Source organism: Pezoporus wallicus, unplaced genomic scaffold (assembly GCF_028554395.1).
Source record: "Pezoporus wallicus isolate ANWC-B61680 ecotype Strahan unplaced genomic scaffold, APGP_CSIRO_Pwel_v1 contig_7227, whole genome shotgun sequence".
NCBI lineage: Eukaryota > Metazoa > Chordata > Aves > Psittaciformes > Psittacidae > Pezoporus > Pezoporus wallicus.
This window is the reverse complement of record NW_026637191.1, coordinates 751,219-1,327,934: the sequence shown is the minus strand read 5'-3', so window position 1 is coordinate 1,327,934 and position 576,716 is coordinate 751,219. Positions and strand designations below refer to the sequence as shown.

The 576,716-nt window shown below is 42.4% G+C and overlaps 1 protein-coding gene and 1 pseudogene across 1 annotated transcript; both read right to left on the bottom strand.

Annotated features, from left to right (window-relative positions):
* Positions 1 to 88,578: 88,578 nt before the first annotated feature.
* Positions 88,579 to 89,571, bottom strand: LOC130596352 (inositol 1,4,5-trisphosphate receptor-interacting protein-like 1; annotated as a pseudogene).
* An 84,373-nt stretch (positions 89,572 to 173,944) lies between these two features.
* MDGA2 (MAM domain containing glycosylphosphatidylinositol anchor 2) lies at positions 173,945 to 549,736 on the bottom strand. The gene is made up of 16 exons (XM_057403838.1): positions 549,551 to 549,736; positions 419,904 to 420,043; positions 391,287 to 391,461; positions 349,733 to 349,929; positions 345,937 to 346,069; positions 328,764 to 329,033; positions 310,886 to 311,215; positions 294,320 to 294,613; positions 253,701 to 253,970; positions 226,311 to 226,459; positions 204,841 to 205,018; positions 191,186 to 191,341; positions 189,916 to 190,074; positions 182,446 to 182,576; positions 176,547 to 176,652; positions 173,945 to 175,990 (listed from the first exon to the last, which is right to left on the bottom strand). The coding sequence occupies exons 1-16, from the start codon at positions 549,621 to 549,623 to the stop codon at positions 175,902 to 175,904; spliced, it is 2,850 nt and encodes a 949-aa protein (XP_057259821.1). The 5' UTR covers positions 549,624 to 549,736; the 3' UTR covers positions 173,945 to 175,901.
* Positions 549,737 to 576,716: the final 26,980 nt, after the last annotated feature.

Genomic DNA, 576,716 nt, shown 5'->3' with positions numbered 1-576,716 from the left:
GGGTGGGTCAATATTGTAACCTGAGAGGATTTCTTTGCAGTGAGTCTAAGAAACTGCACAACCTTCATCATGCAACTGGCAGTCTCCACCCTCCTGTCTGGCTCTTGTGGCTCTGAATTTACTTGGGGTGTGGGTTAGGAGATGATCAAAATATAATTTCACACAGAGATAACTTAGCTCAGTTACCAGCAGCCACACAGTTTTTCCTTGCCAGAATAAATCACTCCAGGCAAAGCTCAGCTCCTAGCTGCAGTACCTTGGGTGTTCCCAGCAGTCAGCCTTACCTAGTTTTATAGCTGCTTTAGGGCATCACTTCCCCTGCACAAATAACCACTGCAAATGTTGAGGACTCAGGAAGGAGACAGACTGATCACCCTCTCAGTGCCCAGGGTATCAGAGCTTCATCCAGGGGTCCTTGGGATGTTATGGGTTTGCTTTAGAGGAGCTGGGAGGCATGCAGTCCTGGATGGAGGAGGTAGAGGGTCCGTCAGTCCTGGTAAAGCTTGTGCTCAGTTCCCACCTTTTTGAAGACATTCAGGCTGTTTTCTCATTTTAATTTCCATGTTCTGCCTTCCCTAAGATGGTAGGGGAGAGTTCTATACCAGGCGTTTTTCTCCCCAAAGAGGTACTTATCCCATGTAATCACATTTCCTCTCCAATCAAGTTCTCAGGCCATGGCATTTTTCCCAGTCCTTGAGTAATTTATGTAGTTTTTTCCTGAAATCATACCAATTTTTCAACCTCCTTTTAAAAATGAAAGCACAAAGCCTGTATTCAGTAATGAATTCTCAGCTACACCACTGTCAGGTATACAGAATTAAAAAAAACAACAGTATTTTTCCTCACCTATTTAGGCACATCCAGGGATGGCCATGGCCCAAATCAGTGACTTCCCTGAGGCTTCTTTCTGGTCTTCCTTGTTTCATTCACTGTGTCTTAAGCTTTTGTGACTCTATGCTCCCATCTTGGGCTTATTCCATTCCTTTACTGGAGTCAAAGGCACCTTTTGTAGGAGCTCTTTGGTGGCTCTGCAGAGTGTTGGGCTCTTACATTGACTGGGCATCTTCCTGGGCATCTGTGGCAAACGCGAACTGGTGACCAGCAGTCCCCATTCCCTTGAGATAATATTTGTTATAGCTGAAGAGAAAAGAAAAAAGAAAAAGTGGAAAAACAAGAATGAAAGAGGCAAACTGAAAAGCTTATCAGCTCCAGGCAGTAACCTTTGCAAGCCTAACATGTTAAGAAATACCAGGGAGTGTTAATTTTTCAGCCTCTTGGTCAACTTTATTCTTCTTGCAAGCTGCAAAGCCAGTTACAGTTCTGCTCTCTAATGTTCTTAGGCTTCAGCCTAAATCAGATCCTGGAGGCTCAGCAGGAAATAAAGCTAGAGACCTCCCAGCAAATGGTCATGTCCTTGCCCCTCCACAGCACTAGCAAGGCTGCTGAGAGGTGACTTACTGTATGCTTCTTTTTTTCTCCCCCTGCCTTCATTACCACCACTCTGTTAGCCATAGCATCACTCTGTGAAGTTGTGTTATTTTTCTTGCCTGTTATGAACATGTTTTATTCAAAGTCATTCATTTCAGGGGCAGAATTTAGTCTTGCAGGGTTGACCTGCACCATCTCTTTTTGCACATACGCAGCTGTATTTAAAGATACTCAGCTTCTGTGTGTGTGTATCACTATGTGAACTATAGTGCTCTAAATAAATCTCTCACCTATTTTGTTAAACTTCACGGCAGTGTGTAAGGAGAGAAAATAGTGGATTTTTTATTTTGTTGTACTTCCAGTTCACTAATGAATATAGAGCATATGCTGGTGTCTAGCTGAGGCTACAGAAGGCTTCTCCGTAATTCTTTACTGCCAATGGTTTTTGAGATCCACCAGTTGGTCAGTGTTTGCTTATTTCAGGTCTTTTTCACTCACGTGATGTAATACTAAGGCTTGGGAGGGCTGATTTGTTAAAACAGAAGGAAGAGTATGTGAGTCATTTTTCTACAGCTATTCCATGGTAGTAATAACATACCCTGGTTGAGGTATGTTAATTAATCTGTCATTAATTAAAAGTAAAGATGTAGGTACAACCTCTGGTTGAGGAGGGTGGTAGGTAGGAGTGCTGGAGGCTAAGAGGATGGGCTGAGGGCTATCACAATATAATTTCCTTTCCTTAACCCTCACAACTGACTACAGATGGCTAGTGGTAGAAGCAAGGCTGGGCAAGGTGAACCTTCTGTCTGAGCCAGTTTGGCAATTTGCATCTTCTCTTGTAACAACAAACTCTTTACTTGCTTCTGGTATCCTGTACTTGTGCAAAGGTCAAGTCTATTTAAAACATTGTAGTACTAGTGGTGGAGAGCAAATGCTGTGGTAAAATACTGAAGAAACAACACTTCCATCTGCCAGCATCTACCCAGAAACATCAGTAATTTCTCAAGAAGTCATGTAATGAAATTCATGTGCTATTGCTGAAACAAAATTATAATATTGAAGTCATTTCTGATTCAGTTTTCTAAAAAGCAGGTGGAAGTCCCTTCAGCTTAGGAAATTGTCTGAAGCAGGACAGACCTCCTTTTTATAGGGTTTTCTGCCTTCAGAAGCTGTGTAATACTCCATGTGAACACCTTGGCATATTTCAGGGTGCTGAATCATCTCGTTTCCTAACAGCACTGTCAGGACAATCTGGGTGGTCAAATTAATCCCATACTTTTTGGTATTTGGCAGCAATTTGACAGGGATGATGGCACTTTTGAGCACAAGCAGAATGCAATCCAGGCAGTTCAACCAAGCAGCCAGGGTTTCTGACCTTGTCTTAATAAATCCTTCTGCAGTTCATTCATCAGTAAAGGCAGCCTTGCTTGCAATTTATAAAAACCTTGTGTATGGCACAAGAGTTTTAATAATCTGAATGGTGGCTTTCACAGACTGAACTTGAAATCTCATTCTCACTTAAGCCAATGCTCAAAGCTCCCATTGCCAAAGTGGGTCAGATTTTTAAATAAAATATTTGAAAGTGTGATTTTTGGTAGATATTCTGAATTGAGTGATTTCTTGAGGCACTGCTCCTCTGGCATGGTTTGTGATGGGTCTCATTCTGCTCAAACAGTCTTGTTTGCAAAAGCTCCAAGAAACTGCACTGTTCTGAAAGAAAAGAAGAGGGGGGGAGGAGGGAGGAAGAAGGGAGGAATGACGGGAAAGAGAAATGGGAACAAGACAAAACTAAACCAAAAAAGAAACCCTGCTAAGACCCCACTCCTATATTTAAAGCCATGTGTTAGGTAACTGTCTTCTATAAAAGAAAGCAAAAGCAAAGGGATTTCCCTTGAGGTAGAAATAATATTTTTGTTGAAGCCTTCTGAAATAGCTCTCATTTTCGCTCTAATAAAGCTTTGACTGTCTCATGATTTCAGCTGCATAGCGGAGCCCTGTCAGCATTGCCCCCCTTCTTCCTCCCCAGGTTTTCATTTCCCCTCTCATCCTCCCTCCCACCAGCAGAGCTCAAGCTAAGAAGAGGCAGGGGGCTGCATGGCCATTGCATTTCTAAGCACCTATGGACAAGGGAAACCACAGATGGTCCATTTTATTGTTGCTTCAACATTTTTAAGAACAAAAAGGGACTTGTTAGGGGTAGAAGGTGGTTGGTATCCCCTTGCTGCAGCAGCATGAGGGCTGGAGGCAGTGGCATGTTTTTGCTGAGGATGTTCCTCTCATTTCCCACAGTAAAGCTGCAGGAGGTCCTGGCTAAATTAACTTGCTGCTGTTCCTCATCCTTCCATCAGGTAACTGCCCCCAGTGCTCCTGGGCTGCCTGAGATATGAATGCTTATTTTTACTCAACTACAGCTTCAGAAAAACACATCTCCAGCTGTATTCACCCCTGCTCACAGAGTGGCAAACAGCTGTGCCACACTGCCCTTGGTGGCTGAGGTTTCTGTCTTGCCAGACCTGGCATGTTCCCGTGAAAGGTGAATTGCCAGGAAATTCATTGTTTGCAGGCAACGCCAGCAAATGACATAAATCATTTGTTTTCATGTGAGGGCGCCAGGAATTGCTTTCTCTGTTTCTAGCTGCAGACTACTTTGCTATTTTTACCTGTGACTTCCTGCAAACCGGCTTCCCCAGTGCAAAGCATCTGTGGTGTGGCAGCTGGCCAAGACGGTGTGTCACAACCCATAGCATCCCATCATATGGAGATGCAGCTTTAACATGAAACAGCTGAGATGAGGGCTTGATGCCCAGCTGGAGCAGGCTGAACTTAGAGATGCTTAGGAAAGTTGTGTGATCAAAACGCTGAAGAAGAGAGCAAATTATTGTACATGCTGCGTGCAGGGTTTGTTAAATACAGAGCTATGCACGAGCTTTTAGTAAATGGTGTTTGCTACAGAGGTGGAAAATGGAGGGTGAAATATGGGTCTGGTGTTTGCTAAAAAGCTGTGCAACAGTTCAAGGGTTCAAAAAACACTGAGGAATAGTCTAGAGCATCATTTTCTCTTCTTCTTCCTGTTGATCAGTCCCATAGCTTGAGGTAAAATGCAGTATTTGAGCCTCTGCAGATTTAGTTTTGTTCACAAATAAGGATTTTTTTTCATAAGGGGATTATATTTATGTAAATACAAATGCTCAGTCATGAACGAAACAGGGTGAGGGAAGTACCTGAGCAGTGGCAGAAGGTAGTAGTGAGTGCTAGGAAAAATACTGGTGTAGATGGATGCTAGAGTGAGACAGAATGAAAGAATAAAGCACTGTTCTCAGTAGGGCCTGGGGGGTTATCCGAACCTTTCATTTTTACACTTTCAGTTCCTGTTTTAACTGTATAGGAGCAATCTAGCTGTTTCTAGGGTTTCCTTTCTGGCCACTGAAGTCTGACATGTTATTAATTACTTTAAGCTATGTCACGGCCTATCTTCATTAGCTATAGTAAAAGCTATCTTCCTGACAGGAGTGATCCTGTAGCCCTCTATAGCAAGACGAGGGCGGCACTGAGCCTTTAAATTCTCTATGAAAGCCCCGTCCATCTTTCTCAGGTGGAGCACCGGGTGAATCATTTTGTCTGAGGGAGGTTTTGGTGGCAGGCTGGAAAGATCTAAGAAAGCTGGGAGAAATCTTACCAGAAAGAATTCATTTTACATGAAAACGAGACAAGTGTTTCTGGAACATGAATATTGGATTCTTCAGAGCTTCCTCTGGAAACATAATTTTTGGAACTGTGCAGGAAAGCAAGAGAAAAGTAGACTGTCAGAAATTCACCTTCTTGGATGTAGTTGCCATATTAGAGTAATAAGTTTTAAGATGTATTTCAAGTCTCAGAGGTGTGCAGTAATCAGGTTTCCCAAAATCTTTTATTGTGTGTTTTCAATAGAAAAGTTTCACAAACCCTCTTGGGCTAGCAGAAAGAGGTCCAGAAACATCACATTTGTAAAGGAAAAAATACATGTGTTCCCATGTGCTTTCCTATGATATAAGACAGCTGCTCTGAACACATTTGTGAAATTCAGGCACCAAGGCTTTACACCAATCCAGCAGGTGCCAGAACTCTTTCTCCAGAAATGTCAAATCTCCCCCCATTTGCTTGGAGCAGCACACACCTCAAGCCACTCAGTTTCTAGCATCATCTTGGGTGCCATGGCAGGAAACAGCTGCACTTGTGCTGGCTTCTTTCATTACTGGCCATGAAGTGTCGATGCCACTTTGAAATCTGAAGAGCTGCACAGTCTGGAAAAGTTCAGTTTGGGTCAGGTTTCCTAAAAATAGCACTGAGCTGTACAAGGCAGAGGAGCACCTAATCCTCTTACACAGGGAGGGAGGGGAGACCAGATCTGACCCATTGTGGCTGCTGCATCCATTACTGAGCATCTGTGAGCATCAGTGCGGGCACTATCACTCATCAGGGAGAAATCTGCATATAGAAATGGACAGCACATCTTCTATGATTCTATAATGAGGGGTTCAGCTTTTTACTGTGGAACAGCTTCACTGCTGTGCTTTCCAAGCAGTGATTAGTCTGCACAGATGAAAAACAGACTGTAGTAGCTCTGGTGCCAGCGATAGTCCAAGTGATGAGCAGTAACTAGATGGACATGCAGGAGTTCCCCTGATGCTATCTCTAGGCTGAAATAGCTCTGTGATCATGCAGGTGCTGAGCACGGGGGAGCTGAGGAAGGAGAAAAGCCCATTTCCCATCCTAAATCTCATTCACAAGCTAAGTAGGATGGAAGGAGGGATACAGCTTGGAGCAACCCTAAGGAGTTTTGAGGAAACTGTGAAGTAGACTCCTTTTAGGGTGGGGGATGCAGTTCTGGGGTTCTGCCCTCTCTGCAGAGCTAGTCCTGATGCTCTCACTAGAGACTTATTTTTTTTATTAATACCTTGAAGAGAATGACATTTTTATTTAGAGGCATTATTCCTCTATAGGGATTTTAGGTGTGTTGGAGCTATCTCAAGAGTAAGCAGGAGATTCCTTACATATTTTTTCTCTGAAACTGCATGAGCACAAACAAATTCTCCCTCCTTTCCTCTGTCAATGCTCTCTTTATCTCTCATGCTTCCTTGTGTACCTCTCCTGCCACTAAAGATCACTCTTACATGGGAGAGTGGGTCAGCAAGCACCTCTAGGGCAGCTGGAGACATTGGGTTTTGATAGCTGGAAATAGGGGAAGCCACTGCCAGCTCCTTCTGATGCATTCCACCTCTCATGGGTGAACCAGACCCAGACTCATCTGCTTACTAAAGCTGAGTCAAGCTTAAAAGCCCTTTAAGCCATGATCCTGCCAGCACAGCCTGGCCTATGGGAGCTCTTCTCCCCACTCGCCAGTCCCAGGCACTTTGTACTGAGATGGGTCTTCCTTCTGGTGAGCACTTGGGCTGTGTCAGGCTCTGACCTTGCTCTTCAGTTCATAAGAAGGAAATGAGAGAAAATGTCCTTTTGCTATGAAATGAATAAGCTGATTCTGAGGTGCTGCATGATTTTGGTCAGGCAGGGGCTGTGGAAAAGGTGGTGGAACAGATGTTCTGCTTCAGGTCCGTCTTGCAAAAAACTCTGGCAGATCAAAAACCACTTTTGTTTCAAAACTGTCATCATGCCCTGATTTCATGGATCTGCTGAACAAGTACAGGTGAAAATAATGTGACATCTCATGGTCAAATGCACACAGAGCAATGCAAAAGGCAGAGCCTTTCTGCTTTTTGAAAATCAGAGTTTCTTGCATAACAGTGCAGCCAGAGGAGAATTACATGTGTGAGGAGCACGAATCAAAAGCTTACTCTCTGTCACTGGAAAGAAATCTCACGGGGGTGACTGCCAAAGCAAAGGTGCCATAGACTTGCAGATCTCCAGTGTGTTGGTGGCAAATGAAAGAAGTGAGTTTGAAAGTTATACAGACTACTATCAACAGTCAGAAACTGATTCATTTGCATGGGGATTTGATCCTTTTTAAATAGGACTCCATGGCATGATAGGCAGGTTTGAGGAAAGCTGTGCATTCTTCCTAGGGGTCCCCACCTCTCTCGAAGGGAGAGGCTTGGCAATAGGAGTTAAATCAACACCCTGCCCCTGCAGTACAGCTGAATGCCAAAAGTTGGCCCTTTTTGTTGGGGCAGTAACCCTTGGTGGAGCAAGATGAGTTACCCCTACAGTGGCAGCAACACACTGGGTCCCCTGCTTGATGCGAGTCACATCTTGCTTTCCTAGGAAAGGTGAGGAAGTCTCCAGGCTTCCTTTGAAGAACGAGAGGACCGCTGAAAGATGGAAGGGCTCAGAAGCTGATGTAAAAGGGAATCCCAAGCTCATCACTGGGCTGCTGGTCTTTACATTGTGGCCCTTCCTTCCCAAGCCCTTTCCAGGGAGCTTAACACATTGCATCATGACAGTGCAGAACAATACCTCGAAGGCTAGGTGCTTCTGGCACTGCCCCACCACCAAGGGTCATCTCAAGGTACATATTCACATTTGGTATTTGGCTGCTTGTTGGCTGGCCCCTATTCCTGTTCTTGGGGAATTGTGGAGGTGCATGTCTACTGTCCATTCAAAAGCATATCCCTGGAGGCTTCTCAATAGCAAGCTTGCCTAGGATTGCAGTCTAGGCAGCAACCGTGTTTCCCTGCCTTTTCTTCTGATAGAGTGACATACACCTTGAGTCTTCCCTCCTGAAGACTGGTCTGCAAGATGGGGAGGAAAGCCTGACAGTATTTTACGTGCTACTGCACATTCTGTGGGGACTTGGCATGTACTTCTGTGGTGAACTGCACATCCATCTCCTTGGAGGGAGTCTGATTGCTGTGCTTATGCACAGGAACTGGACATGGCTTCTAAAAGATGAGTATGTGTGGTCTCAGAAGAACTGCCAAAGCCTAAACCCAGACAGAAACTGTAAGCACCAGTTGGTGACAAATCTACAGTGGTAGCTAGTTTAGGTCCTGAACTTAATGTTTCTGGGCAGAAAATTGAGTTTAAGCTAATATGGGCAAATATCTGTCTCCTGAGGTGTTTTTAATCTCTTCTTCTTCTCACTGAAGAACTCAAAAATAAGAAAATCAGAGGATGGGGAAGTCTTGGTAGGTTTATAAATGACTTAGAGAAAAATATACAGAAAAGAGGAACATGTCTGAGTCTGGGAATGCTGAAACATTGCTGAAGTTTCTTTTGTTCTCTAATGACAGAGAAGTCTGCCAGCCTTGGCTCTGCTGTGAGCTTCACTCTCTGTAATTAAAAATCAATTAGTATGTTTAGCAATTATCTAATTAACTTACTAAAGCTATCATGTTAGATTCATATCCAAACATGTCTCTAAATTGTATGTGTTAGTAATAATGCAAATGATGCATTTGTTGCTCATGTAAGTTTGAATTAATTGAGGCGCGTGATATTTTTGTTAATTTTGCATGTACTTAATATGCTGTACTTGGAGATCTTTGAATCAGGATCACAAAAACTTCCCTGCATCTCCTCTGTACACAGGACTTGCCCCCTGAAGCTCAATCATGAGAAAGAGTGCAAAATGGTCCCCAGTGTCTGCATCAACTTGCATGAGAATCACTCAGTGTAATTTGACTGTCCTTGGGTTTACTCCCAGATAAACTGATGGCTCAAAGGATCAAGCACTAGGCTGTACCTCAAGCAACATGTTCTGTCTCCCCATACTTGGCTAGGGCCTTGCACCTACTGCTTCTGTTTTATTTAGACTGGGATCTTCATGCAGCAAGAACCGTCTCTTGAACAGTTGTATTCACAGCACTTACTGTTTGTACCTACTTACAGCTAGATCCTCTTACTAATAATACAAAAGCCATCTGATGCCACAACCCTGTTGTTTGCTGCATTCAGAGGTCAAATTAATTTTTCAGTTAGCATTTAGAAAGCCATCTATTAAGCCAACTTAGGTACTTTTCTCTCTTGCAGTTCTAACAGGTACCCAAAAAGAAGAAAAATTTTAATCTTTTAGCAGCTAGGTCTAGCGTGGGAAATGGGTACAGCTTTTATAGCCTCTGTTCTTTCTGAAACTACCCAGATACCAGCCCTTTCCTATGAACTTTACAGTTCAAAGTTTTAATGAACAGGGTGTATAGAATGGCAAAATAGCTTTGTAATGTGTGCCAGTGGCTTTGCAGAGCCAAACATTTAGTTAAGCAAACTTAATGGCTTTAGTGTTTGCTAATGGGAATGTGAGAAAATCCAGAGCAAAGTGCATGACCAAATAATACAGACCCTATTTCAAAAGACGGTTTTGGACTGTCAGTCTGGATTACAGGAAAGGGCTCCCTGTGTGTTCAGGAAGAGTGACTGAAAGATGACAGGCACTGCTGGTGGTGTTGTCTGGAGCTCACCCCATCTGCAACTTCAGGATAGGTTTGCAGTTGCACATGTTGCCAGACAGTAATAAAGACAGAAAGCAGTGCTTTTGTAAAGCCTCAACTGCCTGGGAAAAAAAATGGTGAAGCTCTAGAGGGTTTTTTGCAGACCTTAAACTAGGGCTCAACTCTCCCTTTGATGACAAAAGCAGTTTCCAAATCAGGCATCTGTATATTCAGCAGCTTTAGCACTACTAAGTAGGATTTACGAATCAGTGTGCACTTCTCTAGTCACTTATATTTTATTAATGGCAAGGAATTTGGCCAGAGAGAGAGCACATAGCCATTAAATGGTGATGTAAGCCATATAATTGGCTTCTTAAATTCCCTGGGAAACATTTGTCCTTGGCAAGAGTAGGCTTGAGTTGTTTGGTGATGTGGAAGCCAGAGCTGTGTGAAATGTAATGGTGTATGTCAGATGCCTGTGTGAGTTACTCTGGGCTGGACTCCTATGGATGTTGAACATCTTAGTTTTTGAATCAGTTAAAAACCTCTCTGGTGAAAAAAAAAAAAAAAAGAAAAAAAGCCCACAATAGAAAGGGCTTTTCCTGGGAAATATAAGATTGAAGTAACTGGGGGTTAGATTTGTGAAGGTTGTTAGGTGCCTAAAGTTGCAGATATTTCAAGGCAGGGTGGTGGTGGTGGGAGCCAAACCAAAGAACTGCATCCAGCAATCTGTGGGGAGTGGAGAAGAAATAAGAGCAAGTTCAGAGTCTGAATATGGAGCATCGAGTTAGCAGGGTTAAAGAGAGAATGGGAGGCAGATGAAGAGGTGAATGCCCAGGTTTATCAAAGTAAGACTGGTATTTAACAGTGTGCTTAGACACAGCGTCCCAGTGTCTGGTCTTCAATTAGAATGTGATTCCAGGGTCCTGGAAGCAAAACGTCCAAGTGGGGTGGTGAGGGGACAGAGTCAAGCTGGGAGATTGGACTGTTGACAGCAATTCTGGTGATGGCTGGGAAGAGAAAGACGAGTCAGTTTAGTAACTAACAAGACTTTAAAGAGAGGTCTTCTGATACAATTGTAATTTCAAATTAAAATCACATATCAAAATCTAAGAGAAGAGTTCTTTATTCACACTGTAGTGCTGTAAAGCTCTGGCTCAGACAACTGTCCAAACAACTATCATAGAATCATAGACTCACTAGTAATTACAGGGCCGTAAACTGTATACAAGGTCTTTAAAGCATATATAGGTTTGTTTTATGCCACTTTGTTAGATGCATCATTTTACAAACAAGTATTCTTTTCATTCCTCAAATCCTGACATCTTAAAGGGTATTTAATGTTATAATTGTTATTGAAAAGGAAACCAAGCATTTCTTCAACAAACTTGACCTGTTATAGCACTTCAAGCTTTGGAGATACAGCAAACACTAAAACAGGGGACTGATTTTATCATTCTTAACATCCTGCTGACATTTGTAGGCTTCTGCTAAATGCACTTTCTGTGTTTTGGTGTTTTTTTAGCTGCATGAGATGCTCTTAAAAATTTTAAGTGCATGTCACAAAAGACACAGTCTTCCAAGAGCAGAAGCCTGCTAGTTTCATTCCTGTTCTGCTACCCAGAATAGAAAATGCATTAGGGTCTCTTTAAAGTTTTCATTGTTTTCTTTGCGGTTGCTTTACAAGCTACTAGAGCTGCTGAATTGTGTCATAAGTTAGGAATAATTTAAAGTTTGTCTCCAAGAAGTAAGCAATTATCCTATTTACAGCAGCCTATTTTCAGGTTGATCTCCACTACAGCAGTTAGAGAACACAGTTTTGTTTGTGGCTCTGAGAACACCAGAGAGGAGCAATAGAAACAATAAAGTAAACCCAAAAACGTTTCTCAAGTTTTAAAATGTAGCTATAGAAGGATGTCCTTTTTCTCTCCACCCAGATCCCTGTGTGGTCATTTCCATTTGGAAATGTTTCTCTTGTGGGAACTTTTCCTCAAAGGTTTGATGCCAAATCCAGACCAGATGTCTGCAGCAATTAATGTGGGAAGTCTTTGAGCACCTTTATAACAGTGCTTCGGCATGTTGCGGAGTCCCCAAATAATGCATCCTCACTGCTTCTGTCTACAGAGAGCAGGCATTTCATTTCACAGACAGGAGGCTGCATTTAGAAAGGAAGACAAAATAATTTAACCACAGCTGTATATCAGGTTACTAGCACAGCTCAACCTTGTCTGCTGTTATTCTCCAATGTTTTTACCTCATTGAATGCTTAATTCTTTTTAGCGCAGTGGAAAAAGTATTAAAACTATAGATGCTTGAGGGAAGCTGAGATTTCTCTCTTCCATTTCCCCTCTCTCACTCCAAGTAAGCCTTTGCCACACAACCACTGCTTATTTAAAAATATACTGTAGAAGCAATGTAATAACAATAATAAAAAAAATAGTTGGGTTTAAGAGGAGTTAATTTTCTGCTTATTCACCTAAGTGGGTGCTGATCCAATCTGAGGCCTGGCCTGAGCTGATCCCAAATACTCAGCAGTCTGGGCTGGTGCTTACATCATTTTCCCTGGACTATTCATGACTAAGTGCTTGCTGGGGTAATCCTTGTGTTGGCTTGGTACTTAACCATACCACTGGTACCAGGCAACCCTCCTCCCCGAGCCCTTGAAAACCCACAAAAACCCCTTCCCAGTTCTGCAGTATATTGACAAATCAGTATTTTAGAGCTCTCAGGCTTGCAAGTATCTGCACGATTATTACCTGTAGGTGGGATAGCAAAACCATAGGATTTTACTGTTTCTTTTCAGGCTTGAAAGCAAGAGCCCACAGCAGCTGGACCTCCCTGCCTTTACCCACGCTCTGTGGCTGAGACTGCCATGACCTAGCATGTTTCAGTAAGTTTCAGGTAACTTACTGAAAACAAGAGCTGTTTGTTAAGTCCCTGACCAGATCCTCTGGCTTGCATGAAATCTAAAATCACACAGAGATTTCCAGTTCTGGGGATGGGGTGAACTGACTGCTGAAAGCTGCTGAGCCACCCAGAAAGAGGTGTTACAGCTAACATTCAAATATGCAACTTGAATAGGAAAATAGGAGACTCCAGCTTTGATTCTAAGGAGCAGCACAAGCTGGCTGAGAATATGTAGGTAGAAGGTGACCTATGTGCACCACCACGAAATACAGAGGTCACAAACTGCAGGAAGACTTTGGAAGAATAAAAAGTGCAGAAAATACAAAAAACAAAAAAAAACCTTCCAAAAAACAAGGAAAACCCCCCACCAGTGACCTTCATTAAGGCAAAATCCAATAAACTCCAAACTTGAATACAGGAAATCTGTCAGTTCTTTAAAAATGCTATTCAGGGCACAGGTACAATCCATCCCAATGCAGAGGAGCAGTAAGACGGGTAGTAAAGAGACCACGGTCACTAAATCATGAGCTCTGTATTGGCTTTGAGCAGAAAGGAATTGTACAGAAAACAAAACCTGTATCAGCTGTCTGAAAAACAGAGCAAAGGAGAGCACTGTAAGGATAGAGAAAAAAGCAGAAAGACAAAAGCACAGAGCAAGGGTCAAATAGAAGGGCACTTAGAAGTGCAGCTGCATTAGCTACAAAAGGAGGCCCAGGAAACATCTAGTTCATGACTGGATGAGTGCAGAGGAGGGACTCAGAGATGGTGCATTCTGAGATGGCTGAAGCACCAAGTACTTCTGTTTTTCTCCCATCTTTGCTGAAAATGGCAACAGCCAACACAGTAAAGAGGTAAGCACTTTGGCTAAAAGAGGGAAAAGACTTAATGAAGTATTTGCATAGGTAGATGTTGTTGAAGCAAGTTGGTTTCATAGTGCCATTTTGTCCTCAAGGAGCTTGCTAGGTGATCATTAGCAGTTACCTGTGAAGAAGACAGGAGGGGGTGGCCCAAGACTGGAAAATGAGACTATCAAGACCAAGGATGAAACTGTACCTGGGTTTACCTTAAATCTTGGAGCAGAGTGCTGACCCCAAACAGGTCTCAAAAAAAGCCAGACTCTGCACCATAGGTGATGTCAGTGAAACTGTCTGTGCTCACAGCAGCTGGGGCTCTTGGGCTCTCTGTTATTTATCAGAAGCCAGTGGTAAATATAAATCAGTATGTAGCAGTGAGTTTTCCATTTCCTTACTCTATCTCAGCTTTACTAGATAGAAACTATATTTCGAAAGGTCAGTGCTTGTGTTTTAACTGTAAACAAAAAATACTTTCCTGGGCAAACATTAGAGCTCTAGTTCACTGTTGCAGACAGTCGACATGGAAATTATGTATAGAATATCTTTTGGAATTTTACATGTTAATACTCACCAAGAAGGTTTCAGTGAAGCAAGCAGCAGTGGTGCAGCGTTAAAAAACAAACTGCATTGGTTGGTATTACATTGCAGCAGGAATACATGGCTCCTATGACCAGGCCATAGCTACATTGTATATGTTGAAAAAAAGCTATTCTGTGGGCACTTACACTAACTAAAGCCTCTCTTGGCAGCTGTCTCCAGCAGTCAGGTAAAACTCTTCCTTGCAAATACCTCAACTGGGTATGGAAATGCAGTTGCACAGGGAGTGTGTGTGCAATGGGCTGCGAGTCTGATAAATGAAGCAGATGCGTATTCTAATTCAGTAACCTTACCAGAAATGGAGCCTTTATAATAAAGCCAGATGTATCAGCCAAGGATGCCCCTGGGACACTTCACTGTGGGGAGGCAGAGGAGCCTGGAAGAGGCAATACTGGGAGAACTGATTTTTCTAGCACTAAGGTAAATCACAGCCTTTCACTAGATGCTGTCTGGGAGCATTGTCTGCACTGACAATTTCCTATCACTGTGTCCCACCAGGTCCATCTCCAATGATATGCAAAGCCCCGAGAAGTCTAGGTTTCCATTCATGGCCAGATATTTATTCTTGCTGGCAGAGTTATTGATGAGCTGACTGCCTGATGAGCTGGGAGATGCTTTGTGTGCGGGGGAAAAGGCAAACATCGGCAGGTGCATCAGGATCCATTTTCTCATATTTGTCCGCACTGTTTCCCCTTGACAGCACAAGTATAGTATTTTCCTCTGGAGAGGAAATGTAGAAGAGAGGCATGTAGAGGTCTAGCTAAACATCTCAGTAAAAGGATGAATTTTTCAGTTGTTTCTTTTTTTTGGGGGAGGGGGGGTGTTGGTTTGTTGTGTGAGGTTTTTTGTTTTTTTTTGGTGTGTTTTTTGTTTTGTTTTGGTTGGGGGGGGTTGTTTTTCTTTTTGCGTTGTTTGTTGTTGTTGTTAAATTTTTACCTACTTACTCTGGTGGGTTGACCCTGGATGGATACCAGGTGCCCACCAAAGCTGCTCTGTCACCCCCCTCCTCAGCAGAACAGAGAAGAAAAATTATAACAAAGGGCTTGCAGGTTGAGATAAGGGCACAGAGAGATCACTCAGCAGTTACTGTCACGGGCCAAACAAGCTCAACATGGGAAAATTAATTTATTATCCATCAAATAAGAGTAGAATAATGAGAAATAAAATCAGATCTCCCCCCCTGCCTCTTGGTTTTGGCCATAGGCAGGTCCCTCTTGGCAGTGGCTGGCATTGGCTCCTCCAGACACATGAGAAGCTTTTAGCAGCTTCTGACAGAAGCCACCTGTCGTGGTTTAAACCCAGTCAGGTAACTTGTTCACTCACTCCCAGTGAGTGGTGCCGAGCTGACAACAATCGAGGTCCGTGTCTGTCTCCCCCCCCCCCCCCCCCCCCCCCCCCCCCGCACCGGGGCTCTCCCCTTCCCCGCTCCCGGAGGAACGGGGAGGAGGATCGAGAGAGTGCAACTCCTACGGGTTGAGACAAGAACAGTCCAGCAACCAATGTACAACACAAATCACCACCGCTACTATCAACTACAACAATGATAAGGGAAAATAACAAGGGAAGAGAATACGATACCACCGGCCAAGAAAACGAGTTCCACCCGGAAGCCCGTGTCCTTCCGGGTGGGCTTCTCCCAATTACCCCCCACCCCGGGCATGACGTGCTGTGGTATGGAATACCTCCCTGGCTAGCCCAGGTCAGGCGCCCCATCTCTGCTTCCTCACAGCTTCCCCTCCTCCCTGGCAGAGCATGAGCCTCACAAAGTCCTTGGTCAGGGTAAACATCACTTAGCAACAACCAAAAACATCGGCTTCACCAACACTGTTCTCAGGCTGGAAGTCAAAACACAGCACTGCACCAGCTACCACAAAGGAAAAACATGACTGCTACTGCTGAACCCAGGACACCACCTCTGTACCCCTCCTGCTACCAAAACCCTGTCATGCAAACCCAATACACTTACAGTGATATCAGGCTGTGATACACCACAACTGTATATCTGTTCAGAGCTGTTCTGAAACAAATGTGGTCAGCAAAAATGTCCGCATTGTTACAGTTAACCACATTGATGAAGGGTGGTTAGGAAGAGAAATAGGGAAAATTACTTGAGAGAGACTTAAATCAGTTGTGCTAAGCACCACGCTTCCACAAGAAGACTGCAGAACAGCTGCTGCAGCTGTTGCAGATGGTTTAGTTTCTAGTGCATGGTTATGTCCACTAGACATCTGTACCCAGATGACGGGTTGCATGGCCTAACATGTCAGGATTGTGTTAAACTGGATGGAGGCAGTGGATGAGCAAAGAGGGGCTGAGCTATACCCCTGACCCTGCTCTTTTTTATGTTCCAGAGAAAGTCATGTATCCTTGTTGTCATTGCATGCTTTAAAGAAGAAACTTCATCTGGTTGGTGCTCTTCTGGTGCAGCACACTGAGGTCCTGAGCTGAGGAGCAGAGCTGCTCATCCCTAGTAGCACAGCAACAATTTACAGTTTTCAGCTCCAGTTACCAGTGCTAGGTAAGCTCAATGTCACCGAAGAGTCCAGAACAGTAATGCGTGTGTAGCCTATTTTATCCTTTCCCCTTGCTAGTAACTTTCATTCATGTGATAAAAACAGGTCTGACACACAGGTTGCTGCACAATCTTGCTGTTGTGGCAGTAACAGGCCGAAAATATTTTATCCTCTCTAAATCCTCCTCTTTTTGATCCAAGCATACAAATAAGATGCTGAACAACATTGCTGAGGGAGTAAATACCTCGTAACCAAGCAGGTGCCTCACTTTTCATTTGTGCCTCTGTGAACATTTATGATTTTATTTCATAATGGTGTTGCAGTGAGCTTCGCCTTTACAAATAGGAAATTAAATCAGATGGTGATGTAAACCTGCAGAGGAGAACAGGCAGCTGTAATGGTGCTTTATTACTTATTTGATCTGCTGTTGCATTTTGCCATCGTCTGGTGCTTAGTGAAGTGTATGATTTATTCATAGAAGACACTGTCACAGCCAAAGGTTTGTACAATAAACCACTGACAAAGGTCTATGCCAAAAGCCATTAGGAAAAGAGAACAATAATCTAGTCACAAAGTATTTACAGACTAAGTTGTCTCTAATTTAAAATCCTTTACTAAAGCTTGATGATAATTACATTACCTTTCAAATCAGCCAATGCTGACAGGCTTCTGTGTTTTCCCCATTGGTATTAAAAAACTTGCAATAATTGAAATCTACCTTAAGAAGCCACAACAAATTAATGTCATCTTAAGGTCACTGAAGCACTCATGCATGCAGCTAAGAGCCACATTTTTCTTCCTTAATATTAGTGCCAGGCTGGCAGAGGAGTTGGCATGACAAGCATGTGCTTAATATTGCCATTGGGCTGGATCTTGATTTATGGTCTTTCTCCTTTTCCTCCTTATCTTCCCTCCCTATACAGAGGTATTAATATGTATGTTTAATATATATATTTTTATATATATGCTTTTGCTTCTTTGTGAAGGAGTGAGGTATCTTGTTAATGTGAGGTTGGAGAGATGCTTTAAAGTCTAAGTCCACTGGAATTCCCAAAGGACCATGCTTTGGAGGACTGCTGTTCCTATCACATCTCCATTTGCTACAGCTGTCTTGTTCACTCCCTACTACAGATTATTTTAGGAGGCTCTGAGTGCCAAGTGTTATTTCTGTGGGTTCCATGCAATCCAAGAGGAGAAAACAGTGATATCAGAATGCACTGGGGCAATGGGAGATGTCAGTTTGTCATTATTCCCTTTGCTTCACTATACACCAATGCACATTTGGAAATGGAGCTCTGCATATCCAGCTTTTCTGTAAATGGGAAATGGCAGGTGGCAAGGTCAGCATACAGCCCCTTCGCCATGGATGCTGTGGCAACAGTGGCCTCACATACGGGAGCCTTGCCACGCTCAGGACCCTGTGTCACATTTTGCTTTGGGTTTTCAAATTCTCATCTGCATCACTCATTTTTTTCAAGCTTATGCTCTAGAATAGCTTTCACAAGAGAAGCCACTCTGGTCTCCAAACTGGTCTCCAAACTTCCTGATGGAAGGAAAAGCCCCAGGGAAGGAGTTCAGAGCACAGAGCATGTCTTAGTAATGGGAGTTTTTGGAAATGTTTCAGGGAGGGCTGTGGCTTTTCCCCACACCAGAATGACTCACTAAGACATCAGTCTGAGGCAGCGCGAGGGTGCCTGCATTGTGCATATCCTTTGGGAAGACAGACTAGTTTATTATTTTGGACATTATTTATTATTTGCTAGACAAGGACATTGGTGGCAGCACCATCAGGCATAGGAGATAGAAAAGACTTTGGTACCTGTATAATGTTAGTGACATGCTGCTGGAATGAAGCAGGTTTTAGTGATCCTTTTGTGAAGGGTAAATACTTATGTTCTCCACAAATAATATTCCTTTTTAAAAGGGGCCCTTATTTTCACTGTGCCATACTGCTTCCTCTAGGAAATAGGGGCATTTTCTCAGTGCAGGGTTTGCCAGCACTGTCAGTGCTTGGAGGTGGAGATAACTCCTTGTCCTGTGCTTGTTCAGCCTGTTTCCCATAAAATCTTGGCCGGCCTGGAGATGACTGGGTGCTCCAGTGTCCATACCAAGATCCATGGAGAAATAAATGGATCCCATACTGCAAAACTATACTTACCATTTTCAAGGTTTGTGCAATGCCATGTTGGTCCAAAAAAGCTAAGCCCGGATACAGAGCGGATGATGAAGAAGAGCAATTGAGTCATCCCAATGGCAGAAATACTGCTTGGGAGTGGAAATTGGACATTTAGTTTTTCCCTCAGTCTGCTAAAGCTGTTATTCCTCCCACACTGACTGTGTCCTTGGAATAAAATATGTCAATGAAATATAAAATGGAGATTGCCTGTGTGTAAAAGCATAGCAGAGTTTTGTGTAGGTTGCTAAAGAGTTAATGCCATCAGAGGTCCCTAAGCTGTTCCCTACCAATATATATTTCATCACCTTTTATGGCTGTTTTTTGTAGGCAATAGAATTAAAATTAAAAGGAGACCAATCTGTTTCCTTTGTCTCTGCAACTGCTTGGCTGATGCAGTGCAGCACACAGGTAATTGCTATGCAGGTATATGCAGTTGCGGGGTTTTGACAACTGAGAGCAGTATACCCATTGCTCTGCATCTGCTCTCAGGATCACCCCAGAAAAAGAAGATGAAGTGCAGTCTCTTGCTAATATTTACATTCGCTATAACTTTATTCTTGCTTTATTTCTCTGTAATCTCAGATGTTGCAGAGCCATAAAGAATTGTTAAGGACTTTGAAAGAACACAGTCTGGTTTCTTTGTGATGTACAATGAAAGCAGTAGGAGTAAGAAATCTGTTTGTAAACCCTGCAATGTAAAAAAACCTTTTAATTAGCAGCCAACCTAATGAAAGTGGTCCTATTTAGAAACAAAATACATCTAGAGAGTCTGGCACTGAGTGGAATGCATGTTGTGTTTATGGTCCCTTCTTGAAAGATTTTGAGGGTCCTTTTGTTTTAAATTATAACACTGTTCTCCAAAGGGAAACTCTTGTATTTTAAACAGGATTTGTAGCATATGCAACAGCTTTTGTCACACCTCCTGCTCAGAAGATCTCTAAGCTAGAAGCTGGTTTAGCCATGGCCATGGTTGTGGAGAGGAGTTGAGCCTGGATGGGCCTTTGGTCTGACTCAGTACAGTTATTCTTGTGTTTTAATCACCTGTAGGTAATATTTCCAAAGAGTTTATAGCAGCTGACATGGGCAGGCTGGGTTGGGATTAACCCACTGAACACCTGGATGACCATGTTTACACTACCAGGTTTGGAAAAGATTTTGGGGATGATTGCTTCAAGAATAACAAATTAATTTAAGCATCATGGATTCTTACCAACCAAAGTGGTTTTAGACAACAGATTTAACTAGGTGTTGACACTGGGGAAAAAATGAGCAGTCAGGTGTATAGGCACGAAAGCTCCATGAAATTCAGAAAGATATTCCTGACAGGAGCTCCTAAATCTTCACAAAAGTAGAAAAGAACAGTTGGAATTTTTATCGTATGATCGGATTGATAATTTTTTTTTTTTTTAAAGGGAAACAGAAGTCTCCATCTCCTCAAGTTCTCTGAAATAAGTTACATTCTTCCATGGGATAGCTGCTACAAAGGCTGAGGGATCTGGCCATGTTTCTGATCACAGGGTTCAGAGAGAGTCTCTGGTTCAGAGGGAAGGTTGTGACTCATCCCTTTGGGGTGTTGTGTGACTTGATCAGATAGTCATAAATTGGACCGTGGCCACCCACCGCAAGGCCTCCTCTGGAAGTGGTGGGTTAGGATGGAAACTAAATGTTACCCAGGAATGAAGGATCTTTCCCCTTCTGCCAGCAGCTAGTAGAGGTATGCCATAACTTCTGCTCTGGGTGAAGTTTGTAGGGCTCCAGGAGAGATTTCTTCTGGAGCTTACGCTGCTTCTCCCATGAAAGGCAGTGCTTAGGTGTTCTAGGAGAGCACTAATGCTAAAAACAGGAGTGATCCAACAAAAGCTACTCTGTCAAAACCATGAAAATGCTCCTACTTTTCTAGGAAATTTCCCTTCAGCTCCTTTCTGAGGCTGAAGGACCATTGCATTCTTGTGGTCTTCATTCTTCCTCCCTCCTGCCTCCCCTCCTCATCCCTTCTGTCACAGGGCTTGCTGTGAATATTTCAGATCCTCAGGACAGTGAGAAGAGTGTGCAGCAAGCTCACTGCCCTGTTCTTTAAGAGAGCAGAATTTGGCCTCTTCAGGAACCTGCTTAGGAAGGTTCCATGGGATATAGCCCTAGAGGGCAGGGGGGCCCAAGAATGTTGGTTGATATTCAAGGATCACTTGCTACAAGCTCAGGAGTGTTGCATCCCAACTAGAAGGAAGTGCAGCAGGAGGGCCAGGAGACCTCCTTGGATGGATAAGGAGCTGATGAGGAAAATTCAAAGGAAAAAAGAGGCTTATAAAAAGTGGAAGCAAGGACAGGCGGCATGGGAAGAGCACAGGGTTGTTGTCCGAGAAGCTAGGGACCAGGTTAGGAAAGCTAAGGGAAGTTATAATTAAACTTGGCTAGGGATGTGAAAGATAACAGAAAGGGATTCTACAGGTACATAGCAAATAAAAAACAGACTAGGGAGAATGTAGGCCCCCTCAGGAAGCTCTCAGGAGAACTGGCTACACAGGATTTGGAGAAGGCTGAGGTTCTGAATGACTTCTTTGCCTCGGTCTTCACTGGCAAATTCTCTGACCACACCACGCAAGTCTTGGAAGGCAGACACAGGGACTGTGAGAATGAAGATCCTAGGCCCACTGTAGGAGAGGATCTGGTTCGAGACCATCTTAAAAATCTGAACGTGCACAAGTCCATGGGTCCTGATGAAATCCATCCGCAGGTCCCGAAGGAGCTGGTGAATGAAGTTGCGAAGCCCCTGGCCATCATATTTGAGAAATCATGGCAGTCAGGTGAAGTTCCCGATGACTGGAAAAAGGGAAATATAACCTCCATTTTCAAGAAGGGTAAAATGGATGACCTGGGGAATTACAGACCAGTCAGTCTCACCTCTGTGCCTGGCAAAATCTTGGAGCAGACTCTCCTGGAAGGCATGCTAAGGCACATGAAAAACAACAAGGTGCTTGGTGACAGCCAGCATGGCTTCACTAAGGGGAAATCCTGCCTGACCAATTTGGTGGCCTTCTATGATGGGGCTACAGAAGTGATGGACAGGGGTAGAGCAGTTGATGTCATCTACCTGGACTTGTGCAAAGCGTTCGACACTGTCCCACACAAGATCCTTGTCTCTAAATTGGAGAGACATCAATTTGATGGATGGACCACTTGGTGGATAAAGAACTGGCTGGATGGACGCATGCAAAGAGTTGTGGTCAATGGCTCAATGTCCGGCTGGAGACCAGTAACGAGTGGTGTCCCTCAGGGATCAGTGCTAGGACAGGTCTTGTTCAACATCTTTGTTGCTGACATGGACAGTGGGATTGAGTGCGCCCTCAGCAAGTTTGCCGATGACACCAAGCTGTGTGGTTCGGTTAATACGCTGGAGGGCAGGAATGCCATCCAGAGGGACCTTGACACACTTGTGAGGTGGGCTGATGCCAACCTTATGAAGTTTAACCATGACAAGTGCAAGGTCCTACACCTGCATCGGAACAATCCCAGGCACAGCTACAGGTTGGGCAGAGAAGAGATTCAGAGCAACCCTGCAGAGAAGGACTTGGGGGTGTTGGTTGATGAGAAAATGAACATGAGCCGGCTTCAGTGTGCACTCGCAGCCCAGAAAGCCAACTGTATCCTGGTCTGCATCAAAAGGAGCGTGACCAGCAGGTTGAAGGAGGTTATCCTGCCCCTTTACTCTGCTCTTGTGTGACCTCACCTGGAGTATTGTGTGCAGTTCTGGTGTCCTCAACAGAAAAAGGACATGGAACTGTTGGAACAAATCCAGAGGAGGGCCACAAGGATGATCAGGGGACTGGAGCACCTCCCGTATGAAGATAGGCTGAGAAAGTTGGGGCTGTTCAGCCTGGAGAAAAGAAGGCTGTGTGGAGACCTCATAGCAGCCTTCCAGTATCTGAAGGGGTGCTATAGGGATGCTGGGGAGGCACTCTTCATTAGGGACTCTTCATGTAGTGACAGGACAAGGGGTAATGGGTTAAAACTTAAACAGGAGAAGTTTAGATTGGGTACAAGGAGGAAATTCTTTCCTGTTAGGGTTGCCTGGGGAGGTTGTGAATGCTCCATCCCTGGCAGTGTTCAAGACCAGGTTGGACAGAGCCTTGGCTGATATGGTTTAGCGTGAAGTGTCCCTGTCCATGGCAGGGGGGGTGGAACTTGATTATCTTAAGGCCCTTTCCAACCCTAACTATTGTATGATTCTATGAATATAAGTCTCTGCCTCCACCTGCAAAGATTAAGTTGGAAAAATGTAAAGAGGAAAGAGAAAATAAATTATTATTTTTGGCAAGAACTGTCACTACCCAAAGCTGGCAAATTGATATGGGTCTTTTTTAGTAGAACTGACAATCCTGCTGCTCTTTCTTTCATCTTACCTGTCTTAATCCAGTGGCTGTGGGATGGGTTTTGGTTGAAGCTCCAGCCTGGCACTGCAGCTGGTGCACCCAGGGGAAAGGTAAACTCCAGCTTTTCCCCCACGATCATTTCTGAAGCTCCGTATCTGAAAATGAATCCCTGCCTCTGCTTGTTTCCATGATGATTATTTGGCAGGGCTGTCTGGCCTACGTAGCTTCAACGAGTTTCTTCAAAAATTGCATTCAACAACCTACTGTTTTTCATCTGCCAGCATCACACACTTTAAAGGACGTCTCTGTAAAGAGTTTTCTCCAGCCACTGTTTTCAACAAGCATGAGATGCTGATAGCTTCAAAAATCCTGCTTGGGATATGGCATTAATATTTGATCTTCATTGAAGCCAAGGAGTTGTCTGACTTCTGCAGACAATGCAGAGAATAATAAAGCTTTTGTTTGTTCTTCCCATAAGGAAAAAATAAAATCCCAAGAAAGGAAGCTTCGTTTCTGCTGATGTAAAGTGAATGTTAATGAAGGCGCTAGTTAGTGGAGAGGCTGCAGCCAAGCTCCCCACTTACAGAAATTTTCTAGAGCTCTAAATAAAGAAGGTGAGGGAGGAAATCTGAGCGGCAGTGGGAGTATCCTGCCATTAATTGATTTGTACAGCTCTCATTTTCTGTGTGTGTGCGTTTTCAGAGCTTCACTTGGAAGTGGAAAAATGTGACAAGTTTGGGGTAATACTTTGGTTGAAGATGTGTTACTGCATCAAAATGAACGTATCCAATTGAGGAAATAAATCATTTTCACAGTAAAAAAAATTTTGGGGGGTGTGCTGTGGGAGAGGGTTTTCCTGGAGTTTTGTCAGCAAAAGTTCTCCTGGTTATCATAGTGTTTCTGTTTTGAAAAATAAATAATATTAATAAAAGCTGATGCAAAAAATTGTTAAATTAGCACAAATACACTAGGAAAGCAGAGTAGTTGCATACCTGTATGTGTTGGAGAAAAAAATATAAATAAATATAAATAAAAAATGAAGATTTTTATCTGTCTTCTCCCATTAAAATTTCAGCTTGGCAACCCAGTTACTATATTTTAACAAGTTACTGTGTTTCCTTTCATTAGGAGGAAAGGTCCATCACCCTGAACTTGACAGTGGATGAGCCTAAGTAACAGGACACCTCATCCTGCTCCTCTGGAGAAGAGGGCTGAAGCTTCTGTTTGTAACCGTGGTTGGTTCTTGGGGGAAAAGGAACACCAGATAAGTTACAAGAATCTAATTTTTTTTAGAATTTCTATATGCTATACTCTTGATCTATATCCTTCCTGTTGTGGTAATGGTAGAAATGTTTGGGTTTTAATTACTTCCTTGATATAATAAAAGGTTGGGAAGATGGGGAGACGTAGCTATAAAAGCAGGGATGGGAAGGCTTTTGGCAGGAGAAAAGGAAGGAAGGAAAGTTATTGCCAACTTAAAAAGTAATGATATGAGCAATTACCATTCTGGTGGAAATTAGGTGTTCTCAAATGAGAAAGTCACTTCTGACATATCCTTAGCATCTTTCAAGGATGAGACTTTCTCCAAAAAGCATTTTAACAAAGTATTTTTTATGGGAACATTTTCATTTTTGCATTGAGAGAAAAACATGCGAAGTCTACTGTTTCTAAGTAGAAACATTTATAGTGTTAAAATAATGCTGAGCCAATTTTCTGGAAATCTCATTTTCCCTTTGTAGATTAGAAAGTCAGCTGAGGGTCTGCTCTAATGCCTATAAAAGTCAGTGGGAGATTTTGCATTAATTCTCCAGAGAGTTGGATCAGGTTGGTTCTCAGCTGCAAAGCCTTTAAGCTTTACTATTTTTGAGTTATGTGAAGGTAAGATTTACATATTGGTAAACTGCAGCCTGCAAGTTACAGAAGGTTGGTGCTAATTTTCCACAAGCATTCTGGGGAGAAGTAAGATATGCAAGTAAGACTTAAATATCAAATAAAAAAATGCAAAGGTATCCTTACTGTTGTGCTAAAAGTAATACCAGGTAAGTGCTTTGTTACATTTCAGTTTTCTCATTGCATTGTTGACACGGGGAAGGGATTTAGGACAAAAAATCCCATCCCTATAAACAGGAGTTGCCTGCCACAGCAGTTGCCCCCGTTATTTAGTGGCTGCAGTTCTTGAGTTTTAGGAAAAAGTTGTCATGTTTTTCCCTCCAGCCTCCAGAGGGATAGGTCCCAGTTCTGCTGTTGTTTGTACTGAGTGATTATAGGATATTTTGCCTTTGATGAAGATCTTAGCTTTATTATTTAATGTTTATATTAGGGTAGAATTTAATGGCTTTATCCAGTTTAAGGCTTCACCATGGCAGGAGATGTGCAAGTCTCTAGTGAGAGATGCTCCTTACCCGAAAAGCGTGTGTGCTAAAGGACCAGGCTTTTAGGGACTGGTTGGGCAAGTACACTTTTTATAGGAAATGAAGCTACAGGGATGCTTTAGCCATCTTTATAGCAGGAGGTTCAAAACTTGCCACTTTATTCCAGGGTATTTTGGTCAGACATGCATCTCTTGCCTTCCTGATGGCTGCTTAATGGTAATGAACAGAAGAGGTTGACGGGGTCCTCACCCACATAAGACACTGGGGAGGCCAGCAGACAGAGGGGTACACAGAGGGTGGATGTGAATGCACGGGCACATGCGCACTGAACTGCAAATCAAGCAAACCAGCACTGCGGTGTCTGCTAGCAGTCTCTGATTTACCAACATTTACTGTGTCTTCTTCTGTGCTCAATTCCTCTCAAATGTCCCAGCCATGCAAATACTCTTAAAGATAAGTTTGCATCAGGAACACACAGATACAGACCAGCAAGACCTCCCAGAGCTGGCAGACCTTGAACAGTGATGAGTTTGTTCCATTATTTTCACTGTGGTCTGAATTGTGCCATCGTCTCTTAGGCAGTACTATTTGCTTACTGGTTCCCTGCTCACTGGCCTTTCAAGCTCTAATAAAAGTCAGCCTGGGGGTAAGCCTACTTCTATCCATGTCCTCCAAGCTGGCTCCAGTGTGCTGTAATTGTGGGCTTGTTATGCCTCTAAAACATAAATAAAACCTGAGCTCTCTGGCCTGGGTATGGCACTGTGAGAAAAATTATCATGTTCTACTTCATTTCTACTTGGACTCATCTGAAAACACTATCTGGACAAAAGCAAACAGTGTGATTGAAGACGCTGTCCTGTCTGCACTTACCACCGTTCAGCAGCCCTGTCACTGGAGGAATTTCTTAACCTGTGCTTCTGTCATGTTCAGTGGAAAAAATGTGAACTAAAAGGAAGTTCCACCCTTCTTCCAAAAGTCATGGCACCTGAAAGGACTGTGTGACAAGAGCCATCATTAACGTCTTTCTATTTGAGCATTGCACTGGCCTGAGCATCTACAGCTTTTCTTCCTTCTTCCTCCATCCTTTGCACAATGCACAGCGCCCTGCAAGACTTCCCTACTGTTAGCAATTCTATTTTCATTACATAAAATTTACCCTTTGTGGGCTTTTCCAGGAAAGAGTTGACATAAAAATCAATCCTGGTTTTACCATCTTTTTGTCAAACACCTAGAATGATTTTGACAGGGAGAATGGAGAAAAAAAACAATGCCAACAACAAAATCGTATTTCAATTCACTCAAATTTAGGATCTGTTGTCACAAAACCAGATAGCTGCTGCATGCACCTCAACATCCCAGTATGGAGTAGCAGCTGCTTCATTTTAAATGGCACTTATTGAAAAAAACTTTGCCTCCTTAAATCTAAATGGAAGAAAAACAATTGAAACTGGAAAGCAGTGGGTTGTGCTGTCTGGGCCAGGGACCCTGTCCACAACAGAAGTTATGAATGTTCTGCTGTGTTATTGTTTGTTTTTAGTGGGTAGCATATGTTGTGGGGAAGAAAGCAAGTTGCAGGCATGGTCACTGATCTACAGGCATATTGCAAGGTGCTTGCGGGTGCTTGTTGGTGGTGGGCCTTACACATGTAATGTAAGTTCAGAGCAATGCCAGCCTGTAAAAAATGCTTTGGAATTAAATTCTAAGATACTTGCATCATTTTTGTTCTTGTTTTTCTCTAGCTAGTTTGGTGGAGGCTGATTCTGATGTAGGATTAAATGTTCTGCCCATGGATGGTTTTTCATGATTAATAGCCAAAACCATTGTTCTGTCTGGGGTTTTACTGGCTGTTCCATTTTTAGGTGACTGACCCTATTGAAAAAAAATACATATCTGTAGCAGTAATAGCAAAAGCAAAATAAGAAAAAATAGAGTGGGGATTAATTACTTATTTGGTAATTAATAAATGGAGTTTCAGGGACACTAGATGATTTTTGAGGTTCCTTCCAGTCTAAACCATTCTATGATTTGTAAATTATGGTGAATTTAATATTTAAAAGGCTGGGTTTTTATTAACACTATTAATGCAGAAAAAACATAAAAATTCCATTAGATGCCTGACATTTCTTCTATACCTGTTTGAAGAAAGCTGTCTCTTGATACTACGCATGCCTAGTGGGAACAGTCACTTTCATGGTTTGATTTCCATCTCAAAGGAATGTCTACATCAAAGGTCAAAATCATCAATAGTTAACCAAGCCAATTAATAGATTGTAGGATCATTATTAAACACAATTTTAAACAATTTTTATTTAATTCCTCTCATGTCCACCAACTTGATAAACTTTTTTACAAGTTCTGTGTTCTAGAAATTTAATTGCACTTTTATTGTTACGTTCTGAGTTAATTATATAGCAACCCAGGTTCATCTCTTATATATTAAATCTAGCAAGTGCTCTTTTAACAATCAATTGATATTTAATTACAACAGAGAAGCTGCCCTATTAAATCTAAATTAAATGCTCATTCAAGACTATTAAAGTGTTACCAGACCATCAAATAGCAAATGCAATACAGCACAGTATAAACCATTATGTGGTTGGTTTTCCAGAGCCATATTATAAACCTGAATAGAAAAATTGACCTCTGCTGAAGTTTTCTTTGGGTTTTGGTGAATTCCTTAGCAAAATCAGTTCTACTTAATGAGCAGCAGCAATGACACAGGGCCTTTTTTGTATCTTCTAGCCTAATCCTACCAGTTCAGAAGGGAAGGATTCATGAGAAGCTTGGAAATATGGAACTTGGAGAAGGCAGGAGACACCCCAGGTTTTTCCTATTTTCATCTCCCTCTGGCACATCAAGAGGATAGTGGTATTTGCTTTGAAGCACTGGTAATGGATGGTAGGTAGGTATGGTTATGTGGATAGCTCTATGTAAAGTTAACCGTCAAATAGATAAACATTAAATTAAAATGCCAAAACTTGAATTGTTTAGGAAAGCTGTGTGGGACAGTCATCCCTTTCCAGAGGGAGGGAACACAGAAAATGTCATATTCATTAAGATTTTACATGGATAAAATTCCAATATATTTCTTGATCAGAAGAAACAAGTCTGGACAGGACCATTCACCAGTGCTTAAGAAATCTGAAGGAATCATCTCTTCTACTGATTACCTGGTTCAAGTTGTTTTGCAAAGTCCCAGGCTGTTGCAGCCATTACAGAAAGACACAATGATGTGAGTGTGCCTGAATATGGGTGGAAAAGCCTCCAACTTCTTAAATGTATATAATGCAACGGGTAGCGCCATTGCTCATCTTCAACAGGTCCATGCGCACCCAGAGATCTGACAAAGCAGAATATTGAATAAATAATTGCTGAACACTGACAAAACAATGACAGCAAAGCCAAAGGTGATGCAGGGAAATAGGGGCTGGAGTATTTATTTTCACTAATGGGGTGCCATATTTAAACCAGGAACAGTCTTTTTTTTTTTTTTTTTTTAATAACTTCTTATAAAGAAAACAGTACTTAAGTTAAATAGCCAAAAGGATTTTTTACAGTGTGATATGGAAGACATTTAAGTGACTAATGTTTCATCTTGAAAGAGGAACCTCCATTACTTAGTGTAAGCCATTACTTCTGATGACTTACGGGCCATTCATCAGTCAGATCTATAATGTATCATACATATTCATGCCTGTAAGTTCTTAGGAGTGTTATTAATTCTGGTTTCCCTTGACTAGTTTTCTATCTTCATTTACCTGAACACTGTAAGCTTCCAGTTTAAAGAAAAGTGGAGACTTCTGTTTGATAATTTTCATAGGGTCAATTAACAATGGAGCAACCCTGCAGTTAGGAACGTATTATGTCTGTGAAAAGGCGTTTGCCCACGGAGTGAAGGTGAGATAAGGCACAGACACTTTTGGCCTAATAGACCCCACTTCAGAGATCAGCAGATGTAAAATTCCAGTTTAATGTGTGTGTACACTGAAAATGCATTTGATTACAGCAGAATCTTATGATTAGCTGCAGGTTATTATTGACATGTGAATAGGAAAACAAAATGAGTAGTTGCCATTGTGTCTCCTGCTCTGAGGTCAGAATCTCATTTCAGTGGCACTTCTTGGCTCACAACCCTACAATTGATGAGTGTTTTCTGAGGCATAAAAATAAAAGCTTCTAGAAACCCTGATTAAATACCCTTTTCATCTGGCCAGAGGAACAAGACAGGACATGATAGAGGCAGAAGCACTGGCTGCTCCTCTTGGCTTTGCCACTTGCTGCTGGGTGAGGCTCAAACAGCCTCTTTATTTCTTAGTGCCTGAATTTCACTTTAGTCTCTTCAGATCAATAACCAGTCTGGGTAGAAGCAATGGTTTGGACAACATGGTTTGCTGTAGGTTTGGACCTTGAGGTGCTAAACAATTCTCTCTTTAAGTAGCAGGCTTTGTTGATTCTTCTTCTTTTTTCTCTCTAATAAAAGAACAAAATTGATTCTTTCTTTTGCAAGGTGAGACAAAAAACCTGCTCTTTTTACACAGCAGGATAAGGAGAGGGAAAACTCTTTGAGCGGGATAAGAAGAAAGTCTGCTTCTTGCAAGAGTGTCCGGGGAGTGTTTGTACTGCTATTTCAGGAGCCAGATCTTTTACAAAAATATATCCCTTAAGCAATGAGAAGGTACTTCCACATTTAGAAGTCAGGAAGAAATGGATTTAACTGGTGATTCCCTTTCTTTTAATCAGCTTAGCATTATGCTCCCAGCTTTCACTGAGTAACAGGAGACAGAGATCCATCTGTCAATATTTAAAGACATTAAATGCCAGAGGTGTGCCAAAGCAGGCTGAAGTACCATCATGTGGGTAATTAGCAAATGGGGATATGCAAAACACCAGGTTTTCAAGTGCACAATCCAGCAAAAAAGCACTGCAGCAAACCAGCTAGATCTGTGCCTCACAGGGCTGCTCTGGAGGCTCCCACTCTTCCCTTGACACCTTCACTATTTAATATCCTAGCAGATTCAGGGACCACACTTCCACCTGTCTGCTGAGGACCTTGTCCTTGTCCTGGAGAGTTCTGGGCTCAGGCAAAAACAAGTGGTTTGGGTTTTGTTTTGCTTTTTCCTTTTTTATTTTTCTGAGAAATAATAGTCTTGTTTTCAGGAAGCTCTATAAAATTATTTCTAAGCTTCCAGCTGCCTGACCTTCTGTGTTTGACTGACAGCTCACTTAAATTTTTTACCATGCATAAGTGATCATTGATTGTGACACACACCATTGGAATACGCTTCTTCTTTTTAGCCATAGTAGTTACCAGCATAACCCAAAAGATGCAAAATTTTTATTTCCCGGTTGCAGATTGCTGAACTCCTAAATGCTTTCCCTTTACAAATCTTGGCTCAAAGAAGGGTCTCATCAGTTTGGAGAACTGATGAGACTTGTGGTACTGTGTTATTTCCCTCATCTTCTGCCAAGGAGACTGCTCTAATCTTTAATTATTACCTAAACTGCTTTTCCAATTTCCTGGAACAACTTCAAAATGAATACAAGTGTCTCCTGTCTGTCTCCATTACATATATCTCTGGCCATAGTGGGTTTTGTATCTTTCCACAAAGTGTGTGCTTGTTTTAGGGCAGAAAAGACTTTAGCTATTCCACCACTGTAAGTGTAAGAAAGTCTTACAAACAGACATGTGAGAGTGCACTTCAAGGGTAACACTTGGCCAACTGTTTTATTAATGTAGTCCAAGGACAGCTCAGTTGATCTAAGAATGTTTCTAAATGGAAAACGTTGTGCAAATTGTGCTCCTTTGTCCATCCATTATGTACCCAGTCAAAGCATCTCCCAGAGATGGTCCATACTTTGACAGATACTATGGTGATGGGCTGCTGAACACAACCCCAAGACTCATGTTCTACACTTACTCAAGCAAACCAATCCTAAGACTTGCAGTGACAGCTATGGGAGTTTATTACCATTTGCTTTACAGAAAATTAAAAATTGGTGTATATGAGGCATCACTGCAGAGTTCAGCCAAGAGCTGTTGTCCTGGCAAGATCAGGTATATTCTCTGCCTACTGATTCACAGGATTGCCTGCATTCTGCACAGTGAATTGCTGCTTGAGACTGACATTAGCTTTGCATGTTCTCAGCAATCACCTGCCCCTCCAGGGCAATTGGTGTTACCAGATCTTCCACTTATCTAGTTTTCAAGTGGTTTGCAGTTGTTACCTTTGAGGGATGAAGGTTTCTGTAGGTAGGGGTGCACTGACCTGAGTTTTCAAGGCAAAATAGTAAAACGGAACTTCTCTTACCATAATCTTAAAATCTCCTGAAATACATTAAATGGAAACTTATATGTGTGCATTTGAAAATATGGAGTCAAGTAACAGGAAAAAAAATCCTTCAGTGAAGCAGAAATGGTTTCAGTCATGTTTTTCTTTCATAGCTTCTGAAGAAGGAGAAATAATTGACTATAGCTTCTATAATTAAGAACATCTATTTGTATGTATATTCATAATCCAATCAGGTGCATTGCATTTAAAAGAAAGATGGAGTGATGTCTGAACCCCTACTGTGAGTTACATCCCTATCTGCAGACTGAAGTTTCAGCTGGCATTTTCATTCCTCCAGATTGCAGTGCGGACTCAGTGCCATGGGGTCCCCAAGACCCACCAAAGTTCTCAGCAGCTCTGTTTTCAGGGGTGTGGGCAGAACATAGCCATAGATGAGGGGAAGATGGGAGCCATGAGTGGTCGGTGCTCATTCTGAACATCTACTGCTGTATCCTGGCTGCTCATGGTAAGCATCTTTTTACTGTAAAAATTCACACTCCTGCTGAACCTTTTTCCTTCCAAACCTGTATGTGTATTAACCTGTTTTTTTTCTTGATTGAAATCACACAGGTTTTAATGTCTCTCTGTAATATTTCCTTGTCCACAGTAGATAAAAATCTCACCCTATTAGACATTGCCACCAACTCAGAACATTTATATTCATGATTTGTATGCTGCCTTCAATTAATTTCCAGCCCACATCAAAGTTCTTCTATCTAAGCCTATTTAATGAGTTTTCAAGGTAGAATTTCTCTGAGACAGTATCTGACACTTCACTCCAAATATAATATAGATTCCTTGAATCTGCTTGATAAGATTATTGAAAAAAAAATCAGGTTTGGCTAGCAAGATATATTTTTGATAAATTCTACTGTCAGTGCTTTTCTGAACTGCTTAAGAATTGAAAGATCTCAGTCATTAGCGGTGTGGAGAAAGACTGCCTCAAAAACCATGGTTTTGTGGAAAAAAGCTTTCAGTGTATCTGTATCTTCAGTGTATGATACTGACAGTGTATCAGCCTTCCTGTGCCAGCACTTGTGGGAGCAAGAGGGTTAAATGCTGCCCTAGCCACATATTTGCCATAAAACCTCTTCTTAGATCCCAGTTTGTGCTTCAGAAGAGAGCAGGAAATGAAAGGCTAATATTTTCATTTTCAAACAAATGATCAGTGAATGATGGCAAGATTATAGCCCTGCTCTGTGCATAGCTGATACATGTTTAGTACATTGTGCTGGGTAGAGCTCACAGACAGAGCTGTTTGTTTTTTTAAGCAGAAGCAGCTTGTAATAACGTACATAAATTTGAGAAGATATGCTGTGTAATGTACTTCATTTTAGGATGTAGCTGATGGAAGAGGAGTGTTTGGGTTTGGATATGCAGCCTGCGTGACTTAAGTGCTACATACAGGCTGGGTACGACCATTCACTGTGAGCTTCAGTAGCCACATTTATGGTAATCCTGGGCATGTATGTCATCAAACTTATTCTTGCTGTTGTTGTCTATGCTGCATTTGAACCCTTCACCTCAATCATAAAAGAATGTGCATGTCCACTACTGAGTCCTTCCTTCTGACATTTCTCAAATAAAAAATAAGTGCATTCAGTGCCACTCTAGCTGGCTTTTAGAAAGATTTATGGGGTTTTTTGTTGAGCTGGATATTATAAATAATGACTTTACTTAAGTAAAAAATTATTGGACAGATGCTGCCTTCATGTCAAGTTTGATTGAGTAAATGCAATGAAAAGTAGTTCTTCATAACAGATTCATCTTCTGACATAGAGGATATCATTGTATCCTTGACAACAAGGCTTAAAAGAACAGCAAAACAAAGGTACTTGTTATGTTGGCTGAAAATTTAGTGGATGAAACCTGGATTGATCCCTTCCTCACTGCACAGTTCAGTAGTTGTCAGTGTCCTCTGCTCACCTTTCCTTTCAGGGTTCCCATTACTGTATTTCAAAAACATGCAAAACAGTGAGATGGATGAGATCTGGAAGCAAAAAACATGCCAAAGATATCAGGAAAAGAACATGATCTAGGCATTAACCCAGTGAGCTTGTCTATAAAATTCGACTTCCAAAGCAATGAGCACAGCATTTACATTTACAGATGTAGCTTGTGGTGATGGCTCTCATGTAACAGGTACATGAATTCCTTTCTTGATTTGGTTATATATATATATGTATATACACATAATCTACCTCTACAATATAAATTGGTAGAGGAACAGGCATATTGTTCAGTTCCTAAGCTTGAAGGGCTGTACACAAGACATTGTCTGTTTTAGGGCAAAAAGTAAATCATTACCAGCCTGTACAGCTGATGGATTGTGCTGTAGGTACTACTTGTGTTAGTGAAAATCTGCTTGTTACATGGCTTGTTTTGTCAGGTCATCCAGGCAGGTGTGATGTGGGTGACTAAAGTTCTACCAGTTAAAGTTTAGGGGTCAGTTTTGTGTCAGAAGGGAATCAGAGCAAGGGAAACGACCATTTATGAAACCTGTAGAGTGTCCACACTTTGGGAATGGGCACAGGTATGGGCCTGCGTCTAGGGAACATCTACATGTGTCCTTCCTCCTTCTCCCTCCTAGTCTGCCTCCATCCGAACACCTACATGTGTCCTTCCTCCTTCTCCCTCCCAGTCTGCCTCCATCCCCTGTCCTCCTCACATTTTCAGCGCACAGTCTTCTTTGTGAAAGCTCAGCACAATCTCTTCCAGCTAATGGGCAGACTCCCATTAACTCCTAGTATGCTTTGGAGTAGAACCTAAAGGCACAATCTTGCTCTTAACATTGCTGTACAAAAAAGTCATTCCTGTAACACTAATAACATGCAAATACCCATTTACTTGAATCAGTGACATCTTCCATTGTTTTCTCAGTTATTCGAAACATCCTGTATGCATGGCAGGTGGGTGGGGAGTGAAAGCCATCATACCAAGGGGATGTTGCCTTCCTGACGAGTTTTCTTGTTTCTTCTAATGTTCAGCAACTCATGTGCACCCACTGACCTTGCAGCACCAGTGATGGATCCCACAGGTGCCCAGCTCAAGTCCCCCACACAAAAGACTAGACATTAAACATACTGTGTTTCCTCCAGGGAAATTATTTTTATGCAGTGCCCAAGCACTGAGTATATCATCTGCACCACCGTGCGGGTCATGGTGAGGTAATGGTCGTGGTTGGAGGTCAAGGTGGTTTTGTGTGTCATTAGGAAAAGCCACTGAACTGGCAGCTGAGGTGTCGTGGTCCTTCAGTTCAGTGAAATCACATTTTGACAGAAAAAAAGCTGAGGTAATTCTCATATTCATTCCCAGTCTGCATGCCCATAATTTAGCATGGTGCAAAAGTAGGTGTTGACTAGCTTTTGAGATAGGGAGGTCTGACTCCATTTCTAAGGTCTCCCCAATACTTGCCCCTGAAATCCCATCTGGGATTTTTGCATGAGAGCTCTACATATGCTCTATATGCTTTTAGCACCTACGACCACCAATCTAATGAGCACATCCCATGAACAAGAAGCTGCCTCTGCAGCATTGTGGTGTCAAATGCAGAGATTTGAGTGTGATGCATGGACAACAACTGGGAGAAGGACTGGCATTGTGTTAGCTGTGCTAGGCAGCATGGTAGTCAGGCAGCTAGCAGCAAAACAACCATGACCATTCCTTAAAAAATGAACTAGAACTTAACAGCCTACACCCTGAAAAACCCTTTAAGAATATAGTTTCTCATTTGCCCAGGCTGAGGGCTCCTGTCTCCAGCAATGCTGAGCATTGTTGTTGAAGTTGTTGAAGACTTAGATTAAAGCTTGAAACATAAGGTTTTCTCTCTTTTTCGGTCCTGCTTCCCATTTTTCCTTCTTGCTGTTACTTGTTTAACTGCCTTATTTGATGCTTCAGAGTGCATGGGATGAAGGCAGACAGGGGTGGTGAAAGATCTTAAATCATCTATGCAGGTAGGCAACAGAGCCCTCAAAAGGCCTAAATTCCCATAGGAAGAAATTTGAGTTTGCAGGAACTTTACCTAGACGTGACAGTAGAAATTGATGGCAAAAAAAGAACATGCCAACTTTAATATTTGCAATTGTTTGTTGCTCACTGTGTGACCACAGCTGAGAGCAGACAGGATCCTCAGCACTGCAGGGAGCTGGGTCTGAGTAGACCCTGCGTGTGGCATGGAGATGGGTGGCTTTCTGCCTCCAGGATCAGAAAATCCTCCAGGATCAGAATTTTCCCATGCCAGTTTTATGAGAACATCTGTAATGCAACAACAGCATGACAATATGAAGGTTTTGGACTTGAGGTGTATCATAAAGACTGAAGAATGGCAGCAAGAGTAAACTGAATCCATACATTAGTATTAATTTACTTTATCCTTATATATCCCCTTTGTGAGTGTGATTTGTGCTAAATTGCAGCTTATTCTCTGAGGCCAGTGTGTGAAGTAAACTTGATGCCCCAGGAACAGCTAGTTAGCAGAATGTAGCCTTACACAGGCAGCTTAGCTTGATGATTTGCTGAATTCTTGTTATGATTATTTGGAAAATCTGATAATTACTTAGTTTAAAATGCATCAAACATTCTTGGAGCTTGCTAACTGATTGTTGCAAAAATAATCATTATGGTGCATTATGCTGAAGTGTTTGTTTTATACTAATTGTTCTGACCTTCTTCATCTGTATTTGATGAGATACCTATGCATAATTAAAAGGCCCTCCAGGAAAAAAAAAAAGAGTAGTCAGAGAACTAATCTATAGGACAAGTGAATGCAGATCATTTTTATCACCTTAATGCATTTAAAATTCAGTCTTCCTTTTTTTTTTTAAGGCTTTTGCTTTTCCTTCATCAGTGTTTAGTATGAGCTTATTGTAAGCCACTTTAGCCTGTTACTGAGATGCATGCAGACTTTTTTTCCCCATTTTGAAGCATAAGTTTTTCATTTCCTCATATTTTAAGGTAGCCAGATGTTTCTTTAGGAAACAGTGTGTGGAGGCTTTATCCTCTGCGCTGTATCCTGCACATGTTGCAGAGCTCACCAGGTAGAAGCAGAGTGCTTCTGTCCAGGGCTGCTGCTGCTGGATATCCCTCTGTAATTTTTGGGGCCCAGGAATAAGCCTAGAGGAAAAGATTTATTCAGTCTCTCTTACAGTGCAGCTTATACTGAGCAGAAATTTATTTGAAATAACCTAACCATTTCATGCCTTCAAGATGGAATTCAAGTTTGGCAGGTCCTCATTTAGAGATCTGGGTTTATGGTCTCCAGGAAAATCTGTTTGCATGTGGCTAATGTTTTATGCCTATGGAAGAAAAAAGTGTGCGGTTTCCTGTATCTCTAAAGGGTGTTTGCTGTATGAAGGTGCTCAGTTCCCTCTCAAGCAAGGGTCACCAGGTCACTAGGCAGGTGTGAGATGGAGATGCTCCTTGCAGCTCCTGGGGTAGGGGAGAAAGCAGCTAAGGGAAAGATTAAATACATGGAGATCAGAAGGGAATTAGAGGGCAACGGAAATCTTTTCAGAGGAAAGATATGTAGTCTCACCAGAGCAAGAGAGGAGGTTTGAGGCTGTTCACAAAATCCCTTTGGAAGCTGCTTTGCTTTCATCAGCATCCTGCTGAATTTCTGGAGATCATTTCACCACCTTATTGGTAGTTTGACTGGATCCTGATAATTCTTCTTTAATTTCAATCCAAAGAATATAGATATATGAAGTGGTGATTTCACCAAGGCTAACGCGGTTATTGATCCTTACAATAAAGTGAGGAGTCTGGGGCCTTTTTTTTCCTCCTTCTTTGCCCTATCAACTTTAACCAGGAGCCAGCACAAACTGAGTGGAGTAGTCCTGAGACTCTGAATGCTCTGGGCTTTATTGAGAATTTCAGTCTTTACCTTCAATTAAGCAAACTACCACTGAAGTGAACAGTAATTTAGCTAATTTGAAGTCTTAAAACATGGCTATTTGCCGATATCAAATTTGCACACATCAAGGTATGCTTCTATCCTGTAGTAACCTAGGTATTTTGGTTATGCCATTCTGTCTAGGTGGTTAAAAACCCAGCAGATTTGTTGCCCCATGTTAATTGTAGATAATTGTCTCGGCTGTTCGGCAGGGGACTGTTGTAGACAGAAACTACATGTTATTGGGGGAGGGGGAAATCCAAAATTAAAATAAACATGAATATGCTGTGTTGGTTCCTTTCTTTATTTTATTCTCAGATATCACAGTGTCTTTGGGGTGGGTAGTGTTTTATCATCCCTGTAAACTGCTTGCTGTCTTGTGACACTAAAGAAGGAAAGGTGCAAGAAATCTCTGATACACTGAGTGATTAGGGAATAAGAAGGCTGGTTCAAGGAGGTCTAAGTAAGGACTGAATCCTGATAGAGTTTGTTTGCTGAGGAGCTTGTAGACCACAGTCTTAAGCAGCTGTACTCATATCCCTGCTTGAAAGCTAAGTTCTGAGTCCCTATTTAAATAAATGTTATGTGACAGATTTTGTTTCCGTATCTAGAAATACACTGAAGTACGCATGTTTCTGAATAAGACCAAGATGCTTTCCATGGTATTATAAATGCATATGACACCTACTATGTTCACTAAAGAGAGTTAAAGGCGATAAAGCTTTAAAAAGGCAGGAACTGGAGCTGAGAGCTGAGCTTTCCGAGTCAAGTGTCCAACAAAACAGTGCCCATGTCCATGCATAACAAGATTTGAGTCTCTTTAGTGTTCTTTCCTGCTACAACCTTGACATTTTAAATTGGTCAATAGATGCAAAATTGCATTGATTCATTAATTTTTAAAAGCAAACTTTAAAATGCATCTCAGTTCTTTTTCAAAGTAAGATGCGTATTCAGAAAGGTTAATTGTTGTTTCAAGTCACTTGATAAAATCAATAGGACTTGGAGCGCTAGTGCTTTCTGTGCCAGGTTTTTTCAGAGAAGCAGCTAACGGCTCTTAACTCTCCCTGCTGGAGCCCAGGAGTTTTGTGCATCATCAAAACAAAGCAGTGGCTATCTAGGGACTCCGGGCTTGGTCTTTTAGCAGCTGCCTCAAGCTTCTAAAAGACCAAGGGAAATAAATGAAGCATTATTTTTTGCAAAGGAGAGACTAGGTTACTAGGAGTCTTTGATTACATGTGTGCATGCGTACCACCCATAAACCATTTTAAGAGCCATTGGTGAAGGTTACAGAGAAAGTGCCTCTGGAAGCAAGGGGCATAATTACACATTTTTATCTGTTCCTTTTGAGTGAATTGCATTGTGGCACAGCATTTAAGGAAAAGCTCCTTTTTTTTTTTTATCTCTGCTAAGGGCCATTTGAATGGTACAGAAGTGGCAGTGGTCACTCAGCATAGAATTGTTTGGAAAAGACCTTTAAGTTTATCAAGTCTAATCATTAACTGAGCACTGTCAAGTCCACCAGTAAACCATGTCCCTAAGTGGCGCATCCACATGTCTTTTAAATACCTCCAGGGATGATGACTACACCACTTCCCTGGGTGGCCTGTTCGAATGCTTGAAAACCCTTTCAGTGAAGAATTTTTTCCTAGTATCAAATCTAAATCTCCCCTGGTGCAATTTGAAGCTATTTCCTCTTCTCCTGTTACTTGTTACTTGGCAGAAGAGACCAACACCCACCTCCCCACAATATCTTTTTGGGTAGTTGTAGAGAGCAATATGGTCTCCCCTGAGTCTCCTTTTCTCCAGGCTGAAGACCCCCCTGTTCCCTCAGCTGTTCCTCATCAGATTTGTGCTCCAGACCCTTCACCAGCTCTGTTGTTCTTCTTTGGACACATTCCAGCATATCAATATCTTTCTTGTAGTGAGGGACCCAAAGCTGTATTCAAGGTTAGGTTTCACTAGTGCTTCCCAGTTTAGTTTGGTTCCTCGGTCACATTCTGTAGGAGATTGAATGGAGTTTTCCACCTTCCTTGAACTTCACAGATTTATGATTTCTCTGTTGCAGTCTTTCCAGAGGTTCTGCTGGAGAAGGAGAGGGTAAAAGGAATAGCTGCCAAACTTTATTTCAGTTTCACTATTATGTGTTGTTGCTCAGTTAAAGGCAGAGGTGAGTTTACAAGCAGGCAAGCATCCAGACACAGGTAGCAGAGACTACTTTGACTTAATAGAAACCAGTTCTGCAGAACTGCTCCAAAGGAAAGCCATAGCTTGGAAGGATGGTTCTTAACATAGGTCACCCATGCTCATTGTTCTTGACCTCCTGAACCCAAAAATTTCTAATCCCCATAAATTAACTGATTTAGCTAGAAGATGTCTTTTAGAGAACATTGAACTGCAAATTTGAGGAGATTTAACTGAAAGATTGAGAAACTTGTAGAAAAAATGTTTAAAAGCCCCAACAGTCTTGTGTCTATTTGCTCATGGATAACAGAAATATATGCCATCTGCTACGATTTTCAAGAGGGCCAGCTTTGGTACTTACTCCGGGAGAGGTGCTTTTGTATTATATTGTCCACTGTTCTCTTGTGTCCACGCTTATAGCTTCTATTTGCTTGAAAGGAAAGCAAAGAGAAGTGACATATCAACCAGAACAAAACAGACGTCCAGTTTCAAGTAAGTCCAGTGGGAGTGATGTGAATGGCTCCCCTACCCCAGTGTCAGGGAGCAGTGTGGGCCAGCTGCTCCCTAAAGGATGGGGAGCCCAGTGCAGTATGTTGGGCAGGGAGAGAAGCTCAGCAGCTGGACCCCATCCCACCCTGGTATGGGGCAGGTGAGCGGAGTGCTGACAGCGACAGCTCTTATTGACAGTCTGGTGATTGTCAGGCAAAGACAAGGCAATGAGTGGGGTTTAACCAAGAGTTGAAACCATCAGAAAAGACTGTGGTTATGGGGCAGGACAAGGTCAAGCTGGGAAGTCAGTCTGCAGGCCCGGGTCTGGAGCACCATGGTCCACGGTTAGGCACAGGCATGGCAGTAATTGACCAGGGGCCATTTCAAGCATATCAGTCCTCCTGTGGCCCTGAAAATAATGAAACATATTATGGGTTCAATCTACCATTGCCATGTGACCTGAATTTCATCCTTTGTCTTATTATCCTCCAAATAGCTGCAGGGAAGATCCTCTGGGCTTTCCTCATTTCCTTCCTTTGTGTTTGCCATGTATTTTTGCCTGGATTATTTTCATGGCTTGGATAGTGCAGTGTGCTGTTATTGCCAGAACAGATCTGATCTGTTCCTGGTTATGCTCTCCTTGGGTTGCCTTCCTGTTGATTTCTGCCTTTTGTCTCTCCATCTAGCTCCCCAGCATCCCTTCTCTATGTGCTGGTCCCTCCGGTTCATGCATCTCCAATGCACTCTATTTTCTTTTCTCTTTTTCCTTCTGCTTTCAAGTAGCCTCCCTCCGTTGACTTAAAGCACATTCCTGCTGTCCCGCTTGTCCTTCAAGCATAAGCAGAATAGTAGGATTTGCTGTAGGCAGGTCAGGTGGGCTTCCATGAAGCTAAACCAGCTGAAATTGGACACAGTGTCTTACTGCTGGCTCGGGCTGAAATTGGTACAAAGTCACCGAAAAGTAATTCTAAGTAATCTAAGACAGGATGCTGGCTTTATAAGTCCCCGGTTAGGGCTGGCCTTGAAAACCATTTTTGTTTGGTACTGCTGTGTATACCAGGGTGAATTATTCACTTCACTGCAAAACTGAACTGAGCTACACTACTGCATGGGTTTGGTGGGGAATTTTAAAAGTTGCTCTAGGCAATGTCACTGTGAAGTAGATGTAGCTGAAATTGGAGCAGAAAACAAGATGGGACTTTGCCACTGCACACGTCTGGTATCATTTTTCCTCCTGGCATTCCCAGCCTGTGCATTGTGCATGTTTGCTTACAGCTCATTAAAGAAGCACCTGAACACTCTCCCTCTCCAAATCCTCAGATGTACCATTCCAAAATGCACAGCTGCAAGAGATGTAATTCTTGAAAATTTTAATAAGAAATTGGGTTCCTAATGCAGTTCTCTGAACTTAAGCGATCTTAATTATGTTTAGGAAAGTAAAATCACTAATCTTTGGGTTTACCACAACATTTCATCAATCTGTATCAATTAATTCTAAGTATTTCCACTATAATTGCACATTTAAAAAAAAAAAAATCTAGTTGATTTTACAGACAAGTACATATGCACAGACCTGTAAGCTATCTCATACCTCTTTAAAACAAAGGGATATATGAGGAGGGCTGTGAAAAACAATCTTTCAAGTCTGCAGAATTTTAGTATTTCCTCAAGTCCATAGATGTTAATGAACCACAATGAACTTGTGGTAAGTCTGTCTTTAAAAAGAATTAAATAAATGGGTCTCAAGTAGGAATTTCTGAATAAAGGAATCTCTCTCAAAAAAAGGCTACCACAGCAGTGTGTTTTTAAAGAGCCTGGAGCCTCTCAAACAGACTAGGGACAGACAACAGCTGAGACGGAATTGTTAGGTTGGCCTTTTCACCAGCACTCCCCAGTAAATTAATAAGGATGGAAAGGGCTTGTGATAATGTGTGATTAAAGGGAAATAGAGGTGGGATTGGAGAAGGAGCAGCTTTAAAGCAGTTTCTTTCCTACATTCCTACAAATTCTCTCCAGCAAGTTTCTAAAGGCTTCTGAAGGCTTAGTGCATAAGATTTGGTCAGATTGAACACAAGACTGTTGGTAAAACAAGGATGCTGTCTAGACAAAACCTCAACTAAATTTACCTAAGTCTACCACTTGCTATTAAAGGAGATAGCTTTGTCCTAATAATGTGTACAGTTCAACCACCTTAGCATAGATCCGAAATGTAGTCAGTTTGGATGTGAGGAAGCCACCTTCTTGAGTCTGTCAGATCCTGTAGTCACAGAGCAGATGCAGCTGTGTGCAGGCTTGAGACTTCTCTTTCAGAAACCAAACCACTGAGACACGACTTGATGTTGAACGTCATGACATGGAGTGACATTGCTTTCTTTTGTTTTTTAGATACAAAGCTCACTGATGGAAGCCTTCAATACCCAACCTAAACCTACCTTCAAAACCAAATACTTCTTGCCCTTAAAACCCACTTTTTACCCTCAAAACTGACTTTTTACCATAAAAACCCACTCTTTACCTTCAAAAGCCACGACTCTTTATACAGAACTCGACATTACCAATATTGACCATCAAAACTTAGAATTTATTATTGAAGCATTTGCCATCAAGACAAAATCCAATCATAAGTGGTGCTTAACATTTCTCTATGCAATTTTACCATAAAAGACTCTTTTTTAGTTTTTAACTTGAGACTTTCTTTTTTAAGATATACTTCTAATCCAAAAGGGTGGAAACTTCTTAAAACTACTGAACATTGTAAACTACCATATTAATATCTCACAAGCGTGAGATAAGGGCCAGGAACAGACCATCCCAAATGCTGCTTATTCCAGACTCAGGCTGACTTTATGTTATTCATGTAATGTTACTCCAAGTTAGACACCTGGTGCAAGAGCAACCAGGGATTACAAAAAATTGCAACTGACAGCCTGTATGTTTGATCCAGGGAATTACAGACCAGTCAGTCTCACCTCTGTGCCTGGCAAAATCCTGGAGCAGATTCTCCTGAATGGCATGCTTAGGCACATGAAAAACAACAAGGTGCTTGGTGACAGCCAGCATGGCTTCACTAAGGGGAAATCCTGCCTGACCAATTTGGTGGCCTTCTATGATAGAGCTACAGAACGGATGGACAGGGGTAGAGCAGTTGACATCATCTACCTGGACTTGTGCAAAGCATTTGATACTGCCCACACAACATCCTTGTCTCTAAATTGGAGAGACATCAATTTGATGGATGGACCACTCGGTGGATAAAGAACTGGCTGGATGGCTGCACACAGAGTCGTGGTCAATGGCTCAATATCCGGCTGGAGACCAGTAATGAGTGGTGTCCTTCAGGGATCGGTGTTGGGACCGGTCTTGTTTAACATCTTTGCTGGTGGCATGGACAGTGGGATTGAGTGCGCCCTCAGCAAGTTTGCTGATGACACCAAGCTGTGTGGTTCGGTTGATACGCTGGAGGGAAGGAATGCCATCCAGAGGGACCTTGACACACTTGTGAGGTGGGCTGATGCCAACCTCATGAAGTTTAACCATGACAAGTGCAAGGTCCTACACCTGGGTCAGAGCAATCCCAGGCACAGCTACAGGTTGGGCAAAGAAGAGATTCAGAGCAGCTCTGCAGAGAAGGACTTGGGGGTGTTGGTCGATGAGAAAACGAACATGAGCCGGCAGTGTGCACTCGCAGCCCAGAAAGCCAACCGTATCCTGGTCTGCATTAAAAGGAGTGTGACCAGCAGGTTGAAGGAGGAGATCCTGCCCCTCTACTCTGCTCTTGTGAGACCTCACCTGGAGTATTGTGTGCTGTTCTGGTGTCTTCAACATAAAAAGGACATGGAACTGTTGGAACAAGTCCAGAGAAGGGCCATGTGGATGATCAGGGCACTGGAGCACCTCCTGTATGAAGACAGGCTGAGGAAGTTGGGGCTGTTGAGCCTGGAGAAGAGAAGGCTGCGTGGAGACCTCATAGCAGCCTTCCAGTATCTGAAGGGGGCCTATAGGGATGCTGGGGAGGCACTCGTCATTAGGGACTGTAGTGACAGGACAGGGGGTAATGGGTTAAAACTTAAAGGGGTATTGGGACTACTTGGGACTTCCCAGGGGGAGTTTAGATTGGATATAAGGAAGAAGTACTTTACTGTTAGTGTGGTGAGGCACTGGAATGGGTTGGCCAGGGAGGTTGTGAATGCTCCATCCCTGGCGGTGTTCAAGACCAGGTTGGACAGAGCCTTGGGTGATTTGGTTTAGTGTGAGGTGTCCCTGCCCATGGTAGGGGGGTTGGAACTAGATGATCTTAAGGTCCTTTCCAAACCTAACTATTCTATGATTCTATGTTCACCAAACTGACTGACACACGTCTCCAAGTGTCAGAATGTGCCTAGCTTATAGCTGTTGTATTCCTTTAGGAAACAGGTCATAGAGTCGTGTGAATTCATCACATGCCTCTGAAGCCTGTAAAGGTGTAACCATGTTTTCTAAGGCATGTGTTACTGAAACAAGAACAGAACAACAGCTGGGAAAATGTAATATTTCATTCCCAGATATATATTTGTTCAGAGAGTAGTGATTTCACTAGTAATGTCATATTATCAAACAGTGCTGGTAAACATGGCATCATTGCTAAAAGTTTGTTTTTAAAAGTAACTTTTTCTACAAATATTCTGCATGCATCTAATCTGAAAGTTTGTGAAGTAGGCACATGACAATTTTTGGAAAAATATGTGCGATAGAAGTTATTTTTTTTCCACAGACAAGCTGTCTTCAAAGCAATTTTGTCCTGGCTAATTCATTAACATTTTAGTTAAATTGGTCTATGAAGTAATAGGAGTTGAAGCATTTTTAGTTTCTGTCATTTTTGTTGGGCTGATGTATGAGTGATTATGGTAGCCTTGGAATGAAGAATTGGTTTTGTTTATTTTTTTACTGTGCTATTGGTCATCTTGCAATCATATATTTGGAGACAGCAGAGAAAGAAACAGTGAATCTGGGTAGCTGAAATTGTGGTGAAATTTTGGTGAAGAGAAATTCCAGCTGTATATCTGGGCTTGTATGGTACCAGAGAATTGTTTTTTTTGTAGATTTCAGCAAACAAGTTTTCCAAAAGCACTTGAACATAAGATTTTGATGCTATGTAGGTGGCAATGTCTTTTATATACCTGCATCAGAGATAAATGTCTTTTTTTGTGTGTTTGTCAAGGAGGTGAATAACCCATTTCACTTTGCCTACAGTCATTTGGAGGAAATTCAATGACATTTCATCATGACACTTGGGTAATACTGTCCAGAAGGCAAAGCCCATTGAAAGCAGTGAAGCAAAGGTTTCAAACTTCTGGTCTGTCCTCTTCTTTTAACCTTGTGCATACTCTGCATGGGGCTAAAGGGTAGATGCGAACAGATCTAGTGCTCCAAAATGCTCCTGGCAGTTCCTCGCCCTGGTGTATGGGATCCAGGCTGCTCTACAGGACAGTACTCATATAGCAATGTTGTGTTCATACATAAGGTTATTTGTCTGAAAAAAAGATTTGGGAGAGAATTAAGATTGGAGTGCTGTCAGTCTTCACATTTCCTTATTCTTCTGTGAGTCCAGATGCTTCTAAATGAAGAAGTAACAGAAACATGTATTCACTAACCTCAGTTTCTTATGGAAATCAGCTCTATCAGTCTGCAATCCAGCATGAAGTGCAGCATGAGAATGAAAACTCCAGACCATCAGAATTAATAGTGGGTATTGTGCATCACTTGAGCACAGTGCTGCATGCACTGCAGCTTGCAGGCTAAAATGACTGAAACTGCATGGACACATAGTTTTATGGTTCTTTCCTTCATGCTGCCAAAGTTCTGTAAAATGACTTTGAAATAACTGGCTGCTAAGAAGCCTGATTGAGTTGTTGGGGCTAAATAGATCAGCTGAGCCTCAAGAACTGCTCATGGGTGTGCCTTTCACTATGGAGTAATTTGACTTGTTTAAATCCACTTTGCTGTAGCTTGAGCAAGGTTGAATTAGTTCATTTTTTGCTGCACCCATATGGACAGCTATTCTGGATCATGACATATGGCATCATGTTGAACTCAGCCCCATTGCTGAGCTCCACGAATGAGTAGTGGTGTATCCAAGCTGTCTATCACGACAAGGTTAATATGTGGGGCCTTTTCCTTCTCTACGCAGTTCAATCATCAGCTGTTTATGTTCATGGCCACATACACTAAAAAATAGAAGGAAACGTGGAGAAAGGCCATCACAACAAACTCCCCTCAACACCCATTACCTTGAAGGGCACTAAAGCCTAATTGATAACCTATAAAGAAAGGTCATCTTTGATTCATGCTGCTGTTGAATTAAGCAATATAATCGCTGACAGATCAATCATTACCAGCTATAAACAACCAGTTCATTAGTTGGCCTTCCTAAGGCAAAGCCATGAACCATTAACATGTTACACATTGGGCTGTTAACAGCACTAAGAATCAGCTCAACACTGTCAGGAGAATTACTGATAATTCTTCCAAGCATAAATAAATTACTATATTGTAAATATGATTTTAGGAAATAAGAGATTCTGGTAGAACAATATAAACTGCTCAAACAGTATTTTTAGGGGAATGTCCTAAATTAAGCAGAAGTGTCAGCATTTTAAAATTATGATTTCATTGGAAAGGGCACAGACCTTTGTTGAAAGGCTAAGTGGTATGTTTTAGTAGGACTGAGAATTTTCTTAAAGAAACAGGAAGTTTAGGGCCATTTTTCTTTTTTTCACTTGATTCAGTTCCATTATGAATGATTTTAAATTAAAAAAAAAAAAAAACAACCAAGCACCTCCACTGTAGTTTTTAGAGATCAGTGTTTGCTGGATATGCACTGAAGATTTCCAACAATGACTCTTGTGCTGATTGCTGAGCTTCTAGGATACACACCCACAAGATGGGCCTTGACAAGTCAAAGACAATGCCAGAATTTTACCTTATTCATTGTAAACAGATTTAATTTCTTGATGGATGTTCTTCTATCTTGCTGGTTTCTCATATTTTGCAGCAGCTCAGCAAGCCTGTTATGGCTTTCTGCTTTTTTTATTTCTAACAGCTCTTCACTTATTATGCATAGAAAGAGGCAATAAAAACACTCATAAAAAGCAAATGAAGAAAAGAGCATCATGTATGTCCTCACTCTTCCTCCTGCTTCCTTCCCTCATCTGCTGTAATTCTACCCCATCACATTTCCATCCTTGTCCTTGCCTCATAAATCTACAGGAATCAAGGAATCTGTCACCACTGCCCATTTTTTGAAACACTCTTCTAAATAAAAAATAAAAAATGAAAAATCCATAAATGCCAACAAACCTGAGAAGATTATTAAAGAAAATAGTGTGTGATTCAGTGAGAGCATTGGCAATTCCAATAGCCAAATCCTCCTCATTTAGTCTCTTGCCTCAGCTTTACTAAGTTAGAGGAGCATTAACACAGGATACTCAACCACAGCAGTGACCCACATGTCATGAGGCCATGTCCAAGTTAATTGTAGCTGCAAGAGGAAGATCAAAAGGGCAAATTCCAGTTACATCTGGAAGGGATCTGGATAGTCACTGCAGACCTAAAGTGTGTGCACACTATCCACCCTTCAAGAATACTGATGATAACCTGTATTATTTGCAGGTATGCACGTATGCACTCTTGGAAGTCAACTCTTAGGTCAAACACTTGGGAATATTGGATCCTACAGAAGCTTCAAGTGTAAAGTCCTTTTAGACTTTAGTCCCATTGTAAAAGGGATCAGCTCCCTGATCTTTTCCTGTTCCCAGTTGCCAGCTGATGAGCTAGCTATTTAGGACAAAAAACTTGCAAATGAGAGGAAAGCAAAAGCAGGAAGACAGAAAAGAAGTGCTTTCCATTGGCCATGTTAATGGCAATGCAACACAAGCAGCTTTCCAGGCCAAGTAGACAAGAGTGCAGAGAGGACTACATAGCGACAGCTCATCCAAAACATGACCCACTGCCTGGCCAATTTGTTAATATAAGCTGCTGTATGCATGAAGAACAAAACAGTTGTTTTTATTAAAGACCTCTATCTAAAAGAGAGAAAAAATAATCTAAAAGAGAGAAAAAATAATCTACAACAGTGATGATTAAGTGCAACCTGTGCTGGTTTGATGGTAGCCTGGTGTTTCTGATTAATGGTGAAGCAATGCTATATCCAGGTCTCCAGAAAAGACTGAGACAGACAATCAGGCTCAAAAGCAAGGAACCCTCAAATTGTGGAAAGATTATTTCTGGAGGATAGAGTTTCAGTTTACAGATTAATTCTGGAACCATCACCAGGATCTACTATGCTTCATTGATTTGTATTATTTACCTTGCTGTAAAATAAGCTTATCAGGCCATCTCTGCCATACCTGTGTGTGTACGAGCACAGCACAATGCAACTGTGACTTAGGTCTAGCAACACTAACGTGTTACAAATTATGCATAAGTCTTTCTAAAATCTAAAACTGCACCTCTCTCAGATAGGAAATTTGTCATATCTTTACGTCTTGATTTTCTACATACACTTTATGAATACTTTGTATCTTTCTGGAATCACTTTATTTACTGTAATAAAGTAGTTTCTGTAAGAGGGAGGCTGTGAGCAGACTAGTTCTGGAAACTAGATGTAAGGTTATTTTTGTATTTTGGAATAAACACTAGCAGGTTTGTTGTGCCTTGATGTAAACGCAAAATGAATCACAGTAATGACAACTCCAGATCAAGGCCCTGTAGAGTTATTATGTTTTATGCATGAGATCTCTGCTCCTCCAAGGCACATCAAAGGCTCATCGCTGACCACTGATAAACACATTCATCCTCATTTGAAAGCTTTGTTGTAAGCTGTGTTCTTTTCTTGTCTTTCATAATGGTCTCTCAGCAAACAATCCTCTCCTGGGAGATGCTGCAGTCCAAAGCCAGGTTTCAGCTGAGCCATCAGTTCTGTCAAGGTCTTCTTGTGGTATTTGTGGGATTTAAGGTGCATTGCTTTTCAGGACTTCTGAGAATTTTCATGTTCTTTACCATGTGCTTCCCTTTCAGCCTAGAATCATGAGTGATTTGCCAAGCTCTGGGCTTGGATCATTACCTTACACTGAGCTGCAAGCATGGCCAGCATTTTGCTGTGACCTGGATTTAAACTAAGCCCCACCACAAAGGCATTCATGCTGGAGGGTCCAAACTTGCAGAATCCTCTGCCTCCCTATTGTCTCCTGTCATTAATTTTGGTCTTTTTGGAATGTTAACCTGGCTGCACACTTTCTTCTTCCTCGGTTCTCTCTTCTGCCTGGTTAGGTATCCACTTGGTCATGAAGGAGCATCTTCTTTCTTGAGCCATCTGTTGGTGGATCAGTACTTGTGTTTTCCCTGTTTAATAGGTTGATCACCTGCTTCTCTGGACTGACTGTAATCTATTTGCCTGACACCCAATGACAGAAGCAGGGCTGAGATGTTGTGTGAGATAAACAATATCATGTCTCGTCTATCACAGGGAAATAGGATCTGCACAAGATTAAGAGTGAGAAAAGTTAAAATCACTGGATTATTAAAATTCCAAGGTGAAAGGTATGTCTTTTTTTTTCCTGATAAAAAGTGTTGGGGCATTGTGAGATCATAGAATTAATGGAGACTGTTCTTATTAAATGGGTAGTTGCTTCTCACAGTAATAAAAGAATTTATGGAAGACCATAGCAGTTCAGCACATATCAGCTTAAAATACATTCAGAGGCTAATCACACAGCTGCCTGAGAGCTGTGAGGAGTACTGAATTAATCAGGTGCTTTGGACTATGAAACACAGGGAAAAAAAAAAAGAAAAAAGAAGAAACTGAATGAAAAATGAAAAAGGAAAGCATATCTGCTCAATGAACTGCCTATAGCTGCAACGGTACCTAGGGACCTCTTTAACAGAAGTCAGCAAAATAAGTGACCTTCATTATAGAAGTGCTGACTAGGCACTTTCCAAGGTCTGCTTTTCAACATCTCAGCAGAAGAAATATTGGGCAAAAACATGTGCTTGGAATAAGCAGTGACTCACAGTCTGTAAATGGACTGGTTTCAAAGGAGGATCCTGGCAGCGTCCCATTTTAGGCCTGTAAATGACAGAAGTATTTGTGCTTTGTTGCTGACCTACTGGTGTGTTATTTAGTCTATTTAGTCCTCAGCTCTATTAGGGGAAAATGGGTGTAATAATTCCTCTTTTCTCCAAACTTCTGCCATAGCTTTTGGCTTGAAAGCACTTCAGTGCAGGAATAATCTTTTTTGCTATAAATATACCTGTACTGGACATATGGTATGCTGGGACCCTGCAGAAATACTGTGCTATTTACCTTGTGTAATAAGTAACTGAGAGGTGTGTTTTGACTTGCTTGACCATTAATGTAAAGTCAGTATAGAGTGACGTATATAGTCCTGTATCACAGCCAGAATTTCACAGAACTCTTTGGCATGCATGGGGACAGTGGAGGCTCTGGTGTGCAGCTTTCTGGAGTAGGTCCCCTGGCAGTGCTCTTTTCATTCAGGTAGCAGGTGCATTAATTACAAATTTATTCCAGCTGGGAGTGACCATACAGCAAGACAATGGGAAATTGCTTCGAGAGAATTCCTGCAGAGCAACCTGTTTTGCCATGGCTGCTGCAGTCGATTTCCCTACACGTGCAGGGCTGTCCATCGGGACATGGTAATGAAAATGCTGACCTCTCTGAAGACAGCTGGAAAAGAGAGCCCTGGGTTTTCCCAGAATGTTGGAGGATTTTGTTCTGCCTGCAACAAAGCAAATGGGTCCACAGGTTTGTGTCATACCTTTTTTTCCCCAGTCTTCACCATATTCTCTCCACGGTTGCTTTCAACACCCTACACTATATGGTTTGGGTACACTAAATAGCATCATCTTTATGAAATCGCTTCTTCCTTGAAGATTGCCAGGGTTTCTCCACCTTCCTTATTTCCATGTACATGAGGAGGTCACTAGTGGTGGCAGATCCTGGACGAATGAAAGGTACAACATTGACCTCCTCTTTGTTGCTCAGACCCATTAATGGTTGCTTACCTGCAAGATTTTTGCGTGGAGCAGGTGGGACAGTGCCTCTTCACAATGTTTCCAAGCCCTCTGCATCTATGTCCTCTTTCCTCAATAGGATGTGGGGGCCTAGATCCCTCTGCAGCTCTGGGAAGGCCAGGTTATAATTATTCAGATACCCTAATTCTGAAGGCAAATAGTGGGATTCGTCTCACTGGACTTTATTTTAAGGCACATAGTTTAAAAGTAGTTCCTCAGTATACTCAATGAGAAAGATGCTTCTAGAAAAAAAGTCTTTCCATCTACCTTAGACAAGGGGGGGGGGATGAATCACACATAAGGACTGCCTGCTCTGCAGTTGTTTGAGAGAGCAGCCCCAATCTACCCTGAAGGATTTTCACCCTGAAAACTTCATAGCTTAGGCAGCAAAAAAGTTTTGGGCAAAGTGGTGGTGATGAGCACGATCCTTCCCATAGAACAGAAAAATTAAGCCCTGCTCCTCAAAGATATATTTAGACCTCTAATTCCCATAGCAAATGGGAGTCCTAAGGGGCTTGGCAGAAGCTGATAGGGTTTCACAGCATCAAGATTAGACAAAGCTGTGTTTGCTTTCCTTTGATCTGTAATTCCCTCCTGGTTTTTAATAATAAGAGCCTTTTAAGTGTCTTTTCAAGACATGCTGTTGTTTCACTGCCAGGCACTGCCTGCAGGCAGCAAGAACCTGAGCTCCTGTTTTCTCGTGGGCAATATGGGGAAGTTTGACGAAAGGCATGGTGCAAGAGTTGAGGAAAGCACTTGTGTTTGTGATGCCACTCATCTGGAACAGTGCCAGACTCGTCATTTAGACACAGCAGCACTCCTAAAAGATCTCCCAATCACAAACCAAACCTCCGCTGAGTTTTAGAGGTGCTTTATGCTAAAATATTAAAAAGTAATTAAAAATTTTAGTTTTGCCCATTTTATATCTTCTACAAAAGCTATCATTTTAGAAACAACAGAAAAATGAAAAGGGTGAAGAAAACAAAGTCACATGGGATGGCAAGAACCTCTCTCTCAATGTTCAGGACTAACTCACTGGATGGTGTCTTTTTTCACTGACTCATCCCCAGGATAATGTGAGTATAGTGATTTGAATGAATCCTGCATTTCTTGTTCCTCTTTTTCTAAACTACCTGTTCCTCAAACAGTTTTCAGTTTATAATCTTTGTCAGTGCTCAGAGAGCTTCTAGAACCAATAATTCCATTACCATGAACACTCTTAATCTGCTACAAACACCATGATGCATGTCATAACGGAAAGTGAGTGGTTTAATGGTTTCTCTATGCTAAATGCCATCTTTTATATTCCTAAATAGTTTTGTTGTTGTAGTTTCAGCCTGTACTGTTGCATAGGATGGAAGAACAGCTGGTCAATTATCTCCTACAGTCAGAAGCAATGTTAAGGGATTCAGAAACTGGACATAAAACAAAATCTGGACAATATAGGACTTGGCTTATTTGTCTATTGTATACTAAGTAGCACCGGCTGCCTTAAGTTGGTGGGTTTGTATGCCAGTTAATCCTCCAAGGCATTATTTTAATAAGTAGATTGAAGAAAAGAACACAGGTGTAGCGTAGCTGTGGAAAGAAAGTCTCCTCCCAGTGATCACAGTATTTAGTGGCCTCAGAGTTTCCAGCAGATGGGTTTGTACAGTACCAGTCACAACTTCAGCTGTCACTGATGTAATTTTGTTTGACTTCCAGCTTGTTGCCTGCCAAAGCCCAGATAAACTCATCTGAAAAATGGCAAGCAGAACAGTTTGTAAGGTGGGCAAGTGGGACAATAGCAAGGTCAACTGTGACACAACGAGGACCAGTCTGTCATCATCATCTGCAAGTACCAGATTTGCTTTATCGGTAATGCTTCAGCACTTTTTCCTATTTCCCATATTTTTCCCATAAATATGTGAGTGCATATCATAGAATTATGTAGAGGACACCAGAACTGCACGCAGTACTCCAAGTGAGGTCTCACAAGAGCTGCAAAGAGTGGCAGGATCACCTCCTGGCCTGCTGGTCACACTCCTTTTGATGCCATCCCGTATAAGCTTGGCTTTCTGGGCTGTGAGAGCACATAGCCAGCTTATGTTCAGATTTGTTATTATCAGACAGGAGATAAAGAGCCTGTTAGGACAATGAAAATTAAACCTGGATGTTGATTACCTTCCACAGTTTTTCTCATGTAAATTGTCAGGGAAATTGCAAAAAAATCTTGATTAAGGAATGAAGGATGTGACAAGAGAAAATGGGAAGCTACATAAAGCCAACCCTTTTTGATTGCAGGCACTGACAGCCTCTGCAGAATTGCAACATTGACGTCAATAGCTTCCCAAAGCTGTGACGTCCTCATTAGCCCATGAGTTTCTTCTTCAGCTGTAATGCAACCTGTGATGTGTTGCTGTTGTCCAATGCTTTGCTAAGAGGAGACAGAAATGGAACTGTGAAGAAGTTTCTTCTAAATCCATATGAGAATTTAGAAACAGTGTTTATTTCTGAATTTATTTTTTTTTTACCATGGAACAAAAAGATATTTCTACACCTTATACACCACAAAAATGTTTCAATATAACTATCAGACAATAGATGAAGCATACTAACATCTTTCTTAAAGAACAATTCAGTCCTAGTAGTTGTTGAGCGGTGGTGACTGTTGTTACAGAAAAAATATTTTCAAAACTATGATTTTAAAGGGTGCGTAACTGTACCATTGTGATCTTCATCACAGAATGGTCCCATCTAAAACTGGCCAGACACTAGCTCATTCAAGATATTAATCACCAGCTGCTCTTCAGGTGTCAAGTAACTACACGTACCAAAATAAAGTTTAGTTCAACTTGCTGATCTTTTAGAAAGACACAGTTACCATAATTGCAAAATTAATATTTAACTGTCTCATTATTTGAAAATTAGCATTCAAAGCCCATCACCTACAAAGACAGTGCCAGCCATCTTGTCTCAAGATGAGGGAGAGCAAGGCAGACTAATGAGGTATTTCTGCTAGGTCAGGGCACACAGTGAAATGATGAACTAAAAATTACTAAGGAAATAAAATTGCATAAGAAATTTGCTGGCATTTTCTGAGAGAAATTAATGTGATGGAGAAAATTCAGGGGAGGGAGCAATTACTGGAGAAGGGAGGGAGAGCAGAGCTGCTCCTCAAGCAGGGGAGATGCTGGGGAGCAGCTGAGCCAAATGCATGACTTGTCCTTGGGAAATGACACAGGACATACCTGGGTAAGCAAGGAAAAGTCAAGCTGAACTAAAGAAGAGTCCATACACTACGGGCTCTTTTACAAGAGCAAGAAAGGTCTCTGATAATAACCTGGGTGAATCTGCAGTCTTATTTCTAAAACATGTCTCTGCACTTTTAGACAGAGCCAGTCCTCCCTGATGCTGAATGGACTAGGGACATCTGCAGTGGGACAAAAGCCTAGAAGGAACATCTCTTCTGATCTATAGCTGCTGATCTATGAAGGATACAAAGTGAACGCCCCAAATTAGCTGCTGGAAGCTGACGGTAATGCATAGGAGGAAAAAAACCCATAACAAAAAAACTGTACCCCACCCACACATGATTTCTCCATGTAGAACACTCTAGGCTAATTTTTTCTGCCAAGAGTAACTCATGAACATCTTTCCTCAGTAGAAATAAATTAATAGTTCAGTTCTTAATACAAATGAAATGCATAAAGCTTGCCTTTGCTACTTAATATTTAAAAAGTGCCACCCACAGGTGTTGCTTTGGCCCTTGATAGCTTATTTTTCTGTGCCCAGTGAGTCGTATTTCTTCAGAGAAAGTGCCCGTAGAATCCCACCCTTTGGCCATGTAGGTGTGTTTGTAACGTCCTTTTTGGAGCTTGATGCAACTGAGACGAATCCCTGAACAACTCATACCATTCACAGCAAAGGATTAGATCCCGCATCTTTAAATGGGAAGGAAACACATTTCATTGCTATGTAGTTAAGAACATGTGTTTGAAAGTGGGAAAGGAGGAAAAAAGCTTTTGCAAAAGCAGTTTATAATACCTAAGCATTAATATAGTGAAATATATTGGTTGTTGTGGGCTTTTTAGAGAAATACAAAAATGCACATAATGGCCACTTTGACATGTAGCAGAGTTGGTAGCAGAAGTGGGATTTAAAAATTGGGGATCAGGAGAACTACGGTGCCAGAAGAGTACTGTACCAGTAAAATTCTCATGTGGTACAGCTTCTGTTTTTCTGCTGTCCTGCACACAAGCATCTTTCTAAGAGGTTTTTCTCGGGTTTTGTTTTTTTGTTTTGGGTTTGTTTGTTTTTTTTTTTTTGTGGGTTGTTTTTTTTGTTTGTTTTGGTTTGTTTAAGAAACATTTCCTCTGCCTATGCACCCATCTAAAACTCCTCTTATTTTACAGTTTTTTATGTGAGAAAGGAAAAATGAAACAAAGAAAAAAAAGAAATTTACCATTTCAATCTACAGGAATTTTTGAGTAGATCAATGTTTTTAATTAACTTCAGCTCACTTTGTAGTTTCAGTCATGTAGAAGAATTTGTAACTGCAACACAGGGAGGTCCATCAAGGTGGAGCTTGTACCTGCTTGGGAGAGCTTTGTTCTATTTGTGTCTGGATATGAACATGATTGATAAATGAGTATTAATAAATGATGAAGTCATGAAGTATCATGATGTTACGGAGTACATAGTACAGGAGGTTTTGGACAAATATACTCTATCTTTGTGTAAGCTGTATCACATATTCTTCTTTAGGAAAGTACAAAGCATTAGTTTGACCTACAGTATATAGTTGAATCTCAGGGTAGAAAGATAGATAGCTGATAAGATAAGCATGTCCTTCATACACCTTTTAAATTGGAACTTCAATAATATTTTTCACTAAAAAGAAAATCTTCAGAAATTATGCAGTCCCTCTAACTATTTTTCCAATGCTCCTTTTGAATGCACACTATGAATTTTTCAAATCCAATAAAGGGTAGTCAGTGGGGCAGGTACAGAGAAGTGATGCACTACATTGGTGCTCGCTCTTGTGGCTCAGTCCCACTGCAAGAGCAGTGGCTACTGCTCAGGCTTAAATGTAGAACATGTTAGCTGTAGGACACTTTATCTGTAGAGCATGTTCAGTGAAGCAGGGGCAGAGAGTGGGGGTCAAGGAAGAAAACAATGAAAAATTCTGGGTTCCAACTTTTTGTTCTAAGTCAAAACAGAATCCCATAGATTTTATTGGAGACAACCCCTGCACTCCAGGGCTGCTGTAGCCAAAGCTGAGTGCTTGGTTGCTCTAAATTTATCTTTAGGCTGCATATGCCCACCCAGGTCTGCTGTGTGTTAAGCCCACCAATTACTTCCTAAAGTTTCACCAGCTGAGGAGATAATAGTCTTCGGTCATGGACCCACAAACAAGAAACACAGGGTACAGATCTAGATGGAAATCTTTGCATCTCATAGCCTCTTGGTAATATTTTTGCATCAGAATTACATCCCACATCACATATCATCATTTTCTGCACATAAAAAAAAAACCACATTGCCACATATGGAAGATTAAAAATTACAATTCATTATTCAAGACACCTATTGAATTGCAGTTACGTTACAATCAAGTTTTTGTGACATTACCCATTTGTCACCATGGGAACAATTTGGAGATGACAAATATGGGCCACGGCATTAATGAATAAATAAGGAGGAAAGAGTGCTGATTATAAAGAAGGCATAAAAAATCTTCACAATCAGCAGTAATAACAACAGAAAAAATGCATGACAGCTGATAAATGACAAAATTCTCAGCATAATGTTGGAAAACTCTATTCTGGTCCAGCACTGTTTCTGTGTATTAGGCCAAGATGAATCTTCATGAGGCTGTCATCTGCCTTGGAGAAAAATAGATGCTGAACAGAGTTTCATTTTAAAGGACAAATTTTCATTACAAAAATACCATTTAACCAGTATCTGTTTCCAAAATTTTGTGAAGAGAAATATAAACCTGAAAATGGCCATGAACAAAAATATTTTCCTTTCCATATTTGATTTAAAAATGCTTAATACTGATGGGGATCTTTTTTTGTTATTCGATGAAGTCAGAAGAAACCAACCAGGAGCCTCAGGCTAAAATTGGTTCTTAGTAGAAAGAGTTTTATTATGACCAGATTTCTACTCTGCCTGTCTACAGGATATAATGATCCTTGCCTCTGGTTGATGATTTAGCAAAGCTGCCATACGCCTACAGGCTTATTGCTCCTGGAGCAGGCAAGACTTGTTTCTTTCACCAGTTCTTCCAAAGTCTTCAGCATGCAGAACAGGTCAGCGGGTCATGGGGCTGCACCACAGGCCACAGCCTCAGTGATGCTCATGGGGTTTGTAATTCTTCCTACATCTGTATCATACCTGGGGAAAATACTGTGCTTGCAGAGACTTGTTTGCAATATAATCCATGTCACAAACATGTTCAGCTTCATCAGTGAAAGACCCTGGTGTCAATTGTTCATGGCAGCATGGGTAGATAATGCACCACCATGAGTCAGAGCTAGTGCTGGCATTAAAGAGAGAGCTAAGCAGCCCATCCACAAGGTTTTCTAATGCTGGGTTCAGAGTCTGGGCCAAATGCAGCAGAAAGCTGTAAGCTGCTTTTTCTTCTCTGCCAGTGGTTACTCCCAGCTTTGCTGAAGACAACACGATCACTGGAATTTAGACTCTTCCTATCAGCAAAAAAGGTCAGTGTGTGGGCTTGTTTGATGCACAAATGCATCCCTCCTCCTTGCTGCTGCCCAGCTGGTCTCAATGTTCCCATCCAGAACTTTCTGTTAATTTCTAATTGTGAAATAAGGCAACTAGTTCATGCCAGAAATCTTTTAATTCATTCTTATGGGGAAGTACTCACAAAAAGCCTGTGAGCTTTATCTGTCAAGCCATGGAAAGCTGGTGTTTCTGACAGTACATTTAGTAAACATCCTTCCTCTGATAGGAAAGGGAGACAACAACCACATTTTCTAGCTCTATTAGGATAAAGACTTTAAATCAACAGATTTTAATCAAGAAGGTAGGAAGGATATACCATGTAACTAATATATTTTGCTGTCATACCAAGCACCGGATAATGTCCACTGGGGATGGTAGAGGCCAGGGAGGTTAGGAAAACACTAATATTGGCAATTATAAAACTCAATTATGCCAAAGCATAGAAGAACAGTGGAGCAAAAGTAGCTTCTGGGGCTCACACGGGATAAATATTAACAACACAATGGAATTATGTCTTCTCTGCATTTCATTAACAGCTGGCATTGCTAATAAGAACATAGGTGTCACATGAACTCCTGCATCCTGGAGTTCAGTGTACTGCTACTTTAGAACTTCATTATGAAATCACTTCCATAAACTTATTCAACACAGAGTAAGCACAGACTGTACCATAACTGTAACAAATATAGCACAGTGCCAATATGTGTCTTGTGTGAGTATGCAGGGTGAACACAGGAGCTGAGCCTCCCTGTTGTCTCACCTCCTGAGGAAGAGAAGGATGTAGACCAGCCACCTCCAGCTATTTTGAAAGTACCAGTGCAAAACTGTCCATCAAATCCATGATCATCATTATTCCATTTTTTTTTTTTGATTTTGCAATAAGTCAAATGACCCCCTCACAAGAATTTTACTTGGCTAGCCTCACAAGCCTCAGTAGGTATTCAGACAAGCTTTGCATCTTCTTTCCTGGGTTAGCCCACCTGGCTAAATAGTCACTGGAGTTACATTCCTATCTCCATCTGTGAGTCTGCAATCTTTTGCAAGCATCCTTCATTGCCAATTCAGATAAAGTAATCTAACTGTGCAAACGGTTCACGTGTTGGTAAATTAACTCATGTGTCTGTTCTTTCTGAAGTGATCCATGATTTTACATCTGTACAGAGAAGCTGTCCTCTAAAATGTAGTTTTACTGTTGTTGGCTTCTTTTCCGTATATTCCTGCATTCAAAATCTCTTTGTATGGCAAAAACAATGAAATCACTTCTTTAATGTGATCATACATAATATGAACGCCCATAGCATGAGGAAAAAATGAGGACTTAGAGATGTGTGCACATCTATGGGGGTATGATATAACAGGCATCACAGAAACATGGTGGGATGGCTCCTGTGACTGGAGTGTTGGAATGGAAGGTTACAGGCTCTTTAGAAAAGACAGGCCCAGCAGACATGGAGGGGGAGTTGCCCTTTATGTTAGGGATAGGCTGGAGAGTATGGAACTCTGTCTGGGGACAGGCAAGCAGTCAACAGAGTTTGTGGGTCAGGGGTAAAGGGAGAACAGCGATGGGAGACATTACTGAGGGGATCTGTTACAGACCGCCTGATCAAGAAGAACCTGTAGATGAAGCACTCCATAGACAGATAGGAAAAGCCTCACGCTCGCAGGCCCTTGTCCTCATGGGGGACTTCAACCACCCTGATATCTGTTGGAAGGACGGTACGACCCAGCACAAGCAATCCAGGAGGTTCCTTGATTGTGTAGAAGACAACTTCCTTCTACAAGTAATAGAGGAGTCGACAAGGAGAGGTGCCATGCTTGACCTCGTGCTCACCAACAGGGAAGAGCTGGTTGGAAATGTGACTCTCCAGGGCAGCCTTGGATGCAGCGATCATGAGATGGATGAGTTCGAGATCCTCAGGACAGTGAGAAGAGCATGCAGCAAGCTCACTGCCCTGGACTTCAAGAGAGCAGAGTTTGGCCTCTTCAGGAACCTGCTTAGTAAGGTCCCATTGGATATAGCCCTAGAGGGCAGGGGGGGCCAAGACTTGGTCGATATTCAAGGACCACCTGCTACAAGCTCAGGAGTGTTGCATCCCAACTAGAAGGAAGTGCAGCATTAGGGCCAGGAGACAGTGTTGGGACCGCTCTTATTTAACATTTTCATCGCTGACATGGACAGTGGGATTGAGTGCGCTCTCAGCAAGTTTGCTGATGACACCAAGCTGTGTGGTTCGGTTGATACGCTGGAGGGAAGGAATGCCATCCAGAGGGACCTTGACACACTTGTGAGGTGGGCTGATGCCAACCTTATGAAGTTTAACCATGACAAGTGCAAGGTCCTACACCTGGGTTAGAGCATTCCCAGGCACAGCTACAGGTTGGGCAGAGAAGAGATTCGGAGCAGCCCTGCGGAGAAGGACTTGGGAGTGTTGGTTGATGAGAAAATGAATATGAGCCGGCAGCGTGCGCTTGCAGCCCAGAAAGCCAACTGTATCCTGGGTTGCATCCAAAGGAGCGTGACCAGCAGGTCAAAGGAGGTGATCCTGCCCCTCTACTCTGCTCTTGTGAGACCTCACCTGGAGTATTGTGTGCAGTTCTGGTTTCCTCAACATAAAAAGGACATGGAACTGTTGCAACAAGTCCAGAGGAGGGCCACGAGGATGATCAGGGATCTGGAGCACCTCCCGTATGAAGACAGGCTGAGAAAGTTGGGGCTGTTTGGCGTGGAGAAGAGAAGGCTGCGTGGAGACCTCATAGCAGCCTTCCAGTATCTGAAGGGGGCCTATAAACATGCTGGGGAGGGACTGTAGTGATAGGACAAGTGGCAACGAGTTGAAACTTAAACAGGGGAAGTTTAGATTGGCTATAAGGAAGAAGTACTTTACTTTACTGTAAGGGTGGTGAGGCACTGGAATGGGTTGGCCAGGAAGGTTGTGGGTGCTCCATCCCTGGCGGTGTTCAAGGCCAGGTTGGACAAAGCCTTGGGTGACATGGTTTAGTGTGAGGTGTCCCTGCCCATGGCAGGGGGTTTGGAACTAGATGATCTTAAGGTCCTTTCCAACCTTAACTATTCTATGATTCTATTTTATAATATATATTACAGGGGCACACTCTTAGCACATACACAGCTATTACTGGATGTATTTTATTTCTCAAATATGCAAGTTGCCAAAGTCACATACTTAAATACACTCAATCTGGAAATCACATTTGGAAAAGCTGTCTAGAAGCAGTGACCTATGCTTGTATTTTGAATTTTTCGTGCTTTTCTGAGGAAGAATGGAATATGAATGACCTTCAGATCTAACAGGAAAAACAGTTTTCTCAAATGTTTAAACAACAAGTGTATTTTGAGTTATCTGCGCTGGACAGAGATAATTCTGCAATATGTATTCAGTGATATTTCTGTAATATGCTAATATCCATAGTTTATTTTATATGTCTTCTCTTTAAAGCAGTTAATGTTGTAGTCCTCATGTGTATCATATCTCACCAGAGCAAAGAAATGTGACTATTTCTCCTATTATCCTTATTATTTTTCAATTTATTTCTTTCAGAACCCTTGGAATTTTTACCCATGAGGGTTTACTGTTCTTGAATGTCTTATGCTGGGTTTTGGAGTTTTTTATAGCTTCCTCAGAGACTTCAGTCTCTGTCAAGGTCTCATTTTAAGCTCCCATGACAACTGCCCTTGGATAAAGAAATTGTGCATGGTATTTTAAATGGAAAGGCAAATGGAAGTCCCATCATTTCACTTTCCAGTTACTTTACCATCTGTCACTCAATTCATTTCTGCTTCCTTATCAAGAGGTCCTATAGTCATCCAGTAAACTTTCTTGTTACTAACAATATTTTTTCTTTGTTTTTTTTTAATACATTACTGTTTGGGATGTAAGTGAAGTTTTGAAATAGTCAGTGTCTTTTGTCAATGATAATGTTATCGTATGTCAAATAGCCTGGTATGTCTGTTTGTAAGTTCCTACCCTCCAGCAAAAACAGGCTTGAAAGGTGATGTGCACTCACTCTGCAGGCTCAGTTGAGTTTCCTCAGAAGTCCTTGTTAAGCCTGCACACACGAGCAAGCTGATGGGACCAGAAGCAATGTGTTCATGTACTTTGTGTCTGAAGGCAGGAGCTGGCTCTTCCCAATTTTTTCAGGTAAAGCAATTAGGACACAGGAAAAACAGCTTGATAACTGCTCTCTTACAGTTAGATGGGATATTTTCACATTGTAATTTTTACTTTTTTTTTATATTTGAAGCATTTTTTTTTGTGGGTCATGGGGAGGGGTTCAGCTCTAGTGCGCAGTCTGGTTGAATGACGTCTTTTAAGAGTAGAAGACATCTTGCTCTACCATAGGACTCCAGGAGATGTTTCCAGCTTTAAGCTCTAGCCGTTATTCATCTACATATTTCTACCATAACTATGGCCAGTTATTTATGTTGCTGTTTCCCCTTTCTGCCTCCTCCTGTGTGATTTCTTTGGATGTGGTCTTAATGGCGCTCTCTGCTGAGCACTTGATTGGTGTCTCTCAGGTGCCACACAGTCAGCTTTATCATCTCTTGCTTCGAGGGAAGCCCTTGTTGCATGTATCTATGATCAGATGCTCATTGCTCACATCTGGTCCCAAACCTGCATTAACACTCTGGGAACAAATGTGCCAGATTTACATATGTATGGGAAGAAATCAAAACTTCAGGCTGTTCAGAAAAGTGCATTGGTATAATTTTTTTTTTTCCTACAAAAGAAAAAGCAATTCTGATAAAAATAATGCTGAAATCATATACTTTTAAAGTAGAAACCATGATGCCAAAGATATTTAAGGCTGGAAAATGATTTAGGTTTTTTTTTAAGTTTGAACCATCTGAACATCTTTGAGTTGCATAAATTTTCCACAAGTATTAGTTTATACAATACTCTGTAATATTCATCATATCAGAAAAGATATAATCAACCCATTTGACCATTAATAAAATGTGAATTATAGGCAAGCCCTTCTCTCTCACTATTACAGTTCTTTTGTATTTCTTAAGCCATACCAAATTTAATAAATCTTTGCAGGACTTAATAAAGAGCAGAAGATTTATATATGTACTGAGACATTCATTTAGTCTTCATAAGCGTCTTGAATTTATTTTCATTGAATTCCTCATCACCTGCTAGTTACCATATTTATTGCATTCTCTCCATTGCTTCTCAAAGCACGTACATGTGAAATGTTCTTGGAAGACTGTCTGTGTAGATGTGTTCGTCAGGTAAATCTAACAAAATCATCCGGTCAGCCAAGCCATTTGACTGACACAGGGTAATTGAGAGGTTATGGGTTCAAGTCACTGCTGTCCATTGTGTAAGAGCTCCTGGAAAGCAAATGCACTTTCTCTGTTTTTCCAGAAAGGGCCCTACAATTTCAAAGAACAACCAGAAAGCTGCCTAAATTTTAGCAAGAAACAAGTATTGCATTTGCATAGTAAATAGACTATTAGTGATGATTCAGACTCTGTCACCCCTTAATTCCTCAGCTATTCCAATCTGCAGATTTTTTCAGAAAGGAAGATTTTCCACCTGAAATCACTTAGAGCAGCATTACCTCTTGCAATGATCCCCAGACTGACCATGCAACTGCCTGAGACCTCCCTTGGAAGTTAATAAGTATATTCAGAGGTTAATAGGCATGAAATTGCTTGAGACTGTAGGCTGATGAGCACCTGAGAGATCCACTCTGGTTTTGCAAAACCAGTATGTCTTCTTAAAACAGGAGTCTTTAGGGAGAAATTATGGGACTGTCCATGTGCTATGCCCACAGAGAGTGGCTTCCAACTGTGTCAACAGAATGGGGAATGTTTGCAAGATGAGAACATCAGTCTGTCTCCATTACTGGCCTCTTTAGCCCCTCTGACCAGGTGAGGCACTGGAATGGGTTGCCCAAGGAAGCTGTGAATACTCCATCCCTGGTGATGTTCAAGGCCAGGTTGGGCAGAGCCTTGGGTAACATGGTTTAGTGTGAGGTGTCCCTGCCCATGGTAGAGGGGCTGGAACTAGATGATCTTAATGTCCTTTCCAACCCTAAATATTCTATGATTCTATTTGTCAACATTCTTGAAAAGTTGACCTTCTGAGAATCAAAGCATCTACTCAGGTTAAAGTTGTGTTTAAGATGTGTTTCAGGGTTAAAGGGAGAACAGCTATGGGGGACATCACTGTGGGGATCTGTTACAGACCACCCAATCAAGAAGAACCTGTAGATGAAGCACTCTATAGACAAATAGGAACAGCCTCATGCTTGCAGGCCCTTGTCCTCATGGGGGACATCCTGATATCTGTTGGAGTGACGGTACGGCCCAGCACAAGCAATTCAGGAGGTTCCTCAGTGTGGATAACATCCTCCTTCTGCAAGTAATAGAGGAGGTGACAAGGAGAGGTGCCATGCTTGACCTCGTGCTCACCAACAGGGAAGGGCGCATTGGAAATATGATGCTCCAGGGCAGCCTTGGATGCAGCTATCATGAGATGGTCAAGTTCTAGATCCTCAGGACAGTGAGAAGAGCATGCAGCAAGATCACTGCCCTGGACTTTAAGAGAGCAGACTTTGGCCTCTTCAGGAGCCTGCTTAGTAAGGTTCTATGTGATATAGCCCTAGAGGGCAGGGGGGGCAAGACTCTTGGTTGGTATTCAGGGATCACCTGCTACAAGCTCAGGAGTGTTGCGTCCCAGCTAGAAGGAAGTGCAGCATTAGGGCCAGGAGATCCCCTTGGATAGATAAGGAGCTGCTGAGGAAACTTTGAGGGAAAAAAGAGGCTTATAAAAGGTGGAAGCAAGGACAGGCAGCCTGAGAAGGGTACAGGGATGTTGTCCGGGAAGCTAGGGACCAGTTTAGGAAAGCTAAGGCCCAGTTCGAGTTAAACTTGGCTAGGGATGTGAAAAATAACAGGAAGGGATTCTATAGGTACATTGCAAATAAAAGACAGACTAGGGACAACGTGGGCCCTCTGCAGAAGCTATCAGGAGAACTAGGTACCCTGGTTTTGGAGAAGGCTGAGGTTCTGAATGACTTCTTTGCCTCAGTCTTCACTGGCAAAGGTTCTGGCCACACCACCCAAGTCTTGGAAGGCAGATGCAGGGACTGTGAGAATGAAGACCTTGGGCCCACTGTAGAAGAGGATCTGGTGTGAGACCATCTTAAGAACCTGAATGTGCACAAGTCCATGGGACTTGATGAAATTCATCCACAGGTCTGAAGGAGATGGGAAATGAAGCTGCTAAGCCACTGTCCATTGTGTTTGAGAAATCATGGCAGGGCAGTCAGGTGAAGTTCCTGATGACTGGAAAAGGGAAATATAACCCCCATTTTCAAGAAGGGGAAAATGAATGACCCAGGGAATTACAGACCAGTCAGTCTCACCTCTGTGCCTGGTGAAACCTTGAAGCAGATTCTCCTGGAAGGCATGCTAAAGCACATGAAAATCAACAAGGTGCTTGGTGACAGCCAGCATGGCTTCACTAAAGGGAAATCCTGCCTGACCAATTTGGTGGCCTTCTGTGATGGGGTTACGGAACTGATGAACAGTGGTAGAGAAGTGTATGTCATCTACCTGGACTTGTGTAAAGCGTTCGACACTGTCCCACATGACATCTCTGTCTCTAAATTGGAGAGACATCAATTTGATGGATGGAACACTCGGTGGGTAAAGAACTGGCTGGATGGCTGCATGCAAAGAGTTGTGGTCAATGGCTCAATGTCCAGCTGGAGACCAGTAACGAGTGGTGTCCCTCAGGGATTGGTGTTGGGGCTGGTCTTGTTTAACATCTTCATCGCTGACATGGACAGTGGGATTGAGTGCGCCCTCAGCAAGTTTGCCGATGACACCAAGCTGTGTGGTTTGGTTGATACGCTGGAGGGAAGGAATGACATCCAGAGGGACCTCGACACGTCTGTGAGGTGGGCTGATGCCAACCTTATGAAGTTTAACCATGACCAGTGCAAGGTCCTACACCTGGGTTAGAGCAATCCCAGGCACAGCTACAGGTTGGACAGAGAAGAGATTCAGAGCAGCCCTGCAGAGAAGGACTTGGGAGTGTTGGTTGATGAGAAAATGAACATGAGCCAGCAGCGTACGCTTGTAGCCCAGAAAGCCAACTGTATCCTGGGTTGCATCCAAGGGAGCGTGACCAGCAGGTCAAAGGAGGTGATCCTGCCCCTCTACTCTGCTCTCGTGAGACCTCACCTGGAGTATTGTGTGCAGTTCTGGTTTCCTCAACATAAAAAGGACATGGAACTGTTGCAACAAGTCCAGAGGAGGGTCATGAGGATGATCAGGGGGATGAAGCACCTCCCGTACGAAAAGAAGTAAAGGCTGCGTGGAGGCCTCATAGAAGCCTTCCAATATCTGAAGGGGGCCTATAAACATGCTGGGGAGGGACTCTTCATTAGGGACTGTAGGGATAGGACAAGGGGCAATGGGTTAAAACTCAAACAGGGGAAGTTTAGATTGGCTATAAGGAAGAAGTACTTTACTGTGAGGAAGGTGAGGCACTGGAATGGGTTGGCCAGGGAGTTTGTGAATGCTCCATCCCTGGCGGTGTTCAAGGCCAGGTTGGACAAGGCCTTGGGTGACATGGTTTAGTGTGAGGTGTCCCTGCCCATGGCAGGAGGGTTGGAACTAGATGATCTTAATGTCCTTTCCAACCCACTATTCTATGATTCTATGCATTTACACGTTAAGTAATGAGGGGAACTGCTCCTCACTAGATGAATGGACAAAAGTAGGTTCTACTTGTAAGATGAAATTTTCTCGACCTTCAACTCTGCCACCTGCTTCACCAAATAAATACTATTTTCCTTCCTTTTTCAACCTGGTGTATAGGCCTTGACCAAAATCCCCTCTGGAAGGGAACCAGAGGTTAGTCAGGTTTTTTTGGTGTGTGTCAGCTGCATTACAATCATTTAGTTATGGCACTAAAAAACATATTAATCGCTGGCTTTGTTCTCTATAGCCAACAGTGGAAAAGAACATCAGATTACCTGTGTAAATCTCTTCTTGACTGAATCATTTCTGATCAAAATTTCAGCTGTTAGCATTCTGCCTTCAACCGCAGCCAACAGAAATGGTATAACCTTGAAATAAACAGAGAGACTTGCTAGAAAACATCTCTTTTCTTATTTCAAGTGACTAAACCTGTCTTCTTGGATGAGTTTTGGCATATACAGAATGCTGAATAGATTAAGAAATGTATATGAGAACAGCCCTTAGTACCATGACAAGATTTTAGCTAGCAGTCTTTCCTCACTGACATTCTGTTAAATGATACCATGCTCTCCCGTAAAAGCCCTTGAAGTCTTAACATGATTACATTAATATTACTTGAAGAGATAACTCTAAAATGAAGCAACCTACTGTACAACTTAATGGGACTGCGACAGGCCACGTTTTGAACTATGTGAAATATTCTTTACAGCGTTGTTTACCTGTTTTATCCAGATATCTGACATTAAACATTTTTAGGAAATTTCAGACTTTTCCTGTTTTCTTATACTGCCTGTCCATAAAAATGTTCATTTATTTTATTTTTTTTTTTTAACCATTTATTTTGCTGCCTGTCTCAAAGATACAAAAGCAACTCAGGAAAAGAAAGAGTTAAAATACTGACCAAAGCAGTACCAACCGAAACACAGAGAATATTGCTTGTGTTTGTAAAAAGGCAGTTTTATTTGGAGAAAACTCAACTTTGTGGCACTATGGAACTACACATCTGTTTGAGCATTTATAAAGCTGTTCCCATACCCCAGAGAAAGATTGCAACATGCCTCAGTTACTGAAATAGAACAAATATATACTGGAAAATTGCATTAGAATAGCCCAGATGGAGACCGTCAAAATATAAATCTTTGTAAGTAACTGTTATATATCTCAGGAAAAAAAAGAAACAAACAAAACATGTAGGACACTGGTAATGAATCACATTATTCTTAATGACGCAGGCACAGATACCTTGTGTAATTAAATTATAAGGAAGCATAGTTTAAGCAGATGGGGCTTGTCAGAATTTTAATATGCTGCAAACTGCAGTTCATACTAGAAACAAGACTAATTGTTTCTTCAAGATTTCTATTCTAGCACATCTTTATGTATTACAATCCACCATTTCAGGTTTTATCTTGCCAAATATTTATGTCCAATAAACATCAGCCTGAGACCTGTTCAAATTATGTTTCGATATTTTTTTGTTTGTTTGTTTGTTTCAGTGATGTCTCCCGAATCCTTAGTTTAACCTCCCTTTCTGTATTCATCATAACATGGATAGGATTTATATTAGACTAAAAAGCTTACTCCAAAGAGCTGTACCAGTTACCACTGGAGGGATCCCCAGGGAGTACATGAATTATTATGGTAGTAGCAAAGACCACAGAAGTAACATCATGCTAGACAGACAGACAAGAAAATGCTATTAAGCAATTATTAAATGTAGACACCCAATTGTGTCTATTTTCCAGATAGACATAACTGAGTAAAAACCAACACCACTTGCCAAAAGCACTTGCTTGTCGTCACATTTCCTGTCAGTACTTGCATGGGGCTGGCTGTGAGTTCAAAGTAAGAATCTGAGTGTCCCTTCCCAATGGATGCCAAAGCGTAGGATAGTGACTTCAATAACCTGTAAGAGAGAAAAATCACTGCCCAGCTAATGACACAGAACAGCAATAGTAGCATTTTTTGATAGAAAAGGGAATTATATTTTTTTGGCAAATGTGCATCCTTTCAGGCTTCTTTCTTGTCCTGTGTCCTTTTTTCTATTGATAGTCTTAGATGAAAATAAACAGTCAGTCTGGAAAGAATATTGAAAAAGCATTGCTGCATGGAGGCACCCGAGGTGTTTTACATGATCTCTGCCCAGGGTTAAATCTTCTCTGTGCATTCTAAAACCCTATATTTCACTCACATACCTCTACAGAGAGTCCCAAAAAATCATGTAAAATATACTGGGTTTGTTCTCATGTGAGTTAACAAGGGACTCAGGTGTACTAGTACTGAAGACTCTGGAGGAGACATGACCAGTTAAGATATGAGAAAATCGAGGACCTACACTTAGAAGAAGGCAAAACTCACTATTAACCCGACTGACACTGGTAAAATTCTTACTGGGAACATCACTTTGACCTTTTGCTTATGGCCAGCCATGCAAGACCCCCACATCTGCTGTGCTTGATGTCTGAAAAAATGGAGAAATTTAGAAGTGATCCTCAGGTAGTTACTTTAAAACTCACATGTGCTATGAAGAAGATTAATGTTTAATTTTCCTTTGCTAACTCCTACCTTATCAATGCTAAAAAGGAAAATATCTACTGAAAAATTCTTCCTTTTCATCATCTCTTAAAGAGTTACAGTCTTTGTGTAGCAATGACGTATATGCAAAACCTGCCCTGCAGGATTCTTTTTCCTAATATTTCTAATGACTCTTTATGATCTTTAATCATTTTAGGGGTTTCCAACTCATGGCTAACTTAGCTTCCCCAGCCAGCCACTTCCCTTTTCAAACTTTTAATTTATTTCCTTTGTCATGCTGCCATAGCCCTTTGTGTTCTTTTAACAAGGATAGTTTTTCAGCCATTTTTGAAATCATGAGTAGCTAAGAGGGTGCTCTTAAAAACTGTTGTCTTTGTACTTCTCACTTTAAATACACCCCTCAGGCTATGATGGTAACAGTTCCATAAGCTTTGCTCACCCAACTGGTGAGAATCACACAAGTTCCCATCAACCACCACCTCACTGTACAGTGCTACCATTGAAATCTTGACTCAGAGTCACTATACGAAGGTTGTATCTAAATAGTGAAAGGGTATCTATGTTGTACTTTTGCTTTGTTACTGTGAGTTATATTTAATAAGATGTCTATCTGATGCTGCTTTGCATGGTATTTTCAGAAGGTAAAAAGAAGGGGTTTATGTGAAGCCGCCATATGGTAAACATGATCAATGTTTTGTTGTCAAATTCAGAGGACATTTCAAATTAATTTCCAGAGGACTTAAGTCTTGAGTTCAGTTCTATTCAATAATTTCTTCATAGCTTGCATGGTGAAATAAAGAACTCACCTATGTGATTTGTGGATGGCAGCTAAGAAGGAATGTGAACGCTTTGAAGTTAGGATCAAAATTTTGAATTGGACAAATGCCACAAGAATCCCAGTGAAGCGACCGAGCCAATACAGGGGCCCCTCTGTGGTGTGCTTTTAAGAACAAAACATCTGAGTGTCATGTAGAAAACAGAATTTTCTGATGCAGAGCAGTATGGGGTTAGGATGAATACCACAGCTAGCAAGAGAGATGTTACACAGCACACACACAGAGCAGTACAATTCCATATACAGGACCCTATGAACTTGGAAAGACCCCAAGTGATCAGGAAGCTGCTCCCTTTCCCAAAAGCAGGGTAAGCTAATCTGGAGATAGAAACCCATTCATTAATGCAGATTTTCACAGTCTCATCTTGTAATTTATTCCTTCTCCTACCTTTCCCCATATAAAACTCATGGTATATGAACCTAATTAAATCAGAGATAATTAATATTTACCTATTATGTTTTGGGAGCTCTACGATAACATTAGGAAGTTCTTCTTCTACCATTCTGATGGCAGTATGTCATCCAGTTAACAAACCCTGGTTCTAAGATACATGATTGTTGTGATGGAGTCCTAGGTGTGCTGGGAGTTTTCTCCCTCTGAGGGTCTACATCCCTGACCTATAGAACTCCTTCCTCCTCCTCCTAAAACACAGGTTTTCAGCTTTTCAGTGCTTCTTTTGGTTGCTCAGACCCCAGGCTGATAAGAATGTCTGGCCAGAACATGCTTATTAATCATACTTGTTTGGAGAGGAAATGTGTTGTATTGTTTTCCTGGGATATTTGTTGTTGTGGGTTTTTTTTGTGTGTGGGTTTGGTGCTTTTTTTAATTTTTGTTTGTTTGTTGGCTTTTTTTTTTTAACTTCCACATCTCTTATTAAATCATGCATTTGAAAAAAACAGTGTTACAGTCCAAGGCATAATCACCTCATTGTACTGAACACGTCATAGCCTGCACTTAGATTATTACATAGCCATTCCATATTAAACTATATTCACAGCTATTAAAGGTGAAAGAAAAAAGCAGTATTGAGGAACACGTGGCTACTGCTTACAGAAAGTGTTTCAAGCTCCACAAGGTCATTTGCAATTCACCATGCCTAATTAAGGTGTTCTCAATGTTGACATCTGAAAAGATATTCAAAGTAGTTTATGTATCAGCTGTGTTAAGTAGAATATTGGCTGTGTTGGGGTAAAAGCAAATAATGTGCAAGGGAGAATTCCTTACATCCCAAACTATCAGAACATGACCTAAAGAAAAGTTAATTATAATGATTCCTTAAAAGTACACTTTACTATGCCAACTTGTGGGACCAGACAAAGGCAAAATAACTTTTGCCCTGTTATGCCTCTAAAAAAAGAGGACAGAGAGAAGGTTTGCACAGCTCTTTCTGTTTCTCATTACAGGCCAGGAGGCTGCTGAAATCACAATCTAATATTGGGGTAAGCTAAGAAAATTCCAGGTTTTAACGTTGGTTGTGTGAACACACAAAATACCATTTCCATCACCATGTGCTTATTCTTTTGAAGGCATGAATATACTTTGGAAAAATACATAGAGAACTACAAAACAACAGGAATATTAAAATTGAGCTGGATGCTGAGGAGACCAGGCTGTACATTTGATCCACTACAACAAAACCCTAAAGCTTGACTCCCTTCTTAGGCTCTGCTCATGGCACGTACAAAGAATAATTTCCTTTGACAGAATGTTTTTTTTTTTTCAGGCATTTCATTTCAGTTGAATGAAAAATGTTCTCCAGAACTGAAATTGTCTCTGAGAATTTTACCCTCCTCCTAATAAAAAAGTCTTTTTGCAATATTTACTTTCAGGTCATTAAGAACTGAAATAGTGTACTTCCATTTCTTTCAGTTGTGGTCTCTGCACTACTTCTACTATACAACATCCGCAAAATCCCATGAAATTTCCCACATTCCTTCCAGGAGAGCCTGTATTTCTCTGCCAGTGCCCCAGCTGCTCTGTGGGCAGCTGGGAGCCATTCTTGCCTGCTGCAAGATTGGTATGAGGAGCCTGTCCTCACAGCAGGCCTAGAGCCAGCAGACTGCTTTCTACCCAGGTGACTTCGATAAATTTATCCAGTGGACTGCAATTAAAAGGAACTGAGTAATTCTACTCTATACCAAGACTTTCAGGCCATCTCAGTAGTACTGGGACATTCAGCATGAAAATGCAAGAGATTCATAAGTTTGCTTTATTTTATATAATGCGGAAAATTATGCGTCTCTCCACATGAAAGAAAATAAAAAAAAGACAGCTTGTCCACACTGTTTCACTTCTTAGTATGAGTCATTGTGACACAGGATAGGAAAGATGTGGTGAAGAAAAAATCCAGTTGTCAATTGAAGTTAGTGCATATTATAACTTATGCAATTATTTGAATGAAGATGTCCATTTGAGAAGAGAATAATAAATGGATAAAGAATATCAAGAACAGAGATTAAAAATAATCTAGTAAGCAGTCATTAACCCAATTCTGGCCAACTGTTTGCAGTTTTACCTCACATGTGTACTTTAAACTATTATTAAAAATGCTCCAAAAATGAACCACTATTTTTGTTCTCTTCCCTAAGTAACAGTTTATTGCATTGTACAGCCAGTGGTAGGAATTCAGGAGTCTGTCTCTGCAGCTGTTCACTGCAGCCCCACAGTCTCATCAGATGTAATTCAGTGTAGCACTTGTGATGTCCATGGAGCAGTGTGTATTTACACTGCCTGGCAATCCCACTTGAGATTTGGTCTGAGCTCTGAAATCCTGCAGGATCTGCTGCCATTTTTCCTTTGCCAGTCCTCTCCACTATGCTCGTGGAGCACACATCATGTGTGTGACAGGGAAACCTTTCTCACTTCCTTTGACACAGGATTTCCATGCCAGGCTGCACTGAAGATTGTGTTGCATGCAATTGCTGGCATGGCATCACAAACTGACACAACACACAAATACAGAGCTGCTGGATTGATGGTTCAGATGTCACTTTAGCTTTCTAAATGCTAAAATAGCTGCAGCAGTTAGAAAATGCCAAAACCAGACATACACTGCCTACTTTTGAATTACTCAGGATATCCCCGACAAAGAACTAAAAGGGCTTCACTGGTGTATTCTGCAACATTCACCAGGGTGCCATATCTGCACACAAGGCTGCTGTTTGCAAGTGTTAGGGTAGAAATCCCATCTTTCAGAATATCCCCCGGAAACACAGCACTGTATACAGGGATCTATGGATCATTCATCACTTCACTGGCATGGAGGATGCTCTCATCCCTAGCAACCGTGGCTTCACAAGGTGGATCACTGGTTGTGCTGAGAGTGTTTGAATGCTATTTTCACCTGAAAATGCCTAAGCAGACTCTATATAAATTTTAAAGTCAGGGTTAATGCCCTGCATACGCGGCTGGCAGCAGCACTGTGTCTCCACAGAGAGAATTTCTTGTAGCACAGTTAGGATAATACTGGATTGCTGACCATCGGCTGCCCTCATTATTCCCTGTGGGATGTTCTTTGGTCAGAGCCTAGTTCCATCCCACACAAGTTCAAGAAAAGAAATGCACACAGCAGTGTGTGCAATGCGCAGAGGGCTCATTAAAAATTAGGAAAACAAATTTGCCAAAAGCTAGAAGTACTTTCTCATGCTTGCTTTGCGTAAGCTCAAATTCATTGTGAATCTGGAAGGGGAAACTGGACATGTTTGCTGACATGAAGCAAGTCTCTGCCTCTCAATGAGCTTTTGGAAGTGGGATGAATAACCTGGAGAAGTACATGTTTATATGCATAAAGGCTCTGGGTTGCTACCTATGGACCAGTACAGGCAGCCAAAGCCATACAGATCCTTGTACTTACTATAAGCATTGAATCCAACCTTACTACTCTAAATTATATGCTGGATGGGCTTGTTTTTAACCAACCCCTGTGCTTAAGGTACAACTCAATCTCTTGCCCCGGTTATTTAGCTACTTATGTTTCAGGTGAAGTGACTTTATGCAAAAACTAACTGGGACTTGATGAGAGAGATGGACACCAGCCAGGGCAGGAGGCCAAAAGCTTACTTGCCATGGCCCTTTTATTAGCTTGGCAGTTAGAGACTTGCTGTAGCTTTGCATGGGATCTCTTAGCCTCCAGAGAGACATGGCATTGCTTTTGTGCCCATCGGCCCATCATCCTGTGGAGCTGGCAGGGAGCCCACTGCCACCCCATGGCCCCTCCCCAGCTGTAAATTGCCCACGTTGGCTCCCATGTGCGGCATCCACAGTGAAAAATGAACTTTCAAATAAAGAAGAAATGCAGTCCTATAAATCTGTTGAGGAGAGGAAGAGGAATATACTTCACACGTGCTTTGATTGTAGAATAAGTGATTCAGCCGCAAAGCCTTTCTTCTAAGAATAAAGAAGTCAAAGAGAAAAAAAAGTGTGCAGGAAAGGAGAAGGCACTTTTTCAGCTCGGTGCTAAATGAAGGGTTTAGGGTCACAATCCCTCCTCTCCCCTGCAAGGCAGTCGTGCTCTCTGGCACACTGGAGAGGTCAACCCACCTTACCTGCCTGGCAGCAGGGCCCCGGCTCTCATGCTTTGCACAGATCAGCACTTCACACAGCAAAACACACTGCTCCCTTAAATGTCCGGTTGTGCCATTTTTCAGGGTTGTTCAGAGGAAGAGGGAACTGCTTTAATTTCTGTATTGTTATATTTCAGTCGTTATATTTATTGTTTCTTACTCTGCTCATTTATTACAAATTCACATTGTGCCTCGAAGTTTATTTTCACAGTTCCTCATTCCTGGAACCGCTTTGCTTTGCTTCCTTAACTTACAGCCCACTCTTGGCTCCTATAAATTGCTTCCTTTCTGTTATTGACTTCACTTTTAGCTATGTTTTTTTAAACAGGCCAGTGCTCTGACTGCCTGACCATCCCTGAGTGCCTTAGCACATGGCTGTGTTGCAGGGCAGAAGAGGTCTTGAGGCTCTGACTCATCATTCAGCACTGAACTGAAAAGGTACATTTACGTCTTCGCAGAAGTCTCATTTTCTGCCAGTATTCTTTCAGTGCAGTATCTTCAGGAGAAAAATGTTCTTTTTAGATGGCCAGTCAAGAATTATAGGTTCTTACTTTACCTGAGTGCTCTTTTTGTACTTCTCTATGTTTATCCCTTCCTTTTGAGGATGGATAGAGCAGACATTCAGCAAGTAAAACACTTGCTATAGGAAACTGGAATGTTAGCCTGAACGCCTGGAGTGTTCTGCATTCATTCCCAGTAATAATTTCCTCTGCAAGTGGCATATTTCTGCTGGGCTAGTAACAGAGCACCATTAGTTCGCAAGTAGGTTTCAGGGGAAATTTATCCCTTCTTTTCCAAAATGGTGATTCCAAAAATAGTTCAGCTGTTACTAAATAGGGAAAGTGTCTAAAATCCATCAATTTGCTTTTTTGTTTTTAAATCAGGACTAGCTGTTTTTATTAAGTCAAAACAAATACTGGGGGAAATAGTTAAGGGGTTTGGTTCCATCTTTACATGTAAGAGTAGTAGCTGTGCTTTTCTTTCACTTGGCTTGAGTGTAAGCCTATTTTAAGGGACTTCACCTCACGACCGGCACTTTGCAGAGTTGCAGTCCAATGTCTTCCTCACCCACCGCATTTGAGGGGCAGCTAGAGAGGCTTTGCAGGATTGGCAGGACCACCCTAGGCTTTGTCCCTGGAGCTGCCCAGATGCAAGGTGAGCAGGTAAAGCTCAGGACATGAACAACCCCAGGCACTGCAGCATCTCAGCTCTTCAGAACATTTTTCGAAATAGCAGACATAGCTCTTTACTTTAGATAAGAAAACACCCATGAAAAAATGCTAGAAATGCAGTTTCTTCTTTTCGTGGAGTAATATGTCAAACCCTCACTGAAGTCAAAGCACTGTTGTGGATCACCCTGGGTGCTGCACTCAGAACTGGTGATTTCACAAAACTTCCAAGCTACTGATCCCTGGCCATCTGCTCTCCAGAGGTTTAGGCTGGCCTAAATGCTCTGCTCAGGCTCCAGCACAGGTTGAGATACTTTAGTTGACAGTGGATCTTACCAGCCCAGTAGGCTGGGAGCAGAGTTCAACAAGAAAATATGTTTCAATCTTAAATATGTTGGGTCAAAATATCTATTTCTTAAAAACAAATAAAACCAACAATGACACCACTTAAAAACAATTGGTACCTAAACTATGAAAGTAATCAGAATAAACTAGTTTAGTCTGTAAGAGTATAATGATTTTTTTTTTCTTTAATTCATTCAGTTTCTATCCTACACTATCCAGCAAGGAAACAGTTGCAGGAAGATGTAAATTATTTAAAAGGGTTCATTTTGTCAGACTTTTGTGTGACTTCATTTAGACTTGATTGAACTAAGGTAGAACAAGGAAGTTTAGTCCACTGAAACCAGAATTACCAACTTCAGTCAGAACTACGCTGGTTTTGGACTCTGGTGTCTTTGTGCAGACTATGTTTAATTTTAAATTGAAACTGTGCCTATTCTTCCAAAGTCTGCCTAGGTTTGCCCACAGGTCTCCTGCACACCAGCATCAGCATGTTTCCTGAATGTTACCCTGCAAACCTCATACATGTGGGAATTACTATGAAATAAAAATAAGCTTGGGCTTGTTCACATCCACCTGCTGTTCGCAAGATGAAAATACATAGGAAAACAATTTAGAGTGACAAAACACTTTTTAATTAAAAAAAAAAAAAAAAGGTTTTATGGAAGCCTAGAGCATCAGCAGAATTGTGAACCAGGGGAGAAATGTGTCTTAGACTTACTAAAATCCCCTGTAAAGCACAGTACTGTTAAATACCTCAGAGGTCTACCAGGAATCTAAAATTCTCTAATCAATTAAAACAAGCTGATTCAAGGCAGCAGCATGTATCAGGCCTTTTTTTATAAATGATTCCGTGCTTTAGAATTTTTTATATACTGTAAATTGTCAAATATTTCAAAGCTCTATTTTTTTTACTTTTGTGATTTTTTTCCCCCACAGACTTACAGAGGTATTTCCTGCAACCAGAAAAGACTTACCCCAACCTTTTGTAGCTTTCCAAGTTTCTGTATTTCTTTTGCATGGATAAATCTTTTGGGATGGATAAATGCTTTTGCTGGCATACAGTGGTTCATCTACAGCTGCAGCAAGGTGTGCATCACCCCAAGTCCCATTAAAGGCTCACTTTAATGAGCAGCAGTTTTCCATAGTCAATTCTGACTTCCCCAGCTTTCAACTAACTCAGGCAAAAACACATATATTTTTCCACTACAACAAAATAAGTCCTATGGAAAAGACCGGGAGAGTCTGTCTTTGTTGAGTCCTTCTCATTAGTTCTGCCTTTCCAGTTGGTGACATCCTCTTCAAGATGGTGACGGACTGCAAACAACCTCTAAACAAGCACTCTGTAACTCTTTTTAAAGCCTTATGTGTCTCTGTCCAGCTTGTCTTATCATTTACCATCACTTTTGCTCCCCCAAGCAGCAGTACTACATGTGGGTCCACCAGTTCTGCAGCCATGTCCATCTATCCTTGCAGCCTGACGTGATCCATGGAAACAAGTGGTAAAAGGAGCTTATCCTGAGCTGCGCCTAAGATGTAACCCTGCTGCAACAAGAAGATGAATTCGGCTAGCTGCTCATTGCTTATCTACCAGGAAGGACGTTGGAAGCCAATTAAAACTTTTTGAAATACCAGGAACCATCAGAATGCACAATTGCTATCCATGAGTGTGCATTTGCAACATTGCCCCCACCTATTCCCAAATGTTTCTGTAGCACCTCACCTGTATTTTCTCCCCAGCCTCCCACCATCCAGGTTCCCAATTTGTGCTTATTCAGGTCAGGCTTTAAGCCTTTTGAACAGTTATAATATTGAGCAGATACATAATATTAAGTGTAAATATTCCACTGACGTGACTAGATATGCTGTTGTATTCAGAGCCACTCTGGTGTAGGGTTTGCTTGAGAACTGATCAGTTTGGGTAGTTTAGTAGTGGATATAGAAAGTTTCCATCTCATTCATGGGCGGGGCAAATCCCAGAAAGTCTGCTTACATCAGTAATTTCCAGTAAGCATTTGTCCTCCTATTGGTTAATAGAAATTAAAGTAATTGACAGAAATATGCTGGTTTTTATTATTTTTTCTATTGAAGAACAAGCTAACCCACAAGAATGAAGTGGTTTTCACTTTGTGTCTTCTGCTTCAAACTGACTCCTCCAAGACATACACATGAAAAAAAAAAAAATCAATTTATTGAAATACAGTTTTCTGTCTACTCCAAACACTTGTTATTTTTTGTTTTCAATAGCTATGTCTAGGCTTTGTTTACAACCAGTTTTTAAATTCCAGATTTTTTTGAGAAACAGCTCCTGCCCACTGCTGCCTAATGGCAGTTCAGATGTTCTTACTGGTGAGTTCTGCACAGGGCAGTGCATCCCTTTCTAAATACAATACTGTAAAACATCAGAAATATTTTCAGCCTTAACTTTGTGCAAAATCACATCCTCAGAATGGCAATGTTTCCAAGGCACTCTCCAGGCTTGGACAGCTCAGAGCTATGAGGATCTGAGTACAATTAATCTCCAGGCTGTAGGAAGGCTACCAAAGAGTCCTATTAGCACTGAAGCTGCTTTGACTCAGAAGGATCAATAACACTTATTTGCAAGTGTTTAGAGTACATTATTTGCATTTGTGAACGTAATGAAAAAAGTATTGAATTTTAATTAGCATTTTCTGGCTCTTTTGGGAGAACTCTTCAACCACAGATACTTTCAGTGTAGTTCAAGACAACATCGTGGGCAAAATTCAGAATAAATTCTGATGTTCTGCCATTACAAAAAACACCTCTAAAGCATAGATTTTCATAGACTACCCACTGCCACAACTTATTACAGAAGCATAATAATGGATGTATTGTATTATAAATTATTTTGTCATTTTAAATTTCTGGTAACTGTTGAGAAGAAAAATTAAATAAATAAAATGACTGATTTTCTTTTATGAAACCACACTTCAGCTGTGAAAATGTTTGAGGTTTTGTTATACTGCACATAACAATATTTAGATAAACAGATCAGCTTTTTCTCTACTACATGCTCCAGAATAAATAATTGTACTAAATGTCCATGTAAATATTTTAGATAGAAAAATACACAATGGGAGATAATAAATACTGTAAGTCAGAATGGTCACATAATGTAGGATTGCTATTCATCTGATGAGAATGGATGTACTATAAACAGGCCTTTCAGGTAAGAAAGGTAAATAGAATAATGCATAAATATTTTAAAATAGATCTTAAAAAAAAAAAGCAGCAAGCTTGTGTTTACAGAGAAAGTGAAATGCCTCAATTTCAATGAATGTTATTAATGTGTGGACAGAGTTGAGGCATTCAGATTCCTTAACTGTTAGTTTCTTTCCCTCTTTCAATCCATTTATATCTTTAACTGTTGTTGGCTCTACACTCCAAACAGATTTTAATTTTTATTTTAAATACATGTTTCCAAACTTGGAATAATTAATAAAACTTGTTTATTTATCATAATTACTTCACTAATGAAAGTGAAGCAAAGGTTTGGACTTAACAAGAATCAATCTCAGCTTCTGTCAGGAAAGACATGACCCAAGTGAAACAACTATCAACTCCCTGTGCCCATTGTGGAAGGTGTTCCAGAAGAGCAAGCCTCAGCAAAGTTGATGTGGTCCTTATCTGGTCCTTACTTTAGTAGAGCAAGCGTCTTTCAATCTGGCCTGAATGTTATCCAGAAGCTGTCAAGAATAACTCGTGCTCTGCATGTGTGTGTGCATGTTTCTTCAGGACTAGCAAATACATTCCTATATAGGAAGTTAAAGAAGAAGGAATAGAGGTGAGGTCTTCATCTGAAACACTTGACCACATGAAGAACAGGTACTCTGAGAAATAATCTAATCTGAAGACTAGCACTGCTTTAGAACTGTGAGGAAATATAATCAAAACCGTGAAAACGGATGCAACATGAGATGAGTGTGACAGGTGATTGCCAAATGTAGCTCATGCCAGCTGTGGTGGTTGACCTTGGCTGGATGCAAGGCACCCACCAAAGCTGCTCTATCACTCCCCTCCTCATCAGGACACAGGAAAGAAAATATAATGAAAGGTTCCTGGGTTGAGATAAGGATCGGGAGAGATCACTCACCAGTTACCGTCACGGGCAAACCAGACTCAACTTGGGGAAATTAGTTTAATTTATTATCAAACAAATCAGAACAGGATAATGAGAAATAAAATCAAATCTTGCCCCCACTTCTTGGCCTTTGCCAGTGGCAGGTCTGTCTTAGAACCAGCTGGCATCAGCTTCGTTGGACATGGGGGAAGCTTCTAGCAGCTTCTGACAGAAATCACCCCTGAAGTCCCCCCCACTACTAAAACCTTGCATGCAAACCCAATACACCAGAAAAAAGCAATAGCTTTTCCTGTAACAGCTAATTTTATAGGCAACAAAAACCTGTAGGGGCCATATGATGGGGTTTCAGTGTAACATTTACTTCAGTGAGACAATTTGGAGATCACAGTCTAAATTCAGGAATACAGGATTAGTACAATCAATACAGTGATATGATGTCTTTGCCCATGGGAAAGAACCCAATAGTTTTGCCTCAAACCAGAGCAGCTCTGTGGCCACAGATCCTGTGGTCTTCACAGAAACCACACTGGATAGGAATGTTTCCAGGCTTACTCTGGGTTCCTCTCAATCCTGGTACTTGATGAAACAGCAGGTCCTTAAGAGAAAAGCTCTGCAAAGGAATAAGCATCATCAGAGTACTCTATTTTCCAGTACATCTTCCACAAAGGTATTGAATGGACCATACCCTTACACTGCACGCTATGTTGTCCCAAAGATGAGCACAGGTGGTTTATGGCTTTTACAGGGCAGAGTTAAGAACTTCAGTACAGAATTCGGCATGTCTGGAATACATCAGTAAAACTGAAACAGCCTTTGCGTTGCTCATCTTCCACATTTTACATAAGCTCTTGGTATTCAAAATCAGTACCTTGATCATGTCTTATGCATGGATGGTCTGCGTCCATGTGCACATATATAACACCATCCAACACCAAATGAAACCATGAGATGGTTGGAAATAGTGTGTCTTTGAATAGTTTGAAGTAAATAGGTTTGACTCTACAGACTTGGAAGATGATCTTGAATCATCTCTGCTACCTGCTAAGAATAGCTAGCACAGTTTTTTAATTCCTCCATTGAAATTCTGCCTCAGCTCCAGTTCCCTCATTGCAAGCATCCCATTCATCAGCTCTTTCATGCTGTTTCAATTAAATCCTATCGTGCTCTGAGGCAATGTAGCATCCACTCTGGAGTAGAATTTCAATTCAGTAAACAGGCCTGTAAATATGCTGCTGTGGATAAATTGGCCATCAGTGTGATAGAAAGAAGTAAACTAAAATGTGTGATTACAGCTAGTTTTTATGTGCTAGGAGGCTGCTGAGACATTGCTAGGAGCAGGAACTGCGGTTTTGCACCCTGTGCTTATCTGGCAGTTTTGTACCTGTTTTATATTAGCTATTTTCAGGCAAATGTTCTATGTCTGACTGATACTTCTGTCTTGGAAAGCTACTTTTAAAATAATCTTGACCTAGATTTTTTGTAATGAAAAGCAGCAGACAGTGCCAGAAAATGTTGTGCTGTTAGTGCATTTCATCATGCATTTCATCTCCATTCCTTAAATACAGTTCATTTAAAAGATACGAATTTAATCCAGGGTGGAAGATTGATGAACCAGCACTTATGTTTCAGGCTTGTGTGGATTTCAAGCTGAATGCTCACTTGAAATGTGTTTCTGCTGGTGGAAGAGAGGGCTCTCCTTTTGTGGAGGTTATATCTGGTTTCATCTTTGCTTGGTTCTTGAGTCCTGCTGGAGGCAGTAGAGATGGTTTGGGCATCATCCCAGAGGCCAGGGCAGCTCTCCCTGTTCATCTCACTACCCCTAAATCTGACCGCAGAGCCTCAGCAGTGGAAAAGGGTAATCTCTTTATTTCAGTTCACTGGCCAGGAGAACCTCTGGGCTGCAGATCAGCAGTAGCTACTTCATTTGTTCAGCCTGGAGAATAAAAGGCTCCAGGAAAGCCTTAGAGCAGCTTTCAGGGCCTAAAGGGGCTGAAAAGAAAGCTGAAGAAGGATTTTTGACAAGGGCCTATAGTGACAGAGGGGAGATTTAGATAAGATATTGGGAAGAAATTCTTCCCTGTGAGGGTGGTGAAGCACTGGCACAGGTTGCCCAGAGAAGCTGTGGCTGCCCCCATCCCTGGCAATGTTCAATGCCAAGTTGGATGGGGCTTGGAGCAACCTGGCCTAGTGCAGTGTCTCTGCCAGTGGCAGTGGGGGTTGGAACTACATGAGCTTTAAGGCAGTTCTATGATTCTAAATTGTTTTATGATTTTATGATTTTGGCATCCTGGGGATTGAGCAAGTGTAGCCTGGTACCTTATGCTAAAATATTACTGACTGCCTGAACCCATTTCCAGTCTCCCCAGAGAGACTGGAATGCTGCAGGAGTTACATGCATCACATATGCCGCTGATCCTCCTAAGTATTTTTACCTTATAAAACATGTCCAAGAGCACTTAGGCGCAAAAACCTTTTACCTTTTACCAGATAAATCTTGCCCCAAGCCCAGATATGCAGGGAAAACTATCCAGTTCAGATGTGGTAAATAGCAAACAGAGCAAACCCCACCCACAAACACAAAGAAAAGCAGTCTTGTCCCAGGCTTAAGTCATCTGGTGACTCTCCTTCAAAATGCTGAGTTCAGCTAAACTCAGGCAGGAAAATGCGCAATAAATAATTAAATTACTACTTTAGTATCAAAGTGAGTTTCCTAAAATAGAAACATTTTCAGAAAGTATTAGCTGTATTCAAAGGAGAATGTCTTTCGGAGCATATTAAAAATGCTGATTTGGAAATAACTTAAACTGCTTATTGCTGGCAGCAGGGAGAGTATCTTGGGGCAGAGGTGATCCCTCATACACAGTGTTCCCCAACATCTGCTGTTGCTTATCTGCAGACATGACACCAGTATAGAGGATCTTTAGTTGATTGGGTTTTTTTCTTTGTTTGTTTGTTTTGTTTTTTTTTTATGTAAAAAGCAGCTGATACCCACTGATAGGTGTTCATCTGTTTCCCTATACAGGCGAGGAGCAGATTTTACACATTCCTGTTACATCCTGCCACATCTGCTCAGGTCACCATCATGGTGCAGGGAAGCTTCCATGAGGGAAATAAAGGAAGAGTGCATTAAAGCTAAAGTTCTGCATGAATTGACTCTTCAATTATGCACTCTGCAGAGCTGGAGCTTAACTTTCTTCAATGTCACATAGGACTGTGGAACAATGTTATTTCTGTGATGACTTCATTTGCTTTGTCACTCCCTGCTCAGAAGTGCCTGCAGCAGTGATGGGCTGGTTGTGGGCTGCAGTGACGAGGGGCCCTGGTATGTAGTCAAGAGCAGCCATCCCTCTGGGATGCTGGAAGGTTGCAGGACTGACTGTGGACTTGACAGCGTTCAGTTAATGGTTGGACTTGATCTTAAGGGTCTTTTCCAGCCTAAATGATTCTATGAGACTATATGTCTCTGCAGCGTTCATTCAGCCTACTGAATATTGATACATTTTGCTCATCCCGTGATGCATTTCTTTGGAAAAAGAGGAAAAAAAAAGGTATATGAATGATTTTTTTTGTGCTGTCTTGTGCTCATCTTGAAAACATCCATGGTCCCATATATACAAATATGGGGTGTAACAGTTATATAAAAGTGAAATTGAATTATTCTGATTTCTGGTGTGCTGGTAGTGGATTAGCCTGAGTTTCACTGCTGCATATTGGTTATGTTTAAACATGAATTTTCTTGACTGTATGCTATCCTCACAGCACCTACAGCATATGGAGAGTATGTCCATAAAGAAGTAAAATAAGCAAATTAAATATTGTTCTTTTATAGTGTGCTTTGCCTAGAAAAGCTTGATGATATGCCATTGCAGGAGTGAGTTACACTGAGATGGTAAGGCCATGATATTTAATGAATTGAATTTTGACAAGCTGTTTCTGTGCAGTTCTGTGAAGGCTGAAGAATCCCAGTTATTAGTATTTCTGTATAATCTGACGTTGAGACAGCAATGCATGGTCCAAAAGTACCCATCAGAGCTCTTGCGAGTGTTCTTTCATGGCCTTGCTTGAGATCTATAAAGTAAATACAGCTGCGTTAACTGCAAGTGAGCTCTATCAGTAGGGTTGATTATAGACTCCTAGTTAATTTCTTCTGTCTGCTTTTCTTACAATTTGAAATGCTGTAATTCCCTTCCTTCCTCACCTCTTTCACTGCAGCACAATATTCAAGAGGAACATTCAAGGTTCTGGTTGCCAAATAAAAAAAGAATACTGCACTATTTATCTTCCAGTTGCCCTTGCACAAATGCTGGCCATTTTAGTCAGTTTTCCAGTATCTTTCATAAGATGCTTCTTGTAAGGCATTTCATTTCCCTGTAGGAACCTGAAGCTCAGCAAAATCCATGCCCTGAATAAAGTAGTTATCCACTGGAGGTGCTGCATCTCTTTTTCCTCTCGGTAGATTAATGTTTTATGCAGTGAGATGTGATGAAGGACAGCATACAAATCAACTCAGATGGGAAAGACAGAGCATAGAAGAAGCTTACACTATGTTTGGGGGGAGCTGTATCACCCTGTCAGTACCAGAGACCTACAAAATACAAAATACTGAACACTGGCAAGGTTGGAGTCTCTCCTTGGTCACCCATCAGCAATTGCAGGAGGACTTCCCAGGATTGGGATTTTTGGGATGTATTCACTACTTTATTTATGGCCCCTGTTAGATACTTTCAGATATCTTTAAGATCCCTTCCAACCCAAATCATTCTATGATTCTGTGATGATCCCATGCTATCAGTGGCAGCTATTCAAAAGGCACGTAGCTCTGTGGTATGCAGGTATGCTTTGTGCTTCATTTTCTCGGCACATAAAAGGCTTTCTTGTTGCTTGGTCTGGTGGCACTGTACAGATTACTGACAGACTAATGATATGTACAGAGAGTGGGGCTATACATCATCAGAAAAATTCAGATGTCTGTGTTTCTGTGCCTGAGACCTACCTTTAGTTCACAAACTGTGCAGTTCAACCTTTGGTCCAAAACTGAGTAGTGTTTGCCCATTTGCATCCCACTGGTGCTTGGACACTCAGCGAGTTTATTATCTCACCTCCACCAGCCCAACAGACATTTCCAGGGCTCTTCTGAAATATTCAGTTTGATCCCCAGCCTGGATGCAACTATGTATCAGCTTGTTTCCTTAAGCCAGTAGCATTTAATTTATTATTGGAACAATTTAGCAAAGTCACCAGTGAATTCTCCAGTCTGTTATTTTGCTTTTCCAAACCTGTTTTGCTCCATCCTATATTCATTAGAGCTCCAGCAGCCTGTGCTATGTGAAAGGACAAACTGTAAGACTTCAGTGCTCAACACAGATTTTATAAGCCGTACATCTGAACTTTTGCCAGGTTTTGAAACTCTTTTGATTTTGCCCATGAGACTTTTACAGCTTCTTTTCTGCTTATACCTGTCAGTCTCTTGCTCTCTAGTGTTTGTCAACAAGATCCTAATCTATAATTCAATTTAACTACTTTGATTTTCTCTCCTAATAGACAAGCTGGTGTGAGACTGTGAGGTATGTGAGACTGGACTTAAATGTAAATTAGCTTAATCAAATATTTCCTTTTAATTAGAATAATTGTTTTGCCGTATTTCTTACATTTGTGAGGATATTCAGCCTATGGGTAAGTAAATTAAATTTAAGGGTATGTAATTCACATTGTATATTTATTGCACTCTGAGTCAGAACTTCATTTTAATCTTCATTAGAACTCCAGTTCCTCCAAACAGGCAAAACGTGTTGTAACGATTTAACACATTATGTGCCTTTCTGATAAATCTGGTACTCAGAAAATAGTGCCATGATTCAGTGCAGTAAAGCCTGGGTGAGAAGCTATCACTCTTAATCAGCAATGAATTTGTGGATCTTGAAGTGTCAGGAAAAACCTAGCTGCTGTCCCTTGGTGATGGCAGTAGCTCAGATGCTGAGTGTTGAGTTGAAATGGTGAAGCATCAATGGCGAGAACAGGCACAACAAAATGGCAAGGTAGATCTGCATTACCTGGAGATACCTTGTCACATCAAGCCAGCAAATAAACTCAAATAAACCAAAATTAACTTCGTTTTTGTCTGCTGTCAAAAGACAGGAGGACCAATGTCCAGCTTGCTCTGAGTGTTCAATCAGTGCTCCCCGTAACAAAGCAGAACCTAAAGGCTGAGCTGGAACCTGGGTGCTCAGTGAGACACCATGGTTTGGAAAATATATATTCCTTTAGAAGCTGCTGGGTGTCAGTGTCAGGTTTGAACATAACAACTGCAATATAGTGATGGCCATGAGACCTTAAAGGTAGCAGTGAGGTTTCTGGTTCCTGGGGAAGCTTTTTGGTAGGTGGGAATATACAGGACAATACTTAGGCAACTGGATGCTCCTCCACAGTCAGCACAAGTAGACACTGCTTACAGTCAAACTAGCTCTAATTATAGTAAGTAGCCCTCATGTTATCCTAATGCTGGTCTCTCCACTTTAGCACCATTCAGGAGCTCCTAAAATCATCACAAAGCACAGCACCAGGTGACAGTGGAGCTGAAACACCAATATTCTTTGGTCCTAATGATATACTTTTGTCGTAAGGCTACTCAGGAAGTATTTACCCTGCTGTTTATAATGACAGATTCACATTGTATTTTGTGGAGTGGGGATGTATCTGCAGCTCAGCACGGACTTGACATTGAAGCAAAGCTTGAGGAAATCCCTGTACGAGCAAGCTGGAGAATGGAAGACAGAGTGTAACCAAAGGCAGGAGATGGACTTGTTGAGACCTCTCTGGCAGTGTGAGCCCTAAAAGTGGCAAAGAAGAGAAGGAAAGGGCTAGAATAAGCACTCTAAGGCCAGTTTTCCAGGAGAGAGGGTGTTTACATTTATTAAATGGTTTACAAAAAAAAACAAATTTTGCTTTCATTTCTCATTCTTATTGTTTCATTGGAATAATAAGCAGCAAAAAGGAGAAAACAGAGGGAAAAATAAAAAAAAAAACAACAAAGAAAAAGGGAGTAAAATACCAGATAATAGAAAATAATATTAATAAACTATTGTCCTGGGTTCAGCAGTAGCAGTCAAGTTTCTCCTTCGTGGTAGCTGGTGCAGTGCTGTGTTTTGACTTCCAGCCTGGGAGCAATGGTGGTGAAACCGATGTTTTCGGTTGTTGCTAAGTGATGTTTACCCTGACCAAGGACTTTGTGAGGCTCATGCTCTGCCAGGGAGGAGGGGAAGCCGGGAGGAAGCAGAGACAGGGCGCCTGACCCAGGCTAGCCAAAGAGGTATTCCATACCACAGCACGTCATGCCCAGGGTGGGGGGTAACTGGGAGTTACCTGGAAGGACACGGGCTTCCGGGTGGGACTCGTTTCTTGGCCGGTGGTATCATTATTTTCTCTTATCACTGTTGTCGTTGGTAGTAGCGGTGGTGATTTGTGTTGTACATTGGTTGCTGGACTGTTCTTGTCTCATCTCATAGGAGTTACACTCTTTTGATCCTCCTCCCTGTTCCTCCGGGAGCAGGGAAGGGGAGAGCCCCGGGGGGGGGGGGGGGGGGGGGGGGGGGGCCTCGATTGCTGTCAGCCCACCACCACTCACTGGGAGTGAGTGAACAAGTTGCCAGACTGGGTTTAAACCACAACAACTATTCATTAAATGCTTTAAATGAACATGATAATGAAACTTTTCCTTTTTAACAGAATGAAGAAAACAGATTTTGAAATGTTAATTTTTATGGTAACTCATTACAGGTGGTTTGTTTTTAACCCAGCTCTTATCGTAACCTAGAGAACATAATGCTGTGCCAGATACTAACAAGACTCAAGAACACTGAGTTTCCCACCTATTGGTACAGAGATGCAATGCAGCTTTTGGATAATTAGAACAACAATCTACTTGTATCACTTATTAAATAATACTGTTATTTATTTCTCTCTTGTATGAGATGGTCTTCATCTGTTCTCGGCTGTGAACCCCGCAAACACAGCTCTATGCATGAGGACCACTTTCAGTGCCTGTAGAAGAAGAGCTGTGTTGTAAGCTGATCTTGCAGTTCTTCAACCTCACACATTGCCTGCTTGTGTGAAGCTGGATCCTGTGCCAGATGCTGGAAGAGGCAGAGTGGCTTGGCTCTTTGTAAGGCTGGTGGGCAAGATGATCTCCTCAGGAGTATTCTCCTTATCAAATAAGTAGTTGAGGCATTTCTCTCCAAGAAGCAGCGCAGGTACCGCATAATGTCACCCAGTCCTGCGCCAGCCTGACAGGTGTGGTGGTCAGGAGGTGCATTACCACTGTCTTCAAGATATAGCTGGAAAAGCCTGTGCCCATCAGCATGCGGGTGCAGAGTTGCAGGCAGTTGAGCAAGTTTTCGTCTGGGGTCTGTTTGAACATCCACCAGAATAACTTCACCTCTGCCACAGTGCAGCTCAATATCCATGCTGTGCTTGGTGTGAAAATAGCCCCTCTAGGCTGGCTGCTCATGAAGATGTCTGAGTCACCTTGCTGCACACCAAACATCATCTCAATGAGCAGGGCTCTTCTAGAGACACCTGTAATTGGCACTTTGCAGAAGGAGCAGGCTGGAAGGCAGCACATTCAAAAGGTAGTAACATAAACATAAAGGACACACATTCTCCTTGCTTTCCCTCACCAAATTCTGGAACCAGTAGGAAGTTTTCTGCACATCTAGATAGGAGCTGGTGCAGAGGGTGGGTAGGAGACTGGGCAGCTGATTCTTCCTCAGCTCCTCCTGGGGGTCATAGAAGAAGCAGAGCATGTGCCTCACCGTCTCTTCTATAGTGCATGTGCACTCCAGCTCCACACGGACACAGGACTCATTTGCCATGGTGCACAGCTGCAGGCAGAAGGTATGCCCACGGAGGGGCTTCAGGCACACAAGCAGGTAGCAGACAGTGTCATCCTCCTGGGGGACTCCAGCAATCAATGGTGCTGCCCACCCCAGTGGCTGGTCTTGCATGTTACACATGAGATTTGTCGGCATCTTTGCACAGGGGAAAGCTCCCAGAGGGAATGGACTCTCTTGAACAGGGAAGGTGGTCACTGTCGAGGTATATCGTTCAGGTTTAGAAACCTGTATCTGTATCACTTACTAAACAACTGTGTACTTTGGCAAATAAATTTAATTTTCATGTAGTTCAAACAGAGTTCTTTTCCTAAACTGCCTCAGAATAAGCATTTTCAAGAGATGCAGGTGTTTCCAGAAAACAAAGTAGGTGCAGTAAAGAATGGCAAACATTACTCTAGATAAACTCAGAATAGTAAAAAAAAAAAGAGAAGCACTGTTTGATTGGTAGCAAAATTTCAGATTTCAATTCTACTGGAGCATTTCTTCAGATATAGAGCTTACATTCAAAATATCCCTATACACACAGACCACCTCCATCAAAATTCTTGTGAAAACCCTGCTGCAAAACATAAATGTAAACAATAGAAACAGTGCAGATTGGGTGTGATAACTTTCAGATGATGCACAACACAAAAATGGAGCATTGCCAGCCCTGTTATTTGAGGAGTGCTGCTCTGGGCACCTGTGGGGAGCATCTTCTGGCTAAGGTGAGAAATGAGGGAGGTGAGTGCAGGTCAACGATAGCATTGTATATGCAAGTGGACTGCTGGATGCAGCAAACATGAACTCTCTTATTGCTCATAACTTTTTAGTGATGGGGGAAACAAAAACACTGTTGCTGTCTTTCAAGTTGAATATAAAGCACAGCAGAGAAATCTATTTTAGGAATACCAAGAAACCCCACAGCATTTTAGGAAGATGATCAGAAGAAGAAAATACCTGTAAAAAAAAGACGTGTTAGGTTTCTGTATTACAGCAGCCCAACTGTTGAAGATCACAGTGAATATATCCACAGAGGACTGTATCTTAGATGCTGCTAAGCAGCATCACAATCTTAATCCTTGTAACAGCATTTGAAACTGGAATTGCCTCTGCAACTTGAAGGAGAGCTTTCTTTCTTCTCACCTTCTCAGCTCATTTTCATTCAAAGTGGTGGAGGCTGTGAATTTTATGACTTCCTCCTGAAATGAGCCTTTGAGCTGTGTTCTCCAGACTATTGCCAGTGTGATAAAACATCAGCAGAGGTGAGCTGTCATGCTGGATGATGACTACTGACTGATAACCTGTTCACAGACAGAGTATCCTCCAGTTGGTTTATCCCAGCCTGTGCTAATTAAAACTAAAGGTCTGGCAACAGCAAGTACGAAAAAGACAAATACAAGATTTTGCACAAGTTAATTTCAAACTGAATTTGCATGAGAAGGGTATGAACACCTGAGCTATTTCAATATGCAGATCCTTTTGGGAGTTCAGCAGAGCTGGAAATTAATGTTTTAATACATTTAGAAGGTAATGCAAAAAATACACACCTGACATATTACACTGGTAGCTCTCAAGTGTCTTCATTCATGGTCCCACTTCTGACACAATTTCCCCCTTGTTTCCATCTCTAGGCTCATGACACTCTCCAACCTGATCTTGAACACTCCTGGGGTTTGGGCAGCTACAGCTTCTCTGGGAAACCTGTGCCAGTGTTTCACCGCCCTCACAAGGAAGAACTTTTTTCTAACATCGAACTTAAATCACCTCTTTTTCAGTTTAAAGCCATTCCCCCTTGTCCTATCTCTCCCTGCTCATGTCAAAAGTCCCTCTCCTGCTTTTTTTGTAGGCCCTGTTTAGGTATTGGAAGGTATATGGGGATGATGATTGCAGTAGCTAAATTTATGTAGACATCCATCTCTGAACACCTACACATAAATATGTATGACTTGGTGTGTACATAACTCAGGAAGACACAAGAACAATATTGTTTTTTCAGTAGCATAAAGACCATTAAAATCTGCTGTCCTGACTTTTTTTGACTTGACTTCCTTTATATTTGTTCACATGGGAACTTCTATATAAAACATCATATGGTGCTGCTGTTACCCACAATGTCAAGAAACCAAAGGAGAAAGGGATTTTTCAGTGGGGAATAGATACATTGCCCATAAATACATTAATTAGGACTTCTAGCAGGAAAGCATATATTACATGACATGTAATACATTTAGCTAGTGCCTGATTTTCGATGACCAAAACCCTATACTCTGTTTCTGCTTTGTCTTTCTGTTCTTTGTAATACAACAAGCTTTCCACAATGATTATGATCATCTTAGAAGATATATATCTAATAATAAAAGCAAAGAAGGCAAAATTACATTATTTAGGGTGAAAATCTGAGAATAATTCTGCTAGTCACGTTCTTGTTACAGAGATAAGATTTTCACTCTTCCCTGTTACAACATAATCATGCAGTTATCCTGGATTTGCTCTTCTGCCCCATGTTTTTTTTTGAAATTGCTCTTCTGCCCCATGTTTTTTCGAAACTGTCATTCTTATCTTCCACCTCTCATTCACTGCCAAAAAAATCAATTCTTTCTCCTCTTATGTTATTCCTCAGCTGGTGATGTAGCTTCTGTTGTTATTGGGTTTTCTCTTCTGCTGTTTAGGAAGTGCTCTGTAAGAATAATCTTGCAACCAATTCAATAGCTATTTTATTACTTATGATCCAATTGCATTTACTTGAAAAAAATGAAAAAAATCCTACCAAGATGTTACATTTAGATATCTGTATGGCATAGCATTGGCCAGTATAGTCCTGCTTATCTGCTGTTTGAATTTTAGAAAATGTAGATCAAACAGGAAAGTGTGAAATACCAGTGAAGCACAACTGTCTGAAGGGACTCTAAGGATCTGTTCGTACATCACAACTTATGCTAAATAGTTGAAAAATTAATAAAGTTTTTGCCTATATTTTTATCAATATTATTTGTGGTTTGTTGGCCAAATAAAGAAATAAATTTCCTGAGAAGTTCCAGAGTTAATTTTGTAGGCCTTTTTTTTTACTCTGATGAGAAGCGTCAGTTGTGAATATATTCCCACCAATTTCTTACAGTGTATGTTCCTGTAGAATGATGCTAAACTCTAAATCCATTTTCCATTCAAGTCCTTGAGAAACTCTCTTTTTTACAAATTTGACGTTACTCTTCTGTACTTTATTAGTGAAAGAAATGAAAACATAACAATCAGAAACCCTGGCTTTATACTTCATGCTTATGTTTTTCATGAAATTTATACCAACATTGCGAAGGAGCACCCCTAGCTATTCCAAGGAAAACCGTTATAATTTTAGGTTTAGATTTCATAGTTATTTTGAAAACAGAATTGCTTAAAACTGAATTTGGAGTGCAATTAAAAATCTCATTTCTTCAAGCCTCAAAGCAAAATTTCTAAAAATTCACTTAGGTTGCAAAGTGAAGTGCTTGAGGCCAGATTGGACAGAGCCTTCCTTGGGCAACATGTTCTAGGGTGAGGCAATCGCCCAGAATTGCCAGTACTGCAAGGCACCAAAGAGCAGGGTTGTCCAGGCCACATGGCTCTGTTCCTTGCTCCTCTGGTCCTTGCACTCTTGCTACACCTCCTGCAGCAGCCAAGCCATCTCCTGGCTCAGCTGCTCCAAATGCTGATGCGTGGGGTCATGTGCGGGTTCATCCGGCTCACCAGTGAACACATGCAAGTTCAAAATGAGATGTTGCAGAACCCACACAAGGAAGTTTGTGACAGCCATGGTCTGCAGGAGAGAGAAGAAATTCAGTGGGGCTCAGAAGAAAGGAGGGACTCAGAAGGAAGGAGGGAAGCAGGGAGGGAGGCAGGGAGGGAGGTGGCGGTGTGGGGAGCAAGCAAGGGAGCCCCACGAAGCTGGGTACAGGCAGGAGAGGGGATGAGGCAGCTGGGAGGCAGCCAGGCCTGTGCCCAGGCCTGGAGGCAGTAGCAACATGCCACGCTCAAGGAGCTCGAAGCCAGCGCCTTGATGCCCCAGCCCCAATATTACAAAGTTTTAATATTGCAAAGCCTTAATACTGCAAAGCCCCATCCCCAATATGTGAAAACAACACCTTGTCTCACAATTCTGTCCTTCATTTCCCTCCTGTATGAGGTGTTCATCCGCCCTCGGCTGTGAACTCTGCAAACACAACCCTGTGCAGGAAGGCTGCTTTCAGTGCCTGTAGGAATGCTGTACTGAAAGCAGATCTTGCAGCTCCTGGAGCTCACGCATTGCCCGCTTGTGGGCAGCTGGATCATGTAACAGGTGCTGCAGGAGGTTAAGTGGTACAACTGTTTGCAAGGCTTGGGGCAAGGTGATCTCCTCACACACAAGCTCGTTACCAATGAAGAAGTGGTTGAGGCATCTCTTCTCCAAGCAGAGGGCCAGGTACCACATGACTCCATCCAGCTGTTCTGGGAAACAGCTCCTGCGCCAGCCTGCCAGGGCCATGGTGTTCAGGAGGTGCATCACTGTCAAGATATGGGAGGAAAGAAAGGCCAGTGGCCACCAAGAAGCAGGTGCAGAGTTGCAGGCAGCTGAGGTGGCAGCTGTCACGTAAGATCAGCCCAGCCATTAGCCAGAAGAACTTTACCTCTGCCACAGCATAGCTCAGTGACCATGTTGTGCGGGGTGAGAAGAAAGCCTCTGTAGCCTGGCTGCTCACAAAGATGTCTGAGTCACCTTGCTGCATGCCAAGCACCATCTCAATGAGCAAGGTTCTCCCAGAGACATCTCTAAACTGCAGTTTGCAGGTGCAGGCGGAGGGCAGCACCTTCATCCTGTAGTGATGTGACTGAGGCAGCAACCCCCAGGCAAACTTCACCAGGACGTAGAACTAGGCTGGTGTGGGACTCTCAGGTATCTGAGACTGGACTTAAATATTTCACTGACAAATGATATGTGCCAGAGGAGGGGTCTATACATAACCAGAAAGTTTCAGATGTCTGTGTTTCTGTGCCTGAGACCTAGCTTTAGTCCACAAACCAAGCAGTCCAGCCTTTGGTACAAAACTGGGTAGTGTTTGCCCATTTGCATCCCACTGGTGCTTGTTTTCTCACCTCCATCAGACTTCCAAACAAACATTTCCAGGGCTTTTCTGAAATATTCAGTTTGATCCCCAGCCTGGATGCAACTATGCATCAGTTTGTTTCCTTTAGCCAGCAGCATTTAATTTATTACTGAAACAATCTAGCAAAGTCACCAGTGAATTCTCCAGTCTGTCATTCTGATTTTCTAAACCTGTTTTGCTCCATCCTATATTCATTAGAACTCCAGCAGCCTGTGCTATGTGAAAGGACAAACTGTAAGACTTCAGTGCTCAACACAGATTTTATAAGCCGTACATCTGAACTTTTGCCAGGTTTTGAAACTCTTTTGATTTTGCCCATGAGTGTTACAGCTTCTTTTCTGCTTATACTTGTCAGTCTCTTGCTCTCTAGTGTTTGTCAATAAGATCCTAATCTGTAATTCAATTTAACCACTTCTAAAAGAAGGGAGAAAAATACAAAAAATGCAAAGAAAATGGAAGTAAAATGCCAAATAATAGAAAATAGTAAAGTATTCATTCAATGAAAAGGACAAGGGAACTTTATTTTTGTTTTTTAACACAAAAAGGAAAAAATACTTCAAAAATGTTAATTTTTATGGTAACTCACTACAGGTGGTTTTGTTTCAACCCAGCTCTTATCGTAACCTAGGGAACATAATGCTGTGCCAGATACTAACAAGACTCAAGAACATTGAATTTCCCACCTGTTGATACAGAGATGCAATGCAGCTTTTGGACAATTAGAACAATCTATCTGTATCGCTTACTAAACAACTGTGTTCTTTGGTAGATAAATTTAATTTTCATGTAGTACAAACACAGTCCTTTTCCTAAACTGTCTCAGAATAAGCATTTTCAAGAGAACAGCTTGTTCCAGAAAACAAAGCAGGTGCAGTAAAGAATGGCACAACAACACGACAAGGTAGATCTGCATTACCTGGAGATACCTTGTCACATCGAGCCAGTTAATAAACTCAAATAAACCAAAATTAACTTCTTTTTTGTCTGCTGCCAAAAGACAGGAGGACCAACGTCCAGCTTCCTCTGAGTGTTCAAATTTTAGAAAACAATTTTTAATTAAATGTTTAAATTAATAATAATTAACTGTTACTAAGCACTGTTCTGACATTAAACCCTCAGCTTCTTCATCATCTTATAGTTGTTCAGATAACACACGGAGGGATTTTGAAATCTTCAGCTTTCTTTTGCTTCTTAAACCTTGAGATTAAAACAAACCCTGAATCCCTCTACCACAGAGAAGAGCGAGGTCTTTGCCATGGGTAACATGCAGTATCAGGACACTTGCATAGGAGTCAGACTGTTTTACTGTGAGACAGCGATGCCCTCCATCCAGGTGCCACCAGTGGTTTCATTATTCCCCATTAGGGGGATTTTTAGGGCAATAAAGATCACTTTTTGGATGGTTATGAGCAGAGAAATACATACTTTTGCATTGCAAATAGTTAAATCAATTAAGCTGAAATCCTACAGCGGGAACCAGGTCCAGATGTTAACAGAACCCCAACCCGTAGAAAAACTATGGGCTTTCTGCCTCTGTCCTGGGTTCAGCAGTAGCAGTCATTTTTCTCCTTCTTGGTAGCTGGTGCAGTGCTGTGTTTTGACTTTCGGCCTGGGAACAGAGCTGATAACAATGATGTTTTGGTTTGGCCAAGGACTTTCTGAGCCTCATGCTCTGCCAAGGAGGAGGGGGAAGCCAGGAGGAAGCAGAGACAGGACACCTGACCCAAACTGACCGAAGAGGTATTCCATACCACAGCACGCCATGCCCAGGAGGTAACGGAGAGTTACCCGGAAGGGCTAGAGGACGGCAGGGTTGGAGGAGGTATAGGTCAGTGCTTGGTTGGGCTGGGGGGGGCAAGTTATCGGTTGGCTGGTGCTGAGGTGTTGTATTCTGTTCCCTTGTTATTTCCTTCATCATTGTTATTATTGGTGGTAGCAGTAGTGATTTGTGTTATACCTTAGTTACTAAACTGTTCTTATCCCAACCTGTGGGAGCTGCATTCTTCTGATTCTCCTCTCCGTCCCCCTGAGAGTAGGGGGAGGGAAAAAAGGGGGAGGAGTGAGTGAACGAGTTGCCTGACTGGGTGTAAACTACGACAGCCTCTTTCTCCTTTTCTAGAGCAGATAAATGGATCCCCTTGAATCTGTGTGCTGGAAAGATGTAGGGAGACACTCTGTGAGCTCCAGAAGCTGCAATAGATCTCTGAGTAATTGACTTTGTATTATGTCTAAAGCTGGCAATGAGTATGCATACATCTGATTTTGTGAGAAAAAATGGGTACATGCCTTAGTTAGCCTATATGTAGGGATTAAGGAGGCTTAAAAGTGAGTTCACAGGCTAAGCCATCCAATGTAGGGACACAAAAGACCGACTGCTTAATTTGCGAACAATAAAAAAAAAATAATGCTTTGCTGATGAAATATGGAACCATAGAATCATAGAATAGTTAGGGTTGGAAAGGACCTTAAGATCATCTAGTTCCAACCCCCCTGCCATGGGCAGGGACACCTCAAACTAAACCATGCCACTCAAGGCTTTGTCCAACCTGGTCTTGAACACCGCCAGGGATGGAGCATTCACAACTTCCCTGGCCAACCCATTCCAGTGCCTCACCACACTAACAGTGGTTTCCTCCTTATATCCAATCTAAACTTCCCCTGTTTAAGTTTCAACCCGTTGCCCCTTGTCCTGTCACTACAGTCTCTAATGAAGAATCCCACCCAGCATCCTTATAGGCCCCCTTCAGACACCGGAAGGCTGCTATGAGGTCTCCACGCAGCCTTCTCTTCTCCAGGATGAACAGCCCCAACTTTATCAGCCTGTCTTCATACGGGAGGTGCTTCAGTCCCCTGATCATCCTCATGGCCCTTCTCTGGACTTGTTCCAACAGTTCCATGTCCTTTTTATGTAGAGGACACCAGAACTGCACACAATACTCCAAGTGAGGTCTCACAAGAGCAGAGTAGAGGGGCAGGATCACTTCCTTTGACCTGCTGGTCACGCTCCTTTTGATGCAGCCCAGGATACGGTTGGCCTTCCGGGCTGTGAGCGCACACTACCGGCTCATGCTCATTTTCTCATCGACCAGCATCCCCAAGTCCTTCTCTGCAGGGCTGCTCTGAATCTCTTCTTTGCCCAACCTGTAGCTGTGCCTGGGATTGCTCTGACCCAGGTGTAGGACCTTGCACGTGGCATGGTTAAATTTCATGAGGTTGGCATCAGCCCGCCTCATAAGCATGTCAAGGTCCCTCTGGATAGCATTCCTTCCCTCCAGCATATCAACTGAACCATACAGCTTGGTGTCATTGGCAAACTTGCTGAGGGAGCACTCAATCCCACTGTCCATGTCAGCGATGAAGATGTTAAACAAGACCAGTCGCAACATCGATCCCTAAGGGACACCACTCGTTACTGGTCTCCAGCCGGACTCTTTGCATGTGGCCATCCAGCCAGTTCTTTATCCACCAAGTGGTCCATCCATCAAATTGATGTCTCTCCAATTTAGAGACAAAGATGTTGTCTGGGACAGTGTCGAACGCTTTGCACAAGTCCAGGTAGATGACATATACTTCTCTACCCCAGTCTATCAGTTCTGTAGCCCCATCACAGAAGGCCACCAAATTGGTCAGGCAGGATTTCCCTTTAGTGAAGCCATGCTGACTGTCACCAAGCACCTTGTTGATATTCATGTGCCTTAGCATGCCTTCTAAGAGAATCTGCTTCAAGGTTTTGCAGGGCACAGAGGTGAGACTGACTGGTCTGTAATTCCCCGGGTCATCTATTTTCCCCTTCTTGAAAATGGGGGTTATATTTCCCTGTTTCCAGTCATTGGGAACTTCACCTGACTGCCATGATTTTTCAAATACAATGGCCAGTGGCTTAGCAGCTTCATTTGCCAGCTCCTTCAGACCCGTGGATGGATTTCATCAGGACCCATGGATTTGTGCACATTCAGATTTTTAAGATGGTCTCAAACCAGATCCTCTCCTACAGTGGGCGCAAGGTCTTGATTCTCACAGTCCTTTCGTCTGCCTTCCAAGACTTGGGTGCTGAGGTCAGAGCCTTTGCCAGTGAAGACCGAGGCAAAGAAGTCATTCAGAACCTCAGCCTTCTCCAAATACAGGGTAGCCAGTTCTTCTGAGAGCTTCCAGAGGGGGCCTATGCTCTCCCTAGTCTGTTTTTTATTTGCAATGTACCTGTAGAATCCCTTCCTGTTATCCTTAACATCCCTAGCAAAGTTTAATTCTAACTGGGCCTTAATTTTCCTAATCTGGTCCCCAGCTTCCTGGACAACATCCCTGTACCCTTCTCAGGCCGCCTGTCCTTGCTTCCACCTTTTATAAGCCTCTTTTTTCCCTCAAAGTTTCCTCAGCAGCTTCTTATCCATCCAAGGCGGTCTCCTGGCCCTCCTGCTGCACTTCTTTGTAGCTGGGACACAACACTCCTGAGCTTGTAGCAGGTGATCCCTGAATATCAACCAAGAGTCTTGGGCCCCCTTGCCCTCTAGGGCTATATCACATGGGATATTACTAAGCAGGTTCCTGAAGAGGCCAAAGTCTGCTCTCTTGAAGTCCAGGGCAGTGAGCTTGCTGCACGCTGTTCTCACTGTCCTGAGGATCTAGAACTTAACCATCTCATGATAGCTGCATCCAAGGCTGCCCTGAAGCGTCACATTTCTAATGAGCCCTTCCCTGTCGGTGAGCACGAGGTCAAGCATGGCACCTCTCCTTGTTGGCTCCTCTATTACTTGCAGAAGGAAGTTGTCTTCCACACAACTGAGGAACCTCCTGGATTGCTTGTGCCAGGCCGTACCATCACTCCAACAGATGTCAGGGTGGTTGAAGTCCCCCATGAGGACAAGGGCCTGCGAGCATGAAGCTGTTCCTATTTGTCTGTAGAGTGCTTCATCTACAGGTTCTTCTTGATCAGGTGGTCTGTAACAGATCCCCACAGTGATGTCTCCCATAGCTGTTTTCCCTTTAACCCTGACCCACAAACTCTCTGTTAACTGATCACCTGTCCCCAGACAGCACTGTGGGATGCTATTAATAGGCTGCAGAATGTCAGGGTAGCTGAGAGGAAGCAGGAATGCTTGCTCCAGGCACAAACTGTGCAGGGCCTACTCTCCAGCCTATCCCTAACATGGGCCCTTCCTGCCTGCCGGGCCCATCTTTTCCAAAGAGCCTTTAACCTTCCATTCCAACACTCCAGTCATAGGAGCCATCTCACCATGTATCTCTGATGCCTTTTATATCATACCCCCATAGACGTGCACACATCTCTAATACCTCGTTTGTTCCCCATGTTATGGGCATTTGTATAGAGGCACCTGAGCTGAGCTACAAATGAAGCCGGCTCATTGGCTGGTGGCTGGAATATATCTACATTGCTCCGAGCATTTATTATAGGTGTTGGCAACTGACTGGGTGTGTTGGGATGGAATATGTCCTCCTCCTCAACACATCTAGTTTAAAGCCTCCTTGACCAGTCTGGCAAGCCTACTACCAAAACTGCTCTTTCCCTTCTTTATCAGACCAGCTCCAACAGCGCCCCGTAGACCTAGCCTACAAACTTGGGTCCCGTGTTCAAGGCACCCAAACCCCTGACTATGGCACCACCCTTCTAACCATTTATTAACCTGGCCAACCCTCCTAGCTTTTTCAAGGTCCTCCCCTGTACACTGGAGTATTGACAAAAAGACAAACGGAGCTCCAGAGCCCCTAACCACCTCTCCCAGGACTCTGTAGTCCTTCTTTATGTTCCCCAGGCTACTACTATTTACATCACTAGTACCCACATGTATCACTAAAGTGGGTAATAGTCTGTGGGGCTTACTAGAGCAGGCAGCCTCTCTGCCACATTCCTGACCTGTGACCCTGGTAGGCAACACATCTCCCTTGAGATGGGGTCAGGCCGACAGACAAGTGCTTCTGTCCCTTTCAGTGTAGAGTCCCCTACTACTATGACCCACTGCTTTTTCCTGGCAGCACCAGTAGAGATCTTCTTTACCAGGGCATCAGCCGGCTGTTTCTGGTGTGAGTGCGTTTCCTCATTAGCCTCCTGCAGGACAGTAAACCGGTTCTGCGTGGGGACAACAGATTTAGGAGGAAACCCCTTGCTTTTAGTTTTCCTTTTCCTACTTATTTTTTTTTTTGTTTTTTTGTTACTATTTCCCAGCTTCCCGGGTTAACGGCCTCCTTCTTCCCTCCATGAGCTACAGGGGACGCTTGAGGCCCCTGCACAGTCTGGGCCTGGTGCAAGCATTCCTGCTTCCTCTCAGCTTCCCTGACATCTCGCAGCCTATTGACAGCATCCCGCAGCTCAGCCCCTGCTGCAGGAGGACCTCCACCAGGGAGCACCGAGTGCAGCCCTGCCCGTTGGGCACCCTCCCCTCACCAGACCGGTGCAGGCACTCTCTGCACCCCGAGCTCTGCACCGCAGCCTCCCCTCTCACCGGCTCTGTCTGGGTGCCTCCGCTGGCACCGCCGGGGCAGCCAGAGCAGAGCTCCCGGGCCGGGCCCTGCTCACACGCCGAGTGCTCACCATCCCGCCCGCCAGAACCGCCCCGACCCGCCCTGTTCGCCGCGCTCCCTGGGGCAGGTTTTTAACCAATCAGGGCTGGTGCCGCTGCTCCTGGCTCCGCCCCTGTGAGTCAGCTGCTCGCTCTCGTCCGCTGAGCTGCCGGCTCTGGGCAGGTCCTGTCGAGGACTGGAGGCTCCCTCGGTGGCTCTCGCGGCTCTGAGCTGAGGCTCCTGGACGCTGATCTCCCCCCGCTCCGGTGTTGAAGGCGTCCTCTCTCGAGCCACTCACCTCATACATAGGGTTCAGCTGAAATCCGAGTTCTGCAGGGGTCCAGATAGGAATTTTAGCATTAAAGGGAACAGAATGTTAGGTGGGCATGATGCCTCCTTGCCACACCCGTTTAGGCCTCCAGTGTTTATGCTGCAGGACACATTCCTTTATGTTTTCAATGTAAGTGCACTGGACGGATTAATTCAACAGAGAGATGCCGTATTTCTGGACTAGTACAGAAAAATAATTTTCTTTATAAAAAATGTTCCCTTTTAACCTTCCAGTATAGTTCTGTAGCTGCCACCTCAAGGCACCAGCATTGCTTTCACCACCACTCCTTGCAAATGAATGCAGTGCTGCTCTGTGACGATAATGCAGCTACAAGTGATTCAAAGAGATTTTTTGCTGCCAGTGGCTTGAATACCAAAGGAGTATTGGATGGGGAAGATAAAAAAAAAAGACTGCATTAGCTAAAAGGAGCTGTTCTACAAATCTGATCTGAGTTTTCACTGATTTCAATGGGCTTCTGTTAATTTCTTGCATTTTTATACACTTATATGACCTCTTCCATGCCTGTCAGCAGTACCACCACTCCCAAGAGTTGCAGGAACTGGCTGCATCCGGGGAATATTTTTTATTGTTAGGGAGATCCTGCTTTTCACTCCCCTCCACATTCTGCTTACTAGCTGGCTTAATTGTCCTACTGTCTCTGTAGACTCTGAATAATTATCTTCATTATGGTATCTTCAGTGGCTGTGGATATCGTCTACTACTGTGGACATTGTCTACTATTTGGACTTCAGGGAAGCATTTAACACTATCTCCCATGGCATTCTCCTGGAGAAATTGGCTGCTCATGGCCTGGATAGGTGGATTCTTTGCTGGGTTGGAAACTGGCTGGATGGCCAATCCCAAAGAGCGGTGGTAAATAGTATCACATCTCATTGGTGACCGGTCACTAGTGGTGTCCCTCAGAGCTCAGTGTTTGGGCCAGAGCTGCTTAACAGCTGATGATCTGGATGAGGGATCGAGTGCACCCTCAGTACCTTTGCGGACGACACCACGCTGGCTGACTGACAGTGGGCTGCGCCATGAGAGACGGCACCGTCCTGAGAGGGTAAAGCCCGCCCCAGGGAGCGCGGCACTCAGGGTGTGGTGCGGCAGTTGGTGCCGACAGCGCGAGCGGGCAGTGAGAGAAATGGTGAGCACTCGCCTCATGACCAGAGCCCAGTCCGGGAGCTCTGCTCTGCCTGCCCCGGCGGTGGCCAGTGTAGGCACCTAGACAGAGTCGATGAGAGGGGAGGCTGCAGTGCAGAGCTCGGGGTGCAGAGAGTGCCTGCACTGGTCTGGTGAGGGGAGGGTGCACAATGGGCAGGGCTGCACCCGGTGCTCCCTGGTGGAGGTCCTGCAGCAGGGGCTGAGCTGCGGGATGCTGTTAATAGGCTGAAAGATGTCAGGGAAACTGAGAGGAAGCTATGTTTAAAAATGTCAACATTTAAGGTTTTAATTGGGAGTAAACAAAACATTTGCATCAGTCTAAACGTGCATACGCATACAAACACAACCTCATTTTTGTGAATTTTTTTTTTCTTGCTGTTTGTAGTACATTTCAAGCTATTCATGTTTTCTCTGGAATATGTTTTTTCTTCATTTAAATACGCAGGTTTAATATAAGCTTTAGAAACCCTTATAGCTTGGGAGTAAGTAAAAAGACTCCAGAGCCTTTAGCAGGGTCGAGATCTGCTCCCATAACAGACAGGCTGCTTCATAGACCTCTCATGTAGTGGGTATGCACTGTTGCTAGCTAATGCAAAAAGAGAAATAAGCTTTAAAAATCATTCTACCTATGAATTTGCATTAAGAGCAGAAATATCAAGGAATCACTCAGACTGCTTCATGTTTGCGCCTGCCAGTACCCATCTCCAAGTTGGCTCCCATTTGCAGTACTCTCTTGCAGACATCAGCCCAGCTATACATGCTACCTCTGCCAGGTTTCCACTGATATGCGGATAGACTCAACTCGTTAAAGTTGTAAAGTAGGTATGCTTTATTCAGCTGAGGTACACATGCGTTCCTCCAAACGCATGCGCACCTCAGCGTCGTTTTCCCTCTACATTTATTCTCTAAAGTGTTACATATGCAATAGGTTGCACAACGTGCCTATACATCTTCATATCCTTTTCCCGCTTCATACTGTAATGAGCTAAAGCTTCCTTCACGCCCGCACAGTGACTCCTGGTGGTTGTCGGCAGGGGTCTCGAGATGAAGTAAACGAGTCCTCCTCACTCTTGAACTTTCCACCTCCGTCTTGCATGCATGCTCACTAATACTTATTGTTAACTAAAGAGATTGAAGATAATCAGTAGAATAACATAGGTTTAACGTTCGGTTATTAATCCAGGCCCCCTATCAGTCCCCCTTTTCTTTAAAATGAGTAAATTCTTTTACTTCTAATTAAACAAGTTCTCCCTAGACCAACTTCTACAAAAAGTATCCCTTAGTGCTTTACCGTGTGCCTTTGACAAAGAAGTAGAGCTGCTACTCGTTGCAACATTTTCCAATTCCAAACAAATAACAAATAGAGAGTATGAAGCTTATATTAACTAATATTAAAAGAACACAATTTCCAACAGTCATAATTTCATCATGTTGGAATAATTTTCAACAGTCATAATTTCATCATTGTCTATCTTCACAGAAAGATAAGCAGTTCTGAAACAAACACAGCCCTGGCCAATATATACGAGTGCAGTTTTTTTGAGTATTGTCTGGATGGACTTCAAAATGACAGATGCCTTGTTCTGTATTGAGGCATATGTCCCTAGTATCGATTGTGTTTCTTCTCGAGCTTTCACAGTTCTAGTTGGAAAGGTTTCTGGCCAATCTGAAAAGGTATTTGTTAATACCAACAAATATCTATACCCCCCTTTTCTTGGAAGTTTTGTAAAGTCAATTTGTCACTGTTGTCCTGATCTGTTACCTCTCCCAATTTGACCTATCTTTGGCCTAGGGTTGTTTTTGGAATTCATTTGGAGGCAGAGATTGCATTGCTGAGTTACTTGTTGGATAGTAGCATACAAGTTTCTAGCCATAATTCTGCTTATTAGATATCTATGTAGGGCATCCAGACTCCAGTGCGTTTTTGATGTTCAATTCTTATTAGGGACCATAACAAAGAGGAGGGGATAATTATTTTTTCCTGTGTTGTGCTAGCCCACCCTTCTTCATTGAACGTTCCATCTTGGTTTGTGATTAATTTCTGATTTTTCTTATCATAATTTGTCTTACCTTCCAGGGAAATTTTTCTTGTCAGGAATTAAGGGCCCCTTCAGTATTTACCTCACCTTTTGCATCTCCTTTTGCCTCTCTGCCCGCCAGTTCATTTCCCTCCTCCAGTTTTGAGCTCACCTTCTGGTGTGTCTTGATGTGCATAATTGCTGCCTTCTCAGGCAGTTGGACCGCTTCCAACAATCGTGCTATTTCTTGTGCATGTTTGATGTTTTTCCCTTGCAAGTTCAACAGTCCTCTTTCTTTCCAAATGGCTCCATGTGCATGCACAATCCCAAATGCATATCTTGAGTCTGTATAGATATTTATATTCTTTCTTTTTGCTATTTCTAAGGCTTTAGTCAGAGCAATTAGTTCAGCTTTTTGTGCAGAGGTGTTTATTGGCAAAGGTCCAGATTTTATTACCTCTCTGGAGGTGGTAACTGCATATCCAGCATGTCGTTTTCCACTGATGACATAGCTGCTCCCATCAGTAAACCAGGTTTCTGTGTCATCCAAAGGGGTACCCTTCAGGCCTGGACGGCTCGAGTACGTGACCTCAGTGATTTCTAGGCAATTGTGGTGTACCGGTTCTCTTTCATTTCCACTGAGGAAAGAAGCTGGGTTGACAATGTTAGTTACCACTATCTCTAAATTATCTTGTTTTACCATGTTGGCTTGATATTTCAGGAACTGTTGAGGGGAAAGCCAGTGTCTGCCTTTTACTTCCAGCACTGCAGACACTGTATGGGACACGAGAACTGTCATTTTCTGGCCTAAGGTAAATTTGCGTGCTTCTTGGATATTCAGCACGACTGCTGCAACAGCTCTAAGGCATTCGTGCCTCCTAAGTCTGGAAGTCCTAGAGCTGGAGCTGACATGAGAGCATCTTCAGCTGGTGGAAGGTTTGAGTGGCTTCTTTTGTCCACTGAAGACTTGTCCTGGGTTTGGTAGTAGCAGTCAATTTTTCTCCTTCTTGGTAGCTGGTGCAGTGCTGTGTTTTGACTTCCAGCCTGGGAACAGTGCTGATAATACCAATGTTTTCAGTTGTTGCTTAGTAATGTTTACCCTGACCATGGACTTTGTGAGGCTCATGCTCTGCCAGGGAGGAGGGGAAGCCGGGAGGAAGCAGAGACAGGACACCTGACCCAAGCTAGCCAAAGAGGTATTCCATACCACAGCACGTCATGCCTGGGGGGGCGTAACTGGGAGTTACCTGGAAGGACACGGGCTTCTGGGTCAGACTCATTTTTCAGCGGGTGGTATTGTATTCTCTTCCCTTGTTATTTTCTCTTATCATTGTTGTCGTTGGTAGTAGCGGTGGTGATTTGTGTTTTGTTTGAATTGCTCTCCAAGCAGGGTGAGACTGTTCTTAAATCCCTGAGGCAGCACAGTCCATGTGAGCTGGGTTTTGCGCCCATTTTTTAGGGCTTTCTCATTCAAATTCAAAGATTTTCTGGCTGGCTTCATGGAGAGGTGTTGTGGTTTAAACCTAGCCAGACAGCTTGTTCACTCACTCCCAGTGAGTGGTGCCGGGCTGGAAGCAATCGAGGCCCACATCCCCCCCACCGGGATCCTCTCCTTCCCCGCTCCCAGAGGGATGGGGAGGAGAATTGAAAGAATGCAAATCCCACAGGTTGAGACAAGAACAGTCCAGCAACCTATGCACAGCACAAATCACCACCGCTACCACCAACGACAGCAATGATAGGAGAAAATAACAAGGGAAGAGAATACGATACCACCCGCCAAAAAACAAGTCTGACCCAGAAGCCCGTGTCCTTCCAGGTAACCCCAGTTACCCCCCAGGCATGACGTGCTGTGGTATGGAATACCTCTTTGGCTAGCTTGGGTCAGGTGTCCTGTGTCTGCTTCCTCCCGGCTTCCTCTCCTCCCTGGCAGAGCATGAGCCTCACAAAGTCCATGGTCAGGGTAAACATTACTAAGCAACAACTGAAAACATTGGTATTATCAGCACTGTTCCCAGGCTGAAAGTCAAAAACACAGCACTGCACCAGCTACCAAGAAGGAGAAAAATTGACTGCTACTGCTGAACCCAGGACAAGAGGGAGGCAAAAGAAGGCATCTTTCAGATCTAAAACAGTAAACCAAGTTAAATCTGGTGTCAAGCATGTTAATAGGGTATATGGATTTGCTACCACAGGGTAAAGGTCCTCAGTTATTTTCTTAACAGCTCGTAAGTCCTGTACCACTTGGTACAGCCCATCAGGTTTATGAACAGGAAAAATAGGGGTGTTAAAATTAGACTGGCACTCTTTCAGCAGTCTTAATTGTCGGTAATTACTGTGCAAATTCCTTCCCTATCTTCCTTGTTCAGGGGATATTGTTTAATCCTGACTGGCTGTTTTCCCTCCTTGAGCTTAATCTGCACTGGGGGTGCATTTTTGGCCCTTCAAGGTATGTTTGTAGTCCATACCCCTGGAAATACCTGATCCAGTATATCTTCCCTGACTTCTTCCTTGACGTGGTTAGTAACCAAAACTAAGTTTAACATCTTTATATATTGTTGGTCATTTACTTTTAAAGTGATCTCGCCTCCTTTGAAAATAATAGTCACTTCTAAATGTTGTAATGAATCTCTCCCCAAAAGAGTTTTTGGGGAGTTAGGCATATAGAAGAATTTATGAATTCCCCATTGCTTTTTCAATTGATAAGCCTTTTCATTTTGGCCAGTTGCCCCTTTTACCATAATATAATCATTACCCAAAGACATTAAAGCTTTGTTTAAAACTGAATATGTTGCGTCCGTATAAACTAAAATTTCCACTTCTTTTTTATTTTGTCCCCTAGCTTCATTATAACCAGTGGATCTATTAGGGAAGATTCCCCTGGTCCCCGTCAGTCTAGTTCCAATTCAGTTACCGGAGCCACCCCATGGCACTCCCCCTTGTTTTTCCTTTTTTTTTTTTTCCTCATAGCTGCTCACCCTGCTCTGCAAGGGCTCCAGATGCCTGCCTGTGCAACAGCACTTCTGATTTAACGCTTTCTTAACTCTGAATGTGAATCTGCTGCTTGTTGCTGGTGACAGCAATCTCCTCCTCCTTATCAATATCTGATAGGACAGATACAGAGGGTGCTCCTGTCAGAGGTACTTGTGATATATAATTTTCCTACCTTCTTCCTGATTACTGTTTTTTTTTTAACTTTAAACATCTTTCCCCAATATCACAGGCTGAACATCTCCAGCTTAACGTTCAGTTTTTCCCTGTCCTTTTCCAAAGCAAAAATTAAGGGATCTGGCAGAGCTATATAAATTTTGCATTCAGTCCGTCACTCCGGATGGTTTCTTAAAGTGAAAAACGTATCTGCATATATTATTTCATCCCATTTTCTTTGCCCCCTCAAAACAACATTAGTTGTATCAATGTATTATAGTTCATATATATATATATATAGATATATATAGTATCTATTATATTTGACCATTTTTTTTTGACCATGATCTTCCAAAGTATATAAAGGCCACCATTGGTTATAATATTTTACCAACATTTTCTTGTTTACCGAGCCCCCAGGAGACCCTCCCAGTTCTTTCCAATGTACCAAAATGCAACCTAATGGGTTTTTCTTCAGAATTCCCTTGCTTTGACCGGCTTCCATTTCTAACAAGCTTTTACAAATCTCTATAGCCTTTCTCTCCCAGTGCTCTGCAAATGCACTTATAAAAATATGAGAGCACCTACACACAAGTTTTATGATATTCTCAGGGGGTTCAGTAAAATAATATCTCTGGGTTCTGCAGGTTAACTCCTCTGCTGTTAGATAATAGTTTCGGTTCCAACAAAATTTACACTGTCCTAGTATCCACGGCAGGTTCCGCTGTTCAAAAGTTACTGTGCACCCATATATGAGGCTATAATTCTTTGAGTGTAAAGTCCAGGTCTCAAGAATAGGACCACAAGTATTAGAGGTTATACTTTTCTTATACAGCCACTGGGGCACAGAAAGGGAACTCTTCTTAACCCCCCCAGTTAGCCGTGGTTTACTTTTGTCTACTCCTCCCCCAGCGTTTAAATCAGAAATGAGAATACAAGACAGAACAAATACGCTTCAGCTGTCTCCGGCCGTTCTCCTCATGGAGAACACAGAACCACGGATCAGGACTCCACGCTCGCTTCATAGCTGTGCCACATCTCACCCACACACAGAATTCTTGCACACGGGGATCCCATACACACTCACATGGTGGTTCCGCTTACCCTTCTCCTGCTTCCTACACAGTCATTAGCAGGTCTGTCCTGGCTCCCAAAACCTGGGATGCAGCAGAGACCTGGGTCCACCTACCCTTCACCTGCTTCCTACACAGTCATTAGCAGGTCTGTCCTGGCTCCCAAAACCTGGGATGTGGTGAAAACCCGGACTCACCCGATTCACCCTCAGGATCGCTAGCGGCTGCTCTATTGGTCGGTGAGTCCCCTGCTTGCAAGCCCTACCTGCCAAGGGGAAACTACGCTGTGTGCCAGATGTCTCTGCACGCCTTACCAGCAGCCCCAGGTCATGCGTACGACTTACAGACCCCTGAAATTACCAACATAAATTTCAAGCACACCATTTTTCTGCAGCCGGCACAGGTTGTTGTCTGGCCCCGCAGTGACCGGATGAAGAGCGGAGCTCCTCCAGGCAAACAGCCTTGGGTGCCTAGCATATGAGCTCCTTAGCTGGTCCTGCAGGTGACAGAGGTCTCCTGCCTGGCTCGCCAAATTGATACGCAGATAGACTCCACAACTCGTTAAAGTTGTAAGATAGCTTTATTTAGCTGTTGTAAAGTAGCTTTATTCAGCTGAGGTGCATGGGGGATAGTTCCTCCAAAGGCATGTGCACCCCAGAGTCGTTTTCCCTCTACATTTATTCTCTAAAGTGTTACATATGCAATAGGTTGCACAACATATGCCTATACATATTCATATCCTTTTCCTGCTTCATATTATAATGAGCTACAGCTTTCTTCACGCCCGCGCAGTGCCTCCTGGTGGTTGTCGGCAGGGGTCTCGAGATGAAGTAAACGAGTCCTCCTCACTCTTTAACTTTTCACCTCCGTCTTGCACGCATGCTCACTAGTCCCCTGGCTTCGGCTCAAACCACAGTTCCAGTCTCAGCCGGGTCTTAACCAGATGTATAGTGTTGCAAGTGCAAACTTTGACCACCAGTTCCCCTTATCTGATGTTCTTTCCTTTCTTACACAAGTTTACATTAAACACCAGCTGCACTTTTAGACAAATACTTATTGTTAACTAAAGAGATTGAAGATAATCAGTAGAATAACATAGGTTTAACGTTCGGTTATTAATCCAGGCCCCCTATCACCACAAGTGAAACATTGAGATGTGCCATGTAGGACAGAAGGAAGGAATGAATCCAGCTGCACCCCCCAGAACATGGCATGCCTTATGCAGTCTCACAAAAACCTTAATAGCTCCCTAGCGAATTACAATAGTTTATGAGTTTAAGCCTATAACCTCGTAGGGGTGTTCCTCTGCCCTTTTGGTTTTTATACTCCTTCAGACCTTTAAATGGTGAACAGGAGCATGCCTGACCATTTAGGAATTCTGAAGCGAGCTTCAGGCACCCTATCAGGAGTCTGTGTATGTGGGAACTTCCCAACCATGCAATCCTTCCTCATGTCCACATGGATTTAAAGGTGTCGTGGTTTAAACCCAGTCAGGTAACTTGTTCACTCACTCCCAGTGAGTGGTGCCGAGCTGACAACAATCAAGGTCCGTGTCCGTCTCCCCCCCCCCCTGGACCGGGGCTCTCCCCTTCCCCGCTCCCGGAGGAACGGGGAGGAGGATCGAGAGAGTGCAACTCCTACGGGTTGAGACAAGAACAGTCCAGCAACAAATCACCACCGCTACTATCAGCTAAAACAATGATAAGGGAAAATAACAAGGGAAGAGAATACGATACCACCCGCCAAGAAAACGAGTTCCACCCGGAAGCTCCTGTCCTTCTGGGTAACTCCCAGTTACCCCCCACCCCGGGCATGACGTGCTGTGGTATGGAATACCTCCCCGGCTAGCCCGGGTCAGGCGCCCCGTCTCTGCTTCCTCACAGCTTCCCCTCCTCCCTGGCAGAGCATGAGCCCCACAGAGTCCTTGGTCAGGGTAAACATCACTTAGCAACAACCGACAACATCGGCTTCACCAACACTGTTCTCAAACTAGAAGTCAAAACACAGCACTGCACCAGTTAACACAAAGGAAAAAACATGACTGCTACTGCTGAACCCAGGACAAAAGGGTTTCACCTTGCTTGGTGTGGTTGCGTTGCCCAGTGCTCGTGGCTGTCCATATCCGATCTTTGTAGCTTCAGTAAACAGTTGTTTGCTTTGCAGTGGCATTTCTTGCTCATTCAAGGTTTAGGTCATGTTATTCCCAGGGCCCGTGTAATTCAGTAGAGGAAACAAGTCAGTAACAGAAGGCAAAGACTCAGGTAAATACATCACTGCCAAGCTCATGGTAGCATAAATGAATTTAAACGCAGTCACAGTATTGCCAGTACTGATGGTGAACATTTGAACTAGGAGATGCTGCGAGCAGTTGCTAAAAGACTCCTACCACTGCATCATCTTTGCAATTGCTCTGAGCTTTGGGTCATTTCGGCCTCTTTTATAGTAAGCCAGTTAAATACTCTGGGTTTTTTTTTTATCTAGCATATGTCACCTACAGGAAATGAGATTTAGTTTGGATGCCTCATCAGTTTGTTGTGGAAGCTCATGAAGTCATGGGCACATCATTTCATCTTGTGTTTGGATAGATGATAGCTCCTCACCTATTGAGCTACTGCAGATATTGAAGAACGTCTTACAAGACTGTATGAGCAACCACCAAAAGCCTGTAGCAAAAAAAAAAAAAGCATAAATGGATTTTTTTTTATTTTCTTGTGATTAGTTTTAAATGTCACTATTTATTTTCAAAAATACAGCATAATTAGGGAGTTAATAAAGTTATTGCAATGACTGCCCAAAGAATCCAACTGCCATGTGTCCTTAGAAGCAAAACCAAAGGAAGAAGCAAAACCAAAGGAGTTTCTTATAAATGAAGAACACATGGAGCACAGTGACTGATGCCTATAGTTAATATTTTCCAAATCCTGATATAAATGAAAGCAGTCCCTTGTTATTAGGATAAAAAAAAAAACAATTTCAAACTCCTGAAATTTTCTATCAGATTTTATGTTAAAAGCTTTCTGTGAACACAGAATGGTTAAAACCTGTCTGTAAACGGCAGATGCCGTTAAAGAAGTGTCATTACATTTTTAGCTTTTATGAGAGACAGCATTATATGATAGAAAAAACCTTTCAGCTGAGGAAAAGAAGAAAGAAATAGTTTTTTTTTTCATAAAAATCCTTTAAATTCATATAGCATTGTATTATATTCCAACACATGCTTTTCCAAAACCTAATACAAGTGTGTTTCGTACTCTGCAGTGTTTCGCAACTGCTGCTGTAATGGAGAATAAAATGAAGCTTTTAATGATACAAACAGAAAATTATCACTTTTGCTACTTTTTGCTTGATTTGAATACACACTTTTGCTTAAAATGCTACAGAAATGTTTATTAACATTTTTAATTATTCGGAAAACAATTCCATAACTATATTATGCTGACTATTACAACGGTTTTCCTAAACATGTGGATTGACTATGCTGTTATATTAAAGGAATTGTTTTACCCACACCAATTATGATCTCTTACAAAAACATTTTTTTCTTTTAATTTTTTTTTAAGCAGATCTAATAATCAGAAAGATAAGCATATGCAACTCAAACAGAACAAGGAAAGTAGTCTTGTATTTTCACTTTCTCATGACATGTAAATGCCATAAAAGAAGCACCAGAAATTTGTAAAGAAACATTTGAGACACAAATTAACTATTTATTTATTTATTTATTTATTTCTGATTTTGAAGGTAGGCTGTACTTTAGTTAGTTCCTACTTTATTCAGACACATTTCTCAGGAATATCTGGTGTAGTGAGATTGCAGGCTGTAAAAGCATATTATTTACTTTCTGTCATATGTGAGGACCTGAGTTTACAGTCATAATTCACTGTTGCTTCCTTTCATACCTTGCTGATGTTGAGGAGACAAAGAGTGTAGCATTTCCATCTGCAAGGCACAGTGCCTGGAAGCATTTATCTTCCAGAAATAAAACCAAATCTGCTCCTTTGGCTAGCATTTACAGCTAATTTTCTTTCTGGTGAAAGCTGGAATCAGTCACCTTTATGATGTTTTATCACCAGGATCCAGAATAGATGGGCAGAGAGATCTACTCCAGAAGAATTAGATGTCTGCCTTTTTTCATGCTTATTGCTTTTCATGGAGTGGTGTCTGCAAAGGTGCCATAGTGCTCTTGGGTTTGCTCAAGTGTTAAAAAAAGAAGAGTCACCACACACAGTTTTATTCTCTCCTGTTGCAATGAGACTTTGGAAATACAGACATATTGCTACTTTGTGAAGTGTGTTCACTTTATCCTTAAAGCATTCATAATCTAGGGCAGAAGGTATTTTCCCCAGGAGACAATACACCAGTGCATTTTTTTATTTAATCTCTACTGTCCATCTCTATGTCTAATATTTTTTCTTAGCTATATCTACCAAGATTCTAGCAACACGTTACTGAGCAGTCATTACTTCAGAGTAGTTCCATAGCTGTGGAAATCTCAGTATATGTTAAGCTATGTAATCCATCATATGGGAAACCTAGTCCAGCATTCAGGAACTTGAAATGGGCCAGTCCTAGGAATTGTTAAAAGACTTGGGTGCTTCATGGATAAACTGAAGTTGTGCTGCTACTGTTTGCTTCTGTGCTACTACACATAATTATTTGGAAAGTTTTTCCATTTTACAGGTCAACCTTGTAAAAGCCAGATATGTTTTGCTGACATTTTTTCAATTGTCATGCAGTAGTTTCCCCTGGATCATATTCCTCCTTTTTTTCTCACACAAGTATCATAAAAGTCAGGGTTAAAAGCCTTGCTAAAGAAAAAGAGAAGATGGTCCTGCCTCTCTGCCATCCACTGAGCCCATTACAATGTCATAGAAAGAAATTAGGTCAGCATGACATGATCTGACAAATCCATGTTGGCTCTCCCTTCCTTGACATCTCTGAAGTCTTTATTAATGCTTTGTTTCAAGATATGTTCCAACATTTTTTCAGGAATTGATGTTGATGGAGGTTGAACTATAAAAAAGCATTACAAATCTCGACCTTCCCTGCATTATCAGATGATAATTTGTCAGACTTGGATTGCTGGAGGACCTGTTTTCTCTTATTTAACTATTGACATCCTCAACAGACTGATTACTTGATGTTTCTCTGTCTGCAGCATCTCATCTTTTGCTTTGTTCCTTCTGATTTTGCCCCATCCTGTGATTGCTATATTTTTCTGCTCCTTTGCAATGAGGTGAAACAACTTTTAATTTCTGTGGCCTTGGTCCTCATCTTGTGCTCTTCCTCAGCACCCTTTGGTGGGTTCATGGAGCTGGAGTTGCTGGGGTAAATTGCTATGAGCTTTCAGCTGAGGGTACTGTGTCCCCAGCTTTGGGGTATTATGTGGGTATTATCCAGATCTGTATTCACCAGCTGTCCTGGTTTCAGCTTGAATAGTTAATTATCTTCTTAGTAGCTGGCACAGTGCTGTGTTTTGCCTTTAGTCTGAAGACAGTGCTGATAATACACCAGTTGTTGCTTAGTAGTGCTTTCCCTGAGCAAGGACGTTTCAGTCTCTCATGCTCTGCCAGTGGGGAGGGGCACAAGAGCAGAGGCAGGACACCTGACCTGAACTAGCCAAAGGGATATTTCATACCAAAGCATGTCGTGTTTGGCATAGAAACTAGGGGGAGCCACCTGAAAGGGACCAGTCGCTGCTCAGGTGAGGCTGAGTATTGGTTAGTGAGTGGCGAGCAACTGTATTGTGCATCACTGCTGTTTGGGCTTTTTTACTTTTTCCCTTTTAGTTTTGTATCTCTTCCCTTGTTTTAATTATTATTATTAGTGGTATATTATACTTTATTTTAGTTACTAAACTGTTCTTATCTCAACCCACAGGTTTTACATTCCTTTGATTCTCCTCCCCATCCTACCCAGAGAGAGTTAAAGTGGGAGGGTGAGTGAGCGACTGTGTGGTGCTGAGTACTGGCTGGGTTTAAACCACACCACCAACCAAGCAGATGGTAGTAAAGTCACTATTCAGCCAATCTTATTTTTTCAAGTCAGAATGTTTTGATTTTAACACACAGTTTAGAATGGAGAAAAATATATCCTTGCATTATTATGTTACTCCAGTTGGTAAATAAATGTTTGTCAAATAGTGTATAAAGAGTGTAAAATGTAAATGTGTGTTGCTTACATTTTATCCAGAAATAGAAAATATTGGGGTTGTAGGGGTTTCAGGTGGTTTTGGTTTTGGTGTTTTGTTTAGGTGTTTTGTTTCAGGGTTTTTTATGGGGGGGGGTGGGGGTGATTTTGTTGTTGTTGTTCTTTTTATGTTGTAGTGGGTTGGTTTTTGTTCTTTTTTTTTTTTTTTCCCCAAAAATGATGCAACTGAATTATCACTTTAATTAGCAGGAGAAAGAAAATTACTTCCGTGAATGAAAAGTAACTTAGACAACTGTTTGAATCAGAAGTGTATGAAACTGTAGAGTTAGTTAGAAGGGTTTTTAAAACTATATTTTATTTCTAATCAGCTAAATCAATCAACAAGGTGGATTTCTCATTGCATAAAGTATTTAAAATACAAAGTGAGACTACTGCAGCCATTTACTTTTCAGGCTGCATTATGTTAACATTTTCATGGAAATATAGACACTGCTTATATTCAGCTGAAACAAGGATTTCTTGACTTATTTTTATGATTTTTGTAAATCTTTTCAGTATATTATTCCCAACTCCTTAATGGCTTTATGAATTTTTAAAAAAGCTATTGAGTATTTGTTTAAAGCACAAATTCCTAGGAAAAGATGAAGTGATGTGGAAGTTGGGTGCAAGCTTGTAGAAAGAAGAGTTCAACTGTATGAAGACCTAGGTCAAAAAGAGGAAGGTGGAGAGCAGACTTATACATCTAGCCCAGCTTCCATCACTTAATGGGAGAGTTGCTTTCTGTAGAGGATGTTGTGCAGATCAAGCATCTGAAATCAGATGATAAAGAGGGCTCAATGCAGCCCAGGAGCAAGAGATGGAACATGCATTTGTGGCTCCTGCTCTTCCTGAACATCTTGATGGTGGCCAAGCAACCGGCTGGGAAACATGGCTAACTTTGAAGCAAACTTTGTTTTTCCATGTCCTAGCATGTGCCTAGGGCCAATCTGGATTCTCTGAGATCATCAACAGCAGAGCCAAGGAGACATGTGAAATATGGCTCACAGTACGGCAGAAATTCTGTGTCTCTTGCTCTCTTGATCAAACAAGGTGAGTATATTTATATATAGGACTCTCCTCCTGTCCTCACTGTTTGAATTGAGACACTTAGAAAGGACTTCTGTTCTGCTTTTTGTGTGTGATTTCTAACTTCCCTTACTCTCTTCTGATCATCTTTTATATTCTTTTGCCTTGGTCTTTTATTTTCATTTAATGAGCTTGGTACCCAGTGATGGTCCCAGGCATGAAAATAAAATCATTTCTTGGGTACTTTGTTACTGAGGGAGTAATTTGTATACCACACAAAGCCATCAGGCAGAAATATTGCAAATTGTGTAACACTGAGAGACTACTTGGTTCTTTATTTATTGAGCACTCTCATCATTGATGTGCTGGATGGAGAAATTTGTGTTGCTTCAGGCAGCAACATGAAATAGCAAGAATTATCCATCTGTTTTCTATTTACTATCTGTTTATTTGTTCAAAGTCTGATATGGGTAGGGTAGAGGATGAGGAAATGCTACAAGTTCAGAGTGTAATAAAATGAACACAGAAGCCTAGCCTTAGGAAACCTAAAAAAGAATGAGTGAAGTCACATGTATATATAGAGGAAAAAGCACATTTCTTCTGGTTGAGTTTCTTGGTGCTCCTTTAAGTATCCCTGCTGAAGTCAGCATGTGCCTGAATTATCTGGATTATTTCATCCTTCTGATGTAAAAAACAAATCTAAAGCAACTAAAAAGGTAAATATATATTTAAAAAATCACATTCACTCCTATTTTATTTATGAGCTATACAATTACTGCTGATCCACGTGCATATATGTGTCTCTAGCCTCAGTCACAGGATTTTCTGTGTATATATATAAGTAGTAGCTGGTCGTTAAAACAGTTTTGCTGAGTTCTCAATGAGTTGTCTAAAAGTCATCTTTTAGCTATTTCATTAGGGAATTAGAAAGATGCTGAAATGCCTCAAGCACACAATCATTAGCTTTCAGTAAGGCCTTTGAAAGTATTAACCTTTAGCTGACTGATCTATTTATTGAGTATTGCTCCATGGATTTGCTAGACAGAAGATAAAAAGATCTGGACACTGTCTGCTTGTTTGTGAGTAGATTAAACCCTAATGCCAACCTCTGTGGCATCGCATCCACTAACATCTCCTCTTCAGCTCTCCTGAGCACTTTCAGACATACCTATTTCAGGAGGCATTTGTTTAAGGCCTCTACAGTTTGAACTATTCTTAAATTCCATGCCTGTAAGCAAGTTTTCATGTATATGTAAATAAACTTCTTTTCTTGAAAAAAAATATGTAAAACAAACCCAAACATAATGCATATGAATATTTTTTGCCTTGAAACAGTGATCATAAAAATTTGTGCAAGTGGGTCTGCTGACTCCTACAGAGCTGGCTTGTTATCTTGCTGAAAATGGAGTAGTAATTCATGGCATTTTTGTAATTTCAGGGATGCAGTCTGCTCTCCTTCATGAAGACAAGACCCAAATTTGAATGAATTTTGGACATGCAGAGAGCGAAGATAGCTGGTTGTAGTCTATACACACCCTTTAATGAAATGAAGAGCTTTTGTGGTAGTCAGAGTACTGATCTCTTCAGTATCTCAGCAGGGAATATTCCTTCATGGTCCCAAATCTGTCGCCCAGTAAAACTATGTATACCATGATAGGAGCAGTACTTGTGCCTGCTAAGGAAAGCCCAGCTCTTTCCTAGCCTATAACTATCCTCTAAAGCCCTTCAGAGATCTGCTGAAAGCAGATAATCTGGCAGCAATCACTGAGGACAAGCATCATTTTCCAGTACAGATTGGCAAATAGCTGAACATTAGCCTGACATTTGATCATGATCATTGCCTGAAAGTAGGGTTGTTACAATACCTTCCCAGTGCTACAAGATTGGGTGTTTCAGTTTTTTGTTTATTTTGAGGTTTCTGGGGGTTTTAATTGGGTTTTGGGTTTTTTTGTTGTTTCTCTTTTGGGGGTGGGTTGCGAGTTGTTTGGGTTTTTTGTTGTTGGGGTTTATTTTGGTGGTGTTTTTTTTGTTGTTGTTGTTGTTGTTGTTGTTGTTGTTGTTGTGGCTTTTTTTCCCCCCAGGAAAACAGACAACTCTCTTTTTTATCTATCTAAAGGCTTTCCAAAGAAAGAAGTGAACATAGCAAGTAATTCAGATTCCCAAGCTATGGCAATGATAGACGGTTGGCAGTCAACAAACTGTCCCTGTTCTAGTTTGCATGGACATTACATATTCTTTTAATATTAATAATGATATAAAATTAATTATTCTAATAACCAAGCTATTGTAAACAGCACAATTTCTTGTTCTTAATAGGGTTATTAATTTTTAGCTACATAAGACTGTAAAGCAGCCTTTTACTACCTTAAGGCAGCCTGCAAGGAATCTGGAGAGGGCATTTGGTAATAGGACAAAGGAGAATGGCTTTAAGCCTTTTCTATGATCCCAGAGAAAGACATTCAGCAGGTCTGGAGAAGACTATTAACTTGTTGGGCAAGGCTTACTTTGTGAACCATCAATTCTTCATTTTATTTGAAGAAAAGGAGATCTGCTGCTGCATGTCAGCGAATGGTTCTTGTGTTACTGATACTCGAGACAGCAGAGCAAGGAATGCTCTCCTTTGCAAAATCCAGTACTGCTTTGATCAAATGCTGTTTATCATTAACACACCCATAAGAGGACAACAGAAGAATAAAACCAAAGCTGCCTCCAATGAAGCTGTTTTGTCTAAATAGGTATTCTTTCTTTTTAGGCCTATGTTCTGGTCTCAGAAAAACAAAACAATTATTATTAACTGTGTTGTCCTCTCTATTTTCCTTTGGATCATTTTTTCATCTTTTTTTTTAAGTATTAGGAAAATACTGGGAAACAGTTAACCATTAAGTATTAACCAAGCTTTGCTTCAAAGTAAAGCACTGGTTCACAAACCTCCTCAATATTTTCCTTTGGGATGCTTATATCCTTTCATCTGAGGTGTTTGATTTTAACAGATACTATCTTACATCTGTCTTGCTGACAAAGATAAAACTTTAATTCCACCCACAACAGCAGAAAGATGCCTGCTGGATATATCTGCATTTTCCATGTGATCTACCTCATGCACAGGCTTCATATTTCATTTTTAAGAAATGCTGTCACTGCCCTCTGAGCACTGCCTCATCCTTGCTCCATTTGGCTTCCCTTATCAGTCATTCCTACATTCTCTTTTAACTATGAGGGCAGTTTGCTCTATGTTGCTTTTATTGCATCTGTGGGGTTTTATTGTGTGTGAGCACGTCTTTGCACATTTCCCATTTTTCATAAGTATACCCTGCATTACATTGGCAGGGCTAATCATGCCAAAAATTGTTCTGAGCTTTGGAAGAGAAGTTTTGATTATCCATACTCTCTGGTGTCCATTTTGTCAAATACTCTCCAAGTATCCGAGCGAGCACTCAAGCCCACAGGCAATAAAATGTTGTGGAGGTCTACAATGTCTCTCATTATGACAGTGCAAGAGTTAATGTACTTTTATAGACTTGGAGCTCCTTAAGTGTTTTGCGGTTCATACTTCTCTTTGGTTTTAGATACTTCATGAAGAGCTGTAAGGTTTCATAGCCTGGTGTCAGTCATGACAAATGTGCTAGCTGAGTGGAGCACTAAAACCATAAATGAGAAATGATTACTCCAGGAGCACCTTGATGAATTTGGAGAAAATCAGAGATCACTTTCTGTCCAGATAGTCAGTGAAGCAAATTAATGAAGGTTGCTGAAATGGTAATAATCTGTAAAAGCATATGTTATGAGTAGCTAATAATGTCCTTTCCTTGTTGAAAGTGATTATTTTTCATTTAACAGATCCGAGCAGCTAAATAACTTGCATCTTTACTCACTCCATTCCTCAGTACCAAATTACACTACCAAGAATGAAGCTATCCTAAGGGTAAAAAGAAAATGGAACAATATATTAAACCTGAATTTTAAGTAAACACATATTTTCTTAAACAGTCCTTTTAAAAATTACTTTTTCTCAAATCCTTGAGTTATGGTGTATATGCAAAATGTAAAAACAGTCACAATTTACATGCTCTGAACAATTACCTGCTATGTTATTGACAAACAACCTTTACAATAATGGGACAAAATAGACCATTAGAAATATTTTAGAGTAAAATTTATAAGTCTCAGCATAAACCAGGAATGGATTGTTAGTGTAGAAAGAACCGCCAGTTTGCATAGAATGTCATCACATTAATTGCTTTTTATGGATTTGTAGCATTGTGGTTCTTATTATATTAAAATTTTTATCAGTTGTTTTCTTGTTTCCTGTTGATGCAAGAACTACCCTGGTCATCTTGTGATATAGTCAAAGCCTGGGAAATACTGAGATTTGTTGTCCGAGTATGGTTATGATTGCAATGATGCCCCCACTGCTTCTTGTCTATTGCTACTACTTTACATTAAATGAAATTCAACAATCCATTAAAATTACCATCACCATCTCTCTTTTAGGGATAGTAGTGTCAGCTTCAACTTTGAGGATATGTTTGTGAGATATGGGAAGCTTAACCTTGAAAAGGGAAATTTTAGGTCTTGCAAATTGAGGCTTTTTATGTAGTTTCTTGTTCATCTTTTCCAAAAGATATCTCTGTTCAGGTACCTTTTCAGAAGATATCTGAACAGAAACATCCCCTTATTATTGACGGGCACCACAAACACTTTTTTCTAGTATGGGCAGAGAGAAACCTTCTCATCTTTCGCTTTAGGCCATGAGATCTTTCACATGATAAATTTGGGCTTTTTAATTTTGCCTTTCTTACCATCTTTTCCTGTTGATGTATCCAATTCCATATGAGAATATTGATTCTCAGGGACAGTCACTGTTAGCTCATATTTTGTATTTCCAGATAAAGCAGACAGGATGGGCTCTTCCTGATGTCCCTCAGCTTCAGAAGGGCAAATGCTTCTGTCTTTGGGGACCACCAGAAACGTGTGTGGTGCTCCTGTGGAAAAAAAAAATAAAAATAAAAAATGAGAAAATGCAGCAGGAGATGTCTGGAGTGGAGGCACAGAAGACTGAGCAAGGTCAGAGCAACAGGAGATGCTTAATAGCAGATCAAAGGGAATGTGACCCAGGGACAACCCATGCCACTACAGAAGAAAGGCATAAGAAGGAAGGAACAGCAAAAGAGTGAGAAGGAGGGACCGGCACAGAGAAAACACTACAGTTCTCTGTAATTTTCAAGGAAAGACTATTAGGAAACTTCCCTCATCTATGAAGTAACATATCTGAGTAGTTTCTAATAATAGCTAAAAATACTTCCATGTTTCAGAGATAAGGCATGTGTTACTTACGCCATTCTCTTCTTCTGAGACTGAATGAATAATCTGTATTAACATATAGAAACATGACAGATTAACATCTCCATTTACCAGCTAGGTTACTGCTGCACCAATCTAACATTAAATTCACAGGATTAATCTGAAGTCCAAATATGATCACATACAGGCAGAAGAATTCGTATCTGCTTTCCTAAATCACCAGCTATATTAAATACATTTTGAGAAAAAGTACAACAATTTCTCCTGCTACAGAGCAATATGAATTTCACTTAACCATAACAAAGCCATATCTTAGGTTCTCACTCTCTGTTTGGGATGATACATCATTTTCAAGATAGGCCAATCTTGCTTAAAGAAAGAAAAAAATTCCTATTCTCCCTGCCATAGCTTTCAGACCCATTGCACTGGCATTTTAATAGATGAATGCCTGCAGGGTATCAGGCATATTCATCCTTTAAATGTGAAAACATACAAAACAAGGTGTATTATACATAATAACTTCTCCACCATCTCCTGAGCATTAAAATGCAGAGAAAATTGATGTAAAAAATGGCAATACTAATATTACTGAGATTAGTAAGCAACACTCAGATTCCTGGTTAAATTATATTTTAATATCATATAGTCTTGATTAACAAGGCATGACAACTCTTTCCCAAGCTTAGGTCTTAGGAGGCTTGGCTTTCAAACCCTGCTCAGGGGAAGAGTATTTCTTCAGTTAACTTATATAATGGATGCTTGATAACTATGAGCCCTGCACATGAATTTCAAGTATGTTTGGCTGGAGAAACCTTTCACAGTCAAATAAAAATGCTTGTTGTGCAGTGCTGGTAGCCAGACTTATTCTAGAGAAAAGCATCTGCTGCTGGAGTCCAATCTGGATGAGGCTGTAGGAAGCCAAATGAAATTCTAAAGCCAAATTCAGTGACTCTGTGGGAATGGGACAGTGATGTCCTATGGAAATATTTACTATCAGAGTAGTATAGTGGAGTTATCCATTCTAATTAATTCATCACAGAAAGAAAAGTGACAAAGGAGGAAAGAAAGATGCTGAGAACATCGTACAAATTCCTTTTATTGAGATAAATTTACACAATCTTAGTAATAAAATTTCCCAAGGAAATAAGTGTCCAGAAAAAAAAGACAATTACTTCTTCCAAAAGCCTGTTTTAAAAGAGCTTGCTTCCATGTGGAAGGCTGGTCCTGACCTAGGGAGGTCCTCTGTGACATGGTAGAGATGGAGGCCCATGATGGCTGTGTCAAGCCTCTGCACCCCAAGGGACAAAGAGATCCCTGGTCATGTTCCTAGGTCTGACTTCCATGCTGCCATGGGATGTCTACAAAGCACTCAACTGTGCAAGCATTCATTCATCATCTCACAGCACTGGGACAAGAATAAAGGAAGAACAAAAGAAAAAAGTCAGAGAACAGGGAAGAATTAGAACAAAAAGAGTTACAGCTGGCAAGAACATAAGGCAAAGTAGCAGTAAGGCAGTAGAAGTAGTGAGAGACAGAAAAAATACACTTTCTTGTTTCATGGGCAAGAAGAAACAACGAACAAGAAAGCAGTTTGAATGCTTAAGGACCATTTTACTCAGTCTTCACAGAAAAAAAAAACATGAATACTAAATAGGTTCTCCTGAGAATTAATATTAATGTAGCTAACAACACTGCAATGCAGAAGCAGTGCAACATTATTTATCTCAGTTATAAATATTCAACTCATCAATACCTGGTGAAATCCATCTGCGCACTTATGGAACTAAACACAGCAATTTCAAAACCATTAGTGATTACCTTGGAAAACTAAAACAGGGCTAGTGAGGTCCCCAAGGTATAGGAAAGAGCAAATACAGGACCTTCCTTAAAAAACAGAAAAGGTAAAGAGACAGAACTATAGACTTATCAGCATAACTCTGTAAAGAAGAACACTGAAACATTGTTTAGCAAACTAAGTGCTAGGAGAAGAGTTAAGATGATAAAACATCCAATGTGATTTTCTCAAAGACGGTAGTGTCAAACCAACAAATTTTCTGTTATTAAAAGAGTAATTGGAGAAAGAAAATAGTTACTATTTTCTCTTTAGCAGCTCTTTTTACATAGTTGTACCTGACATTCCTATGAATGAAATATGAGGAAGGTGAAAACATCAGATTACTGGTGGGCCATTAGCTGAAACAATCTAAGATTGGTTATCAGTGGTTTGTTTAAGGGCATGTGAAATGTGTTTTGCAAAGGGCCCTAGACTTAGTACCCTTAAATATATTCCTTAGCATGCAGATGATGAAATGGAGAATCTGGGACACACTAATGTGTGGCTGTGAAACTATTGTTCGTGTTGATATTAAAGAATTTTTTTTTATGTTTGACAGAAATATCTGGCAGATTACTTAGAAGTTTTTGATCCTATTTTAGAGCAGGGAGATGGAAAAGATGACCTCCTGAGGTCCCTTTGAGATGTATTTTCCAATCACCATATCACTCTCAAACTTTAGTAATTTATTACACTGATTAGAAAAATCTGTCTTGTCATTACACTGATGGGGATTATCTGCCTTTGGGATACATATGACTTACACTAAACTCTTCCTGTTTCAAAGTGTTTCATCCCTACTTCAGTTTACAGCTGCACAAAAAGGCAGCTTTTCCCCATTGTCTCTGGCTTTGAGAAATATTTGTCATCACCATGCACTTTCTTCCACCTTTTCCACTGTGAACAAAGAGGGCAACCTACATCCAGCCCTGAATTTCTGTTTTCCTCTGTGTTCAGCAGTTTCATTCCACTCTTTATCTCTCTTCCTCTTGCTCATCCATTAAGATACAATGCTAAGTCTCAGGACTTGGTTAAAAGAAGTGGGGGGATTTATTTATTTTTTTAATATATACACCATTTGTGTAAAACAATTTCTTTGTCTACTAATTTCTAATTCACTCTTTTCCTTTCATGTGGTGTTCATTAGTTTATTAAAATTGTAGAATTGTTAAGTATGGAAAAGACTTTTAAGCTCATCAAGTCCAATCATTAACCTAACACTGGGCTTGGAGCCCACAGCTAAACCATGTCCCTAAGCATCACATCTCCACATCTTTTAAACACCTCCAGGGATGGTGACTCCACCACTTCCCTGGGCAGCCAGTTCAATCTTAACAACTCTTTCAGTGAAGAAATTTTTCCTAATATCCATTCAAAATCTCCCCTGATGCAACTTGAGGCCATTTCTTCTTGTCTTATTGCTTGTTACATGGGAGAAGAGACCCACCTGCACCTTGCTACAACCTTCTTTCTGGTATTTTTAGAGAGTGATAAGGTCTTCCCTGAGCCTTATTTTCTTCAGACTGAACAAGCCCAGTTTCCTCATTTGCTCCTCATAAGAATTGTGCTTGAGACCCTTCACCAGCTTCGTGCCTGTCATTGGACAGTTATTATTTAGTTTTAAAATGTTTAAGTTTTTCAAAATCAGATATGAAATAATGGTCTTGGATTTTAATACTAGACTGAATATTGGAAACATGGTTTAATTTCAGTTCTATTTAAAATGTCCTTATTCTGATCTTGAATGAATTTTCCACCTGTGTAATGAGAACAGCAGCATTTCCTACCTCTCAGCCTTTGACTTCCTGGTGCATTGAAACTGTCAATGCTTCAGAACAGAGGTTGTGGTGCCAAGTGTAGCTCCATGCTCCACTCTGATGAGTTGGTTGTCTTGACTAAGGCATCTGTAGAATTGCAACAATAATTATTGGTATTAATATGTAAAATATTGCTATTTACCATAAATGAAAATTAATTCTGAAGCATGGATCTTGAACTCCATTGTAATTTTGGAACTCCTTGGGACTTGCTTTTCCAGTTATTTTTCTTATTTTGTTTATCTTATACACAAAGAATTTTGTGTCAGTAGAGTCAGTTACAGTGGACTAGTAGATTTCTTGGGACTAGTAGATTTCTTGGCCTTTTATACATTAGTGTTATGGAATATTCATTACCAACGTCTTTCAATCTCAACGAGCAATACTCATGATTTATGACATTTAATGACACTTGATAGCATAACACACTTATTTATTTTAAAATCTCTGTCATGCAGAGCACTGCACAATGAAATATGTCTTTTTTTATGGTACCTAGGAGATTTGAAAAATGTAGAAAACTGCACTCTATTTTCATTCTGGCAGTCACATTCATTAAAGCAATTAAATTCAATTGAAATTAACTTCAGAAGATCTTCCACATGCTTAAAACACTGTATTTCCCTACAGTCTTTTGTTGTTACTATTCTTTTGACATTACTGCCTGATCAGTTAAGAAATTATGATTAATGACACTTAAGAAATGAGCTTGATTGCCCTGAAGGCTTGAACCAATTATTTATGAAAATATTGGAATGTTGAGCAGAGAGCATTGATTCTCGTTCACGAGATGGTGGACCTCAGCCCCATTCACACTCACAGGGCTTGTCACTTCACTGCCATAATAAATAATCCCTCTTGGTTTCCCTCATCACATTTAAAAACGCTTCACAAATATGACCGTATCTCTGAAATTTATTGTAGCAGGTTAAGGAAAAAGAGTGAAACTTTCCTTAGACTGGGAGCGTTTGTGCTCCACTGTTATGCCTAACCCAACAACTTAGGAAAAATTTAGCAGTGAATGGCTGAATGAAGGGAAAATCCCCACATGTACTGCATATCTTCCATTCTGTCTTCTGGGTCAAGATCACTTACCAAGAAAATGTCCTTCTGCTGACCAGATAGCTGAAAAAAAACCTTTTAAAAGTCTTCTGATTAGCATATGGAATTCTGGGGTCATGGAAATCAGTGATGAAGCACACCCCACTGATGTTTGTGACACAAATCATAGATTTAAAGATTAACTTGAGCAATTATAAAAGTGAACATTAGTAGTGATAGAATTTTTACAGCTGCTTTGGATCTGAAGGATTTGCAGTATCTGGGACAAATGTTAAATGTTATTTAAAGTGATGAAACTATGAACAATAACAGATGCCCAAATTTTAACAATTCTCTTGGTACAAATATTAATTAAATGGAGGACAAGTATTTCCTTTTTATTGGCTATACACTGCAGATTACATTTGTAGTTATGTTTTTTGCTCTTTTAACTGCTGAACGCTGCAGATTTTGATGGAGGAAATTCATATATATAATCCCTATATACAGCCATAAAGATGGCAGGGTGAAAAGTTTCCAGGCACAGTACTAGGTACCAGAGGCCAAAGGGCTGAATATTTGCAGATGCAATAGCTACCAGGCCACTTACCAGCAATCCAGCAGCAATATAATGATGGAAAATACAGGTCAATTTGGCTGTAATAAATGTGGTGTTTACATATTGCTCATTGGCAGTGTACTTCACATGTGTTGTGAGGGTATCTATCTTTAAAAACATCTTAACTCAGGGATGTGAAAGGTGATTGTGACTGTTGAAGATACAGGAGTGGTCAGAGGCTTCCCTAGGTCTCCTTACAAATAGAATTACTGTTAATTACTGCACAACCTAGCCTTTAAGGGCAAACACCCCACTTAAAACAACCAGGTTTGAAAGAATAATGGGATGAGCTGCCTTTTACCTTCTGAATAAGCCATGGACCATGCTTCCCTTCAGAAGTGTTTCCAAAGCAACAGTAAATAGTACCCCTGTTGAGACAACAGTATATTGCATTCCTGCTGAGAGGAATTTGCATTTCATTTGCAGGTTATTATACCCAAGGCTTAGTCTAAACTGCTTTCAAATTTCCTTTGCTCCTATTGGGTATTTGTGTCTGTGTATACATAGAATTTAGAAACTTGAAATTATTTTCACATCAAGTACAAGACCATATGTTTCACCTCAAGGAGTTTGAAATAAGAAATGTCCATCATTTCACACAGACAGCTGATGTAAAATGGACAGATTAATAAATACAGGAAGAGTCACATTCTCTTTCATCTACTTGTATATACTTTCTGCAGAGCATAGAATCATAAAAACTTAGGACTGGAAAGGACATTAAGATCACCTAGCTCCAACTGCCCTGACATGGGCAGGGACACCTTGCACTAAATGACATCACCGAAGACTCCATCCCACTTGGCCTTGAACACTGCCAGGAATGGAGCATTCATAACTTCCCTGGGCAGCCCGATCCGTTGCCTCACCACCCTTACATTAAAGAACCTTTTCCTTATATACAATCTAAACTTCCCCTGTTTAAGTTTTAACCCATTACCCCTTGTCCTATCACTACAGTCCCTAATGAAGAGTCCTTCCCCAGCATCCTTATAGGCCCCCTTCAGATACTGGAAGGCTGCTATGAGGTCTCCACGCAGCCTTCTCTTCTCCAGGATGAACAGCCCCAACTTTCTCAGCCTGCCTTCATACGGGAGGTGCTCCAGTCCCCTTGTCATCGTCATGGCCCTTCTCTGGACTTATTCCAACAGTTCCATGTCCTTTTTGTGTTGAAGACACCAGAACTGCACACAATACTCCAAGTGAGGCCTCATGAGAGCAAAGTAGAGGAGCAGGATCACCTCCTTCGACCTGCTGGTCACGCTCCTTGATGCAGCCCAGCATACAGTTGGCTTTCTGGGCTGCAAACACACACTGCCAGCTCATGTTAAGTTTCTCGTCGACCAACACCCCAAGTCCTTCTCCACAGGGCTGCTCTGAATCTCTTCTCTGCCCAACCTGTAGCTGTGCCTGGGATTGCTCTGACACAGGTGTAGGACCTTGCACTTGTCATAGTTGAACTTCATGAGGTTGGCATCAGCCCACCTTACAAATGTGTTGAGATCCCTCTGGATGTCATCCCTTCCTTCCAGCTCATCAACCTTCTGGTTTAAACCATCCTCATGAGTAAAAACTGCTCACAGTGAGGAGCTGGTGAGGTGGGGTTTGCTGTCAGAGTCCTGCTGCATGCCAGCAGTGCTATCTCCACTCTCCAGAATTTGTCTCAGACTCTGCCATGCTGTATCTTTTGCTTGAGGTCTGTTGCTCCTGTCTCTGTCTCAAAAGTCAATGCCATAAAAAATTAAATCAACTAAGCAGTAATACCGAGCAGATGGGCACTTTTTTAGTGAAATATCTTTGAGTTAAAATATTTCTGAGAAAAAAAAAAGGAGGATGATTTAATAAAAGTTCTAAATGATGCATATAAAAAGCAGCATAACCAAAAACTTCAGATGTCTTCTAATTCTGCTCTGGTTGCTCATAAACACAGTTAGACAAACTTTCCTATTGGCTGGCAAGGAACGAGAGTACCCAGATGATCAGCCACAGCACTCAGCTCTCAGTCAATAAAAAGATGGAGGTGAAATGCTTTTTTGATCATTAATAGGGTGCAAATTCTCCTCCAAGCAGATAAATAAACACATTTTGTTGTATAAAAGTGAGAATTCAGGAAGCAGCCACAGATTAGGAATGATAATTCTCATATCACTACTATTTTTCTGGGTCACCTTGCCTTAGTAAATCAGCGCAGTAGTACAGCTGATTTCCCAGTGGTATGCAAAACCACTCACTGCATCAAGTAAGTATTATTTGGGGTTTTGTTTCAATAACATGCAATAAGGATAACACTATTAGCATATTAATTATTGCTAAATTATCTTTCTATCTAAGATTTTAAGGGGAAAATGGAATATTTCACATTCAGAACTGTTCTTGGAAAATGTGCATTTTAACAAAGAAGTGTATTTCATTGATGGTTGATATTCAAGGATCACCTACTACAAGCTCATAAATGTTGCATCCTAACTAGAAGGAAGTGCAGCAGGAGGGGCAGGAGACCTCCTTGGATGGATAAGGAGCTGCTGAGAAAACTTTGAGGGAAAAAACAGGCTTATAAAAGGTGGAAGCAGGGACAGGCGGCCTGGGAAGAATACAGGGATGTTGTCAGGGAAGCAGCCCTGCAGAGGACTTGGGGGTGTTGGTTGATGAGAAAACGAACATGAGCCGGCAGTGTGCGGTTGCAGCCAGGAAAGCCAACCGTATCCTGGGCTGCATCAAAAGGAGCGCGACCAGAAGGCCGAAGGAGGTGATCCTGCCCCTCTACTCTGCTCTCGTGAGACTTCACTTGGAGTATTCTGTGCAGTACTGGTGTCCTCAGCATAAAAAGGACATGGAACTGTTGGAACAAGTCCAGAGAAGGGCCACGACGATGACAAGGGGACTGGAGCACCTCCTGTATGAAGATAGGCTGAAAAGTTGGGGCTGTTCAGCCTGGAGAAAAGAAGGCTGCATGGAGACCTCATAGAAGCCTTCCAGTATCTGAAGGGGGCCTATAAGGATGCTGGAGAGGGACTCTTCATTAGGGACTGTAGTGATGGGACAAGGGGTAATGGGTTAAAGCTTAAACAGGGGAAGTTTAGATTGGATATAAGGAAAAGGTTCTTTACTGTAAGGGTGGTGAGGCACTGGAATGGGTTGCCCAGGGAAGTTATGAATGCTCCATCCCTGGCAGTGTTACATGCCAGCTTGGACAAAGCTTTGGGTGGCACGGTTTAGTGTGAGGTGTCCCTGCCCATGGCAAGGGGGTTGGAACTTGATTATCTTAAGGTCCTTTCCAACCCCAACTAGTCTATTAATCTATGATTTCTATGATTAAGAAAGAAGTATGGAAAGACTATGTATTGGGTAACTAAATTCTGGAAAATATTAGCGGTCTGCGGGGTTGCCAAGTTAGGTGTTTAGTTTGCATTACGTAAAACTAAGTGGTATTGCTGTAGTTCTTGCAGGACTTCATATTCCAATGAAAATTTTATTCATGCCAGAGAAAATTGGGGAAAAAATATTTCTTCACTAGTCATTTTTTAATGGTAAATAATTGTGCTGGCCACCCAAGTTCATTGCTTATTTATCAACACGGAGGGAGATAGACATTACTGGAGCAAAATTCCAGCAGTGAGAGAGTGAATAAGGATGCGGCTCATTTGTACAGCATGGTGCAGAATATGCCCTTGTCCAGGCTGGGCAGGAAGGCATCAAGGTTTGCATAAGCAAGTGATGGGTCTTGATCCTGAATTTCCCCCCAGGATCAGAGAGCAGTTGCTGAAATGCAGAGGTAAACTCCTGAGACCCATTCCAGTCCAAAATCTGTAGGATTTCAAATGTAATATAAGAGGAGTTGGGAAAGGGCAGTAGAGAAGGAGTGTCCAGTCCTTGGAAGGCCATTAGGGAACATTCCTGAGGGCTAGGAGAAAAGCAGAGCTGCTGGCATCACCTTCTTCAATAACATAGAGCCTGTCAGCACAGATGGGCCAATCCTACATTCAGCCACAGAGATTTTACCCATTTAAACACCAGGGCAGGAAGAAACATGAAACCATGCTGCCTCATAGGACACAGAAGGACCGCATATATCAAGGTGCAGTAGTGGGTTTCTTCTGAGGGACGCCACCATGGCCGTGGTCAGTTGTTTTTCAGGCAGAGAGAACAAATGGACTAGGGGTATAGCTTTCTGTTTTCCTTGAGGTATAAACTGTTTGGACAGTGACAACAATAGTGGCTGTGTTTTGCTTTTCAGCTTATGAAACTGCAGCAGTTGTAAAGATTAAGCCACTGGCTTTTACCAAAGTAGCAATGGAGACCTTGCATATATAAACTGTTACCGCTTTACTGTTCTGGGCAATAAAGGCAGATGTCTCCTGGTCTGTGTGAATGCTCCAGTCAGACTTGCATGGGTGATTTTGTCCAGGAAGCAGTGATTTGCTCTAAGCATGAGCATCTGCTGTGCAGTGAAAGAAGAACCATGGCTTCCACCTTCCAACCCACGACCTTGAGGACAGAGCATCCCCATCCAAATCTTTTTCCCTAGTTTGGTTTAAAGAAGGTCTTCACCATCCTGATTAGTGGTACTGAAGAAAATGTTCAGTATGTATGTGCAGACTATGGCTGTCATCCCTAGTTTCCTACATTCCTTCTGAGTTCCTGTTGCTCATCTCACTTGTCCATAGCCCATAGGATGCCAGCTGTGTCCCCTGCATTGCAAGGACTGCACAGATGGAACCCTGACTCCGGTAGCTTTGAGATGATGTACTGCATAGTGGTACTGAAGAAAATGTTGGAAGTCCTGCAATAAATGGAGAATATAATAAGGAAAATACATTTTCTCATTCCTCTCTGCAAGCTGTTGACTTATTTCCAAAAGAAGGTGGGTTTATATCACTTCGCAAAATAATCATGTAGCATATAAACCCATTAAATCATTGAAAGACCATTGAACATCTTACAAATGAAATATAGATCAAAATGAATTTGCAGGAGCATTATTCTAACGTCCTTCAAAAGTGTGCCAAATACTTATGTCTTACTGCCTGTTACATTATCTAGCCATTAAACATGTATTATCTTTTGAAGGAAAAGCAGAGATTAATGACCCAAACCAAAATGATTAATTCACTGTGCAAGATGAGGCAGACTTCTGAAACAAGCCAGCAAACAGAGGCAAGAAATATTAAAACTAGATAAATAATAGAACAAGAAGGTCAAAAAAGGAGAAATTAATAGGCTGTTATTTCAAATTATTTGAATTCCACTCCTGACACTTTAAAAAATATTAACCAGCTACGTATATATTTCCTCTGTGCTGACTTCACAAGGAAATCTCTCCCTATTGCAGCGTTATGTTGCAGTGTAAAATACTGATATTGCAGTAAAAACCAAGGATGCGTTTTAGAAGGGATCTGAGAATGGAGCCTGTCACCTGCTGAGGCTGTGCTGCTTCTGACAAGTTTCCTGGGGCAGCAGGGCTAGGAGACCAAGGGATCCATCATATCGAGCTTGTCCTTCTGTCCAGCATGACTCCCAGTGCTCCTACTGGAAGTGCATTGGAGTAGTTCCAAAAAAACCCACACTTTGCTCGTAGTGTTCAATCACCTTCTTTGTATGCTGTACATAAATCATAGCCACTGAAACTGAAATTTGTTACATAAAGGGTATTAATGTGGCTAATAAGACAAGAAATCGCCCACCAGTGGCCCTAGATATATACAATAAGTTTTTAATGACTTTTTTTACTGTTACAATCCTCTACTATAAAACCGCTAGGCCAATTTATGTCTGTTTCATCTTTAACAGGAGGATTTCTGATGCGAGTAGTTTTAAATGTTAGCACTTTTTCATAGCATTTGTGTATGCAATTTTCCCAAGAAGTACTGAGCACTTGCAGGGCCAGTTTGCTCCAGGATTCATTTAACTGTTCAAAGGAACATATTTGCATTTATGGTAAGAAGTGTGCGCTGAGCAGGCTGTAAAGCCATAAGGTACACAGTTGAAGCAATTAGTGCAGCTTCACGGCAAGCAGTGACACCCACAGGTGACACAGTAGTGTGCAAAGCCACCATGGCCATCCCATTGCACAGAGAATGGCGCCACTTGTTGCAATTGTGAGGCCTTTTTGCCATTCTGTGTGGGGAGGACATATATTGCTTTGTGACAAAGCAAGGAAGGTTTTGATGCTCCTCCACTAGCGGTTCACATGAATTCATAACACTTCACCAGTGGTTTTATTTCTTCAGCTCCAGTGCATGTTTTGCAGTAGAGAAAGGAAAACCATGAGTTTATTCCTTACCAGCAATGGTCACTGGGAAGGAAAAAAACATCAGGAGAACAAAAACAAATGAGTATAAATAAGCCCTTTGATTGTGCTGTGATAGAGACAGAAACAGAGAGACCTGGAATAGCAGGAGATAGGAGGGGTTACTGAAACAGGCACTGCTGCAGAAGTCTGATACTGTCCTCAGGATTTGAAAAGGTATCCCAGTTTCAAGCTGCCTTAGGGGCAGAACAGCAGGAATCCATGTGGAGAGCAAAGCTAACAGTGATCATTGCACTCCTGAAAAGCAAAATGATTGCTAGGGAAGAGAGTCAGGGCTCTGCATGAATGCTGGTGGAGACTGAACCTGCTGTACAAAGTAACAAGAAAAATAACATTGTGAAACTAAAGGAAAAGTACATTCTCCAGTTAAGGAGTGCTACACACATAAAAAATACTAGTTCAGAGAACTGCAGCAGCATGCCTGGTGCTGCCTTTGGGTATTTAAAATCTATATTGGTTTTGTAAACCTGTATTTGCAATTCAGCAAGGCTGTGATATTCCAGTCTTCCAGGCAGTGATTAGACATGCTGGTCAGGGCAAACTGCAATTATTTATTCCTTGGAAGGAATGAATTTTATGGTGTGCTGAGTGCCATCTAAAATCTTCACCCATTCACCCTCCTGTTAAGAACACCTTTGGGTTTCCCAATGATGGTGCTAAGGCAGGAGATGCTGGATTGTGAGACAGGAGCGTGGTTGTTTCCAGGGCATCCCACCCCCAGGTTGCAGATGGAGCCTCTCACTGTGTCCAAGACCTCCTTGCAGATTGCTTCCTGCCAGCAGGACTGAGTGTGTGATACTGAGGAATGAAAGATCTGAACATCCACGGCAGCAAAACAGAATAAAAACCAAAGTGGTAAGGTTGTAAAGATGGCATACATCAAGATTTTGCAATTCGGATCAAGAAAAAAGCATGACTGCAATACCAGTGCTCTTCCTTTGTAGCTGAAAAAGTACTTTATTGCTTACTGGGAGTTATGGCATTTGGTATTCAATGTGCACTGCTCTGTGTACAGATACTGCATAGTTTTATAGGAGTTACTGCAAAACAGCATTAAAATATTTAAAACTAGCACTCCCCAAGGCCTTAAGCTACTGACAAAACCAATTCAAGTTCAGGCAATAAAAAAAATAAATAAATAATAAACAATTTAAAAAAAAAAAGGTATCTATTCATAGAATGACAGAATGGTTTGGGTTGGAAGAGACCTTAAAGAATGTCCAGTTCCAACCTGCCATGGGAAGGGGTACCTTCCACTAGACCAGGTTGCTCCAAGCCCTGTCCAACCTGGCCTTGAACACTGCCGGGATGGGGCAGCCACAGCTTCTCTGGGAAACTTGTGCCAGTGCCTCAGCACCCTCACAGGGAAGAACTTCTTCCCAATATCTAATCTAAATCTATTGCAGCAAAGTCTTTCAGAGCCCCTGTAAGGAACTCTTTGACCAGAGCCCTGCAGGTAGAAAAGGAATCAGTGACCAAGTTTATAGCACAAGAAAAATGCCACCAGTATTAATTTCAGTGATCTTCAATGGCAGATCACGAATTATGAGGGTCCATTAATAAATATGAAGAATGGTATCTGCTAGATAAGAAGAGAATACTATTGCAATTGAAAAGGAATTTTTCTGTGGTCTCTAGCAGGATATAGACTTGCTGTGCTGGGTTGCACAGTAGGAAACAAAAGCAAATGCTGAAAGAAAAGGGAGTAATTACTTTTAAAATAGAGATACTCAACAAAAAAAGATTACCTGAGAGCTGAGATCCAAGGATACAAAATGCCACAGCTCATCACACAACCTCATGCAGTACTGTTAGTAGCAGCAGGAGAAAAGACACACTTGGTAGATTGTGAGACATTATCTAAGGGTCCAGACATAACCTGTGGTAATGAAGAGCAATGGTAAGAGAAAGGAGTCCCCTAACGAGTATTCAGATCTGTACATCAGATTTGAACGCTTTGCGCATCAGAATGAATATTTTGTTTCTTGTAGTAATAAAATTTTCATCATCAAATATGAGTGCCCCTTTCCTCTAACTCAGATGCTGATGTTTCTCTTCTACTTTCCATCCTGGTCCCTTCACCCTACACCAGTCTACCCTTTCACAGTCTTCCTCATATCCTCTTTAATTCCATTATTATTCTCTGTTTTCACCTCTCCTTGTCCTCCAGCTGTTTGTTTGCATGACAGAAGCATACATTAGACTTTTGCGTCTCAAAAAAAAGCCCTGTGGCTTTACTGATCTCTTTCACACAAAGCCCAGAAAAAGGTTTGTCCTTTGTAACTTCACAGCTGTCTTTGAAAACACACAGCAATAGCCTTTTTGCTGTTGTGTCCTCACTTGTGTCTCCTCTCAGTGGCCCTCACTCTCACCTCCCCCAGTTCTCTGTGTAGGTACCGTAGGACTGGATACTGTAGGACTCTGTTTCCTTCCTTCCACCTTAACAACAGTGACTTCAAGTTCAAGCATAAGTTTACCTATTTCCAATAACTCTTTAGCTCCCAGTTTGTGTGTCCCTTTCTCAAATACATCATTAAGTATCTCAGAGTTTTCTTCTTGGCTGTTGAGCCATGAGCTTAAATTCAACACATATAACAAGATTTCTGCTTGTCCAGGACATCTTTGTTCCTACTCAGGACAACAATACAGGTACTAGTATTGCTAATAATCAAAGCAATTCATCACTACCTACCTGAAGCATAAAGGATTGAGGAATGAAATAGAAAAATTATATGAGTACTTTCTGTGTTGTAACGTCTACCTGTCCTAAATCCTCTATCCACAGGAGGAAAGAATTACACCAGAGGGAAACCAAGAACCTGGCTGAGGACCAAAATCTTGTCAAAGGGGAAAGGGTAGTTCAGAAGTGCCTTGACCATTATAAAATAAACTGTAACTATATTGAATGCACATTATGTTAGAATCCTGACAGGTTATAAAGAGCTGTTGAACTCTGGAAAGATATATCTTTTGTGGGAGACAAAACCTACACAGCCATGATGATAAAACCTGGGAAACATAAGAAGCAAATCTAGAAATTTCATCGAGGAGGCAGCGTGTCACAGAGAGAAATGAGAAGCATGTTATATATTTTTTCATCAGCAAGTCTGCCCTAAAACCCTCTCATCACTTTTATCTCTTTTTGACAAGAAGTCTGGTGTTTGGGGAAAGCCTTCTCCTTTTCTAGGTTCTTTTCTCCAAATAAACTAAAATATTCCTATACATTTTTTTTCTTGTGGTGCTAAAATGAAAAGTTGAAAACCCCAAAACTTAGCTGCAGTTGATGAATTGAATCATCTGTTTTCCTGTAAATGCTTTGTTTAAATCTTGACATACTAACTTTGCTGAGCATGACACATGGATGGCTTCTACACCAATAGCTTCAAGGCAGTTCTGCCAATCATTTGTATGATTTGTATGACTTTGCTGCTCATCATAGTAGAGACAGAAGAATGAGCACCTTAGGCTTTGGGCTGCCTTCCTTCAAGAAAAGAACAGAGATTTGGTGAAGTGAGAGCTCTGAAAGGAAACCTCTAAGAACCCTTTGCTCATTCTCCCTTCCCCAATCCCTTCTTTGCGCTACTAGATTGTAAATACGTCACACAAAACCTGTTGCTGACGCATTTTGAGCTTTAGCAACTGGTGTTTGCGTGCCATCCTCTTGCAGGCTCCCTGCCATCTTCTCAGCCTGGAGGTGTGTCCTTGTCAGGAAGTAGTAATGCTCTTTGTTACAGCCGGCTGTAACCTACTGGTTTAGGTCACTGACCGCTTATAAAGGGATGCACATACCACCTCAGCATTTACATATTTGGCAGAAAACCTGTAGATTTCTAACTGCAACACAGGGTTACAGAAGTGTGGAACTATACTTGCAAGAGTGGGGCAAATACTGTGAGCCCCAGAAAAAGACACATCTTGCAATGAAGTGAATGCATCCCTTCACTGTAGTGCGTAAAGCTTACTTATGAGATGTCTATTAGCATAGGCATGGTGTGTTTTTAAAATCCTTCCCTGGGCAGGTTTTTGATAAACGTAAGCTCCCAGCTCTCTCTTGTGCAATATGTGCCTGGGTCAAAATCTTTCCAGCTGGAACTGAAATTTCTTCTTTACTAACGCTTGTCCTTAGCCAGTGGCTGAGGAGAGGGTGGAAGCTTCCAGCACAGCAGATAGCATCAAACAGCTTCACAAGAATTTATGAATGGGAGATGCAGACACCTTAGAAATGGATAACGACTGAACCTAGCTCTCTAGAAGGAAATAGGAAACATGAACAACTATGACTCAAATAACACTGAAACACAAATAATAGGATGAGAATCCACAGTCTCAGCTGCAGCACTGAGAAATTCTTTTTTTTGCCATGGTTAATTTTTTGGTTCTGGTAAATCCAATCAGACAGTGATTTACTACAAGATTCTATTTCGTGTCATTTCTTCTTCAATAATAATATTCAATGATTCATTTTCTTGTTGAGAAAGAAAGTCAATATTGCAAATACCTCCAACTTTAACACAATAGATCTTTGGGACATCACGCAATCTAACTGACTTTGTGCTTTCCCTAGCGCTCAGGATAATGCTTCCTTGCCTCAGGGATCCATTTTCTTTTTCAGTGTTTGCATCTCCCAGAGAACAGGTCCAACTAAGTGAACTGAAAGAGGGTAGATTTAGATTGGCTATAAGAAAGATGGGGGTGGTGATGTTGTAGAATGTGGCTCAAATAAATTGATGAGAACCAGACCAATGAATCAAATCGGTTTATTGAGCAAGCGATAGCAAGCAAAACAGCACTGGGCGGCCAGGGAGTCTCCGCTTCACCAACGGCACGCACCCCACTTTCCCAAAGTCACTGGTTTTATACTCTTCTTCATCCGATATACGTGTCACCTCCTGGCATCCTCTGTGTCTGAGTGACCTGTAGATAAGGGGTCTCATTCTGTCTCCTGGTGGGTGTGGGGAGGAAGGCTCATTATCTCCTTCGGGGTTTCATTCTGTCTCCCGGTGGGTGCAGGGAGGAAGGCTCCTTATCGCCTTCCCCATACATCGTTTACTTTAACAGATACCTGCACGGTCTATAAGCAACATGTCAAAGTACCGTAATTTTCCAGTAACTATTAAGCAAACAAGTAACTCCTAAGCAAGCAAGATTTGATTAACAAACAGGAATTTACTCATTACAGTGAGGCACTGGAGGTGCCCAGAGAAGCTGCGGCTGCCCCATCCTTGGCAGCGTTCATGGTCAGGTTGGACGGGGCTTTGAGAAACCTGGTCCAGTGGAAGGTGTCCCTGCCCATGGCAGGGAGTTGGAGCTAGATGGTCGTTAAGGTTCCTTCCAACCCAATCCATGCTGTGATCCTATGATTCTATGATAAATGTCAAAATAGCATTTGACAGCAAATGAAGCATACCAGGTTTTTTTATTAATTCTTCCCAGCCATTTCAGGTCTGTCACCCCAGATCATGCATAAAGCTATTAGTTCATTTATTGTCTGAATCATTACTACCAACTGTGCTAACTAACATTAAAAAAGACTAATGCATTCCTTGAGGGAAATTTTATATGCAGGGTCAACCATTTTTTTCTTTTTTAAAAGAAGCAGGCAATTATGACTACTTTTATTTAATGATGCCTTCTTTGAATATGTGTCATATTTCTTGGAATAAAAAGCTACAAATTTGAGCATTCACTTGAAATGGAATTATTGATTCATCCAGCATCAAATCTACTGTCTCACAATTACAGACAATGAAAAGCTTCTCTCTCCTTCCTATCAGTGTCAAGCTGTTAATGGCAATCAAAAATGCTGAAGAGCATTATAAAAATTGAACAATGCAAGATGAATGTTGAGACTTACTGTTCAGTCCAATCCTATGAGATAGTGAATGTCATCAGGGTGCATGGCAAAATGTCAGTGTATTCATGTAATCTGTAAAGGAAAATAACATAATTGTTTTGTTGTAAGTAAGATTAGTGTATATTTTGAGTGTTATTACAGCATGGACTATGTATCTTGAGCTAGTATTAGAGTTATGGCCAAGAAAATATTTATTGTAAAATCCTTTCAACAGAGATCAACCTATGGTGATGGGTGTTTTAAGTAAAAACTAATTACAATTTTCATTTCATTTAAATTGTCCTGGTTTGCGTTGAAACACAAATAACAGCTTTTTTAGTTTAAATTTAAAAATACAAAATTTTCTTTTCTTGTCATGTAGATCTAGAAGATGAGGCCACACTTCCACGTTTTTACTGAAGTGTCACTGATAGTACACAGCAGTCATTGTGAATATTCACTTATACTGACTTGTCAGTAGCAGTATCCAATGTGACCAACTGTGGCATTTCATGACATGGACACAAGTCGATGCAGAGACTCAAATCCTCGTTTATTACAATCAAGCCCTTTTTATCCCCTTGTTCAGTACTTTCCCAACTTGCACATACATGCAACGTTCAGTCTCACTGTCCACTGTAAAACTCCCCAGGTAAATAGTCCAATCACAGTGTTGCAGATACTCTCACAACCCCCACATCCTCTGGCCTCTAACTGAGATTCCTGCCACAACCACATCCTGGCCCATACTCCCAAGGCTTGCTTGTTTACCTTTCCTGTCCTTCAATTCCAACTCGTTGCCCCAGGGCTTGTCAATCACCAAGGCCTCAGAGCTCACCCCCAAACTGTTTTTCATGCAATTCTTCTCACCTTCACTCCCCACAAACAACTATGACTCAAAACACTTACATAAGCAATGCAAAACCTTCATAAGGTTTAGGTTTAGATTTGAAAAAACTGTGTTCACCTTGCAGTACTAGAAGGAAAGGTATTAAAGGTATTAAAGCCAAGGTATTAAAAGCCATGTGGATGGCCACTAGGGGAAATGCCTAAAATGTTTTTAAGACATTTTAGACCTCTGTGCTCTCTCTGCCTTCTGGTGCATGTAAAGAGCAGAAACCTGGCATCTCTAAAACCAGCCTGTACAGTTTTAAGAGATTATGCCTTACATTTCCCTTGCAAAATATTCATACAGAATGCAAAAAGACACAGGGTCTCAAATAAAATAGCTTTGCTTGAGCAATGACTTATTGCAGACACCCAAACCTCCCACTGTGGCTTTGTATTACTGAACTCCAGCTATGGCAGGTGTTGCACCGTATGAGATCTTATCCAAGTGCTCTGCATCAAAGAGCCTCAGCTCAAGTTCTCACGATTCAAACAGACAAGTGTGTACCTCTGGCACTAGGGCATTGAGGTATGACTGCTTCAGTAGGCACAATGGTGCAGGATCACCAGCTGAGCCTGGGGCAGAGCCCAGCTCTCCACAGCACATACAGGCACAACAGTGAATCCAGCACCACTTTGCTCCCTGGCTACATGGAGTCCAAGCATCAAGATACACATTCCTCAAGAGGAAGGTTGTATCTGCAGAACAAGGCAATGGTGATGGGTGGGGAGGGAATAGCCCTTTGTAAATGCTTCTGCGAATTGAATATGTTTAAGATTCAGGAACTTGTCATTCAAGAAAAAAGGAGAGATTCATCTGAACTGCAGTGAGCCTGGAATGAAGAGCTGGAGGATGTCATGACCTGTGTGCCTTCTGCTGAGACTATAAGTCTGTCTGGCTGTTAACTCACATCACTACACTACCATGGTGAAGCAGCTGGCACTGGATAGCCTCTAGAAGCTGTACAGCCTTGTTAGGCTCCAATAACAGTTGTACTACAACCTTTCCACTTCCAAGCAGTGTTTCCCACCCCTTGGGTCAGTGCTGTGGGTGATGCCTGGGATAAGGACCCACAATCACTCTAAGGGAGGTCAGAATCCTTCTATTTTCGTGAAGGTTGCTGTTATCTTCTTTAATAGATCACACTGGTCTGGTTTACTCTAGCTCTCCCCTTTGGGTCCTGCAATGTGTTACAAATACTGTGTTTGAAAGCAGTCTTTTGTAAAACTATATCCTGCCACATCTTAACAACAATAAAGCAGCCTAAACATGACACTTGGTTTTATAACAGCATGCATGCTTTACTAGCTTCCCTAAAAGTTTAAGCAGCTTTAACTTGTACACAACCATACATCTTTTATTTGAAATAACAGTCTTTCCACTGTCTTCCAGAGCTCTCTCTTTCAATCCAACAGCTGGTCTTAGTTCCCAGCAGCTCAGTCTGTTTTCAGAGGTGGACATGAACATGTGGATGGGACACTCCAGCCCATTGCTCCCAGGGTATATATCCTAAGAAGCCTATTATGGAATAAATTTAATGTGAATGCACAGTTAACTACAAAATAACCACCATCTTTCACATAACTATTTTGAGCAGTTTCATAATCTTTTCATATGATGGATTACTTCTTTCCCTGCCTTCCCCCACAAAACCATCTCATATTGACTTTAAAGTAACCTGCCCAAGTCCATGGAAACGTACTACATTATTTGATCCTACAGTAGCCGAGTTCCTGGGTTTTGAAACCAGCTAACTGCACATTTGCCTGTCCTCTGCAATTCTCCATTACATCTTGCTTTGCTGCAGCAGTGGTATCCAGCAGCTAAGCTTTTTTCTTCACACTGGAATTTCTGTTATTGCAGATAATTTGCTGTTGCTGGCTTTCTCTAATGTCCAGTGCTGCTTGGTATGCTCTGTCACATTGTGGTGGGCACATTTTATGATGAGTTATTTCTAATACACAGCTATTCATTTGGTTTGCATTAGTTGGAAAGAAATGACGTAAACCTACTTACCTCCTGGTCCCCAGGCAGAGTGAAGCGAGAGAAAGAAAAAGTTAAAATTACATGGGCTAATATAATACTTTTAAGTGCAAGAGGTTGAAAGTATGAAATTAATTGAAGAAAAGAGAAATAACAGCCAATATGGAAGATTTTTAGTAGGGAGAAATTTTTGCCTCTACTCCTGCCAAAAGAGTTTGTCCCCAGCTTGTGAAACAGAGCAAGCGTAAAAGGAAACTGCTGCAAGAAGGTGTAAGTGCATTGTAGATAGGGTTTTCAGAACAGCACAAAATGCTAGTTCTCATTGCACTTGCTGGAATACAAATAAAAACTCCTAGAACCAAACCCCTTGCATCATGACCTAAGAGCCTAGCTTAGTCCAACTGGCACTACCGGGCTCATGAATTACTCAGGTCACCCTCGAAGAAGTTTTCCCCTGCACACAGGTCTGACCACCAGTCAAGCCAAGAAAATGGAAAAACTGCAAGCAGGGGGGTCTACCTGTGTGGTAGGGATACTTCCTGTCAGCTCAGCTGATCCACAGGGAATGGGATCACTCGATCAACACCATTAGTACAGAACAGGAAAAGGAATACTTCTATGAACACCAGAAACAGTTGAAATTAGGCTTATGTAATGAATGTGTAAAGCCTTAAGTGTGCTTTCTGATGCCAAATACTGCATGAAGATAAAAGTAACCTTTTCTCAGTTATTGGAGCAATACTGAGGAGCAAGTGTTCTACAAATTTCCGTGAAAAGCATATAAACCTGCCTGATACTTGTACATCACAATCACATTTGTTCAAAGTTGAGTAAAAATTTGAAAATATATAAAGGGGATGCAGAGGAGTTTGGGAGCTGCTGTCAGAGCTGGATTCCTTCTTTAGGAAGCAGATTAATGTTGAATTAATGAAATTGGAGAAAATGAAACCACGCAACAACCGCCAGACTTCTGTTCCAAAATAAACTGTGCTTGCTCGAGTGGTGTCAGGTTCACTGCCTTTTTAATCACTAAATATTATGCACTCACAGAAACCTATTTCCCACAACCCAGAAATACACCTCCAGATATATAGTACCGTACCTGTACAAATTACATATGATGGTTACATGGATTTCACAGAAATCTGGGGTAAGAGCGAGCAAACAGCTTGTGAGGAAGAGAGGTTGCTCATCATTGGTAAAGTAGGCAGTATACAGCCATACAATATGTTGCATGGGGACCTGGGGTTGAGGGCACACAGCAGTGAAGGACAGGAGGGAGAAGTGACCATGGCTGTGCCTTGGGCTGTGGGTGCCCACAGTGGTGGCACTGGGTGGTACTCTGAGAAAGATGGGACATGCAGCCATTATTTGGCTCCCATCACCAAGTCAAAGCCAGAGGCTTCAGGGTTACATGTACCACAGTTTATTGCTCCCTTAAATGTAGATGATGGTATGGGCATCCTGGACATGGCATTTTGTCTCCTATTCCTCTCCTTTTAGGCTGTGAACTCCTTGGATGAGGAATACTGTATCAGAACAGCATTCTGCACGTGGCCATTGCAGAGCCTCCGCAGCCGCGGAAAAGCAAGTAACAACAATAATAGTAATTAACATTAGTAAAAATAATAGCATTAATAATATAAACTATAATAAAGCTGATATTCTCACCGCTGGACTCATGCCAATGGGTTCTGTATTAGCCATTAGAGAAACCTCTCCCAGAACCAAGTCATCAAGGTGAGAAAGCAGAATTTTTGCTCATCCAACATGTGCCAGATTGTTAGCCAGGTCATGAAAGACCACAACAGTAATTAAATAAGGGTATAAATTAGATATGTCAAATTACTATTGCACAAATATTTGCACTTTTTGGAGTGCTTGAGGTAATTACTAAACACTGGAACAAATCCACACACCATCCCCCCCACCCCCATCCTTTTTAGTTTGGAAGGAAAATGAGAGGAATAAATTATGCACTTACTGCAGGCCCCTATTGCTGCCTGTGTGTTTGCTAATAGCTTTTCTTTTTCTTCTGAGTATGTATTATTTATGTATGTTATAGAACAGTGCATACCCACAAAAGAACTTGGCCCTCAGTCTGCTCTCTTAAAACAGGAAAGAGCAAGGTCATGCTGCAGATTATCTGGTTTATAGTTAATGGCTTTATATGCTAATTCTGTCAGCTGGTAAAGCAGATTGAAACATCTTCACATTCTTCACACATAGCAAGGTGGAGTGCGATTATTTTATGTTGCATTTTGTTTGAGATTTAATAAAGTGGGAAAAAAATCTACTTCATTCCCTGTTTTTCTCCACTGGTTGCTACCAGAGACTCATGGAAACTTCAAGATCAAGTCAATACTGGAAACATGTATTTGGATTTGCTTCTTCTGTTTTTATTTTGTTTGGTTTTGGTTTTTCTTAATTGAAGCAGAATTTTTCTATTTCAAGCCTATTGCAATTGTGGCTCAACAATATATAAAATCCAAGTTACTCTGGCTCTATTCCACAGTGTCTGTAATTTTGTTCACCAGGTGCAACTCACCTGAAAGCAGTAACTTGAGTAGCAAGCCAAGTACTAGATGGTAGGGCTGCCAATACGCTCACACTTCTGTGGCTTTGTGGACCTCTGCCATGGTGGAGACACACAAACTGTAACTCCCGATTCAAAGGCAGGAGGTGCCGGTGAGGATGGATGTCTCTATTGACCTTGTCTATCAGGGTAGAAACACATGGCCATTTCCAAAGAAACACTCGCCAGGGAACAGCTTCAATCCCTTAGCTTTCTCTGGAGGTGGGAGTGCTTTACAAAGCAGGTTTCACTATTGCTAAATGGCCAAGAGCATGTGGCTGGGTGCAGGAGATGGTGGCGGAGTGCCCCCCTGAGCCACCCTCAGCAGGTGAAATGGATAAAAACACCCAACATGAAGGGGGTGTGGGTAGAAAAATGAGTGAGGCTGAGAAAAGATAGCAAACAAACATGAGTATTTGTAATGGTGGGAAGAGACCTTGGGCAGAAAGAGGTAAAAGCTGGTTTAACACTACTCGAAGCAGCCCAGATGCCACCACAACCTCTCCAATGTTTCACAGAACAGCCTTCCTCTCAGGCACTGCATTCAGGAGGGGGTTGTACGCACATCCTCTGTGTGTGTGTGCATGTGTAATTACAGCTTTCTGGGATTTAAGACAGATCTTCAGAAATTTGTAAGCATTTATCACCATTTTGTGAGTGTCCAGAATCATGGCTTACTTGTGGTAGCATCAGTATTGATCCTGAATGTGCAGTTCACCAATTGCCAGTTAATTAAGTGCTGTTAATAAATCGATGAACCACTTTAGCCCTGTTTTTTTTTTTCCAACTACCTGAGCAATGCAGTTTTTCCCTGCAGCAGACAGGTAGTGCTGGTAATTCCCCTGCAGGGATTCCCTCATTTCTAGTGAATGCAAAGAGGAATGGGGGGGTCCCTGGGCTGTACCTGCAGTTATTTGTAGGCGTTGTTCTACAAAATACATGAAAACTATAGCTGTGATGGGCAGGCAGAACAGGGGACTCCCAGTCTGCCCATTTTTCTTACTGCATAAGCAAAGTCAAGAAAAGAGATGAAGCTTCCTAGGGTCAGCTCTTCAAGAAAAGCAGACTGGAGTTTCCTGGGCTGGTGGGGCATGGGAAAGCTGCTACATTCGAAGTAGTAGCATTAATAGGTTTTCTGTTTGTTTGCATAGAGACATGGTTGGGTTGGGGGTAGGCATGTAGATGCAGGGTCTGCCCCAGCTCCCTGCAGCCCCGTGGTGTGAGCTGCACAACAGGCAGCCATTGCAAAGAGCCAACATGGGTGGTAACCCTGGGGCTTGTAAAGCACCTGAGAAACGCTCTTTACAGTTTGTCTCCTGCAGCCTCTGCTTAGCAAAGATGTGACTGACCTGGAAAGGAGTGGGGAGCAGTCTGCAAATCGACTAAAAGTTTCTTCTGGGAGGCAAGAGGAGGAGGAAAAAAAAAAAACAAACCAAAAAAACAAAAACAAAAAACAAAACCTGGTAGGAAGGAGAAGTTACCATAGCAACTAACACCATTTTGCCAGAGTAAGTGAGGAAAGAATCAAAGATAAGAAAGAAGTAATCAAACCAGCTTAAGGAATATAAAAAAATAGAAATTGTTTATGAATTATATATAAGTCTACTAAGAACACTTATAAATCAATTCAAAGGAAAACAGATGTGTTGAATGAATTTAAAGAAAAGGAAAAAGATACTATTTGCATTCTAACACTTCACTATAAATTCTGGATCTTTTTGTTTTCCTTTACTGCTTTGTTTGGGAAATAATTCAGTGAAGCAAGTGAATTAATAGAAGTCCAAATATTTAAATATAATTCAGATTGTGATGGAGCTGTCCAGCTGCTTACAATGCCACAGGATGAGCAGCCACCAGCTTGGGCTAGTGGCCAGAGAGAGCCACTTCGTGTTTTCACTGTGGCTCTTGCAAGTACCATACAAAGAGGTGGAGAGACCAAATTAGCTTGAAAAATATCTTGTTCTAAAAGGAAAGTATTTTCTGGCACAATGCATAGTCATGTTAGGAAATTAATTGCCAGAAGAGACTCAGTAGAAAAATAATTACTAAATATGGTTAAGAAGAATGAGAAGATTTCAAGTTAAAACAGTGAAGATACAAAATCTGAGCAGACCCTTCATTACAGTGTTTTGCAAGGATTACAAAATCCTCGTGTGATAAGTAAAGCCAATTGAAATCCATATTGATCAGCAGAAACAAAGGTTATTGCATACGTAACACATCCTGCCTTGCGCTTTCACTGTCTGGTGGGTGCTGCCAGTGCTGCGGAGAGCACACAGGACAGCTTACCTCTGCAGTGCCTGTGTTTGCATGGGACTGGGGTTTTGAAGTGACATGGAGAAGTTTTCTGCTTGCTTTCCCTTCAGGAGCAAGTCCTGAAGGAGGGCAGCCAGTGGGTCAAAACCATTACTTTTTTCCCCAGACTTTCAAAACATGTCCCTGAATTTCCACTTTCATCCATCTTGCATTCATGTACCAAGCAGGCAAAGACATGTCATTGCTCTTTTCCAATGTGCTAATTAATGCGATTTATCATAAGTTTATGCAATCTTCTTGGCATGCTAGCTGCATTACTTGGTGAGTAGTTTCATACTTGCTTTGTGACTTTTTGCTCTGAGGATGTCCTTGATGCAAGACCTGTGCATTCTGCCTCTCTGCTCTACCAAAGTACATTAAAATCTTTCTCTGGAATATGTGTCCCACTCAGATACAAAAATCATGAACTCCTAAAAGGAACTTCACAGAGAAGGTGGTTTATTTATTAATGCACACATTTATATAAAATGCCAGCCACTGCAGTGGCTTACCTGTTCTAAATAAATATGCCAAATGGAAGGGGTCAAACTCTGGCGCATTAGCGTGCATACTGCAATGTCCTAAATACCCGCTTATGGAGATGCGCAGACCTCTGAAAAGCAGCTCCTTCTAACTTGGTAGATGTAGCCTCAGCAGCATCAAGAGATATCCACTCCTCACAATTTTACCTCAGCATGAAGGCTCCCCACTTCAGCTCCCTGGGCCTGGGGGCCAGTGAGCACCCACAGTCGTGGGTTGGACACAGGCTTTTCCAGTGTATCCTCCCTAATCTCACTAAAAGTGGTGAAGAGAACAAGGATTAAGTTCCTAACAGTCATATTTTCCAGGAAACAGGCATGGAAAGATGTAGGCAGGGCCTGTAGACATATGCACAAACTGGAAAGTTGCTTTATTAAGTGTACAGGAGGATGTGGGTCTCCCTGGGCACAAGAGCTTGATCCAGTTGGTTCACCAAGTCTCAGTAAACAGTAGTGAATGGGGATCTTTCTTAACCATTGCAGATACCACCTGTGCAGCCGGAGACATGACCTGCTTTTGAAACACTACTTTGGAAACCCAAAACTGACATTGATGGATACAAGACGCCAGAGTGGTCTGTAAAACCTATTCCTGCATACCACAGTCTCTTTCATAAGAAAAAGCACCTTCACAATAGAGAAAACTTCATTGTTTTATGCTACATTGAATTGAAATATATTACAGCTTCATCATAAACACATGCATTACATACTATGTTGTATCAATTATTAATATTTTATATTGCATTGCACATAAAACCTACTAAAAATATATTAGAACACAACAGTGGTCACATAGGGAAATAGAAATTTTATAAATACTAAGAGTATTCAAAGGTAGAATACAAAATGTGAACAGAAATGGAGCTTGGAACAGTCTGTATTTGGTGTTCCCTAAATATGAGCAGTTGGCTATAGGCCTACATCTGGCATTTCCTAAAGCCTCAGACTATAGAAACTAAACATGTTTGTGCCTATTGGGCCCCACTGCTGTCACAGGGCTCTTCTAGGAGCTGATCAAATTACATGGGGTTTTTTGAATCAGTGAAGCACATTTCCTCCTAAAAATACTGCTTGAGATATTCCTAAAAGTTACCCATCCTTTTCTTTTAGCATCTGTCATGGTATAAAACCAGGCAGAGGGCTCGTTCACTCACTCCCCCCCTACTCCCGGAGGGACGGAGAGGAGAACTGAAACGAATGCAACTCCCACAACTTGAGATAAGAACAGTTTAGTAACTAAGGTATAACACAAATCACTACTGCTACCACCAATAATAACAATGATAAAGGAAATAACAAGGGAAGAGAATACAACACCTCACCACCAGCCAACCGATAACTCTCCCCCTCCAGCCCGACCAAGCTCTGACCAATGCCTCCTCCAACCCCGCAGTCTCCCATCCCTTCCGGGTAACTCAGTTACCTCCTGGGCATGACGTGCTGTGGTATGGAATACCTCTTTGGTCAGTTTGGGTCAGGTGTCCTGTCTCTGCTTTCTCCTGGCTTCCCCTCCTCCTGGGCAGAGCACGAGGCTCACAAAGTCCTTGGCCAGACCCAAACATCACTGTTATCAGCTCTGTTCCCGAGCTGAAAGTCAAAAACACAGCACTGCACCAGCTACCAAGGAGAAAAATGACTGCTACTGCTGAACCCAGGACACACCTCTACCAGTCTTTGTGGGTTTTTTGTACAGATTGGCCAGATTGGATGAATACTTGCATGGTATCAAGTCTATGCCACCCATTTATGTGATTTTTAAAGAGCAAAAACATCAGCCACTTCAAGGTTACCATCTTTACACATGCAGACTCCTTTAAACACCTTAATTCCAGGCCCATTTCTATCAGCCTGTCCAGTCTAAAGAGTGCAAAAAAGCATAAAGAAAGTAACAAAGATGAATTGAGGTATAAACAGCCATTCATGTGAGGGATAATTAAATAGCCTAAACTCAGCCTGGAAGGAAGCACATGACAGAAGTCTATGAAGTCAAGAACGGCCTGAAGAAACTCTGTCATGTGAAGAAGCACATGACAGAAGTCTATGAAGTCAAGAACGGCCTGAAGAAACTGTGCAGGGAATATTTTTTCCTGTCACCTCCAATAAAAGAGCACAGTAGCATCAGATGGGAGATGGAGTCACAGCAGGCACAAGAGGTTCTCCTTCACACATGACATAGATAATCCATGAAATCCCTTTCTGCAGGTTCTTGTGGAGGCTAATATTAACATGGACTCAAAAAGCAATTGGATAAATGCATGAAAGAATAAAGGCATTGAGACCTATAGTGTACAGATACCCAACCTGAAGTTTCTCAGCTACAGCTCTCGAGGGGGTACAGCTCCCTACAGCAATAGGAGCACACGCGTCATTAAATTTCTTTGTTGTTTCCTATTGACACTTCTGAGGACAGCAAGTTAGGCTGTTTCCTATTGATGCTTCTGAGGAGAGCATGTTAGGCCTTATAAGGCTTTATTATGGCTGTGAAAGCAGCTGATGTGTTTTTGGTTTGGGGATCTGCTGCTGAGGGAGTGGCTTTCTTTCTACAAAGTCTACTGGATGGTAGAAAAATTAATTTATCCTTTCATAACAGTTTTGTGTGTTCTGTAGTCAAAATGGAGCTGTTACTGCTGAAGGTCTCTGTCCCGTTGCTGTTTCCACGGGCCACATGCTGCCTTCCAGAAGGGAGAGACCAGAGACACCACCTCTAGCATGTCAAACCGTGACTATTGCTTCTGCATAGCAATGTCTGGGCTATAGTGAAGCTATTTTGGGCCAAAACAAGACAGCTACACCAGAAGAAGCCACTACTGGCTTGAAGAATTTAGCTCTTCCAAGACTGCTCTCTCCCCAGACAGAAGAGAAAGTTGCATTCCCTCCTGTAATGTCTTCTTGAAGGCATGTCAGCAACAGGAGATCTACCTTTTTGACTGGTTGTGGCAAACCTACATCAGTTTTATTTTCAACATGTTAGTCCTTGCACTTCTCACCAAAAACGTGTAGTTAAGTTGACCCTCATATTCACTCTGAAAGACATTGCCAACTGTATGAGTAAAGCAGTAGAAGCAATGAAGAACTAAAAATTTATTTGACTTGTAGCTAATACATGTGGCTACATGCTTGAAGCTTTTTTGATTTAGTTCCAGGTCTTCAAAAAGCCTAAGGAGAAATGAGAAGTTTCTAAATTGTTTAATTTTCTGTAATTCTTGACCTTCATTTCCTTAAGCTGAGTATCACTGACAGATTTTTGAGGTGAACATAGATATAGCTACATCCCTCAAAGCATGCTGGTATTAGCCATCTACTAATTTTAATGGATGAATTACTTTTACAAAGTGCAAGACATTAATTAATACTACAGTAACATAACCTTAGCTGTATCCTGCATGATACTAGCAACACATGGAATTGTATTCAAGGATGAAATATTCCTGTGCCAAAAAATAATTCCATATATAATTTGTTTGACAGGTTAAACAATTCTTCCTGCGGCTGAAAGTCATCAATAAATATCAATAAAATTAGTCCCAATTATACAATTGAAGGCTGTAGTCTTTTGCCACAGTTAACTAGATAATCTACCCACCAGATGGTACTTAGACTTCAACAACTGTGTGGGCGAGTTAATTTCCACAAGCTTCAGAATATTTTTAGGTTTTGAAGTCACTTCAACACATTCCTTTTTTCCCTTACTCCTTAGCTGCAGACTATTAAAAATATTACAATGGACGCCATTTACACTACAATATAAAGGAAAAGAGAATAGCATACAGCAGAAAAGAAGATGCAGGTCTGATTCTGCTTTCATACTGACCAGGGTCATGGAGATATTTCTGACAGTTTGTCACTGATACAGCATCACTGCATATTTATAGTAGCACAATCCCAGCAGAGCTTTGGAGAGCAGAGTCAGTTATTTCTGCATAGGAAAGCTCTATGTTGAGCAAAGGATGGGTATGCAATACAACATTCACCTTAAAGCACATCACCAGGGTATTCCATTTCTTTATCACCGATTTCACACTAATTTCTCGCATTCCACCTACAAGAGCTACTGCATTTCAGAAATAACATGTGGGGGCAAAGACTCACAGGGTGAGTAGAACACGTCATAATTTCTTCACATTCCACATGAAAGCTTACTAGTCTTCTACATGAGCCCCAAAGACCAAGAGTGTAACCTTGCATCCCCCTTCGAAAATGAAAACACTAAAGGGCAAATTCGCCAGGTTTGACCTGACTGTCCCCAACACTGCTATGAGTAGGACCGAATCCACATTCACTATGTACACATGTACTACTTGACAAAATAGAAGCAATTTGTTAGTTGGCTAAGGACTGGGCTGTTATTAACTAGTAAGCTGTCACAGAATTGTTAGGGTTGGAAAGGACCTTAAGATCATCTAGTCCCAGCCCCCCTGCCATGGGCAGGGACATCTCACAGTAAACCATATCACCCAAGGCCTTGCCCAACCTGGCATGTAACACCGCTAGTGATGGAGCATTCACAACCTCCCTGGGCAACCCATTCCAGTGCCTCACCACCCTAACAGGAAAGAATTTCCTCCTTATATCCAATCTAAACTTCCCCTGTTTAAGTTAGAACCCGTTACCACTTGTCCTGTCACTACAGTCTTTAATGAAGAGTCTCTCCCCAGCAACCCTATAGGCCCCCTTCAGATATTGGAAGGCTACTATGAGGTCTCCATGCAGCCTTCTCTTCTCCAGGCTGAACAGCCCCAACTTCCTCAGCCTATCTTCATACGGGAGGTGCTCCAGTCCCCTGATCGTCCTCGTGGCCCTCCTCTGGACTTGTTCCAACAGTTCCATGTCCTTTTTATGTTGAGGACACCAGAACTGCACACAATACTCCAGGTGAGATCTCATGAGAGCAGAGTAGATGGGCAGGATCACCTCCTTTGACCTGCTGGTCACGCTCCTTTTGATGCGGCCCAGGATACGGTTGGCTTTCCTGGCTGCAACCGCACACTGCCAGCTCATGTTCATTTTCCCATCGACCAAGACCCCCAAGTCCTCTGAGGGGCTGCTCCGAATCTCTTCTCTGCCCAACCTGTAGCTGTGCCTGGGATTGCTCCGACCCAGGTGTAGGACCTTGCACTTGGCATGGTTAAACTTCATGAGGTTGGCATCAGCCCACCTCACAAGCGTGTCAAGGTCCCTCTGGATGGCATTCCTTCCGTCCAGCGTATTAACCGAACCACACAGCTTGGTGTCATTGGCAAACTTGCTGAGGGCGCACTCAATCCCACTGTCCATGTCAGCGACAAAGATGTTGAACAAGACCGGTCCCAACACCGATCCCTGAGGGACACCACTCGTTACTGGTCTCCAGCTGGACATTGAGCTATTGACCACAACTCTTTGCGTGCGGCCATCCAGGAAGTTCTTTATCCACGGAGAGGTCCACATATCAAATTGATGTCTCTCCAATTTAGAAACAAGGATGTTGTGCGGGACAGTGTCGAACACTTTACACAATCTAGGTAGATGACATCAACTTCTCTACCCCAGTCCATCAGTTCTGTAGCCCCATCACAGAAGGCCACCAAATTGGTCAGGCAGGATTTCCCTTTAGTGAAGCCATGCTGGCTGTCACCAAGCACCTTGTTGTTTTTCATGTGCCTTAGCATGCCTTCCAGGAGAATCTGCTCCAGGATTTTGCAGGGCACAGAGGTGAGACTGACTGGTCTGTAATTCCCTGGGTCATCCATTTTCCCCTTCTTGAAAATGGGGGTTATATTTCCCTTTTTCCAGTCATCGGGAACTTCACCTGACTGCCATGATTTCTCAAATATGATGGCCAGCGGCTTCGCAACTTCATTTGCCAGCCCCTTCAGGACCCGTGGATGGATTTCATCAGGACCCATGGAGTTGTGCACGTTCAGATTTTTAAGATGGTCTTGAACCAGATCCTCTCCTACAGTGGGGGCAAGATCTTCATTCTCACAGCCCTGCATCTGCCTTCCAAGACTTAGGTGATGTTGTCAGAGCCTTTGCCAGTGAAGACTGAGGCAAAGAAGTCATTCAGAACCTCAGCCTTCTCCAAATCCTGTGTAGCCAGTTCTCCCGAGAGCTTCCTGAGGTGGCCTACGTTCTCCCTAGTCTGCTTTTTTATTTGCTATGTAGCTGTAGAATCCCTTCCTGTTATCCTTAACATCCCTAGCCAAGTTTAATTCTAACTGGGCCTTCGTTTTCCTAACCTCGTCCCTAGCTCCCTGGACAACAACCCTGTACTCTTCCCAGGCCACAGACTCTTGCTTCCACTTTTTATAAGCCTCTTTTTTCATTTGAATTTTCCTCAGCAGTCCTTCAGAAACTTTCCAGATTCTATAAATGCTCTAGTGCATGAACCCAGGTTGCTATGAAAACTGTCAGTGATTGATTTCAATCCAGAGCAATTTGATGTAGTTATAAATGACATATCCATTTTCCTGATTCAACCTATACCAAAAAGTAGTTAGGAAAACAGTTCATAACAATGTGTACTTGGGAACAAAGTTTTTCAGGGAATTTAGATACAGGAAAAATCTGTTTTTCCATAGTCATTTTGTTGACTAACGTTTACCAGCTCTGCTGCAAGAAATAGCAATGTCAGCTTGTACTGACATAATTGCAGTGTAAAAGATCTAAATTTTCCAAGTCATTAAGTAAGTGATGAAAGAAAGTGGGGCAAAAAAGGTGGATAAAGGGCTTCAAGAATGAATAGAGAAAATACACCCAAAACAAGATTATATCAACATTAAAGTAAATGAATTTGATAAATCATAATCAAACAGCCCTAATATATAACTCCTTGACATTTCTACGAGAACATGAAACAAGACTCACTTGTCCAGAAGGGACCCCATTTTCATATGTGGAACAGAGTACAGACCTATTTTATGTTTCAGAGCAGTTATTACAAACTCAAATAGGATAAATTATTTAAATACTTGAATCAGTAAATCCTTATCAATCACGAATTAAGATTCATGCACTGAACAACAGATGAAGGTGGGATTTTTCTAGGACTTTCCAGCTTTCCCAGGGGCTGTTGCAGACTGTGGTTTGAGCTTGAACCAGTCCAGGTAAATCCTCAGGCTGTCTTTGGCTCACTTCACTTTAGTCAAGTTTCTCTCTAGAGGTAACAGGGGCAACAGTCACCTCTGGGCAGCTCATTCCGCAGTTTTCAAAACTGAAAATTCAATGGTCTTTTTGGCACTGCCTCTCATACTCCCCAGCAATAGCATAAGCCTAGAGATGTATATTTTTTCTTTAGCAAACTTTATGTGGAAGCAAATCTTTCTTTAGTTTACATCAACTATATCAACAGCAAAAAATTATTGGTTTTCTGTCATAAACCATGTTTCACAGAGTGGTTGAGGTTGGAAGGGACTTTTGGAATTTGTCTGGCCCGGGGATGCGTTCAGACAGTTTTTTTAGCATCTCCAAGGATAGAGACTCTACAACCTCTCTGAGTAACCTGTACTAGTGCCCCGTTACCCTCACAGTAGGAACAGTGGAATTTCCTTTGTTTCAGTTTGCAACCTTTGCCTCTCATCCTGTCTCTGGACACTATGAGAAGAGCATGGCTCCGTCTTCTTTGCCTCTCACCTTTAGGTATTTATCTACATTGATAAAACCCTTGAGCCTGAACAGTCCCAGCTGTCTTGCCCTCCTCCCCTCAGATAATAGATACTCCAGTCCACCATCTTCATGGCCCTTTGCTGGACTCTGTCCAGTATGTCCGTCTTTCTTGTCCTGGGAAGCCCAGACCTGGACCCAGCACTCCAGGTATGGTCTCATCTTCATCTAATGCAGTGAATCTGCATTAAGCTCACAGTTAAGTCACTACCACATTATCAGCAATGCTGACAGTCACACACCAGGAGACCTGCTGTCTGTTTGTCTCACGGGGATAAAAGCATACAGCTAAAATAAAGTTGTAACACAAAAACTTAAAAAAGAAAGGAATAAAACAGTCTACCCTTATCAGTCAACCAGAATACCGGGTAGGAGGGAAAAAAGAAATCTAATTAATTCATTGTCTGACACCAGAAGATAAATGGTTCTAAATAAAACCATCAGATGTGTATAAAATCACTCTGCAGAGGTAAGAGAAAAGAACAAGGTAAGAGCTGATGACTAGAGAAAAAGCGGAAGAAGACTGACCACAATCAAGACAATAAAATCTTTGGAAACTTGGTTTCGTTGGATGGGATTGCTGATGATATTGCTTGTATCACACCACTGTCACATTGCCTACCGACTTCTTTTTAAATTAAAAACTTCTTAGTGAAATAACTGCTTGTTTAAAGGGCAACCTATGTTTACACATTATGCTGCATATTTACATTTGCATTCAGCATCCAGACCCAGTTGTATTAGATTTGGTATGTATAGGCAGGAAAACAATATGAAAGACCTAACTGACAATAATAAAAGGCAAAAAAGAGTAATGAAGTGGAAAAGCTATATGAAGAAAAGTCTATGACCCCATTATAACCCCCATTTTCAAGAAGGGGAAAATGGATGACCAGAAGAATTACAGACCAGTCAGTCTCACCCCTGTGCCAGGCAAAATCTTGGAGCAGATTCTCCTGGAAGGCATGCTAAGGCACATGAAAAACAACAAGATGGGATTGAGTGCGCCCTCAGCAAGTTTGCCAATGAAACCAAGTGGTGTGGTTCGGTTGATACGTTGGAGGGAAGGAATGCCATCCAGAGGGACCTTGACACGCTTGTGAGGTGGGCTGATGCCAGCCTCATGAAGTTTAAGCATGCCAAGTGCAAGGTCCTACACCTGGGTTGGAGCAATCCCAGGCACAGCTACAGGTCAGGCAAAGAAGAGATTCAGAGCAGCCCCACAGAGAAGGACTTAGGGGTCTTGGTCAATGAGAAAATGAACATGAGCTGGCTTCAGTGTGCAGTCACAGCCCAGAAAGCCAACCGTATCCTGGGCTGCATCAAAAGGAGCGTGACCAGCAGGTTGAAGGAGGTGATCCTGCCCATCTACTCTGCTCTCGTGAGACTTCACTTGGAGTATTCTTTGCAGTTCTGGTGTCCTCAGCATAAAAAGGCCATCAACTGTTGGAACAAGTCCAGAGGAGGGCCACGAGGATGATCAGGGGACTGGAGCACCTCCCGTATGAAGATAGGCTGAGGAAGTTGGGGCTGTTCAGCCTGGAGAAGAGAAGGCTGCATGGAGACCTCATAGTAGCCTTCCAATATCTGAAGGGGGCCTATAGGGTTGCTGGGGAGAGACTCTTCATTAAGGACTGTAGTGACAGGACAAGTGGTAACGGGTTCTAACTTAAACAGGGGAAGTTTAGATTGGATATAAGGAGGCAATTCTTTCCTGTTAGGGTGGTGAGGCACCGGAATGGGTTGCCCAGGGAGGTTGTGAATGCTCCATCCCTGGCAGTGCTCAAGGCCATGCTGGACAAAACCTTGGGCAAGATGGTTTACTGTGAGGTGTCCCTGCCCATGGCAGGGCAGTTGGAACTAGATGATCTTAAGGTCCTTTTCAACCCTGACTATTATATGATTCTATATGTGAATTTGAATATATGTCTTTACACTTAATAGAGAATGTGGGCAAGTCACGCAAAGAACCTCGCTTTTGCAACTCATTCCCTTTCTGTTATTACAACTTCATGCTTTTTTTGGGCAACAAGAACAGACAAGATGTGAGTAGTTTGAATGAAGATGGAGAGATTTCCTACCTTGTCCAGTCAGAAGGTTACTCCAACTGATTTTGTTTGTAATGTATTCTCTGCTTTAATTATACACTTGGGATTTTCAAAGAAATACAGATTGCTTTAAAATGCTTTTCAAACACTAAAGCATGCTGGTGCTTGGCAGATTATCCCATTGGCCATTTTGATGGCTCAAAAAATATCTTTGCTAGGGTGTTGGTTAAACTTTAAAAACTCAATCCAGTTAGCTAGAATCATATGTACAATATACATAGAAGGAGACAAAATATAAGTTATCACCCTTTAGAGTTTGGACATTACAAGTTTACTACTTTTAAGCTAAATTCTATTTTAGGCCACTTTGGAGAGAAAAATCAGAAATCTGGTGTTCTTAAGCAGTCAGCCACAGTAACTGTAGACTATCCAAGCTGCCAAGAAGCAAGTACCTGTGTCATTAACAATTTGGCTATTAAGAATAAGTAGAAGAAATACTAGAATCATAGAATAGTTAGGGTTGGAAAGACCCTTAAGATTATCTAGTTCCAATCCCCCTTCCATGGGCAGGGACACCTCCAAAGTATCTGTAGCACGTTTAATTCCCTTAATGGACTTTGCAAGGCAACAGGCATCCTTCTATCCTTGGGCATTTCAGAGAGCATTGACCCTGTCATTCAAACCATTTGATAAAAGTCACAGTAGATGTTTTCAGCATTGTGAGTTACCCTGACAAGTTCATCTGTTTGGGCTGCAGACAGGTAAGCTCTCAAGGGCTCTTTTTCCCTGTCCCAGTAACCCAGGGTAGGGCTTTTGCAAACTATCCCTCCTCTCCCTTAACCCTTGTTACAATAGACACCATTATGAAGCAGGAATACTCTTCTCCTGGTTGGCACTCAATAAATGAATGTTTGCATTTCAGGTCTCTGACCTTCCACTGCTCATTACAGACAGTAATGCTATCTTAGAAACGACTCTAACATTATCTTTGGTTCGCATTTGGTTGGTTGGGTTTTTGAGGATGTATTTTTGTTTGTTTAGGGATTTTTAATTTCCTCCCTCTCCCCCAGCTGAAGAATTTTAATGGCTCATTCAATGCAGAAAATTATGTTTGAAAATTGATACAAATTTCTGGAAAAAGCTCCTCATTAAACAAGATATTTAAGTTTCATATTTGTTGTTTTTTTTTTAAACTGATTTACCCAAGTATACATACCTCAGTTTACCATTTATTTTTATATCTCCTACAGTTTATAACAGGATATGAAACCAGACAAGAGACTGATCCGATTTCCAGCATGCAGAAGCATGCAGTTCTTGCCTGGAAGGAAAGCTATATTTAAGAAGTAAAATAGATTATCAGTTTTAGATTTGGCTCACAAATGTATAGTTTCTCATTTGAGGTGTAATGGCTACATGGGGCTTTGATGAAGTTAGGAATTTTAGTAACAAAGGAAGCTGATAGTAGCTGTCCATCAGTTAAATTCAGAATTTCATCTTCTGAATTATTCAGAATATCCTTTCATAGAAAGGACAGCTTTGCTCTTCAACAATATTCTTGCTTTTTAGCCAGTCCATACAAGAAAAGCAATTTACCTACAGGTAAATTACAGAAAGCCTCGTTTGGCAGGTCAAATCTAATTTTCTTTATAAATCCACATATGACCACAGTCCAGCGGAGACAAATTTGCCCCACTTAGTTTTAAGCAAACAAGTTTGCTCAAAAAAAGTTAAGGTGCAACAGCATAGATCAGGACTACAGCTGAAATACGCGTCCCCTGATTAAAGGCAAACCATAGTTCCTGCCCATAGAGTACAGATACATGGCAAGAGGAAAGACTCCAGATATAACTGGTCAATGGTTTCTTAAATACAGAGCTGTAAATAATTGAGATTCTTCCTAGTTATAATACAGACATTCAGAACTATACTGGCTTCACTTGCAACTAGATAGACTAAATAAACTACCTGTCTGGCTGGAAGTTAACAGACATAGTTGTAACCATACCCTTCCCATATTCACCAGTATTTCATGGCTACCAAATCATCTGTTAACTTAGAAGCTTTGGCCCTGCTCTCCCATGCATAGATTTTATGGCTGTGTGAATATACATTTCAGTGACAGAATAATTTCTCTGTATCATATCTTCCTGAAAATGGCAACGATTATTGTTTAGTTTGCCCAGGAATAATCGTGAGATGGAAGAGACCCAAGACTTACTAAGATTGAAGCATACAATAAGTGAGAACATATAATAGAAATAACCTTTTTAACATAGCATAGGTAAAACACAGCAAGATATTCCCACCTGAACCTGGCAAAATAAAAACTGAACTAAATCACAGCATTTTAACAGCATGAGTCATCAACTATAAAGATCAACTGCCATGGAAAATGTTTGACTTTAATCTCTGAAAAACTTCAAGCCTAAATACCTTTCTGGAAGGCATGTCTTAATCACAATTTGTAAGGCAGAATTTAACAGCCATGGAGAAAGAGACCTTTGGCATACAAGTTACAAAATTAAAATCATGGTATTTCTGTTTAAAACTTACCCCACTTGTATTAAAGCACCACACAGAGAACTTACTCTTCAGGATTTCAGCACAGTGATACTGAAAGCACACACGTATAGAAAGTTGTCTTTGTTTTCCATTTAAATTAAAGTGATTCCAGGCAAAATTTGGAGCAGCTGGAAGTGGTCAGTGGTCAGCTGAAGGAAATCACTGATTGACATAGTGTGAAGAGTTTGAATTAGGGTTTCCCTTTTTGTTCATCAATTTTCAGGAGAGAATAAAAAAAAAAAGAAAAAAGGAAGACCAGATCTTCAATTTTTATAAATATTTTTTCCTTGGGTGGCTGGTTCTTGATATCTTTAGATAAGCAAAAAAATCCAGGGCATCTTTTTTGAGCCTGCTTGTCTAAGTGGCTTCCTAGCCCTGAAAATGCGTCCTGTAGTTCTTTCTTTGAACAATGGAGAATTTTTCACACAAGAAAGAGCTACTTCAGCTTATACTAAAGAAAAATCCTGTTTCCATTCACAGGATGTATACCCTCTAGGATATGCCTGTTGAACTTTTCTTTAAGTTTTTTTTAGTTTGAAAATTTATTGCCAAACCTCCTAAAGAGCTCTAAGCACAACCCTGGAGAAGGGCACAGGAAAATCCCCTTAATGGACCAGGCTGGAAAACCCAGATAGACTTCACTAAAAAGAATTAAAACTGATACAGCCTAAGGAATAATTCAATACTATTTGCTAGTATTTTCCATCAACCGTCTCCCTTGACTTCCCATCTCATAGAAGACTCCAAATTAGAACTTGTTACTGCAAAACACTTTTGGGGAATGTCCATGCACCTCACCATACTCAAAACAGCTAAAAGTTCCCCTGGGGTGGAGGGTACATAACTCAAGTTGGCTGGCAAATGCATTTGCAGAAGCTCTTGCATTGAGGGCAAGTCCCTCTGGACCATGGCAGGACTAATTTTCTCCTAAGGAAACCTCTCCATAGAGGTGACGTCCTGGTGATTTCACTGACACAGCTGGGAAAGGTTTCATGATATACAACCTCCCCTCCAGTGCCTATCACAGTGCTGTTGCCACATGCTTTCCTGTTGAAACAGGCAGAGAAGGGGCATGATTCCTTTTATAGCAAGCTCTCAGATGCTACAAGATTCACAGCCTTACTAATCGCTGTTCTCCATCAATCCAGGACAAGTGACCACTGTTACACAGGAGGTCATCAGTTCACCCTGCTCATTGGTGTGCCACATCAATGTCTGCTGACAGCTCCATACCAAGAAAGCTTATTTCATCCCCTTCCATCATCTCTCCTCCAGTCAAGACAGAGCCAGTTCCTCCACCTTTCGGTGGAAGGCCAAGCTGTTCAAACACCTTGTCATTCATGGCAGTGCCCTGCAGGATATCCATCTTCTCTGGACATTTCCTGAGTTGTAATGCTCAAAGCTGGACCCTATTTTCCAGACCAGTGTTAATCAGTGCCAAGCGGAGCGCAGCAGTTAAGTTTCCTGCCCTTGTGAACCATACTTGTATTGATACTGCATTTCCTAACAATCCAAGAGCATTTTTAGGAGGTTAATTATGGTTTTTGTCTGCACTAAGTCAATGCATTTTTCACTGGGCTGCTCTGCTTTGCTGGGAAATCACATTTTATTGCTAGGTCTAATAAGCATCCATTCCCCTCTTGATTCCCACTGTACCTTCTTACACTGCCCATTCAGCAAGAGACACAGCCCTGAGGGAGAGCATACTGACTCCTTTTTTTCTTCTTCAGATTAAACATAGGGTTGGTTTTGTTTGTTTGGGGTTTTGTTTGTTTGTTTCTCCCAAGGAGAACCCACCATTTCAGTATTTCCTTTTTTCCCTTGACTGCATTTCCCATAACAAACTGTGGCTCATGCTAGTTTTGAAGTTTGGAACCAGGTGTGATTTTCATCAGGAGCTAATCTTAGTTTTTCTCACATGTGAAATAAAAATCTTCTATTACAATCCATTTGAATTAATTTTCAAATAGAGCAATTGGAAAGAACTTTAGATAATTTCTGCCTAGGTGAAAAGGAATATGCAATAACTTTCGGCTTAAGAGAAAGAGGGAAAACCACCCAATATGGATTTTATCTGGAATCTCGTCTAAATGTAAAGGAAAGCCAAGAAAATGGTGGCTATCCTAAAGTGCTGCTCATGATGTCCTTGGAAAGGATAGCAAAACCATGGATGCACTGGAGTTTCTTGGCAAGGATTCATCTCTCAGCTGAAGGCAGGGAGATCTTGAGAGCAAAACCAGCACTGGCAAGAAGGATTTGTTGGCTCAAGGGCACTAGAGACAAAAGAATGCTGTTTTCCTCATCCAAACATAAACTTTGATAAAGTTGCACTACACAATTTTCTAGACCTATGCTGGGTCAGGTCAGCAGTTTTGATCTCTCTGAAGTATGCTGTCTGGTGGATATATCCTTAAGGTCCCAGCGATTTAGGCATGTCATTACATGAACATGATCACTTCCAGGCAGTTATTCACTTGAGCAAAACTGAACGTATGCAAAAGTTTGGCAGGATTAAGAACTTCAGTTGCATTTTCCAAGTTATTTCGAAGTGGAGTGTGGTGGGTGTTGGTGGGACTCTGAAGACTTGTCAAAAACAGGAATAATTGAAATTGACATGAGTTTTCCATTGAATTAAACTTACCAAGATGAAAAGAAACCTGAGCAGTAAAGCCAGCACATAGAGGTGTGCCTGCAAAACTGATTAGCATACATAAGGAAAAAGAAAAATATTTCCAGAGATTGTTACTTATGAAGTCTTGTCTCCTTCAAGGTTAATCAAAAGAACCAATGAATTTAATACATTCAGACTAATGTCTATAACTCAAAGCAAAATGTAGAGTTTAGTCTGGATGTCAATATGGTGATGTTCCTTAAGGGACTAAAATTAAAGTTTATTAGAAAAATAAGTATACCACTTAAAAAGTGAAATGGAACACGTACTTTTAGTAATGAAATTAAATTTCACTACATCCAGCAAGAGAAGAAGCAGGAAGATTAGTTGTTCAATTAATTTTTCATCTTAAATAAAAAAAATATATCTCTGTTATAGAGAAAATGCATTTAATATGCCAACTGGGTATATAATATATGTCCCAGATGTGAGAAGATTTTCATTAGGAACGACAAAGCAAGAAAATAATGGTCTTCTGCATAACAACAAAGGAAGAATTCAATTCAATTAATAAAATTGAAGGAAGTTTTACTGAGTTACCAATTCTTCAGCTTTCTCTGCGGAGATTAGCATTGTCCCAAGGAGTATATATAAGAATCGTGTAATCATCTTGAAAAATGAGCCAGATCCTGTGCTTTGTGTAGGGTGCGTAAAGATGCTCAGGAGGTGCTCTGCAAGAGGCACATAGCTCCGAAGTGCTTGTGCCCTCTGCTTTTACGCTGAAGCCCACACACTGCTGTATTGGCTTCAGGAGGAGGGCAGAACATGCAGCTCTCCCTGCTTCAGCCAAACCTGCTATGCACAAGGTGGCACAGCCATGATGCCTTTCCTGAATACACACTTTAAGGTTGAAGTGTCTGTGACTTTTGCTGAACAGGCCAAATGCAATCAGGGGAAAAAGCACCATCTGGACTCATCTTGCCTCTCCATGGCAGAGACCTTGATGAGAAGCAATATGGTATGATAACAAAAGCATTCTTTAGAAGGAATTGGCCAGAGATCCATTTGCAGGAAGCACAGTACTGCTGGCATGACCTACAGCTGCACACCACAGATCCCCTGAAAAGGATTGGGTTGGAGATAAAAGCCCGGCTTAAACCTGCTGAAACTCTGAAAATTCTTGGCATGCTCAAAAATTGTATATGGTGTGCAAGGGCTGCAAAGGGTGGTGGTTGGAACATGTTGAGAGTGTACAGTAAACTCCAGGACTAAGTGGTATCTGGCCAGAGATTATTTTTATTACAATTTTGGAATCTTGTCTCAAAACCTCTATCTGGTACAGCCCTTGAGCATTCAACTACACCACCCTTAATGGCCCAGGGCAGAAGCTGAATTCCTGGACTGTTCCCTGTAACATTCAGTCCTGCTGGGACAGATTTCACAATCTCCATCTGCTCCAAAAATGTCTCAGTGCTTTGGCTTCCTTCTTCCTCAGGTTGCTTAAAGCCTCAATATCTCCCAATGTCCAATGAGGTGGAAAGTCAGTGGTAGCAGTGTGAGAGATAGTGGATGGGTAGAGAAAGACTGATCATTCAAGGAGAGAGTGGAGGAAGGAGGATGAACACAGTAATGGGGCTAGTCCACATAAAGTTTACAGCCACTGCCATATTTATTTAGAGGGTTCATGTGCTCAGCTTTGACCATGTCATTAGATGACAGCAGCTCATCGAAAACAGATGAATTGCAATCATAAATTCTCCACACAAGGTGACTTAAATATTGTAATCTCAAAAGCCAAATTCTGACAACTGCCCTGCAAACACCAGTCTCATGTATCTCTCTATTCCCAGGACAGAATGATGGATTTGTGAGATTTAAATCCTTGCAGCAGATACAAAGAGACATCCTACCTAGATAGGGCCTCATTCTATAGATGTAGAAAAGGCTGAGTTACCGCCAGGAAGGCACCACACATCAGCTGACAATATTTCTGCCTTTAACCACATAACAGATATAAAATCCTGCATGATTACTCATTTGAAAAATATGCTGTAAGGCTAGTGTCTACACTAAGAAAAAAATCATACAGTTTAAGGGCAGATGAAATTCTTAGATCACCTGGATCACAACCTGAAGGCCACAGATCATTAAACTTCATTGGAAAGTCCTATATCCACTTTCATGGCAGGAAGTAAATGGAAATCTTTCATTCTTTGCAAAAGGATAAGCTATTCTAAGCCACAGGAGGCCAACATGTCATGGATGCATGGGCAGAGAATTGAATAAATGACCCATACCAGACTGTCTTGGGGAGAAAGGCAGGAAAGAACAAAACAATCTTATTAGTTCCACCTGGTCAAGAATTCCTTCATGGCTTGCAAATATGCCAGCTTGCCTTACAAATATGAACAAGAACCACTGGGACAGAGAAGGCATGAGTACAAGCCGCACAGCCACCCTGTCCATCTTCTGCTGTGGCAGATCTCTGCTGCTTCAACTTTGCAGCAAGCAAATACAGCCAGAATGTGAGTGTAAGCATACATATTCCTTCCTGGCACCTGCAAGCAATTGCCTGAAGCCATTAGACATGAGATTTGATTATAATCACAGTTCACAGGTTCAGAGCATGCTTAGGGTAAGATAGGCTTTTCTTTCTTCTCTTTTCCATGAAGAGTGGGTGGGAGATTGTGGAGAGTCACTGACCCCAAAATCAAAATGGACCACAAACACTGACTATAGCTGGACTTCTCTTCCCAAGTGTACTGGTTTGGGCTGGGTTAGAGTTAATTCTCTTCCTAATAGCTGGTAGAGTGCTGTGGTTTGGATTTAGGATGAGAATAATGCTGATAACAGACCAGTGTTTTAGTTTTTGCTCAGTAGCACTTACCCTGATCAAGGACTTTTCAGTCTCTGCCAGTGAGGTGGGGCACAAGAAGCCAGGAGTGAGTAGAGGCAGGACAGCTGACCCAAACTAGCCAAAGGGGTATTCCATACCACAGTACATCATGCTTGGTATAGAAACTGGGGGAGTTGGCTGGAAGGGATCAGTCGCTGCTCAGGGAAGAGCTGGGTTATCAGTCAGCAGGTGGTGAGCATTGCATCACTTGTCTGTCTTGGGTTTTATTGCTCTCTCTCTTTTTCCTGTTATTACTATCATTATATTTTACTTTCAGGTATTAAACTCTTCTTATCTCAGCCCACAGATTTTACCTTTTTCTGACTTATCTCCCCATCCCATTGGGAATGAGCAAGCAGTTGTGTGGTACTTCATTGCATGCTGGGATAAAACCACAGCACCAAAATAAAGCCTTTTACTATGCAGTCCTTTTACCATGAAATTTAATCTCACCTGACACACCCAAACCAATGGTAAACTCAGGATTTCTCCTGGCAAGCTATTTCAGTATCAGCATCTATTTTTGTGCCCATTTCCAGGACTGATGTAACTACTGCAATTCCTGGACTTTGGAGGCAGTGCTGGTCCTGAAGGAGGACAGAAGGGGTTGGATACCCTATGCAGTGTATCAGTAAACTCACACAGATTTTCAGTAACCTGATGCTCGCTGCTTGGTTATGGCAGTCCCCTATTTTCTAGGTCAGACAATGGAAAATTTGTTCTCATCCTCCAGAACCTCTTAATTTCCCAATAAAATACTAAGACTATAAGATTAATCACTCTGCCAACTTGTTAATTTTACTAGGAAGGGGCTACTGTAGCTAATAAAAGATTTCTTCATATTCTTCACTTTTCTTCCTTGTCCTAATCTCCTGTGAGTCTAAGCAGGAAACTGAGCCCCTTTTTTTTTTATAGTCACTGAATCAAAGTATCCAAACCTGGCACATCTGCATTCTCTTCTTAAGGGTGAATTTGGTCGGGTATTAAAACTTTCATAGACATACCTGGAGTATTTTTAAACTGCATGGCATAACTGTCACTAGCACTCAGACTTTCTCAACGTTGACAAGTGCAGGGGTATGGGGCTCTCCAGCATCCAAAACAGTTTTTGCTGAAAATGGAGCTCTCAGTCAGTTCATGGTGTGAAAACTTTCCCACATATCTTTGGACAACTGGTGGTGCAGCCACCCACCAGACTTCACTGTACCCAGGCCCACAGAGTCAGTCTCCACTTTAGAGTTGTCTCTATCCACTAAGACTCAATGACAGGTAAACGTTGCAGCATCCTATTTTCCTTTATTTTTTGAAAGATGATTAAGTCTTTGTTATCCAGAGTCAAACCTAATGCACACAGTTGCTGCCTCTCTTCCTGACAGCTCCTATTTCCCACAGAGCATGCTATCATTATTATAATGCTGGTAACATCACTAATATCAAATTTGCATCTAGTGGTCCTAAGAGGCAGCCTCATTATACCCAATATCGAACAAATACCCAGGGATGCATGTTCCCCGCCACACAAAGGGATGATGTCCCAGATGTTCCCTAGACTGAATCAAATGGAAAATGTCAGCCAGTTATCCTGATAAATAAGTATCTTTAATTAAAAAGAGCACTTGATTTTTTTTTTTTTTTAATCAAATCGAATACTTCCTTTTCTTTCAAGTGGTCAATCTCCCCTGCGTTAACTTCACATTAGTATTGGTCTGTGTTCAAACACGGCAGGGAATGGAACTTTCACTGAGAAGCCTCTTGCTGAGTGAGCAGCCGGACCCATAATGACAATTAAAAAGAGGTTTAGAGGCTATTTAAGCCTCAGTCTCTCCCAGTGCCTTTACACAGGATGCAATTACCACCTATTAACAATGAAGACAATTTATTGGCAAGTTTTTGAACATTTTGTCCTTTAAAGCAAAACAGGATTTGTCTTATTTCTCACTTTCTGGAAGGAAAAGTGAGTCTAAGGACATTATTAACCCCTTGGAAAGATCTCTTCAAGGCTAATGAAATGAATTGAAGGTGCAAGAGAGCATCAGTGATGTTTCCCAAGGGAATGGGAAGAATAACATTGAAGGGGAGTCAGCAGAGATGATAATAACCAGAGGAAGAATGACGTGGACATACAGTGTAGGAAACCCTGTCGGTTACGAGATGTTCATCAGCCTGAGGAGAGCTCCTGAAGAGGTTTCTAACCTCTTCAGGTCCTGGTGGGTGATTTCCTAAAGAAAATCTCCAACTTTAAATAAACAAATTGTTATTGTGATCTCAACTGCCCTTCAAACCCATTTGAAATGGGACAAAAATTTCAGAACTCATTAACGGGAAAGGACGGAGACACAATAAATCACTCACAGAAGGATTGTGTAAGCCTTGTCCCTGTGGAGTTAGGCTGAAAATGTCAAGTACTACTGAATACTGCAGAAAAACAAATTTTTGCTGCACCCAATATAAATTGGGATTTACATGCCTCATCAGAATGTTATTCTTTATTGCTATTTTTTCATTAATTTTTACAGCATAATTAAGGAATATGAGAAAAGCATTCTGTTCTGGTGGGATTACAGCAAATAATGGGGATTGTGAAAGGCCTAGAGCCACTACAGTAATACTTTAATCCTTGCTAATACACCCCTGTTCTCCTCTCTTTAAAAAAAATAAAAGCAACGTGCCAAAAAACCTCCAAACAAGAATAACAAGCATTCCCTAGGGAGACAGATCTGAAAGTCCTGGCAGCTCAACATGCTGTGCTACTCATATCCAGAGCACTAACACATCAACTCCACAAAAATAAGCAGCTGATTAGGAGTAAGCATTGACCTATGCATGCAGTCTATCTTACAGACTAGGCCTGCCACTCCATCCTGGCTAATTTTGCTCTGGAATGGTCCTGTTCCCACAAATGAAAAGTTTCCACAATTCAAAACTCAGATAAAATCTATCCAAAACCTGATTTCTTTTTATTTTATTTTTTTTTTTTGCAAACAATACCAATATAAAACATTTTTGTATAGATGTTTGTGTCAGTCTACTAACCACCACAAATCTTTACAGAATTGGGTGGGGTGCAGACAGTGAGGTTCAGCTTTTGGTCCCTGAACCAGATGGGACACAGGATGGCAAATGAAGGCAATGATGCAGAGCACCTCCATTTGAAAGCGGATAGCTTAATCATCTTTCATGTAAATACAATATATATGATACTTCTAAGAGTAATATATATAATAACTGTCTGTGTTTGTACTCAAAAGTATGTGCCCTTGGATCTCTTCTTGGACCAATGTGCAGCTAAGACATAATTACCATGAGGGGAAAGGGAAGAAGATCAATGCATCTGAAAGGAATACAGTGCTTCAGCCCATAGTTTGAATGTCCAAGGACGGGATGAGGGAATGCAGAATCATTTCAAGCTGTGAGATCAAAAGGGACAGTGAAACTTTTTAAGCTGAAAAATAAGAGACCAGTATGTTTCTTTTTTTAAGCTGTGAATTTCATTGTGCTGCTGTTTGTCACTGTCTGTGGTGGAGGCCACTGGAGAGAGACTTGTCTGGAAATGCTGAGTTTTATCTAATTTGAACAAGCTGACAGCTGACAGTCACAAATTTAATCAAGAAAATGATGGAGGCATCAGTGTAACTGAAAAGGGCAAAGAAACATCAGCATTTGCAAAATGCAACAAGAAACAAAATATGCGTTCATTTATGTAGACTGTAGTCTCATTTCACCTACAATAAAACCAGACTTCTGACAGGTTGTAAAGAAATTTATCTCCACACAGACCAAAAAAAGACAGCCAGAGCAGGAACCACAAATGAGGGCTCCCTCTTGAATGCTGGTTTGCTGTCTGTACATTCATTTTCCCAGCAGTGTGACATTGACATGCAACATGCCAAATCAGAGCACAGCACTTTACTCTTCATTTGCACCAGACAACAAACACCAGAGAATTCTAATGATCTTAGGCCTTTTCAAAATATACAGTAGTTAGCCCATGAAAACCTGGAGCCTTTGTGTTCTTAAATGAGCAAATACAATACTTTAGAAGAAATAACTTCTAATTCTTCATGTTACTGTACACTGGAAACCCCTGATTAAAAGTGTGCCTGACTGCGCTATATGTGCATAGAGCTTGAGATAGCTCTAGGCACCAAACTGCAGTCTCAACAGAAGAGCTGGACAAGAAGAAATACCCAGGTCATGCCTTCAGCAGAGAATGGGCATCAACCCCATGACTGATGAGGTCCAGGACAACCTCCACATTGGACCATGTAACCACTGACCTTGACAAATCCAGACTCTTCATGCAGTAAGGTCCACATTGGATCTGGAGATGCTGTGCTACTCCACACCATTACATAAAGGCAGATATATATTGGATAGCTCTGTGTGCTCATCACATCAATACCCACATGGCTGGCTTGGGAAAGAGTGCTCTTGAAGTAGCTTTGTCTGCCATGGTGCATACATCTTTATGCAGGTTTCTTCCCAGGGATTCTGCGGGCATTACAGAAAGTCAAAGAAATGGACTTCAGCCCTTAACTGTTTGTATGGCTGGGTAAAACCCTGTTACTTCCCTGGCATCACGCAAGGGAAGGAAAGGCTCAGTAGAGAATATGGTGGCATGGCCTTTTCGTGGTCTAATCAAAACCTTTCAACACCTAGCAAGAGGTGGAGAGCTGGGATGGAGAGAGACAGCCCTCCTTTCTTACATCTCTCAGGAAGGCAGGGATGCATTGAGCGAGAAATATTGCCCATCAAACCCAGTCTCTCCCAACTCCACTCTTCCCTGCAGTGGATCTAGGGGGCAGAAGCAAGGGCAGCATGCAGCTGAAGAGGAAAAGACAGAAAATACAGCTGGCAATTGAAAAGGTAACCAAAAATACTGAGTGATTTTTTTTCTATTTTTTTTTATAAAATGTACATAAAGAACATATACCCTTTGAGGTAAAAGTGAGACCAGTTCGTATTGTAACCAGATACATTAACAACAATGACAAAAAATAAATCTACAGTGGGTGTGCTAGTAAAATAAGAGACCAAGTTTTGGCTATATACAATACTTCAGATCATTAAAATGTAATAATCATTATATATACATTAAATACATACAATTACAGTTATTTATATAGTATTTACACACACAAACACAGATTTTTTCCCTTTGCCATTGGTAGTGTGCAAGCAGAAACACATCTGATCTTTCCTGAGAAGGTGCTGAGGCTGCTAATTCTTGCAGTAACGTGTTTCTTCAACCTCTTTTGTGGTCATATCTATCAAAATGCATTCAAGAATTTACAGTCATGGTTGTTGCAGTGTTCCTCTTTCTTCCTTACTGGTGGTGAAGCACATCCCTTCAAGCCTGCAGAAGGCAAAGACTTGTTTCATGCAAAGGTCCTGGATCCCAAGGAATCATCAGTGATATTTCTCCAGTTGTCAGCCATGACCTTAGCTGTGAGCAAAGCTACATTAATATTCATTTGTCCAAGCACTTGCCAACATTCAAGTCTCTTTCTCAATGGAAAAAGGAATTACACAGAATAGAAATGGAAGGAAATTGGTCGCAAATCACCTGTCATAGGTCTCTAGTGACATTCAACATGACCATGACAAAGAACCAGCTAGGAGAGACCATGTTAGGTGAGGCTACCAGGATGCATGCACACATCTACAGAGTGAACGCAAACATAATCATCTTATTTTTGTTTCTGTTTCTTGTCCAGATCTTGTAATCAAAGTACTAGGATTGAGCTCAGTAAGATACAAAATGAAGTGAACAACTGGGGGCTTATTGCTGAACTTCGATGTTTTGGGGCATTTCAGAAGGGACATGCAGGGAGGAAGGAATTACTCACCCCATGTACAGTGTCATTGCATTCTCTAATGACCTGATCCGTTTACTGTCACTTGAGTAGTCTCATCATAACACAACTATTTCTCTGTGAGGTATGAGTAAGATGCTATTTTATAAAAGGGCAGTCAGTGTCAGCACTGCAATCTCTGAAAGACTTGCTCTCCAGAAGCACTCCAGTTGAGTGTTCACAAACTTCGCATGTGGTGTTCTGGGGAGAAAATACAACAAACTTCCCATAACATAAAGCTTCTACTAAACTCCCTAATCTGACAGATAAAAAGGAAAACTATATCATATTTTATCTGGGTTAACAATAGCTCTTTTTTGTTGTTATGTATCTTTTCTAACCCAGAGATAGAAATATTGTAGCCTGACCAAAACAGAAAAAAGGGCAATCTGAAGCCGGTATGGGGGTACGGAGGGATCGGAGCTTAACATCAGGAAAGGAGGAAAATATGTTTTACCATTGCTGGCACAAGAACAAATCATGCTAAACTGGCCATGGACACATTTATGCTGGCAACAAGAATGAGGACAGAAAACCTTCCTGCAGCGAGGTTTTGCAATAGCATCACGGGCAGTGTAGAGGGCAAAAATCAAATACATCTTCCCTCTTCCACCTTTTAATTGGTTTTAAGATTGATGTATTTGTGAGCAGGGGCATGGTTGGTGGTTGCTGGCTCAGGTGTGCCCAGCACATCCCTCTCCAGCCCAAGTCCTGCAAAGCACCTTTTCCTGCCTACACCCCACGCCAGGGCAAGTTCCCAATGGATCTTTGGGGTGACTCAATGGTTATGGGTTTAGCAAAAGATTACATAAAAAGTGCTGAACACTGAAGGTCCAATGACTGAAGAATTGCATGAGCTGTAGCTTCGTAAGCTCCTTGCATGAAGGAAAATCAAATGGTCGGTACGTGCTGGTTTAATTCCTTCTGGGCTGCTGAAACTTACATTGGCAGTGTGCTTTTATTGCAAAAAAAACCCCAAACAAACAAAAAAAAAAACTTTTTTTGTTTTTGTTTTAGATTTTGTTGTTTTTTTTTTTTATTTTATAGAAAAATACAAGAATTTGGCACCCAACCTCTTTATTAGTATATATATGCAGAGTGCTTATAATACCAAACTGTATAATTTTTTGTTTGTTTTTATTCAACTACTATATACAGCCATTGTTCTGATGGATCACTTTTTTTTTTTAGGAGGAAGACATTTTCAATTACCCCTTCATACATGGAAAAACATGGCTAGAGAGTAAACCCTTCAAAAATAAAAGAGGTAGACCTCTTCCACTAAGGGTGAAAAAAAATCGGATTATTCTGACTAAACCATTCACTAGAAAGGGATTTCTCTGACCTTACAAGGCATTAAAAGAGAAAACAAACTTCAACGATATGCTAATGTTTTAACTAATCAACTTTGTTTTAAAATTTGGAGACCTCAACTGCCCCCAGAGCTGTTCAAACTAAATTCTGCCATTACACTGCTGAATGCAAGCAGACTCAAGTCTGGGTGCCAAGAAGAAAACTGCTCCAGCATCAGTGGAGGTTGATACTTGTGTGTGTGGCTTGCAGCCATTCAGGGACTAGGTGCTGCGGCTCCACCTCACTGGGAACCAGCAGTTCCTCTCCCAGTTTCAGAGGAAATTTCACATTTCAAAGGATTTCTGTGGGCCTGACAGTAGCACACCTTAGATAATAGTCTCCAAACACTGGCTGATATGAGATGGGCTCAAGTAAACACCCTATCCTCCACTAGTTAATGCCTCCATCACATAAGCCGTTGCCACTTTGATGGGCTCTCAAAGAGCTGCTCCTGCCTTCAAATTGCAGTTTTGCATTTGTAGGGATAGAGGTAGATCTGAAATATGTTTGACCCCTTTTAGTCTATGCTCTTTTATCGCCACTTGTGTCCCACCCAGGATCCAAGCATGCCTGAAGCCAGCTGGAAAAGTGGTAGGTTGGTAGCAGAGTGAGATCAAAGCACTTCATCTGGAATTTCACGTTCAAACTATGTGCTTTGTGAAAGAACTAAACGTGCATGGCATTGCTGAATGCAATGAAAGGGGAGTACTCCAATAATGCCCTTATTTTCCCACACCATCCTGTGAAAGAATTAAGAAATCTTAGCTTGGGATCTAAACAAGCAAGCATGATCTCCATTTCTTTGTCTTCAAGGCTGTCTTCCTCACAGCTGCCCAAGCACCAGAGGACACTGCCAGGTGTTTTCCAAATCCTCCCTTCCCATGGAGTCCCCCATTACACCACTGCCATCAGCCCTGTGGTGCAAGCTCTGCACGGTGTTTTGAAGATACTTCTCCTGGCATGTGCTGATCAATTGGGTGTCCAAATTTCAGTTTACTTTGAGTCTATTTTTGGAAGGGATAAATCAGAAGGAAAATAAGGGAAATACTTTAAAGCAAATGGAACTTTTTATGTTTACTTCAAATTGATTGACAGATTGCCACTGTTTGTTTTTTTTTCTATATTCCCTCTTTCATCTGATCAGAGCGGTGAAATCGAGTGTCATAAAATACAGCAGAACAAGGTCTGCCTTCAGTTTAGCATGGTGAAGTGCAAGCATGTGGGGACTTCATGCAGTGCCTGCCACGGCTCCAGCTCAGCTTCCTTCAGGAGCAACACTGCAGCTGCTCAAACTAGAAAATGAGCAAAACTGAGATCACACAACGGTCAGAAACAGAACAGGAAATGTAACAGGGGAGTCTGCTGCAAAACCCTTGTGCATCCATTTCTGGCAGGGCTCCTAGCAGCCTTGGGCAAAGCCAGCCCCTCCGAAGACTCATGCCAAAAGCACCCAGAGGGAAATCTCTCAGACAATCCCACAGTTCTGTGGCTTTCACAAGAGATCAGCGGGAGGATACAGGTGAAGATTTGGCTTCCACAAATCCTGACTTAAGAGAAAAAACAAACTCCTACACAAAAATCTGCATCAGGGTCTTACCATACCTGACCTGCTTCTCCATCCCCAGTTAAAACCCAGTGCTTGCCGGTGGGAAATTTGGGTTATTTATAAGAGTGTCATCCCACAGTTCATCCAGAATCTGAGATCCCACCATCTTCAGAGCAGCTTTCCTGCTGCAGTGTGGGGAATTACAGGTACCACAAACTGCCTACAAACCAGGGAGCTGACAGCATCCTCCAAAGCTCCAGCCCCTGAGCATCGCCAGAATGGACCATTATTTCTTCATGCAACACCAGTTTATCACAGGAAAAAACAAGCCATGCCAGTTGCACCCATCTGGGGCACAGAAGGCACACTGCTCAACAAACACACATACCACTTGGCATACCTTACCTGGAAAGAGGCTTTATTGAACATAGCTGTAAAATTATCTCTTTAGTTGAATTACTGGATTTGCACAAACATTTCTCTACAGAATAAAAAAAAGTCAAGCCTTGTCATTGTTTTACTGCATCTCGTTGTGCTTTTTATACTCATATTTGCAAATATTATACTCATCTGTTTTTTTTTTAAGTTTGTACTCCAATTATTTGCATATAATTTTTTTTATTCCTAGGGTATCAAGAGAACACAGAATAATGATAATTATAATACTCTTCTTTAGACAAAAGTCTTTTTTTTTTTTAAATGAAGTTAAAAGCTGAGATAATTTAAGGAAAAAGGTATTCAAATTGTCATAAACAACTGTAAGGGAACTTTACAATGCAGTGGAAAACCGGCTGGCTCACGGTATGTGTTCAGGTAACTCAAAACCATTTGTACAGCCTTTTTTTTTTTGTTTGTTTTTGTTGTTGTTGTAAAAGTGGATTTTTTTCTCTTGTTTTTTTAAAATTTTGCTACAATAACAAAATAATCTTTCATGATCTGCACAGAGTCTGGCTACAGGGCAGAGGCACAGCACCCTTGGTGCTTCGCTGGTGCCAGGGTTGCAGTGAGCTCTGCAGTTTGCTGAGTGTCTCGGCACGCACCGTTGTCCCCACACATACCTCCCCATCCCACTAATGCTGGGGCTGACTGCCTTGTGAATGGAGTTTACAGCACAAACATCTCTTCTGTGTTTTACCACCTTCTGCACTAAGTGTATCTTAACCTTTTCCTCTGGTTGACCCACTTGATAAGCTGGAAAAACAACAACAACATCAAAAAAAAGTGCTGCTCCCTCCCATTTCCAGGACCAACGGAAGCTATTTTCTAATGGGTAGTAAGCTGAAAGGCCATGGCTGTCTGGAACGCTAAACAACAAATATCTCATCCGGAAGGGCTTATGCAGCAGCTTAGGTCCATCCATCTCCAGAAGCGACTTCGTCTCCTTGCCTGCAGTCTGCACACCCAGGCTCCGTAGTTTGTTTAGAAAATAGTTTGCACAAACCACATTTTCGCAGTGCAAGCTTCTGTGTTGAAACTATTATTATTTTTTTATTTATTTATTTTTAAATCAGGCTTGTTTCATTGAAGGCACTTGGTTTCCATGGCAATTTATAAAAGACGGTGGTTTGGTTTCTTCACTTCGTTAGAACAGATGACTTAGTTGGGGAGGGGAGAGGGGTGTTCGAGTGGCCGCAAGCAAACTCCGATAAGCCTGTGTAATATGTAAGCCCAGGTTGCACATCCTGGATAGTAATGCATGCAAAAGGAGACAGCATACAGTTATCAAGCATAGCCATGAGAAATGAAACGTAAATGTCTTAAAACACTCTGATTTAGGGTTATTCTCTAGGGGATGTGACAGCCAAAGTAGAAAGGGCCTACATTTATTTAACTCTATACTAAAAACCTTCTTCAAGGGAAAATGAATGCCAGCTCTTCACATACCCTGTTTACAGTGAGGTGTTTCTCTCTCCGTTTTTGTTTTTATTTCCTCTCCTTCCTTTTTATTTTTTTTTTTGGCAGGCCATTAAGTTTCCATGGTAACAAGCAAACTATTCATTTGAAACAAAACCAGCCATGACTTTGTGCTTTGACAAGGGTTTCTATAGCTCTTTTCCAAGAGTTCAACCAGATGATGCTGTATTCATTATTGACCACAAAAGCACCTGAAGGTCTCTTCCTTACAAGGCCAGATCTCGTTCTCACGCGTGGTTCATAGTGAGTTACACTCCCGTGATGCCTTTTATGTCCCCAGTGCTTTTTAATTTTTTTATTATTTATTTATGTATTTATTTAACTTTTGAGTCAGTCAGTGGAGGAATCTTTGGTAGTTTGTTTTTAAATGTCCATTTTACAAAGACTCTTTCTTCATGCCAGTGCCTGGTGAATCTCTTGTAGCCTCTGCCAGGATAAGGTCACCTCTGATGACTTAAGAAAGACATGAGGATGATAACTGGGATAAGTCGTATATGCGCTAATGTCCCAACAGCACCTGATCGTAAATCTACAAAAAGGGGGAAAAAGGTAGAATTAAAGAGCTGCCCAGACACAGTCAGCATTGCTAGAAGGCTTAGAAGACAAAGGCTAAGCCACTGAATGAGGCAGGAAATGTTGGGATAAAAAAACACCTGTCTGTGTAGTTAAGGCCTGTACTATAATGCAGACACGGGGTGTGGAGGGATGGAACAAGGTCCACAGGGAATCACAGCACTGATATTCATTAATTTCATATTGCTTGCACCCCCTGATCTATTTTTAATGCTGCTTTATCTGCCTGCCTATCTTGAATCATGGCTGCCCAGCCCAGCACCACTGTGGAGTGCAGCCTTCCCTAATGCCCACCAGCTTTTCACTTCCGTCTCGCTAAAATCAGCATTTTCCTATCTGAGCAAAGACATTTTGACTCCAGAGCTTGCTTCCAAGGAAAAAGTTTTACTTTAAGTCTTTCCAACTGAACTGAACAATATATTGTTCTTGAGAAAATCCATTTCAGAAGGTGTCTCAAATTTATAACGACAAGAAGCAATTTGCTCTCTCCCATGTGCAGAAAAGCCACTTACTGTTGGCTGGTTGGTCTGATTTCATACACTCTCCTTCCACAATTGATACATCATCAATAGCAATATCACCTTCGATGCCAGGGCCCCGGATCCCTTCAAATATGAGCTGCAAAAAAATAAAGCAGCAGCAGATCAGAGGGTGATGAATGGAAAATGTTCAGCTGCATTTTGCACAGCATTAAACTACACTGATGGGCTTGCAGTAATTTACAAACCCTTTCTATGGTGCAAAAAAATGCAACCGAGTAAGGTGAGCACAGAAGATGTGTGAGCTGTGGAGGCTTTTACTCTTTGAATGAGCTGAAAAATATCAGAGCTGCCAGTCATCTGCCTATTTGTCTACCTGGTGCCTCCAGCTTTGCCACTATGATAACTGTAATGTGTGTATGTATATAAGTACGATATTCCTGGAGAAAATAGCAGGGTTAAATGGAAGAAAAGTTCTAAAGCTATTTGGGGTGTTTTCTCTTAGAAACTCCTGCCACCTGACGTGGATGGCAGAGGCACAACTTGACGAACAGCATCTGTGACGTACTGAAGGGCTGATCATCCCTTGATCACAGACTGCCTGAAAACACACATGAGATGGAAAAGCTTCACAGGAAGATGAAGTTTCAGGCTCTCGAAGTTAGCTCAACCAGTCCTTCCTACTCCATTTCCCACACTGGGGTCCCTCATCTGCAATCTGCTGGCAACTTCCCTGCAGGCAGAATGAGGACAGGAAGTGACCCTGAAATCTCTCTTGGACAATGAAAGATTGGGAGAAACCTCCCAGGAGCCAGATTGGTGTCCCTTCACCCATACTGGAAAGCTGTATTTATCTCAAGGGGTAAGGAAGGGACTACCTTTGATTCAGATTCCCCGAGGTCTGACAGTCTGACAGTGACTTCCTGCGATCACCTCAGTTGATTGCAACCTCCCAAATCTCCGCCATGGAAGGAATTGATGGCAATGACAGCCCTTTTTCTCTCCTTCTTTTAGTGTCTCATCGTCATGTCTAGAGGCTATAATCCCCTCTAAGAATGGTTTCATATTTATCAGAGGATACTGTGATGTGTTTTAATCACAGAGAGGGTCAGGGTAGACATCTGTTCCTCTTTAAGGCTTTAACCTCTGCTGAACTGATGCCAGTGATTTCAAGGTCCTATTAATCGTTTCTTTCAAATATTCCTAGTCTGAAACCCCTACTGCTACAGCTGTGAAAAGAAATGGTGTCTGTATCGACATGAGTGGCTTGATGCAAGGTCAGTAATATTTGCTGTAATGTTTGTTATTAGATATGAATTACTATTGTACTAAAGAAACAAAGTTATTCTTTCTCCTTCCCCAAACCCAACATGATGCTGTTTTGCCATACAGCTGCTTAATTAGCTTTGCAGAAGAGTGGACTCATTCTGTGGTGCAGAAATTTATTCACTAGAAAACTTCAAAGCCTTTCTAAAGAGATGAAGGAATTATGTAAGGAATAAATTTCCCAAGCAGCAACATTTGCACAGTTATCTCTCCTTTCCCTTTTCCCTCCCTTTCAGTCCTTAGAAATATTTTTGGTTAACTTAGATGACAAGTTTTTTAACTTTAATCTGCACCAATATATGCATGAAATTCAATGAATTTATAAGGGTGTGCTGTGGCACTAATGGAGACATTAACTCTTGGGGGTAGAGACAATTTGAGAAAAACCCTAATTCCATCTGGAGCAAAATACTTAAATTATACTTCATAATGATCCAACTGCATCAGGGAGCTGTCTGAGGCACTCAGGTAGACTCTCTCTGTTGTCACTGATTTCAGCAGGACACAGAACTGAGCCTCTTCTTTCGGCAGCTTCCAACACTTCTTTGCTCATTATTACAGTTTAACCAGAGCTACTCAATTGAAATGAATACCTTTCATTATAAATGATGAGTAAACACTCAGGGCAGTGGAAAATGACCCTGTAAATCACAGGGGTCCTTCAGTGAGTCCAGCTGGATGAGTATCACACAAGGACTGTATCACAACAATGCACGATGCCACCAGACATTACATTGCACACAAAATTCTCCACTGTGCCTTTCTGCAGTGGGCAAGTCCCTCAGTCTTGGCCAGATACATGGAATCGTAGAATCATAGAATGTTTTGGTTTGGAAGGGACCTTAAAGATCATCAGTTCCAACCTCCTGCTGTCCTTTTGCTAAGCTGAGCATCCCTAGTAGATGCCTGACCCTGCAGTAGTATAAAGCATGTATTTAAAGCCTGCCTTTTGTGTTGTAAGCCAGGTGGCAAGGTCTGTGCTTGGAGCATTTAATAACATGAAAGCTATGCATTTGGAGCAGGAGACTCCATCGGCATTTCACTGAAGTGTGACACTGTAGGTTAATTACTGTAACAAGGTGCGTATTAATGTAACAGCGAAATGTGATTGGGAAAACGGTAAGTTTTTCTATGATTTACCATGTCTGAAAACAGTGTCTCAAGTAGTTATCCTGCACAATTTTTTGACTCTGCCCTTGACGTTGGTCAGTATTTAGCTTGAGAGGAAAGTGTCTTTTCCCACGAAGTACAAGTTGCTCTCCTGCTCCTTGGCAGCAGGCATGTAACCAGTCAACAGAGTTTAAAGTCAAATCTTTCCTGATACTGAAAAACACTGTTTCTAGACAAAAGAACTCTATACAAATACAACAGCCAGCATTTAATTAGAATCTGCATTTGGCAGTGTGTTTTATGGGCTTCAAAGATGGGTTGCTATTAGCCAGCTTGGCTACATGCTCAGAACAAATAACTGCAGGGGAGTGCTGGCAAGGCGTGGAGCACAACCCAGCCTGCAGCTCACAGCTATTTGCAGAAGATGCCAGATAATCAGAATCCCCTATCAGTATCCTGCAAAACCTATTATCTGCATGTCATGACTTTACAAAGCTGTTGTTAAAAATACTGCATTTAGCTGAAGAATAGTACAGCAAAGGCCGCTTTGCTCTCTTAACAGGGGAAATGGAAATAAACCCCTATAGTGCCTCCAGAGTTATCCTAAGTGTCTCCGGGGGATTTAGTTTGTGCTTCTTCAGCAGGATTTCAGACAGATTTTAACTTCTTAGCCAGTCTCCTAACGCTCACATAATCATTGATTTATAGAATGCTTTTGTTGGAAAGGACCTTAAAGCTCATCCAGTTTCAACCACCCTGCCACAGGCAGGGACACCTTCCACTAGACCAGGTTGCTGAAGGCCCCATCCAACCTGGCCTTGAACAGTGCCAGGGATGGGGCAGCCACAGCTTCTCTGGGCACCCTGTGCCAGTGCCTCACTACCCTCACTGGGAAGAATTTACTCCTAATATCTAATCTCAGTCTCCCCTCTGTCAGCTTAAAGCCATTCTCCCTTGTCCTGTCACTGCACATCCTTGTCAAAAGTTCCTGTCCAGCTTTCCTGTCAATCCCTTCAGGCACTGGAAGATTGTTTATAAGGAATCCCCAGAGCCTCCCCTACTCCAGGCTGAAGTAGAAACGAGCCTCCAGGACTGTCCCCTTCTGGACAGCATGATGACAAGGGTATAAACCCCTTAGGCTTACTACTGGGGGATGAAAATCTGAGTGGTCCAGCAGGCTCACTTACTTAAGGACAGACTAGTCCCTCTTTTGCCAAAAAAAATCTTTGACACAAGAAGGTGTCAAGGAGAAAATAGCTAAAGGCAGTGGCAGTGCTCCTGCTCAAATCTGAACTAAAATTGACCCCTTCTAGATGCGAGCATGCCATGTATCACTTCCACATGTTCTCTATTTTGTGTGTTTATTCTTTAAAAATACTTCCTAAGTATCTTACTGAGAACACTTGTATGCAATACTTTTCCTGATTCAAAGCACTGTAGTCTTCTCAGTTCATGACAGAAGCTTTGTTATAAACCACAGGGACTGGGAAGGTATAAAATCTAGGCTGCAATTTACCCATATAAATTAACCTATAAAATGTTTTCATTTCGGTGTCAGTGTACTGTTTTACTGCAAAGATTCACTTCAATTCGCTCTCCTTAAACTTAACTGGGAGGTTTCTATTCTTTCCTACTTAAGACTCCTGAATAGAAAATAGTTTGCTTGATGCAAGAGCTCCTAAAAAAGTAATTTAAGGTTCCAGCCACTCTGACATTTATTTGTCATATTTCTGCAGAGCTTCATGGCTTTACACTCATTTTATGTGTAAGCCTTTAAACACAGCAATGTAAAAAGGGAAAAATAGCCACGTACAGAAGCTCCCATTTTGTGTACCAGCTAGGGGCACCAGTGAATATGGTTTTAGAACAGTATAAGCAAGGTGTGCCAGGAGCAGAAGTGACTCCTGTAACTCTTCTGAAAGCAACAGGGCCCCGTGCAAGGACTGGTGCTCAGACTCCATGTTGGAAGCAGCAGCCTGGGTACCAGAAGCTGTGAGCTGTGGATTCTGGCTGTTCTGCTGTTGCTTCATCCCAGATGGCTGGGTAAGGCAAGCGCCTCAGCTTGCTCTTCCATCTAAACCTATGACTTCCTCCTCTCTGTGCTGGAGAGATGACCCCAGGTTTGTACCCCATCACCTTCCTCTGCTCCTCTGCATTGCTGGTACCAAATCCTTTGCATCTCTCTGCCCAGAGCTGATGTCCTTGTCCTTCCCTTCTGCTTAAGCCTGTCCCAGATCTCAGGAATCCCTCTCAGACACAGCTACTATCACACTGGTTTCAGCTTCCCCAGGTGTCTCTTCTCTCCCTTTACCAGAACATTTGTTATGTTCACATGCTAAATCATTACTCTCTCCTTTACTGTCCAGACATTTCAGATTTATTCTGACTTCACTCACACACTCTCATTAGCTCCTTAGTACTTGGCCCCATGCTCTGTGTGTACTTGAACACTCTTATCTATCTTCTGTGCACTCTTCCTCTCCAGTTCTTCTACTTTGTTCCACTCAAACATCATGTAATGTTATACTTCGCATATCTCTCTCCTTCAATTTTCCTCTTACTTCACCCTGTGCAATGCTTCTGCAATCCCATATGCCCAATCTTTTCTTTTGTCGTCTCTCATGCATGGAAATCAAAAAGAAGGGTTAGGATCAGTAATTACCCATAAAGTGAATCCCAATCTGCATGTTTAAGATAGGAGTTTTGACTCGCACTCAATGATTCTTTTTCTCAAAAGCTGGTATCTCCCTGGGAGATCTGAAGTTTACAGAGAAGGGACAAAACCTAGAGAACACCGCACTGCAGGGCACAGTCTATGACTCCCATCTTCCATAATGACACTCCCAGCCTCAAACACATGATGGCTTGCTTGTGGCAGCTGCCTTTTTGGGTCTGTTCAAGTTCCAAACAGCTCACCATGTGAATGAGAACTGCCTGTAATAGTCTATCAGCCTTTCACTGTCAAACCAAAACTGGAATGTGTAAAAGCCTGTCGTTAACTTCCACGCGCCTGGTGAATGAGGTGCACAGCTCTGCCATAGCAGTAGCTCTGTGCAGGCAGCACCGCTGCTTTGGGACCTTTCAGCAGAGACTTCGAGATCATTCCTTTTTCTGCAGAAAATGCATGTATTTCAAGTGATGGCTAATACACTGTACCATGGGCCCTAGATATTTTTATACAAGAATAATTTTGTATTGCAGTTGCTAATCTGAAACAAAAGAAGTTTTATATCAGCTACCAGCATCTCCTGAAAACTTAAAGAAATTTTGTCTTCAAGAAAACAGCTGCTGTTCTGCTATTAAAGCGTGCATTATTAAGCGCTATGGTGCTCACCTATTTAAAGCAAAGAAAGCAGTTATCTGTCCATAAAGCAGCTTTTGGAGCTCAAATGAAGCTGTAAAATTGTATGTTAGAAGGAAAGGGTCAGCATACACCAGCCCCCCCCTCTGAAAACCGAATACTCCCATTCACGGTGTGCAATGCACAAGCCATTACCTGAAATGATGTTGGGGGGTTTATATTAACGCGGGCTTGGTTCCAGTGCTGTCCCTTATTTCCACTTGAAGACCACAATGGGTTCTCTATCGCGGTCTGGCCTTTCAACCTCAGGTAAACGTTCAAACTTCCTACAAGAGAGGTGGAGAACTGGAATTGGTTAGGCTCTCTGGTGGAGCAGAGATAATGGGCTGGGTACAGCAGTGAGTACCTGCTCACCCCCTCCCTTCCCATTTCGCATGGGTCTCTGAGAGGTGTGAGTGCACGTGAGGAGTTCTGTAAATTCAGAAACTTTTAAATTTGGAAACACTGTGAATTGGTGATGTAAATCCACAGCAGAGGGAAACTGAAATCCACTCCCCTGCTGCGGGCCGGGCAGTTGTACGAGGGTGAGATGGGTAAAAAGTAGTTTGCTGTGCTTTAATACAAATGAAGCACTTATAACCTCTTTATCCAATGATAAATGAGCAACTTGGTCATAAGCAACTTTATGCTTAGCTCTGGTTTATGAAGACTGTCCAACTTCTTGTTTATTCTGTACATCATTTAACTAATAGAGTGCCATAAAGCCTAGTAAATCCATCTCAGAGATAGATGTGATGGTCTTACTCCTGCTAAGGAGTATTTCTGAATGACAAACATAATCCTCTGAGTTAAAATAACCTCAGTAAAGTCCCTCATTGTGGAGAAACTTCTCCCGCTCCCAAATCTGGGTCTTTCCACACTGCTGACCATTATGTTACTGGTTTAAGCACAGACACTATCTGAAACAGGTAGCAGACTGTCTGCATTCAGCAGGCTTTCTCTCTGGTTAACCTCACTGTCTCAGACCATGAACCAGACTGTCTAGGTGCACCAGGAAACAGCAAACGCATTGACTTCATTTATCAGGGTTCAGTAATTCACATAGTTTGGCAATTTTGTTCCCACTGTTATCTCCAGATGTATGGGGCAGTGGTGTCTCTTTGTACTATGTAAACTACTGCGTTTGCCTTCATTCGAGAAAGTTCAGAGTCAAGTTCACACAAGATTACTGTTTTTTTTTAGGGTGTTAGGCATGCCAGCTGGGAAGCTCATACAAATTATATCTGCAATGAAACCTCTCAGATCTGAGACAGCTGCACAATGACTCAGCTCCTGCTAATAAAAAGTTCTTATTTCTAGCAGTAGCAAAACTCACTGCCTTGAAAAACATAAGGCTAACTGTGTAATGGAGCAGCAAATATTCTCATCACGGCTATTTCACCAGGGTGCCCAGAATGCGTCCATACATCTTCATTGATGGAAGTGGGGGGAGTGATGCTCTCCAGAGCGACTGGGCAGCACCATGTCTCCCACCTGCCTCCTGCTGCAGCCTTTTAGTTTCCAAAATGCAAGGGAGGGTGCATAAATAGCACAAAGGAAACCTGGCTTCTAACAGGGACATTCTGTCTCTGCCTACATGTGCTACTGGGCAAAACATAGAGACCTGAAACAAGGTTTGCAAGCAGAGAGATGCGAGGGTTTCTGGCAGCAGCCCTGCAGCCCAGCCCAGTAATATGTTGCAGGCCTATGGAGGGCTGCTCACACCAAGTGGCTGCTCAGCCTCAGACCTCTTCCAAACAGCAACAGAAGCTCTTGGGCAAGGTTTGTATTAGTCAGCTACAACAATTCTCCCTTCCGAGACTTTTTCTACTGGATCTGTAGTTTGAAAAAAAAGGCAGGCTATCAGACAAGGCTACCTAAAATTATAACATATACATAGTTATTTTTCTAAAAGACAAAAGCAATGCCCATATCAAGAAAGACATGAATTGCTGGCTAATTTTTCCACCTGTTTGTGCAGACTAATATAGCCCATGCCACAGGGCTGTTTGGTATAACTGATTAATTCAGGTACGAAAAGCATGCAATTCCATCACTGCTAAAGTTAGAGATTTAAGACTGTTCACAGCATCCTCAGCCTCTCTGTGTCACATAATTTCTTCAAATTAATAGCAGAATGATGGCTGTCTTATTTAAAATACAGAACAGCCATCACTGTACTAGCTATGGTCAGTTGTTGCCCACCACGTTAGTTAGTATGGATATAACTGCCTGACCCTCATTGCTAGATACGCACACACACCAGCCTAGCTAATGGCACCTGCAACCCATGCTTACCCTTGAAATTCTGCCAGTAACATTCTGGAAGTTACGTGGCCTTTGCAAAGCTGATACTGTGTGGGAGGCCAGGTTGGCTATAGGGTTCATTCTGAGGCATGTCCAGCAAGAATTCATCTAAAGGTTTCAAACTACTCCAAACTCCATACAAATGGGTAATGAATTGACTCTTGAGCAGGATTAAAAAACAGTAGGCAGGAGGAACAACTGTGAATTAAGGAATAAAGTTTACTTTCTGACAGCATCATGCCAAGAGGGTCCCGAGCATTCCAGAGACGTCACCAGCTGCAACACTAGGGTGGTATTTTGAAGCTCATCACTGTGCAAGAACAAACAGCTTTCACAGTGTGCTGACAGCGTGTTCTGCTTCCCCTTTTTGTTTTGTGATGGCTCTCTAATGACAAGAAAAGGTATTGCTCTTGAAGCATCAATTAGGAACACCCCATTTTGGGGTGTAGATGGAAAAATTGGAATTACAGATTGCTTTAAAAGATAGTGACAGCTATAATGGAACTACAACCTCTTTCTGTCTCAATGTAGAGACACATTAAGGGCAGTGGCTCTTCATTTTCTTCTTCCCCAACAATGGCCTATTGTTTTCTGCAAATTAAGTAATGGGAAGTTCTATTTCTCTTATGCTTCAGCAATAATCTACCTTCTTTTGAAGGGTGTGAAACAAAGCACATACAGTTTCTCTGGCAGCCAGTACTCTCAGAGTTAGCTCTGTGTGATCTGTCAAGAATTACAATCTGACTTGTAAGTAAGAGACATCTATTTCAGGTAAAGAAATGCTTTATCTTCCTGAATCTAATTGCTGTGGCATGGGATGTAGGTCCTTGTTTATCTCATCAGAGCTGTGCTGAGGTGCAAGTGCTAATCTCAGATCTGTGTTCTGCTCTCTGCATTGATTTCCAAGTACCTCTCCTTATCACTACAGAAATTTTCAGCCTCTTCTCCAGAGACACTGAAGACCTGAACAGCAGTCACAGAAGCTGAGCTGGCTGAACTGGTAAGCTGGCTTTTTTTTTTTTTTTCTATATATTGCAACAGCCATACTCTTGAAATGATGTCACCGAGTTAACTAATTTTTAAGAATGGAGGATGAAGTATCTTTTCCCCTAAGCCTCCAAGACCAGTCCACACCAGCAACAGAGCACCATTCCAGGACAATACTTCATTTCATTAAGGATCCTTCAAAACCATGTCAGAAATGCAGAAACATTTTGATAAGCATCAGAATTGTTCTGAAAACAAAGTACTTTGCCCTAAGATGTGGGAATTATAACTCTAATACTACTTGGAAAACTTAAGGATACGGATAACTAGGGAGAATTAAGCAATCCAGTGGAAATGCACCAAAGTCTGCTTCACAGTGCTATAGCACTTTGGATGAAAAATCAAAGGTTAATGGCCATTCATCTCTGAATATGCTATCCCCAGGTCCAAGGAAGGAAAAGGCCAGAATTTATTAAAGCCAAATTGCCCTGAAAGACAATTCCAGTTTGCAATAAAGTCAGGTCAAGGATCAGCAGTTCACCATTGTTCAAAAGAGAGATCCTACAACACAGAGATCACAGATGAAGTCTCAGTTAGTAGCTCCCATCCTGCTCTTGGGAAGAAGTCAATGAGCTGGCAGTACTAATTACAGCCAATAGCTGCCCTGACTGGCAGTGCTCATTCCTGAATGGGGATAAGAAGCACCTTATATATGTTGGCTGCAAATGCCAGAACAGCTGTGAAGGGTCGAGGCTTGTAGCAGCTTGTGAATAACCAGTCTGTTTTAATAATAAGATTTGGAATTATCCATGAGGGATTAATGTAATTAAAAAAATGTAACAAAACAAAATGCTTTTCTGGAAAAAAGAAATAATCAAAGAATCATAGAATGGTTTTGTTTGGAAGGGACCTTAAAGCTCATTCAGTTCCATCCCCTATGCCATGGGCAGGGACACCTTCCACTAGAGCGGGTTGCTCAAAGCCCTGTCCAACCTGGACTTGAACACTGCCAGGGATGGGGCAGCCACAGCTTCTCTGGACAACCTGTGCCAGGGCCTCACCACCCTCACAGGGAAGAATTTATTCCTAATATCTAATCTAAACCTACTATTCCACACAGAATTGTTGAGGTTGGGGGTACCTCTAGAGATCATCCCATCCAAACCCTGCTCAAAGCATATCAGGTTAAAACAGGTTGCCCAAGATCATCTGCAGTCAGATTTTGGCTGTCTCGAAGGACAGAGACTCCACAACCTCTCTGGGTAACCTGTGCCAGTTTTTGACAACCTTTAATAAAAAAAAAAAAAAAAAAAGAAAAAAAAATTCTTATGTTTAATAGATTTGCCTCTATTTCAATTGGTGCCCCTTTGCCTCTTGTCCTGTCCCTGAGCATCTCTGATCTTCTTTACATTCTCCCTTCATGTATTCATTTAATGTTGATTAGATCCCCCTGACTCTCTTCATTAATCCCATGTCTCTCCTGTACTAGGGGGCCAAGTACTGGCCCAGCACACAGATGTGTCTCTCTGGTGCTGAGCAGAGGAGCAAGATCATCTCCTTTTACCTGCCAGCCACACTATGCCCAACACAGACCAGGAGGCTGGTAGCCATCCTTACCAGAAGGACACATCACTTGAAAGACATGATAAGGTTTCATTGTCTGGGCAAATCATTGTCTTATAATAACCCCTTTCCTAACCCAAAGCAATTTTTAAGACCACAGACCTTCAAAAACTCATTCAAGCAGTTACCTCATCAATACAACTACTCATACAATAATCATGGGCTTAAATCACTGAAGTCTTAGAATTTCATCACTCATTAGGTTTTTCTTTTTTCTTCATTATCTTTATGTGAACAATTTCAGGGACAAGACTTCACACCTGGGAAATCAAATGGCATATATTTGCTGATTTCATAATTTATTTCTTATATGCATGTTGCATTCTCATGTGTTTCATAACATTTTGTTACTCTGAGGAATTATAATTTTGAATTTAGTAGATATGTATAAGCGTCCATTCAAACACATGGCTGATGCTATTAATTTACTATTTTTCTGCCAGTTTACTCTTCAAAAACAGAATAATATGTAATTTCGTATAAAGCTATTCAAAAGTAGACCATTTTGAACATTAGCTAAAATGATGGTAACTATATTTTTTAACATTATGGAACAAAAGTGATACTGAGCAATTCTGGTTTTCAACAACTAGGTGTCCACATTGCCATGAACAAATCCAATGTAACCTATGCTCACTAATCATTGTCACCATCTTCACTTGTGTGTCAGCTCCTTCGTCAGCCAACATATGTGTCAATTCAAGAAATTACACATAAACAGGAAACAGTGATCTCGGCAAAAAAGCTAAGGACACAGATCCTTGATGAAAAGGTAGCCCAGTAAAAAAAAATCAGAATTCCACAATGAGAGGTCACTGTCTTGTGGACTGATGTCAGCCTCAGTGGCTGTTTTTCTTATACTTTACCCCCATCCTAAGGTATTCCAGAAAAAACTCTTTGACCCATTATATTTGTAACTTTACTCTTCACTGTCCTATACCAGAAATAGTGTGGTATATGACCTTATAGGGCAGTTTATATTTTTTGCACTAAGCGTGGCATGGCTGAATCACTTCCTTCCACTAAACAGCCAAGCTCCCTCTGGAACACAGAGCCAGGAGAATTTAGACCTGGGGCTGAATTCATGTGTGTACAGTGCAGACACAACTAACCAAAACCTAAGTGAACTTGTCTGTTCTCTTTAAAATCTGAACTCCTCCTGGGGGCAGGCAAAGGTTTTCTGAAGCAAACACCAGGATGCACTCTGAGGATGTGCTTGCCCTTGAAATATATATAAAAATACATCTAGTCAGGCCAGCTTGTCACTGGAAAACCTCCTGACACACTGGTAAGAACTGAGCACCCCATGAGGATTTACAGGATTTATAAAAAATTGGCTATCATTTATACTTTCGTATATTCCCACACCTTTTTTTCACACAACACAATTAAATGTTTGTGTTGAAAGAGCTATGATTAATAAATGTACAGATATATCTTGTAAGTATATACTCCTACAACTTGTGAGCAAATTGTTCATGACTTTTACAAAGGAACTGTGTGCTGCTGCATTGCACACAGACTGTGCTGCCTCAGTTGCCAGCACATGAGTAGTGCTGCTGCTAATTGCTCAATCCTGAACCTAGTGATTCAAAACAGTGTTAGTATCAGGCAAAGTCCTTGCAAATATCACCTTTTCCCTTTTCACACTATAAATTCCCCTGCTGTGGCAGTGTGCTCTCCCACAATCTGACCTTTATTTCCTGTAAAGTGATAAGTACCAGTGGCAGTCATAATGGATGTGTCTGGTCATAATGGTTGCACCTGGTTGACCCAAACAAAGTGGATCCGGGGAAGACACAGAGCAACACAATAGCCAAGGGCTAATTTGAGCAACATGCACCCTCCACTATAGTGCTGGTCAAGGTCCAACTCAAGACAAGTGTGGAAGAAACTAACATATCTAATTGGTATGCAAATATGACTGCGGATCACTGATCTCACTCCATTACCCATGGGCACCCCAGAGCTCATGGTGATCTCCTGCATGGCAGTGGCTGTACACCAGGATCCCCCCGGCACAGGAATGCCTCTCAAGGTTACTCCTAGAGACTGAGAGATTCTTGGCCACAACAGATCCTTGGTAAGTGATTGGCAGCATGCTGAACTTTGATCTTAGCTAAGTGATATAAAGGACTGATTGTGCAACTATAATCCTTTAGACATAAACTGTTGATCACAAGTAGGACTAAGTCTGGATCCAGCCACACCTCAGCTCCTCTCTGAGAAGGATTTCAGAATACAAGGACATCCTTTCTGAACCTCATAACCCAACAGGAGGGTCTCCCCACCAGTTGTCTGATCCCGTCCTCTATGCAGTAAATACTCAAGTGCACCTTGCCATTGAATCTTATTAAACCACTGTTGCATTTACTAAGAAACTTTGCTAAGTCACTATTTTATACCAATAAACATATTGCTACTTCTCTCTCATGACTGAAGTGCATCGCTCCACCTGCAACATCTATTCAAAACCTCACACGTGCGTGAAACGCCTCTTAGGTGTAAGAGGGCTTCTGCAAGTGTGCTGATTAGCGGGAAACAGTTTTACAGCAATTTAATGCTGTCAAGCACCCATCTTGCTAGCTTTGGTTGCAACTGGCCCTTGCAGGTGTTGGCAGTCCTCCCATGCTTTTCTTTCACACAAGTGGACATTTCTCTTGCTATTTCTCCCAAAGTAAAAAGACAAGGTCATTGGCTTTCTCTCACCTATGTGCTGTCCATACATGTGATAGTAGAAGCTAAAACAATAGGCTGTGTTCGTAGCTCCGTAAGGATTTTTTGGAGCGACACTGAAAACAGGACTAACAAGTCTGGCCTTTTCTCCTTCCAGCCTGGGGCGTGATGTCTCAATGTACATGTAGAAACCTAGGGGAAGTCCAAATGGAAATCATTAGGTTGCAGTCTTCAAAACCCAACACATATACATGCAGGAAGACACCAGGACTATCAAGCATCTTGATTCATTTTTCACATGCATCTGACTTCACCATGATTTCTGGGACGCATTTCTTCTGCATTAAGTCCATGTGCTTTCCACAACTACTTCAAAGACATGTTTTATACCAAGAGCATAATCAGGGCTAGCAGGTCAATACTTGTAAATAACTTAAAATTTATGTAACATTGTATATGCACAAGAAAAGAAGAAAATCTCTATGATGGGGTTCAGACTTCAGTCTCAAGCTTTCAGTTTGTTCCTATAAACACTGAGTGGGGATGACTGGTAAAATAAAAGGAAAATATCTTGATGGAAACGTTTCACAGAACATTTTAAACTGTCTATGTCGACCAGATGATCAAAAGCTCATTTTCACAAAAGAAGGCATTTCATTTATTCTGATCCTAGACTGTGCCAACAACAGAGAGGATTTACAAGATTCAACCAAGCAAATTCAATGCAGTATGATTTTTTTTTTCCCTTTGGTAGTGCAAGCAGGAGACATACAATAAAATAGCATAAGTTACTGCAGTACTTGATAAATTCAGTACAATATGTCTGACTTTTCAAATGCAAATATACACTGCAGTCAAGATGGCACGCTTCTGTTAACTGGGGTAGCAGAATTGAAAATTACACATTTTAGGAACATCCAAAGTAAAAACGGGGCAAAAAAACCCAAACAAAACACCTCATTGTGACAGTCTGACAGAGTCCAAGTTAGAACTGAAATGACATAAACCAGAAGAATATGTCAAGATGTGCCATAATATTTCCCCACTAGACTATAATGTGAAAGCAATTGCTTTGAAAATGGCCCAATAGGAGCAATACAAGATGGTTAATTGCACCATTAGTGGGTCATGCTTTGGGACAAGCCACATGACAATTTCTTTTAGAAGTCCTTAAAGTACACTTATTCTTGGTATAATCAGGAAAGCCGATGTAGCTGGCTGAATGGGCTGTCCTGGACAGATCCCTCACCCTGGTGGAGCAGACACACCAGTGCCAGGGACCCAGGACACAGCTGGAGCTTACCTTCCTTGGAGCCAGTCCGATCTGCATTTGGCCCAGTGTTCGGAGTGTATTTTGTGTCTCTAGTGGCAGTGCTTTGTTTTGTCCAGTCAAAATTGTCTGTGTCATCTTGAGTGAAAAGGCAAATGTTACCATCCTCAAACCCACAGTGGAACTCTCCTGCCAATGCAGCAAATAAGCAGAAACTTAGTGGCTGAGGTTATTCTTCCTACGCTTGTTTGTCAAAGTTCTTGTCAATTATAATAAACAAATTGTACAATGATGGTTATTAACGGCACTGGAAAATATACATTTATTTTACATCAGTTTCTAGTGTTTAGTGTTTTCTTTTGCAGTAACCTCAATGAAAAAGAAATCATGGTCATTAATCTGTGTTGGTGTTACTTAAAATTATATTCAAATCTATTGTATAACTCTTCCTTAAGTATTCAGATGTATACAACTGCCCTTAGAGATTCTGTCTCTTCTTACTCATCTAGCATTTCTAAAAAAACTGAGAAGAAAAGGCAGCATCTCCTTAAAACATGAACTGTGGGAAATAAAAGTGAGAAGTGGGTGATTTTGGTTTAGGGATAAGAACATTAGGGAAAAGAAGAGAGCAACTTTTCAAAAGAGAAACATTATCTCGAAATGACATCTCCTAAACTAACTGGGAGGATGGTTTAGCTTTATCTGAACCTATCTGGGCAGGACAGGACAGGTGACTGTGTAAGTCTTGAAGACATCTCCTAGACTTCCACCAAGGTATCCATTATGTAGCTGAGGTCAAGTGGTAAAAGCTTGGTTCTAAAGAATAAAAATGCCAAGAACCCCAGAGAGAATTAATGAGATCCTCTCCTTTGTGAAATAGAGGTCTGTGAGACACACTAGTCCAGAGATCCTACCCTCTGGGTTATAATGGGATGAGAATGTCCTATTGCCAGAGATTTAGGAACCAAAATAAATCAAAACTTCAAGACTCAGTTTTCATCAGAACAGAATAAGGCTTCATGTAGTAAAGTGTGCAAAAGCTTAATTTTATGCACACCATCAGTTCCTGCTGAGTTTACTCTTCCAGCAAAGTCAATTGATTTATCTGAGAAAACAAGCAAATCTCTCTTCTCTAGGGAGAATGTAGCTCTCTGCATACTGTGTCAGCTACAGCCTTCTTTACAGGGGTGCAATTTATAGTCATTGTTATGAGGAACAGCAGGCATCATAGCTAAATTGAGAAGGTATATAAACGTTTGCAGTTTTGGGGGTTTGGTGAACTATAAATCCACTTAAGCCACTGGAGCTTCACTGTAAATCAGTGAAAACAGAGGGACCTGGAGCTTAGCTTGGATATGTACTGCTTAGCAAGGATGCTGGTCTGAAGCTTATTTAAAATCAGGTAATACTGCAGACTCAAAAAGCAGGCTTGAAAAATTCATTCCAAACCACAAGGTGCAGTAGGAGTGATTTCCAAGTCTTCCTCATTCTGCTTCTGCCTGTCCAAAGTACAACACAAACAACCCTCTCCACAACAGTCAGCATAAAACAGTTCTATAAAGCCCATTTAACACAAAACTGCAATCCACAGAAACTTCCTTGGCTACTAGCACCTCAGGCAAATTGACCTGTTTTCTCAATAAATCCATCAACTTTATTAGATCCTCCAGAAAAATTCATTTCCATAAGCACAGTTCCTTAACTGGCAAACATAACTGACAACCAATGGCATGATGCGATGCCAGTTTCAGGACCCTGCACTTTGGTTTGGTTCTGGAAGCAAGGTCTTCTGAATCCTGGATTTTGAATGATGAAAAATTGGCAATATTGTCTAAATCATTCCGCGTACCATCACCTTAACTGCAGAGAAGAAGTGCAAGTAGAGGCCTGACTGTGGTTCTTCCTGAGAGACAAGCAAATCAAAAGACAAGGCCATAAGGAATACACATGGGCAGATAACATCCAAAATGCTTCGAGAGAGAAGCAAGTGAAGAGATGCAGACTGACATCTCCATCTCTATCCCAAAGACCAGGAAGGGAATGCAAAGACCCAGGCCAAGCTCTTGAAAGATACAAGGACTCGAATAAAGTACTCTGAACAAAATGCCAGCTGTGCCTCTCACCTTCAATACCTTTTACATGGCTTGAGCTCCAAATTCACTTGGTTTACACTGTATTTTGTGTATCTGGCTTCCACCTCCACTTATGCAAGTCCTTCCTATAAGTAAAAATGGTGCAGCTTCTTCTACACAGTGTGATCAAATTAACAGGCAAACCAGTAACTTAAGAAGAAAAGTTCTGACTACCAGACCCAGTCCTGCATCAAAGTGAACTAACACAAAGCATTTTCAGCCATTCAGCAGTTTCTAACACTGCCCCTCCAGTACCTTAAACACTGCATTTGCATGTCACACCATGCCCTCCGAGCTTCATTAAGAAATTCCACATCAGCAGAACAAAAGTTTTCTTCAATTAAAAAAAAAAAAAAAAAAAAAAGAATTCAGGCCAGATGAAAAAAAGCAAAGTAAAAGTTTGTCATTTATTTAATATGAAAACACTGGTATTGCATAGGACTTCTCTATTTGTTATACATTGGAAAAGGTTAGTGTTAAATATTTTTGGCACTGAACACTTCTTAAAAAATGGCAGAAGAATAAAAATCAGAAATAGTTCCCCAGGATTAGCTCAGTACATTTTTTATGCAAGAAGTAGGAGAATTTAAATAGATCTGGATGGCCCTGACCTGTTCAGAAATGGAGCACGCTGAGTGCAGGAGTAACAGCCAGCCCTTGCCCAAGCACACACAGGTGCTCCAGCTTGTGACAGCGCTCAGACCACTATGGTTTGTTGAAAGCACTAACAATGGTGCTAATTAATATTAAAGATAGTGGTTAATTTTTGTTAAAACAGACGCCAGCTGTGGAGGTGGATTCAAGTTATTAATAATTTCTTTCCCCAATTAGGGCAAAATCTGAAACTATTCTCAAGGTGAAACACTCTTCATCGTAGTACGAATTTTTGCCATCTATTTCCACAAAGTTCGAGTTGAATATAACTAACATCTAATTTCTTGTATTATTCAGGTGTAACATATAGTTGCACTAACTTATATGAAATCTCTACGGTTTACATTAAATGGTTTATATTATATGTTACAAAACAAAATGTAGCTCTGAGGCTACATCTCTCAGTGTTTAAGTCATTTGATTCTACTTGCTTAAGTATTGTAGAAATTTCACAAAAAGGAAGGATTTATGTAATGTGATTATTCCAGAATAGAGGTAGGAAGAATAAGATTTCTGTTTGCAAACAGGTACTTTGTCCCCAGTTGAAAACAGCTCTTCATTCACGAAGGTGTAAATAAAATTGAAACTGAACCCATCAGTTTACAAAAAAACACTAGAACTTTTGTAGAAAGCACGGGCAACAATAAGATTGAATTTGTTATGGGAGACAGAATTTATCTTCTTCAGTTTACAGGTTTGAACCCATTTGCCGATCAAGGTTTATTCCCCGTCAATGGATTGCACTCAAGGAATTGTTGGGGGAAAAAAGCAAATCAAAATTTTAACATCTCTTTGGTCATCTGAAAGAAGTTATACTGGGCACCCTATAGTTCTGGTGGGCAACCTTCCCACCACCACCAGTGTGGAGAGAGGCAGACCTAGAATGCATATGAAGGAAACAGTGGACAGGTTGGCGGAGATGCCCTTGATCCCTAACACACTCTCTATTGCAAGGGCCATTTGGATGCCACCTGCACTCTACCATGTGCCTAGTAGAGCTACAGAGACATTTTGAAAATGAGACAGTTTCAGATCTTAAAATCATAGAGGGCTACACTGTGAAGTACTTGGGATTGCAATGCATTTTATTCTTAATATCACAGAGCATATATTTAATATATTAATTAGCAAGGGTCTCATGTACTGCTCATTTGAATCAATGGGAGTGGTTCCTTCAGCTCCTGTGAGCTTTGAACTAACTTCTGATTAATTATTAATGCATTGTACAAGATCTTCCGCAAATGAGATTTACAGAAAGGCTTAGCCATCATGTGTGACAGTTGGTGAAAGAGGCTGCTGATACATGCCAGCACTGTTTTTCTGCCTGCTTATGGCTGTGTGACATCAACAATAACGGCAGACTGAACCCCATTCCCTGCACAGGAATATTTTTAGCATGTGTTATTAAAAGCAAGAGGAAAGTCAGAGTATGTTGTGACAGAAAAACAAGCATTTGCTGTGGTGTAGAAGAAAAAGATGAAGTAGATAGATGTGTTGACTGTTAGGAATAGGGTAGTTTTACTGGGACATGAAAAAATGTAGGACCCAGCCTCCTGTTTGTGAAATTTGTGGTAATTTGGTGCCCATGTAAAAGTGTTAGAACAAAACCATTAAAGAAGTCACTTCTGCCCTGCAGAAGATCTATAGAATGATTTGGGTTGAAAGGGACTTTAAAGGCCATCTAGTTCCAACCCTCCCCTGCCATGAGCAGGGACAACTTCCACTAGACCAGGTTGTTCCAAGCCCCATTCAACCTGGCCTTGAACAGTGCCAGGGATGGGGCAGCCACAGCTTCTCTGGGCAACCTGTGCCAGTGCCTCACCACACTCATAGTGAAGAATTTCTTGCTAGTATCTAATCTGAATCTACCCTCTTCTACATCTACCCACATCCCCGTGCCTGAGCATCAGCACATTAGCGAAAACAGTCTGTTTGCAATTTCAATCATACCCATGGAGCTGCCTCCCGTGAACTTGTCTGAACACTTTCACACCCAAGTTACACTTCTGGTCTCCACATTTCTCTGTGCAAATAAGGTCCATGATTCCCACATGTACTGCATGAAAAAAGTCTTCTTTTTGTTTTAAAGCTGCAGATGAGCTTCTGACTACCTTCTGAAGCAGCATAACTTAAGAACTACAAATGTAATTCTTATGCAAAAATAAATGAAGTCAGAAAATCTCATAAACTGACATTTCCTTCAAGATTTCTACCATATCCATTGAGGTGCAGACACAGTTCCTACACAATAGGTCTTTCAGGCATTTAGCTACTCCCATGACTAAACCATGGCATCATCTGTACATCCTGAGCTGCAGTGCCCACAAATGGAGGTTACTTGTAGAATGTTAGTATTTTCCTTTACAGAATCACAGAATCACAGGATGGTTTAGGTTGGAAGGGACCTTAAAAGCTCATCTAGCTCCAACCCCCTACCATGAGCAGGGACACCTCTTCCACTAGACCAGGTTGTTCAAACCCCCATCCAACCTGGCCTTGAACACTGCCAGGGATGGAGCAGCCACAACTTCTCTGGGAAACCTGTTCCAATGTCTCACTACACTCGGATTTTTTCCTAATATCTCACCTAAATCTTCCCTCTTTCAGCTTAAAACAGTTTCCCCTTGTCCTGTCACTAATGGTCCTTGTCAAAAGTTCCTCTCCAGCTTTCTTGTTGGCACCTTTAGGTACTGGAAGGCTGCTCTAAGGTCTCCCCGGAGCCTTCTCTTCTCTAGGCTGAACTGTTTAGATGAACTGTTTGGGGAAGTGAGAAAGAATGATGAGTTGGAGCTATAATTTTTCCATCCTCCATCTATTAGCACCTTGGAAGAGCAATGTAAAAGACATCTTCAACCAACAGCCGAGCTCACACACAAAAACTAAGGTGGTCCCTGCAATTTAGGGGCTGTGACTGAAAGTAAAATACTTATAATTTATTTTTTAACTGCAGGGAACAAGAGATGCAAGGACAGTTCTTCATACACATAAAAACTAAAAAGATAAATACTTACGTAAATGTGGATTTACTGGAGCTGGAAGACAGAGCAAAAACAAAATTAGCACAAAGAAGAAATTCTAACTTATCAATATTTAGATTATATTAAATTTGCCATTTTTCCCTCACCTTTATGACCTTGATCATAGCTCCTACAATGAGAAAGCCAGCAAAAGTGGAAAGTTCCTTTCTGAGCAAATTTTGTGGCTCCATGTCAACCCAAAGCAAAACTTTTAGTGAGAAACACTAGCCTCTCACATCCCTGATGTGTATACTCCATCACTAGTACCTGCAGCTTGGGGAACAAGATGCTGGAATTAAGCATCAAACCTAGATTATTAGTGCAGATATTGTAAGGATGGGGATGACTGGGTAGCAAAACTCCAGGGTAATGCCTTTGTACAGGAATCCAACAAAAGCTACAGAAGGGATGAATTCACCATAAGCAGAGGTCCGCACTGGACCTTGCTCAGCATTTAAAATTTCATTTTAGTGTTGTTCTAGAATACTTAACATAATGTATTACCCTTCTACTCAATAAATAGTACTGTTCTTCAGTTTAAGATGTCTGTGTACACACAAGAAACAGACAGCACTTGAATTCTTCTTAGAAATGCCAATTTTACTTTTAAATAGCAGAAAAAATAAGCACAGCAAGTTTGTGAGAAGAGGTTTGACATCATTAGATTGAGAGACACAACCAAGGAAAAAAAATGAGTCTTCTGCACATAAACCCTTTTCTATGGAGGAGATATGTTAAAGAAATTTAAGACTATGACAAAGGAAGGTGAAGCGTACTGTCCTAAAAACTGCCAGCAGTTCCATCACACCCCATGCTTGCCTGAGGACCCACTCATAAACTCCTCGACATCCATAATTCCTTAATACTGAAGTTCATCTACTTAACACCTCAATAGGCTGAAACAGAATGAAAGTCAAACCTCCACAGTGCCTACAGATCCCTTAACCATGGGAATGACAACCCAGGTTTAGGTCCAGTACCTGTACAATGTGAAAAACTGAAAATTGGGTTTGAATAAGAAATCAGTCTGCAGTTCCGTGCTACCTGTTTGCAGAAGGGTAAATTTGAAGGATGGATGACTTAGGAAGTGGACCTTCTGCTATAAGCCCTTATGTATGTTACAAACAGAAAGATGCTAAGATCACAGTTGGAATTGAATGTTATTAATAGAAAATTGGAAATAAAATTTTATCTCCAAATAATGGGTTCATCTGGCAACATCAGATTATCAGGATGAATGGTGCTCCATGTTTTCTTGCTGCCCTTCTCATACCATATTAATAGACATAAACTGTTGGTTTGTCACCCCAGTCACGGATTCTGCATAGCTTTAGTTTTCATCTGAAGTTTTCAAAACAGCACTAAATTAGCAACTCTCCTACTTTATCTCCCTTTCTCTGAAACAAATGAGCAGTGATTTGCCCCAGTGCAATCTTCTTAAAAAACTTAGTCATTACGTTATATTAGATAACTTTTACCAACAAATTACCTTTCATTCTCCAAGAAACATTCATTTTGTGAAATCCTTGAGTGATTGAACTTGAATTAGCTGAAATTGCTGGGAACTACATTTACTGATGCTTGATTTGTAGCTAAACATACATGTTTTTGTGGAAACTATTATCAGTATGCAACCTTGAGTCATACTGCTCAGATTGTTCACAGCAGAGCAAAAAAGGTTTCTTGGCAGCCAAGCTTCAGTTCACACCAACTGACAACAGCAGAAAACCAAATTAAAGCAGTTTGGCTGAACTTATCTAACATTATAAATAAAGAAAAATACCCCATCACAACCAAATACAAAACCAGAAAGTCCACTCCTATGAGTAATACAGCATGCTACTATAAGACAATGTGAACGGCTTTAGCTCTCACTGCAGAAAGGCAAGGCTGCTGTGCGCATGACACATAGAAAGTTATATTAGCCATAAAAGGAAATTAATGGATGATTGAGGGACTAAATTCCCACAGCTGACTTCAAAATGTCTGGGAAACCTGTGCACCTCAGAGGGTTATTGCTGCTCTGCTCAGCTGACCCTGGCTCGTGTTGGGAGGAAGGTTTTGCTGGCAGAAAATCTCAGGAGAACAAAATGTCATGAGATGTTTGAGCTTGGTTAGAGCCAAGAAAGATGATCCCTTAATCTTCCCGCTGTTCCTCCAGCAAGCAGAGAATAAAAACTGCTGGAATTTCAGTTTGCTGGATGATTTTACTTTTTAGAGGTCTGTATTTGTGCAGGTCACAACAGAAATATGTGGGCTGAGTGGCTTTTTCTTAATGCTTGCCTTTCTGTTCGGTGCAGTGGCATATATGCCAAGAAAGATTTCCCACAGCTCCTTCCCAATACAAATACATGCTCAGCTTAAAATTGAAGTGGTCTTCAGAGTTTGCAACATTATGTCCCTCCTTAAAAATATTAGTTGCAAACCAAGCTTTCTTAGCTATGGAGAACACAGAGACAGAGGTAAGTAGAAGCATGCTAGATGTTCAACTGCTATGTTTTATACCACTGAAAACTGGTTGCCTGTGGTAATTACAACCAGCATCTAAAAGATTTAACCAAGATCAAGAGTCCGTACCTCTAAACACTTGGTTTGCACAGGAAAAGCAATCTTCACTGTAAATATTGGTATTTTACAAGGACAAGGCTTTCTTCCTTCCTGCCCATGGCAGGGGTATTGGAACTTGATGAACTTAAGGTCCTTTCTAACCCTAACTATTCTATTCTATGATTCTATGATTCCTTCCATAATAGCAATTATCCTAACTTACTGTTTGCAACACTGGATAATACTGGAAATGTATGCTCGTGCAAATTTACAAATCCTACAATTTACGCCCTATTTGGTACTAATCTTATTTTTCTGGAAATTGTTCTAGAAATATAATAATAACAAGAATAATAGCAATAACTAATTACCACCATTCTATTTGCTTTGATATAGAATCTGTGGAATGTCTAAGACTTATATGAAAATATGCAAGCTGGACTACAAAGTGACTGGCCACCATCATCTATCTCCTGCTGTTGCAGTGCTGACTACATACCAACAGCAGTAACAGGTTGGTGGCTTTTTCCATAGAAAGGAGCTAAACTCACTTCTTTAATCACCAGTTTACTTTAGAAATATTTAAACGTAAGTGTGTATCTGCACCAGCGAGTACTGAAGTTTTAATTGGAGTATTCGGGGAACTTCACAGCCGGTTTGTCTCAAATAGACACAGATTTATGTATAGTGATGACACACTGACACAGATTTATGTGTAGTGATGGAGATAATATTTAAAATGTTATTATGAGACGTATCTGCTGTTACCATGAGACATGTCTGTAACAGCCTACAAAACATTCATTACTGCTACTTAAATTACCCTGTTTGTATTTACTCGGCAGACTGTGTTCACTAGCAGAGTAACACATGCATCAACCAAAGAATTTGTCAAGTGATGTTTGGCTGTAATTATCAATGTCGCTCCTACTGTGATGATTGCTCTTTTCTCCCATACTTTCAGCATTCAGATGAGAAAATAATTCATGACAGGCGAGGGATTTCCCTATGAAATGCTTCTGCCATAGGTAAGTTTTTGATTTATGGGATTGGATGCTGTGGTGTTTTTATTTTGTATTTACAGCTTCCACTTGGGATGGAAGGATATACTGTAAAGAGCTCACCACTGAGGTTTTCCTGCTTTAATAGTCTCCTTATTTCGAACATTCAGATGGCTATCAGCAGGTTAGCACACTGGAAGCTATTATTTTCATATATTAGCACTTCCATATTAATCTCCAGTTGTGGAGGTTAATTTAAAAGGTGATGCCCTCTGCATCATGTGCCAAAGGAGTGTAATCCAATACAAATGATTTGACATGTCGAATTAAGGTGGCTTAACTTTAACAATCTGGAAGTTAGAACTAGGCACATCATCAAAGAGTGTCACTGGAGTGTCTCTGAAGTCACAGGAGAGATATGGGCATATCCAGACAGTTGCTAATCTCCTGGAAGAAATCAGGAGAAACCTTCTCCTCTCTAATAAAACAGCAAAAGCAACCAATACACTAGAACTGTCCTGTTGATGCTTGCACATTATATAACTATATTCTAGACAAATCAGTTCTGTGGAGTCCATACCCAAGATTGTCCTACTACAGAAGACATAGCCTATATATTCTCTGTGAAAGTTAATGTATTCCCTAGAGGTAAAAGAGAGTGCTACCATTTTTAGCAACTCTAAAATGTGCCCAATCTGCTTTTCACACTGGCTGCATTTCTTTAAAAACTGGGGTGAAATCCTATTAGCCTGCTTAAAGTTTTAAAAAATAAGGCAAAAAATGTTTACAATGGAAATCCTCACCAGTATGCACTGGTGCATTTCAAACCTAAGAAAAATTATGCTTTTACTCTAAAGGTGATTGAACACCAAACAGGTTGCCAAGAGAGGCTGTGAATTCTCCATCCTTTGAGATATTCAAGACATGAAAGGACATGTTCCTGGGTCCTAGTCCTCCAAAACCAGTAATCCTGAAGTGGTGGCATAAGAAGGGCTGATGCTGTTAGAGGCCAGCACGCTTCTGGAGTACTGATCAAAACTGAACACAGAATGCCGCACAAACACACAAAAGCCTGCCGAAAATACGAACCACAGAACCACAGAATGGTTTTGTTTGGAAGAGACCTTAAAGATCATCGAGTTCCATCCTCTGTGCCAAGGGCAAGGCCACCTCTCACTAGACCATGTTGCTCAAAGCCCTGTCCAACCTGGACTTGAACACTGCCAGGGATGGGGCAGCCACAGCTTCTCTGGGCAATCTCTGCCAGGGCCCCACCACCCTCACAGGGAAAAATTTCTTCCTAATATCTCACCTAAGTATACCCTATAATTCAAACTTCTAATCTATATCTACCCTAAAACTCAAATGTTTTCCCCCTTGCCTGAGGTATCACAATTAAAAAAAAAAAACATGTAATTGGAAAAAATGTAAAAAAAAATCTTAGTTCTCCTTTTAAGAAACATCTGCTTGATGTCTTTGTTTTTCTGGGTATTGTTTATAGTTATTTCTTACATTGACGCAGGCCTGCTGCCGTGGATTGTGCTATCCCATTAACTGCTTTTCTAAGATTCCAGCATTTCAGATCGTAAGAACCGGATTTGCATTATAATAATGTCCATTACATCATTATTTTAGAGTTGAAGCTGTAACATCTTTAAAATTACCCTGTTAATAGATGGTTGACATTAGACTCATTGGACGAATCCTAAGATAAAAATGCCTATTTTAAGCACACAGAGCCTCAGTGGTTTTGGGATCCTTCTTTAAAGGGAAGTCACTTTAGGTTTACCTTAGAGATTAGCATCTGAAGCTGTGAATTTGTCAGCATCAGAGTAACAGCACTACATATTGCTCCAAAAGCATCTCTCCATCTAGGGTACAGAAGAAGCAACAGCTTCCACTCTCCTGGGCAGCTGGATTTTACATTGGCACCTCATCAGCACATTTGAAATGGGATGTTGTTCACATCTGCGCTAATGGCAGATTCTAGCAGAAAAATTTTCCGTAGACAAAATACTCTTTTAATGCTGCATGGGAATGTTCTTCCTGCCAGTCAGGTGCTAGAAATGTAAAACACATAATGTTTCATTAAGACCTCAAACTCAGCACAGTTGGGAGCCACAGCTGAGACCTCAATCAACCTTCTGAGACTTGCCAAATTAAAACCCCCACCAAAAAAGAGCAGTAGTAACTGAGTGAACCCAATAGTGTTTTTTTTTTTTTCTCCTTATAGGAGCACTGGTCATTATTTAAGTAATGGGAGAAATTTCAAGGTCCACAGAAGAGGGCAGGGGCTACCTAGCACAAGCTAGGCAACCACTAGCTGCTAGTGTCCCTAGGTATCTAGTGAGTCACTAGGTCACTAGTGAGGATATAAGTGTCCCTGTCACAGCCACCATGGAGAGACTGGGATTGGTACAGAGAAATCCCAAATGTCTGAATGAAGCTTCTGCTCCTGATCACCTTTGGAAAACTCTGGGTCTTTCCTATCTGTATGTGGGAAGTCCCAAAGAGACCTGACTAATACTGCTAGTGTTGGAAAATAGGAACTTCTTAAGGTAAGAGGTCCAACGAAGAGGCAAAGTCCAACAGGAACTGCGCCAGCATGGCCATCTTCTCCTCATTTGTAACTTCATGGATGTAGTAAGCAAGTCGTTTCTTTAATTTAGATTTTGTTCTCATGAGATTTAGGAAACAAAGACTTTGCAAACACTTTCCTGTAGCAGGTGAAGATTCATCACCATCATTACCAGATGTGGCATTTAGTGAAATGTGCCACTCCATTCTTTAGAATTGATATTTGAGATTACATAATGCAAATTTTTCCTGGATATTATTACAATGATAAAAATAATTTATATGAGATTGAGTAGAGCTGAGCTAATCACTGATCATTAAGAACTGTACAGATGATGCACAAGACATTTAAATGTTTTTTTTCAGATAAATTATTTGATAATAACTTCTGAAAGTAATTCCTCATCTGTAGGTTGATTTTGGGTGTTTTGCTGCATGTGATTTCCTGCTTTGGGCTCTCTTAGGTATCTGCATAGCACTAATTATGGTTGGATCCAGCTCCTGGAGCAATTTCACCTATGTGGCTAGCTGTGACTTGATTAGCAAGGCTCCTCATTGTAGAAACATAGGATCACAGAATGGTTTGTGTTGCAAGGGATCTTAAAGATCATCTAGTTCCAAACCCCTTGCTCCAAGCTCTGTACAACCTGTCCTTGAACACTGTGAGGGATGGGGCAGCCACAGATTCTCTGGGCAAGCTCTGCGAACTCACCATCCCCATAGCGAAGAATTTCTTCCTAATATCTAATCTAAATCTAAATCTACCCTTTGTCAGTTTAAAGCCATTACCCCTTATCCTATTGCTACAGGCCCTGCTACAAAAGTCTGTCCCCAAATGATGAAATACTTTCATGGTTCCATGCTTACAGTTATATCCCCCTGCCACACACATCCCTTCTTCAATTATAAATCTATCTGCTAAGCACATCAGGTTTCCCACTGCAAACTGCACAACGCTATCTTTAGCTAAGTTACCTTCTCTCTAAGGCTCCTCTTGCCCAGTCATTGTAATTTTTACAGACAAAAAAAAAAAAAAAAAAAGTGATTCAGTTATTCATTAAAAAAATACCCTAAGAAAGGTATCTGAAGGGATTTTTCAGAGTAATGCTGGGAGACTGAATGGAAGGATGTATGGATACTGTGTTTTTCTTGTTAGGTTAAAGTGGACAAATTTTCATCACAGCTCAGCCTTTTAGAAGAAGATGTATAAATGCCCCTTTCCACTTGTTTAGGACTAGAAACAGTCAGTTTATGTATATATCATTCACATTCAAATAAGAATGGCTCAGAAAGTGCTCATTCTGGAAGAAAAATGAAGTATATTGATGACATCGCAACATTGATTTGACACTTTCAGAATAATACTTGTTTTGTAGATTTTTCTTCAAAACTCATTGCCCTTCAGTGTTCAAAGTAAGAACAAACTCTTGAAATGAGCTTTTCATGGAGCTAATATCAATTTGTTCAATTTTTCCATTTATTTCACAAAAAATTCAATCGGATTTTGCATTTTGGCTGTTCAGATTTTTTTTTTAATTATTATTTTTATTTTGTATTCAATATTGTGAATCTTTCCAAAGGCGGAGACAAAACTTTGTTTCTACGAAGAACCCTCCTTCCTAAAAGCCTGCCCTCGTGCCTTGCAGCATTATTTCCAGGACAGGTGTTCAGTTCACACAGCACAGCCATGCCCTGTACAAAAGACCAAATTATGCAGAATTCACCACAACGCATTTGCTTGTACACAAAAATCTTCTTACCACTATATTTGATGACCCGAATAGTTGAGTCCCCCTCCCCAAATCTGGTGATGGGTGTTAGACGGACTTCATATGCCTCTGGCTTGATCAGCTCGGTTAGGTTGTAGGTAATTAATTCTCCCTTTTGAATATTTCCATTCACTGTAATTTCCTGTTCCCACCAACGCTGTTGTCCAGCCTAGAATCAAAAGAAGAATGCAAATATAAGACCTTTTGGGGCAGATGTTGTCTTCATCTTAACGGGAGCACATGCAGACCTGTGCAACCCTGGGTGCATCCTTAAACCTTCCAACAACACAGAAGGATTAGAGATACAGCAAAACTACCAACCTCCCTGAGACAACCCACTAATGGGAATTTCTGTTACAAACAGAGGGGATTGCAGATTGCAAACACACTTTATGAAGAGGCCACCCCTGACTGACACCTGCCTGTTCTCCTCTGCCCGTATAGGTCCTGCACCAAACCCTGGGCAGCCCATGGACTATAGGCACCATGCAGCACCCAGATGCTTGCTGCATGCAGGAAAAGTATCACGTTCATTTAGATCAGAAGAACTGCTGACACTCACCAGACAGAGACTACAGTAAGGGACAATGCACCCCATTTGGGATGGTGTGTAAGCACGCAAGCATCCACGCAGATGCCAAAGAGTTTTACAAAATCTCACTGAATTCTTCCATATTTAGGAACCGCCACCTTTGCAAACCTGCACCTGTGTTTAAAACCTACTTATCAAATTGTTAAATAACTTTTTTTTTTCCCCTTGAAAAAATTGCTGCTCATTTTGGTTCATTTCATTGGCTAACCGAGGCTGAATTTACTATGCGATATAGAATCATAGAACAGTTAGGGTTGGAAAGGACCTTAAGATCATTTAGTTCCACCCCCCCTGCCATGGGCAGGGACACCTCACTCTAGACCACGTCACCCAAGACTCAAACCTGACCAGGTAAATTGGCCTCTCATGCCTATTCCCTCCAAGATTTTAAAACATTATTGGCCAACTACACAGCAGATGTGTTATTGGCCACTGTGTACACGAGGCTGGGACAGCCACGACTCTGTGAGCTGGGTATTGCCTCCTTGTTAAAGGCAATGAGGTTTCACAGCTGTCATTCGTGGCATAATCTGAAGCTAATAAGAACACACTGAAGAACTGAAATGCAGTTTGATTTCCAAGTACTTAGCACTTTTGTTGTGAGAAACAAATAGGCTAGCCACTAATGGTCTTAGTGTATAATTACCAGCAATCCTTGTAGTTTCAGATGGATGGATTTCAGGGAACAAAGAAAGTCAACATGAGCAAAGAGGCTATTTTATTAAAAAAATTGGAAGATAGATTTTTGTGCTTTATAGACTGCACAATGTTTTCAACATCAACTTCCATAGTTTCTTTTATTTATATGCCTTATCAAGAAATTAATCTGATTAACAAGGCATCACTAGAAGAAAGTGTCACATTGTCTGTAATGTTACTTTATAGATAAGCAGAAATCATACAGATTTTGTGCAGCAGAGTGACTGATACTGCAATGCTACTTACAGAGACCTTGCCTTATTACACACACTATCTGCAGAAAACAAAGGAAAAAACATTAAATATTTACCACACATCCCATGACAACTGTACAGGTGCAGTGATGCTAAAATGAGATGTTCCACTAAGCTTACTATACCTGTCAGTGCACTGAAGGTCTTACCTGTTAAAGGTTCACCCATAACAAGTTTACTAAGGACACAATACTTTTTATTCCAGGACTTTAATTTGCTGATGCAATAAAAATATACACTGAAATATCTGAAATCTAGTACTAAACCTACCACAGTTCATCCAAATAAACTACATTTGCAGTAATTTGCTGGTCTTCTAAAGGAAACTTTCCTAATCTTACTTCCATTGTACCTTTTGTTGTTTGCTCTTTGTAATGATTCCATTTTTTTTTTAATTATTTTTTTTAAATTATACTATGAAGTTGACTACAAGGAAGATTAAAACTATTGACTATGCTCTAAAAGTGAGCAGTGTAGTACCAAATATAATTTCACGATTGTGTCTGTACCTTTAACAAAAATTAAGAATGAGAGAAACATAAATCTGGAGAAAATTACCTAATTTTCAACTTTTTAATAGATGTCATTGGTGGGTTTTTAGGGCATATGTTTTATAGCACCATGCTGGTTGCCAATTACATTTGTGGGTACTGCATTAACAAAACTGTGCTTTCAGTTGCATGAGCCAGTACTGACTTTCTGTCATTTGAAGTTAGCTAGCTATTGCTTAGGGGTACTTCTGACTATTTACAGTGGTCTACTGTAAAATATTCCCTGTTGCACCTCATTTCTGGATAAGGAAATACTGAAATAGAAACTTTGCAAATAATTTCAATAATTAATGCTATATGTTTAAAGTTACCAAAGGTAGTCATGAATTTTTATCAAATTCTTTAGACTTTCTGCTTTAGATTTATCAAATGCTTTAGACTACTGCCCTTTTCTACACCACCCAAACAAAAGCAGTAAGGAAGATCCATTATTTTATTAATTCTGAAAGCAATACAATTTGATTTCATTTCAGCTTTATGCATCCTAAGCCAATATTGGATATTGGCATTTCTCAATGGGAAGCAACACATATCTTTTTGTCTTGCAATCAACACTAGCTCTGTTCTAATTCTTATTTTTACCATGGAAACCAGAAAAACCCCAAACATCTCAAAATTTTTGCCAGATTTGACACAAAGCATCCCCTTGCCTGATTTTTCAGCTCCACTGTTGAACAAATAAGCAAAGAAAATCAGTATCCACACAGCTTTTGCCACCTTCAGCTCTCAATCTTCTTTTTTCACTAGGAACATAAATGCAGCTGTTGGAAGTGAGATGGATGCCTGGAAGCATCACTCCTGAAGCCTGACACAACCCTGCTGGACCCCTGCTAGCAGCCTGGGCATCAATGCAGAGCTGATTCCCAGACCAGGTGTGAAACAGCAATGGACCCTTGGCTGACCAGTATTGAAAGTGTTGAATACAGGTGTAGCAGCTGAACTCATTTACTTGCTGATACAGTAAAAAAATGAAGGTCAGACATGCAACCAGAAGGAAAACCAAGGGTTTTCTAGCACAGCATTTTTAAAGGTCTGCATGATTTTGAGGCACCACAGTGAAATGCCCAACTTACCCTAAAAATAGGATTTAGATTCCTACAATGCCTTGGGGCATCCCAAACTCCTAGCATGAAACTGGGGAGGCTCTGCAAAGCTAAAACTCCATGTTGGAGACACCCAAAGCTCTTGGTCATGCACTGGTTGGCAGTAAAGCACTAAGAACAATGCGGCCCTCTCCCTTTGCTCCTGCAGCAGTGTCTGTCTTCCTCCAGAGATCTGGGCATCTATTTCACCACCTTTGGCTGGGAAGGAGCCAAATCTATACCACCCAATTCCTTTAAATCACTTGAACAGCTTCTACCCAACACCCAGGCTGTGCTTTTTACATTAAAAAGTCCAGGTTGATGTTTCAAAGAGAGAATGCACCAGCAAATCCATCTTTAAAACATATGTCTGCACGTCAATTTGTGTTCCGAGCTTTACAATTAGAAAGAAACACAATTTGCCGGAAAAAATAATTTTTGTAGGAGAAAAATTCTTAAAGATTTTTGCCTTACAAAGAAAATGGTGAGATACATTTTGGGAAATTTACTTTGACCAAGCTGAAACAAGAGTTTTCCAATTGTTTGTGAGTATTTTTAAAGCACTGAGGAAAAAAAACATTCCTGATGCATTTATTAGCATTATCATATGCTAACCTGCAATTAATTTAGCAGAGCATACCTATGTTCAGTCAATCCACAGCACAGAAGGCTTCACAGGGGCTCCTTCTTTTGATTACCTTTGAATATTTGGAAATCTTTGTGTTTCCCTGATGTCAGAAAAAGGGGACAGTAAAAGTGTAGCAGTGTTTTATTGCAGCAGTCTGCAACCATCTTCTCTATGTGGTCAATGAAAGGGTATTTATTCTATGCCTGTTGTTCGGAAACACTGTAACCTCTAGAAGACTAGAACATATAGATTTCTTGAGGTATTTATCCTATGGGATGATTAAATATTGATTGCTTATATGCACAGTTATGTTTATAAAAAATAAACACAACCTTAGTCCTTTGTACTTGGCCTATTGATTTCAACCATAAATTTCTTCATTGACTCAAAAAGTCAATCATCTCTGTAATTAATGACAACTGAATGCAAAGTAAATTAATCTACTGTATACTCCTATAAAAAAAAACTGTGGCAGTCTTTAAAGTAAGTTCTTTACAACTTATAACAACAACAATTGATTTTCCTTAACAGTAAGAGTTTTCTTTAGGAGTTATAGATATATAAAACTGCATGGTTCAGTTCATGGGCAAATACTTCTATCTGCACACCACAGAGGGAAAACTCCCATTTAATGTTTGCCTTATTTCTGCTGTGCAAATCCAGTGCCTGCTGCTCTTCAACAATTTTGGCCAGTGATATAATCAGAGCTATCTGGTTTTGAACATAAACCTTATTAAGAAAGTGGCTCCTGTGTCATCTTCATTTTGAAAGGATAGTTACATCCCTGGAATGACTCACAGTGAAAAATATCTGTAATTCGGGCAAAACCAACAAGGCCAGCTGTAAAGCACGTTCTGCCACGCTTGTCATCAGTTTATTTTCCACTGTGCGCCATGCTCTTGATGACATCTCTTTTCCCAAAATCAAAGAATCAAAAAATGGTTTTGTTTGGAAGAGACCTTAAAGCTCATCCAGTTCCAGTTCCCCTGCCACACGCAAGGACACCTTCCACTAGAGCAGGCTACACAAAGCCCCGTCCAGCCTGGCCTTTAACACTGCTAGGGATGGGGCAGCCACAGCTTCTCTGGGCAACCTGTGCCAGGGCCTCACCAACCTCACAGGGAAGAACTTATTCCTACTATCTGGTTTAGACAGGCCCTCTGTCATTTTAAAGCCATTCCTCCTTGTCCTATCACTACTTGCCCTTGTAAAAAGTTCCTCTTCAGCTTTCTTTTCAGCCCCTTTAGGTACTGGATGCTGCTCTAAGGTCTTATCTTCTCCAGACTTCTCTTTTTTTAGTATTTTAAGATAGTAATAATTTTTTAAATGTTCATAATTTCAATAATTTTCAGTATTTATTTTCACATGCAATTAGCAGAACTGCCAAAACCTCACATTTGTTTCTGTGCTGTTTCTTGCTCTCTGCTCTCCTGTCAATGCTGATGCCAGCTGCTGTTGAGGCAACAGGGAGTGAGTGCGAAGCAAGCACAACGTTAGGTTTGATTGTCAGAGCCAGGAACATACTCTGAGCCAAAGTGCCCCGAGTGAGGCTGGACATGGTTATGGCACTGGAGATGTTTGCTGGAGGAGAGCACTGACACCCCTCATGGGGCAGGACTCACTGCTGCGGTTGGTGCTGTCACCAGCAACTAGCACTCAGCCTCATTCATTTAGAGATGAGGCACATGGAAACAGCAGCTGCATGATAAACCTCCTCTTCCCCTCTTTCCCAGCTGGAAAACTGAGTATCTAAAGCACATTCAACAGTGAGCATAATCTTTTTCAATTAGCGAACTTCTAATCTGTAAGAACAATCAAAGGCATATAATTTACTTTCTTCTTGCAGGATTATATTAACAGTCATCCTGTATTTGCTCCTAATATTCATGTTACTTATTTTTTGTGTACCACACTGAGGAATTTGTTTTATGTGGTACACAAAGAAACTTAAAAAATATTTCTCTCTTTTCTTTTTAAGAAACTAAAATTCCCCAAGTCTTTAGTAATTAGAAGCTTGGAGCCCAAAGATACAGAATGTTCTAGGTCCAGTTTTTATGGACTACAAATTGATGGATAAGTGGTTTAGATGTCAGAAACATCTCTCCACCATCCATATTCATGGCCTGATATATGAAGAAGAAAGAGATGTAAACAACTTAAAGAAAGCTGGTATAGAAAAGCTGGAAGCTAGATGGTCCAACAGTATTAAATACACATCATATCTCAGGTTTTAGAGGCAGGGTGGTAAATGGTAACCCAGGAAAAAAGACAGGTAATTTCTATCAGAGTAAAATACAGCACAAATATCTGCTAAAAATTTGTTATTGGGAGATAAAATACACAGTGTTCTGTTTTTCCATACAAATGAAGGATAATGTCCTGGGTTCAGCAGTAGCAGTCATTTTTCACATCTGGCCCGGTCCGGACAGGTCCAAGGGCTACTGCAGAATTAACACGGGCAGCAGAAAGACAGCAGAAAGACAGTGGCTGCTAAACCCCAGAGGCAGCCTAGGTGAAGCCATCTCCATGCCAACTGCCCTACTCATGAGTGAACGAGTTGTCTGGTTTGGTTTAAACCATGACAATAATAAAACTATCTTTTAAGATATGAATTAGAACATTACATCTGCTGTGTAAACTGTAATCTGGGATATTTTGTATCTGGAAGGTTGTTGCTGTTTCTTTGCTTTTAACAATCCTACCCACAGGGACAGAGAGTTAACTCCGATTTTATACTAGGTATGGCTTTATTGAATCAGAAAGGCAATAAATATTATTCCTGTTAATTTTTTCCTTTGTGGCAAATTCGATGCACCCCTTTACATGTACTGGTTTGAGAATGGACAGAAAATTCTATACCCCATTTTGCAGCCAGTGACCATGCAACCTTCACAGAAATCCCTTTCATGACTGCATACTATATATTTGAATCATATATTTGAATACATCTGACCCTGCATGGTGCTGAATGAAAACATAAGTTAAAAATACAATAAAGTCAAACGGTGACCAGAAGGAAGTGTACAGAGAAGTGACCTGCTCTAGGCGGTTTGAAGAGACTTTCTCATTATCAGCTGACTGGAACCGCAGACATCTGTAGACTGAAAATAAAGGAAAGGTAGGAACTTTAATCTTTCACATAACAAGCTAGAACAACTTACTCTCTGGTTTACCGGTACTTATTACTTCTTTAAAGCAGAGTGGTTCATTTTCTAGGTCACCGTGGCTGCATCGCTGCCGGCGGTGCAGGGAGCGTGGCCGTTGCCTCCTGAGGAGCAAGAGCAGTCACCACAGAGATCACAGATGTAGACCCTTTGTGTCTGCTCCAGGAAAGTCTCACTTGTTTCATTTGCTTTCATCCTGCTGACAGTACATATCAGGGAGCTGGAAGCACTCACTTATCACTGCTTGAATGCTTGTGCAACTTGGGGTTTACTAACTGTTATCATGTATAAAAAACTACTTGAATCTGTTTTTTGTGAAAGACAAACTATGGAGAGGAAACACCTCCATGTGATATCCAGACAGAACCAGAATTGGTCTGAGCAGTTGCAGGCTGCTGGCCCGGAGCTTCACTGGCTGCTGCAGGTGAAAGCACTTCTGCCACCTGCTTAGGAGCTGGTATGGAAAAACACAAAGATATTCACAGCTGCTCAAGCAAAACTGAACATATGCTCATCGAAGCAAAAGCCTGAAGGTGAGGTCCAAAAGTGGTTTTGTTCTGGCTGGATAAACTTTCAGGACTATAGGAACACTCTGAGTGACATTAGGAAGCAGTTTTTGTATGCACTTTGAAAACGTGCACAAGAAAATGTCAAGGCAATTCAACACAAAGGGTTTCATGGCCTTTAGAACAAAATCCTGAATTTGCCTGTGTTCCTAAAATGATCCATGCTATGGTATACGAGTTTCCTAAATTATTTAATGAGCTTCAGGCTCCCCCTGTGACTGAACTCCATTTATCATTAAGCTTTAAATGAAAGCAGCTACATGAGTGCTGGTTATCTCCAAAGGATGACCAGGAAACATGTACAAGGATGCTTTGAAATACAATTGGAAGAATGTGGGTCACTAATTCTAAAGCCAAATCCAAAGCTGAGACACATTAATGTCAGAATATTATTCATAGAGCTATTAATGAGACAGGAAAATGTTCCTTACGAGCTGAAGACATCTTGGCAGACCACAGCATCTTCAGAAGCAAGTAGAGGGTGGAGAAATCTATGCATTTCACCATGATGAAAGACATATAAGGTTGTCTTTATCCCTCAATTCGAGTGCTATTAGGATGGTTACAAATAAGAGGTTGTGTGCAACAGTGACCCTGAGAAATGGAAACTTCCTGTACTCTGCTTTTTTTTTCATAAATGTTACACACAGGAGGATTTATGGTCTCCTGAGCTACATGAAAGCATGTGTTCTGATGGTGTCACACGTGACAGTTTTCTTGCTTATTAGTTTGAATGCATCCTCACCCCACGATTTAAATAAAAAAAACAAATGCAAGTCTGCCACTAGTGACAGATGAAGTGTTGTACCCATCAGCTAACTCTACCCATAGTGCCCAAAGGGTCTCACAGATAAGGGGTGACACCTCATCAACATTCAAGGACTGGCAACTGCTTGCTCCCAGACCCTGCCCCAGCACCCCCAGCGCCACCTTCCTTTCTCTGTGGCTCTGTTCTGCTCCATAATGAAAACCCACCTAAGCAGTACGGAAAGATAGTGTTTTCTTATTATCATACTCATGTTTAATATAGTCTGTCTGGGCTATTGCTTTCTGTTTTGGTTTGGGACTCTTCTTGAAACAGGTATCTACAGTTTAAATGAAAATGTGATCACTACTAAGATGACCAGTATATAAACATTTTTAAAAATAATTCTCTCTCTTCTTGTGGAACTTGGTAATAAAAATGTATTCAAGTCTGTACTACATGATCTCCACACAGCACAATAAGAATCTTCATCACTACCATCACCCACAGAGACCTAAACCTGTTAGGTTCCACCATGCTATGTTTGGCTTGACCCACCAAAGGTGCAACCTCTCCACTTGCATTTTAATGGAGCAGTGGAAACAGCATAGATTGAAGGCAGGCAGTATGAATTTGCTCATGGTAAGGGTCACAAAACGCACTTCTCTAACGTATGGACTGAGATCAGTAACAACTTTGAATGTTACGATACTGCACTCAAATCAGTACCTTTTTTTTTTCCCCTTAGAGGACAAAATGTGCTATAAACAAAGAGAATCCATTTTCAGACTTTAAAATTGTCTGGCTCTCAAATGAATTCAATAAAGTCTGACGGATTAAACAGGATCTACACTGTTCCCAACTCCACTGGGGCAGGTTCTTCTGCTCTTTGCTGCTAGACACCTACCAAAAGAGTTTTCAATTTTTAATCCCTGATCGGTGGGCAGTCACAAAAGATAGGGTAATTATTAACCCATGTTAAGGCTAGTTTTCAGAGAAAGTTTTCTTATTTCCCATTAACTTCTCAGTGACATATCAAACTCTAAGTTCACATATTGGGCTGGTGTAGACTCTCACACTTCAAAGTATGCGGCACAGCTGTGCTGTGGGCAAGATGGGCACTGCCGGCAATGCTACTGCCAACAGCACAGATGCACGCTTGCATATTAAGCAGTAGAGTTATTTGCAATAGGCAGCCCATTATTTTTATCAGGGCAACAAGAGACAGAATTATCAAAGTGGCATCAAGATTAAGTTCCTAAATTTAAATTAAACACTTAATTCTTATGCGAACAACCACATTTCCATGATCAAGAATCTGTCTATCCCAAGACACATTCATATTTCAGTGGTGATGGTTTAGTGAGCATCCCACAGTGCTACAGCCTTCTCAGGATGGATCTTGAACAACAGATAGTGCACTCCTGTCACTACTGAATAAACTCATTTTCTTGTGATTTCTAAAACCTATTTATAAATGACTATATTTTCTCATACAAAATAATTACACAGTGACAAACTAATGACTGTAGCTGCAATCGAGACGACAAACCCAACCCCTTTAAAGTACAGCATGCTTTTCTACAGCAAGCTTTGCTGCTCAGTCATTACTATGAACAAGTGATGTTGTCTTGGTAAATGAACTGAAAAAAACAAGGCTGCATTTTAAGCAACCTACATGAGTCTCTGAATAAATAGATCAAGAAGTAATAATGTGGTAAGACAAGTGCATGGTGCCAAAGAGCATTTCTAAGGCAAGTGAACATACCGATTTTGCTTAACTTTTTGAATAAGAACAATTTTTTGCCAATAAATAACAGCTCAACTGTCAGATATGAATGATTCAACAAACCATTTCTTAAATACTTCAGACAATTGCTGCACGAGAGGAAAAGAAATAGCCACTAGATGTTTACTGAAGTTCTCAAAATGTAAATGTGATGTTTTAAATCACCTCAAAACACAGATGGATTTCAGAAGGGTTCTCCTTTGCTTATTGAAAGACGGTATGGTTTGCATTCCATTTAAACATACGTATGTTTCAGAGAATAAATAAATAACTGCCTAGCAGAAAAAGGATGGATGAAGCAGCTGTCTATAGGAACAAATCACTCTCATCCCAACAATTTCTAATTTTTGTAATGTGCATTATCTGACAAAACTGCATAGTTAGTATACATTAGCTAGTATGTTCTGATTTAGCTACAAATACCCCTCACTTAGGAACAAGCAAAACCTGTGATTAAGAAACTGCCAACCTAAGTGCATTACTAAAAAAAAAAAAAAAAAAAAATCTCATTTACCATCTCATCTCCAAACTTCAACTAAAATTTGCATTTGCAGAAACAGGTTCTGTTTCATTATGGTGCTGTTTTTTTTTTTTAATGTATTTTTAAAAACGATTTTTTCCCTAAAGTACATGCATCTGTTTAAGGAAGAAGAGAATTAATGGTGAGAGATAGTGACAATATGATCACTAAAAAAAAACCCAAGTGTCTAGCAGACATCTGGGATCCCTAATATATTACAAACACAAAGGTAAGACTATACAAAGGTAGTAGCTGGTTTTGCAGAAACCTGAAGGCAGGAGCCGAGGGAGCATCCCAGCAAGAGGAAGCCCTAATCTGCAGAGTTCTCAACACTGTGGTCTGTCTTGAACTAGCCATTCCTTAGGCAATCATTAAGGCTGCTCACAGGGAGTAATATTGGAGAAGTCTCAGCTTTGATCATTGGTAAGCAGTCAATCCATCTCATTTTTAATTTTTACATCTAAAGATCTGCAGCGCTCATTTTTAAATGCACACATTAACAGCACTAGGGAAAGCCCATGCAGACCTCAAACACATTTAATAGTTTCAGTTCGCGCACCACCTAGACATGCATTAAACCTGAGTGGCCTAAGAAACAGGTCAGGAAGCTCGGAAGACAAATATTGCCTTTACAGATTGCCAGAACTGCTCACCCCAGAACAAAGTGGATACATAAGGGATGTGACAGCTTTCTTTGCCAACCAAGAGGACTTCCATTTGTAATCAAAAATTTGAGCAAATACTCAATACTTGGCTGACAGAAAAAAACACTAACTGGGCTTTATTCACCATAAAACATTGCGCAGTGAAACTCCATATTCTTGTTGGAGTTTGGTAGCCCTTGGAGCCTAAGTTCTTCTGCCATGCTCTTTAATTCTGCTGAGAGCTGTCACTGCCCTCCTATCAGCTGGCTACAGCACTGAGTTTGAAGATAACTTGCCCATGAAACCACATACAAAGTCTCTGGAAATGAAGAGATGTCTGAGGAGGGTGGTTAAAGGGAAATACTGCACAGAAAAGTCCAGCATGGGGGTGGCAGTACCTGTTCTCAGTGACATAGGGTGACCAGATTTCAGGTGAAGCATCTCTGAGGGTGAATCCTGATGCTGCCTTTAGATATACAGAAGGAAAATCAATTTACCAAAGCAAGCTCTAATAGCAGTGAGTATTTCTGACCTGTCTTTATGTTTCACTTTCATGAAATTATCTCAGAGGAGTGCTGAGAAAATGAGTTCATTACAGCCCATGAAGTAAGACGCAGATGTATCCTACCAATATAGGAAGAATGCAGCAAATCTATCTTTAGACCAGGTCTTGAACATGCGAGAACAAAGAAAACATAAGGGCACATATGGAACAGTCACAGGGAAAGGGGTGAAGGTAATTCAGTGAACAATATTTATTCAGTGGGTCAAACAGCTCTTTTCTGGCACTATTTAATTCTGGAACACTTGATGGTGTCAGGAATAGTGCTCTTCAAGCTAATTCTGTCTGCGTGCATGAATGCCACGTACTAGGGGAGATGCTCACAGTCCACATGCAGTGGTAGGGGTGAACTCACCAACATGAGATGATTTGAGGATCAAAAGTGCAAATAGGCCAAATGGAACTCAACCAGTTCAGGGAAAAATGGTATGTTAGAGAACACAAAATGTCATGGTTGAAGGTCAGCCTTTGCCCCAGACACCTTCCATCTCCATTCCCCTTTGGGTTGCACCTCTCCTTCAGTGCCCATGGCTTGTCTACAGTGCTGATAAACTCCTGGGATAATGGACCTACACCTTGAGCAAGTGCAGCTTGCTAAATTTTATCCTGATAGCCTAACATATTTTATTAGGGTACCTGGAATATACTATGCAATTTATTTGCGATTCTTAGGCATTGATGCTGCTCTGAAATTATCCTCACTAAAGAGGAAGCATCCTTCATCAGAATTAAATTTCTGTAACGCTCAAAGGCCTTTTGAAATATTTATTTATGCTATATTTTACTATGACAAAAAGCTTGCTGCATACCAGTCACACAACTCGTACGTGTCATGAATTTGCCTAAGGACATATGCAATAAATTTTAAGTAGATAATTTTCAAAGTTTCATTGCTCACTTTCTCTGAGTTTTCATTATTTCATTACTGCAAATCCTTTAGTATTTCTACTATTTCTGAACAACTGTATGGCATCATATGGAATCAAGATTAACGAGGAAACCACTGCTGTCATTTACAGAGGTTTTTAGCAGTCTTGCATGACAGGAATTTATATAAAGAGGGCAGAGTAATGAAAAATATTTCTTGTCAATCATATGTTTCATTTTAAACCTGGACCTGATCAATGTCAAAACCCTGACTGTCTGCTGTTTGCCTTCTACTTTTGCAACCACACAGCAGCAGAGTGAAAAAGCAGCCATGAATAAACACATCCCATCTTAAATGCTCTTCTGCTGTTTGTACTGTAAGTGGAGCATGTTTTCATCAAGGGCCCAGCTTCTGCTAGAAGGGTGCCCACACAAGGCTCGACAGTTTAAAGAAAAGCACATCCTTGTTGGGATGGTGCAGATGATTCGTGCAGTTCAGCCACTCCACCTGAGGCTCTGTTTCAGCGCGTGCATAGAAAGAGGAGTCTCAACCCTACTAGAAGGGTTTAAATGTAGTGAAAGGCAAATAACTCATTTACAAAAACAAATTCCTCCAGCTTGAGCAATTTCTCTCTCTAAATTGCTCTTCAGCTCACTCCATTTTCTCCTGCATCTTTCCTAAAGTTTGACTGATACACTGCATTTGTCAGTAATAATCAATTCATACTGCAGATTTTTCTGCTGAGACAGAATAAATGGAAGTACAGTGTGATCACCATAATAAGGTTACAGTGTGGCGCTTGATTTTGGCATTTTTTTCACTAAAGGGAAATGTGCAACAAAAGCCTCACATTATGTCAATGTCCCTGCTTCAAGCAGATGAGCTCCTGCCCATGCAGGATTTGTCCTTTAGTTAATCACCACTTTGCCAAGTCTCTGGCTCCTGCAATGGATAAATACACACAGAGGAATGTACACATGTACCTGAGACACTTGAAGAGAAAGTTTAGATATTGCCCCAAAATGAGAAGTATCCCAGGAGGGGGTTCCACAGAGCTTGCTGTGAAGGAAGGGAATTACCAGGTCTGTGTTTTGTGATTTTAAAAATTTGATTCATGTGATCCTACCCTTCCATTTTTATCTGTAATTAAATCTTTCTCCTTGACCAGTCCACATGCTTTCATGACACTTGTGGGACCCTCCTTGCCTGCTGTACCCCTCTTGCCCATCACATCTCGCCAAAATGAAGATGACCAGGGTTTAGAAATCACAGCCAGTAACTTTAGGCCATTCTTGCATATCTTGTTCCCTTAAGAAACCAGACTGAAAAATTAGTATGAATTAGATATTAAAATCAGTAACGAAATAGCAGGACTTCATGCTTATATAACAAAAATCAAACCAAGGCAGTCCCAGCAGGCAGTAATTGCTTGGATCAAATGAATATGTTAGATTTTGCATGCAAATTTTTTGCGAAGAAAGGGAGATTAGTCCGCAATTTGTGGTAATGTGAACAGACGCAGCTCTGCCTGGGATGTTTTCTGTTAGAATATATAGAAAATAAAGCCCTTGGCCTCCAAAAAAAGTCTCTCCAGAGGCACACAAAACAACTCTCAGACCAGAGAAAAAGGGTACAGTCAGAAGCATATTCAGGATCAAAGTCAGAACATCAAGACCTGACAGAAAAAGATGTGTTTATGTGTATAACTCTCAATTTTGTCAGATGTAATCAGTAGAAATTTTTTCAGCATTATACCCAATCATTTGCCTAATCTATCTGAAGTTTGGGAGATACAACCATTTTTATATAGTACCAAAAGACTTTGGTACTAGTAACTGAAGTTACAGCCCTCAGGTTGCTATTTTGAAAATCTAGCCTTGGTCTTGTACAGAATAAACATGGGAGGTATCAGTATTGAAAACAGAAAATTGCCAAACAAAACTATTACTTTTCTAATTCAAATAACCAAACCCAAGAAAATCAGTGAGAAATGTGCCTGTGCATGTTGCTCATTTTTTACCAGTCTCTCTCTGTCTCACTTCACAAGTGCAGACATAACAAAAGAAAAGCAAAGCCTTGTTCAGGCTTCCAAAAAGAAACGCATGCAGTGAAATCTTCTCTAGAGAAGAAGGCTTTTTTTTTTCCATGAAAACAACATTAAAAATATTCCAATACACATTTGAATTTTCAATTCTCTCATTTCCTCCCCTGAAATTACTACAGATGTAATTTTTTTAAATGGTTCTGAATACAATTTTTGTATACATTTTGATGTATAGCTCATTTTATACGTTCTATAGCAAATCGAATGAAAATATTCAGCTTGCAGCCATTTTTCCCTTCACAGTAGATTGTGTGATGATAGCACCATGATCCTGATAGAAAGAACAGCTGGAAAATTGCTACCCATCAGGTGGAGGCCATGAGTGTGCTAAAATAAACAAATTTTTCATAAGAGACTTTCATTCTAAATACTTCAGTGAGTAATGATTTCCACTCATCTATTTCCATTTTCACTCTATAGGCAGTAAAATGACACTTCTCTATTCTTGTGACTCTCTCTTCAGCTGACAGGACCTCCCCTCTCCCTTTTGACTTTCTTGGCTTCCCTGATACCCTGTTAAACCAAGCTCCACTTTTTTCCAAATTAACTTTACTGTGCCAGTGTATCTCAACAGCTCTTCAACCAATGCTTAAAAAGCCAAGTTTCTCCTATGTCCTTCTTTCCCACCATTAATTTATCCTTTTGTGTCTGAGGCATGCCCTTATTTTAACCCGTGACAAGACAGGTGACAAGAAGCAGGATCTGACAGAAAGGTAATACTGTTCTGGTGATTCATACAGACTGGAGTATGGCAGTGAGGTTCCATGAACATTAAGAAAATTAAAGCAAGCCTCAGAGAAAGAGGACTGGAGAGAAAGATGGTCTAACAGAGGCAATGGGCCATGCAATGGTCTGGGTTATTGAGCACCACGAAGAGGAGGATGGACTTTACTGGGACTGAGTGCGCCCTCAGCAAGTTTGTGGTTCGGTTGATACCCTGGAGGGAAGGAATGCCATCCAGAGGGACCCTGACACACTTGTGAGGTGGGCTGATGCCAACCTTATGAAGTTTAAGCATGACCAGTGCAAGGTCCTACACCTGGGTCGGAGCAATCCCAGGCACAGCTACAGGTTGGGCAGAGAAGAGATTCAGAGCAGATCTGTGGAGAAGGACTTGGGGGTGTTGGTCGATGAGAAAATGAACATGAGCCGGCTTCAGTGTGCGCTTGCAGCCCAGAAAGCCAACCGTATCCTGGGCTGCATTAAAAGGAGGGTGACCAGCAGGTCAAAGGAGGTGATCCTGCCCCTCTACTCTGCTCTCGTGAGACCTCACCTGGAGTATTGTGAGCAGTTCTGGTGTCCTCAACATAAAAAGGACATGGAACTGTTGGAACAAGTCCAGAGAAGGGCCATGAGGATGATCAGGGGACTGGAGCACCTCCTGTATGAAGACAGGCTGAGAAAGTTGGGGCTGCTCAGCGTGGAGAAGAGAAGGCTGCGTGGAGACCTCATAGCAGCCTTCCAGTATCGGAAGGGGGCCTATAGGGATGCTGGGGAGGGACTCTTCATTAGGGACTGCAGTGACAGGACAAGGGGTAACGGGTTAAAACTTAAACAGGGGAAGTTTAGGCTGGATATAAGGAGGAAATTCTTTCCTGTTAGGTTGCTGAGGCACTGAAATAGGTTGCCCAGGGAGGTTGTGAATGCTCCATCCCTGGCGGTGTTCAAGGCCATGTTGGACGAGGCCTTGGGTGATATGATTTAGCCTAAGGTGTCCTTGCCCACGGCAGGGGGGCTGGAACTAGATGATCTTAAGGTCCTTTCCAACCCTAACTATTCTATGATTCTATGATTCTAAAAGCTGTATTTACAAAATGTCAAAGTCCTTGCATTTTGAATATAACACCATCCCTCTTGGTGACTGCAAGAGACAATGTGGGGCCTTTAGGGGTTCAGGAGGTAACTGAACTTGCTCTGTCAGGTAAAGGCTGTGTAGTCACTGCATGGAATATAGTCCTGCAGAAGATGCTGTAGAACCTCTTCATGACAAGGCTGGTATTGCTGAGATTAATTAATTTCATTTGTTCTTCCTCTGCTTTCAGATCTGTATCTTCCAAACATGAAATGCATTGCCCTCTTCTCTGAAAACAAACAATCACAGACTGACTATCTCTCTTGACTACACCCTGCTCTAGCTGCATCCCTAATTTCCAGCTTACACTGTCATGTTGTTATCTGGTAATCACAAATGAGCATCTCAAATGGCTCCATGCATCTCCTATTTTTCTGCTCAGAACTGTACTCAGATTTTCCCTTCAGAAGTGGGAAAACTGCTACCGATTCTGTGACGCACTCGAATGATATGCTGCTCTTGGATCAGGAAAGTGTCCTCCTCTCACTGCCTGCCAGACTAGAAAATGCTCACGAAAACCAGGGAGGGGGAGAGGAGAATGGATGGGCTCTCTTTCCTTTCTTTGGCATGTGGAACGCAGATGGGCTTGCACCTGCCCAGACGTACCAAGGTTTTCACCATGTTTATACTCTCTAAATCTGGGCAACATGCAGAATGCCAAGTAGTGAAAGGAATACTTTAATCTTTGCTTCCTTTGGATCTTGTGGCCCAAGAGAAGTAGATACATACACTGTGGTATTTCTCTGCCACCTTCAGAATATTTCTTTATAGTGCAGATCGGCGGCAGGACTGGCCATTAACTGAATCATTGCCCTCAAGGGTTTTCCTCCTCTCAGGAAAGGGACCAACCTCTTCAAGTCTCTTTTACCCTGACAAAATTGTCTAGACTGGTCTCACAAGAACTGCACATCAGAACAGGTCCCTTGCTATTATGTATCATCAACTAAATGTTTTTTTTTTCCTAGGAGAACATGCCAGAAATTTCCATGAGGAGACCACATCTGTAACAACTCCTTAGAGGGATGGGGCCTGGATGCATAGTGCAGAGCTGTGCCATCTCCTCAGGACATGCTTGAGGGCTCTGAGGGTTATCGAAGCACATGAACAGCAGCTCTCACTCACTCAACAAGTAAACTCTACGGCCACTTAGTTAGTGCCTCCTTTTTTTAAAAGTTATTTGTCATTGTTCAGAAAAGGAAGAGCACGGTCACGCACACTGCTTGGTGGCTAGATGCTTCATCACAGCAGGCTTGGCATATATTGCAGCTTAGCATCCTCAAAGCCAATTAAAACCCAGCACTGGAAGCCACTATCCATGTGCCGCATGGATAGAAATGCAGACAAGAGCCTGCATTTGTTAAAAAATAACATTAAGCACAGCATGAATCCCCAAAAGGCAACAACAGGAGTGTCTAGGCTTAAGTAGAAAGCAAAGTGCTCTAAATAATTCCTGTTCCTTCCTGATTCTCCCAGGAGGGAGCAGTCAACACACAATACCATGCCACCAGGACAAACTTGACTGAGCAAACTGCTGCGCACCATCAGAGAGCAGTACATGTAGTTCATACCTTTAAATAAAGCAGTAGCAGTAGAGCTACAAAACAATCTTAATGAAAGATAGAGAGAGAGAGAGAGATAGAAACATACGTATAAATGCAGTGATGCTTGCAAATTTTCAACTCACTTCTTAAATTTATTAGTTTTTTTCTTAAAACAGGTTTTTTTTTTGATGTTACAAAGCAACCACAAAATCCTGAAGGTCCTGAGAGCACAACAACTGCTCCTGGCACCCATGGTGAAATAGTTCGTACCTCAGTGTAAACAGAACCAAGTTATTCTCATGGCATACACCACCCTCAGCGTGGCACAGCTCCTTTCCTTCAGCACCTCCGTTACACCTGCTTTATGCCTGCATTATACCTCTGGCGCTGGACTTTTCTCTCCAGTAGGTTCTACTGCCAGCAAAGCTTTCCAAAACTCTGCTTGTCTGAGCTCCTCAAGGCAGAGACATCTCCAGCTCTATAATCTCACTATATGCCAACCAGTGGAAATACTTTCCTGTTGTTATAAAACTGTATAATCTAATTACTTCTAGCAGAACAATTTGTACTATGGAAAATCCCTAGTCAGCCACATTCCATTATCCTTTGCCCTTTTAGAGTTTCAGTATGCATTTTAAAGTTTAATTTCATTATTAAACACGTCCTTTGCGTTGCTTTCTACAATCACCTGGCAAATACGTAAATGGAGCTAAACCACTCTACACCTCATAAGAAGCTCGTTTCTATAAAATGGTATTAGAAATATTGACAATATTACAGACTTTAACAATTTCACAGAAAATTCAGCAAGCGTAGACCTGCTATCAACTAAGTATTCCCCAAATACTGCCTGAATTCTTCCTCAAGTGAAGCTGCAATGTACAGGTAAAGAGGAAGAGTGCTTGCACTCTGATTTTAGCATTCTTAATGCAAAAGCCATTTACTGATCAGACAAAGGTAATTGTGTTAATCGAATCAGAAGCAGATACCAACGCATTGACTCACTACATAGCCCACTGGCAGTGTTTCGCAAAACATCAGAAGATTGAAACAAAGATTAAGAACAGTCACTTTTTACAACAGTATCATGCTGGGCTGCAGGCTGTTGCTCTGACCTGGAAATCCTGCTGCCCTGCTTCTGTAATGAACCTGGCACAGGCATGAGCGTGTTTTCTGCCACTCCCAACAGATGCTCATCCCAACTTTTATTGTTAAATAAAAACCCTAGTGAAGCCCAGTTAAAAATACTAGCTAGTACTGGTAGGTGTCAAGAAAAACCCAAACCCTGAACATTTAATTATCACCCTTGTTTCAGGGGGAATTACTGCAATAATGGATGAGTGTCCAGATGGCTCACTAGATTCTAAATCACCCACTTTAAATGTGGCTTCAGACAGACAAAAGGAAATATTTTGATTAGCCTGACAGAGACCCTTGTCAAGGAAATCAGAGGAAAGAAACTCTAGATAATTATATAAATAGATAATCAAAAGTAAATTAAAATGAAACAGAAAAAACAGCTAAAAATCCTAATGCAATTAATTTCATTATATATTCTTTTACTTCAGCAAATTCTGCTTTTAATTGAGTAATTCTTCTCACTACTGGAAATAATGGAAGTGATTTGTGTCCAATGATGCAAACAGTTGCATAAACATGCATTAAAATTCAACAATTTTCATTTCAAATTAGTTACATTCAGGCAGAGACAAACTGAGTGAAGGGGAGCCAGCACCATCCAGGTATCAAAACCCTTCCCTTGACATGTCCCAGTCGACTCCACAACTACTACAAAAGTTATACAAGCAAAACGCCCATCTACTTAGAATAAATAACATGCTCAAATTGTATGTTTATTTTACAGCTTACAAAGCTCATCCCAGTAGGAGATCCATGGGACAACAGGATACTTTCTGCATTCACATTTTCAAAAATACATGTCTTCAAGGATCTGTCTTAATCCCCTATCTCTTTCTCCCAGCACAAACTATTATTTCAGGCACAGAATAACCAAACATATACTTACTAAATCAGTCAGTTGTGATATTATTTAAAGAAAAACAAGCTCAACGGGAGAGTGTCAAGACCAAAACAAGATCAGATGGATTCTCACGAGTAAGCAGCAAAATATCTTCAATTCAATTGCAGCAGGTCCAGGTTGGTAGCGGGAGATGGGGGTGTGTGCCCGTGAGCTGGGATGGTGGGAACAGTGACCTTGGCATGGCACAGCACAGCATGGCATGGCACAGCCTCCTCTGCCAGTGCATGCCTCTGCCAGACCAAGGCTGGCAGGCCAACTTGTAGACATGACTCCGAGGTGGATGCTGTGGCTAAGGTGACATTGAGAAAGCCTACCAATGCCAAAACCTGACTGTCAGTGTCAATCTCTGGCACACTTGGGGGCAGGCTCTAGACAGGATTGCAAGGAAATGTTACGGCTCTACATTTTTCTGCCTTCATATCATAAAATGGCTTTGTTGTAGGAAAGTGCAACTGCAAGCAAAGATCACTTCACTCTGTGAAGGGGAGTAAGCAGAGGTATTGCCATTTAATGAAAGTTTAAGCAACGCACAGATTGGTTCTTTCCCTTTAATTGACTATTAGAACTCAAGCTCTGTAGTAACAACCTTCCAAGAAGACAGATGATATTTTCCTTTTAAAATTGTTAAAGGGAAAATGAACAGAGATGGCTATGATAATTTAACAATTCCTCTGCAAGTGGGTTGTTCCGCACTTCCTTAGCAGGGCCAATTCCCATTGAAGGGTTCACAGTGAGTCTATGAAGACACAAGCATGATCGGCTTTAATGTGGTCAAGAAAGACACCTCATTTCTCAAGGATCACCACGAATTTCGGCAGGAAAGCTACAGCTGTCCCTGTATTTATCTATTTACATGGAAGTTCTAATAAAAGATATATAGATATATACAGAGAGATAAAAAGTTTAATTTCACTGCAGGGGTTTTTTCATGTTATCTTTCCAGCATACCTTGAGCCACAGCCTTGGAAAACCCTTTGAGGCACAGCACTTTAATCTCTATGTTTCACTATGCCAATGTGCAAATTAGTTTCCAGGATCTGCAAGCGGCAGATGACTGCTTCTGCAAGATGGCAGCCAACCTTTCAGAAGGAGGACAACAACTCTGACTCACAGAGGATGAAAAGGGGAAGGGGAAAAAAACTAAAGTAAAAAAAAGTAAAAATAAAAATAAAATAATAATAAAAAAAACCTGTGGCAGTTCTCACAGAATTCAGCATACTCAAAAGGCACATCTTGCACAAATTAAGTTTCTTCTTTACCTGCCTAATTCCTAAGCGATAGGCAAGGATGCGGTCCACAGCGTTGGGGTTCATCTGTGTCCACTGCAGGCTGTAGGAATACACGCGGGGTCTGTTCTGCCACAGTGGGTTGTAGGTGTCATAGTAGAACTCAGGAGCATAGGCTTTACCTGTAGGAGACAGGAACAAAAATGGGGAAAACAAAGAAACCAGAGATAATCAGGCAGCCACTTTCGGAGCCAAGTGTTGAAACACAGCCTGGAACCACCCTCTTCCCCCTGTGTCTTCAGTCATCTTGTTAAATATCTTCTTCTAAAAATGACATGGAATTATTTGCCTCCATCTGCTTTTTTAAAGGATTCGTGGTAACAGTTTTCCTTTATCGTTAACTCACTCCTCAGTGGCATCCATGGCCCAGCTGTGGGCCTAAGAGGAAAAAACCTAACTGAGCTCCTAGCAAAGGTGAGCTGGAGTGATGTAACATGCCTCTGCACTAATTTTTCATGGCTCAGCTGACTGAAATACAGATATTAAACCAATCCGCACTACACTGGTAGACTCAGTGACAGCTGCTGTACCTGACACAAATATTATGAAATTACATCCATGAGCTGGAAATACAAGATGGATATTTCCAGCAGTTGCTGTCTTCATCACATCTTCTCCTCTCCCACTTCCGAAGTGAAAATTCACACAAGCAGTCCTTCGTAATGCTGTGATGCACACACTATTACAATACATTATTTAGCTGAACATACTAATGTGCACAAAATAGGAAAATGGCATCTCACAGGGCATGTTTGGTATATGAGTGTTTCACCAGAATTTTATTATAACCTTCACCCCATATAAATAGGGAAAACCTAAGGATGATTTCCCAAACGTACCAGAACATTGCTTGATTTCACTAAACTTGAGTTCCCTTTGACTTAAACCCATGAATACTAGTGACACCTTTGCTTGCAAATTGCCTTTGTGACTCTAGAGTGATTTGTCTGTAATATCAAAAATGACACAGAGTGACAAAGCTCTTCTCCCAGCCATGTGTAAGTAGTGGCATCTGAGACGCAGGAGGGTAGCTGAGCCATTTAGATCGGGTGGGATATATGACACAAGAGTTATAAGAAACCCAGGATCTGCTAGAGCCATAGCTGGAGCTGTGTGTACCATCCTAGAGCATCTCATGTACCACCAGGCACCTCTGTACACACACATAAATTGAGTCCATAAAGGCTACAAGCAGATATGCTAGGTTCAGGGGTGTCAGCAAAAGCCTTTGAGGGAACTTCACTCCACTGGAATATGAAATTCCAACATATCTGAAAAAAAGTCAGCGGATTTGTCCTAATAGAAAGTCAAACAATGTTAGAATACATACTACTATGTCCTAAAGAGGCGGATAGTTCTCTATTTTTTTTTTTTAGCATATCATACTAACCACCCAGCACTGCTCTGTTTCTTAAAGCAAAAATATTTGGATTGACTTGAAATGAGTTTTAACAACCGGATTTACAGGAAGCATCGTTAACCACCAGTTTTTGCACTGATTGATACGAACAGGAACAGAATCCCAAGTCAAAGACAGACAAAAAAAAAAAAAATAAGAAAAGAAAATTAATATGTGCAGCCCTGAGAAGAAGGACTTCGGGGTACTGGTGGATGAAAAGCTGGACATGACCCAGCAGTGTGCACTCACAGCACAGAAAGCCAACCGTATTCTGAGCTGCATCAAAAGACACATGACCAGCAGGTGGAAGGGAGGGATCCTGCACCTCTACTCTGCTCTTGTGAGACCCCACTTGGAGTACTGCGTGCAGTTCTGGAGCCACCAACGTAGAAGAGATGTGAAGTCAGTCCAGAGGACACAACAAAGATGCTCCGAGGGCTGGAGCACCTCTCCTATGGAGACAGGCTGAGAGAGCTGAGCTCTTCAGCCTGGAGAAGGCTCCAGGGAGACCTTAGCGCAGCCCTCTAGTACCTAAAGGGGCTGACAAGAAAGCTTGAAAGGGACTTTTTACAAGGGCATGTAGGGATAGGGCAAGGGCTAATGGATTCAAACTAAAAGAGTGGGGAGACAGACTGGATATAAGAAAGAAATTTTTTGCTGTAATCGTGGTGACGCTCTGGCGCAGGTTGCCTAGAGAAGCTGTGGATGCCCCATTAAAGGAAACATTCAAAGCTGGGTTGGACGAGGCTGTGAGCAACATTATCTACTTGAAGATGCCCCTGGTCATTGAAGGGGAGTTGGACTAGATGGCCTTTAAATGTCCCTTCCAAACCAAACTATTCTATGATCCTGTGATGGAACAGGTATATCCTTTTCCTGTCCAGCTCTGCCTCCTTTTTTTTGGAGATTCTCTGCTTTGAGCTTAGTGCTATTAGAAACAGAATGGAGGCAAACACAGACCAGATTCTGCTGTTTTAAATGCTACATTTTGTCACTTGAATTGTACAAAAAAGGGACCAAACACGGGAAACTAAAACATTCACAGATGTTATCCTTCCATGAACGTCTAAAAGAGGCTAGCCATTAGAGAAAAACAGAAGCAGAATAAGGTCCTTCCACCTCCCCAAACTTATACCTCTGTCTTCCCCCTATTTCTGCAAGGATTTTGTCAGTGAGAGTAATTATGAAATGCAGTGAAAAGCACAGGACAGTCTCCCAGAAATACATGGTCTGAGTGCTCATGTTGACCTAGGAGAGAGGTATGCCTTCATTACTCACCTCCTTTAATTCAGATGTTAGGAGCCTGTGCCAAAATGCAAACTGTACTTAGGTATTTTCTCCTCAAAACTACTCTCATCTACAAGTGCAAATTGACATGGATGGGGAGGCATTTTGACCTAGAAGTCTGAGAATTTCAATGAGAAGGGTAGTGAGAAGAGGGGAAAAGTGCATTTAAAAAAAAATAAAAATAAAAGGGACAAAGGAAAAATCATGTGAATATATACCAGTCTTGTAGTTATTGATCAAGCTTTTATCTTTGGGTGTGTCATCCCCTTGAGCCATGCTTTTCTTTTCAAAGGATGAAAAGCCCTTTTAGCCAAGATATCTTTTGCCAATTGCTCAACGGAAGGTGCACATTCAGTTAGGCCAGACTAAAGCAGATATGCTAATGCTGAAGTGGAAAACAACAATACTCTGAGGGAAAGAGGCAAAGCAAAACTGCTGTTTTAAAAAATGAAATGTAAGATAAATGAAAAGAGGATCAGTGGTCGATAAGATTTGTTTTCTTTATTTACGTACAGTGGGAATAATGGAGAAAAGCTCATGCTGAATGCAAATTATAATCTTCCCCCTCCTACTGCAGGTGGACATAATGGCATCTCTGGGGGTCTACAGAAAGGAGCCATAATTAGACGCATGTCACAATATGGGCACTTGAACAACACAGTCCCTTTTTGAGAAATAATGAGGACCCATGAAGAGTTGCATTATTCTAAATCCCTCCTAACAGAAGAGCTTTCTGGCATGAATAGAGATACTGAAAATTTAACAACACAACATTCAGACATTAACATGCAAACTTTAGAAGTACAAGAAAGCTGGGCAGTGTTTGAGAACACACAAAAAGGAGACGTTGCCTTCAGGGATACGGGAGCTATGAGACAGGTTGGCAGTCTGCCTGGGCTTATCAGGTGTCACCCAACAACGTGATCCTTTGCTCTGACTCTGGACAAACACTGCAAGCCTGACACCACCCAACCCTGCTGCTTCCAGAGGCAATGCTGCCTCCAAAGATTATCCTCCATTACAGAAATGAAGAGATGATGAAGGATGTAACAGACCTAGCAACAGCACTTGGCTTAGCATGACTTGAGGGTGGGGAAGCAGCATCTTTCTTGGAAACCACCTGCAAGTGCAAGTCAGCTCTGCAGCCAGCTTCAAGCTCTTGACCCTGTCTGGAAGAAGTTATCACATATTTACCACCGGCAAAGATGTCTCAAGCATGCAGCATGTGGAGCTGCTCTCCCTCATATCCCAGCTGGGCATTTCTTAGGGGTGCCAGTTCTACCTTGATCTCCCTTTCTTCCTACAGCTGTGTCAGGCTCACTTTTCAAAAGCAAAGCCCCTTGTTTTGTTCCACATACATGATATATTTCCCTGGCTCACACCATTTGCCCTTTTTAAGCACAGGTAGGAAAAATGGCCTTCCTTTCCCTTCCTTCAGCTTTTGCAGTATTCAAGAATTTATTAAAACATTTCAAATTTTAAACTTACAGAGGGTAGATTTAGATCAGCTATAAGGAAGAAGCTAGAAGTTCTTCCCTGTGAGGGTGGTGAGACACTGGCAAAGGTTGCCCAAAGAAGCTGTGGCTGCCCCCTCCCTGGCAGTGTTTAAGGTCAGGCTGGAGAGGGCTTGGAGCAACCTGGTCTAGTGGAAGGTGTCACTGCCTATGGCAGCGAGTTGGAACTGGATGGTCTTTAATCATCTAAAGCTCCTCAGAGCTCCGCCTGCCCTGGGACCAAACCTTGTGAGACTTCAGCTAACCGGAGGTTGCAGCGACCAACTGACTGCTCCTCTGTTGCCCATTGAAGGGGATTTTGGTGCACTGGTGGGAAGCCCAGCTCTGTGCTGGTTCAGGTATATGGGGGAAAATGGTGAAACTCTTCTCAGTCCTCAGGAGAATGCTGGTGAGAGGAGCTGTATGCTGTGGCCATCAGCTGAGGGACAAAGACAGGGCAGCTTCTGCAGGCGGTTTCCTTGGATCCAGGAGCACTGCATCCCTGAAAAGGGCAGCCTCTCCCTGACGTGCTACTCCAGCAGCTCCTGAAGGAGAAGAGTTTAATACGATGGTATTTCTGTGTTTATTAAGGCAATCTGAACTCAGGTTTAGAGCTCCATTAACATGTACTAGTTTTAATTAATCCCTCCCTCTGTGCTCACACTGCTGGAACCCGAGTAACTGTGATGCTTGGGGCTTTGTCAGGGAGACAATACACAGCAGAGTTGGATGTAGAGTGCATTGTTTCATTTCTATCATTAACAAAACATTTTTTTTTATCTTCTGAATATGTATCATGTGCACAATAAAGAAGTTTGGGAATGCACACACAGGGAGAGTGGGAGCAGGGTAAGGAAGGGTAATAATGAATGCAGATTTGCTCATCTGGACTGGTCCCTGCATGAGACAAAAATGCAGAAACAGACAGACCAAATGTTTGTGTTTGAAGTCTACATTGCTGAAACAAAACGTGAATTCCTCACCGGTATGCTTGTGGAGGACACCCAGCACCACCAGCACAATTACACAACCTACTGCATTTGTTGCTGTTTTTCCATCAACCTGTATTATATTGTTATTATATTTAATACTGACCAGTATTAAAGAACATACTACAGACAGTGTTAAACATCATTATTTTCTCATGGATAAGAGTCATCAAGTTACAAGCCTACTTCCAGTAACTACATATTTCATAACGAATCTCAGACTGGATCAGAAAAAGGAACAAGTATTATCAGTCACCAGTCCTAGCGTTGCAGAACAAATGCAGTGCTCTTTCCCACTATCAGCCCTTCTCACTCACAAAGCCATGTTGCAGTCATTAGCATCTGTTGTGCAGCACTTGAATTCTTTCAGGCAGTGCATCCAAAACATTTTCTACCAAGTCTCTACTAGTGTAAGGTCAAAAATGGCATGAAAGACAATATAGAACTGATTCATAGAAAACAAGCACACAGAAAAGGCACTTTAATAGTTTACTGTCAAATGAATGCTACCTCCCACCACTGGGATCTCAGAAAATGCTGAAGTACTGTCCTGAATAGAGATGGAGAGATGCATTTACTCACATGGGTCCTGAACTGGTACCTATTTGAGTAAATCCCCGACCGGGCACAAGAAATCTTCCTGCGGTTCTTTTCAGATCACTCAGTCATTTATCCATTAGAAACTCAAGAAAATAAAATAAAATTCTAAAAGAACTGTTTTGCTTCGGTTGCCAGTATATGGTTTCCAAAGTAACATAAGAAATCAAGCACATGTACTGCACATTTAAATTGTAATGACACAAAATTGTGCAAACACAACCCACTGATTTCAAGCAATAGCAATAAACTGAACAACGACATTTTGTCCCTAATTATAGCAGCTGACTACATACCCCAGATGGAGTTTCAGAGTACTGGGTTAGTGTTTATGCTGGCTTGTCATGCAGAAACAAACAGTAGTAACTGCAGGCACAGCACCAGTAACAGTGACAGCTTTAGCAGACATGCAGGAAGAGCACTAGAGGAATCATTTCCTTGTGTTGCCTGTTTATGTTCCCCTTATCTTCATATCTATTTCCGCTAATTCACTTGGTGTTAGATGGTTTGCAAATGCAGCATCTTTGCCATATCTTTTCCATATTGGTAGCACATCTGCACTTTAGCTTATCATGACAAGAAGTTCAGTATAAGCGACGATCAGAGTATCTTGCACTTTATAACAGCAACTATAAATGTTTAGGGAAAAATAAAATAAAATCAGAGATTTACAAATGCTTCCCCTTTTGGCAAATTCAGCTCCAGACCTTTCTATCTATGAAAGGCACGAAGAGCATAAATCCTAAACAAAACAAACCAATATATTTAACAGTGTAAAATACTGGGAGACACAGCGTTTATGAAAAATGCTGCCCATTACTGTGCTCTGTTTTATTACAGGATATATATTTTATGAAGGATTTGCAATAAGAAAGAGAAGATACTTTGTTCTTTATTTGCATATGTGAAAATATGTCTCTTGTCTCAGATCTGCTCCTCCTCCCAACACAGTCCCAATCCTGCAGCTGAATCATATAATCACAGAATGGTTTGGGTTGGAAGGGACCTTAAGGACCATCTTGATCTAACCCCCTGCCATGGGCAGGGACACCTTCCACTAGACCAGGTTGCTCCAAGTCCCATCTAACCTGGCCTTGAGCACTGCACCAGGAATGGGGCAGCCACAGCTTCTCTGGACAACCTATGCCAGCATCTCGCCGGTGTCTCACCACCGTCACAGGAAATAGCTTCTTCATGGTATCTAATAAATTTCTGCTCTGCTAGTTTAAAGCCATTCCCTCTTATCACTACTTATCCTTATAAAATGCCCCTCTTCAGCTTTCTTGTAGGCCCTGTTAGGTACTGGAAGGCTACATCCCCGTCACCTACAGCTTCCCTATAGTCCCACACCTTCCTGCTCTCTGCATCCCATTTTGGACTTTCCGCCATCACTGACCCTACTGCCTGTGCTACACAAGCAGTTCAGGATGAACAGCATAAAGGAATACATTTCAACATTTGCAAAGTCTCTCCCTATGATTTTTTTTTTTTTTTCTTGGCAAAATCTTCTCTTAGCAGTGAACATCCATTTTCATGTAGCCTCTGTCCTTTTAGAAACTCCACCTGGTCACGTACAGAAACTACTTGTCCACCCTTCTTCTCGCAGTTTTCGTAACAGCTTTAGCAAAACAAGCTTCCTCTTTATTGAAAACTCATCGTGCGTCACAGATCAATCTCCACTGTAGTTTTCCAAAGGTCCTCTTCTCTGTTATACCTCTACATTTAGAAGCAACACCTACAGTCCTCTTCAATATTCTGTATCTCCAGTGCTACAAGCTTCAAATCCAAAGTTCACAGCGCTTTTTTTTCCATAGCTTCCACATTCCTTTCTCTAGCTATGCAGCTACAGATGCCCTCTTCCCTGCCTGCAACCTCCATCATCCTTACATCACTTACTTTTGGATGGTATTTTTATTTGGAACTTTCTGTAGAGCCTCAGTGTTTTCTATTCCCACTATTACACTGTGGGTTTCATCTGCAGAGCATTGCTAAGAGATTACTTGGCTAAAACCTGAGGACTGACAGCAAATAGTGCAGACATGGCCTTGTCTTAGCCCTCCTAAGTCACAACTTCCAGGAACTGGTATTGTTTGGAGTCAAATACAGAGCCTCAGAGTCACAGTTCTACACTCTAGCCGCAGACCCACTTGTGAGACCCAGTAACATTCTGAAATAGTCATTTATCCTTGTATGAGAAAATAACACTTTTATCTGGTCAGACAGACTGCAGAGCAAAGCCCACACTAGAACCCAGAACACCAGAGCATTAAGCTGGGGCTCCTGTCCTACCAAAGCCAGCTGGCCCACGGGAAGATCTTTGGGCTTTGTTTTACAGGAAAGGATAGTCTAAGCTGTAACAGAACCGTGTGGCTGAGTAGCTGCAGATATTCTAGTGCAGAGTAGTACTAAAGCTAAGCAAGTGTAAGCATTAATAATAAATGATCCTCACAAAGTAGGTGGATGAGGCTGCTCTTCTAGGTAATTATTTACTGCAGGAACAGATGACCGTGCACCTGCTGCTCTGAACACTGTGAACTTGGCAGTGACACTTTCCTACACTTTCCAGCAAAAGTCTCTTCCCAAGGAATATACTGATTTGCTAATGTATCACAACTTGCAGGGAAGGAATGATGTGGGAATCAAACTGAACATTCAAATGACTAATTGGAGGATAAATTTAAGGATGCATGCACTCCATCCACCTCTAATGATTTAAGAGATTCCTATTCCAAGTACATAAAGGTCTGCTTTGAACCAGCAAACAACATCCCAGTTAACACTTGAACAAATAAAAGTTTATGCCATGGAGCATGCTACACATTCCATCCATGAGATGCCTTCCCATTTTCCACCGTTTCTCCTGCACTGATCCGGAGCCTCCCACCGGCAGCTGCAGGACCAAACCTCTGCGATCAAACCTCTCACCAGTGGTAACCAAACGTGACATCTACTGGCTGAGCTGCGGAAGAGCTCGCACTGTTTTTCTCTGCAATTCCTCCTCCTTCCAACACAGGATTCACAGTAAAAAACATTGTTCCTTTTCACATCGACATCAGAGCTCACCAAGAACTAAACACCGCCGAGTTCCAGTTCAATTATTTGGGCCTAACACATCTGTTTGTTGACAGAAAGCTTCCATACAATTTGAAATTAGGTTTATAACATCGCACAATGTATTTGGATTTCCTTTTAAATAGGTCATGATAAGACATGACCTGTGCGGTGACATTTTGAGCAATAAATAAATCCAGTTTAGAAGAATCTCCGAAGCTGGCTGATGCATACACAAGGTCCCCTTTTTATTGGCAAGCTTTCTGCATGGTCACATGCACATATGCCATAATTTCATGTAAGAAATCTTTCCAGACACATAAACACACACTTACATATACCCCACATATATGCATGCATGCATATTTGCACACGTGTCTGTGCCTGACTAGAAAGTGGTTACTAAACTGAAATGATATACCAAAAACAAAGTGAAGCCCCTGCTTGAGGTGAAGGTGGTAATTTACCTGTTGTCAAAAGAAACTACAGAAATCCCCTGGGAACTACAGGGGTGGAAGGAGGAAGCAGTGTCATTTTCTAGTAAGCACTAGAGACCTGATGAATGAAGCGTAGGGAAATGAAAGGGGTGTCATACAAAGAGCAGGGTGCTGTCATGAAATTGTAAATAGCAATGTGTCACCACATGCACATAAAGAAAACTGTGGCCTGTGACAAGGGCATGAGGTGGGGAAGCTCTGGCAGTGCCTGGCAAAACATATATCTTAGCATCAGAGTGCAACACTGAGTTGCAGGAGGAAAATGCAGGACCTCCCAGGCAGCTGTAAGCTCTCCCCTCTCGTCATTTAAAGTCACGCAGCTGCCATACCCCCATCCCTTTCCTAACATGGGCTCCCCAGTTAATGGCAAATATAACAGGTTGTGACTGCTTCAGTCCACTCCAGAATCTGCAATACCCTTACATCATACGAGCAAGTAATCATTTTGAAGGAAGTAACTAAACAAAATGCCAGCCAGCAACTGAACTGCCCCTGCCTCCCACCAGCAATACTGAAATGCAGATTTTCACTCCTCTCTGGGCACTCCTTGGAGCAGTGGTGATGCTCAAGGGCTCCCTGCTAAACACTCTTTAGTGCAGATCCTTCAGGCTCCATGGGATTGGAACACTGCTGAAATAATTTGCAGCAACCATAGTGAGCTGGTTCTTTCATGGGGATGGCCTGGTTCATCTGCAATATTAATTGAGGCATATACTTCATTCCCATGTACCAGGCTCCTCGAAAACACACCTTCAGGTCTGCCAGCAACAGAGGGATAGAAAGAATGCCTTTTTCTGTCCTTTTTCTAGTTCTGTTTATCCAACATGAAATAACTATCACCATCCCAGAGCATCGCACACTCAGGCACTTGCACCATCCAAGGAGGCAGCTCCATGTTCTCTAACTCTTAGGGTAACTGGTTTGGATACCAGACATAGACCAATACACAATAGCTCAGCTACCAAGAGATCTTTACTTCAAAAGCTGAACCATTCATCTTCATTTATTGCACAAAGTATTCTGTGGTCAACAAGAAGGGATGCATTTACTCTTCATTATCAGTCTCTGGAGGCTACTTTGAAACAGTCTGGGACACAGTGATGAAGCTGAGATGTGGCAGCGATGCTATGCTTGGGGACATCTGGCTGCAGCTTGCCTCCTTCACCTGGGACCACACTCTAGTATTCCAAAACACTGCAAACCATGGAGGCCAGAAGGACATCAGATGTCTAGACACATTCTTGGAGGCCAAATCCACCAGTGCCAGAGAAACAGTTTTCCCATACCCTTAGGACAGCAGCTTGGTAAACATCCATGGTACCACTTGCCAGCAGACTGGGAAGCAGGAGGTGGCAATGCCTCTGCTCTGGGCTCCAGGCTCACACTGAGCACGTGGGACTGATCACTGCTGAGAATATCTGCCCAGGACCTGGCTTAGTAATATGATTTCCCTCATACTGGTGTCACTGCACTGCAAAGGGAGAACTAGGCTGAGCTCATCAGGTCCTTCCCCAGCTTTCAAGCAGCAACACACAGAAACACAACCAAATGCAAACAGTACCTGGAAGTAGTAGTTTCTCAAGTGGTGCAATCCACTTCTGCATTCGCAATCCTGTCCTTTTCTGGGTGAACTAACTTTATTTTTCTTTTTTCCCTAGGGTAGACTTGCATTGAAAATGAATAAGTCTGAAGCATAGTGAAAGCCTCAGATAACCCTTCCTTCCACTCCTCAAATTAGATACTTCAGCCCCAGGATGGAATTAATTAACTTCATTTTTCTCTTCTTACAAGATGACAGGAAAAGCATGGTTGAGAACCAGTAATAACATCTTGTCACCTCTGCTAAAAGGTCACATTTGGCACTGCTTGCTCCACTGATGACCTGTAAGAAGTAAATATCCCAAATTTCAAAACTCTGCTGAATTTGGAAATTAATTGTCAAGAAGGCAGTCTCTGGCTCAGAGTCCACTGCCTTTACTGGGCTTTGGCCCAGGAGACTGGTAAAAAAACCTGTTAACACAGTAAGAACTGTCTTTCATATTTGACTGCCTGCAGTTTAAACTGCCCTGGTCAAGTGTGTGGGGTAGGGCAGCAATCTGCTTCTGAGAAGGCTGGTAAAGCTCCTCTTAATTCAGATTTTCCACCAGCAGGACTGAATTCAGCAGGGAACAAAATAACATCAATACTCTGCATGCTTTGGAAATGGTCTTTCCTGTCATACATTTTTAGGAGATGCTTTGGGCTCAGTAGCACTGTTATAATCTCCATGGCTTCCGAAGTCTTTAATTAAAACCAAATACCTGCTGTGCCTAGCAGATGAATGAAAAATAGTTTGTTAAATGGTTGTGGTACTTCAGTAGAAATTTTAAAGACCACACAAGTGAGAACATAGGTGACATACGGTTTCTGACGATTTTTCCCACTTCCTAGTTTCCAGACATCCATGACTACCTCTAAATTGCAAACTTGACAAACATTTTTAAAAGCAGGGAGATAAATTATTTATTCTGACAATTTGCATTTGTTTCTGAATTAAAGTAAGCATTGACTAGTTAACATTTAACTAAGGTGGAGACTAACTTTTTACTCCTAAGCATTACTCTTGCTTCAGCCAAGAAAGCTGTGGCTGAAACTATGGAGGGCTGCTGCTCCCAAACCAGGAGAAGACATAGAGCTGGAGGACAGATGTATCCTGCTCATGAGGAGCAAACAATGCTGCAAGAGCCAAAATGCAACCCAAAACTGAAAAGGACACACGCTGCTTTTCCCGGAGTAAGAGATGGTCCATGCCCAACTCTGCATTTTCCATGGGAAGCAGTGCTGCAGCACGGTGATGCTCTCAAGGGAGCTAAGTGCATAAGAAAGCATTTCACGTTTCAGATCAAAGACACCAGGGAAGGGGAAAAAAATAAAATAACACACTGCCAGCTTGACTTGAGACGTGAAATTGGGATATCAGACTATTGTAATCAGTAACACAGTAAGAAATATTCTCCCATCCTTGGGAAAGATATAAATGTAACTGCAACCACCATTAAGCTTTACATGAGAGATTGTCATTTATATAGTCAGTTTATAGCCTGTAACATTCATTTAGACTTACTGGAAAGCTAATAACTTAGAGCTAACAACTTATAGTCAGCTCATAATCAAATCTTCCTTAGAGAAACAGTGCTATAGACAGCAAGGACTGCAGGTAGTTTCTATGGGTGCCTTCATAAAGAAATAAATTAATTCTAACAATAATGCAAATTACTCACTCTACTTGCTCTCTCCATATTTAAATCTAGCAGTCCGTGGGTGCTAGAGGTACCTCAGATCCATACAGGCTTTTAAGGCCTTCCCTAAAACTCACTGTTCCTCACCAAGTCAGAGAGCTTTTCCTATCAGACTGGAAGGATCCAGCCCCTGAGAAAAGGGAAAACCCCATACTGAACTATCAGTGATTTTAAACACCTGGTCATTTCTTTCCTCAACTTCCCTGTGATAGCTTTTCACCACCATCAAACAAGACATTGATATTCCCAATGATGTTGGACTTGCAAAGCATCCACATGTCCTCCAGAGCAACTGGTACATCTCTTGTAGGCACGGCAACTTCCACAGGCACCATACAAGCCATACATACTATACATGTGCCCATGTTAACAAAACAATCACTAAAAATAAACCAGAAGAAACAGGTCAGATGGGGATCAGCTGACCCAGCTGTGCTCAGAAACTTGTCTACAGAAATCAAGGATTTTGCCTGCTTCTTCTAACACTGTCCTTACTTGGTGCTGCTCTGCGCACTTCTGCTTTATCCAGGTATCCGGAACTCTAATGTGAGCAGTCTTGGTGAATTATAAGCCCTTTGCATGCAGACAAAAACCCTGAGGAGAACAGCAGTTATGAACTCACCTGCACACAGCAGCATAAAAAAAGATGAAAATGCAAATAATGTAAACGGCTTGCATGTGTTATCTCATCAATCCTTGTAAGAAGGGAGGATGGGGAAGAAACAATCTAGTTGGGGGCGCATGTCAGGACATGTCCTCACCAAGGTATGGTGAGATAACGCGGTGGAGGTCTATGCTCTTGGGAGTTTCTCAGGAGAGCAGCTAGTGCAGGGAACTGCCCAGGGCAGCCTGGGTGACTGCAGCGGAGTGCCACCCAGCTCCTGGAGACAGCACGAGCAAGCTAGCTCTGTGATAGAGAATAAAACCACACCAACACAGCACTGGGCTTCATCTCTAAACCCTACCTGAAGCACCAAGAAGTCCCCATTGTGCCGAGGAGCAGACAAGGCATGCAGGTATCAGTCACCAGTGCTGATGCCTCCATGAAGGGCTGTGAGACCATACAGCCTGTGCTGGCATTGGTTTGGGCATTTCTGTGTCAGATCCTCTGTGACCCACCGCGTAGCACAGCCCAGGGTCTGGCTCAGATGTGCTGTGTAATGCTCCTCCACCTTGGCAAGCCACTAGCCAGGCAGGTGAGAAAGAACAGACAAATGCCTCAATGGTCAAAGACAAAAGGACAGTGTGGGCTCAGAAAGCAAGAATACGTTGTAAAATTATTGATTTAAAGCCAAATGAAGTCCAAGCAACCTATATAAAGTTCTGCCCATGAGTTACGAGAAATGCAACAGGCAGGCAGGGATTTCAGAAATGGGATTTCAAGCTGACAACATGTTTTTAAAACACACCATTTCAACTGATTTTCTCCATTTTCCATCACACTATTGAAAAATGGTAGGACAAGTCAGCTAGAAAGTAAATTATAAAGTAGTTCAACTAATAAAGAAACAAGTAATACCAGATGCACCTGAGTGAGAAGTAGCCAAATGCAAAGGCAATTTTGGACTTGGGACATCACAGAACTAGTGGAAAATGAAACATCTAAGTGTACCTTCTCAACTTTTCAGTCAATTCAGCGGACCTAGAATTTAACTGGATGGATATAACTATTATATTTGACATACCATATAATTAATGCAGAAGCAAATGTAATTGTACTAGTGTTTCTTCATTTCATTTTGTATTGTCCTTCCACACAAAATTATTCTCAGTTTTGTGGCAAAATGGAACATCATTAAATTTGTAGGATGACATAAAATGTTATTTTATACCAACCTTGTACATAGGGTGCATTCATAAGGCTTGCTTGCAGTGAAGTGAGGTCAGAGAAACCAGCCAAGAAAGTCAGAGAACAGGCAAAGGAGTCCTGACATATTCTCAAAATGGCTTAAGAAGCAAGGAAAGGCAGGGGAAGAGGGGGCAGGAAAGAAGCTACTTAAAATTCTTGTTTGCACAGATAATTTAAATCCAAATTGCTGGCTTCCATCTGTGCTTCTGACTTCTGAGGTTCTTCTGTGCTCAAAGATTGGCTGCCAGTGAGGTAGCCGTATCTAGTCATGACTCAGAACACAGTCTACAAGACAGGAGTCATGTCACTAAAAAATGACTTCAATCTTTGACTGATCTTGCTAATGCCAAAGTTTGTTGGATAAATCACAGAGATTATTTTGCTCATCAAACACAAGCAACGGGAGAAGGGGCAGGGCTGTTTTGTGCCCTGGGTGATGGGCAGGATCGTATCCCTGAGATCAGAGCTCACAATTCAATAAAACACATGACTGTCAAAGCAATCCTGAGTCTTGCTACAACAAAGCCAATGACATAGTGTGGATAAAAGGTCTCAGAGGAGTTTAATTAATTTAAACTGACTGTTATTCCACCGAAACACTGGAGTTGTAGCAGTGCTCATGAGTTTGGATGCACCATTCAAGAAAAGTAAAATATATTATCCAAAGGTGAAGTGTAGTTTCAAAGAGGATTTTAGGTTACGAATCTCCAATTTACTCCCTTTCTCACTTTTTCCTTTCCTATTACCTCTCTTTCTTGCCATGTTTTTGTGTCACTCTGTATTGTACTGATACCACCAAACAGAATCCAACAGTGGAGATGAACCACAATAAAAGATGCAATAAACAAAGTGGCATATTGAAAAGAGATGCACAGTTATGAAGATTAAGTAAATAACTTACTGTTGATCTCAATTCTAACTGAAATGCAAATTTTGATTGAAATGAAACAAAAATTGATGCTTCCCTCTGCTTTTGCTCTTAAGAACAGAATCCTGAAACAATTTAGTGTTGAAGACAAGATCCAAAGGCCCAAGGTCCAAAACACTCAGCCTGGAAAAGAGGAAGTGGTGATGATGGGGAAAGATACTTCTCCCCCTTTCAAAGCAGACCCCTTTCTCTTTTTACGTGAGCTCTGTCAGGACCTGATTTCCATACTATGATGTGCATTGAGTTGGATCTGGGGAGAAAGTAGGATGTAGATGGAGAAACTTACATCCTCTTCTGCAAAGACAAAGCTGATCTTGTTTTCTTGTGTGCATATGGTACTCAGAATTCTAGAGTGACAGAAATGTTAGGGTTTGCTCAACCTCCCTCTATCACTGCTATCTAACAATACTGGATGCACTCCATGGCCATGTCCTTCCTAAAATGAAGTCATGAACCTTTTGATTGCCCTAGATCTAGCTCATTATTTTATTATCCTCAATTCTTCTTCTAGATTTCAGGCTGATTAATAAAGAACTACAGCATTTATCCAACCCTCTGCTCTGGAAAGTAACATTACCACATCCAGAGTACATGTTCTTACCAGAGTAAATATACATTCTTACTAGAAACAAAAATGATTCAGAGGGGAAAAAATAACCTTGCTTTAAAAGATTTAATGGGACCTCATTTCTAGATTCCTATAAATTGTTTAGATTAACACAAGCATGAATACTGCAGTTGAGGAAAAATTATGTTTTACTGCATTAAAAAAGCTGTTTTGATGTGTAATTAGGTTTTATTGGAACTTGGCAATTTTTTAAAAAACAAACTTCATTTTACCAGCTTTAAGCTCTGACTTAATCTTTGAAGACCCCTAATTCTGTTAAAGAGCTGCTTCTGTTGTGTGCCATGTAAGGATTTGTTAGGTGTATTAAACCCCAAAACTTTCTTTTGGTAATATTTGAAGCATTTCAGGACAGTGAATATTCCTTCTTGTACAAGTGTAAAATGATTAACATGAAGCCGATACTACTCCACAGCTAACAAAAAAATCTTCCTGTAATTCACCTGCAAAAAAAAACCAAACAAACCAAACCCAAGCCCCTCCTTCTGGATAACCTCCATCATATTATTTTAACATACTGCATGTAAATACAGGGCTGTGCTTCCAGCTTCGTCAGCAAAGAAGCCCATGGAACGGAGAAAAGGACTTTGCCTGTGTCTGGGTTGAGGAGGGGCCATGCTCTGCCCAGTATCCTTCCTTTCTATTTGATATTTTAAGAGTACCCAAAGTTATTGACCTAATTAATGCATGTGACATATCAGCCATGAAGTCCGTTCTTGACAACACACTCATTAACATATACTTCTCAAAGAGTAAGAAAAAAAGATTCCCTGTCTATTCAGTGGTTTGTGATTTTTTTCCAGAAAACCAGCATAGAAGTTTTGTGGGTTTTGTTTATTTTTTTAGTCTTTCTTTATTTTTTTTTTTTTTAATCACATTTAAATTTTAAATTCTGTTTTTTTTCTGGAGAAAGTGGCACCACTAAATACAGTTGTGTTTTCAGTCTAGTTCCCCTCACAGTCATGTATTAAAAGTTTAAAACTAAGCATCAATGGCTCTTAACCTTTTTTTCAAAACAACTGTCTCACTGTAAAGAAAGAGGGAAGAAAACATGGGACATCTTCCTGCCTGAAAATCTAGGTGCTAAACCCTGAAAAATGAAAATACTAGTTACAACAGTCTGGGGATGCAAATAACTCGGCATCTGACCCTGACCCTTTTTTTCGACCCTATTTCTAAATTTACTCTATTTTCAGGAGCTCACAGATGTCAGACATCAGTTTCCCCTATCAAACAATGATGAGGTCACAGGGCTGATAATATTGTAGTGACAGACCCCAAATTTCTGCATCATGCTGGAACTTGACTTTCTCAATAACACAGCACACATAGGCAAAGGCAGGGTACCTAGAATATAACAGTAAGTAGTAATCAAATTGAAGAGAGAGTGGTAAAACACTAAGGTTTGGTTAGGATGGAGAGACTGGGCCTTCGCCACTGCTTCTGTTAACTGTCCTGGCTGCTCTGAGGCAGCTCAAGTAGACCACTGGCTTGGAGGCATGGCTTGACCATGGCCAGGACTCTCCTCTTCGGTAAAGCACATGGAAAAATAAGTTCCTCTGTTACTATGATGTTATTAAATGTGCACTTACTTTCTGGAGAACAGATACATAGAAATCCAGGTGATTAAATCAAAAGAAGCATCACCAGCACTGCAACCAGCAGGTCGAGGGAGGGGATTCTCCCCCTCTGCTCTTGTGAGACTCCCACCACCCCCCCCCCCCCCCCCCTTTCCCCAGAGTACTGCATCCAGCTCTGGGGACCTCAACATAAGATGATGTAGACCTGTTAGAGCAAGTCCAGAAGAGGCCACAAAGATGCTCAGAGGGCTGGAGCACTTCCTCTATGAGGACAGGCTGAGAGGGCTGGGCTTCTTTAGCCTGGAGAAGAGAAGGCTCCGGGGAGACTTTAGAGCAGCCCTCCAGTACCTAAAGAGGCTACAAGAAAGCTGGAGAGGGGCTTTTGACAGGGGCATGTAGGGATAGGACAAGTGGTAATGGCTTTAAACTGGCAGGAGATTTAGATCAGATACTAGCAAGTTCTTTCCTGTGAGGGTGGTGAGGCACTGGAACAGGTTGCCCAGAGAAGCTGTGGCTGCCCCACTTTGAGCAACCTGGTCTAGTGGACAGTGCCCCTGACTGTGGCAGGGGGTTGGAACTGGATGGGCCTTTAAGGCCCCTTCCAACCCAAACATTTTAAGATTCTGTGACAATTGGACATGATTGTTTCAGTGGAATCCTCACGTGAACACAAGACATGGGCAGTGACACGATCCCTACAGTGGATCCCTATAGCTCAAGCACCTCACAAGAGGCAAAAAAAGTTGTGTGAGTATCTGCAAACCAGTGTCATGCCAGTTTCTTCCAGGGAGTACTGATCAGGAAGAAGAGCTGGACTGTACTATCTGGCATTGTTGGACAGCTTCGCTTCCTAGCGCTGCTGGGCACTTGCACATCCCGCTGAAGTCAAAAGGATTTGCACTTGCTGACAACCACAAAAATAAAACAGCTGGTCTTGCTAGCTGTGAGAAAAGTGAAAAAAAAGGACAAGAGGGATTAGAAAAAAAAAAGAAAAAAGGTGCTGTTCTCCACTTTTGCATGGCCTTAAAGCAATTTTCCAAAACAGTCATCACTGCAATAGCATCTTTGTCCAGGCTGTAAATACGCAGCAAGTAGATGAAAATTCAGTCTCGGTAGTGTTACTGAGAGCCTCAGTAACACTACCCAAGAGAAGACAATAAACAGCAAAGGAAATCGGACCTCAGTCTCAGCCTTGCACTCCAGCAGATTTCAAAAGGATAACCATCAGAAAATTGGCCATTAAAGCAAAGCATCTGATTGTCTGCTGACAGACAGGAACGCATTACTGAATGACCCAGGGCCTAACTACTAGAAGTATCTCAGCAACTCAGAAAAATGTCATAGCTAATCTTGAGGCAGATGAAGTATCTAAAAGCAGTAAGTAGGTTAGTGCTCCATGGTCTGGAGCCAGCAGTCAGTCACAAATGATCCACACAAATTCAGGCAGAGTCTGAGCAACACTTTCATTTTAGAAATGAAACACATTTCAGAAATGAAACTCGGACAACACATATATGCTTCAAGACAGTTTGGATGTTAAAGAGTAATACTGAACCGGGATTTTTTAAAGTAATCTTCATGACAGGATAATGAACTGGAAAAATAAATTATCTGTGTAATGTTCAAAGAAAGTAAAATAGAGGATTTGGTGTCAGAGAGCAGTCAGAGCACAGATCTGCAATGGGATACAGAAGGACAGGAGAATGCAAGTACCTGCGAGTGCAGGTCAGCTATTTTAAGAGATTTTTTCTGTACATTGTTGGCATATTTGTGCATGTATTCTTTGACCTCATGTGACTTTTTTTTCCATGCTCTGAAAACAGCGAGCCATGTGGGGAGAACAGAGTGGACAAAGGAGAGGATGAGGTGGGCTAGAGTGGGGATGCAAGAGAATGACCGCTTGCAGTCCCCCTCTCCTTTTCATCCTTCTGTCTCTCTCACTTGTTCAAGTATGAAAACTGATCTTCTTTTATGAGAAGGTGGATCCTTGTCATATCCACTTAGTGGATGAAGGAAAGGCTGTGATGTGGATGTTGTCTACCTGGATTTTAGTAAATTGACACCATTTCCTGCAGCATTCTCCTGGAGAAATTGATATTCTAATCTCTATGCTATTCTATTCAATATTCTGTGCTATTCACTATGCTATGCTAAGCTAAACTAAACTATGCTCCTCATAATGTGGCAGAACCCTGGTGAATACCCACCCTGTCACTATGTGCTGTCCTTTGGCAGCGGTCCCAGCTGTGAAAACATGCCTTTTTCTGCATGAAGATGACAAAATGTCAAAACCACAAACTCAGTATTAAAAAAATAGCTGAAATAAACAGGAATAATAACACTGAAGAAAAGATCTTTAGATTAAAAATTAATTGCAGCTAGCTAACGGGCACTAGCACATTGCTGCAGGGCTCCCGCATACCCATGTGGGTTTTTTCTCAGAGAGGATGCAAAGGATGCATGCAAGAAGGCACTGGGGAGATATCACAGTATTAGAGAAGCAGACAGCATAAACAGTGACGATTTTGATTAAAAAAAAAACAAACAACAAACCAGCAACCCTCAGGCCCTCTGGTGCTGACTCTACACAACAAATTTTGAATTCACCAAAGTGGATCTGTTTTCTTTAGACTTACGTCAAACCAGGGTTTTACCCTGCCAAAAATATTGACAGTAAACAGCTTGGAGGAAAAATGTAACATATTAAAAGAAAAGATAAATATTTATAAAGAACAAAGCAAATATAATTCCTTAATACTCACTGAGGGAAATGTGCATAAGAGAAACAGAAGTGTGTCTACTGAGGAGAATATTTGATTTATTCTATGAAAGGAAAATGTCTGTATTTTCAGCACAGCGCTTGCCTTTCCAATATAACCTTCCTAAAAGATCAACAGTTGTCCCTAATGTGCCCCAGTAATATGCCTGTGACTGTTAATTACCATTCTGCTCCAATTTTTAAAATTAAAGGGACACTACGAGTTGGACCACACATGTTTTTCTCCCAATCAAATGGGATTTAGTCTTGCTAATATAGGAACATTTCTCATTGTATAATGAAAAGAGAAAAAAATGGAAAATATTTTTCTGTATTTCATTTTTCATTGGCACCTTGTATTAAATGAGCCAGGAACCCAGCTATGCAGTCAATGTCCCTGCATATTTATTGAGTACATCAGCAGGAGAGAGAAAAACACAGCTTTAAGCCTGAAAAACACAACTGGAAATGTTCCTATTAATGAGGGAGGATGAGGGACAGGCTTTAACATATGAAATTATTGTAATCTGGCTCTTGAGCCTGATTAGATTTCGAGTTGATGCCTTCCTTGAAGTACAAGCCTTCCTTTAAGTAACAGCCAGGCATCAATTGATGGTTTCAGGGGTTCGGTATTTTCACCATGGGCAGGTGCATTCATCCTGGAGGATGCAGGGAACAGAGCAGGAATCCTGCCATCTCCCATTTTGGAAAGCTACAAAGCCAATTTGACAACACTGAACCTTTTCATATAGATAAACTGACGTAATTTCCTCCAAAGTCTCCAAGGAAAGAGCCAAGAAGCTCCCTTGCACTAGCTCCTAATGGAGCCTGGACTACAGGAACACAGCCACTGTCCTCAAAGAGGGTACGGAAGGTTTTGGCCACCAGCTGGTTGATGTCAGCTAGCAAAGTTCACACCCTAGCTAAAGTAACAGCACGAATACTGGAAGGCTCTCCAGACAAAGAATTGGAGCATAAAATCATATTATTACTCCCCTCTTGCACGTGCTTGAGGCTCATAGGTTTGTTTGGAAGAGCTGTCCTTTCAGTGGGGGAAGGACAGCAGCATTACAGCACTATTAGTGTGGTGATGCTAGGAGGAATACTGAGGTTCTGTTTGCTTCAGATCTGGGTTATAGTTTCGTTTAGAAATGAGCATTAAGATAATCGGCACACGTCTCAGGTCAAAATCTTGCTTTTTTGGTATTTCTGCCAGGAACCTGTTTTTTCCCCTAAGTTATGATTACTGAGTTTCTTGTACAGGCCCCCTAAACTTAAGAGCGTGTGAAGAGCTGGTGCTACAGGAAGGAAAGAATAGTCTTTTAGAGCTTTCAAACTTATCAAAGTAATGAAAATATTAATTTAAACTGTGCTAGTATATATGTCATTGAGAAAAAAAAAAGAAGGAATGATTGTTTTCAACTCACCAGTTAATCTTTCAGTAGTTTGGGAAGACTATTCTTCTGAAATATTTTAGAAAGGTAGATTATTCTTGATTCCTATGTTTCTACTTCCACATTTGCCCATGAGCTTTCATAATGTGTCCACGTCATTGTACTCATCCAAGAGCCATTACCAAAAAATGGAACCAGTCAACTAAAATTCACACCAATAACACAAAGCACAAAACAACTGCTAGCAGTTATCAGCTAAACCGATGAGGAAAAAATGGTTTAGGGAAAAAAAACCCAAGTAACTATTTTCAGCAAGGGTTCACTAATGCCCAAGATCCTTTGGCCACTGATAGAGACTATCCAGATGCAATGACTCCAGTGTCATACCAGATACGGGTTCCTGGAAAATGGAGAGGAGAACTGCTGAGTTCAAAGCATTTATAGAGAAACACAACACATGGCTCCTGAGTGTCCCTCTTGTAGTCTGGACACTGGTCAATCACTCCATGATGGATAACCTTGCAGTGAGGAACAGAACTGACATTAGTGTCATTGCCACTTCTTCCAGCCAACACAAATTCAATTCACCTTGTGAGAACTGCACTGATTTACTTGCTTGGGAAATTGCCTTTGTGCTGACAAAAAAATCCCACAGTGTTGTAGAGTGAAAACATTGGCAAAAAAAAATTTTGTGATTGTGCAGGCAAAAAGAGTACAACCAATCTGTTCTGAAACAAATTTTCTAAAATATGGCTTTTGCTCGTTGCTTTACATTAATCCCACAGAGGTCCTAAGGGAAAAAAAATAAATAAAAAATGGGAAGCCTGAAACAATACACACTTCATTCCCTCAGTCCAGTGCAAAAAGCCTTCCCTAATAAAAAACAGATTAATGAAGCTATAAAACATTAAATGGCAGAACACTGTTTAATTCAGCTGACAAGGACATGGAGAAGAACCCAATACCCTGCAATATCAGGTATCTGCAGTTTATTTTAAAATGATGTCCTTGTGGCAAAAGCATCCCAACTTTCATGACAGGCTGGGTTGTAATTCTGACACAATTTCAGCTCCATGCTGCACAGAGCACAGTGCTACCGTGTATGGTGCCAATGGCAAAGAAGAAACACTGAGGAACACAAATTTCAGAATAAGTTTCCAATGAGGAAGTTCCTGCAAGGCTACATGAGGAATCACACAGCTCCCACCGAGGATGGATGCTGTGATCATTTGGAAGAGAATGCTGGGCTGCATCAAAAGAAGCACGACCAGCAGGTCGAAGGAGGTGATCCTGCCCCTCTACTCTGCTCTCGTGAGACCTCACCTGGAGTATTGTGTGCAGTTCTGGTGTCCTCAACATAAAAAGGACATGGAACAAGTCCAGAGGAGGGCCATGAGGATGATCAGGGGACTGGAGCACCTCCTGTATGAAGACAGGCTGAGAAAGTTGGGGCTGTTCAGTCTGGAGAAGAGAAGGCTGCGTGGAGACCTCATAGCAGCCTTCCAGTATTTGAATGGATGCTTGGAAGGGACTCTTCATTAGAGAATGTAGTGACAGGACAAGGGGTAATGGGTTAAAACTTAAACAGGGGAAGTTTAGACTGGATATAAGGAGGAAGTCCGTTACTGTTAGGGTGGTGAGGCACTGGAATGGGTTGCCCAAGGAAGTTGTGAATGCTCCATCCCTGGCTGTGTTCAAGGCTGGGCGGGGCAGAGCTTTGAGTGACATGGTTTAGTGTGAGGTGTCCCTGCCCATGGCAGGGGGGTTGGAACTAGATGATCTTAAGGTCCTTTCCAAGCCTAACTATTCTATGATTCTATGTTTCAATGTTTCAGTGTCAAGCTCCTCAGATTCCCACTCCCTTAGGCACGGGGGAGAGAAAGGCAGAAGATGGGGGAGATCCTTGGGCAGCCTGAGCAGACACTCCCAGCTACACTGCATATACAGGCAGTTTTGTGCATGCCCGCCAGTTTGCTTTGCTCTGTCTTCAGTAACACCAGTGAAGTTCTGAAGAAAGGAAAAGCTGTGGTTATGATCATAGCTAATAATTATGAGTTGATTGGCTTGATGTTGCTGTTAGCCAGAAGCACTGAAAGCATGACAGAAGACTGGATAAATAAATAATTAAAGATTGGCTTGTTAATTAATGCAATATTTTATGCAAAAAAAAAAACCCACAAAACGACACAAAATCGATATTCAAAAACATCTTTGCTCAATGGTGGGATCAAAGTTAGATGGTAGAAACAACTACATCAACATAATGCCATTAGTAGCTTTGTTTATTTCTAACTAGTGTTATGATTACTAATTTAAATAGTATCTCACAAATTACATAGCATTGTCATACTAGCACCATAAACCACAACAGATTTCACAATGTGGCTTAAGCAAGGAATCATGCAAGAATGGCTGGGAAGCTGGAACTAGCTGATCATTTAAGGTCCTTTCCAACCCAAGCCATTCTATATTCTATGATGTGTATCTGGCCCTTTTAAATACCCTGATTAAAAAAACTGCAAGAATTTATTGTGGATGAAACAAAATAACGTTTTCCTTATTAAAAAAATCTCTTTGGACAGCAGCTTCTGTGAGACATTCAGCCTGAGGCAGCCACCAGCATAGCAAATTTCAGTGGAAGTGGTTAAAGCTTGCCAAAGTTAGAAGCTGCTGAAGGTGTTATGCCAAGACTTGTCAGATAACCTTGATTACGGGTAATCTTAATCCTAAATAGCACCCCAGCTGCACAGGATATTTCTACACAACCCCTGCTGTAGCACCAGCCCTTCTGACAGCAAGGCAAGGGCTTGTTTAATCAATCTCTTGCACACTGGGAACCTAGAAAATCTAGAGTTCAACCTTCTCTGCCTTGAGGAAGGACAAGTTGGTATAAAAAAGGTGTCCTCAGGGTGGTCTGGGCTGCAAGGAGGCAGGATAAGACCCAGGGAGGGCTCAGGTCTGTCCCTCAAGGGGCCCACAGCACCAGCCCTTGGGGAGAGGGGACCCTCCCTGCACTAACGCAGCCTCTTTCTCCATCATGCAGATTCTTCTGTCTCCTGCATGCAGGCTTCTCAATAGTCAGTGCCATTCATGATGTTGTTTGCATCTTTTTTTTTTTTTTTAATTTGCTTTCAACCATGGCACGGTTTTAACACCACATTGCCTGACATGTACTTTTTGTTGCTCTTTGGATATGATATGCACTGTCACACACTGAATAAAATCTAGATAGTGAAGCTGTGAGTAGCATGACCTCAACTTTGCTTTCCCACAAATACAATTGTGCTTGTATGTTTTTACTTATTTTTAAGATGTCAAGAGGTTAAATCTGCCTCAGATTGGCCCAGCTGGTATAAATTATATAAACCCTGTTTTCAACATGTGATGTATTTTGCTTTCATCTTCTCAAATCTGGCTCAAAATACAAATGTAGTAAAAAAAAATTTTGCAAAATCTAGGGCTGGTATAAATCTCTCCATTCAGGTTGCTTTTAATACTGTACTGAAAAACTTTCTCTTAGCATACCAATGCTTCTCTGCAGCCCCTGCAACGTGAGCATTGCAGTACACTGCTACTACATAAAAGTCTGGAGATAAAACAGACTAAAAATGGGCTGCAGCAGCTCCCATTATTCCACCCGAAAGAAATGCTCTCCACTATCACCAGATTCCTGGGTTATTTATTTGGCTTTTTTCCTCCAGGCATGTATCTAAGAAGTGACCCATTTCTTTCCTGTATTCACATTCCCAGTGAAATGCAAGCCTCCTTTTTAACCACTTTGTCATTTTTCTTCTACACGTTTTCAGTTCCCCAGTGCTTTAACTTCATCTATCCTGATGAGACCTGGGACCACAATACAGCTCCTGCTCTTTCCTGAGACCAGTTTCAACTCTATGTGTCAAAGTATGTGTTTACTAAACACACTGGTTTTAACCTTAAAAGACTGAGGAAAGCATGAAAACCGAAGTGTTACTTCCAGCATCGTGGACCCAACCATACAGCATAAATTCACATAATGCTATAAATTAAAAATGAGCAAAGCACACAAAGGGATGTGAGACAGAGTGTATCATAAAACCATTTTAGTACTAATTTTCAGTTATGTGGCTTGCTTTGGCATGGTAATAAATCACAGAAAGCCACTCAGATTGCCCCAGTCTTAGCAAAATAATTGCCTGAGAATAGGTTTCCACAGTCTCAAGTCCAAAGTGTGATGAACAGTAAATTGAACTGCATTTACTCATTTGAGGAAAAAGACTGTTTCCTTCAGAGCCACCTTTGGAATTAAAATCTAAGGATTTGGAGAAGTCGGTGGCTGTGAAAATACCTCCATGCAGGCTCTGAATGATAAGTCATGCAAAGGCTCGATTACTTTTTGAAAGAAGCAGAGCCATCGGTCACTGGGGTGCTCGCTGTGCTTCCGCCACATCTGTGTTGTATGCTGCTAGCCCAGTGGAATCCCTGCCAACAAGATCCCATTAAACTAAGTCTAAAAGAGAAAAAAAAAAAAACCAAAACCCCACCATCCACATAAAAGGAGGCTCATGTTTTTTCCGATCAAACAAAATTTTACTTAAAAACACTGGGGAGCTTTATCAAAATGCTTCCTTCATTCAAAGGACAGATGTGTATGAAGGGTCTCCCCTGATATCCAGGACTCATGCAGAACAGGGGTCCTGAGAGGCTCTCTTCAGCTTCTCCATTAAATCCATGCCCTTTTTGCTAGTAGTAGTGAAGCTGATAATAATGCCCATTTTCCTAATCAATGGCAGGATTCAGGGAGCTGCCAGGCTGCCAGCAACTCCAAAAGCAAAACCTTGTTTAGATCTGATTGTAGCTGGAGCCAAGTCACTGTACAAGAATAAAATCCCAACCACAATGTGGGATCTTTCCAAAGGACCTCAGCTTGGACACAACCTCTGATGCAGAAACAGGGTGTTTGTTGCAGGATCAGGCAGCTGAGTCTTCCAGCCCAGGTAACTGATTTCCAACAGCTGAAGAATCAAATTACGTGACTAAACACCCAGTTTAATATTCAGAGCCAAGATACTAAAGATAACAGACATACAAAGTTTGTCTCAATCCAGTGCATTCATTGCACAACATGGGTATATCATGGCAGGGGCTGCACATTCTCCCCGAGTCTGTGATCTTGTGTATGAACTTCACAAAGCTCTTTGCTGCTTGAGAAAAGGAACAAATCTCAACAGCAAGCTGTACTTGGGTTGCTTGAAGTTGCCTGAGACTGTGCTCTGCCCACCCCAGTCTGTCAGCTCACTAAGTGTACCAAAAGAGAAGAAGAAATTCAAGCCTGATTGCAAACTTCAAATAGAAGAGATTTTCTGCTTAATGACTCTCTCAGGCCTTTCTCAAAAGCATACTGACAAATGCCTGCAGAGAAGGGATATTCTACATTTTGCATGTAAAAATATCCTCGTATCAATGAAATAAGTTATATCTCCTGTTTTGTTATCAACCTTCCTAGAATCAAAACCAGATGCCTTAAACCATTCCATCTCATAGGATATATGTCTTTGGTAATTTGTTATTGAAGCAGAAGCAGCATCACCCAACAGCACATGTGCCTGCAGCATGCTCAGCTCATCATCTTGGGGCACCGAGGCACACCCAAGCCTACCTGTCACGAGGAAGCTGCATCTGCCAGCACCCGCTTCATTGATGATGTTGCAGTTGTAGATGCCATAGCTGTCACGGGAGAGGCTGCTGACAGTGTACTCGGTGGAGTCCTGCATGTCGAACTGGCCAGTGCGCAGCAGCTTGCTGCCCAGGCGCCACTCATAGGTGAGGACCCGGGTGGGATATGCCCTCAGAACCCGGCAGCTCATGGTGATGCTTCGGCCTTGGCCTTGCCGAATCTCCAGGAAGGTGGGCTCCACGGCGGGGGGGTCTGCAGGAAACAGGAAGGTGGGGAAGGAGATTTGTAAGTGAATTAACATAGGAGGCAGAGTTAACCAACCACTGCTGAAAGGCTAGAGCACCACGGCATAACCCGGCATCCATGAGAGGAGAACTCAATGATGCTAAGTACACAACCTCAATGCATACTAATCAGCTAGTAACAGAAACATACACATCCAAAGCACTGAATTCAGCTTATTGACTTTTTCTGCTGAGTACTTTAGACATGGTGCTGCTTCACCACCGTTATCACTCAATAAAAAGTGAGAAGTTCCACACCTGTGCAGCCCAGGAGGCTCAGTCCCTCCAGGTCTCACAGGGGAACCATGGACTCTGACACACGGGGCTTTCAGGAGGAGGAAGGGGGAGAAAAAGAGGCTTTACTCTGTTTAGATAAAGAGCACAACGCAACAATGACCCTGGCACAGAGCTGAGGCAGTGATTTTGTGTTTGGTTGGGCATCTAACTTTGGAGTGGTAGAAGATGAATCAATGAAACAACATACACCTCTACTTACCCCATCCCGGCAGCTGCCTTCAGGTTTCAACAAATATATAATCATATGTTAATCTTTTCTATCCACTCAGGTGGTAGTTTTCATGTATCAGGAAGCACAGAATGGACCATTTTCTCATAACTTGAATTAAACTGCATTTTAAACAATTTAGAATTGAAGCTACAAATTCTGAGTTTCGATGCAATTTTTTTGATTCCATTAATTTGTATTTTGAGTAAAATACAAAATATATATACCCAACACACAGTGTATGCAAAAAACTAACTTTACCCTCCCATTTGCCTTTTGATAACTTCATTACAGAACAGTATGGGCAACTTGGACAGAATAATGTTGGTACTCAGCTCTTGTCAACACAGCTATTTAGACCAGGTAATGTGCATGAAAAACATTCATATGTTTGCAATTGGATGTAAAACAGTGAGTGACAAGACATTTTGGCTCTTTAAAAAACACAGCTCATTTTTTAGCCCATGAGAAACAAATTCTGAAAGCCTCCTGTGCCAGTAAAATACATGAAATCTTTGCATCCGTATTAAAAGAGCTGTCTTGCAGACACAGAACATGAAAATATAAAATCCCTGACAAGCTCTGCAACAGAGCAATCTTCACAGAGTCCACACCATGCTCCTTTCAGAAGGAACTCTCTTTTACCATTATCTCCCGAAGAGCACGCTGTCCTCAGGTTCTTCACTGGTTGGTATCTCCATCACAGATATCAACAACTATCAGACTTTGGTATTTAATTCCCTGCATAACAGAAGTTGTAATCAGATTCCCTCAGCTCCTGTAAACTGGGAACTCTTTGCAGCACATCCACACATAACTGCAAATAAGAGACTAGAAATCCCAAATCCTCGAAACTGCAAACCTTCTTTCCATTGATAATATCCCCCAATTTTGTGTCTTCAGAAAATTTCATCACAGGGGCACTATTTCTTTGTGCCCAGGTATAGAATGAAAAAAATATGAAGACATGTTTGTAAGAAATTCCGCTAGCATCTCTCTCCAGCCTGATGTTTACCCTTTCAACACAACCCAGTAGTGTCTTTATCTGCCCTCACTGTACAGTTTCTTGACCTTATTCTGCTTCACTAATAGTTTCCCAAGGCAGTAGCTTTGCAGGGAACTGTTGGCTTAAACACAAGAGTTATTCTTGGGAAAGAAAATGTGCCAGATCACAGCTTTCTTCTAAGGGAGGGCTATTCAGCTAGTCAAGCCCGATCTGCCTTTCACAGATTTTTGTCTTTTCCTCTAACCACCTTGTCTTACAATTGTACATACTTTCCAAATACCTTCTATATCATGATATATAATGGACGGCAAAAAAACTACTAATCAAATTTACTAACATTTACTCTCATCCGGTCATTTCTCTGCCCTAGGCTCTATAGGTTTTCTTCCCATTTCAGCCATCATAATTCCATAACTGTACACTCTTCACCCTTATAGCCTTTACCAGCCAGCACCATAATATACATTTAAATCTAGGTAAAATTATCCCCAAACGTTAGCTGGACACAGATTAGCCAATGAAATAATACAACATAAGGATGTTCAAACAGCATCTGACTGAAAATCCTTCTGGCCCAGGATCCTCTACTTATCAACCCTGAGGGCATGGGGGAGAGGAGAGGACAAGAGTACAGAGGGCACTGGGGAACTTTGGGACAGAAAAGTTCTGAAAGCTATGTGTGTGGTGTGTTGAATACCCTTTAATCATGCTGCTTTCATTTCCTCCCATTACTTTGAAGCCCATTCAATATTTGAATGCCCATACCTTGCCTCCTATTTGTCAAAATGTCCTGTTGTTTTGTTTATGTTGCTGTTTCCATTTGAGGCACCAGATTCAGTGAACAATATTTCTCTGTCCACCTCTCCATGGCAATTCTGCTTTAATGACTTTTAGCATATATTGGTTTTCAGCCCTCTCTTTCATCTTCCCCTGGTTTATTTACTTGTAAGATACTTTAGCCTTACAAATAGCTTTTAAATAAAAGTTTTCCCTGCCTTTAAGGTCAAAATAGTCTTTAAAATACAGAATTTCCATCTATTCATGAACACACGATACCCAGTGACAGAAAAAGAAAATTAACTTTGGTTGCTTATTTCAGAGTTACACTTTTGCAAGCAATAACTTTACTGGAAAAGAAAAGGGATGATAAAAACTACAATGTATGTAGAGCTAACAGTTTCTTTTTCTTTTTTTTTTTTTGTATGTTTTGTTTTTACAAGATAGTGACTTCACAGCTAGCAAAGGTGCTATTGTCTCAGGCATCTTCTCAGAGTAATGATGCTCAGAATGAAACTTACTCTGTAGCTGTTTGGAACTTACATGTCTTTAACTCATTTGCATTAGCTCTTCCCCAAGGCTTTAGTAATATGATTTAATTTACTTTGCTGTACTTATTCCTATCTTTCATAATTCTAGTATTAGTTTTTGAAAAATACATGGAAAAGGCACAAAGGGAGTACAGTTCATTTTCTTAAACAATTATCTTTGGGCAGCAAACAGTCTGAAGTTAAAACAGGCTTTATATTAATGTTTAATGATTTTTTTAGCCTAAGTACATTCATATCTTAAGGATTATAAAATGAAAAATGAAGGCTCCCTAGCTACCAAGAGAAAAGACAGCAAGGATGCTTGTTTGTTTTAAACCAGACAGATAACGGTGCAGATCATATCATGGTCTTTACTGTAAGATATGTTAAGGAGAAAAAACTTACCATTCAGTGAATTTATTTTAGCTGTGTGGCCTTGAGCAGAGACTTTACCTGCTAATTTGGTTTCTCCAGTTTGCATTGTAGCCTAAGCAAATTACTAGTTTCTTCCAGCTCTATCAACAGGAATAAATATGAAAAGCTGATGCCACTTATTCAGCTTCTATAGTGTTTGTAGCCACTTTTTATTTGATTCACCCAATAGGAATGTCATTCTAACAACAACCTATGTCAGCTACAGAGAAGGAGTAAATACTTTTAGAGTAGGATTTGCAACACAGAAAGCCACACCAGTAAACGGTAAACCAGGCCAGGTGAAACCATTGTATCAGGTGGGCAGGAGACCTTACAGCTGCCTTGCAGATGAGCCTGTGATGGACTAGGTGATGCTGGAAGCAGGACTCACACCCTCCCAGCCAGGAAATGATGCTAAACCACTGTGTATGTAAAACGCCAGTGAAGCTGAGTTAAGCAAGTGCTGTTTCCAATACCTGATTGAAACATACCGTAAATTATTTTATTGCCTGAGGACTCTGCAGTGGAAAGCCAGTCATTCTAGCTTAAAAGATAGCCTTTCTTCTTTCTTTTTTTTCTGTTTTAAAGTTATTGAGGGCATGTCTGCCTGTGAGGGAAAGTTACTTGCTAGTATTTGTATATTGCTGGTAATGAAGGCTTAGTCTAGGCAGTCAATTTTATTGTTTTAATTTTGTGTTTATGCCTGTGCCTCTGATACATCATGCCCAGGATCTGAAGAATCCTCTCAGGAAAACTGTGTTGCGTTTCTTCAGCTTCCAGCTGAGGCAGCACTTCATCTCCCAGGCCATATCAGTGAGTATTTTATAGATTACAAAGTAGATGTTATATATTGTGTTGTTGGCAATGGGATTTGTGTGCTTTTGTAACAAAAAATCATTCACTAATATGTATGTGTAAGTATACCAGAACTAGATGCATGGAATTCTGCTGTGTGATATACGCTTGTATAGATCAAAGGAGTCAATATAAAATATAGAATGACTATTCAAATATTGTAATGGGTTTTACCTTCTTCCAATACCATCTGTTCTGAACCTAAAAATAAAGGAAGTCTGAGCACTTTTGTTTGATTTACAGCTCTGCAGAACTCCTTGGTGAAGCTGCTCAGAGAAGCCACAATCCTGGATTGCTTGTACAGGAAAGTCAGTAGACTTGCCAGTAAAGCTCTGGTTTTCCTCTTAAAAAAAAAATAAATATAATAATGTACATTAACAAAAGCTCTTAAAAAGAAGAAAACCCAACCTCAGGCTCCCATGGATTAGGGTGCACTGGTGTAGATGGAGGGGGACAAGGGATGAGGAACTCTTCCTGTATATTAGTAAAGGACTTGAAGACCGGAGATACAGGAAAAGAAGTGCTGCTGAGTTAACAGTATCTGAGATGTCGTTAGGGTCGATGTGGACTCCTGAAGACTCACAAAGACACAAGCTGCTCACCTTCATGGGCAGTATGGCAGACTGTAATGCTGGGGGCATCACCAGTGGTTAAAATCAGAATCTGGCTAAAAGCAGTTGCAGAAGAATACTGCAATATTGAGTAAATTAGGAATGAGACCTATGCAAGTAATGAATTCATCAGTTGCAAAGGAAACCCCAGTTCCCAAGGAAGTCCAATCTAATGCAGCCTAATCAAGTGGTGCCTTTCAGGAAGGAGATCTTGGAGCTTCTGTGGATATTTCTCTGAAAATACCTCTGTGCTCATTAATGGTGCAAACAGCTGGTGATCTCCAGAGCTAACTGAAAGGAAGAAACCCAGTGAAACTACCATTCAGCAAGTTTAAGGGAAATATCATGAACTATTCCTTTAGGCAAAATACTGCAGCCATTTGGACAAATTGCCATTTTTTATTCTGGAGGCAAAAGTCAGAACAGTGTCAGACCTGGCTGGGCACAATATGCCCATGAGTGGTTGTTAAAACCAGTGGTGGGAATACAGCCTCCAGCAGATCACTGGATGCTGAAACAAGCTGTGGAAAGATCACTCTATTCATCTGCACTGCAGGACTAATTACGATGCTGGCAAAGCCTTATACAATTTCCACCCCTCCATAGTTGTTATTCCCATCTCTCTTCATCCTCCAGCTGTTCTTTCCAGGCACCTCCAACTATTCTGAAGATTATTTTCATATGCAATTGAAAACTAAAATGAAATAGCACTTTAAGCTTTCCAGCTCCTGACTTGGTTTCATTTAATGCAGTAGAAAACAAAACAATACCAAAATATAAATTCAGCTTCCTGGCTACCATGGAGAAGCAGCCAGGCTAATGGCAAGGGCTGGACAGCATACCTACTCCAACAGTGCTCCTTTCCAAGGGATTTGTATAAATACTCAGCTGGGACCATTAAACTGCTCTCAACCTAGGTCTGGCTAAAACTACCCACTAAAAACCCTCTGATGGGCAAAGGATGGGTCGGGCAGCATAGCTGGGAAAAGAGAGCAGCTCTGCCTGCAGCTTCCACTCTGCCAGTCCTCCTCCACTGTGCTTCTCTGATGATGAATCCACCAAAGCCCCCTGAACTCCAGACCTTTTGCTTGTGGAGGCAGAGGAAGGAGGAGCACCTTGACCATCCCTTCTGCTCTGTTAGGAGTTGCTGGAGATCTGCCTTTGTTTAGGGCACTGAGAAGACTGCACAAGTCAGTCCTCTCTTTGCGACATATAAAAACACTCTCAGAGATGAGAATGGTGGAAGACCAATGCAAGTCTAGACAAGTAAATTACCTAGTCTTCACAACTCTTAAGTGATTTACAGCTGCTGTTACCCCTTTATATAGGCAGAACATCATCTCTATTAAAATGCCTCCTATTGGAGAGAAGTAGCTTTGAGAAGTAGGTGGATAATGGAGAATCTCAGCACCAGTCTGTCTGTATCTTTATGCAGCTAAACACTGTATTTTTCTAGATAAATAAAAATCAAATATGCAGACATTTGCAAAAATAATAATAAGCCACACAGACTATAAATAACATTACGGTTTAAAGGTAACTCAGCACAGAATAGAATCATAGAGTTGTTTGGGTTAGGAAAGACCTTTAAGACCATAGAGTCCAACCATTAACCCAGAGCTACCAAGCCCACCTCTAAACCAGGTCCCTAAGCATCACACCTACATGTTTTCTAAATAACTCCAGGGATGGTGACTACACCAGTTCCCTGGGCAGTCTGCTCCAATGCTCAACAAGCCGTTTGGGGAAGAAATTTTTTCTCCTACCCAATCTAAATCATCCCTGATACAATTGGAGGCTATTTCCTCTTGTCCTGTGGCTTAATATGAGATTTGGTGGTAAAACTGAGATTATGGGTCATGATATCCCCTTGGTTCCCACAGAGACCTGCAAAAATCAAGAGCATATATACCTAAATAAATGAAAAAAAAAAAAAATGCATAGGGTCTGTGAAGATCAGATATCCTAATAATACTGAAGAGTTAAGGAGAAAAAGAACCATGAAAATATTTTTTGAGGCAATGGAAATGTTCTTATAGTGCTGGCCTTAAAGATCTTGTACTAGACAAAAAATTCAAAAGAATTTGACCAGACTGTACAAGTACACTTCAGAATTAACACATTTCTGCAATCTATGGTGTAGTCAAATTTGTAGTTTTACTTTGCTACTGGGTTGGATGTGGAGGTGACTGAGTGAAACTTAAAGCCAGGACACAGAGAACACCAGACTAGATGGCCAGAGTGCTTTAGGAAACTCAAATACATAATGATTGTGATCCCCACGAAAATGACAACAGTAATTTTGCAGCCAAAGCTCTGATACAGATATTACAACCTTGGGTAATGGATTTATTCCAGTGAAAGGAAAGCATTATGTCCAGAAATAGAAAAAAGCATCTGCATATCTACCCATAAATTAAAATAGAATTGTGAAACCAACCTCCAATTATGCATTCACAAAACAGTGCTGTGCACAGAAAATGATCCATGGCATGGAAAGAAAATCTCTGTTTGCATGGAGATTTCCTTTCCAGATGTGACACAACGAAGTTTTCTGAACTTTTTTTGGACCAAGGGACAACCACCAAGCCATGGTGTTTCTCCTTGGCATGGTCAAACAGGAGCAATTTCAGAGAAGGGAGTGGACATCATGCTGGGTACCTCTGGGGCTCCCCTATCCATGGAACTGTTACTGCCATGCAGAACAGTGGCAAATGAACTGTCTTTCTGAAGCACACCTTTGATAATTAAAATAGGATAGGCAGCACCTAGACCAACAGGTGGAGGAGGGAGCATCCACCATATTTACAGTGCTTAGCATTCAGTGTTTACAATATACCACTGGAATTGCCTTAATAGGCAATTTTAAAAAATCCACACCTACTACAAATTACTATGTTCCCATCAGCCCTTAAAAAAACATTCCTTATGTAGGAAACATATCAGTACTCAGGGTCGGTGCCTGGCCAGCACTAACAGCCAAGATGCTCCGGGCTTCATAGCAGATACAGCTATGAATGCCAGCTGAGCATGCATCTCAAGCTCCTCTTCAATTTCTGCTTCCTTTCCCAGAAAACCTTATGAAGCAGTTTTCAGGGATTCTTTTCTTCTTGTGAGACTTCTGACTACTGCTGCATGTAGTAGAACTATTTCAGGCATATTTTCACTACAATAAAATCCGAGCAATATAAAAACAAAAGGTATAGTCTAAATAAATAAATCACTCACATTTAAACTTTTAAAACTCTAAAGAAACCTAGAAACCTGAATAAACAACTTAGATAACTGAATAAATAACTTAAATCCTGCAAACTTGGCAGTGTGTATGTTGAGCTGTTTATCAACTGTGCCAGCACTTGTGGTCTGCTGTGCAGGCATCCCCCATCCATCTGTATTTCTCTCGCTTGGTTGCATTCCCATTGCAAAGTCTTTGAGGCAGGACCCATTCTACAGAGGAACACGGCTGTCATCAACACAGCATGACATCTCCACGACACTTATTACAACTACCTGATAACATCCTAATAAATGAACTATGACAGCACTAACAAATACAAAAGTATTTTCCTCTGAGCCTAGCAATACTCTGTGTTGCCAAATTCAGTGTACAAGCAGTAATTCCTTTGGAAAAAAGAGAACAAGAGAGATGTATCGCCTCAGCATGCACAGATCTCTGCAAGCCAGGATAAGGATGTTGAGGATTATATTGCAGCCACTCAACATATTTATTTTAGGTTATAGGAGTAAATTTATCAGTTCTACCCATGTACGAAGGGTCAGACAAATAAAAATCTAGTTGTAGTCTCTAGATTATTTTTTTTTTATTAAAACAAAGTATTTTTTTCTTCTAATGAAGCTGATCTGCAGAGGATACTTAACTGTGGCTCGCAGAGGATACTTTAATTGACAAACAAATTAAGCCTTTGAGCAAATGCCCTTCCAGCAGTTCTGGAGTCAGACAGGACTGTTTAATTCTCACCCTAAAGTGTAGGGAGCACATTCACACATTTCCTCACTGTGAGTGAGGTCAGCGATGGGCAGTGCACTGCCCAAGATGCAGTTTTGGTGATGCAGCAATGTCCTGGGTTCAGCTTAAACCATGACAAGCAATTATCTCCTAGGTTCTATACCATGCCTGTTATGGAGAATCACACGGGGTAAATAATATACGAAAATGGGGAAGCTGCTGAATCTAACTCCTTCCAGAGAAAAATGATGGTGTGCCCCCTCTCCATTGTCAAATGAATGCTAAATAGCAGTTTTCATCAGTAGTAGTCAACAAGAACTCTCTTAAAAACATCTCAATAGAAATGGAATTTCTGTAAATAATTTTCTTTTTCATCAAACTGCTATTTTCTTCTTAGAAGCCATGATCAGTTGAAGCTCATCAGTTTCTAATTAGTTTTCAGATGATTACTATAAAACCAGTAGTGGTTTTCTTTGTCACTGAGTACTGGAACACTTGTGCGGAAAAAAACTTGTAAAAAAAAACTTTCGCAGGATTCCTAACAGTATGAATTATGCAAAGCACATGCGGATGGCATTTGGAGAGAGGTGGAAATGTGAAAAAGGAGGCCTGAGCTTACCACAGTGAAGGGTCACGAGGCACAAATTGCCAGCAGGTGCATTTTTGGGTGCTTTTCAGATATTTAATGTCTTATTTATAATACATATTTCATATGTATAGTTTAATGTACTAAAACTGAAATAACAGCAGCCTGGTGGGAAAGCTGCAGTGACATAATGTTTTCATGTGAAACCTGTCTGACATCCTAGAGGATGTAACAGGGTAAAAACAGCGAGAAAATGGACATCTCTTAAATTTATCACGCTTGTTCTGGAGCATCTCTGAGGAATTATCTCACAGGGGACATCTGGCAGAGCTGAGTTTCAGAAAAGAGCTAGATGTGACCCTCCTCCAAAGCACCAGGAAATGCTCCCAAAAAAGCTGCAAGCCAAAACCATGAATTACTATTCAGGTCATTATTATAGAGACATGCCAGTGGATGATTTTGTTTAGCTCCATTTAGTGCAGGGAGAACATCTCTCCTGCTGGAGGGAGAAAACACCCACATGTAGAAGCCAGAAGACTCGACATAACCTGTTTTTTTTTTCCAGGCACAGGACTGAGATTGACTCTCACACTTCATCCAGACAGGGGACAGCATGCACCAGACTGAGCTTTGAATGGAGCCTGAAGTTTTCCAGCTAATCTAAATTTCAGACCGTATAAGGACTAAAATTTAATTTAGATGGATTTTGAGTTAGGTAGATTTCAGTGTAATTTTTTTTTTTTTTCCCATTGGTTGCAACAGCAGATGCTAGTGAATTGTGAATTTACAGTTGCAGAAGAATGGTCATCACTCTCAAGAAACTGATAACTTTGATTCTACAGTTCAAGTTGCATGTGCTGGCTGCAGGCATTTTCTGGGTTTTCCTGGCTGATGCCTCTGTCCTGGTTTGGCTTCCTGACAGGACATTAAATTTTCAGAGAATACTGAACAAGCAGCAAGCATCACACAGCAGCTCTGAGTTATAAGATTCAATATTTGTGCTAAAACGTGAAACTTTTGCAAGTGAAAAATATTCAAATGAGTAAACAAACAAGAAATAACTTCCTAGTAAAGCTGCAACATTAATTTTCCCACATATTAATATCCCACAAATCATTATTTGCTTTATTTGACTAGCTGTAGCAAGAATGTAATTGTTGAATAATGATGAGCTTCTTAAAAAAGCTATGAAATGGGCATAATCCTCCATCTTTCAATACCATCTACACTACTGATGATCTTTTACGGACTATGCTGCTATTCCTTATATTTTGTGAAATTAAAATTGTAATATCTGAAAATATAAATCCTGAACAATACTGTGGTGACACTTTTTATCTTACAAGACATCATGAACGTTGTCTTAACCCTTATCAGTTATCCCTCCCTCTGCACAGGCAAGTCATGGCACCCAAATTTGTCTCTCCCCTCCCCAGGACCGAGGAACATCTCTGGAGAAGCACAGACCCACTGGTGACACCCCTGCAACCTGCATGCTTTGCAGAGAGCTAGCTGGGAAGAACTCTGCACTTATTTTAAAGCATCTTTCAAACAAAGGTATATTGCATGCAAATGTCATCTGCCAACTTTGCAGTTATGTCTGAGCTGTGTTTAGCTCTCTCAGCCATGCACTTGGTTTCAAAGTGGTTTACAGACCCATAAAAGAGACTGCAATCCCACAACAACGCTGTGATGCAAACCAAAAGCTCTTATTCCACACAGCTGTCACCCTGAGTGTGGCTGCAAGCCTTGGGAGTTGCCTCAGCTCGAAGGTGCTCCCCACCAGCAGCTGACGGTCATAAATCAGAGCATTTGTTTTGGAAGTGGATAAACATGTGTCAAAAAAACCTGCACTGAAGATCTGTCAAATCCCAAGCTTGTTTTAAATTCAGATATGGGGAGATGTCCACATCTCTGCCTCATGCTCCATGGAGCACACTTCCCGAAGTTACCAAAGGGCTGACCTACATGGAGATCAACTCAAAACAACATCTAAGAGGAGTCCTACCAGAATCAACTTGCTATTACATCTCAGTGTGGTCTTATCATGTCCCATCCCACCAGACCAGCCCTACCCAAACCACTACTGATCAAACCATGCCCTTCCCTGATGATAAAAATACATTGTTTCCTCTATTCAAATCTCTTCACAGGCCTCCTGGATATTTAATCAGTGAATACAAGCTCCTCGGTTGGGGAGAGCCTCAAGATTCAATGTGACTTTAAAGAAACTGGTAACATAACTACCTGATTAGATATGGGAACTGTTATTATTATTTTAATACCAAACTTGCAGTCTCTCTCCATTTCCTATGGTCTATTTACTTATATTCCCTGCTCTACAAGATGTGCCCTTCAGTTATTAAGAACTCTGTCCTCAGATCCCAAATAAAACTCCAAACCCCACTGCCTTCCAAAGACCAAACAGGTCTCTGGTTCTCCTTCTTGGGCCAATTCATCATAATATTGCAGAGGTATATTTTCAGAAATCCTTGCATGAAAAGACATACCAAGTGTTGCAAATGTGTGACCTATTTTTTTTTTTTAATTTTGAAGATAGTTATCTTTTTTCCAGATTTATTTTTTTAGGTAGGTTGAAATAAAAACTGAAAAACAGACCAACGAACCAAACTCACATAAACCTAAAACAACGAATGGAAATAGCAGGTACTGTTTATTTAAACTATTGGTTTAACTCCTACTAATTCCTATATGCTTTTCTAAGAGAGACAAATAAACAAACATTCAGGTAATCTAGATAAGAATGTTAATATTAGAACAAAGAGACCCCTAATTCACACATATTGTCTCTTTAGAAGTCATCTGGAAAATAAGTACAAGATTTAACTGTTTTGCTGTTAAATATTATACTGCTTCAATCCAAAATCCCTAGTGTTTGGTGGCCTTCTATGATGGGGCTACAGAACTGATCGATGAGGCAGAGCAGTTGACGTCATCTACCTGGACTTGTGCAGTGTTTGACACTGTCCCACACAACATCCTTGTCTCTAAACTGAAGAGACATCAATTTGATGGATGGACCACTCGGTGGATAAAGAACTGGCTGGATGGCTGCACACAAAGTGTTGTGGTCAATGACTCAATGTCCAGCTGGAGACCAGTAACGAGTGGTGTCCCTCAGGGATCGGTGTTGGGACTGGTCTTGTTCAACATCTGTGTCAGTGACATGGACAGTGGGATTGAGTGCGCCCTCAGCAAGTTTGCCAATGACACCAAGCTGTGTGGTTCGGTTGATAAGCTGGAGGGAAGGAATGCCATCCAGAGGGACCTTGACACACTTGTGAGGTGGGCTGATGCCAACCTTATGAAGTTTAACTATGCCAAGTGCAAGGTCCTACACCTGGGTCAGAGCAATTCCAGGCACAGCTACAGGTTGGGCAAAGAAGAGATTCAGAGCAGCCCTGCGGAGAAGGACTTGGGGGTGTTTGTCAATAAGAAACTGAACATGAGCAGGCAGTGTGCACTCATAGCCCAGAAAGCCAACCGTATCCTGGGCTGCATCAAAAGGAGCGTGACAAGCAGGTCAAAGGAAGTGATCCTGCCCCTCCACTCTTGTGAGACCTCACTTGGAGTACTGTGTGCAGTTCTGGCATCCTCAACATAAAGAGGACATGGAACTGTTGGAACAAGTCCAGAGGACTACCACATGAAAGGTTAAAGAAAACTTTAACATAGTTTAGCACTCACATACTCTAAAAACACCTAGTATTCACTTAGTATTTGCTATCTGCTTGTCCTGGGTTTAGCAGTAGAAGTCAATTTTTCTCCTTCTTAGTAGCTGGTGCAGCGCAGCCTGGGAACAGAGCTGATAACACTGATGTTTACTCTGACCAAGGACTTTGTGAGCCTCATGCTCTGCCAGGGAGGAGGGGAAGCCGGGAGGAAGCAGAGACAGGACACCTGACCCAAACTGACCAAAGAGGTATTCCATACCACAGCACGTCATGCCCAGGAGGTAACTGAGAGTTACCCGGAAGGGCTAGGACTGTGGGGTTGGACTAGGTATAGATTGGTGCTTGGTCAGGCTGGGGGTGTTATCGGTCAGCGGGTGGTGAGGTGTTGTATTCTGTTCCCTTGTTGTTTCCTTTATCATTGTTATTATTGGTGGTAGCAGTAGTGATTTGTGTTATACCTTAGTTACTAAACTGTTCTTATCTCAACCCGTGGGAGTGGCATTCTTTTAATTTTCCTCCCCATCCCTCTGGGAGCTGGGCGGGGGGGGCGGAAGAAAAGAAAGAATTGGGGGGGGGAGTAGAAACTGTGTGGCTGACTGGGTTTAAATGATGACACTGCTGTATCAAGCAACCTTCTTCAAAGTGTAATTGTAAATCTTGAAGAACAAGACCTTCCTCTCCTGGGTGCATTTGAAGCAGGGCGCTCAGCTCTCCTCCTTTAGTGATCCAGCCAGATATAGAATCATAGAATAGTTAGGGTTGGAAAGGACCTTAAGATCATCTAGTTCCAATCCCCCTGCCATGGGGAAGGACACCTCACACTAAACCATGTCACCCAAGCCTTCGTCCAACATGGCCTTGAACACCAGCAGGGATAGAGCATCCACAACCTCCCTGGGCAACCCATTCTGGTGCCTCACCACCCTTACAGTAAAGAATTTCTTTCTTATATCCAATCTAAACTTCCCCTATTTAAGTTTGAATCCATTACCCCTTGTCCTGTCACTACAGTCCCTAATGAAGAGTCCATCCCCAGCATCCCTATAGGCCCCCTTCAGATACTGGAAGGCTGCTATGAGGTCTCCACGCAGCCTTCTCTTCTCCAGGCTGAACAGCCCCAACTTCCTCAGCCTGTCTTCATACAGGAGGTGCTCCAGTCCCCTGATAACCCTTGTGGCCCTCCTCTGGACTTGTTCCAACAGTTCCATGTCCTTTTTATGTTGAGGACACCAGAATTGCACACAATACTCCAAGTGAGGTCTCACAAGAGTGGAGTAGAGGGGCAGGATCACCTCCTACGACCTGCTGGTCATGCTTCTTTTGATGTGTCCCAGGATACGGTTGGCCTTTTGGGCTGCAAGCGCACACTGCCAGCTCATGTTCAGTTTCTTATTGACAAACACCCCCAAGTCCTTCTCCGCAGGGCTGCTCTGAATCTCTTCTCTGCCCAACCTGTAGCTGTGTCTGGGATTGCTGTACCCTCATTCTTTCCTGAAGTGATTCACACCAGTTCCCTTGAAATATTTAGCAGCAAAATGAAAATTTTTAGGCTACTCACACCCACAAGAAGCAGTTCTTCATTTGCAGGATCAGCCCATATAATACTGAACACACGAGGACCAGAGGGAAGGATGCCCTGCCCAAACCCCCCCTGTGCAATGCAAGCACTAAAAAATGGCACAAATTATGGAAGTATCAGAGATATGCACAGTGCAAAGAAGCAGTTTGCCAGTGGGGAAATGTTTTGCTATGCTAGTGCTGTACAGCCAGTAAATCTTTGGTGCTGCCCATACCTGCATCCTGAGTACAGCACCGACAAAAATCCATTTACGTCAAAGGCAGGCTTTGGAACCACCCTCACCAATACTCAACACTGAATCAATTCTCATTTTTACTGAATTATTTTGCTGGTAACCATCTGCACTTCAATAAAAGGAAGCTCTGTCAGTATATATGATTACTTTCATTTTGGTCAGAGGAGCACAGTGTATTTTGGTTATGAAAGGGTTTTTTAGTTAAAGTTCTTCAGCAATATTAGATGCTTCAGCAGAAATCTCAGACTATGAAACAGTAAGGAAGAAGTTGCCCTCTTCTAAACAAAACATTGAAGAAAGGCCTGATCATTACATCTTTCATGAAAGAATGAAGATAGTCTAGTTCTAGTAACAAAAATGATCCATCAGATCCCATAGTCTTTGGAAACACTTTTCTTTCACAGCATTACTATGATAACAATAGCATTTCATAGCATGGTCAGTGGGCAATGGTCAGAGCTCCCCAGTGTTGCTGCAGCACAAATGACATGTGGCCTGGGCTACTCTGCCAGTGCTTCCAGCATGGGCTCCCTTTTTCCCTTCTGCACATATCCCTGAGTAAGTGCATTTATTCACAGTGTCACCAGCCCGCTGCTTGCTGAGAGTCCTTGACCTTGTTGACTGTATCCTCTGAAGGCTTGTAATCAAGGAGGTCACACAGAGAAGAGCAGCAGCCGAATCATGCTCTTAACCAACAACACAAGACAGTTCAGCATGCCTACAGTGGGGAAGCAACCAGGGAAGCGGCTCTGAAACAGCAAAAGGACTGGATTTGTGTTCAAAATAGCACTAAGGGTGCAATGCAATGACACAATCCCATGCAAGGGAAAGCATAGCACTGGGTTACTTCTACTTTTCCTCTGTGACTAAATACCTCTTACAGCTCAGAGCAGAGAAGTAACATCAGATCTATTACATTTATACCTTTGACCACCTGAGCAGACAGATGATTGTGGCTCTCTTTCTCTCTTGAGTTCCCCATTACCACAATGGGCCAAAAAAGAAACAGCAAGGGAACAGGCTATGGAGTAGGAAAAATAATTCCTGCATTTTGGCTAAGTTCCAAAACTATAAAGTTGCCTCTGAGAGGTACCTGAGTTATTCTGCACTCAGACACTAGAAGGATGTTTGTTGCTCACTGAAGTTAGGATGACGGCCAAAGCCTACAAATTTTAGTGCAACTCACTAGCCACAGAATGATTTGATGGTGCATAGTGGAATAGTGTTTAAAACCAGATTTGCCAAGAGAACTTTTATGCAGATGGTAATGAAGTTTTCTCCAGCTTTAACAATCCATGAATATAAAGCCTTTCCATTGGCACTACCATCACATTTCAGAACTATTATTCTCAGAGGAGCTACATTTAAGGCTCAGCTAAAGCCAGTAGCACTACAGTTCTTTACACCAGCCCAGGAAAAGCTCCATGAATCTCATGGTGCTTTGCATTTTCTAAAAATACTATGTGGCATTACTACAAGATCCTAACATATTTCAACAAGTGCCTTTTGTGCTTGGCTTTTGGATACAAGTAAATGAAAAGATTTGAAAGGCCAAATAAGACAAGTAAATAGCATCAATTGTAGATTTGTGTGACTTTAAACAAAAGTTAAGTTCTGCCATTGTCCTTCAAGCACAGGCACACTGAAGTTCAGGACTAAAGTGGCAAATCAGTCACAATAGCATGTACTTTATAATGAAACCTTACAGAGCAATTTGCTAGCAATTTATGTCATGTAGCAGCCAGAATCAACCACTTATGTTTAATTTCCAACAAATTAGAATTGTCCAGGGTAGTAATTCTACCTGTAAAGTGATTTCTTTTAATGTAGTACATGTATGAAGGCACAAATACAGAGTCATTGGAACCCGATTCCTACAGAAAGCCCTGTGGCAGCAACAGCATTTTATTTGTGCTTTGGCTAATAGATCTTCTTCAGTGAATGAAGATATGCAAATTTTTATCATTGTGAAGATACATTACACGAATTAAAATGCAATGCCTGCATGAAAATTAAATGGTGTATAAAAATAGCTGCGACGGTTCTTTCAAATGACTTCTATGACAGATGTGGGCATGATTAATGACGATGCAATAATGCCTTCGCTGAACTTAATCACTAACACATCAGTTAATATTGACAAAGAGGAAATGAATGCTACACAGGCATCAACACCCCAAATCACTAGAACAGAGTTCATAATAACTATTTTGGGAGGCTTACAATAGGTAGGGGTGATATGTCATTCATAGCATTGGATCCAAGTCACCTGCATGACTGCTGAATGCAAGTTGTGCTGAATTCACATCACCCACCACGGTCTTTGTGATTTCTTAGTCACCTGGCAGCTAATAACACCTCCAGGAATCAAGGAATCAATCCTTTATCTGTCACAATTTATTTTTCTTTGTGCATAGCACAAATATTTAGATTCATGAAATATGTTGGGAGCCTTCAGTCTACAAACTATCTGGACATGTTCTCACATCCAAGGGGTCCAACAACAGAACGGACAACTGAAAGCAGCTGCTGTAGCACCATGCCTCCAGAATTTAACACCGGTCAGGTGTTAAAGGTGTTTCAGGTCAGACCCAAACCCCAAATCTAGGCTGGAAGATACAGACTTTTGCATAAGATATTCCAGCTTGATTTAAAGATCTCTGATAATGAACATGAGTCCACAATCACATTTCAGTTGTCAAAGTCATTAAAAAAATTCATTTCATTTCTGGATCTTCCAATACTTACTTTTGGAAATTGTATACTCAAAAAGTTATATATAGAGCACAACTTATCCATGTATTTTATTTCCCTTAATAAACTGAGTACAAGTAGCTTTTCCAGTCTGCCACAGCAAGGAAGTTTTTCTAGCTCTGGAAGAGAAATCCAGATCGCTTGCCAGATCATAGGATCATTGAATGGTTTGGGTTGGAAGGGACCTTATAACTGATCCAGTTACAGCTCCCTGCCATAGACAGGGACACCTTCCACTAGAGCAGGTTGCTCAAAGCCCTGTCCAACCTGGCCTTGAACAGTGCCAGGGATGGGGCAGCCACAACTTTTCTGGGCAACCTGTGCCAGTGTCTCATCTACCTAGTTTCAGTTTAAAGTAATTATCCCTTCTCCTGTCACTGACTTATTAAATAAATATTAAATAACAAAGTATTTACAAAGACAATAGTCATATCTAGGTTAACTGGTGAGCTTGGCTTGTTCAGCCTAATTGCAGGTTTCAGTGCAAAAGCAGAACTGCAAAATTCTACTCCATCAGCTGCTGAATAGCAACAAAGCACAGCGCCAGCAGCCCAGGCTCAGCACTTCTGCCAGTGCCGCGTCTGTTCTGGGCAGGGAAAGGCACTGGGAAAGACCTTTTCATTCAGGAGGGCAGTGCACCCATGGAGCTTGTGCCACCCCCATCCTTGGAGGTTTTGAAACTTGGCTGGAGATGTCATGGCATCAGTGACAGAGATGCTCCAGTGCCTCTGAAAAATGCCAGGCATACCTACAGAATGGAGACTGCAGCAGCAATGGATACTTTGCCAAGGACAAGCAGCTTGCCATGAGCTCCTGGTGAAGCAACAAGCTGCTGGGGAAACTGATAGAGGGAGTGAAAAGAGGAGCATACCTCTGAGAGCAATGCCAGCAACACCAGCTTGCAATCATTCCTACTGTCAACATCTACATGTTTGTTAGGAGAGAGTCTAAGAAACAGCCAGAAAACTAATCTGATGGAGACACGAAATGGCTTACCAGAAACAGAAAAACAAAGAGTTTGATCTATTTAAGTTCTCAAAGCAGGGATAAAGACATGACTGGGTGGCACACATCCACACTGTGAAAATACTGCATCCTACAACAGCACCCATATACACAGAAACGGAAGGCAAAACAGGAAAGAACAGGCAAGATACACATACTGCAAAGTCAAGGTAGACATAAGACACAGATTTTAACACTAAGACTGTTAAAACTACAAAAGAAGCAATGGATTCACTGTTACTTTTTATTGTCAGGCTGAGCTATTGACATAAGTCAGTGATACAGTCAGTGACATCGAGGTCAGCAGTATACAGGAATCCTGACTAAATCATTGAACTGTGCATTTTAAACACTGTGCCTCATTCCTGCAACTGCTACAGGAGTTCTTTGCAGGGAAACTACAGCCCCAGCAGAGCAGCATCCTTGGCCATTCCATAACTGCAGACATATCCCAGTCAAATTTAATGCAGGCACGCTGTCCTGGGTTCAGCAGTAGCAGTCATTTTTCTCCTTCTTGGTAGCTGGTGCAGTGCTGTGTTTTGACTTTCAGCTCGGGAACAGAGCTGATAACAAGGATGTTTTGGTTTGGCCAAGGACTTTGTGAGCCTCATGCTCTGCCAGGGAGGAGGGGAAGCCGGGAGGAAGCAGAGACAGGACACCTGACCCAAACTGACCAAAGAGGTATTCCATACCACAGCACGTCATCCCCAGGATGTAACTGGGAGTTAGCCGGAAAGGCTGGGAGACTGCAGGGTTGGAGGAGGTATGGGTCGGAACTTGGTCGGGCTGGGGGGGGCAAGTTATCGGTTGGCTGGTGGTGAGGTGTTGTATTCCCTTCCCTTGCTATTTCCTTTATCATTATTATTATTGGTGGTAGCAGCAGTGATTTGTGTTATACCTTAGTTACTAAACTGTTTTTATCTCAAGCTGTGGGAGTTGCATTCTTTTGGATTCTCCTCTCCGCCCCTCCGGGAGTAGGGGGAGGGAAAGAAGAGGGGGAGTGAGTGAACGAGCTGTCTGACTAGGTTTAACCACGACACAGCTCAGCCAGTGCAGTGCAACCTCCCTCCATCCGTGGAGACTGTGGGAGCACAGTCTTCCCTGGTAGTAATGAAGAAGGATGCTACCTTCAGGCAAGGAGAGGAGGCAGAGCAGAGACATGCTGAGTGAGGAGCAGAGTACATCTAGAAACACCTGGGGGAGAACTCTGCACAATGTTTTGCAATAAAAAGCATTTTTTTACCTGGACAGGGGAGGCAAATAAGTGTTCTGTAGAGAGCAGAAAATATAAAAATGTGAACAAAAAACAAGTGTATAGACTTTGAACAACCCAGAAAAAGATTTTACTGGTGCTCTAGATAGTGTTCACAACAACCTTTATTTGGCTTGAAACAGGTATCAGTTTCTCCATCTATGTACTTCCTTTTTCTTGTGGCAAAAGCCACTTTATAACCAAACAGGGTTTTCTTTTGTTGATCTGCAGCAAAGAATTACCAGTAAGAAAAGAAATTTATCTCTTTCTCTGTCAAGGCTCACTCTGTCCTTGGGAGACTTTGGGCCATTTCATGTGTGAAAGTCATAGCATTAAGCTGCATTACGCTTGCACCTTTGGGCCAGGTTAGGCTTTTATCTCCTTTAGAAGCTTGGACATATAACAAACATCACAGACTACAGACACACTGAAGCCAACTGTACTGGCCCGATTTTTTAAGCAACAAGGTCAATACTTTTAAATTCAGAGGTCAAGGATTTAAACCCTGGAGATGGCTCAGCCTGGGACTCTGCTACAGCCATGGAAAATGAGAGGGAATAGGCTCTGAGCTGGAGGGCAAATCGTTTTGTAGATTACAAAGCAACTTTTGGCACGTTTAAAAGAAAATGGGAGAAAATAATCAGTGCACAGGTTAGAGACACACCACCAGGGCAGGGGCAAAATGGATATTTGGTAAACCAAGCTTATTTTCAGCCCTTATTGTCCTCCCCTCCATCCCTCAGAGCTTCCTTGAGCAGCAAGAGCAGAATGAGGCGTCTTCAATTGAGACAGAATGACTAGTTTTGGATGTGTTTACCCTGACTGAATTAGTTGCCCTACGTTTAGCAAATTTTAAATGGTGGCACACAAGTGAGAAGAGGTGGAAAAACGATGTGTGCTTGGTGCCCATGGGAGAGATGATTTAACCTGCTCTCTGCAATCCAATTGCATGACTTACACTGCTGAGCACTGAAGGTATTGAACAGAAACAGCTCATCTTAGGGACAAGGGAAATCACAGAATCAACTAGGTTGGAAAAGACCTTTCAGATCATCAGCTCCAACTATTACCCCAGAACTGCCAAGACCACCACTTCATCAGAAACTAGTAACTTTCCCACTTCAGTTGACAAAATTACTTGAGAACTGGCCATGACACATCCTGGAAACCCTAAGTCAAGCACTTCAGAAGAAGAGATAGAAAATCCTTTATTTCCTGCCAAAACATACCAGATCCCATCTAATTAGGCAATTGCACTTGTTCTTTGAAGTGTACAATGGGTGGAAATCCTTGGGCAGAAGCTGAAAGGGCACTGGAAATGAAGGCTTGGTTTTATAGGATAAAAGGGAAAATCCCTTCCTCCCACAGACATGAGAATTTAGTCTAAATTTCTCTCCCCTCCTCCTTCCCCCAAATCATGGGCAAACTGTTTGGTACCTTCCCTGGAAATTTAGGATTCATTTCTACATCCAGCCTCATGGGAGTACCAACACTTACATTTTTTTTTCCAGATGTAGGTAAATCTGCCTACCCCACTCAAACCTTTCACTCAGTAATATCTGGCTAATTGCTGCCTAGGCTGCTCCAGCATCATCAGCTGAATTTTCCAGACAAGTGACTGAAAATAAACAGGCCTGAGAAAGCAAAGGGCAGTGCTGAGTCTGTGACAGGGATCTGCAGGGCATGAACTGAAGATGAGTGTCTTACAGCGGGTCCTGGACTGACTGCAGGACAAAGCAGGTCCTGTGAAGGGTGGAGACTGCAGGGAATGGCAGTACATGAGGGCATGATGGATGGAGACTGCAGGGAATGGCAGTACATGACTGTATGATGGAGATCACTGGACAGGAGCAATAAGGAGCACCTCCTACAGCAAGTGCAAGCATGCCCAGCTGATATTTCTAATCGCAGTCTCATTCATTGGTGCAAGACCCTATCCTCTACACTGCAGGGTCCCTACTTAATCCAGCAAAACCACCTGTTCATGTGCTGGTCCCCCCTCCCACTGTCCAACAGCCCTGGCAGCTGGATGTTAAGGTCCCCTCTAACCTAAACCATTCTAGGATGCTATGATTAGTATCATTTGCAGTGATTGCTGTAAGAGCTGAACAAGCCTAAAAATTGATTTAAAAGATGTTAGTTCTTCCATGCTGCCTGATGCAAAAGCAGTTCTCTTCAGCTAGGAATCTCTACATTCTAGCAGGCCACTTCGGCCATTGAGCCACACTAAGCTCTTCCGTATCTTCCGGATCAAGTGAAAGGGGAGAAGAGAAAATGTTTAGTTATATAAATAATAAATATTAATTATATATAAAAATATATATAAAAGTGGCCCAGCCTCTATCAATCTGATACTCCATTTATGATGACAAATAATAAAATGATAAATATATTAATTACTTAGAGCCTTTAGAAGAAGAAAGAACTGGCAGAAAGGTGCAAAATATGGTGTGCTGGGGAGAATGGCATCCATTCCCTTTTCATGCCAGGCAACTACTTCAGCCCATCTTGTCCCTGATGCTTACTCTTTTCTCAGCACATCAATATTCTGGGCTGCTAGTAAGTCACTGGTGAGGTGCATTAACATAGAATCATAGAATGGTCAGGGTTGGAAAGGACTTTAAAGATCATCTAGCTCCAACCCTCTGCCATGGGCAGGAACACCTTTAACTAGACCAGGCTGCTCCAAGCCCCATCCAGCCTGGCCTTGAACACAGCCAGGGATGGGGCAGCCACAGCTTCACTGGGCAACCTGTGCCAGTGCCTCACCACTCTCACAGTAAAGAACTTCTTCCTAATATCTAATCTAAATCTCCCATTGTGGATAAGTGCTTTGGTAAACCAGATCACTGCTGAGGACAGGCTGCAATCAAAACCTGCATCAAATAGGAGATGGAGATTGTAAGGGCCTGTGACAGCGATGTGGTTAGCTGCCAGCCCTCAGTTCACTGACTGCTATCAAGGAAGCAGGGCAGAAAGGAAACTGCCTCAAAGATATCAAGTTAATACACTTTTAATTAAAAAAAAAAAAGTCACTAGAGAAAGACTCAGGATCCTATTAATGTCCTCACTGATGGGAAGATTGATGCATGAGCGGTGGGAGGACACAGTGGTGGATGGCATAGTGGTGGACTTAACACCATACTGTAAGTGCAGCTATAGCTGGAAAGCATCTTTATCAAGTAAAATGTAAGCTGAAGATGAGCCCAAAGGAAGTGGTGCTGCTTGTTTCCCTCCTCAGGAGCTGTCTTATAATTTTAATTTTACTACATATCACTCACATCCCAGCTTCTGCTTGTGCATCCTGAACCTCCATTTCCTAATGACAGATCCTTAGTTTCATGTCAGCTACAGTGACACAAAACCAGAGTGAACCCTGTCCCCATCCTACCCCTGTTCCTTCTCTCCCAGTGTTGGATTTTTATGTATGGAATAACTAGACACTAGAGAAAGCAGGAATAAAACAAAAAAAAACCCCAAAACTCCTTTGGGAGGATTCATACGACAGCAAACTATCTCAAAGGAAGAAACACTGACAGTGAGCCCAGCAATGGATGCTGCAAATGACACTGGAGACAGCAATGAGATAAAACAGCTGCTGCAGAGGAAAGACAGACATCCTGGACAGGGGATACAGCTCACAGCCTCTCCGAATGGACCCAATATGACCATCTTAAGCCCCTCACACACAGACCTGGGTCTATCAGGTCTGAGAGAACGAGGTGCAGAAACACAGAAACTGAGCTGAATAAATCTTGATTTCTGTATGTCAGTGCCTGCTGAGCCCTCAATTCAAAGACTGAGATTGAAAAATGGACTTGGAATGATTCTGCATTTATTTTTAAAAAACTTTGCCTTAGTCTGCTCCTTGAAGGAGGCAGAGCTCTTAGCTGCAATCAGTCACACAACAGCTTACCTTTCCCTCCTGTGGGAGGTGAGAGTATCCTTTGTCTCCATCACCTACAGCTCCCATTTCCTTCCACCCTACTTCTGCTCATGTGCAAACACGAGGAAGAATTTGCTACGAGAACTTTTTGTTCTGTTTTGGTGATGATGGGATGAGTTCATTGAGTTTGTTTGTTCAGTTGTTCTTTTTGATGAAAAATGCCCTTGCACAAAATTAAGACCACAGTGTTTTCTGGATGCTGCCTCATTCAGACATGCCCTTCTTTGAGTTGCCTTCTGCCTGGACAGCAAATAGGCATCACAACATGGAGAGAAAGGAGATTCCTGCTTCCCCCCATATTGAGCTATGACAATCCAGTAGAAACAACAACACTGTTTAAATGCAAATATTCCAACAGCGCATCCTGGAGGTATGAGTCATCTCCCCGAAACAGTTTCATCTCACAACACGGTGTTTAATACTCTTCTGAGGGGATGCCCAAAGGGATACATATGGTTGTTGGAACACTACTGAAGCAGAGCAGTACCACCCCAAACCCCAAACCCAAGGCAGGAAGCAGCAGAACATGCCAGCAACCCCAGAACCAGCCCTGCATGAGCAACAAGCCCTAAACCTGAGCCACAGGCAAAGAGAGTTACAAGCTCCTAAAAAAAAAATAAGCATACAATATTCTACATCTTAAATGTGGCTGAGGCCAAATGCCTCATTAAACCAGAGACTGCCTTTGAAATGAAACCACTGTGAGAGTAGATCTGCCATAATACAACAGCAGAGAACCTATTTTTGAGTTCATTTGTATTTTACTAGTGTTGATCACCGTGAATAATTTAATCCCCATTTGGAAGATTGCTAATAAGATGCTGCCTTTCAATTGAAACAGGCTGTGCTTGGAAACTTGGGCCTGGATTTGTATTCACATACAATTTCAAATAAATAAATAAATGTGTAAATAGATAGATAGCTAAATGAATAAATAAACAATGCCACTTCTGTTTCTGGGGCTTTTTTTTCGGGCAGCCGGATTTGTCTTCTGTGTCCAGCAGTTTTATGCAGAAGGGAATAAAATCCAGCATTTAATTGTTTTCCTCCTCCCACAGGATTCCATAAAATTTTATGTTATTTCTTCTAAGTTTGTTTCTCCCCCTATGTTTTACACATAATTGCCATTTGTTTTCAGTAAACCTGTATATTGCTATTCTCTTCCAGCTGTTTCCTCTATTGTTCTAGTTCATCTACCCTCTCAACCAATTTTATCAAGCTCTATTTTATCCCCAAAATTGAATTTTCAAGGTTATTGAAGAAATATGTTTTTCTCTGGTTTTATTTCCTTTTTGAACTCTGCCAGGGCTTGCACTGGATGTATTTTGGAGCTCTGCATAGTTAGTGTTATTGCTGGGTATCTTCTACCTCACTGATATGAAAAATACAGTGGCACATCCTTCCTGAATGCCCTGTATTTTCTTTGCTTTTCCCACCATTCTACTCCACACATCTTACCTCTCTTTTCTGCCAGAGATGCATCAGCCAAACCACAAGTCCATTACAGAGATACCAACTATCTTCCATGATTTGTAAGTGGAAAGGGAAAACATCTTATTTCAATCCATACCATTACACCCAGCTGATATGCATTATCTCATTTTGAATGATTATATACTGCATAATTTCAGTGAATTCTCTCTCATCACCTGAATCATAGTATGTGCCTTAGGATACTTTTCTCAAAACCTCTGGGAAGTGTAATCTTTCCCCATGATAAGATTAGAGTGGACTTTTATCAAACACCTTTATCTTACTTAAATGTTACAAAAACACTTACTAATAAACTTATTAGGTTAGTTCACAATGTTTGGTTCTTCACAACTAGAACTAGAAGCATAACAGGTTTCCAGGAAGGGACCAGCATTGCATATGCGTTTTGTACCTTGCAGACATGTTGCACAGTCAGGGTAGAACCATGTCTTTGGTGTTTCTGATAATTTCTTTAGAAAAAAAAACAGTTTCTTGCAGCATTTCTAAATGTACCATCTTGTACTGTTTACAAGCGTTTCACAAGCTTCTCCTCTAAAATAGGCCCTGCCCACAGGATCACAGGGATGCAAGACTGGAAGAATAACCTGTGTGACCGAGCTAGTGCCCAGCTATTATAGTCAAGTAGGCTATAAAACACCTAATAAATCTCACTGCTACCATGATTAAAAATCTGCACGTATTTACGGCCGCTGCGTATCTATGTATTCTGCACCAATGTTGACTTTTAAACAGTTATTTATACTTTGACAGCCCCATGGTATACATTCAGACTGCAGTTTGATCTCCAAGTTTTTCCTTGAGAAGAAGAAACATGGCAAATTATGTTTCCTCCTGTAACATCAAATCCTGCTTTGCACATGTTCTCTTTTGTGTCCAGTCTTCACAAACATGCACTCAAATGCACAGAGGAAATCTCAATGCTGCCTTACAGAGAGGCTCAGAGGGATACTACTGGCACATCCCAGGATCATGTCTTCATGCCAGCAATACCTCAGTGATCCCCAGACCTAGATTCTGCAGCCAGGCAGACACTTCCCCACATCCATTCCAAACACAAACAAACAACCCACATAAGTAATACATTTGCCTTGGTCTCCAAGAACAGCAGCTTTCCTTTTAACATCTGCATTTCTGAAATCACCATGGTCCTTTCTATATGATAAATCTGTTTTCCTCTGCATGAGCAATTCTTCCCAGGCAGATTTCTGTTAAAGTAGAATGATGTAGGTTCAGCATGTGTCTGCTGCTGTGCTTTGACTAATTTTACTTTTGAGAATCAGAAGTAAAAGCCTGAACAAAGTGCAAGAATAGCATACATAAATTGCTTCTGGCCATTCCAGGACAGTTTGGGTAACTACAACTGCTCTGGGGGAAGTGGCCCTTACTGCATGGCGTCAACAACTTCCATAGAAACATGCCCATCTTTTGTGCCTCCAAGACATTATCATAATCAACAAGACATTAAACATTACTGTCCCCAGGACTGCTTATTCAGGAACTCCTCCCTTCAGAGTAATATTTCTCTTTCAAAAGCTATCCGTTGCCTCTTTTCTCTGACCCAGACCTTTTAGTCACTTCTTAGACATACCCAAACTCACTGCTTCTACCAAGATATATAAACCAGAGTTCTATAGAGTTAACAAAAACGCATATTCCACATTTCCCTTGCCTCAAAATTCATTTATCAGTCTTAAATGACCAATTCTCATTGGTCTTTGTCAAACCATAGTTACAGTTTATACACTAACTTCTTTGGTCACCTTACAGTTTCCTTTCAAAGTTTCACAGAAACTTGAAGTCAGGCTTCTTCTTGCTTGGAATAGATTTATTTTACTTCCTCTCTAATACAGGGACTACATTTTCCATTCTCTGCATCTCATTCAAACACCAGTTAGGAGATGTTGCTGCAGGACCAGCATGAATCAGCTCTTACAGAAATCTGGACAACCTGAATGCCTCATTCAAGCAAAATTCAACTCCGAAAGTAAAGCTTCATGAGCCTTACCCTGGTAATTCCTCCTTTCACATTCTTATTGACATTATTCATCCATTTTTCTTTCCTGAGACAGTGCCATTCAATACTGAAGACACTTCCAAGTATTGACTTACCTTTGGACATTTTGAGCTCTACGTTCCCATTGTTACCTGGATGCTTCTTTCACCGGTCTGGTATGTGCAAAAATGAAGACCCTTTGAGTCTCATGCAAGGCCCAATTCCAAAATGGACCCCAGACTATCTCTCCTCATACAGGCACTTCTGAACCTCTGGCATAATTAACTTCCCTATAAAACATTTGCACATAAGCCAAAGACATCTTAAACCAGCCATAGACTCAGCTGTGGTGCGAATCCCTTACAACTATATTTTAAGTCCCATTACTGGATTGGCAGCCAGCCCACCCAAGAATACTTATAATTAAAATTCAGAGGCATTTCAATTCAGACACGATTATCTGAGACTACATGATGGAAACAGGGAGGCACATCTGCATTACAGTAGAAGTGCTAAGCTCCTCCACACCCTGTGAGAATTCAACATCAGCCTAAAAATAATGCCGCAACAAAGCAAATCATGAAGAGCAGAAGTAATGAACCATGCTTCTCTTACACTTTCTTCCTTTTCTGTATGGATTCTCAGGTGCCCAGTGAAGCTTCTGCAATGGTTATCGAGAAACAGATAAAAGTCTTTGTTTTCTGTACCACCAACTGTTTTAATATGTCCATGGTTGAGCCTTTTAACTCTCCATGATTACAAATAAGTCACTAAAAATCGCATACCAGACTTAAAAAGGTCAGTCAGGCCACAAACCTACTCTCTCTAACAAAGATAATAACATAGTCAAGATGTGGAAAAATCCTAATGTAGCTGTGACAAATGGGGAAATAATGCCTTTGGCCCCCTGAAGTCCAGAATACTTCCACAGATTAATCAGAAGATGGATGAAGTTATCCTGTATTCCCAAAATTTAAGTAAATCAGAAGATCACTTGTCTCCTCACAGCAACTGCAGCACAGAGCAGTGAGTGTACTCTCCTCCCCACAGAACAAACCTCTTTCAGCAAGATTAAGCTGCACCTTCAAAACTATAGCCTCAACCTCTCCATACTTGTTCAGCACTTCAACCATGCTCATCCTGGACTGTGATGCACAGTGCAGCACCCGTCAGAGTGCATGTAAGGATGGACTCGGGTACACCAAATGATAAAGATGATATTAAAATACATACATATATGTGATAACAAGAGGTAGTTGGCAACTGGGTGCATTTTTTAGCTAGAAGCAATCAGTGAGCATACATTGTTGAATTTCAGTCTCACGGGCACTGATTATATGTCAGACATGGAAATTTTTTTTCTCAGAAACCCTGCTTGATTTGAAAAGAAAATCAAGGCTGCCCTTAAGAGCAGCTATAAACTGCTAATTTCCTCCTTTCACAAAAGGAAAAAGAAATGCAACTATCAAAATTTCTTCTCAAGGAGGCTTTATGAAGGACTGGTCCCAGATTAAGCAATATCCCAAGGGCTCAAAGTTTTGAGATGGGTCACAGCAATCATCCTGCATAATATGTCTAAGAGGAATAAGCTGGTAATTACCAATTTTCAACAACAAAGATGCAAGATCTACTGCGAAGGAGTGTGATTAGTTGATTAGTGAGATATGGCTGGATATGTACAGATCCCTCTGCATGAGTGTCCAACATGGCACAAATGGCACAACCCATGCAAGATGTTTCTCATTCATTTCTGCAGATCATTTAACATTAACATTCTAGTTTGCTTTTTCACCATCACCATGTCTATATGCTGCCATCACACTGCAGCACATTGATATTTTGATTCAGGATCAAGACTCTCACAGGTTAGATCAAGTACCTCAAAGAGATGCTACGATGAACACTAGTATTGAAGGGTCGTAGGCTCATAGCTCCATATGGTTGAGTAATTACTATGATGTGTATGCATAACAATCACTGTAAAGGTTAATAATAATAGAATCATAGATTCATAGAATGGTTTGGGTTGGAAGAGACCTTTAAAGAATGTCCAGTTCCACCCCCCCCTGCCATGGGCAAAGACACCTTCCATTAGACCAGGTTGCTCAAAGACCCATCCAGCCTGGCCTTGAACACTGCCAGGGATGCTGCTGCTATAGTTTCTCAGGGCAACCTGTGCCAGGACCTCACCACCCTCACAGGGAAGAATTTCTTCCCAATAACTAATCTAAACCTAATCCAGATCTTTCTAAAAATTTTAATCTCATAACTGACATGACTTGGTGAGAGGGAACAGAGCTAAGGGAAGATCAGGATGCTTTTGTTACTGGTTCTAAGTCAGTCTGGTCAAATATAGATCTGACAGCAAATGGGCTGCCACATCCAAGTTCATAAGACCAGAAATTAGTGAGCCAGGTAATAATTCAGAGAGATTCACAGATCTCATTACACCCAGACTAATTAACACCCAAGTCAGAAGTTCATCAAGGATTCAAATTAATGTTCTCCAAGGCAAGGTTGATGATATTATATTAAATAGGATGTTTTTCCCAGACAGAACTTATTTTGCTTTGCTCTTTTGGGACATAAAACTTCCTTTACAAAAAAAACGTGAGTACAATTGTAGATGTACAAAATAATGGCCACGCTAAAGTAATTCAGGCACAAAATCAGAATTAGATATGTCCAGAATATAGGAGGTCTCTGTGGATATTGGAGCTTATTATGAAGTCCTTTTGTCTTCTTTTTCCCCTAATTCATTACAGATGGAAGACATTTTGTTCTCTTAATGAAGCTGTAAACAATAAACATAAAATAAATAAAACTCACGCCAGTGTGGACTCTCATATCAAGCTTCTGTACTCAAAATACAGCAAGAGCATACAAGATATTTGTGAATAAAATCAGTGGCTTTCTTCAATAAGGCTTGTAATGTGAGTAAGTAGGAAAATAAATCAGTTGTCTAACTGGGGTGTGGGCTTTAAGCTCTAGCACAACACTTTGGTTGAGAATTTCCAGCCCAGGCAGTCAGATGCTAATGACTAAAGTGGCAAACCCCACAATTAACTGGGTACATGAGCAGGTTGCATTTCACACTTGGACAATACAACCCTGCAAAGAGCCTAATGAAAAGGAGACAGAAATAAGGAGGAAGGTGGTGGCGACTTCCATGATTAGCACCTCCAAGAACTGAAATGCCAAGTCCTGATGACTTGGTTAGTTGTCAGTGCCTAGCCACAAATTTGGGGTCTTTCAGGTTCAGTGGAAGTCTGGACTGAATTTTAAACTCAACATGATTACAGATAAAAGGCTAGGATCACTTCCATTGCTTATCCAATCCTAAAGACCATGCTTGGGAGAAGCAGGGTGAAACATCACAGAAAGTTGCTGCTGGTCTTATTTGATATAAAAAGTAAAAAGATGCATATATATGATCTTCCCGACTTTCAGAGGTTTACATTTACACTAGAGGCTTCCTGCCCAGCTTGGCAGCATTTAAGATCAGAGCATTCAATGTGCTCTGGAGGGACACAATCTTCTTGCATCAGCGTGAATCAAACCCAAACTCTACCTCATTTCAACCTACCGTTTTTGTGAGCTGAAGGTTTTTAATGGAACACAGATGCTGTTTGCTTCATGCTAACCGTGCCCCTCTTGAGTTTCAAGGGGATGGCCTAACTTCATGGAGCTACCTTGAAACTGCTGGAAGTACTGATATATGTCAGTGTCAGCAAAAAGCTACCATAGTTAAGAGAGAGCAAGTTTCTGTGAACAAACCTCAAAGAAGTGTCTTTCTCACAGGATTATCAATTTGACTACTCAGATCCTGTATGCTATCTCCAGAAGCAGAGCATTCAAAAACACCCTCTTCTGATTCTTTGTTTAAAAATCTAGCTATGCAACATTCACATGCAATTATATTCCTCCTCCCATTCTCACTTCTTAAAAAAAACAAAAAACATTTTGTCTAGAAGACTGTCTTTGGTCTTGCCCTCAGACAGTGCTGTGAAATGCTCTGTGGTGTAAGACTATCTTCTACATGACCAATTGTTTAAAAGAAATGTCTATGAATAATTCAAGTTTTCCCAGTAACATCAGTGTTTATCCTTCAGGTTCTGGGGTACTTGCTGCGATGCTGTCTTTTGGAATTTCCAGTAAGAAAAAGATATAACTCTGGAGATACAGTGGCTATAGTTTTAATATTAAATAAGAAAAAAAATCAAATTATCTCATTCTCATTTACAACTTTCCATGTTGCCAGTGTTTGCATATTCATTACCTCTCCAGGTCACTAGACACACATTGCCTTTGACCCTGCTAAATGCCAAAAAGCTCCTAGTATTTTGCTTTGCTCACCAAGCTATCCACTATTTCCATCAATTTTTCCTCCCTTGCTCTATTCAGATAAAGTAAATAGAAAGCCATGACTGCTTATGCACTATGCTGAAATCATTCTCTATCAGCTTTCACTGAGGATTTTACAGAAGATATAGTTTTATATAAAAGTACTAAGAGAGTTTTCTGGGAAAAAAAAAAAAAAAACTAGGAAAAAAAATAATCTGGAAAATTTCTAGACTAATAATCAAGGAGCTGTGAATTCTACCCATAGGTTAAACAGAAGGGCATTTGTCACAGTATCTGGACTGCCTAAATATATATCACCATAGGGCAGATGGAATCTTTAAACTCAGGTAGGCAGCATGGATCTCTGTCATATGAGACCAACCCTGGGAAAATCTGTAACCCAGGGATGAGGATCCAGCACAACGCACCAGGATGGTGAAAGCAACTTCAGAAGGCAAACTAAAATGATAAAGGTAAATGGGAGCGACATCTAATTTGAAGTTTTAAAGTTGTTAGGGTCATTTATTTCTTCCCATACTCCAAAAAGACATGAAAAATGGCCCAGAAACATGAAAGTAGCAAGGGCCCGTTCTAGCCCTGTTCTAGCTTGCCCTCTCTCCCAACACGAACAGCCTAAATCAAAACCAAACCGTATCTACAGAGAAGGAAGTTGTTTAGAAAGCAGTAAGCCTCAGTCGGGGAATGCATTGTGTTATATAACACTTGTCCTAATACCAATCAACTTCTTCCACTCAAACCCTTAATCATAACGGGAGGAAAAAAAAAGTATAACTGATGTAAATAATATGAATGTAAAACATAAATACTGATTTCCATTATACTTTCAACCTGCCTAAAAATAGATTTTAGTGATTATTTAAAAATGAAGACATTTCCCCCATTCAGTTACTATTCTAACCCACGGAGATTTTCTGATTATAACGTTTTTAATAAGTTTTCATAGTGAAAATTTTATAAGAAGACTTGAAAAATCTAGGTTTCACCCTCTGAGTTTTACTTGCCCTCCTGATGCCCAGTCATGAAACAATACCATTAACTCACCTGGCTCTGCCCAGCAATACCAATGAAGAACTTGGAGTGCAAAAATCTTCCTAGGTAATGAGCTGTTGTCATGGCCCCAGGTACCACAGGACGTGTTTCTCTGGCGCTGGACCTCACTGTGACCGTCTCCAAAGTAAAGTAGTGATCCTGGTCCCTGAACCCCTTCCTGCCCATCTCCACACCCTGCAGGGCTTTGTCCATCCAGACAGGAAATCCCCCATCCATGGACTCAGAGTCTGTAAGTGTCCTGGCAGATTACTGCAGGGATTACCTACCCTCCCTGTTAAAAAGTTTCTCACAATTAGTTTCCTAAATCTCCATGAGCTTTAAGCTCATTAATTCTAGCTCTATTTTGGATAGAGAACACTTCATTCCTTTCTTTTGCAAAAAACTTTTATTTAATTATTTATATAATATTTATATATTAATATTTCATCAGGCACATATTTAGACAGAATAGATATGGCATTTTTTATGAGCTGCCAAATTACCTAAAGCATGAAAGGTTATTTTTTCCCATCTTCAACTGCAAATAATATCTAGAACCAAATCAAAGCAGACCCAGTTCGCAACTCTCCTGCCAATGGAAAACCTGTGCAACTAATTTATGCCCCACCAGTACACTCCAGATTTGCAATGATGCATCTGAGATCATAACTCAGCCTTATATTTCTTACTAATTAGCTCTGTTACTTTTCAAATATAATCCCCAAAGAATATCCCCCCCTTCAGCATCATTTCATTAGTTGTTTAGAATTTATTACTGAATAGAAATGACATACAAACTAAAACTCAAATTGAAATAAAAATTCAGACCCTCACAATAGAGCCAACTGCTATGCCAACCAGGTTACTATGAAATAATTTTGATGTTTTAAGAGGCTTTACAAGTACTTGGAAACCAATGCATTTGGAAAGTAGTTTATATTATAAACAATATTTTATGTAGCACCAAAGTAAAACTGGAGCATATAAAATGCAAGCCCAACATCCAGCAAAGTCCACTGTGAAAAATGATTCTGTCCTTTCTGCTATCATCATTTGATAACGTACACGATGTAAACATTTGATTATATTGTACCTGATGGCATTTTTATTTCCTGAGCATTCTCTTCTAGCAATAAAAGTGGTGCATTTAAATTATTACTGGATTGCACCTGTTTGCCAACAGCAGGCATAAATTAATTTTTTTTAACTTTTATATATCCAAATTTGCACACAAGAAAATGGTCGGCGAACAGATGCAGCACTCAGAGTGCTGTCACCACATGCAATTCCCACTTTCCACTTGTCTGTCTTGGTGCCCTTCCAAAACTAAGCTACGGCAAATCACCTTCAGGAGCCCTTTCATTTCAGATGCTACCCTCTCAACTCAGAGGAAAGATGCCACATCCTAGAGACCTTCCTGGGCTTGTGGCAGGAAGGTTCATGGCTGGTGGGGCTTCTCATGGGTCCTCTAAGGGCAGGCACAAGCTTTAGGAGGAGCTGGGACTCTGTCTGGACCAACACCTTTCATCTTTGATCACCTGCTTTCAGGGAAATGAACAGTGTGTCTTGCAGCACCAAGAAACAACGTCAACAGTGCTGTTGCATGAGCACTTTTAGTCACCGTGAGCCATCACCCGTAGCTCAACAGTCACATATGTGCTTCATCTGCCCTGCACAGCTTCCCTTTCCCACTCACAGGCATGCAGCAAACAATGCTTGGGAGATAAACTAGTTAAACGCTGGAACTGCTGCTCTGCCAGACTGATTTTGCTTGGTTAGCCCAGCCCTCCCAGTAAACTGCTTATGCCATTTCAGCCTGCTGAAGGGATCCTCCTGGACACAGAAAATACCCTTCCACCATTGCCCTTGGGGAGCAAAAAACTCTCGAAGATGTGGAAGGAAGATACGGAAGGATAAATGCCATTCTCTGAAGGGCTCTTACATTGACCATACTATAGACGAGAGCACCTTCAAAAGAGCCTGGACATGGGTGAAAAACATGTAGAAACTCCCTGCAAAGGCTCAGAGGAGCTGGCTGCACAGCAAACCAGGCTGTTTGCTGTTGCCGCCTCCTCTCCAGGGCAGAGACACCAAGACAACATCCATGGGTCCTGAGAAAATCTCTGCTCTCCAAGTGCTGTCCTTGCTTGCACAGGGACTGGCAGAAAGACTTCACAGACCAGGCTCTGTTGATGGCTTATCTATGATGAAACATCACCTTCAGGTCTGTCCCTAGCATCATGACTAGCTTCATCTTTCTGTGGGAAAGGAGCAAGAAATTAATAACCTTACAAAGTGGACTTTTATTCTTCCCAATCTCCTAGGGGAGGTGGACACTACAATAACACCACCAACCAAATCCCAGTGAAGGTGTTTAGCTCTTCTCTCCAAGAAAAGTTAGCAGCATTCATAAAATCTGCCAAACAATGAATTTCAAAGTCAGTAAAGACCACAGCTTGTGATGAATGCCAACACACCTAAGAAAACACCTGTTGTGGTTTAAACCCAGTCAGGTAACTCGTTCACTCACTCCCCTCCTTCTTTCCCTCCCCCTACTCCCGGAGGGACGGAGAGGAGAATCGAAAAGAGCGCAACTCCCACGGGTTGAGACAAGAACAGTCCAGCAACCAATGTACAACACAAATCACCACCGCTACTACCAACAACAACAGTGATAAGAGAAAATAACAAGGGAAGAGAATATGATACCACCGGCCAAGAAACGAGTCCCACCCAGAAGCCCGTGTCCTTCCGGGTAACTCCCAGTTACCCCCCACCCTGGGCATGACGTGCTGTGGTATGGAATACCTCTTTGGCTAGCCTGGGTCAGGTGCCACGTCTCTGCTTCCTCACGGCTTCCCCTCCTCCCTGGCAGAGCATGAGCCTCACAAAGTCCTTGGTCAGGGTAAACACCACTTAGCAACAACTGAAAACATCGGTTTCACCAACACTGTTCCCAGGCTGGAAGTCAAAACACAGCACTGCAACAGCTACCATGAAGGAGAAACATGACTGCTACTGCTGAACTCAGGACAACACCACAGGATAATAATAGCAATAAGCAAAGGATACTAGGTTTATTGATCAAATCAGATATTACAAATCTTTCATTACTACAGCAACCTCAGAATCTCATCTCCAAAACCTCTAGGGTAGGAACCGCTAGTTCTATTTTAGAGATAGGGAACTGGAACAAAGAAAAGCAATTCCAGACAATTTCTGTAAGACGGGCTCTGCTGCTTTCTGTGGATGCTTTGCTCTCCATAGCCACCCAGGGAGCACAGGTACCTAACATTCAGATGGGTAAAATTTTAAGCTAAATTTCTCTCTAAGGCCTACTCACTTAGACCTCAAAACAGTACCTCTTTTGCTGTATTTCACTGTTGAGCAATCACTTCAGGACACGACAAGGATGACGTGACTCAAAGTGTAACAAAAAGCACACCAACCAATTCTTGTCCAACACACCTGGGCTAGGGGAGATGAGTCTTCCTTTACTCTTGGTTTCTCCATCATGCATTTTCATTTTCCTATTAGAATTTGATGGTAAACATGAAATATCAAAATTCTTACACCACAATTTGAGGCCAAACCGTGTCAAAGCACATAAAACAAAGCATGGTTTCCTAGAAAACTCACAGTCTAGGGTCCTGACACCACTGAGCACAGGGTTAAAGGGGCTGAAGAGGAAAAGAGGTGAGGCACAGAAAGACCCTGTTAAAACTGGTCACATGAACAGAGAGGGTCAAATTTAGGGGAAAAAAAAAAAAAAAGCCTTTATCTTTGAATTTATATTTGATTCTTCTTTAGTTTGAGCCAATAGATATGACCTAGAGCAGTAGTTCCACTGAAAGATTTGCCCTGTGACACTACTTTGGTGAGACAGAAAGTTCTACTCTCACAAGTAAAAACCCTTAAGATGTGCCGGAGAATGGGAATGTACCCAGCTACCAACGTCCATGAATGGATCTGCTTGCATTCCCAGACACCATACACAAAATGAAATCAGTAAGTTGTTATATAAATGTTTAATTAAATATCTTTTTCCCTGTTTATAGCTCACAGAAGCATCTAAAGTAAAGACTACAAAATTACTGAAAAGAACTGATTTTTATGACAACTGAATAAATGCTATGCTAGTTATGAGAATGATGCTGAAGTCAATATGAACACATGTACTTTCCTCCCACAAAAAAAACAATCAAAGCATTACATAATATCTGCTTTGTCCATTTGTCTCCAAGTTGTCACTTGCTAAGATCTGAATGAGCAGAAATCTAAATGAGCAGATTAAAGAAAAATCTGTAAATACCTGTTATACTGCTGCTTGTTATAACCATTTTAAAGTTGTTTCTCTCATCTCTTTCAGAATATGTAAATGGCTGCATCTAATGCAATACAAAAAATACATAAAAATGAAGCTTTTTTCCTACCAGTAAAATAATGTAAAGGAATAGCAGTGCAAGCAGTGCATCCACCAGCCTTTGGAAGTCAGCAGGAGTCACCCTCTGGGACCATCAGGACCAGCTTAGGTCCTGAAGAAGTAAAGCTGGTGGTAAATCCTCGTCCACATCCTGGGAAACATTCCCCAAGAAACCGGACTCAACCATCTCTTCCTGTAACACAAATGCATGATTGCCTCCCTTATGAGAAAAATAGCAGTGTCTGCTCAAAAGCTTTGAAATGGAGACCAGTATAAATGATACAGACCTCGCTGGATAATCAGAAGAGTTTCTATGACTGCGAAAGACTCGAACTGAAGTCTTGCAGGGCAAAATGTGGGACACATTACAGCTGTTATATAGAGCCATGTCAAGAGTGCTTCTGAATACTTGTTCGTCCAGTATCCCCAAGTGAACTGAGCTTCTAAGGATTTAAAATAACAACAAAAACATCAACAAAAAAAAACCACAAAAAAGCCACACACACACACAAAAAAAAAAAGCCCAACTAAAAAAACAAAGCTGAAAATTGCTTTTATTATCTGAAAACATGAAACAGGGCTCCTCTGGGCTCATGAAGCTCTCCAACAACTTTAGAAAGAAAAAAAGAAAATCTTTAAAAACTTTAGACAAGAAATTCTTGGCAGTGGGGATGGGATGGCTAGCTTGCCCCAGATGTTACTTTGGGGTTTTGCTGTTTGTAACTGCTGGACTGGATTTACCTCCAGGGATTTCCTACTGAAGCTCTTGCTTCACCGGGAACACCCTCCACATACATGAACTAAATTACCTGAGGAAGCCTGCATTATCCGCATGTCCATTATCCATGTGGCCATCCTCCACACATCATCACAAAAACCTCAAATTAGAATGCTGTAATAATCATGCTGGACTCTGTAGACATATGGAAAAGATGATGTACACTGACAACAAAAGAACATGAACAAAATGGCTAAGATGGAGGACTGATGCATCTAGAAACAAAATCTTCTCTAGTTCTCAAAGCAAATCATGACAGGAAAGGAGAGATGCCGCTTTCCCTCCTCCTTATTCATGACAACCATTCCTCCACTGTACAATGGTTCTTATTCAGAGATTCACAGGGACTCTGCAAATCAGCGTTTACTGAGTTTATTATTCATGTTTCCTCTCTGCCATTCAAGATCATGAAGGACTGCAGCCATCACACAGGCCAATCTTCAGTCCAAGCTATTAAAAAATCTTGCATATTATCACCTTTCTCAGCCACCACTGTTCAGATGTGATGGCTGAGATCACCACTGATCTATGAGGAAGTAGTTTCAGTCAATCATTTTTATGAGCCACGCTGTTACTGTCTTCCAAGCTGTCCAACCCCATGTCTCAAGAGCCACAGGCTGGGAGTATTACTGCAAGTATTCACAACAAGGATTTTCTTGAAGTTACAACTGTATGCATTAATCTTTTCTTGGGTTTTTCACATTTGCAAGAGATGGCAAAGACAGGTCCCAGCAAAGCTGCAGCAGCCAGAGCATACCACATCCAGCCTCTGTGAATACACCTGATCAACTGAAGCAACCGAAAACCCCTGCAATTGTGCTGCTGCTCTCTGTGTTTTCTCCGGCATCGACCCTCCTCTTGCACCATTCATGCTGGGGGGTGGGGGGCGGGTGGTGGGGGAGTGGTGTCCAGGACACAGTTCCACAAGCTCTACCAGCTCTGACAATGACCTATGCCCTGGTGGCATGCCCATTTACAGGATAGACTCTCCATATATCCTATAGTCTGCCCTTCCATGTCTTTTATCTTCTGTCTTTTCATGATGTTCACTTTCTGTAAACCACCTTTTCTGTGCAGGTAAAATTAAACACTTACAATGATGATGGCTTGTTATAGGAGATCTGAAAGCAAAAATGTGTGTTGTCAGAGGTAGTCCTAGCGATGATAACCATAAAAACCATCACTGGCATAAACACTAGTAATGCTAGGAGTACCTGAGTAAAAATTCTTTTGCGAGTAAGTTCTCCCTAGTGCTACCACAGCTCTGAATAATGTCTGGTCCAGCCTGTTCGTATAGGAGCCCATCTTCCCTACAGCAATCCATCTGTTTTAAAAGTGCCTTCTGTAGGAAACTAATACCCCGATGTTCCTTTTATGCTCTAGGGGAAGACCTCTCTGCAGAATGATCTAAGATCCAAGCAATTTTCTGCAACCTCTAGAGAGGGAGCCAGACATCTCTGCTCCCAGTTCAGATACATCAGTGCAGGTAGGATGATGCCAGTTCTAATGCAGATGAACCCACAACAAGGAGAAGCCCAAGCAAGAAGGCTCCAGTTTGCATCAATACACGTGATAGGTGCTTGGGACAGTAGCACGCTTTGATGAAAAGCTATGCCTGAACACCAGTAAATAGCTCTGATGAAAGCACTGCAAATATCACAACAAGTAATCAAGCGCATAAATAATTTGTTATACAACAGACCTTGTTAAAAAACAAATCAGTTGATTATTAGTAATAACTATGTACATTGCAGCATCTTATCCCTAGAGGCCCCAAAAGAGGTCAGTTGTGCTGAGCACAGAACATTGCTAAAAAGCAAATCTGCCACAATATTTGGGCATCTGAAACTAGAATAAATGAGGGCTATACAAGTCACTTTATAAAAAAGTAAGAATAAGTACCAACAATACAACAGACATGAAACTCATTTAGTGAACAACTTTATCAGATACACAGCAACAAAGAATGCCTCATTATTCCCCATAAAACATATCAAACCAGACTTTTCATTTTCCAATAATAAACACTGAACATTTGCAAAATAATTATTTTCTCTTATATTTTCCTTCCCATTCCTGATGCTGCTGGTTTGCAAAGACAGAGCAGACAATGCAGATCTGCATGCAGATCAGCTAAGATAGAACAGCTCTTTCACTCATTTTTTTCTTCTTGTTTTACATAATATCAACAAACGAGATCAGTATCAGATCTGCATTTACAGAAATATGTTGTCCTATCTCTTGTGCTTGCTCCTGTGTCAAGAAACTTAAAGCTAGGCATTGGAAAAATAATGACTACCTCACTTTTTTTTTTTTTTTTAATATAAATGGGGGTCCTACGTAATTCTTACTTGTACATTTACATTATAATCATGGACTCAGGGAACTAGAGAGCCAAACAACACAGCATGAAAAATGTAATGACCATAAGACTTCCTTCTGTGTATTTAGGGTAGAAATAAATCAACTTCTTTTGCTCAGCAAAACCACAGGGGAAAAAAAATAAGGGTCTACTTACACTGTACAATGAGCTGTACCAAAGCTTCTCTGGGCTTCACATTAAACCCATTATACTGGCTGGTCTGGCACCTGTAGGTTCCTGTCATTTCCCTGGACACGTTCACTATCCTCAGGATCCCATCGTAGCTCTCCGTTTGCATTGCTCCATCTGGCATCACAACCTCCTTGTCTGCTCGGGACCAGAGAATGATGGGCTTGGGCTTCCCTGTTACCTGGCACTGCAGCTCGATTGTGTCCCCTTCCCGGGTGACCAGGGGTGACTTTTCTTGAGGAACAGTCAAATTTGGTGGGACTTTAAAGGAAAAAAAAAAAGAGACGGTTCAACAATTAGCACTGCAGAGACATCAGGTGGCTTTCTTGCTTGTTACAGTCATAGCTGCATATCAAGAAGTAGTTTATACACAGACAGCATATGTCGACTACATAGAATCACAGAATGTTTTGGGTTGGAAGGGACCTTAAAGATCATCTAGCTCCAACTCCCTGCCATGGGCAGGGACACCTTCTAGTAGACCAGGCTTCTCAAAGCCCTGTCCAACCTGACATACATTGGAAGACTGTGCAATGCTACTATGAGAGAAAGTTTTCAGCTGCTTGAAGTTGTTCAAGTAAGATTCATCAACCCCAGCTATGAAACATACTTACCTCCCTGTGTGTCTCAGATATGTCATTATATATGCCAATATGTCATTACAGTGTACATCAGTGCATTTGGACCACTGGTCACAGCTAGCCCTTTGTCACTGCAAGCTATGGCTTTCCTTTTTATTAGCATTTGGCACTAAAACCCTTTTTCAATAACAGACTGCTTGCTGATTTTATCCAGCCTGTAATGGCCACATAATGGGAGAGAATCATACCAATTCAGAAATCAGTTCAGAATTCAAAACCTGAAACCAAAACGCAGATGGCAACAGGAGGTTTATCAAAGTGGTTATATTTTTTTTTCACAGAGCTTTGCATTAAGAAATCCAGCTGGACATGTGAACAACTGCTTTCAGCAAAAGTTAGGCACCCTTTGGAGCAGGAATACCTGGCACTGCTGCACAGTGAGCTGGTGATGCCCAAGGACCCATCCTTTCTCATCTCCACAATCTTGCAAGAGCAAGACTTTTAATTGCCCCACTGCCTCTTGAACTATCAGCCACAGCTCTGAACTGCCAGTCCTCGGCACTGAGTAAAGCTTACTCCCCAGGGAAGAGACACTGCTGTGCAAAGGCAGAAATGTCACAGGACCATGGCAAAAGCCTGATGTGCATCACAGTGAGCTTCCACCATTGGTCTTATCAGAGGTTGCCCCTCTGTCTCAGCCATTTAGGTGACAGCTTTGAGAATTAGAGGGCACTGCAAGCTCCGCCAGGCTGACGAGAATGTTTCTGCCATGTCTAATTATCGTTCCCATCTCATCATGCCTATATGTCCTGGGTTCAGCAGTAGCAGTCATTTTTTAGCCTTCTTACTAGCTGGTGCAGCGCTGTGTTTTTGACTTTTGGCCTGGGAACAGAGCTGATAACACTGATGTTTTTAGTTACTGCTCAAATGCTTAGACTGGCCATAGGACCTTGTGAGCCTTATGCTCTGCCAGGGAGGAGGGGAAGCTGGGAGGAAGCAGAGACAGGACACCTGACCCAAACTGACCAAAGAGGTATTCCATACCACAGCACGTCATGCCCGGGAAGGTAACTGAGAGTTACCCAGAAGAGCACTCACTGCTTGGTCAGGCTCGTTCAGCGGGTGGTATCGTATTCTCTTCCCTTGTTATTTCCCTTATCATTATTATTATTGGTGGTAGCAGTAGTGATTTGTGTTATACCTTAGTTATTGGACTGTTCTTATCTCAACCCATGGGAGTTACATTCTTTCGATTCTCCTCCCCATCCCTCTGTGAGTGGAGAGTTGGGGGGGGGGGGGGAGTAGAAACTGTGTGGCTGACTGGGTTTAAACCAGACACTATGTTAGTTTTAGAGCCAATTTCTTACTCCTCTCTTAGTGCAACACAAATAGAAATGCTGTCTCTGAAGCTGCTTGTCTCTAGATCACACATGGTGCCTTTGGCACCATCGACCCTTACTTAAGGGGGTACAAGCTGTTGTGCGGCGGGTAAAAATGTGGGAAATGATGATTTAAACATTGCCCACCATCTCTTGCCTTTTGTGCCTTCTGAAAACTCAGCTGTCATGGGTCTTTGTTCTGAGTCATGGGGAAAGATGCTTTCTGCTTTAAAGCATTCCTTCACAGGAGCATTACCTCTCAACGCTGTCCTGCCCTCAGCTACTTTCCTTGAATGCCAGGACTGACAAAATACAGCCTGCACTGTAACTCCTGTCTACAGGCAAAAATAATCAGAAGCTATTTTCAGCCCCCCAGACACAGAAACCACAGACTCATACCAGTGAGAAATAGTTCCAGTTTTCCACTGATTTACCTTGTGTCTATAGACCTGACAAATCTGTGAGGAATCAAAGCTTAAATCAGGGACATTCATGGGTACCAAAATGCTGTTCTCAGCTGTTTTGAAGGCTTTAATAGCTCCTTCTGAATCTGGTGGAACATGTAAAAGCTGAAATAACTTTTTCCACAGGAGAGTAAATGAAAAATTATTTTATAATTCAAGTAAAAGAAGAAAAAAAGAAGAAAAAAAAGAAAGACTGCTTAATAAAACATTCCCTAAATTAATAAAACATTCTTATTTTTCACTTATGCCTGCATGTATCATAGCAGGTCCTGAGCACAGGCCAATGCCCAGGGAACATGGATAACTTGTAGAGAATGCAGGAGATGCCCAAAAGCCCCTGGTGAGGGATAGGACAGAGGGATCAGATGAAGGCCGCTCTGTGGCTTTCTGAGCTATTCTGACTGCAGTCCTCCACAAGTGCGTGCACCTTCCTCTCCCTCATTTCTAAATCCCATGCTTTTGCTGTGAAGTACATGGTGCTCGTGCTGGACCTGCACCAGCCAAGTCCTTATGATGGGAATTCTGAAAGTGAGCATATCAAGTAGATACCAAAGGGCCACTTTCTAAAGCAATGTTCTATGACAACACAGGCTAAACTGGGAAAAAGGTATCGTTCCAAGAAGTAAAATACAGTTTAGAGAGAAAGGTTTGAAAAGACACCGTGCAGTGCCTGTCTGCAGGAAAGAGCCTCCTTCTGAGCATTTTTTTTTCCAGCCCATCTGGCTTGTGGGTTTTCAGCTTAGTTCAAATACTACAAAGCCTTGTCTGGAGCAGTAAAACACACATTTACTTTGTCCCTCCATTCCTGGGCAGTGTACCTGCTCCCTGCTGTGAATGTGCTTTGATTAAAGCATGTACCAGTTGGTATAGATGCTGAAGGCTCCCTCACAGCTCTCCCTCTCACCCCCTGCCCTTTGGCACCTCCAGCTCCCTGGGAAGCACAACCTTCCCCTGCCTCAGGGATTCACTGACTATGAGGACCATGAGGCCATGACAGGGTCACAGCCTTTAAACAAAATACCTGCTATCAAGAGGGAAAAGGTGTGCTATCTGCTCTGTGCCAACCTACACTGCTACCTACAGGCCTGCTTGCAAACCCATGGTCCAGATGGGTCCAAGACATGAGTTCTCCTTTCACATAAATGTTTGTGTAGACCTGTTTCTGGACATGTTGTGCTGGCAGCCTGTTCCAGACTCCATCTTTTCCAGACAGACATCAGAGCAGCAGGTCTGGTTTACAAAATCACCCCCTGTCTTAGCCTCAGAAATCACCCACTTTCTGGATGAGAAGCGCTGTAACTTCTCATTGCAAGCACTAAGCCAGGAACAAGGCTTGCCTTCAACACAGCAAGTGGTCCCACACAACTGCTGCCCTGCCTATTGAAGGCAACACCTGATGGAAGTGAGACAAATGATGAGGAAGAAGCAAAGCCAGCTTCACGTGCGGAGGCTGACCCAAACCTGCTCTTGAAACAGGAATGGAAAAGGGAGGTGAGTCTTCCCTTCCACTCTGCTCTTGTAAGACTCTACCTGCAGCACTGCGTCCACCTCTGGGGCCCCCAACATAAGAAGGATGTGGAGCTGTTGGAGTGAGTCCCATGGAGGCCACTAAGATGCTCAGAGGGCTGGAGCACCTCTGCTATGGAGACAGGCTGAGAGAGCTGGGATTGTTCAGCCTGGAGAAGAGATGGCTCTGGGGAATCTTAGAGCAGCTTCCAGTGCCTAAAGAGGCTGACAAGAAATCTGGAGAGGGGCTTTTGACAAGGGCATGCAGGGACAGGACAAGGGGGAATGGCTTTAAACTGACAGAGGGTAGATTTAGATATTATGAAGTTCTTTCCTGTGAGGGTGGTGCAGCACTGGCACAGGTAGTCATGTGAGGAATAAACAGACAGATTTAGTGTGTCCATGAAGTGAACCTAGAGAGGAAGGCAGATAGAGATGTATGATTGCAACTGAAGGCTCACGAAGACTTGTGTCCCATGGAGCTGCACTGTGGGGATGGAAGAAAGCACCAGCCCCAAGCTCCAGCTGCAGGAGCCTGCCAGCTGCAGGAAACATCTCAGATCAAAGGGCAGGGGAAATTCAGAAATTTGTACACTCAAACTATGAATCATATAAGGAAGAAATCTAGAAAAAATACACACTGCTTCTTATGGTTGCATTCAGCTTCTGGAGGCATTGGAAAGAAAGGAGAGTGAATGGCACAGGATGCATCTTGGGGGGATAAAAAAAAAAAAAAAAGAAAAAAAGATGCATACCAAAAAGGTCCTGTGCAACTGTGAGCTAGTAATTTACCACCCCGTTTAACACAATTTTCTTTCTGAATAATAGAGATGACAGTACTGCAAAACTGTACACTGCAAAGATAAGGACCAGAGATTCTGAGGTCTGCAGGCAGGCTGATAAGATAGGCTGTATCAGTACCCCAGATGGAAAGATACCTTAAAATAACCTGATTCATCTTCTCCTTTGGCATTTTGCAACACAACCAGCGTCTCCCACATTGTAAGCCATCCAGTGTATTACTATGGTTTACTGTATTTATTAATGTTCTTGTTACTGGAAACAGGGAAGGAGAGAGGAGGGACAAGGCCATCTATTAAAACAAATCATTTCATGGGCAAAGCCGTAAAAAAGAAACCTAGCTGCAGCTTTCATGTATCACATTTGACTGACAGTGCTCAAGACAGTGAGCTCTCACAATTTATTTCTCTGCCCCCAACACAGTGGTTATGGCCATGGGTCCCCCCTTAACTCAGATGCTGATTCTCTACTGTCTCATTAGGAAGAAGGACAACACTTAATTTTGCTCAGGGAGGGTTTTATTGCAGGGTTTCCCTTTTTTATACCTACCTATTTATTTTCACAAACTTGCAGGCACTTAATTAACTCCAAGATGTCTATGTTGCTGTCAAATTTGGCTTAAATTAGCTACAGGGTCAAAAAATATCAGAAGGTTTGGGGACTTGCGACGCACTAACTGACAGGCACTGGCAGCCTGATTGTGTGTGACTTGTTTTCATAAGCAATAAAGCTGAAAATAGCCACAAAAGAAACTCAAATCAATGCAATGGTCACAGAGAAATCAGGAAGACAAGGAAGGGGGAATTAGAGAATGGAGGAGAAATTAATAATTTGATATTTTTCTTCCTTTACTATGACTGAAGATGTAGGGAGGCCCCAGGACCAGGTGGCTGAGCCTGCTGTGGAGGAAAGCAAGTCTGGGTGAGCAAAGGTATAGAAACAGAATCACAGAATTGTTTAGGTTGGAAAAGACACTTCAGATCCAACCATTAACTCAGCATTGCCAAGTCCACTACTAAGCCATGTTTCTAAGAGCCAATCTTTTAAACACCTCCAAGGATGGTGACTCAACCACTTCCCCAGGCAGTGTGTTCCAATGCCTGACAATCCTTTTGGTGAAGACATTTTTCCTCATATCCAATTTAAACCTCCCCTGGCACAATTTGAGGCTGTTTCCTCTTGTCCTATCACTTACCACAAGGGTGCACAAGCAAAGATGAATGAGCAAAGGTGGGTGAACAAGGGCACACAAGCTGAAGCACATGAGCAAAGGTGCAAGAGCAAACATGCAAGGGTATGTGAGCAAATGTGCACAAACAAGGGTATGTTAGCAAAGGTGCTGCAAGTGGGGCAACCAGAAGCAGGTGGCAGCCAAGCAAGAAGTGCTAAGCAGGTAGTGGAGGAATTTAACTCTTAGCAGTTAAATCTGTTTCCTAAAGCAGACGGTTATCACTTGAAAAAGAAAAGTGCTAGTACCTCCTTCAAAAACTCATACTATTATTTTTTGAAACTGGCAGTGGCACATGCAGAAGATATATGTCTGTTGATATATGTCCACTCCTGGCTCTTAAATAAAATGGTCTGAGACAACCTTTGCCTCTGTAAGTTGCTGGCTCACTGGGTCAGATGGCAGAAGGTATCACTGTATTCTTGTCCTATTTTTGCTGAACTGCTCTCTAGGTAAATGTGTCTGTCTGTTACTGGAGATAGCAAACTGGACTAGACACTTTCATCTGATTTTGTGTGGTAGCTCTACTGTAATTCCATAGGATCCTCGATCTAGCATAGGCACTGTGTCTATAGGAGAATGGGGACTGGACCAAAGTAGCTATTTCAAAGAAAAAGCCAAAGTGCACGAGCCTAATACATTTATTCACTGTGTAATCTGGGTACACACAACCTAGTTCTAGTTCTAGTCTTCTCAAGATCTTTGAAGTCCTGATGGGTTAAGTCCCTATTTTGAACCTCCAGATAGCTTAATTAAATGAGAAAGAGGCAATGGCAGAGGCAAGAACCTGTTTAGAGATATCATTCAAAGGGGCTACAGGGGCTCTGCACAACCTGATCTACTTGATGCCCCTGCTCAATTGCAAGATGTTGGACTACACGGACTTTAAGGGTCCCTTTCAGCCCAAGGTAACCAGTGTGAGAAGGACAAGCAGCCCCCAGAAGTGGTGACACCATAGTAGGCTTGGGGAAGACAGTATGACTCCTGAGCTCTTTACTGCAGATTACAGATAGCATTGGTGAAGTAAGGGCTGCTGTCACTTCTGTGTTTCCCTGGGAGCCTTAAAAAGGCAGAAAGGAAAGCTGTGGCCCTGAAGCAAAGACTGTCAGTTCAAGCAGTGATGGGGAGGCCATGGGCCAGTGTGATCAGGCTGCTTAAAATAGACTAATGGTAATAACTAGTAATTATAGGATAAAGAGGAGCAAAGGAGTGTTTGAACTGCATATCAAGAAATAATCCATACTGGAGATTACTCAGAGATAATCTCCCAAAAGAAGTGTTGGAAGTCACATTGTTCAGGTAATTTAAACAGAATATTAAAGCATCTATGTTGTAGTGGTTAGGAGATAGAGGTGAAGTTATTTGTGTATTCTTCTTCTCTAATATGTATGACTCTGAAGGTCTGAATCTCCAGTATTAATCATCCTCTGCCCAAGACATGCATTTCAGTTCCTGTTCATGATTCATACTCCTTATATGATGGAGGGGTTGGCTAAGGCAGGACAGACTGAGCTGTGATGTAGGAAGCCGAGCTGGTATAGAGTGTATTTTATCACAATTATATAGCCTTTGAAGGGTAGCAAGTTATAATTATTCAGGTTCTCTATACATCTCTGTAAACAGAGATAAAACTGCTCAGCATACTTAATGTGTGTTACTTTTAGAAGTGTTGGGGAATACCAGGGAGCATATGCTGACAGAGTCTCCAGTGGCAAGAAAACAAGAGCATCTGGGGAGGCTTGCAGATCCAGCCAGACGATTGAAAAATCAGTTAAGGTCAAGGGAATTTACTTTAACCTTTCCATGATCTTTCACCACCATGAAAGAGGATTTAACTAGTTGTTCATGTTGAAGGTAGATCAAGAGACCTGTAAGAAAATCATGTTTTGATTTCAAGGTTGCTTTCTTTTCTTATTGTTCTAGTTGCCTGTGAGTTTTCCTGCCCATATGCAAAGAAGAAGAAAAAGCACTGCAGCCCATGTTTTCTTGTGCACAAGACTCTTCTAACAGCAAGTGAAGACATGAACTACAGATTTCATGTCAGGGGCTTAGACAAGATATCTGCTTAAACAGTAGAATAATTCCAGAATCAGTTGGAGCACCCATAACTTAAGTTGGGCCATCCACAACTTCTTGGAATAGATTTCCCAGAGAAGCTGTGGCTGCCCCATCCACGGAAGTGTTCAAGGCTAGGTAGGATGGGGCTTTGAGCAACCTGGTCTAGTGAAAGATGTCCTTGCCCATGGCAGTCGGCTGGAACTAGATGGTCTTTAAGGTTCCTTCCAACCCAAACCATTCCATGATTCTGATTCTATGAATCAGTACTTTTAGCTCAATATACTTTTAATAACTTAAAATACCACCTTACTTTGCAGACTCTAAGAAGGAACATTTTAAACCCAGAACATACACAGCCAGCAGCAATTTAGCCAAATTAGTTTTCAGTGATCTCACAGGAGTCATGCTGAGGAGCTCCATCAGCCATATGCAATGTGAGAAGATAAGCCAACTCCACAGCCTTCCAGGGAAGAATAAAGAGACTGCAAAACATGGGCAATAAAGAGGGTGTCTGCTCCCAGAAACCCAGCTGAAGTCAATCCACAGTGGATGAATGCATCCTGGAGGAATCAGATTTCCTGGGAGGAAAACCCAGGTGGTGGGGGGGGAAGGAGCTGCAGAGCAGAATGTTGCCGGTCCTCAACCCCTCCCTACAGCCAGTCATGGCCCAGGCTCTGTGATGGGAAGTAATGGCAGCTCCCAAAGATAGAATTAAAAAGAAAAATCTCTGCACATTAAATACTAAAATAGAACTATAAAAGAAAAGCCTTTTAATAAAATCCAGCATTTATCTGTCCCTTCTGTTCACCTATTCTATTCAAAGACAAGCTCCAAAGATAGTGGCCAACAAAAATAACCAACTTACTGTAATAATGGAACATCTGTCTATTTTCTGGTATGTCTCAGGGTTGCCCGTGAAGGATCACTCTGGACAGTGTATCAGGTTTACAAATATCTTAATTGGATCACTAATTATTTTCTAAAAACCATTTTTTTATTATGCAAAGAGGCAGCACTGTGATTTTAATAAACATTTAGAGCTAAAATGAAGGTCTCTTATGTTTCATCAAAGGAGGAACAAGACGACCACAGGACATATATTTCAGATACAGATCAAAGTCACATGTCCCAACATATCAGCCTGGACATTTACTTAGAATCATAGAATCATAGAATATTTAGGGTTGGAAAGGACCTTAAGATCATCTAGTTCCAACCTTCTGCCATGGGCAGGGGCACCTCACACTAAACGAGAGCAGAGTAGAGGGGCAGGATCACCTCCTTCAACCTGCTTGTCACGCTCCTTTTGATGCAGCCCAGGATATGGTTGGCTTTCTGGGCTGCGAGCGCACACTGCTGGCTCATGTAAAGTTTCTCATCGACCAGCACCCCCAAGTCCTTCTCCGCAGGGCTGCTCTGAATCTCTTCTCTGCCCAACCTGTAGCTGTGCCTGGGATTGCTCTGACGCAGGTGTAGGCCCTTGCATTTGTCATGGTTCATTATTTAATAGATAGCTGATTAGCTTAACGGGGAAGCCCTCTTATACTGCAGACAGGATACACAGCTTCATATATGCTAGTTCCTCAAGAATTTCTCTGTCTCTGGCAGAATTTCTGCAAAACTAAATCCATTTGTTGATGTGACTAGCTCTGGAGGTGGAACATGAGATCACAAGGCCACCAGCCTGCTCTGTGCTCATGGACAAAGTCATGTTCCCCCTCTGTGATGCGCCTAACTTGGAGTACCCAGGGTGGTACACACTCAACACATCTTTAGGTTCACCCAGAGATGAAGAATGCAGTTCACATATTTGCCATGCAGGGCATCTAGTTGTGCCCACACTGGATAAGAGTGAAGCAGTAGAAAGGACTCTTAGGAAAAGAAGGATCACCACCACCTGCAGTCAAGACTCTTGGGCATCTCCCCCATCCATCCCTCCTGTTAGCAATTCAGAGCAGTGCAGTCAGAGAATAAAGTAAAATAACCCCCCTGAAATAACAACTCGCTTCACTGCACAATACTACCTCCAGGTGGAAGATGAAAAGAGAATAAGCCAGCAGTGACAGATGTTACATCTTTTACTGTACTGATGCTGATTTCAGGGAGATAAAGATAGCATAAGAAGCCATACTGAACAGAGCAAACCATACATCACCTAAAGCCATATTCTTCCTGCTTTGAATACCATATTTAAGGCAGAGAAAAAGATCGTTTACAAAGACTAACACACTTTTGTGATCCCCCTCTCTTTTTCGCTTACCATGAGCCTATTATACTGTGGGTTTTTTGTTGCTGTTTTAACATCTTCTGCCTTCAGACTACCCGTGACATGCACACACAGACGGAAGAGCCATTCCGCCTTTAAGTAACATTTGCCAAGGGTTGGTTTTATGGATGACAGGGTTTTTATAGGGCAAAAATTCAACATTTGAGTTCTCATTTCCACTATTCAGTGACCTACTTTACAGAGATGGGGCAAGGGGAGGGCTGCTAGGGGATTACTTCAGGTCCATTTATATAAGATACTCAGGACACAAATCTATGCCTTTCCTGCTGAAAGTACAAAATGTCAAAGAAACAACGTTCTTGCTAAACAAGTGCAATTCCCAGTATTTCAAGAGGTTGGCATGTCTCTTGCACAGCTACATATCCCTTTCTAATCTGCTGAAGGGACAGAGGAGACCTAACCATCTCAACTCCTCCTTATCACACAGTATCACAGTATGCTAGAGATTGGAAGGGACCTCAAAAGATCATCTAGTCCAATCCCCCTGCCAGCAGGAACACCTAGATAATGTTACACAGGAATGTGTCCAGGCGGGTTTTGAATGTCTCCAGGGAAGGAGACTCCACAACCTCCCTGGGCAGCCTGTTCCAGTGTTCTGTCACCCTCACTGAGAAGAAGTTTCTTCTCAAGTTTAAGTGGAACCTCTTGTGTTCCAGTTTGTACCCATTACCCCTTGTCCTATCATTGTTTGCCACTGAGTAGAGCCTGGCTCCATCCTCGTGACACTCCCCCTTTATATATTTATATACACTTATAAGGTCACCCCTCAGTCTCCTCTTCTCCAAACTATAGAGACCCAGCTCCCTCAGTCTTTCCTCATAAGGGAGATTCCCTTAATCATCTTCGTTGCCCTGCGCTGGACTCTCCCCAGCAGCTCCCTGTCCTTCTTGAACTGAGGGGCCCAGAACTGGACACAATACTCCAGATGCGGTCTCACCAGGGCAGAGTAGAAGGGAAGGAGGACCTCTCTCGACCTACTAACCACCCTCCTTCTAATACACCCCAGGATGCCATTGGCCTCCTTGGCCACAAGGGCACAGTGTTGGCTCATGGTCATCCTGTCACCCACTAGGACCCCCAGGTCCCTCTCCCCTACACTGCTCTCTAACAGGTCGTTCCCCAACCTATACTGGAACCTGGGGTTGTTCCTGCCCAGATGCAGGACTCTACACTTTCCCTTGTTATATTTCATCAAGTTATTCCCTGCCCAACTCTCCAGCCTGTCCAGGTCTCGCTGGATGGCAGCACAGCCTTCTGGCGTGTCAGCCACTCCTCCCAGCTTAGTGTCATCAGCAAACTTGCTGATAGTACAACTCAATTCCCTCATCTAAATCATTGATGAATATATTAAATAATACCGGTCCCAGTACTGACCCTTGAGGCACTCCACTAGTTACAGGCCTCCAACTAGACTCAGCCCCATAGACTACAACTCTCTGGCTTCTCTCCTTCAGCCAGTTCACAGTCCACCTCACTACCTGATCATCCAGTCCACTTCCTCATTTTAGCCGTGAGGATGCTGTGGGAGACTGTGTCAAATGCTTTGCTGAAGTCAAGGTAGACCACATCCACCGCTCTGCCATCATCCATCCACCATGTTATTTCCTCATAAAAGGCTAAGAGATTGGTCAAGCATGATTTCCCCTTGGTGAAGCCATGTTGACTGCCCCTCATAACCCTCTTATCCTTGATATGCCTGAAGATGGCACCAAGGATAAGGTGTTCCATCACTTTCCCAGGGATGGAGGTGAGGCTGACCGGTCTATAGTTACCCGGGTCCTCCTTCTTGCCCTTTTTGAAGACTGGAGTGACATTTGCTTTCCTCCAGTCCTCAGGCACCTCTCCTGTTTCCCAAGACTTGGTAAAGATGATGGAGAGTGGTCTAGCAATGACTTCCGCCAGTTTCCTCAGCACCCACGGGTGCATCGCATCTGGACCCATGGATTTATGGATGTCCAGATTGCTCAACTGGTCTCTAACCCATTCCTCATCGACTAAGGCAAACCGCTCCGTTGACCTGACTTCATCTAAGGTCTCAGGGGTACAGGGCTCTTCAGGACTGCCTGCAGCAGAGTAGACAGAGACAAAGAAGGCATTCAGTAACTCTGCCATCTCTGTATCTTCTGTCACCAGGGCACCCATCCCGTTCATCAGTGGGCCTACATTGCCTCTGGTGTTAGTTTTATCTGCCATGTATTTGAAAAAGCTCTTTTTGCTGTCCTTGACCCTTCTTGCCAGGTTTAATTCTAAGGATGCCTTAGTCCTCCTAGCTGCCTTCCTACATCCTCTAGCAGCAGCCTTATATTCCTCCCAAGTGGCCAGCCCCTCCTTCCATGACCTGTAAACTCTCCTCTTCCACTTGAGCATACTCAGCAATTCCCTACTTAGCCACGCAGGTCTCCTGGCCCTCTTCCTTGACTTCCTACGTGTCGGGATGCTCCGATCTTGAGCACGGAAAAAGCAGTCCTTGAATGTCAACCAACTATCTTGGGCCCCTTTACCTTCAAGCAGCCTTGCCCATGGGATTTCCCCTAGCAATTGCTTGAAAAGTCCAAAGTTTGCCCTGCTAAAGTCCAGGGTTGCAATTCTACTTGGTATTCTACTAGTCCTACCACACAAGATCCTGAACTCCACCATCTCGTGGTCGCTGCATGAGGTGACAGTCCCTCCTGCTTCACTTGGGGATCCCAAGAGGAACCTCATGCAAGTCAGGAAGAAAGAATTCTCCCCATACCCAGCAAATAGACACATAGCATGATATTAATATGTCTGTGCAAGTCCTGGCATTTGGAAAACATGTTAGTGCCTAGGCCTTATGTTCATAATTACCACAGCAGTACTGAATCTTGATGAGTCAGTAACGACCTTCAATAGCACAGAGAAACTATTTCAGCTTCCACTTAATCAGGTAACAAAGTCACACAATAGGCAGAATTTCTTTTAAGGTGCTAAATAAGGCTGATCCTAAATGCTGTTTTTCTTCCCCTGTTCTGATTTTCCTGAGCATCACAGGACAGTAAATTTGAGAGCTGGCATAATTCATCACTGCCTGCAGAAACTGTGATGAGATTATAGGTACAGCCATCTAATGGATGTTTCCAATAAATCCCATCAATTTCCCAAATGATTCCCCAGCAAGTACAGACAATGTAGCAGTTACTGTCTGCCAGATGGACAACGCATGACTGCACAAATGTCACTGTCCACTTCACCCTGACAATCAGGTAACAAAGTTTGCATGCCACTGCCATCCATCATGCCAAACTCAGCTCTTATCCTCTCAGTTCTTCACCTGTAAGATGTGCATTAATACGCATGAAGAACAAGTTTCTTTTGGTCAAAAGACAGGCTGTTCCCTTGTCCATGAATTCACTGATTAGTGTTTCCACTCTTACAGTCTTCATGGGATAACTGAGGCAAGAACTGAGCTCCGGCTCAGGAGTCTCTAGTCCAAGCCCCATCTCAAAGCATGGCCAGATAGAGGTCAGACCAGGCTGCTCAGGGCTTTATGAGGTCTTCAAAACCTCCCAGGATGGGGATCCCACAACGTCTCTATTCTCCCACTTGGATGAGAAACACTTGCTCCTTATATTCAGCCTGAACTTCAGCTCATGCCTGTTGCCTCTCACCTTCCCATTACACATTGTCGCAAAGAGCCCAGTTCCATCCTCTTGATACTTCCCTTGTAGGCAGGGGACAGCTGCTGTTAGGTACCCCAGGGCTGCCTCTTCTCTAGTCTGGATAAGCCATCAAGCCCCGGCCACTCATGATCAACTTCATGGTGTTTGCAGGACTTGCCCCAGTTTGCTGAAGCCTCTCCTGCATCAGGAGTCCAAAACTGGACATACTATTCATCAGCTCCCATTGCTGCTGCTCATGTCCACTCACTGCCTACCGGAATGCCACAGAGCTGCTCACTAGCTAGGCAGCTCCTGCCTGTACCACTGCAGCAGCCCTCCACAACACCCCAAGCTTATTACATTACTCCAACACAGTCATTCTGAAGTTCACTAAAAGCCCATAAAATTGCACAAAATCATTTCAGCAAAATAAATCATTCTGATTTATACTTACAAATTTACCAAAAATAAGTAAAATATTCAAGGCTCCCTGAACAGTAACACAAATAGAAAATAAGTAGCAAATAATAAAACAGGAACTAACTAAACTAAATGAATTTAATATTTTCCTCCTGTCTCTCAAGGTCTGTATATGTATACTTCATGTTTCTCTTATACAGACAATTTTTGACTCTATCAGTGAATTCAACTCTTTGCACCTTGTTTTCCATACACACTTCATGCCCAGTCCACCTCTCCAAATGATGTTTCACCAGTTTGGTTATAAAAATGCTATAAAAGACTGTGCTGAAGACTTCACAAAAGTCAAGGCAAGCAGCTTTCCTTTCCCTCCCTGTGCCCCCAGAGACAGTCTTCTTTATCTCAGCAGGCAAACAGGCTGGGTCAGGCACAGTTCACTTTTGACAATCCATGCTGGCTGCTTCCAGTCACTTCCTGATCCTTCACATCGGTTGACATGCTTTCTAGGACAACATTCTCCATGACCTTCCCAGGCACTAAAGTGGGGACGACTGGCCTGTACTCCCATGCATCTCCTTCTTCCCTTCTTGGAAGATAAAATTTCATTTTTTCCAGTCTTTGTTGGATCTCCTTAGGTCACTATGACTTTTAAAATAATAAAGTAGCCTTAAAGTGACACCGGTTACTTCCCTCAGGTACCTCCTATCCAGTGCCATGGGCTTACACAAGTCCATTTTACTTAAGCGGCCTCTAACTCAATCACATGACTATACTTCCCAGGCTTCTATCCAAACCAGAGGTCAGTCCTGCTTCATCTCCCTGTTGTATATAACATTCTTCATGAAACCCTTTAAGTGGGCAAACCCTCCAGATTCATGCCAGAAGTGATGTGGTGCTCAAGTGGGATATCATACTGAAGATGGACCGCAGGATCTTCTTTAAAATGTAAATGATAATTTACCATGAAAGTCATAAGAGAGCTGTTTAGATGTGACATGTACTTGCAAAGTATTAGTGATGTAAAATTTGGAGAATGGAACTCTGGATATAGTCTTTGAGGCAAAAGTGTTCATTTAATCTTTTTGAAAAAGTAGAAAGCATATACTTGAATGTGTGTGGTAAAAAGGGGTTAGAAGATGTCTATTAAACATTTTTCTTCTATGCCATAAAAATGCTTTCCAATGTGTTCTTTGTCATTTTCTAAACGACATGCACAGCGTGCCTCATCCCAGTGAATAACAAGCACAATCTGAGGAAAAGCACAGCAATGCTTCATATAAAAGACAATTTGGATACCAGATATAATACTGACACTATTCTGAAAAAAGAATTTTTTTTTAATTCTTCTCTATAGAAATTAACCAGCAACAACTTGTTTCTTCTTGGTTGTAACTAATTCTTGACAGAAAAGAAATTCTGCATTCAGAATGTTTTCTTGTTAATTTTATTAACATGCACTACCTCAGTTATTAAAGTCAACTACTGGGGGAAAAAGTCAATGAAATCTATTGGTTACAAACCAATAGATTAGTAACAAGGTAAAGACAAGCAGGCAATTACCTCTGCATTACACATTCCTACTCCATAGCACAAAATATTATCAGTCAAAGCAATAGGCAAGGCTCTAGCTCATCAAAGAGAGAGACATTTCAATCACTGATCTGGAAATTCAAGTAATAAATACCTTAAACTTTCTGCCTACTGGGAATAGCATGACTCACCAACATGTAATACGTAATCTTTAAGAAAAAAGAGCTCCTTCCTCCATGCTTGGTACTTCCTGTGGTTGGAGGGATTCCGCTTGGTTAACACAGCACCCTCCTGTTTCTCCTTGTAATTTCCTACTATCTATTTTTCATTACTCTGGATGACTTGAAGACTTAAATAAAGGCCAAAGTCCTTTTTGAAGTCTTAAATGAAAGCCAAACCCTTTCATAGAAGTAATAACTTTTCTGACAGTAAAAGAGAACATGTCTGGGTAAATCAGACACTAGCGTGTTCTTGGGAGAGTGCGCTAAATGCCACTTTCAGGTTTCTGTCCTTTAATCAAAGCAGCTCAGCCCCTTGATCTAGGAACTGCTTGGATATCCTTGTGGTGAGAAGTGTTCTGTGTATACACCCTTTTTCCCTGAGAAAGGCATAGGCTGCCTATATCCAAGTTAAACTGATATGAAAGAAAGCCTCTTTACCTGTACTGCTGGAGATGTTGACATCAATGCTGATATCTGATATGCCACCTCCTTTCAGAGACGCAACACACGTGTATGTCCCAAAGTCAGTGAATTTCAAGTCAATAATGTCCAGGTTTGTGGTGCCTGGTGAAACATCGGGGTCAGTCTGTGTAATAACCATCCTTTCAGAGCTTCTCAAGGGACGTCCATTCTTAAACCAGCTGAATGTAAGTTCTTCAGATGGGATGGCTTCCACCTGGCAGGAGATTTTCACCTCTCGCCCAATCTGGATGTTGTCATCTTTGTGATATGGGTCAGGGGTAATCCAAAACCGTCCTTTTTTTAAGGCTAAGAAATAATAATAAAAAAAGTTTACTATAATAAACTATGATTTATGCATATTCAAACTTTGCAAAGACTTACGCTTCACTTTATGCCTACATATGATTTTAATAGGGTCTGTAGCAATAGGACAAGGGGTAATGCTTGTTAACTAAAAGCAGGGACATACACCTTAGATATAAGGAGGAAATTTTCTACAATAAGGGTGGTGGGGCACTGGCACAAGTTTCGCAGAGAAGCTTTGAACACCCAATCCCTGGCAGTGTTGAAGGCCAGGCTGGACAGGGCTTTGAGCAATCTGGTCTAGTGGAAGGTGTCCCTGCCCATAGCAGTGGGGTTGGAACTGTATGAGCTTTAAGGTCCCTTCCAACCCCATTCCATTCAATGATGCTCGGGCAGTCACTGAAGCGTCTAAAGCACACATTTAGCACATGGTTCATTTTTTGTGGGATCAAATCTAATCAAATACCATCACAGAGTATACATTGCTAAAGTACCTGTCATTTCCAAAATGAAAAATAGGAAGTCAAAGCACCTAAATGAGGCTGAGCTGCTGACCACTGAAGAGCAACCAAAATAATTCATGAACCTTCAGTGTTTGTTACCTGTCTTGAGATATATTTACAAGCCCTTCTTCACCCCTGTGCTATCAGAGCACTGAGAAAGGAGAAAATACAGATATCAACCTAACCACTAATACAAACAGTAGTGTCATCTCCAATCTGTCTGGCAACAAACACAGCCGTGCAAAATAGCTCTGTGCCAGCTGATTAAATGAGAATAGGCAAGCACATGCCCGAGGCTACAGCCTGCCCTGGTTTACATAACCTGCTCCTTCCCTGTTGCAGCTGGGAGGACTCCCTTCATCCCACAGCTGTCCAGAGGCTGACTGCCCTACCCCACCAAATGGCAGACCATTGGTGGCCAACTGCATTGCCTTATTTAGGCAGGGAAACTGCTGCCAGTTCTAAAAGGTAAGGGGACTGAAAGTACATTTCTGGGCAGTGATCAATGGCAAAAGGCAAAAAGATGCTCTTGTGAGATGCAAGCACAGAGTCCATCATGAGCATCTTGCTTGCACTTCCCTGGCTGGGTCTCGCCAGATGAGGAAAACCCATCCCATGCTCACAGGAGAAACCTGAAGGTTGCACACACAGCTGAGAGAATAACATAATTTGGAGAAGCACAGTATATCTGAATGACCTCTATCTCCACCCAAAACTATTCAAGCCTACTATACAAACTTAATTAATTCCCTAAATTCTCTAACCCACAGCCAAGCAGAGTTAAGATAGTCTCAATGTTTCATATGGGAACCCCAAGGCAAATGAATGTTTTGAGGCAATCTCAAATGCAGGTCCAGCATTCAGGAGTAACCTATACCCATGCAGGGGCAGAACAACTCCGGAAAATGTTACTTCCCACCATCTTCCCAGCAAGACCAACACCTTTTATTAGCATTCCTTCAGCAATCTATTGGACAAGAGCAAAATAATACTGCAACTCATCTGATTTTTCTTGTCACTCTTTACATGAGCATAAAACTATCCAGAAACTATCACCATTTACATCAATAAAGTGACTGCTCTAAAGCAGTGTTGCTATGATACTTATTTTTGGAAGAGTGCTTCAGAATCTGCCATTAAATCTTTCAAATACACATATATTTTGATATACTGATACAAAATTCTACTTATACAATCACAAGGTCTCCCTCCCCCTATATATATATATATATATGTGCGTAAGTATGTATGCATGTTAAATATATGCTATCTCCAACCAGAAAGCTCCATAATGAAAATATCAGTCAGAAATGTTACAAGCAAATACCCAGGCTGAATGCAAGCACTGAAGACAAATTTAAGCCCATCATTTCTTGTTGTCATGCTGACTTCTGTTGAAGAGTTTCCCTCATTGCCCTTTTTTCCCCCACCCACTCTCTGCCCCCATCCATGCACAGTGCCCCACATGTGCAGCACTCCTTTTTGTCCTCAGATATTTATATGCTTACAGCAAATGAAGTCTGATACTGTTACAAATGGCAAAGTCTATAAGCTGAAAATTCCCCTGGATCCCATACTTTGAGTAATACGCACTTTTCACTTGCTGTATACAGAAAGTGTAACAACATCAAATGGAAATAGATGTATGAGGCACCAAGCAAGAAAGCACAATGCATCAGCTCCTTGCTTTATGAGTGCTGAAAATGCTAATTCAGACTCAGTTTTGTTAGCACATAGCTTGTTGAACAAAACAACTCTCTGGAGCTCACAAATGCCAGGCTGAATCAGCGCTTTCACAAGTTTGAAAAGAATTAACATTTAATTAATAATTAGTGTTTTTTTTCAATGTGGGAAAACAGTATAAAATTGGGCTACTTGTAGACAGCCCCTTACATATGGTGTGAGGAACTTCTTCCACTGTGGAAGCCAGCTCTTTTTATCAGAGAATGAAAAAATGCTGTATTTGTTGTACTGATTAGGTATGGCATGAAAGACACTTGTCTGGGTGCTGCTATTCAGTTGTAACCATGTATTCAAGAATCCAAGTTGTTGATATGTACTTAAAAATTTATTATTTCATTTAGTTAAGAAAGTGTCCTGAATTTTATTAAGATTAAATTTTTGCACCAGAATGCACTAGTCTTCACCAAGCGCATCTCGCTCCCTTTTAAAAGCTGCAGCTGGATCCCCAGGAAGCAGAGCAAACATTCACAAAGACGAACCATACATTATAAGACAGCTGGAAACAGCCACAGCAAGTAACTTTGAAACTTGAGCTGAACTTTTTTATTTGAAAATGGAAGAATAAACTATGCTTAGATACACAAACACCAATAAATATATTATGGAAATAGCTTTCAGACAGGGAAATAAACCCCACAACTTGATAGGCATGATGAGCGGCACATTTAAACCAGAATTAGTTGCTAGTAACCTCAATAAATTATTTTTATTTCCGATTATTTCTTCTTTGTTTTGAGTGCTCGCACAGACATTTCAGCAGTTTCTCAGTCCTATAAATAAACAAAAAGGTCTAATGGAAAAGTCACATCAACTTTCATCTGTCCTTTGTTACAATTAGTGTTACAATACTGTCTGCAAGCTAAGATAAAGGGTGCATGTTCACATGGCTTCAGAGTCACTAAGAGGTCTGGTTTGGGGGAATGGAGGAAGAAAAGGAATAGAGCAAAGTGACTTTTTCCTTCACTTCAGAAGTTCTGGAAACTTCCTGAGTTCTCAGTTCTCCTCTGAACTCCTTTTATTTGGATGTATGGAAAAATACTTAGCTCAGGTGTATGCTCTGCACAATTCTTTGGCGGTCAGATTACGCTGTAGCAGGTCAGGACAGTGGATGATCCAGAGACAGGACGTGCTGGGGTGTCCCTGCTCAGATCTTTGAACAAATGGTTATTATGGCAATGAAAGGCCCAGTTAAGATAGTCTCAGATCCAGAACCAGAAGGATTCCCCTTGACAAAATGACCTGGGGTCAGCAGACCTCTCCAGAGTGACTGCCTGCAGCAGGCTTGGGAAGACAAAGCCGTTTCTTGCAGGCTAGGTGTAGTCTTAGAAACACATACGCTAGATGTGGTCTCCAAAAAGACCTGACTGATTTACATTGTGTGTGACCTCTTGGGAACACCTGAGTTGAACCTGGTAATAGAAAAGTGATTTCTCTATGTATTCTGCACACAGGTTTGCATTCACGCTCAATCTCCATAAAACAATCGTTTGAATTATCCCCATCTGTAAGTCCTTGGACCATAATTTCCAGCCATACCCCTACATACTATCAAGTATATTGAAATCTGCAATGGATTCTGACTCTCGCTTTTCACTGTATTATCAGTTACATTTGAGACAGCATTTGAAGTTTTCCATGGGGTTAGATATAGTGACTGAAAGAGACACCATGTTAGCCAAAAAAATGTGTGAGATGGTGCTGCAGATGCTAACCACAGCTGCTTCCCAACAGAGACTTCAGAACATAATCAACATACAGGGGCAAAAAAATGGCAGCAAACATGCAAATAAGTCTGTAACTGTACTCTGAGACTCAGGAAAGTGCCAGTCTTTCTCCAAAGAGACCCCAAAGAACTATGATTTGATTGAATAAACAAAGATGAAACAATTCTTGTCCTCAAATTCCTCACAAAACTGTCTTTGCCCTCCCCCATTAATTACATTTCAAAGTAATAAAATGCATTTAATTATCTCAACTAACGTCTATTTGTATTCATCAGGTTAAGCTGTATCATCCCATCCCTACCCTGATTCAACTCCAGATCTTCCTTTAAAGCATTAGAATGTTCATATTTTTGCCAATGGACATTTCATGACATATGAATGGCATTAAACACCATTAACAGAATAAAGTAGCTGCAGTGCTATTTGCATGTTTGGTCATAATAACTATTGGCCATTGGCTGATTCTGAAGCTGACATAGAGCACTGAGGAATGCTTGGCTTTGTGTTTGCTGCTGTTTGTATCTGTGTGCAGCCACAGCAACACTAAGTTGCAGATCTGTGCAAATTACTGATTTTAACCTTGACTGAGCAGTTGGATACCACATGAGGTCCAGCCTCTGCGCACTCACCAGAAGAAGCTTTGCCTAATTTTGATTGCTCCCCTTCACATTTTGCTAAGACTATTGAGTGATTTTGTTTTAAGCAGTTCCCACTGAACAAGGTAAGAATGTCACCTGAATCTGCCATGCAGACATAAAGACCTGCCTGTGCCTTGGAGCACCACAAGTATGTTTTGGAGGTTTGCTAAACTCAGCATCCAGCATGTCACTTGTTTCTAGGCACCCAGCACTGGCATTTTATCAAGCAAGTGCAAATACCTTCACCTCCAGATCCAGCTGTCTTTCAGGATCCTCCAAAACCATTGAGAGAGAGTCTGGGTTTCAAATGCATCCTGTGTCAGGCAAGGCCAGATTTCACAGTCATTTGTCTGAATGATTAAGTGAATGAATGTATGAAACAAAGGAATCTGCTCAGGTACCACACCTTGGAAACTGCAGTGCAGTCCCTATTGTCCAGTTTATTTATCTTTATGTGAAAGCTCAGCATAAATAGATTTCTGTACTAAATAAAAAGTCATTCTCACTGAAAAAAGACTCAGGAAAACCTTCTCTGATATTTCTTTCTTCATTAACATGCATACCACTATCACATCCATTGAAGAAAAAAAAAAAAAGGTCCTATCATAAGCTCCAAAGTCTTTATTTTGGCCATAGGCAACAAAGCTGCTTCGTCTTCAGTGTTCTACAGGATATTGCCTTTAACTGTATTATCAAGGAGCTAAGCTGGGTAAAGACAATTTAACAACTGTCCAAGATATCTTTGTCATTGGTGAATATCACAGTGCAGTCTTTTAAACTTAATTCTGTTACAGTAAAATAAGTTTTGACACTATTTTGTGTATAAGGAACACTGAAAACTCAAATTTCTTTTGTCACCCAACAGAGGTTTTGAAAGGAAAATAACAAAGAGATCATTCAGTATTACAGTCTTCTAGCCTAATTCTAAAACAGAAGAGCAAAACCACACTCCAAGTAACAAAGTTTGCATATATCAACTCTCCATGTCAGTAACAACTGCGCTCTAGGAAAGGACAACTGCGGCACCCATAGTCCGCACACCAATACTGTACACAGACAAGCCTGCTCTGAAGTGTCCTATAGATAATGACTCCTGTTATTTTCTGATGGATGACTATCATCCATCATGTTCAGCACTGTTATGAACATGCAACCATGTATGGAAAATTTCAATAACAAATAGGAAACTACATTTACAAACAGAGATGCTTTTTAACACCACCCTGTTTCCCCAATGCAAAGGAATGTCTCAGCTTAAACTCAAGTTCAAGTGAACCTAAGATCCAACCTGGACATGTGCCTCATGCCACACTTCAGTCAAGCAACCTGTAGCCAGGTCAGGGGTAGAAAACTTTGCTCTATTGAATCTGGACCTCATGATGTATTGGTGGTTCTGAGTATGGAGCATGGTGTGACTCTTGGACAATAAATAATAAGAAGCTTCACTAATGAGATGCAGATGTTGAAATGGTAAGTTTGTTGAATAAAACCTTTGTCTCCGGCTGGTGCATTAAAAAGTCAATTTTCCAAACAGTAAGGGAAATAAGACTAAAGGATTTGGGAGAATAATATAAACAGGGGAAAAAATTATGTCAAAATTCAGTGTTACTTAAAGAAGATGCATTTAAGAAACAGTAAAATATGTGGTTAAAGGCTCAAACATCTTCTGGTGACTAATTAAAATAATGGATAGAGAAAAGAAAAGCTGCAGTTCACAGTTCCATCTGCAGTTCCTCATCATCGCTGTGCACTGAGCACTTCTAATTAGACAGAACACTGGCCACAAATTGAACCGCATAAACAGCAGCCTTGCGTGCTTGAGCTCTTCCCTCTGGATATGCCAAGGCTGCTGCAAGTCCTTCTGCTTCCTATTTTCACTGCTCACCTTTGGGTTTTTTTTGTGTTATTCTACCACTCAGCTACTATAATCACATTTTTTTGTAGTTTGTGTTTTTTTTTAAAATCAAAGATTGATTATGAAGCAACAAATCCTTCCACCCAGTTTTTGCTTTTCATCTCTGAATGATCTTGAAAACCATGCTGCACCACAGATCCGAAGGACCCATCCCCTCCCTGGGGTGTTTAAACTGAGTCTCAATAAACCATGCTAGATGTGGACTGGCAGCATCTGGAAGATCCACCATAGAGACCAAATCAAGGCACAATTCCATGTTTTTCAGTAAAAGTAGCCACCCTCCCCAGTCATTCTTGGAACCTGAAAAAGCAATAAACCCCCCAAAAACCAAAACTGGAAATACACCAACTTCTGCTTTGCTCTCCAGCCAGTTTGTAGGACCTAGAAACTCCTAGAGTGACCACCTTGTGCCTTGCCATAGGCTTCACCTTCTTCTTTTACAGAAATAACAAAATGGATGAAAAGAAAATAGATGGGATAGATCCCTCCAATCCCTCCACATCTTCTGCATAGCACAAGCCCACATTATTTTTAATAAAATACTCAAAGTCTCACTAGTTTGCCCACAGTGCTGCTGTATTTATTTTGTACTCTGTTACTCAGATTCTTTCTTGGCTGACAGGTAACCACAAGGTCTGCCAAGGTCATCATACTGTTTTATTTCTCCTCTAGGAGGGAAGCCTCTCTTACCTTATGGCTCATCTCCATAACCCTGTAACTGCTTGGTCCACTGCTGAGATACAGAAACTTTCTTAGTCTGAAAGGCAGTCTGAACGCTTTGCTCAAAATTCAAAAGTCAGTCTAACATCAAATAAAATTACCCAAAAGCTCTGCATAGAGCTAGCTTCACCTGCAATTGCAGCAAATAATGCTATTTGATGTTTTTGGATAAAAGAACTCTCTCCAGCAGAATATACACCTGCTCAGAGAGCAGGCAGGGTGCACCTTGATTGGGTCATAAGGAGAACATTAAAAACTAGTGTAACTACATAAATAGTCACAGAGCTTTTAGGGAGAATGCACTGATGTTGACTGCTCTCAAAATACAAATTTCTTAAGTAGGGTATTTAGGACTCTGAAAGGTATTTTTGACAAAATTATGCTGCCTGAATGTTGCCTATAGTCACCTTTCTATCCAAAGACAGACCTGTAAAGTCTTGCTAAAAAACTGACACATACACTCAGCATTTTACCAACAGTTCATTTTTTCTTCTGTCAACATGGTTTTTAAAAAAAGCTTTTTAAAACCTTAACTTTCAGTAGCTATCAGAACAATTAAGCTGTCAAACATCTTCTACTAGAGCATCTCCAAACTTTTTAATATCAAGTAGTTATTTGGCACTTACAAGATCACATGCATTCACATTTTCAGTTTAAATGCAAATACTGAAGAGAGATTTCAGGTTTTGTCTCTATTTTTATAAAAGCTTCTAATTTTTAAAAGAAAGATGATTTATTATTCTGGAGTTAACATGTGTCAGATGTCTGTTTTTACGTGTGCTCTAGTTAATTAGCTCCTATTTCTTTCACTGCTTTTCTTCTGAACGAAGAGGAGGTGTATACTTCTTTGTAATGAAGAAGATTTCAGTTTACAATTTACTCAGTATAGGATCCTTTAAATAGATGAAGCCAAGATCAAAGTAGGTAAAACACAGCATGGTTTCTCTTTTAACTGCTTTTAGAAGTAAATATTCAAGAGAAATAGGCATCAGTATAAGAGCGGAGACCTATAGGTACGTAGAAATACATCAGTGGGGAGGGTGTTCAGGAGGTCTCCAGGCCAATCTCCTGCTCAAATAAGGGCTAGATCTGAGCTAAAATGGGGTTGTTCAAGGCTTGAAAACCTCCAGGCATGGAGACTGAACAACCTTCTGCCTGTGGTTCCCCGACGGTGAAAACCAGGAGTCACCCCAGTGGTGTCACACCATTAAAAGCTGATTTGGGGAGGCAAAATCTGTTTTTTCTGCAGTGTCCTACAAGGGATCAGTACCAACTGCCTGGTGGAAGGTGGCTTTGATCAAGCATTTTAAGCACACACAGATAATGATTCAAACACATCTAGTTGGGTACATGAGGGTGAAATAGCAAAAAATGGTCAATAAGCAGAGGTGACAAACTGGCAGCTGGCATTCAGTACTTTCTGCAACCCCAAGCAGAACAAAAGAAAAAAACCCAAAACCCCACAAACAAAATAACCAACAAAACCACATATTTCCTATGCTACAAAATCTCACATTTATAGCTTGCCAAGAAGAGACAGGGAACACCATCCTGACCGGAGCAGTGGGCTAAGGGCTGCCCCATCCCATAGACTGCCTAACTCATAGGCAAATGGGAGCTACACAAGTCTTATTACAAGTCAGACAAGAACTGGGATATAAATTAAACAATTCAGAAGACAAGAACTGGGATATAAATTAAACAATTCAGAGAAGCTGACACAATCCCCAGTGGGCTGTGCACATGCCAAGCAAATTATAAATCCTCTGAACAGTACAGCTGGGTGTTTTCCCAGGCTAATGCCTTTAATTCTTGTGCCAATACTGTAAAAAAAAAAAAAAAAAAAAATGGAAAAGCCTCGCTAAGTTTTCCTGGATGCCCAAAAGTAATACATTGCTAATCCTCACTCTTCTCTTTGCCCACACACTGCAAACGAAACTGGCACACAGTACTTGTCTTTCCTCCAAAACCTAGAGCAAACCCCCAGTTTCCAAGGCTCCCATAATGGACTACCCCCACCTCCTGCTTCTTGTGTGGCTCAACAGCTTTATTCAACTGCAGGATTTCATTAGAGCCTGGATTTGTACCAACATGGGATGCATTCCCCTTCAACAGTTTGTTTTTATTTCACAGTTCAGTGCCTCAAAAATTAATAGGGACCCCATCAAACTTTCCAAAATGGTTTGTCAGACTGGGCAAAGACCTACCAATCTCATTCACATCTGCCTGATGCATCACAAGTACCTTAAAACACATTTCAAGGTCATCAAAGTGTCTTGGTAACATCAGAACAAAACACTGTGCACTGTTCTCTCTTCTGTTTCCCGTGAAGATAAATCAAAACTTTGAAAAAGTACATTTTTTCTGCCAAAATAATGCTTTTAAGACTACACAGACCTCATTACATATTAATCAGCCAATATCTAAGACAATAACAAACTATGATGCCACACCTCTGCAAAACAAATTTATCATGCATTAGTAGTTAATAATTGTTAGCTAACCAAAAGTAAGGATAAATTTAATTTCCCTGCCCCCAATGAAGAATGAACATGGTGACATGAAGCAGCCACAAGGCAAGGGCCAGATTAAGAGAGATCAAATTAATACTACCTCTTGAAACCTCCTCTGATAATACCTTTATATATATGTATTGCTCCTTTATATATATGTATTGCTCAGCAGGGAACATGCAACAATTTGCAGAGCATCAAACCTATGTAAAAATAAAATTTCTGTACACAAAAATTCTGGAAAGTCCTAATGAAAGAGCAGAAGAATCAATAAACCATCTACATTTTTATATGAAACCATTTTATGAACTCATCCATGATACACTCCAGGCTGGGAGACAGTGTACATACCTGAGAGTGCTATTGCAGACAATAAAAATAAATGGACTTATTCAACTCTGAAGCTCAACTTTTTTACACATTCATTCTCAGAGCTGTAAACTTTTAGGATAGCATGCTGGTAACTTATGATTGTAGCAACCCAATGGATGTGCTGTAAGATCAGGTCTTCTAGACTAAAATCTTATCTCACTGAAATTGCATTCACAGGTTACACCTCCAGGTGGAAGAATCAGAATTGGCTGGCTTTTTCTTTTTTTGGACTAAACTGTACTCATGCTTAAAAATCTGGAAGAGGCCCCAGGGAGATGCCTGCAGAGGCACTGGCTCCCACAGGGAGCTGCGAGGGCTGTGTGGGGTGGGAGACCAAGCTGACGTCCAGTCTACAATTTACAGAACTATTCTTCAACTACTGCAGGGGTCTATCCCAGAGCCCATTTGCAAACAGTTTTAAAAGGTCCATTTAAACCCCACACCAGAGGAAGGCAGTTTGTCCTGTCCAACAAGACACAAGAGAAACTAAGCAAGGTGGTGAGTGCTGTTAAAACCAAGAGTTAAGTAAATGCTTATGATTATGATAAAAAAATACACATTGGCATAATGCAAGAGGGAGGACAGGGAGGGCACCTGGCCAGGTGAAGGTGCCAACTGCCATGGTGGTTCATCAAAAACAAAGCCAGCCTTCCATGCCAGCATGGCATCAGCAAATCTTGTCTGATGCCATTCCACAGCAAAGCCCCATCCCTGGAAATGTTCAAGTCCAGGCTGGACGGAGCTTTGAGCAACCTGGTCCAGGGGAAGGTGCCCCTGCCCATAGCAGGAGGGTTTGAACTAGATAATCTTTAAGGTCCCTTCCAACCTAGACAATTCTAGGATTCAGGATTCTATGAAAGCTACTTTCAAGTGATGGCAAACCTACCCCAGGCATTGGCTGTAATGGCACTGAGATTGGATCTCAGTGTCAGAGCAGTTAGATATGGGAAGAGACTCCTGGGAAGAGCTGGGAGGGTTCTGAAAGAAACCTCTGGAAATTGCAAGTAGAGTTAGTCATTTGGAAAAAAAAAAAAAAAAAAAATGAAAGAAAAAAAGAAAAGGAAAAAGAAGATTGTACAAGAGATGAGATGAAATGGGTGCCTGTGATAAAGACAGATGTCCTTATCTGGTATATGAATTTCAAAACCTTGGTACATTCATGAATTCACACTTGATTTCTAGTCTGTCCCAAGAAAGCGTCACCATTAATGGGTACTGAAAGACAGAACAGGAGTTGCTGAATTTCCAACCTACTGAAACATCCTGAGGAGCTCATCTCTGCCAGCAGCACCCGCAGCCTGCAGCACCCACAGCTCTGCAGCACCACACACAAAGAAGCTCCATGTGTCTGCATGGCCCCTCATTAGGAAGTCAACGGTGGCCATCTCTGTGGTGTAGTAATGCCCATTTTATGTGTATGGATATTTGCCAAGCCTTTTGGCTTTCTCCAGCTATGAAATAAGCACTAGTATAATCAGTCTGCGGTGAGACCTTCCCAGAATACAGAGAGATGGAAAAGAAGAAGGAAAAAAACCCCAAAGGTCCTTCTGCATGTTGTACAGAAAACACAACATTTTAGACTTGGCATTCCAGAGCCAGCATCTCCAAACAGTGCTCACAGCATCACAGATGATGCCATTTAACAGTTATGAGTGTCAAATGGATACATGACTCGGCCAGCATCCACCACAACTACTGGGGTGATGGCTGTCATGGGTGCTGCCAAAACCCAATTTCCACCTCTTGAATAAAACTTGTGAGCATTGCCTCTGTTCTGGTCCTCAGTATCAGCCCACGGGAGCCCTGCTCACATTTCAATTAACAGCATTTGAGGATCTGAGGGGTGACAGCAGAGGTGCTGATGTGTAACCAGACAGTCTTATTTTTATCCTTTACTTCATGCAACTGCTAAACCAGCCAACCAGGGAAATTCCTAATAAAAAGTTCTGGGATAAACAGAGCTGTTGCAGGAAAGCAGAGGAGTAAGCGGGTGTGAGAGAACAGACATCAGTAATACCGGTAATACTGTAAAGATATATTTTTTCAACTCTATTACAAAAGCAACAAAATTTTCACTTATTTCCCAATGCTCATCTTTTTTCTTTTTTTTCTTCCTTCCTTTCCCCCTCCCTCTTCACCTTCTTATTAGCAGTCACTACCACACAGTTCACATACCGTTTTAAAAGATGTAATACAATAGGTACTTCCAGCAATTTTGGCCTTTAAATGCATTTCCCCAGAGTGCTTTTTGGTCAGAAAAAGCTTCTGTGCTAATGCTGATCACAGGTCATTACTTTATATTTAAACTGACAGGGAATCCCACCCCTTTGAAAAATTAACTCTAAATACTGTGTTTCCACTTCATGGAAGGAAAAAGTCACACAATCAGAATCAACTGGCACTAAAAAAATGTTGCAGTTTCAATGGAAGAGAGAAAGTGATCTTTTTCAAGAATGCAATAGGAGGAGTTGTTGATGAAGCAATAAAGTTGGTATATGCTGACACCCTTCCAAACCATTTCAGTGCTCAATACTGAAAACCTGTAAGAATGTAAACGTTTTTAGACCTATAAAACTTTTCTCTGACTCTACCTTTTTCCCAGTCTGATGTGCAGGTGCTTTTTAAAGATGCCACCCATTTTTGCTCTCTTACTAGATGGAGAAGCCACCTTACATCCTTCATCATCAAAAGCCTTTAATTCTGCATTAACATACTGGTAGTTACAGAGAGATTTTATTTTCATTATCCCTTTCACAGTGTCTTTAGAATATTTATTCTTCCATGCTCTCATAATTCTGAGTACCCAGTCTGAGTCATGTTGAAAATGTATAATTTTCCAGAAGCTGCAGACATACGATTATCTTGATTCCTGCCTCTTTTGACATTTCCAATCGTCACCCAAAATCTCTATGGTGTTGTAATGATCATGTTTTTATGTAGCATCTTACAGATTACAAGGCTAATATTACCATTTCTCTTCTTCTCTTACCATTTCTCTGCTTCCCTCCCCAAATATGCATTGAAGAGAGAATTCTGAAGGAGTAAAATAACCTCCAACAGCGAAGTCTAAAAGCTCCTCAGGCTGTAAGTTTCCTGGGACATGGGATAAGTTGGATGTCCAACTTTCCATGCCACATCAAGGCAAAGAACTGAGTCTGGGGCCGTATCAGAGGTGAGGTCTCTCACTACCAAGCTCCTGGAAATAATGTGAAGTCTTCTCTGTGTAGCCGTGTGTGCACGGGACCTGAAGAAGTATCCATATCACCACTTGTGTTGGCCAAAGGGCTATAAGCAAGCAAGGTTTTGCATTTTAACACAAATTTATGTGCATGTATGTTTCCTTCTTATTTAATTAACAAAAGATCCCTACGAAGACTATCATTCACTTGTTGAGACCAACAGAGGTATGTAGTGACAAATTCATGATGAAAGAAAATTAACAGAAATATCCTGGGTGAGAAAGAACTCTGAAAGAAGTGCAACAGATTTCCCCCATCCTGGTCTTTATGACTAATCTTCATTACATCAGAGAAACTTCTTTTTTTCTCTACCATGGAAAAATCAGAAAAACAAAACACCCTCCAAGTAAGCACAACTAAAAATGCATACATCAGACATGAAGGTTGAAGTTTGTTGGGAGCTTTGTCTGGAGGGGGTATGTTGGATTTGATACCTGAGAGAGCTTTTTAAGAGAATGATAAAGCCATCAAGTATTACTAGAATGAGAGGAGTCAAGATTCCCTTAGAGTGTCCTCTGCTTTCTGACGGTTTTGTCTAGAAATATGTTATGGGAAGCTATTCTAATCATCAGACTGAGAGCAGGATGTGAAGATGCCACTAATGAGAACACCCACCAATAATCATATGCTAGCAGACTTGCAATCATTTAAAGAACTCATTAATCTAAAGAAAATACTTAGAAAGAAACTTTCATAATTAGAATTGGTAAGCAGCCAGCTTTGCTAAAATGAGAGAGCATTTCTTCTTTCTCTGGTTTGACTCAAGACACCTTGATGGATGACAATGCCTTTGATGGAATGAAATATTCTCCAATAACTTTGGGTAGAGCTAAGCTGACAATGACATTCTTTAAAACGCCTGTATTTCACAGAGCTTCTCACTAAGATTTCGACAGGTAAACAATACATGGTTGCTGATTTGCCTCTAGTGAGCTCCCATTGATAACAAATGGAGGAAATGAAGGATACTGCATTATGTTTGTGCCTCTTCAGAAAGGTGGTGTGGTTCTCAAAACGATTTATCATCTCAGCAAAACTTTCACTAACATTAACTGATGTCTGAAAGGGAAAGGCCCTAACACAACAGCTCAGCAGAACAAATAGAGCAGAGTTTGCAGCTTACAACTTTCTTGAGAAAGGGGTATCTTTAAAGGATGTTGCTTTATCTGCAAGTATTAATTTAACTGCTTAAGGGGGCAGGGTATGAGAGAGTCTTTTCCCTCAGCAGCTGTGTGCAGCACCTGTTGTTTTGCAAGGGATTCACATTCATCTGAACTTGTGAGTAAGCACTCTTTGTTTTTATAGAAAGATTTATAACTCCTTTTAAGCTATACAGGCCAAAAGAGAACTAACAAATAAATAAATAAACAGTAACCCAAAAGACAATTATGACCAAACGGGCTCCTTGCTGCAATGGCAGCTTCAGTCTGTTTTTTATATTACGAATAGGTATCTCCTTCTGGGCCAATGCCCACTTGAAGTGGGGGAAACAAAGTAGCAGTGGAAAAACAAAGAACATATTAAATGTTTATGTATATTAGGAGGCTTCCAGAGAACTCCTGGGAGCTAACTGATGGAAAGCAAAGCACTGAGACCATTAGCAGCACCCATTATCCCACCACTCTTTCAGCAGCACATGGCAATTGCAGAAATTACTTATTTACACGGTGAAGTAGCAGCGAACACTCATTACACAGCACTTCCATGCAGGCGCATTTTGCACCATCTCTCAGGTGACACATATTTGCCTAAGCTGTCGTAGCTGGTCATCCTGCACTTTCACTGTATTTTCCCCCACTTTTTAAGGGTCTCTGAAATGACTGATGGAGGAGCACAGACCTGAATACACTTTGGCACCACAATGCCTGAATCTACTTATGAATTCACAGCCTCATCTGGTGCCTCAGTTGCTTACTGATCCACATAATTTCTGGCCTTCAAAAAAGATAAATTACTTTTATTACTGACTTATTTACTTTTTGTTGTTTCATTCTGGATTATTCTGGGTTCAGAGGTTTTCAGTATTTTTAAAGGTGTGGTGGTCGTACAGTGTCATTCCCAGTGGGTTCACAGTCAGATCTGGTGGATAGTCACAGACGTGGGCAGTAAGCCACAAAAACAGGAAAGTGTATGCACTTTTAGATAAATGCACGGTGAAATATAGTGAATTTTAAAGGGAAAAAAAGTTATTCTGAGCCCTGATGATGTTTTGAGAAAAACAACATTTCTTTCGGGGTAAGATTATTTTCTAATCCTGAGACTGGAAATCCACCTGACAGAAGATATGAACTCCATTTTCCAAGTGCTTCTGCTGCAAAGCTTAGCTGCTATTTCAAGTAAATATTCTTTTCTCTTCAGCTGCTATGTGAAAATTCTGATATGCAACAACGAAATAAGGGGTGAAATCAAGAGAAACAGTGAGCTACACACAAAAAGCTAAGAAATATATACACAATGTAGAATCAAATGGACTTGATGATCTTAAAGGTCTTTTCCAACCTATTTGATTCTAAGATTCAAAACTCTGATACAAAATTTCTGTTATATTTTATTCCTAAACTCAGCATCACTTTTAGTAAAGATAAAACTGGAATAAAGGTTGGGTTGTTTTTTTTTTCCTAAAAGACAGTTCTTCCCCTTTAACAGAAATAATAAGGCAAAAATCATAGCAGGAAGTAATGTATTTGGGCTAGAAGGGAACTGTGCTTCCTGTATTTAATGGGTTGTTCCTCATTGCAATCCCTTCTCAGAATCAACAGGGCCATATGGCAAAGAGGAAGGAAAAAGCCATCTCAAATGTTTTAATGATAGTTTGTTCAACATCTTGCAGCTCCTAGGCATCTCATAGGCATGGTCTTTTATAAATAAAATTGTGATGGCATATTTTTATTATGCTATGACTCATGAAATTTGTATCTGCAGGGAGCTGGAGACTTTAGCTTTTCCTCTGGGCTTTCCAGTGCTGTCTGCTGGGTCAATTAAAATATCAAGATTTCTTTTCCAACAAAACCTTTTCTCCCTTTGCTTATTCCAAGTGTTTCACTCACATCTCCCCTGCACAACCTCATCACTATTGTAAATCACAGCAAATTAATGTCGATGCTGGTTCCTGAAACAAGACTGCTTTTGCCTCTTGACAACAAAACCCCTAAGACAAATGTCAAAAATTCAAATGGAAATAGAGTATTAAAAACAAATCTGTTGACATCTCCTGATAAAATCCTGCAGATCTAGGCTGATGCAATGCTCCCTAGCTGACCCTTGGAATAGAAATAGCTTCTAATTCTTCATCTTGCTAAAGACTGTATGTTGGGCAATAAAGAAGTGAACAGAGGTTATGGCTTCCATAAAATATTCACACCAGTGGCTCTTCATACAGAACTTTCTCCTGAGAATGATTAATCACATGCTATTATTTGAAGTTCCTATATCGTGGGAGTTCATGTTTCACTACCATTCACAGACTGGATTACAGAAAATTAGTTTCAGACAAACTGTTTGGTTCAGGTAGATTAGTTCACTCCGATTACGCCTATCAGCCAATTGAACTCTTTCTTCAAACAAAATGGCCATGTCCCTGGGGTTATCCAGAAAGTGATAAACTGGGGAGAGTTTCTCTCCACCTGGCAGTAATTGTTCTGCAAGTGCTCTTCCCTTACTTGTATCTAAGACAGACATTTATCCTGCTATTTAGTATAATTAAAGCATAGATACTAATGTAAAGCTCCTACCCAGGGAGCAGTTGTCTGATGGCAGCAGATTCACAGCATGCACAACAGCTTTAATTTCAATAACATGTTCAGCTGATGAGGAGGAAGAAAAAGGTGACATAGGTAACAACATCTCCAGGAGCTCAGGATGCATTCGCGGCCAAGACAGTCTATGCAAGGGACCAGCACAGGCACTGCCCAAAAGATGTGGTGTCCTTTGGCACTTATGTCTCTAACAGTTTGGATGCGAGAGCTGCTGCATCTCCGTAATACAAACAGGAATGACGCTACCCTTGTTCCAAACAAGGGATTTGAGCCCAGCACAAGAGCCACTAGTTTATCTCATACATGATTAGAAATTACCAGAAATACATACGGAAACAGGACACCACTACATGAACACTGCTATCCCATCCAATTAGGATTCCATTAATCTCTCAAGATAAAGGTTCATAGTTTGCCAGCTCAACTTACCTCTTACGATGATATTGGTGGACTTTTTTGCAGGATTTCCAACATTGTTATTGGCGATGCAACTGTATGTGCCAGCATCTTCTGACGTGATGGCAGGTATTGTTAAAGTGCCACCATTCAGCACCGTCTTCTCGGGCAGGATGCCGGCAGACCTCACCCACGTCAGGCTAGGGGCTGGCTCCCCTCCTGTCGTCACACAGACTAAGGTGATTGCTTCTCCAGGGTTCACCACTATCGGGTCATCCACAAGAAGCTTAATAGAAGGTGATGCTGTAAAATACAAGAGGAAGAGAAAGGTGTAGCAGGGCTGCATCTGTGGTATTGCCTAGTCCTGACAAGCGCATTCAAGCCAACAGAGATCAGCAAAGGCACATCAGCTACAGTGCTCTCCGCACCAATACGTGTCCTCTGAGCAGGGTGCATCCCCATCCCAATGCTCCCTCTAAAACCACATTTCTCACCCGGATCTGTACCCTGCTCAGTCATCATCCTTCACCTTGCTGTCAAACCGCAAGTGAGGATTTATGTATGGACAACCCTGCAGCTAGGCTTGGGAAGCAATGTATAATGTATGGGACCAGTGCCAGCACACTGGATTTTAAGCCCTGGAAGAAAGGAATTAGTAACAATCTTGTTATTTGGCATAGAAAGCATGTTGTGCTCTTCAAGTCAGACTCTACCCATTGAAAACCAGCCCTCTTAATCCACCTGCCTCCCCACTGAACTCCTTGGGACTTGTCTGCCAACTGAGATGGTTTTGTAGGGTTTGAGTTGGGTCTGTTGACTCAGGAAGAGTCACCTCCCCTGGTACATCATCTCCTTGCACATGGAGAAACTGAAGAGTTCAGCACAAATGCTTTTTTCATCTGTATGGGATGTGAAACCTGCAGCTAACAGCACCAGCAGAAAGTGTGGCCACAGCTCCATCTCCTCACAGACACACAAGAAATGTGCAGGCTTGGGTCTCTACTAGCCTGTAGGACACAAGCATAAAGGTGAAGGATTGAAATTTTGAGCAAAGAATACCAGGAAAAAGGAACAATAAAAAAAGAAATAAAAATGTTACAATCAAAAATTGTATCACAATCCTCATTACCACAGAGATATATTCCTATGTGTTCTGCTTTATATATGAAATATTGAGGAATACACACTAATCACTAAAGGCAAATACAAGAGCCAACTACAAAATAAGAGTTTTCTTTATTTGGAGTTCACCCAAAAGGAATTACCTTTCTCTGCACACAAATGGGAAGCATTTCATTTATACCTACAAAAGCAAGAGTGAATAGGCAACCTCCAGACAGAAAAGCACTTGAAGAGAGCAGGAGAGCAAAGATTTACAGGCAAATCCCCCTGTTCCAGCTCCTCCCAGTTTGGGACCCTGCAGATAATTCCCAGGTTCATGTAACCAACTTAAAGTTGAAAAAACTGAGTGGATGGCTAAAAATACAGACAGAAAACAAGTCAGCACTGCCTACTGTCAATGTCTCTGCTTACATCCTCTGATCTCTCATTCTTTCATCAGTTCATGCATCCATCAGCTAAGGGACCTCTGTCTTGCGATTAGAGGTACAAAACTGGGCAGTATGTCGTGTTTCATGATTAAAGAGATTTTGCTTAGGCAAAGGTGACAGGACAGAAGCAGGGATGCAGGTACTGTACTCACTGTGCAACTAGAACTGAGGTCCAAACCTGTAGGGTCATCACCAACCAGGGCATAGCACTCAGCTGATCCTTCTTTCTTTGTCCTTCCCTCCCTCCTGAGTTTAATGATTTTTCCTGAACACCTCTGGCAAGCAGCTGCTTTCTACTCTCACTAAACATCAAGTCATGAGGCAGGGAACAAGAGAACCACAAATAATGCTTCAAAACTTAGAACAAAAGATGAAAGCTCCAACAATGTCAACCCAACCTTACCATAATGGCCTCATAATCCTCCAGATGAAAGGGGGCCCTTTGTCGTCCTTCAGGTAAAGAGACAAAGACAGCAGCTGACGTGATAAAAATGCTGTGATACATCCCTTTCATCACAGCACTCAAATCAGTAAGTACATGAAAATTACGGTTTGCATACAGCAATTCCTCTTTACTTACACCGCACATTACACTTAACTACAACCTATCTCACTAGACAAACACAAACAAAAATTCAGCAATACACTCAACTATTAAAAGCCAGATCTAAATCAAAGAATATTAAGAAATTCAGAAGAGATATAAAGGTATCCTGCAAATGAAACTCAGTGTAGCATGTAAAGGGTCAAATGCCTATTATGAATGGAATATGGATCCACAGCAACAATGAGATATTATTTTGGTTATTTCTTTGCTTGCAATCCTATACATGTTCTGCACTGTATCGCAATGCATCAGTAACAGAGAACCTCTTATTTTCAGCTTTAGGATGCAACTGAGGACAGAACTCGTCCACTGCACAGCTTGCCTCATTTATTGTCATGGGTACACTGCCAAATTCTGGCCTAGGAATGGAGAGACTGGAGGTTTCCGGCTGGTCACTGGGACTTTGTCCTTCCACCGCTGCAGCACACTCAGCCCCATCACCAGCCCCACACTTGCCCATCTCTGACATAATAACCGCCACTCCCGATGTCACCAACATCAACCTCTCCTCCTTCCAGCCAGGGATGAGGAGAGGTGGAACTCAACACCCACATGCCAAACATGAGTCTGAGACCTGTGATTTTTTGTCACAGCTCTGACTGCCTGTCAGAAAGGAAAGGGGAAAGAGAAAAAGAGAGAAGCAGGGAATTAGTTAGCCAGGGAATGAAGGAGACAAATGACAAAAATCTCAAACCACTCAGTAACTCCAGCGATGTGCTCAGACACAGTGGGGTAGCAGAAAATATGGCTTTAGCTCCAAGTTAGAGTGCTTGTGTTCACTTCTCTACATCTGCCTGGAGCTACATGTGGAAACGAATGGGGCTAAATCAGAAGTTTAGTCACCTGCTGGAATACCTGTATTAATTGACTTGGGTTAATTAACAGTATGTAACCCTTCTGCAGGTCAGCTTTACCAGATAGCTGCTCTGATTCACTCCAAATTCCAAACTGGAGAAACCTCTAGCTGCTCCCCACAGGATGCTGCACACAGCAGCCACTTCCCACAGACTGAGGAATACAAAGCTGTAGCAGGGGAAGGAGTAACGAAGGCACAGCAACAAAATTCCAGGTAGCAGCAGGGACAGTAAGCCTTGGACTGGGCTGCTCAGGGTTGCTGACGAATCTTGCTCTTCCAGATTTTCTGCGCAAACACCTGCTAGACAAGGCTTACGACTAGTTCCTGTTTGAGCTAGGGAGCTCACTATCATGTGGGATCTCTCCCTCTTCTAGCTTTAATGGCAGCAAGAGTTACTGACAAAAGGCAATTCCTCTTATCTACCTTGAGCTATCTTCTTGCAAGAATCTTTCCCTGTGGTCCCCATCTCTCTGGTGATTGCAGACAGAGTCCAAAGATTAGTTTAATTTAAAGGTTAAGATTTAGATGGCAGAAGATGGGTGACATCAATCCTACCTTTAGGATGAAGATTTACAAATGCAGCAGGAGCCTATAGTTGGGAATGGGAAGAAAGTGCCAATAATCTAAAATAACAATATACATGTGCCAGCCTCACACTGATCCCAGTGTTTTGCAAATCTATTTGATATTTGCACTTTCAGAAAATGTTTTTTTTTTTTGCCTAATCCGCTCTCTAAAATGAATTTATTCTCTATTTGCAAACTTCTTCTCTAAAACAAAATTCTCCTCTCATTTATTTGTAAACTTTTGAGGCTAAACACCACATACAGCATAAATCCAAAATGTGTAATTCAGTGTCACACTTTTTTTTTTTTTCTGGTCCAGCATGATTAAAAAATGGAGTAGGCATTTATAAAGTTGACAAGATGATCCAGAGCAATTATAACAGTTGATGATTATACCAAAATATTGTTGAAGGCTATTAAAATCCATGCTCCAGGGCATAAAATGTATCTTTTTCCTGGAACAGGAGGGCAAACTATCACGTATCTGTCTACTGCATGCTTTTTATGCGCTCTTCTGAAATGTCTGCTGCTGGCTCTTGTTAAGGACAGACAAGAGATCTGATCCAAAAGGACAGCGCATGTGTTTATACATCCTTTGCATTTGTAGAGCATCTGGCATGACTGAACACTTACTAGGAGACCCATGATGCAGTCACAGCAGTTCAAGCTGTGATATTTGTTTAGATAGCAGGAGATCATGGAATTGAGTCAGAAGGAAGAGAAGATAAAGACACCTCTCACCTCCCCCCAGAAAAAAAAAAAAATAATCTGACTTATTAAAATGACACTACTGTAAAAGCTAGAACATGCACTTGTGTATTCCTGGTACATGCCTGAAATACGCTGGTTTTGCGTTTACTGCATACATTGCTTTGGGGAATCAGGCTACAGCCACCAAGATACAAGTGGTTTCCCCCAATGCCATCTACAACTGGGGGAGCAGGCACACAGCTGTGAGCAGTTTCCTTCCACTTGTTTATCCAAAACAAGGCTAGAACCAATATTGACACTCTGCCTGCTTAATTTTTGAACAACACAGGTCACCTAAGCTTTTTGAGGCTTGTGAAAACCATTGCATCCTTACAAACCAGCTTTCACATGGTCCCAAACAAGAGAATTCAGAAGGATGAGTACTGCAGTGACAATAAGCCATCAATTTATGCGTCAAATCTTGATTACTTATGTTTTACAGAATTTAGTTTTACCAAGCAAGGTGCTTTGTCGGTTGCCACCTTTATGCAGGGCTCTTCTTACATGAAAGGCACTTCAAAATCAAAGTGCTTCAAAGCCCCCAGAACTCAGCAGGTAGATGTGCAGTCCCAAAAAAGAAGATGCACAACTGCACTAGCCCAGAATTTTTCTCTGTGAAACAGCTGCCCTCTGGCATAAGAATGAGCTCCTTAGTTTCTGCTTAAATCATGCACAGATCCCATAAACTTCCACAGAAAGGTTTAATTCAGACATATACTTTATTTTTTTCTACTGCTGTATTATTCTGGATTTAGTTTAATCTTGCATTATGTCACTTATTTCTTTCTGCTGTCTTTCTTCTTATTCATTTCCTACGATTCGGACCATGGAGACACACTGACACACAGAGATACAGGACTGGTACCCTCAATTTCATGTAATTTTATGTAGATCTGAACAGTAATGTATTTTATAGTTTTAAGAATTGCTCAGTACTCAGTACTGGTTTAGAAAGTTGTACATCAAAGCCAACACAACTGCACAATACCAAAACTGATGAAGACACAGGAAGTGATCATATCCCTACCAAAAAATATCCCTACCAAAAGCAATCAGTACTAAATGGAGTACATTATCATCCCCAAAGCCAATTTCAAAGCTTCAGCCTGGCTGAGGTCTCTCTTAGATGACTATCAGCCACCAGGATTAATGAATACTGGGCCATCCAGGTTTGTCAAGCAAAGCACCTCCCAGCCAGAACCTTCGCCCCAGCAGCAGCAGAGACTCCTGCCCAGAAGAAACTTTCTTTCAAATCTCTGATACGAATAATAAAATTCATTATCAAACAATAGCAAACTTTGGTCAATATTTCCATGGGTGAGTGCATGGAACAAGCTTTCGAAACATTGTATTTGGAAATCATAATGAGAATGGCTCAATGCTCAAAAGTTTTGCATCTTTACTGCCTTTTACAAGCAGGGGTTTCTGAGCAGCAGTCCCACATTTCCAAGTCATGGTTGGTTTTCCAGGGGACAAAGACAGCCGCAGTGGCACTGCGAGCTCTTTCCTGCAAAGAACAAGGCACTACTCATGATGAGGGAAACTGTTCAGGTCCCCATTCATATTGCAGCTGCATCCTTTTTAAAGGGACTTCAATTCAAAAGCTTTCGTGTGCAAGTATTACTTCTGCATCCAATGTATTTCATAGGTCTGTAATGCCTGGCTGTGAACTCCACAGCACGTATGACAAAGTGCCGTTGGAAGTTCACTGGGTCACAATACATGGCCCTGCAGGTCAAGTCCCTATGGACTAGCAGGGCCGTGAATCAGAACTGCATCATTTTTCTTACCTAGTATTAGTATGTGCACACAAGACAAATTAGGCACTGATGACATACAGATAGAGATTAATTATAAACAGTGGCTACAACACATACCAATCCTCAGAGAGTAATAAACCAGCACGCAACGTATGCTGGCTTGATTAATGACCAGGAAAAAGTTTCTCAGATCCAGCACAAAGCTAGTAGTCATTAAGTCATCATTAACACTCTAAGACAAATACTCAACAACACCAGTTTATCAAGTACCTTCAACATAACAGCCTAGCTCTACATCAAAATGCTTCCAGTTTAAAGACAGCTACCATAGGATCACTGGCAGAGAGGCTGGAAACATCTTCTAATCAATGAGGCAATACATATGTTTACTGAACTTCAAAGCAGAGTCTCTACTGCTGCCTGGGTTGGTTATCTGAGACAGATACTACACTGGGTGGAATGGGATATATCCATAACTGACGTAGCATACAGAAAAAATCTGACACCAACACGTGCTGGAATTAGAGCTAGACAAATGTATGTATTTAGACTGGGTATATGGGATTGAGAAAATGTCACAATTGGCTTTAGGGATTACTGGAAATGCAAAAGAAAACTAATACTTTAATAGCAATATCAAAGTAGAGGCAGAAAGTCATGTCCTTGACAACTCACTCATCTATGGTGAATAATAATGAAAGAACATTATTTCCTCCAGTTTTATGAATTATTTCATATGTAGAACTGAAGTAATAGAACATAATTTAATTACGCTTTTATATATATGTGTGTGTATGCATCCATTTAATTTACAGCCATGATTTCCCGCAGGAATACAATGCATATACTCCTAACTACAAACAATACTAATAGATCCTTTCAAGACGGAGCAAAAAGAGAGAACATTTGATGTCCCTGCTAGGATTGGAACATCATTTCTGTATTTATGTACTCGGTGAAGTTCAAAAGAGAATAAACTATAATTCCTAGCTGAAGCCCAGATTTTGAATTAGAGGGTAAAGGAACTTTTTATTGACCACACTGCCACAGCATGCTGCAATATTTCTTTTCATCAATAGTCCTTAAAACAACCCCACCCCAATACACAAAAAAAACCCTCAACCAACCCAGTCAAAACTAAGCCAAAACAGCCCCAAAAATGAACACCAATGAAAATCACTTTTATACACCCATCTTCTCTGCTCTACGCTCCCTGCTGCTACCAAGAGCACTATAATCTTCTGACTGCTATCTGTCAGTCCTTGTTGGTCTCACAAGAAGCAACTCCTCTAGGCAGAGAGTGCCAGCATGCATTTAACTAGCCAGGATAAGATATTCCAGTGGACCAAACTGCCACATAAACATGCACCTATGTGTGCCAGCACTTTGTCTGCTCTATCAGTACGTGCAAACTTATTTGTGTACTTTGCTGGGAAGCAGCAAGACTTCCCAGAGCAAATTCACCTTTTTTCTTGGCAATGAATTCTCCAACAAAGGCAAGGGAGAAAAAATATGGAAAGATATGTAAAGTATGAGCTCTTTGCAGACTTAGAAGCAAAGGAATCACAGGAAGTTTGAGGTTGGAGGCATGTCTTGTTGTCCTTTGATCCAATTCCCTGACCAAGCAGTGTCTGTCTGTCCATCCCTGTCCCACCCCAAATGCTGCCCAGATGTTTTTTACTATCTCTGAAGATGGAGACTCCACAACCTCTCTGGGCAACCTTGCCAGTGCCCAATCACCCTCACTGGAAAAACATAGTTTTATAAAGTCACTGTCAAGTAATGACCATCCACATAGAGCTTGTAACTTCAGTGGTGTCTCATTCAGGTGCTGCATGCAATCCAGGTGCAGAAGAGCATCAAAATACTCCAGCTGTAACAAGTTTCAGTTCTAAAAAGCTTCATGTCTAGACACATAAAACGCTCCACCTCAACCTTTTTCACTATCACTGCCTTTACAATTCCAGCACTTCCAGGGACAAAGGAAATAAATGTGAAGTTCTCACTTCTGAGTTTTGGATCTGAAGTTTTTCAGGCTTGTATCCTTTTTTTTTAACTTAATACATGAAGTTACTGATGCAATATATTCCCAGACCAGCTTTCAGTATTGCCACGTCGTTTAAGATTTACCCTGATTCATGGGGTGAACTCTCATCTTTGCAAAACCACCTGGATCTGTTATAGTACAAATGGGTGGCTCCCCCCATGATTGCCAGAGCCATTCTGCGTGCCTCACCCTCAGACTGGGGTGCATGTGCCCCATATACTGCCAATCACTGTGCAATTTGTGTATGCTACCTGGTCAGTGATTAAAAAAAGCTCAAACATTTTTCAGTTTCCTGGACCTGCCACCAAAAACAAAAAGTCATAAAAGTTGAGTAATGTGTAAGAACATTTTGTCTGGGCATACTATCAAGAATGGAAAATTATGAGGTCTCAGTGGAAGCAAATAGAAGAGTTACAAGAAGGAAATAAAGCAAAGAATGAGATTATATTTAGTAAGGCCCAATTTCAGCTAGACTTAGTCTTTACAAGTTCACATATACGTGAACTAGCTTGCCTGGAGTGCCAGCCCAGGTAACTGTAGCCCACTCCTTGCACTCTCCTCCTATTCTCAATAGTTTTTTTCTGAAATTCTCCAACTTTTTTTCTGAAATCCTCTATTTTCTAACCAATGGGGATGCAGCTTTGATGACTCATCTCTTTATTCCCAATTTGCCCGGCTGCTTTTCATCCAGCAGCAGCAGTGCTTTGATGACTCGCACTTTGCTCGTGCTGCCGTTCACGCACAGATGTGGCATTGATAGCTCCAACAGGGAGGAAGGGAGGCGGATACGTTTGCTATTCAGAGCACTTCCTCAGTGGTTACACTCTGGAGATGACTACAATAGCTCACAGCTCTCACACTGTACAAACTATTCATTCTGTGGACATTTTATCATGAGCGTATGAAGGGAAGGCAGGACACTCCCTTAAGCACCAGAGCAGTGTTAAATCAGCTTAACCCAACTACGGAGCTGTCCCCTTCATCACTATATTTAGATGCACTATTGTACATTTAGGCTTAAATTCATCTCAGATAATTTTAACCACCCAAAAGTCAGGCATACGAGCCAAGGTCATGTATCTCTTGATGAGACTTAAGCACCCCTAAAGCGCAATTGCTGCCCTCCAAAAACAGATGGGTTGAATTCTCTTCGGAGCCATCTCTCTCCCTGTCTCCAGTGCTCCCTGAACAACCAGTGTACTACAGACACCTAAGCTTTCAGACTGCAAGTTAGGCAAGACAAATCTTGACTTGCACCAGCAGCAATCACGCACACAATTAATGGATTAGGAATGGCTATGAGGAGCTGCAGAGAAAGGGCCCTTGATTTATGGTGGGTGGCAATCTGGACACGAAGCAAACATTAGCAATACAATGCTTGGTAAAAGGGAGTTACATGCATACGAGGATGCACAAACAAGAACTTTCTTAGGAAATGTATGGATCAAACTCTGCATCAAATCCCACGCTTATGAGGATGGGTGCTGTGGGGTACTCTATATGGTCTGAACATTGAACTTCCCCAAGGAAATGCACAGAGGAGATACACAGGAATGGCATGAGGCAAAAACAAGGTGACTCATGGGAAAAAAATAAGGCACTAGGTTCATTACCCAACAGAAGAGATGGAACAAGATAACCATCTTCAGATACACAAGATGTTGCTGCAAAGGGGAAGAGGATAATACGTTCTCCATGCTGTGGTAGACAGGATCAGAACAATGGGCCAGACTGTCTGCCAGACACATGACACTTCTGCTGCTGGCAGCCAGGTTAGACAGACATCAGTAGGACAAGGTTTAGATCTAGTGCATTCTGCCACGAAGACTGGGACTAGACAACCTCTAAGGGTCCTTCCCAGCTTTATTTTCTATTCCATTTTGCTAAAGCAGTAAAACCATTCACCTTCAGCATTCAGCTCTAAGTATGCAGCTGGTTGTATTTTATCTGAGGATTTCAAGCCTCTTTAGTGCAGGATCACACCTCACTGTCACACTCTGAGAATGCCAGGGGATGCTAAGAGAATGTTTTTTTTCAAATGAGATAATTCTCTTAACACTCTATTGTCTGAATAAATGGAAATAAAGGAAGTTTATCATGACAGACTACTGCTTAATGGAGGGATTAAAAGTGAATTAGGCCTTTTTCAATTTTTTTCCCACCACATGCCCCAGAAACAGCGTCATCTTCAACTGTGATCTGAATGAACTATGTCATGTAGCTGAGAAATCATGTATTGAAATACTCATCTTTCATGGCAAAAGTTACTGTTGTGGATTATTTCTACGTTGGAGGCTGCCAAAAATCTGCTGCAGTATTATGTATTAATGGTCACCTGCACTAAGCAGCCTGAACTGGCTTCCAATATACAAGTTAACACACATTTTCATTTTCAAATTACTCTGTGCCACCAAAGGTCCTGTAGATCAAGATAAAAGTTTTATTTGCTTTACTCAAGTGTATTAGAAGAAATATTATAGGAAGCCCAGAATTTCAGAGGATTTATGGGTAAATATTATGCCAATTCTCTGACACTTTGAAACAATGAACACTCTTAAAAGGATCCATTTATGTTATTACTAGATGTGGGCATTGAGATGTGAGACTCAGAGTTAGCTGTAGCTAACATTACCTTTCCCAGCTCTAAAAATTAGTGAGTCACATGCAAACTGGTGACAGATTTTAGTATCATATGTCAATAATTCATGTTTTACACAGAGCAGAATTATGCTTGGAAAAAACATAAATCCTATATTTCTAAAGGAGACTGCACTTGTTCCTACAAGCATCTTTAAGAAGAAACACCTCCTGACCAATGTATGGTCCAGACTAAAGCAAGGCAATCGGTTTTTTTGAAAAGGGCATGTAGGAATAGGACAAGGGGGAGTGGATTTAAATTAGATATTAGAATGAAGTTCTTTACTGTGAGGGTGGTGATCTGCAGTAGAAGAGATCTCTGGAGGCCTCCGCTCAGAGCCCTTCTTGAAACAGTGCCAATTAGATCAGGTTGCTCTGGCCTCATGCAGTCAAAGTTTGAACATCTTCCCTACAGTTAAAATATACAGCTCTTTCAGCTCTTCCCATGCGTCACCTGCTCTAGCTCCAAACCATCTTTCTGGCCTCCACTGGTCTTGCCCCAGTCCATCCATGTCTTGATTGCTCTAGGCAGCCTGAAACTGGACAGAGTAGTTTAATGCAGTCTCACAAGCACTAAACAAAAGTGAAGGAAGGTTCAGTGGCCTGGACCTACTGGCTAGTCCTTGCTGGTACAGCCCAGCTTGCCGTTGGCCTTTTTGGCATTGGCACATTGCTGGCTCATCTTCAACTTTTCTGCAGGGCAACACAGTTCCCTTTCTGTAAAGGTGCTTTCTAGCCAGTTGGCCCCAACATGTAATGGTGCATTGAGTGATTGTCCAAGGGCAGGACATGGCATTTTCCTCAGTCAATTTCATGATGCTCCCATCTGCCCTTGCCTCCAGCCTCCACCTGGACATCAAACCACCCTTCAAGCCCAAAGGTGCAGCAAAATTTCCACGAATCATTCACGTCTCACAAATCCGGCTATAAGGAAACCAGGAGAGGTCATATCGAAGGCCTTACTAAAGACAAGACAAGAGGTTGAGAAGATATAACAGAGGAATCCAGGTAGTGACACCAAAGCACTCAAAGGGGGAACAGGAGATGAGAAAGGTGCTGGGGAGCTGCTCCTCTGAGAAGATACAACCAGTAGCACAGTGTTCCTCCCATCCCAGAAGCCTTTGCTGCCAACTCTGTCTTTTGTGCTCTCTTTCCAGTTTCAAACTGTGAGAGGTGTTTTGAGGAAAAAAATCACTGATTTAGGAACAGAAATATATCAAGAGCTCTAAGATGGGGGAAAGACACGTGAATGTCAATACAAGAACCCTCCAAGGCCTTGGGAAAGAGACAGGACAGTAGCAAACCAAGAAAAATCCAAATGGTAGAGTAGGATCTGGAATTAGATTTCTTCTTAGGCACAGCATTGACACAGGGAGAAAACAAAAACAGGCAACGCAGACAGAAAACGCGTTGGTCACGACTTAGTATGACACCCACCCTCGCAGCTGCTCCTCTTCCGACAGCATGGATTCAAGCACATGCACTAGAAAATTATCAGGTCTTCTCCTCCTTGTCAGAATAACCCCTTGAGTTTGTTGCAAAGCAGCTGCATTTAGTTTTACAACTCCTGCTTGCATTAACTTACCCAAATTAACTTCTAAGTGTCGATTTTAAAGGGACTAAAAGCAAATGAGAATAGCAAAATTAGTCCCTTTGCTGTTCTTCCTCACATCTTGACTTCTATTTCTGTTCCTGCCACTCACCAGCAATCTGCCAGCAGGTAAATCACTTCAGTGTTTCTGCTTCCCTTCAAACTTCTCATCTATTTAGATAATAATTTTGCAGAGTAATAGCTGTCTTTAGATGCAAAGTGGGTCTGTGCTCAACAAGTGCCTCTGCGTGCTGCTGTACAATATTACTGCTAATTGTCATCTTGTGCTTCAGCATATGCATGGTCACATGCCTCTGAGATTATCTCAGCTTCACTCATTACAACATCCCTTTGTTTTTTGTATTTTAAACTAGTCTGCATGGGAACAAAGACATCCATGTGTCTGAAAAATAATGCCAATACACTCAAACTCCTGCAGTACCTACAGACATACGACGGTGTGTCTAAAAGCTTCAGACACACACAGAACCGATGTAATTAACACTGTTGTTGAATGAAGGGGATGTGGGTGTACCTAATTATACCTACGCGTAATGCTTTAAATCCACATTATGCCCAAAGTACAGTGATGAATACATGCTCATCTGATGGCATCAGCTTAATTTCCTCTCTAATTAATCAAGAAGTACGTAGAAAGTTTCCACTGGATTGGTTCTATCACAGTAATCGATCATTACACTGGTGATACCATGACACACAATCAAATAATCAGAAAGACTGAGTGAGCACAGAAAACAAAAAGGTCACAGGGACAAATGGCAGGTGGCCCTGAACAGAGACCTGAGCTACTTGCCCAAAGACATGCCTGGTGTTACTCAAATTAGCCTCTCAGCTCAGGTGTGTACACAGGAATATGGATGTATGAAAGACCCTGTGGTGTAAGCAGTACCTGCAATCTGAATCTGCAATGCTTTCCTTGAAACTAGTGTCTACATTCATGCCCCAGTCACCTATAGCTTTTGGTGAGGGAAGGCAGAGAGACTTGAGTGTTTCATAGAAAAAAAGAGGAAAAAAACAAGTGTTCACATGCCTCTATTACCATAATCCCTAATAATATGGGAATATTATCAAGCAGAAAGTTCAACAGGTGAGTTGGTTTACCATGAGGGTAGTGAGGCACCGGCACAGGTTGTCCAGAGAAGCTGTGGCTGCCCCATCCTTGGCAGTGTTCAAAGCCAGGATGGACTGGGCTTGGAGCAACCTGGTCTAGTGGGAGGTGCCCCTGCTTGTGGCAGGGGAATGGAACTGGATGAGCTTTAAGGTCCCTTCCAACCCAAACCATTCTGTGATTCTATGATTTTTGATCTGTGAGAACCTCGATGGTGTGGATGCCACAAGCAGGCAGGGTAGTAGCAGGATACTGTAAGAACAGGAAATACTTCCTGGCATACAGTAATAGTTACGCTGGGTTATTTTCACATCTGCTAAGTGCACTTCCTCCACCACTATCTGCCAATGATTAAGACCTGCCACAAATGCTCTTTATGGCGTGAAATCCTGCTGGGCATCAGCATGCAGTGGCAATCAACCAGAGCCAGGGGGGAGCCGAGGTGTGCACACCATGTCTATGTATCAAGGTGAGTGGCAGACCACTGCACACAGATAGGCCACAAACACTCACAATCCCCATCTATCTGCTAGGACAGCTGATGGCTCTGAGCATCCCAAACTGGAATGCACATTCATGACAGGAAAAAGCCTTCCTGACTTTACCCGCAAGCCAGTCAGCCAAAGGGAAACTGACAAATCTTGCAGCAGTCCCTGTGTCCTGCAATAAAAGCCTGAACCCGGTGAGCCAAGTCACTACTGGAAGGAGACAGAAACCCACCACTGCTGTAAGCCTCAGCTACTCCGCTTAGTCACCTCTCTCATTGGCAACAGCCAAATTCAAGAAAAAGTTCTCACACCACCTATGCTTCCAGAACTGACAAATGCAGAATAGCCAAACTGCCAGGAATTTTACATTATGATCACATACTTTGCAGCTGCACTGAAAGTCATTTGTAGTCACCTTAATTACAATAAATACCGTGCATGTTCGCCAACATAGAGAAGCTCATTTGTTTCTCCTTTGTCTCCATAAGATAGGCATCTCTGTTACAAGACTCCAACTTTAAATTAAAAACAGCCAGATAGGCTAGGGCTGTGCTATACAGAAACAGAGCATCAAAAGCAGGCTCTGATTTTCATTACTTTTGATTTATCTTGGATTACTCTGGATTTACAATTTACATAACTTCTATGAAGTTACAACAGGTGAAGTTCTACCAAAGAACTTCTGCATCAGATGAAGTCACATCAAATGAGAAATGTTTTGTCTCAGTCATCAACACATCAGTCATTAACAAGTTGTTGTAGTAATTAGTATACATATTTAATCATAGAACAGTTTCAGTTGGAAGGGACCTTAAAGCTCATCTAGTTCCACAACCCCTGCCATGGGCAGGGACACCTTCCACTAGACCAGGTTGCTTAAAGCCCCGTCCAACCTGGCCTTGAGCACTGCCAAGGATGGGGAAGCCACAGCTTCTCTGGGCAACCTGTGCCAGTGCCTCAGCACCCTCACAGGGAAGAATTTCCTAATATCTAATGTAAATCTCCCTCTGTCGGTTTAAAACCATTAATCATACCGTTGATGATGGTTGCTACCAAGTTCTTCAGGAGAAAGTATGAGTCCTGGCAATTTTTCAGACTTGTTTACTTCAGGAATTACTCCAGAAGAGGAATTTCTGTTAATCGCAGAAAGCAAGATACCATTCTCTAAAATAAATATGACTTTTGTACAGCGGAAATAATTCATTCTTTTTGCAAAATTAGATCATGATCACCTGTTCTCAATTTGGAATAGTTATGCTATTTGATGTTCCTCCATTTCTGTAACATAAACTTCTGTTGCAGATGAGGTCCAGCATGGACAAAGACTGCTGGCTCCAACAGCAAAATTATTGCTCTGACAAATGGGACTGGTAACAACTCTCATATTCTGTTTCTGTGGAGGAAAGTGTATGAGTTATTACCAGTGACACGAAGAAAGTTGCTCCCACCTACAGCTGCTGTCAGCTACACCTCTTGACAGCAGACAAGCTTTCATGCCTCTTCTGGTATGAAATCAGAGCAACTAATGAAGGACAAACTTCACATTATGATTTTTTGTTTTTTTCCTGGCAGAATTAATGAGAGGAAATTGAAGGCTTCCAAATCATGTTGCCAGATATGTCTGGAGCTGACGGTTATTCCCCTACTGCAAGTGGCAGCCTTAAAGCTGAGCTGTGAATTTGCTTTGCAGTGGGTTAGGTACAGTAATGGTATATACCACAATTTTGAAGTCCCTGCTGTCAAATCAGAAATTCAGAAAAAGCTGAAGGCAACTCCTTGGAATAAAGCTGTGAGGACAGAAATAATGCAAAACGTGCAAGTGGAAATAAAATTCATAGTTCATCTTGGACACACTCAGCATGTTAATGCCTCAACTGTTCTGTTCATTTGCTACCTGTTTTCAGGGCCCTGAGCCATACGCTATCAAGGCATAACCCAATGTAATTTAATCTGAAGGCTTCAAATGTTACATTTGCTGTAGAACTGCTCTCGAGAAAACACTTCTCTGAAATTTCTAATTATTTAGAAATCTAAGCTGTGAACTTTGCTCTTTGGCATCAGGTTTATAAACCATTTCAGATACATCCTTTGCAAATCCTGAGCACAGAGACTTTAGAGGAGTTAAAAATCTGTAATTTCCACCTCCTAGAAACCAGCCATTCCCAACTGCAGTTCTGGCAATCAGCCACTGACATGAGGCTCTCAAGATAGATACACAGAAATGATACAGGCATGAAAAGGGGGAGCCGTTCAACCGACTGTTTGCATGGTCATGAACAAGTCCAAAGAAAAGAGAATATGCACAAGAAATCCCACAACATGGAGACAGCGTGGGCAGAGTCTAAGTTCCTATTTATCCTCCTACAATGCATTTCAACACAACTGCTTGAGTATTTTCATTTGAACCAATTAAATCTGAAAGAAAATATTTTTGCTTAAATCAGTATAAGAAATCAACGTTAGTATCAATGTAAGAATACATAAAATCATATAAAATCAAACATTTAAATCAATGTAAGAAAATTAAAAGGTGGTTTCCCTAAAACATTTTGATGACCAAAAATAATTAGCTTTCAATAAAGCACTGAGAGAAGTATTTGAGTATTTTCTTTTAATCTATGTCCAGACTTAACTGAGATGCCCCTTCCTCTTACCTTGCTGCAGTATGTTCTTTGAACAGTAGATTTAGATTAGCTATTAGGAAGAATAATATCACTATGAGGGTGGTGAGGCATTGGCACAGGCTACCCAAAGAATGGGGGCACAGGCTGCCCAAAGAATGGGAGCATAGGCTGCTCCATCCCTGGAAGTGTTTAAGGCCAGTTTGGATGGGGCTTTGAGCAACCTGGTCTAGTGGACGGTGTCCCTGCCTGTGGCAGGAGGGTTGAAACTAGATGTTAGAATTATCCTTCTAATTAAACCATGAATACCATGAAGTCTGTCCATAGCAATGAACATCCCTGACATTGGATGAAAATGTAAATCCTGATATAAAATCCAGAGAGTGATAAATAGAGAGCAATAAATCAAAACTGTTCTGCAAATCCTAACTTTGCTGACAAAACAGAAAGCCCTGAAAACAGCTTCTCTAACTTGCTCCTGCATAGCTCCCACCGCTGTGAGGCTACAGATTGTCACGTATGTTTTAAGCATGAGAACACCACCAAAACAGAAAAGACCATGGGAACATCAAACAACTAGGGAGGCTTGATGCTGGAAGCCTACCTGTTTTATTAGAGAGTCGGAAGGACACCATCTTGTCAGGGATGCTGCAGACATTCCTCACTGAGGCAATGCAGCTGTAATTTGCGTAGTCCTGAGGTCGTAGGTTCTTCAGCTTCAGGATCTTTGTTTCTCCCTGGGTGTGTAAGAGTGAGCATTAGGAAAGGACCAAGGCAGAGGAGCAAGCAGGGATACAGGAAACACCAAGACTAGCTTTCAAAAGGCAAGAAGAAGATTCAGAGGTGGTTAATTAGAAGCAGATGTTGAAGTGGTCCAGAAACATATTTTATTTTATTATCTGAAAGAATAGTATCTGGCATAACCTAAAACTATAGCTCCATTTATATATTGAAGGCAAAAGAAGAGCATCGAAGGGGAAATTGGTTTGACAGAGTCTTTCATGTCACAGCATTATTCGGCATGACATTTCTTAAGGTACAATCTGCATGATGAAAAAAATCACAAGGTACAGAAATCCTGCTGTCTGACTTTGAAAAAAAGTTGCTGATGGATTTTATTTTTAGCCAGCAGTGTAAATGATGGAGCAGGGACCTGAATGGGATATGTAATGAAGGAGTTCCTTCAGACACAATCAGAAGAGAACTGGAAAATATGACATTTTCCAGTACTATGTGAAATGGGCACCTCAGAAACAGAAAGTCAAGTGAAAAAGTAAGCTGCTGAAAAACACATGCAAAATCTTACAGCACTATTTGCAACAGGGGTAAGAAAAAGGCAGAAGGAGTGTTAGATACAAAACCCTGAGCACACAGAGATGTCATGGGGTAGAGCAGGGAGAAAGAATGCATGGGAAGCACAGTAAAGCACAACAGCGTGTCAGGTGTGGGGAGGCAACAGCATGGAGGGCTGCAAAAACATCTAATAAATCTACATGTACCAATACTTGCACATTATTAATTCTAGCATTAAAATAACAAAATTCCTTAGGCTTTCAATCTCATCCTCCAGCTGCCCCCTTTTAAGTCTATGCCTGTGTTTATACTGATAAGCTAAAAATGTATTATGGTGAGACAAGGTTAAGGCACAACCCTGTCCCTGGGAGACACTCTGAATGTGCTCACAAAGCATCAGAAGGGCAAGTTTTGGAAAGTTATCATTGTCATTTGTTCTGTTAAAACTGAACAACTTTTCATATACCACATCTTGAGTAACATATTGAATTTTTTTCACAATTTGAAATTTTGAACAGTTTGAATTTTTGCACAGTATAACAGGCACCGACTGCCCAAGCCTACATAAGTAAAAACCTAGTAGCTAGTGAAAATGCATGTATGGAACTAGCAAAAAAACCCAATACAATAGAAGGGAAAATATTAGCCAGACAAGAAAAGAAACAGTAGTTGAAATCAAGCTTGGTAGATGTTTGGAGCATGGGAACTGAAGTGATTTGTATATGTAAATCAGTCCCACAGAAATAATGAGATTCAAATTAAGCACATGCTGATTTACTGTTTGCCTTTGAAAGGCTGATCCTAAAGATAGAGATCCTGCTTTAAAAAGAGTTTTAACTGGGCTAGAAAAGGGCCCAATCCAGGTTAGCAGAAACGCAGCTACCAAAGTTGTTGAGTTCTGGAAAGACAAGGCAGCTACACCTCCTCAATTCAATCCTCAGCTCTACATTCCAAGTTGAACTTGTGGGCTGAGCTCACAATGGTATTCTGGATCATGTCCTCAGATTGCAGAGATATATAAAAATGTATATATTTTCCTCACTGGCTTGGATAATTAGTCTAATTATGTCTAATTGCATAATTACTGTAAATACAGCAAATTTAATCTTGTAGTCAGGCTGTGCAATTACAATGTGCAATGAGGATGATGCAGACTCTTAGGAAATAATTCAGTACCAAGACTTTGGGTTTGAAAAATTCAGTATTTAAAACACTCCTGCAGATGGGAATGTTTGTGTTTGTTCAATTTCTTTCCTCACAGCAGCTAAAATAAGCAGCTGATGTTACCTGATTCATAGAAAAGATCTGCCCAGAGTTCAAGAATTTACTTGTATATGCCCAGTTTCCCAGGTGCCTCTATGGGCAAGAAAAACTAGTCTTTTTTGGGTACGTTCCTGAAAAAAAAACAACTTGTGCTATGATTTGTTTCCCTTTACATTTCATATCATTTTCAGATTATTAATCCACCTTCAAAGCACTCAACAACAAAAAAAACTACAACACCTAAATACATATCTCATGATGCTCTGAAGTCAAATCCCCTCTATCCCTCTTCACAGCAGCTCTATTTGTTACCTTATCATAAGCTGCACCAATTACATAGAAATATGCAGTAGACATTTACAACTCTTGAAATTTCAATAACATCTTCTCCTTTTATAAACATGTATCAAATCTCCTAGGCACACAGACAAGATACACTAATTCAAACTGACCTCCAAAAAATGTAAAAAAGTTATGGATAAGCTTTCAATTATCAACATGACAATATGATTTACTTGTTAATTCAGCCCAGACAGAGGTTCTAGGAAACATATTCCTAGTAGCCTAGAAATATATCTTTTAAATTGAATCTATTTTCATGCGACGTATTTTATCAGTTATGTTCTTATTACATGATAGGGAAGCATTCCCATATTGAGATACAAAACAAAAAGTTCCACATCAAGAGTTTCCCATTTTTTCAATTAAAACATTAAAAAAAAATTCCCATTTACACACTTGAGTCCAAGAAAACAAGCCGCAGATTTGTTAAACCAGGTCCATACATGTTATATTAAAAATAATCTCATCACATTTAGTAGACCAATAACATGACTATGTAATCTAATTCGCATCTCTGCAAGGTTCCAGGCTACACGTTTCTCAGTAAAATACCAAGCCATTGTAGCAATATAAAGCTGTCAAGTACAATAAAAAGAAAAAATGAAGGTGCTCTCAAATCATTAGCTGAAGATTATTTATGAAAGTTGCAGGTTGCTTTCTCCTATCAGAACCAAATTACCAGGCAGTTTTCACCTCTGTCTTTACTCGTTATTGCTTGAGATTTTCCAAAACATGTTATTTTTGCCTTCTTCCTTTCTTGTTTTTTTGAGTTTTTTTTTCTTTTCAAACACCATCACACTTTTGTCCACAGACAACAGGATATGCCACCTTTTCATTCCAAGACTGTGCAAATGCACTAACAATAGATTAATCTGATCTAATCTGGCACACTCTTTTGACGGCCTGGTCTACCTTCACAGCTGCGAGCGAGAGCAGGAAGACTTAAAAAAGAATTTCTTCCCTTTTTTGTCACCTAATTTTTTAAGTCTATAATTCTGCAACAAAACTTATATTCGAAGAAGGGAAAGGCAGAATAAAAACAAACAAACAAAAACCCCACAAACAAACCCCCAAACAAAAAAAACAATCAAAACCACAGGGAGTTGCCAAGGAGTTTAGCCTTCTTGAAAAGCTTTTTAGGCTGTAACTTCCATGCAGAATCACTTTGCATTGTACTGGAAAAGCTTAGGAAATTGCAGTCAAATCAGATGTTTGGGCTTGTAGCACCCAAGCAAAAGGACTTCAAAAGGGCTCCTGCAGACAGCACTCATCGTGCATCTTCCCATAATTTCCATTTCACAATTTAAAAAAAGAAAGAAGATATATTTTATATTAGGATGTCTTACAATAACATATGGGTGCACCTGTGCTGGGGTGTAGGTATCTGGAGGGCATGCCCACGTATCCCCAGCATAGCCCAGCAGGGACGTACAGGCAGATCCACCAAAGAATCTGGTGCAAGTAGCCTAAGGAAAGAAAAAACCCTGTACTTTCATTCTTACCTGGGTAAAGAAGGGCTCATAGATCTCCACTCCTTTATCAGACCCTTGCAGCAGTACCTCTTGGCCACGTCGCCAGCTGTACCGAACGGGTGGATTGGAGTTGGCAACACACCTGAGAAACACTGTTCTCTCATAGTAAAACTGTTCTTTTGCTTCTCCAATGCTCTGGTGGACTGTTACTATTGGATCATCCAAATCTGGAAGGACAGAAAGAAGAACCAAGATAAAGTCAGGCTTCAGTGGACTGTACAATGTTTCTTCAAGGGGAAGTGCGTGCATCTCATTGTATACAAGACAACAGCAAACCGAAGGCAATACAGCTCTCTAAAAGCCACAAACATAAATTTTCAGACTTCTGAAGCAAAACTCAGTTTTAGAGATTTTTTTTTTTTTTCATCTGCACAGCACCTCCCACAACTTGGTCTTCATTTTTGACTCAGTCTTTTGTATATATTATATATACATGATATCATACATGATAATGTAAATCATATTTCTGCTGTGTTTCCACTAGCACTTAGGTTTCATCTGGTTTTCATCTTTACTACTTGTTTCTTATGTATGATTTCAATTTAAATGTCTCTTAGACAAAATAGTTTATAAAGCTTTGGAAATAAACAGACTAATTTGCATACTAATGTAGGATCCAGTAGAACATAGACCATGAGCATGCAGCTGTTTTCCTTTAAAGCAGTAATTCAATACAGCAATTTAATGCATTCTCCTTTCTTTTAGTTACATGCATTTAATGCCAAGCAGGTAAATTCATCACAGGCTTTAGAACACACTTCTCTTGATTAAAATACAGGTATCATATAATTACTCCCACTGCATAAGCTCAAAGAAAATTAGATCCCCACAACAGAATTCATTCATCTTGTATAGGGAAGAAATAACGATAGCCCCTTGGAATATGAGTACACCTAATTAATTAATTTGGGCTTTATTCCATCAGGAACACCCTGTTCACAGAGTGTTACTACTGTGTTTATTATGAGCTTTCTCTGAAGGTACAAATACACTGAAGAAAGAAAAAATAGATAGAAAAAGAAATGGCTATTTTACTAAGTACTAGTTATAAACATTCAATCTCCAAACAACATGGTAAGCAAGTCTCTGGCAAGCTTTAGGAACAAGTTACACTGCCCAGAGGGTTGGCAACCAAGGGAGACTTACTTCTTGAAGTCTAGCCCCTGTGTTTCAATTGTACATCCAGCAGTTACAACACAGGCACTAGTGCTGTTACCCACAGAGAGTAGGAACAATTTGCCTCTACTGATCTACAATACACCTCTACCGATCTGGTCTGCAAGCACACAGCAACACATCCCCATGGGCAACTCAGCCTTTACTGAATTTCAGAACCTTACGAGCAGTATTTCTTCTTAAAACAAAATGTAAATAATGCTTTAAATAGTGCTTAATTAATTGCTCATCCACAAATCTAACCCTATGTTTGCAGAGTCTTGTGTGACTAACTACTCAAATTCATCAGGGTTTTTTTGAGGCCAGGATTCAGTGAAATGCAGACCAAGGTGCTCAAAGCTTAGCATGGTCACCAGTGTCAAAGGGAATGTGTCCATGCACAAAGGCACCTGCACACTTGAGTCCCTTTTCAAAGGTGTTGAAAACAAGGACAGTTATTTTGGAAGATGCATCACATGTGTTTTTCGACACTGTCCCACATGATATCCTTGCCTCTAAATTGGAGCGATATCAGTTTGATGGGTGGACCACTCCGTGGATAAAGAACTGCCTGGATGGCCGCACACAAAGAGTTGTGGTCAATGGCTCAATGTCCAGCTGGAGACCAGTAATGAGTGGTGTCCCTCAGGGATCGGTGTTGGGACCGGTCTTCTTCAACATCTTTGTCGCTGACATGGACAGTGGGATTGAGTGCGCCCTCAGCAAGTTTGCCGATGACACCAAGCTGTGTGGCTCGGCTGATACCCTGGAGGGAAGGAATGCCATCCAGAGGGACCTTGACATGCTTGTGAGGTGGGATGATGCCAACCTCATGAAGTTTAACCATGACAAGTGCAAGGTCCTACACCTGGGTCAGAACAATTCCAAGCACAGCTACAGGTTGGGCAGAGAAGAGATTCAGAGCAGCCCTGCGGAGAAGGACTTGAAGGGTGTTGGTTGATGAGAAAATGAACATGAGCTGGCTTCAGTGTGCGCTTGCAGCCCAGAAAGCCAACTGTATCCTGGGTTGCATCCAAGGGAGCGTGACCAGCAGGTCAAAGGAGGTGATCCTGCCCCTCTACTCTGCTCTTGGGAGACCTCACCTGGAGTATTGTGTGCAGTTCTGGTGTCCTCAGCATAAAAAGGACATGGAACTGTTGGAACAAGTGCAGAGGAGGGCCACGAGGATGATCAGGGGACTGGAGCACCTCCCGTATGAAGACAGGCTGAGAAAGTTGGGGCTGTTCAGACTGGAGAAGAGAAGGCTGCATGGAGACCTCATAGCAGCCTTCCAATATCTGAAGGGGGCCTATAGGGATACTGGAGAGGGACTCTTCATTAGAGACTGTAGTGACAGGACAAGGGGTAATGGGTTAAAACTTAAACAGGGGAAGTTTAGGTTGGATATAAGAAGGAAATTCTTTCCTGTTAGGGTGGTGAGGCACTGGAATTGGTTGCCCAGGGATGTTGTGAATGCTCCATCCCTGGCAGTGTTCAAGGCCAGGCTGGATGAGGCCTTGGGTGATATGATTTAGCGTAAGGTGTCCCTGCCCACAGCAGGGGGGTTGGAACTAGATGACCTTAAGGTCCTTTCCAACCCTAACTATTCTATGATTCTATGATTCTATGATCCTATGTCCTTTCCCCAAGTACCACTCAAACTCCAGTATACTGTGGGAGATGGACCATCACTGTAGCAGCTCTTTAAAAATTCAGGGGTTTGGCAGTTTGAAAAACTAGAGGTGAGGCAGAGGCACATGGAAACCTAATGTTAACAAACTGAATAGATTAGCATGTTTCAAACATCCACACTGTAAAGCAGCTTGCATTTAAAATTATTCTTTAGATGCTTATTTTCATTTGCATAACAAGAGCAAAGCTTGAGAGTCTCTTGATTAATTAGAAACAAAACATGTTCCAAAATGTGGAATAATTCAAGCAATAATACCTTGTAATGGTGCATGGATTTTAAGTAAATGTTACCTTCATTCTAGTCTACAAAACATTTAATTTAATATCACAGAAACAAATTATGGAACTGTTGCTCCAAATTAGGATGGCATTTTCTAATAAGATTTCATTTTTGTTTTAAAGGTTATTTTAAATCACTGTAGCATATGAAAAGGGATGAGATTGCTGAAACGTTATGTCTTCTACCCATGCACTAGAAAAAAAAAGAAAAAGGAAGGAAAACAGCTTGCTTCAGTTTCTAGGGCAAAACACCTGTTTCCTGTATTTTGATCAACAACAAAACATTTCACACATGAATGCTCTCCAGGGTCTGCTTATTAAAGCACATACTTGGACCACAAACAAGGATGACTGGCAGCCAAGAGCCTCCAACACCAAATTCATTGGACCACTCCTCAAATTTTCATCCTTAGGTAACAGTGAGTCCTCTTAGGTGAAGCACACACAGAGTCCAAGTCTTGACTTAGCTTCATTTTGATGAAGTTACTTAAGACCACACACACTAAATCACTTAAAGCCTAATATCAGGAGTTAAGGCAACTTTGAGGCATGCCAGAGTAAGGTGGCAATCAACACCCTACCACAAGGCAGTCTGAGGCTGACTGGACAGAAAACAGCTTTGCAGAAGAGGCTGTGGAGGTCTTGGTGTTGAAGCTGAACAGGAAGTGGCTGACCACGTCCAGGCTGCGACAGGAGAGTGCAGTCAGCAGGCCCAGGGAAATGATCCTTCCCCTCTACCCCATATCTGTGAGACAACTGAGCATCCTGTCCAGGTCAAGACATGGATGTACTGGAGCAAATGAAGGAAGCCACCAAGAGGACCGGAGAGCTGGAACAGGTGCTGCAGAAGCAGAGGCTGGGTGAGCTGTGCTGGCTAGCCTGGAGAAGGTAAGATGAAGAGGAGATCTAATTTCTATCTTTGACTGACTACCAGGAAGTTACAGAGAAGGCGAAGGAAAACTCTTCTTAGAACTGCAGAGTAAAAGACCATAAGGTATAAGTTGCACCAAGATAAATTCTTCCTGGTTATAAATGAAAACAAATTCCCCATGCAATTTTTACAAGGAGCACCATGGAAAAGACAAAGGGTGATGGGCGCAAGTTACTTGTGGGGAGATGCCTAATGTACAAGAGGAAAATTTTTCACAATTAGAACAATCAGCCATTGGAATAATCTCCCCATGGAAGTGGGAGATTATTGGATTCCCTAACACTGGACACTGTCAAGATTCAGCTAGACAGGGTGCTAGGACATCTAGTCTGGGTCATGTTTTGTGTAGAAAGGGTGGACCAGATGGCCCTTGAGGTCTTTTCCAGCCTGCGTTTCTATGATTCTACGATCAGACAAGTGCCCAGAGAGTTTATGGGGTACCTTCTTCGGAGACGTTCAAAGCTTGACTGGACACAGACCCAAGCAAGCTGATCTAACGGTGAAACTGGCCCTGGTTTGAGCAGGGGTTTGGACAAGAGATCCTTTCCATACCATGCTCCATGATACCATAAGCCATGATAATACCACTTGCTTGCAACGGATGCATGCTAGATGTGTGCAAACCCCCTCTGACAGTTGGACTCCTTAACAACAGAGAGGAGCAGGCACCCTCTTTCTGCATGGCACGGTACTACGATGGTGGATGGATTGTGATTAGAGTATAATGAAACTGAGTAGAGGATAGTGCTCTAACCATGCCACTCAAGACTTGGAAGTCAGATGCAGAGACTGTGAGAATGAAGACTTAAGCCCACTGTAGGAGAGGATCTGGTTCGAGATCATCTTAACCTGAATGTGCACAAGTCCATGGGACCTCATGAAATCCATCCACTGGTCCTGAAGGAGCTGACAAATGAAGTTGCTAAGCCGCTGGCCATCATATTTGAGAAATCATGGCTGTCAGGTGAAGTTCCCAATGACTGGAAAAAGGGAAATATAACCTCCATTTTCAACAAGTGGAAATGGAAGACCCAGGGAGCTACAGACCACTCAGTCTCACCTTTGCGCCTGGAAGGATCATAGAGCAGATTCTCCTGGAAAACATGCTAGAGCACATGTAAAACAACTAGGTGGTTGGTGAAAGCCAACATGGCTTCATCAAGGGAAAATCATGCCTAACCAATTTGTCAGCCTTCTATGATAGGGCTATAGAACTGATGGGCAGGGGCAAAGCAGCTGCAGGTGTTGTCAATGAGAAAATGAAAATTAGTCAGCAGTGTGCAACTGCAGCCCAGAAAGCCAACCGCATCCTGGGCTGCATCAGAAGAAGCATGAGCAGCAGGTTGAAGGAGATGATCCTGACCCTCTCCTCTGCTCTTGTTGAGGTGTCCTCAACATAAGAAGGACATGGAGCTATTGGAGCAAGTCCAGAGGAGGGCCATGAGGATAACTGGGCTGGGGCACCTCCCATATGAAGACAGGCTGAGGAAGCTGGGGATGTTCAGCGTGGAGAAGAGAAGGCTGAGTGGAGACCTGATAGCAGCCTTCCAGTATCTGAAGAAGGGGGCCTACAAGGATGCTGGGGAGGGACTCTTCAGTAGGGACTCTAGTGATAGGACGAGGGGTGACGGGTTTAAACTTAAACAGGGGAAGTTTAGGTTAGATATAAGGAAGAAATTCTTTCTTGTGAGGGTAGTGAGGCACTGGAATGGGTTGCCCAGAGAAGTGATAAATGCTACGTCCCTGGCAGTGTTCAAGCCAGGTTCGACAGAGCCTTGCACAACAAGGTTTAGGGTAAAGAGCCCCTGCCCATGGCAGAGAGGTTGGAACCTGATGATCTTAAGATCCGTTCTAACCCAAACCATTCTATGATTCTATAGATTTAGATTAGATACAAGAAAAAATGCTCTTCAGTATGAGGGTGGTGAGACACTGGCACAGGTTGCCCAGAGAAGCTGTGGCTGCCTCATCACTGGACGTGGCTTTTATCAGTCAGGTCTACTGGAAGGTGTCGCTGCCCTGCATGGCAGGGGGGTTGGAACTGGATGATCTTTAAGGTCCCTTCCAACCCAAAGCATTCCATGATTCTAGGAAACATGAAAGAAATTTAAGTTGGGAATAGGAATGTGGCAAGCTCTCTGACAAAATATTTCATAATGGTCAATTAACAGAAAATTTGCACTGCAGAACTGATTTTTCCCTCAGCTAGAAAGATCCCCACAGCTGCATCAAAGCAAAAGCAGCAGCACTAATAGGAGACAAAATAATGCTTGCAATTGTTGTGAGATTTCGCCACATCCTCAATTGCCTGCCCCCCTGTTGGGCAAGGTTAGACAAATGTTTTACTAGATTGTTGTGTGAGACTATATTTTGTCAAGCAGCGCAAGAGCTGCAAACATAACAAAAAATATGGGTTTTTTATAATACTGCCATGGTATTCTGCAGAGTTATTACAATGCAGGCACACAATTCCAAATTCAATGCCTTTAGACAGGCTATTTTCAACTCACCTGATCTTGGTGGCATTTATACTGACTTGTGAAAGCTCCAGTTTCAATGTCTAATTGAATTGTTGCTAATTGATATTCAAATTTCAAAATAGACTTAGGAAAATAAACTATTTAAAGCTCTGTGCATATGTGTAAGTATCTGTGGGTGCTTCTTCCTGCCTAGAAGCACTGCAACACTCAGAGACTCAGCTACGGATTTCAGATATTGCACAGAAATTAACCTGGGAGGAGGAAACAGAGGAAGTCACTTGAAGAGACAGGGAGATCTTATGCCATGGAAAAAGATTAAGCACTGGGAAGCTCAACAAGATGAATTTTTGAAATGCTTTACAAGAGGGAAAAAAAACCCAAACCTAAAAATTTCATTTTCATTTTAGGTTGATCAAATTATAAAGAGTTAACAGACTAATCATTCTTTAAATTAAACAGAAGTCATGGGTGTTGCTACATAGTTAGTCTGTTAATCAAAATGAAAATAATTACAGAAGTATGTTTTCCATAGAGGTTTATGCCACTATTAGGTTCAATTTTTCAGTCTTAATCATTGAATTAAACCAAACAGTTTCCAAAACCCAGATGGCACAGACATGCTAAACATGCTAAACTTCTGCATTGGAAGAATTCCCTTCACATATCCTTAAGCTCTCAAACAAACAAAAATCTCAGTATAAGGTGTTCTGGATCTAGTCATAAAATCATCATAGAATCATAAAATGGTTTGAGTCAGAAACAACCTTACAGACCATCCATTTCAACCCCCCCTGCTATGGGCAGGGATACCTTCCACTAAAGCAGCTTGCTCAAAACCCCATCCAGCCTGGCCTTGAACACTGCCAAGGATGGGGCAGCCACAACTTCTGTGGGCAACCTATACCAGGGCCTCACCACCCTCCCAGTGAAGAATTTCTTCCTAGTATCTAATCTAAAGTGCACTGTAAATTGTATCAAGACAGTCAGAGATGTTGGTGCAGAAGATGTACAGAATTGTGGCAGGTGCTATCCATGTCTTCTCCATGCTGAATCACAACACACTGGAGTCATCACACTGGCTCTGAGTAGGAAACATGGACCATCTCCTGCAACCCTCACCTGAGCTGCAGGAGAATTTCACATACACAAACAGGAGCAGGATCACAGACTGTATTTCCTATATCATTCCTTTTCAGCTGCTGGGACTATACAGCTTGCTGATTTCATTTGTTATTTAGCTGCCTTTGTCTTCAGATGTTCCAAGCAAGCAAGCAATGCTTGGAAGTCAGGGTAATAATAAACCATGCAACCAAAACTGCTTCAGCAAGACACCCAGAGAGGAGATAGCAGTGACACATATATTTAGCCTGACTAACTCATAAGTTATTCTTAAGTATAAAAGTAGAATGTTTTTCATGCTATTTTCTTTATTATGCACTCCTTGACCTAACACGATCTATCAATAGTTACTCAGGTTTGAAGTGCTTTATGGCAATGTATTACATGAAGCAGTCACACATGATTCAGAAAATCCACAAGAATTCAAAAAGACCTACTTCCTGTGTACCTATGGAAAGGACAATGAGCTGTCTTGCATGCCATCCATTAGTACATGCCCTGTGGAGACACAAGAGCTTCAAACAAGCTGGAAACAGGGGAGCAAGTTACCTGGAGCTCCACATAAGATATTTTTCCCTCTACAGCCCTTTAAAAGAGATTTATTATGCATCTGCAGTGCAGTATGGCATGTGCACTACAGATACAACAGTAGAAAGCAAGAATCATTTACAGGTCCAGACGCTATAAGAAAGCAAGGCTGTCTTCTTTGCTCCCACAAGACTGAGAGTGTGGCCCTAGGAGACCCCTGATGAGCTTATATTGATTTCCAATAGCATTTTGGGAAGATCAAATACATGCTAGAATGTTGTTAACATGCTCAAACACAAAAGAACAAACAGAATGACCTTAGTAGTTAACAATTCCCCATGCAGCTCAAGACAATTTCTGCCTGCCATGCTTTACTGACAGCTGGATTCTATCAACAAAGAATTCAAGAGGAGAAATACAACGTACACTTGGCAATGTAGTTTTATAGAAACATTTGCTTTATTCTTTTAATGAGGTTATAAGCACACCTGCTTGAAACCTGCATGAACTGTTCATATGATCAAGTCCTAACCACATCAGGAGGATGGCACAGGGCATACAGCCCTGCATAAGGGCAACAATGATTCTGTTTATCCAAGGACACGAAACTGAACCAACACTCATTATTTATGAGACTGAATTAGCATTGGAATCTCTAGACAGCAGAAACACTGGTGCTGAGGGTTTTGCTTTCATAGCACTGGCAGCAGAAAACAGCAACACCAACTACAATACCAAATTTCTATATGCAGATGTATGTGCATACACTAATAAAGTTCAATGGATTTCCCAAATAATGAAGAGTTGGATGCTCAAGCAGAATGATACACACCTATGAACTTGCAACAGAAGTTAACAGTGCAAGACCATACCCTGCACTGTCTGAAACAGATGCTGCCAAAGACCTCAGCACAATCCTGAAAGAGATGTGACCACTGGGATCACTGAGTACTGTGAGAGTATGAATATAATTTTCTTTCATATGTATCAAAATGATGACCTGAGCACAGGATCCTAATCTGGTGTCAGCCTTTGCTAAGTAACATTAAAAAATTAAAGGGCAAAGAAAAGACCAACAGAAAATTACTTATGTAGTAGAGAAAGGGCTTATGACTCCAGCTTGCAGTAAAGATGTAAAGAGCAAGGCACATTTAAATTTCTCAGAAAAAAAGACTCAGTGGTAAATTTATTATAGGATGTAAGCACCTCATGGTGGGAAACCAGCAGGTACAAAAGAGCATTTTTGGTTACCAGTAATATATACAACAAGCAACAATAGCTGGAAATTGAAGGAAGCCCAATTCAGATGGGAAAAAATCAGTTATATTTTTGAAGATAAAGCAGTTGAACAGAGGAACAGACTACTTGGGCATACAGAGGATTCAATACATTACATTCAGTATAAGAAGATGCCCTGGGTTCAGCAGTAGCAGTCATTTTTCTCCTTCTTGGTAGCTGTTGCAGTGCTGTGTTTTGACTTCCAGCCTGGGAACAGTGCTGGTAATACCGATGTTTTCGGTTGTTGCTAAGTGATGTTTACCCTGACCAAGGACTTTGTGAGGCTCATGCTCTGCCAGGGAGGAGGGGAAGCCGTGAGGAAGCAGAGACGTGGCACCTGACCCAAACTGACCAAAGAGGTATTCCATACCACAGCACGTCATGCCCAGGGTGGGGGGTAACTGGGAGTTACCCGGAAGGACACAGGCTTCTGGGTGGGACTCGTGTCTTGGCCGGTGGTATCGCATTCTCTTCCCTTGTTATTTTCCCTTATCATTGTTCTAGTTGGTGGTAGCAGTGGTGATTTGTGTTGTACATTGGTTGCTGGCTTGTTCTTGTCTCAACCCGTAGGAGTTGCACTCTTTCAATCCTCCTCCCCGTTCCTCCGGGAGCGGGGAAGGGGAGAGCCCTGGGGTGGGGGGGGGGGAGGCCTCGGTTGCTGTCAGCCCAGCACCACTCACTGGGGGTGAGTGAACGAGCTGTCTGGCTGGGTTTAAACCACGACACTTCTTTTGGCACCCAACGTGGGGCTCGAGGGGTTGAGATAACGACAGATCTGACTGGATTAATAGTCACTCATCACAATGCTGATTTATTGGCTCTCAAGGTTGTTCCTCTTGATCTCACAGTTTCAGTATATCGTATCTTACTTCCATCCGGTATTTGCTGTATTAGTGTTTTTCAAGTGTGGGGCTTGGGCTAAGGTTTTTGTCTCATTGTACTTTATGGTAATGACTTGTAATACAATAGAATCATTGATCAAGAAACTGATCTGGCTTATGCTCCCAGTGTGGTCACCACCTTTATACTTTGGGAGGTATATAACAGAAGTGCTTAGCAATTACACATCTTTTTTCTCCTTCTCAGGTGCTCAACCTGTGAAGGAGACATTCTTTTACCCTCCCAGTCCTCCCTCCTCCCCCCAGACTATTTACATTTGAGAGTTTTGAAGTTTTTGAATGGCCTTTTAATGCTGTTGAGACTTGTTTGCTGATGGTGATGGGAATCACCATGCTAACACGCATACAGAGTGTGTTTTGCCCACAACTGATTTCAAGAGTTAAGCAGAATCAGGTTTGGTTCTTGTCTGGGGTCAAACGACAATGTAGGAGGACCAAGAGATTTTCCCTGAGGCTGGACAGTCATGAGTGGCAGGGTGTGTGGGATAGTATGGGCAAGTATCTAGGTCAGTGGGCCCCTCCAGTACTTTGGAATTTCACCACTGAACAACTGCAAAATCCAGAAGAATTAGTAAAACACTTAAATGAGGTGTGTGGTCATTCTGGCCATACCAGAGATGGACAAATCACGGCAACGTGCTGGGGCTTGGCCTATGCTTACAGGGCCTTGTTCAACACTATCCAGCACCTTCAAAAGGAAAAGAATGTTGGCGGATCTGAGGGCAAAGCAACAGTCGCTACTCAAACTTTGGCTGCAATGAACAGCACAGCTACCCCAGCGGCAAGTACAGCAGCTGCTGAAACTTCAACTGCAACAGACAGCGTGGTTACCCCAGCTCCAAGCACAGCAGCTGCACCAACCCCAGCAACAAGTACAGTCGCTACTCAAACTTTGGCCTCAATGAACAGAGCAGCTACCCCGGTGGCAAGTACAGCAGCTGCTCAAACTTCAACTGCAACAGACAGCGCGGTCACCCCAGCTCCAAGCACAGCAGCTGCACCAACCCCAGCAACAAGTACAGTCGCTACTCAAACCACAGTGATAATCACTGCAGCCAAACCAGAGGACCAATTCGTACCAATATCAGTTGCCCCTGTACGCAAGAGAACAAGCAAAAAGGAGGCAAAAAGGGTGAAGCGAGATGAAGAACCAATGAATTCACCACCCGGTCCAGAATCTGATCAGGAGTCATCATCACATGACGAAGAAGAAGAAGAAGAGGTAAGAGGTAACTTCTCGACCTCGGACCTCAACCGAGCTGCGGAATATGCGAAAAGATTTTACCCATCAACCAGGGGAGCACATCATCACCTGGTTACTCCGATGCTGGGACAATGGGGCCGATGGTCACGAACTAGAAGGTACAGAAGCCAAGAAGCTGGGATCACTTGCTAGAGAAGGGGGAATTGACAAAGCAATTGCAAGAGAGAAAAAGTCCCTCAGCCTTTGGAGGCGGCTCTTGGCAGCTGTGAAAGAAAGGTTTCCGTACAAGGACGATGTTACGAGTCGTTCGGCCAAGTGGACTACTATAGACAAAGGCATCCAGTCTCTGAGGGAATCGGCCATCGTTGAGATGATCTATCACATCAAGCCGAATAACAGGGATACACCCATAGATCCAGATGAAGTTGAATGTACACGACCCATGTGGCGAAAACTTACACGGAATGCACCGTCGTCGTATGCCCATTCATTGATAATGAAGAATAATCCCTTTTACCAGGACTTAAGTGTCCAACGCTGTGATGACCATTAGAGGGGCCCTGCCTCTAGCCAGGTGGAGGTAGGGGACAATCGGATTTACTGGACTGTGTGGATCAGATGGCCTGGCACATCAGTCCCACAGAAGTATAAGGCTCTAGTAGATACCGGTGCACAGTGTACCCTGATGCCATCAAGCTGTCAAGGGGTGGAACCCATCTATATTTCTGGAGTAACAGGAGGATCCCAAGAGCTGACTGTGCTGGAGGCTGAAATCAGCCTGACTGGGAGGGAATGGCAAAAGCACCCTATTGTGACTGGTCCAGAGGCTCCATGCATCCTCAGCATAGACTACCTCAAGAGAGGGTACTTCAAAGACCCAAAAGGGTACCGGTGGGCTTTTGGTATTGCTGCTTTGGAGACTGAGGAAATTGAGCAGCTGTCCACCTTGCCTGGTCTCTCAGAAGATCCCTCTGCTGTGGGGTTGCTGAAAGTTGAAGAACAACAAGTGCCAATTGCGACCACAACAGTGCACCGGCGGCAATATTGCACCAACTGAGACTCCCTGATTCCCATCCATCAGCTGATCCGTAGACTGGAGAGTCAGGGGGTGATCAGCAGGACCCGCTCACCCTTTAATAGCCCCATATGGCCAGTGCGAAAGTCTAATGGAGAATGGAGACTAACAGTAGACTATCGTGGCCTGAATGAAGTCACACCACCATTGAGTGCTGCCGTACCGGACGTGCTAGAACTTCAGTATGAACTAGAGTCAAAGGCAGCCAAGTGGTATGCCACGATTGGTATTGCCAATGCATTTTTCTCAATTCCTTTGGCAGTAGAGTGCAGGCCACAGTTTGCTTTTACTTGGAGGGGTGTCCAGTTCACTTGGAACCGACTGCCCCAGGGGTGGAAACACAGCCCTACCATTTGCCACGGACTGATCCAGACTGCACTGGAACAGGGGCAAGCTCCAGAACACCTGTTCTTGTCTCAACCTGTGGGAGTTGCACTCTTTCGATCCTCCTCCCGGCTCCTCGAGGAGCAGGGAAGGGGAGAGCCCCGGGGCGGGGGGGGGTTAGTTGCTCTCAGCCCGGCACCACTCACTGGGAGTGAGTGAACAAGCTGTCTGGCTAGGGTTTAAACCACGACAGAAGAGCTTCAAAAAACCCCAATGAAACAGGGTGTAAGATAAAGGAGGTCAAACTAGACTGATCGTGGTCAATTCAAACATTAAATTTTATTAAATTTTATTAAAAATATTAGAGTTGATTAAAGAATTCCAGATCATTATCATTAATTCAAGTACACTTGAATCAAGAAACTGAATTATTTAAACTATCTTTTTATTCCACTTGCATTAGACTATATGGTAGTGTCAGCACACTTTGGATCCCCACTCTGCCGGACATGGCTGTGAAAAATCGTTGATCAACCGTGACTGCCCACAAGTAAAGCATGTAAGAAAAAAGATTTAAAGCCACTTTTATGCTGCAAGGATTGAAAGGACAGTTAGATAACAGCCAGAAGTTATAAAAGCACTCATAACATATGGCTCTGCTACAGGATTTTCACTTTCCACTGATTTATCTTCCTTTTATGAACTAAGATTCAGATATAAGCACAGTGGAGCTGAACAGTCTTCAAGCAACACAACTTCTTATCGCAATATATACAATTGCTTGAGGAGGAATTCTGCAATAACTGCCTCGTTATTATCCTTGTTTTTTAAACAGGTAACCTTGAGGGTTGGGTTTTTGTTTGTTTTTGGTTTTGTTTTTTTTTAATTTTCTCTGTACCTGTAAAGAAACAGAACAGAAGATTCCATTATAAAAGAAAAAAGGATTTTACCAACCACACCAGGAGAAACAGGCATCTATGCTAAAGGCCACCTGATCTGCATGACACGTTACTAGTAATAATCATTACAAACAAGAATTTTTAACATGATAAGTAAGTAATTATTGGTTGAATAATCCCAAACCTAATTAATGCTTGCTCCTTTATATTTTAAAGGAAAGAAACTCAATCTTAAGTAATGAACAGCAAAGTGGGTTAAGAAAGTCTTCTTCTAGACCACATCCACCTCCAGTTAATGGATTCAGTAAAATTCCTCCATAGACTACTCAAAAAGTTTAAAACCCTGTTTAAAACTACCTTCTGAACATATCAAGCGCAAATAGTGCTCCCTTGGAGAGCAGGGGCACTTGATAACACCCCACTGCTCTCTTACTGCCTACTTCTGGATTTTGCATGTTCTGAAATAAGCACAGAAACATTTTACTACAGAAAAAAAAAAAAATTGACAGTCAATTCCTATAAAACAGAAAGTGCCAGGTTTCCTCTCCCCTGCTCCGTACATGCTCTGCTCTTCCAAGACCTACATTTATTTTCCAGCCTTAAGCTCTTTACCATCAAAAATGTCAGTATAGAAATCTCAACAGTGTTATGCATACATTCTTGCATTCTCTACTCCTGAAGAAGACCATATTTTTTCCCAGTTTTACTTGAACACAATACTAAATATGCATTTTAGGGGAAGAGAAATAAAAAGGAAAGCCAAGACTAGAGGAAATAAAAAATGGTGAGTGGATGATGGAAAAAGAAGGGCACATAAGAATCTCCTTGGAGGCAAACGAAGATGGCAAATCAAACGAAATTACACCAAAGAGGAAGAGGAAAATGAACCTGCCCAGAATATTATTGCCCATGCCTTAACCCAGACAAGTGAAGTCATTCTGCTGACTTGAAAGAATATCCCCAACCAGCCCAGGTTAGGAGCAAAGGCTAAAACCTCATCCATCCTGGAAGGGACCTTTAGGAGGTCGTCTCCATACTGACAATGCCCATCAATTTTACATCATCAGCAAAAACTCATACCAAAACATTATTATATCATGTAAATGCAGCTGAATCCCAAAGAGCAGTGATGATTTGCTTCCTGAGATAATTGCATTTGACTGCCCATCTGCCAAACCTCCCTTCCCCAAAACCTTCCGAGCTATTTAGCTTTTTTGCAAACTTTCAAATGAGGACTGAGATCCCAAAGATAATTAACCTCCTGCACATTATATAAAATTGGTGTATGCCTGTGGGGAGAAGTGGACGCTGGAGCAAGGCTCAGGTTAGCTCAGGAAACACTGAGCACCGTGAGCTCATCATGGGCAGCAGGCATGCAGTGAGCATGCTAGCCCCAGTTACCCATGGGTGCCCTGTACAGCCAGTGATCACAGAGATATGGGGGAGACTACAGCGACCAGCAAGCCTTAGGGAGACAGAAGGGAGCTGAAGGTGCGGGGAGGAAGAACACAAATCTGTAAGAATCCAAATTTTATTAATTATATAAATTATGTATAGTTATGCAGGTGGAGGACCTTGAGATGTTTGGTCCAATTCTTCTGCAGTGATTCTGGTAGCCCTGCATGTGCAGATTCCCAGGGCTGAGCCTCTCCCTGCACTTTTTGCTCCTCAGATAAGCGGCATCAACTGAAGGAGTGCATTTCTGGTTATAGCGAGACAACCTCACACTAAATCTCTCCAGAACAGCAGCAAAACCTCACCTTCTTGAGAAGCTGCCTCCAAAACAAACATATGCTAGGGAAGTTTTCAGACACTTAGAATTGGCAGCAACAGCAAATTTGAAAGACATCGTAAGCCATAAACAGTTCTTTATATAATCTAGGCCTATTTCTATTATGGCTCAAATCAGATTCCTACAAACAGACTGATTTTTCTAGCCATTAATATGGTCTATCTTTCCACTCACGGAATATTTACAGCATCAATTATCTTGAATCTCATCTGACATGTACTCATCTCAGACTGATCTAACTACAGCTATTATCATGTGTTAGAGACACTTTAAATTTAGAAAAGGAATAGCATAAAAGGCATTCAAATAACCTTATAGCACTGTTACTAGTTTATTTTTTTCAAGGAGAAAAAAAAAAATCTGCATGCACAATCAGGTAATACTATGGAATTAATACTGTGTAATTAATTGTAAGCTTTTTTCTTTAGTTAGAAAATAATGATGTCACCAGTATTATATTGAACAAATTCTGGAAGGTATTTCCTCAGCAGCTATTCAGGGATAATTAAACATCATTGAAATGAGCTTGACATGAAAATAAAAATCTTTCTTGGCTGATCTTAACAGAAATTTTGCATTTCTTTTACTGCAAGCATGCATATTTCATCTTCAGTTCTTGATTTTCATAAGCAAGGTTGTCAGTAAGAATTAATCAGTTATTTTAGCGTGTTTACTGTAAAAGGTCTATGCCTTTGGACACCCAGAAACAGCAAGGAAGCAGTGCTGTGGCTACTCTCACTCCTGCTGACCAGCACCATTCCCTGACTACCTTGTTTACTGTCCACTTCAATCAATTATCTCTTTTTTTATGCAAACTCTGTCAGTATTCTGTGCTAATACAACCCCTGGAATTGTAGTTGCAGTACTGTAAGTGTAGTATTCTCATGACAATATTCACCCATAATTGACATAATCATATGCACATATTTTAACCTGATAGAAAATAAACCTACCTGCCCCTTTCAGAGCATCCCTAATCCAGTAAAACCTTTAACAGAACTGCAGACAAAAAAGTTTAACTCAGTGCCAGCAGCGAATGGACTGCAGCCACAGCCAAACCCCTGCACCCATCACCCACCCTCCAAGAACCCATCCCAGGATGGACTATACCAGGCAACCCCCCAGGTCAGGGGGTCTCCTGGGTGCTCAGTCTCTGAGTCACACTGCAGATGACAGAATGTCGAACAAAAATGCAAGACAGAGCAATGACACTTTCTCTTCTCCTAAACAAGAAATCAGACTATGCAAGAACGGTGCATTTGAGTCCAGATGTCTACAGGAGACATCAGGAGGAGAAACATCTCTGCAACCCAATTGGAATGGATTGTCAGACACGCACTTGGCAGGGGATTGGAACTCGATGATCTTTAAGATCCCTTCAACCCAAACCATTCTGTGATTCTGTGATTTTTGCCTTTGCAAATCTCTCCGAATCTCATCCCTGGCATGTTGGAGGTGTGCTCCCATTGGGACTCCCAGCACTTCGGGTTCCTCCTCCAAAGCAAAGCACAGGTCTTCCCACCTGTCCTGCTGCCATAGCATCAGCAAGCTTCAAATTCTGCGCTCAGATGAATGCTTGGAGCTCCTGGGGAATTCAGTCTGTGTGGTACCTGGCTCTCAAGCTCATGTTTCCATCTCCTGTGAAATACAGGATCCCCTCATCCCCAGAAACCTTGAGAGCTCTGACCCTGGCATTCTCACCTATGATAAGCTTCAGCTGCAAAATCAAATAGGCATCTTGATTTATAGCCACCTAAAGCATTTCCTTTTTTTCCCACTACACAACTCGCTGTATCAGTTGGATCCTCATGATATACAAGCTAAAGAGAGAGCCACTAATGCATACCAACTGACTTCACTGCATCTGCTATCATCTTTTGATAACATTTTAAGATGTTTTGACTGGGAAGGGATCATAGTGTGTTACTTTTTCTCCAAGGAGGAGCTTGACAGGCTGCAAATGCACAACAGCACTTGCGTCTCTGCTAAATCCCCCACCCACCTCACATTACTGAGAAAGGACAGCCAGATGAATCGCTTTTGGCATACCCTCACTCTATCCTACCATGCTCAGAACAGCTTCTTCTGCAGGCTGCCCAGGGAACAGAAAACTTTTCCCAGCCACTGAATCACATTATAGTTTTTTTTGGTGAGGCTTCTTCAAATTTCAATAAAAGGCACCAGTACTACACGTAAATACACATACAAATAAATAGCCCCTGATAACACACACACCCTGAAATTAAGGAGTGTCAGAGTGTCAGAAGCACACTCTGACTCAAAAAGACTGATGAAAAACAGTAATATGAGAGTCTGAGACCCCTTTTGTGAAGCCAGAGGCTCAAAATTGCAGTTGCTTTACTCTTGGCTTGATTTTGTTGAAGTTGTTGTCATTTTAATGACATTTTTCTGATGGTTTTGAATGTCTCTTCTTACTGCTGGCTTCAGTTTTCCTGATATCCACCACTTTGTAAGAAACAAGTACACATAAATGAAATCTTTTCTAATCATGGATAATGAGCACCACTGAGTTTTGGTGATATCTGGGGAGAGCAAACCGCAGGTCCAAAAAGTGCAGCATGTTTGTTGCCAAGATGAATGGTCAAGTCAAATCAGAGACTTCTTGTGAGTGAAGTGATTGCAAATGAAAGCATATTAGTGCAAGCCTTGGATGGCAGACAAGCTATGTGGTGTAAGTAATCAACAGACAAACTGCACTTGACGGATGCAAGTGACATCACTTAGTGCAGTCTCAGAAAGCACCAAAATACCCCCACAGCTGGACAGGGTGGAAAGACTCTCCTCCCTTTCAGGAAATATGTGCACAAGTATCCCAAAGTGATGCTATGACAGCAGTTCTGCAGTTATTCCATGGTTGCTTAAGGTAATGAAGAAAATCGTAACTTTACAGCTGAATCCTAGGGTGACGGCAGTTTTATAAAGAGCTATAGACAAGGCAAGGGATAAGAGCATTTGAATAACAGAGTACCAGGCTGGAATGGACCTCAAGAATTATCTGGTCCAGCCTTTCTAGGCAAAGCATGACCTAGGCTAGATGCCCCAGCACCCTGTACAACTGAATCTCTTAAGAGATTCAAGTGATGGGGAATCCATCACTTCCCTAGGAGATTATTTCAATGGTTGATTGTTCTCAAGGTGAGAAATTTTCCTCTTGTGCCCAGTCAGAATCTCCCCAGGATTTACTTGTGCCCATCACCCCTCAGCTTTCTCACGTGACTCCCTGTAAAAATGGAGTATTCATTCCCTTTGTAGCTACCTTTTAAATACTGGAACATGGTGATCAGGTCTCCCCTGAGCCTTTATGCTGAACACTCAGCTATCTCAGCCCTTCCTCACACGGCTCCCCAGTCCTTGTAACATCTTTATGGCCTTCTCTGCACCCTCTCAAGCCTGTTCACATCTTTTTTGTATAGCAGGGACCAAAACTAAACACAGGATTACAGATGTGGACTAACAAGTGCTGAATATAGTGGGACAATCCCATAGCTTTGGGTTTCAGCTGTCCTTGTCCTGTCACTAACCAAGAGTTCATCAGATTGTAAAAGGTGCAGTGAAGATCTTAAAGAATTTACATTACGCACTAGTACTCACCTGAAGAGTAAAAAGTATTCTGTAGCATGAGGGTAAATCTTACTTAAAAAATCAGGACACTTGCTACACTATACAATGCTCTAATTATGATTTTCAAGGAAAAAATAAAAAAATCAACACTCTAAAGGATCCCTTCCTTCCAGTCAGATTCAATCACCTGGACATATCGGAATACAACTCTAAAGATGTAGGAGAAAAGGGAAACAAACAGGAAGGCTCCTGCTGTGCAATGCAAATCCATGGCAGCAGCTGAGGCTCAATAAAGCACAGCACTACCAATTCCCTATGATTTTTTGGAAGGGATTTTTGAGATGCCCTACCAAACTAATACTGATGAAGGAGAAATTATCTTTAAAGCTCTTCAGTTGCTCTCTTCAGACCTTCTGGCATTTTCTCCTGATCCTTCTAGAATTTCAAAAGCCAGAACAAATTAGCTGGTTTCTTGTTATTAAACTGCCACAAAACACTTGAAGTCCCATGGGAATGGACGCACATAGAGAAAAACCAAAGGATGAAGAATTAAAGAAAAACTTATATTCCACTCAGTATAAATCCAGGACCTTATTCTGAGATACTTGACTGCTTTACAGGAAGGAGGTTGGTAAATCTGAGGGTTTGCCATTCTTTCTCAGTTTCTAACAACTAGCAATGTTTGCTAAATAGCTTCCCAAGAATAATAAACAGTTTAAAGCACATTTATAGCTCCTCAGGTCAAAGAGAGAGAAAGGAAAAAAATTTGCAAATCCAAACTCAGGCATTAGTAGCACTGTCTACACCATCCATATGTGTTAACACACAGCTACCAAATAAATGTTAATTAGACAATGATAATACAGTAAATGAAAATAAGCTTTTCCTTGTAAGAGTTTTGAAACTTTGAAACCGAAGTGAATGACACTGAACTTGTTCAAGACCAGGTTGGACGAAGCCTTGGGTGAGATGGTTTGGTGTGGGGTGTCCCTGCCCATGGCAGGGGAGTTGGGGCTGGATGATCTTAAGGTCCTTTCCAACCCTAACTATTCTATGATTCTATGACAAATAACTCCACTGAAGTTTAAGAAAAGAAAGATTTTTATTCATGCTCTCTTACAAATATTGTTATTATTAACACCACCACTGGATTTCAGTTTATATACACAGAATTGTGTATATAAACCTCACAAGTACCCTGCAGTCTCTTAATTAGCAATTACTAAAGGGAAAGACTCCTCTTAATCCTATCAACTGTCCCAAGACCTAAGAAGTTGTCCACTTTGTTCTCATTTCAGTTTAGCAACCATTACTCTAATAGCTCCCTACATCACTGTGACAGTTAGAGATGCACCTCTGGAAATGCATGAAATATTAGCAAAACAGCTACAGCAGCCCCTCCAACAGCAGGCTCAGACAGCTTGGGTTGCTGAGCCCCAGGAAGAGAAGGATTCAGGGAGCTCTTAGAGCAGGTTCCAGTGACTAAAGGCACGACAACAAAGCTGGGGAGGGACTTTTGACAAGGGCATGTAGGGACAGGACAAGGGGGAATGGCTTTAAACTGAAAGAAAGGAGATTTAGGTTAGATATTATGCAGAAGTTCTTCCCTGTGAGGGTGCTGAGGCACTGGCACAGGTTGCCCAGAGAAGCTGTGGCTGCCCCATCCTTGGCAGTGTTCGAGGCCAGGTTGGATGGAGCTTTGAGCAACCTGGTCTGGTGGAAGGTGTCCCTGCCCATGGCAGGGGTTGTGGAACTAGATGAGATTTAAGGTCCCTTCCAACCCAAACTATTCTATGATAGCAGCTGGAATCCTCTAAAGACCTACATGGGTATCTCTGCACTATATAGGTCCTGCACAAAACTTCTGCAAAGGAAGCCAAAAAGGAGGCTGCTAAGTCATCAAAGCTTTCGACTCTCAGCTTTCCTGTTGACTCCAGGAGTCTCTCCCGCCATCACTGGAGGCTCACAGATGAATTCCTACTTGTGCAGCAATGGCTCAAGCAACAGGGTCAAACTGTGCACAGTCCAGAAGCAATGTGAACCCAGAGAACCCAAAAAAGGTTAACACAATCAAAGGGTCCAACTGGTAAGATGCACAGGATTTGCCTTATGCCTCTAAACACAGAAACCAACAATTATCATGTTATGAGCTCCTGTTAGCCTTGAGACCTGCAGAATTAGCCTGGTTACCTTGAAAAACACATGCTCTCCAAATTTACAGTCCTCTGTGTCACCATCCTAGCCGTGACGCTTAGTCTTATAGTGACAGCAACAGCAGTGACTAACTCCCAGCTCATGGGCCATGTTGACCCAGAATGTAGCTTCCTGCTCTTCTCTACTTTACCAGGGTAAAAAAGATAGTAACTTACATATTTATTAGGTTTGGGGTTTATTTTGATTTGCTGCTTGTTTGGTTTTTTTTTTTATGTGACTTTGGCCAGGCTTACACAACCTCTGGCAGCATGCATGCCAGGAAGCATCCCGGCTTTACAGGCTGGCTTGTACACATGCCTCCTAGAAAGATCTGGTAAATGGAAAAGGTTTATTATTATATAGAGTTTGTCAACTTCCATTCATTTACTTCCAAATCAAAGTCAACAAAAATTTTCATCAGGACGCTTAATATCTGTCTGCTCAGAATAAGTGGGACGTGTATATCTTAAAGTTATTTTTCCACCCATTCCACTTATACAAACTGAGCACCAACACTGACAATGGATGGTTGCATGTCTGGGAAGATGGAAAATAATGATGTCAATTCCTCTTATTTCTACAGCTGACTCCAAGAGAAGGTGTCTCACACAAAGCAGTGCATGTCATGCATGCACAAGTCTTTCAGATGGCAAGATTGATTCTCTTTGATGCTCTGCAAAAAATCATGGGGTCTAATCCATCAGCTACTTAATACATGATCAGCTGATGCTACTAGATGCAAAGCATGTAAGAGAGGAAGTTACATACAAACCTCTTCAGTCTACTGTGAACAGCAATTTTTTTGAGAACTCATAGGATGTGAGCTGAGTTTTGATTTTGTTGTTCTTCTAATCTGCCCTGTATCACAGCCATTTCGCTTTCAACTCATTGAAGAAAATTGGAGAGATTAGACACGAGGAAGAAGTTCTTTCCTGAGAGGGTGTTCAAACACTGGCACAGGCTTCCTAGAGAAGTGGTCAATGCCCCAAGCATGTCAGTACTTAAGAGGCATTTGATGATGCCCTTAATAACATGCTTTAACTTTTCACCAGCCCTGAAGTGGTCAGGCAGTTGGACAAGGTGATTGTTTTAGTCCCTTCCAACTGAAATAGCCTATTCTATGCAAACAGCAAATTAATCATGCAATAGGTTATTTTTCCTTATTTATTTAAAATGATGATAAAATAGGCTTAAATAATGCTTAATACATTTCCTGAAAATAATGGATAGTCTTTAAAATGTCCAATAAATACTAATGGGCTGTACTTGAACCTTCATGAAGTTATTGCAATATTGTAATGGAACTTCATTTTTTTTTCAGGATTTTCTAAGCAAAAGGAGAGATTGAAAGCAACAGCATGAGCAAGTGTAGCCACTAAGAAAACTTTGCAAATGGGAGGTGAGGGAGATGATGGATTAGTTTGCAGAAAGGCTGAAAAAGCATCACTAAGAGCCCCATGCCCCCTTGCTGCATAAATAATAGGTTAATTCTAATGTACAGAAAGCTGAATTGCTTCAATGTTTCCTTTCAAGATACTGATTTCTTTGAGTTATAGGGATTAAAAAAGCAACCCTGTGAAAATGCAGAGTTTTTGTTTAATATTGACTTTCCACAAGGTGACTTTACTTTCTCTGGGTTCCTCCATAATTAAGTTATGAAATAAATAAGATCATAGTCCAAGCATGTGGCTAGTATTTCCCATATATGACATTTAATACCATGTTTCTTTTTGTTGGCTTGATTTTTGGGGGGATTTTGGGGTTTTGTTGGATTTTTGTTTTAGCAAAGTCAAATAGTCATACAAACAAAGACAGTGCTTCCTTTAAAATATCCAGTCTAATTTCCTTAATATTCTAGCCCAGTGTTCCAAAGAACTAAATGTTGTTTTATTGTTTTTTTTTTTAAGACGGCATAGTGTTTTGCCTGCATTCCTCATCCTTAAAACACATCAAAAAGCAATAAAAGAAGGTCACAGGTTGGTTCCAGAAGATCCTAGTTAACTGATTAAACTCCTAATCACTTTCAGTTTCTGTTATCACCTACACTGACCATACCTAATGTGTAACAGCTCATTTAAAAAGATAAATCCAGGGCTGGTCTAGTCCAGAAAATAATGACCATACTTGTAAGAATCAGGCCATCACCAAATCACCCGTATCACAAACCAATGAGAATTAGGTATGGCTGAAGACTTCTGATTGGACTCCAAGCCCCCTCCCAATCTCCACGCTGATGACGAACTCAAGTGGGTTATTAAAGCTCAACATTTGCCATCCCACAATGACTGATATACTGGAGCATTTCCTCTAGATGATGCTGTGAATAGTGGCATACACTGCAGGAGAAGGATGGAGAAAACACAGGCTGAATTTCAAATGGTACCCACTAAAGCATCTTTAGGACGCAGTTTGTGATTTTGTTATTTAAAGGAGCATTGTTTGCAAAAGCCCAGAGGTGGTGGTCTTGTTGTTTTGTTTTGTTTTGACTTTTCTTTCAAAAAAAAAAAAAAAAAAACACACCCCCCCCCCCCCCCATTTTTTTTCTAGTCACTGATTTCCTTGGGATCTTCTGGGTGGTCGTTTGTCCAACTCAGTGTTTCCCAAAGCATATTCACATTGCCAGCATAGATTCCAGTAAGACACTACGGCTGCAAGATTCTCCTGCTCTGGTTTAAATTTGCCATGTTTTAGTGAGCTGCTTGCCAAAAAGGTAACCACAATATTTTTTTTTTATCTAAACATGATACCTGCCTGCTTCAGGATTAATTAACTACATTCTCAAAGTGCCCACCCCTTTCTACCTAGTGCTAAAAAATTCTCCAAGGAATTTAAACAGCTGGTTCAGGCAAGGACATTTACATGTGGGCACATATATCCCACCATAGACAAATGGATCAGACATGGCAGCACTCCCCAAAAAACTGTTTATCATCATGACCCTATTGATATAAGAGAAACACAGCATGCATGACCAGCATTCCCCAAACTCTCTTTAAGATTTCTTTTACAAATATCCACATTTATCGTGGGTAAATTCCAAAAGTTCTTCTGTGACCTGAGAAGTCAAATGCTACTGTGCCTTCAAAGAGCATCTTGCTTCATTTAATTAAGAAAGCCTAAATACCTGACCAAACCCAGACTCAAACACTGTACTGAATGTCTAAAGCACACCTTTAGACATTTCGTTAACAATTCAACAGAGGGCAATTCAACAGAGGGCAATTCAACAGAGGGTTCAGCAGGAGCAGTAATGGCTTGGGGAGTTCTTCCAGGCTGTATCTGCCCATTCCTGAAAAGTACTACAGGAGACAATAACAAAAGCAATAAATCTGTTATCTAACACCCATTGTTTAAAATAATTACTCAAAAAGTGGGATAGTGACCCATGACTCTCCATTTCTACCTCCCCTTCCCAGAAGCCTGCCCTACCTAGCCTGCAAAGCAGCACTCTCCGAAAATGATTGCATCTTCTGGAAAATAAAACAATACCAATAGAAAGAGATGCCACAGGGAGATGGTAGGTAAGAGTGTGACTCTAGGGAGCCCTTTTAGAAAGGGGAGATCTGTGTCCCTGCTCCTACACTAAGGCTGTTCACACCATTTACATTAACAAATCACTGGATAAAATGCTGAAATGAGGGAGTCTCCCTTCTGAACGGGAGAAGATGCTTGCAGGAGGGGAGGACAAAGATGTGCTAGAAACTGGGTCCCCCAGACATGACTGACTGCAGTAGACATGAACCTGCAGATAAGGGGTACCAACATGAACAGCACAAGGCTCAGCTCAGTTCCAAGGACTGAAGGCTTGCAAGTTATTTATCTTTCCTCTCATCACAGCATCTGAATATACCTTAGGGACAAAAAAGAGAAAAAAAAAGGGCCTGGGGGAAGGTACGACAGAAAATTTCCTGAAGACTTTGTGGAAATTGTATTTCTATTTTTGTGGGTAAACTACTGTTCAGGGAACCTATACAAAATTCAGCAGCAATGAACTTCCCCAGGTACAAGGCCAGTGCTGCCAGCATTCAGTTCTCAGGGGGATGGTGGATATTGCACTACTCCTGATCAGTCAAACTACCCTCCTCCTTGCACAGGAAAGGACTAAACTTCCCATTAACACTTAAGCACAGTTACCAGACCCAAACCCACCTTTCTCAGCTTCACTGGGCCGTGCCTAAAACAAACCTGAAAAAAGTAACACCCAGTATGAGCTTCTAACACAGCTGCTCAGTCTACCCTTCCCTCTCACAGCAGCTTGAAGAATGCAGCAGCAGTGATGGAGAAATGCTGTGGCGTAAAGTGCTGCCAGTGATCCTCCAGTCCTGCAGAACTACCTTGTCAACATAAAGAGAGGGTGCACTCAGGAGGAGCAGCCCATACTGCTCCAAAAGCACTACTGTTCATTGCACAAATATGTTTTGTTCATGGATGTAAATGATGGGCTAAGTTTATTTTAAAATTGCCTGTCCTTCAATTTTTTATTATTATTTTTAAGATTAAGTTGGGGAGAATGAATGCATATGGCTAGTTTAAACTGGCACTTCAGTCAAGGGTACAGACTGGACATGTTAATAAAAGGATGGTAAACAAGCCTCCTTTTTTGAAAACCAACCTTCTTTGCTATTGTCATTATTGTTGATTCAAAGGTTTCTACTTCAATGTGCCTTAATTAAAATGTTAGTGGTCAATATTTCCTTGAAAGCATCTCCAGAAGATGCTATTCATGTGCAATTGCATTGCAGATAATGCCAGAGGAAAACAATCAAACAGCTGGCAAATAAGCTCTTTGTTGGGATATTTTAACACATTCCATGTTCATCTGTTTAATTTAAAACAAGCCCACACCATTCACAGTCTTGCAGACTGTACTGGTGTTGGGCTGTGCCACTGCATAAACACAGTGGGCCCAACTTTGTTTTATTTCATTTCAGTAGATCTCCTCAATCCAGAAGGAATGTAATCAGCAAATAAGCAATGTAAGTACATGGGAATTCAAGTCCAATGCCTAAATAACATGTACAGATTCTTCCCAGCATTGATGAATCGATGCAAAGATAAAGTAAATAATGGCCTCTGAGCCGGTTTGCATTTTCTGCTTTCAAAAGAGACTAATTATTATTATTATTCACAGAAAAAATAAAGCCAGCAGTCTACCTGCAACTCTCTTGAGCTGTATTTTTAGAAAGCATAATGCTTAATCAAGTATGATATATGCTTACATTTGGGGTGGGATATGAGTTGGTATTTTTCCCCAGTTCGGTTATTCAATTATCTGTTCTCTGTATGTCCCAATGGATCTTCCACATTTTTAACTTCTTGCAGAAATGCCAACTCAATCAGCGCCTGGGACAGTCTTGGGAGGAAACCACATCACAGCCCTGGTCAGGACCGAGCTGGGAACAGAATCATGGAAATGGTCAGGACTGAGCTGGGAACAGAATCATGGAAAGGGTCAGGACTGAGCTGGGAACAGAATCATGGAAATGGTCAGGACTGAGCTGGGAACAGAATCATGGAAATGGTCAGGACTGAGCTGGGAACAGAATCATGGAAAGGGTCAGGACTGAGCTGGGAACAGAATCATGGAAATGGTCAGGACTGAGCTGGGAACAGAATCATGGAAATGGCCAGGACTGAGCTGGGAACAGAATGATGGAAATGGTCAGGACTGAGCTGGGAACAGAATCATGGAAATGGCCAGGACTGAGCTGGGAACAGAATCATGGAAATGGCCAGAAAAGCCATTGTGAGCTCTGGCTCATCCTCTCCTGTGCCCAGAGGCAGGACCAGCTCTGCCACTGCCAGCACTGGGATGCTCCTCCAGCCTGTCCCCAGAGAGCTCTCTGCAATAGATGTTTCCTGTCCCCTGGAGTTCCTGTTTCAGTATCTGCCCATCTCCACCATCAAACAGCTTCTCACACTGTCTAACCTAGATCTCTCACTGCAATTTAAGGCAATTACTGTTTGTCTCATCCTTTGTGATCTTCAGAAAAAAATTTCTTTCTTTTCTTTTGCACATCTGAAGGCTCCTATTAACTGCACCCTTCCTTGGCCTTCTCTTCTTCATCATGAACAATCCTCATGAATCATTTTACTCCTGCATCAGAAACCTTTCCTGCTCGTCTGTCACTCTTCTGACCTTTTTCATCAATTCACATCTTCCCTGAGGTATGATGCAGCACTGCCCACACCAGGAAGTGCTATAGCAAAAGGGTTACTTCAATTCCTTATAGAGATATCCCCTCACCTCCTATCAAATGCAGGATTTCTGCTTTCCAGAACTGCACACCATGGTTTCGGCACATCCAAACTCACTGACACCCACAGCCGCTCCCTGCTGGTTATTTCCCTTTGCAAAAGTGAAGGACATAAATCCAGCAGCCTTGTTACCAAAACATACTCCACAGATCACTTTCCCAATCAGCCCAACCTGTTTTCAAGGTCAAAGCTGCCTCCTTGCAGTCCTCATCAGTTTGCTATCACCTGGCGCCCATTAACAAGCTGCAAAAAGCCATTTGAGACATCAGCTTTTTCAATTCCTGGTTACGCAATATTTTAGTTTCTCACTACTCACTGGCTGTTTAATTTGTGAGCAGTGCCTCTGGCACACGGGATCAAGATAAAACAGGAGACTTTAAATTCTGACACTACAAGTGCTCTTATATCCCATTAGAAGTTATGGTCTGCTCCAGATTCTGAACTCACAGCATTAGGAAGTCACAGGAGGGTATGCTACAACTTACTTTAACTGTAGTTTTACTTAGTGTAGGCAATGCAGATACTTCCGCATTGGAAGGAAATGTGAAACAAAGTAGGATTTCTTTTCCTGAAAATATGCATGCATTAGAAGTTCTGTAAGTTCTATCCCTTCCTGACCTACCAGATATTTGTTTGTGTAAACTGAAAAATACCTCGGGAGAGAAAAAAAATCTTCCCAAAAGCCTGTCAGCAAGCAGCAAAGCAGGTAATACATGGGGGCATTTGCATACCCACAGCTGCTTTCTGGTCTGATTCTCCTTTATTTCAAGGACAGGATGATATATATTAAGACTTTTTTTCAAAGTGTACTTTGAAAGGGGTCACTGCCAGTGCAGGCTATCCACAGGGAAAGAGGGTATGCATCAGCTTGCAGTTTCAGCTTTCTGTAAGGAACTGCATGGTCTGAGGTTTTCAGATGTCATGCCCCGTCATCCCTCCTCCTCCTCCCTGGCCTTGCCACAGGGATGCTGCCTGTAATGCATCAATTAAGCACCACAGGTCATGCTACCTCCCTTATGCATGCAGCTCGATGGCGTGATAAAGGCAAAAAACAAAGGAGAGTGAAAAGAAGGGAAGGAGCACGAATAGATTTCCTGAAAACTGCAGATCAGTAGGTAACCAGGGTCCTATTTTACTGGCAAATGCAGATTACAGGAAAGCCTGCTTTAATGCTGGAAGGCTATTTAAAAATCCATCAGAACTCTAAAATATGCTATTAGGGACTCTGCAGTCCCAACACCTACTGCATAAAACTCCCAAGCTATTAGGCAAACCAACATCATTTCAGATCAGGCCATCAGCAGGTTGCCAAGTCTTAAAATAGCAGCTGCATTTAAATTATATTTAAACAAGAGAAGTGGGAAGTTCAGCTCTGATGAAACCCAGAACTTGGTCTGTGCAAGGTGAGCTGGGACAAAGCTGCCAGGCATGTTGGCATTGGAGGGATGTCTAAAAACCTTGCGGTGGTCCCTGACTGATCAGGCTAAAATATGGCACCTGAAGTACAACTGGGTGTAACAACACAAGGAAATCATGAGGCTATGCTCCAAGAGCCTGTGGAAACACTGTTTTCCAGATTTCCTTCCTGAAGTCTCACTTGTCTGCCAAATCCTACCCACGCACCTTGTCTTCTACCGGATTGCTCGCAGCATCTGCTGGGGTTTCACATTCTTCTGGCTCTTGTATTTGGTAAGCAAGCAGGTCATGGTAAACGCAAATCTCACCCCAAGCATGGCTAGCAATAGAAGTACTGGAAACATAAAATAAACCCATAGGAATAAGATAAATCCACAGCAATTCCACTGTCTTCCAATCATGTCTGGAAGAGCAGTCTTTCATAGGGGTGAAGAAGCTTCATCACACAGCTGAAGTCAAATGCAGCAGACGTGAGAATTGTTCTTCCTTGTTCTATGTTAGCAACAAACAGGAAATTCTCGTTTTCATGATTAAAATGCTTTGCAGGTCCTTATTACCACATTATTGGTGCTTCTGACTTTCAGCTCTTGTTCCTTAAATCAGCTCCCCACCATGTACAAAATTAGCAAAGACATAGAGCATGAGACCAATGATAAATTGCTGCAAACAGAACCATCCTAGAAATTTTATGAGTCCAGCAAATCACATATGCAGGCTCAGTGGCTTAAGTTAAGCATGGATTGTACCACCTCTATTCCTGGGCTATATTACTCATCCTTTCTTCCATCACAGCAATTTTAAGGAGGCTGCTCCTCTTCATAACCATTTCCTCTCCATCCCTGCTAACAAGCTCTGTCTTCCCTGCAGAGCAGTTCACATACACTGTACTCTGCTCCCGATGGGATCAGAAATAGCTCAACAGGGCAATGAGACATCAAATGCAAACAGCCCTGCACAAAATGCACAGGCATTTATGCAACCCCACTGTGCCATCTCCCCAGAGATGGCATTAGGTGTTCACAATAAATTTCACTGCTCAGGAGCATCCAGGATTCAGTTTAGCACCCTCCTGGAAATCTCTACATCATCTTACATCATTTGAAGTTGGTATTTTAAACAGTGTGTTTCTACCAGGAAACAGAAGGTATGCAAATGATTTACATTATAAAAATGTCCTCATTTGGACAACATCCTACGTCAGTACACTTAACAAAGCTTTCCATTAAGCACCCTAAAGTGAAACGCTTCTAGACAACAAGCACAAACCCAGGTGAAGGTGAGGGCAACCACATGGGCCAAAAGAGTATCTTCCTTTTTTTGCCACCGGGATTGAACTCTAAGCCACCCTTAAAGGGAGAGAGTGCAGTGCCTGGGGAGCAGCCAGCTCTGAAGCCACAGCTCAGGGCTGCTTCCGATCATTTACAGTTCGAGATCCCAACAGGTTTTAAAGATAATGTAAGTTACAACAGACCATTGCACTGAACTACCTGTTAAAGCATAAAAGTAGAAACAAGAGGCTAAAAGGTGGTTTAGGAGAAGGACACACAGATTTTCAGACTCTTCTGTGTGCTGGTCCATTCAGGGGTTTCCACACAGAGCTGAAAATCAGATGTGCAGTTATGGAAGTTAAAAAAAAGGGGGGGGGGAGAGGGATTAAAGATAAAAAACTGAAGCTACCCAGCAGTTCCACTTCCTTGCAGCCTACCACAGATGTTGTGTGCTGTGCCATGAAGGTACCCAGGGTTCAGTCTGGAATGACCTTGTCTCCCACAGGTAATTAAAAAAAGAATCTTTACTATGAGCAATTTGAAAGTGTACCACAAATCAGGAATTTTGCAGCTCACGAAGCCCACAAAAATTTTTATCATTCTGGCTCAGTTCTGAACACACAAGTATTTTGTTGGCATTTTACAGGCATTAAATACAACCTTTTGTCACTGGGAACAACATCAGGCTTTTATTTTTTTTTTTCTCTTCCTTGTACAAAGATTTTCATTGTAAAAAGCATATAAGCTAGTAAGGAACTGGTAACATTTAACAGTCACTGCAAAGCTAATTCAGTCTGAATAGTGTGTCTGCTGGGGGTGTAAAAAGGTCTGAAATTACTGTAAGCACTCCACATTTGCATTAATATTTTATGCTAGAACTACCTCAATTGTTCCACAGTATGTAGCTACATACTTCCTTACTTATTTTCATACTGTTGCCATGGGCCACTGTGGTGAATAACGTCCATCAGGACTGTGCTAGGCTTTGCTTAATCCTCCTAAACATGCTCACTCTCAGCTTCTCACCACTTCTGTCAGAAAAACATCTTCCACTGCTAGGAAAAGCAGGAGAATTTCTACGAGTGCTACTTAAACCAGCCCCTCAGCCATGAAGACGAGTACCACCACTAAGGACAGCCTCAGAGACGCCACTAGCACTCATGCATAAGACCTTCAGGGAAGGTACAAATGCAGTAATTAATGCCTCTGCAAACCCCATCTTACCAGCTCTGCTGTTGCCTACAAGACAAAGACATTGTATGAAATTGTCCCAATACAAGATCCACTATCAGTCACATACCATAAACTTTCTGATGTAAACAGTCAACTCATTAGATTGAGACTCACAGGCATGTGACATTCCAAACTCCAAATTAGACGTATAAGATAATGAGAATGAGAATAAAAATCCAAATCTAGATCTAAACAGTACAGCTGAGATGTCAGAGGCTCTCATGAAATACATTTACGCCGTTTATATTTCCACTTTTGTTAATGAGGATGGGTTTGGTTCTACTCTGGCAGCTTTCATAGAATTACAGACTTGGGTTGGAAGGGATCATAGTTCCACTCCCCCTTGCCATAGGCAGAGACGTCTTCCGCTAGACCAGGTTGCTCAAAGCCTTGTCTAACCTGGCCTCAAACACGGAAGCCCACCCTGTTCTCCCACATGATCAATCAAGACTTTAACTGAAACCGGCACCAACACACTACCAAAAACATGACACCTCCCTGTCCAGGGGAAGCAAAAACTTCTAAACTTGAACGTGTAACAGCCTTGTGCAGTGAAAAGCAGTCTTCAGACAAACTCTCCATCAAAAAAAAAATGCACACACGCACTGAAATTCAAAACAAAACCAAATAAAACCAAAACCACAAAACCCAAACAAAACAAACACAGCCACAAGAAAAAAAATAAACACCAGAAAACAAACAAACAAAAAAATCCAAACCAAAACACAGCCAATCGAAAAGAAAAGAAAAGAAAAGAAAAGAAAAGAAAAGAAAAGAAAAGAAAAGAAAAGAAAAGAAAAGAAAAGAAAAAGACAAACCACCAAAACCAAACAAAAACCCTAAGAGAAATTTTTACAAGAGGCATTTCTGCTCTTTCACTTCTTACCTGAGGAAAGCCTCTTTTTGGATAATAAAGGGTAGCTCACTGATATTTCATTGCCCTTCCCCCTGAAATTCTGCAACACTTCCACCCTTGTCTGGGCATCTTTCCCTACTTTCTTGGATGTTGTGCACATGTGTAACAGGAAATGAATTCCAGGCAAATACTGTTTAGCTACCTAATAGCTGATCTATTTATGAGATACCATCATCTGCCCTTCAGTTTCCCAAATGCATCCTCTACTGCAATCTTGTACCTCCTCAGGCGATAATTAGGCAGAATAATTCTCCATGATCCAACTGTCCAGCCAAAGGATGCATCAGAAAGATAGCACAGGATGAGCAGATTCTCCCAAGGTAATGGAAAACACAGGCACAAGTAATGGCCAAAGTTCCCAGACACGATGAGGAAATCTACCCCACTTTCATGTCATTTAAGGAAAGAAAACTTCCTTGAGATATTTACATGTTTTACTGCTCTGTTGCTTCAGCTATTTCAAAAATTCTTAGACAGGGGCTGAGTCCCCAGCCACCACATGGCACTGCACCAACAGGATGGTTTTTAAACCTCCCTCACCAGCACTGGGGTCAGTAGTTCTCCTACTCCATCACTTTCTCAGTATGCTGACGGTAAAGCTGTGGTTGCATGGTGGCCAACCTGCACAGAGTATCTATAGTACCGGAGAGCATCTCTGTCTGCTGTTGTTTCAGTGACCTCAGACACTATGCACAATTATGTCTCTGAGCAGAAGAGAGTTTCAAAGTGGTGCTGGAAACAGAAACAGGTGGAAGTGATGGAGGATAGATTTCAATTAGATATTAGGAACAAGCTCGCTCTTATGAGGGTGGTGAGGCGCTGGCACAGGTTACCCAGAGAAGCTGTGGCTGCCCCATCCCTGGCAGTGTTCAAGACCAGGCTGGACAGGGCTTGGAGCAACCTGGTCTAGAGGAGGGTATCCCTGCCCATGGCAGAGGGTTGGAACAAGATGGTCTTTTAGGGTCCCTTCCAACCCAAACCGTTCTGTGATTCTATGATCCCTATTATTAAGGGCATCATGACTGGGCTTGGAACTGAGACCAAAGCTAGTTCTTACTGGGATCTCTCAGTGACATGACCCATCAGAGAATCAGAAACCCTACATGTAACACAAAAAATGACAGTGAGGCTATCTGCTCGCTGATTAAGGACAGAAGTGATGCTACTCCAGGTGAGTCATAGGGACACAATCACATCAGACGTACCAATGCCCAGCAGCCCAAGAAGCCACAATACCATGGCTAAGTACCAGCCGGTCCATACTAATATCCAGGTTTCTCCTTTCTCTAGTGTCTCTCATGTTTCCACGGAAATGCTTTGTGCATGCAAGTGTGGCATCTCTAAAGCAGCTGCCTGTGTTACTTTCCTCTTCCCACAGGAAAAGTCGCTCTTACTTTCCATGCATATTTGCAGCTTACTCTGGACCGAACTAAAGTCTTTGTGGTTTTACAAGTTAGGAAATGACCTGGGGTCTGATGAAGACACTCACATCATCAGACACCCCAGCTGTGATGAGTCTGTGTAGACCGAGGCCACAGCACTTCCCAGAGCTGGCCACCTCAGCCAACCTAACCTCTCCACTTCTTCCATTCCAAACACACCAATTCCAAGCACAGTAATTTTCAGAGGCTTTAATGTTGTATGAATAAATCTGACCTCAGAGAAGGAATAATCAGAAATCCACAAATTAAGTTTGTGTTTCCCTCATGTTGAAAGATTACAATTATCAATATTGGAAAGCTTGTAAGTGCTTTTCATCTGCATAATACCTCATTTCAAAGCATCTTCTTTTATTTTATCATGCAAAAACAGTGATAAAAGATGAATATATTTACTTCCCTTATGTGCCAATGCTTATGCTACTGCTATATATTAATCTTCCTTTTTAAAAAATAAACTTGCATTCATTATTTCTGTTTTTTCATCCAACCATGTGAATGAGGATTTAAGCATGTCATTGGGCTTTTAATGAATGAAAGGCCAATAAAGAAGAACAGATAACATGTCAATGAATACTGGTAGACACCAGAGATGCAAATTAAAAATGTCATTGCAATAAGAACTTATGGTTCACTGCAGCCAGTACAAGGCAATCACAAGTCAAAGAGGCAGCACAGAAAATAATGAAGCAGCTGAACTGTATTTTCAAATCCCTGAATTATGTCATAATTGCTGTGGCCTGGAGACTGACACAAACATCTGCAGAGATATGTGCAGAAAATATGCACCTCAAACGTGTAGGATTAAGGTGCCACAAGCCCAAGGAGGAAATATCCCCAAGTCAAAGCCCAGCAGGAGCTGAAAACATGGCATACACATCTCGAACCAGTCCCTTGCACCAACCCTGCTCCCATCACAGAAAGCGAAGTTCCCTGTAGTTCAGCACCCAAGCAGCATTCTGAGCACACTCAGGGGCCAAAGCATCAGCATCCCATCAGATTGTCCCCATGTGAACCCCAGAGCAAAAAAGGATTAAGCTGCTGCTTGGATGTTAGTCATACTAACACTGATAGTCCAAAACCTACATTTGCGTTATTGAGAAAAAAAAAAACAAAAAAAACCAAAGGAACGCTACAGTGGTCAGGTCTGAGGTTCAGCCCAAGCACATGCATCACTCACCCTCTTCAAAACCATTCTAGCAGCAATAATACCATCTGAATCTACAGAAGTGGATGCTGCTAGTGCCTATATTTTAAAATCCAAAGGTTATTCAGGATGGAGAAAGCTGAGTGAATGAAAGAGATTTCTTTAATACTCTTTGTGCAATGGAAACTGAAAAATGTGGGATGCTGAAGACTGAAACACTGTAATTATCTAAGAAGGTACTTGAAGACTCAACATAAAGCACCATCTTCAATAGTCATTTTTACCACCAATGTATGCATAAAACAAATAGCCCATTGCTATAAATCCTCCCTATGAACCTAAGCACTGCTTCAGTAGAATTTAAGAGCCCATTTTTAAATATTTTTCCATATGAAATTCCCCACACTATTTCCTTCCTAGTGTCAGTCAGACTTGGCCACATACTAGCTGTGTAGCAAAAGGGAATCAGAGGGCAGCTTTTTTATCATTCAAGAAGAGCACACAATTATCTCATTCTGACAAAAATAGCACTCTGGGAGAAAGCATCACCTCCTCCTCATCCCAGCAAGTTTAAATCCAGCTTCCCTGGCTTCTTAGGACTGCGATGAACTGGGGAAGGCTGAGAATCATAGTACCATAGAACCAAGTAGATTGGAAAAAACCCAGCACTGCCAAGACCACCACTGAAACATGTCACTGACAGCCTCATCTACATGTTTTGTGAAAGCTTCCAGGGATGGTTATTCCACCACTACCCTGGGCAGCCTGTTCCAATGCCTGATTACACTCTCTGTGAAGAAATGTTTCCTAATATCCAATCTAAGCCTCCTTTGGTGCAGCTTGAGGCCATTACCTCTTGTCCTATCACTTGTTACTTGGGAGAAGAGACCAAGCCCCACCCCACTCCATTCCATCCTCTTTTCAGGTAGTTGTAGAGGGCGATAAGGTGTGTCCGTCCCCCCCCCCCCCCCCCCGCCCCAGCCTACTGTTCTCCAGAGAAGGAATGGGATGAGCAGCCAGCAGTTTCAGCTAATTCCTCTCCCCATTCCCAGTACTGTATCTTCAATAGCACATCTATTTTGCTCTACATAAGTATTGTACTGGTTGTATGCACACATCAGTACATGTCTTTTATTAAGAGATAAAGAAAATCTGTGGCTTCCCAACAAGCATGTTCAAGCCCTATGGAATAACACCACAGCAGAGGTTGGCACATGATGCAGAGTACATCTGCAGTAGCCCATTGGAGCAATTATTGGGACTTAAATAATTCTTGACATTGCATTTGATTCTGTATCCTAACAATAGGATTTACCAGTGGACAGAATATTTAGGGTGAATCTGGACTGCCGAGTGTGGGGGAAAAGCAGTATGTCTGCTGTTAACACAAAAGACAGAGATGGAAGCAGCGCAGCTAAACCCCTCTGCACAACACTGAGCATTTCCCTGCACCATCCTTTATCAAACTGATAAAGGAAATTAGCATCACGACCCCCAAATTGGAGACCCGGTGTTCCTTCTGAATAACACTTCTCTTGCAAACTCGTGATTGCACACGCTACTAGGAGACACACTCAAATACTGAAGAAGATTAGCAGTTTGCTATTTTTGTCATTTGACACGTATTATCAGCAGCGTTCTGTGTCAGCGCAAGCCAGCAAAGCTGTGATGCTCCTTGTTTGCTGAAGTTATCTGTGAACACCAAAGATGTTTCAGTCAATCCCATACCACAAATAGTGAAGGTCCCATTCTTCCTGAATCTAAGGTTGAGCTGCATCAAAGACCATGGGAGACAGGTACAGCCACAGGAGGTGTTTTGCCAAATCAAGTCTCCACTCTGAGGCAGGATCTGATGAGGTCTTTAATGCATGACACCTATAAAAAAAGTAATCTTCTTAGGGGGAATAGCTTTAACTTAACAGAGGGCAGATTTAGATTACATATTAGGAAGAAGTTCTTTCCTGTGAGGGTGGTGAGGCACTGGCACAGGTTGCCCAGAGAAGCTGTGGCTGCCCCATCCCTGGCAGTGTTCAAGACCAGGCTGGACAGGGCTTGGAGCAACCTGGTCTAGAGGAGGGTATCCCAGCCCACAGCAGAGGGTTGGAACGAGATGATCTTTAAGGTCCCTTCCAACCCAAACCATTCTGCAATTCTATGATCCCTATTATTAAGGGCATCAAGACTGGGCGTAGAACTGAAAAAAAAGCAAAAAGAAAAAAGAAATGGTTGTTTCCCCTAAACCCCCAGATCAACCTCTTAATCCTGGAATTACAGATTTTCTCACGATACAAGCAGTATTTTTTGCATAATGTATGTCTCTCTTCTACCATGTAACAAAATCTTATTTGGTTTGATAAAAATTTTTCATTCTGACTTCCAAATTAATTACAGAAATCTTTTAACATAAACCTGACTGTTTACTCAATCTTCTTTTATGGTCCATAAGTATGCATGAAGCAAGAAGACAAAAATACATTTTCAATGAAGCAATTAGTTGTTTGGAGTTTTTTTTTGGTTAAAAATTAGGGATAAGCAGAAAAGCTGTCTTGTAGGAGCTCTGCTTCTTTAAATAAAAAAAAAAACAAAAAATTTATACTATAAGTTTCCTTCCCTATAAAAGGAGAAAGTGTCCTCCATAAGTCAAGCAAAAATATTCCTAAGAGTCAAGTACAAAAGCTTTTTCTTCAAAGAGAAAAGATGAGATGTACTTTAAAGAGATAATTCCAGAGAAGGAAGAAAAAGAGTTCAAGCCTAGGGTGAATACAGCTTGGTTATATGAGGCAGTTTCTCCTCCTGGTGGCTCAAGAAGAATGGAAACTTTCCTCCTGAGAATTCACTGCCAAGGGGATTGAGTGCATCGGTTTTCACCTAATGTGAGAAACGAGGATCTTAAGCCACAGCTGGGAGAGCAAAAAATAATTTTTTTAAGACACATAAAGTAACGAGAGGAAGTTGTCTTCTGAAGAAGAGATTGTTACTAGTCTATTTACCACAGTCTTATCCCTCCAGAAATCAAAAACACCTTTCTAATAGAAACTAGCAAAGAAAACTAAGATGAGTTAAGGCTCCGTGCATGCCCAAGTACAGGCATGAACTCCTCTGTCTTTTGATGAGCAGCTGTAGGTGAAATGAGAACTTTGGCAACACTGAATTACATTTTTTGTTTCTTCACTTTTTTTATATGAAAGTGTTTTGACACCAGACCAAAAGGGACTGCCAGCTTTTGAAGGTTTGACTTAGACCTGTGTATGTAAAAGGAACAGAAGACACTGTGACCTGGTTTAGCATAAGCCATGACAGCTTTAAATAAAGTAGCTACAGCATCACTGCCGTCACCTGCAGAAGTGCAAAATTCCCTCTCCTTGTTGCACCACTAAAAACAGTCTCACGGATAAATACAGCTTTATGGGAATGCAGCTAAAGGGCTTTCCTTGAGCTCTCAGAGATTCAGCCATCTAGCAGGCATGTCTATGTCCAACAGGTAAAATCAGCCCACTGGGACACTACCTATTCTTCCTAAAGTTGCTCTTGCCCTTCAGCCCAGCAGAGGATTTATACCCCTGGCTATCTTCAAAATGACTCATTAACCACTTCTTTCTGTATAATTATTGCAGTAGCAGCAAATGGGGCTCCATGTACTGATGAATGCCAAAGCTAACTGGAAAATGAAACCCAGGAAATTGCTGGAGTGTGAGATTTCCCATCCAAAAGCTGATATTAAAATTTCCCAACTAGCCAGCAAGTCAATAATGGAAATGAATGAGGAAACAAAGACTTTCTGTGCATTTTTTTTCAACAGTTAATTTTCAAGCTACACAGATATAGTGCCTTTTCAAATTTTAAATTAGAGGCTGAAGACCTAAATTGGCCATTAGGGACTGCTTTTTATCCAAAACTAACGTGGAATATTACTTTAATATGGTTTTCTCTCTTTAGATTTACAAGCCAAGATGCTTCCAAAGTGATTTTTACCCATACAGTTTTTAAGAAATATAAATGTCTTACTTGTTTCCTTAAATATATTTGAAGGTTTCATCAAAATATTAAAAACATTCTTCTTTGCTTGAATAATACTTTTTATTTCAAAAGGGAATATTGCCTGGTTTCCACAGGTTTATATTTGACACTTACCTAAAAGTGTAAGAAAACTGTCTTTCTCCATATAATTTTTATAAATGTGTGTTTATTATTACAAGAAAAACAAAACAAAATCTATTTTGATAGAAAATGTTGGCTAAGTACTTGTGATCCTTATGGTTCATTTTGTGGTCGCTGAGTAAGAAAACACACCAATCCCAAATATTCCTCCTCAGTACTACTCAGAGTTTTTTAATCAGCAAACACGACATGATCAATTAAGTCAATATTCGAGAAACAATAAATAAATAAAAAGAATTCAACTAAAAAAAGGACAAAATTATCTTAAACTACTTAGAACATTCCAATTTCCAAAACTTTGATTTCTTATGAGCTTTTCTGTGGGGTACAGGGGTTTTTCTCCTATCTTTTTCACAGCTAGATCCCATCTTCACTGGCACATTGAGCTTACTGCAGTAGTACTGTCTGCCTGCAAATATTTGATCATCAGCAGATTAAAATACCCAGTGAAACATCAGCCTGCATAGGAAGGGAAACCCACCTAGGATTTAATTACAGCTGGAACCTGAAGACAGTCATGTTCCAGAAAGACATCATCTGTATTTGAAGTATATTAAGAAGCAGTGTATGATGTGAAAAACAAACTTCGACAAATAATAAGTCATAGACAGAAAATCTGAGAACACATATTAATAGCTAAACAAAATACAAGGAAAAAGACCTATTCCAGAAGGAATTTTCACTGAAATTCCAGAAAAAAATCAAAATTTTGAAACAATCTTTCTCAACCCTTCCTCTTCAGATCATGCAGCATCCCAGTCTTGAGACTCTTTTTCCTGCCTTTTCTGCAAACATCAGTTTCATTGTCATGCCTAAAATTAAGAATTAACAAGAATCTAATACATGGATACTGGGATAAGAGAGAATTGCTTTAATGGCATCCAAAAGAAGAGACCTAAATGTTTCCTCTTGGGGTTTTTATTGAATAGTGACACAGGGCTGGCCTACAAAATCACTTCCTAATTCCGTCACTGTTCATAAGGATTTACAAATTTGGCATTGGTATGTTACAGCTCATTAAGCACATCACAAAGCCAAGTGCACACACCAGGCAAGGAAATGCCCTTAAAGGCAGTCACCCCCTCCACCAATCCCATAACTAATAAACAGAAAGTGTCACCACTTGGTTCTCTAAATTAACATACACCCTGATATTCATCTGACAGAGAGGGGGTTCCTTTTGGGAAGACAACCCCACCACTTGTATATCACAAGACAGTCAGGTTTCTCCTTGAAGGACTCAGGAGACTAAACGGCTAACTTCAAGCTCTAGCTATTTATTTAATTACATATGTGACATGTAAACATATTTGTTACATGACACTACACTTACATTAGGAAAGTTTCTAAATGTATATTGCAAAGACTTTCTATCTTTGGAGCACTTAGAAGAGATTTTGAACAGTTTTCCTCCATCCGAAGTGTACACAAAACCACAGTTGTTTGAGGCATTTGGGCCTTCTCACTTTCAACAGCTGAGTCCAGTCACATCATTTACAGTCAGATGCAAAGTTTACCATTAAACCTACAGCAATAAACTACCTGATCACAAACAGGAGCCGTGCTGCATCTGACTAGCCCACTCATTGACAATGGAGTTGTACAAGTCAGACTGGAGTTTGTTGTTTTTTTTTTAATTCCATTTTGTGCATTTATTGCGGTATGGCATTTGCAATTGTTTCCTCTTTTTCTGCAAGCTCTGGTGACCAATCACACTGCAATCCCAATACTTCATATTTCTCACTGCCTAACATTTCACCTGCAGCTTCTAAAACTTCATATCATAGGAACACAAAGAGATTAAAAAAACACAATAAAAAGCACCACAAAAGCAAGCAACATCTTTCAGCAGCAATTCAAGTAAAATACCAAAACACATCTGCACTTGCTCCCATGTCAGTTTCAAGGACAAACTCAGCCAAAACTAAAAGAGATTAAGGGCTGTGCCATGTATTAGATCTTCACCCTATGCAAGATGCAGACAAATCTTCCTCTGATATCTAAGCAGGCTCAGTTGTCCCGGAGCTTCATCTTTCTTACTGAGTACTGCAATTTTGTTTAAAGGTATTCCCATACACCAGCAGCCCCACCTGTCTTCATCAGCAACAGCCACAAGTCTCCTAACCATAAATACTTCCATGCTTCCAAAAACTGCAGAATCTGCACTTCAAAGAGCTGGCTGCTTCTTTGCAATGCCAGGTATTATAAAAAAATTAACAAAAAAAAACATAGCAAGAGCTTCCCAAGCAGTTTACTTACAGTACACGTCCACTCTTATGGACTTTATGGCTGGTGAACCCAAGCCATTTTCAGCCTTGCAGTAATAGCGTCCTCCTTGGTGTCTCTGGATATTGGATATCCTCAGAGTTTCATTGAAGACACTCGAATCTTGAAATCTGTCAGAGGCACTTCCTGCTGTTTTGGTCCACCTGATCTGAGCAAGCACCAAAAAAGATTGTTACTTTAACTCTGTAAAAGTGAGAAAAACATATTTTTCTTCACAAAACTGAGAACCATGTATGCAGCAGCCAGGTTTTTATTGTAGGACTTTGAGAACTTTTCCAGAAAACTGAATAGCTCATGCTTAAAATGAAAAATGCTATCTAAGTGTACCTGAAAGGTAATCTTGCATTAATCACCCTCTCAGAAACAGTTGACTGCTTTTGATGAAAACACCCCATTAAAAATGAATGATACTAGCAGAGATATGGAGAAGAACTCAAGCCACCATCAGTGATACACAGCAGGAACGGCTGCAGAGAAATTCCCTATAATTGTCACTGAAATAGTATTTGTGAAAGATGAGGGCACATCGGAAAGCACCTTCAAAACAAATGATGGATTATCTTTTAGCAACAATAAAATCCAATTTTAAGGAGTCAAATGATCAGTTGCTTGAAACTGCAGTTACTACCATCTATTTCTTCAAATAGGTGGTTTGTTTTTTTTAATGTCGTTTACAGCAATTACAGATTCCTTTATCTGGTAATTATTTTTCCAAAACCAAAGAGCTTTTAAAGGGAATATCTTAATTCCAGAACCATAAAAATGCCAGTAACAGCTCAGTGTAACCAACAGCTGCACAGAGGTGGATACGCATACTGCTAACACCCATGCTTGATGAGCCAAGCCCTTGCCTGCAAGATTTGTTACTCTAAACTATTTCCATAAAACACAACAGACATCTAGAGACGCCCCCAGATACCTCCTTCTCTTTCAGTTCACACTAATTCAGTGACCAGGATAAACACCAAAACTGATTTTTAGACGACAGGTTTTTTTGTGCCTACAGAGGCCGCAAGTAGGACACTTGCATTAAAAGGAATTTATGTCTCTTCCTGAGCTTCTCAAAGCTGTCTCTTCTCAATCCCATGCACTAATTCTATGCCAGGGTAAAGACCTGCAGTCATTGATATAAATGAGATTGACGCAAGACAAAATAATAAATATTTAGCTATTTGTTCCCAGACAACAGTCCCCAGATACTGTCCAAAAGTAGTGCAGCTGTGATTTAAAGAAAAGCATTTGGACACTGATCCATTGGGATCTGCTAGTCAGGCTTTCACAAGCAATCTTGATCCAGTATTGGCTTGGTTTGAACAAGGCAGTGCAAGCCTGACATCACTAGCAAGTTCTTGTCTCCATGACCAGTTAAGACTGAGCTGGACACGCTATGCTTCCAGCCCTCTCTCATGTGAAGGGAAGTCCCATGGATGAGCTGGGAGGCCTTTGGTGGGTATCAAGGTGGCCTTGGCTGGAGGAAAATCATTTCCCCAGGATGCATACTCAAGTTCCACCATACCCAGTCCTCACCCAGAACTGGGTTCTGGATCCCAGTAACCTGCACAAAAGCACAAGGTGGGCAGGGGTCAGCTTTCCTCTCATTGGGATCTTCTCCTGGGCAGGAAGGATCTTCCATAAAGGTCTCTGAAGTGAAAAATTCATGACCAGCTATAGCCCACATAAATTCTCCTTCCCTTGAAAGAAGCGCAGGCATGGTCTTTGGAGGCTGAATTTACAGCAAACAATACTTCAAAACCATTTTCATCTTTCTGTCTTGTTATATTCAGAAACCCAAATGGCTTTGCCCTCTTGCCAGGTGACCTGCGTAACTCTCATCAGGTTTTGTTGCTCTGGGATAAAGCAAATATGCCAAACTCCACATCTACAACATTCAGTCTGCATGTGAGAGAGACGCTATTAGCACTGCTATATTTACCAGTCTCAATCTGTCGGTACTTCTATTCTAAACATTTGGCTCCAGGGCTTTTGAAATCATCCATATAAATGTGCTGCAGGATAATTTTGGAACACATGCTCAGCTTCTGCATGCTGCAGAATACAATTTAATCATATACATTTCAAATGCTTGAGAAGTATTTTAAAAAAGTATTTAAGATGTTCACTGAATCTCTTGCCTGTTTTACTTCCCTTTATGTAATCAGAATTGCAAAAAAAGTGTTGTTTGATTTTGAATTGGAAATTAATTATGAGCATGACTTCTCTCTTCCTCCCATTCCTCTCTGACAAAACATTCCCCAGGGAAGGCAGTCTGTGCTGTCAAAAGAACATTTATATGTTCTTCAATAATGTGTTATAAGTATTATCAGGATATATGTAACTGGCAATGTTACATAACTTACACAAAAAATATAGCAAAGTTCATTTAGATGCTGTCAGTTTTATCTTTATAAATGCAAAAACATCCCCCCTCCACTACATCCTAATGCTGATGTATTATCTTTATTATTATGAATTTTAACGAGATTATGTTTGGCTGCCAAGAAAAGCAGACATTTCAGCTTTAACAAAATATATATACATGTATGTTTTACAGGAAAGATGAGTGGTGTTAACAAATTAACTAATTTTGTAGTGTATGTAGAGATCCCTGAAGAATAAAAGAAATACTGTCAACTAGATTCTCTCTTAAAATATATCCTCCAGGAAAGTCACTGGTCTGATTTAACTCAGTTCATTATTTACCTTAGCTTTAATTCAACATACACACAGAACTACACCTATCAATATCACATTGTAATTTATTGAACGTACTGTGAAGAAAGATGACTCTCAAACACTATGCTAATGCAGGAATCAAAAAACTGGGCACAGGAAAAAACAGCTATCTGAGGCTGAAAACCTCCTCGGAGAGGTCCCTAGTGGTTTCACTCACTGCAAGCTCCAGTCCACGCTTTGGGGTGACCTTTAATAACTTTTAAGGTACTGAGACCTTCAAGTCCACCCTTACAGATGGAGCATCTCATGGTTCAGCTCTAGTGTTGAAGCCTTCAGCACTGCTTACTGCAGTGACCTTCGGAGACACAGTCCTGACGTTATCCCATTTTCAAAGTCGGAGCCTGGCAGCAAAGAAGGACTAGGGGCTCATGAGACATTGTGGCAACTACGAGTCTCAAATCACAGAATCTACAGAATCCCAAAGTAGCATCCATGGTGCTTTACACCAGAGGATTTCAAAAGCTTCTGGTTTACTAGATTTAAACAGCATCAACAAAAAGCATTAGACAGTATATTCACATAGTTCAGATACTCAAGTGTTTTCAAATACCTTGGCACAAAACCTTGGCACAAAACAAGTTGCTCACCCAGGTGCATTTTATCAGTATTTGCTATTCATAATCTGCTCCCTTGTTTGAAAACTCCAGTGCCTACTGCAGAGCAGCACGGCATACTCTGTGTCTATTCAGATAGTGTGGATACGACAGGAAGTAAATAAATTCTGTTCCACCAGAAAGTCAAAGCTAGTCTTGCTTCTAATGTGTTTCAACTAAAAATTGACATCCACACGTCACAGCATACACAAACTGGTCTAATAAATGTCAATCCATTACATAAATACACACTCGCTGGCTTCTAAGGATGCAATTTTCCCAAGTATTCACTGTTACTCTGATGCACATTTGGAAATCCCACCCATGAAATGTCATTGCTCTGCCATATGATTATCTGTCCAGGTCCCTTCAGATTGTATCCCTAACCTCCAGCGTGTCAACTGCACCACACAGCTTGGTGTCAGTGGCAAACTTGCTGAGGGTGCGCTAAATCCCACTGTCTATCTCACCAACAAAGATGCTGAATAGTGCATGTACATGTATCAACACCAACCCCTGAGAAATTCCACTTGTCAATGATTTCCACTTGGACATCAAGACATTACTTATACACTGAGCCACTGAACATGCAGAAGTAAAAAATTATTTATGAACAATTCAATTAAAAATATTAAAATTTAAAAAATTAATAAGGTATGACCCCTGTAGAAATATCATGACCTATGTACCTGTCCCATTTGTACATGCCCATAAATTCTCTTACCATCAGTATTTCTGATAGTATTAAGGAGATGCCCCATGACACACAGTCATATTTCACCCTACAGCTTCACTTTTCTTAATGAGCGTTCCTTCAATTCAGTAGGAGTCACAGACTTTACACTTTTAGACTAAACATGCACATTTAGAAAAACCCACTGAAATCTGCCTAATGCAGCAACTGTAAGTAAATATGTTACTTAAAATACACCCAGTGCACAGGGGGTTGGCACTGCATCCCACTGCCACTAACTACAGTCACTACACTCTGACATCATGAAGAAAACAAGGATGAGGAAAACATCCTGATCATAACCTCCTGTTATAATGCCCAAATCCATGCCTCATACTAAATGCCTGCTTTGTAGGCAAACAGGCATAAAAGAGGTATTTGAAGAACTTCATTTGGATGTGCTGAAACATTATCTCCATGCCTAAAAACATCAGAGCCTTTGGAAAAATCTTTCTTTCCATTTTTCCATTACATTATTTTTGTTCTCAGGAAAGCAATGGCTGGGGCAGCGGCCACTGAAGACAGGAAGCACTCCACACCTTCACAATAAACAACAGAGGACATAACGTACAAAAGACACCCTTGGGGCCAGGAAAGAGAAAAAGACTTCTGTTCTTCTAGTTAAGGAAACTATCTGAAGACGTTTTGAACTCCCCTGACCTCTTCCTCTGTTATACACTGTAGATCTCAGTGCCCTGTGAGGTACACCCAAGCTCATCTGAAATGGGTTAGCCTAGGGTCCTGCCACAGCCCTGTGGAGACTCCCATATACTACTCTGTAAATAATAAAAAGAATACTCTTAAAAAACACACTAAAAAAAAAAAAAGAAAAGGAGAAAGAGTGAAAGAAACAAAAAGTCCAGGAGAGCACACTGGATCCAAGTTCTCATTGCCTGATACAAGCAGTAAGTGGGACATGTGTTGGCCCAAAATAACCCTTTTTTCAATGAACTCCCGCTTCCCTTCCTGTAAGCAAGCTGCACAGCCAAATGACTGCAAGGCAGATGTAAATCATCACTGAAGAACTGGCAGGCATAGATCTTGTACCAGACTTAACGAAAGCAGGTTCACAACAGAGAGCAAGTTGTTCAACTCCAAGGTTTCTGAACAGAACTGCTCAACAAGTCCGGCATGAAAGCCATCACTAGGCAAATCCAACAGCTCCTTGTCTGAACTGGTGTCCTCTCACTTGTGCCCATGAAAACACTTCTGCAGGGCCTTTTGATGATTCAATTGATAATCAAATCAAATGCACACCTCCAAGGGTTTCTGAATATCCTCCTCTTGGACATCTAAAACAAATCCCAGCTATTCCTGCACCATGCCTGTGAGACAGGAAGATACAGCACTAACCTAAAATGCCACTGCTCTGCAGGACACCATCTTGTTCTTACTTTTGCAAGGGTATGTTTACTGTAGGAAATCTCGTGCATGTTCACCAGGTCATCCTCACTATACATGAAAAGAAAGCTTTCACATGTCTAAATTACAGGATTATCTACCCCTGTAACTAACTAAAATGGGAGGGCAATGTTGCATTTTGATTTTTAGCAAACCCAGAAGTAGCATGATGCAGCATGCATGAGACTGAGGGTACAAACCATCTATCATCATTAGGACAGATACTGCTACTGGCTATGAATACGCAACAGTGGTATGAAATTGTCTTCCTATTTATTTCATATTATCATCTCTGAAATATTTGTCTTGAAAAAGGCTTCAGATACAAGTACTGTTCATTGTTCGAAACTTCTTACATGGAACATCAGAGTGGCAAAACAGCCAACTCAATGAAAGCCCTGCTTACAGTGAAAAAATCATGATCCTCTGTCTTGGACACATGGCTAGAAAACTGTTATATGTGAAACCAAATGAAGAACTCGAGTGTCTTTTGTTTCCAAATGTATTTCTTCAAGTTTGCAGTAGCCGAGATGGAATCACCTTGGAAGACTGGGTTTCATTGTTGTATGGACTGCTCAAACTTCCCAGAAACAAGAGCGAGAAAACTGAGTACTGCTCCCAGGCTATTGCCTTTCTGGGACAACTCGTGTGCTTATGTTTACACACATCCTAATGCTTCAGTAGGCTGGCATGCAAAATCACAATATTTAACTCATCTATCTAAAAGCAGCCTATGAAAGTAACTGTTACACATGAGGACACAATCAGTTCTGACTCGGTGCCAGAGATCACAGAGAAATTGTTATTTTCCAGCTTGATTGCTATAACACATAGGAAAAAATACTTCCTTTTATTCTCCAGCAGAGGAAAAATAGTTATTAATTACAGAGAAAATAATCATTAAAACCACAAAGTTAGAAGTAATCAGGTTCACAGATGAACTTTAGTGCTTTGTTCACAGTTCACTTTAGCCCAAAACACATCAGTCATAGCAATGCTTTGGCTGGAGTCTACGGAAGAAGACTGTAGTCTTGTGACTCCAAAATGGTAAGCTGCAATAAATGAAAGGATCAATAACTGAAGATCTCCACATACAATAATGTTAGGAAAACTGTATCTAAGCTGACTATTCCTTCATTTCTGAACTTCCTGCACTTTTGCAAGGTGGATCATCAATATAACCCAAGTTACTCAAGAGTTACTTAAGCCCCACTGGTGTAACTCGGCAGGAGTTTTATATGAACTGACACTCCGTGCACAAAAATGATACATCTCACAAGTACACCAGCAAAATGCAGCTTGTCCAAGCAACACAGCAACTCCAGCTCGTCACTGCATCAGTAAACTTTTACAGCAATCACATGTAACATCATCATATACCCCCATCACCTCGGGCGAAGCAACTTGTATATTATACAGCAGGGTAACAGTTCATCATCTGTTCCTAATAAAGAAAACAGCAGGCTTGAATTCTACTTCTAAGTCTGAAGACAGAAAACAGGCCAATATGAAACAATAGTACATATATAAAGTTCTTAAGCAGTCCAAATTTGTTTAAATTCTTATTAGCACTGACAGGAATTTCCCACATGTGAGGGAACAGAATAGCCACCCAAAAAAGAACAGAGCTGGCACAAAATCCATGTTCTACACTTGTCACAAATTTTCCCCCTGAGCTGGCACTGATTTATGTACTATAAATGCTGCGAAGGTGGTTGTGGAGCTTTACCGCAGCACAGCTCAGCACTCACTAGCTGATGAAGTGGAGTGTCTCTCAGATGGACTCCAGAAAGCAGACATGGGGATGGGGTAGTCCAGACCTGCACCAAGTCACAGAATCCACCAGCATGGCGGAGTAAAGTACAGAAAACATACGTTTTAGGTAAGGAAGTGTCCCAAACAAAGAATACAGCTTTTTTCCTATTTTTTGGGGGTTGTGTTGTGGCTTTTTTTTTTTGTCTTTCAGTTTACTTACAGTGCTACAATTTCAAGTCAGCAGAAGTTAAATCACTATTCTTAAATTTAAAAGGCTCATGCCCTAGTTGTTCCAGCAGACTTGTACATGTTGTCATCAAAACTCTTGAAAATAAGGCATCTCACAGGTCTAAGACATCTGAACACCAAGAACTAAGAATTTGGCTTTGAAAGTGCAAAGGAAGGATCTCTTACACTCCAACACTGAAAACCTATTGATTAACCAATGAAAAAAATTTAAGTGATCACTGAACAATTTACAAGGACATCAATACGTGGATCCTGAAGATCATACGTTAAATTGGTAAAACAACCTTCTTTAGATCCTTCTTATAGCAACTTCCTTAGTTGAGTAAGTCTGTTTCTTTATGAAAAGGTAGCATCTGGGGAAACATCTACGTACTTTCTTAGAAACTCTTTGAGGAATGTGCTAAATGACTAATGACAGCAATTCGTTCTGGTCTGACTATAATGCTTTTTCCTTATGACTTCAAGATGTTTCACTGCCTCAAAGAATTAGCATTTTATACTGAATAATCAATATACATTATACTATAAATATCTCTTAAAGGATGGGGGGTTTTCAACCTGTGTGGCAGAAAAATACGTTCTCTTGCGTTAGATGGGAAGGACTGAGTTCAATGAATTTCAGAGAGCCTTGTTTCTACTCAGGTCAGTATCATTTTAAAACTGTCAACAGCTGCAGGACTTCCAAGGGCCTTGTGTGGTTATGTCTTCCTGATGGGAAATTATTTGCTATTCGCCAACTAAATTATTCAAGGAGTTTCATGAAATGACTGAAACATCCGTGAATGTAGTATTTTTATTATTCTCTGCTATTTTTATTCAACAGCATTAAATTGCTTTAAAACGAAATGCAACTTCTCATCTTCATAAAAAAGAACATAATCAAAGGGCAGAACGAAGCAGACATAGCACCATTTGAATCCTTAATTATTAATTTTTACAGTGGCTTTCTGATACTGGTGTACCATGTTAAACCAACGGAGTCATAAACATCCTCATAACTTAAATGAGTAGAAATTCATACACGATAGTTTTAAATTGCGTAAAGGCTAATAAAGACAAGATATTTCGTAACTTGTAGCTACTACCACTACCACAGAACTTGGTGATGAGACCATCAGAGAACTCTGTGAAATACACACATAGACTCTCATACCCTCTGTGGACCAATCTAAATCATACTACTATTTTTTCCACCAGTGATGGGATAAGTTGCTATTGTTGCCATACAGCTACAGGAAAAAAATCCAAAGTCCTTACAGTTTTCAGAAAGAAAGGCTGGTATAGTCAAACTTACATGAGACACAAGAGCAACGTGACTGTAAGAGAGCTGATAACCTGGAGGCCAGTCACTGAAAGAGCTGCAAACAGAAGCTGGTCCAAGGACAAGGTATTTCCAACGATGCTCTGCAAAGGTTACCTCCTAGGAAGGCACATTCTGTGCACTTCTCAGAAGCCGCAATTGCTAAAAAGAACAGGGAAGTGGTACCACAGCAATCCATGTGCTCCATCCCAGTCCCACCACCTCTTTGAACTACCACTGAATGAAAAAGTTGAGAGATTTTTTAGTTGTATAAAGCAGAAAATAATCAGATAGATTAGGAGCTTTAGATTGTCTCTAACTGAAGCATCTACAATTAGCCTTGGAATAAAGTCTAAGCTGACAGTCCCACTCAGGGTTATAACCCCAGGAAGATGTTGAAGAACTGGCAAGCATGTAGAGAAAAGCCAGAGCACTCATTAAAATAACAGATATATGCTAAAGAGTGCATGTGATAAGCTAATGAAATTTGCACTATCATGTGAAAATCAGGGAAGAGAAACCAGTATTTTTAAAACATACATGAGGGACTGAAATTCAACAGCAGATCAATTTTCAACATAAAAGGCAAAGTCAAGGCAGTAATAAAATTGATTAGAAATCACTTCCCATTTGCTGAGCCTAAGATGTTTATGCAAAATACCTTCTATCCAAAATGCTTCACTAAATCCAAATCACCAGTGCCCAAGGACTTTCCTGGGAGTGATGGAGGTCTCAGCACAGATCCAGGGATGTGGAATCTCCTTTTTGTGCACACCACCATGAACCAGCTCTATAGCCCAGACCACTGCCTGATACTGGATTTCCGCCACCCAGCACTTCACAACTGCAACCACCACATGTCTTCAGTGTCTAAAGATGTAAAAACCCAACCTATACACCCTAAATAACTCTTACTAAACCAGTTTTGTATGTTAAATACCTTACATGGCTGCTGGTCTTCGTTGCATGACCTTTTAGAGCCCGGCTTTACCCAAATTTGGTCTGTGAACACAGCCATTTTCGGAGCAGTGCCTGCTGCATCCAATCAGGGGATGGGGATCTGGGAGGGTATTAGAGGAGGACAGAGGTCTGAGGAGCTGCTGTTCAACCACAGCAGAAGCAGCAGCGGGAAGCCAAAAGCCACCAGTTCCCCTGTTCCCAGAACTATCTGTCTCCCTCAAGAGCAAAAAAGCATACAAATGTGTTTTTGTCATTAAATTCAGAAGACTGGAGTCTAAACAGACTGAGGGAAAAGTCGCTGCTAGACAGGATTTTTCTACTTTAGATTCACTCTTTATAATAGAGTCGTGTTTCAAAGTGACAAAGTCATCTTGAAATCCAGGCAGTTTAAAATTGATGCTTTTTTTCCTTTTCTAAAAATCCTGCCAGGTATTACTTCTGCTTCTCATTCTCTACATTTCTACCCATTTCACTCCCTTCCAAGTCCCTTGGGAGAAACCGAATATTCAAGAGAAACAGCTCTGCAGAGCGCACCCAAAATGCTGTCAGAGACAAGGAAACTGATAAAGACAGAAGGGAATGTTTCTCTTCTGGTCTTTCAGTAATATGAATCTTGACTACTTCCTGCAACAATCATTAGGGGAGGTATTTTGGGGCAGACATGCAGCCTTTAGACTGGCTGACAAGTGTCATATGTAAGAGTATCTGTAAATGAGAAAACAAAAGCAGCAATCGCTGACGCCAGCATGGCTGCACACGGGGTGAATATAGCATTCCAAAAGAAAGCTATTTCTGTGCAGATGGTGAACACTACAAAGCAGAGACCTACATACTCTCAGCACAGATGAACCAGCAACAAAAAGAAAAATGCACTTGTTTTCCTTCTGCGTGAAAAGTAAAAAGAACCAGCTTTGTTTCCAGAACATGCTCATACCTCCAAGGGCTCCAGTGCAAAGTTTTGTGGATCCTTAATTCTTTGATCCTGCAGGAGCATGCAAGGCGCTCCCTCTCCTCCTCCACCAAAGCTCCCCTGCAGACCCACACCACACTGTGTGCTCTGACAGTAACCCAGACACATCTTAAGCCCGCCTCTGCTTGAACAAATTAAATCCACTTAACTGAACATCACAAAACACTAGGTTTAAATGGCTCTTTTTCCACTACATTGTCTTCTGCAAATAGCACTGAGGTTATTGATTTCCTGCAATGCAATATCAGCCTGTTTACTTAAACTAGTTCCCATTTTAAAAACTTCATAAAATGTAATCCAGAAAAATCATGCTGTACTTCAAACACCACTGACTACAGACTGGATGCACAAAGAGACCAAGAATAATCCCTTCTAAATATTGAAAGTTGATAACCACCAGGCTCTGCCTTTACATTCACGCTGCACCTTATCAGCATTTTCTACAGCACACACTGTATTGCATCCCTCTGAGACTGAAGATGCGCAGCTGATTTATTTCCAGTCATCTTTCTGAATTATATGCTGAATCTTGGTGATCCAGTAACATTAGCTATGCTTTTATCTTCCTTCACAAGGAACCCTCACTCATACATGCTGAATTATGCTTTACAATCTCATTCAGCTAAAAATGAGAGTGAGATCCTGAGATTTAACTTGCTTTAGCTGTGATGACAAAGAAAGGAGGTGACATTTTGCTTGAAAGGTGGGAGAACTGGCAAGGGGGGGCCGCAGCAGGAAGAAAAGAAAAAAGAGGTGAAAACTTGACAAGAGAAAGTTGTCAGCTTGGTATGAAATGCTATCAACAGAACTTAAAGCCAGAAAAGATCAGCAGCTGCTGAGCACAAGACACAGATACTGCACCAAGCCCATGGTTTCTCGTTAACATAAGAAATCAGAGGCACTGACTGAAATTACCAAATAGTAGGGTTTGTGTTTTTTTGTTTTAAAGACACTTTTTCTTGAAAATTACAACATATAATTGTATTGTACAACTAACAGTCACATCCAACAGGATGACACAAAGTCCAGGGCTCTAAACCTACTCCAAAAGAGAAAATATTCATGGTAATTAAATCTACCCATATCTAGTTCCCAGTCATCAGATACAACCTTTTGATCAGGCAGTTCCAAAACATCAGACATCTAGAGGCTGCACAATTAAGCACAGCCTACCTACACACTGCAGATGCTAGACCACAGAGAGGAGAATGGACATCTGGGATCAGACATGATGGAAGTTCACAGTTTTCTGCTTGAAACTGCCAGTGAGACACCAAAAATTACACCTCTGATGCCATGTTTCTGCTTGAAACTGCCAGTGAGACACCAAAAATTACACCTCTGATGCCATGTTTTTGCTTCTGTGTACACTTTCCCCGCCCCCTTAGTTTCAGAGGATGAAGAATTGGCAAAGTCTTCTTCAGACAGTGAAAAAGTCTAAACCAATATTAAACAAGACTGGAAAAGGACAGTGGCTATTCCTTCCTGTACCTGGCACAGCTGAGAAGGGTTCTGCCAAGACCTTTGAAAAGAAATTGAGCATGTGTTTGAATCTAGTGACTTTGAAATTTTAGCTTATTTCCAACTCAGAATGCAACAAGAAGAAAATTCATGAAAAATCCAGTAATCACAAATAGCATCATTCATGCCTTACTGAGCTTTCCTGGCATACCTTTAAATGACTCCCATGACTGCCAAGGAAAGGGATCTGGGAACAGTTCCCACATATCAAGAGAATTACAAATAGAGATGAAGAAAAATAATAATAAAAAAAAAAGAAAAAGACAGGATTAAGGACGTGTAGAACAAAGGCTAAAGAAACAATTGCAGTATTTAGCTACAATGAACTAAGATGATTTCCAAAGGTAAATGAAGACACCTGCAAATCAGGGAATATTTAAAACTGGAAAAGTTGATAGCACAGGGAAGAGAAGCTGTAGCCACTAATACAGGACTGCCTAATACACAACAGTGATCCATCCCCGAAGGCACTAATGCACTGGGAAGTTTCCTGAGGCTCTGGACATCTCACTGCATTTCTGCTGTGTTAAAAGATTCTTGCAGTTGGAAAGGGTTCATCAGGGGAAAGCACCTTGCAGGGGGCTGGTGATGAGTCTTTGAGTCTTCATCCTTTGAGTCTTCTACAGCCTCAGAAGAACAGCCCTGCCACTATGAGCCTCTTCTTGGTATATGAAAGTCGCACTGTTGCATTAAAATCAAAGAACAAAACCAAAACACACATCCACAAAACCAAAACCTAACTTTGAGCTTTCCCTTCATTCTGTATTAAGAATCCACAATTATAAAGACAAAACAATTCTCTCTCCACCCCAAAAAAGCACACACAACAGCGAACCACCAAAATCCAGACTACAAAGATCAGCAGATCATTGTCAGAGGACAAGACAACCTACACTGCACTACAGCTTTTAGCTTTAATGTTCACCTCCCTTTTACACGGAGACTACAAACTAGAAAAGGCAGCTAAACTAAGCTTCAGCCCACCAGAAGTTAAACAGCCAAGCCTTCTCCAGCTACACATGGCTGGCTGGAGTTCTCAGACTGAAAGGGTTATTTATTTATTTTTTTATTGTGATTTTACTTTCTTGGCTGTTGTGCAAATTTCCTTGATTTTACAAGAGATTTTTAGTTAATTATGTATTTACCTAGTTAGCATAATTGTCTTCAATTATGTAATTAGTGTTCATATGTGTAATCATTTGAACATGTAATTATATCTAATTACACCATTAAAACGTGCAAGTCAAATATCTTTATTATTTTGATTGATAGACATACAGGGAGGAAAGAAAAGTATCTCACTTGCTATTTTTATCTCCTGGATCATGAAATCTGCGAGAGTAAAAGACTTCAGCCTATAATGTTGCTATAATTATTTATAAGGACTTATCAAGCCTGTACCAAGGTTATACCTTTCAAGTAGAGGTAGAACAAGTCAAACCACTCAAAACTATGGAGCAGTCACCCAATGAGAAAAAAAAAACACTACTAAGAATAACCTCAACATACTTCTTGGCTAATGTCCAGTTATGCACTTACTGAATATAAGTTATGCACTTAAGAATAACAGCCCACATGAAAAAAAAAATTGAAAGAAAAAAAAAAAAAGGGAAAAAACCCCACAACAAAAGACCCACAAGTTGTTCCTGCTTGTTTTGATTGCTGTTGTACCCTAGAGAGGGATTTTAAAGCTCGTAGAACTTTTCAGCTATCTCTAAGACAACCAGCATAGACAGAACAGTAATATTTCTTAGTTCTGTTTAGTTTTATTTCACCAGCTGTGCCCTGAACCCTGCAGTACAGTACCAGAACAAATACCTGGTGCGCACCAAATGAATTAGGACAGCGATACTTCAGTCTTTTTAATTGCTTTTGCCTGGGAAAGCAAACATTTACACACAGATTAAATAGTTAAGCTTATTTAAAGTTCAGCTTCCCTTCAGGTTTATATTTTTTGCCTCTACTAACACACAGAGCATTCAAAAAACACCAAAAAAAACAAAACAAAATAAAAACAAACAAAACCACCCATATATGCCTAAGCTGACTCCAAGAGCTGGGGGAGTAGAGGGGGAAGCCTCACACAACAAATATAAGAAGAGCTCTTCAGCACCACTTGGGAATAAGCCTCAATTACAGAGCATCCTTCAGCAAAAGGCATATAGTGTTTCCAGCCTGATAAGCTCACTCACACCCTGCAGAGCATCCAGGTACAAGTGCTCAGGTGGATGGCAGCACAAATAAACCCCATGCTTCCAAAAACAGCCACTCCCAGTTGCCAGAGGCTGAAGTAGGGCTCAGTCTATGATATAATTTTATCTACAAGAACAGCAGCAGAGAGAATAAAACCACACAGAAGGATCAGAGGGGTCGTTTAACGGGCATACCAGAAACATCATTTATTCAAACTCTATCCACGTCAGACACCTTGGATGCACTAGGTTTTGTGAGAAGCATTTCTCCTTAAAATTGAAAAGCAAGAACCTCATGAGCCTGCCTTAGCAGATCACAGAATCACAGAATCATAGAATGGCTTGGGTTGAAAGGGACCATAAAGACCATCCAGCTCCAACCCCCATGCCACAGGCAGAGACACCTTTCGCTAGACCAGGTTGCTCCAAGCCCCGTCCAACCTGGCTTTGAACACTGCCAGGGATGGGGCAGCCACAGCTTCTCTGGGCAACCTGTGCCAGTGCCTCACCACCCTCACAGGGAAGAACTTATTCCTCATACCGAATCCAAATCTGCCTTCTTTCATCTTACAGCCGTGCCCCCCTGTCCTATCCCTACACTTCTTTGTCAAAAGTCTCCAGCTTTCTTGTAGGCCCCTTCAGGTACTGGAAGGCTGCTCTATGTTGTCCCCGCAGCCTTCTGTTCTCCAGGCTGAACAATGCCAGCTCTCTCAGCCTGCCTCCATAGCAGAGGTGCTCCATGCCACAGAGCATCTTTGTGGCATTCTCTGAACTCACTCCAACAGGTCCATGTCCTTCTTATGCTGGGCGCTCCAGAGCTGAATACAGTACAGCAGCTGGTACTCTCACATGAGCAGAGTAGAGGGGGAGAATCGCCTCCCTTGACCTGCTGATCACGCTCCTTTTGATGTAGCCCAGCACACGGTTGGTTTCTGGGCTGCAAGTGCACACTGAAGCTGGGTCATGTTGAGCTTTTTGTCAACCAACACCCCCAGGTCCTTCTCCTCACAGCTGCTGTCAACCCAGTCTCCACCCAGCCTGTACTTGCGCTTAGGACTGCCTTGACCCAGATGCACGTGGCCTTGCTGAACTCCATGAGGCTCGCACAGGCCCAGCTCTCCATCCTGTTCATATCCCTCTGGATGGCATCCCTTCCCTCCAGCACTGCACAGCTTTGAGCTGCTGGCAAACCTGCTGAGGATGCACTCAATTCCCCCATCCATGTCACCAGCAGTTGAGGGAATATCTCCTAATCCCCAGGTGCCATCAAGTTACTGCTATGAAAGCACTGTCTTCAAGGCCACATGCAGATATGTGGAATAGAGGAGAGTAAGTTCACTGCACGCAGAACCATGGTGTGTTACAGAAACATCTTCACTCTGCTCCATGAAGTTAGTGGGATATAAGAAAAGGCTATGAAGAACAATCAAGCCTTTAATGTTCAACGACTGAACTGCCAGTCATGGAAATGCATACTGGTGCCCCTTGAAGGGCATCAGCTCCAGGGACAAACTCTGGAGTCAAGTATAGAATACACCAGAGTCAAGTCTGTAGTCATACCATTCCTTCTCAGAGGCTCTATCACATTTGGACTTTTGGACAACAAATACATCATTTTTGGAGAAGAACTCAAATGGGCAGCAAAACAAATGTGCTTTCCAGCCATGAACAGGTCTTGCTGCTATGAGAAAATAAATGAGGAGCCTGCTGCTCTGAGGTTTCACTCGCAGATGTAGAACATGTCTTTCATTACGTCCACAGCAATGGGAACAATTCCCTATTCTGCTTCATAAAAAGCATCTTCAAGTGTTCCTTTAGGAGACAACTTTTCACAGACCAGCTATCAGAATGTTACCAGAATGTATTTCTGCTTCAGGCACAGCAGGTCTGCATATGCTGCTAGTTTCCCTGGGTTACTAAATTATCTCTTTACTCATCAAATATATTCTCTTTCAGTGAGCAAGACTTCACAGCAACAGACCTCATTGCAAAACCGCCCACCTCATTTTTGCTTAAGACTAGTATGTTCAACAGTGATGGGAAAACAGCTACTTCTGCAGCATCGCAGGGGCACTCCTCCATTCTTTCAGCCAACGTCCTAGCTCTTAGGGTCCATCAAGAAACAGGGAAACAAAAGCTGACAATATACAGACAGAAACCAAAGACTGCAGAGCACAGCTTGGGGGTAAAAAACAGGGGAAGGGGAGAAGACAGAAGCGACGCATTCAGGGAACAAGTATCCATATTTCAATAAAATGGAAAACAGCACTGTTTTGCTTCTCATGATAGGGGAGTCATGCTTTGTGTTTATTGGAAACTTTCTGTAGGGGATTTCTGGCAGTTCCTAAGCTTCCACAAGGGTCAATCATAGGCGAAAAGCCTGGTATACTAAAAATCACCAACCTGGATGTTATTTCCAGCTCAACGTGCTTCTCTGATAGACTCATCTCAGTGACTGCTGATGCTTTAGCAAGCCTAGGCTCAATATTCTCAACTGAGCATGACTGAAATACACACTTCACTTGCCCTGATATTGCATTTATCTTGATCTAAGCTGACCTCTTTCTCCCACCACTTCCAAGCCCTTTTTAGAAACTTGCAAACATACTTTTTGTCAAGAGACAGCAGCCACCTGGAACCAGGAGAATCAGCAAGATACAACTGGTCGAAGCATTCAGAATACAAGAACTGAGGAGTTTAATTTCTCTATTGGCTTGCAAAACCTGTGTCATTCAATCCAGCTTCCTGCAGATGATGGGGTGAATGGATATGAATTTTTCAGTAGCATATTCACAAAATATCCAGTATGAATCAGTAAGGATGCTGTACCTTCCTCATTACTGCTGCCCAAAATATTCTGCACTCCATGAGAGGCTGAAGAATAGGCTACATAACTGTCACTAACAAAGACAACTCCACCAAGCCTTTACATTAATTACAACTTAACTGTGAGTGGCATTAGATTGCCGCTAGGCAAAGACTGCAGGTCAAAAATAAATTCTGATGGAAATGTTTTCTTTAGGAGTTTGTGTTTTCTTCTCTGTTGCTTTTTGGGAAGTCTAAATTCTTGTAACTTTCAATACCAATGCCATAATCAACACAAATGGCTGGGTCTCAGCACCTCTGGACCTATCCTCTTCCTCATTTATTTCACCAACTCTGCCTGCTCCTACTTGAAGGCTCCCACAGTCATCCTCAGGAAAGCCTTTCCTCCCACAGATGAGGCTGTAATAAGATTTAGCATTGCAGCAATATACATTCACATAGAAAAGGCAAGGGGTAATGGGCACAAGTTACTCGAAAGGGAGATTCTAGTTGGACACTAGAGGAAAAATTTTCACCATGAGAACAACCAGCCATTGGAATAATCTCCCCAGGGAAGTGATTGATTTCCCAGTGCTGGGACACTTAAGATTCAGATGGACAGGGTGCTGCGACATCTAGTCTGTGTCATGCTTTGCTAGAAAGGTTAGACCAGGTGGTACTTGAGGTCCCTTCCAATCTGGGATTCTATGATTCTATGCACCACTGAGACAATATCAATAAATGAGGTGTATAAGCAAGCAAAGGCAGCTTTTCAAACCCCCACAGTACACCGGGATATCACAGAGCACAGCAGAACCACAGTCCACAACTGTCTGGAGTTGCCAAGCAGCTGATGTGCACCACGCAGTGCTTCACTCATCTCTCCTGCCAGCTCCAACAAGCAAACTCCTTCCCAAGCAGCGAGGTATCTCCATCAACAAAAATACGTAACTGTGGCATGTTAGAGAAAACCTTAATTATTTAAAATGCATACCATCTTAATTACTTAATCTGATTAGTGTAGCCTCCTCTAATGTTTCAGAACATAATCCTACCTTCACCTTATTAGGGTGTGCAAAGAAAAAATTAACATTTTCTGGTACTCCATCTATTAAAATATAAAAAGCAGCATTTCAGAAAAACGAAACAAAAAACCCATGTGATGCTCTCTTTGATCAGCTGCAAGTGAAACATAAAAGGCTCCTTTGAGGTAAACTGGATGCTACATTTTCTATTTTAATGGATAGCAATTTTTATCAACTGCTGATGTGACCAAAGAAAGCAGTTTGTGGGGAGGAGAGGGGGTTACTTACACTGGAACAGCTGTTTCCCTATTGCATTCTGCATATCCTTATTACAGTAATTGTGCTCTTGTTAGGAAAACTGATGATGATTTCATATGACACTCCTTAGTTCACGGGAAGACTTTACAAATGCTCAGTGAACACCTGACAAAATCCAGCCTGACTCATGACTAAATTAGCCTGCATTTTATGCTGGAAAAAACTCTTCAGAAATGTTTGACTCAATAAAGCTCACATTTAGCTGTGAATAGCACATGCTTCCATCATTCCTAAGCATTAAAAGAAATATGTGATTAAACTTTACCTGCCTTTTTTGCTGTTGAGGCTATGAACAGTTTATTTGATGTTTTATTCCTAGAGTACAGCACCTGCATTCACACCTCTGCAGTGCACTGCAGATACATTCAGTGTTCACTACAACCTCCTCCTGCTCCAACAAGAGAATTAAGTGTTAAACGCAAAAAAATCTGGGGCAGAAATCACAGCATCCACAGTGAGGGACACCATTGAAAGACAAGCAAGCAATAGACTCCTGGAATTCCTTGGGACTGAGAGACTCGTGCATCTGAGCACATCACAAATGGAGAGCACAGCACGCTCTGACTGAGGACAACAGTGCTGCTTTATGTCAGGAAGTGCAGTTAACCCCTAACCAGACAAACTGGGACCCACCAAAACTCTAGTTTATTAAAGAAGTTCAGTTTATGCCTACCAATCACTTGACACAGGGAAAAAAAAAAAACATTTGTGCTATGCAGAGCACCCCCTTTCTCCACCCCAGTTCCCAGTAGGCAGCAAGGTGCATGTCCCAGCATGCAGGTCCCTGGAGGAGCAGCAGCCCTGGTTGAGCTCAGGGTGCAAAATCACCAAGCTCAGGAAGCAGAAGGTATCTCCTAGCTGCACAAGGAGAGTAGCTACTTGTTGACAGGCTGGCCATCAGCACAGCACTCCACTCCTACAAGTGGAAAGAAAACAGAGGCAGGGAGAAAATGAGGGGTCTTCCAAAAGCAGATCCTCCCACGCATTGCTTTCCAGGACAGCCACGCTTCCTGACACTCTCTTCACAAAGAACCAGCAACAAGTGCATGTCTAAGCCCCTTGATTTCAAGGGGATAAAATCATAGAATCACAGAATAGTTTGTGTTGGAAGGGACCATAAAGATCATCCAGTTCCAGCCCCCTGAAACACCTTCCACTAGACCAGGTTGCTCCAAGCCCCATCCAACCTGGTCTTGAACACTGCCAGAGATGGGACAGCCACAGCAACTCTGGGCAACCTGTGCCAGTGTCTCACCACCATTACAGGGAAGAACTTCCTGATTATCTGATCTATATTTACCCTTTTTAGTTTAAAGCCATTATCCAATAATGCTGCATAGGAGAAGAGTGTCAGAAGGATAGATATGAGGAGGTGGAATCCACTACAGTTCTGCATGAGAAAGCCTCAGTGCTTATTAGGTCATTTTGCATCCCAAATAGTCAAAATAACTTAGTTCACTGGGAGCAGAGAGCACACAACTCTCAAGATGGCTGGATTATGTGTGGCAGCAGCAGCTGCTGCCTCCCCAGTTCTGGAGTTTGGTCAGGGCAAGGGGACAAATGTGAGGACCCCATCCCTTGCCAGAGAGCAACTGGGCAAGAACTCAGGCATTGCTCTCCCTCCCTTCAGCACATTTTCCATCTCAGAACACACTGCTCATGACAGGATAATGTAACCTGAGGTGTGACAGAGGTGAAAGACACGGAAAAAAAAACCCAAACAATGTAGCTGAGGTTATGCTGACAAACAAGGTCTTTATCATTCAGCCTTTAGCGGACAGGCAAGATACAAAATCTCAGCCAGCCCCTGCTCTTTTAGAAGATGCTGCTTCCTCTGACCCTTGTGGTCCAAATGCCACTCCTAACCTTGGGACAGTCACAGTTGTTGCTGCCACTAGTTAGATGCCCCAGCACAGGCTAGATCAGCCAAGGAAGGGAAGGATAAGCTGCATCCCTCCATGGGCTGTGCAAGAGAGTCTTACTAGTGTAAATAAAAAGGCACCTATTAGCTACATAAAAGAGCAAATAACTTGTGTCACAGGGATAAGTGTCCTTACACATATCTTGTGGAGCTGACAAGCAGGTACAGCACAACACTCAGTTCCTGGGCTAACGTCTGTTAAAGTGACAGGTCTGAATGGTGGCACAACAGCCCCTTACCCTGAGGGACATGCAGCTGGCCTCAGCAGGTCTGACACAGACCATGAGCTCAGCCCTACCACCAGGGACAGGGGAGGACTCATCACGTCACCCTCATTCTCAGACAGGAATGGGTTTTGCAGGATTCTGTTAATAAATCCAAAACAACCTTTGGGCAGAATTCTGAATGCAGTAATTTATGAAAAGAGGGCTGCATTTGCCCACCCACCATTAGCCTCACCTGAGCATGGATGTGGCATTTCAAAAACTTAATCAAGGAAAATTAGTTTCCATGGCAACTAATGGCACATTTAATAGATCAAGTGATGAGTGCTGTATATAAGAATGCTGCAAATTATGAATAGCAGTGCTATATCAAATGCTGCACAATCACTCCACAGATAACAAGCAGACAATCATGTGTTGGGGTGCTCAGAGCTTTCTGTATAATTAAGAATGATGCTAAGTTTTGGGGAGCAGCAGTACGCAAGGGTTTGTAATCTCTTCCCTTTGTAATAACTACTGTAGCCTTCCATTACTCTCTCAAAAGGTTTCACTGATACTGATTAGAATGCAACAATTTTTAAGCAAAGTTGCAAAACAGTTTCCAGCTTGAAAGTGCAACCACCACCCTGAATAGAGGATTTTCCCCATCTCTACCTGCCTGTAACTAATACTAGGGGGAATTTTGTGGCATGTTGTAGGAAGCCAGTTAAGACTAAATCTGAAGACACATTTTCAAAGAGAGGCCCCTACAGAGCAGCATCACTTCAACATGACTTGGAGCAGATCAGAAAGAGGCACATGCGAGTCATCAGCCTGTTACAGAGCTACATCAATGGATCAAAAAGTTAAAAGCGATGCCTGGAAAGACAAAAAGACATAAATGTGCACTTCGGGAAAGCACACAGGAGCACTGACATGAAAAGGAGAAAACAAAATAAACACTCATTCCTCCTCTCAGACTTCCACCTGAAGCAGACACCCACCACAGGCAGCCTCAAATCACACAGGGTGTCATTAAGAAGCCTAAAGAGGCAGCAGAGTGGCCTAGCACCACGTCATGCACACTCACACCAGCCCTGCCAACTTTCATAGAATCACTGAATGGTTTGGGTTGGAAGGGACTTTAAAGCTTATCCAGTTCCAGTCCCCTGCTACAGGCGGGGACACTTTCCACTAGACCAGGTTGCTTTTCTTCTCTGAAGCCATGAGGAGAGGAATCCCATGAGCAACACTTTCTCTTGCCTCTTCCAATCCATGAAGGAAGGAGGTGAAAATGTGGGTCCTACCTAGTTTGGTCTGATTCTCTATTGCTAACATCCTCCTGCTACAGTCCCTCATGTCCATGGGGAGGGAGTGTAAAGTAACACTGACCCCCCATGCATGGGGCAGAAGCAGAAAGCGCTTTCCCACAGGAAGCTGAAAGCACCCTCATGCAGATAGGCACACTCGCACTGGGAGTATCAAACCTGCTCTCTGCCCCAGGGAGAGTTCTCAGAGCTAAAAGCATTTCCTTCCAGGCATTACAGTGTGCACACAAAGGTACTCATTTGTAATTGTGTCCTAGGTAAAAAAAAATTGGATATTCAGGAGCCACCTTGCAAAACTAAGGCAAAGGACACATCTTCAACCTTCTGAGAGAGACTGTTTTTCCTCTCTTTATATCCCAAGGGAGCTTTTAATGTGGCAGAAAGGAAAATCAGATAGATACTGTGATGGTAACAGCAGTCCCACAGCACAGGAGGCTGCAATGGAGCATCAGCAAGGTCTCCTCTCCTTGAAGATGTTCCACAGAATGGTGAGGGTTGAGAAGAAAGGTGCATGGGGCAGCAGAGCAAATAGAGGAGTCTTTGGAGACTCCCTAAGGACCATATCTACTCACAGCAATTTACAGCAATGGTCCAAGGCTCACCTGCAGGCATCTAACCCACAGAGTCAAGGAGCAACTTTTAGGCCAACAGGAAGGCAATGACTGCAGAAACATCAAACAAAAAGACCTTATGTCCTTTACAGCCACACAGAGGGCTCAGCATGGTCTTTCTCAGGGCTTTACTTCTTAAGAAGACCCACTCTATAGTGCTGGTATATGCTGCAGACCATCCGGCACAAACCTGCTGTCATCCACCTAAGACCTAGAGAGGACTCACAGAAGGAAAGTTCACAGGAGGTTTTCTTCTACCATTAGATACTTGGCTTTCAAACTGCCTCTCAATAGTTGTGGAGACCTACTGTGAGCTCAGAATCAGGAAAACAGGTGAATGCAGCTAATTAGCCCCCAAAACAAGAAGAAAAAAAATCTTTGTTAAGTAAAGTGCATGATTTTAAAGAGAGTTTAATTTTCTAGTGTAATTAACTGTATCTCCAAACCCTCAGCTACCAAAGCACCCAATTATGAAACTCCATTTGCAAATCAGGAGAACTTTCCACGTTAGCATTTGCACCCAATCTTACATGCTGTTCCCAGAATGGAAGGCTTGCTTATTACTCACACCAGCCTTACATATTGAATGATCTTTTTACTTGAGCTCTGCTCCCATAGCTGCCTGGCTCCCATAGCTCACTAAGCAGGAACAGCAGACATTCTGTTAACGAACCAGCACAATGTTTGTGAAAGCTGAAGCCCAAAATTCACTTCTTGTCTTCATGCAGTGTCTACGGGTGGAACCTGGCGGCCTCCATTTAGCTGTAATGCCATCACCTATGATGGCCAAAGCAACAGCAATTGGCAGAGAAACAAGGCAAGAGAACAGCATGTGCAGAAATCAGTTTGCTCTTGGCATCCCTGCAGCGATGCACCACTTTACTGCTAACATCCACGCTCCCCTCCATGAGCCACTGCCACACTGGTGTGGCATTTCTGCTCCACAATACATCTAGCAGCCTTTATTTCAGAAAATAATTCCTAATGATCCCTTATCTGATTGCTGCTGGAGTTTAAGGAGTGGTATAGGACAGTGCTTGGCTGTCCTGGTTTTGGCTGGGATACAATTCATTTTCTTCCTAGTAGCTGGTCCAGCACTGTGCTTTGGCTTTAGTGTGAGAACAATGCTGATAACACACCAATGTTTTAGCTGTTGCTCAGTAGCACTTACCCTGATCAAGCACTTTTCAGTCTCTCATGCTATGCCAGTGAGGAAGGGCACAAGAAGCCAGGAGGGAGCAGAGACAGGACAGCTGGCCCAAATTAGCCAAACGGATATTCATACCACAACAGGAAAAAAGGAAACTAATCATTTAAGAAAAGGAAGGAAAAAAAATTAAAAAAAAAGACTAAAGCAGGCCATGGCAATTCATTGATTTAAGTGACCTGGTTTCTTGTGAAAGCTCACTTGGGAGTATTGTGTGCAGTTCTCGTGTCCTCAACATAAAAAGGACATGGAACTGTTGGAACAAGTCCAGAGGAGGGCCACGAGGATGATCAGGGGACTGGAGCACCTCCCATAAGAAGACAGGCTGAGAAAGTTGGGGCTGTTCAGCCTGGAGAAGAGAAGGCTGCGTGGAGACCACATAGCAGCCTTCCAGTATCTGAAGGGGGGCTATAAACATGCTGGGGAGGGATTCTTCATTAGGGACTGTAGTGATAGGACAAGGGGTAATGGGTTAAATCTTAAACAGGGGAAGTTTAGATTGGATATAAGGAGGAAATTCTTTACTGCAAGGGTGGTGAGGCACTGGAATAGGTTGCTCAAGGAAGCTGTGAATGCTCCATCCCTGGCGGTGTTCAAGGCCAGATTGGGCAGAGCCTTGGGTGACGTGGTTTAGTGTGAGGTGTCCCTGCCCATGGCAGGGAGATTGGAACTAGATGATCTTAAGGTCCTTTCCAACCCTAACTATTCTATGATTCTATGATTCTAAAACCCTGCAAGGACTTCCAGTCAGCAGTAACACCAGTATGGTACACCATGTATATCCATGGACAGCATCACCTGGCAGCCATTATGACAACACAACTTGGACATTCACTGCTGCTGCTGTGGTGGGAGAATTGAATATGATACAGTCTCCAAGAACTGAACACACAGTCCCACCAATAACTCTGGAGACCAAAAAGCTTTGGCAAGGCAGAGGTCCAAGCCACGCCAGCATCTGCAAAGACCAGTTCTTGCAAGGAGAGATGCATGGTCTCATCGGCTAACTCACAGCACACTTTCCTTTTCTCCTTAATTGATAAGTGTTTTCTGCTTGGGGGAAGGAAATACAATGAACACCAACAGGGGATTTTACAAATGCCTAGTTCTGGGCTGCTTATTTCTTACAGCATTTAAAACAAAAGAAGTTTCTATGTATGCCAATAATAATTGAAAAAAGTTTGAGAAGAACTTGCAAGTTGAACAGCCTTCTTAGAATAGATTCATAATTACATATTTTATAAACTCACTTCCAAAGGTCTGATAAAATATCGGTTTGAAAATAATTTCCATAGAATTTGCAAATCTGATAACCCTCTGTGCAAAAATCAGTAGAAAATTGAAATACTGAAAATATAGGCAATTACCACAAAATGTATATGGAAGTCTCGTACACAACAAAATAAAAATGCATTTTCACCACTTCCATATATAAGAATAGGAGGCATCCTGCTGGATACTTCTCCTCAAAGTCACCTCATAGTCAAGGCTGTCTGAGCATGAGAATCCAACAAGATATTGTCAAGTTTCATACATAAATTCCACACATATAAAAACGAAAAGTTTGAAAATAAATGCCATATCCCCTCTTCAAGCCAGCAACTATCTCTTGTTCGTAACAGAAACACACTGCAGACCTCCTGCTGAAGAGCCAGAATGTATTCAACAAGCAAAATATATAAAAACCTCAAACTATCTGTATTTAAAATACCAAGAGTAATTACTGGCATGTAAGAGTCGTTCTCTGGCAGCTGGGAATGGTGAGCACCAGCTTGCTGATTTTACATCCACCCTGATCTCCTGCCTGACCTTCATCTGTGGTTTTTCCCAGTAGCCCCATTGACAAAACTCACACAAATATTAGTGAGATTCCTGGCAGTCTTGTCTACTAGAAGCCAAATTTCTTGGGCAACCAGTCCAAGGGGCTGCAGCCCCTCCAGACTTCCATGCCAAAGTTTAAATCTGGCAATGGAAAAACCTATGGTGTCTTAGGCCCTATTATTTTTTTTTCCATACTTTCTGGAGCACTAAAATTGAATGGATATTTAATAGGAAGGTCATAAAAAGGCTAATGTTCAAATGCAGTCTTGCCAAGCCTCCCATATTTTGCTGCAGAATCATCCATTTGAGACTACCAAAACTACTCCCTTGTTCCCAGGCAGTTTATCTGCAAAAAATACTGCGAGTGTGAGAGAGCTGTAACATGGGACCAAGCAACCGAGGTGCTGGCTGACAAAGAAAATCTATAAACAGCTAAAACAGAGATAAATCAATTTTTCATCCTGAATCCCAGATGAGAAAATAGAGACTTTTATGAAAAAGAGCAGCCACGTGGTTGCTTTCTCGATATGAGATTTTGGTTGAACAGCTTTTTTTTGATTCAGCAGCATCATAAGCTTTGTTACTGCTTGAGATCGGACCTTTCATAGCTGGTCCAAAGCATTTCCTGGCAGCTAGCTCTGAAGCTGCCTTGGGCTGGGGGTTTGAGAGGCATCTTTGATTTGAGCTGCACCAAACCTTGCAGGCTGCGGGGCAGCTTTGCTGGAGCAGATGGGTTGAGAAAGAAACTTTCTTCAAGGAAGCTCACTGGAAGTGCCAATCTGCCTTTATCCTGCTCCCTTTTACCTGCACATGAACATGCTATTTACTTCCACCCAAATAGATGGTACGCCACAAACTGCTGCATCCAGAGCCATCTGCTTTGGACATTAAAAAGTTGTTAAATAAGCCTAGAAAAGAAACATTTGAGAAGGCAGAATAAATCCAACATTACTAACAGGGATTGAGAGGCACGGACTTGTTTCAGGGATGCGGCAGGACACAGCAGCCAGCCTGGAGCAGATCCCATCTGCCCCAAGTTCAACAGCACCAAACGCCTTAACAAATGACCTAAAAAGCACCCAGGTGTCCTCAGGCAGTAGGTGCTCTCTTCCTGCATCAGTCAGTGCTATATTAAAACGTTATGATCAACTTCTGTGAATGAGGTCTGTGTCAGCCCAAGTTTTATCACTTGGCTCTTTCCATGAGCAGCCACCAGCATCTTCCCCAACAACATTCAATGCGGCACCAGTCTTCCATGGTGTGAGCACGGTCAGAGAGAAGAGGACAATCAGCAATTGCAGAAAACACAACAGCAGGACAATAAATACTTTTCATAACTTATGAAGCAGTTAATATTTAACTTCATAATAACAGAAGTGATTTTACATCATTGTTCTTATTTGGGGTGTTACCAAAACATCATAGAATTGTATCTTCTAGTTTTTAAAGCCATTCCCCCTTGTCCTAATCCTACATGCGCTTCTAAAAAGCCCCTATCCAGCTTTCTTGTTAGCCCCTTTATGCACTAGAAGCTGTTCTAAGGTCTTCCTGCAGCCTTCTCTTCTCCAGGTGAAACAATCTTATATCTCTCAGCCTGTCTCCACTGCAGAGCTGCTCCGGCCCACAGAGCACCTTCATGCCTTCTCTGGACTCGCTCCAACAGGTCCATGTCCTTCTTATGTTGGAGGCCCCAGAACTGAACACAGTACTCCAGGGGGTGGTCTCACATGAGCAGAGTAGACGGGGAGAATCACCTCCCTTGACCTGCTGGTCACATTCCTTTTGATGCAGCCTAGCACATGGTTGGTTTCTGGGCTGCAAGCACACATTGACAGCTCATGTTGAGCTTCTTGTCAACCAACACCCCAAAGTCCTTCTCCTCAGGGCTGTTCTCAATCCAGTCTCAGCCCAACCTGTATTTGTTCCTGGGACTGCCCTGAACCAAGTGCAGGACCTTGCACTTGGCCTTGCTGAACTTCATGAGGTTGGCACAGACGCAGCTCTCCAGCCTGTCCACATCACTCTGGATGACATGCCTTCCCCCCAGTGTGTCAACCACACCACACAACCGAACACTTAGTCGAGTCTTTTGGGGTTTTTTAGGCTACTGCTTTCTTTCTCCTTCATCTGGCAAAGGCTAGACAGAGATTACTTAATTCAAAAGAAAAATGGCTTGGTTTATAGCATAGCTTTAATGTGTGACTACAGCTCAGTGTAAAACTGTATGTAGTTTTCTAAGACACAGCCAGACCTATGCCTTCTCTGAAACAGCACAGGCTAAACTTCAACTTCTTCATTCTTAAATCTTCTCATTAAATTGGAAACAGCTATGGAAGAATCAGCATGTCTCACTGTGTTGGAGGAACATCAAGTCTGCAGACTTGAGGTCTCTCAGTCCGTTTCCCCAGCAGTACTTTACAGCTCATACCTGTTCTTGGCAATTTCAAGAGAGAGGTGTTTAATTCCTCACCTTGCAAAGAAATTCCTTCCAAGGTATTCTGGTGTTCATACTCTCATACAAGCATGAGAGCTGTGAAACGTGGTCACATCAGCTAATTACAGGCATGCCCTCAGCTCTCAGCATGCAGCTTGTTTGCTAACAGAGCAAGATGAGGGGAAGCAGCAGAAGACAAAGCGGACATGGTCACTTTGAGGGAACAGACAATGGGTTTGGTTCAAAGAGGAAAAGAAAATATAGAAATGGAAAAGCAGAGCATGGTGGAGAATAAAGCATTTACACCCGCACAGGTCTTGAAAGGTCCTGATCTAATATAACCTATTGACAGGGTGCCCTAGACACAATGGGGTGGTGATGGGGACCCATACACCAGGGCAGCACAAGCTGATGAGCCTCTTTAGCAGAAGATGAAACCAACTTGTGCAGACTCAGGGACAGACAGAGCAGAGGAAAGAAGCAGTGTCACCGGGCACGGTGGGGGCTCACCTGTGGCCGAGGATGGCCAGTGACCAGGCAGGTCAGCTCCAGCGTCTCGCCCTCACGGATGGTGTAGACCCTCTCCGAGTAGCGCTCCTCCTCGATGTTGCATGCCAGGCCTGAGTGCACGATCCGCACAGTGGGGGGAGCTGAAACACCCAGAGAAAAACTAGGTGAGCATCACCGCTTGGGGCTCACACAGACCCATCTGCACTGCAGCAGCCTGGGGCCCCTGCAGACCCCTAGCTGGGAGCACTGGGGATGAGTATTTTCACCATGCAAAATACTATTCTGCTTACTCATCACATGCATATGGTGGTGGATGCCTCATCTCCAAAAACCTTCTAGGCCAGGCTGAAGCAATCTGATCTACTTGAAGGTGTCCCAGTTCATTGCAGAGGGGTTGGAATTAGATGAGCTTTAAGGTCCCTTCCAACCCAAACCATTCTATGAGTCTATATTCATTGCCAGAAGATATTGCCACAGTATTTATTAATACCCAGCAATGCCCCAAGCCAAACCTTCACAAACTCATTTGCATTCCAGTGATTTTTGTTTCAATTTCCAAATGAACTCTGCATTATTGTTCTTTCCATTATATATCTTTCTAAATGTATTATCACACTCATTATGCAAATGAGAAGCCTTAATTAAACCATTAAAATTAAGCAGAAGAAACAGTGGGACTGATGCTGCTTCCTTTCAAAGTCGATATCAAAATCCTGTTGCTGTCAGAGGGCCCAGGATTTGGACCAGAGGTTAAGTTTAAGCAGAACCCTTACTTTAATTTTCTTGTATATGCAACCTGAACTACAGGAAATTATTCTGTTTTACATGTTGTACACGTAGCAAAACTTCCATGTTGTTGCTAATACGCAAATACAAATTACAGCTCTGCTTCAGCAAGTCTCCAAAGCATGTTCCTGGTTCTATGATTTCCTTTATTGCTGAATGGTGAAATTCACAACTATTAAAATTTTCAGAGATAAAGAAACTGAGTTACAATCCTACTGCCAAATAAAGTAACATAAACAGTGGAAGACATAAAACATAACTGTGGTGAGTTCTAAAGACCCAGCATTTCACCCTCTCTACTCATCAGCACACTGCTCCTTTTCAGTAAAAGCAGATGCCCCTTAAAGTCTTAAGTGAAGTCTTAAATCACAACCAGCAAGCAGAACAATTAGAACTAAGCCCAAAGGGACTCCTGTCCCCATTCCCCATGGACAGGAGACCCGTGCCGCTGGGATAACATCCATGCATTCTCCCCAAAAGTAGTAACCTCTCCCCACAATTGCTGCTCCATTTCCAGGGCTCTGCACTGCACATTGCCTCCCTCTCACACCGCTCCACTGGCTCTGCAATTGCTCAATTAACACACACCTCAGGCACACGTGGGATCCCTGGGATGCATCACTGGTACCCCTGCGGAATCCCATCACCATGCCATTGCTGGTCCAAATTGAACACTACTCCCAGTCAACACAGTCCATTGTGGCATCAACTGCTGCACAAAGCCCAGAACTGATACAAGCCTGCTAACAATTCAAATTTCTGACCCTTCGTCTCCAGAGGCTGAAAAGAATTCAAAGGCTCAAGCAAAGTGTCCTGAAAAAGATGGTATCAGGTCAACTATATGAACAGGAAGAGAGTATTTCAGGCTGTGATGACTAGGCCTGACTTTCTCAGCTACCTTGCATCGCCCTGTCTATCTCAGTTACTACATTTATATCATTTTCAATGTGCTTGGCCTAGATTAACCTCTTCAGCAAGTGTTTAACAAATAAAGAAACAAACCTCTCCTTAGCAGAGCCTCTCTGCAGAGCACCAGGACAGGCAGAAGAGCTCATGCAGGGAATGGACGTTTCCTCAATTACTGATGTGTTCCCAAGTCACAGAATGGTTCGGGTTGGAAGGGACCTTAAAGGTCATCCAGTTCCAAGCCCCCTGCCATGGGCAGGGACACCTTCCGCTAGACCACGATGCTCCAAGCCCCTGTCTCCAACCTGGCCTTGAACACTGACAGGGTTGGGGCAGCCACAGCTTCTCTGGGCAACCTGTGCCAGCACCTCACCACCCTCACAGGAAAGAACTTCTTCCTAATATCCAATCCAAATTTCTTCTCTGTCAGTTTAAGACCATTCTTTCTCATCCTATCCCTCCATGCCCTCGTAAAAAGTTCATCTCCTGGGACTTCAGTCAAATAATACAAGGTGACCCAGCCCTGGACAACCACCAGGTCAGCAGATATAATGGCTTGGTGGGGCCACTCAAGACTAACCAAATGGGCAAAAGAGCAAAAGGTGCCCCCCCCCATGCTCATACCCTCCCATCAGGCAGAGTGTTGGGAAGTGGGGGGTGGAAAGGGGATGAGGGGGGCAGCAGCTCAACAACAGCAGTGAGCTCCAGTACAGCCTCCAGCAAGCTCTGTGCCTCAAGCAGCTATGCAACAAGTTTCAAGGACCTATCAGCTCACCCTCTCCACTTTTCTTTTGGCAGCCCCATTTAGCAAAGATGAATACAGGCTAAAGTATTCTTGCTTTTGGCAGTTCTGTGAGGCCAGGAAAACCTGCTCCCTAGCATCAGTTACTTCCAAGTTCAACACAATGACTGAATATACACCCGATGCTCAGCCTATGGTCACGTTTAGTCAGACAAGCATATCTACCTGCGTCCCTGCCCAGGAGCTGACTCAGATGTTCTTTACTGCTTAGAAAAAACAAATTGAACCTAGCCATCCCTTTGCACCACAGATCCAGGCTTCTCTTTCTGACGGAGCTCACCATCCCTCCTGCAAGGCCAGAGATGTCCTTGTCTAGGAGCCAGTCCCATGTGTCACAGTCTGACTTCAAAATAATCCATTAACTCTTATTTTTTTTTTTTTTTTCCTAAGTAGGACAACAGCACTAATGGTCAGTGTTCTGCAGCTTTCCCTGTGCTAGAAGAGCTGATCTCCCTCCACAGACCTCAAGAATTCAATGTCCTGGGATATGGAGCATCCTCTTTGTTCTGCATGCACAGCTGCTGTACAGCAGGCCTCTGGGCCACAGCTGGGGCTTTTATGATTTTCCACAATACAGATATTAAAATACTAAAATGTTAAAACAGAGCCATGGAGCAGAAAGGTAAAACAAGGTTCAGCATAGATCACAAGTCTTCTGATAAAATTAGAAGAGTCAGCAACATTATGCCAACATCCTCTTGCCTTTTAAATCCATATTACATTAATATTACATTTTCATTCATATGAAATTCATATAACTTCAAATTACATTTGAAGCATCCTTCATTTTAGTGTCTATGCCACTGCTCCACAGCTATTAGGTTTGGGACGGCAATACATAAATGAAAAAATACCCCCCTGTGTGTTATTATGGCAAAAGATTACACTGCTTTAAGAGGAGATCAAACAAATAAAGGAAAATAAAAAAATAGTCTTACTACACTAAGTTTTAAAATCTTATGGTTGGGGAGACATTGCATAATTACGAAATATCATCTCCCTCTCTACTGCAGGAATATTCACTACAGCTACTTTTTAAATAGGCCTCCAAGGATTTGATACCAGACGAGACATTAAAGTAATATATACTTGGCATTTATTTTGTTTGTGGCATTTTGGAAGAATTTCTCTTGTGATCATACACAGTAAATATTGCATGAAACAACCCATCCTCGTGCCGTTCCTCGCAGCTCGCACACACAAGTCAAAGAAAGCTCCTTATGACACTTAGGTAAGAAGGAAAAGGCTCAACAACAAAATCAAGTACAAATCCACCACACTTCTGCTGCAAAGAAGTTGTATGGCTCCATGAGATTGCTTTTCTCAGATGAAAAATGGTGCCAACCTGACTTTTCACCATATCTTGTTATATAATGATGTTACCTAGGTCTCTTTTATTGGTTGATCTTTTCCAGCAATTTCAATTCATTTCACTTCTCTGCCTCTAGCACACACATACACTCCTATACAAAAGATTTGGTTCAACTTGCAACAAGCTCCTCAGACATTACAGACCAGGGGAAAAAAAAAACAACAAAAAACAAATGCAATAAAAATTTATGTGAAGGCAAAATTAGAAATGCCCCAAATTGAATATGTATGTGGGTATCTAGACACGCTTAATAAAAAAAGACAAAGGACAAACCAGATGCTGTAATGAATGCTAGCTAACTTCCAAGGGAAATATGCAGAATACATTTATTTTCAAAGGCAGTGCAAGAATAAGTAGAAAAGAGTCTTTTTCAAACCAAACTGGTCACCCAGAAAAAGCAAATGAACAAGTGGCTTTAAACTGACAGAGGGGAGATATAGATTAGACATTAGGAACAAGTTCTTTGTTGTGAGGGTAGTGAGGCACTGGCATAGGTTGTCCAGAGAAGGTGTGGCTGCCCCATCCCTGGCAGTGTTCAAGGCCAGGTTGGATGGGGCTTGGAGCAATCTGATCTAGTGCAAGGTGCCCCTGCCTGTGGCAGAGGGGGTGGAACTGGATGATCCTTAAGGTCTCTTCCAACCCAAACCATTCTGTGATTCTATGATTTTAAGTACAAGTTGGGATAATACAAAGGAAATGCTTCACGACATGCAGTAGGTTTGTGGAGCTGCAGTGCAAGTAAGACACCTTGGACAGCCAGAGTGCTCCAGTCTGTCTTTCTACTTGAAGTGCTGGTAACTCTCCTGACCTTAATAACAACATTCACAATAACTGGTATTTTTCTAAAAAAGCTCAACTGCCATAATCATGGAAATAAATGATAATTTTAGTTCTTATTGGGAAAAAAAAAAAAAGGAAGCTTTTAGTCTATGAGATTTCGATTGCACTGTTTCCTAACCACTCAAAAGAGAAGACATGTTGAATTAAGAAAGCATTTATTCACAATTTCTAGGTTAATCTCAAAAGTTTCTAGGGCATGAGATATTTGTTTACATGTGACTTTATCACATCACCAAATTAAAAACTGACCAAAGAATAAATGGATTGATTTTTTTTTTTTTTTTTTTAAGAGCACTAAACATCCACAAATGGCATCATCAGCTACTCAGTCTTCCAGAGACAGCTGGAAGGTGAAGCCTCTCTCCTCCTCCTTCTCCACTTGTCCCCAGCCACCTCTGTCTTTCGGTACATAGTAATTCATCCTGGATCTACACGCTTGGACTAAGACCAACAAATGAATCACATAAAACCTTTGTGAGAGTTTTCTTTCATGCTTTACTAGCACAAAACAGGGTCCTTGCCAGCTTCAGACACCTCCACCAGCTCACTGCGAGGAGGAGGGCAGAGTATGCCTATGAGATGCAACAGCAACCACTTTGTTATTCTTTATCTTAAATAAGAAAGAATTCTTTAAAAGAGACATGGATCTAAGCCATTATTCCTGCCTGAAGAGTTATCATGGCTTTTTCCCCATCCTTCTCCAAACTGGAGTATGCTTACCATTCCAGAAACAGATGCCCACAGAGATCATATGCCATAGATCATAAGTTTTTAATACTTGCCCAGCAGCACAAACAATAAACAGCAGTGTAATGAGTTGTAAGGCAGAGGGACGGAGAAATAAATCTATCTGTTCCTAGAAAAAGTATTATGGTGCCCCTAACTCAATAGATACTCTGCTGATAAGCTTTGTAGTGTCAAAATTAGGTCAGCCTGTGACAGTAGTGCTGGGAAGCAGCAGTGTGATTTAATTAGCTCTGTGCCTTCTTATGTTAGTACTATCAATCAAGGAGGCTTCCTGAGCTCCAAAAATACGGTTTAAGTCACAGAGATATGGGTGAATATCAAGTAACGTGGCAAAAACACTCCAATCATAGAGGAAAAAAAGTTGACTTCAATCCTTGTCTTGCTAGTCTGGTGGGTAAGGTCAGTTCAGGGCCAGCCCAGAAGAGAAGAACACAGGATAGACGCTACTATGCACATGAAGGGAAAGCAGGCAGGAAATAGTTTGCACTGATGCGTAGAAACCTTTTAAACAATGGACCTCTTCCTGCTATCACTTACCTACTATGGCTACTGAAAGTAACGTATAGCCATAATCCTATTTAAAAAATAAAATAAATAAAAAAGAAATACTAAAGAGAAAATATTTCAAAGTTTTAACCAAATGCAATAATACCAAAATTTCCACAAGACCACCTGTGCTTTCTCAGTAGCACTTTGTATGATATGGATTGAACCAGGAATTTCATAACTGATTTCAAATGGCCTTTATTAGGGTGAGCCCCTTGCACAGGTCAACATCAAACCACCTCTAGCCACAGGCTTCCCATATGAGGTACCTGTCATTTTTCTCAGCTGGGGCCCAAGATGAAAAATATAATCAATAACCTTAATATTTATTAAATAAAACCAACTTGTATAACATTTCTCATTCCCCACTATCCCCCAAAGGATACTAAACTGAAGAGGAAAAAAAAAAAGTTCCAATAATAAATTTATTAGTGGACAGAACCTAACCTCCTGTTGGAAAAAGATGTCACAAATCTCACATTACCTGCAGCAAAATATTCTAAATTCTGCACTGATGAGAGTTATTGCCACAGGGCAGTTGATTCATCACAGCAATACCACTGAGACTCCTGGTCACTTCATTTGCAATTAGCAGAATTAAGAGCTGGTGAGAGTACAGGAAAACTTAATTCTGAGAGTTGCAAGCACATCTGCAATTACTTTAAATCATCTTTGTCTAAAAAAGGATTATTTTTTCCTTACTATGCTGCAGAACTGCATGAAATTCACTGGGGGCTCCACTCCTGCTAATTGGTTTTACATGGGAAGGCTCCTGATGCAAAGCAGCAGAGAGAAAGTGCAGATATGATAAACGAATGCTGCCCACATGCAGACAGTGCTGATGCTGAGCAGTGGAGAGGTGAGGGCCTGAGCATGCAGATGTGCCTGTTCCAGTACCAACGCAGCTCCCCACAACAGGGTAGGAAAGCCCAGGGCTACAGAGCACCCAGAAGATGAGAAGCATTCTACGTTTTCAAGAACAGTCATTATGGTTCTCCTATTTCACATATACATCTAATTTTAATTGCATTTTAAATAATCCTACAAGTTCCACAAATCATGAAGATCTTATCATTGTGCAGATTAAAGGAAATAATTACAGAACCCGAGCTCTGATATTTTTCAGAGTTTAATTCTCTCACCATTGTCCTCCAACAAGGTCTTGACCAAATCACTGCGTAAGTGGAACTTTTCACCAGCAAATAACTGGTCAAAGATCACAGAATATTATCACAGAATCATAGAATGGTTTGTATTGGAATTGAAAAAAACATCCAGTTCCAACACCCTGCCATGGGCAGGGACACCTTCCACTAGATCAAGTAAGTCCAAGCCCTGTCCAACCTGGCCTTGAACACTGCCAGGGATGGCGCAGCCAGAGCTTCTCTGGGCAGCCTGTGCCAGTGCCTCACCACCCTCACAGGGAAGAACTTCCTCCTAACATCTAATGTAAATCTCCCCTCTGTCAGTTTAAAGCCCTTTCCCTTGTTCTAACCCTACATGCCCTTGTCAAAAGCCCCTGTCCAGCTAATTACATTTGGAAGGAACTGTAACACTGAGGCTCTCAGTGCCTGGCAACCAGCCCCAAAGCATATGGCTTCCACTCTAACTGGGGCCGTCTTAGTCTTCAGTTAATTATGGGTGCACAAATCTAGAGCATCCTTTTCAAGATATTAGTTCAATTTGAGTTTTCTATGAAACTCAGAGAAGGGAATAGCTCCTAAAAACATAGGAACTTGGTTTCTTGTTCTAGCCATTCAATAACTTGCTACTTATTTTTCATCAGCACTTATTTGTCCTTAAACATTTACCCTTTTTTTGTTTAGCAGCACATAGCAAAGTTGGCAAGCAAAGCTGCACTCTTCACAGATAAACTGAAAAGACCCATATGAGCCAGGGAATATCCAAAGCATCCCTGTTGACATTTCAGTCTCCTCTTCTCCGGTCAGCCTGCCAGGACAGCCACCATGACCACCCAGGTGGGAGAGCCCAGATTCTAAAGCCTTTTTTACAGTCCCAAAAACCCTACATATTTCTGTATATAAGACAGGATCCCTCTTCTCTACATGTAATTAATTGATGCCAGTGCATTTTAACTTTTTAAGATTTTTTGTGGATTGTCCTGGAATATCAAACAGCATCACATGTCAGAGATAAACCCTTTTCCTAATGCATACACATTTTTAGTACTGACTGACTCTATCTCAGCTTAGCCAGAGAGAGCTGACTGCAATACCACCTCTGCTGCCATTTCCAAGGAGCAAAGGGCTACCAGTGCAGCTGCCATTGCTGGGTCACGATCATGTGTCCCTGCCAAGGCAAAGAATTAAGAATAATTTCCTCTCTGAGCTTGCAGGAAGTGATCTCCTGACTTACCTCTTGCTCCTTGTTTCACTCATTAAACTGCCAGCTAATTCAATTCAAGGAGATGGACTGTTCTTCTCCACGCTGCAGGATTGCTAGCGTGCACACGTTCAGATATGATTTACAGATCTGGCTGCCAAGTTACTTTCCCAAAAGAAATATGAAGACAACATGGGTACCTTCACTTCAACCAGCACTGCATGTGGGACATAGGGCAACAGCCTCTCTCTTGACCTTGGAAATAGAAACTGAATAGTCTGGAGTATCAACACTGAGAAAACATCCCTCTGGTACAGGACTTCCAGACAGGATTCTGATGAGGTATTTCTTTGGGTTTTGTTTTTCCTGGCTTCAAGTAAAAGTAAAGTCATTGAGACACACTGCCTTGCAATTCTTGCTTCTGCTTGACAACCTGAACAGGCAATTAAAGATTAGCACAATAGCCATGTTTTCCTATGCCACAGAAGGCATAGAATACACTAGAAGAATGGCCCAAAATACAGTACACAATTTAGTGTACTAAAATAGTGGCCCCTGCAATTCATACTTCTAAATTCCTCATCCTCTTCTCCCAGCATGCTCAGAGAATGACGCTGTCATGATTTCTTGGTTAGTTCACAATACGCCAGGTTGAGGTATCCTTTGCACTCAACAAATATGGCATCTTTCCAGGATCACACTGATTTGGAGGGGATTGGGAAGACAAGTCTAGAGAGAAACCTTCCTACACTACACCTTCCTCCCTTAACTGCTCTTTGAGCAGTTTGCAACCTACAGACTGCAGGCAGTGGGTTCAATGAATCTTCAAAAATAAGAAATTATCTATAAGTGACAGCAACACTACGTTGTTCCTGGCATCATGAAACAGATAATATTGTCAGGCCTGTTTCAACAGTATTATAGTCTAGCAGTAAACATGTCTTACTTATTTGGGTGCTCTGAGCATACAGTAATATATTGTTTCCCCCACCTAAAAAGGCAGAGACACATAAAAATCAAACACATTAAAAATCACCTCTTCAAAAGGCAAATCCTGAATTCTTAACCATTACTCCTATTTGTACACTTTGACAAAACATCTTTCAGAATCTTCTTCCCATGATCCACGTAGCTTTCCCTGTCGCACTGTAAGGACCGAAGCCTCATTTGCTTCTAGTACAAACCAGCAGAGAATTAGCTGGCTCCACCTCCTACCTCCTCTGCAGCCAAGCACAGAGGCAAAAGAAGCAAGCTCCATTGAGATTCACTCTGAGGTAGAGACACCTGAACCTATTAATTTGGTAATGCCACTATTGCACTACACCTTCAAAGCCATGCTGATGTGCATGCACATCATGGCACATCCATCATAGGGCACTTGCTGATGAACAAACAGAGTGCAACCAAGCAGAGTGAGATTGGGGCTGGCATCCAACATGAACATTAACATGCCTTCCCACAGGCCTATGCTGTAGTGCAACACTAGGATGTAGTGAACCAACAATCACTGTCTGCTCTTCAGACCTGTATATACCTCCAGGGTTCACAATGGGCTCCAGATTCCCTGGAGCTATATAAGCCATTGGAGCCCAGCCCAGCCTGCCATCATGGAGTACAGCTTGGCAGTGTCAACACTTAGAAGACTGACAGACAACTATGCATGCCCAGCCAGAACATCTCACCTGAAGGACCATAGCTGTGCTCTATCACCTGCATATGGGCCATGGGCATCTCATTAGGGTAAGGATGGTAATACTTCAGCGGTGCAGACCACTGCTTAAACCAGGCACTGCTGGGTGCCTAAACCATCTGCTGTGGGAGAAAAGACAGCCCAGAAGGAATGGCTAGAATGAACCATAGAATTATTTAGGATTCATCAGCCTAGACAAAAGCCACAAAAATAGAGCTTATGAGGGTGTCCTGAAGCAGAAGGAAGTGCTGTAGGTGCTACAAAACCCACACGACTGTGAGCAACAGAAACATCTTGAAGGAGCCTGAATGAAAGCTTCACTAAATGCTGTACAGTCCTCAGAATGGTTTCATTTTAGTTTACTGACTGAAAAAAAGACAGTTTAATATTAAAGAGGAATTTTAGAATACATAACCGTACATGAATGCAAATGAAAAAAATGCTGCTTTATAGTGTTAAGCAAGAATAAACAGCTTTTTAAACAACAATTTGCATTTCTTGTGAGATAGCACAAATATGTCGCAGTGAGCAGGGACTATCAAGAAAACAAGCTTCCTTTCAGGAAGAAAAATGAGTTCTTGAATTAGAATTGTGTTTCCTGTACTTCAATGTCTCACACCTAGTTTTCACATCTTTGTTTTGAAACACTGGGTGTAGGAGTAGCAGCAGAAAGACTAGAATATGTTCCATTATATAAAGTTAGAAGCCTATTACACCAGATTTTGTATATTCCAGGCACTATCAAAACTTGTATAATTCTTAGCTTCAGTAGGAAGAGAGTAACAGTTATAAAACAAACAAACAAAAAACCCAACTCACAGCAGAAGCACCAAGGAAATGACTCATTTTTCTATTAGCTGCTGCACTCCAGGATTTCAATGATTTTGCAGGCTCAGCCCTAGGCACTCTGGGGTGGGAGGGAGCCCAAGGACCCGGAGCTACAGTGGTGCTTGACAGCTACAGCTAAGAACCAACCTGCCCAGGGCTGCATAAGTTCAGCAGGATTAACCAAGTATGTTCTTGTACAGCTTTTGACCTCTGCTAGTTCAGCTGGAGAAATGCATATTAACCTATGGAGGCTGTACAGTCACCACCAGTCTGGGGAGACCAAGTCAACTGGACAGATGCGTCCACTTTGTCAAGGGACAGTGCGGCAACATCCCAGGACTCACAAAGCACAGCACTCCCCTCCCTCAATACCTTCAGCGGCAAATATGCTTAATCAGTTCAACCACTCAGGGAAAACCACATCTGGCAATTAAAAAGTCAGCAACACCCATTTCAATCGCTTTGCAATGGACAAGCTGATTTTCCTTAAACACACCATTTTGCTTCAGGCACTGGCATGGGGAACACAAGTGGGGGTCTCTGCCAGCCCCAAGCCTTCTCCCTCCTGTGAAGGAAATCTGCAGCACTTGGGAGCCCTTCCAGGCAGCTCAAGGAAAATCCTGCCAGCTCACAGCATAAAACAATGCATTTCCAAATTTTGGCCAAAGCATGCCATGAGGCCAAATAAGCAGAAGAGAGAGTGCCTGTTTCCTTCCCCTACAGCAAATCACAGGCTGTGCTGGTACGCAACAGAACTATGGAGGAGCACTTAGCATGGAGGCAACAGAGGTCCTCAAGCTGTTTGATGCTTACATGACACGACTGACAGCAGTATAGGATTGTTGGACCTACCAGCAAGCCTGCTTGAAGAGACACCAAAAATTAAGGAGATGTTTAAAATAGTCCAGTTTCCAGTGGCTTAACTTCCACGGAGATGATCTGTATGGGCCAAGCTCTCACTGAAGCTCTCCTGACATTGGGGAATTTATATTATCTGTGTCAGTCAACTCCTGCCCTCTCACCTTTGCTATTTGTTGATGTCTACTGGCAGATGAGCTCACATTGCAATCTTTTTCCTGGAAGAAATACTGTTAGGACCCTACTTTGCATCCAACCACTGCAAATGGAAATACTTCCAGGAGACCTATCAGCTGAGCAGTCTTTGAGCCTCCTCCAGCAAGTGTGCTTTAAACTGGCCCAATCCTTTTAATATTAATTGGGACTGTGATTGACAGACAGAGCAGCATAAACAGAAATTGCCTCCCTATAGATCTCATTAACTTGGGAAACCAAACTAATAGCATGGTATTGATGTGCTGTTGAACGTGCAACTTGCCTTCAGAGTTAAGTTAGCTATCAGCATTTCCGTGATTTATTTGAATAGGCATCAATGAGCGATCAACAAATCGATAAAAATTAATGATGAAAATTATTAAACTCCCACCTTGTTACTCAGGCAACATTACATAGTGTATTATTGTTTATACGATTTACGGGTCCCTTTTCAGCAGCTCATGACATTGCCAATTTTATTAAAAGAGTGCAATTAGCCATTAAGTTTCATTACAGAGTCTCTCCTTTCGTACAAAATTTGTGTAAGCCTGTTAGAGCACTTAGAGTAGCAAATGCATCTCATTTTTCCCACCAAAATTAATCACTGGTGCTATGCTTTTCAGTAGGCTGTACAACCTTCAAGTTCAGCAGCAGCACACGCTTGAGCAGCACTGCATCTGGTCCCTGTTACAGCCAGACAACAGTAATTTCCTGGGGGCTGGGACCCACAGATAGGAGCCCCCAGCCATTGGTATGCAGTCTGGGCATTTGTAGATGAGTACAAGTGAAATCTTATCAAGCAGAAGAGCTCTGCTCTGCCTTAGTCACCACATGCCTGGCACAACGATAAAGCACAGCATCGGAGCTCAAGGCTTTAAGAATAAAACCAGGAAGGTAAGGGAAAGCTTCTGTATTGTCAATAAAATCCTCTGGCAGTCTGGATATGTGGCTTTCCTGTATGTAACACTTAAACACAACCTGTGTCTCAATTTCTTCAACATTGTATTCTACTGTGAAACTGTACTGGAGACCTCGGCAGTGCAAAGGCAAAACGCCCGGAGGGAACACCAGTCAGACATGCTGACCTGCTAATCTAACCCACATCACAAGGCTGTGGCTGTGACTCCAGATCATGTTGTACTCTGCACACAAAAGCTACTGACACAGTGCTGGTACAGAAGTCAGTGTCACTGAAGACATTGGCCCAAGAATGATTTAGATTCCTTGCAAAAGGCATTTGGGAGAGAAAAAAAAAATAAAATAAAATTCTGTAGTTCTATTTTAACTCTTTGTGTTATTTAATAAAACACCACCACAGAGTCAAACATTTCCACCATTGTAAACTTCTGAGATTTGGCTTCGCCCACTTCCCACACTCAAAGAGCAAAGCCAAAACATTTAAAAGCTGCTCTTACAGCTGCTCTTACAGCTGAGCTCTGCTAAGGAGCACAAGGTAAACCCGTATTATTTATGAACAGAAGGGAGCCAGTATCAGCCACCACTGCAGAATTAATAAGCAAATCCTGTGAGCAGTCTGCTCCCTATTATCACTTCAGTTTCAATGAAATGACATATTTTTAGTCCCTACCTTGAGGTTATCTACTCAGAGTACTGGATGTCCAACAGGTGCAGTCCAAGCAGAGTGACAGACCCTATAAAAGGCAGACAGAGTAATCTACTCAAATCTTCCAAGTGTGGGATTCTTAAGAAGAAAAAAATATATACCTTCTATGCATGTTCAACCAGTCAGTGGGCAGTACTGCTTATTCTGTACTTGGCTTTTGTTTGTTTGGGGTGCTTTGTTCTGTTTTCTTTCCCTTCAGGAATGCCATAAAAATGTTTTTCATTTTCTAGTTTGAACTTAAAACATTTGCACCAGATGAGCACGCCTAAGTAGTGTCTGCCTGCCTGGATTTGTGTGTGGACGCTGAGGCACACAGATACAGTGACAGAGCAAGTCCCCTCTCGAGAATGCCAGCACTGCAATAGCCACAAATAAGATTGTGGGGAAATAAGATTCACGGGACCTTTTCAGATCTCAATCCCAGTCACTGGTCTTACCATCAAAACACTGAAGATAGCCTTTTACATTTTCATACCAACACATGCATTAACACCGTAAAATAATTTGTAGAGTCATTTCCATGTGAAGCGAACTTTGGTGACAGTCAAGGTATTTGCAACCACCTCTCTCTTCTTACATCTATTGCAAAGTGTATTTTCCTGTGAGCAAGGCCTTGGTTTGAAGAGTTTAACAGTTCTTTTTGCATATTTCCCCAGGAAAAGTATTAAACTTCTTCCTGCAGAACCGACTTCAATTGCACAGGCAACTGAGAACTTTACATAAGAAATACAAAGCCACAGCAGATGAAATCTTGAGGGCTGAGTTTTGGGGACCCTATCCTCAGCTGGAGTAATTCAGCAGCATCTAAGCTGCTGCTTAGCTGCTAAGACAGTACACTATCAGTACTCTGATTTCCACATGCTGACAATCTTGCCCTTATGCTGCTGCTGTGATCTCAGAAAACAAAATGTTCAAGAAACAACAGATGCAGATGGAAAAAAAGCATAAACAGATTTCTTCAAAACTATTATATTATTGGTTCTTTAAATGCACTTCTAATTAGTGTATCATAAGCTGTCCTTAACATATTTCTCAGCATAGCAAACTCTGACAGATTATATGGACTCTCGGAATTTGAAATTAATTGGAAGAACTAAAGATAGCACATAAATAATGAAAATATCCATATGTGCTTTAAAATGTTTTTAATAAAAACGATTGCATAAATTCTTCTTCCCACCTCAAAGAATAACATGGCTACCTAATATCCTTATTATCTAGGTCCTCATTAAGTCGCAAAAGTATTGGATAGTTTCAAATTATATCTGATTTCACAAGTATCTATTTAATATTAAAAACAACATCCAAAAGGCTTAACACCTCACAACATGCACACATGAGCACCCAACCTACACAGAGGAGAATACAGGTACAAAAAAAAAGGTTCAAACTATTGCTCAATAAATGTCAAAGTCTTTGATCAAACGATATTAAACTACCATGAAAAATACTACATCAAAGGCAGCCTTAATTCTGCTCTGCATGAGCTGAGGTGGTGGCACAGTGGGGACATCCCAGGACCCTGTGCTTGAGCCATAGCACCACGGCTGCCCTATAGTCAGGCCACAGTGGCCACCTGCAGGTGGACCCCCCCAGTGCAGGCTTGCAGCATCCCTGGGCTGGGTTCCTCCTTGCATGGAAAAAGACATGCAGAGAAGAAGTAGCACCATTAAAGGGTTTTATCTGTGTTTTGTTTCCCTCTGGAGCAAAGCCAAGCATGTCTCCAAGGATGAAAGGGCTGTGATAGCTTGTGGGTGCAGAGTATGGGAATGGTCTTCAATGAACATGAGAACTTCCATACCCCAACTCTTCTCTGGGAGTCAAGACTTTCATGCACTACTAGTCTGGGTGCCCCAGCTCAACACCCAAGAAAACCTTGGAAAACAAGATATTTCCCTCCAGTCTTCTTCAATAACTTGGCAAAAACAGACCTCTGTACTGACTGTGCAGCTCTAAATCTTACATATTCAGCAGATGGCAATTCATTAACTGAACCCAAAATGGAAATGAACCAGCAAGAAAAGAAAAAGTAGCAGGTTGCCCTATCTGCATGATTAAACTTCACTGCACACACGTGCTGTGTGTCCATCCCAACAGATTTAACACCATCAAGTGTCACCCACTGATGAAGGATCAACAGTGGTGGTAAGGGAAGAACACCAATACAAGCAATCTTTGCTCCTTTCCAACATAAAGCCAAATCAGAATTGCTGATTTAAGTAGAGAAGATTAACGTGTTATTCTGATGAAGAGGCCGAGACAAAATAAATAAATAAACAAATAAGCCTTTTGGCTTTATTTAAATTAAATTTGCACTAAAAATACTCAGCAATACCAATACAGCAAATTTTTCACCAACATTAACACTAAAAATCAAGCCACCTGAAATTTCTTGTTCTTAAGGAAAAGGTTTCCCTGACCATTTTATTTGCACACAGGCAGGGGATGAAGGAATAGTTTAGAACTACTGTAAGGGTCATATGATATAACATAAGCCATCTTAAATTGCCTAGTAATAAAGGACTTGCTCTTTGATGATTTACAATAGGAATAAATGCCAATGGAGTAAAACTGGCATAAACAGGAAGAAAATACACCCTCGTGTATGTAGTACAACCATCATGGTAAATTCTCCCTTTCACCGCACAACTGCATTTTCATCAGTTTTCAGTAAGGACTCAAAGCAATAGGATTAGGATGCTCAGATTTATCCACCTCCTGCAACCCCTCTTTGAGCCCTCACAGGTTGACTTAGATCATAACTTGCACAGCAAACTAATATGTTTTGCTGGTATTCAGCTGAGACTCAATGGACCAGATCGTTATTCCTGTCTTTCCCTAAAGCATGTTCCAGGCTCCTGACTGTGTCATGCCACTCGAGAGATGAACAAAGATCCTGGTATCTCCCTCCTGAGCTCATCTCTCTCCACGTACTCCTGCAGAAATCCCTGCCTCCCCCCATCCCACTGGGTATTTGGAGGATGCAGCCTACCCCCATGGCCACTCACACCACCCCAAGCTGCCCAGCAGTCCTTGCAAGACGTGGCTGCAAAGCTCTCGCTGCCCAGCGGTCCTTGCAAGAGGCGGCTGCAAAGCTCTCCAATGACTAGAAGACAACAGCAACTTGGAAAAGAAGCCACCAAGGGCCAGGCAGGAGGATGGTCGATGCTGCAGCATGGTCTCGCTCTGCATCACAGCCTAGGGTCAGCCAGGAACTGCTCACTTGCCATGGTTTGAGAGAGGGGGAGGCAAGGGAGGGTTCAAACATATCTAAAAAGCTGCCCAAACCAAAATGGGTGTATTACTTCCAGTCTGTGAGTTCTGTACCACAGCTTTTATCAAACTTCTGCTAAAGCTTGGAAAAATGTTCCATATTCAAACAAAACCATTAAGTGGGTAGAAAGTAGAAGGTGAGGGAAAAGCCAGTGGACTTGTGAGCTGCATCAAGCATCTGTGCAGCTACAACCATGCTTCAATAGTTTATCTGAAACCAATTCTGAATCAACTAAGCTAAAGCAAATAAAGTTCTTAAACAGGCAAAAATATTAAAAAAAAAAAAAGAAAAATTGTCCAGACTGACATCTGCTGTTTAAGAGAGCAATACAAATTCAGAAAGGTGCACTTCTGACACAGGCACCTTCAAGGGGAAGAGCTCTTTCCAAGCTCAAACAAGCAATGCCTAGGAAGCTCAGATGATGAAACTATCCAAAATCAAGGGGCTGATGGAACTCGCTCTGCAGACTTCACAGGATCCAGAAGCTCAGCCTGGGGCTGCTGTTGGGCCAGATCCAGGTCTGATCCATGCTGGATGGCAGAATGGACATGACACAATGCCTCTGAACTGGCCAGAGAAGCTGGAAATGCAGCCATTGAGCTGCAGCCCTTTTGACATCGGCTTCTGCTTGCCAGCCAAAGTACTGAAGTCAACCAGAGCTCGTTTCACCTGGCTGCTGTCTCTGAAGGAACGCTCTTCCCATTGACTTTCAACCAGAGCATCTTGTCCAGTTGACAAGGGGCTTTCTGTATTAAAAGGCAGCACTGATTTTCTAGGCAATGCTGAACAAGTTAATATGATGAACAAATGTGATCCCAACGTGTGTTTGCCTGTGTTACTTCCCAGAAGGAAAACCTGCCTGACATTTACAACAAAAAATTTTTTTGTCATTCAAAAAGCTCTCAGAAGAGAGATCATCATCTGCTGAACTATTGATGTCAATTCTCACTGGGGAGGCAAGGATGGCAGCCCAGCACAGTATAGATGAGACCTGCTAAAAACAGGACAGCCTTTCTACTGAGCACAGGCAGCCACCCACTGGGAAACCACATATGCACAAGACGCACAGCATCTCATCCTAGTCCCAGCAGCAACTACCCAAAGCCTTCTGGTGCCTGGGCTGGCTGCTGCAGAGCCCACCAGCCACAGTGGTGTGTGCTCACCCACCACCCAACAGGGTCCCCTCTGTTCACCTGTTGCCATGTGCCACATGTCACAGGAGCTACACAAAGCTGGATGAGGACACGGTGGCTCCAGCCCCACTGTGACATGATTGATGATCAAGTTTGGGCTTGTTGACTGCTCCAAGCGACAGGTCCCTCCCATGATGTGTACTGTCAGCCTGGCCCTGATGTGGAAGAGGAAGACAGGGTTCCAGGCTGCAGCATAGATGATACACCTAAACCTCACTACATCAAACTGCACGAATCCAAGACAAGGCTCATCCTAAGGAACACCTCAGCAGCAAGTGGGCAACAGACAGACCTCTCCAAAGGGTGCTCTACCCTATGTTTACCTACATGCCTGCTCACGAACACAGAAGGTGGAGAAAACAATCCATCAAAGAGATAAGAGAGTCCTCCCATCCTTACAGTGGCCACAGGATCAAAGTTTTGCATTAGAGAGAAGTCACATCTGCTTGGGTTTATTTAGATTTTGTGGATTATTTTTCCCTAAGCATCCAGCGTTCAGGACTGGATCCTGCTCTCATGGGAAAGTGTCTCATGACTTCAGCCAGAGCAAGACAGATTTTCACAGCACAATTTGGTTCCCATGCTGCACAAATGTGCAAACATGGTGTCAATTTACAGCGTGTTCCTATGCTGTGATGTTCTCCCATTCCTACCCTTCCTCTTTCTTCTTCTCTGGGTATATTGAGGCCAAAGAAGAATTTAGAATATGTGACATAAGATACAAGCATGGAGCCCTCCTGGACTGGAATCATAAACTTTAGGTGTTAACACAGAAAACCCTTAAGATGCTCAAATCCAGTGCTTCCGTTTATACTTACTGATAGCAGAAATCTATACTTCTACTTTTTGTTAAAATAACCAAGCATATATTCATTTGAGCCCATTCTATTTCCTACAGCACTTCACCAATGTTTTACATCCTCTCATACCTTGCCCTGCAATGCTGCTGCGTGGAGCTGGCTCTCTGGCTGACCCTGTTTTCCAATGCCTTAGCTTCTCACCTTACACAATCCATCCAGGCATATGCTTTTGTGCTTCCCAGCAGTATTTCAGCCCCCATAACTGCTACCGAATATCAGGTGTTGAAGGTTTCTCTTCCAAGAACCTTAATAAGAGCTAATTATGAACCAATCCTTCAAATCTGGAGCCTGCTTGTGCCCCATCTTCCCTGCAGCAGAATTTAGGTCTTTAGGAAGACACCTAAATGTTAACAATCACTGTTGAAATCTCCTAAATCCTTAAAAACAGAGCTCCAAGAAACTGAACAGTAAACGTGCCAACAAATATATATTTTATAAGATGATGCATTAAGATATACATCTTTACATAGGCAAGATGAGTCTAAAACAATTTCTGCCCAGATACTTCAATATGGGCTGAAGCCAAATGGCACAAAACCCCTTTGAGCTGTGTAACTTCATACTATTACTGACTTTGAAGATGAGTTAAGGAAACTTTCAGAAGAGCAGCTTTCTGCATCCACAGCAGAACAGCCATCATCAGGCTGTCACGTACAATCTCCACCAGCTTTGACTACACCAAAAGTCAATGGCAGAAATTCTCTTTCCATATCACTAGCCCTTGCAGCTCTGCAAGCCAAAACCCTAACACAGCAGCATGTCACACTCTGCTCTGCATTATGGGATCTTGACTCAGTAGCTCATAGTTCGCTTCCTCCTTTCAACATGGCATCAATACGCAAGTGCTTCCAGAAAAACCGGAAGCCCCAGTGTCACTTGCTTATTCCACATCGCTCTGAACATGAAAAAGGAAAGCTAAAAACACGGTTTGATATCAGAATAATCATAGAATCACCAAATGGTTTGATCTGAAGGCGCCTTAAAGCTCATCCAGTTCCAACCCCTGCTATGGGTAGGGACACCTTTCACTAGATCAGGTTGCTCAAAGCCCCATCCAACCTGGCCTTGAACACTGCCAGGGATGGGGCAGCCACAACTTTTCTTGGCAACCTGTGCCAGTGCCTCACCACCCTCAGGTATTGTTAAAATAATGCTGACAGGCATATCAATAAATATTTAAATTCCTTAGAAAGTTAAAAGAAAAGCCTCAAACTAGATTGTCCTTTCCACACACATGTTAGATGAACTGGGAACATCACACTCTACACTACAATGCTCATTGCATAAAGTTGCAAGGAAGATAATTATTACTCATTGGTAATGTTACAGTTCATTAGGAATATAAACCAAACAATCACTCTGTGTGCTCATTATTTAAGCATCCATAATGAAACCATTATCAAGATACACACTGAGCAGGACTGAGCTTCAACCAGACTCTGCACAGCAGGTCAGAAGTTCCTGTGAACTTGACCATGAATGCACGGAAAAGCAAGTTCTGAATAACTGAATGAGGATGCTCACAACAACTGCTCAGTCAGGATACAGGAAAGGAGCTCAGGCTGCAAATGCGAATGACTGAAATCATCTACTTCAAATGCTGAACACCATGCATGTTCAATGAGAAATGAATTGCCAAAATTAATCTGCAGATAATTTCAAATAAACAAACTTGTGATGACCAAGAGCTGTTTACACAAAATTAGCAATCAGAAAAAAGAAGAGCAAGTAGAACAGCTCTCAATAACTTCAATGGGCTCTAGATCCAGCCCTACGAATGATTTGGCTGTTAAAAAGTTAAATGTAGGAGTTATTCACCCAACTGCATCTATGATTTTAGACAGGATACTATTAACCCTCCCTTAACAGTCATTAGAAAGGTGGGAGTTAGAACAGGATCTCACAGAACTTCCAAAAGCTTTATCCGTCCTTCTTCTTGCAGCACCACAAAGCAGATCGCTGCTCACTGCTATATATTGTCTCAATCCCTCCATCCATAAGACAGCACTCAAACCACACTTAATCATACCCAATCTCTCCAGGGAGACTCCACCAGGAACGGCTTCAGGTACTCCAGTCAGACCAAGACTCGTACCTGCTGTGACTTTCATCCAGAGACTCAGGGTCTCTACAACTTTGTATTAAGGGGTTTAAGAATAATGAACGAAGCCTTTAGTCTTTTCTGTTAAAGCTGTCACACAAATAAATGCATGCTCCATACTCAACTCACCTGCCATCAAGACAAAACTTGACATCTCTGAATGAGAGCTTGGCTGGAGCTTATTAGCCAGTATCAGCTAAAACGGGGCTGAGGAATATAAATCCAACTGAGCTTAATTTACTTTGTCAGAAGTCAATCAAAATGAGAAAATGGAGACACACAGCTTTCAACCAGGCTTGCCTGAAGGCACCAGTAAGAGTCCCCTCGTTCACTAGATGGTGGGGACCTGTGTGCCAAAATGATATTTTTCTACCCCAGGATATGTCACCCTTCCTTCAACACAGTTTTGAGGAAAGCACACCAACAAAACAGCAGGCAATTTTTTTTTTTTTTTCCAGAGAAAAACATCATCCCCCAACATGAAGATAAATGTTGTGGATTCTTCCAAAACAAAAAGTTGACATGTAATCAAAGGTTATATATTATAATGTTTATTTTTAAGCCAATAGCACCATAGAATGGTTAGGGGTGGAAAGCACCTTAAGATCATCTAGTTCCAACCCCCTGCCATGGACAGGGACACCTCACACTAAACCATGTCACCCAAGGCTCTGTCCAATCTGGTCTTGAACACAGCAAGGGATGGAGCATTCACAACTTCTTTGGGCAACCCATTCCAGTGCCTCACCACCCTTACGCTAAAGAACTTCTCCCTTATATCCAATCTAAACTTCCCCTATCTAAATTTGAACCCATCACCCCTTGTCCTGTCACTACAGTCCCTAATGAAGAATCCCTCTCCAGGATCCTTGCAGGCCACCATGAGATACTGGAAGGCTGCTATGAGGTCTCCACTCAGCCTTCTCTTCTCCAGGCTGAACAGCCCCAACTTTCTCAACCTGTCTTCATATGGGAAGTGCTGCAGCCCCCTTGTCACCCTTGTGGCCCTCCTCTGGACTTGCTGCTACAGGTCCATATCCTTCCTATGTTGAGGACTGCACACAGTACTCCAAGTGGGTTCTCACAAGAGCAGAATAAAGAGGAACATCTTGACTCAAAATACGTGTTTTTCCTCAAATCAGTAACTTTTTGTTTACTAACAGAATTGGTTTGCAAAGGGCAAGATCATTTTACCAAAATTTCAAAAACAAATAATTCCTATACAACTCTTTATTGGTATATGTGCTGCATGGGCGGGGTAAGATGCTATCAAACTCTGCAGAATTAGCAGCAGATCTCAGTATTTTCTTTGTGGCATTCTAGTTGCTTGAAGATGGCAGAAGATGTTGCACACTTTGAAGCATTATCCTATACACAGTTATTTGATTGCCTTCCTCCCAGAAAACATAGATTTACTCATGAAATATTCAGGCCACCATCCCTGATCAGTAATATCCTATGCTACTTGTTTCTGCAACACATTTTCTGAAACGTGTTCCACTTCAGCTCAATTTGTTTTAGGTCTAGTTGCCTGGCTTCAATAAGCCTAAACCTAACACAACTGTCATGAGATATTGATGGTGAGAGGGATTTCAATCCAATTCCTGTGTTCTTTTTGGCCCCTTTAACAATGTCACAACCCACTCAGGAGTCTCTACTGTTTGCAGAAAATACAATCATAGAAAAAATGCAGTCTCTATGAGACATCAACAAGGACATCTGCTTGCCCTTCAGTATAAACGCCTTGGAATACAGAGTAACTAGAGAAAAGCTATAAAACAGGTCCTAAATACACATTTGGTAATGAAAAACCTTGAGACAATATCAGTGTGACTAGCAGATTTTCCTGCCGCTGACAAACAGCTGTCACCTTGGTCCAAGTGTGATGCCTTCAGTTGGAGACTCAAGAAAAGGGACAGCCAACTACTTCAGCTTAATGAGCTACCGCAGCAATAGCCAAGCAGGGATGTGATTTCTGCCTACAGATCTATGCAGGGGATGTATACTGAAAGGTATTTCCTCTTCTGTATAAGAATAGACTATGATTGGTTGGCAATTACCTTACAATGTAAATGGCAAGGTTTCTACTCATCATAGAAGCTCACAGAATATCGTGGCAGTAACAGGAGTGGGCACAAGAGAGAAACATAACAACTTTCAGGTTGACGTTCGATCAGTTCATCAAATTAACTATATGAGACAGCTGCCTGCAATACCAAGTCACAGAATCTAGTAATTCAGAAGAATCATTGTGGTCCCATGTTTCTCCCCAAATTATCTATTATTCACAACAGTGTCCTGCAAAGCAGCTTTCCAGGTTGCTCAATTCCTCCCAATGCATATACAAAGACCTGCCAGGGACTGACAGTCTTCCCAAAGGATTCATTCTCCCTGGCACTGACTCTGGCAGCTTGGCTCTCGCTTCTCTGGAGTCTCTCCCAGCATGCCTCCAGGTTACCCTAAATCAGATTTTCTGTTGTTGCTCTAATGGTCTTATTATCCATTATGGCAAGACAAAATGTATTTTGTCGCCCTTCCAAAGGTAATTCTTACTCAACAGCAAAATTTACATCTCTTTAAAGAAGGAATAAAAGGGAAAAACATCTAAGATGACTGATTGCATTCAGCTGGCAAGATAGAAGAGAAACACTGTTTTGACTTTCATAAACTGTCATTCCTGATTTTTTTCCTCCCATTACACATAAAAACTTTAATTTTCAAAGTGCAACTTTCACTCCAGTACCAAACTTGTACCCTGCTGTGCAATTATTTAACAGAGTTTAAACCCACTTCTTGACATAATCCAAACAAAACACGTTTACGTACACCTAGAGACCATGTAGATCATTTACCCTGGTGATCCTTCATGAAAAAAAAGAAAAAAAAGATGGCAATGTTCCAAACACATTACTGAAGCATAAATACAAATTAATCACTAAGATGTTTGATTGTATGCTTAAGCATATCATATACAATTAATTTCTCTTTTAAAATTACTGAGAGTCTTTCAGCATAAATCAGGCATAATTCCATTGACTTACAGTCTACTCTCTACATAGTGCAAGACTACTTTGTACTTAACATTTGCTTAAGACAATCTTTCTTTTACAACAGAGGTCCCTAATCAAGATTTGAAGTTGCAGCGTCAATTTTTAATGCATCACTTTACCATTGGCAGGTTAATAACTTGTAATATTTAGTCATTCTAACACCAGTATTTCTTATTGTGGTTTTGTGATTTATTAGATAAATATTTTCTTTTTCTGCATGTCTTCTCATGCAGCATCAAATTAATGGAAGAAAACCCCACTAACAGCATTCTATTAAAGACAAAAATGCCACCCTGACTTTTGGAGAGGCTCAGCAGTGAAGGTTTTTAGGAGCTGGCAGATGACAACCCTGCTTTGTGCATTCCCACTGCATCCATCTCCTCCTTATCTGTGTCTCTAACAGCGACAGTCCCTGGTCACGTCCACGGCTGGCAAATAAAACTGTTATCCCATGGCCCACAAAGCCTCTGGATGAGCCATCTCACCAAGGAAGCCACACCAGACCACAGGAGGAGACCTCACTGTGCTCTGATAATGGCAGGTTCTACAGGGGGCTGTTGGTTATTTCCTGCATTGATTGCCCACCACCACATCAAATTCTGGGATCATGTCACCAAGGGAAATTTAAGATAAACACCTGAAATTAGATTTGTTTGTAGCATCTGGAGGATGAGTTCAGTGTAACAACTATTACAGGCAATGATAAAAAATATATACATACAATAATGAAACCCAAAGATCAGACTTCTGCTTGAGACAAGCTTCAGCACTAGCCAGCAAGACTCCCATGTGCCAACTTCTGCCCAGTGGCACACAGAAATGCTCTGACAGTAGCACATCCAGACACCACTGAGTTCCCAGCCCAATGGGATCCAACCTCCATTTACTCTTCAGCCTGCTAGGGACAACTGGGCAGCATCTATTTAGACAAAGCTGCAAATTCCTTCTCCAAGGACTTGCTGCATTGCTCTGCCACCACTTCCAGCCTCAGAAGGGGGCACTGCTCTCATTTAAATAGCACTGCACTGAAAGGTACCACTTCTAATGGGATTATCCATTCCAGCCCATTTTCAAGCAACAAGAAGTAATTATAAAATACTTTTAACAACTGAGCAACTTCCAGATCATCAACTTAGCCTAAGTCACCTCTCATACTGAACAGTTTAAATAAAACATGACTGAAAAGCTGAATATTTTGCTTATTTTTAAACGGGTCCCCTGACATCTGCCCAGGTGTTTAAATAGCTGAGGTTTATCAGATAGCCTGTTTTTTCTTCTTTCACATAAGATTATCTGGATGAAGCACGTGCATGTTAAACATTTGGGATTTGAAGTCAATGGAAGATTGTTTGATCTAATTCAGCCATGGAGCTGATTTTTTGTTTTGTTTTGTGTTTGGTTTTGGTGAGTTTTTTTCTGTTTTAAAGCAGTTCCAGCTTCTAGAACTCTTCTTGCAGGATGCAGCATGCAAACAGCTCTTCCATGCTGTTCCAGACCTGTGGGTGACAGATCCAAGCAGTATTTGTTATTAATCACCACCCCTTCCCTCAGCAGCCATTGAAAACAGTTTGATCTCCAGTATCATAGGATACTTGTTTCCTCATTTTTAAAGCTGAAAATTTGAAGTGTCAGAGGAATTGAATCAGTCTGCTGGGCCAGGAGAGCATGTAGAAAGCAGGATGCAGGACTTTTGCTGCGCCCCATGGCCATTCAGGCCATGAACTCCTGCCAGTCACAACTGCTGCTCCCTCCCCTTGCCAACACCATCCTGCACAATCCCGGGTGACCTGGCAGTCACAGTGGCATCCCTGTGCTGCCCACTGGGACACATCCCTGTTGGGTGGCACATTTTCTACCCCCAAAACCATCGGATAATAAGAATGTGTCAGAAGAGCTTAGTGTTACTGTGCATACAGATGGTAACTCCAGACAAATGGACTTTCCCCAGCTCCTATGAACTAAAGCAGCCGTTAGTTTTTTTTTTATGGTGATGTTTGCTTGATGCCCCACTTCTGGTGCTCATGTTGGAGTGTCTCCTGCCCACCTCTGCCCACCTGCTTTGTCCTCTGCCTGCACCAACAAAAAGCCCAAGATTCTCACTACTACTGATTTAAATACTAATGATCACCTAGTTATTTTAGAGACACCATGGCAGTGAGCAAATGGGACAAAAAGGATATACAGGGAATTAAAAAACTATTCCAAAATCTGCCCTGAGTTCTTGTATTGGCTGAAGAATATGAAAATCATGATACATCACCTATAAAACTACATGAAATTAGCACAGTCTGCATCAAAGAAAATGTTATGTGAACTAAACTTCAGGATATTTTTTCATATATATAAAACAAAAATATAAATGTTTATATACATTAAAACTGAATTAAAATGTTAACACCCTCATGACTAACCACTGGGCAAGGAAAACCTGTGATAAAAATCCTCCATGCCTTTTTGCCCCAAGTCAAAAATCCATATGCACATTACCTTATTTTATGGGTCCAGTTAAAACACATAACTTGTTCCTTCAGTGATTTTAGTGTCTATAGAGCCAAAGCTGCCACCCAGTTTCTGCATAGAGGAGGAGGACAAAAAGCTGGCACACACCGTGCTGGTCTGATCCCTCCTTCCAAACACAGTGACGCTGGCTTATCCTTTCATAGCAAAGTCAGAGCTGTGCTTGCTCATATTCATGCTACAGATTTACCCACAGCAACAAGGGCAGGTGGCAAACAGTGAAGAAGCCCCACCACAGTGGTGTAATGCTCCCTCACCCACTCCTGCCACTACTCACGTGCCGAGCCACCCGCGGGCTCACCAAGAGCTGGATGGGGCAGGGAAGCAATGGAGAGAGGAAGGAAGGAATGGCTTTGCTTTTGTGCAGCCACAATGAACAAATTATCCATGCAACCTCCTCAGGAAAGCCATTGATGTTGGCTGGATAGGCAGCTGCTCACCCATCTTTGTAACGCAGGAAAGGTCTTGGGCTGGAGCCATGAAAACATGTGACAGTGGGAAAATCTGAGCAAAGGAAATAAAGACAAGACTGTTTCCAATGATCTACCAGAAACAGCTTAATAAGGAGGTCCCTGTTCCTCTGAGACGTCTGACCATCACTTCAGGAAGCTGCAACAAGAGATTGACAATAGCAGGGTGAAGGGGGGCCCAGGAGACACTTTTGTTCCTCAGGGGTGACCCTAGTTACATCCACAGACTGCACAGCCAGCGAAGGACAGGGCAGCCCTGAGGAAGAAGCACCTTCAGTGGTGGCTTCTTCCATTTCTTCTGCCCAGTTTGAAGAAAATCCCCCCATACAGAGCTGGACTTGTTTACTGAACATTAAACAAATACTAGTTACTATTTTGCTAATGTGTTTGTCTTCTGACACAAGAATACAGCCAGCCTTTTAAACATGTTGCTCTAAGAAACTCTGAAGGAACAACAGCTCTATAGTTAATGGGGTACCTATTTTTGAAGTCCCATACTCAGGTCAAAATGCTAGCACATAATAAGCCTCTATTTGCACACACAGATACCAGTATTACCTGAAGGCAATGGGTAACAGGTACAGCTGAAAATGGAAATACTAGAGGAGAATGGACTGCTGCTCATTTACTTTGCTTGAGATCGTAGGAAAAAAAAGCCAACTTACACTCCAAAGCTGCATTTCTGACAAGTGATAATTTAAACAAAGCCGATTCAGCATGTCCATTTCCAGATCTGTGAATCTAAAGATTTTTATTTGCTTCCCAGAAAGTTTTTTTGTCTGCCTACCACTTCTGGTTTTGCATTGCAGTTTACCAGCCAGTTTTAACCACTGAGCATGGGCAGAGCAACAACAGGACCTACTAACAAGGACTGAAGAGTTAGCTCTCTCCCCATGAGCCTCCACACTTGTCATGACTTGGTCCTCTTCTCCCTAACCCAGCATGGCCATTCTAAGGAGAAGCAGCAAGTTGGAAAGGACCTCAAGGATCATCTGATCCAACCTTTCTAAACAAAGCATGACCTAGACTAGATGTACCAAATCGTTTTCAGTCTCTAAAAACCCACATATACGTTTGCCAACCTATTTTAGCTCTCTGTTGTGTCAAAAAGCATTTTTTAAATGTTAACAACCAAAGCCATGTGGAAATGACCAGACCAGTGACATCCTCACCACCAAAGCACAGGAATGCGCCACCACTACGCCAACCCTCTTTGTACTGCTGCAGCATAACCTTGGCAGCTCACCTTCAGTTAGTCCCGTGCTAAGAAATCCACATCTTTGCAAGAGGCTTCCTTCTCCCAGGACTATGACATGACCCCAGGACTCACTTTCCCTTCACATGGCCTGCTCTCACCATCTCTATTTGGTACTTCTACCAAATATATTTTCCCAAACTCCTCAGTTTGGGAAAATTTGCTAGGCAATACGTAAGTTGCCTGCCTTCATCGCTGTGCGCTCAAATTTTTTTAAAGATCATTTTATGAACATGGTAAATGGTGGTGAATTCAGTCACCTGCAGTCTTTGTCAACCCATCAGCACCGATTCCCACCAATGACCATCTCCTATGAACTACTCCAGCTCATGAGAGCTGTCAGTCCTTAGCTTTTCCATATGCCAGGTTTTGATAGGCTGCAGGAATCATTTTTTAATTAGAGTGATATTTAGTTCCTGGTCAAATGGCTTCCAATAATCTAAGTTCAGCATCTTGGTGAATTTAGCTTTGCCATTTAAACTTGCAACCTCATAGAAGAAGGAAATTAGGTCTGTGCACAAGACCACTTTTCCACAGCCAGTTAAATATCATGGATAATGCTCCTAAGACCTCTTCATCTTCACTGACTGAATGCCATGCTAGACCTACACATGCAAACAAACTTTGTCTTCAAAAATCATAATTTTCAAAAAAAAACACAAGATTCTATCAGAAGTTATTACCTGTGTTCAGTAATAACACCTGCAGAATGAAAGCAAAGCAAAAAGCAGGTCCAACAAAGAGAGAAACTACAGTGCTGTTCCAAACAATGGATTTACGGAAATATTTTTGTTCTGTGCTATATGTCATCCTAAATTATACAAAGATGTTCACTTTTACACAGTCCTGTTCCATACTTAATGGCTGTGCAGCAGGAATAGTTTTTATTTTAAAAGTTTCAGTATTAGAAAATTCATGTAAATACGTGATTTTTTCTGACTTAGTGTCTTCATTGCTAAAGCCCTACGTCTAACCCAAGTTGTCAGCAGTGGTCAGAGCAGAGATCTTTGCTGGTGTAGCAGAGGACTAGCTCATCTCTAAGTGGTGCTTGTCGGCTGTTAATTCTTCTGATGAACGTGACACAGAGAGAGGCTGTGACATACTTTGCAATAAGCCAGAGGGTTGAGATGGTGAACGTTTGTGTAGATCCAAACAGATCTACAGAGAAGCCAGAGCACAGCTTTGGAAAAACAACAGCATGGATGAGATTAATGCTAAATACACGAGCGGCAAAGCATCACCAACTGTGCAATGCTAAAACAGTTCACGTGCTGAAAGATAAAGCAATGTATTCCACATCACAGACAAATAAAGGAATATAAGATTAAAAAAATACAGCACTGCTGAAAAGCTAAGCAAGGAGAACAGTAGTGAACAAATCTGGGCAACCTCTTAGTCATTGCAAGTGTTCTTCGAGCCATGGCCCCATCAGATTCAGCCTGCCAGGCAGGTACACATGAGAAAGCAGGTCTCTCCCTGAAGAAGGCGGCAAAAGCTTATCTGCATTTTCCGCCAGCATTTTGAGCAGTAGGTATGGCTTTTCATAGCTTGGAGCCATTCCATTCAGGCTCAAAAACTCTTAAAAATCTTATCTAGCCACTTCGAAGAACCAAAAAAAGACCCAGCAGCTCTCTAAAGAGCAGTTCAAAACCAAAACTATTTTTGTTATTGCAGCACAGGTGCGAGCTCATGCTCTATTTTATGTGTAAATAAGATTTATGCATTTATAGATAAGCTCACAGCTGGATTTGACTATTTTAATGGTTATGCACCATCAGAAAACAGTATTTCAAAACCATGTCATTTCCAAGAAAAACTGTGAACCAGTTTAGACCTACTGATGTTCAGGACAAATACTAGAGTACTAACCACTCTTAGTCTCTCCCGAGGGAATTACCTGGATTGCTACTTTAAATATCAGGCATAAAACCCCCACACTGCAATAAGTTATCACATGGGATAAAACACACACACACCCCTTCATGTCATTATTCAAATGGCTGTAATATCAAACATCTTCCTAACACTCCTGAAGTCAAACTCTATAGCCAAAACCACCAGCAAAAAATAAAAAAGAGAAAAGGCTTTTAGCAGGATTTATAGGATTATAACTTCAGTATGCTGTTCTTAACAGCACTGTTGCATGTTACTACTGACAGTTACTAAATGGCTGAAGACATTAAATGGTAGCTCACAGGCACTTTCTGAAGATAAAATCTAACTGGAATAGGACATTTCAGCTCCAAAAATTGCAATTTCATAGGGAGCAAAATTTCATAAAATTAATCTAAATTTATTTTCTTTTTGCTGATCCATTTCATATTCTTTATGAAACACTTCATACTACAGCAAAAATATCACACATGGAAATACTGCTTACTTATCCTTGTTGCTGCTGCTTAAAAACCAAGTCAGACTGTTTCTTTCAATGCTACCATTTAGATCCATTAACCATTTCCTATGCATTTTCCTTAACACATATACCATTTACAGACTACATATCATAGATTCAGAAAATGGTTTGGGTTGAAAGGGCCCTGAAAGTTAATCTAGTTCCAAACTCCCTGCAACTGCAATCCAACCTTCCACTATACCAGATTGCTCCAAGCCCCATCCAATCTGGCCTTGAACGCTGCTAGGGATGGGGCAGCCACAGCCCCTCTGGACAACCTATGCCAGTGCCTCACCACCCTCACAGGGAAGAACTTCTTCCTAAGATCTAATATAAATCTCCCCTCTGTCAGTTTAATGCCATTCCCCCTTGTCGCACCCCTACAGGCCCTTGTCAAAAGCCCCTCTCCAGATTTCTTGCCAGCCCCTTTAGGCACTGGAAGATGCTCTAAGAGCTCCTCAAAGCCTTCTCTTCTCCAGGCTGAACAACCCCAGCTCTCTCAGCCTGTCTCCCTCTGCGCATCTTTGTGGCCTCTTTTGGACTCACTCCAAGAGGTCAACGTCCTCCTTATGCTGGGGGTCCCAGAGCTGAATGCATTGCTGCAAGTGAGGTCTCATGAGAATGGAGCAGAGGGGGAGAATCACCTCCCTCAACCTGCTAGTCATGCTGCTGGTGAAGCAGCCCAGCACACAGTTGATTTCTGGGCTACAAGCGCACACGGCTGGGTCATGTGGCATTTCTCGTCAGTCAACACCCCTAGATCCTTCTCCTCAGGGCTGCTCTCAGTCTACTCTCCATGCAGCCTGCATTTGTACCTGGGATTGCCCCGACCCAGGGGCAGGACCTTGCACTTGGCCTTGTTGAGCTTCATGAGATTCACATCTCGAGTCTGTCCAGGTCCCCCTGGATGCCATCCTTTCCCTCCAGCGTGTCAACTGCATAACACAGCTTGGTGTCACCGGCAAATTTGCTGAGCGTGCGCTCGACCCCACTGTCCATATTGCCAACAAAAATGTTAAGCATTGCTGGGGCCAACACCGACCTCTGAGGAATTCCACTTGTCACTGATCTCTGCATGGACATTGGGCCATTTACTTATACACTGAGTCACTGAGCATGCAGAAGTATAGAATTATTTATGCACAATTCAATTAAAAAGTATTCAAATTTAAAAAATTAGGGTATGCTCAACCCTATAAAGAGCATGCTGTCCATGAAAGTCTAGTAGTCTGCCCTGTCCGAAAACTTCACTATGCCTGAGGCCAGATGAAGGTGTGCACAACACTTCAAACATCAACCCCATGGCCTGATATCATTATCACACATGCCAAGTGTTGCATGAGAACATGAGACAGCTGCAAAATAACAAATATGGAGTGTTAATGGAAGAAGATATCTTCCCTTCTCATCGTTCTAAATGACAGAAAGCAAAACTCCTCAGCAGGTAAAAAAAGAAATGCATATATTTTTAGCTTTCCCATCCAATGTGTCTGTCACATAATTACACATAATCCTCCTAGGATTTGAAGCACAGTACAATAGAGAAAGGACTTTAGATTATAAATACCTGAGGTGAAATAATGACACTGTGAGAAGTGGGTCAAATTTAATCTGTGGATTAAATTATCAGCACGGAAAATTATTTTCTCCAAAACTTCCATAAAACCCATCTTTTCTAATAAGCATTCATGAGAAATGGAAGAGCAAACAAAGCATTTAGAAATTTCAACTATTAATGCTCTCAGTAGATCATTAATCGTAGAAAATTTTCAGCCTGCTATTTTAGATGATTTTAGAGACTTGGCTTGAAGCGTGCCTTCAGCTTTTAAAGCATCAAGGTTAGCCTCCTACACAGGGGAGAGGCAGACTGTACAGAAGAGAGAAAAACACGCAGTTGGGCTGGATTTCATAACCTTTTCTAGTCGAATCTGGGATCTCCATGCCTTAAATCCTACGAGCCCACAATGGAGCTACGGAGCAGACCATCCCAGATATGCATGATTAAGTGTGCACTGATACAATAAATTGCTGAATTCTGTGCTGATTAAACAACCTACATGCCTCAACAGTTCATTGTCAGAGGGTTCTTGTAACGAATCACCACTCACATGAGTCATCCCTGGAGCATCCCTCAACAGGGGCAGGCGACCCTGGCCACTCTGTGGGGGCTCAGTGGCTACTCTCAGCCCTTTGCCTTTATCAGCATGCTCTGCCCTACAATCCCATCACACCCTGTCTTGCCCCACCATTTCCCTGACCGACTTCACTGGGCAGGCACTGTATGATGCTCCAAGGGCAGCTCCTGACCCAGACTCAGCAGCCCTGCCCCTCCCTGGGTGGTAAATTAAGATTTTTCTTCACACTCAGAACTCTTAAACAGCATCAGTAAATGTCATTTGAAAATTCACTGGCTAAATAAATCCCTCCCCGCTTCTATGAATATGATTACCTCCTTCCTCCCTCTAGTAAATGCAGAGGCACCCCCAGAGCAACACTCCCCTCCACCAGCACGGCATAAATCTACTCCTCAAAGAGGGAACCAGAGAAACAAAACAAAGGGTCTTGCTGCCCATATTACTGTATTGGTTACAGTGGGGATTCAGCAAGTGGAAAACTGAAGAGGAATACAGACTGAATACACAGGTCAGTGCTGAGAAATCTCTTGGTTGGTGCACCTATGGAAAAGCTATTTAAATATGAAAATTATATTGACAAAGACATCAGAAAAGAGGATGTCATACATAACCTTATCTCTCGGATATCACTCACTGAGCCAACAGCTACAGGAAGCCTTTGGCATAAATTCATTAACAAGACGGTTCACTTCCACTGGGAGTCCAGGATGCAGCTCAAGACCACCATTACCATCCCCTATGATAAGCACTCTTCAAACACTGGTGGACAATTCTGCTCAAAAAAAGCTTACCATTTCCAGAGATGTGGGAACTTTCAAGTAAATAGATGCAGAGGGAGAGAATGCACCACAAAAGCAACCATGAGACCATGATGGTCAGCATATTGCCCTGATTCCCAGCTTGCTAGCAGATACTGAATCACAGCCAAATCTGATTATAATCTGATTTTGTGTTTTTCTTTTGTAGTAGCATCACAGTAATAAGGATGGCTTAAGAAATCAGAGAAATCCTCAGGGAATTCAAAGTTTTGAAGGACACTTGCACAAGATACTTTCAGGAAGGGAACTGGAAGAGGACAGTGAGGCAACTGTGCATTTGCAGGAAGGTATTTTGGGAGGCAGTGGCAGGGTGTGGGAATCCCGTGGAGGTGCAGAGATGAACCCCAGAGAGAAGGGCTACCCCAATTCCTGGCTACTCAGTAGCTTGATGAGGCACTTGTGGACCCCCATCTTGGAGATACAGATCCAGAAGACACCCCAACTGCATTCCCACTTCTAAGCAATGTTTGGCTGTTACCCCTGGTGTCTACGTCTAGCATCTCCCTGCCTTGCCTACCAGAAAGAAAACCAGGCTACCACATTAGGTTGAAACATCTGCTCGTGATTTGTTCTTGCAGCTCCTCCTAACCCTGAATAACACACCAAATCTCTTCCTTTTCTTACTGCCTCAGCAATGTTCCTGAATTTCTTTCCATGCCCCCTCATTCTCCTTTGCTACATAATTTCTCCAAACATGAAAACTTCCCTTAGATAAATATTTTTTGTGGCTTTTCAGTTTTCAATAAACAGAACTAAAGCTGCTCAGACCTGTGTGAATAACAGTGAGGAGAAGTCAGTGCCTGTTTTCCACCCCCGTCTCATCGAAAAAGTAATGAAAAGCAGCATACAACTTTCCCTATTTTTAGCTCTGCTCTGCAGGTAGAGTTTTCAGGAAGACTTATGCACCATGACACCCCAAAGGGCCTGCGGGGCACTTATCTCAGAACTTATTATTTCACTTCAAATGCTTGGATGAGAAGTACATATGAAAAGCAAGTCCTTTTCTCCCCCTCTGAGGCAGCATTTAAGCAGCCAGACAGCACAGTTGAGGTCAAGAACATAAAACACAGAGATATTACTGTTCAAGTCATCCTTTCAGATTCAGGCAACTAAAATATAGGCCTCCTTAAAGACACTAATTAATTTAAAACATAATGAAGCATTATCTCCTTACAGCATCACAGCAATTTTACTCACAGGTAGGGAAGAATTAAAGGTGCTGTAACTCTTGCGCTATTTCATGCCATCCCATTTATAATGCACATAACCTGGAAATAGTTTACAAATCCAGCTTAGTTTTGAAAAGATATTTTTACAGCAGCTGTCTGCACCAGTGGTTTGATACTAGATCTGTAACTGGGTCAAATCTGGCTTTGTTTCCCTGGAATAAAAAGGAAAATACATATTTGACTTCAGAAGCAGAAAGCCCATCCGTCTTTGCCAGGACAAGTTAGTCTCTTGACCAACAAATTTTGGGTCCAACTTTCTAAACAAATACAAGCACAAATTGCTATTTTCCTGTTAAAAATACAAGGCTGTGCATTGATAGGAAGGAATGCAGTGAGAAAATAATTAAGGAATAAAATGGACACTAGACAACAGCTGTTTGGAGAACCACAATACCATGTGGAGCTCTCCTTCATTTCAGGAATGATTTTTAATTACTTCACTTAAGACATGGTTAATTGTGTATTTCACACATGTGCCTTTAAACATTAAGCCATTATTACATTTTTATGAAGTTCATCCCTGACTTAAATTCACATGGACATATTAAAAACCAAGCAGCACCACAGATGCAATAAAACAGATGCTGAGTAAAGCCAAAAGGTAAACGAAAAAGATAACATCATTAAAGCTTACGTAACTCTATTTATGGACCATATTTTCAAAATACTGTTAATTTTACTGCTCACAAAATGACAAAAAGTCATTGCTGCTGTGGCACAGTGGTGTTTGCCCTGACACTGGGTTTCACACAGTGAAAAGTATTCCAGCCCTCCTTGCGGTGACGTTTTCCACACAGATTTTGCTGAAAGTCAATTTATACTCTGTGTGTTTTGACGATGCCACAACTATTCACAGCTACATTCACCTTTACATTTATATTACATGGCTTTTGCAAGAATGGATTGGCTTACCTGTCCATTCCCCAGGCTGGCTGGAAGCTGTACCCCGGTCTCAGACTGATACTAAGGGTGACACCTGAGCTACATCATCTCCTGCTGAGGGGTGACATGTCCAACTGCAGCTGAGACCATGGGCAGGGGACCCATCATCTGGTAGCAGAGCACCGTGAGAAAGCTCCCCAAAGTGTATTTGGGAGAACCAATAATCACCCCCAGTTTTCATTAAAAAGTAACATGCGGATTCACAACTCTTTGCATTTTTAATAGACAAACAAGTAGTCCTGCAGATATCAAAACTCATTTGCTTCTGGAAGCTCACAAAGACTTTTGTCTGATCATGGGGTTTTGGTTTGGGGGTTTTAGGTTGGTTTTACTTTCTTGCTGGTTTCTTCAGGAGGGGGTTTATAACATGGAAAGCTGGAATTTCAAAAATAAGCTCCCAAAATTTGCAGCACATCTTCAGGGAGTAGAGATGATATTATTTGGCATTACAGGACAGGAATCTGGATAGAGAACAAATTTACCTCAGCACTGGACTACAGGATTATCCTGTGGTATATTGATCTAAAACTATATTGATCCTAAACTAAAACTGTGAACAAATAAACCTTGAAATCAGTAAAACCCTTCCCCAACAGTGCCCAAAGATAAGGGATGGGAGCAACCTCCTCACACTTGAAGCCTCTGCCTCACTGCCCCTCCTGCTATCCCTCTAATCTCCAAACACAACTTCCACAGAGGGGCTTACTCCACATCTGTGTCTCAATCTTCCTTCTCTTCCCCGTGCTTAGAGCTGCAGGAAACTCAGCATTTCAGCTGCAACTATTGCTAACACCCATCCCTTGCTGCTCCTTGCTATGAAGCCTGCCTTCCTTTGGAACATTTACAAGGGCAAGCTGGAGAAGAAAGAGGTCATTGAAACCCCTAATGAGACTCCTTGGGTGCCAAGTTAAGCCTGCACAGTAGGTTTTGTGCAAACTTTGGGCAAAGATCTGCACTTCTCTTGGGCTCAGAGTTGCTAGAGTTTCTCAAAGAGTATATGCCAAGACATGGGAAACATAAGGAATAGGGACCAAGCATGGTTCCCTATGGAGATCCTAGGTAGCAAGAAAAGTCCTGAGAAAACAAATGGAAAGCTTGAAAAAATTACTAGAAGAGCAGTGACAGATAAAAAGGAGAAGAAATGGAAACAGGTGAAGCGAAAGCAGCAGATCATACAGGTTTAATATTATATATAAAATATTAATTATTTATTCATGCATGCTTTATTTATTCTGTGTCCTGATATGCTATTGATACAAAAGCCATGCATACTTACAAGAATATACGAGTAGCTGCAGGCGATCACTCTTGGCTCTTGCCACTGTGGCTCTGGGGTTGAATGACAGTACCTTTTCCTTGATGGATACAAAACATTTTGCTGCTTCTCCATGTTCAGCATTAAGGTAACCTTCTGATCTCCAGAGGGCAAAGTATTCAATATATTCTTACTTCCATGCCAGGACTCAAGAAGCAGCTTAGTCCCTCAGCTAATCCTACCAGGAGATGTGCCCAAGTGTGAGGGAGATGCCAAAGTGCTAAACATGAGATTGCTCCATTCCACGGCAAAATCTGGGGTGCCCAAACTGCCTTCCTGTTTATTCAGGGTTGTATTTTTAAGTGGCCTAAAACGTGGCACTCTGGCTACATCACCACTCACAAGACTGATCACAAATTTTAAACCCTTTTAAACTTTTCATTTAGACATTTCTTTAAATTTCTTTCCAAAAATTTAAATATGATCCTGGATTTTGAGACATTTTTGTATTAATTGGGTCTTTTACACAACACGAACATGAAGTATTTCAAGACAGTACAATGCTGATGTGTTTCTTTGTATTACACTCCTCCTTTCTCCTTAGAGCTTGGCTTTATCCACAATGCCAGGTAATTTCCTTCTCAGTGGGGACACTGAAGACTACTGTTGGCGTCACTTGCAAATTTATACATCTCTAGTATAGTCATCTTTGCCAAACAAAACCAGAACATTTTGAGATCATAACCTGCCTCAAACCAGAAACTGCCATTCAGCAGAGCTCCCTGCAAACTGAGATATATTTTGGCTGTGCTTTGAGGAACAAGGGGAGTGCTGAAAGGAGATCGAACTAAGGCAAAACTGAGGACAACATTTTCACTTTCTCTGTCTAGATCTTAGGACTGCTCTATCTGGCACAGACTACCTTCTGCCTTTAACTATTTCATACTGCATGGTAAAGCAGACTGATATTACACCTGCAATTACTTGAAAGACCTATTATGAACCACAGACAGATTGTAAAATATTAGGGACTTCAGAGCATGTTTGAAATCTGTGCTCAGAAGGAGCTGCAGCAATGAGAGTTTTAACACCACTGTGCCCTAAACCAAAGGAAGACTTTGTTTTTCTTCTCTAGGCAAAATACTTGATCCTACTGCTGACCTCCACCTGCCCTAGGAACACATAGGAGCACCACTGTGTCATCCCAGCATTGAAAGTGCCTTTTAAATGGTGGTGAAAATATGAAAGCTGCAGCTTAACTGCTCTTAATTCTATTTCTTACAAGGCAAATCAAATTATCAGCTACCCAAAAACTAAGCTGCATACTTTCCAAGGGGCTTGAATTCACATATTTTTTGACATATTATTTTACTTGCTGGCATGCAATATACTTGTTTCACATCTACTTTTAATTACGTATTTCCATCTCCTAATTTAATTCATACCACTATCCAAGATCTCCTTTGTTTTTTTGAAAACCACTCTTTTTTGTATGTTATGCAACTTTGGCAACCCATTTGGCATGGATTTACGCTTTCTTTCTTTATGCTGGTACCTTCTTTGTGGCAGTTATTCCAATAGAGTCTCTAAGTAGGAAACGTTCCAAAATATAATGAAAGTGCTTCCCAGCTTGGGTGGCAGTATATATCAGGACGGAAGAAGGCCAAGAAGGTAGATGGAAATAAAGGGGACTGTCGTGGTTTAAACCCCCTCAGGTAACTCGTTCACTCACTCCCCCCCTTTCTTGCCCTCCCCCTGCTCCCGGAGGGTCAGAGAGGAGAATCGAAAAGAATGCAACTCCCACGGGTTGAGATAAGAACAGTTTAGTAACTAAGGTATAACACAAATCACTACTTGTCCTGGGTTCAGCAGTAGCAGTCATTTTTCTCCTTCTTGGTAGCTGGTGCAGTGCTGTGTTTTGACTTTCAGCTCGGGAACAGAGCTGATAACAAGGATGTTTTGGTTTGGCCAAGGACTTTGTGAGCCTCATGCTCTGCCAGGGAGGAGGGGAAGCCAGGAGGAAGCAGAGACAGGACACCTGACCCAAACGAGGTATTCCATACCACAGCACGTCATGCCCAGGATGTAACTGGGAGTTAGCCGGAAGGGCTGGGAGACGGCAGGGTTGGAGGAGGTATCGGTCGGTGCTTGGTCGGGCTGAGGGGGGCAAGTTATCGGTTGGCTGGTGGTGAGATGTTGTATTCTCTTCCCTTGTTATTTCCTTTATCATTATTATCACTGGTGGTAGCAGTAGTGATGTGTGTTATACCTTAGTTACTAAACTGTTCTTATCTCAACCCATGGGAGTTGCATTCTTTTCGATTCTCCTCTCCGTCCCCCCGAGAGCAGGGGGAGGGCAAGAAAAGGGGGGGAAGTGAGCGAACGAATTACCTGACTGGGTTTAAACCACGACACTACTGCTACCACCAATGATAATAATGATAAAGGAAATAACATGGGAAGAGAATACAACACCTCATCACCAGCCGACCGATAACTTTCCCCCCTCAGCCCGACCAAGCACCAACCGATACCTCCTCCAACCCTGCAGTCTCCCAGCCCTTCCGGCTAACTCCCAGTTACATCCTGGGCATGACATGCTGTGGTATGGAATAGCTCTTTGGTCAGTTTGGGTCAGGTGTCCTGTCTCTGCTTCCTCCCAGCTTCCCCTCCTCCCTGGCAGAGCATGAGGCTCACAAAGTCCTTGGCCAAACCAAAACATCACTATCAGCTCTGTTCCCAGGACGAAAGTCAAAACACTGCACTGCACCAGCTACCAAGAAGGAGAATAATGACTGCTACTGCTGAACCCAGGACAGGGACTAACATAATTCCAGTCATTTTCTTTCTATTGAAATGTGGATAAACCACTGAATCACAGAATGGTTGAGGATGGAGGCACCTTTACAGTTGGTATCCTGCCCAACACCACTGCTTCAAGCAAGCCACCTAGAGCAGGCTGCTCCAAGGAACAGTCAGATTTTGACTATACCCAAGGACGAAGACTCCTTACCACCTCTCTGGGCAAGCTGTTTGACAGGAACATGGAAGGTTTCTGGTATCCCAGCTAGTAATGGTCTTCCCACCCCAGTGTCCACATATTCTCAATCTACAGGCTCATAAGTCACGAACACAAGTTGAACTACCTACACAATTTACCTTCTGGAGCCGCATTTTACCACCACACAGCAACTTCTGTTTTAATTTCATTAAAACGTCTGTGAAGCCTTGAAGAAAACCAAGCTGATGTTTTCCCAAGTGGAAATGTTTCCTCAGGAGGGTTTCTTTTCAGTGAAAGAATAACACAATCATCTCTGTTTTCCTGGTGACCACCTTTTTGCTTTAGCCTGTCATACAAATCGCTTTCACTCAGCTCACTTCTGTCATGAAAATGCATCCTGCCTCATGCAGCCCAGCTCAGGTTCAATTTACACTTCTGCTGAAATGCCAGCCATGTGTGGCTGAGGCATTTGGTCTGCATTTTATTCTATTTCCCACCTTAAAGCCCTCACATGACTAGTAAAGTACCCTCAAAGCCAGAGAATTACAATGTTCCTGTAATCTGAGGATGTCTGATGCTTTATGATGTCCTCAAACATAAAGCAGCCATAAGAAGGGGACAGGTAGAAGGGACAGTGAATCTCTCCTGGTATAAGAGGATTCTTGTAAGGTGGAAGAAGGTGAGGAACTCATCACTAGGATCATCACTGAGAGGTTGCGGCCTCTACACATTTTCTGTCAGTTTAAATATGAAAACTTGATGGCCACACTCTTGCTCAGCATTTCCAGCTCAGGTCTGTACCATTCTGGTGATGTCCCTCATAAGATGCAGCAGGAATATGGTGAGGTATAAGCTCTTGGGGTGCTGTAGATCCATGCTCCCCAGGGAATGGAGCATGTCAGCATGAAAACAGACTGCAGCAAAAGTGGAGGACTCCACGGCCTGACACACTTGCCAGCTGTAGAGAACACACTGGTGGTCTATCTGCACTAGTCATTTACACAAATTGCTGTTGGCTACAGGTTTAAACCTATTTATAGGCCTCCAGAGGAAATGGTAGCACTCAATCCAGGCAGTTTGTTGCAATCCTACAAGCTCATCAAGGAATCTATAAATCTGCAAAAGTATAAGATGGTGGAAGGATAAGAGTCAGAGAGCACAGAGTACATGGAAGTCAGTCCCACTGACTTCAAGTAGGGCTTCTCTGAAAACTGGTTTCTTCATTTTCACCCTCCTCAGGAGGAAAAGATGACCGTAGCAGGGGAGGTGCAAGGACTGCACATGTTCTGCATAGAAGAGAGTCATACTATGCAAAGAAACCACAGTCAACTATACAGGGGAATGCAGGACCTGTCATCCTCTCCAGAGACTTCCTAGCTGCTGCAATTACCATTCTGCTCTCACTCACCATGCCCCTCAGCTTCTCCAAACATCTTGAGCAAAGCAGCTACAAGCTCCAGCACATCTTACTTAGAATACAAGACATACAAACCTCTACAAAAGCCTCAGAACCTTTAAGTGATGTGCACAAATAGCCAAGACACAATTCAGCGTGAGGAACTTCATTCTGTCTTTCCTTTGCTGAGTTGCCAGTGTGTGTGTGTGCATAGCATTTTCTCTGTTCTGTTCCCACTTCAGCCTTCTCAGCACTTTCTCAAAGCAATAAATTACAGACCACAGCCTTTCCTCTGTGAGAAAAATCTCTACAGGCAAAAGCGGGAACACGAAGGCTGATGTTGACCTTTCAATTCATTTTTATCTCCATGGGCACACCAGATACCTTGTATTCTTTTAAACAGAGCTCCAATAAGCAAAGCACTATGTAAAAATGAGACCACCTCCCACAAGGCTCTATTAGCATGCCCCCAAAACCTCCAGGTGACTTACACTGAAATGACCTCTACTGCAAATAAAGAAGGAGTCCTGAGAGCATTCAGAGCAGTGTTGTCAAAGAGAAGCAGCAGCCTGGAAATAGCTGCAAGCAAAAGGAACAGCACAGCAGGGAGCAATCAGTGTTTTAGGGAAAATAACTGTGACACACTCTGGTTAGCTAATCGCACCTTGAGCTAGTGCCACTGGGCTGCCAGCCCATGCTAACCTGAAGCACGCTCATGATTCTGCTGGGGACAAGCTGGTGGATGGCTAGTGAGCCACAAGGATACCAGTCTGGCATCCAGCACCGCCACCCATTATCTCAACACAGGTAGCTTTGCAGGTGCCAGCTCACAAAGCAGCAGGGTTATAGCTACATTCTGGTGTGGAAGCAAGGAGGTGATTTCAAGCCTGTTGCTATGGCCAGCTAATAACCCAGGAGGCAAAATGCCCATCTCAGCCCATCTCCTCCTAACTTTAATATCCTATTCCCAGGGACAGGAGAATGAGACTAATTTAGGAGCTAATTCAAGCAGAGATGGAGTAGGCTGTGTAAAAGGTATAAACAGAAGTAAATCTACCCTACAGCAGAGATTAAAGCTAATACCAGAAGATGCTATTTTGAACCTAATGGACTCTGAGATGTGTATTAGCAGTGGGTAACAGGGAGGTATAGATGTACCACTTCGAAGTCACATTTTCATGAACTGACTTGCATGGGAGGCTCTGGAAATGCAATCGTATTTTCTCTAGTAAAGTAAACACTTTGCTCCCAGGAGTAAGCCAGGTTTCATTTTTTTTTATATATCTATATATATACGCACACACACACATATACAGGTCCCCTTTCACTGCTGCATTTGCTTCATTTCATGACAGTAGAACATTATAGTTTTCCAGAGAAAGATTCCAAATGCAAAAACTACAGTCCCACACTGATTAATGAGAGCCCTTTCTTTGCTTTCCAGCTAAACAGAACCTAGGGTATATAATAGAGACAGAATTATTATTTACATTCAAACACATGAACAGTGACAGAACATCCCTTTCCTGGGAAAAAGAAATGCTGACACTCTACCTCTCAGGCTAGGTGGCTTCACAGAGGACAATTTAGAGCCTTCTGCATAGAAACCACGTAGCTGGAGAGATGACTACAATCACGTTGGGCCACACCCTGTATACAGGACACATTCAAGTATTAGTATCCAAATACAAAGGAAACAGGAATAAAAAATGCTGGATCCTCACCATCCTGAGCTCCATCTCTTACCACCACAGGTATGTCCAACACATAGCCCCTTCTATGAACTATCCACCTTGAAAGTCCAAAGCTGTTTTTCCCACCACTGCTATTACTGAAAAATTGTTCTAGAGCATCACTATCCCCATGATTATAAATCTTCTTAATTGGAGTCTCAAATGTCTCTTTGCTTTGTTTTATATTGATTTGCTCTTGCACAGTTACTGTTCTCTGTCTTAAAAATCTAAACAACCACTCTTGCCTTTTCTGCTAAAAGCACTGGATCTTCTCTCAGTTTACAATTTGCTAAGCTAAAGAAGCCAAACCCACAGGACAGAAAGCCTTTCCAGCTCTTGGCTCTCCCCAGTCAGCCTTCTCTCTCAACACAAGATCAACTCTTGTTGGGCACTGAGAAAAGGCAGATATTACCTGAAACATGTAGGTGGAAGACTGGACCCATTTATTGGAAGAACAGATACATCATACTATACGTGGCTCTACCATTAGCTCAATGCATTCAGAAGCTTCACAATACAAGTAGACTTAGTGGAATGAGGTGGACAACTCATGAGGAATACTGTAGGTAAGAAAAAGTAAACAATTAGAAAAAGATCTGCAGGGCCTAGGACTTTATCCAATTACTTAAGATGCGGAAACAGAATCAGGGAATCATTTGGCCTGGAAGGGATATCAAAGGTCATCCAGTTCCAACCTCCCTGCCAGAGGCAGGGACACCTTCCACTAGACCAGGTTGATCCAAGCCCCATCCAGCCTGGCTTTGAACACTGCCAGGGATGGGACAGCCACAGCTTCTTTGGGCAACCTGTGCCACCGCCTCAGCATCCTCACAGGAAAGAACTTCCTTCTAGTATCTAATATAAATCTCCCCTCTTTCAGTTTAAAGCCATTATCCCTTGTCCTATGCCTACAGGCCCTTGTCAAAAGTCCCTCTCTACCTTTCTTGTCAGGCCCTTTATGCACTGGAAGGCTGCCCTAAGGTGTCCCCAGAGTCTTCTCCAGGCTGAACAATCCCAGCTCCCTCAGCCTGTCTCTGTACGAGAGGTGCTTCAGCCTATATGACAAACAAGTATTAGTGCAGGGAAGTATGGCTGGGAAGTCACTGATATTCTAGTGTTGTGATGCATGAGCACAGAGATATATAAAAAGGAAGGCTGTGCATGTGCAGAGAGATCTATGGCCTTCTACAAGAAATTGTGTGGCTGTACTGTCACTGTGAGATCAGATGACCTACAGAGGCATAGTAGGGCACATCCAGCTCAAACTGTGCCACGCACCTACACCCACTGGTACCTGCGTGGGGGTCAGGCGGCAAAGGGACCACCACCTCCTCAGGCAGAACCATCAGAGACCAGGCCCGAGAAGGAGGAGGGGTTACAACATGGACCTAGAGGCAAAAGTCTGGTTTCACGTTCATGCGGGAGACTATCCTTAGTCAAATCAGATATGCAGGTCAGATGGGTGCAGATAGGAAAACACGAGTAGTGCTAGTATTGTTCTCACGTGCATGTGCTACTGACTGCTGTGGGGTCAACCCTGACAGCTGCGTGGGCTTGGCTGACACCATGATGATGTTTGACTAGCCACACTTTTTTTTATCATTTAAAAAAAACAAAACAAAGCACCACAACCCAAACACTTTGAGAGGGTGAGAGGGAAGACTGGGCCAAATTTTCCACCAGCCTACAAGTTGTCACGTATCACTGAGCAGCCATGAGGCGTCTCAGTCATCCAGGCTCTATGGCCACCACAGCATGAGCTGCCTCATCACATAGTGAAACAGCTCTGAGCCAGCTATCTACATTTTACCCATCCCAGCAAATGGCTTCGATCACAGTCTCCCTTTGGGAAGACTGCCAGCAGGTATATGATAATGAGAGGTATCTGTGATGATCACTCTGTTTCTCACATCGGCAAACTTTGATAGTGACTGATAAGCTTTCCATTGAGTGTGTCCCTTTTCATGCTGTTACGAGCTTCAGCAAATTTCTACATTAGCACACACATTAGCTTGCTCTGCAGAAAGACAAGAGACTTAAGCACAGAAAGCTCCAACCCTGCTATGAATAACAAACAGTTTCATTTCTTCCCCCAGTATGTTTGCAATGCAAGACTATAGCTTTGTTCACTTCCAGAGGACAAGGATGTAAATGACAGTGTCACCTCCAATCCTCCACAGACCTCAGCCTTGAATGCCAAATCTTTCTACAGCTTTAACCTCCCAGGTGTCACAACAGCCACATCTAGGTTGCAGTCCTTCATGTCAACAAACAGCTATTATTCAGAAGACAAAAGCAGATTTTATGGAGAAACAACACTCCAGGACTGATATTTCTATCTCTAATAAAGAAATACCCTTCCATGCCTGTAAGGAAGCAGTGCAGAATGGGATTCACACTGAGCATTGCTGATCTCCTATGATGCTTTGTTGTTCTGTTTTTAGTAGTACTTAATTTAGAGAAGCACAAAGAAGGGACACCACATTTTACTAAGGAAAAAAAAAAGCAAATTCAGAGATCTTTCAGGCATCTGGGCTATTGTGCTGCAATTGGGGCTGCAGAACAGAAGCTTTCATTGAAGAACTGATTGCAGAGACAGCATCACTACATAAATCAAGGCCTTTCCATCCACACCATCACAGTCAAATGATGACAAACATGAGGAGGGACTCACCACCTCCAACAGCACCAAGCTCCAAGGGTCAATCACCACTAAAGTTACTGCTTGAAGTACGATGACTGCTACTCCCTGTGTGTGCTCCTCACACATACCTGGTGTTACCAAGTCAGTTCTATGAGCCTCTCCCCTGAATCCCTTCTAGCATTGCATTTTGGGGCTTATCAATACCTCCAGATCTATTCCCTTTGCCAGCACAGGTACCTCTGTCCTGGTTTTGACTGGTTTTCCATGTTTTAATGGTTGCTCAGTAGGGCTTACCCTGATCAAAGACTTTTCAGTCTCTCATGCTCTGCCAGTGAGAAGAGGTATAAGAAGCTGGAAGGAAGCAGACAGGACACTTGACTCAAATTAGCCAATGGGGCATTCCATACCACAGCACATCACAGCCAATGTATAAACCGGAGGGATTTGGCCAGAAGGGACCTACCACTGCTCAGGTCAGGCTGGGTATTGGTCAGCAGGTCGTGAGCAATTGTACTGGGCATCACTTGTGTTTATGGGTCTGTTGGGGCTTTTTCTTTCCCCCTTTAGTTTTATATCTCTCATTATTGCCCTTAGTAGTAGCACTGTACTGTACTTTCGTTACTAAACTGCTCTCATCTCAACCCACGGGTTTTACATTCTTTCAATTTTCCTTCCCATCTTGCTTGGGGAGTGGAAAAGGGAAGGGGTGAGTGAACAGCTGTGTGGTGTCATCAGCTGGGATTAAACCACAACACACCTCCATAACCAAGCACACAACCAGACACACTCTGCTACAGCCATACAGCCAAGCAGAGTAACCTGCTGCTACCCTCAGCCAAACTCCCCTGAAGACTCTGGGGAAACCTAAAAGCAGCCTTCCAGTAGCTAAAGGGGCTGACAGGAAAGCTTGGAGAGGCACTTCTCACAAGGGCCTGTAGGCGTAGGACAAGGGGGAATGGCTTTAAATTGACAGAGGGGAGATTTAAATTACATACTAGGAAGAAGTTCTTCCCTGTGAGGGTGGTGAGGTGCTGGCACAGGTTGCCCAGAGAAGCTGTGGCTGCCCCATCCCTGGCAGTGTTCAAGGCCAGGTTGGAGGGGCATGGAACAACCTGGTCTAGTGGAAGGTGTCCCTGCCCATGGCAGGGGTTTGGAACCAGATGATCTTTAAGGTTCCTTACAACCCAAACCATTCTATGAAAATGCCTGTCGGCCATTTCATTATAAGTTAATTTTCAGTTTAAGGAAACTGAATTTTCTGTAAATAGATAGTGTAATACCTGTTTTACTGTAGACAAAATTGCTGCTGTCAACAGCTCTGTTTATCCTTATCCAGAGTCATTAAACCAGTCCCTCCCATCACACTCCAGTTAGCAGTGTGATCCTGGCAGCCTCAGTGAACTAGTGGTGTTAAGCAAATGATACTAACTTCTGGTGAGTGGATTACCTGATATTCTCATAGATGAGGCAATATGCCTTAGTTTCTTTGAGTATTGATACATTTAAGTACTTTATGGTTGCCATGTTGTTGGAAGTGCTCAGGAGTGGAAATCATTTGGGTATATCTTTCTAATACTTTCCTGGCCTGTATTTCGGGGGGGGGGGGGGGGGGGGGGGGAAAGAAGAAGAAATAAGATAACTTGCAATTAATCTGGCAGGAAAACTGCCATAATTGGAGTGGCATGTCTGGTTTTTTACATTTCTGCTTATTTCCAAGTACAAAAATGCTTTTTGGAGAAAAAAAAAAGCGCAGGCGAAAGCTAGCATACTGAAAGGAAAAAAGTCAGTATGAAACAGCCACTAAAGTAGGTCAGTTCTGAAATCTAGCAACTTGTCAGTGCCTTTTAAAAAACAGGAACCATCAGGTATCCAGGTCCTCTGTCTGCCTCCAAGATTTTTCTCTTGAGTTCTGGCACATTAAAGACCTAGGTAATACAACTACTGAACTGACATCAAGGAGCTGTTTGTGTGTTTTTAGCTTAAAGTCACCGTGTTTAGGATCCAGATGCCTACTTTTGCTGAGCAGTCCTAAGTGTGCCCCAAGCCAGGAGGACTTTGTGGAGAGCCCAAAGATCCAGACCTTTGCTTAGGTGAGTCGACCCGGCAGCAGCCTCCACCCTTGCCATAGAATAACAGAATGGTTTGGGTTGGAAGGGACCTTAAGGCTCATCCAGTTCCAACCCCCTGCCACAGGCATGGACACCTTCCACTAGACCAGGCTGCTCCAAGCCCTGTCCAACCTGGCCTTGTACACTGCCAGGGATGGGGCAGCCACACCTTCTCTGGGCAGCCTGTGCCAGTGTCTCAACACCCTCAGAGAGAACAATTTCTTCCTAATATCTGATCTAAATCTCCTCTCTTTCAGTTTAAAGTCATTACCCCTCGTCCTACCCCTACACACCCTTGAAAAAAAGTCTATATTGTAAATACAGATGCAATACCCATGCTTGGAAGAGCAAGTAGATGTTATATGGCTGTGCAGGGAAGGTGGATGAAGGACTCTCTTGAATTCAGAAAGAGAAAAATCACAGTTTGACGAGACACTCAGATAATGCAGTGACGGGCACCATATGAAAACCACAGAGGCACACAGACACAGCAAAAGCACACAAATTCTACAGAAGTGTTTGGGTTTTGCTCAGATTTATTTTCTCTTTATTAACTACAGGTAATGGTCCGCTTTAGACAACAAGGTGCAGAAGCCCACTTTGTGTCTGCAGGAGAGAACAGCTGGTTCTATGCTCAAAGGCAGCACCACACACCATCCTGCCCTAAATTTTCTCAAAACGTTGCTCAGATCACCAATTACAATTTCATTTCAAGAGAAAACAACTCTAATGAAAAATGAAGAACTCAAGAGCAACAAGAAGAGAGAGAAGGGAGACGAAGAACAAACAGATTTGTAATGGTCTCCCAGAAATGTTAATTAAAGAATAAATGGTCTTGCAGGTAAGAAGCAGATATATTGTAGCTTTCATAGTGTTTCAAGTGCAGGAGTGTTAAGTGAGCTGCTATGTAATTATTCTTTAGGTCCAGGTATTAAGTCTTGATAGAAACAATAATTAAAAGCAAAGTAGAAAAGTATCTGGAATGTGTAATTAGACAAACTTGAGATATGTACAGACACCTCGACTTCACCAACTTCGAGTGTGTGTTACCACACATAGGAAGCCCAACCCCTCCACCACATCGCTTTGCTTAGTTGCTGGTATGTCTCATAGGGGCTCCAAGACGCAGACCATCATCTTCATCATTTCTCCACCAGCCCTAATCCACCATTAGAAACAGGATAAAAAAAACCTGTAATAGAAAGTACTGCAGCTGGCAAAACCAAGGTCTGTGAAGAGGCAATGAGTAGACTATGGTAATCCCCAAAGCTTCAAAGAAACAGCCCACTGTGCCAGGTCCCCAGCCTGTCCTTTTTGGCATTCAGCTGATTATTTATCCACCCAAACAGGGGATCAGCAAGTTCCAAGCAGAGCTGGACCACCTCACGGAATCACGGATGTTTCCTGAATTACCAGTGTGCTCCCAAGTCATAGAATGGTTTGGGTTGGAAGGGACCTCAAAGATGATCATGTTCCACCTCCCTGCCACGGGAAGGGACACCTTCCACTAGACCACATTGCTCCAAGGCCCATCCAACCTGGCCTTGAACACTTCCAGGGATGGAGCAACCACAGCTTCTCTGGGCAACCTGTGCCAGGGCCTCACCACCCTCACAGGGAACAACTTCTTCCTAATATCTAATCTAAATCTACCCTCTGTCAGTTTAAAGTGCAGCAGTATCTCAAGATGCAACCTAACCAGCTATTATTCATAAAGAGCTGCCATATGGGAGCAGGTCCATCACAGTAAACCTCCTCTTCTGGGCTTGGCAGGACTTGTTAAGCCACAGTAACATGGCCACAAAGTTTATTTCACAATTCTACCTGCCAGCTCACAGACTGAATTCATATCTGAGCTTTGGTTATTCTTTTCTCAGATTCATCCCGCAGAAGTGAACAAAAATAACACCATCTATTCATTTTAAGAAATAACTTCTTATTCCAGAACAAGCAAATTATGAGCATTACATGCTGAGCATTATTCAAGAGCTAGGTTTTCCTGGTTGCTGGGGATGACTATCACAATAATCTTCAATTATTTGCCCATATGTTGCTCTTCCAAACCACTAACTCTCATTCAGGAAATGAGAACATAGGGTTTCTCCATACTCCCTTCGTGCATCTGTGCCAGAGCTGGTATTTTCACTCTATGACCACGTTTTCCACTGCACAGAGATATTCATACCCTTGTGGGTTTCTTCTCTCTAAGATCATCTCCTGTAGTTGATCAAAGATGAAATTTTAAAGGTGTATGAAGGCACGCATAGTTATCTAGTTGTGTCCAAGTCACTATTTATACATTGAAACCAATAAAGACTGGAGAACTAAGTGCTTTTGAAAATCTCTTCTGTGACTACGTGCATCTCCTTTGGGTCCAAATCCAGAAATTCATGTTTTGCAGTACAATGTTTTGTGTCTTAATAGTTAGTCCCCATCCTCTAATACACCTCCTGGCTTCCTCCCAGTCCTCCCACCCTACTCTTCCCTCTGATGCACTGATATGAGTTCTATGAGACCTGTTGTCTCTGCTTTTGAATTAGAAAAAGCTCCCATAAATCTCTACTGGTCATGCATTCAGATTTTCTGGCATTTGTAACTTGGTCAAATATGATCTTCTTTTTCAAGAAAAGCATACACCTCTGTTAACTATCAAGACACTGCACTATAGTATGAAGGTGCCAGAACTGCCTCAGGGAAATAGCTCTAAGCATACCTTTTAAGATGAGCAAAATGACATCATTCTCCTTACTCTCATTTTGTCAAATGGCTGAAACATATTAGTTGAAATATTCCTCAAAACCTGAGTCCTAGCAGGACTCTTCAAAGGGAAAATTGAAGACTGAAGAATTGAAAATGTCACTCAGTTATAAGCTATCAAAACTCAGATGCTATAATGGGATGTATCAGGCAAACTCTACCGCCTAGGCCATTATAAACCAGTCAAGTAACTGGACTGGAGATGATTCCACTGGACCATCGCACTGCTGTTTCAGTGGAACTGCTCTGGTTTATCCTGGTGAGCAGCATGGGAGCCAAAAATAGAATTTTCTGCTGGATCCCTAACATTTCATGTTCTTATATTTGTAAGAACATTTCATGATAGATACCATCATTAAATCTGCATGTTTTCTGTATCCATCTGCCACACAAGCAGTCACAATATACTATACTTAAAAATGGCAGCCATGGGCTTTTTTCCCCCAGGAGTGTCCTTGAACTGCAGATAATGCCTTTCTGAAAGCCCTTATCTGGGTCTTGAACAGTGCATTCCAGCATATTGACTATATATCAGACTTCCAGCAGCCCTGCTAAGTCAAGATGATGCACTTCATCCTCTTCCTGAAGCCTACTTAGATGGCTCCCAAGCACTCATGCAAACCTCAGTACAGCCTTGTACATCACACTGGCACAAGCTTTTGGGTTTTAGTGTTCAGCTGTCTCCAGCTGACACATGGCATCCATTTACAGGGCAAATATAAAAATTGTAGTCCTAAAATTTGTATGAACTGCCTTCTGGAGGCACATGGGAACAAGAGACCATCTCACAGAAAAGCTCCTGACAGGGCAAGACAGAGCTCACATTTTTCTGTTCTTGGGTGTTTCGTTCCTTTTGCAAGTACATGGGGGAGACACACAAAAGTATCACCTGGTTTAACGGCCTGCACATGAAGCCTAGGCTCTCTATATCACTGCTAGCAGGTACATATCTCTTACAGACCCAGAGCACTCAATGAATGCCTAATTAAAGGACTTAAATACTTTTTTTTTCTCCATGAACTATACAGAAAGCATAAACTCCAGGCTTGGACAGTTAACAAAATAAATAAATAAATAAATAAATAAAAATAAATGCCACAACAATGCTATCTAGAGCACATATTCCATATTTTTTTAAAACAGCAATGATAGAGAAGCCTCCCAGAACCCAGGCTAAGGGACACCGCAGGGAGAGCTTCAGCAACAGGGACTGCCTGGGCTCTGCAAATGCCTCATTCTTCCCTTGGGCCAGAGAAGAATTTATTTGTACTACTGTATCAGTAGACACTTTACACCTTCATTGCTTCAACTATATGGGCAGAGAAATGACCTGATTTTCAAACAAATTCACCACATCCGAGAAGCATGAGGCTTCTGTTCTCAAAGTCCTCACAGTACGTATGCCCCTTTTTCAGGCACTCTACAAATGCCAACAAAATCTTTCCACATGACTAATTTTCAAGTTGAACTGTCCTGATAAATAGACTGACTCACTGCAGAATTTAACTATGCATTAGGTCCTATTAGTGAATTAGGCCCTTTTGTTTTGCTCCAGAGCACCATGAAGAGCTGTAACAGCTTTCCTGATTAATGAAGAAGGGAGAAAAGTTATTTCAAAGACAAGGGCAGATTAGCCTGTAGCTTTAGAAAGATGGAGTATTCCATCAGTAAGAGCAGCAGAAGATGCCACAGGCTTTGGCCTTGCAGATGCAGGACACATGGAAGGGGGGACACCTTTGATATTTGCTCCCCATCGACTCCAATCCTTGAGCTTTGATTCATCTTATGTGAGCTCTTGCACAGGATCCCTGATGGTTTCTGACAAAGGACTTGTGCTTTGCCCTCACCCCCAAGCCTACCTATACACCCTACAGGATATATCATGGTGAAACTAGACATTTTCTGAAGTGACTGAAAATGGTTTACAGGTGTTATAGGAATGACCCAGGTCTAGTTATCATGGAGTTATTAGTTCCCATGGACACACCTGAACATCTCTTTAACACATTTCTCCTTTGCAAAATCCATCGGTATTCATATCTGTTTGCAAACCCACACCGTAACACCGATCACCTTACAGCACTTACTTTCACAGTGGAGACTGTTGCAAAGTACAAACATAATTTAGCATTTGCACAAAACAGCTAGTTTCGCAATATGATGGTAGCATTGATCTTCAGAGCTCTCTATATTGAAGGAACTCCATTAGCTACATCAATAGCTTCTTTGTCTTGCTTTATTTTTAGTTTCCTCCATTGATCCAATACTGATTGGATGAGGGTTATGTGTATGGGATTTTTCTTTGAGAATGGAAGGGATTTTGACCTCAGTCTTAAAACAGACCTCAGAAGACAACAGTGTCTTGCAGTGTTTATTTCCCTAGGGATCCACATATTCCTCTGTGGTGATGTGCTGGAGAAGAAGATAGGGATGAACCTCAAAACCATGATGTGTGGCCAAAGCTAAACTGTTTTTCCTGGGGAGCTCCTGCATGAGGTCCAAACCCATACTCAAAAGGGAATAAAGGTCCACAATTAATAACCCATTTGTTAGATGTCATCAGGGACACTGCTCCTCACAACAGATTCCATTTCTGAACCAGGGTGGATCAGCCCATTGCATGGAACACCAGCTGCGTGATGAAGTATCAGAAACCTTCAGCCACATCACATGCAGGTTTCCACACAACATCTGAGCAGTAACTTCAGCTTTCTGGTCTTATGAAACCCACCGGTGCATCTTTCCAGGGCTCATGGTTGAGATGGTTGGGCATCACCTCCAAAGGCCTCACCTTACCTCTACCTAGTTTTGTCCTTCTGTACATTTTTCAATTCTAGCCTGTTGCCTAAATTGCTCTTTTTCCTGTCACATATTCCCACAGACATGAATTTACAGGCATCAGATAGATCTTCCACACCTAATAATCACAGGCTTTAATTCAGAAATCTCTCATCTCCCACTTTGCAGATGGTAGTCTAAAAGTCCAGACAGAATTAAAACCTTCATAATGATCTGCTGCTGAGTTTTCTTTAATAGAAAACAAAACAAAACAAAACAAAAAAAAAAAAAAAAAAAATCACTAGAAGTCCAAAGATGTGCCCACATTTTCCTTCTCCCACTTCAGGAAAAACAGGATTTTTTTTTTGCTCCTGTACAGACAGCTGCCTATCCACATTCTGCAGGCTACTGTGTATTAACTCTAACCTACATCTTTTCATTCATGTTTAAAGTGCCAGGCACAGTTCTGGTGCTACATAAATACTAAATAACAACAGCATGACATCAGGTAAGGCAGTTTAAGAAATGCAGCTGACAGGTTTTTCTCCCCTGACATTTTTACTATGAACATCTTTGCCTCTGTCATTTGACTCAATGGCACTGCAAACTACATAACTGTAATTACTCTTTAGTTTTCATAACTGTAATTTCTCTTTAATATGACGTAAACCTGATGCTTCACAAGGATAATAACTGAGAGAGGGGGAAGAAAGGCAGGAAAGTGAGAGGAAAGGCTTTCAGAGACAGAGTGGTTTCTTGTAGGTGGCTATAACAGTGACAAACAAATAGGAACAGCAAAGAAATGAGTCAGTAAAAGAAATTCAACTTTAGTCCTACAATACAAAGGCACATGATAAATAGAAAGGAAAAGAGAAGACAAACAAATACCATTATGCCTGAGGATGTGATTATAGACAGGCAACCTGGGACCTTTCAGTCCTAAAACCTTCCAGTACTTAACAAAGTGACTGGATTTCTGGGTACAGCTTCAGCACAGGTCCCCAGTGATGATGTCTAGCTTCTGTAAACTTGTCCCGACCTAGAACAACAATTACTAAACACATTTAGATACTTCACTCCAAACACTTGTAAAAACTTCCCTCTCACCAGCTATCATAGTAATTCATTATAAATCCCAGACTGCCCAGAAATCCTCTGACCAGACAGAATTATTGCCAACAGCACATCTGAGCTATCTGGAAGCACACCACAGGAAGAAGTAAGGATGACAGGACAGCCCTGTGAATTTATGCAGATAGCATTCATTTATTATGCTGTATCTGAAACAAAGGTGAATTCTCATTTGGTTTAACAAAATGAAGATCCACTATACTGGAGCTCTGCCACTACAGAAAAGGAAAGGTCTGGTCACAAGAAACAGTCCTGTAGTTCTCAGCTTTGAGAGATGAATGAAAATATGGTCCATAACCTACACAGCACCAGTAAGGTCAGCCAGTAGAACTAAATAAACTGAACCCAAAGCCATACTCAGCTGAAGATGAAGGAAACACACTCCCACTTAGGCTGTGGTGCCTCAGGAGACCATATATTTTTGGTTCATATGATCTGGAATTCTTCCTGTGTATGTATCAGCCCACTGATTTCAGTTAAGTTATTCCTGATTTACTTCAAGAATGGAAAGCTGTCTTTCTGCCTCCAGGATTTGACCTGAAACTGCACATTTTTTGACCCATTTAATTTTTACAACTCATTTTCAGAATCCCATTTGCCATCTTCTTCAAGTGCACAATGATCATTTTGACTTATACCACTGCTCTGACCAAGAGAAGGATTTAAGGGGGATAATAGTATTCCACCAGCACCACAGAAGTATCAAGAAAGTCCTCAGCTACTACTGTCCGTACAGTAACTCACATACTGAGATGTTCCAACTTAAGACCAAACATGGACGTTGTGACTTCTGACAAATTCCCCTCACTCAGACCTTGGTTTCTTGAGTAAATGATAGTCTTTATTCCCCCCACAATCAGGAACATCTCTGGGAAATATTCTGAAACCACAAATGGAATTCAGACCTTGACTGATGGTCAAGTGGAGAATCCATCACAGTATCTCACTGATTACAATTATGGACTATTTCTAGAAAATAATACACATTTTGTAAAACTATGGCATTTTCATACATACTTGTTGCACTTCACCCTTGTCTTGAGATGTGTATTCAACAACTTATTCCTAGATCAACAAGCAAATTAACAGGTAAAAATAACTCAAGTCAAAATGACCAGGAAGACAACAACCCATTTGCTTATGAAACAGCTGGTTGGAGTTGCCTATGCCATTCTATCCTAGCTGTTTAGCAGGAAGCATCACTTCACAACCTCCAGTTTCAATATCTGGTCTTATTCTCCAGGAGTTTTCTGCAGACATTTTCTCCACTGCATCAGGCTACATTCGCTGCTTGCTGCAATTCTGGTTTTTGGTGTCTGAAACTTTTGCCACAGGGTATTAATTGCAATTAAGCGCAAAATACCATGCACCCATCCCCAGAGTGGATTACCTCTGTCCCCCTGGGAAGCAGGGTGTGCAGTCAGGCTACATATGAGATGCTTGAGTGAAAAGCATAGATGTTATTTCTAAGATGTTCGCAGTCACCTTTGGACTCTGATGGCAGCTGGTGGGAAAGCCCAGTTTGCAGCAGAAATTACCAAAGATGGCAAGAGATGCTAAAACGAGTTTCTGTGGGACTCACCCCACTTAATTTTAGCCATTCAAAATGTGGGGTCTAACCTAACCTGCTGCCCACTCCTATAAACCAGCATAGGAAGAGGATTCTCCAGGGGATAATTTAACCCACCTTTCTTAAATAGGATCTCTCTGTTAAGGTCAGACTTCAGAGGGAGACGTGACGGCAACACATGCCAGAGGAGCAATAGGCAGAATGAATCCAACCTGGCAGCTCTCTCCAGCAGATCTGAATGTCAGCCATGACCATATATTAGGTCACTACACATTGAAACAGAAGTGTTAGCATCAACCCTAGCTTTTCATCATCTTTAAGGATATGAACCCCCTTCTTCTACAGCACAGAGGCACTCAATTATTCACCTAAAAAAAAAAAAAAAAGGGAGGAAATAATGTGTCTATACCTATTTTTTTCTTCAATTACTGCTTTTTTTAGCTGTTTTTATGTCCCCATGGGTTACTCACCTCTTTCCTTTGATGCAAAGATAGATCAGATAATATTAAGTGTTCTGAGTTAAAGTTCAGGGTGCCGGCACAGTAATGTTTCACATCCATTTATCTCCATCTATACTCACATACTGTTTTCAGGGACAGAAAAAGAACCCATGGAGGGAGTTCAGTAATAAGTCTTTACACTGCTGGGTTTCCTTGGACCCATTAAAATTTGTCGCCCTGAAGTGCAAATAGCTCATTCTTTAAAGATTTTATTATCACTTACTAAATCTGTTATTTGTTTACCTAGTGTTACCTGCAACAAAGCTTTTAACAAATGGTTTCTTCAACCACCTTTTTTTTTTTCTCCTAGCACATATTGGATGCTTTATTATATCCTTATTTATTTTTAAGCTGGATGCACTTTTTATACTCCCATATTTTCAGGAAAACTTGACTTCCGAGTCCAAGAGCTGCACATTAGATTGGAATTCACAGATATCTCTTGCCAAAACTGTTTTCATTTAGATTTCAATACAATCTCATTTATCTTCCACTGAAGATTCCCTTTCTTCTGGCTTATCAGCTTGAGCATCTGACGATATACACCAACAGTGATCCAAGATAACTGCAGCCCTCCTGGATATCTAGTTATTAAAGCTGGAGCCAGCATCTTATCTATTGTGCTGGGAATGACCTTCTGGTTGGACAGGACCAGACTCAGCATACCTGAAGGCTACAAAACTGTTTTGATCAAGCTTCTCAAATTCATTAGATACCTGAGCAGACCACAAGATAGATTTTGATCTGTTTCTACGGGAAAACATTCTTCTCATGTGCTGCCATATCCACGTAGAAACACCTGGGATGTTAAGCAAGAAGCTTGCAAGGGCACAAGACCTTCACACCTTGGTATGGCTTTGAGATGTGCAGCTTCTAGCAGTGCTGCGAAGCCAACAATGACCTGATCCAGTTCCTGCTGGGGTGCCAGACCTTATGGGGCTGGGATGGCATACTGACATCTCAGCATGGTTGGAACAAGTCCACTCTCTGATTTTAACAACCCTGTTTCTACTTCAGTAGTGCACCCTGCCTCCAAGAACTCCTCCACCAGTAGAAGCTTCCCCCCACACACCACCACAAGCTCTTCTAACCTCCTCTGCACTGCTGCTCACCCCATTTCTCCAGACTGCAGCTTTTTTCCCCATCAACAGCTTCCACTCATGTACCACCTGCCCCTAGAGAGCTGCTACACTGCACTCACTGCAAACATATTGGACCAGCAAGAAAGGGGAAGGATGGGTATTTAGGAATGAAGTAGCTAGAGAGAAATAATGAGTCAACCAGGGTAAAACATGCCCCTTTGGCCAAAAACACCTTCCTGCAAGGAGATAAGAAAATCAATCAATTCCAGTGATCATAAGCACATTGATCCATCAACCATCCACTTAAATGAACAGAAGCAGGTCTGAGATCTTGGTGGAACATGAACTCCCATCTGATTCACTGATCTGTGGACGTTCCTCATCATTTCACCTGCAGTTACCAGCAAACTCAGGCAGCCACACTGCCAAGTAGACTGTGCCATCGCAGGCCAGAAGATCCTCAAACAACCTAGCTCTCAGGAAGCATGAGTAAGACCATGGGCACTGAGGGAGGATGGGATGTACGATGCTCTAAAATCTTCCTTGAAGTACACTGGGAAAAGGACCCATCCTCTCCCAAACCCCCTTGGTCCTTGTCTGAGCAGCCTTCTGTATTCTTGCCTGTCTCGTAACTCGCTAAGCAAAGAGTTAACTTCTGTGCTCAGACACACTGTCCTTTGTACTCACCAGTAACATTATCACTGTGCAGCATGTAGTCATATCAGACAACCAACAAAGGTCTTCATCTGGGGACTGCACACAAAACGAAAGATCATGCTCTTTGAATAGTGCTTTGAGACACAAACAAATGGAAGACAAGGCAAAGCGAACAAGCAGCCCTGATTTCTGCAACATTGCTGGGTTAGGATGGCATTTCTCCCAGTGATTTCCACCTCCTAGCAGGCATGCTCACACAACAGACGCCACAGCTCACACAGCCCCAGCACCTACTGCCAGTTCCCATGGGGAGTCACCAGATCTGGTACTGACTGGATTAGCTGCAACTCCAGGAGTTTCTGAGCACAGTAAATAATGGTCCCTTGCCTTGCCTTTTAGAAGTGCACTTAATGCTAAAGTACTGTTAAACCTCAATGAGACTTCTTGTTTGTGAGGACTAATTAATGTCCTGAAGATACTATCCTCTGTACTGCACCATCAGCAAAATTCAGACAGCTTTACATAGATTTTGCAAGATTTCACTGCACAGTTGGATATTTTGCTTTAAGGAACCACCAAGGCTTTCAACCAAAAGAAACCTCAACTTTTGGTCAGCCTTCCTGTACTCCTATCCCCACGCCAGGGTAAATACAACCACGGGACAGCTGCAAAAAGCCTCACGCCTTTAACAAAAGGGCTTGCACCACCGTGGCTTTAGGAAAGCCACGATCCGGACCTGGTTTACATTTTCCTTACCTAGAAGCAGCACTATTAATCACAGAAAAAGTGTTGTTGCTGCCTGCAAGTGCCATGCTATTGATTTTACTGATGTCTGTGGGATTTATTGTGATAATGCAAGATCAAGAATTTTTCTCTCTGTGCAGAAAAGAATTTACTTCGCCATTCAGAAGTATTTATGAGGTTTCTGTAACATTATTTAGGATATCTGTATTTAATGTTTCTCCTTACATCAGCATTTATTCTTTTAAATTTTTAATCTTGTGAGTGAGCTCCCTTGTCCTATTGTAGTTGATCCTCAGTTTAATTTGAAATGTTTCATTTTCTGTTTTCTATTCTTAGCATTAGGAACAAAGATTTCTATTCTGCCCATACAACCACATCACACAGTAAAATGTCGGGCACAACCAGAATGCTCTCTATGTAGTAAGTTATAGGAAAGCCATGAGGATACTGTTGTTAGAATAACTGATATTAGGAAGCAAATATGGGTTTACATTTCCTGTAGCTAATGATTTCAAGATTTAAGAATATTCTGTAAGGGACAGAAAGAACATTGAGGATAGGAGAAAGCCTTGTTTATGTGTTACTCTGCAACACTGCCCGTGCAAAAAGGAAAACACAAGTGTTTTAACGGTGACAAGACAGCATGGTAACCCATGACAAAGGCTGTGCCCCCTCTTGACCTTTCCTCAGCCCCAGCTCTCCCTGCAGTGGATGGGCTTCTCCACCCTGCAGGATGGACTGCCATGCCAGGGCCACTGTCAGTGAATGTGCTAACTGTGCAAGGCATGAAAGGCAGCAGGAGCAGCTCTGGTCCAGGCTCACAAAAGCAGCACAGAGCACAAGAAAGCAGTGTTTTGTTCCACAGAAGAGACAGAGAGCTGGGATTGGGATTACTCACGGACATCTGAATGCTCATTACACTCATCTGAATATTGTAAGGTGGGAGGGAAGTTTCCAATTCCATGTTTTGCAGGGATGTAGCAGCTAAAGGGAGGTGTAAACAGGCACTTTTGGAGCAAACATACTTGCCTCTGCCACAAAGGGACAGGGGCAGCACAGGAAGCCACTGCTCAACCCAGTCAAGAGGGAGAAACGCTCTTAGTCTGCTCAGATAGCGGAAAGCATCTTTAACAACTGCCTCTTGAACAGCAAAGGGGGAGAGCAGAGAAACAGATAAATCAGTGCAGACAGTGAGTCTGCTGCCACGTCAATGCTGAAAGACAAACCAACAAGCTTACAAATTCCTTTAAAATAGTGAACTGGAACCAGGAAATAACACACAAAAGCTTTGTAATCAGCATGAGGAAGAGCTGCACAATTTTAATTGCCAGTGGTATGTCCTGTTTGAGGTAAGGGGTTTACAGCTGCTCTTGCTCCTTCCCTAGCAGGCTCTCAAGAATATCTGCAAGGTCCCAAGAATATCTGCAAAGCCTACCAATGCAGACTTTACCACAGTAAATCGTTAAGAACAGGGTGACAGCAGAATTGTCCAAAATAAAGATCTTGCCACCATTCAGTAGCAGCAGCAGCACACCCCTCGTGTGGCCAAAACAGCATCATCAAAGCCAGCAATTTCATCAGATTATATTTTCCCAGCGATCGCTACAGTGATAGAGAATACAGCTCACACCAATAAGAAATCACTGAATTGCCAATAGTTAAAGCTGTAAAATCCAGCTCTGTTCAAGAAATCTACAAATAGCAGCACCTTGGGCACTGCCACCCTGAAAACTGGGTTTTGCGATGTAACCCAACTAACTCCAGCAACAACTATCCATTTATTTAGAGCAACCCAGAGGAAGAAGGACCCAAGAGATTCATCAGAAAATGTTCTTTTGCACCATGTTCCCTCCAGGTGGAGTTTCAGCCACCAGAGGTTGTAAAAATGGTCTTGTACAGACAGACTTACACAGCGCTAGGAAAAATAATAAAAAAATTACTTTTCTATCCAAAGGAAAATAAGGAGAAATTGTTTGGGATTTTTTTCACTTTTTTCCCCCCAAATATACAAAAGCTGCCCTGATGATACAGGAATATACTACATGGGAAAACAGAAATAAATGAAAGCCATTAAAGGTAGTGTTATGGGATCCCACAAAAACTTAAATTTGCACACATGTACGTCTACCTGGACTCTGAAACATAGTGATGAAAACATAATTCCCAACCACGTGCTGGAGGACAGTGGCTCCTTCACACCCTTCTTGCTGCTGCACAGTGTTTCCAGGCAGACACAGGGCACAGTCACTGCAGGATTCTGCCAAAATACTGCATTTGGTTTGAATCACAGAATGGTTTGGGTTGGAAAGGACCCTGAAGCTCATCCAGTTCCAAACCCCTACCACAGGCAGGGACACCTTCCACTAGACCAGGTTGCTCCAAACCCCGTCCAACCTGGCCTTAAACACTGCCAGGGATGGAGTAGCCATAGCTTCTCTGAGCACCCTGTGCCAGTGCCCCACCACCCTCACAGAGAAGGGGTCTAGGAAAGCTCCAGCCCATGTACCAGGTAAAAACTAAACGAATGGTGATGAAAAGCAAATATGATCTGGGCTCAAGAATATAAAGACAAGCAGCAGAATATTTGTTTGCTAACATAGTATCATCTCAACTTCAGCGTGTTTTTAAAGTAAACTTAGTTGCGTATGACCATCTATATCACATTCTCCTATACAGAAGTACCATGGCTTAAATTGCTGCAGTTGCTAAGGTAACTCATTTTTTACAAATACATCCTTGGTTGCTATAATAAATTCAGGGGGTGTAAGATATTAATTGCTCCAGGAAAGAAGCAATTTTCCAATGGAAATACCATATTCCAGGCTTTACGGTGCAAATTACTGTACATATAATATACTGCTTTTATAATCAATCATTTTCTGAAGTAGATTATGAAGGTCAAACAGCAGTATCTCTGTGCATAATTAATATTTGTGTTGATATAGCTACAACTGGTTGTTTGGTCATTAAAGTTAGTCATTAACTATTAACCTTGGCATACAGCCTCTTTAACACATAACTAGCAGCTTCTTTCATTTAATAATTGTTTTAAAATAGAAACTGTGTCAACCACAGATTAATTTTAAAAGCCTCCATGGGCTAAAAATAATGAACTAATCTACATTTACTAAAAGAACTGATTTCAGATGATCATTAATCCCTTTTCAGGATGCAGGGAGGGAAGAAACTTGATCCTCAATTTCTAACTTTGAATGTGATGAATCTACACTTAACTCAAGACCTGCAGTCAGTCAGACTAAAGCATCCAAACAATCTATCAGAACTGTGCGCAAGGGCTGAAGTTTCTGCAGATCCCATTCAAGCAGTGATAACACAACCAAGGCTGAAGCTCACAAAGTCCAAGCTGGGAGCTACTAATGTAGTTTTTGACAGGCTGAAGCAGTAAATAGGGCACAATTGTTGCAAGCTGCAGAACAATCAAGTAATTCACACCTTGAGGCCAGCAAGGTAATCACAATTATCTTACAATCAGTCTTGACACAAACACACTAACTAAAAGCAAGCAAGCAAGTTGGTGGTGGGACACGCAGGGTCCTCTGCACTTGCCTGGAGCCTTGTATTTCCAAGATTCTTTGCACTGCATTTACAAGCTCAGAGGACCTAGCTGAGGAAGGTCATGCAGAAGCCTCACACAGCAGGTTGCGGTGCCTGAGAACATCGCATCAATTCAAGCCATCTCACCCGCCTCCCATCACCACCACCAAGAACATAGCTTGTTGTGAAAAGACTCAGAACGGCATAGCTAGTCTGATAGAGGACCAATAACTTACATTGGAGCTGGTAAAAGGCTCCTTTCTAGTAATAAAAGTAGAAATCAGCAACACCCAGATGAGCAATTACCCATTTAGGTACCCAAATGGTGATATTGCTATAAAATGTATTTTTTTACAGACAGAAAAAGGGTGGAAGACAGAAAGCTCAACATCTGCTTCTCACCCAAAGTAAGTCCTAAATTACTCTGTACATGAGGCATCCCCTTCCTGGGACAGGCTGCTGGACAGGCTCCAGCCTGAGCTGCTGCCCACTGACAATACTACCAACAGCTTTGTTGCTTCCCATAAGAGCACTTGTAGGAGAGACTGAGGTGGAGTACAGACTATGGAGATTCACCCATTTCTTTCCCAGCATATAAGCCTGGCCAAGGCACAAGGTAGGTTGTAAGAGCAGCTCTGCCATGCACCTACAGACATCATATCTGCTATCATGCTTTAAAGCACAAAACTGCTCATCACCCCTCACTTGAACCTTCCCCTTCCTCTGCAGCTCTTAACTGCACATCACATACAGTAACTGCTGTAGCTGCTTCTCATGAAACAGGGAAAGCTCACACATGTTCTGGGACTACAGGGGTGCTGTAGGCTGAAGCCTGGCATTGAACCCATGTCTGTGGCTTCTACGCTATGACTAGCTTTCACTTAAGTGGTCCCCCTAACTGTAATGCTCCTAAGGACAGAAAATCATTTAAGTAGCCTCTCCAGCAGAGGGAGCAGTTATGCTAAGATCCCTCAAGGTATTGCCCCTACTCTCTTGGACTCGCAGCACATCTGCACCAAGCTTAAACACACAGGACACAGACTTTTGGGGTAATAAGTCATTGATAGCAGTTGCACAAAAGTATATGTATGGAGACAGCATTTTTTGTGTTTAGCTCCTGTTTCAGTTCCTAACTTCAAGAGTGAATACTCGTATGTGTTAGTCATATGACCTAATTCCCAGCTGTGATCTAGGATAAGCTCTTCAACAGAACCCTCTGTGACTCCTGCAGAGATGGAACACACTGTGCTCCTCCCGAAGCCTAGCCAGGAATAGTGACACACATCTGCATGCTCTGGTACAGCCCCCAGAATTTGTGAGCCACTTAAAAGGAGAAAAAGTCCTAAAAGTAGTCTTCTGTCATAGCTTCCAAGACAAGACCAATAGCACAGCCACAAATGAGCAGCAAACAAGGCAGCCTGGGGACACCTTCAAGGAAAGAAGTGCTGGCATCCTGTGGCTTTCCTGACTGAATTTCAATAGGGAAACGGTGGGGTGCCGCTCTTCAACCAGGCAGCACTGAAAAGCTTCACATGAAAGGGCACTCAGACAATCATCTCACCTCAAACACTTGCCCTGTTTCAGGGTTGAGAGAAATTACTTACTTGCTGATGCTTGACAAATTCAAACCCCAAACATATTTTTCGAAGGCACTTAGGCTGAGGTGTCAGGTGTAAAGATTTCCTACTCCAGCTCCAGCAATCCTCTCCCTTGCTTGCCATCTCTAGAGCTGCTCTTCACACTCACACCTTCTCCTGCACACAAGTGCAAAGCAAATGTCTACTGCTTATCATAGGCTGCACTTAATTAAACTCTTGTTATCACATTTATAAGTGAGAAGCATTCCTGATGTGGTGCTTTTTACTCCATTGCTGTAGCAGAACAGATAGGTAGTAAGGACAACAGTGTTCTGAAGACTGCTCTGGTGCTAAAGCCGAGAGCTCATTTTCCAAACCCTGTTTTACACATCATAAAGGGAGCCATGCAGTGCAGAAAATCCAAGAAAAAATAACATTAAAATGTTACAAAAGAAAATAGTCCTATTTGCTGTCAGCAGCCCCAGCCACTCAGGCTGAAAGTGGCAAGTCACCCCACAATCACGCTGGCATGCTCTATCAAAGTTTGAAATCAAAGGTTGCCTCAAGTCCATTCCAGAGTGATAACACAGAAACACAGAATGGTTTGGGTTGAAAGGGACCTTAAAGGTCATCCAGTTCCAACCCCCTACCGTGGGCAGGGACACCTTCCACTAGGCCAGGTTGCTCCAAGCCCCGTCCAACCTGGCCTTGAACACTGCCAGGGATGGGGCAGCCACAGCTTCTCTGGGCAACCTGTGCCAGTGCCTCACCACCCTCACAGAGAAGAACTTCTTCCTAGTATGTAATTTAAATCTACCCTCTGTCAGTTTAAAGCCATTATCCCTTGTTGTATACCTACATGCCCTTGTAAAAAGTTTCTCTGTATCTTATACATATATATAATGTAGGGATAATAATTTTATAAGCCTTAGAAAAGACTACTCTAACCTCTGTGTGCACTTGCACAATTGCATACAGTTTTGCTGCCAAGAAGTAGCTGGTGAGACAGTCTGCAAGGCAGATGGGCTCGTGAAAATCTCTGCTGAATCTAGTAGTTAAAAATAAAGGCCATGAGCTCCAGTGCCTGTCCAGCATCCAAACCTGCAGGACGCAGTGCTGCAGCTTCAGCCAACTGACATCATGTCTCACCTCTCCTTTGGCTTTCATCAGCCCTTTTCACATTCCCAGGAAAATCTGGCCAATATTTACTAACCCTTCTTTCACAAAATGCTGTGGAAGGAGAGGCGGGGTGGACACAGCTTGCAGGGTCAGCTTCTGCATTGCCGACTGCAACAGCAGTTAGGGAACTTCTCCAAGACACTAACATATTTCTTTGGGGAACATCTCTGAGCTGCTGAAATGATGGTGCAGAGCAAAGATACTGAGAGGAAAGGAAGTAGCTGGTCTTCTCCAGAATCACTGATGTTTGAGATCGCAAATTTTCTAATTGCTACTGAAACAGGCACAAGACTGTCTACAAAGCAAAAATCATGACGTGCAGGGGTTTTAAACTGAAAAGGAAACTATTCTAAAACCTTTAGTTTTTCACTAAGAAGCAAGTTAAATCATCTCAAGGCCACTCTGATAGTCTCCTATCACACCCAGAGGAGCACTTGACAGCAGACCCCTACAAAGGCATAACTGCGCCACCAGCAAAATTTCTGCCTACTGTCACTCAGGCTAGCCCTGGTCACATCATCACAGCAAAGTCCAGGAGCCCTGCGCAGGCAGGTCCTTTAGGGCCAAAACCAGCTGGACAATGAATGAGAGGTGAAAACTGTTCATTAAACAGCAGTCATGCTGTGCAGGTAGACCCTTGAAGCCTCAGACCAAGCAGCAGCCATGGTGCAATTCTTAACTGGCGCAAGTGCCAGAGAAAAAAGGAAAATAAAGACCCACAACTATACTTATAGAATATAAAATTTAAATAGCACCTTATATTTTGAGGGGAAATGCCTCACGGCTTGCTCATTGGAATGTAAACAGTCATTTCTGCAATTGCCATTGTTTTCCATTCAGAGCAGGCATGAGATGGAGAGGAAGGCTGTGGGCACTGCACTGCTTGCCCCTTGATACCATGGTCTGATCCCAGCACACAATGCCCACACCTAGTCACCCACCCACCCATCAATGCAAAACCCCTGTCTTTCTTCCCGCATCCCCTGGCTCCTGCACAGCACAATGGACACCCTGCAAGCACCTTTGCAATAGGCAGGGCAGTCACTTGCAAGGGGTTAACCGCTGATTTCATTCCAGCCCACAGAAATACACTGCAATGTGCAAGTGGCTTCACCTCCCAAATGCAAAATTTCTGTGCAAAGTATGACCCACTACTCAGTTGGAAACAACAGGCAGGTGGCACGATTCATTGCCTTGCCTACCATCATGCAGATCTCATCAATGCAACTCTTCCTGTGGTAAAAAACTGAGACTGGTAAAAAAAACGAGACTAGTAAAAAAAACTGTCAGGTAAAAAACTGAGAATATTTTGCATACAATTCCATTTACATCTTCACTGGGCTTGGTTGGGGTATGAGTTTTCTCCCATCTTTAGTAATGCCATTATCACATTTGACTAAATCCTATGAAGACTGCTTGAACGACAGTTCTTTGCTCTTTTAATATCTTTTATAGCATATTTATTTGGGGGTTTGGGTATTTTTCTCTTACAGTGATTCAGCAAACTGCTCTGTCTCTGTTGCAGGAAAGCACACAATCAGTTTTAGCCAGACCAAGCACCCGCTCAACACCAGGACTTCCTGAACTGGGACACGAAGTTGATCATTGCAGAAGCACAATATTGGAAAGCCTTTCAAAATCATACCCTTTAACCATCTGTCTCCATTTTATCACAGCCATCACTGGTAATTCGGGATTCTTCAACCAAATTAATCACTCTTTTGGTAGTACGAGGAGGAAAAGCCCCCAGACACCTGAACCTCTGCTTTCCCGCATTGAAGTACTTGCCGACAATTGATACTACAAGATGGGGAACCTGCTCAGTTTTGTATGCCTTCATAGCCAGACCAGGTTTGCTTGCTTCAGTCTCACCTCTGTGCCTGGCAAAATCTTGGAGCAGATTCTCCTGGAAAGCATGCTAAGGCACATGAAAATCAACAAGGTGCTTGGTGACAGCCAGCATGGCTTCACTAAGGGGAAATCCTGCCTGACCAATTTGGTGGCCTTCTGTGATGGGGCTACGGAACTGATGGACAGGGGTAGAGCAGTTGACGTCATCTACCTGGAATTGTGCATAGCATTCAACACTCTCCCACACGACATCCTTGTCTCTAAATTGGAGAGACATCAATTTGATGGATGGACCACTCGGTGGATGAAGAACTGGCTGGATGGCCGCACGCAAAGAGTTCTGGTCAATGGCTCAATGACCGGCTGGAGACCAGTAACGAGTGGTGTCCCTCAGGGATCGGTGTTGGGACCGGTCTTGTTCAACATCTTTGTCGCTGACATGGACAGTGGGATTGAGTGCACCCTCAGCAAGTTTGCCGATGACACCAAGCTGTGTGGTTCGGTTGATATGTTGGAGGGAAGGAATGCCATCCAGAGGGACCTTGACACACTTGTGAGGTGGGCTGATGCCAACCTCATGAAGTTTAACCATGACAAGTGCAAGGTCCTACACCTGGGTCGGAGCAATCCCAGGCACAGGTACAGGTTGGGCAGAGAAGAGATTCAGAGCAGCCCTGTGGAGAAGGACTTGGGGGTGTTGGTTGATGAGAAAATGAACATGGACCGGCTTCAGTGTGCGCTCACAGCCCAGAAAGCCAACTGTATCCTGGGTTGCATCCAAAGGAAGGAGGTGATCCTGCCCCTCTGCTCTTGGGAGACCTCACTTAGAGCATTGTGTGTCCTCAACATAAAAAGGACATGGAGCTGTTGGAACAAGTGCAGAGGAGGGCCACGAGGATGATCAGGGGACTGGAGCACCTCCCGTATGAAGACAGGCTGAGGAAGTTGGGGCTGTTCAGCCTGGAGAAGAGAAGGCTGCGTGGAGACCTCACAGCAGCCTTCAATATCTGAAGGGGGCCTATAGGGATGCTGGGGAGGGACTCTTCGTTAGGGACTGTAGTGACAGGACAAGGGGTAACGGGTTAAAACTTAAACAGGGGAAGTTTAGATTGGATATAAGGAAGAAGTTCTTTACTGATAGGGTGGTGAGGCACTGGAATGGTTTGCCCAGGGAGGTTGTGAATGCTCCATCCCTGGCAGTGCTCAAGGCCAGATTGGACAGAGCCTTGGATGACATGGTTTAGTGTGAGGTGTCCCTGCCCATGGCAGGGGGGTTGGAATTAGATGATCTTAAGGTGTTTTCCAACCCTAACTATTCTATGATTCTATGGTTCATTCTCCAGTTCTTGACCTAACTCAAGACCAAGTGTCCTTCTTGCAAACATGATTTAGTCCGTCATACAAAATAACTGAAGCTGGGGGAATAGCTCTTGGAAATACTTTCCTGGTGTATTCTAAGAAATACACCAGAAAAAGTGTTTCTTTTCAGAAAAAGTGTTTCTGGTGTTTCTGTTGTTGAAATCCCCTAATCTCACACAACTTGTACTAATGTAAGGCCTATTTGGAGACACGTTGTAAAACAGATTCAGCAGGAACAGTATTTAAGATATACTGTACCCTGCTGATGGACAAGCTTTCTTCTCTGAGTCTCTAAAAAATATTACATGATGACTAGCCATTTTAGTAAGGTATCCCTAAGCAGCTCAGGGGAAAAATCTGAGTGTTTCAGAGACTCACAAGCAGTTTGCTAGAAAATTGATCCAACTGTACACAGATGAGACACTTGCTAGTAGTCAATATAATTTGATCCTGCAGATGCAGACATGGCCATATGGGACAACTCTTTTGTACCCAGCTAAGAGAGCTGTGAGATGTTTCATGCATATGGATCACAGGTGCTGCAGGAAGACCACGGTGGGTGGAAGAACTGAGCAGAACAATATTTTGGGGAGGCTCACATACTCCAGATGCTGCAAAGTGCCTCCCATCACCTCCTCTGCCCCACAGCTGTCTTTGTGCAAAAGACAACAACAGTCTCTTGTAAATAACCGCATTCTTCACTGGGTTTTTTTGCCCCAGTGTTCCTGTACCAGGAACAGCTTGCTTGTTTTAAGACACAGAGCATATCAGAAGGGATCACGATCTGTCCCATGCAATGTCAGTCAAAATGCTCAGGTTAACAGGCATTACTCTGAAGATCATTCTGCCCTCTCCTGCAAGGCAAACAATTGCCTCCAAGGCACTGCAGCACAATGCCAGGACCAGCACTGCTCTGCAGAAGCACATGCCCAGTTTTTACTTCTTACTATAGCACTAAAATTTATCCTTCTTCCTTTTCTCCCCCCACAAAATAAATAAATAAATTTATCTGCTGGAGCACACAGTCTGACAGGGACCTGTTACACCCCTCTAAGCCGCAAGGTGAATGAATACAAAAGGCAATTTGGCCAGAAAGCTGAAAAGCTACCAAAGCCTTGTCCCCTAGACATCCTCCCACCAGTTTCCCTGTCTTGCTGTCCTCAAGCCTACAGCTGCCCTAACATATGCACATTACCTGGGTGCTTCCAAAATATGCATAAGGCTTTTCCCAGAGACAGTGATGTCACTTTTTTTCCGTTATTAAGCAACACATTGTCCCAGAAGTCTTCATTATCCCTGGGATGACGACTTCTTGTGGTTAAAACTGTGTTCAAAAGCTTTTTGTTCAAGCAGGATGGCAAGGAGACAGATGGATGGACAGAGACCTGCCCAACTGCCCTGCAGCCTCCAAGCCAACCAACAGAGATGCAGTGGCTTAACACAGGCTCCATCTGCCAGGCCACAGCTCTGAAAAGGACAACAGGTAGAAAAGCACATAAGCAAGTGCTTCACTAGATGCACATGGTCATATTCCCTATGCAGATTTAGGGCTTAAACAGGCAACATGCTCTTTATGCATACACAAGGTCAGCTTCTCTCCACTTCATTGAGGGAGCAGTGCACCCCTCTGTGGCCACTGGAGCAAAGCAGATACTCTGAAGATGTCCTTGGGGTGCACCACCTCTCCCCAGTGCCATGCTGCCAACATGAAGCCCCCCAAGCCACCCTGTCACAGCAGCACATCCTGCTGCTTCCTACCCACAGCAGCCCAGCAGCCCTACCTCCTCTGCTCCACAAGGGGTAGGGACACCTCTGCAGACTTTGGTGTCCACTTCTTAAAAGCTTAAGTTAGGACCAACAGGTTCCTTCATGGGTGTCAGAAGTTCCCACAAGTTGCAAGAGCTCCATCACTTCATTGGTGAAGCTCTTCCTGCAGTACCCAAAATCTATAGAGCCTTTTGGAACGACCAAATTTTGCATCAGTGTTGAAAGTGATGCTTTAACACATATGGGAGGCTATCTCAGAGACCCCTTCCATGGGAACATCCCACATTTCAGAAATATTGATCAAACTCTGTGTAAAACTCATCTTTCTCCTGTGTTTGTTTTTGTAACATTGATTTGGGTGGAATTAAGGGCTGGGCTGGCGAAAGCCTCATAAAAGGCTCATGACTAACATAGAGAATCATGCTGGTGTCACCTACTTGTCATCACTTGAAGGTAATTTAGCTTTGTGTGAAGAATTAATGACATTTTAATCTGTAAAAAATCAGGCAGAGGAAAATAAGCTTTTGGCATCATACTAAGGAATAAAATTAATACCCAAGCTCTGTATGCTGAGCTGATATACAGTCGTTTTTGGATGCACAGTTTTATCCATTTAAGTATTACTTATACACTTGCAAATTTGAGGTGAACAGGCATTTACAGTTTTCTTTGCTTGATAAAGGATTTCTTTCTGCTGCACTCTTGGGATTTTCTGGGGGCAACCCAAGGGTAGATGCATACACATTGCAGGATTCACAGATTCAACCCTGATACAAGCTCCTGTGGGACCGTGGGACAATTCCCTCTTATGAGCCTGCCATGCCTGGGTCTCATGCTTTTGGTGAGCTGCCTTGCAAGTCACCAAGGAGGAGAGAATGCAACATAAATACACAAATTAATTCCAACCAGCTTGTACAGAGCTAGCACCAACATTTGAATTTGCAGGGACAAGCTTTCTTTCTTTCTTTCAGAAAACAAACAAACAAAACGATACCATCCCCAAAGAGCTTGCTTCAGAAATCAAACTCTTGCAAAGACTCAGAATACCAGGTTGGAAGAATCCTCAAGGATCATTTGGTCCAACCTTTCTACGCAAAGCATGACCTAGACTAGATGACTCAGCACCCTGTCCAGCTGAATACTAAAAGTGTCCAGTGTGGGGAATCCACCCCTTCCCTGGGAAGATTATTCCAATGGCTCATTGTTGTCATTGTGAAAAATTTTCCTCTTATGCCCAGTCAGGATCTCCCCCAGAGTAACTTGAGCCCATCACCCCATATCTTTTCCATGGGTCTCCTTGTAAAAAAAGGAGTCTCCATCTTCTCTGTGGCCACTCTTTAAATATTGGAAAAGGCTTGGCAGAAAGGACACTAACTGTTTAGTTCTCCCTGTTCTTACAGTTCAGTAATTTGTTTCTGAAATAAATACTGTTGTATTCAAAATAAACCACTAACTTTAGATAAAGGAAGAATTCCTGCCTGTTGTTCTTGCGTACCTTGCTCAGTGTCACATACCAGGTTACCCTGTGTTCCTACAGCTACTGCAAATGCGCCTGCTGGCTGCCAGTACTGTCAGGCTATGACACACCACACACTTCATCCACATTGGCTTATTTGCAAGTCTTTTCCTTTTGCTCACAGCAAAAACCTAGAGAAAAGACATTACAAATACGTTGTGACTGTTCAGTTTAGTTCTTATTTTGTTCTTTCTCACTCACCTCTGCTGCATTGCTCTGAGGTACTAACGGACTTGTCCTCACAGTACAGATCTACTCCCCACCTGGCAGATGCTACTATTCCCATCCCCAAGCACAGAGCTGGTGTTGTTTATTGCAATCACCCAGGTCTTACTACACACCTATGACACAGGAAGGTACTGAAGGTGAACTGTCCTGGTTCAAAGTGCTTATTCTAACCTTGGAGAATTTTATTATATGGTTATGTACCCACAAGTTTATATGATTAAACAGCAAGAATTAACACACTACACTGTGTTTCTATAGATCTTAAAGCAAGGTCTTTCAGGATTTGTCTTTATTTTTTTTAAACCAAGGCATAAAAACACACTCTTTATCTACAAGACAAAGCAAGTTCTGGCAGGCCATACTGTCAACAAGCATCTTCAGCACACAAACCAGAAAAACAAAGGTATCAGTAAACAAAGGTGCCTTTAAAGTTTAATGGATCATTCCTAGGATATGATTAGCAATTCACAGTCCAATGTAATAAAGAAAAATTTAACCTGGAACTAAAAGAAAACAAGTTGTCATTTATGATAAGTAACTCAGAACACACATCCCAGCTAGAAGGAAGTGCAGCAGGAGGGCCAGGAGACCTCCTTGGATGGGTAAGGAGCTGCTGAGGAAAACTCAAATGAAAAAAGAGGCTTATAATAAGTGGAAGCAAGGACAGGTGGCCTGGGAAGAGTACAGGGTTGTTGTCCGGGAAGCTAGGGACCAGGTTAGGAAAGCTAAGGCCCAGTTAGAATTAAACTTGGCTAGGGGTATTAAGGATAACAGGAAGGGATTCTACAGGTACACAGCAAATAAAAGAGAGTAGGGAAAACGTAGGCCCCCTCAGGAAGCTCTCGGGAGAACTGGCTACACAGGATTTGGAGAAGGCTGAGGTTCTGAATGACTTCTTTGCTTCAGTCTTCACTGGCAAAGGCTCTGACCACACCACCCAAGTCTTGGAAGGCAGATACAGGGACTGTGAGAATGAAAACCTTGGGCCCACTGTACGACAGGAACTGGTTCGAGACCATCTTAAAAATCTGAACATGCACAAGTCCATGGGTCCTGATGAAATCCATCCGCGGGTCCTGAAGGAGCTGGTGAATGAAGTTGCTAAGCCACTGGCCATCATATTTGAGAAATCATGGCAGTCAGGTGAAGTTCCCAGTGACTAGAAAAAGGGAAATATAACCCCCATTTTCAAGAAGGGGAAAATGGATGACCCAGGGAATTACAGACCAGTCAGTCTCACCTCTGTGCCTGGCAAAATCTTGGAGCAGACTCTCCTGGAAGGCATGCTGAGGCACATGAAAATCAACAAGGTGCTTGGTGACAGCCAGCATGGCTTCACTAAGGGGAAATCCTGCCTGACCAATTTGGTGGCCTTCTATGATGGGGCTACAGAACTGACGGACAGGGGTAGAGCAGTTGACATCATCTACCTGGACTCGTGTAAAGCGTTCGACACTGTCCCACACAACATCCTTGTCTCTAAATTGCAGAGACATCAATTTGATGGATGGACCACTCGGTGGATGAAGAACTGGCTGGATGGCCGCACGCAAAGAGTTCTGGTCAATGGCTCAATGTCCGGCTGGAGACCAGTAACGAGTGGTGTCCCTCAGGGATTGCTGTTGGGACCGGTCTTGTTCAACATCTTTGTTGGTGGCATGGACAGTGGGATTGAGTGCACCCTCAGCAAGTTTGCCAATGACACCAAGCTGTGTGGTTCGGTTGATACGCTGGAGGGAAGGAATGCCATCCAGAGGGACCTTGACATGCTTGTGAGGTGGGCTGATGCCAACCTTATGAAGTTTAACCATGACAAATGCAAGGTCCTACAGCTGGGTGGGAGCAATCCCAGGCACAGTTACAGAGAAGAGATTCAGAGCAGCCCTGCGGAGAAGGACTTGGGGGTGTTGGTTGATGAGAAAATGAACATGGACCGGCTTCAGTGTGCGCTCGCAGCCCAGAAAGCCAATCTTATTCTGGGTTGCACCAAAAGGAGCGTGACCAGCAGGTCAAAGGAGGTGATCCTGCCCCTCTACTCTGCTCTTGGGAGACCTCACCTGGAGTATTGTGTGCAATTCTGGTGTCCTCAGCATAAAAAGAACAAGTCCAGAGGAGGGCCACAAGGATGATCAGGGGACTGGAGCACCTCCTGTATGAAGACAGGCTGAGAAAGTTGGGGCTGTTCAGCGTGGAGAAGAGAAGGCTGCGTGGAGACCTCATAGCAGCCTTCAATATCTGAAGGGGGCCTATAGGGATCCTGGGGAGGGACTCTTCGTTAGGACTGTAGTGATAGGACAAGGGGTAACGGGTTAAAACTTAAACAGGGGAAGTTTAGGTTGGATATAAGGAGGAAATTCTTTCCTGTTAGGGTGGTGAGGCACTGGAATGGGTTGCCCAGGGAAGTTGTGAATGCTCCATCCCTGGCAGTGTTCAAGGCCATGCTGGACGAGGCCTTGGGTGATATGGTTTAGTGTGAGGTGTCCCTGCCCATGGCAGGGGGGTTGGAACTAGATGATCTTAAGGTCCTTTCCTACCCTAACTATTCTATGATTCTATGATTCTATAGAACTGTTCAGTTCGGTGCTAGCTGACCCAGTGGCAGGCTGGCACAGCACCAGGTTACTAATCACTGGAATAAAATAGTTGAGCGTTTTTGCACCTCCTCGAGTACTTTGGAGCCAGCCTCATTCTTGGATGCCCTTCTTGGCTCAGTTTCAAACTGGCCACAGCCTGGCATGGAAAACTGCCTCTGCAATGACTTTGCAAACAGAAAACCTACCAAATAACAATTAAAAACAAACAAAAAACCCCAACCAAACCAAACCAAACCAAAAAAAATGGCCTGTCCCACTTCCAAGGAGATTCTGGCTTCACTGCCGATCTCCTTAAGATACAAAAACACCTTTAGTGTTTGAAAAAGGCACTGTGAGATCCCCCAGCCCCGGTGCAAATACATAGAGGTTAAACACGGAGAGGTAAAGTACAAGCCATCTTCTAACTCAGTGGAGGAGGAGTCCTCAATTGTGTAAAAACAAGAAGGAAAATGCAAAGGAAAAAAAAAAATAGGGTGTGAAAGCAAAGGAGAAAACAACTAGAAGACCCTGTAGCAGCCAAAGAGCTGACCTTTGCTTGCAAGCTCTCTCATCTGTCACCATAAAGAGCTATCAGAATAGTTAGGGCTTGCTTCAATTTACTGTCACATACAAGAACTGGAGAAGCAATCAAAAGCTGGTTTGTTTTTCTCAGTAAAATAGAAAAATTGCAGTAGAAACAGTTTCAGGCAAAATGAAGTGTTCTCAGCAGTCCCAGGCTGAATCGGTTTTGTTTTCATTCCTGAGACTTCTTTAAAAAAATAAAGGCTCTTTTTGACATGAAAAATTAATGTGTTCCCTTTTGAAACAGAAACCGAATTTCACTTTTAATTGCAACATTATTAACTTACTCCTGCTCTTTGCAGAAAGTAATCTGAATTTGTAATTCATTTTGCTACTCATGCTGAAAGCTCCTTGTAGGCAGTAGCTCATTTTTAAAAATTGGTCAGCTATCACGAAACAGAGACGATTTGTATCAGAAAGGTGCAAAGCAGAATTTGCTTGTGCCTTGAAGAGTTCTATTAAAATTAGTGTTGTGAATTTGAGGTTAAATTGCTGTGATTTAAATGTTGAATCATTCTGCCATAATGGGAGAAAGGAAAGACAAGACTGACCTCCACCACTGTCTGAGCTCAACCAACAAAAGGAACAACATGGAATAACATAATGCAAATTATTTCCAGTTGCATTTGCTGTGTATTTTGGAGTAATTCCTTCCTATCCATGTTTGCTAGAACTGTATTTGGTAGAACTGTACTTGGTAGAACTGTACTTGGTAAAACACTGAGAAGGTCTTAATAGCCAAAACAGAAGTAAATTTTCCTGGGAGCCACTGGGAAGAAGCACCTATAACCTTCTATCTTACTTACTTTATAGAAGAGGACAGGAAAAGAAAGAACTGAAGTACAGAAACACACAGTTGCTAATACTGGGCAACCATGAGAAAAGGGATAAAAAAAATCAGTGGGAAAACAAACATTTAATGGGCCCTTATTATGTAAAGATTGCACTTTAAATTTGCCCATCTCCCTGATTAGGCCTATTTGCAATCCTAAAGACTTGCTTGACATTAATCAAATCACACTAAATGGAAAGATGAGTTACTCAGCTCATAAACAAACTGCCCCTTCAGTGCACGAAAGCTACCACTTCAGCTTTCCACACCAGACTTTCCCTCCTCTTCTCCTGATATCAGGTTTGCAGATGCAGTACCAGAGGGCACAAGCTTTGCACAACTCAGTTCCTGCTTTCTTAGACATGGAAGACACAGGTATCTGAATGACTTTGTCAAAAGACCATGGTTTATAATCTCTGCATTATTTACCAGCTGCTTCAATTGCTCCCAAGCAGCATCTCCGCACCCCACACACCCACCTTCAGCTTCCATCACTGCCCCTGTGCTGACCAAGAGCCAAGTGGCTCCTCTCAGTACTTCTCCATGCTTTGCAGGGATATAGCAACTCTACATGTTTTAAAACACGCCTACAGCTACCTCCTGCAGTGTTTAGCATACACACAGGTAATCTTTGGTGAGTTGTGGCTTCTTTGTACCCAGTCAGGCCACAGCATGGCTTCTGTCACACAGACTGATAGTTGACCCCGGCAAGGAAAGGCAGGTAAATACAGAAAAACTTTACATTCTTGTTAAGGATTTAACTGCATTGACAAAAGCAAGACAGCTCAGGTTCAAGGTTACTCTTATGCCCCTAAATTCCCTGCTCAGCAGCATACTGAAGCCAACATCCACGCGTATCTCCTGCCATGCCTGGAGGCAAGGGCTGAGCAGAACACAGCACAGTTACCTCTGGATGGATTTCTTTGCTTTGCCCAGTTCAGTTAGCCCTTCAACATTGTTGAATTCATAGTTCATTGTTGTATTCATACTTCCTCACTCACCTGTCATAGAGTGTTTCTCTCCCCTTTTTGATCCAAAAGCTGCCACAATAACACTGCTACAGCTTTGCAGAAGTCTGTTTGCCTGCATATGGACGCATCTAGCAAGAGCACCTGAGCTACAGCCAGGCTCCTACACCCCCAAGAAGGAAAGCTCTTCCCCAAGGATCACGCAAAAGCATCCAGATTCCCCATTTTTTCTATGAAGGCTACACTATGGCATAGCTTGGAAGTCCATGCCAATAACACCTTCCTTCAGCAGCATTCCTTCCAAAAGATCCTGTCTAACACTGTTATGTGTGAAGTGGCCTTGCTCAGCCAGTTTACAGACTCACCTTCCTATCAACCTTCTTTCTTGACTTACGTCTTCAGGAGGCTTATTTCTCTTGCCCCCATGACAAAAAGCATGACTAAAAAAAAATATAAAATAAAGGATTTTTCTTTTGGCAGCTGTCAGAAAAGCTGAGAGAAAAGAGCGGGGCATATAAAGCATTTTCTCTTCTCCATAGCATTCAGGAGCACTTTCTGTCAACATGATAACCCCGACCCCAATTGCAGTTGTCACTGCTCCTCCACCAAACTGGGACTCAGCATACAGAGGAGGAGACAAGAAATGCAAGACACACAAGCTTTTGGACTTGCAGAGACACAAAATGAAACATATTCTCCCCAAAATAACAAAAACCCTGGCTGTACAAAGCAATGCAGCCAGCAAGCAGGAGCAGGGACCAGCGTTGGAAGATGGATCATGAGTCAGGACCTGGGTTTTTGGATTGCCAGTTGAGCAAACATTCTCTCACAATGAAAAATGAAAAAGCTTCTCCCCAAAGGGAGAAGATGAAAATTCTTTGAACTGCAAAAAAAGCTTTATTTGCAAATTTGTTGGGTTTTCTTCATTTTTAGATACTAAACAGAGGCAGGTTTAGAAGCAAAACTTCATTTCAGAGTGGCAAAGTCAAAATATTTCCATTAGGAAATGTCAGAATGGAATAATCCATAAAATAGGTTTCCTTTTTCAGGGTTATTTTTTGAAACCAGCTGAGTTCAGGATGAACTCTTAAATAATTCAAAGCACATTGATTGAAATATTCCACCTCACCCTCCTCCTGATGTGCTTAAAGCTACACATATAAACAGTGAGCTGCAGCCAGACTCTTACCCACTGCCATGAAAACATCATCCAAAAAGGAAAAGGAGGACCTTGAGCCCAAGCTGGGGAAGGGCAGGCTGGGTAGGAGGGGAGCTGCTTCTGCTGAGGCCTCCTTCATAGCATGGGGCGCATCAAAATAGCACCTTAATAGTGATGATCCTACGGAGGAGGACCACACAAAAAAAAAAAAAAAAAAATCTTGCTTTTTTTGAGAAATAAGAAATGACAAAAAGCAGTGTTCACAGACACACACAAAATATTTCCAGCTAAAGCTTATACTATGATGGGGGTACATGAAAAGGGCTATGCACCTGCATGACAGACAGAGACTCAACCAAGTACAGACAGAAAAGGACATTCACCATCCTCATCTGGAAACTAACAAACACCCTCCCCTCCTCTGCTGCTGTCACACTGCAGCCTGAAGGAGACATCATTCACACTCAGCTATGAAGAGTAAAGCGAAAAACGACTTGTTGCATTGTGCATGCTACACCCATGACCTACTGACTGCTTGTCTTCAAAGAAAAGGCCCAGTACCTTTTCCTACAAGTCAAGGAGGTGTTTTCACAACTAATCTGGATACCTGCTCACCCGCTCAGGAAGCTGGGAGTTCCTGCTAGCAGGAAGTCAGCAAGGGCACAGTGGGGTTTAGGGGCTGGAATACAGTGCAGACCTTGTTAAGTGTTATTATAGACAAAATGCCTTCCCATGTAGCCATGTACCATCTAATACTGAGATAAAAAAAAGGAACTATAATATGAATTAAACCAACCATTTTACTTACTTAAATCTCTACCTTTCAATAGCTAACGATACGAGCAACTTATGAAGAGTTGCCATGCTCTGTAGACACTGAAAAAACATCTCCATCCATACAGTGGCCTATATGTTTGTCAATATTTCAACTGAAGTTGCTAACTCAAACCTATTGTTCAGCAGTTCCCTCAAGAGATAACAAAGTAATACAGAAATTACTGGTATCTTTCTCTGGTACAGGAGATTCCCCACCGGCTACATAATGCACCATGTAATGCAGCATCCATCTACAAGAAGGGCTAGAAGGAGACTCTAGGGAGCTACAGCCCTGTCAGCCTGACCTCTGTGCCAGGACAAATGTGCGGTTGCCAGCCAGTCACAAGTGGCTTTTCCTAGGGCTCAGTGTTGGTGACAACAGGGAGTAGATGTCACTTTCTTCTTGCAAATAACAAGCAATAGGACAAGAGGAAGTGGCCCCAAGTTGCACAAGGGGAGGCTTAGATTGGATCTTAGGAAAAATCTCTTCACTGAAAGGGCTGTCAAGAACTGGTACAGGCTGCCCAGGGCACTGGTGCAGTCACCATCCCTGGAGGTATTTAAAAGACAGGTAGATATGGCGCTTAGGGACGTGGTTTAGTGTCGGGCTTGGCAGTGCTGGGTTAATGGTTGGACACCATGATCTTAAAGGTCCTTTACAACCTAAATGATTCTACAATTCTATCTTGCCACACACGAAAGATTTGGCCATCTCTGAGCTAGTCAAAGCAATAAAGAAGTAGAATATATTTCAGCAAACTTTTTTTTTTTTAACATTCCAATTTTTCCCCCCAAGCTGCACACATACGCAGATTTCTAAGTCAAGACTTGAAAGGGCAATCACTTTTATAGCAATGACAATGAAAGATCTAGCAGTAACTTACATTTCCGATGACTAAAGCAGAGCTATTTCAAGGGTAACTGAGGAACATAATCAGGAATGAATGAGTGCCAGGCTGTCTTAAGTACAAGGCATTTAGTAAAGAAAAAGGCCTAACTAGAGCTGTAATAAAGTATGCTTTCCTTCATTTAAATCCCAAGTCTTCCTTGCTCACCAGTGGATGCACTTACATGCAGCACTACCCAGCTCAGAGCAGAATAGCTGCTAACAAAAACATGTCATTAAGACAAAGCTCTGGCTGAGGGAAGTGATGGCCACAAACTTGAGACCTCCCACCATCTTGCACTGTTAGAATGAAGGGGAACAACAGCCTATCCAGTTCTGGTCACTTAAGGTTTGGGTAGGAAAAATTACTTTGCTGCATCTAAACCAAACATGTTAACTATGGAAGAGTTGAGTCCAAAATCCAAACTCAGCTCAGAGTCTATGACTATAGATGAAATCTGAGATTAAAGGATGCTCACAGTTTTCTTTACTTCCTTCTTACCCAAACATGCATTTTCCTTCAGAAGAATCAAGAGCCACAGAGGTTTGTGCTGTGCAGCTTTTCCTTCTGTCTGAAGTTTGAGGAGATATCTTGCTCCCTCTAAGGACTTCAAGGAAAGCAAATTATTCATTTTGCAACAACTGCATCTTTATAGTGCCTTCAATAACAGCTTATGGTTATATCCCTCCCAGGTATTCCTGTATTTGTACAAAGACACAGACTCCCTTAGGAATTGCACCTGCAGAAAATATTTCAAGACCAGAGGAAACCACTCCTTTCCCCTTCCCTGCATCCTCCACAACACTGGGGCCACCTTTAATCTCACCTGCAGCTCTAAGTAGGCAGAATAAGGCATCAGCAACCTGATTTAATCTCCATGATTATGCGCATCTCCTGCTTTTCCCAGTACTATGCTTTCTGCTATGCTGGAGGGCTGAAGAAAAGACTTGTGGGAGATCAACTGCCCGTATACCATTCCCCCCAGAAGCACAACTGGAAAATATCATTAACTGCTATCACAAGTAGATTCGCTTCTCCTAGGGTTACATCATGGAACACTGGACTGTGACATCTGGAGGTTACCAGCTGAAGTTTAAGGCCTTTGAAATTTATGTAATACTACTTAACATCTAGTACACTTCTAGGACATGCAGAACTCCATGAGACAAATCTCCATCTTCCAATCTCTCTCGCAGTCCTGCTAACATTTCGGTTGAAATAAAACACAAAGTGCTCCAAAAGGTCTCTCACATACCTCCAAACCAACAATACATCCTCATTCACACTCTCCTCAAAGAAAAGATCCTGATGTCACCTGCCGTAAGAGAAAAATCAACACAAGGACCAAAAGCAGAGCAGATTCACAACCCAGGTGCTCAGAGTCCATTGGCACAGCTCAGATATCAGCAAGTAATCTTCAAACATCAATGAATTTTTTCCTAGTGTGAGTCTGCTGACTACTTGTCAGACTGAGAAAACATCAAAGATCAACTGCAATTCATTTGGAACAGGACTTAAGAGTACATATTGAAAAAAGTCTAGAAAGGGTGTATATGTATATGCGTGCACATGCCTGCATATATATAATATCTATATATATAAAAAGTATGCCTGCTGAAAACATGCCTGCAGCTGCATTTTACCAATAATCTGACTGAAATGTGGGAGTCAGCCATTAAAATCAAGAGAAGCCAAGGAAAAAAACACACCCAGCATATGTATAAGGAAATTACAATACAGAAACACATCCCTCAGAGGATGATGAGGGGAGAAATTGTTGCAAGTGAAATTGCAGACACCCATTGCATGCTTTATTAGCCATATATATAATTTCCAAACAGAAGAAAAAGCAATCTAAGGCAACAAAGATAAGGTAACTGAGGATCTCGGGGGAGAACTGCAGTTATGGGCTACTGATACCTTTATGACATTTTTCCAATCAGCTCCATAAACAAGACATACATTATCACTGCAATTAAACCACTTTTCTGTATTTCATTCAAACCATTTTTTCCCCGCAAAGCCTATGCTCTTTGGGGATGTCTGAGTACACACAAAAAAAAACAGCAACCATACACACACAATCACCATCTGCAATTATCAGAGTATCACTTTCTTCCGAGCCCCATTAGCAATGTGCTAGCTGCCACTTACACAATATGAGCAGGCCTGAAGTTCTGAAGTGGAGGGGTCTAAAACCTATTGATGAGTTTAGTGGGAATTAGGTACTTACATACCCTGGTGGGCCACACTCAGAGGGTGTCAAGTCCCAGGAACTGCAGGAGTCATGAATGGTGTTCACATTTCCAGAGGAGTTGCTCTCTTGCTTTCATCAACAGTTTCTTGGAAAACTCTATTCATTTTCCTTGAGAAATAAAACCTTTTAACTAAAAATAGCTGGGCCGGACTACTTGCTAATTTTAGAGGGTGCATTTGTGGAGATGTAATAAAAAGACCAGCAAGCAGCACAAATGTGTTTCACTCATGCTAATAACTGAGTAGAACATTACACAGAATGACAACCATAAAATCATCCAACTACCTTTCTGTACCTAGCAAAGAACCTGCTCTTCATATAACAAATATATTCACTTACAGCTCAAGATATCCATTGTTATGCATGGCCTTTGCATGAAAAATGAGTCTTAATTTGTTGACATTACAGGAATTTTCTTATGACCTGATTCAAACTATTTCTAGCAAATGTTCTCTTGCAGTACATCTAGGGCCAGCTGCAGAGGTTGCTAGGCTGGGATACTATAGAAACCACCAAGTGAAATGATGTCTGCCCCTTCCAGTCCATGGGCAGAGATTGGTCCTCCCATCTTCTGCACATGCTCTCAGCCATCCCACTAGCTTTCTGTTGACCAAAACTCTGCAGCAAAAAACCAGCCCTGGTGAGTCTGTCCATTGAAAGGTTTTGTTCTTGAATTCAGCTGAGCTACAGCTTCAAAAGGGACTCTGCAAATCTTTCTTCAGGGACTGGACAGCCACTAGTCTGTATTTTGCGATCTTCAAGTGCCAAGTGCTTTATCTAAAACACCAGGAGAGAGGATTTCTTGTGGGAACTGTGAAACAGTCCAGGAACATCTCCCAGACCCATGGTTCACCAGGGCAAGCTGGACACCAAATGAGAGTCCCATAGGCACAGTTGGTGCCTCTTCAGAAAGGACCTACCCTCAGACCACTACCACAATTAAATTCCATCTAGGTCAGAGGTGGTTCCCACCCAGCCCTGCTTGAGCAGGAAAGTCTGAGGTCACCAGTAAAAAAGGCAACAGACAATAGTACATGTTCAAGATCAGGTTAGATGGGGCTTTGAGCAACCTGGTCTAGTGGAAGGTGTCGCTGTCCATGGCAAAGGGGTTGGAAATAGACAAGCTTTATTCCTTCCCAACATAAACCATTCTCTGAGTCTATGATTTGCTGGGAAGCAGACCTGAACATCTTCCTTGTTCATCAGCTGAGGTCACCCATACCCTTGAGGTTGCAACCCACACTGCAATTTCAGAGAATAGCCTGTTTTATTTCCTTCTAATAGATGTTATTTAAGAAACGATGAGCAAGCAAGCAAATATACACTAAGCAAGTATGTTTACAAACCAAGATAGAACAGAATGATTCTCAAGTTGTGGTCATAACTGAGACTGAAGCTACTAAGTTTAAATAGCTCTAAATCATCAAACCACCAAATGAATGCCACACATCATCAAACTGAGTTATGAAGTTGAAAATGAAAAGAAATTATTCAGCACCAGTCTCACTGTGGCAGAATGCAAGAGAAGAAGCAAATCTTTTAAACCTGAGACCAAGTCTAAAGACTCCTCGGATGAGAAGAATCCAGCATCCCTTCAGCACTCAACACATTTGAGACCACCAGCGAAAGTTACTTGCCATTCAAATGTCTGACTTACTCAAACACTCTAAAAATTATTTTACCCATGGCAATTATTCTAGCTAATTCAATATTTCACTAAATATACTTTTTTAATAGTTTTGTTATTGTTTTTTTTTTTTTAATTAAAAAAAAAGACCAAACTAGTACACAACCATCCTTTGACCTCAGACTTCTAGGTGTTAGACAAGCATAAGTCCTTGTCATGATTAAGTGATTAAAGTTCCGTCAGGCACAGATGAAGTTTGCCATGTTTCATGTGCTGGAAAACACCCACTCAGCCCCCTTGATGAGGCTAAGAAAAAACTCTCAAAATGCAAACAGAAAAAGATTTTAAGGAAAAAAAAGGCAAAACTAAAATCTAAAAAACAAATCAGCCTCTCAATGAGCTGTATATCTCCTAATTTGGTAAGCTGCCTATGCCAGGCTGAGATCTAACCAATTTTTACATACTTTAGTGACAGCCTCATCTGGGAGCAAAGCAACCTCAGTACCAGCCTAAGCCTCAGCTCTGACCTGTTGTCACAGCCCCAGACACATGACTCCACTCCAGATTCCTTCTCTGTGAAACAAGAAATCACTGAATTTCTTCCATAAAACATTTTAACGTACGCAGACAAATCACTCTACAGTACTGCTACAATAGTACTGTATTTATCACTGCACTGGATGGATGCTGTTCCTGAAATACTTCACAGTTTTTTAGTACAAGATGGCATTTATTGTGAGGGTGCTGAGGCACTGGCACAGGGTGCCCAGAGAAGCTGTGGCTGCCCCATCCCTGGCAGTGTTCAAGGTCAGGTTGGACAGGGCTTGGAACAACCTGCTTTAGTGGGACATATCCGTGCCTGTAGCAGGGGGCTGGAACTGGATGAGCTTTAAGGTCTCTTCCAACCCAAACTATTTTATGATTCCATGATTTCAGATGTCAGGCAGACATGACCTTCAGTTCCAATAGCTGTAAATATCAGCTGGTTTCTAGAACAAGCACATTCAGCCTTGCCCACAACAAACACTAAACTTTAGCAAAAAAGGCAACCTCCACACCACATCCTGCTCTCTACTTCTGCTGTCTTCAGCATTTTAAGCTCAAGGCTCAAGCCCACCACAAGCAAAAGCCCAGGAATAGCTACCTGCAATACCATTAACGCTCTCCAAAAAATACCTGCAGAAAATTTCATTATCATGACAAATCAGCACTAGGGAACAAAGGAATAAAGAAGAAAAAAAAACAAACCCATCTTCTCTGAATGCTGGGCCTAAAAGAGCCTATTACAGATACACATAAAACTATGTGTTTTAAAACTGTACTTGTATTTATATGAGTAATTAAAAGCAAGAGCTCACAAACAGCCTCCCAGCAGTGTAACACTGGGACAGGTTTCCCTTCACCCTCCCCAGGCAGGCAACAGCTGAGCAGCCAGCCAGCGGCAAGGCAGCGCACAGGAGATAGTTGACATTTTATTAACAGCTCCATTAAAATAAACAGGAGTGCATCCAAGCAAACAATCCCCAATCAATAGCAGAGTTTAAATTAAGATCTCAGCTGTGCTGGAAAGGTGGGGCAGGGCTGAAAAGCAGCCAAAGCAGCATGGCATGGAGGTGACATCCCTGCCCTGGAGACAATGCCTAACTCGCATCCCCACCCAGAGTAAATGACAAGTTAAAGATAAAAAGAGCCCAGAAACACACTGCAACATGCTGCAGATGAATGATCACCGTGCCACAGTTAAGACAAAGCAGGGGGATGGATGCAGACACTTGTACAAGCTCTTAGGCAGGATCCAGGAGAGTAGATTTAGATTAGATATCAGGAAAAAGTTCTTTACTATAAGGGTGGTGAGGCACTGGCACAGGTTGCCCAGAGAAGCTGTGGCTGCCCCATCCCTGGCAGTGTTCAAGGCCAGGCTGGACAGAGCCTTGGGCAACACAGTCTAGTGGAAGGTATCTCTGCCCATGGCAGGGAGTTGGAACTACATGATATTTTATGATCCCTTCCAACCCAAACCATTCTGTGATTGTACGATCATGGCTCTGCTGGAGGTGGTGGCAGCATTCCCACCCACTGCCCTGAGGTCAGAGATTCACCTCCTGCACTGTAAAGGACTGAAACTCCAGAGGGGTGGACAGCTTTGGGAGCAACGCTTTATCTCCTTGCTTTCTACACAGCATGTGCATCCCCTTCACACTGCCTTCGGCTCCCCTCTCCATTTCCAAACTATTTACAGCAGCCAAAAAAGTGTCAGGGAAGTTTACTGTGCAGCATTAAGAGCCCTGGACTGTCACCCTTTTGCCCAGATTTCTCCTCCAACAGCACCTCTCCATAGCACTCGCAGACCCATATCCAGGAGGCACACTGCAGGAAAAGGCTGCCCCTACCCTCACCCAGGACAGTTTACAAAACACCTTCCATCTGTGAACTGCATGAACTATTTCAGCAGCAAAACGTTTGCTCTTCAGAAGTATGTTTATGACGCAAGTAATCAGGTACAAATCATCTCTTGCAGAGACAGTTCAGCAACACAGACAAGTGGATTCCTCCCACAAGCAGAGAACCTGTTTGTGGCTGAAGGTTCCCCAAATTTGACTCTCCTTCCTTTCCTACTGCTCCATGCCACCGTGAAATGAATAAACTCAATCTCATAGCAGCATCCTGACGGCAAAACCCACAGGTAGCCATGCAAAGGACCAGTGTTCCAGGACAATGGATGCAGTTGAGTGGCATCGTTTGGGATAACCAGTTTTCCTCCTGTGTACAGTAATTGCTCCCACTCTACCCTCCACCTCATGTGTAGCTCAAAACAGGTATTCATTACACATTAAAAATTAATTCCAGTCCTATATACAGTCTCAGGTAGCAAACTGGCTAGTAGGAACTGCAATTCCAAGCACACTGTGTCCCTTACCAGCTGTCAGGAGATACAAAGGCATTTGCTCTTGCCTCAGCAGAGCACTACCAGATTGAATCAAACGGACATTAACCATCACCTAAAAGGGATAGTGGGGAGGCAACTAAAAATACTCTTTAGATTACAAAATTTATTACATCTTGCAGTAATATCAAGGTGCTATAGCATGTTGTGTACCCACTCTGATCCAAAGCTGAATTCATCAACATGACCAGGATATTTTGCTACAGCAGATCAGGACTAGGGCATTTCAAAGGGCACATGCCCTGGTGAATTACAATTGATTAGCACTCCACCAAAATAAAGCAAAACAAAATAAAAACCCTAACCATCAGCTAATTTGCTGTTAGAGTAAATCAAGCTGTGCTACATTATACCACTGCTTTAGCAAAGAACAGGGTTTTCTAAAGAAACAGCCCCACACACCAACATAGAGCATGCACACTAATTCCACTAGCCCACTGGCATTCGTTTTATCCTTTTTCTAAAAAGCAGCGAGTCTCAGCTTGCATCTCCAATATCCATTTATCATCTTTTACTGACTTTGTTCAACAGAACATGAAGTGATTAAAACTTCAGCACTGCTCTTTAAAAAACTGAGGCATCCTTTTCATCTGCCAAGATTGAACAGTTTGGCTGCCAACTAAGTTAAACAAAGCATCAGGAAGATTTTAGGTAGGCAGAATATAACAGTCCACATTGGATTTTGGCCAAGTTACTAAAAGTGACCCCACCATATTTCTAAATTGCCATCTGGTCCCACAAGCAAGAACAGCACACTCATCTGCTAGGCCAGAGTAAAATGGATGGCATACAGCCTGCACTTAACTTGCAATTAAATTTTCAGTGGCTAATGAAGCATTACTGCAAACATAAGCACCCATGTTCCCTGTCTTGGCAAAGAGAGGGAGATGTGACTCTTAAGAGGATCTACAGGGGAAACCCCATTAGAGTGGTGGCTTTCACAGTCATCCCTTCGCTGACTTAGGGATTGTAACTTTACCAGGTGAGGGTGAAGACGCTGGTTGGTCAGTTGGGGCTGGACCTCCTGTCTTCTCCACTGGCCATGACAGAGGTCAGCTGCAGCAGGGATCCCAAACTGGCTGGCTCTGGTGCAGGCATCTCAAGTTAGATGGGACAGATTAAGCTTAAATACTCAAGCACATGGAAATCCTGGATGATTCCTGAAGTAAACTCTGGATGGACATCAATGTCATGAAAGTTTGCTGCATAGTGTACCTTCATATTTATAATAAATACACTCTAATACTCACAGCAAAGGTAAAACAGCCTACACACACTGCTGTGTTTCCTCTTTCCTGCAACCCCTGTAGACCCTGCGTGTCTTGCAGCAGAGCTTTCTGCCCATCCTCAGAAGGAGAAGCACACCCAGAGGCAGCACAGTGCCAACACAGGCTTCCCAAATAGAGCCAAATCTGCCAGGAAAACCACCACCAGCTTCACCAAGTGGCAGAGATACAGAGACAGGTTGTGTCAGCAAGGCCAGCGGGTCTGAATTGAGCACAGAAGATGCTGATCCATATGAAGAAAACATTTTATTTTTTTCTAAGATCAGCATGCTAAATATTCCTCTTTTTTTTGGTCAGCAATGTCAGTGAAGGTGCAGGCTAACTGAGGCAGAAGGTGAGAAAAGCCCTCTGGGTCTGTATCCCCCACTACAGAGGTGCCGACGTGCAGGTTTGGGGTAATCACACTGACTGCTTTTGCTTGTACTGACATCATGGCCACACAGCCCATCACATCAAGATCTTAGTACCCAATCAGAACAGATAGACATCCCCAGCCTCAAAGCACAGCCTGTCACATTAGGAATGGGCTTGTGCTTTGGAAATGAAACAAAAGTGTCCCCATTTCTTGCTTCATCAGCTTACAAACTGAGAGGTGTATTGAATGGGAACATAATGCCATCACCAAAACACTTATTTCCCTGAAAACAGTCTTCAGACCATGGAACTGATGTTTTTCAGTAATACTCAGCAATAATGAAAACATCTCTGTATGATCAACACTGCTTCCAGCATAAATCCAAAACACAGCCCCATACCAGCCACTGTGAAAAAAACATTAACTCTATACCAGCCAAAACCAGTACATCCTTCAACCCCTTACTCCATACCATTTAACATGATGATCAGGTCCCACACTATCAAATATAACCTCATTAACCACAATCCCTTTTCCCACCCTTTGGCATAATACAAAACCTGCATCACTATGGCCTTACCCACAGCTACAGTCCCTCCAGGGGTGTACCTGCTCCAACATGGGCTTACCCATGGCCTCATCCTTTGAGGTGGTCCAGCATAACCTCATGCATAGCCACTGATGCTTCAAGGTGCACCTGCTGCAGCATGGACTTATCCACAGCCACAAATACTTTAAGGTGTACCTTCTCCACCATGGACTTAAACTACAATTCTCTCAGAGATATACCTGCTGTGGCACAAACAATCACAGCCCCTTAAAGATGCACCTGCTTTATCCCAGATTTATACACAGCCACAGACTCTTTGGGGTGTCCTGCTCCCACATGGACTCATCCACAGTCCCTCTGACTCAAGCTCACACTGGAGTTCCAGCCTGACCAGTAAATCAGAACAGAAACATCAGTGATGCCCCGGCCATCTGCCAGCCCGGGCACATCACCAATCATGTTATCAGAACATTCCCAGACACAGCAGAGTAAGATGACAAGCAGTGCAGCACTATAGCCCTACAGCAAGCAGCGCAAGCAAAAAGCAGCTGCTAACAAGCACTAGGCTCTAATTCACAGTACAGCAAGCAAGCCCCCTGGCAATTAATAGTTAAAGAGCAATAACAGACATGAATTCAATCTAGAATGTTCCAATCAGAACTGTCATTATCTCAAACCCTTCCAGCCCCACACTGGGCACCATAAAAAGTCTGTCGTGGTTTAACCTCAGCCAGCCACTAAGCCCTATCCAGCCACTCGCTCACACTCCCTCCTTCCCACCACTGGTGGGATGGGGGAGAAAATTTGAGGGGTAAAAGTAATAAAACTCATGGGTTAAGATAAAGCCAGTTTAATAGGTAAAGCAAAAGCCATGCACACAAGCAAAGCAAAACAAGGATTACATGACACCATATGATGCCCTTGACTCTGTTTCCAGCACTGCTCAGCAATAAGAAAAATATCCCTGTGTGATCAACTCTGTTTCCAGCACAAATCCAAAAAGTAGCCCCATACTAGCAACTATGAAGAAAATTAGCTCTATCCCAGCCAAAACCAGCACAAGTCAACGACAGGTTAAAAAAAAAGATGCAGCAGTCTAATTTTTTTTTCCTCTCCCTCCAGTAGATAATAATACTTTCAAATATAAAATATCTACTTCACTAACTTTGTTATACAAAGCATATTTGAGAAGAAACATGTTGTTATCATTTCAAAGCAGAGTAAATGCAAAGATTTAAGCCTGGGTTATTAGAAGATGTGATCGAAGGTTTGCAAACACTGCAACATACAGAAAGCATTTTTATAGCAAAAATAATCATATAGCATATGTCAAGAGGAATGGCAAGAGTATATCATGAATATACATGGGAACTAAACAGCAAGAATGAGTCTTTGGGACTCTGTGCTTAAGATGTGCTACTGCAGAAGCACACGGGCGGTTTGGTACTGCCAATCAAGACGATGAATCAATCACGGCTGCCTCCAGCCAAAATTCGGCATTTGGAGATGAGTAAAAGTATCTGCATCCATATCAGCAGTGGCCAGCATGTTTGCAAAGCATGAGGAGACTGGCCATTGGATTTAGGTACTAGAGGGACTCAGGTGAGACAGGGTCAAGAGTACATATGCCATTGACCAAGAAGGCACTGAAGTGATCTCTCCAAAGCAAGTATTTTCCCACCTGCTGCATGAAAGACACCATTGCATCCTCCCTTCCCCTCTCTGAGGGAGATCAATCAGAGGATCCTGGGGCACTCATGCTCCTGTCAAACCTCTGCACTCAGGCATTCAAGAGCTTGCACCAGCTCTCTGGCCAAGCCCACAACACAAAGCATGATTACCAGCTACAGCAGCATCTGCACTAAAATATTTTCTGGCAGCAATCTCTTTCCTTCTTGAAAACACCAGGTCCGCACAGCTCACCCGCCTTTTCCTCTAGCGCTTCCCAAATACTTTGATGACGAACTGGCTATGGGCACTATCCCAGGAGACCTAAGTGGAAGATTCTGCAGCTCCCCTATGGAAAGGATTTGGATCCAATATTGATATGCAGCATCATCTCCAAGTTTGTCACAGAACAGCATGAGCTTCACCTCAAATGTATGTGCCTGCTAGCTCCCCAGTGTTGGTCACACGGCTGGACAAGAACTACACCCTCAGAATTATACATCCATGAAAAGTCCTAAAATATTTGAATCAAAGATATCCCACCTGTCATCCTCTGACAGACCAGCACCTGGCATGGGACACCACACTCAACCTTTGCAAACTGCATGTTCCCCACACACAATCCACAAATGAGCAAATAGTGATAGGACAAGGGGGGAATGGCTTTAAACTGAAAGAGGGAAGAATTAGATCAGATATTAGGAAGAAGTTCTTCCTTGTGAGGGTGGTGAGGCACGGGCACAGGTTGCCCAGAAAAGCTGTGGCTGCCCCATCCCTGGCAGTGTTCAAGGCCAGGTTGGACAGGGCTTTGAGCAACCTGGTCTAGGGGAAGGCATCCCTGCCTGTGGCACAAGGGTTTGGAACTAGATGGTCTTTAAAATCACTTCCAACCCAAACCATTCTGTAATTCTATAATTTCTAGGTTTGGATTTGAATAATCCAAATGGTTCTTTTTCTGTTAGTTGCATTACACTTTTATCAAATGATGAAGGGATGGAGGAAGACTCCTAACAGCTCACAGGCCTTGCGTCTCAGCTGCAAGGCTGAGGATGCAAAACTAAAGGCAGACCTGCTGCTGTAGCTCAAGACAGCATGAGGTTTTTCTAGTCTGCTTCCTACCACAAAAGTGTAGAAACGTTCTTTTCAGGAAACTTCCTCCTCCTGCACATCTCCAGGCTTTCTCACTCAAGCTGTGCAGACGAGCCAAGGACAACGGAGCTTTAAACAATCTCAACAAGAAGGATCCTCTCTCCCATCCATCCCCATCAGCACTCATTAATCCAAAGCCATCTGCGCAGAGGGCTACAGCGCTGCCACATGAGAAGATCCAAAGCCAGCCTGGGAGCCGTGAACATGTGCTCAGGGAAGAAGGAAGACGTGGTTAGGTTCAGTGCTGCAGCCTTGCTGCTGCCAGCAGTGGAGGAGGCAGCTCAGCACCAGCAGCTGAGACACAGGCAGCTGCCCACAGGCAACACGCACCCCACTGAGGAGCTCAGCATCCCCAAGGAAGCAAGCCTTCTGCCCCGGCAGCAGCACATGTTCCCACGCACACCGCAGAGCCAGCTCTTGCACTCCAGGAGCACCCCTGGAGCCAGCCCACCGTGAAGAAGCTGGTACTCCCAACTGCCCTCACCCAGCAGACTGTGAGCTTTTGGGGGCAGACAGTGCTTACAGCACTGTCACCAGAACAAATTAAAGTATGGTCACAATTGAAGAAATTAATGCAATATGAAGAAAACTTGATTTGGAGGGAGATATTCTCCTCATGCACATTTCAGAGCCAGGCAGAGCTCAGCCACTGTACAGCACAAGTGCATAAATTCATCACAGGCAGATTGCTGATTTGACTAAACTAGCCTTAGTTTACACTGGAGCTGATCCATCTGTCCCATGCCAGAGAGTTATGGCTCATGTCGAATTTAACTTTGCCACTCCATAAATTTCAGGAGAAGGAGTCTCAGGTGGGTAACCTTCACTTTTCAATGTATTCCCTGTGCATAAGCAATGGAAGGCAGCTATGCAGAGGACAGCATGCAGAAGGCTATCAAGGGTGGCAGGCAGAGGGCATGCAGGCAAAACAGTTCAACACAATAGGGAAGAAACATGGCAAAGCTGATGCCTTTGAAATGTACCTCTCACACTGTTACAGCACTCAAGTTTTGCTTCTGTATCTACCATTTGCAATTTAAAACATGGCACTCAGCTATGCAAATCTGTATTTGAAAGAGGCAAGCGATAAACAAATGTTATGGAGGCTCTCAAAGAGCATCTTGAAGCTTTGATAGTAAATTTTTAAGCACATGCAAATATCAGAATAAATGATGTGGTGAGCTTGCATATAGAGGTATGTATGATGCAGGTCCTGTATGCACTACCATCTTCTCACTGTTTCACTGACTGTGTGCTCCATAAAGGTTATGTAAAGGGAAGGGTCTACTGATATATGCAAAATAGAGCTTACAATGAATAAAGTAGATTTTTTTGGTTATAATTTACAATTATAATTTACAATTATCACTTACAAATATCCATAATTTCAATGGCACACATCTATATGAGTCATTTTTAGTCAGTCTCTCTCCTAATCCCAGTTTAATTTCATTTTCCAGGAATATGAATAAAAACATCTACTCTTTTCAAGAATGACGGCAGTGGGGGGGAAAGCTTTCATAAAAAGAAACCTAGTGATTTTTCCCATGTTTTTTGAGCACCTCTGATTATATATGGTTGGACTTCATGATCATAAAGGTAGTTTCCAACCTAGTTAATTCTATGATTTACAGTTCTGTAACTCCACCACATTCCTGCTGGACCACAGAGATGAGCAAGCCTCAGCCTTCAGCCACACACACAGAAACTACCTGGAAAGACACAGCTGTACAGTGAATTAAAGTGCTCACACACTGAGGAGCTCCTGCAGCATCTCAAACCCTGTGTCAATGCTTCCTGAACTAAACACAGCTGCTTGTGAGTATTTGTCAGCACTTCAATGCCCTCCCCTGCATTTATGGACCTCTGTTCTCCAGAGATGCCCATCACCTCCTCCCATTTTCTGCCCTCTTTAAAGTTCTCCTTGTCACAGACATTAGTAGTAGCCAACATAAGCTTCATGTAAAAGCCAAGTTTGGAGGAAAATTACTGTTTTAAATTAGGGGAAAGAAGATTGCACTAGCAGGTTATTTTGGGGGGTTTCACTGCTCTTTCATAGCCTGGAGTTAAGGAAAAAGTCATTCTAGAGTCAGCTCAAGGAAGATTATGAAGCAGCTCCCACTTGCATCAGAGTTACAGCTACAGAGTTACAGGCAATTTCTAAAGAATATTTTCCTTTCTCATGGCCACAGCTTCGTGGGACAGCCCTGCTCCGCATCCCCCAGACAGCAGCTTCCAAATCACATCGGGGCTCAGAAGAAGCAGGAAGTGGTGGCAATGTGATGAATAGTCAAGATTACTGAACTTCCTCTTGTGGACCAGCAGACCAGTCGGCCCATCGCACATGACAAAAGATGTTATACCCACATTTAGAGTTATAAACCTCACTCATTAACCCCACAATATATTTTAGTGAAGATACAAGTGTTTCAATTATCCTAATTAGGCTGAGAGACTTTTTGCAAGATGTTCGCATTGGTTTTCACATTCCTTTAGAGTGGGCATCATGCTTTTGAAGTGTAAATTTTTCAGCTCTTGCAAGTTTGCTGTTTCCAGCTCCCCCATGCCTGGGGAGATGCTCTGGGAGAGCACCAAACCCACTCACAGAGCTGTCAGCACTAGCAAAATATGTGGCCAGAAAGGCCATCATATTAATGGCAAAGGCAAATGAGATGGCATCTGCTTTCCACCACATAAAAAGAACAACCAAAATCCTACTCTGGAAAAAGCAAGATGGACTCCATGTCCACTGCATTCACAAGGATGATAAGGGGACTGGAGCACCTCCCGTATGAAGACAGGCTGAGAAAGCTGGGGCTGTTGAGTGTGGAGAAGGCTGTGTGGAGACCTCATAGCGGCCTTCCAGTATCTGAAGGGGGCTTGTAAGGATGCTGGGGAGGAACTATTAATCAGGGACTGTACTGATAGGACAGGGGGTAATGGCTTAAAACTTAAACAGGGGAAGTTTAGATTGGATATACTGAAGAAATTCTTTACTGTAAGGGTGGTGAGGCACTGGAATGGGTTGCCCAGGGAAGTTGTGAATGCTCCATCCCTGGAGGTGCTCAAGGCCAGGTTGGACAGAGCCTTGGGTGACATGGTTTAGTGTGAGGTGTCCCTGCCCATGGCAGGGGGGTTGGAACTTGATGATCTTAAGGTCCTTTCCAACCCTAACTATTCTATGATTCTATGTTTCTTAAGGAACCATCAGAGTCAACCTGCCACATCAGAGGCCAGGCACATGTTAGGTACTGAAGCCATCTCTGGCTGCAATTAACACCCAGACCCTACCTAGGAGCAGGAGAGAGTCTATGGAAGAGCTGATTTCAGAGATTTGAATTTTTTTAGGCACTAACATGATGGATAGAGCCAGTTTTAGGTACAACCCATAAAGAGCATTAAAAAAAATATTTATTTCTAAAGGAAACAAAAAAAAACACGCTTGCTGGACAGGGCAATCATTTCAATTTATACCATTCCCTATGCTCAGAGATTAAATGGGATTACAGGGAGTGGCTGCAGATGTGCAGAGAGATAACCTAAGAGGACCTGGGAGCATTTACTCATTCACATATTAAATTGGTACCACTTGCTTAGACGGTAGCCATCAAACCATGTGTTTGTGCATGGGCTGCTGTTATTGTACATATGAGGTCTGCAACCTCCAAATGTGTAAAAATGTCTTTTGCTGTGTGTGTATTTGTGGCTTGCTGTGTATACTGAGAATTTATTTCTCACAGACATGAAAATTGTAGGAATAATATTTAGCAACTGTTATCACAGTGAAAAATGAAATAAAGTCTTAAAATCCCAGCATATTTAAATTCAACAACTCTGACCTCTAATTGGGCACTGAATACTAATCAAGCATTCCCATCATTGGAGCCTGTCAAGTCAACACGAGAAGCAAACAGCCATAGTAGCCTAAAACAACTTCTTGGTAGAGTTCAGAACCACCTGCAGAAGGTCCAACCCAACACACACAAGTCAATAGGACCTGGCTGAGCCCCTCATGTTCACTACACACAGGGACACACAGAAACACACACCAGCATCACATCACCATGCTCCAGTCCTGGTGATAATAGAGTGGGGGTCCTCCACTACCTGGACCTGCTAATAGCTGTGCAACTTCCCCACTGTCTCCCCAGAGGGACCTCGCAGCCCTTCTACCACCATTAATATAAGCATTATGAAAAATTAGATGATAGCAGCTGCTTCTGTAGCTGTGATGAATGTTCACATACCCTAAATTAACAGTTACTTGCCTAGTATTTGGTTTTATCTATTTGTTGTTCAGGGGAATAACATTACCACCCTGCAGCACTGTCTGCTGACAGGTGATTTTATGGCTGTCACCAGCAGCAGCGACAAATTAATGCCTCCAAAACCCAGGAAGAGAGACACAAGGTGTTACACGTGGAGGTTAGGCACAACCAGAATTGCAGATGCAGCTCTTAGGAGGTTGCTGGGTTTTTTTTTTTCCTCCTCCACAAGTCATTAATGAGCAGCTGGATCCTATGGTGATAAGATTCAGAAATTAGCAGTTGCATATTCTGAGCAGCATCATGGTGCTGCTGGTGGTGTGTCTGGATAGCAAGGGGCACCTGTGGCTACGTGGCTGGCTGGGTTCCTGCCCAACCACCACTCCAGTGCCACCACATTATTTATGGCACTACTAATGATGCAATGAAGTGCAAACAACCTGGATCAAGCATCTTTTTCATTTTCTGTTCACATTTAAAATAATAGAGAAAATACCACAGAATGAAGGGAAAAGAATATATTGAACAATATGCCTGCTCTGTGTGGATGAATGGAGATCTGGAGAATGCAATTTGTACTTAACTGAAGACGAGAGTAGTATGAAGTTGGAGGGCTTCATCCAAGGCTGCTTGAACAAGCTTCCTTTCCCCAACTTCTAACTCTTCAGCTTTACTGCAGGAGTTGTCAGAGGTTGGAAGTGGGTAAGTTCCCATGTGCATGTGCACACACACATACTATCTCACCTTGCAGAGATGCAATTAGGAAAAACACAGGTCTCAGGAAGTCCTCAGCTCCAAAGGGGAAGGGCATACACATAAACAGACAAGGAAAAAGTTTAAACACACACACTTTTAAACCCCATGATGCCAGAGTGCTGTCCTGACTGTAATTACTGCAGAAGAGGCTGAAGCCATGTTGATGATTTTGAGGACAACCACATACTTGTGGATGCTCCTCTATCAAACAGAAATTGCCAAGCCCAGCAACACCAATGATGAAACAGAAAATCTGTTCTCTCAGTATGGATGTAAGGGCATGCTTCCAAGCAAAGATAAGGCTCCGCCAGACCCAACTGAAGGGTTAAAGCTGGATTACTTGTAGTCCAGTCAGTACCTGTGATTGTTCAAAAGTTAATGGGATCATACCAAAGATAACTGGGTTTAGTCCTGATGTGCAACAGCCAAGCGGTGCTGACCAATGTCTCATCTGTCACTGAGAGAGGACAGGAATGCAACATGCCAAGTGGGCAATTATATATTCACATTATCCACCCACAGAGCTGAATGGCAAGTTGGGTTTTTTCGTTGCCACTGTCACAAGTCAGCCATAGCCACACAATGCAAAACACAAAATACCCAAGAAAATATAGGATTATTAAATAAAAAAAACCCACACACACAAAAACAGCCTCTCTATAAACTCTTAACAAGGAAGAGCTCCTAATAAAGCCTTCCTGTTTTTTTCAGATAGCCCCATTTGTTTTGCTTATCTGAAAGAAACAGTGAAAGCTTTGAGCAAATCCATGGTTATGCCAAACCTGAAGTGTAGACAAACCTTCACCCTGTTCTTTCCCTACATGTGAAAATTCAGCTGTTAATTGCCACCTCCTGCTCCATACAAAGCACAGCCCCACGCACACAGCAGCACCTCCCAACACAAAGCAGACTTCTGCTTTAAATAGTTGTTTAATAGGTTTGTGCCTCAGTGCTGTTTTCCCCACAAATACAGGGTTGCACATTTTCAGGCTGCAAAAACCCTTATTTAGAATGCGAAATATTCAGACAATTAGTCTTAAAGTTATTCACACAGACAGCCTTATATTTGAAGTGTTACAGCTATGGAAATGAACAAATGAAATTATGGAGATAAACTGTGAAGAGGCACAGTGGTGTTACTTCAGGCATAGGTGCTAAGTACCAACAGCTCTGGAATAGGCCTGCTTGTTCTGACCCGCAGCCACACACACCAGGTTCATAGAATGGTTTGGGTTGGAAGGGACCTTAAAAATTATGCAGTTCCAAGCCCCCTGCCACCAGCAGGGACATCCTCCACTAGACCAGATTGCTCAAACCCATGTTCAAACTGGTTTTGAACACTGGATGGGGGAAGCCACAGCTTCTCTGGGCAACCTGTGCCAGTGCCTCACCACTCTCACAGGGAAGAGCTTCTTCCTCTTCTCTAATTCCTCACCCAGACTTATTTTTTAATTATCTGTAAAGGGAAAAATAAATACAAATCTCCCCTTCCACTACTGCAGCCCTCAATTCTAGGTACATAAAATGTAACAAGTTATCCAGGAGGAGATGGGTTGGCTCAGCGGGAACATTCAGCTCCTAGCGGTGCTAGTGACTGTATGTCAGAGAAATAATTTAATCTCTTTTTGACCCAGTTCTAGAGCTGGGCAAATATTGATTTTGTTGGTTCACTTGCCAAACTGGGGGGGAGGGAGGGAATGATTTAGGGTAAGCTGAACTGAAATAGTATTTGTTGTTACCACTGGCTTTTTGATTTTGTTGAAACATTACCATTTTAGATCCTCTTACCCAGACCCTAAATATGTATCTTCTTGTGCTCTGCTTTAATCTCTTCATTAAATATTAAAAAAAAGTAATACAGAGACACAACAAAAACATTTAGTAAGACACTAACTGAAGGGAACTCTTTCAGTTCTCCAAGTTATTTCCCCAATTCTCCTCTAGCCAGGAGCTATTTTCATGTGAAATAAAATGAGAGCTGAACTCTGACCTTACAGCCAGCTCTAAATGAAGGCAGCAAAATTTTCTAAACCTTCTCCTATCTATATTTCTGTTTAATGCCTTTGTATATGAATTATGTATTTGTAGTACATAAGCTACACAATACATATATACATGCGTGTGTGTATATAAAACAAATAAGGACTGCCTTTAGGTTGGTATATAAGCACTGTTAAAACTGCTGGGACCACAATCTCAAGCAGGACCTTTAAGGACGGGTATCCTAGAAAATCACCATTTCAGTGCTGGAGTGATTGCCAGCACCTCTGTAAGTACACTGGGCATTTGTTTCACATACCAATAGCGTGAGACTGTCATGATCAAACCCCTCACAGACAAACCACTGGGAACCTTTTGATAAATATTCATTACTGTGGTACTCATCTAAGAGTGAAAACTGCAGAATAATTAGCGATCCTTGCATGCAAGCTCAGGATGTCAGGCAAGATGTGCAATTATAGTTTTGTCAGGGCACTCAAGGGGTATTTAATGAGTTTATCTGGTTGAACATTTGTTATTTTCTGAAGCAGACGTCAACACTTCTATTTCAAGAAAATAATTCTCCCCGTCATGATTATCAAAATGTCTCCAGTTACTCCATATGCCAGGAGGCAAGTGAATGCCCTGATGAAAGTTATAGAAAACCACAACAATGATTCAAAAAGTGAAGATAGGATGCTGAAAAATGGCATCAGAGCTCCCACCACAGTGTGATATTCAGGAGAAGAGCAGCTATGGAAAACCATGGAAGCTTGTAGGCGGGAAAACAAATTCTGTCACTGGTCATCTAATGTCAATTACTTTTCACATTGACTCACTGCTCTTCAGTTCTAGAGAGGAATCATCCAAAGCTGCCAGTGTTCTTAGCTCTCATTGCACAATTCTTTCCACACAAAAAAAATAAAGAAAAAGCATGCAATACCCTAAAACTGCATTTTCCTGCATTTGCTCCAAGTACAGCATGGTGCTGAGATGTGGACCTTCTGGTCCACCCACTACCAAAGGCTTTTTACACTCTGCTTGTGTTTGGGACGTGTATTTTGTTTGCAATGGCCATCTGCTCCTTGGCTCACTTGGCTTTGCTGCTTTTGGTATTTCAGAAGCTTTGCCTCATTTCCTCACCTGCACTGTCCTTTCAGAAATCATTTACCCCCAGGGAGGATTCCAGCAATCACACTCAGCCAGAGCAGGGTCTCTGCTGAGCCTGCTTCTACACTCTTCTCAGGATTTTATTCCTTGCTCCTCCAGACATTTTGATTTCCAACTTTTTCCCAGCTATTTCTTTTGACCTCAAGCTCTCACCAACTCCGTTAACTGCACTTCCTGAACAATACTGAACCCATTGGAAAAGTCAGCACATCAAGAGTTCTTAGAAGTAAATTCAAAGTTATTGCTTTTCAAACCTGTAAGAGTCACATTGTCAAGCTCTTCTGTACTATCATGAGAACCATAAATTTGCTTTAAGAGCAGCCAAAAGCTCAGATGTTATCTGTGCCCCCACCCTGAGCTTTCCAATTGGAGCTGACAGGGTCCTAAGGAAAAGAGGAAAAATACTGTTAGCCATTCAATAAATTCCTTGAAGTTATCACCAGCAATAACTACTCATTTATTTTTCCTCCCCAGGCTCCAAGGCACTTTGCAAAGACTATCAACAACTTCAGAACTTGTGTTTAGGAGCTGGGACATACACAGACACAAAGCCTGTGAGCTATTAGGAGTCTTCCTCCATCCCTTCACCACTTGATAAAAATGTAATGCAACTAACTGAAAAAGAATCACTTGGATTATTCAAATCTAAACCTAGAAATCACAGAGTACAGAATGGTTTGGGTTGGAAGTGATTTTTAAAGACCATCTAGTTCCAAACCCTCATGCCACAGGCAGGGACACCTTTCACTAGACCAGGTTGCTCCAAGCCCTGTCCAACCTTGTCTTGAGCACTTGAACACTTTATGGGTCAGCCACAGCTTCTTTGGGCAACCTGTGCCCATGTCTCACCACCCTCACAGGGAAGAACTTCTTCCTTTTATCTAATCTAAATTTACTGTCAGTTTAAAGCCATTTACAAATGTATAAAGAACTACAGAAATGTACTTCAAGACACCACTCTGCTTCATAGGGGCTTTCTACCTACGACTGTAGGATCACCCCTTAGAATCAGGATCTAGATCTTAGAACCTTAGAACCAGGTTCTAAGGATCACCCCTTAGAACCAGGTATGAATTTTTAAACTCCTCCATGTAGCTTTGGAAATAATCAGTGGATTTCACATGTTGCTTCAACCTTAAGGTCAAGGAATGTGGTTTTTGTTGTTTTTTTTTGTTGGGTTTTGTTTGTTTGTTTGTTTGGGGTTTTTTGTGTTGTTTTCTTTTTCTTTACCAGAATATGGATATCTGCTGAAGAATGCAGTCTTATTCAAATGCTCACAATTCATTTTAGACTCTTAAAACCATACAGGCATGTGTGCGATTTCCATTTCAGGGAATCTTTAGGAGATGGCAGAAGTCAGGAGGCCACACTGAGGGAAGCACCATTTCCAGAACAGACCTTACACTCTGCAGTCATCTGCCACAAGCTTCTGTGAGAAGACCCTGGACATTGGCCTCTTTAGGTCAGACTTTCTCACGCTCATGTCCTTGGTTAGAGTTAAGTCACAACTCCTGCTCTACAAGTTGCACGTTAGCATAGAAGAGACCCCCTTGTACAGGTGTGATGTTTCCTGTAATACATATGAGCAACAACCATAAGAAACAATCTAAAGCTGTTCAACCTCAGCACATTTCTGCACAGCCCTGGAAGAGATTATGCTGTCATCACTTTTTACAAGGGCATGTAGGGAGAAGACAAAGGGGAAAGGATTTAAACTGAAAGAGTATAAATATAGATTAGATATTAGGAAGAAGTTCTTCCCTGTGAGGGTGCTGGGGCACTGGCACAGGTTGCCCAGAGAAGCTGTGGCTGCCCCATCCCTGGCAGTGTTCAAGGCCAGGCTGCATGGGGCTTGGAGCAACCTGGTCTAGTGGAAGGTGTCCCTGCCCATAAAAGGGGGGTGGGAACTGGATAATGTTTAAGGTCCCTTCCAACACAAACCACTCTATGATTCTATAATGATCAGCCACACTAGGTGTTCAACTGTCCTCCAACCCACTCTGGCTACAGGGTAGGAGGACAAAGCAGAATTAGCAGGTGTAGATGTCACCTTTGGGTGAGCTTCTCTGGGGTCTGCAACAGATCCAGGTCTGAGAGCCTGGACTTCAGGATGACCTTGAAGGTTGAGAGTGCTGACCTCTACCTTTAAGCTCTTCCATGGATTCATATCTCCCACGGCCAAAGAAACATGCTGCCAATACGGGCACGGCTAAGGGAATTAAAGCTTTCCTGTCCTGGGTAAGTAAACCTGTGCTTCCTGCACAATCATCCCATTCATAACTGCTTTAAATGCAAAGGCAAGTTATTTACTAGAAAGAATTAGAAGACCTCCTGAAAGAGCCTGGCAGGAGGAAGAGGTGGGTTTGCTGTAAGGATCATGGGTGCCCTAGAAGAAGCAGGGCACACATACAGAGTACAACCACGTTGTGTTTAGACAGCCAAGCGTCTGTGGAAGTTCAAAGTAACTCTTGCACTCCGACTGATGATCTGAACTATTTTCCTGTGAAGTCTTGATTATATTCTTTATTTAGCGCTTATGTAAAAGGATGGTAATTTTAACATTCAGTCTCCCGAGCTTCACAGCTCTGCACTGCACTCCATAGCAAGAAACAATGTGCCTTAAAATAATCTTCAATTTGACTTTTTTTTTCCTTGCTCTCTCTCTCCCAGAAGATTTAAAAAAGGACTTTTCAGAACTGATTTACCTGAAATATGTATGGTTAAGAACTGTTTAACTCACAGCTGCTCTAGTGAGCAATTTCATTCATGTGCTATAAAAAGCCAATGCGCTGAACTAGTTCAACTTTTGCTGTTGCCATTTGCTTAAGCAGCATGATGTCATTTTGCACATTTTTATTCAATTCACACAAAATGAAAGCTATTTCCCTGTGATAAAGAAATATGTCTCAAACATAATTCCACAAGACCTACCTACCAAAGCCAGCAATACAGGGGAAAACAACATATTCATGTAGTTATAACATTTATATCATGCTACATCACGAGTAAGCAATTAATGACGCATAGTAATGAAATTCTCTCTCATAGCACTCATTTGACACATGCAAAGGCACAAAGCTGCAAAGCTCCTGCAACACCCTAGACCCTGAACAAGTCAGAGACATTGCACAATGACATTTACAACACCAGATTCCTCATGAGCCTTGCACACACTGCACAGAACGTAGAAAAGCCCTCCTTCCCCAAGCTATAGTTGTATGCAGGACCCAGTGCCATCTGGGAAACCTCATAAGGTGCCCATCTCAGAGCATGTACCTATATAATTTATACAACAGAAAGAGCTCTGGTACATTTGTGACAAGTCCTTGCACATGAGCACCACTCGCTCCTCCTCCCTTCCCCATCACACAAGTGTAGGAGATGCAGCCTGGCACAGCACTGCACAGCCTTTGTAGCAAAGGGGACACTATAAAAAGATGTAAAAATATCCAGAATACCCTTTGCAGTCAGCAGGTTCTGCTGTACTCTTCCCCTGGGATACTGCCTCCCCGCAAGCTGTCGCTGTAGGGGAAGGGGAAATCCCATTGCAAAACATGTTTTTACCCCTTTAGGCTTATTTTGAGGAAGTAAAACTGCTCACAAGAAAGCTCTGCACAGCCAAAGCCATTAGGGATATATTTAGCAACAGCAGGGCAAAAGCCAAGACCAGACCAAGTATCTCATCAAGCTGTGGGACACCTCAGTCTGTAACTGCCACAAGCAAGGGAATAAAATCAGCAGGAGCTGGATCCTGACATTCTGAAGCTACCTTGGACCCACAGAGAATGCCCAAACACTCCTTTACTTCCACAGTAGATTCATCAAAGCAGAAGACCATACTGGGTCTCTCTCCAGAGAGACCCAAAATCCTCAGGGGAGACCACAGCACGGGAGAGAGTAAGATATCAGCATGGCCATGAAGTGTATGAATGAGGATGGGTTCAAAGGAAGAAAGGGAAATCTGGGTCCCAAGGGGACTGGCAGAAGTTTTGCTCAGATGCAGGTCTCCATGCAAAGCAGGGAGTTAGGAGCACAGGCAAGGCATGCCACAAGATGTGCAGGGAAGTTTAGGTTAGATAAAAGGAAGAAGTTCTTTACTGTGAGGGTGGTGAGGCACTTGCACAGGTTGCCCAAAGAAGTGGCAAATGCTCCATCTCTGACTGTTTGAGGCCAGGCTGGATGAAGCCTTGGGTTATGATCTAGTATGAGGTGTCCCTGACCATGGCAGGGAGGTTGGAACTAGATAATGTTAAGGTACTTTCCAACCCAAACTATTCTGTGTGCACAGCTGAAAGCAAACATGACATCCCTGTTAAAACTACACTGATATCCTCTTTGCTCAGGAAGGGGAAGGTTCCTCCATGGGGCAACAAGTCAGCTCTGAATCAGCCAATGAAGGAACCACATCTTGGTGGATACACACGAAGCCTGAAAGAAGCTGCTTTCCCAGACTCAGCCTAAGTGATCTTCCTCTGGTGCCCAAGAGGGGACATGATCTGACTTCCTGATGCATCTTCTCCAAACCAACACTCAGTACTACAATCTTATAAATACAAGACAGTTTTAGATATAGATAGGCACAGCTACAGGTTGGGCAGAAAAGAGATTCAGAGCAGCCCTGTGGAGAAGGACTTAGGGGTGTTGGTCAATGAGAAAATGAACATGAGCCGGCTTCAGCGTCCGCTCACAGCCCAGAAAGCCAATCTTATTCTGGGTTGCATCAAAAGGAGCATGACCAGCAGGTTGAAGGAGGTGATCCTGCCCCTCTGCTCTCAGGAGACCTCACTTGGAGCATTGTGTACAGTTCTGGTGTCCTCAACATAAAAAGGACATGGAACTGTTGGAACAAGTGCAGAGGAGGGCCACAAGGGTGATGAGGGGACTGGAGCACCTCCTGTATGAAGATAGGCTGAGAAAGTTGGGGCTGTTCAGCCTGGAGAAGAGAAGGCTGCGTGGAGACCTTCCAATATCTGAAGGGGGCCTATGAGGATGCTGGGGAGGGACTCCTCATTAGGGACTGTAGTGATAGGACAAGGGGTAATGGGTTAAAACTTAAACAGGGGAAGTTTAGATTGGATATAAGGAGGAAATTCTTTCCTGTGAGGGTGGTGAAGCACTGGAATGGGTTGCCCAAGGAAGTTGTGAATGCTCCATCCCTGGTTGTGTTCAAGGACAGGTTGGACAGAGCCTTGGGTGACATGGTTTAGTGTGAGGCATCCCTGCCCATGGCAAGGGGTTGGAACTAGATGATCTTAAGGTCCTTTCCAACCCGAACTATTCTATGATTCTATATAGTGGTTTTGTCATATACATACACACACGTTTTAATCTTATCCCACATCTCTCTCCTATTACTGATGACTTTTAACTCAATATCCACACATCAATGGACTTCAGGGAACTAACCTGTTCACCTGCCAGCATTTTTTAAAGAATTAAGTTTCCTAGGTATATACGTAGCTAAGCAAACTGTAAAGAAAAGCACTACCCTCCCTAACAATACTGGTATTCTTTAGGAGATATGTACCTCATATCTCCTGTACCTCAGCCCTTGAAGAAAGGACCTCAGTGGTCCATCTAACCTGAAGTTTGAAGGCAGGACGTCCTCCACAACACTGTTAGTGCATGTCATTGTGCCTGTATCATCCCATCTTCTCTTCCCTTTACTCCTTTTCGTGCTTTGACAAAAGCACCTGCAAGAGACCTAAAAACGTGTTCCACTGCCACTGGATTAAGTGAAGCCTTTCAAGGAGAACCTGGTCCCTGCCACAGGGCTACACACAATTTTTACAATACTCTGCATTGACAGTACAGACAACATGGTATGTAAAGCCTTCACCTGCTTGCCACTTCATTTAATGAAATGCTTTTCCAGGGTATAAAAGACTGCTTTACCTTAAGGCAAGTGTTCAGGTTAGTTAGATAGAAGTCTAAATCCCATTAGTAAGTAAGAGGATCTACATACAAAAGGGCCCCATGCGGCAGTGTGTTGTGTAGCTCTCCCTGCTCTAGATCTTCAAGGATACACTACAAAAAAGGACTACAGCATCTCATGCCAAGACATTCATGACACTGCAAACAGTTGTACCTACTGGGATACACTTGCAAAAAAAAAGTAATCATCTGAATGACAAATGGGAGCAGGATTTCCCTTAACACTGAACAGGGACTGTTGCTAATGGAAACAAAGGTCCACAGCTGCAGGGGTCTGTGCAGGATTCAGAGCCCATCCCTCATCTTCCCAAACTCATTCAAACTGCTTCAAATGCAGCAGATGGAGAGCCAGAGGCAGCAAGCCTTGGACCACAGCTCAGACAGGCAGAAGAAAACTCATTCAGCACCTTTGCCGACAGCATCTGTATGTTTAATATGATTTCCCAGATCACCCCCAGGTGTTACATCCACTCCCTCCACAGCACAGCGCAGGGCTCTGCTCTGCACATCCAGCACCACTCCCTTTGAGTCAGTATGTGAGGGTTCGATTCTGCTGCAAACTTCACACAATAAATACATAAATAATTTTTTTTTTCTATAGCTTTCTTTTCCACATGTAAAGAAGCAAGCAGGAGACAGAAGGGGAAAAGGAGCTGCAAAGATGCCATCATTTTGCATAAAGACTATCCCTCACACTGATCTGCTTCAGCAACCCCTGGTGTTCTGCACAGGCAGGAAAGCATGCATGAGTGATGCCAAGGCGCTGAACCATGGGACATCTAAAGCCAACTGCTGCCATGGGCCAGTGATGGAAAATCAGGCTCAGGCACAGCACCACAGCAATGCAGAGACAAGGATTTTTATTCTTGCAGTGACTGCCTCCCTGTACAGATTTCTAGCTGTCTCTACTGTATATAGGAACATGAACTGATAATTGTGCATCTAGAACTACACTGTGTTCAGCAAGCACAGCCTATATGAAATGAAGACCAGGGTGGTGAGACACTGGCACAGGTTGCCCAGAGAAGCTGTGGCTGCCCCATCCCTGGAAGTGTCCAAGGCCAGGTTGGACGGGGCTTGGAGCAACCTGGTCTAGTGGAAGGTGTCCTTGCCCATGGCAGGGGGTTGGAACTGGATGAGCTTTACGGTCCCCTCCTACCTAAACCACCCTGTGATTCTGTGATCTCTCCAACAGAACAGGAACCCAAGTTGCACAACAGACACTATGAACACTTATGACCAGTGGCCTCTACACTGGTTGCAACTTTGGCTGCCTGACTTTGCATCTGTAATGCTGCACATAGCCAGCACAACTCTTCCCTCCAAGGAAGATGTCAAATGCTTAGAAATCTTAGGTTCCCCTTGGGCAGTACAGACTTTTTCTAAGCACTGCCCTGAAACTGCAGAGCATGGACAGTTGTCTCAAGGCAACACCAGGCTTAATTAACAGGTGAGCCCTGACTGAAGCAGTGCAGCAGACCTCCACTGGGTTTGTCAATGTGAATTTAGAGGTTACCCAGATAAATAACCTGAGCAGGGCACAAGCATGAGGCATGCTGAGCCATAGGGAGCATTGCTTCTCATACCACATACTTGCTCCTGAGTGACCGGCTCTGCCAGCTCCCTGGAGGACATGGTTCTGGACTGATCTTAACACCTATACCATGTGCCACGTCTAAATGCCATGAGTACACTTGGGGCAAATCCCTGTCATAGCTTCCTCCATAGCCTGAAACTCTTCACTGCAACAGCCCTAATTAATAATAATCCTCAGAGATGCAGAGCTCTCAGTACTTTACATTTGCAAATCTAGAAGTGCTTTCCAAAAGAAGTTAACACCCTTCTCTCTGTTTTCACAAGGGTACTTAGCCTCATCCTTTAAATCAGGCCTACACTTAAACCTCTTTTCAAACAGGCCATAAACTACTTTCTCCCCTTTCACCAGAAAAGACTACCAACTGTGCCTACACAACAAAATTAACAGTCCCAGCCTCCCCAGCACCATTTGCTGTGTTATTACACTGCAATGGGTCTTTGCACAAGTCAGTGCCCATCCCCATTCCCAGGGGCTGTGGCAGGCTCTGCAATAGGAGAGGACATTGCCAAAAGACAGCGCACACATTAATCACAATCCCCCTGGACCTCAAATGTATATCAGGACAGCAAGAGATGACCATGCAATGTATAAACATACCAAGCAAGCTACTAAATCCAGGAATATCAGAAACATCCCCACATTAGCCTGAGGCTAGGCAAAGGGAGGAAATTGTGCCTGTGATGCTCAGTGGAGTCCTAAATTGCATAGTTATACCCACCTCCGAGTGGTATGAGAAAGTCATAGAAGCACTTCCCTACTATCAGGAAAATAATATATTAACTCAGGGCATAGCCACACAATTTTGTGGTTATGGTGATGTTAACTCATCACTTTTGACAAGGACATGTAGAAATAGGACAGAGAGGAATGGCTTTATGCTGAAAGAGAATAAATTTAGATTAGATATTAGGAAGTTCTTCCCTGCAAGGACGCTGAGGCACTGGCACAGGTTGCCCAGAGAAGCTGTGGCTGCCCCATCCCTGGCAGTGCTCAAGGCCAGGTTGGACAGGGCTTGGAGCAACCTGGTCTAGTGGAAGGTGTCTCCATCTGTGGCTGGGGGGTTGGAATTGGATGAGCTTTAAGGTCCCTTCAACCCAAACCAGTCTGGGATTCTACGGTTCTGCATCATGTCCCTGACTTCTGCCTGGGTTGAAGCACACCCCTGAGGCTGCCCTGTCTCCTCTTTTGAGATACTGTTCTCCAGGGCTGCTCTGCTTCTGGGGACACACAAGTGACCACCTCTGACCCAAAATGCAGAGCCATCACCTCACCAGGACTCAAGCCCCCACAGACACACCCAGACACAGATATGCCACTCAACCTCCTCCATGTTGCACTGAAGCCAGCAAGTTTGCTTTGCCCAAACACACTTTCCAAAATTAAGATCTACTGGATGTCTTCAGGCCAACAACCTGAATCTCATGGACACAGGCACAAACTCAGAAAGAAATTCTGTTTATGGCATGGCAACAGCATATCTGTTTTGAGTCTGGATACATCACTGGGGACTGTATTTTCCGTTCTCTGCATCATCAGTTTGAAGTAGCTCCACGCACATCTAGCAAGCAGTGTGCACTTCAGCTAACTCAAGATGTCCTTTGGACATTTTATATTTCCCTTTAAAATAAAACTTTTCCAGGCTGTTAGTGTTCTCCCATCCATGTGTGATAAAAGAGATCCTGTAGACTCTTAGAGGAAATCCTTTGTTATATCCCTTTTTCCTTTTTTTTTTCAGGGATGTCAGGGCAAAACTATCTTTTTGAGTCCAAGATGCTCTCAAAGTGAGCAGCTTCAAAACATAGCCCATTTTTCAGACCAGTTTTTCCAAATACAGCTGCTCTGTATTACTTATCCCCTCTCAAGTCCCCATTCCTATCATATGCCATTGCTTTTCCTGAGCCAGAGCAACTTCCAGCAGTGGTGAGAGGTCTATGGCATGGTTTAGTCATGCATGTCCTGGGTTCAGCAGTAGCAGTCAATTTTCTCCTTCTTGGTAGCTGGTGCAGTGCTGTGTTTTGACTTTCGGCCTGGGAACAGAGCTGATAGCAATGTTTTCGTTTGGCCAAGGACTTTGTGAGCCTCATGCTCTGCCAGGGAGGAGGGGAAGCCAGGAGGAAGCAGAGACAGGACACCTGACCCAAACTGACCAAAGAGGTATTCCATACCACAGCACGTCATGCCCAGGATGTAAGGGGGAGTTAGCCGGAAGGGCTGAGAGACTGCAGGGTTGGAGGAGGTATCGGGCAGAGCTTGGTCGGGCTTGGGGGGCAAGTTATCGGTCGGCAGGTGCTGAGGTGTTGTATTCTCTTCCCTTGTTATTTCCTTTATCATTATTATCATTGGTGGTAGCAGCAGTGATTTGTGTTATACCTTAGTTACTAAACTGTTCTTATCTCAACCCGTGGGAGTTGCATTCTTTTCGATTCTCCTCTCCGTCCCTCCGAGAGCAGGTGGAGGGCAAGAAAGGGGGGGAAGTGAGCGAACGAATTACCTGACTGGGTTTAAACCACGACAGTTCTTTGTGGCGCCCAACATGGGGCACGAGGGGTTGAGATAACGACAGATCTGACCGGATTAATAGTCACTCGTCACAATGCTGATTTATTGGCTCTCAGAGTTGTTCTTGTTGATCTCACAGTTTCAGAATGTTGTAACTTAGAGCCGGTATTTGCTGTGTTGGTGTTTATCAAGTGTGGGGCCTGGGCTAAGGTTCTTGTCTCACTGTGCTTTATGGCAATGGCTTGTAATACGGGTGGGCTCCAGCAGCAGGGCGGGACGGACGTGGCCTTGGACTTGTACCTGGCCGTCCGGCTGCTCTTCACCGCCCTGGCCCTCGCCCTCGCCTCCATCTTTGTAAGGCTGCAGGGAGCCGAGGGGGAGCGGCCCCGGGGACCAGGCGGCGGCGGGAGCAGGGCCGGAGGCCGCGCGGGGACGGCTGCCGGTGGAGGAGGTCGGGGCGGTCGAGGAGCAGAAGGAAGGGGCTGCCGAGCAGCGGGAGAAGGCGGCGGAGGAGCCGAGCCCCGCGGCCGAGCCCAGCCCTGCGACGGCCGAGAGCGTTCCCCGGAAGCCGCCTGCCGAGCCCCAGGAGGACGCAGGAGACCACGCAGCATTTCCCAGCAAGGCAGAGGAGGAAGAGCTGGACTCAGGGAAAGAGAAGCTGGCGGTGGGAGAGCCGGCAAGCACAGCAGCTACACCAGCCCCAGTGACAAGCACAGCAGCATCAACTGAGAGTTCTGAAGGTTTTGAATAGCCTTTCGGTATCTTTGGGACCTGTCTGCTGATTGTGATGGGGATCAGCATGTTGGCACACACACAGACTGTGTTTTACCCACAACCATTTTGTCTGATCTCAGAAGTTAAGCAGAGTCAGGTTTGGGTCTTGTCTGGGGTTAGACGACAATATAGGGGGACCAAGAGGTTTTCCCCAAGGCTGGACAGTCATGAGTGGCAGGGTGTGTGGGACAGTATGGGCAAGTATCTAGTCCACTGGGCCCCTCCAGTGCTTTGGAAGCATCGGAGATGGAAGGCAGCTGTATGGAGTCCCCAGCAACAAGCTGCAGAAACTGCTTAAGGGGACAGTGAATTATTTTAAGCCTGGTGGGCCCATGGCACTTCAGGCCATCAGAGCAGAGATGCAACATAGAGATGGACTCATGATCGAGGGGTGGACTTTTCAATGGGCACTATTGCCCAGGTTATTCATGAGTGTGAACACTGCACACAGTCTCTCCTGCTCTGGAAGACTGTTACAAGAGATGGAGCCTGACATCATGGACCAGATGGACACAGCAGCTTTATAGCTACTGGTCCATGCACTTAGATAAGAGTGACGGTATATTGAAAATGTGGGATCTGAGCATGACGTGAATGGTATGGAATAAGGGGTGGATAATGTCCTGGGTTCAGCAGTAGCAGTCATGTTTTTCCTTTGTGGTAGCTGGTGCAGTGCTGTGTTTTGACTTCCAGCCTGGGAACAGTGTTGGTGAAGCCGATGTTTTTGGTTGTTGCTAAGTGATGTTTACCCTGACCAAGGACTTTGTGAGGCTCATGCTCTGCTAGGGAGGAGGGGAAGCCGTGAGGAAGCAGAGATGGGGCGCCTGACCCGGGCTAGCCAGGGAGGTATTCCATACCACAGCACATCATGCCCGGGGTGGGGGGTAACTGGGAGTTACCCGGAAGGACATGGGCTTCCGGGTGGGACTCATTTCGTGGACGACCAAAGAACTGTCGTGGTTTAAACCCAGTCAGGTAATTCGTTCACTCACTTACCCCCCTTTCTTGCCCTCCCCCTGCTCCCGGAGGGACAGAGAGGAGAATCGAAAAGAATGCAACTCCCACGGGTTGAGATAAGAACAGTTTAGTAACTAAGGTATAACACAAATCACTACTGCTACCACCAGTGATAATAATGATAAAGGAAATAACAAGGGAAGGGAATACAACACCTCAGCACCAGCTGGCCGATAACTCGCCCCCCTCAGTCCGACCAAGCACCGACCGATACCTCCTCCAACCCTGCAGTCCCCCAGCCTTTCCGGCTAACTCCCAGTTACATCCTGGGCATGACGTGCTGTGGTATGGAATACCTCTTTGGTCAGTTTGGGTCAGGTGTCCTGTCTCTGCTTCCTCCTGGCTTCCCCTCCTCCCTGGCAGAGCATGAGGCTCACAAAGTCCTTGGCCAAACCAAAACATCGCTATCAGCTCTGTTCCCAGGCCGAAAGTCAAAACACAGCACTGCACCAGCTACCAAGAAGGAGAAAATGACTGCCACAGCACAGAAATTTGAGTCTCTGCTAGACCACAGAGTAAAATGAATCAATGCAGTGCAGTAGTCCCAAAATTCTTAGAGGAGAGCTGGTACTCAACCAAACCATGTGTAGAGACTGAGGAAGAGAGAGGAACTTCAAGATTCATCTTACAATGAAAACACAAAAGCAAACCACAAGATGGTTATTTTCTGAAGAGATCTCCTAGACCTATTTTAGCTTCTAGTATTGCAGGGATCAGAAAAGAGATATCATGTACTTACCACCAAAGAAAACGCACCACAATACCTCCAAGTGTGCAATAAGACAGCTTTACCGTCAGGATTATTTGTGTTTCATCATTTCATAACGCTTCAAATGCCCAAAAGCTTAAGCATTGATGTTCTGGGGCTGCCTTCTTTATCCTACACAATGCCCCGACTAGACTCTACCAATTTATGACATTATTGTATCACTAAGGTGTGAGACTGTTCTACTCACATGCCTAACACTACAACAGAGGTGCTCAGATGATGGAAACCTGAAAATGTTTTTTTTTTCCTCAGACAAAGGAAAATGGATTCTGTTGAACTACAATATCAGTACATGTCAATAGCAGGATTTTGCCTAGAGGAGCATGAGAAAGTCTTTCAGTAAGCTAATTAGAGCATGTATGTAGCAGTAACCACCCATGACCCAAATCAGATGCCCAGACTGCTTCTTCGTTTCCCACCTGTCACTCTGCTCAAGACTGGGAGGATTTGCTCTGCATTTCTCTGATGCACCTAGGATACTTCAGTACAATTTAGTAAGCCATCTCCATCCTTGCTTTGATTCCCACTTCATTTCTCCATAAACTTCATTTTCACTTTCCTATTTAAAAAGGCAACAAGCTGAACAGCCTTGCAGAGCCTACTGCATTTTTTGCTTTCAAATTTCTTAAGTTTTTTTTGAAATACATAAAAATGAAACATGTTCCACAGGACTTGTTAGAAATTACCCTGAAGTTGGGCAACAGCTGACAGTTCACTCAAACCTGCTCCATCCCTGTCCTCAGCAGCTGCAGGGACGGACCAGTGTGGAATCACCAATTGGTTTCACACTAAAGTGGGCTCCTGGTGTCAGATCTGCATTCGCCATACCTTTGTGAAAGGCAAACAATCCTTTAATACTTCTTACAGTAATTAATAATGGTGCTCCTTTCACTTTTTTTTCCCCCTTAAACAGTGCCATGACTGCTTCTTAAGGACATGCTAATTATTATTATTATTATTAACATTGCAGTAATTCCTTGAAAATTCTGCCAGGAGCTGTGATCCCGCTGTGACACGTGATGCACAAACACAACACAGTCCCACTCTAAAGCTTTGCAGGCCAAGTAAATTTGTCTCAAAAAAGGAAAACCAGCTCTAGTTTTCTGCCCTATACTACAGATCTTTGTCTCTTTGACAGACTTTCCTTTCATTTCCACCTCTCTCCTCAACTTCCCACCCCACACAATCCCCAGTGAACTTTGCATCACACTCTCCAAATGGCTTTTAGATTAGGAAGCCAGCCTCCTCCTTCTAGATGCTGAGACCTTTAATACTCCAGGAAACTTGGGTTCCTCCTGCACAGGGATACCTGAGAGCATCCACAAGAACTTGCAACCTAAGGTCCATACAAAGACAAAACAATTTAATCTAGGTTTATACATCTTAAAGAATCAGATTTATACAGCTTGCCAGAGTCTTGCTTTAAACCTCCATACTTTAGGTAAGTTTTATTAATGTTTTAATGTGTAATAACAGTCCTACAATTATGAAGTTAATGATACAACTATACTCTGAAGTGGTAAAATGCATTTCCTGCTAAAAGAGAACAGCTGTAAACTTGAGATTTTAATTGAGAAAAATCAGCTCTAAGGGGATCTTAATCTTGCATCTGATTTTGTTCTTACTTCACATCTCAAGCTAGTTAAAACTAAAAACTTCTCTAGCACAACAGACACCCAGCAGCATCTCTCAGCAATGCAAAAGATTTGATCATTTGGGGATATTTCACATATCTTGCACAGTTTGGGAGTAGTATCCAGCCTCTCCGCATGCTATGCTGATGGTAAGGCAAGCAGCAAACTGCACAGGCAGTAGAAGTTAAACCTCTGGCACAGAGAACACAGGGAAGGTCAGGAGTAGTTTGTCAAAGGCAGGAGTTGAAGGTGAGAAGTCAAAGACAAGAAGAGACTGACATACAAATAAGGTCTTGCTAAAATCACATTAGGAACCACTACCACAGGTGTCTCCAGGCTCACCTTATCCTCATCACATCAGTACTGAGCTCTGCTTGGGCTCATCATGAAGCCCAGGAGCTGAGGACCACTGCTGCACAGCAGGACTGCAGCTGGCAAACACCACGCTCTCTCCGCAAGACACAGCCACCTCCTCAATAGCAATCACAATTAGCCACACACATAGATAAGGTAACCTTATATTCCAGTGTAAAACACAGTAAGCAGAACAGCTTTTCTAGTCAACATCTTATATTTAACAACCTCAGGGAGTCAGTGTTCAAGAGCTATAATAAAATGCCTCTAAACACCCCACAAGATCATGCTCATCATCCATCTACTACATATCTGATTTGCTCCACCAGCAGTTACATACTTTTAATGTATGAGCCAGGCACATTCTCATGCACACCCGATTTTTGTGACCAAATATTACTGCTGCGTATGTAGCTAGAGAATTTGGGTACATCCAAAATCAGAGATGCACTTCTAGAAGCAGTGACTCAAAAGTGCTGTTACACTGAGTACAGGGTCATGCTTGGGAACAGCCCTCACATATACACTGTGCAGTCAGTCACACAGCACAAGCCTTGCAGAGAGCTACTGAATTTGGGAGCATATCACAGCCCCACAGGTGACAAGTCCAATTGTGTTTTATAGATGCCAGGTCTATGGAAAAGAGCAGGTAAGTGGTTCTTACCTGCATGAGCACTTCCAAGAACAACATAGTACAAATTCTACAGCAGGGAGACAGCCAGAAACAGACAACTGCCACCCTCAGAAAGACTAGTGCTATCAGCTAACATCACTCAGCACTCAGAAAAAGCCAGTGCTTTATTCTTCCATATGGTGCTTTATAAGCTAATAACTACAGAACAAGCAGCCAAGTGCTGTACATCAGCTATCTGAAGGATGCGAGGAAGGAAGGAGCACATACTCCTTGCAAGAGCGAAACCACTGGTGAGTCATTACAGGCTTATGAAATAGAGACCATGCCAGCTAAGAAACCACATGTGCAACCAAAACACCTGGTAGGTTTTGCCCACGTTATGATTTCACTGTGCAACTGATTTATGGAGCAGGTTTTCAACACCACTCCTAAATACTGTTGCAATTTAATTTACTCCTGTATTAGCTACGGCTGTGCAACTCTCAATGGCAGAGCACTACTGACCCACAAATTAATCTTTGGCTGTCCTCATTACCACATACTCCCATCTGCTTTATTTCTGCCTGTCTTTAAACACATCCCATGCATCAGAAACCAAGAAACCAGCCAAGGAAGGTCAGCACTGCTCCAAGCTGGTACCCTGCAGCCCAGCATGGTCCAATTCACTGGATGGCCATTGGGTTTGATGCACTTGGACCATTCAAAGATTACAGACCACCAAGACATCACAATACGGATGCATTCAGCAGAAGCACACCAAGACTGCTTAAACTGGCTGGGCAGTATTAGTAGCAGGATACATCAGTAGCAGAGATTATACAAATCAGTGCAAAGGCTGAATCACAGCCCCATAGTTAAGGTATTTCCTACTCCCATTCATAACCATTGCATTTCCAGCACAACAGCTCCCCAAGACCTTTGCCAGAACAGTCATCCACCAGCACGGTTGCGCATAAACCCAGAGAGAAAAAGGGAACCTGGGCTCCTGCCTCAGAGGAGAGATGTCAACTAAAAATACCACCTGCCAGTGCTGACAGCTCTGTGCTGGGTTCACAGCACAAGCTGAGCTCCTCCACAACCACTTTCACCTCCAATCAAGAGAGTGCTTCCACTCCAATGAAGTGTAAAGGTGAGAAACCCTGCTCAGCCATTGCATTGGCACTGGAGAGACTCTGGGATCAGAGCAGCATTTCCTCCCATGCATTCCACATACTGCATTTTCAACAATCAGTTGGGGAAAGATGTACTGAAACCAGCCAAGCCTGGAGCTCTGAATTTCCATCAGCCATGGAAGATGCCAGGAGTGCTGTTCACAGCACTCAGCAAGGCAGCTCTGCACTGTCCATGCATCTCAGTCCAGCTATTTCCACCCACAGTCATTAACAAACAGAATGAGACCAGAGCAAGATCATGATTTTGTTTATAGAAAATTTGGAGTCACTGAGACAAAAGAATTATTCATCTGATGCACAACAGCAGCACACAGAGATCTCAGCCCTCTCCCACCCTCCTCTTGGCTGACTGCACTGACTTGGGTGACTTCAAGTTTTCCTCTCTCCACCCTATAGCGGTGAAACAAAACTAAGGTCTTCCATGGGATGCAAGCCACCACAGCTTACTGCCACAAGAATACCTTAAGGAAAAGACTCAGCACAAATTCAGCTATTTCATGGCAATTTTTTTTCCATAAAAGCTCTCCCAGCCTGACCAGCTGAACACCATGCAGATGATGTGGCACTGCATCAGGGAACAGATGAGTTTTGGTCCCATCTAGAAGAGCACCACAGGCAGCAGCAAGAAACTGAATTCTGGGAAAAGAAGGCCATTATGCATCTTCCTTACTCTCAGCTACAATGAGTTTCATGCAGACAGGGGACTGGATGTTTGTGCACCAAGACGACCATACAAAATCCCAGAGATGGGAGCTGAAAGTACCTTTAACAGCGATCCTGGTTTGAAACATGAACACTGGGTTTGCTCTACCTTTGCAACACCTGGGTTGGTGAACAAGTCTATACTTACGCTCATAGATCACTCTGCCACATTCATCTCCAGTGCAACATGTATCTGGCTACCAGTCCATGATGAAGGAGTCACTGGACTGAAGGGACCTGCCAACTAAACTTTACATACTTCTTATCTGCATCAATCAACCAAGAGGAGGAAGGTCTTCAGAAGTAGCAATAACCATATCTAAATATCACCCTGTTGTATTCCCACACTTGGCATCCACAAGCTCTGTTCCAGCATGCATCAGAGAGCTTATCTTGTACTGCCAATACAACACTGTCTGTAGGTACACAGTTTTCTGGCTTCCCCATCCATATTCACTATTACCTGGACAGCTCAGTCTGTTTCTCCAGAACATGAGCTGCATAAGGAATATCAAGAACTACCTAAGAATGAAGGAGTTCAGACCTTGACTATTAAACAGAGAGAGAAAGGACTCGCTTATTTCTTAGTTAAACACACTGACTTCTAATGCTTGCCTGAAGTCTGTGCCTCAATCCTATACCTTAACATTATCCTTACAATAAATAAATAAATACGAATACAGGAACTCAGAGACTGAATCACTCCATTCCCTTCACTCCAACTCATCACGCCACACTGGGAAGACGGCTCTCAGGGGACTCCTACATGAGTGCTAGGAGGATGGGAAAGCCCATTAGTGAAATCCCATTAGACTTCACTGGCTGGGAGTTTAGTTGCAGGGTATTGGTATTACACTTCTAAAAGCCCCTGAAGTTTGAGGACTCTACTGTTTGAGTATGGAGTAGCTGTGGGCAAGAAAATGTTCTCTTTATAATATTTAACTGCAATAGTAAAACTCCCTTTTTTTTAGGTGCCTAAGGTAAAGTTAAGCTTTCCTATAAGGCACAACATATACATTAATTAAACTAACTAGAAAATGTGAGGATTTTTTCCTCAGATGAGCACTCTCATGGCTTATTAGTGGAAAGCTCTTCAACCTGGTTGACTGCAGATTACAGATATCTCCTGTTTGTATGGAAATACATACTTAGCTAAAAGCAGGCACTGCTGAACATCTACAGCAGCCCAGGAAGGCATTGATACCATGGCAAATTATGTCACCCCCCATGAATATGGAAAAGGCTCACGCATACCCTTTATCATTTCTGTCCTGTTTTCTGCTCAGGCAGGCATCCCATCTTTTGCACAGGAATGGACACCTCAGACAATTGTTCATCCATATCTCCATCAGCATTTACAGTCATGTATAATGGATTATCTGATGATCAGTTAATTGGTGTCACAATATAAGAGGATGCCATAGGCTAGACAAAACCCAGCTGGCATCAAGAGCTGGATCTGACCTCTAGGCACAAAGCAAGCCAAGGGGTGGCAACAGCCTTGCTCATTTAAAATAGATCACTCCAAATGTCAGCACAAAGGAAGCTGATGGCACATATTATGAAAGGAGAAATTACTGGAAGAGGACAGGTTGTCTTGTATATGATTGGAGGTCAGGTCATTTCTCATTGACCTAAGGCCTGGGACACAACACACCAGACATAGTTTACTGCTGTGCAAGTTCACATGGGCCATTTCTTCTCTGTCTTCCCACAAAACTTTGCTGAAGCAAGAAAAACTGTAAATCCCAAAGCCTGACATAGTTCACAGATTCCAAACAGCATTTTTGAATAATTGGAAAGCATTTAAATGTTTTGACAGTTTTTAAGTGAAGCATTTCAATCTTTCATTTTGAAATGCCTGTTTGAAAATTCCCTACTATTTTGTACTAAAAGACTCATGCAGGTTAACAAAAACCCACAAAACAAACCAAAGCCTACAAAACAACAGAATAAACCCCAGCAGCACATTTCCACTTTGTCAAAACACTCTCATTACCTGGGATAACTCCTTGAGAGTTACTTCTCCAAAAAAAAAAAAAATGCATACTTCCCTTTGCCATAGCTCTAAACTCAGTGAACCTGGACCAGGCACATCCCAGAGACCCAGCTCACCTTAAAGCGTAATTTTTCTTCTTTCCTCACTGAGATTCTGTCAAACACTGCACAAGATAATCTGGAGAAGCACATGGCAGATCAGCACAGATGCAGTGCTCCTGGCATCTCTACAGACTTCCTACAAAGCTACTCTGTGACCTTTACTTAAGAGCCCACAGAAAAAGTGAGCATCACAACAAAGAACACTCCTCCCTGGCCACATTTTAACTTATTCATACAGCGCATGTAAGAAAGGACTGCCTCCCCATATACACTTGCCCCCCTTACACCACCACCACCCCACCCCCCACAGTCAACTGGGTAATTTTCATGAAAGAAGAGGAAAAAAAACCTTCACATTTGGAAAAGGAGAGTATTGAGAGCACCACGCAGTCACCAACTCACTCCAAGGCTGCCTACAGCCCCTATGGGAAGAAAAGCAGACTGCCAGCCCAGCCTGGTTTAAGTAATGATCAGAATTAATTCCAGTGGTACGGCTGCAGACGTGCCCTCATAAACAGCTCTAACACTAACTTTGTATTAGTAGCTTTGCTTATGTTCAAAGTTAAAAGTGAGGCTGTGCTTAATTTCAGGGGGAGGTTGCAGGCAAGTGGCTGATTTATGAAGTTCTCTTTGGCACTATTTTGTAGGGTGGTGGGGGAAACACTGGGGGAAGAAGTAGAGAACAGCCCTGGCTGGCAACTGGAATAATGATCTAAATGGCAGCTGGGTGTATGGGATGCTGTCAGCTGCATGAAATCATGATGTTTCTCTTGTATTTACATATCACCCCTCTGCCAGAGGAGGTATGCCATGATGCTTGCAATGGAAGGAGGACTTTGCTCCATCGTGTGAGGAGACAATGCAAGAGTAAAACTTGTGCTAAAACAGCTACAGGGCAACAGCCCTCCCTCTCTGCTTTGACCCTTTTTGTAGTGTAATGCTACCAAGACTGCTTTATTGCTTTATATTTCATCAAAGTAATGCTAAGCAAATAGAAAAATAAGAAAGAAATCCAACACCCAGAAGAGCAGAGTAAGTCCACCTTCAGGAAAAACAGCTATTAATCAGGCGGGCAGCCTAATGCAGCGCCCAACTCCTTCAGCTTCTTCCACTGAGAAGTATTTGTTTATTTGCTAATTCCTAATCCTGGCCCCTGATTCCTAAACTGGCCTTCAAGGTTTTAGCTCAGGGTGAAGCTGGAAGCAACTGGTGGCATGCCTCAGATAGGCAGTGCCATGGATGGTTTGATACGGGATGCGATTTTGCACAGGAGGGAACCACCAGCGTCCTCCCTCCTCTTGCCTTTCTCCTGCACCTCGCTCACACGTTTCCCCCCTTTGCAGCACAAAGAGCCACAAAGAGTGGGCAGACTGCACAGCTAGGATGGTAAGGGTCTGGAGGTTTTTTGACTGTTAACAAAAGCATGGAATTTCTCAGGTATCTAGCTACTCTTTGTTTCATGAAATACTATTTTTAACAGTGCAAATAATTTTTTTACAAAAAGAGGTCACGTGTACAAGATAAAGGTCTACTAAGGCAGGTGAGGCTGATCAAGTGTTTGTTTGAGTTGTTTTTATAAACATTATTTTAATGACTCTTCATTTAGTCAGTTCATCAGATTGGCTTATCCTTCTCCTAACAGTCTAATGACAGAATGCAAATCATCCCAGTTCTCTCCACCGCGTACTCCCACCAAGCACATTTCAACAGCCAGCGTTTGTTCCAGCACCCATCATGAGAATATTCACAAAGATTTTCAGTTTAACAAGTGGTACACTAAGATGCCAGATATTTAAAGGAAAAACCTGTAGCCAGAATACTGCCGCACACCCCTCATTGACACAGACATGAATATATACCCCTGCAGGAATGCTCTGAGATGTGCCGTCCTTCATCAGATTCATGAGCAGTTACCACCCCACCTCAACAAGTCTCGGCATGGCAAGCTGGGAACACAAAACAAGACTTTTCTTTCCAAGCATGGGGTAAAAGTCAAAGCATCAGTCTGTCCTATTTGCCCATGTTCCTCCCTGCTCAGAAGAGGGTCTCTTCTTTCTATGGCAGATGTTCAGAGCACTGTGCCAGTCTAAGGAAGGGGACAACACGGAGAATAGATGGAGAAAGGCAAGGGGCAGGGCAGGCTGAACAAATGGGAATGGTCTGACAAAACACTCCTGAATTTTGGTACAGACAAATACAAAATCCTACAGCTGAGAGGTAGCAAACCCATGTGACAGGACAGGCTGTTAAAGTGTCCCTACAGAAAAGGTTTTGGTGCACTCCTGGCAGGGATGAAAGCCAGCCCCATCCTAGGTTATATTAGCAAAAGCACAGGCAGAAAGGAAAAGTCCACAGGAACCATTTAACGTATAATTACAGCCCTGACCATCAGCATGCTAAATGCTGCCCTCTCCTCTGGTCCTTCTGGTGGTCCCAGTGATTGTAACTCCCACCTGGTGGATATAATCCACAGAGCCATTTTCCTCAATTGTAGGGAAAACAAATTCTTTTAAAAAAATAAGAAATAAACAAAATAGATAATTTCAATATTTTTTTCATGGAAACTGCTTTTCCACAAAACTAGAGGCTCATTAATCATAGAATCATAGAATCCTTGAATGGTTCAGGTTGGAAAGTACCTTAAAGACCAGATGGACAAGTCCAATCCCCCTGCCACAGGCAGGGACACCTTCCCCTAGATCCGGTTGCTCAAAGCAGCATCCAACCTGGCTTTAATCTAACTACATTGCCCAAGTTATTTCCACGCAGTGCTGACATGACAATGCAAGGCATCGACAAGCAGCGGCCACGTGTGAACCAACTCCAACCTGTAGCCAGGAACTCACCAACACCTCACGAAAGCACTGGCACAATTTCTGTCATGCCACTTTCAGTGAGAGGGCAGTGGTGACACCATGCTTTGCACAACCACACATCAATGGCTGGGATACAGCCACTCAGGGCTCTCACATTTGCCATGCATCTCTTGTGCCTGGCACCCTCCTCCACCCACCTCTTCACGCTCCAAGGCCATATTGCAGCAGCTCATGGCTGTTTCTGCCCCAGCAGTCTCTCAGCCCCTTGGCTTCAAGACACCAATGCTTGCCTGCTCTGCAGAGGCCGCATCTTCCAGGACAGTCTTACAGCACATGAGGGATAAACAGCTATTTCATCTAGTCACAAAAACACATTTCCAAGTTACAGAACAATGCTCAGGGGATTTCTCCTTTTTCTGGTGCCAGGAAGCCCAATAGTGTGGCTCTGGCAGAACAGGCAGCCCTTGGCAAGACTCTGCCCAGCTGTTACATTTCAGAGTGTGGCAGCTGTCAGCTCCAAGACCTCCAGAGGACCCTGGAGCCCCATTCCTGGGGTACCTGGGCAACCCTCTCTTTTTGAAGCCCACTGGACTTAGGCACATTGGCACTCAGAGGCCACCAGCCAAAAAGCTGGCTGTGAACTCCTGAGCAATGCCTACCACGGCTGGAATGAGGTGTGTGGTTTACACACCAGAAAGCTCACAGTAAGTGATCCAGTGGGTGCTGCACACACAGAGGAACAGAAGGGACCTTCCAGTCCATTGATTCCATCTCCTCCTCACTTCCCACACTGAAAGTTACCTACTGACACATTTCGTACAGTGCACTCCAAAGGGTACATAGTGTTTTAATCATGTAATGGTATTAATAACATAATTAAAGTCCAGGCTATTTGCTAAGTAACATATATTACTCCAATCACTGCTTTAATATATTTAAAATAGATTAACTGCTTCCTAGAGTTTGAGGCCAGGAGAGACAGTGGGACTCTTCTGGGTTGATTTCCCACATATTCATGAGCCGGACAATTCCCTCAGCAATCCCTACCTGTACTGAGCTTGCCAATTTAAGAAGCAACATTTGATTGTATATCAAAGACATCTGACATCAGGGAGTCGAGCACATTTCTTGGTGCGCTGCTCCAACAGCTAATTACCCCAGCTGATAAAAAAAAATCATCTTTATTTCCAGTGTGGGCTTTGATGACTTCAAATGATTGCTGATGGCTTCTCTAACACCTTAGGCAGCTGCTTGGAGCTAGCTCTTGACTACTGCCTGCGTCTTCCTTCACAAGATAATTATAACATACACTTACCTCCTTCTTTAACTATTTCAGTCAGTCTGAACTACCTTAACGCATGGAACTCCTCTAGTCCGTCCTCATAAGACCTGTTTTCCAGATCACAAACCTCTCTGGTACTCAAATATCCTGACAACAAGGAACCAGGGAAAGCAGACATCAAAGCAAGTTAAATTCTGCTGAGAGCAATATGAGCCTGTAAGATGTTCAAGGCAACTGCCTGGTCCTTCAACCTTTTATGCATGCAAGAAGCATTCATGGAAGAAGCTATCTCCCAGACTGGACCACCAGTATGCTCTTGGGTAGCCACCAACTCTTACAAGGAAGTCCTCCTTCCAGAACAGCCAGGCTTTAAAATCTGTCTGAGAACAGCAAACCGACTTCCCTCCATTTTCAGCTATATTTAGCAAGGCCATTATTTATGGAGATGGCAGGAAATAATTCAGTTGGATCTAGACACAAGTCAAAATTGGAAAGAGGATCTATAAAAAGAAAACCAAAGGACTGAACAAGGAGCCAGGCATGGGGACTCAGAGTACGAGTATGAGGGAGGGCTCTCCAGCAGCAATGGAGCAGCAGCACTGTAGAGCCCAAACACGTACACTGGATCAGACCTAGACCGTGAGGACCAATGGAGCTGGCTTCCCTCAGACAGCCGCTCTCAAAAACCCCATTCTCCAAAAGAACAGTATTTTCCAGGTTTAAGGAACAACCTATGGCCCTGAGTCCACCCTAGTCAGGGAAGTGATGGTGTCAGGGAGAGGAAGGGAGCATCCTCCCCACTGTATTTGCTTCCTGTGTGACCTGTGGCTGGATTCCTCCCATCCAGAAGGGGTTTTTCTGCTGGAGGAATAGGATAGACTGCAGAAGATGAAGTGCCCTACAAGAGTATATATATATATATATATATACATATACATATATATATATATGCACATATAGGCTGGCACTGCAATGCCTGCAGGGAGCAGGAGGTCCCAGAAAATATCTGAGGAGGGTGGGAGACAGATCAGAGCTTTAATCATTCATCTGTTTCCTTCTTCCCCAGCACTTCATCTAACCGATGCTAGTTAAATTGGATTTTGCTCTTCTGAGCCAGGAGAGCTTTTATTTTATTTAAAGACTGTTCCCTTCCCACCAGATTTCCTCCAAATCTCCCTCACACAGAGTCAAGAGCAACATTTTGACCAGAGATGCAAAGAGCATCAGTTGCTCCTGGGAGGATGATATGTGCTGTGATGCCATACAGCACAGCACAGAAGCAACTTGCTGTACACCAGGATTGCATTAACCTGTCACACACATCCCAGAACACACAAAACCTGATGGAAGTTTCTGCACTGATTCAGCAGAGCTGGAGTCAGGTGTAATCCCCATTGCTGATCTTCTCCACACATTTACTATTGATCATAGTTACAACTTAACTCTATACATGTGCACCATTAAACCCCTAATTATTGACCCCTAGGCAAAACCAGCCCCCCAAATGCACAGAGTAGCACACCCAGACATCAGATTCCCTCACTCCCACAATGCCGGCTGCTGGATGGCCCCTTACCTATGCACAACCAAGAACCACGAGCAGAGTCAATCCCAATTGTGTGGCTGTCTGTAAGAGGCACGATGGCTCCTTCCCTGACTCTGCACACTCCCAGGTTCAAGTGCTGAAGCTGAAGTTCATCTCAGACCACTGCTGAAATCCCAGTGTAAACATCTGCAGCGTGAGAGGGAGGAGGATATCCCTCTCTGGGGCACAGTTAAGAGTTAAAGCTCTCAGTGATCAGTTGGCTGCTGCAAAACCTCCTGGAGCGGGTGGCAGAGAAGCACACAGCTGCTCAAAAACAGCCCCTGCGGTACCGCATAATTCCTCCCCTGTTCCCAGGGCCGCCTCGCCTCCCTCACACAATGTCCCGAATTGTGTAGGGTTAAACTGTCCCACACAACGCCTGCATTCACACCCAGCCACACCACGGAAATACCCTGGGTCCCCATGCCACCACGGTGACATCTGGGACCGGTGATCCAGAGGCTGCCCTCACCAGCAGAAATGGGTAACCAGTCATTGGAACAGGGAAAATGCTCTTGCTTGGAGTGTTTTTTTTTCATTTTCCTCCCTCCCTTCTCTCACCCTTCCAATCCATTCATTCGACCAGGGCAAGCGTTAGGGAAAGACCAGGTCAGCAGCGGCACATAGACACTCACAGATCTGAAGCCAGCAGTCATTAATCCCCCCCCAGAGGGCTGAGCATTCTGCAAAAGAATTATTGTCATTATAAAGAGGCAGGTGGAGGTGAGGAAAGAACTTTCCCAAAGCTGCATGACCCTGGTCCACCTCTCCCAGGATACAAAGCACTTCAAAAGACCCCAATCAAGCTGCCCTCTGGGGTGGAAGGTGCAGCTTGTCATTCTGGGTTCCCCATTTCCAAATCTGCTTCTTTATAAAACATACCACTGCAATAAAAATTAAGAGTATTGGGTAACGTTTTATGCTTGGCACAAGGAAAAAGGACAATCTCACTGACATTTAATAACGTAAATACCTATGATTCCACATTATTTTGCACCAGCAGTGGAAAGCCCAGTTGCTCCCTTTGTCTGCTCTCCCAACACTTTGCATGCTGAGTCCCACATCCCAGTTTGGTGCAGAGCCCTGGGGAGATGCTGACATGTCTGAGCATGGTGGATACTCATTTGTGATCACTTGCTTTCAGGAGCATTTATGTCTGTCCTAACATTATCCACATCTGCAAGTAGGATGTTCAGTGCCTTCCGTTATAGGAGTTGGTATAAAACATGTTGTGGGGGTGCACAGCATGATGGCTACTGCATGCACACACTCTTCCCTGAGACATACCCGATGTGTGCATTCATACAAAACCTGCTTTCAGCAGCCGCACTGCTTATTTCTAGCTGAAGCCATGGCAAAATAACTAAAAGCTCTGTGAATATCAGGTAAAACATGCCTCCGTGGCCCTGGAGAAACCGTGCTGCAGAGGGGGCTGCTCTGGGTGCTGAAGGGCTTCCATTCCCACCATGTGTGGCACCCCTGTGGGAGCAGCAGCCCCCTGCCCAACGGGAACCACGCCTGCTCCCAGCTCCTGTGGCAACTTCCAATACTTGGAAAACGGCTTCCCAGAGTCAGAAAGTGTCAGCTCCATCACTGGAGCAATTACCCCCCGACATCCTCCCACCACCAGCCATCACTTTGCACCACTGGCAGGATCTGTCCTGCTCCCCAGGCACCTCTCCAGCCCACAGCCCGGAGGTGCTGGCATCACTCACGCTCTCTGGGCTCATTTCCAGGCATTCACTACATTGCTCCTACACTGTTCCTCACTCAGGAGGGCACAAGGTGGGACCCTAGGGACACTGTGCATTTCAGCACCTGAACCCCAAGATCCCAGTGAGCCCCCCCACTGGGGTAGTTTGGCACCAGGGAAACAGACACAGGAACCTGTTCTCCACTAACGAAAATCCCACGTTTTGATAAGCTGCTGCTTATCTGCTTAAAAACGCTCCATGTCCATGTCGGCCTTCTCATTTAGCCATTTATTCCCTTGTAATTTGAAATTTGGTGAAAGGATGACCATCATGTTCTAAATACCTACGTTTTCTGCTTTATTAACAGTGCAAGTCGTGCATAATTCTAAGGGGAAGAAAAGTGCATAGAGTACTTGAGTTTTTCTAGATTATTTCACCAAGAAAACAATCTGGGCAAACCAGAGCTGAGGAATTGCATGTCTCGCTGGGGATTTTAGCAGCTCCGCTCTCCCTCCATCCCCTGAAGAAGCAGTGTGAGACACAGAGCCAGGGATGGCAGGCACTTGGCAGACATCTGCCTGCCCAGCTCCATCCCTGCCCTGCTCTTCAACCCTGGGAAACTGTCAGTGCCTCAGTTGCCTCTGAGGTTCAGCTGTATGATCAACCAACGTTTTAATCACAGGTCTAACTATTCAGGAGCAACAGAGGAAAGTTAACAGTGAGACGTACAGCCAGACATCATGGGTCATTAATTTGCTTTTTTTGTATGAACTAGGAATTAGAAAATCTGGACCATTTATTTTTTATTTAAAGGTGCCAAACCAGCTCTTAAGTGCTGCTGTTCCAGGCTGGTGTGCACACTGCCATGCCAGGGGCTGTGCAGGCACAGGGCAGAACTGAGCAGTCTTGTCTACACCTCCTGCAGTGCCAGAAACAAGCATCCACGGCAGACAGCAGTCAGGCAGTGGGCACACAGTGCCAGAGAACAGTCAGGTGGAGCTTGGGCAGCACCCATCCCAGGTGAGACCCCATTCCAGTGACTCCTAAGGACGAGACACAATCTTAAAGGGAAGAACTGGGGAGAAGTCAGAGTGGCAGACTGAACCTCAGTGATAGGGCTGAGAGAGCTGAGATGCTGGAGAGGGTGGCAGGGCTCAGGCAGGGCAGCCACTCACCACTGCACGCTCCTTCTTCACACAGTGGAGCAGCACACAGAGGAGGCTGCTGGAGCTCTGCCAAATCGCAGAAGGAGCACCTGTATTTCAGGGCACTGGCACAAAGGCAGGGAACAAGTGGGTTAACTCAGCAAGACATCTTCCTAACTGCACCATGCTTGGAAGCAGAGCAGTGAGGATCCTGAAATCCTCAAACAGGGACAAAAAAGTTGTTCAAATCCCATAAACCTATTTTTCTAAAGCAACAAGAACCAAGCAGGCTCCATCTCCCAGGCTTGGGCTCACTTTTGCAAACATAACTCAGGGCAGTGGCTTTCTCAAGATGGCCCTCATGCACAGAGTGGGCTCTTCAAGGCGCTCCGGGCTGCCAGGAGGCAGACCCTGGGCTTCTCTCTTTTTTGGCAGAGCACACTCTGCATTCTCAAACCGACCTTCGGGAGTCAATGAACAAACACAAATTTATGTGAAACAGGTTTCAAATATAGTGCAGCCACATATGACTGACTTCACACAGCTCCCCACACACATCAGCCCTTCACCCACCGTCCTTCACCTAAATCAGGCGTTACATTTTACAGGATGAAAACACATCACTGCCAAACAAAAGTCTTACTACAAATCTTCATGTGATATCTGTTGTACATCGACAGTGGTGCTCAGTCTAGGGCAAGATCTCCCTTTCCTGTAGGCCCCCACAAAACACGCTCTGCCTGAACAAGCTCTCTCCTATTCATGACCGCAGTTGCTATTCCAACGCATCCAACAAAATGTGCCTGTGTATCGGGGAAGGCAGGGAGCCTCGGTGCCGCCGGTGCCGCGATCTGCACAGCAGTAATCTAGCCGCTGCGAGCAGAACGGCTCAGATATTTTCAGTTAAAACGAAATTTCGCAAATTAAAAAAAAAAAAAAAAAAGCAAAAAAAAAAGGGGGTGCTGGGGCTCCCTTGCTGGTGGGAAGCAAATATTTTAGTGCCGAAACAGATGCACGAGCTGGACAGAGAAGATGTCAAACAAAGCATTTACTGGCAAATTCATGAAGTCTCAACATCGAGTGCCAAATCCAACGTTCCCAGTGACACCGCACCGCCACTTACATAACCCCCCACCGCCGGGACTGGGGCCGGGACCGGGGCATCACCAGGGTATTACTGGGACCGGGGCACCGCCGGGACTGGGGCATCACCAGGACCTGGGCATCGCCGGGGCCAAGGCATAGCTAGGGTATCACCGGGACCGGGGCACCGCAGGGGCCGGGGGCAGCGCACCGGGCGGTGTCCTCCCCGCTCAGCACCGGCGGAGAGCCCCGCTCTCCCAGCTGCTCGGCTCTGGGATCAACAATTTCCTTAGCCTCAGCGCCGGACCCCGCGTAGCCGCCAAGGCCCCCGGTGCTGAAAGCGGGGCTCGGGGTACCGCGGAGCACCCCGCGCACTGCTCCGCGGCGGCGATTTGCAAGTCACTGCCTGGGGGAGGCCGGGGAAGCGGGGCGCTTTCCTGCGCGCCCGCCCGCGGAGCCCCCCGCCCCGGCGGAGCCCCAGGAAGTTTGAGGATGGCCCCCAACCCTCGGTCCGCGATCGCGCGGCAGCACCGCTGCTAACAAGTGCGGCGGCCCCACGGCGCTCCGCGAGCGCGGAGGAGCCCCACCGCAGCGGCGCCCATCGGCTCCTCGGCGGCGGGCGGCCCGTGCCGCCCAGGCCACCCGAAGCCCCCCGAGTGCTCTCCCCGAGCCACGGACACCCCCAAGGTTTTCTCCGTGAAACGCCAGTGTCTCATGGCAACGGCGCTGCCTCCGTTCTGCCTCCGCCGGCTCCCGCGGCGCGCAGCGGGGCCTCGCCACCCCCGCGGCCGCGGGAAGTACACCCCCCTATACCCCACCGCTCCCGCCCCGGCGACAGTCGCGACAAGGTCACGCCGCGCCCCGGACTCACCATACACCCCTTGCCCGGAGCTGCCCTCCAGCAGAACCGTCAGCAGCCCCAGCAGCCCGATCGCTACATCCATCTTCACGTGAGCATCCACATATCCAGCCCGGCGGGGGGGTCGGAAGGGGGGATGCGGGGAGGGGGCAGCGCAGTGCCCGCCGGAGCCCCGCGCTCCGCTGCGGCCGAGCCGCGCACGCCCGCGCAGGCAGGGTGGCGGGGGCAGGCGGCGGGCACCGCTCCGGTCCTTCCTCCTCCGCCTCCGCCTCCTCCTGCGCAGCGAGCGGCGCGGAGCGGCCCGGGGCGAGCCCCCCGCTCACAGCGGCAGCCCCCTCAGGGCGCCGGCCGCCGCCGCCGCCGCCTCCCGGGGCCGCCGAGCGCCGCGCGGGGCCGCCGCAGCCGGCTGCGCCCCGCGGCCATCAGATGCCATCGCAGCGCCGCGGCCCCCGCATGGCGCGTGGGGCCCCCCGCAAGGCGCGGAGGTGGTGTCGGGGTGGGGGGGCGGGGAGATAAAAGGAGGTGCGGAAGGAGCGCGGCCGCGGGGGGAGTTCTGCTCGTAAGCGACGGCGCCGCGCTCAGCGCGCGTGCGGAGCGGCGGCCGGGCCCATGGCGAGGGGCGGCGGGGCGGGCGGGCTTCCCTCCGCCGGGCGGCGGGGCAAGGGGAGCGCGGAGGGAGGGCTGCGATGTGCCGTCACGTTGTTGCTCTGCGTGCCGGCAGCCTGAGCCGGGGAGCCGCAGCCCTGCGACGTCAAAGCTGCGTGGCTCGCTGCTACGCGCCTTCCTCCGCCTCCTCCTCCGCCGCCGCCTCCCGTGTCCCCCCGGCTCCACCACCTCCGGCGGGCGCGCAGGACCGCGGGCGGTGCCAAGGCGGGGCTCCGTGCCGCGCTCCGGGATGCGCGGCGCGATGTGGTGACCCCCCCTCCGCCTCGGGATGCGCGGTGCGCGCGGTGCCCCCGCGAGGATCGGACGGTGAGGGGCGCCGATCGCCCGTGCTGGCTGAGCGCTCCGTCCCCGGCTGCGGTGAGGTCCGGGCCGTCCGCGGCTGCCCGCGCACCTCCCACCGGCCCTGCGGGCTGCTCTCCTGTGTGGGGCTTTGTACCCCAGATCCACGTCTGCCCGGTGCTGGAGCACCCCAGGGCTCAGACCTCCTCCCGCTGGTGGCACGCACTCTTGGGGTGCCGGAGCAGGGGGCAGCAGCGCTGCCTTCCCCAGCCTCCGTGACTGACCCCCCCGTGCTTGCTCCTGGTTGCGCGCCCAGGGATTCCCATGTCCTGTCAGAAGGAGAGGTGACGCAGAGAGGGGACAAGCTGCTCTGTGGCTCTGGCAGGCAGAGATGCAGTGCAGCACGCCCTAACTTGCAGCCCACTGCTGCGTTTTCACCTGGTTATCCCCCACTTCTGTGGTGGTTGGCCTCTATCAAGTATATGAAATTCCTCCCTGACTCCCAGCACATACCCAGCTCTGATGTTTATACATTTGGGGGTCTCCTGGGACTTGTGCTAGACCAAAGCAAACCAATGACTTGTTGCAAGTGACTGCCCTGTCCTCTCCCGTTCTTGCTTGGTTCCTGCCAGAATTGCACCAAAACCATGGGTCAGTTTCTTGAAGGAAACGGGGAGCTTCGGGGTCCATCCATTGCAGAGCACATCTGTGCTCAGCCTAAGCTCTCCTGAACCCAGTGGGTATTTCAGCCACAGGCAGGGCATAGTCCGTGCTCCCAGTAAAAGTTTACTTTCTGCCATCCACCCTGTAGGGTGTTTGCAAGCATCAGGTGGCTTTTTTATTGAAGGGAAAAGTACAAATATAGCAGGCACTGGGATATGTTTTTAACTGCTTGCTTAGCTTAATTTTAGCCAGCCCTCACACTTCAAGGAACTGTGTGGTAGATTATCATTGGCTGCAATGATTTGGTCTATCAGAACATCAGTGTTGATTATAAGGCATTGGGTTCCAAGGAAGTTACCTGCAGCACTTTCCTGTGGGAAGCAATGGCAGCATTAGTCCCTCATCTCACGACACAGGTCTGCAGCTGAGCATGTCATTCTGTCCTGGGCATTAACTGACCCAAGGGAGTAATGCTGCTGCCTTGCTAGCAACACTGCTGTACTGCCTGATGCAAAATACTCCCAGTATAAATACAGAATCGTAGAATCATAAAATAGTTAGGGTTGGAAACGACCTTAAGATCATCTAGTTCCAACCCCCCTGCCATGGGCAGGGACACCTCACACTAAACCATGTCATCCAAGGCTCTGTCCAGTCTGGCCTTGAGCGCTGCCAGTGATGGAGCATTCACAACTTCCCTGGGCAATCTATTCCAGTGCCTCACCACCCTAACAGGAAAGAATTTCCTCCTTATATCCAATCTAAACTTCCCCTGTTTAAGTTTTAACCCATTACCCCTTGTCCTATCACTACAGTCCCTAATGAAGAGTCCCTCTCCAGCATCCCTATAGGCTCGCTTCAGATACTGGAAGGCTGCTATGAGGTCACCACGCAGCCTTCTCTTCTCCAGGCTGAACAGCCCCAACTTCCTCAGCCTGTCTTCATACAGGAGGTGCTCCAGTCCCCTGATCATCCTCTTGGCCCTTCTCTGGACTTGTTCCGACAGTTCTGTGTCCTTTTTATGTTGAGGACACCAGAACTGCACACAATACTCCAGGTGAGGTCTCACAAGAGCAGAGTAGAGGGGCAGGATAACCTCCTTCAACCTGTTGGTCACGCTCCTTTTGATGCAGCACAGGATACGGTTGGCTTTCTGGGCTGTAAGCGCACACTGAAGCCGGCTCATGTTCATTTTCTGATCGACCAACACCCCCAAGTCCTTCTCCACAGGGCTGTTCTGAATCTCTTCTCTGCCCAACCTGTAGCTGTGCCTGGGATTGCTCCGACCCAGGTGCAGGACCTTGAACTTGGCATGGTTAAACTTCATGAGGTTGGCATCAGCCCACCTCACAAGTGTGTCAAGGTCTCTCTGGATGGCATTCCTTCCCTCCAGCATATCTGTCTGTACCCTTCTGCCCACAGAAACATGGAACCATTGAAGCACACCGCAGTGGGCTGGTTTCCATTTCTCAGCACCAAAAAGATTTAATAGTGGGACGTAGCACCAAGGGCATGTTATAGGCCCCTCTGTTGAATGAGGGAACGAGGTAAATAAAATAAAATCAAGCTAACTGCTTGAATAACAGAACTTCCAATGCTTCCCACACTCCATCAGCCATTTATTTCAGAAGCTCTTTTCTTCACTGCTTTTTCATTTCATCCCACACCAGACAGAAGCAAATTATTTTCTCTCTCATTGTTGGGAGCAAGTCTACAAATAATTGAGATTTAACTAAAGGAGACTATTAAGCAGCATTAAGACTGAGTAATTTCGTGGTGTCAGTGCATGGTTCATGTTGTTCTTGTCCTTCCTCATCAGCCACACTGGCTTGAGATTGCCAACATCCAACAAAACTAAGGCAAAGCTAAATAATTTAACTTTTTCTCATAATTCTGCTGAATTTGGGGACTGCACCTATCATGTGAAGCACGTTTAGGGTGTGAACAGATTATACATAATTAGAAAATCATTCTAGAATAAATATCTTAGAAAGGGGAAGGGAAGTATTTGTCAGGTGCCCAGTTCAAGCCTGAATCATTTGTTGTTTGAGTTCCTGTAAACACATAGCAGGAATCCTCGTGGTGCCAGACAGGGATTACAGGACTCCATCAAAGCTAGACAGCACTTACCAGCCTTTCTATTTGCATGGCAGTTCTCTGTTGGGCTGGGGAGGAGTTTGCTTCCCAGAGGGACAACCTTTGCACATGGAGGTAAAATGGGCAAATACACAGGAATGCCCAACAAGAGGTGTTTGCCAAGTGAATGGGAGCATTATCCTTATCCACTTTCAATCTAGTCCCTGTGTGTGTCATGTGGGAAAGGCTCAGCCAACAGGAGCTGTGTGGAAGAGTTTCACATTGACCAACCGTGACCAACTGTGCTCCGATGGAAGCACGGGTGGAATGCCAGTCTTAACCGTTATCAGTGGCACAAAAATTGGAGCATTTCTTGCTGTGAAAATGTTGCTGTTCTCCATAGCCAGATACGAGCTGACTGTCAGCTCTGCTTGTTCATTTGCAGCTTACAGTATTTTTGTTAAAACTCCAGTTTCTGCATTTGCAGAGGATGGGAATTCCTCTATTTTTACATAATTCTTACTTTTCCCTCAGGCACACATGCACACTAAGCCTGTACTCTTCATAGCAGCAGATGAACAAGTTAAGAGCACAAACACTAAATGCTCTCCTTTGGACAACACAAGCTCTTCACAACTTTTTTAGCTTGTGAGTTTCAGCTGCCATATCAGTGAGGCTTCCCATCTTCAGGTCGGATGCTGGAAATGAAGACTGCCACCGAAGGTCCATTTGAAGTGGTGGCTCAGGATCCTCCAAAAATTTCAGCAGCATCTGCCTTGTGCCTTTTCACATTCTTTTGATAAGATGTACTTTGTTCTGAAAATTGAAACAGACTCATTTAACAATGTTTAGGGCCAAACCTCCAAAGGATGGGGTTTTTAGATGAATAACTAAGTGTGACAGACCCTTTAGACACACCTATTATCTTCACTGGTGCAGTTTTAAGTCTCAGAACTATTATAAACTACATCAAGCTACCTATTTCAGGCTAAGTTTGCTCTCTAGGACTGGTGTGAATTGTGAAGAATCCTGGCATCCAAGAATTTACACAGATGAAACAATTTGGACAGCTGGTGGGAGATACAGCGGTCTAAGGCCAAGTTAAATGTTAGTATGTCCTTGGGCTTACTCTCTCCAGTGGGTTTCTCATTTGTTCAGATCAAAATCAGTTATTTTTGGTATCCATGCACCCCCAAGATAATGTCAGTTAATGGTCTGCATGACGCTTCATGGCTGAATTCTGTTGTCTGGGTTATTGCTTTGGATATAGAGGAATGGATGAAAAAAGTAACTCTGTGGTAAGTGCCATGGCCGCAGCTGCAGCCCTCTTATCCTTCAGCCTTACCAAGAGGGACTCTAACCACGGGGCGCTGCCCAGTAAAATCTAGATATAGGTCCATCTTCTCCAGGACTGTATCCCAAGCAACCAGGCAGAATATAGTTTTCCACTGATTTTCAGTAAAAGGCTTCATCACATAAAGAAGTGGATAGAAGCAAACTGATCTGCCAGTCTGAAGTCAAGCAGGAAGCAGGGACTCCTCTCCTCTTCCTGGTATCCTGATGGAGGTGACAGGAAGAAGTCATGGCACACTCAGGGAGTGAGGTGGGGTGTTTTTTGTCTCCAAACAAGCTGTCATTTCATGGTGAGTATACTTACAGTTTGGACTAGAGGGAAAATTTCCAAATGTCCATGATGTAGGTCAGGAAGAGAAAAGCAGTGAACTGTAGGTATGCATTTGTCTGTTTCTTACTGACTGGAGAGATCTCTGTACACATGTGTGCAGCTTGTTGTACGCCACCCTGAGGGGGCATGTCTTGTCAGAGCAGCTTCAGGTTTATCCCCCTGGGACAAAGAGTTCAAATTCATGTAACGCCCCTCTGGTCTTTCATTCTTTCTCTAATACATCGCTTGCTCTGTTTCAGTCTTGGAAATAAAGCCATGGAAACTGCAAATGAAGCTATTAATTCCTGCCATGAGAACAGGGTTTTCCCATGTCCTCCAACTTTGACGTGCAGTTGAAGCTTTCACGTGCCTCAGGCTGTAAGGATATACAGGCACAAAAATAACATCTAAACCATGCATGAGCCTTCATATCCTCAGTGAGACAGAGGATAGTGGAAAACACCTGCAGCAGTAATTCTATATAATTAAAATATGGTGCTTTTTGTGCATTTCTTTCCCAGATAATTCCATTTGCTGTATGCCCATAAGCTCTTCATCGTCTTCGTGAAGAGAGGCAGGTCTCTGTTCAGGGCTTCAAGGCCAGCAGCTGCTTCATTCAGAGAGAACTGCATGTTGTTGATGTGGGTGCCCCAATGAGATCCATATTTGTACCTCTGGAGGCAGAGACAGCTTGAATGAATGAGAGTCTACATACATGTCACCCACTGTGTGTGAGTAACAGGGTGGTAGCCAGGGCTTACAGCCCTTTTGCCCCCTTCTTTGAAAAGCTGTACTTGTAAAAGCTTGCTAGGCTTGCTGGGCTTTGTAGGAAGCTCCCATGCTCACATCTATTGGCGTTTCTGCTCAGCAAAGGGAAGCCTTCTAAACAGTCCCTGCCTTCGTTTGCTGGTCTCACCTATATTTCATCCCCATCCTAAACACTGCATCATGAGCCCTTAGCAAAATGCTTTGCAGGCAAGTTCCATCTCTCCATAGTGTTTCTATGAGGAGCTTCAGCTTGTGATCATGGGTACACATCTCACTGCCACAGTGCAGCTGCTCAAAGGCAGCTTTCCTTGCTCGTACATAGTTAACAAGTAAATCACCTTCAGGTCCCCATCTTCTTGGGCCAGGGGTCTTCTTGGACCAAGAGGAAAGGAAAAGGTCCTCTTAGATGACAATAAACTCAGCAGTCCCATCCACCATCCCTACACATCATGTCTGGAGCAATGGGCCAGCTGAATTAGCTTAAACCCGCTGTCTTCAGACACATCCACTGTCCGGTTTTGGCTTCCTACAATGGCAATGTTGTTGCACCAGCAAGATGTTCATGTTCTTGTTTGTGTGTACACATAAACAAGAGTTTTGGCTGCAGAATGCAGCACTGTTGTGTCAAATAATCAAAATAATATTCTGCCCTGCTGCGCTAACACTGCCTGGCATGTGAACAGTGATTCCCCGGAGTGGGAAGGAAGGGCAGCGTGAAAGAAATGGGTCACATTTAATTAACCAGTGACAAATGGGGCTGCTCAATGTATTGGCTACATCGTGTCCACAAGCCTCAAATTATGGGCAACAGAAGTTGGACATCCTGGCAGTAATAATCAAAACATTAAAAACCCAGTCCTTACCATAGGCTATTTTACAAACAAAAAGTGCACAAAGATAACTCCAATAAGGCTGACATTCAAAAACATAATGAGTGTCTTGTGCATTATCAGCAGAAAAAAAAAAAAAAAGTTAATTCCTGTTAAGGTGAAGGGAAATATTAGTACACAGCACTCCTGCTCCTGAAGTTGCCCCTGGTGCACTATGGAAATGAATCCTGGGAATTATTTAAAATAACACAATCAGACTGAGTTTATTTCCCTGAATAAAATGAAATCCCATTGGAGCACCTCTATTCTTCATAACGCAGGGGTAAACAATTATGTTTCAGTAGCTCCTCACTACAGCCACTACATATTAAACACAGGATGGATTTTATTAGCGGGAGAGGTTCACACGAGCAAAAAATGTCTTTTGAGTGCACTCTGCTGGCCATGGGCCAAGGTACGAATTACCACCAGATCCCACTTTGCTTTTTCACCCCAAATCCTTGCAGGAAAACTGTTCCCCTTCCAGAGAAACCAGCTGCATTTTTAACCCACTGTGGTAAAGGATGAAAAAGAATACACTTAATTTAGTTCGAGTTTGGGGCCTTAAAGGGGAGCTCATGGGACACTGGGCATTGCCTTCAGGTTGCAGGCAGGTTTCCACCATACTCATCCCAGACCACATGGGATGAAACCTCCCAGAAAGGCGCTAAGGATTCGGCTCAGTGAGTCTCACACTTCCCAGGAACCTGGAGATGAGCACATTAATTTTTTGCTGGGCTATTACACTGCAAGTGTCGCTGATGATTCATGACCATGGACAGGTTACTTAGACATGTCTGGAGACAGTGTTAATAAAACTTCAGCAGGGTGAACACAGTGTAACTGCATTAGAGTCTGGAAGGTTTTTGACTGAGGGGACCAGCCTGCCAACTGGTGCATATCAGTGTGTTATCATTTACACCTATAAAGCACCTGCCCCAGCAGAGTTGTGTTACTGGCAAAAGTGAGGTCAGATGTGCCTCCAGGAGGCTGGCATAGCTGTGGTCATGGCTGGGCAAGGCTGGGCTTCTTCATGCCTTTCCTCTGGAGGGTGTTTAGTTGCTCGTGTTGGAGAGGTGGGTGACAGAGGTTGCAACTGCCTTGTGTTTTCTACTATGTATTGGAGATACCCAGAGGACTTGTACTGTGCACAGCATTCATTTCTGGAAGTAAATCATGGAATCACAGAATGGTTTGAACTGGAAGGGACATGACAGATAATCTGGTTCCAACCCCCCTGCCATGGGCAGGGACACCTTACACTAGACCAGGTTACTTCAAGCCCCATCCAACCTGGCCCTCAACACTGCCAGGAAAGGGGCAGCCACAGCTTCTCTGGGCAACCTATGCCACGGTTTCACGACCCTCACAGGGAAGAACTTCTTCCTAATATCTAATGTAAATCCTACCCTCTTTTAGCTTAAAGAATTTAAAATAAAATAAAGCCATATGTTACTCCCAACCAGCCTCTAGGATCATGCTTTCAGCTGTGTTAGTGGGCAACAGACAGAGCTCCTTGGAATCGTCCCATGGTAGGAGTGCGTCTGGCTGGTCCTGGAGCCAGTGCTGTGCTCCTCAAAGCTGACAGCCTTGGTGTCACTTGCAGCCACACTGATCTGACTTCTCCTACATAAAAACATCCTTTAAAGCACCCTTAGGCAATGTTCCATTTTTTCCAAAGTGGTAATAATAACCCTTTCCATTAGAAGCCCATTCAGCTGGATCCAGAGTACTGAGATGAGCCAGGCTTCCCTGGAGACATGTGACAGAGGACACTGGCTGATTTTTAGGACCTTTAAAACACTTCCTGTAAATGGTAGGGGAGCACGCAGTGCCTGCAGCAGTGGGGCTTGTGCAAAGATTGATCAGAAATGGTGTATGCCAGCCTGAAGCAGTTGGGAGCGACTTATCCATCTGCCCCAAACAAGCCCTTGAGGTAGAGCTGCTTGGAATGTCTCCTTGGTTTATGGTACACCTCCTAAAGTGCAGTAAATGCAGCTGCTGCACTTTGGTGGCCAATAGGCTTTTGAAATCATAATGTAGCTGTGCCTATAGACATTCTCCTCTATGCACAGGAAATACTGCAGTAGGTCTGATGTATAGCTCCTGGGTAGGATCGTGTTCAGCAGGAACTCATGTGAGACATTGCTAAACTTTTCTGCGTTGTGAATCTAAGTATTTTTTTCCTCATTCAGGTCAATGAAAGGAATTTGAGACTAAAGTAGAGTAGAATTTGGGACCGGATGCTTTTAGAGGTGTAGGCTAGGTGAAATCAATGGAAATGTCTCCTGGCTTTTAAAAAGTATTGTAATTGTCTAATATGCATGGTTTTCTGAAACATCTCTCTTTTGATGTATACTCCATTTATTGGGTACTTCACATGCCTGTCTAATAATTTTAACAGTAAAAAGTTGTTCACTTCAGTAATAGCTTACAGCAATGAATTTTGCAGGTGAATTCAAGACAAAAATTACTTCGTTGTCATCTATTTTCAGAAAAGATGCTTTTTATTCCTGTGTCAAGTGAGTCGGACTTTTATTCCACTTCTGTTATTTTGTAACGTCTCTTTTTCACCTTTGTAAACTGCTCAGTGAGGTGGGCTGAGAAGTGAAAGTGATCTGAGCTGAACCACAAACCTCTTTTCAGTTCAGCTTGATTAGAAGAGGTACGAAGTTGCTCCATTTGGAGCTTCCTTCTCTCTGCCTTATTTTACCACTTCTCCACTGGGAAGAGCAGAAAGGCAGTGGTAGCAACAGGGATGCATCCCCTGCAGAAATCCTGGGAGTTGTTTATTTTCTGCTTGAGTCAAATTTGGTTTTCATTTTGTTGAAAAGTCAGAATGTCATGGCTGAGAAAAAATGTGCACTATTCTCAATATGATTGAAACATTAATTAAATAAAGTTTTAGGCAGCTCTAGAGAATTGGTGTATTTAATTTCTTTCCACATGCATGTTTCCCCTGTGTCTTTAATCATTGCTGTGGGGTTTCCAGGACTTGTTCTGATTTTTGGCTGCTCCTTGGGTATGCAGGAGCTGAAACTAAGAGGGGACCTGAAGTGAACATGAGCCTTTTGTTCATACAGCAGCATTGTGGTACTGTTTCCATCACTCTCCCTCAGAGCAAGAGCCCTGTGAGCTTCAACTAAGCAAGGAGGTGGGACCAGAGTACCCCAGGCTCCCACCATCCCACAGTGCTAAGGTCTGACCCGTGTCTATTGGGTGGAAGATTTCAGCTGTGCAAAAGCTTGTCTTTTCTTGGATGAGTCTAAAGCTGTTGCCACATGATTTGAGGCTGTGCTGGACCCACGTTCTAGCTCCTGACTGGAGATATTTCCCTGCTGCTCTGCAAAAGCTCATCTGTTCTCAGGTAACTTCTGTGAGGAGATGTCTTTGCACCCCAGAAAGAAGAAACATCAAGTCCTGGGGCAAGTTAGAGCATCTCAAAGACTGCTTAGGTCTATCCTGAGGTCATAGCTGGCAGTCTCGGTGTTATCATGAACATAGTTTTTGACTGCTCTTGAGTGCCGATTTTGGCTGGAAGTTAAATTTCTCCATAGTAGCTTGTATGGAGCTACTATGGAGATTTGGATTTGTGCAGAAACACAAGGGTGTTTTCGTTATTGCAGAGTCCAGGGCTTTTCTGCTTCTCACCCCACCAGTGAGGAGGCTGAGTGTACACAAGGAACTGGGGGGGAGACACAGCAGGACAGGTGACCCTGACTGACCAAAGGGATATTCCATACCATAGATGTCATATAAAGCTGGGGGAAGAAGGAGGAAGGAGGGATGTTTGTAGTGATGGTGTTTGTCTTCCTAAATCACCATTATGTGTGATGAAGCCCTGCTTTCCTGGAGATGGCTGAACACCTGCCTGCCAATGGGATGTGTTGAATTAATCCCTTGGTTTGCTTTGTTTGTGTGCACAGCTGTTGTGTTTCTTATCTGTTTTCTTATCTAAACTGTTCTTATCTCAACCCACGAGTTTTCTCACTTTTACACTTTCAATTCTTCCACATCCCCCTGGGTGGGAGCGAGCAAGAGGCTGCACAGGGCTGAGTTGCAGAATGGGGCTAAACCACAACCTCTTGCAACCACGAATCCTTCTTGAAGAGGCAGCTCCATAGGAGTGGAAGGAACGTGGCATGAATTGGTGGCAGGTGGGGTGGAGAACCAGGGGTATAAAAACTAATTCAGGCCTTCAGCTGTTCTTGTAAAAAATTGAGCAATAAATTAAAATATCAAATATTCATCCAGCAATTTGTTTGACATTCCACTCAAACTCATGCATTTTGAGGGGAATACATATTTGGCCATTTTATTAATAACATATCTATTATTTATGTATTTCTGCATTATTCATAAAACAGAAAAATAAAGAGTGTTTTTCCATTGAAGCGCATATGTGGGAGTAGAAATAAAAAAAAAAAAAGAAAGTCTACCATACAATAATTATATGAGTATTACTGGCACTTCTAAGATATGCACTGTAGATCAGATCTCAGATGGGTCAACTCTCCATTTCTCAAGAGGTGGTTTTGACTATTTTTGGTTTGAACTAGAAGTTTCAAACCAGTTGCTGAGTTGAAAGGGTTTAATTTAGGATTTCAGCCAGCTTTCAGAGGAAAAGGGCTCATAGCTTGCTATCCTTATTTGATTTTATTGTTCAGCCTTTACTGTTATTTCAGAATATCCTGAATTCCTTCTTAGACTTTACATACAGTAGTGAGGTCAAGTCTGCACAGAGAGGCAGTGCTTTTAATTGGTTTGATGGGTGCAGGTAGAAAACACAGAGAAGTCTTCAGTAAGAGTACATTTTCAAACATGAAGTATTACCTCTTCCAACAAATGCCCTTCTTCTTTTTTTAAACTAACAGAAACCTCAAAAATCCATATTTTGGAATGCAAATCAGCAGCAAAGCATGCGATTAATTCAGGAACTGTTTAATACCACCATGTGGGGAAGCTTGCAATAGAGGCACTTTAAAGGGTTGCAATTTGACTCTTACAGAAATGAATATGAATCTCTCAATTTCTGTCTTCCAGGTGCAGTGTAGGTCTCCGATGGGTGATAATTGTGGTTCTGTATCACAGCATCTTTCACTGACACTAAAATATCAAATGACTATATCACATAGAAACATCAGGAAGAAATCATGTAAAGTATATAAGTTGTCTTGTGTTACTGCTTGTGGGGTCTTTCTTGATGCAAAAAAAAAAGCAATGAGGATGGTTTGCCCTATGCAGTAAAGCTCAAAATTGGACCCTCTAAATCGTATCTAATTTGACAGCACCATCTTACCATCACCAGGATAGAAAAACAGGTCCCAGAGTTCCAGCTGTGAGCAGAGCAAAGACTGAGTGCCCTCATTCACACCTAAGTGAAAATGTTTGGAAGCAAACCCAAAAATAACCCCAACCACTAATGCTCAGAACCCTGGGCAAAATATGTTAGTGAAAATACATATAAGGATAAAACAATAAGAGAAGTATTGAAGGACAGGATGACTTAGCCATAGGAGAGTTTTGCCTCGTCTGTCTTTGATTGAAAGGGTAATAAAGGATTTTCATAAAAGCTTATCTCAGGCTATGACTGATAAATAATTGTATTTGACTGCATTCTGCACTCATGAATTCCCTGTTGTGACTGAGGGTGGAGGCTGTGATTTTCTTTTTTCTTTAATTATACAAATACGATAAGAGGCGCTTGTTCTCCTCTTTCCCAACAGGGACAAGGAGGAAGCTCAGAACATTAAATAGTTTACCAAAAGTTGCACCTTTGATTGGCCTCAGGCAGCTACATGACTATATCCAAGATTCAAATACAGTAAGCATTAGAGAACAGGGTATATATTTAATAAACCTAACCCAGAATTCATTTTCTGGTCACAGTTTTAAAGCAGTCGTAAGCATTGAACCATGTATGTGGTGTGGAACCGAAGTCTTTGTGAGGTTGGCTCAGACAGTGGGTACAAAAATGGGGTTGCCTGCCACAGGCATAGAGAGACAGAGTTGGCAAAGGCATGAAGCGGGCAGGGGACATGCCATGGTGCAAAGCTGGAGATGGGCAGGTAGAAACCAACATCATATACTTAGATATCTTTACTGTCCTCCAGAAAAGTCCCACAGGGAGGTGGCCAGGTCTCAACAAAGCCGTATCTTAGGCATGAGGTTATCTTCTTTGCCTTGTTCAGAGCTGAGATACCTCTGTACATGCTCAGGGGAGACATTTAGGACTACCAGGAACAAAGGAGCTTATACATTCCAGAACAGGAAAACAGGCAAGCAGAGGTTCAGGATCATACTTTTAGACTTACTTATTTCTTTGATTTAAAAAGCCTTTAACTAGGCAAAGTGAAATTCATTGTGGTAAATTTTAGGGAATATAATGGAATCATTTTAGGAGGTCATGCTGAATATAATTTCAAATTACAGAAACAAGTAGCTTTCCCAATTACCATGGATAGTATGCTCATAAATTGGGATTATATTTATCTTGAAATATGAAATATGAGCCTTCAAAAGACCAGATGAGACCCCTGATCCTGAAACAGTAGGTGGGCACTTGCTTTCCTCTCTGCCTCAGACCCATGTTTTAGTCCTAATCTAAGCTTAATCATTTTACTTAGGTCTTTTCAGACCCATGTATATGGTCAGCCCCTTCAATAGGGATAGTGGGAGTTTTAACCTGGTGCCCAAAATGTCCCTGGAATGAGCTCATCCAGAATTTTTAAAAGAGGGAGGCTGCTTGTAGGTTGGTTTTTGGTGCTAGTTCTGGCTAGCCCATGGTTGTTCATTAATATTGGTTTATAGAATTGATACACCATTTATGGATTTATGTGTATATATGTCTACCAAGCACAGGTGAGTAAATCTGTGTATGTATATTGCATGTATATACACTGAAGACATAAATATGTAGAGAGATTAACGAGCATGATTTAATTGTACTTTTCTGCCACAATGTTTATATCAGCTTCCATTCTTTTCTTGAATCCTGTTAATTTTTCAGTCTCTATAATATTTATCAACCTTTAATTAGTCTAATTCTAATGTGCTAAGCTCTTGTATCAACATAGACTCCCCTACCTTTTTGTTTCCATGAGGTGACCCATTAATTTGCAATAGGTTTATTATGCTCCTTGCTGTTTGTCTCCAGGGTAAGGAAATCCAACTTAATTGTGAACAGAGGAGGTTTACGTTCTTTCTTTGTAATTTTTTTCTGCACTAATTCCTCCTTCACATATAAAATAATATATAGACAAGTCACATATCTTGCAAATTTTGTCTGCATTATTTTCTACATGCAGTCTAGTGTTTTACTTGCTCTTTCTCTCATGTTAAGCAGAGGACTCTATTACACTCTGTGTTAACCCTGTTATCACTTCCACAACTGACACATTTAATAGCGAAACTAGTGAAGGCATGAAGAGACCTTAGTCATACGAATGTGGAGGAGGCAAGAGGTACTGCAAGCTCGATATTCCCATCAGGAAATAAAGCAAACACACCACCACTAGCTGGGTAAAGCCACAGACTTTTCTGGTCATACAGGAACCTCAGGGAATATACCAAGAATGAGCAGAGACTTCTCAGCAAACAGAACAGAAGATGTCTGGAAAGGTAAGTTTTGCCTCAGAAAAGAGGTGAGTTTTGCTTCAGAAAGTCTAAAACGAAAATGAGAATGGCTAACATCCTATTAGAACCAGTTATGTGACTATACACATCAAAAGGGATAAATAGAATGAAGATTAGAGGTAATTGAGAAAAGGCCAAACATTAAATGAATCTTTTCTGTAAGGAGAAGGGTGTACAGGAGTCTGAACCCTCTACCTGCTTTATGGAAATGAAAGCAATGGAGCAGAAATTGCAAAATACAAAAGTCAAGAAAATCTTCAACTGCTGCATGTGAACAAGTCACTGGCCTATCCTCTAACTTCAGTAGTGAAAAAAAAAAACATACCCACAGAATGTCAGCATGAAAGCAATGCTAGCCAGAGAACTGAGATCTTGAGAGTTGGATCTTTGTGATTTTAGCATACATTATACGAAATAAACCTATGTTAAGGGGCCTTGAGAGCTCCAGCCTTGGTGTTTTGAACTCAATTCTCTGCTCAGTCTCCAAATGCTTTCTGAAGGAAAGACTAATTAAGGATGTGAAAGCAAGGGGTAGACAGGATAAATTACATCATGTATAATTTAACTAAAGCATTTATTACTAAAAGTAGAGATGCTGGGGATTAATACCTATATCACTGCCTCGTTAGGGAGCTGGGCAAAGGGAAGGCGGGGAGGGAGTGTTGTGCAGGCTTGGTCTTTGGATGGAGAGAGATGACTGCTAGAGATCACTAAAGGTGTGCCTTTGCCAGGTCCTATTTAATATGGACATTAATGTCATCAGAGAAAAAAATACAGATCAGTAATAGTTGCAGAAATTTGGGATATCAAACTTAGGTGCTTGTGCTAAGGAGTTTGGCTCCGTATGTAGCCTCAGGGAGAGAAGCATCTGTAGGGATAAGCAGAGTGCCCTGGAAAAAGGCCAACCTGCTGCAGAACTGCTGACTGGGAAAAGACCAGGACAGCTGGCATAGGTACTTCCCAGATACCTCCCTTCCACAGGGAAGCTTCCTTGCTGAGAAGTATTGCTAGTACTGAAGAGAACCAGTTGATTGTAAAGGTGTTAGATGATACCTTTGCTTTTGCCAAGAATGGTTGGACCAGATGCCCCTTGAGGTCCCTTACAATCTGGCATTCTATGATTCTATGACTTGAAAGGAACAATGTTGAACAGAGGTCAGTGTGGAAAACTGAGAGGAAATCTTTGACCAACCCAAGGTGAGACAGAGTCTTTGCAAGAATCATGATGATTTTGCATTTATTAGCATTGAACTGAACAGAAATCTTGTTGCCATCTCCCCTGGCTTATCCATCTCAGTATATGTACTCCTCATGCTGCTAGATGGGTCTTGGAAATAACAAATTACTTCTGTATTAGGTTAACTTAATATTTCTCAAAACCCAAGTGAAGTAGCTTTGTTATGATTTTGCAGTCAGTGATATTTGACTACATACTAACTTAATGGAACTGGAGGGTAATTTAGGTTGGAAGAGACTTCTGGAGGTCACCTGGCCCAATGTCCTTCTCAAAGCAGTCCAGATGCAAAGTTAAATGAGGTAGCTCAGAACTTGGGCCCGTTTACTTCTGGTCATCTCCAAAGACAGAGATCCCTTCTTACAGTCACAGCAAATCCACATATTTCTGCTTCTAGGAACTTTTGCTTGATTTGTCTGTTTGCAGTTTTCCCAAGGAGCCAGGACATTATTCACACCCAATAAGCTCTCTTAATCTTAAAACAAAATGCCGCAAAACCACTGGGAACACAAAACCAGAGCTGGCTTCAGCAGGGTGTGAAGATGGTGACTGTTTCTCTACTGAGAATTTTGGAAGATAAAAAGGCCAATCAAAACAGTTATTGTTCAGCCATGATAATTGTTTCCTTAGGCAAGAGTCAGAACTCATTCTCTCAGGGATTTATCTAGGAAGTGAAGTTTCACACCCAGAAAACTGACTGAAAAATCCCATGCCCACAGGTGAAGGTGACGTGACATACTGCAAAAACTGGTGGCTTGCCAAAGCAGGGTTAGACAAACCATGCTCCAGTGCTGCGTTTAATGCCTGGTCAGTCAGAGATTTCTGCACAAGTGCAACTCACAATAGTTAGGAGCCAGTTGTGAGGGTACAGACATAACATGATGTGGGAAATTGACCCTGGTGCCCACCCAGCTGCTCTGTCACCCCCTCCTCAGCAGGATGGGGGATGAGAAAATATAATGAAAGGCTTGCTGGTCAAGCCTAAAGACAGGAGGAGATCGCTTACCGGTTACCATCATGGGCAAAACAGAGTCAGCTTGTGGAAATTAATGTATTGCAAGTCAAATCAGAAAAGGGTGATGAGAAATAAAAACAAACCTCAAAAACACCTTTTCCCCCTCCCCCTTTCTTCCCAGGCTCAACTTCACTCCCAATTTTCTCTACCTCCTCCACCTCAGCGGTGCAATGGGAGGGGAAACGAGGGTTGTGGTCAGTTCATCACGTGTTGTTTCTGCTGCTCCTTCCTCCTCAGGCAAAGACTCCTCACACTCTTCCCCTGCTACAGCATGGGATCCCTCCCACAGTAGACAGTCCTCCATGGACTTCTCCAATGCAAACCCTTCCTATGGGCTGCAGTACTTCACACCCTCCCACGGCGTGCAGTCCTCCAGGAAGAGACTGCACCAGTGTGGGCGGCCCGTGAGGTCACCCATCCTACAGCAAACCTACTCCAGCCCAGGCTCCTCTCTCCACAGGGCCACAGCTCCTGCCAGGACCCTGCTCCAGTGTGGGCTTCCCATGGGGTCAGAGCCTCCTTTGGGCATCCTCCTGCTCCAGCATGGGGTCCTCCATGGGCTGCAGGTCTGCTCCACCACAGACCTCTATGGGCTGCAGGGGCACAGCCTGCCTCACCATGGTCTGCACCATGGGCTACAGGGGAATCTCTGCTCCAGTGCCTGGAGCGCACCTTAGCCTCATTCCTCATTGACCTTGGGGTCTGCCGGGGTGTTGCTCTCACATGTTCTCAGTCCTATCTCCTGCTCACTCTCATGCACCAGTTTTTTCCCCCTTCTTAACTATATTTTACCCCAGAAGCCTTACTACCATTGCTGATGGGCTCGGCCTTGGCCAGCAGTGGGTCCATCTTGTAGTCAGCTGGCATTGCTTCCATCAGATATGGGGGAAGCTTCTAGCAGCTTCTCACAGAAGCCACCCATGTAGCCCCTCCCTGCTACCAAACCCAAAACACATGAAAATATAATATTCTTTCTACATTGAAAATGCAATTATGACAGTTGGTTCATGAGTTGTAATGCACATGTATGTTATTGGTGCAATAGTCACCCCAGGGCAAAGAATGACTATCAATTATATGTTTTACTTACATTGATCATCAATCCTCAGAAGTAGAAATGAAACATGTTTGTGCTGTTATGGCCCTGCAATGGGGCTCGCAGGAGCTTGATTTGCTTCTGGCTCCTGAAAGAGAGTTTCATGTGGCACCAAACATGTCCTTCTGCCTCAGTTCTCTCAACAAACAAGGCACACTACTTCTTCTCCTCCTCCCAGAATAGAATCACACAAAGCACATTAACATTAACGAATTCATTAATGATAGCACTCAGGTAACTATGGTGATGAAGGCCATGTAAGTACCTAAATAAATTAGAGGGGCTGTGCCAGAACATGGCCCTTCCACTACCATTTATAACAGCATTCAGGCATATTACGCTCCTTCAGGACTGATGAATTGTGCTTTGCAACATTAAATCTACTGCAGAACACAAGGAGGTTAAATAGTAGAAGTGATGTTCATTATACTGAAATTAAATAGGCATCAAAGGCACCAAATTCTTGAGCTATTACCAGTTGAAACCAACCATGATTTTGCCAAAAAGCCTTCTCCCAAGGCTTGCAAAATCAAGCTTAGGTGAAAGCTTCCTAGGTCCTGACCCTAGCTGGGGTCAAGGGAGCACTCCAGTCCCCACCTCAGCTTTGTTCCCCTCCTTGGTGAAGCAGGAAGAAACAGTGCAACCATGAATAATAAGCTGTGACAAACCATGAAGTTAAACAATACCAACTTGCATAAATAGGTGAAATTATGAAAGGAGGCTATATAAAGCATTTGCAGTGACCTAATGCTGCCACTGGTTTCAGGTCTCTCTGTTTTCTTTTAATTTTTGTGTCACTGATGCTGCTGCCAAAATGTGATGATTTAGGAACCTGGTTGAAATATTGGCTCACATTTCTTCCTCAGTTGCCTTGAATGCTTTCAGCATGTTATTCCTCAGCAAGTTATGTCAGAAGGATGTCTTTCACTGTATTATATCTCTCTGAAACTGAATGCAGCAGCAGATTGTTGTTGCCATTCAGAAACCTTCCCTCTCTGTGGTTATGGATGAGAAAATGTGGAAGCACCTTCCAGAAATGAAGCTCCTTTGAAATAATTTTCTGGTCTACTGGTACCCTTCAGTAGAGAGAAAGAGTAAAGTGGTGAGTGGGACTGTCTTTGTTAAATTATCCCCTTAAAGGGAAAGGCTAACGAGCTTTAATACTTACCATCCCAGACCTACTGTAATGCAGTTATTTTATAGCTTTAAATCTGCATCACTTGAAAGCAACAGCCTTGTTCAGCGCAGGATGGCTCAGTCAGATAAAGCAATCATTTAAATGAAACTGTGCAGCACAGCACAGGGAACTTCTTACTCTCCAGGACCAGCAATGCCCTTGGCCAGTGCAGCAGCAACCCATGACATCTCTATTCTCTCTGCTCTGTGGCCAGTTCCTAGGCTTGTTCAAGGGCATCCATCACCATGTTAATCCAGCTTTGGCTTGGCGTCCGTGCTTCATTATAAGCTAGATAATGAATCAGCTGGTGTGATAAAGTTCATGAAATTCAACAAGGCCAAGTGCAAGGTGCTGCATCTGGGTCAGGGCAGTCCCAAGCACAGATACATGCTGGGTGGAGAATGGGTTGAAAGCAGCCCTGAGGAGAAAGACTTGGGGGTGTTGCTTGATGAGAAGCTCAGCATGACCCAGCAGTGTGTTCTCACAGCCCAGAAACCAGCCGTGTGCTGGGCTGCATCACCAGCAGCATGACCAGCAGCTCAAAGGAGATGATTCTCCCCCTCTGCTCCACTCTGATGAGACCCCACCTGCAGCAATGTGTCCAGCTCTGTGACAACAACATAAGAAAGATGTAGACCTGTTGGGGCAAGTCTAGAGGAGCCATGAAGATTATCTAAGGGCTGGAGCATGGCAGAGAGGTTGGAATTTGATGATCTTTAAGTTCCCTTCCAACCCAAACCATTCTATGATTCCATGAATCTATGATTCTGTGATCGATTCTATGATGCTGTGAAGATGGGTTGCAAGCCCTGCACGTGGAAGTGTCTAGGCTGTGGCAGCATCCCTCCAGGACCAGAGCCCATGTGCAAAGCCACTGAGTTCCATGAGCAGGATGTGAGCAAGCACCAGAGCTTTAGATGGAGCATGAAGTGGAGTCAGCATGGGGAGAAGGAAGCTGGGCTGAGGTGTGGACTTTCCAGTATCTGCACTCTAGAAAGGCTCTGATCAGAGTGGAGGTGGCCCATATTTGCTCTAGGCAGACATGTTAATGGGGTCCACTCAACAGGGGAAGCTGCAAGCTGGTGGCATGTGGCACTTCACACGTACAGCTCCAGGATTTCAGCAGTCCTGCAAGTGCTGTGCTTCCAGCAGAGAGGTGAGAGCTGGAGCCTCAACAGAGCTGGTGGGAGGAGATGCCACACAGACGTAAGAGGCTCTGGCATGGATTTTACTTGAGATGACAGTTTCAGGTCTTGTGTTGGCTGTGAACAGCAGTGAGCTCTTGCAAACGAGGCAGTGCCCTCCTCCGTTAGCACGCAACTGACAGGTGGGTACAGATGTTCAGAGCACAGCTGCAGAGAGGGCCGCAGCACGCTTCTTAGAGGCTGATCTTCCCATCGTGTAAAAATGCAAATTACTCCTGTTGTTTGGGGCGCTTTGGAAGCTGTGTGCCTGCCAAAGAAGAGCATAGGAGATTGCCCATGGTGGGGAAGAATGAATGTCACGAGGAAGCTGCCCTTTAATGGTCTATTATAGTGTCTATCACAGAGCTGTTCTGATCTGTAGACCCACATAAGGAGATCTGTAACAGCTGCCATAAATGAGCACAGTCTTTGGCCCAGGATCTCTCTCCACACCCCTAGTCCCCTCTTACAGCTATTTCCGTTGAAACTGAGACATCCTGGCCCAGATTCAGCCCTCTCAGGTAGTACCTTGTGCCAACACAGGCAAAGCTATTCACAAAGTTAACAGGAGATGTCTCCAAGTACAAAGCAAGCTGCGTGCCACCTTGCTTGGCTCAAGGAAATTAAAATCACATAGCAAAATGCCATGCTGGCTTAATTATGAATGATGTACTCGCCTAATGAAAGGAAACACTAGGTAGGCATTGGGTGAGTTAATATCCAAATGACATTGTTGGTGAATCAAGGCAAGCTTCACAGTGAACAGCAGGCAATGGAAATGCAAAGCAGCAGCTCATGAAAGCATCTCAAAATAAACTTGATTCATTTGGACCTGATACTCACTACAGGGGAAAACAGGCACAGTCTACTGAAAGCACCATGCACTGGGAGAAGCCAGAGCAATGCAATACTCATGGATCTAGTGGGTGGAAATAGTTCCTCACTGCTTGGGGCTTCTTGGGGGAATTTCCGTGAAATGAACATAATTTAAATGCAAACTGGGAATTGCCTTTCTGGAGATGCTCTGGTAGAAAGCTTTGTTAGCTTCATTCGGTTTGGGTTTGTGGGTATTAAAGGAAAACTCATGGTTTGGAGCAGCAATTTGATCTCAGGGTCACCAAAGCCACCAGCCTGTGCTCCTGCAAGAGGACACCTGAAGCAACTTCCCTAACAGCTCCTGTTCTGCTGGGTTTTGTCACCTTTGCCCTGTCTAAGCACCTCCTTCAGAGAGTGCAGAGGCGCTGGTGCTCCCCCAGGGTCAAGCCAGCTCCAGAGCCTGGGACCTTGTTCAGAAGCAGAGGAAGGCAGGTCACCCGGACCACCCCCTGGCATGGGTCTGTCACCCCACTGCAGGCTCCCAGAACAGTGAACAAGAGAAGCACAAGGGTTTCCAACTCTTAAACCCTCCGCAGTAGCAAGCAACAAGCAACTGACTGCCTGGGAGGTTTGCAAACATCATCAACAAACTCCATTCCTGCAAGACCATCTGTTCTTAACTGGTATTACAGTGTGTCTTAAAAAAAATATTCCCATGCTGAGTTTTCCTGCAAATCATAGCAGCATTTTAGTTCATCCTGAAGGGAAGGTGGCAGGGTGGAGAAACGCTTGGTTGGTTCCTATCTGCTGGCACCAAACTAGACATTGCCTACACAGACTGCGATGGTGGCTTTGAAAGTGTGTGCATGAGTGTAATTACCAGGAAGGGACTTAATCAATTCTTGAAGGACTGAGCCCAAACCCGACAGTTGGCTATGGGTGCCTGAGAACAAATGCAGAGGAACTGATTCATTTCCCACTTATGCCAGTGCGACTGAGGAACGCCTCCTATATTTCAGAGGGGAAGCAGACATGTAATGTGGTGGTATGTCAGCAGGCAAGGCTGAAGCCATTTGCTCTGTCATTTTTAAGAATTCAGTGAAACTTGTTCTGACCTGAAATTTGATAAACAAGGACATTGGTGCAGCATTTGCAAAGGGTGGTGGTTAAAAATACTTCGTGTTGAAAAGGCGTTTAACCCAAATAAAGAGAGCCATGGATGTAATTAGAAAGAATAAATGTCTTGGTTGAATGCAATGCTAAGTGATGCATTAACCATGTAACCAGGGAGGGTATTTCAGTACTGCCCTCCGCTCCTCCGTGGGCCCTTGGTGAGCTCTGAGAGGTATTAAGCTCTGAAATGGGTCTGTTCCTTGGCACTCCCGTTCCCAAGGAGATGGCATGACCTGGGAGAAGATGTTGAGGGGTCCCACCCTGCTCAAGGCTATGAGGTGTAGGATGGCGATGACACCTTCTTTTTCAGATATAAATTGCACCAGCAACTGGATGGTCCAATTGTAGGATGCAATTCTTCTTGAGCTTCCCACAAAGTCCAGTCCCTCTTTCATGCCCTGCTTCTTTTTTCTTCTCTTTTCCCAGACTCCCTGCTTATTAATCGTCGAAGAAATGACTTTCTTTGGTTGTGACTACAGAAATTTTCAATTAGACAGTATGATTGGCTGCATGTAAGAGAATTAATGTAACATATGCTAAGTGTATGCATGACCTATTTAAAGTGATGGATAATCTTTCCTGGTAAAACTCTTTTAATGGTATGTGCCTGCTACACATCAGTGAGTGTAAAATTTTGATTCTAAGTCACATTACAGCTTCTGCAATTGCATAGAGAATCCTGATTCTCCATAGAGAAGCAAGGCAGAATCCGGAGACAGGTGTTAAACTGATGCAAATCAATGCTAGTTATTTTTAACAAAGTATTTGTGAAAATAACCCAGAGGTTGAAGATCAAAAGATTACAAACCTCGTGTGCAGCCAGCTGGCCAAGATCTTTAGGAAATTTGCCAATATAGTGACATTTAACCAGAAGCTGAACTTTTTAGCAAAAATATTGCTCTGATCTTGGGTATTGCTGAAGAGCTAAAACCCCAGAAAGATACTCAATTTTTAATTTATTTTTCTTCCTTCAAAACTCAAGCTTCTTAGATGTTGTTTTTGTTGTTATTTCATTTTTTTTTTTTTTTATATTTATTGTATTGTGTAAACTTCCTCTTGTTTAAAGTTGCTAAAAATTTGCTATCTGGGGGATCACAGTGGTCACTACTAGAAAACTTTCATCTTGAACTGATCTAGCTTACTATGTGGGTTGTGTTCCTTTCCTGCCAGAGCCCCTTGCCCAAAATGCCTGCATCAAGCCTGCAGCTTCTGCTAACGCCAGAACTCCTACAATCATACTCAAACTTGATTTAAGGCCTTTAAGTAATGTCAGAGCCACTAAATAAATTATTTGAGTGGCTAACTACAGTTCTTGTTAAAAATTTCACCTTGTTTGAAGTCTGAATTTTTCCAGGCCCAGGTGCTAAATATTATCCTTAATTATTCCTTTATCTTCTGGATGAAAGAGCCCTCTCTCATCAGCACATGTCACATGTAGGTACTTGTAAATGATGAGCAAGTCACCTCTATACCTTCTCTAAACAAACCCATCTCAAGTCTCATTAAGGAGGTTTTCCAGGTCTCCTGCACTCCTGATGCCCATGAGGTTTTCAGTGTAGACTCCAAAATTGTATCTGTTCTGTGGCAATGAGGTCACAAATGCTGAGTGCAGATGTGACACCACATCCCTATTAGTGCTGATCTCCTCCTTGGCTTCCTAGTGGTCTTCTCCAGGCTACCTGGCACTGTGGCTGGTGCTCAGTGGCATCTTTTTAGGTTTGTGCTTTGCAGAACATGGTCTCTCATTTCATAAATGTTGCTTACAGCAGTGAGTTGTAGCTGTAGAGGTTTTGGATACTGGTTCTTGAAAGTATTTCTGCAAAGCTGAATACAGACTCTGATCAGTGTTGGGATCTGAGAAGCAGTACTGCAGCACATCATCACTTTCTTCTCACAGCATTTGGGAGTGAGCAAAGTGGACAGGAGGTGGGAACAGAGGGCATAGATGTTCACAGACTCCTCTAAACACACAAATATGGCACAGAAATGACACAAGGACAAGTCCATAGCCAGAGGATACCCTGCCTTGAGTGCTCACTTTCAGGGCACGAAAGCAAGGAAGGGAAAGAAAATCACAGAAGTTGCCCTCAATCACAGCCAGCATGAGAGCCCAAGTCCTTGTCCAGCACTTTCCTATCAGGCCCGCCAACCTCTTAAGACCATTATCTTTTTGAGGCAGCAGGTGCAATTTGGTCAGGCATTGCTTCATGCAGTCCTAAGCAGCAGGAAGTATTTGTTGTAAGGATGACTACCATGAGATCATGTGAAAATAAAGGGCACCTGTGGGTGAGAACCAGTCAGACTGTCTCCCACTTGTTTTTGTTTTTTTTTTCCATAATGATGATTTTCTTCATATGATAAAATTTGCTTTATTTTTATCCTTAAATGCGCTTATTGGAAGCACAGAGTCCAACCAACTTCCTTTGTCTCACACTGGAGGCCTACCAAAGAGAGACAGATTTTGTGAAAAAGCCAACAAGAGAAATGGGTTACTGCCAGTGTTTGCAACTCCAGAAGTAGACTACACAGATTTAGGGAGAGACCGGACTAATTGATGGAGCAGAAATTCATTGAAAGTCACTAGAATCATATCATAGAATCACAGAATGGTTTGGGTTGGAAGGCACCTTAAAGCTCATCCAGTTCCAACCTCCCTGCCACAGGCAGGAACACCTTCCACTAGACCAGGTTGCTCCAAGCCCCATCCAATCTGGCCTTCAATGCTGCCAGGGATGGGGCAGCCACAGCTTCTCTGGGCAACCTGTGCCAGGGCCTCACCACCCTCACAGTAAAGAACTTCTTCCTAATACCTAGTCTGAATATACCTTCTTCTAGTTTGAAGCCATTGCCCCTTGTCCTATCACTACTTTCTCTTATAAGAAGTCCCTCTCCAGCATTCTTCTAGCTACAGACACTACCTCTTTTTCAGCTCCTGAGTTGTAAATGTATGGAGAGTGGAGTACCCAGTCAAGCGCAACATGTATTTTCCCTGTGCTTACACTCTTCCCTGAGCATCCACTTTCGGCCACCATGAAGGCCAGGACACTGGAGTAGCTGGATCTTTAGTCTGCAAACACAGCTGCTATTCCCAGGGGCATGTGTGTCCACGTCTCTCACCGAGAGGTACATGGAGTGCTGAGTCAAGACAGCTCTGTTCTGCTACAACTCAGGGCTCCTCATCCTGAAAATAGGAGTAGCATTGTCTCAATGCCTGGTTCTTTGTACACTGGACAACAGCATTGCACATGGGACAGCTTTCATATGGGATTTTTTTGTTAGGTTTTTATGCTTCATTTAAGTATAGTGTGTGAGATGACATGGGTAAAGCTCTTTAGGACAGCCTCCATGCTGGCTGCTGGAGAAGCAAAGACCACTGTCTGCTTAAGAAGGAAAGATTAGTCTCTGATACTGGACAAATCTACACAGTTTCTTCACAGTTTCTTTCCTAAAGGACAAAGTTAACTTTAAAACAAGCAACTAAATAGCTCTAGTGGGATATTAAATTTCTACCAATATGAGAGAACTAAAACAACTGTAACTGTAGCAATTTATTTTTGTGTTATTGTTATTTCCCTTTTACTATGTTAAAGCTTGTGCTCTGGGAACTGATTGCACCAATTTCCAATGCTGTTATCTCTTGATGTGATAAGTATCGTGCTACAAGCAGGTTGTGAAGGGCTTGTCTTTACTATGAATGTAATAGTTGTGATCTTTATTTTACTCCAGTTAAGGTTCTAGTGAAGACAAGGCAATTTTAAAACCTCTTTCCAGAGGTGTTTTTGCTCATCCCAAAAGAGACAAGCCTATCAGCCACCAAGGAGTGTTAGCTACCCTATTATGAAATACAGGTAAGACACAGCTCTGCATTTGTTACTGCTATGCAGCTGGTCAAGGCTATAGCTAGGGGTATAGCATCTATATGAAAACACAGTACATCACACCAATGGAAGTGACTTACTTCATGAAGAAATTACAAAAAATGGGCTGAGACTATGGACTTTGATTGAACACAACTGTGTTTGGTGGTATAAGAAGGTATAGGTCCTGGAGGAATGCTACACTAATGCATTTTATCTCTCATTTAGGGAAGGCTATGTTGTCAAAACTCAGTGGTGTTGGGTGTGCCCCTTTCCGATGAGTTAAGACATCATTTTGTAAAGGCAAAATTATTTAAAATTATTGGTTTAGCACAGGTATAATCTGCTACTTGAGTTGCTGGCTTCCTCTGAAAGCTAGGCACAGCTTTGTTTTCACTAAGATTTTATTTTGGAGTAATTAACTCAGTTTGATAACATATGTTAAACCAGCTGAAATTAAGGATGTGCACATGGAAACTGCGGAGTTAGTGTGTGACACCAAACTCCTAAAAAGACTAGAAAGCAGAAGATTTTCTGTGAGGGGGAAGATTGCTTTTGTGTTTGATACAAATAAAAGGCAAACAGATGTGGAATAAGGTTTCTGTGCTCCTTCCCTTCCCTTCCTCTCCCTTCCCTTTCCCTCTGGCCTTTCCCTTCCCTCCTCTTCCCTCACCTCCCTTGCCCTTCCCTCTGGTCCTCCCCTTGCCTTCCCATCCTTTTCCTTTCCCTTCATTTTCCCTTCCTCTTGCTTTCATTTCCTTCTGTCTTCCTTTCCCTTCCATTCCCTCTGTCCCTAGGGTTCCTGGCTTTGGGTTAGAAAGTGTTTAACACAGTAGAAAAGGGAAAGCAATGATTAGGGGTGGGAGGTTAAAGCCAAGTGACAGTGTAAAATGAGACCCGTCCCAAGGGAAGTCCTGTGGAGAAGCTCAGTAACAATGCAGGCAATACTGACATTCCTTTTTCTCATGACTGGGCTCCCACAAGGGGCTTCGGACAAGCCCCAGCTG

Bases quoted from the DNA above. Each gene is read 5' to 3' on its own strand.
- MDGA2 (XM_057403838.1), bottom strand. From the start codon at position 549,623: ATGGATGTAGCGATCGGGCTGCTGGGGCTGCTGACGGTTCTGCTGGAG. The intron at 311,216-328,763 runs GTAAGTTGAGCT...ATTATTTCTTAG, and splicing joins CACCAATATCATCGTAAGAG to CCTTAAAAAAAGGACGGTTT. The intron at 182,577-189,915 runs GTGAGAGAAAGC...CCTCTCTTGTAG, and splicing joins CATGTATGGACAGCACATAG to GAAGTTTGAACGTTTACCTG.